The 576716-nt window shown below is 37.1% G+C and overlaps 7 protein-coding genes and 1 long non-coding RNA gene across 15 annotated transcripts; 5 read left to right on the top strand and 3 right to left on the bottom strand.

Annotated features, from left to right (window-relative positions):
• The first annotated feature begins 5607 nt into the window (after positions 1 to 5607).
• On the top strand, positions 5608 to 81181 carry LOC149771968 (uncharacterized). The gene is made up of 3 exons (XM_089948007.1): positions 5608 to 5855; positions 63513 to 63677; positions 80778 to 81181. The coding sequence occupies exons 1-3, from the start codon at positions 5747 to 5749 to the stop codon at positions 80816 to 80818; spliced, it is 315 nt and encodes a 104-aa protein (XP_089804133.1). The 5' UTR covers positions 5608 to 5746; the 3' UTR covers positions 80819 to 81181.
• Positions 81182 to 132068: 50887 nt separating this feature from the next.
• On the bottom strand, positions 132069 to 189218 carry LOC149771969 (NAD-dependent protein deacetylase sirtuin-1-like). 2 transcript variants are annotated; one of them, XM_089948010.1, is made up of 11 exons: positions 189024 to 189218; positions 174344 to 174423; positions 166532 to 166619; positions 164127 to 164368; positions 151727 to 151879; positions 146464 to 146611; positions 144616 to 144695; positions 142687 to 142873; positions 137296 to 138156; positions 135169 to 135378; positions 132069 to 132694 (listed from the first exon to the last, which is right to left on the bottom strand). In XM_089948010.1, exons 1-11 carry the CDS (start codon positions 189211 to 189213, stop codon positions 132411 to 132413), a joined length of 2523 nt encoding a protein of 840 aa, XP_089804136.1. In that variant the 5' UTR covers positions 189214 to 189218; the 3' UTR covers positions 132069 to 132410. The 2 variants fall into 2 exon arrangements, with proteins under 2 accessions (XP_089804136.1, XP_089804135.1); XM_089948009.1 differs by having other exon boundaries at positions 137284 to 138156; positions 189024 to 189217.
• Positions 189185 to 225568, top strand: LOC149771970 (dnaJ homolog subfamily C member 12-like). 2 transcript variants are annotated; one of them, XM_089948014.1, is made up of 5 exons: positions 189185 to 189298; positions 202648 to 202726; positions 208308 to 208447; positions 209325 to 209493; positions 221093 to 225568. In XM_089948014.1, exons 1-5 carry the CDS (start codon positions 189248 to 189250, stop codon positions 221176 to 221178), a joined length of 525 nt encoding a protein of 174 aa, XP_089804140.1. In that variant the 5' UTR covers positions 189185 to 189247; the 3' UTR covers positions 221179 to 225568. The 2 variants fall into 2 exon arrangements, with proteins under 2 accessions (XP_089804140.1, XP_089804139.1); XM_089948013.1 differs by lacking the exon at positions 189185 to 189298 and adding an exon at positions 189335 to 189540.
• Positions 225569 to 225704: 136 nt separating this feature from the next.
• LOC149771971 (uncharacterized) lies at positions 225705 to 290927 on the top strand. 2 transcript variants are annotated; one of them, XR_016418081.1, is made up of 5 exons: positions 225705 to 228036; positions 246021 to 246173; positions 255568 to 255683; positions 266650 to 266808; positions 290175 to 290927. It is a non-coding gene; the product is annotated as an uncharacterized LOC149771971 (long non-coding RNA). The 2 variants fall into 2 exon arrangements; XR_016418080.1 differs by lacking the exon at positions 266650 to 266808.
• LOC149771972 (pre-mRNA-splicing factor RBM22-like) lies at positions 239727 to 315922 on the bottom strand. Its single transcript, XM_089948012.1, has 9 exons — positions 315848 to 315922; positions 309903 to 309956; positions 291056 to 291218; positions 279280 to 279380; positions 268843 to 269015; positions 250162 to 250362; positions 247782 to 248035; positions 243900 to 244094; positions 239727 to 240298 (listed from the first exon to the last, which is right to left on the bottom strand). Exons 1-9 carry the CDS (start codon positions 315899 to 315901, stop codon positions 240153 to 240155), a joined length of 1341 nt encoding a protein of 446 aa, XP_089804138.1. The 5' UTR covers positions 315902 to 315922; the 3' UTR covers positions 239727 to 240152.
• A 237-nt stretch (positions 315923 to 316159) lies between these two features.
• LOC149771973 (WD repeat domain phosphoinositide-interacting protein 4-like) lies at positions 316160 to 398867 on the top strand. The gene is made up of 12 exons (XM_089948005.1): positions 316160 to 316311; positions 320096 to 320211; positions 327504 to 327578; positions 331289 to 331393; positions 338692 to 338791; positions 339933 to 340027; positions 341201 to 341274; positions 362320 to 362442; positions 378517 to 378602; positions 382694 to 382795; positions 390934 to 391052; positions 394163 to 398867. Exons 2-12 carry the CDS (start codon positions 320166 to 320168, stop codon positions 394270 to 394272), a joined length of 1035 nt encoding a protein of 344 aa, XP_089804131.1. The 5' UTR covers positions 316160 to 316311; positions 320096 to 320165; the 3' UTR covers positions 394273 to 398867.
• Positions 398868 to 406713: 7846 nt separating this feature from the next.
• Positions 406714 to 409923, bottom strand: LOC149771974 (transforming growth factor beta activator LRRC33-like). Its single transcript, XM_089948006.1, has 2 exons — positions 408086 to 409923; positions 406714 to 407454 (listed from the first exon to the last, which is right to left on the bottom strand). The coding sequence occupies exon 1, from the start codon at positions 409635 to 409637 to the stop codon at positions 408840 to 408842; it is 798 nt and encodes a 265-aa protein (XP_089804132.1). The 5' UTR covers positions 409638 to 409923; the 3' UTR covers positions 406714 to 407454; positions 408086 to 408839.
• Positions 409924 to 472224: 62301 nt separating this feature from the next.
• On the top strand, positions 472225 to 507390 carry LOC149771975 (uncharacterized). 5 transcript variants are annotated; one of them, XM_089948000.1, is made up of 7 exons: positions 472521 to 473047; positions 488836 to 488916; positions 489305 to 489400; positions 496740 to 496900; positions 498824 to 499034; positions 500504 to 500542; positions 501331 to 507390. In XM_089948000.1, exons 3-7 carry the CDS (start codon positions 489306 to 489308, stop codon positions 501485 to 501487), a joined length of 663 nt encoding a protein of 220 aa, XP_089804126.1. In that variant the 5' UTR covers positions 472521 to 473047; positions 488836 to 488916; position 489305; the 3' UTR covers positions 501488 to 507390. The 5 variants fall into 5 exon arrangements, with proteins under 5 accessions (XP_089804127.1, XP_089804124.1, XP_089804128.1 ...); XM_089948001.1 differs by lacking the exons at positions 472521 to 473047; positions 488836 to 488916 and adding an exon at positions 472225 to 472353 and having other exon boundaries at positions 501320 to 507390; XM_089947998.1 differs by lacking the exons at positions 472521 to 473047; positions 488836 to 488916 and adding an exon at positions 472225 to 472353.
• Positions 507391 to 576716: the final 69326 nt, after the last annotated feature.

A 576716-nucleotide genomic window follows, 5' to 3' on the forward strand; every position in this document is an offset into this window, starting at 1 on the left:
CGCAAAGAGTCCCACCTTATAACCACCTCCGTGTTTGATGGGCCTGAAAAGACAAAAATACATGCCCAACTGATATTTGCCCTTGGGTCAGTAATTACCCATTGGGATATACTCAAAATGCTCAAACTTTGGTTGTTGGCTCGAAATGGGGAAGCACGGGGGGGGGGGGATTACAAACAAAGTATGCGAATTTAATAACTGTCTTATAATTCGTTTAATTTGTTGCTTCTTGTCTCTTAATGTAATTATATTCAAACTACAGTATTTGTACTTGTCATATGCCCCAGAAAGTAGTCTTGACGGAAATAATGTTTTATAGGGTCAAATGTCAATGTGGTCTGCATTGATCTCTGATTTCAGGGCCAAGAGGTAGCTGCCACCTCGAATAGGCTAAAACTAATGAAAAATTGTATTGATTAACTAACAACAAAGCCAACACATAAGCAGCCAGAAATGTGTTAAAGCAACACGGATGCCCCACCACGGTACCCAAAAGCAGTAAGCCCTAACCAAACAAAACCTAACCAAGGTGTGACTGATTAACATACGGACGGGTAAGGATAACAGTGTAGACCCCAACCACGCTCACGATGGTGCATAAAAACAAGTAAGGAAAGAAAGGAAGTAAACTTAACTGCTCTAACTGACAAGGAACTGGTCATATATGACGTTCAAGACAGACTGAAATGAGCATCGTCAGATCCAGAAACGACAAGATTATATCACCTCAGTTTTGTTGTAAATGTAACAAAAAGATAGTTTCCCAGTCTTAATGCAGGTCAACAGATAGTAGTATATGTAACAACGTCACCAACTTAAAAAATAATACCGTTTCCATTAAACAAATAAACCCAAAAATAAACACGAAGCGGAATATTTTTTAAAAGGATGGTTATTTATCGGCTCTTTATTTCCGAAAATCAACCATGCGCGGTTATATTGCAGATGTATCATGTAGAATGTTCGGAAATGATGTCATACGGTATTTAAAAGTTCAGCCAGGAGAACACCAATTAATTAGCCGATAGTTTTTCTACATTAGGGAGCCTTTAGTGCTTCCGAAAGACCAGATCGATATAAGCCTTAAAAAAAATGTTGGCACGATTTACACGCTCAGTTAGGAGATCACTGATTTACTGCACGAGTGTAAAAAGTATCATTTAAAAAATCATTAAAATTCATTTTGCAAAACTAACTATAGTTTCGATTAGCGTAATAGCATTACTGACATTTATAAATACTTACATATATGCCGATTTTTTAGTGACGTGAACTTCAAGCTGGAAATCCGTAAGAAGAAGGTGGAGGATCAGGGAACGATTGGACACTAACAAGTACTATGAAGCGAGTGACTGGCAGGTATGATGTACTTATTCAGCCCGTCTCTTTTGTATAAAATTTTCCTTTATTGGCTTCATTTGGTAAAAATCGAGTGTTTGTTTCATGTCTAATGAACAATTATATATTTCAACTCTTATTTTTCTATTCCAATATTGATAGAATAAAACAGTGTCCGATTTCCCACGATTTCTTCATTTAATAAAAAGGAACAGAAAATCAATTCCCTACCTACTGCTAGTGGTCAAATTGTATTGAAGTGTTACGAAATACAAATTAGGGTAAAGTGCGTTTATATATTTTTAAAAAAATTATAATGCGGTGGGAATTTGGATTTTTAACGTAGCTTTAGCAATTTTTTAGTCATATCGCTATGTCTGTAGTGTGGCAGTTTAATGTGATGTCTAGCACTGAGGCATCATGCCGCACATGTAACGTGATGTCCCACCCAGTCACATTATCCTGACACCAGGCCGACCAGTCCTAACACTAACCTCTTAAAGCTGAGCACAAAGCGAGGCAGCTGTTAGTAACATTTTTTTAAGTCTTTGGTGTGACTCGGCCGGGGATCGAACCCACGAACTCCCGCATCCGAGGAGGACGCTCTAAGCACCACGCCATCGGGGCGGTTCCTGGAAAATGTTTGGTGACATACCTATTTAGCATTATCAAAAGTAATGATAACTTATTAAATTTAGAATTGTCTATCTACCATAACGGAAAAACATTTTTTATAACTTAAAATACTTACGTCAAGGTCCCAAAATTTCACCTGTACCTGAGAGTTAACCTGATACGGTGGAAAGGCCTGTATTGGATACGTTACTATAAAAATAAATCGTATCTAGAATTAATACCTGAAAAAGTCGACCGATTCTAGCAATTCGTTTCGGAAGAAAGACAATGTTGACTATTTTCAGAGGTTTTGTTTAGGAAGTTTTAAAATGTATGATTTTACATCGTAACAGTTTTATGAAGCAATGAATGATACCTTCGGTTACCACTCAACGGTTAAATACATCTACCGTAAAGAAATGAATGATAATTTCATTTACTGCTCAACGAATAAACACATGAACTATAGAAAAAGGAAATCACTTAATAATGTCATTGCGTGCCTTTTCTCTCGTATCTCGCATGCTCTCTCTCTCTCTCTCTCTCTCTCTCTCTCTCCATTATTAGTCACTGTTGTCATGTTGAAATATGTTGCAATATTCGTATCATGTGGGACAGGGCTAATTAAAGTTGTTATAATTTGTGCCCAATCCCATTGTATCTTATTATGACAATATATTATGACAATAAAACAATAAAATGTTTCAATTAAAGATTGTTTGATAAAATTAAAAATACTTCTTATGGTGTTGATGATCAATCAGGTGTCAGGTTCCTCAGATAATAAACACATTTCTCCCTTTCACTTTACTTTATTTTCATCCCGTAAAATTCCCGCTTCTGTATTTTGACATTTTACTGGAAACGAAAATCAAAAAGCACGTAAATGTCTGGAAATGAAAAAACTCTTTAACGCTAAGTTCATCATTTGCAGACCACGTGGCAGCATATACTACAGTAAAATAGCAACCACTGACGTACCCAGTATAGTGTGTTTGTACTAATTATATGTGTTGCCTTATTGAATGGTCTCTTATGCATTTATTTAACGTGATAGGATGATGTTGTCTTTGCTAATTAGAAACCTGCTAATATATACTGGTTTCGAGAAAAAGAATGAAATTTGTTGAAGTCCAATAAAGACGGAAGAAGTAAATAAATATATAAATTATATAAAATAAAACGTATACGCAGTTATGCAAGTGAGCAGATATATTAGAGACTCGGAAAAATATTAAACAGTTTATATTATTTTACAAATTTATTAAACTGAAACTAAAAGTCATACTGTTCGTCGTAAGTTTTGCTTGCCACAATCAACCGGAATAAGGTCGTTTAAATGAAAAACTCAAAAATATTAATAGCTTCACTGGAAAAGATAGCAAGGAAAATATCTTTACTACTTCAAAAAGAAAGGATAGGTTTAGTTCGGTGTTTTACGGCACAGCAACTCAAACATACATACATATATATATATATATATATATATATATATATATATATATATATATATATATATATATATATATATATATATATATATATATATATATATATATATATATATATAATATATAATATATATATATATATATATATATATATATATATATATATATATATATATATATATATATATATATATATATATATATATATATATATATATATATATATATATATATATATATATATATATATATATATATATGTATGTTTGTATGTTAATATGCACAATCTGCTACTATATTCGCTATATTCACCCTTAACGAACCGGGCATTGATGTATCACCTTTGCTGAAATTAATCATATAATTAATTCTCAAGAGAGATTGTTTTCTTTCAAAATCTGGAGTAGTCCATATCAATTGATGAAGCATTTAGAATGATTTTTTCCCTGGAATATAGATTATTATGTTTTCAAATGCGTCTTATGTTTAAACATAAAATAAGTAATTAAGAATGGCTTGAATATCAAAGGATGATTTTCACTTTGCTTTCATATCATCGTCATGGTTTAGTAGTGCAGGAAAAAGTAATCTTTTGTGACAGACAACAATTCTTGATTCATTCAATGCATCGACAATCACAGAATATAAAATAACATCGGTTGTACAATCTCATCAACGGAATGAATGTTAAGCTATTTGTACGCTGATGAATCAAACAAACCAAGCACTGTAAACTCCTCATGTTGTCCGCATACCACGCGGACTCTGACGAATTCGGGAATTGTGATAGTTTGTGATATCTGTCAAAATTCTAACAAAGGTATATGTTTCTAAAGTATTTGAATCAAACGCCCACATAACATAAAAAATAGTTAAATTATTAAGTACCTTAAAAAGACGTTAATTGCCATGACCATTATCTAGCCTGCAAATCCAAACGATATTCAATACACTGTCTGGCCTGCTCTACTGTTACGTTTTTTTAGTTTCTTATTCCACGTAGGCCAGTTAAAAATGTCTATACTATTTAAACAAATATTTTCAATAAACAGTAAATATAAGGAATCTTAAAAATAATAGAATCTACTTCATCATACGTTTTGTTATTTCCATTTTTTCTTTTATTCATGATGAGAATTCTTTCTCATCGAGAATATATTAGTTTAATTTATTTATTTTGAAGTTGCGGTAATATGCCGGATATACTCGCTTGTAGGTCGAGTCAAACTGCAAACATAATAGACCCTGATCTTCCGTCGCATAATGCAAGTCAGGGTGTATGCTGTTTGTTTTTGTCGTTTAGATGACTTTTGTTGGTAACTCTGTTAATCAGATATATAATTTTATTTTATCCATCTTGAAATGAATGTATCTACTGCTAATAGAAAATGTATTTTTTTGCAATCGATTTCGCAGTGTTTCTAGTAACACACACACACATACACACAAACACACACACACACACACACACACACAAGAAAACAAAATTGAATGGTACATTATGAATCGGAAAAAATATTGTACTTGGCGAAGCCAGACGATCGAAATGCGGATAAAATGGAAATTATGTTCTCCAAGTATAAAGCGACATCGAAATGAATAAAAAGCAAACAAAGGGATTTTTTTAAAAAACAATGTTTTAAATGGTCTTGTTTCAAGTTGCTAATATTTGTATAATTATCTAAATCGATGGGAGTAATTTTCATGAGTCTATATAGAGAGCTGTACCGTATATTTTTGCAAACATCTAGAAAACGTAAATATGAAGACAAGAATAGAGGATTTAAGACAGAGTTGGAAGAGGAGTTTGTTTTTGTGGGTAGCAATGGTAATATAAAATAATCTTTTTAGAACTATATTCAGTGTCATTCAGAAAATGTTTATATGACCAACACATTTTTAAAATTCTATTATTTTAGGTACGTCATAAAAGTCGCAAAACAGGATTGTGCAAACCGCGCTATAGCCACCCCTTAAATATAGCGTAACTGAACGTTCCATCCTGTTTTACAATCGGCTACCTACCGCAGAGAGTTACTGAAGCAAATCTGATACAAAATACTACACTGGATTTTGTTTTCTTTCCGGTTGAAAGTACGTGTCGATACGGTAAATTATTGTGCATGACACTGCATGATTTATGAAAATTTTCGTAAATGATTATACGTTCACGATTGATATTGGTGTGTAACGCCTTTCGTCACTGCAACGAGCTTAAATATAGCAGGCCGACTTCTCAATAACACTCACATGCTAGACACTGGAAGTGGTAACAGTCGTCCGCTTCTCTGGTCAACAAGCTTGTCTCTCTGACGCTCAGTACTTGCCAAACAATTTCGATTATGGGCAGAAGGATGAAAGAAATACTTGTTGTAACTTTCTGTCTCCTTCTTGTAGTAGTTTTGGAAACTCGTGGATTCCCGTATTCAGATTTCCAGGATGATTTATCCGGTGAGTACTATCTTTCAGTGTTGCAATATGTTTGAAAGGGCTGATTTTCTTTCGATGAGGTTTGTCGAAATTGCATATAAAGAGAGATATTTTTGTGATATTTTATTTATTTCTGAACTCTTTCACCTCTGAAATCGCATCTTTTTAGTCTTTAATTTGATTAATTTTCATTTAATTTCTATTTTGTGAAGACTTTACACCTTAATGAGGAAAAAATACGAAGAGGGTTAATTTTTAAATCTTTTCTTCAGCTTATGGTCATTTTAAGATTAAGATGCAAAATTTGTATAGCCATTAGGATACACCACCCGGGGTTTTGTAGTTGTTGCATTGTTTTGTTTTGTTTTATTTTATTTTTGTCTTTTGTAATTTATGTTTTCTTTGTGGCTGATTTTTGTTGGGGGTTGTTGGAATGAATGTGTTGTTGACTGCAGAGCAACATATGGTCATTTAGTGCCAATGCAGTTGGTAACTGATACGTTATTGTTTTGTGGGGTGGGGTAAAGCCATTATTTCAACTCACGATAGGCTATACATGGCTGCCAGTATAACTAGTGGAGGAAGAAGCAGGAAGATACTGGCAAGTTTTCTCACATTGTCCGACCCAGAAACTCGAACCCACGCGTATAGAAGTGAGATGGCAGTGATCGGAAAAGGCGAGCGCTTTAAACCACTCGGCCACCCAGGGACTCTGGAGCTGATATGAGTTGATGCGTTGGTAGAGCTCGAACCTTCAGCCTTCTGGTATGCTAACCGCTCAGCCACCGCGGCTGGAAGAGTTGCCTTCAGAATCCTCCGATAAAAGTATCGTTAATAGATTCTTTGAGTGGATGATTGGCTTATTTTATAAAATATATCTTCATATTTTCAGAAATGTTATTTGTGATGATAAATAAAAAGGGGTAATATTTTTTCTCCAAAGTTTAAATATCATCTTCAGTGATTTAGCTTTCAGCAGAGTACAGATATGAAAGTAAACAAGAGTATGAATAAAAGTCAAACCAAGAGAACTGCACACACTCGAATTAAAAATGGAATCCAGTGCAAGTTGGTAATAGGCTTTTGTCAAACGCAGGTCTTGAACTTAGTTCTAGTAAACATCTTTAAGAAACGACAAAAGTCATATAGGCCAAAACTCTACCCTCAAGCGCGGACAAATGTCAAGCACACAAGATAAATTAAAAGTACATAACACTATTTTTTTCCTTGTTTCTTTATCATTCTTTTTCTTGTTTCTTTACGAATATATGTGCAAGAACTTTGCTTGCAAATACGAGAAAAGTCAATTTATTGGCTGGCCAGACTTTGACTTTCTCTCTGTATAATAGCTTTCTAAATCTTCCTATATATAAAACTGATCATGGCATCTATTTCTTCATACACGTAAAACTTATCATGACATCAAAATGTTCCTACAAGTAAAACTGATCATGACATCTATTTCTTCCTACACGTAAACCTGATCATGACATCTATATCTCCCTACACGTAAAACTGACATGACATCTATATCTCCTTACACGCAGACTGATCATGACGTCTATTATCTTCCTACAAGTAAACCTGATCATGACATCTATATCTCCTTACACGTATAACTTGAACATGACATCTATTTCTTCCTACACGTAAAACTGATCATTACATCTATATCTCCCTACACGTAAAACTGACATGACATCTACATCCCCCTACACGTAGTACTGATCATGACATTTATTTCTTCCTACAAGTAAAACTGATCATGACATCTATATCTCCCTACACGTAAAACTGATCATTACATCTAAATGTTCCCAAACGTAAAACTGACATGACATCTATATCTCCTTACACGCAGACTGATCATGACATCTATTATCTTCCTACACGTAAAACTGATCATTGCATCTATATCTCCCTGCACGTAAAACTAATCAAGACATCTATATCTCCCTACACGTAAAACTGATCATTACATCTATATCTCCCTACACGTAAAACTGACATGACATCTACATCTCCCTACACGTAAAACTGATCATTACATCTATATCTCCTTACACGTAGAACTGATCATCACATCTATATTTCCCTACACGTAAAACTGATCATTACATCTATATCTTCCTACAAGTAGAACTGATCATTACATCTATATCTCCCTACACGTAAAACTGATCATGACATATATTTCTTCCTACAAGTAAAACTGATCATTGCATCTATATCTCCCTGCACGTAAAACTAATCATGACATCTATATCTCCCTACACGTAAAACTGATCATTACATCTAAATGTTCCTAAACGTAAAACTGACCATGACATCTAACTCATCTGGCACGTAGAACTGTTGATGATAGTTTCAACAGCTCGTTTAAAGAAAATGTTCAGTCTGAATTACTTCTTGAATCTAAGGTTTGGTAGGAAAAATATTAGGTATGAGACAAGTATAAGTTCAATTTTCATTTGTCAGTAACACTTTTCCAAAACTTAAAACCTGGGGTTATTTCCTAGAAAGATACGACAAGCTTGTTTCTCTTTTATGTTATTGGTCCTATCTTAAATATTCTAGAAGGCACATCTTAAAATTGAACTACTGAGATATTGAAATACAACCGAGCTTCAGAGTAAACATACAACAGAAGACTGGTCGATAAATCTGTATACCTGTGTTTATGTCCTTTTCAAACAACTGGTTCTGAACAAAAGCGCGCGTAAACACACACACACATAAACACACACTCGATGAGAGAATTTTCTGCCTTTTACGTCGAATGCCAAAAAAAGACATCGGCTGTAAATATTGGCCATTTTGTACTGCCTTCAAATGTGATAATATTTAGATTAATGCCACATCTGTTGACGTGTCATCACTAATAGCAACGTAATTAATAGATTCAGGCTGTTGAAACCAACTCTTTCCTATTACATGTATTTGTTTTTATAAAAATTGCAGAATTAAGGTTCCAAATTAGACGTGTGAATATTTCATTTATGGTTGAAACGTCGACGAGTGTTTTTTCAACACCTATTTTATTTAGGTTTTAATCTTCACACATTCAGCCGCCAAAAACTTACTAATTTTGAAATTATCAATACGATTACCACGGATTTGTTTTCAGAAGAGTCGACGTTATTCAACTCTCAACGGAAAGATACGAGAGTGTTCCGATTTCTCGAATAGTTTGAGGGTAGGTCCACATATACGTACTTCTGACAGTACACTAAATTTAGCATCTATAAAATAGGGAAAACGAATTTGCCAGAGTACGCAATTCAAATTTCTGAAAGTGCAAATAATGAATTACAAAATATATAAAAGTTACCAATGTTTTCGGCTCGTTTTATTACAGTTTACTTTTGCAGTCCAGGAAGTGAAAATTACCAAAGGGAGCTAGCATTTCTTTGAGTGGTATACATCTGAAGTAAGGCCAAGCTGTATACTCTATAACACAAATTATACCCATAAAATCATACACCAATAAATGGAATTAACAGTTCGTTTAACAATACCAAAGAAATACAAGATATTTTTTAAATAGCCAGAAGAAACATTGGAAATTCGTTTTTTTAAATAAAAATTAAACCATGTGCAAAGTACCAAACTATAGAGAGCCGCTTGAGACTCTTGAAACCAAATAGTGTTCATCACAAAGTTACAGAAATAACATTAACAATTCGAAAGTGGATGCATTTCATTGATAGTGGAAACACATCTTCGATTGTTAATTTCAACACATATACATTTATACGATCTATTATTTTTTGCACGTCTAGCCAAAACTTTCCAATTTGTGAAATATCACTATAAATACATTCACGACCCTTTCAGAGAGTAAAACTTAGTCTCTTATGTTCCGATTGCAGAGCATATCTGACATAAATTATGTGACGTTATGCGCTACAATATTGATAGGTTACTGCATTTGTGTGGGAAAATATGAACGAGTTTTTCGAATGGAAATACTGCACGACCTTATGAGTGCAATATATCCATCCGACAAAACGATTTAATATTTTCCCATACAAATGCAGTAACCTTTCTATTATATGCTCATGTTCGTATTCTTCCTTAATTATATTAACAAAATACACTAAAAGAAACAAAGTAACTGAATGTATGCCGTATTCCAAACTACATATACTAGCGCAGATTCATCATTACACAACAACAACATTAGTGCTGCGCACATAACTCCGCCCAGATAAATTTGAACTTAGTCGGGCGCTCGATGTAACATTCGAAAGAAAATGGCGTGTCTAGTTAAAATTGAAATTTGGAGTCATATTGTGAATGAATGCGCATTGCAACAACTTTTCTATTTGATCTGGAATGAATAGATTTTTGTATTTTTTTTCGATTCTACGAAATTTCGTGATTATGGACTGGATTTATGTGACAATTCCACATGAAATACATCGGACTGAAGAAACGAGGGAGAAGCGTTTTGACATCTGCAGATGTGTTTCTGTTTCTGTCATCGAATGTCAATTTCAATTATAAAAAAGACGCTATGGAATTTAATGCTAATTTCATTTTGAATGCAGTAAGGAGGGTGCAATTACACTTATATTCGATATTATAGTACAATTTCGAAATGTGTAATCAAGATTGAGACCTATGACATAGCTCATGTAATTCGGATTTGCAGAACTAAGAAAGTACATTTTGAGGAAATTCAGGATGTAAAACTGTAAGTATATTTTTTCCCATTCGTATTACCAGCTAAAGAAGACAGTTTAAGCCTTGTCACTTGTATATTATTTGTAAGGACCCTTTCTGGTGTCTACTGTATAGCTAGCCTAAATCCGAAACATTGTGCCAAAGCAGCTGGTATGTGGCAGTCCACGAAACATGTGCTTTACTTCATTCAGAAACAAATTTCATCAACCTAAACGTAAAGCGCCTACGACGCGAGTGTACACGATTTGTTTACAAATCAAAAGTGCTGACGTCTGCGTCCATTGTTTATTTTCAATAGAAAGTAGTTCCTTTATGCACATGAATGCAATATAAAGGTGTGCAATATCGTAAAATACTAAATGATTCTGACAATGTAAAGTTAACGGAGAAACACTGAGCATATAATAAAATAAACATATAGACACTGTGCTACGTCATTGCAATATTGCACGCGTGCTAGCCTGGTATCAGCCATGTCTGTAACTGATACGTAGGCGGTTACTTTCGCAAAAGAAAGGTTAGTGCCCAGTCCTCACGCCTGCGCATTCTAAAGAACTCTTTGTTCGATCAAATCACAAGATTTTATTTTTATTTTTCTTGTCTATAAGTGATGGGCTTCTCTAGGTTTAACAGCTCTCCGTAATAGACTGTTAAAAAAATCAATCTTCCTTGCAAAGTGAAATATAAAATTTCCTTATCTCGTTCAACCTCCTGAGTGAGGAGTTCCTTTGCGGGACAAACGAGACAGGCGAAAGTTGATTGGCACAACTCTATCAAATAAATTAAAAACATTTAATAATACAATTTTGAATTTTCATCAATAAGGTAAATAATGAAAGTACTAACTTTTGTATTTTTCATTGCCGAAACACGTAAGTAGTAACTTTTAAGCCAATCAACTTTCGCTGTTCAAATGTGTGTGCCAAAAAAGAACTCTTCGTTCAGGAGGTTGTCAATTTTGTCTTCATGGAATTACACGAGACTGGATATTTGCAAGAACATGTGTAATTCTTCTATGGAATAGGATTCCAATAATTCATTTGAGTCGATAATAACTGGAAACTTGTGAATAGTAAATGGAAAGATTTTCAGATTGATGAAGGGATATTTCGTAGATTTGCATATCTCTGTAAATACATTTAATCTGTGGATGAGCGTAACTCTGGCGGATCAGAAAATAAATCGCGCAATTCCTACATTTTGGGCCTTTAATATAGGTTGGTCCAGTGAAGAAAATTAAACTATTGTTCTATTTAATAAAAATACATCAGCAGTAAGATGATTAATAGATTATGGCTGAGTGCCTTTATGGGTGGGAGTAGTAGCCACAGATAGAGGGTAAGGTGTAGAGTGTTTTAAAGTTACTTGTTTTATCTCGTTTATAGCGTGATAGACAGGGTCTGATGTCAAAACGGGTCATAGAAGTAATCTGAGGAACTTTTGTTACTCGGTATGACATTTTATCCTTCAGGCTATTGTTTTTATCAAGATTAAGCTTGCGCCGGTCACATTTGGTTCTCTCAGATTAAACAAGGCTACGACCCATCCGTCATCTTGTGAGAAATTCATTATAAAATTATAGTCTGGTACTCTGACTTCTTCGTGTTAGCCACCACCCACCCCCAACAAAAAAAACAAACAATGACAGTCAAAGTCTTGACGGCGAACAACAATTGGACGTAGTTTAGTCCGATCATTTGTCCACGTGATGCTACAATTGGGCTGGAATGCTCTTTAATGTTCTGAAAACCAAAACAATCCGTGACACTCCTAAGGGGAAAATGTTCCATCACTGACTCTTGCTTTCAAGAGTTGAGTAAACTTAATACCTTAAGGAAGTCATTATTTGGTGCCACAAGATAGAGCATAATTTGCAGAAAATATCCACCTATGAATTACATGTCATAAGGAACAACTAATGGAAGCATCAATTTGTCCAGCGATGCGTGTCTTAACGGTGTTCCAGCTGAGAAGGTCGTTGATTTTTTTTTAAGAGTGCGTCTTATCAAAACGCTTGACTTTGTAATGTAATGATTGGTTTCCCTTTCCCTTTGCCTTTATGTTTGTTTTGCATGTCTTTTTAGGGATGCCTAACCTCACTTTGCACTATGTAGCTAGGATTGTGCTGATGTGCCATTAAGCCATATATATATATATATATATATATATATATATATATATATATATATATATATATATATATATATATATATATATATGTATGTATGTGTGTGTGTGTGTGTGTGTGTGTTTCCTTTGGTATTGTGTTGGGATACATAAGACAAAGAGAGAGCACATATAGATGCTTTAGTGACCTATGTATCATTGAGTCAGGATTCGAACAGAAACACAAATGTGTATTGCTAGTGACAGACAGTTACATTTGGGCAGACCCACTTATTGCGGAAACTCATAGCTATTTTATTAACCACAGTTGTGTGTGTATGGTAACCGCTATCCATGTAACACGTCAAAGATATTTTGTAAAGCTTCCATCAACGCGCACTTTTCCTATAGAACCATGTAATGTAATTACTCAAAAGATGCGACAGATTAATTCAATATACTTTAAACGCAAAAATAGAAAAACCTCAGTACCATATCACCGTCCTGTTAGCAGGATCGTCCGATATTATCGATTCTGCACGTCAAAACGACTCCCAGTCATTGATATGAATCGCACAGGTATAAGAGCTTCAGCACTGAATATTCCCAATCTTTAGTGTGGATAATTGATATACTCCGTCAGTCTGTCCGTTCGTCCATTAATGCATTTACTCCTAAACGTTCTAAACTTGGTGTTGATCCTGTGTGTATAGCGGAACATACACATTATGCATCCGAATCGTTCAGAAGTGTTGCTCTAAAGTTTATATTTCTGATGTGGGGTCTGAACATTTAAACTTTGATATTTTTAAATGTTAATGTCAGCTTCAATCATAATAAACTGTTCAATTAAATATCTTTGTCCAAATGAATGCTACCACCACTGTGATATATAAAATCAATGAGCTATTATTTAGAGGTGATACACCTGATATTTAAGTCTTGAAAATGTAATGCCATATGATTTTGTGACTGTTAACAAACTAGACGAAACTTAAATTTGAGTTTGCGTTTCACCCCTAGTCCCATTTTCATTGTAACAATACCTCACTTCATCAGAGAATCACAGAAACTTCTTGGAGTTAAGTTTAACTGGGTCTTTATTCTAAAGAGAGCTAATCATCCCAGAAAGCAGAGTCATTGAAAATTTTTTCCAAGTTAACGGCCTGCCCTATCCCGTAACAATATTTAAAATGTTACTCCTTATTTCTAGTTGTATCAGATTGTGCCATAATAAACGTTTTGGCTCTTATCAGTAAAATGTCTAATCAAGATGTCCAAAGCAAAAACATCATCCGTAATACTCATGCCTGCTCAAATTTTAGACTGTGATTCAATGTTTACATAAAAAATTCAACCCTGAAATTTAATTTTCATAACCAATATACTTGATGTGCTTAAAAGTATTTTACCTCTGTAGTTTTGTACCTCGCGCATATTTCGCTTTCTATATATCTGAATTATATACCGGACCATTCAGTGAGAAAAATACCCTTATACATATGTTGATCCCCTTTCCTAGAGCGTTCCGGTGCTGGCCCACAACGCCCTCCGGATGTGCGCCGACTGAGCTGATCAAGGAATAAATAGTTTTGAACAAAACTTTGTTAAAATAACTAACATAATTTATAAATGCATGATTTATAAACCCAAAACTGTATGGACTCTCCCACACATACTTTTTTATCAATATCCAATCGGGTGCTTTTGTACATTTTTATTATTAATGTCTGATCAGTCTGTATCACAGTAATGACTGATGTTATCATATTCCAAGATTTTATCTAAAGTTATACTAAAATGAGTTGTGTACTTTGAGTATTAAATATGGCTGTGCCCTTTGAGTATTAAATATGACTGTTCTTTGAGTATTAAATAGGGTTGTGTTCTTTGAGTATTAAATAGGGTTGTGTACTTGGATTATTAAATAGAATTGTGTTCTTTGAGTATTAAGTAGGGTTGCATTCTTTCAGTATCAAATATGGTTTTATTCTTTGAGTATTAAATAGGGTCGTGTTCTTTGGGTATTGAATAGGGTTGGGTTCTTTGAGTATTAAATAGGATTATGTTCTTTGCGCATTAAATTTTGTTGTATATTTTTTTTAGCATTAAATTGGGATGTGTTCTTTGAGTATTAAATAGGGATGTGTTCTTTGAGTGTTAAATAGGGCTGTATTCTCTGAGTATTAAATAGTGGTAACCTACAAAATAATATGTATACTTGGAAAGTTAACGCAGTTAAGGACCGAACTGAGAGGGATAAATACATGTCAATTAGTCTATGTTATTAAGTCTACTCTCCTGGATATAAAGGTTACGTTTGCCAAAATCACAATAAAGCGTTAACTTGGTAATTTTATTATATACATTTTCTTGGGGAAAAAAGCTAGATCGCAAGCATTCTAGACATGGTCAGAGAGAGAGAGAGAGATGAAATCTCTGAAATGTAATAGAGATTACTGTTATGTTTGGCGAGTAGTTACTTTTGAGCTCTGCTGTCGAAATATACTCTGTGAATTTGCATCTACTTTTAAAATATCTCTCAAAGACGATGACTTTTTTTCTCCAGAACTATTTGTTTTTATAAACGAGATTTTTATCTGGGGAAAGAATACGTCTCATATACGGTTGGAATATATCCTGGACTGTAGCCCATTTCAAACTCTCACTTTGAACGTCATCGTCTCTTTCTGGTGCAAGTTGAATATTGACTCTCTCAAATAACTTGGCAAACATTCAGAACACATCAGGGTTTTCAGCATTGGCAGTAATTAATTTCCTTGATTTTAGGAAGTGTTTTTGTCAAAAACATACAGCACCGAAGCCTAGTTGTAATAATGAATAGTTTATTATGCAACTCTCCTAAACATTATTGTTAATGTCTGATAGACATAATTATATGTTGATTGTAGAACCTAACAATGAAGCAATTTTAAAAAGACAAACAACAAGGCATCATGACGTGACGCAGCGATAATAATGTGACGTAGTTAATGTATCACTGTATTAGGGTTCGTCGGATACGTTCAAATGATAGATTTCTTCCCAGATGAATGTGGATACCAGTCTGGATTCGCCATAAGAAAATGATGGCAAGTAGTTCCAACCAGAAATGTTCTGAATGACTTCGCAAACTGCTTCTCAGATTATGGGATGCTCTACAGAAATTATGAACTTCTGAGATAGTGGTGGGTATAAGGTGAAGTTGTTTAGATTTGCAACATGCACAATGGAGAGAATGTTGGTATATCTCAATCTTGCAGTCGTATACTGTAGCTGAAACATCTTTGGATATTGTACTTGTGTAAACTGTACATGATCTAAGCACAAGAGTTAATTAAACTGATTGCTCCCTGTACTAAAACAATCAGCCTTAATTAGCCTAAAGTTCACTGTCTTTAGCAGTTATTAAAATAGGGATAATTCATTTTTCCAGAGTAGGCAATACCAGCTTCTGAAAGTGCAAAAAATGAATTACAAATATATTTAATGTAAAAAAATTGTTATCGGCTCTTTTTAAACAATTTATCTCTGAAGTTCAGGAAATGAAAATGTCTAAGTGAAGCTAGCAGTTTTTTGAGAGGTGCACATCTGAAGAAAGGGCAACCATCAATCATACACCAAAATAAGAGAATTAAAGGTTCTTTGAATAATACCTACAAGACATACAATGTCTTTTTTAAATAGCCAGGATAATCAGTGAGGAAACCCCGGGGCAATTCATTTTCTTTAAAATTCCAACCCTGTGCAAACTACGAAACTCGACCTTTCGCGTGGCTTTGTGGGACCACAATACGTTAAAGGTCTACACAGACGATTGTAACGCTAAAAGCGAGGCTGGCCACAAGTCTGGTGAATTCGCTGATTGGATAATATGTTAGCAAACGTTCATAATAAACCACAAAATTTCATATTTTTTATGTTTTTGGACTGATATATACATAACCAGTGGCAAAACGTCTGCTTCCACAATAAAATCTTTTCAATCTCCCGAATGAGACTCATTGAAGACATAACAAGGGCACAAAGCACCAATAGCAAATTTTAAACATGTCAACATTAATTACTCGAACAAACAGTTGTATTTTATATGGTGTAATTTTCGTCCAAAATACAGCAAAAAATATGAGTGATACCAATCCGTCACATTCAGTTATACAGACGCTTACCAGACTCTCGACCGCTTCGTTGGCCTAGTGGTTAGAACGTCCGCCTCGGATGCGGGAGGTCACGGGTTCGAACCCCGGCCGAGTCATACAATAGACTTATAAAGAATGGAACTAACAGCTGCCTCGCTTAGCACTGAGAGGTTACTATTAAGACTGGTCGGCCTGGTGTCAGGATAATGTGACTGGGTGGGATGGGATATGATGCTACATGTCTGCGGCATGATGCCCCAGTGCTAGACATCACAATAAACTGCCACACTGCAAACATCGTAGTGATATGACTGAAAAATGGTTAAAGCTACATTAAAAATCCAAATCACACACACACACACACACACCAGACTCTCGCTGAGTCGTAAGGGGAGACAAAATACGCGGGAGATGAATCTCGTATGGGGGCGCTTACCAGTTATTATGTACTTTTGAGAGTGACGTATGTAAGGTGAAGTTGTTTGCATTTGAAACATGCACAGTTGAGAGAAATATTGGCATACCTCTATGCAATTTTGATGTAATTGTATATGATCTAGGCACACAACTAACTAGATTGACTGCTTCCTTGTGCTAAAAAAATCACCCTGAATTAAACTTAAGTACACATACTTTAGCACCAGGTAAAACTGGGAAAATAAAATTAGACAATACCAGCTTCTGAATATGCAATGGATGAATTAACAAACATATAAAATATATATAAAAAATTTATCGGCTCTCTTTTCACAATTTACATCTGAAGTCCAGGAAGTGAAAATGACCAAGTGGAGCTAGCAGTTTTTTGAAAGGTGCACGTCTGGAGTAAGGCCAAGCTGTATACTCTATAATCCATATTACACCAATCAATCATGCACCAAAATAAATGGGATTAAATGTTCTTTGAACAATATCTAAGTTATAATAGGTCTTTTTAAATAGCTAGTATAACCATTGAGAAAACCAGGGGAAATTCTTTTTCTTTAAAATTCTAACCCTATGCAAAATACGAAACTGTAGAGCGCCACCTTAATACAAATAAGAACATTGATGCAATTATTTTTCTTATTTTCATATTAGTATGTATTATGTTCTGAACAAAATGGTACATTAACATTGATTTTATCCATGAAAATAAGCTAATCATGATTATTTTGCCCTTGCTTACATAATATGCCATGAGGCAGTATTGTGTGAGTAGTGACCTTAATTATGGGGGGATTAGAAGTCTTAGAATATAGGAATAAAGTCAACTTAAAGTTAAAACTGTTACATTAAGTAAAATAAATATATAGTGAAAATGTTTCTTTTCAATTATTTGCAATGAAATTAAAAAATAAATGATGACCAAGCAATTCACTTTCATCCATATTAAACAATAAGCAAATATTTTAACCTTTTACCGTTGATCTTCATGAACCGCATATGTTCCATCCCTTTCCAAACTGTAAAATAATTGGTGACGACATCTCAGGAATAATTCTGTCAAGTTTCATGTTCCTGTCTTTCAGCATAACATTGGTTGCTATGTTGACAAAATGTAAAGTGCATTTTTAAAGAAGCTCACTTTTCATCATGGTGGGTGAGCTGGGCTTGTGTGAGACTCTGACACTAATAAATATTGTTCTGTGGGGGAGAAAAGAGGAGACTTATTCAAAAGGACTGTTTTGATGTTTGTGACTTAAATTTTTCAGCCATACAATGAAAATTAAACCATACAATAATAATATCTGTGTGTTCTTTAAGGGGGCGCTCAAGAGTTATCATTTACTTTGGAGAGAGTGACGTATGTAAGGTGAAGTTGTTTGCATTTGAAACATGCACAGTTGAGAGAATATTGGCATACCTCTATGCACCTTGATGTAATGTATCTGACGTTTCTTTGCATATTTTACTTATGGAAATTCTAGGCACACAGCTGACTAAAATGACTGCTCCCTTGTGCTAAAAAAAATCACCATGAATTGGTCTAAAATACACTATCTTTAGCAGCTATTAAAACTAGGAAAATGAATTTTGCACCACTAGACAATAACAGCTTCTGAAAGTACAATGGATGAATTACCAAATATATAAAATATAAAAAAGTTATAGCCTCATTTTTAATTCTTTTTTTTTTACAATTTACCGTCCAGGAAAGTGAAAATAACCAAGTAAAGCTAGCAACTTTTTGAAAGATGCACATCTGGAGTAAGACCAAGCTGCATACTTTATAAATCATATTAAACCCATTAGTCATACACCAAGTTAAAGGAAATTAAAGGTTATTTGAACAATACTGAAGATACACAAGCTCTTTTTAAATAGCCAGTCTAACCAGTGAGGAAACCCGGGGAAATTCTTTTCTTTCAAATTATAGCACTCCTTAAGCACAAAAATGCCTGGGGGATATGGCACTATTTCCTTCCCCCAGGAACATTTAGCATCCCTCTCTTCCCACATGCCCTTTTGGGCGCACTCGAAGTAAATCCAAGTAATCAATCAATTAAAACCCTATGCAAAATACGAAACTATAGAGCGCCACCATAATGAAAGATAGCCGTTGAAAATAGCATTCAGTAACTTTTTTTAAAAAATCTTTTCATTTTTAATGTTATTTGTATAACTTTTAATTGAAAAAAAATAGTTCAATTTCAAGAGAGTCAACATTTTGCTGCGTTGCCCTTAGCCACAATACGTCATCGGAGTGTTGTCAAATCAATAAAGCTATTTTGACGTATTTAGAAACACGGGCTTGAGAGCAATTCAAACTGCCAGTATTTACAGCTGATATCTTTTTCTAGCACGCAACGGAAAAGACAGAAGACTTTCTGATTGAGCAAATTATCTCCCTTTGGCGATACATACATACATACATACATACATACATACATACATACATACATACATCATTAATGCTATCCTGATTGCTAAATGACGCTGAGCGTTCTCTCTCTCTCTCTCTTTATATATATATATATATATATATATATATATATATATATATATATATATATATATATATATATATATATATTAGAAAATTCTGAATGATTACGAGACGCGAAGCGTTAAGTCGTGATCCAGATTTTCTGATGCTGACATGAAGACGTGAGCTGGCAATCGGGATCGTATTACTATGATCGTGACATTTTTCTTATATATCAGGCAATATTAAGATCATTTAGTAAAATCACTATACTTAACTGAAAAAAACAAAAGAAATTGATTAACATTTAAACTTTTTTAATACGAGCTTCATCCTACATCATGAACCGAATTACATGTCAATCAGCTGATATGCGCATCAAAATCGCAGCTTGTGAATGAAGCGCGTGAAACAATAGTATTTTCTCTTTACTACGATTACTCCTAGTAAAACAAAATCTTAGACACGGGGGGGGGGGGGGGGCAGCAGTCCCATACACGTGATGTACGGTTATTGTGCAGTTCTCACATTTTGCACCACGGAAAATGTCAACTGCTGAATGACTCTGAGAGTTTCTCTCCAAGGTCAGGCTAAATGCTATGTTAGAGACTCCTATAGGCTTTAACGTGGAAACGACAACATGTTTTTGACAGTTATTTACTACGGGATTGGACAAATTGTTGGAACCCGATGATACGGATCTGTTATAGAGAACGCTACGTATTTCCTTTTGCATGTCAATTGAGGATATGACATAGTTTTTCACGCTTGTTCAGTTGAAATCGGGAAACATCAGTAGTTCCAGCCTCAGTTGAGGTGACGGTGATACAGGTCTGGAAATGTATTGTTTTCCGACTTTTAGGAAATGAGGTTAAACTTCAGGCTTTGTCCTGAGCAAAAACCTGAAAGGAGCATAAAACTCTTATTTATATCGAAACAACACTGCCACCACAAATTGAAATCTGCTACTTTCTTAAAGAAACCGCTGTTTTTGTTTCTAGAATATTTTGCAAGGAATTTGAAAAAGAATGAAAATATGTAAATTTTAAGCAATGCGCTAGCAGATCAAGAATTGTATAATGTTAGCTGGTTATCATTTTTTTTTGTGTGTCAAATTCAACACCATAGAGAATGGCAATATAACAGATCAAAACGAGGCTTGCCCGTATTCATGTGGTTGGTATAGGCAATGGCATTGTTTAGCAACGTTGCTGGAGAACTGTTTGACTCTTTCTCACAATCAGCACATCTTCGTCTCTTTCCTGTTAGAAGTAGAATAACTTTGACTTTCTAAATGAGATGCAGAGGTAATCGTAGTGATGCATAGAAAATTTTGCTAAGGGTTTGCAAGGGAAATATCCAGCTAGATATACAGATTCGCGCAACGAACGATAGACGCTAAGAAAAACAATCCCGGCAACAACAACATTCAACATTGTTTCATGAATCTTTAAAACACGTGCACTTTCAATTTATGATTATATTCCTTTAACTCTCGAATAAAAATAAAATAGACCAAATTAATTACATCATACAACCTCGTCATATTACTCATATTGTTATTAGTCGTCGTCGTCGTTGTAACGTAAATAAAATAATATCAAGTACTAGAAACCGTATATATATATATATATATATATATATATATATATATATATATATATATATATATATATTCCGTTACTTTTTGCGATTTTCTTGAAACCTCGGGTAAAAATAGTACTTGCGTTTTTGACAGACCGTTACTGATATCAACCTAAAGTTGCAATGGCATTTCGGGAGACCTTGAGGGCAGTTGGACATCGTCGGTTGAACGGGTGAATGGGGCATAGCACATACCTTCATAGCTTGGATTCACCGTTTCCCATACTGGTGATATATCTGTTACCATCTCAATCGAATGCAAAAATCGCAAGTAATTATTGAGCCCCTGCGTAAGAGAATCTGCTTCAATGGCATCCAAGTTCTGGACTTGAACTTTTCAAAATCGGATTAAATGTTTGCTGTATACTAAACTGAAAGAGCCCGGATGTCTTTAGGATAGAACCTCAAAGAGCTAACGTTACTTACACTTACAAGTATTCGGATCCATAGAGTGCTCGATTGGCCCAATTGGCGATTCAAAAGTAAAATTCAAGCTTTGTATCAGTCAAAGAAAATGAAGGTATTGTTTTCAGACTTAAAAGGTTTTTAATGGATAAAGTTTGCTTAACCAAGCATGAACTATAGTTAGGCTTCGTATTATAAAAACAAATCAAGTTCTTTTGAGACGGTGTAATTTATGCATTTCATTGCATCTGTCGAATTCATTTGTGTCATGAGAAACAAATTTATTTGTATAAATCAAGCAATGCATCTTGAAGTTTGGTATGTTCTACATGTTTCTTGAGTCTTATGACCTTTCCGCATTAGGCTGAAGTTTCATCTCCAATGTCTGAAAACATTCGGTAAACTCGTGATTTATGGTTTATCACGTGTTAAAATTCTCCAGTCGTTGATATCTTTAAACCTAACAGAATGTAATCTTAACAAATCTTGTGACCTAATTTTCATTGTTTTCATTTAATATTTAATTTTATATAATTTTGTTATGATACAAACTTCAGTCTTCATGTGTTGTTTACACCAGCAAACTTTCACAGGATCTGCAATACAATCTGCAATCCTCGAATGTATAAGAGAATTCAGCTAGTGATTGAGAGTATTATAAAGTAATGACAACGTTAACGAAGGCCAATGGTTCTTACATTCCTTGAATTTTTGTCCTAAGGTTATATGTTATTTCCACAGAGTCGTCAGATTCGATGGTTAAAGTCAGTCATAGTCTGTGGTGTTTTCGTTTTGGTTATTTTGGTTGGGTTTTTTAAAATTCAATTTTGATTTCTTCATCAAATAAAAAAGCTACATTGAAGATTGTCATTTTGGTTACCAATATACATTAGATAATTAAGTACAATTTGTTTTTTATGGAATGGACATTCAGAAGAAGTTCGTGTCCTTGACATTACAGGTCTCAGACTGAGATTGCTTCAATAAACTTGTCTGAGATAGACGATCCGGAAGAAACTCTGAATCAATTTCACGTATCTCCAATTTCACTTATATTCTTCTTCTTTAAACAAAACGTTGTAGTTGAAAGAATAATAATTGCCTGGTATGTCTCCTTCAAAAGAACCACAAGAAGACCAAGGACTCCAAAAACCATAAACAATCACTATTTCTTGTCTACTTAATTTGTTTCTGTATTTGGTTTTTAGAAACAATGCGACCTTAGCACTAAAATGGCATTTTATATCGAAGTAAATGTTCAAACGTCCGTTCTGCAAGAGTGATACACCAATTAACATAAACTTTACAGACCAGCGTAGTACCTTCAATTTCTGCTCTGTACCAACTTAATGGACGTCATTTGCTATGATATGGACACTTATCTGACTCACTCTGAAATCCAGAACCGTTGTCGTTTAGACTGGTTTAAACCGTATGATTTGATACAGAAAACTAGAAGTATTAGCTGTTAAAACCGGAAAGGAACTACGTGTGTATTTATGCACCCCTCTTGTGTGCTTTGACAATGTTTGTTAATAATGGTTCAAATAAAGTTATGTAGTCTGTTTCTTGTGATTTATTATTATTTGCATAACCATTTGCATAATTAATTAAGAACTGAACTTCAGAATTTACTGGATTTATCAAGCATGATGGTTGAAAATCGACTACACACTATGTATAAACGTAGCTGTTAGTACCATTTATTGCAAGTGTTTAATATGACTCGGTCGGGGATCGAACCCACGACCTCCCGCACGACCTCCCGCATCCGAGGCGGACGCTCTAGCCACTAGGCCACCGGAGCGGTCTCAGGCACTAAGGTTATAGATTTTATTTAGTAAGATCACATAGCGACACCATGTATTTTCAATCTGAATAAAATTCATATTGGAAAAAATATCGTTTCAAAACTTTTTAGCTTTTGCCAGTATTTTATTTCTTTCATTATACATGCATATTTACAGGCTTTGTCATTTTCTTTTCAAAAATGTTGTTTAGGATATTTTGCTAAGCGGTTAGATCAGACTATATGGACCCCACTCCCTGTTTTTAAGCACCAATTTCCATGTTGCATTTTAAAATTAGAGTGGACGTAAGTTACATCCATCAAGTAAATCTATAATTACAGACAATATAATTACTGACTCATAAAAGTGAAATTTCAAAAACAATTAGGTGTGCAAATACTTCCAAGATAAATCTAAATCAATCTTTATTGCAATCTCTAAGGTATGTTCTTTGAAAAACCATCAAGTAAAATCTAGTACACACACATTTGGAACTTTGATTAAAGAATTATTTTGTAGTTGTGGGCTTGCAATTATTGTATTCACATGTCTTTAAGTCATATGCAGCAATATGTATGTATGTATGTATGTATGTATGTATGTATGTATGCATGCATGTATGCACAGACGGACGGACGCATGCATGAATGTATGTATGTATGTATGTACGGACAGATAGATGGATGCATGTATGTATGTATCTGCGTGAGAGAGAGAGAGAGAGAAGAGAGAGTTTTAGATTTAAGTAGCTTTAACAATTTTAGTCATATCGCTACAATGTCTGCAGTGTGATAATATATATTGATGTCTAGCACACCCCTATTATGCCGCAGACATTTAGCATCATGTCTCAGTCATATTATCCTGACACCAGGCCGACCATTCCCATCACTAACCTCTTAATGCTTAATAGTACTATTTTTATAAGTATTAATACTATTTTCAGCCTTATACGGGTCATTATTGTCAACTAAGAATAAACCAAAACAGTTTGCAAATGCATCACGTACATGTAATTTTATCCACCAATTGGCGTATATCGGTGCAAATTAATGTTGTTCAGTGGATAATAATCGCATTACCTAAGATGTTATTAATCCAAGCGATATTGTGATCATTGCCAATTGTAACAGCGTGATCTATCTAATCTATATTGATATGTTAACAACACATAAACAAGACACGCATAATCCTGATGGAGACCTTCACTTCAATATGGTCTTTATTCGCACTAATAAGAAGCTAGTCTGGTGTCTTGTACTTTATCTTTAGAGAACGTGAGAGGACGATATTTGATAGAACAGATACGGATATTTATTGGCTGCTTTTATTATTTAAGCAAAATAGTACTTCCTTTTGGACTGTTTTTTTAGAAGTCAGGTATGGAAATTACAGTGCATAAGAACATTCATCTGACATAGTATGGACCTTTCTATTTTTGTTTCCATGGGCGCGGCCATATTCGTAGCACGTGACCGTCCACCATTAAAGTTCTGATTCACCTCTGGTTTGCCTTAGAGACGATTATTTCCTGCGTGTTGATTCTGGATACCAGCGATTATCTCAAGCAGTCATGTCAACAGGAAAGCTTATGTGCGTAGATAAGTGATGTTTTATAGAGAAACAGATAAAAGTAATTACAAATTACAAACAATTAGCATGATCAGAAAGTTAAAAAAAGATAACCACTGGGCTATGCCGATTAAGTCTTCTTCTCAGTTATTTCCATTTTAGTGGACCAGATTGAGTCCGGTCCTTAAAGTTTAGGCATGATCAATTGCTTTTAAAAACAATCGAATCACTGAAAGTTCATAAGAGCTGCTTTTGGATAAAAAATAAATAAAATGATGAAACGTTATATCTGTTAATGCGAAATACCGAATAGTTTTGACACATGCTCCAGATATTACAATCATCTGTCAGTTGTGGTCTTTCAGATAAAGTGCACATACCACCTTAAACTTGAGAATGATGCAGTTTTAGCTGACCTGACAAGAGAACACTTTAAAGTATTTTAAAATGCTCTCCTCCCCCCTCCCCCGAATTACTGCCCTACTAACATCTTGGTGGAATGAATGGGCTAGAGTAGATAGTGAATTAGATACCCGATTGTATGACTAAAGGTCAAAGGACAAAAAGTCACAGTTCTGATTTTCACAGTTATGAAACAGGTGTAGGATAGAAGTCAGAGATTAAATTGTCACAATTATTTTTAGTGGAGTTATGAAAAAGAGAAAGCCAACAAGTCACAATATGACTTATGTAATTTTTGAAGTCTTACTGCACGAATTAGGACCATGATTTATTGGTCCTATTAAATCTAGTACTCGTACAATAATACCTTTTTACCTGCTAAATTATTGTCCCAACCCACCATTTCATGCGTACAATATAATTTGATAACGAGAGACAAGATATTTGCTTCTGTCATGCATATCTTGTAACCTTGTTTACTCAGTAATTAAAGAAATAAACAATGCGCAAATTGAAAAATTCTTATCAGCATCACCCCTTCCTGTAAAACACACCTTCTCAAAGGCAAACCAAAACTATCGATTGCTAAATTATTTTCGAAACTACTGCATTGTGTAATACTTAATTATTGAACTGTTATTTCAGTGTGTAATATTTGTATCAATTAGAATATTGAGCGCGTATCAGTACGTCTGTAATTATGATCACTGAGATAAAAGTGAGTGGAAGAAAGAACGAAGCAGCTAAAAGTAAATTGTTTATAGTGCAGATGTTACATGTAGATAAATCCAGCAAACAATGTGACTAGACAATGGGAGGGGGGACTGCAAACCTCACTTGTGGAATTTTGTATTTTTAATACTTGCAGCTAAATTTAGGGATGACACGCGTGCAAGAAGTCCTAAACTGTTCTAAGATTTATCTATCATAATTTATTTCGGCCAAATAAGCCAAAACCTCGCATATCTATCTTATCGCGCGTGCAAATTTACAAGCGAACTCTGACCAAATTTACCAAGTTATCGCGTGATTTGGATTTGGATTGTTAATGTAGCTATAAACAATTTATCAGTGTGGCTGTTTATGGTGATGTCTAGCACTGGGGCATCATGCCGCAGAAATGTAGCATCATGTCCACCCAATAATGTTATCCTGACACCAGGCCGACCAGTCCTATCAATAAGCTCTTAATGTTAAGCGCCTAGCGAGGCAGCTGTTAGTACCAATTTGTATATCTTTGATATGACTCGGCCGGAATTCGACCTCCCGCATCCGAGGCCGACATTCTAACCCCTACGCCACTAGTTATCGCTAAATAGTACGTTGCTTTTGTAGGATACAGGCAACTGTTGTCCAGTCTAAGTGATCAGAGACTTTTGCATACACAGTCGTGAAATTTGATGTTTTTGTTTACACTTGAAATCACCACATGCAGGTTCATGCAGATACACTAGATCAGGGGTGTCCAAACCTTTTGCAAAGAGGGCCAGATTTGATAAAGTAAAGATGCCCTGGGGCCAATCGTTCCTTCTGATTTTTTTTTTAACCACAAAAGTTATATGCAAATATACACTGTTATAGAACAATAAATGAATTTAAAAAAAAAACAGCTATGGAGGAGCATCAGCAGGGTCCACGGAGAAGGGAGAAGATAAAAGCAACATGTCCTTTTCAAAAACTGCAAAATCATGAAAGCGTTTGTTGAATTCCACAGAAAGAGATGCGATAGCTGTTGCATAACTCTTCATTTGCACACCGATGTTGTCCTGTGGGAAACTGTCAATTACCTCTTTTAAAGCTGGGAAGTGCGCTGTGCAGGGCTCTGTTTGGGACAAGTGTCTTTGGACAAGTTGCAGCTTCGTTCCAAAGGCCTTGACGTGAGCGTAAAGCTGGCTCACCACTGCATCTCGTCCTTGAAGATTAACATTCAGCCCATTCAGATGCTTCATTATGTCAACCAAAAAAGACAAATCTGCCAGCCATACAGGATCGGACAATTCCATATGTTGCCCCTTTTCACACAAAAAATGTCTTATTATTGAGCGGAGAAGGGTTCGCATGTTAGCGGGCCATAAATAATACATTATATGACCGAAGCTGCGGGCCGTATCAAATCTTACCGCGGGCCGTGATTGGCTCGCGGGCCGGACTTTGGACACCCCTGTACTAGATGGAGGGAGTATACGTGTACTTTTCTCGTACGAATTTCCTCTGGCCCTTCCTGCCATGATTTAGATCTCAGTTTGAATTAGACTGGACTCGAGAGCTGGCTTTCTTTTAAAGAGACGATTGTTTTTAGTGTCATGAATGAGAAGATAAGTATTCTGCTGATCGACATCAGGCAGATAGGATTCGATAGAATGTTGCTTAATTTCGATTGCCTCTGTTTAATGCGACTACACTATACAGCTATCGTGAGATCTGGGCGAATTCGGTATTTAGATAGGGAATACGTTCTCACATCCAACCTCATAGAACAGGCAAAATATCTAAAACAGGGTGTAATGTGTCAGACAAAATTCTTGTTTTCATTTACATTGAGCACATAATCTTAGATACTGTTTCATGATGTGTCCGTTCACCTTCCTCACTTACATTAGCATCCATAAAAGGTAAATTACGGTTGCAATGACCAAAGTTTCTTTCTGAAGTTATGTGTTGCGCTTTTGGAGCAAATACCAGCAAAGCAAGTACGAGATAACATTAAAAATTGTGATGGTTCATTCTTAGTATGGACCTTCAAATTGGTATCAGTTAAATGCTTGATCTTTAATTTGGATTAATTTCATGAACGGGAATCACAGAAACAAATCGGCTTCGTGCAGTTTCCATTGTACCCTTTCTGCAGTACAAATATGTTACTCGTAAATCCAGGGGGCCCTGCAAAAAATGACTCAAATCGGTTTGCTAAGGCGGTTACTGTTAGTAGATGTGTTTAATAATATTTCCATAAAGACAAGCTACTTATTTTAACAAGTACTATCCAAGCAAGTGACAAGATCATTAGAACAAATTGCACGTCTTTTGACAATTCTCAGAGCTGCATGAGAAGCATTGTGGAATACATTTGCATTGCCACACTGTAAGCAGCAGCAGTTCTAATAGGTCATAGAAAACCCTAATATTCCTGCATATTTGCCCAGTTATACATTTCAAGTTATAAGTAAACAAATGATTACAAATGTTAATGTTGGATTGCATCAAGTAATACATATTCTGAAGTGAAAATATCATCAATGGCAGACTAAACGGAAATGAAATCATTACTAAGTTCCAAGATCGTCAGTGTTTAACAGCGACCATGTAAGCCTAGCATCTAACTTACAGCAGAGCACATTTTTTCATATAAAACATCGCTTAGTTAAAACCTACTTAAATCTAATAATTTCTGTCAAAACGAATCAGAGATTTAAGATTTAAATCCGTTCTCTGAGCATTTTTGTTGTTGTTGGTAGTACTAATAATATTAATGCTTCAATTATCCAGATTTCCATGAGCATGTGTTTCCTGTAGTACTGTTATTAATATTTGAATTATCCAGATGTCCATGATGATGTGTTTCATGTAGTACTAAATATTGAAGACTTGAATTATCCAGATTTTCGGTCGTGGCTATCAAATCTCAAGTGGCAAAGTATTATTTTTTTAAGCAAGCTAGTTAAGAATGGCAAAACTAAAGCTCCAAAAATCGCATTGCGTAAATAAATATCTATTGCATTACCAGCCTAATCCCACCAACCTCGACCCCATTATATGTTCCTATAATGCATTTTAAAATTCAACATGCTGCATGACAGGAAAGCAGGGCAGACAAGACGGGGGTTGGGGTTGGGTTTGCAACCGGGGATACGTAATTTTATAAAAGAAAATTTTTATTTGAACAACAACTAGGAGAGGCCCGGGTGCTTCTTATCCTAGTCCCCGTGATCGCTCTCTACGTCCTTGCAATAAAGTCGCTATATTCGAAAACGTTGAAACTTACTGTAAAATAAATGTAAAATACAATCCATAAAACTTTCATTTCTGACACAATACAAGGACAACAATGCAACTGCGCTATCACTCACCTCTCCCTCTCTCTCTCTCGCGCGCGCGCGCACCACACCCTTCAACTCTCACACAATGGCTGACGAGTATTTACTTATTGGTCTTTCTCACTGAATACAGGAAACGCTAACTATAGCAGAAGAATGGTGTACCCGACACGCAAGATATGAATAAAACAATGTTCTCGACAAGAAGCATTTTTGGAAACTAGGTTAGTTCCCTTGAATTGAAACTCTTCTGTTGTTCATTCAGTGCGCATGCACCACCCACCCACCCACCCGCTTTCTTTGACACCTCAACTTCCGGGGACTTTTGATACTCATAATCTGCCCAAACAAAAATCGTCACCAGCTGTAAAACCAGAAATACACACATTAAAACAAGCCCAACAACCTGGAATTTACTATTTTATTTCCGTATATAAGTACATTCTACGTCTCCTTTAGATGTGAATAGGTAGGTCTGGTTTTAGACTGATTTTCTTTGATATTTTTTTACGAAAGATATATTGAATATTGTAAAAACATCTTGTCCGCTGACATTTCCTTTGATATGGAAACACCTTTAAATCACTGTCGATCAGCTTGCTTTGTTGTGATAATTAGTCTTCTGGAAAAGATCAAAGCAATGCATGTGAAAAAGTTATAATATTGACAAAATCATGGATACGCGGCTCGGAAACTGGCACAGTTAGCTAAGTTGTTAAATATAATAAAAACAGAGAAAACACTACGAGTTAAATAGAATTTTGTTGGATTTTGCAGAGGTGTGCAACATTTCTCCAGTTCACTTGTCGCAAAGCAATAATCAGCTTCAAGTAGTTATTTTTTTAAACTGTTGAACTTCCGAACAGAACAGAACAAGACTTAATAAAGAAAGAAAAAACTTATTCAGGCAGTACATATAAGGCCTATGAATGACGTATACTCCAAATTGTATTATATACGAAGCCATAATTGTGTAATACAAACAGGAGGGAGAAGTGAGAAAACGCTAGGAGACAGACAATAAGGGATATAATAAATTCGCTAGATATTACATGTCAAGGAAGTGATTACAGAAAATGACCAATGATTTAAATGAAACGCTTTTCATCTATTTCACCTAATTTTAAAAGAGTTGCAAACGGTTGGAATGTGCAATCAGCTTTGGTAGCTTTCCAGTCCTCTATTCAGCTTCTAATCAGTTCATGATTTTGCTAAATAATATGTTTAATTTTTCACAAGTATTTTGTTCTTATTTTTGTTAAATGTATAAAGTTCAAAATATTTGGTCCTGTATAATAATATTTCTTAATCAAATTCAGTATATCCTCCTTGAAGAATTCCCACTCAAAGAAGTAATGGAATTAATCATTCAAAATACTATTTTAACATTTCATACATTTTTTTCTTCATAGAGAATTTCATTTCATTGACAAGTTTCAGAAGGTAAATTATTGTTGGACATCCTTAATTATAAGAAAGTTAAATGCACTTTATTCTGGAATTTAAAAAAAAAAAATTGTCCTACAATTCCATGTCGGTTTTAATATAGTTCATTATAGTACTAATTTTATCATTTCTGTTATTCAACCCTTCAATATATCATTTTACCTTGTGAAGAACTGCTTTTATATTCGTTATCAGCTTCAAAGATTCCTTTATCCATAAACGCCGTTAACATTGCATCATCCCCGGAAGTGATTGAGGAGTTTCCCTATCAAGGGAGATAATTCAGTTTCTGTAATGGCCTCTGTTGAACAGTGTACTTTAAGTTAGGTTTCACTCTACATTTACTAAGCATTTCTGCAAGAGGGAGAGGTAATCGTTCAAATTATATGCGTTTGCAACAGGCACAGTGAGGAAAACATTCGCATACCCATCTGTTACTTTCCTGCACTATGACCGAATTTCTTTATATGTGGTATAAAGGGGAACAACGCGACAGGTGTACAAAATTTCTGAGAAATGAACTTGAACTAGTAAGAAGTACACTAACTTGAGCAATTATTAAGATACACAATATTCATCTGAAGTCCAGGTAGTTGCAAATGACCAGGCGAAACTTTAAGTCGTTAAAGAGATGCACATCTGCAGTAAGGCTAAGCTCTATACACAATATCCCACAATACTCCCATAAATCATACGCCAAAAAAAAAGAAATAAAAGTTCTTTTAACAGAACCTAAAATATAACAATTCTTTTTAAATAATGAGGCTCATGCGTCAGAAAAACCAAACCCTGTGCAAGTTATAAAACTATAGAGTTGAACCTTAGGTGAAGTGGAAAACTGATTCTAATAGAAGAATAGTTTATCCGGAATGCACGATGTAGAGATGAAAATTTGCTAAATTATTTGTTTCAGCTGATATCATGTCTCATTTTCCCATTTTCTGCAAGGGTAGTCAACTGGAAATGATTATTCAACCGTATCGTGCAAAACGTCAGTGTCAAAGCAAAATATGTGATCTTAACAGAAAATAACAATAATCTTCTCCAGTTGGACATGAATCAGGAGACGTAAATTGTGTAACTCTTCTTACAAAATGTTATTTATTTATTTATTTATTTATTTATTTATTTATTTATTAGCAGTAGCAGCAGCTGAAATTAGAGGCGATTTGCCTATAAAAAGAGAGCTTTCGAACATATTTTATTTAGATTTATCCAAGGATCATAATTTCTATGGAAAAGAACTCCAGAAAGTCAAAGATGTGTAGATGCATCAGACTTGTATCGTACGTGCGAAGTTCCAAGTGACCGCTGACTAATGGCTACATGATATATTGTCCTTGGAGGGTAGTACTCAGTCATGAAATTTGAGAGGCGTGTTTTAACATGCAGAGGGATCGTGTACGTTTCCCTCTCCGTTGAGTAGTTCTTTTCTTTTCATGTATATTTAGCTCAATTTTCCTATACAATAAGCACGTGCAACCTATAGCCTGCGACCTGGTTTTATCCGCTTCTTAACATCATTGGAGGGGGTTGCACATGCGTGATATACATGGTGCCATATGTGGTCATAAAACATTGTGTAGTCATTCGCCTTTGTTACTTATGCTAGCACCCACGAAAAATAAATTGTAGTTTTAGTGACCGACTCTTCTTGCTAATCTGTTAAAGCTATGTTTTTGGACTGCACCGGCGAACATAACATTCAACAAAGATTCTTTTGGTCCATTCTCAAAACAGACCGTCATATTTGCATCAGTTATGTGTGTGAAAGATGAGACAGATCGTTACTTTAGATTGATTTCGTGTATAGGAATCACAGTATTAACTCTGATTCATTTTCACTCGCATTCCCGCTTGTTCGTTCCTAAAGTGCTAGTTATAAGAGTACCAATGTTATTCTTGTCTGTTAATATTATTGTAGTTCGTGCAAAATAGATGTAAATTCAGACATTTTAACCACTGTTTTGAGTGGCAACCAGTCATTTCGTTTTCCGTTTTGTCCTTTACAGTAGAGAGATTGTGTTGTAAAAAACCCACATCGATTTGAGTATAAAAAACCCTCAAAATCGGTTATAAAAGTATACTCAGATTTTGTAACGGGAGCGCAAATATATTTACGTTTGAAAGCATTAACTCCTGTGCCTGTTTATGTGATTAAATAATATACATTACTCGCAATCCCTTATGCTCGCTTATGTGATTAAACAAGATACATTACTTGCAATAAAATATATTACTCGCAATCCCTTATGCCCGCTTATGTGATTAAACAAGATACATTACTTGCAATCTCTAGTGCCTACTCATGTGATTAAATAAGATACATTACTTGCAATTTCTTGTGCCTGTTATTTGTGGTTGAATAGATACATTACTTGCAATCTCTTGTTTCTGCTTACGTGACTGAATCGATATATTATTTGCAATCCGTAACTGTTAATTTAAATCATGCTTATCATCATGGGATTCCAGCACAGGGGACAAGCTTGCCCCCCACCCCCCACCCCCCGCCGAATTTCACCTCTAAACATGTGATTTGGCCTACTTCCTTAAAACTTCATAGCTGACCACTACATGCTTGCCCCCCCCTCTTCGGAAAAAAAATTACGCGGGCGCCCTTGTTCGTTATATATTGAATTTAAATACGATGAACACCTGATAACGAAGAATTAATTCTCCAGCGTAAGATGGCATGTATGTTCAATAATGTATAAAAATCGGTTTGAATACTACTTCCATAGCCGGGCCCGCTCTTAAATTGTATATTTGATTAATATTTCATTGACATGTCCGAGAACTCGCCACTAAATGAAGTAAATATTTCACTAAATTATACATATATATTCGAATGCACTCTTAATTGGCTCTCGCGCTCATATAGTATATATGCGATAAGTGCATCATTCAATACCCAAGAAGTTCAATAACTTTATAGATATGACTTCTGGCGTATTAGCATACAAATTTTCTTCTCGTGTAGGTCTTCTTTTAATGCATCATAATGCACTTTGCCACCCAGATATGACACATTTTTGTCTTGAGTAATTTCTTGATATGCTCGGTGCATGGCTAAGTTTTCACCTACCGAAGGAAAAAGAATAAATGCTTTTTTCATCAATACCATTTCAATAAGATCTCGAAGTTAATCCTACACTACACGTGCTTTAAGATAGTATTCAAGGATTCAATCTGAAGAAAATGTAATCAACTGTGAAACTATTTTACCTAGCAATATTTACTTTACGCCGTATTAAATCCGGATATAATATTTACTAATTTGCCCTGATTATACACACCAGGAATAAAATATATCACTTCTGGCTTTGACCATCATTAATGAAGTCTGTGTCATAAATGTCGACATACTCAACAAACGTACTTCTAAAATTGTCCAGATTTGTTTCTTATGCAGTGAGAAAATGAATCGAAGAAAATGTTTAATCTCATTGTTATAATTGTCTGGATTTCTTTAATTATCTTGTTCAAACAAGCAACAAACAAAACTATTATACATGTGTGTGTGTGTCTCTGTGTGTGTGTGTGTGTGTGTGCTTATTTATCTTTACCAGTTCTAATGTATATTTTGCTAGATGTAACCGTTAGTAGTGAAGGGGGCGACCCTAGCGTCAATGGGAATTAGCATTACAGACCCCCCCCCCCCCCCCGGGCCACTCTAGCGTCAAGGGAAATTTAACATGGAGAAAAAGCCTGGGCCACTCTAGCGTCAAGGGAAATTGAACATGGAGAAAAACCCTGGGCCACTCTAGCGTCAAGGGAAATTGAACATGGAGAAAAAACCCTGGGCCACTCTAGCGCCAAAGGGAATTGAACATGGGGAATAGAGTTTGGGCTTGTCTAAGGACAAGGGGAATTGAACATGGGGAATAGAGTTTGGGTCTGTCTAGGGACAAGGGGAATTTAATTTTTTTTTTTTTTAAAAAAAATTTAAAAAAACGGTAGGCAATCGAAAGTCATTCTCTTTTCGAGACCTATTAGTGGGCCTGAAAAGGGCCTTTGGGTTTATGTTAATGTATCCATTAACATAAAGGGCACCGCATTGGTCTTCTTCTTGTCCTTAGGCTGCGTCTCACTGTTGGCCCGTAAATCAGCACTCTTTTGAGGCATCCTTGTCTTTCTACGTAGATCCTACGTATCCACAGACTGGTGTCTGTCCTGTGGACAACGGTCCACTTGGATCGGACATACATTAGCATGTCCGTCCTAAACATCATTGAAGACACAAGGGTGGATGATTCAACTGTGGTCCACATCTTGAGGCGACGAGAACAGGTGAATCAAAGCAGTGAATTTAGCTTATTTATAGGTAGAGGAAGGATTGAAACGGATTGAGTTCATTCACCGATCCAAACACGCGTTACAAAATTCAGTTAGCCCGCATCCAATCCGAAGAGAACAGTCTGTGACGTCACGTGGTCTATATAGATTCGCTAGCGCCTGTGTGTAGTCAATCTATGCGACAGTGATTCAACATGACGGAAACTCAGAAAACGATTCACTGGGGTGCACCAACAGTGGAGACCGCCCAAGGGAACCCGGACTTACTTTCAGAAGAGGTAAATTGGGATTTTGTGGATTTTCTTACCTCGCAAGAATTTGTTCCGGAACCTTCGTTACCTTCTTCATTACCGCAAGTGGAGAATTTTAGACAGAGACAGAAAGAAGAATTGGAGAAATTTATACAACGACAAAAGGAAGCGGAACAAGCTTTTCTCCTACAGCAACAGCAGCAAGAAGAAGAGGTAAGAAAAACAACAACAACAACAACAAGAAGTAGCAGCAAAGAAACAAGAGGGTGAAAATCAAACGGTCACAGTACTGTTGGACATTTTAGCGGAGTTAAGAAGTCTGAAACAAATGTATCAGACTTCTTTATTACGACCAAAGAGAATACGACCTTCCCGAGCTAAACACGTCAACCCTGTGACTAAGCCTACCGTACCACCCTTAGTGATTTCAACCAAATCATCATCATCAACAGTACGCAGTCCAGAAGTAGGCCTCGGCCGTGGCAAAGGCTTAAGACAGTTAAAGTTGATTGCTTGAACTCACCCCTACACCAAAAAAATCAAAGGCCCTTTACAGGGCCACCCACGTCTCTAGAAAAGAAATACAATTTCAATTGCCAATAACTCAAAAAAAAAAAAAAAAAAAAAAAAAAAAAAAAAACCATTTTACCCCTATAGTACGTGTATATGAGTGCGTGAGTGTACGTTCTTATCTTAAAATCAAAACTCAAAGACACTTACCTTATATAATTAATGTATTCTTTTATCCATAGTTACAATCTAATTCACAATTCACAACAGAGCACTTTAAAAAGTTCATAAACTTCTTCTGTCTCATTGTTTACTCTCTCTGTTTTTTAAATTTCTTCACCCTCACAGGCTTTTCCTCTTCTTCCTCCTCACTTTCTTCCCTTCTTCTTTTCTTCTCCTGTTTCTTTTTCTTTACCTGGCTGCTTTCTTCCTCTGAAGAATCCCTCTCTTCCTCTGAAGAATCCCTCTCTTCCTCTGAAGAATCCCTCTTTTCTTCTGACTCCTCTTGTTTCTTTTTTGGGCAATCTGGAGACCAACGTCCTTTTTCTTGACAATAATAACAGGTATCTTGACTTTTGTCTTTTCTAGCCCCTTTTTTTCTTTTTTGATGGTCTGGACACTCTGAAGACCAATGCCCTTTCTTCTGACAGATATAGCAAGTATCTTGACTTTTATCTCGAAAGGAAGGAGAGTAGTCCGTCGGCTGGTCTGAAGAGAATTTTCTAATGACCCCTCGCAAAGCTCTGATGAAACGTTCCATCTGAGTAGTCTCTTCCATCGTTGTGCTCGGTTTGAGAGTGAAATGAATAGTGAAAGGACAAGACACACACCCTTTTATATACGCTGGTCTGCCATGACTATAAATTAGTTTATGGTGTTTAAACTTGAGTCATTTGACGTTTTGCACTCAAGATGAAACGATCCAATTCATTTGAGAAGAAAGAAGAAGAAAGTAAGAGGCAGAAACGTGATCTATCGCCTCGTACCAGAGCTGAAGTCTTGGCACAAATTCATGCCAGTGATTTTGAAGAGGACATGAGTGAACCAGAATCCGAACCCTCTAAACAAAGTTCGCCACCCTTAGTCAACCCTGAAAAATACTATTCCATTCGAGAGACGGAAAAGCGCTCCTCTAGAAAATTTAGAACCACGGCTTACAAATACACGGTGAAGTTTAAAGATTTCAAGTCGGACGTACCGTTATAGAAAGCAGAAGGGTTCATCACCGGAGTGTGTGATTCTTTGCTCACCACACTCAAGCGACAATGTCAACCCAAAGAAGACGATCGCTTGAGACTTTCCATACAACACGACGGTTTGAAATCCCCTGTTTGGATCGAGTTTAGCACCCCTGCAGAATTGACCACTTCCAAAGTCATGGACAAAATTCAACACGTGCAACAATCTAATGACCAGTTTGACATCACCGATGGAAAAGCCACACTGGACATGACCCACGTCTCTCCTCCTCAAGGGACTGGACGCAAAAAGATGTTATTGGTGGACGAGCTTCGCAACACCAAAACAAGTCTCGTCCGAATTAACAACCCTCAAGACCAGATGTGTTTAGCCCGTGCCATCGTGGTGGGACGAACCTATGCCAACAAGAACGACACGGCAGAATGGAAAAGAGCCTGGAAAACTATTCAACAATCGGACCGAGCCAAACAACGAAACGAAGCAGAACTCCTGTTGCAACAAGCTGGCTTGTCCAAAGACACACCCTGTGGCATTCCTGAAATGCAAAAATTGCAAGATGCCCTAGCTCCACGCTACACCTTGAAAGTGCACCCTCAAGAAGTGCGTGGGCCTCTGTTGTTTCGAGGCCAAGACTTTAAGGACGGAAAATACATTCACCTTTATCATCACTATGACCATTTCGCTACCATTACCAGTATCACCGGATTTCTAAGATACAGATATTACTGTGAGAAATGTGACCATGGTTATAATAATCGAGAGCAACACAAGTATTGTGGATTGAAATACGCAGGATGTTTGGCCTCTCCACCCTGTCTGAGCGAAGGACCAGTGCCTTGTTCAACTTGTCTGCGCACGTTTGTCAGCCCTATCTGTTACCAACAACATTTGAAGACGCAAGGTTCACAGCAGAAATGCGCTTGTCAACTGCTGAGATTGTGCCCTACGTGTGGACAAGGCATACGTACCAATAATGCCAAAGCACACGTATGTTCAGGAAAGAAAAAATGTCACATTTGTCACCACATCGTGGACTTGGAACATCAATGTTACGTCCAAAAATACCAACCCCCACAAGAGAAAGAGGACGGTCACAAGAAGAAGAATAAAGGCAATTTCATCTTTTTCGATTTCGAATGCATGCAAGAGACTGGCATTCACATTCCTAATTTCAGCGTGGCTCATCGAGCGTGCGAGAAGTGTATTCAAGAACCCATCTTCAGTCATTGCCCTCACTGCAGCAAGATTCCTGGAGGGCGTGAAAAAATCTTTCGAGGACCGAACACGTTAGCCGATTTTGCCCAATGGGTCTTAGCCCCATCGACAAGACGTGGAGCCAAGAGGACATCGAACGTTACGGAGATTGTCATCGTCATGCCACGGTGATGGCTCACAATTTCTGCGGATACGATGGACAGTTTCTTTTGAGGTACTATACGGAACATGGCACCGAACGTCCTAAAGTGACTTTGAACGGAGCCAAAATCATTTTCATGCAAGTGGGACAAGTACAGTTTAAAGATTCGATGAGTTACTTGGCCATGCCTTTGAGTCGAATGCCTAAAACGTTTGGAATGACAGAAATGGCTAAAGGGTACTTTCCACACTTTTTCAATACGGAAGCCAATCAACACGCCGTTCTACCCCATTTACCTGAGGCTCACTATTACGACCTCGACAACATGCGTACCGAACAACGAGAAGCTTTCTACGCTTGGTACCAGGCTCACGCATCGGACCCTTTCGACTTTCAGGAAGAAATGCTAAAGTATTGTCGTTCCGACGTGGACATTTTACGGCGTTGCTGTGGAAAATTTCGAGAACTGTTCATGGAACACGGAGGGGTCGATCCTTTGAAAGAAGCTTGCACCATTGCCAAAGCGTGTTCCTTAGTGTACAGACAACGATTCATGCCTGAAAACACCGTGGCTGTCATCAGCCCTCAAACGACCAACTATGTCAAACGTCAATACTCGGTCAAAGCCCTACGTTGGTTACATTACTTGTGCGACAAGGAAGACAAATGGATTCAGCATGCCCGCAACGGAGGAGGCGAAAAGACCATCGGAACGTATTCGGTAGATGGCTGGAACTTAGAAAACCCCAAGATCGTGTACGAGTTTAACGGTTGCTTATTTCACGGATGTCCAGTCTGCTACCCTGATCGTAGCACTAAAAATCAGTTTTTACAACGAACCATGGAAGACTTGTACCAGGACACTTGTCAGCGACGCCTAAAGTTAGAACAGGAAGGATACCAAGTGGTGGAAATGTGGGAACACGAGTACGATCACCGTATGAAAACCGATCCCGAGTTTAAACGCCTCGTGGAAAGTTACAAGCTGATGGACCCCGAGGGATAGTTTGTACGGAGGAAGGACCAATGCCACCTGTTTGCTGTACCAAGCCGACGAAGAGAAAGGAGAAGAAATCAAATACTTTGACGTGTGTTCGCTGTATCCCTACGTGTGCAAATATTGTCGCTTTCCTGTAGGGCACCCACAATTGCTGACGAAACACATCGACCTGAAAAACATTCGACAATACGAAGGTCTAATCAAGTGTAAAGTTTTGCCGCCCACGGACTTGTACCATCCCGTGTTACCTCACCATTGCCAAGGCAAACTGATGTTTCCTTTGTGCCGTACTTGTGCCGAAACGTGCAACCAAGATCAGCCTTGCCATCACACCCAGGAAGAACGGGCCTTGACGGGGACGTGGGTCAGCGTGGAATTGTTCAAAGCTCTGGACATGGGATACCAACTGTTAGAAGTGTACGAAATTTGTCACTTTCCCAAGACACAACAATACCACAAGGGTGACCCCACGCAGAAAGGCATTTTGGCTGACTACGTGGATGCTTTTTTGAAACTGAAGCAAGAAGCCAGCGGCTATCCTTCCTGGTGTCACACTCCCGAAGACCAAATAAAATTCAAAGAGAAATACAATGAACAAGAAGGCATCACTTTAGATCACATCGAGAAAAACGAAGGCAGGCGATCGTTTGCCAAAGTGATGTTAAATTGCTTGTGGGGCAAAATGGCACAACGACCGTGTTTACCCAAGACGGAATATTTGACAGAACCTTCCCGCTATTTCCAGATGATTCACGACAAAACCAAATACATGAAACACGTGGACGTCTTTCGCGAGGATTTGATCTTGGTCAATTACGAAGAAGATCTGGACTTTGTACAAGACGACCCTTTTGGAAATGTCATCATTGCGGCTTACGTGACAGCTCATGCTCGCTTAAAATTGTACGAAGCTTTAGAACTGTTAGGGGAACGCGTCCTGTACTTTGACACGGACAGTTGCATCTACATTCATCACCCGAGTCAACAGCACCCTGACATCGAAGGAGACCGTTTAGGAGCCTGGACAGACGAGCATCCCGACGACAAGATTCTAAGTTTCGTCAGTGGCGGTCCAAAAAATTACGGCTACGAATACCGGGACAAACAAGGAGAAGTGCACACGACGTGCAAAGTGAAAGGATTAACTCTGAATTATCGTACCAGTCGAGTGGTCAACTTTGGGGTACTGAAAGAAGCCTTGCAATCGGGAGAGGATGGAAACTTTAAAGTGACCACCTATCAACCGAACAAGATTGTACGTTTACCCACTCACCACATCGTCAGTCGACCCTTGGAAAAAGTCTATCAAATCGTGTACCAGAAGCGAGTGCGACTTCTCAATCATTTCACTTTACCGTATGGACACGTCGGTATTGGTCTCTATATAAAAAGGAACTCTAGGCAAGATCGATAGTTCATTGTGACTACCAAGACCAAGCGAACAAGATGAATACTTTCAGAGAAACACAAAACAAGCTTAGAAAGGCACACTTCAAGTGTGGGACTTCTGAAGTGGAATGCGATTGTGAGCCTTGCGATGGGTACGATGCTGTACGTTGTGACCTTAGCGATGCCGTAAAGCATCATGGAAACTTTAGTGTCACTACCCGTATCATGGAAAGTGATGCTGTGCGTGTCAAACCTGAGGGATGCGAGAGCGATGCCACTCGTCCTCTTGGACATTTTACTGGGTTTCGTTTTAAAGGGGAATGTTCACCTTCACGTCTACCCCCCTACGGATGTCATCCAGCCCTGAGCAAACTCCTGTCCATGTCACCCAACCCTCATCGAAACGAACCTGTGAAAGACGAATATTCGTTTCCTGTGCGTTTGTCGGAATACTGCGACTTTGAAAATCGTCTTCAATCGTTCAAAGGAAAATGGCCTAAGTATCCGGGAGGACCGACCCCCGAAGAATTAGCCAGAGCCGGATTTTTCTACTTGGGCGAAGGAGATAAAGTCAAGTGCTTCAGTTGCGGTGTGTCACTTCATTACTGGGAACCACAAGATTCGGCCTACGTAGAACATGCTCGATGGTCACCGAATTGTCATTATTTACCCTTAGTGGGACCGAGACATTAAAGTAACTTACCATGTCGTTGACGAAGAAGAAACCAGTTTGGCTAGGAGTCAAATGTTGCACATCACCGAGACCAGTATTTAAACTTCATTTCAAAAACGATATTGAATCATTACCTAAAGAACTGCAAGAGAAGATTTACAAGGAAGTTTGGCAGGGACTTGCCAGAGTGAAATCTCAATGGGTCACTGTATAACTTTTGTGCCGTGAAATTCACAAGAGGAAAGTGAAAAAAGTCAACCAGTGTGTTAGATTTCTTTGGGTCAAGTGTGCATTCGTCCTATTGTATTACTCTAGACCGTTTACATCAAAAGAGTTCAGTGACCTTCTTGGACGTTACCCTGAATGGCAGTGGTCAGAAATTACTCACTATGTGGATTACTTTTGCTCTAGGAGAAGATTGTGAATTGTACGGACTGACCTATTCATGGATACTTTACAAGAGAACATTCGTGCTTTGCCTGTGGAGTTGAGAGAAAGGATTTACCGAGAGCTGGTCAAAATGCAAGTCAAACGTAAAGAACAATTGCATCCGTTACGTCACCAGATCTTTAACCACTGGTACCTGAATAGTATAAGAGGACTGATTCGTCAGAAATTGTTTCAGTGGTCAGACCTTGTTGAACACTTTCAGTTTGTGAATGAACTACACGTTCGTAATTTTGGTTACTTCGAGATTCACCTACTGCAACGTATTGAGGAAGACGAGTTAAAGGATTACCAACATATGTTACGTGGAATCTGCTTAGCGGAAGACGAAACATCTAGACAAACTCTGACGTTTCGGTTACAGTATGTAACATTTAAATTCCCTACTGGAGAACGAAGATGTCTAGTTAGAAATTACCTTTATTGCTTCCGAAACAAAGAGACTATAAAATCAGACTGCCATGCCACGGATTATGTCACATATCATTGAACAGATTCCGTGGAAGGAACTCAATGACCATATTCAAACCGTGGACCATTACCATCGATTATTACAAGAACTGTATCCATTCAATTTGGGTCGACAAGTGGTGTGTGTCTTAGTGACTTGTTTTCTGGGATTTCGTTTACCAGCCGATTCCTTGTGGACTCTTTACGAACAGTACTTACCACCTCAATGTCCTTAAATGGTCACGAAAGACTCCTTTTGCTCAAAGCCTTGCGTTTTCATCTGGATACTTCTCGACCTGTACGGGAAAAAAAGATTCGTCAACTTTTAGCTACCCAAGACGTGTATGACGATGTGTGTGTAGCTTGTGACTTACACCCCCATTGGACAGATGTCCGTGCCTGGAAAGAATGGGATTTTGAGGCTTGGACCCAAGAAGTGGCCCAGTATGCACGAGAGTTGTTCAAGGAAAAAAGTTACTTTTCAACCTGTGTTAGTGACGGTACCAGAAGAACCCGTCACTCAGGACAGGACTGTCGTGGACAGTCCTGAAAGACCCTTTCGGGAGGACACTTGTGTGACTTTACCCCCTATAGAACTGGTCAGAACTTTACCCAAAACATGTTGTACAGACACTTGTTTTTATTCCACGTTGATGGTTATCATGTGCCTTTTATCGTTGTACTTAAGCCTTTGGCTTTTATGTATTTTTGTCTTTCGTATCCATGTTTAAAACATTCAATAAACGTGTTCTGAAAAAAGTATATAAACTCTTGTCTTGTTTGTTTTCGTGTCACAAGTGACATTCCTGACACTATGGCTACCTCTGCTGTCTCTGCTCCCTCTTCCTCTACTGTCAAAGTCATCGACGAACACTTAGATCGTGCCAGTTGGGAGGCTTTGTATCTTCGCCATCCCTTTAACATGCTCATTGCTGGACCTAGCGGTTCAGGCAAAACCGAATTCGTCAAACGTTTGATCGAACATAAACATCATTTGATTGATCGGCCACCTCAGCGGATCGTGTGGTGTTACAAAGAGTGGCAATCGGTGTACAGCCTCTTGCGAGAAAGTCAAGGCGATTCCATCGTGTTTGTGGAAGGCATTCCTAAAGAAGACGACGGCATCGTCTCTGACTCCCGTCAAACCCATTTGGTCATTTTCGACGACATGTTAGGAGAAGACGAAGAAGAAATTAAACTGTGGTTCACGCGCCAAGGGCATCACCGTAATGCCAGTGTCGTTTACATTACCCAAAACTTGTTTCAACAAAGTAAAGCCCATCGCACAATCAGTCTCAATGCACATTACGTGGTCTTGTTTAAAAGCCCTCGAGATAAATTGCAAGTGCAAGTCTTAGCCAAACAGTTAGGAACGCCTTGGCTGACTCAGGCGTACGACGATGCCACTCAAACTCCACACGTCTTTTTACTCGTCGATTTGAAACCTACGACCCCGAGGATTTGCGATTTCGTACCCACTTGTTTCACCATTAGTGCCAAGACGGAGGGCCTGTCCTGTACACGTCTCCGTCCTAGACTTAATTTCACTCCACATAAAAAAATCTATAAAAACCTCAGACCCTTTTCGTCTGTCTCACACACATTTTGAACATGACGTCCCTTCAGTCGCATCTTCCCGTCAACTTGATTCGTGCCTTGTATGGCATCAGTCGAGAAAAAAATCCACAAATACTAGCTCGTGTCTTAGAAGCTAATCTCAAAGAAGTCTTACGATGGTTCACGGTGACGGCACGTCAATTACTCCAAGGAATCATTCAGATTCCTCATCAAACCAAACGCTTTTTTGATCGAAACAAAGTCGCTTTGACCCAACTGGCCGATCCCGCATCGACACTCAAACCGAAAAACAAATCATTTTGAAACCTGGAGGGAGCGGTACTTTAGGAGGGGTCATCATTCGCTCTCTCTTAAGATGGGATCCTAATGCCCCCAAACTTCTCCCCAAGAAAAAAGTCCAACGAAGCTCCAAGAAGAAAAAGACCAGACCCCCAAGGAGAACTTCTCCAGTGGCGGGACCCTCCTCTTATCAGACACCACCCCGGAAAAAGAAAAGAAGCCCCCAGAAAAAGAAACAGAGAAAAAGTCCCCAGAAAAAGAAAAGCCCACAGAAGAAAACTAGTCGCAAGAGAGGCACTTCTTCGGCCAGGACGCAACCTTACACTCGCAAACCACGACCTGCCACGGCGGTGACTGCGTCTCCGGCAGCCTCACGTTCATCCACTTCTCAGTTGATGACACCAAGAACTGAAGAGTACTTGGAGACGTTGATCACACCAAGAACTTCTCCGTTGATGACCCCAAAAAGAACTTCCCCAGTGGCAGGACCCTCCAATTTAGTGGCAGTGGCTGCTGCTCACAAAGTACCTTCTCCCAAAATCAAAGTTCAAGAAAGATCGGGCATGTTACAAAGTTTACTGGATTTGTCCAAGCAAGAACTGGCTCGATTTAGTCCGTTGCGTACCCCTGCACGACGTGTCATGCCTGTCCTCAAATTGATACGACATAAAGACAATCAGTGGCGACGCGTTCCAGTATAAAAAAGGCCTGTGACCAAGTCGGGGTATCAGTGTTTTGGTGCTCCTGAAGATGTCACCCTCCAGAAAACATCCCTCTTCTAAACAACCCCAAGAAAAGAAAAAAAAAAGGACTGCCTCCTCGTTTAGTCAAACATGGGGACATGTTATCTGTCCTGTCCAAGGCTTCTCCACCTCTACGAAAAAAAACTCATTCAATCGGCCTCCAAAGAGGTCATCGATACCGTGTGCGAATGCTGTTTGAACGTCTTGAAAGGCACGATCCCTTTGTCCAAACACCAGAAACAATGCTTAGGCAAACATCGTCACGGTCTTCGCCAAATGGTTCAAAAGAAAATTCCCATTCGTCAAAAGAAGAAGATGTTGGTCCAACGTGGAGGCATTTTACCCCTCTTGTTAGGCCCCATACTGAATGGAGTCTTGGGAACCATGTTGGGAGGACTGGTGGGAGCAAGATAAAAAGGCCCTCGGAAGTCCCAAGACCTCAGAATCGACCCCTGACAACCCCATGGAAGGACGAAAACTAGCTTTAGTGCCTTACAAACGATGGATGGAATACCATCGTTGGCAAGAACAACGCACCCCGCATTTACCTCCCAATCCCAATTTGAGCGAGATGTCCCAGTTACAACACGAATTGCAGTCCTTGATGGATCGCCAAGATTTGTCCGAAACAGAAAAATCGCAAAAGTACGGTCAACTCTTGCAACGGCTGCAACTCTTTCACCAGAAAGCTTTAGACGAAACAGCTCTACCCACTCTGAAAGATTTTAAGACCTTGATGAAAAGTGCAGCACCATCACCAGTACCAGTACCAGTACCAGTACCAGTGACCAAGACAGAAAAAGGAGAAGAAGAAGAAGAAGAAGGGTTTCAAACTCCACCAGAAAAAGTACGCAAGTTAACAACACCACCTACCTCCAGAATTGGATGGATTAAAAAGATGATGGCCACCCCTTCTTCATCACAAGAGAAAAAGAAAGTGAAGACAGAAGTGAAGACAGAAGTGAAACAAGAACCGATATTCCCTGCTCACACATCCTCCTCCTCCTCCTCGACACCTATTGCCGGTCGCACACGCAAAGCATTGCAATCCAAGAAAATACCCCAAGAGAAAAAGAGTAGCATCCTTCAAGAGTGGGTGTCTTATTAACACACAAACAAACAAAAAAAATGGAAAAAGTGTTAGCCAGCATTTACTACGATCCCTCCCATCCTGCAGGTTACGCAGGAGTTCAAAAATTGTATTGTGCTGCCAAAACGCGACTGAAAAGTCTCCGTTTACCTCAAGTGCAACGATGGTTACAAGAACAAGCTACCTACACTTTACACAAACCCATTCGACGCAAGTTTGCCAGAAGTCTCACCCGAGTGGAGGCATCGATCATCAATGGCAAGCCGATTTAGCCGATGTCTCTCATTTGGCCAGCTACAATCGCGGCTACAAATATTTGTTTTGTGTCATCGACGTCTTTTCCAAATTTGCCTGGGTCGTGCCCTTGACTTCCAAATCGAGCAGCGAGTTAGTGCGAGCCCTGCAACGGGTGTTGAAACAAAGCGGTCGTCACCCTCTTCGATGGCAAACGGACAAAGGCACCGAATTTCTGAACCAAGCTTTCCAAAAAGAATTAAAGAAACGTGACATTCATTCTTTTACCACCGAGAATCCCGAAACCAAAGCCAGTATCGTGGAACGTTTTCAACGCACTTTGAAAGAACGCATGTGGAAATATTTTGCGCATCATCACACTCTGAAGTACATCGACATCTTACCGCACCTTGTGCAAGCGTACAACCAATCTTACCATCGAAGCATCGGACGTGCCCCGCAAGAAGTGACTCCCGAGAACGAAGTGCTGGTGTTTGAGCGCCTGTTTGTACGTCCCCGACGAGGGCTGTCCCCAAGAAAAGTGGAGAGTTGACCGTAGGAGATTGGGTGCGCATTGGCAAAACCAAACGCACTTTCGACAAAGGTTACTTACCTAACTGGACGACCGAATTGTTTCGTGTCACTGGACGAGTGTATGGCCGTCATCCTGCCGTCTATAAATTGGAAGACATGAACGGAGAAGTGCTCAAAGGAACGTTTTATTTGCCCGAGTTACAACGTGTCACCAAAAAAGAAGACGACGTGTACGACATCGAAAGCATTCTCGAACGCAGAACCCGTAAAGTGGGCAAACGACGTGTCAAAGAAGTGAAAGTACGTTGGAAAGGATATCCACCCAGATTTGATTCTTGGATCGACGCTTCGCAAGTCATCGACTATAAAAAGAAGTGACCATCATGCCCTTTCACACAGACGCAGCTACGTCGACCACTCCTTCACCCAGTTCTTCTGTGCAAGATTTACAAAAACAACCTTTGTGGGTGTGGTGCGGAGAACGTGTGCCTAAAACGCAAATCGTCTTTTTCTGCCAAATCTTCGTGGTGTATTGTGTCATCGGGGCAGCCATCGCCAATTTGAGTTTGCAACAAGGAGACAAACAATTGTGGACCATTTTATTGAGCAATTGCATCGGTTACCTGCTTCCCAATCCCTCCCTGAAATTCTCTTCGAACGGGAACCACGGAAACCTTGTGTCCAGTGCCAGTGCCAGTCACCACTCCAACCACAACCAGAACCCCATTTTGGGCGGAGACACACCTCTGACGTCCAGTAACTCCTCGGACAGCCACAGAACTCTGGAATTATGAGTCACCAAAACCAATTTTACTTAACCTTACCCAGTGACAGTTCCATGGAGGTGTTTCCCTACAACACGTTGTGCTGTTACACGGCCAAATTACTTCAGGCCATCCCATTAGAGCACGAAGCCCATTGGGAAGTGGCTTTGGTAGAAATGATTCACCCAACACAAATCAAAAACATCAGTGAAACTCAAAACACTTTTGAAGTCGAAATTCTGGACCCAACGGTGCAGCAAACCATGACGAACACTCCTCAACATAGATCATTTCTTGCGAAGGACCCAATACCCCGCAGCAGCAGTGACACTTCTCCTCCTTTTTACATTTATCACTTTAAAATTAACTCAGGCCATTATTTTAGTGGTCAACATCTGGTGGAGGCCATCGCTGACAAATTCTATGCAGCATTTGACAAAGTTCTGACCAAACTAAGTAAACGTGTCACCATTGAGTACCACAAACTGTCTCACCGTCTACTCATCAAATTTGAAAGTGAGGAAAAAAGTATACGTATTAAATTTTGCCCAGAATTGTATGACATTTTGGGTGGAGACCTCAATATGGTCACGGATAAGCAGACCAAAAAGATAGAGAAAGCAGAGATTGACAACAACGGGCATTTTGCGAGGTATTTTCGTTTCCCGGTAGAACTGAACCAGGGACTGAATTTGATGTTTGTGTACTCCGATGTGGTGGAGTACAACGTGGTGGGACACACCTCTGTGCCGTTACTGCGTGTCATTCCTTTCAAAGTAAATTCTGCCACGGCCACTGACGAGGAAGGTGGAAACACTTACCACGTTCACCGCGAATTTGTACATCCTCATTATTTGCCCGTCAGCAAGTCGTATTTGGACACGGTCAACATTGCTATAAAAGGAGATTTGGGACAAAATATTCCATTCACCAAAGGAAAAGTCACGGTGAAACTCCATTTTCGAAAACGGTTCTCTCACTACTCGTAAGTCGTGTATCCAGTGTACCGAGGGGTTGCTCGACAGCGAGGACACGGTTTAGGAGATATGTTAAAATCGGCCTTTCGTTCGGTGGCTCCGGTGTTGAAACCGATGGTGACACGCAGATTGCACGCCTTGAAAGATGCGGCACTGACGCAAGGCAAAGAATTTCTCCAAAATGCCGTCATCGACAAACAAAACCCCAAAGAAGCCTTCATGAGGGCAGGCAAAAATGTCTTGCTACAAACGGGTAAAGACCTTTTGGGCCGACGAGACACACCTATAAATGCCCTGCACGCTACCAAGTCAAGCATTCAGCAAGGACAAGGCAGAAAGAGACGACGAAGAAAACACCCTTTCACCAGACTTCACACTTCTAAAGCGAGAAAGACAAAGAAAAGAAGAACCGTTCGAGACTTAGACGTTTTCGGTTATTGAGAAAGAGAAAAAAATGATGCACCGAGAGTCTTGCGCTTGTTCCAAGTCGGAACTGGATCTGTTTGCCATGCCCCCCACCATGATGACGATGCAAGAATCCCAGTGGGTGGAATTTCATCCCGTCTCCTCAGTGACAGCCTCAGCTCCCATCGAGTTTGAAATCAAGGGACAGCCCGAAGATTACATCGATCTGAATAGCAGTTACTTGTACTTGAAAGTCAAAGTTATCGAAGATGACAACACAAACATAGAAAGTGATGAGATAATAGCTCCCGTCAACAATTTCATGCATTCCTTGTTCAGTTGAGTGGACTTGTACTTGAATAACAAACTAGTCAGTAGCAGCATGGATACTTACCCTTATCGTGCCTACCTGGAAAATCTCTTGACGTACGGAATAGACGCCAAGAACACTCATCTCAATGCCTGTGTGGTGTGGGAAGCTGACGAAGCTGACGAGTTTGAAACATTCGAAATTATTACAACTGATAAAAATAAACCATACAATGAGGGATTTACAGAACGAAGAAAAAAAATTGCTGAAAGTCGTAGTTTAGAACTGATGGATCGTTTGCATTTGGACATGTGGTTGCAAGAAAAGTATTTGCTCAACGGGGTGGATGTCCGCCTGAGACTGAATCGTAGCAGTGCCGCTTTCCATTTGACAGGTACTGCCGCTTGAAAAACTGTCATCGAGGAAGCCAGGCTCTACGTACGAGGCGTGGAAGTGTTACCTAAAGTGGGAAACGACATCAGTCAGACGTTGAGCAGAACGACCGCCAAGTATCCCATACGACGCGTGGAAGTGAAAACGTTCACCATTCCTACTGGACAGCATTCCATGATCCAAGATCATCTGTTCCAAGGACAGCTACCCAAAAGTTTAATCGTTGGTATGGTCGAGAATGAAGCCTTCAACGGAGCTTTGGCTAAAAATCCTTTCCACTTTCGACACTTTAAGGTGAAGAAAATCGAAGTCAGTCGCGATGGCAAGACCTTGTGTACCCGACCTTTCGAACCTAACTTTGCCCAGAACAATTACTTGAGGTCGTACTTGTCCCTGTACGAAGCCACCGGTCAGTTAGGAACCAACACCAGTCACGGCATTACGTACGAGGATTATGCAGGAGGCTATGCTTTGTGGGCTTTCGATTTCACTCCAGACCAAGGCAGCGACGAGGGACATTTCCACCCTATAAAATCAGGCCAGATTCGTGTGGAACTTCAGTTTGCAGATTCACTGGACAAGACAGTGAACGTCATCCTGTATGCAGAATTCGATAATACCATAGAAATCAACAGTTTGAGAGAAGTCATTCTAGACTATTAGAAGCTATGGAAGACTGTTATCCCTCTTTACCTAGTGGAGAAACTTTGGAGATGGAATGTGAGGAGACCCTGGAAAAAGAAGAAGTTATCATGATGAAGTCAAGATGGCCAGAACAAGAAGCCCATTTAGTCTCCTGTTTTGCCAAACACTTGGTCGAAAAAATGACGGAATTGATCAAGAAAAATTGCTATGGATGTCAAAACGACCATCCCAGTCAAATTCAACACGATAAATGCCTGATGCTGAGTCAAGAAGAAAAATTGGACGAGTATCTGGACGATGCTTGGAGTCTCATCTCGGACGAAGACGTGTTGCATCAGTGGTATAAAGACTTGCGTGAACATTTTTGTCCACCATTAACCACTCAAGAGATCGATCGTATCGAAGCTCTCCTGAATCAGAGTGAGGAGACGAAGCGAAGAAACGGTTATTTGTCAGACATTTTCAAGCAAAAAGTCAGGATCGAATTGATGACTTATTATTACCTGTGAAGAAGAAAAAAACAAAACATGGATACCTGGGAACTTTATTACCTTTTGAACCACAGTTCGTATACGGCTTCTTGGAATCCTGTCGTCTGTGCTAAAGATGAACTCCCTCATCGCAAACCTCAAGACCATCTAGCTTACGTGATCAACACGGACGACAGTCATCTCCCAGGAACCCACTGGGTAGCCGTTTACTTTCCTCAAGAAGGATGTGTGGAATATTTCGATTCGTACGGATTGCCCCCTTTGGAAGACGATATCATCGACTTTATGAGAAGAAATGCTCAGACCACCCGATTCAATAATGTGAAATTACAAGGCACAGATTCCTTAGTGTGTGGACAATATTGTGTGTATTTTTTGCATCATCGCAGCCTGGGCTATTCCTTAGAACATTTAGTGACTCATTTTGATCCTGGTTCTTCTTCTAGAAACGATGTGAAAGTAGATCGATGGTTTTGTGACCATTATGCTTATCTTTTGTCTCAAGCTAGGAAACGTAGTGTCCATCAATGGCCTAATGACTTCCAACAGTGGAAATCACAATTTCATTCACAACGTTGCCAACCCTGTTTAAAGTAGAGTGTTAATTGAAAAAAATGTTTGTGATTTGAAAAAAATGTTTGATGTTATATGGTTGGATTATTGTTAAAAATGTTAGAGTTGTTTGTTAGTGTTAAGTGATTTTGAATAAAAAATGTTGTGTTTTGAAAAAAATGCCTTTGTCTTTTGTTTGGCTATAAGAATGTTGATTCATGCTCTTTAACTTCTTACTATCCCTCTCATGACACTCATTGAACGTTGCGGCTCGAAAACCGTAGAGGGATGTTTTCCTTCACGTCCGCGCTTTGACTTTAAGAACCGGGGCAGTTTCCAGTCTAACCATCCATTGTCGACTCATCCTCCTACGAAGATGTGCTCCAAACTAGCTAAGCTAAACGAAGCCTACGTGAATTTGCATAGCATCAGACACAGTCTGATACCGAAGCCAGAAGAGATAGAGAATGTGAGAATGTTAAAAGTCACTGAAGACCTGATAGAAGAGCTCTTCAGAGAAGAAGTGAACAGGGAGAAAGAAGAATGGACAGAGAAGTACAGACTTCAGAGACAGCAGCAACAGCAACAACAACAGCAGCAGCAGCAGCAGCAACCTGAACCTGAACCTGAGAGAGGTTTTGTCGATTGTCGTATCGACACCAAAGAGTTCTTCTTCTCTTTCCGAAGAAGCAGACCTATCGTCAGAAAGTCTATCCTCAGAGGACGTCGCATTCTTAGAAACTAAAAGATTGCCATAGCAAACAAAAAAAAAAAAAACAGCCCTTTTCAGGGCTACCCAATACTCTAGAAAAGAAATAACAATCGATTTGCCAATGTGTGTAGGTAGAGTAGTGTGAATATAAAAACTGACTCTTTTTCATAGTGTGAGTGTATGTGTTTGTGTATAGGATTGTGTGTTTGTAAGTGCTCACGTACGTTGGTGTGGGTAGTAGATTAAGATCATGTTTTTTTTTTTTTTGCTGTTTGAGGTGTGGGGAGAGTAGATTTGAGGATGGATTGCTTTGCGTATGTGGATAGTATATTGAAGTGATTAATGAAAATTTTTAGAATAGTAATGGGTAGTATAAAAAAGTGAGTGAGTGTTTCTTTTAGGTCCGCGCGTTGTTTGGTCATGATCTAGGTAAGATCAATTTTGTTTTAGGGGATGTTTTCCATCACGTCCGCGCTTTAAGTATAAATTGAAACTCGCTGGTCAGTCTAGCTACCCTGTTCATTCGTTGACAAGACAATGAATACCAGAATTGTGAAACTGCTAGAACTCCAGGTGCACCTGGAATATGCCAGGCGCATACTAAATGAACTGGCCGCGGAGGCCATTGTCGAAGAGGCAAGGATGAAAGAGGAGGAGGAAAGAAGAAAAAAAGAAGAGGAGGAAAAGGAGAGAGAAAATTTCAGAATCCCAGAGACAGAAAATTGGGATTCTGAAGCCACTTATCCCGCCTCTGCACTCCCAAGAAGAAAGGTAAAAGGAGACTGGGGAAGAAGATGTGTGTGCGGTGCCAGGCCTGGAAGGTGCCATCATTAGATAGGCGCATCTGGAGTTAAAAAAACAAACAGCCCTTTTCAGGGCTACCCAATACTCTAGAAAAGAAATAACAATCGATTTGCCAATGTGTGTAGGTAGAGTAGTGTGAATATAAACACTGACTCTTTTTCATAGTGTGAGTGTATGTGTTTGTGTGTTTGTGTTTGTAAGCGCTCACGTACGTTTGTGTGAATAGTAGATTATGGGTTTGTTTATTGTTTGTTAGCGTATGTGGAGAGTATAGTTAGGGTTCTGTAACCGCTCACGTACGATTGTGTGGATAGTAGATTATGGATTTCGTTTTAATGATTTGCGTGTGTAAATAGTAGATTTGGGGTTAGTTTATTGCTGGTTCACGTATGTGGATAGTAGATCATATGAAATGAGAAAAGTAGAGTATGTTTTCCTTCACGTCCGCGCCTTCTTTGGTCATGATCTAGGTAATATCAATTTTATGTCTTAGGGGGATGTTTTCCATCACGTCCGCGCTTTTACTGTAAGAACCCACAGTATTCGTCGTTTACACCATTCTACAGAGAAGATGGCTTCAAGCCACCTCGATAAAATGCAAACATTTGCAAGACGTCCTGGACAATTTGGGCATAATGGAACAAATGCTAGTGAGACTAAATGAAGATCACTATTCTTATAGCCCCCATCGAGTGAAGATGGAGATTAACAACTTAAGAAAAGTAAAGGAAATGATAAGTGCTGTGATGAAAGAAATAAAGGAGGAGAAGGAGGATGAAGAGGAAAGGATAAGAATAAGAACATGGAATGAAAAAATTGAAAAAGAAGAAGAAAATGAGAAGAGGAAGAAAGAAGAGGAGGAGAAGAAAAAAGAAGAGAAAAAAAAGGAAGAAAAGAAGAGAAAGAGTGTAGGAGAGAAAATAAGAAGTTGGTGGAGAAATAGAAAAAATTAGAAGCAGAAGAAACCCAAAGGCCCTTTTCAGGGCCACTCATAGGTCTCGAAAAGAGAATGACTTTCGATTGCCTACCCTTTTTTAAAATTTTTCTTATTTTTAAAAAAAAATCCCATGTTCAATTCCCCTTGTCCCTAGACAAGCCCAAACTCTATTCCCCATGTTCAATTCCCCTTGACGCTAGAGTGGCCCAGGGTTTTTTCTCCATGTTCAATTTCCCTTGACGCTAGAGTGGCCCAGGTTTTTTCTCCATGTTCAATTTCCCTTGACGCTAGAGTGGCCCATGGTTTTTCTCCATGTTAAATTTCCCTTGACGCTAGAGTGGCCCAGGTGGGGTCTGTAATGCTAATTCCCATTGACGCTAGGGTGGCCCCCTTCACTACTACCGTTACTGTATTTAATAGAACAGAAGTTTTGAATATTTTAATATTTCTTTGCAATTTTCCACTTTTCTGTCTTTCTCTTTGCTTTCATTTGCCATATAATTTTGTTATAACGGTAAATCGTTTACATAATGAAAGATAGTTGTTTGCATCAAGTTCTGATTCCTGTTTGTTTCTTACAAACGATTATATCAATTAATACCAAAGTAGTATTAAACAATTCATAATGTCGAGTAATAATCTGGTATTTTGAAAGCACATTAAGTCTCATCCATTCAAAGAAATAATAATAATAATGATAATAATAATAATAATAATAATAATAATAACGGGGTGGATGCATGTATAAAACGCAAGCCCAGTGTTAGAACTTATGAAAAGCACCCTAAGATACGTACATAATTATTAATATTCAAAATGCCTTAAATGAATATACGAAGTGAATGGAAATATATACGTCCATTTTTTTTTAAAATCCAATGAGCAGTTTAAAATTTATGAAAAAATTAATTCGATACATTCGCTTCGATTGTAGGCCAAGATGGGTATAGTTATGACGTAGCTAGGTTGGATCTACTCCATTTTGTGTACAATAGACTACTGACCACGTATTTGCTGTTGCAATAAACTTTATGTTGGAATTGTTGGAAGTAAAATATCATAAAATAAAGATGATGGGAAAGTAGCAAATAATGAAGAGATGATGGGAAAGTAGAAAATAATGAAGATGATCTCCCACTATTTAGATACACGTGTGTAACTTATACCAAAGCTTACTACTTTTTAATACGGCAAGATAAATTATTACAAATTCGTTACGTAAATTCTAAATTATATCCATACACTCCAAGATGTTGCTAAGACCTGTTTATATTAAATAAAATTATATAAATAAAATTATATTCAAATTAACTAATGTCTCAAAATAATTCAAGAAACTTTTAACCGACTGTCATATTCTCGTATAACCGGAACAGGCGGGTAACGTAACGGTCGTACTATTACTGTTTTCATGGGTGAAGAACATCTCTCTCTCTCTCTCTCTCTCTCTCTCTCTCTCTCTCTTACAAGATGCTAAAAAGCAGAACTTCAATAAAAACATAACTTTCTACACATTTTAATTTTAATAAAATGTATTGTAACAAACAGTTCCCTTCCATTAAATCTACAACTGGAATGGAGGTGTATACATACAACAAATGGGATGGCTGGATTGTTTGTTGACAAGTGTTATCGTCATTTTGAACCCAACTCACGAGACAGAAATGATGATGGTTCATTTTTGGAGCAAGGAATTTTGATCAACTTGAAATCAGGTTTTGTACACTCTTACTTAGCTGCTATCAGTAGAGACCGTGGACTGCAGTCACTAATTATCAATTGAGACCGTGGATTGCCGTCACTAAATATTAGTAGAGACCGTGGATTGCCTTCACTAAATATCAGTAGTGACCTTGGATTGACGTCACTAAATATCAGTAGAGACCGTGGATTGACGTCACTAAATACCAGATCCATCTCCAAGTTGTGAAGCTGTACAGAAACGGCTGTATAATAAAATGCAAATTTCAGGACAAAACACACCTGTATAATACAAACAAAGCTGCCCAGAAACAGCTATATAATAAAATGCAGATTTCAGGACAAAACACACCTGTATAATGTAACAAAGCTGTACAGAAACGGCTATATAATTAATTACAAATTCCAGAACAAGTCACACCTGTATAATACCGACAAAGCTGTACAGAAAAGGCTGTATAATAAAATGCAAATTCCAGAACAAGTCACACCTGTATAATACAAACAAAGGTGCATTGTTTTGTCATCACTATCGCCTTACAAAATGTTTTTATTTATAAAATCTGAAAAGAGCAACATCAACGTTGAAGTGAGTACGAGAATAGTTATAGTTTCTCTATATCAAAAGTTTCGGCAGAAAATGATTCATAATTTGAAGAAAAAAATCTTCGTGAGGTAGGGTATTCTTCTGGAGAAATTACATATGTATCTTGTACCTTAAGAGTTATTTTTTCAAATACGTTACAAATTATTGAACAAACAATTTACTTGTAACAGACATTGTATTGACTTCTTTTGTTGACAATGGTTTGAGTTTCATCAGAAATAATTATTCTGAGAAATAACTGGAGCATTTGTTTTGGTTCCTGTCATCAATTACAAGGTTTATGGCTTTATTTCAGATACATAATAATCTAGCTATATGTAGTTCTAGCGTTAATATGCCCACCCACAACAGTACAACACATTATATGTGGTTATTCAGGAAATAAGGGATGTAAATAGCAAATTCTTCCATTCATCTGCAATACTGGAATCAATTTTGATATTTTTTAAGTATTTTGTCATAAGATATTTCGATCATAGTATAAAGTATATTAATTAGGATTGCCGTGTGACTTGTATTTCACAATCAAGTGGTATTAGATAAGCAATTGTTTTGATGTTGTCGTGCATATTATGTGTCAATGATCAGAATTTCAGGATCATTGATAACAAAATTTTTGCGGTTTGCGTGCGTGGAGAGTCCATTTATCCATATTCTCCCTAAAATTGGTGCAATAATAATAATAATAATAATGAGGACTTTGTATAGCGCCTAATCGTTAGAAGCTCTAAGCGCTTACAACATTAGACAACACCTGTAAGATAAAAAGACATATAATAATATTATTACAAAAACAAACACCATGAAATTAGAAAAACATTAAAAAATAGAAAAACACGCTGAGAATGTTTCAGGTAGGAAACATTATTAAGTCTTTAAGTTTGTTCTTGCTTTCGAAATAAGTGAGTTTTGAGAGCACTCTTGAATGTGATCACTGTGTCTTTGTGTCTAAGTTCAGTGGGCAATTCATTCCACGCTGCTGGCCCTGGTATGCAAAAGAACGCTGTCCATATGACTTTGTTTTCATAGTGGGAACAATGAGTATACGATTGTCAGAATAGGAGCGTTAAATATCTTGCTGGTGTGTACACATGGGTGAGGTTGGATAGGTATCTTGGACTAGAGTCCGACAGTGAAACGTAGCACAGAGAACAAATTTTGTGTTTGATTCTGGATCGAATGGATAGCCAGTGTAGGGTACAGAGCAGCGGGGATGGTGTGCTCTGATCGTGGTACTCTAAGTATGATCCGAGCAGCTGTGTTTTGAACTTTTTGAAGTTTCTGAAGTAGATATTGAAATGAACCAGATAGAATTGTATTACAGTAGTCCAGTCTTGAAAGTACTAATGAACACACAAGTGTTTTAGTGGCATCAACTGAAAGATATTGGCGAAATGAGCTGATGCGTCTCAGCTCAAGATATGCAGCCTTGCATATGTTCATGACATGTTGGTGCAATGAGTACTGTCCAGAGTAACACCAAGATTTCGTACTGATTGTGTGAATTTAATGTTGGCGTTGCTGATATTTATTGTTTGAAATAAAGGATGTGAATGAGAAAGTCTTTGTGTTGTGATCAGAATGGCCTCAGTTTTATCATCGTTCATCTGCAGCTTGTTACACGTCATCCATGATTTCACATCAGAAATGCACCTCTCTACACCTTGGATGGTAGCATCAACTTCAGTTGGGTGGCTATATTTGTATATTTGGGTATCATCAGCGTACAATTCGTGAGACACTGGATGTTGATCTATGACACTTGAGAGCGACTGAGTGTATAGAATGAAGAGAACAGGTCCAAGAACAGACCCCTGTGGAACACCACAACATAGATCAATTGGGCTGGAGTGTATTCCATTTGCGAATACAATTTGTGTCCTGTTGACCAAGTAGGACTTCAACCACAGTAAGGTTGTATCATGAATGCCGAACACATGCTGGAGACGGTGAAGTAATATATCATGGTCTATTGTGTCAAATGCTGCAGACAAATCAAGGAGGGTGAGGACTGTAATTTTTCCGCTATCCAACGCAGAGAGAATGTCATTAACTACTTTTAGAAGAGTAGTTTCAGTACTGTGGCAAAGGAGATAGGCAGATTGTACATTGCTAAAAAGACTGTTTGAATTTAGATGAGATACAAGCTGGGATAGAACAACCTTTTCTAAGATTTTTTATATGAATGGGAGATTAGAAACTGGGCGGTAGTTCTTTAAATCGTTATGGTCTAGTGTTGGTTTCTTCAGCAGAGGCTTTACAATGGCAGTTTTGAAAAATGATGGGAATTCCCCGGATGAGAGAGAGGTATTAATAACATCAGTTAGTGAAGGCAATACTGGATCTAAGCGCTCAAGCAGCAGTGATGTTGGAATTGGATCAAATTCACATGACTTTGGTGCACTCTTCATCAGGATTGTACGTACGAAATCCATAGAGACAGGTTCAAATGCTGCTAATGGTTGCCGCTCAAATTCTGTATCCCAACTGTATGGTGACGACGAGTCAATTGAAATTGTGGTGTCAAGCTTATCTCTGATGGTTTGTACTTTGTCACGGAAGAAATTTGCAAACACGTCCGGAAGGTCGACTGGAGAGAAGGTAGTTGGATGTGGTGTTGATTTGTTCCTTGAAATTAGCTTGTTAGTAATCTGAAGATCTCTTTGCAGCTGGAACTTTTCATGATCTTAGTAGTGTAGTGGGCTGATTTCGCTGCATGGACTATATTTGTGACATTCTTCTTAGCGACTTCATAGATTTGCTTATGAACAGTGAGTCTGGTGGAAAGCCAGAGCTTCTCAGCTTTACGGCGGTCTCTTTTAGCAGTGCGAGGCTGGTCCCTAACACTGCTATACCATGGAGAACACTTTTGAATTGATACTCTGCACTTGGTAGCTGGGGCGTGTTTGTCAAGCAATGAACGCAGACAGTTATCGAGTTGTTCTGCAGTAAGAGGTAAGCAAGTTGTTAGGTTAGCTTGGATGTCGTGCATTAGTTTTGTTCTCTTTATCATACGGAGGTTTCTCTTAGTAGCAGATAAAGGTGGAGGGTTAGGGACTGATACGTCAAGATGGCATATAATGTAGAGGTGATCTGATGCAAGGTCATGGGATACCAGGGAGGACCATAGAATGTTATCATCAGGTCTATGAAGAATCCAGTTTAAAATGTGACCATGTTTATGGATGGGCTGGTTAACTGAATGTTTGAGGTTGAAAACATTAATGGAATCCATGAGTTTTGATGCATTTGAGTTTCCGGGACAGTCAAAGTGAAAGTTGAAACCTCCAAGAATAATCAGGTTGCCACCTATCGAATTTCCATAGTCCAGGAGATTCGGAAACTGCTCCAAAAAGAGAGAGTCAGCCAGCTTGTTTTTTCTACTAGGAGGAGGGCGGTATAGGCAGAAAAAATGGACTGACCTTTGCTCCAGTGTGAGCGTGGTTTGGACTAGTTCAAACGATGTGTGGTCGAAATTGAATGTTGTGGTGTGGTTAAGACGTTTTATCATGGAGTTCTTTTTGATGACAGCAATTCCACCTCCGCGAGAATTACGGGGGAACGACTTGATGGAGTAACCAGTGGGTGTTAGATCCGCACACTTGGGCTCATCGCCTGATGTTTTTAGCCATGTTTCTGTCAGGAAAAATATGTCAACATTTTGGTCGTTGATAAAATTAACTATTTCTGTGCACTGTTCCGGTGGTCTTACTGAGTGGGCATTGAATAATGCAATGCGCAGAGGTATTTCTTGGATATTTGACACAAAGGTTGACGAATTAATAGGGATTTGAATTAGGTTATCTAAATTAACGGTCGATTTTTTTAAAAATGGTTGTGCCGAAATAAGGGAGATAACTGGGATTCTTCTTCCTGTTCTACGCCGGCCAGCTTTGAAACAACGTTTCTTTTTTCGCTTCTGTTTACATTTAGGTAACGATGAATGTAGTCCCGGTTTGTTTAGTCTAGAGCACAATGTAGTGTGGAGAGCCAAGGAGTGATCATTTAAAGCAATTAATGAGGGTCCATCGTAGCATAAACGGGTTGACTGGCGAGTATCACGTCATGGCGGTTTGTTCAAAAACAGTGGAGCAAGACAGCTGAGAAAAAGTCTAAATGTTCTCGTTTCCAAAACAAGGAGATGAAGAAACACGTACGAATTCAACAACCAATACATAATGAACACAATAACAAAGATGGAAACAGGCAACAAGCACAAATATCATGAAAACGGCACTAAAAAACGGAACAGCTGCTTCAAGCCAGTTAAGCGATATCTGCCATCTTGTCTCCATCCAACATAAGAGGGTGTGGCTGGATGGGTTAGGACTGTTTGCATATCTTGTAAATTTGGAGTAGTTTCGAAAGCTTTTTTTTGGCAAAGCAATTTGACACTTCTGCTAAGAAATAGTTTATGAAAACAAGTTGTGAAAGCTACACGTTGAGGCTTTTGGTAACACTACAAGAAAATTTGAATCAGAATGCACCATTTACAATCCTGCGTCACAGACATATGGGTCTTTTTGGCTTTTCTGCTTAACTTTAATTTTCAGCCGATTGAAAAGTTGGTACAAGTGTTTGAAAAATCAGAGCCGTTCGGACAAGTACATCCTTTGAGATAAAAAGATGCTACACTAGTATCATTGGTGCAATACACAAATTTCATACAACTTTGTTTATAGCAAAACTAGAGACAGACACTTACATCGAATCAGATCTGACCTTCAAGAGGACGATGACGTCCGATTCTATGCAAATTGTGCTATAATAAAAAGTTTTGCAAGAAACGACGGAGTGTACAAAATGTAATAAAGTAGTAGATATTAACTTTGCTGGTTTTCGTGTCAGAGCGATTACTTTAAACACTTTCGGCCAATTTTTCAAATTGGTTGACAGAAAGACACTGCCAAACATCCAAATGTATTCCGCATACTTGTGACTTAGGATTGTAATATCGACTAAGACTTGCAGACTGATTTGAATCTTTTTATCGAAATAATCGGTTCACGACTCATAGATGCACTCATCTGAAAAATGTATTTACGGAAAAGCAAAATAAAGGAAAGGAAATCTCAATGGTTTTAGGTTGTCCATTTTTAATCACTTGTACCATCTGTTGTGCCTACCATCCACGAATGTTTAAATGAAAAATGCCGATATATGTGTGAAAAAATGTAAAAAGTCTGCTCCCAAAAGCATAAATTCTGTTTCTCATCTCGATCAATATAAATCTTTGTTCTGTCACATGAAACATTGATCAATAGGCATTGTATTATTCTAAAGTAGGGGCCCCGAGTGGCCGAGTGGTCTAAAGCGCTCTTCGTTACGGATCACTGCCATCTCACCTCTGTCTACGGCGGTTCGAGTCTAAGATTCAGCCAATGTGGGCATGTGAGAAAGCTTGCCAGTAGGTTCTCGTGGGTCGGTGGTTCTTTCCGGGGTTTTCCGGGTTCTTCCTCCACCATTAATACTGGCCGCCATGTATAGCCTATCGTGCTGAAAAATGGCGTTAAACCCCACAACAACAACAACAACAACATTCTAAAGTAAATTATATAACGCAGATAAGGAACCTTTGTGATTATTTTCGAAGGTATGGATGCTTACACCGTGACACTGTTCAGTCTGAGTATTCTTGAGATGTATTAGAGTACATATATAATAAATATACGCGGGAACAGCTGAATATGATTGGCAAGTGGTGGATTCCAAATTTTGAATATGTAAAGATCATCTGAAAGCAAGAATAATGAAGTCCTGTTTTTAAATTTTGTGGGAGACAAGAATTGGGCTCCTTATCTTGAAGATCATCAGCGCACATTATCGATCAGTACTTTAGAACGGTTAGCTGTAATTGCTATTTCACGGCACATCGGCACATTATCTGAAATTTAATGCCAGACTGGAAATCATCTATCAAAACAATTATCGCCCGATTAGGTGTAAGGTCTATTAAATGCTTTATATGAATGTGTCCCTTCGCACGAACTCAAAATTAATTTATTTATTTTTAATATGCCATTTATCATTTTATTATTTATTGTTCTTGATAAATTTGATATCATTTTATTATTTAATGTTCTTGATAAATTTGATAATATATTTGTACCCCACCATTTCTGCCACATTTTTAATGAATCAATTTAATATTGATCAAGAGCTGTGTCCTTTGATTTAAACCAGAAAAGGATCAAATGCTTTTGAAAGAGGGGAAAATAATAACAGAAGCTGGGGAAAAGTCTTTCTCCAGATGGTTTAGACACCAGAAGCCAAAATAAGTTTTTTACTTCAGGTGATGGAAAATTGGTGGTAGCGAGGAAAAGCTTTATTTAGCAACACTTCAAAAATCGTTCAGGATGAATACAATACGTGATGCAGTTCATGGGGCAATAGCTGTCAGCTCTTTTTGATATATATGTATTTGCGTTTAGAGTGGGCCGATTGATGAAACAATCTGATTAAAATCAGATCTCAACCGTTATACACGAAGATCTGACAACGACCGCTTAGGGGCCATGTTCTGGTAACCTGTGTTATTACCATAATGACTTATTTTATCAGTCAATCAGATGAAGTCTTATATCTTCTCGTTTGGAGGCTGAGCAGCGTGGACAAAGAGCGTGAATGTGTACCGTACCGAACGATATTATTTACTTTCAGATTTTTGAAAGCTGCATTTCCATTGGCTAATTCGAAGGTCACCATAACGTTACCTCTAAGCGGTCGTCGTCCGATCTTCACCTAGGACAGCGGAGATCTGATTTTAATCAGATTGATTGGTGAAAATACTTTATATTGCTTTATTTCAAGTCTTCCACAAAGTCAACAGTATCTAGGAATGTTGGAAGAGTGCGTAGTCACCAGTAGATCAGAGTAGGCTGGGAATTGTGGAAGAGTGCGTCACCAAATGCCCTAAGCATCCTAGCTGAGCGTCAAACCATTATGGAGACTGAATCTCTCAGTAGTGACCTGGAGATAATCAAATTTCTGAGAATGAGTTTAAGGTTGATATTTTTTCCCAAGCAATCGTACAATACAATTGACGAATCTGCTAATTCCATCTGTATGCCACCTGTAGGTCAATCACTGATTCTTCACAAGTCCATTTGTAGGTCTTGTTATGACATGCTAATTTGTAGAAGCTATATACTTATATAAGTTTGAGGAACAATTTAACACTTTGTCATTCAAAGTCTCTCTTATTTTTGCAGTTAACAACGATCTGACAGAACTCCCAGATAATGATTTTCGTAGGCAAATCAGAGGATGGGAACCAAAAAAACTTAGCCCTAGACGATTTTATCACGTTTACGGCAAGAGAAACGCGCTAAACAATGACATGAGTGATCTTTTGATTTCAAATTTAGATTATCCGGGTAAGTCATAAAAGCTCTAAACTTAACTTTTGACAATACCTACATGTTAAAATTGTATTAGACCCATTCATCTATCCATCCATCAGAATTCCTTCCACCAATTAACACATCGATGCATACATACATACATACATACATACATACATACATACATACATACATACATACATGTATTGTTTCTTATATTTGATTTAATTTATAATTGATTTGATTTAATTCTTTGTTTGTTAGTTTGAATTTTTTTATATTTTTTTAATTTTATTACATGCTATTGTAATGTAATTTTATTTACTGGATTTGATATTTTCCAGAAATTCAGTTCAGTTTTTCGAAAACCAAATATTAGAACTTCGTATCTAAAAGCTGACCTTGTTCCTGACCTTTTTTCATGATTGGAAGTAAAGAACTGCTCTTTTAGGTTTTTTTAATTCTTTCTTAGTGTGGGATTCATAGAGTGAAATCAACATTATACTGGGTGTACGTGACTTTAGTCATGTAAATAGATTCTACGTTGTTCTATAAACATGTAGCAATTATTTCGAAATTCTAGTTTTACCGGTAGGTTGACCCTTATCCGGGCGTCTGTTTTGCGCAGCAGCCAGATTTAATACTGATGTTTTGAGAAAATATTTGAGTTGGGCTTTTAAATACTTAGACGACGTCAAGGTGTTTTTTGTGACCAGTTTGAGTTGAAATCCTATTTTATGGAATTATTAATTCTTTTCCCTGGGAATATTTAAGTGCTCATACAGAATTCTTGGACAAAGATATTTATTGAATTTTTATTCGGAAAACTGGGATATTATATTATGTGGTTCAACAAACAACACTTCAGTACTATACTAACTACAGAATACGTTATTGCCTTTCTATGTTTGGATTTTCGTCGGGACTCGAACTCAAATTCATTAGAATGTTTTCTTACTAGGACTTCTACTTTTTAATTCTTGGATTATTTTGGATTTGATTCGTAAACCGTACGTTCTTTTTCTCATTTTACCTTGTTCTTCTAGGCCTAGGAAATAAATTATTTGTTAAATTTTACAAAGTTTGTTGTCTTGCATAACAGTCTTAATTACGTTTGAACTGACGGATTTGTTTTTTCATTAACTGGACCAAGTCTGACTAGATTCAATAAAAAATGGCCTGATCGTTAGATGTCATGCGGGTAATATAAGGCCGTTGGTGACTTTTTTCTTATATTGAAATGTGTCGGTATTACATATTTTGCTGCTTTTGTAATACTAACTGGCCTAAGCTTCTGAAACTGGAAGTGTACATAAAAAAATGTATGAGCTTCATTTAATGTTCATATTTAATCAATAGAATAGCGTTGTATTATCTATATTAATGAAAGGTTTAGAAACAACACTTTTAAACAGTTTCAGTTAAAAAATTTGAAGGTTTATTCTCCAGATAAATTGTGGCAATGAACGTCTTCTACTAAAAATATATACTAAGCTACCTTTAGTTTCGTTGTCAAATGGACTAGATATTGGATTTGTATGAACCACAATGCACCTAATTCACTCCCATCTTCCGGTATCAGAGAGCACTTAAACTGTTTTCCAAAACCGAAGAGTAGCAATCTGACGAACAGCGTGCGATGGCTGATAGACAGTTCACTTCGATAATACAGTGTGTCTATATTAATCGTGCAAAGAGATTTCGCTAATATGGACCTTAGAAAAAGGTATTCTTTTTTATTTAAAAATGGTTAGTTATTTGTTATAAGACTTTTGATTTCTGCACAAATAGATTAGTATTAATAGGTGATGCAAATAAGGAATCAAAATATAGGTATTATTCTCCTCTCAGTTTATAAAAATAAATGTGCTCTCTGATACAAAAAAGACAACAACAACAATACCTTTGAAAACAATCTACTGATTCATTCGCTTCATTTGCAATGCAGTGGGAATGTTTCAATATAAAAAAAAACTAAAAAACGATACAGAAGTTATTGACAAATACAAAATAAATTATAATGTCCGAACACGAATGTGACAGGAGCATATGGTGTTACCATTGTCCGTCTGTACGTACCTGCAAGTACATCCGGTTACGTTTTGAGTTTATTGCTTTTTCTCGAGCATTGATGCGGGGTAATCGTGTTCCCTGAGCACATTTGTTGTTGAAACATTAAACCAAAAGGAGTTTTCGTACCACTACTATTAAATTGTTAATTTTATAATTGCGATAACGTTTGTTTTTTGAGAAACCGGCAAATGTGCGTGCTTGATCAATAAAACTCAAATTCAACAGTGTACATTGGGTTCAATGAATGCTCGTAACAAATCCCGATTTAGCTCAAGAGGGTGCAGCGTGAGCTGCAAGATGCAATTAGCAAAAATACACTAAACAAATATACCGCTGGCTCTAATATTTACGGTGATTTGTCAATGTGTCAAAGATTATAGAGTTATCTCACCCTAAGAGATTAATCTATTATTTGCTATAATTTGACACACATGCTTTGAATGTTTTCAATATAACGGATCCTAATAGCTAAGAAATTTGTCATAATAAACTGCTGTCAAATTATCCCTGTTAGCAGATTACGTAAACTGCACTCATTTTTTAATTCATTTATTTTTCAATAAATAGGAAATATCTCCGGGCAGTAAGGTAGATTGTTCAGCATTGATATCGGTTTTAAATTATGATCATTCGGTGAAACAGCATCGATTTCAGGAATCATAAGAGCTGTTTGCTTAGTTTTGACAGCATGACATGTGTTTGCTTAATTTCCAGTATAAATTATTCCAGCATTTAAAAGTACGCAGGGATGTTACTGATTTCCACTCCACCCTAGGATGTTGAAAATTATATAACCCCAAAACTCTTGCATCGTTTAAAATTTCCAGATCTTTTCGGCCGTTATTTTTAAGTATTTGGATTACTTTATGAACTGATGAGTATACGATGATAATGTATTGTGTTGTTTACGTTCATTTATTAGACGGAGAAAATATATTGTTGAAGGTTGTCATTTTTCAAAAACCTGATCATGCTTCGGTGAATATTTACCGGTATCTAACATACTGTTTAAGTCTAATAGTAATGAAATCATTAATTTTAAACAAAAAAAATTGAATGTTGTTTATTATTCTTGATCAAGATGATTTTTATACTTTCACTCGACAGTTGTATGACCCAAACATCCAGCTATGAAGCTTAAAAGTATTTAGACAAGCATGAGAACTGTAAAGATATATATATGTTTTGTAGGTGGGCATTTCTCTATGTGTGCGTGTGTTTTATGCAATGAAAGTCTTGCTCTATGACACCATTTTTACTGGTAATATTTGTTCAGACCATTGCCAGTATAGTTATTATTATTATTATTATTACAAGTTTTAAAAGATGTTAAGTGATCTATCGAGAATGGATTTTCAGATGACCAATCTTTATATACTGTGGTCAGGCTTGGTCTTTTATATTTCTTTTATCTCTTAGTAAATGTATGATTTCCTTTTTACATGCAAAGGGTAATTGTACACTGAATATATTAAAATGAATTGTTTTTTTTTTTTGGTGTTTTTTTTTATACTTTAATCTAACATTTCACAATACATGTATTTAAGGAGGTGGACTACATTTTACAACATTTAAAGAGTTGGGTTATGGAGATCACTTTGGACCGACTTTTACAACACTTAAGACGTTAGGCTATGAAAAACACTTTAGGCTGACTTTAACAACACTTAAGGAATTAGGCTATGAAAACACTTTAGGCTGATGTAACGTCGCCCTCTTATAAAGAGGGGTGGTTAATTGTGTTTGGCTGCGTTATCCAGAGGATGGCCTCCCTCTATATTATAGCCCGGCGGGAGTGAAAGAAGAATGGAATTTCAACAGAGAACTGAGCGAGAATGCTAGTAAGAAATAAACAATACGAGCCCCCTTTGACAAGAAAATAACAAATTTAATCGGAACAAATTAAAACGGTAATTCAAATTCAAGTTAGATTATATAAGTAGAATTTAACAGGTGTGTCCAATTTGGATTTATTACATCATCATAACAAGAGGTGAATGAGCGCAATAGACACGTTTGATTACATCACCTTCATTCACTTTGACCGTATATCAACGTCTCCTAGTTCATCCTTCCAAACACTAGGTTCTGCCCCTTCATGGATTTTCTGGTCCTTTTTCTCAGACCTCGTCCTTCTTTCTTTCTTTCCCCGTACTCCTGTCTTCAGACTGTCTCGTCCTTCTCTCCGAAAGCTGTTCCTCGTCGATGCTTTTCTTTCAGGACTTCCGCGTCCTAGCACTAAACATGCCTTTTCTTTTACACGACGACCCACCGAGTCCTTTCTTGTTTCACGAGGAAAGCACTAATCTTTAGGCTTCCACGGAGTCGAGACAAAGTTTCCTCTTCTAGAAATTTTCCAGACTAAACAATTTCGACTAGGGTCGTCACTTTAAAGTCAGATTGCTCTAAAGTGTACGCCCTAATTTATTCTACCCAATCGTAGGCAAGAGTCCCATAAACTTTCCCAAAGAAATAATTTCTTTCATCAGATTTCGACAGCTCAGAATCTGTGTACGACAGTGCGTGACAATTTTCCCTTTGAAAATATGATAAGTGGACATAGGTTCCTACCTAGCGGTTAGGGTCGGTAGCTCAAATGTTTACTTCTAAAGACCGTTTTAAGATATCCCGGTCAATTTCACTGGGTCGGAAATATTGTTCCTTTGAAGTTTACACTGACATGGGGGGAGATGAACGACGAAAGTTCGAAGTGACCTTTCACAAAGACTTCTCTAGCTTAACTGTGATAAGACTTTAATTGCTAAATGCATTCAACTTTAAATTTTCTGTAATTCAAAATTCGACACTTCACAGCTGACCTTTACAACACTTAAGGAGTTGGGCTATGAAAAACACTTATGACTGACTTTTACAAAATTTGAGGAGTTGGGGTTTGAAAAACATTTTAGGCTGACTTTTACGAGATTTTTTGAAGGAGGTGGAATGAATTGTACAACATTTAAAGAGTTGGGCCATGGAGAACACTTTAGGCTGCCTTTTACAACATTTAAGGAGTTGTGCTATTAAAAAAACACTTTAGGCTGACTTTAACAACACTTAAGGAGTAGGGCTATGAAAAACACTTTATGCTGACCTTTATAACACTTCAGCAGTTGGGCTATGAAAAACACTTTAGGCTGACTTACAACATTTGAGGAGTTGGGCTATGAAAACACTTTAGGCTGACTTTTACAACACTTAAGAAGTTGGGCTATGAAAATCACTTTAGGCTGACCTTTACAACACTTAAGGAGTTGGGCTATGAAAAACACTTATGGCTGACTTTTACAACATTTGAGGAGTTGGGCTTTGAAAAACATTTTAGGCTGACTTTTACAAGATTGTTTAAAGGAGGTGGAATGAATTGTACAACATTTAAAGAGTTGGGCCATGGAAAACACTTTAGGCTGACTTTTACAACATTTAAGGAGTTGGGCTATGAAAAACACTTTAGGCTGATTTTTACAACACTTAAGGAGTTAGGCTATGAAAAACACTTTAGGCTGACTTTTACCACATTTAAGACTTTGGGCTATAAAAAAAAACACTTTATGCTGACTTTGACCACACTTAAGACGTTGGGCTACAAAAAAAACGTATGGCTGACTTTTACAACACTTAAGGGGTTGGGCTATCCAAAAAACTTTAGGCTGAGTTTTACAACATTTGAGGAGTTTGACTATGAAAAACATGTTAGGCTGACTTTTGCAACACTTTAGGTTGACTTTTACAACATTTAAGGAGTTGGGCTATAAAAAAACACTTTATGCTGACTTTTACTACACTTAAGACTTTGGGCTATGAAAAAAACCTATGGCTGACTTTTACAACACTTAAGGAGTTGGGCTATCCTAAACACTTTAGGCTAACTTTAACAACACTTAAGGAGTCTGACTATGAAAAACACTTTAGGCTGACCTTTACAACACTTAAGGAGTTGGGCTATGAAAAACACTTATGGCTGACCATTACAACATTTGATAATTTGGGCTTATAAAACATTTTAGGCTGACTTTTACAACATTTTTTAAGGAGGTGGACTGAATTGTACAACATTTAAAGAGTTGGGCCATGGAGAACACTTTAGGCTGAATTTTACAACACTTAAGGAGTTGGGCTATGACGAATACCTTAGACTGAGGTTTACAACATTTAAGGAGTTGGTTATGAAGAACACTTTAGGTTGACTTTTACATCATTTAATGAGTTGGGCTATGGAGAACAATTTAGGCTAAACTTTACAACATTGAAGGAGTTGGGCTATGGAGAAAACGTTAAGCTGACATTTGAAACATTTGAGGAGTTGGGCTATAAAAACACTTTAGGCTGACTTTTACAACATTTAAGGAGTTTGGCTATGGAGAACAATTTAAGCTGACTTTTACAAAAGTTAAGGAGCTGGGATATGGAAAACACTTTAGGCTGACTTTTACAACATTTAAGGAGATGGTCTATGGAGAACACTTTTAAATAATGATGTAGATGTTGGATGTTTGCATATTATTTTCGTTAAGAAAACGATAATTATCAAAAAAATTAAATAATAACAAAACGTTTAATAATTACAGTAAACTATTTCAGAAAATTCGAACCGCAGCCTATGTATTTTGTCACAATGTCGATTATGTTGCATTTCCATTACACTTTGATAGTAGCAAATTGTGTAGATAATTGGGTTCATAAGTGTGCAAATAAATAGTGCAGATATATAGGGAACAACATAAGGTTTATGTGCCGATGTTGGTCATTACACCATATGGTCATACAACTTCACATGAGCAAATCAGAAACTATACATTGTAATTCATTCTAACTGATGGTTGTATCTAGATTACAGTATTTGCAAACAACCCATTGACTTTTTGTTAGTTTCCAGAATTTAACTAAAACTTTAGTCGACACATTTCAAAGCTACTCGAAAAAACCCATATAAATGTACAGAAATACACATACACCGATAACTACACACCAATAACTTTGCAACTAATAAAAGGGTCAATTAAACATTAAGCTGAGTGTTATGGACTTGCACAATTTTAGATGAAGTCTGAAAACAAAAATATAAATTAACTTGTTTGTTCTAGTTTCAGTTGATTACATAATTTACCCATCTGTAATTTTAAAGATATAATCTATACATTCTTATCTTAGAATCAATTGCATTCTTTAGTTTTTTCCACACTCGTTTGAATATATATATATATATATATATATATATATATATATATATATATATATATATATATATATATATATATATATATATATACAAAGAATAAAAATCACATGGCAAATAACAGTCCTTTCAAGTGCACTGGATCCAGCAAGGGATCACGTTTGTCAGGGATTGATTAAGATAAATGTAATAAACTGACTACGAACAGTGCAAAACTAGTATCTAGCTAGCCTAAGCGCTTTCGACTCTTAATGAGTCTTTTTCAAAGGCAAAGGCAAAAAAGTAGATAAGACAAGCAAATAAAACAGACGAACCGTTGTCTTTGTAAAACTTTACATGACTATGACTTGTTGCGGATACTGAAAGATATTTTATATTGACCTAGAAATCGATGAGCCATAGCATCATCTGTTATTTTATGTAAATTTATGTACGCGCAAATTGTATCCGGGATATTTCATTGTTATAGCTGTAATAACACTGGTCAACAGTGAAATCATTACTGACTTGAAAAGGCCCTAATCTGTAGTATTTTGGTGTGCCGAACACGAATATAACCGTGAAAAATTTGTATTGGCTCTAGTTTTGAAGATATTCATATACCTCATTTTCTATGTTTCACTGTGTAAATTTCTCCAGTAGGACTGCAGCAACATCCGGAATAATGATGTAACATTGCATAATACCATCATGCTCACATCATCCACAGTTGATTGCATCATTTTCTGATGCAATGCAATACTAATGCCATGCGGCTGCTGAAGTAAGTTGACGTCAGCAGTGTACTATACATGTGTAGGCCTATTATACTAATGCCAGGCGGCTGCTGAAGCTGACGTAAGCAGTGTACTATATAAAGCCCAATCAGATAGGTTCAGCATTTAAAATATTTTAGACGTTGTGCGAGACAGTTCAAGCTACTGTTACATAAAACTTATTATTTTATCCATTTACGTACAATAAAGAACAGTAATGCCTCGAAAGTGTGTTAATACCGCGGGCAATTTTTGCTATATTTGTGGGGAAGTGACATTTGCCAACCAGAAGAAAAGTATCAATTCTCAAGTGAAGAAGGCATATCATCTTTACTTCGGATGCAAGGTTGGTGACCAAGACAAGCCTTGGGCTCCGCATATATGCTGTGCTACATGTACAACACAGCTTTCACAGTGGTTGAATTGCAAAAGGTCATCAATGCCGTTTGCAGTCCCAGTGGTGTGGAGAGAGCCAAGCAACCACCTAAATGACTGTTACTTCTGCTTGGTTCCTCCTCTTTCCGGCGGAATAACGAAGCGAAAGAAGTCGAGAATAGTCTACCCAAACATTCCGTCTGCATTGAGACCAGTTCCACATGGTGAGGGACTTCCTATTCCAGAACCTCCAGCAGAATATTCTCTTGATTCATCTGACGAAGACAAAGGTGAGTCGACCTGTTCTTCTCCTGGTCCATCAGCATGCAGTGATCCAGATTTTCACTGTGGTGCATCATCAACCCCACACAGAATAACACAGGAAGAACTAAATGACCTGATTCGTGATTTGGACTTATCAAAGAACAAGGCAGAATTGCTAGGATCAAGACTCCAACAATGGAATCTTCTAGAAGAAGATGTCACAATTACTGCATATCGAAAGCGCCACCAGCAATTGGAGCCTTTCTTCAGAAAGGAAAGTAATCTGATATTCTGTTCCGATATTGAGGGCCTCATGAATGCTTTAAAAATCACTCATGACCCACAAGAATGGAGACTATTTGTGGACTCTTCGAAACTGAGTCTCAAGGCTGTGCTTTTGCACAATGGAAACATTCTTCCATCTATTCCAGTAGCGTATGCTGTCCACATGAAAGAGACATACGATAACTTAAGGCAGCTACTGAATTCCATTGAGTATAACAAGTACAGCTGGCACCTCTGTGGTGATTTGAAGGTAGTTGCCCTTTTAATGGGACTGCAGCAAGGATATACAAAATACATGTGTTTCTTATGCGAGTGGGATAGCCGAGCAAGGGAAATGCACTACATGAGGAAGGAATGGACTCACAGGCAGAATGTAGCCATTGGAGAGAAGAATATCCAACACCCAGCTCTGGTTGAGGCTCAGAAAATCTTGCTACCACCCCTTCACATCAAACTAGGTTTGATGAAGAACTTCGTGAAAGCCATTGACCGGACTTTGCCAGCATTCCGATACCTGCATGAAAAATTCCCTCGACTCAGCGAAGCAAAGATTAAAGAGGGAGTTTTTGTGGGTCCTCAGATTCGAGAGCTTTTCAAAGATGACCGGTTCAACAACTTGCTGGAAGGTGACGCGAAACAAGCATGGAATGCTTTTCGCCTAGTTTCTACAAACTTCCTCGGAAATGTTAGGGCAGAAAACTATAAGGAACTAGTAGAAGACATGTTGATGAAGTATAAGAAACTTGGCTGCAATATGTCTCTAAAGATTCACTTCCTTCATTCCCATTTGGATTTCTTTCCTAGCAACTGTGGTATTGTTAGTGATGAACGTTTTCATCAAGATATCGCAACAATGGAACAAAGATACCAGGGAAAATGGTCCACTACAATGCTGGCTGACTACTGCTGGACACTCCTCAGAGATGCTCCCGAACAGCTGTACAAGAGACAGGCGAAGAAATCTAAGATGTAGTCAATGACTTGATTTTTTATAGGTAGGCTATTACAGTTGACCTTTTACTATTGGAATGCATTTCGGTATGTAAACATTAATTTCTTGCAGATTACAAAAAAACTAGAGCCAATTTTGCAATTTGACTGTCATATTCGTGTTCAGCACATAAAAATTGATAAGAATTGACTAATTTTATTTCAGTAACATGACTTTTGTAAAAATTTGTTGTCCAGTGTAATAAGTTATTGGGTGACTAATAAGCAAATTTAGAGAATTATTCAAAAGGTAATTTTATTTGTGAATGGCTGTCTTTTTTTTCTAGTCTTCATGGTTTAAACCACTTGGTTTCAATGTGCTAAGGCGGCGTATCCAGTAAGATTCCTTTTCTTTCCTGGTACTCTAACTTGATAAAAGAAGAAAAAGATGCCCTACAATCACTGAAAAGAAGAACAAACATCATAATTAAGCCTGCAGATAAGGATTCCGCTGTGGTCGTTATGAATAGGGAAGACTACATTAGTGAAGCAAATAGGCAACTAAGTGACGTTAGGTTCTACCAAAAACTAGACCATGATCCAACATTGGAATATGCAAAAACCATCACAAATATTATTGACGAGGCGTACCAAATCGGGCATATAGACCAGCAAACGAAAAACTACCTAAACCCAGAAAACCCAAGGGCATGTAGATTTTATATTCTACCTAAAATCCACATACAAGGAAACCTGGTCAGATCTATATAATCTCCGGTAGCGGGCATCCCATAGAAAGGATATCAGAATATTTGGATCATTTCATGAGACCACATGTCCACAAATTACCATCATATCTTCGGAACACAACAGATTACCTCATAAAAAGCAAAGCAAGCGAACCGTTACTGCCAGATACATTGCTTGTTTCCTTAGACGTCACATCTTTATATACTAACATACCACACAACGAAGGGATACAAGCATGTAGAGAAGCATGGGAAACAAGAACTATAGACAATCCACCCACTCACTTCCTAGTCAAACTCCTGGAGCTTGTACTAAAACTCAGTAACTTTAAATTTGATGAAGAAATCTACCTGCAAATCAATGGAACCGCAATGGATACAAAAATGACCCCTAAGTATGCATCTATTTTATGGGAAAACTGGAGGGTCAACTCTTAGCATCGGTGGAACTTGTACCATACCAGTGGGTGCGCTTCATCGATGATATAGAAGAGAAAATGGATGATTTCATATCAAAGGCAAACAACTTCCATCCTTCTATAAAAGTCACGGCAGAAGTCTCCAACTCAAACCACGTTTTCCTGGACACAACAACTAGAATGATAGAAAAGAAACTCTATATAGACATATACTCTAAACCAACTGACAAACACCAGTATCTCCTCCCAACCAGCTGCCATCCAAAACACTGCATTAGGAACATCCCATATAGCCAGACGCAGAACTTGCTCAGACGATGAAACATTCAAAAAAAGGTCTGAAAAGTTATCTAAACATTTGACTTACCGAGGCTATGACAAAGACCTGATTGTGGAGGCAACCCAAAGGGCGAAACAAACAAACCGCAATGACCTACTACAATATAGAGAGAAGGAAAAGGCTGATAGGATACCATTTATCCTGACCTACCATTCAGACAACCCCAAAGTAGGTAAAATCATCGGGAAACACTGACCCATCGTGGAATCAATCACTAACCAAGACCACACTAGTCAATCTGGCCCCTGTGGCGATAAAAGGTGCAAAACTTGCCTACATATGATAGAAACCAGGACATCTTACTGAATATATATATATATATATATATATATATATATATATATATATATATATATATATATATATATATATATATATATATATATATATTGAAGCAAGCAAAGAAAGAAATGAAGGGAAATCAGCCCTTGACTGAAAAGGCTATTTGAAGATTAGCGCAGGTATTGCAATTATGGAACTTTAAAACTTTCATTAAGTGCGAAGAAAATAACCTGCTTTAAGGTCACGTCTGCTTATGAAGCTGCATTATTCTGGTTTCTTACATCAAAATATTGTAGGAGTTGAGATTTATTTACCAGCCATAAGTTTTGTAGACAATGACTTTTAATGTTCCGATGATATCGGCTTAAGTCCAATAGACTAATGATTTCTATAGATCTTTATTCATAACGAACACACCACTATATGTCCTTCATGGCGAACGTAAGTAAATAAAGGTCTTCATTATTTAAAAAGAAGAGTTCTTATGGTGACTATAGGAAACTCGATTCTTTATTAAACTTGATAAATTTCTCTCTGTTGTTTACAAAGAAAATCCTTTAATTGGAATTGTTAAATTGGTCACTGAATGAAATTGTGGACGACTAGTAAATCTGCAAACTAGGTTACTGTTTGTAATTATCATGCACCATGCTGAACACTTATTCATCAAATATTGAATCTGAGCAAAAACAAACAATGCAGCATATCCAAATCAACAAAGTAATTAAAGAAAATGAATTACAAGGAATATAATCTTGATGTATCCCTTTTCAATTCCGAATTGTTCAATAAACTCTTGAATGTCGTGTAGAAGTTTGCAGATATACAAGACAGATTAGATGCTTGTGTATTGCCAACGAAAATGGCCTTACAGTTTTATGTGTGTGTTACTTATTTCGCTTGATAAAGGATCCGTCCCACGTGACGAAAGTATTTTCATTAAAGAAATAATGTGAAGCCTGTCAGAATAAGATGTTCAAACGTCTACACAATTGTATCTTCCTTGGACAGATGTCCTTAAAAAGAAAGTCAAATTTGTATGTCAAATTCGGAAGAAAGTGCTAATACACTGTTGTCTTTTACGAACAGGAGTCCTTTATATGACATGGAAATGTCCTCTAAAGCAGGTTTCACTGCAAATTTTAAGACAAACCTCCATGAATTACTGACAATATTTTCCAAAGCCACAAACTCGGATTACCAGTTATCGTAAGAAATCCAGAATCCGTTTTAAATGGCAGTAGGAAGGTAATATGACGGGGTTAACGCATCATCATTTTTCATAAATATGCATAACTGATATTTGCCAACTCTAATTTATTTTAAAAGAAAGAAACCAGCTATCAGCCAATGCACTATTTGATCCAGTCGCGCTAGTTTTTCATATCAAGCCGTATTAAGATCGATTGTGAAGAGAGTTGGGTATTGATACTCTGTAATGATAAATCATGAAGGGAGGTAAGCAATATTATTATATATTTCATAATGTTGTTGTTGTTGTAGGGTTTAACGCCATTTTTCAGCACACGATAGGCTATACATGGCGGCCAGTATTAACAAAAAAATTGAGTTATTGAAATATATTAGTGGGAGACAAAATATATCGTCACAATGGCGATATCACTTTTGAAACTATTTTCTTTTTTCCATTTGGAGGTACATCTGTTCTTTAGACCAGTGTTTCTATATTTAAACTGTCTTCTTTTCCTTTTCCTTTTTCTTCTTCTTTTTTTTTTCTTCTTCTTCTTCTCTCTCTCTCTCTCTCAGAGGATGAATAGGTCTTAAAATGTGTGAATACTACTGACCTCTAGTATGCATTCTTTTAATTATTGAAAAACCACCGTAAAAAATGCATAAAATGAACCCCAAACAACACCAAGCAGGCTTGAAGTATTAACGTTTTTTAATTAGTTATCCATATAAATCATGACTGAGATTACATGACCTGTTGCTAATGCTCTTCGATACTCTGTACCCATATAGCATCGTATACCTGTTACACCCAACGACAAATGGTACACGTTTTTAAGAAAGAAAAACAAACACTCTTGACTACGTACATTAATAAAACTGTTTAAGCAGCGATTTTAACTGTAATCACAACCATGATAATTCTGTAAAAGATGGAGAAATCATGCGCTAATTGGTATCGATTGCAAACTGAAATTAAATGACAGCCGAAATTACGGTGCTTCTTCCCTTACTGGCATAAACTGCAAGGCTGCCAATAGACAAAATTTCACGTCTTAGTTAAAAATAGCAGCCAAAATCTTCACAAGTTAACTCAGAATAAATAAAATATGTTGTTTAATGATGTCACGCTCTGAAGCCTGTTGCAGCGTTCTGTCATGGTCCTATGTACCCCACCCTAGCAACGTTGTTCGCAATGTTCAATGTATCAATCTGCGCAAGACACGCGTTAACGAAAATAAAAATCTCTTAATTTTCGCCTGAAAACATTCATTAATTTGACGTAATATACATTTTAAAGCATTATATATATATATATATATATATATATATATATATATATATATATATATATATATATATATATATATATATATATATATAAAATCTAAATTTGCAAAATGTCGCTTCAAAATTATTGTAAAATTTCAAACTTGTGTTATCGACGAAGTGTGTATGTGTAAGTAACTTGGATTTTTAACGTAGCTTTAGCAATTTTTCAGTCATATCGCTACGATGTCTGTAGTGTGGCAGTTGATAGTGATGTCTAGCACTGGTGCACCATGCCGCAGACATGAAGCATCATGTCCACCCAGTCAAATTGTCCTGACACCAGGTCAACTAGTCCTAACACTAACCTCTTAATGTTGAGCACTAAGCGAGGGAGCTGTTTGTACCATTTTTTATAAGTCTTTGGTATGACTTGAGCGGGGTTCGAACCCGCGACCTTCCGCATCCGAGGTATCGATGTAGTTATGCAACCTTTAATCACGTTGACACAAATTATAAATAAACTTGAAAAGTACAAACGTCTGATAAAATGTGATTACAGTTTCGCAACACGGCATAAATATCCTGATAGTTTACATAATGCACTGAGTACTTGCAGATTTCTATGAACTATAAATATAGGTCAAATTCAGGCTTGGAGATCATTCAGCTCATAAATCTGAGTTTGAGTTTAAGATTTTGCTTCGACCAATCACAAACTAAATTACTTTGACAGTTCCCTTCTCATTGATTGATAATTGAAACTCAATTTCAGACTCAAGTTCAGGATTTAATAATCTTCGGGACAGATGTTTTTCTTTTTTGTGCGTGGCTGCTTTGAAATAAAATTTACATTATTAAACATATTTCTTATACACTTAATATATTTCTGTTTGGTGTACATGGGATTTATGTACATTAGCAAGTAGCGGTTGAACCTTGGAATTTACATATTTGGAAAAATGCAATATCGTAAGAGAGAACGAAAAGCGTTTGTGGTTGAGACCACCAATGGCTCGGTAACCTAACGAAGGCGAGTTTTTTAGTCGTTTGAAGTTTTTTATTGTGTGTGTGTGTGTGTGTGTGTGTGTGTGTGTATTTGGGGTTTTATTTGTCTTCTTTACAATAAATTTAAAACTGCCGATTTAAAAATGTAGGAATCCTAAACAAGTCGAAACTGTACATATTTCTTGATATCTTTGAAAAAGATCTCAAACAACAGTAGAAATGAACATTTAAAAAAAAACTTTGCAAGCAGTAGTGTAATGAGGAAAATGAAAGTGTGGCGTTGGGTATAGAACGTTATCTATGGTGGAATACAGTTTGCTTGTTAGTTTTGTGCTTAACGGCACGTCAACACATGGAAGCTTTTATAGTGGAGTAAAGTCACTACTGCGGCCACACCGGCCTGGTTCGGACAGGATCCAAACTCGCGCCCATCTGCTTGCGAGTTCCGCACGTCAGCTTCTGTAAAATATGGACCCATCAAGGTCATTACGTCTTATTTCTCTGTGAATGCACGTTAACTCCAGTGAAATATGGACCCAGCGAGTTGTGTCACAATTCTCTGTGAATGTAACCAAAACACAATTTCGCTTCGCTAATAAGACGTATGTGATCCATTCTGAGACTTCTGGCTTCCTTTTTATACTTCAAATTTGAGACTTCAAACTTCTGACTTAGAAAAAAGGCCTACGGACACTTTAGAATTCAGATTTTAAATTTCGAACTTACTAATTCAAACTTTTGAGTTGTACGGAAGCACTGAAGGAAATCTGAAACCCCAACCTCTTCCATTGCTTCAATACATGTGTGATTTCTGAAGTCTGCAGAACATTCAGAGCTTTCTCTGAAGTCCGGATTAGAATTCCTATACTATAATTTTGTAAGTCCAAAATTAGATTTTTGCATCAAACTCTTTTGTTAGCAATCACGTGTTCACGCAAGCCTAAGTTTCCTAAAGTTACAAATATAGTTTGTGAGAATAAGGTAGTCAATCCTAAAAGTTTCATTAATTCATTAATTTATCACCTGCAGAATTGGACATAGTTTATTTCGAGAATTCAACTACATTCTTTGTCTTGGTCTTGAAAGTTTGTTGAATTCATTAATTCATTAATTTATCACCTGCAGAATTGGACATATTTTTATTTCGAGAATTCAACTACATTCTTTGTCTTGGTCTTGAAAGTTTGTTGAATTCAAGACCAAAAGTCCTAAGTATGAAACAGAAAATCAAGAGTCTATGGCTTCCGACATACGTTATTCTACAGTTAATGGACGGAATAACAATTTTTGGCTCAGTTCTATGCTACTGTTGTGGATATCAAACTAACATATAATTATATTGTTTAGCTTGGAGTCCTTTTACCTATCACTGCCATCTCACCATTGTCTGCGAGGGTTCGAGTCTTGTGCTCGGCCAATGTGGGTATGTGAGAAAGCTTTCCAGTAGCTTCCCGTGGGTCGGTGCTTCTTGCCGGGATTTTCCCCGAGTTCTTCCTCCACAACTTTTAATGGCCACCATCTATAGTTTATCGTATGATGGAAACATATCGTTAAAACCGCAACAACAACATCAGCAACCGTTTGAGACAACGATCCCTACTTTACACCATATGGGATCACATATGTAACCATTCCACCATTATGTACACAAGAATGTTTTAAAGCATTCTCTCTGAAATGAGCCCAGGATGAGAAAAAAATTCCACTGGGGAGGAAAGGAGCCCCCATCCCCCCAAAAATACATAAAAGAACCCCAAAGCAAACAAGAAAAACTGCAACAACAACAAAACAAAAGCAAAGAAAAACTAGAGAAAATAACACTGAGACCTTACTTACGGAACAGGGAGTGGATATTACTTGTAGCTTCAAGTCCAGCATGCGTTACGGCTGATTGAAATGTGATCTATTTTGCTTCCTTTTTTTTTCTTAGTCTACGTCCTCCTCATAGTTTCTTTCTTTCTCTATTTTTTAATTTTATTTATTTTTTTATTTTTTTATTTATTTATTTATTTTTCAGATCAAAGCCATCATGCAGACCAGTGGTACAACGGTCAGTAATTACCGACAGCAAGTGCAACCGTGTCCATAGACAGCTTATTACTACTAAATAAAGGAAGAGTTCCAGACATTGATTGTTAAAGATGTATTTTCATAAGATATTACAAAGAAGACCTTCGGTAACTGATGTAAAAATGGAGCTTAGAAAAGCACACTAAACGGAGAAGGAAAAGAGATACTTTAAAAGTATGTGTGTATTGAGAGAGAGAGAGAGAGACAGACAGACAGACAGACAGACAGACATACAGACTGACAGAGAAAGACAGAGAGAGAGAGAGATTTTGTTCGTTATCTCTCTTATAAAAGCAAAAATCACAGTGATATACATATTGCAAAGAAATAAAATTTGGCTTATGTACTTTACTTTGTGTCCCCAGCCCCCATGTCTTATGTATTTCCTAAAATTACAAGTCATTCCTGTTGTTTTCCATTGAAGCAATTCGTAGGTATCTGATCGCGCGCAGCGCACGTATGTATTAGTAACATCCCAAAGCCGGACTGACAGGACATAGAATACTATTAATTTTACTATATGTTCTCTACATTTGTTTCTCAATACTAACCTATCCACTGTGTGACAATCAATACAAATCATATGTTAATCTAAAATGCATTCAAAGATGACTTCACGGTGACGTTCTTGTCAAGGGTTGACCTGCATTTTTGTGAAAGGCTGGACTGTCAACAGAACACATGTAAACAGAACACATATTTCACTTCTGGATCATCACAAAGGCCTTATTACTCACTGTGCACTGTCGCCGAAATACACACGGAACACCACACCCTGAGCTCATATTCTCAAGAATAAACAATTACCTTTAAATCCCTACAAAAAATGCATAAATATAACTCTTCTATCATCACCAAAATGAGAGAGGAAAAAATGTTCTAAAAATAGACTAGAACTACAGTCGTGGGTACTGGAAGTACTAATTGTGATCTGATTCCAGAAGATAACATTCGGAAGTCTTTGCATAATCGTAATGTATTGGTCAGGAAAAGATTCATCAGAAAATCGTCATTGACATTGTATTTATTGAAGTTGCCGGAATTTTTTTTTTTTTTGGTATCTTGCTGGAACTGGTTTTTAGAAGCCTTGCTTTGATCATAACCTTTTTTTCCAAAATTGTTTTTGTCCATATTTTGTTTTTTCTTCAGTTTATTTTGTTTAAGCATTTTAAAATTAGTATGTGGCAAATTTAACTCTTCTGTGATAGGTTTGAAATTTAATAACTCCTTTCACAATATATTTTTTGCACACTGAAGAAGAACGATTAATTTATTTAGTAATGATCCTGTTGGATAAATGTAGTGGGTTATACTACTACTTTAAATCGGAACAGAGCGTAAGTCGATCAACTCGGCAGATTAATTGAAAACCTCTTACTTTTATTTTACCTGATATAATCAACTTGCTTTAGCAACGTTCGTTTCAATTATCCTAGGAACATAAATGTAAAACCGTTCAAACGTTTATAAAAGAAACAGGTAGTTTCTGTTGTGTCCATATTTAGAATATTTAACATATCCTTCTGTTTCCTAAAACACTTTGGTGGGACGGGGGATATACTCCGCCATCTTGTAAAAAGATTTCCTAATATACATATTTACGTATTTTACTCATATCCCCCCCCCTTCTCTCTCCTTTGGACGGTTTAACTAAACTTTGCCATCATTAATAGGTCCAGAAACATCGTCGTGTGACGAATTCCCCAACGCTCGTATTTTCATGAATTTTCGCCCTTATCTAGCTACGATAATCCAGAGAGAGAGAGAGAGAGAGAGAGAGAGAGAGGGAGGCGACCATTTGGACATTTTTATATTTAATAATTGATAATCGAGTTTTTGAACATTATAATATGTTTAAGAAACAACAGCAACAAAGCATTAAATACGCTACAGTATGTGTGCCTCGTAACCGACACATTTAACATATAGGCCTAGTATCGCCTGGTGATTGCAACTATGTATCGCTGATATTATGAGCACTGCAGATGGATCCCAAAGGAAAGCGTAAACATACTGTTACGACGAACCGGATTACTGTAAGTTATTTGGTACAAGTTCAATTTTCATGTTTTCGTCCAGCGGCATGTTTTTCTCTATCACTCCAGATTTTTGCTTTTTTTTTGTCCCTTACGCACGAGAGGGGAGAGGGGAATGGAAAAAAAAGAAAGGATTTTGATGAAATTGTGTACCATTTTAATTTCATTTAGAAAACAGGCACTTTTATTACTTTTTATCGGTTTTTTTTCATACGTCATTTATGATTAATGAATAAGTAGAAATTCATCATTGATCTATAGGCCTGCAGTTGAAAGAATGTTTATATATTCTTATTATTGCGCCATGGACGGATCACAATTTGATATACCGACAGTATTGCTTTCTACCAACACTTTGAATGCCATGTTATTTTTAATGTATGTATATATAAAGAGGATTTTTTATGTTAGATATATTTAAAATTTTATTATCCTTGATTTTCAGGCTGGTTTTAGTGTATAGAGCATGCGTGAAACAATGCAACTATATTAAAAAAATAACGACTAGTGATTGGAGCGGAACTAAAAAGAAACAAATAGACGACGTCAATCAAAATAATTAAAGTTAAAATAATAAAAATAATAATAATAATATAAAATTGAAACGAAAGCATGCTGTACACATAAGGAAAACATTAGATGGAGCCACCATAAAATTTATTAATTTCGTTATCTGTATTAACTTGATTGATCTTGAAATCTTAGTGTCTGTCTTCAGAAATTGTAACTATAACATTAAAGTTATTCCCGTTCACCAAATTTTCTATCGTAAAATAATTGACTTAAGTGATGAGAAGATGGGTTCAGAATATAATAATCATACTTATTTACATACTTTATACTGCAGTGTTGTTGATGCTACTTTCTTCCCTGCAATGACAAAAAGATTGATAATTAGAGAGAAATAAAAAGGAAAACAAACACAATGGCTCGCCATAGCACATTCCCACGCTTTAAACTGCATATTCTAAATCCAACACTCATTCGCCCTGCTAATGCCTTATCCTCGACATTGACACAAGGGTCAACTCTGTGTGTGTGTGTGTGTGTGTGAGTTTCGTTAGTAAATATAACAAAATATTACTATAATTGATAGTTTTGTATATTTGACTCTTGATCACAACTTAGAAACCCCAAGGGCGATACCCAGGAATGGCACTAATCTTGAAGATGGTTATCAAATGGGTAACACAGAATACAGTTTTGTGATATTCACACAACGACTTAAGAACAGATGAAATACGAACAGGCAGACAGACTGAAGGTCTATATTACAAAGTTCCCTACATTTTTTAAAAAACCGTGGGAATAAAAATAATTAAAAGAAACATGCTAAGGATGTGCCAGATGATGCTTTCGGGAAGACTGTGAAAATAATCAAGTATAACCTCATTATTTCTGTGCATGTCAACGTGCGCTGTGTGAGCAACAATATAATTTACATGTCGAAACAAAGAAATCCACTCACTTTGATGAGAAAAATGTTGTATGAATGCTAATTGACTGCTCTCGCCTCATTGACCTCTGATGATACCGTTAAAACACGTAATGTTGCAATACATTTATCCCACGACTAGATGTCACCCAGTCAATTAACTGCGGAAAGCAATCACCGAATATCACGGTCTTCAATTACAACCAAATTAACATGAATTTTCCCCGAGTAGCCATTTGCAGAAATACATTGATATGTTTTTTTCTCTTTAAGTGACCAGTACAAACATAAATTGTTTGAGGATGAAATAAGAAAGGAGATGTAACGAATGCAAATACACTCTTATACCTACATCGTATGCAGTGTGTGTGTGTGTGTGCTGTTATCCGCGTAATAGTCATTTCCTGGCTACTTATGATCAATATCAACATGTGAAATAAACGTTCGTTCTATTTTAAAGTCGTATTGAAAGAAAACGAAACAAATACGAATTACTGTGATTCTATTCACGTCAGTCACGGTGTAACTCGCCATTATCTACACCAGACGTCTAAATGACACAATATTTTGACTTGTCAATTACATAGTAGGGTAAAAGCGACAATTTCACTACACTTTCATTTTCCACTCAAATAGAAATTGCTACAAATATCAGCACTGTGTTTGAAGTAACTCCAGCTGGGGTAATTGGCGGACATCAGAATTTTTTAAAAAAAACCCACATGCATGTGATAAGAATTATTATTCAGTCATATTTACACCTCGTTCATATCATGGAAAAAAATACTAGTCTGTTATGCATCAATCAGGAACGACGTTCGTGCAAAAAGTTATAAAACATGGACTTTTTACAAGTAATTGCAAATAAACTACATACAATTTCGGGAGTAACGATGAATTTTATGAATGTCCAAAATGTGAATATACATAAAGCATACTAGGTTTAGCCTGAAATGTTTGTTATGGTGTACAATCATTTTTTAACACTGCTACAACTCGGTCATCCAAATTCAAAATTGTGACTTCCAAATATGTTTATAAGAAAAGGTCGGCTGTGTTACTGGCGAAACATAGAATCCAGACGGCATTAGGAATTAAATCACTGACTGATATGCGAACTGCTAGCAAAGTTGAAAACGAAATATACAATTTAAACCCTTTAAGAGCATATCTTTGAATAAATAAAAACATGTTTTCTTGCACCATGTCTTAAACTATAAATTTCAAGTATGTATGTATGTATGTATGTATGTATGATATATTGGATGGTTAAAAGCTTCTTGATATTAATTTCACAAAATACACGAAACAATGGAGCAGACAGACATACAAATACGCATGCAATTTCTCGTCACATTACGATCCTTGGTAAGAGTTCGAAGACCTATAGTACTGAGCTATGTCTCATAGCCAAGCAACCAGTCTAAGACTTTCCAGTCTTATAGATCATTCGATTGTAGAGTATGTTGGTTTAGATCACATCATCATACAGTTTGTGGTATTTGTGGTGTGTCGACAAGGTACAATGAATATTTTCCGCTGGATAGATTTAATTCATCACCAATGGCAACAATTTGAACACAGCGGCTTTCTCGTGAACAGAGACTATTTTTGTTGAAACAAAGTTACGAAACAAAATTTCGATATTGCTGTGTTGCGTGCTTTGATAACTCGTTTTGACACGCAAAGTAAAGTGTTTTTAAATTTCATTCTGGGCTTTGTTTTTAATTATGTATATTTATCAGGGAAAAAAGAGAGAAAAAGAAAATAAAAGATCACAATTGGTTTAGATTTTTAGAGAATGTCTCAGTATAGCGACGTGAGCAATGTTATTCAATGGCGTTACTAACACAGGTCTCGACTGATGAAACTTTTCATTTTCTGAGATACCTACGCTAAATAAAACAGATTTTTGAGCAGTCTTATCAGTAGTAAATGGAGAACAACAAAAGTTACAGAACAGAATTTTACTGAAGCACTGTCAATAACAAATGTATAAAACGGTGGCTAATGAAAATAATGACGTGTTCATTTAGATTCTCACGATAGTTTAACTAAGGTCTTTAGTGGCCAAATGGTTAGAGCGTCCGCCTCGGATGCGGGAGGTCATGTGACCGAACTTCGATAGAGTCATACTAAAGATTTTTTTTTTAATGGTACTAGCAGCTGACTTGCTAGGTGCTCAGCATTAAGAAGTTGGTGTTAGGACTAGTCAGCCTTGTTTCAGGACAATGTGACTGGTTGAGACATGATGTTGCATGTCTGCTGCATGATTCCCGAGTGCTAGACATCACAAAATGGTCACACTGCAGACATCGTAGCGATACGACTGAATTTTTTTAAAGCTATGTTAAAAATCCAACACACACACACACACACACACACACACAAAAGCACGCGCGCGCGCGTCTCGTGAAAGTCTGACTGAACGAGACTAAGCCGATATAGTCTAAGGCTATTTACTGCCAACAACCAATGCCTGATGAAACCAAAATATAGCAACAGTGGCAGGCGGCTACTAACGGTTGTTTCCCCGGTAATAAGCGATGGGATCTGTTTATTGCTGTTTCTAACTCTTGATATATAAAACACGCTTAATACTTATATTCCTGCAGATGAACGATATTGAAAAATGAAGGTGCTTAAAACCAAATCTCATCCTTCCCAGTATTATCATTCATTACTCGGTATTTTTCCAATATAAGCAATCAGTTGTCAACAAGGAATGTCTTAATGCTTTCATGGCTTGATACTTTTACTTGTTCCCAACATTTTTCCATCAGCTATTTGATAGTGACGGGTGTTCCATACTTAAAAAGAACGCGTCGTGTAGTAATGAAGGTCGTTTATTTATCAATTAATCCGAGCAGTTTCATTATGTTAAGTTTGTCTTTTCTTGCCCTTTTGGGTCCTGGTAATCGCCACAACCTCTATCCTTCATGACTTGGCAAGCAAGCTGTATACTATGTGCAATCCGTGGATAATTAGCATTAATAATCTCCGAAAGTGAAAAAAATGGCACACACATTCTTGAGAATGGGTACGGTATGAGTATACGTCGGTGGCAGGCGGTTGCTAATCAGCAAGTGCTGTGTCGACCGATAGCCAAGCTATACGTAGTACACTGCGTAATATATGCGTAGTACAGTGCGTACTATATGAGCAAGTTACAACCAGTACAGCTATAATCAAGATATGCTAATTTAGCATGCCAGATAAATTCAGAGATTATACGCCATTTTTATTTCAGTTAGCAATATATATTTTTCGGCGTGCTTACAAGTCAAAGCGAAATTATTATAAGCTTCAATTTGCACCGAGTTAAAACAAAATCTGTTTTGCTAATATAAAATAGGACCCGAATATATAGTCTTCACGCTGGAAATATCTGGTTGACCTAAACTTAATACTTCATGGTTATGTGTGCTTACCATTATATTGGACCATGTGGGGATTTGCATAATAATGCTGTGAACTAGTAACTTAAAATGGCGTATTTTCGGATATTAGATGAATATGGGGAAAGGTCACTCGCGTAATTTGTAAAATAAATCTTAACTTGAACTACGTCGTGTTTCGTTTAGTATCTTAACAAAGAAAATGACCTTGAAAGCTAAAGCGTCGTGCTATCAAACATAACATTGCTGGTTCGAGTACAAGTTTGAGAGAAACCGTTTCTTTAATAAGTAGAAGACTACCCAGTCTGAACTGGTAAAATGTGAAAAATGAAAATCAGTTTGACGATATAAAGTCGGAGTCAACGATGGAAACGTGGCAAGCATAATCTTTGAACTGTATCTAAAACCGATTTGGACTGCACACATTATAAATCTCACATCGACCATCTTATAATTAATGCTAATAATTTCAAGGACCTAATTAAAACTTACAGAAATCTCTTTTCATATTAAAAAATTACTGTGGTATATAAAATCAAAAAGTCAGATTGACTCTACAAATACTTTGAAAGAGTTTATAGAGATCTTTGAAACGGCATTATTCTATCAAATGACTGAGATATAAAGCATGTGGCAGACAAACTTCAATTGTTGTATCGCTTGTATGCTAATACAGAGTTATCAAGAAAGCTCTAAACATGTTACATGCTTTGGAAGAGACATAATCAGAAAACCCTGATAGGTTGATTAACTTAAGAATGACCTTAGAATAAACTAGTCCAGGCTTATGAGCAGAACAAGATATAAAAAGAGTTGTATAATAATGTGCAAGAAAAAATGAAGTCTCTAAAGTTGACTAAATCACATGCCATGTCTGAAGCTTCAGACGATTTTAGCGAATGCTTTTGCTGTAATGATGAATATATCCATGAGAACATCAATTAAACAAATGCTTTGGGGGTATTAATATATGAATGGAATTTACACTTACTAATCAACAGTGTTTTACAAAATAATACCCCACGATACAGAAGCGAAGCAGCTCAAGTATAACATAAAATTAGTAATGGCTATCACAGAACTTCAGCAACCCAAACATACTGAGGAAATTTGCCAGATGTTTGACATTATCGGTTCGGAAGTCAATCTGACAAAGTTCATGTTTACATTGTACTCACTGATGGGTCATTTGAGGTTATTAACGCGGACTTCTTTCTGAAAGATATTTTATCAATAGCCATAAAGGAATTTCGATATGATGACCCTGAAACAGGCTTAATTAGTTATTTGATAAAGGCTGATTTACAACTTAATGTTACTGTTGTCTGACTCCACAGGTTTTTGTACAAAATACCACTGAAGGCTTATAACAAGATAAAACAGGAAAAACAATGGAAACACCCAACTAGATACGCCTTATATATATATATATATATATATATATATATATATATATATATATATATATATATATATATATATATATATATATATATATATAAAGCTCAATGGCATTTGCACGTAGCAAATGCAAACGTGTTTGCCTTGGAGAATATAAACTCTGTGGCAAAACATGTCACTGTATAATGTAAAACACATCATCTAGTGTTACGTACTGGTCCAGGAGCTCGACTGATTTTCAAGTCCAGAAGAATCAAACGTTCTGAATGAATTTCACATCCTCTAATTCACTGGTCTTCAAACATCCCTGATGTAAGAAAATGGCATTGTCCAGAACTCCTTTGAATAATTCACAATAATCCCAGAATATATTTTAGTCCAATGAGCACTTTATAGTTTCAATAAATGACCTAAACAAATATTTCCTCCCAAATAATATCTAAAAACAACATAAAATAAGTATGCAAACTTGACATTACTACAAGAACACAGATTAAACATTTCCAGCTCCCCGATGATCTTAACACCTACGCGTTTGGTCATCATGCGATTGTGAATCAACTTCCGGCTGACTCAGGTTACCGTGATTTATGTCAAAGGACATTTACTAACGCATCAAAAGAGATTTGGTGACAGTTCCGTATTTGCTGGAGCAACATGTAATTCCGCTCGCACAAATGTTCTTCTTTGTGGCTTTGTTGCTCTTTTATTATAGACATTTTGACGGACCATATTGGGTCAGTAGCAGTACTCTAGGTGCATACAGATGCCGAACAAACACGTTTTCGAGTCACTGCAGTGATGCTGGCAGTGAAATCATTTTCTAAGTAAATGTAACAGTTTTTAATCGAATCGCATTAGCTAGTTTTAATCCAATTGTGAGTTTGACGTTATTATTTATGCTGTTTACACAAATGCTCAGCTGGGAGGCTTTGGTCCAGCCGGTGATGGTCCCAAAAGGTAACGGGTTGGTTGTCTTGGAGTATCGATCCGTTTCGAGATAGTAAACATATCGACGAATCATAATGGGTCCGTTGCACGATGTTTTCCGCATTCTAAACTCTCCAGGTGCATACAGATACCGAACAAACTTGTCTCCGAGTGGTTCTAATGGTGCAGGCTGTGCAATAATTTTCTGGGTAAAAGTGACAGTATTCTGTCGAATGGCATTAACTGGTTTTAATCCAATCGTATGTTTGCCTTCATTATTCAATACTGCTATGACTAATGGAAGTCATGCTACCCATTCGTGAGACCGCTCTGCACTTTACGGGTTAGTTCCCTGCATCCGAAACCTCATTAACAAACAATTTCTGCAAGTAAGCGATTAAATCGCTCCACAATAGCTTGGTCACGATGTATATTACGTATATTAACATGTCCAATACGAATTTGAATACGCTTTTTGGACAACAGATCCAAGAAATTCTTTTCCAGGGTCATCTGTTAATAACATTGGCCATGTTAGTAGTGAACGTTTATAAATGTCTTCGATTGTATCTGTGACACTTGTAGAATCGTTTGAAATCAACGGTTTCAGCTTCTTTATATTTGCTGGCACATCGACAATGGTTAACACGTACTGGTTTGCATATTATCTAACTTATCAACCACGTACACGATCATGTCGACAAAATAAAAGATCAGCCTGATGACCCAAATTAGGTGTTTTTGAAGTCACGAATGAGATCAACTTCAGCTCGTTATCGTGCACGGATATCACTGATGCCATAAAACAAGATCCTGTCAGTAACATTCAGCATCAACACCATTTACTGGTGCTTCACCAGACTTTGGATGGTTGTTAGAATTGAGTCAAAGAAACGTATACGGTTGATATTGTAAGATCGTCATTAAGAATATCTTTAGGCTGACCTGACAAACATTCCAAAAATGACTTTTACGTATGAGATATCATAATTGCACCTGACATTGTGAGGATAACCTCAACGACGCAGATAAATTTAGCATGTGACGCTGTCAGTGGTATGTATGAAAGCAGGTCTGAAACGACAAGGGTGGTAGTTCAGATTTATATAATGTTCGGGTTTTCATCAACTTTATAACCAGGTGATTTTATATTGATTCCGCCTGTGGTAACTGTCATAATAATCAGCTGAAATATATTTGTGAAATATATTTGTTTTACCCTTGTGGATCAAAACGGGCACATTATTGATCTGCGAAGTGAAATTATAACGATACTATCGTATATTAGAGATCGAGCTGACATTTAAATATAATAACGACAGTCGTACATGAACGTGTGAAATCCGTGCGAGTTGTTAACGCGAGACAAGTCATTTACGCGATATATTAAGAAATTTGGCCTCAGTGACCTTGTTCGTGGATCATTCACAGGTATAGCAAAGGTGCTCGCTGATCTGATCTCGCGCGCTACACCAATCGCTAAACAAGTTGCAATGCCAGTCGTTGATAGCATCAAAAGTGCTGCTGTGGATAGGTTAAAAAATCTGGGATGGCAGGCGGCTCAATCAATTTGATATCGATTACGGCTATTAGTAACTCGAGCACTACCAAGACCGATTAACTACCATCGACAGAAACTGTGTAGCCTGCGGTTGTTAAAGAAACAGCTCAACAAAGATTGTCAGATTCAGTGATTGTAAATCACCTAAGGCAATGGATTACAATTGAATCGAAAAATACGAAACTAATAATGTATAGTTTTACCATGGTTTAGTTCGAAGATGCATCTGATCCTGCATTTGACAAGGGAGCATCTGCGTTAGTCGATCAAAGCAAACGAGTTTTTCAGTATTATTCATTCCCGGCCAGAGACCCCAATCAATTAAAATTATAATTACAAGTGTAGGACCCGTCTAGGTTCTTCCTTCCATGTAAGGGTTCTTGGAAGTTGAGGGAAAACTAACACGTGCCTTCAATGGTAACAATTACAATGTCAATGCTTCAGCTGTATTTGTCAGCAATGAAGTCATGGCGTTATTCAACAGTGCACATTATGCATGATGATGTTTTTGTCAAAGATACAACTGATCATGCAGATAATAGACCGTATAAGTTTTATCAATTTGTACGGGATTCCTTTGTGGACCCACAACCTACTGGTATGGATGCCAGACCATGCTGCAGCCGCCCCGTTTATGTCTTGTTTCAACCAGAATTTCAGTATTGGGTTTGCACAGTTATAATCACAGCTCATTGGTGGTTTATTAAAGTTTATTTGTGCAATTCCTTTTAGTCACATATTTGGGTTTTCTAGAGATGTTTGCAAGGTTATTTGTGGGCTAACATAGTCACATAATTCCATAAGAACAACGCCAACAATATAATTTAGCGCACAGGACGTGTTGATGGCAAAGTTAAGTTGCTAACGCTGACTTTGTGTTTTCCTGTGCTATCGGTTCACTGACTATATAATCACTTTGTTGACATTTATGCATTCGGGAACTACATCAACACTGTCGTTTCTCGCACATACCACAGATGGGCACCCACCAAGTGATACATGGCAAATAAGTACCCAACATAATCTCACCGCAACCAAACCAATATTTGTGGCGTTTCAACTTACAGAGCGAGATAATGATCAAGAGCATAACGATATGGTATTTGAAGTTATTAACCTTATTCAAGTCAGAGGTGACAACAATACAAACGACACTTTGAATAATTTCATTTCTTGCAAAGATCCCAGCATTGTTAGCAACAACGGGTCTAGCGGTTAAAAAATCAACGGCGTAGGGGCTGATGACAATGCATCCGGGATGGCGCTGAAAAAGCCGGTTTGTGGTCGCATAGTGCATTGTGCACTTGGTAGGTGTGTAGAAAAAAGCAAAGGTCTTCGATTACCAGGAACTGTCGGCTAAAGGTTTTTGATTACCTCATACAACACGCAAATGGTCACGTATCCATTGACTCATTCTCGATTTACTCGCGATGGTAAAATCAGTCCAGAATTTTCGTGGTGTTTTTATGCAAAATGAACCGATATTGTCAACCTGCATTTGAAAACAGGACCTGGTACTCATCGGGTGACACCTCAACATCGTTTGTATTTTCACATGTATGGACTTGCGCCACCCGCTTAAGTTTTTAATTATTTAAGGAAAGGGCACTAGGGTCCATGGTGGACCTGGACGAAAACAGCTGTTTCATTCAAATATCACAGTACAAAGTACAAACTTGGTTGCATGGACCCAAGTGTGGTCATCTTATTTTTTAAGCCTTGCGTTCACCAACACCGCAGACACTTATTGATATCACACTGAAGCATGTTTAATATTATATCGTACGTCTATAACATTTACGCACGTTAATCATCTCGACGACTCGTATCTGATGCGGATCTGAGCAGATTTAACACTAAAACTGATTTGACTCAGTCACTAATTGTGTTTTGATAGCGTGGTCAGCTTGTTCATTTTCAAAATCAACTAGTAAACTCCGAACGTTTAATGTTGACATTCAAAATATTATTGTCAAGTTAAAGGCGCTGTCGCAAAGAACCATCTGCAGTCACTGCAAACGGTGGAATCAGAGACGCTGGTGTGACGATTATTTAAATCAAAGAGTATGTTGATGTTACTAATCCTGCAACACATATCACTCAAATAGTGATAACAATGAATGAAAAAAGAGGAACAAAAGTTGTAGCGTCCAGTTTGTAACATAACTGAAACCGAGTGGGCATTGGATTAAATGAATAACGCAGACACAATGTGTGTGAATGACGAGACTTATGTATTGTATGAAAAGATGATGGCATAAAATAAAAAATGACACAATCTATGCAATATCCTACTCTCGCACACACACTCTACACACACATTCACAAAAAAATATATCTGTATACACGTATATAATGATAATGACGAGGATTGAGATGAAGACACAATGCTGAAATTCCAATGATAATGATATTATATATGAATATGACAAAACAAAATGTCAGTTCCGACCCACGCCGGGTGCACTCTGGTTCAACTTCCCAACACAAAATATCACAGTTCGACTTTCCACCCTCCACCAGTTTCGTCTGGCTCAACTACTATCCCTTCAGTCTCAGTTTGGCGCAACAAGACCTCCCACCTATTTCCGTCTGGCGCAACAACGCTTTCCACGGTTTCAGTCTGGCGCAACAACACCTCCCCCCAATTTCCTCTGGCGCAACAACGCCTTCCACCAGTTTCAGTCTGGCTCAAGCTACACCTCCCCCTCCACCAGTTTTAGTTACAAATAGATGAAACTGGTAGCGTATAATGCGAAATACGCCATCACACAAAATACTCAAAATACTCAAATACATGTATATGAAATGTATGCATATCCACTCTACAAATGCCTATAGTGCATTACATTACATCAATGTCCCTAATGGTTTGTACAAACAAACAAAAAAAAAATAATACATTAAACCCGCACTCTACGTGTGACTTTCTACCCAAGAGTCCTACACGTGAAAAGGAATAAATTATAACAGTGAATTGTCTGTTAAACGTGGTTATATTATCTATCGAAGCTTTATCAAATTTACGATAATAGTAAAATAAGTATGTCACGAACACACTGAAACGCATAACTATACAAGGGAATCAAAATTATTTAACAGTTGTCACTTACCCCTATGCTGTAATTTTACGGTTCCAAACCGTTATTGGTGCGGTCCCTCTCAGAATCATCACAGAGAGGACCCCCTATTGCCGAAAGCATTTAAAAAAGTTTTTATGTCTGTATGTTGGACCATTTACTATGTTTGTGCATGTGTAAAAATTAGAATTTTGATAAAATTTTATGAAATTTTGTTCAGGGTTTATGCACCACCATATACTAGTGTTCCACTTGACTTAATTTAGTTTAACCCAGGCTGGTTTATTAAGTCTTCTTTAATTAGTGATCTTTGCCAGAGATCGGTAGTGTAGCGTCCAGTGTTTGTTATATGCATATTGCTATGTTGTTTTGTATGCTATTTTGTGTTTGTGTTTGGACGGCGTTGGAAGATCAAATCTTTTTCGAGTTGTGTTATTTTAGCAGGGCTATCTAATGAGAAAAAAATAATTTAGTAATCTGGTAGGACTTGGACTTCTCACAATGGGAGTTTTAGCTTTCTACCAGATTCCTATCTATTTATTCTTTTGTAGACATAAAGGAAGAAAAAAAAACTAGAAAAAAACTAACAAAGTTTAAAAAAAAATTGTATGCGTGCGTGTTCTGTATATTGTTTACTATCTCGTAGCTGTTAGTAATGTTCCTATTTCACAGTGTTTTTGTGTTTGTAATGTTCTTGTTTATTGACCGTCCCTTTGGGGAGATGAGGTGTGACCCTTACTACCGCACGTTAGCCACGTATCATCGGTATCACACCACCATGTGCTCCTTACTCGGTTTGGTCAATACCCTGTCCCTTCTTATTGCGTTGGTATGTTGTTATGCTTGTTTGAAAATCTACGAGAAGGTAATGTTATTAGTTTAACCATTTTAACTAGGCTAATATGGTCTGCTTTTCCATTATGAAAGTAATGGAAAGTTGAATTTAACTTTAGAATTAAATATTGACGTTTATTTATCCAAAAGTAAGGACATTGGATTTTACACAACGATACCAATGTTACGAGAAGTTGGTTTTATTTGGATTTTATATATTCAAATTATTATAACTTAAACACAATAATGAGGTGAGTGACGTCAGGAGGGCGTGAGAGAATAGAGCAGGCCCTTTTAAGGTATCAGTCCCTAATGGACTGATTTACCCGACCATCTGCCACCCGTCCCCAATCATCCACCTCATGCTGTGTTTAGATAAAGTAGCAGCCATTTTTTTTAACTATGTGCCTTCAGTGGTTATTGGGTTAAAACGTTATCTCTTTTCTTAGATTTTAAAATAGTTATAATGAACTCTTTTAATTCATCATGTCTTCCTCACAGATTTCGTTTGTATAGAGGATGTTGCTATCTTGTACTCCTCCCTTTATATGAGTTATTTTTCTTTTTATATTGTCTCTAGCTAATGCTGTTTTAGTACAGTGCAAGATTATATGTTTTTTTGAGTCAACACTTTTTCCAAACATATGACACGGAAGGATAAGATGAATAATATGTTCATTAAAAGCTTCCTCTCCGGTCATCGAAACATCATATAAGTATAAAAACATCATTGATTGTTGGGAATGTGATCTGAATTTTTCCCATTTCCTCCAGATCTGTTTCCAATTCAGTGAATTTTTTTTCTACAGGCATTTTGACATTTTTCAACAGTTGTTCATTAAGTTTATAGAAGACTTTGTAATCTTGGTCTATTTCCCATATTTCTTTACAATCCCTATATTTGTACAAGACATTACTCACATGTTTACATCTCCGTGGAGTTTCGAGGCATTTGATTAATTTGTTATTTTTGTAAATCAAGTCATAGTGTTCACATAAATATCCAAAGTCGCATATATATACATATATATATAAATAAATAAATAATATATATATATATATATATATATATATATATATATATATATATATATATATATATATATATATATATATATACACACGCATACGCATAAGCACATACACATATAATATATATATATATGTGTGTGTGTGTGTGTGTGTAAAGCTTCCCAAAGATATTGTTCTTTTTAAGCTTCTTAGTATATTAATTATGTATGAAGTTTGCTCGTTTCCTAAGTGAGGTAGTCCAAATCCGCCTTCGCTTTTGGTTTTGTTTAATAATGTTTTGGGAAGGTAATGTATTTTTTGCTTCCATATAAAATGGATAATTCGGTCTTCTATACTTTTTAGCATATTTTCAGTCAAATCAACAGTTTTGGTTATATAGTTTATCTGACTTTGCTACATGTACACGTTCCATTATGTTTAATGGAACATCCGTCCATGTTTATATATGTTCATCTACTTTATCTAAGATGCATCTGAAATTGTTGTTCAATGAGTCCTTACCAAAACCGATTCTATGTGCCTTTACTTTTTCCTTGATAAGGTTGGGGTAATCCGGGATGGTTACCCCTCCAGTTCCCTATAAGGAGCATTTCAGTTTTACTATGATTTAATGCAGAGCCTGAGGCTCTACCAAAGATATCATATTCCTTTTGCAAGTGATATAATGAGTATTCATCACGTATAAAATTAGTACAATCATCCGCATGGAGAAGGGTTTTTAATTCCTTCTCCTTGTAAGGAATTGTTATACCTACAATCTTTTCATTTGAAGAAATGTTTTTGTTCAGCGCTTCAATCGCTAATACATATAGGATATGATCTTCCTACAGGGATGTCTCCCGTCCTTGCCCCATTAACTACTACTTTTGACGAGATGTCAGTATACATGGCTCGGATCCAATTTACATAATTTTCAGAGAAACCACATTTTTTCAAGATTTTCACAATAAAGGCATGCTCTATCCGATCAAAAGCTTTCTCTTGATCAAATAGCAACATGGTCCCTTTCTCTCCCCTGTGTCCCATTAGGTCAATGATATTACCTATGGAGAGAGTGTTATTTATAATATTTCGACCTTGACCCCCACAACTTTGGCTTGGGTCTAGCAGCAGAAGGGGCGAACAGACCAAGTTTTTAGATCAAAATAAGGCTTCTACGGAGGTAAAAAAAATACAAGTGTCAATACAGGAGCGCGAACAGACCGAAATAAGCCTTGCAGAGGGGGCGAACTTACCTTTTACTGAAACGTCATTTGCTTAAAATAAAAGCTTCCTCCGAAATAAAAAAATAAGGTCACTGACGCTAAACCAAAGCGTCTAACTTGACCGAGAGTTTCTCTAATTGGATTACTTTATTTTTGTCGATTTGTATGTGTTTTTTTTACCCACCGGACGTCTCATTCAGGTCGCCTCCCCTCTGCTGCTATTAATTAAAAATTATCATATCAATAATGCCACCAGCTAAGGAATCTCACACAGCTAGATTAGCTCGAGAAAGACTAGAAGCAATATAAATTTATTCCTGTTCGTGATTCTGTTAGACAAAGGTTGCAAAAACGTCAAGAAGCACGGGTTGAGTTTGCAGAAGGAGCAGAACAGTTATTTAAACCGGTTACAAAAATTACTGAAAGAGTTGCAGAGGCTACCGAAGGTCCACTTCCATCAGTAAAACAAACCGCTGAGCAAACTGAAAAATAGCAGCGAGAACTAAGAAAACAAAAAAGATTTTACGAGATCTTCCAACTGAAATAGCTGCAGCTCAACCTCCACCCGCCGATGAAGAAATACTTGAAGGTATTGGTAAAGTTCGTACTGAAATCGCGGACGTGAAAAAGAACTTGCTTCTCAACCCAAACCAATAAAAGAAAACATTGAATTGATTAAAAAATTTAGGGAAGGTCTTGTCCAAGATATTAAAATTACAAAAAGTGAAAAATTACCTGAAAAAATATTAATTAGTATTTTTAATAAACCTAGTATTTTAGAACCGGGTTATGAAGGCATAAGTGATGTTAATCTTATTAAATGGATATATCGCATATATAAAAACAAAAAACAAGTCAGAAATTATGATTTGGAATACATAGGTATTTTTGAAGAAGTACAAAGACTTTATAGAGAGGTACTGAAACAAGTAAAACAGCAACAATCTTCTCCATCGCAATCGCCACAGCAAGAGCCTTCCTATCAGCTTCCTCCACCTCGAGAACAAATAGAACAAAAACAATCTTCTTCATCGAAGCGGGAGTTAATTGAAGAGTTTAAAAACGAAAAGAAACGGGTACTGGCAGAAAAGGAACAAGAAAAAGAAAGAGCGAGACAAAAAAAGAAGAATTGAGTGAGAGAAACTGAGCAGAAAAAGAAATTGTCTCTTTTATCAAGTAAAAAAGATTCTAAACAAGAATTTCACGATGATGCTCCCGGCGCCATAGGAAGTGGTTTATCAGGAAGTGGTTGTATTACTTGTCCTAACAATGTTCTTTTTGACGTAGAACGACTAGAAATACTGATTGGCGGAAAACGTGCAGGAAATAATTCTCCAGAAATTGTTAATGAAATATCTGATATTTGTCGAAGATTATTTCAGGGCGGTATTATGGATCGCAGCATTTATCGTTCCCTTATTGATGAAATTGCTGATGATTATCACAGCGACTAAACAATTAATTAATCAGTATATAAAAATGATTATACACACTGCTCAACGTGGACCGATCATGGTCAGGGTAGTAAATTCACGACTGCCAAATTACAAAACAATTTACGGAGATGGACTTAGTGATGTTGTTCAAGGTCTATTTAGAAGGATGGCTCCAAAAGCAATACCGATTGCAAAACAATTAGGAATGAAGTCTATTGAGGCTGTTCGTGATAAAATTCCTGGCGCTATTGGTAATCTTGCCAGTAAAGCGTTCTCGACAGTCAAGGACAGACTATCTCGATTAGTACGAAGAAAACCTCAGCAACCAGTGAAACAGGCCAGCACTGAAGTTATGTCCGCAAATGTCAGTAAAATAATAAATCAAGCGGCAAATCAAAAACTAGCGGAATTATCTGAAGAAGCAGAAAAAAATATAGCTGCAAGTTTAATAGCAGGAAGCGGCCTTCGTGTCCTTGGCAAGTCAAGGCAACAATGATTTAGATCATGGCAATTATAATAAATGTTCAAACGTGTATCCCATCCGGCGTTTGATATAGACGCGCCAGTTCTCAAAGATGAATCGATACGTGATTATCAATTTTATTCTTATGACGCACGACAACCAAATCAACGTGGTCAGGATACAAGTAGATATTTCTTACCCGCCGAAGCGTTTATTGAAGTAGAAGGTGAAATTATAAAAGCAGATGATACTGAGTACGGAGGTGATGTTAGAATCGGTTTTGTCAACAATGGTATAATGGCGTTGTTTGACAGTGCCACATACATGACTGATGGAAGAAATATTGAATCGATTAAAAAGACGTTGATGTTGCCACAGCGATAATAAGTCTAGCAAGATATTCAGATGATTATGCAAGATCAGCCGGTCCGACAATGATGTTCGCCAAAGACACATCTGATCACCCAGATCACAGACATTATAGTATAAGACGACCAAGAAATTTTGCCAATAACGCTGATGCTGATGTGTTGCCAGTTGTTCATGATGCTAATTCAGAGTTCAACTTAGGAATTTCATCATGACGATCGATGTTAAGAGGTAATCGTAGAAATTTCTCATGCGCGATTCCATTATCCCATATCTTTGGATTTTGCAGAAATGTTAGAAATGTTATCTTCGGGGCTAGACATGCAATTGCACTGGTAAGAAAAGCTACCGACGATGATGCACTCTGGAGACCTGCTGGTGATGCTGGTAAAGTAATACTGACAAAAATTTTATTGTGGATGCCAGTAATGACTCCATCAATTGCTGAGGAACAAAAATTACTCTCTTTTATGGATTCAGGCGGTAAATCATTGTTATCATGGCTGACAATGACCACAGACAGTATCCAAAGTTCTGTTAATGGTTTATTTACATGGCATATAGCTTCACAGCAGGGTGTTTCCGCATCACGAAATATATTTGTTGCTTTTCAGGATTTTACGCGAATGAATTTACAAACAAACAGTCACATGATATTTGACAAACTTGGAGTTAATGAAGTTTCTTTGCGGATAAATGGACATCAAGAACCAGTTGAAGATATATTGTTATATTTTGATCAAAATCACGTAGCGCTTGCATATCATCGTTTGATGTCATTTATGGGACGTGATCAAAATATAGATACTGGTCTACAAATATCACAAATAGATTTTACAACATTATATCCGATTTATTACTTTTCGTTGGAACATCTTAATTTATCTAGACAATCTGTCGTTGATATTCACGTTCGAGCTCAGGTAACACAACCTCCTGTTGCCGTAGTTGGCCCACCAGTTGTTTATGTTGCTTACAGAGCAGTTGCTGTTATATTTAGCGACAAATCAATGTTGCTTGAGGGTGTTGGTGAACGAATGAGAGGTATTGGTGCACCAGTGGAAAATCTTTAATCATGTTATTTAAAAACACGACTATTATCATAAAATGTCATATCATCACGTTAGTGTCAGTCTGATTCCTGGTCAGATTAAAAACCTTCAATCAAATTCAGCAAAAATGTGCGGAATGAAAATATCACTAAATCGAGATCAGATCACGGGTGGTCAAAATAAATTATCATTATCAGAACGTCAACTTAAACATTTCAACGGCGCTAAACAATCAAAAACAGGCGTCAAACTTAATCTCTTTGCGGGTGCGATTAAAGACTCAATTAAAACAGGTGGTATTTTTCCACTTCTCGCGGATATTTCAGCATTAATTGCCGCAGCCGCACCTGCCGTAGCAAAAGCAGCCACATTAGGTGCTGTTGGAATCATTACTGGAATGGCATTAAAGAAAGCAACAGGAAAAGGATTTTGAAAAAAAGAGGACTGGGTCTGATATTACCAGGATTTCATCGAGGAAGAGGTCTGAGGCTTCCAGGAACACTTCGTTAATTATTCCAGCATCAAATTTTGATTTACTTGATGCTGCTAAACAACTAAAAATAAACAACCTCAGAGGTGTTTTTATGCGAGATCAATTGCTGGACCGACCAAACAATATTGAAACGGGTATTATTAATCTTGATGATAATTCAGGACCCGGTACTCATTGGGTATCATACGCAATTGATCCACTTGGGATCGTTTATTTCGATTCGTACGGGTTAGTTCCACAGCGTGAGTTTATCAAGTATGTCGCGCCACTTCACGGAGCGGTTTGGTATTCAACGCTACCAACACAAACAATGACAGATTCGCCAATATGCGGCAGTAAAGTAATTAATGTACTTAACGCTATATCAAAGTCTTCCAATGTACCTCATAAAGTCGTGCATGATTATACAAGTAACCGCTTCGTTTTGAACGGATCTTAAATTATAATGGTTGATATTTACAGAAGATCTTCTTCTATCAAGGACAAGAAAGAAAAGATGATATTGATTTGTCGAAGTACGCGACTAAAGATGAACTCGCTGATATTATAAATCTTGCTGGAGTTGACCGAGATGAAGTTATTGTTTTTCAGGATCGAAGGATCAGCATGCTAAAAACGAGCAATATCAAATGGAATGATATAGTTCGACGAGTACTCGGTGCTTCACGGATAACATTCCAGTATTTACTGACGGCGGTAGAATCAGAGACTCAAGTATATCGTTTGCAACCATCAGAGATGAAATTGCAAATAGTGTTGCTAATCGCTTAAAAAATACTGGTGACATAACGACAGGTGAACTCAGCATAAACGGAAACAAGATGGTGTTAAGAGATCCAACATCCGACGAAGATGCCGCAACGAAAAAATATGTAGACGTTAACTACAGCACCGTTGACGGTAAATTATCCACGTTGCGGGCCGAGTATGACGTCGGCTACACCACCGTAGATGGTAAATTATCCACGCTGCGGGCCGAGTATGATGTGCACGTAAGAGCTTTTGCAAGATTTCGCAGAAATTTTCAAAAAACCGATGAAGCCATAGATAAATTCTTCGGCACTCCGCTCACCGTTGACATAAAACTTTCCGAAATCAAAACTAACCTAGACACAACTAAAAAAAACACTCGAAAGGTGTCGTAAGTGGAATTCCTGATATCGTTAACTAAATTAGTCTGATTAAAATTCCACTCGGAGTAACTCCCGGGCATATTACCAACATAGTATACACGGTGTCATCTGGATTCGCAACATGGTCATAGCAAAATAAATCTCTCAAGCATACCGCAACAGTCACTGGTGTATTCAGGCTGTCTGTGTTCAGTGCTGCAAAATTCGAGATATTTACAACGTATCCATGGCGACATTCAACCGATAAGTTTTCTGGAGTTGTGTCTATCATATTAAATAAAGGAAACGAAGAAATATTCATTCTGGAAGCAGCTGATAAGAAATTAACCGCAACATCTTACTGGTGGTGTCTAGAATTTGTAGCTGAAACACCTCAGTTGGTTACTGTATAAAATGTAATGAGTACCTCAATCGACTTTCAAAAGTTCAGGTACAATCAAGCACGTGAATGGCAAACAAACTTAAAAGATCGAGTCGAACAATGCACAATAAAAGTAAAGAAATATCGTAGACGATTAGTTATGGTCGACGTAATCGTTTATTCAGCATCCGATGTTGTTGCGTCCACCGGCGTATTATTATCAACGATAACAATGATGGCGCTAGTAGCCGTAACAATCTGTATTTCAGTTACAACAACAATTGCAGGTGTGTTCAATATCATTGTAAAAAAATATGCACCTGCATGAATGAAAAATTGCATGATTATATAATAAAGTTGCACACGGCGACGGTAGCATACTCAAAGGTTATCTTCGTTGTTATCATTAAGTCTTAATGACGGAATCATCTGTGATTTGAAGTTTTCAGAAATGATTAAAATATATCACGATGGTGCTGGTATTAAAGGTACAAATATATTAAATAACGGCATCACTGACAACGTCAGGAGAGCTTCTTCAACAAATTGTAACGAACACAACTCCGTTGAAAACCACGATGATCTCAGTAAGTTCGACTAATCCTGAATTTAACGTCAGTTTTCCAACTGCGATTCCAGTAAAAGAAATCGCACTAGCACAATTACGAGTATATTACAGTTGGCCAAACATCAGATCGAAATAATTTAATAGATTGAGAGCAAATAATTCGCTTGTATTAATAAGAACAAACCGGATGGAACATCTGACTGTCAAGTTGTTGGGATACCCACTGGCAGTTATGAGATTGAACAAATCAACGATGAATTTCAGCGCAGAATAAAATCAATAACCGGAAAAGAAGCATAAATATCAATTAACGTTCATAAGCCGACTTTATCTTCTACGGTTGAGATACATTCTCCTGATTATGCCGTTGATATTTATCAATCATCGATAAGATCCGTACTAGGTTGGCCTGATATTGCGCCAGAATAGCATGGACCACCAGAACCACGTCGGGATGATTTTATTACAGATGAAAAGAACTTTATAACAATTCCAAAATATAGAGATAAATTTCCATGGAATGGAGCCGGTGTGTATAAGCTTTATGATTTTAGTGGTGAAATAAGATATTTGGAAGTTTATGAAATGTATTCCGGCCCTATTAATTCTGAAGTCAAACAATCAATCGACAATATACAAAATTTGTTTTTGTCGTTATCGCAACATTATAACGATGATATAAAACAACAAATCATTGAGTTAATAAAACATCTAAATCAGTTGGAATCAGATCATAATTATGTCAATGAAACTTTCATTAAGGAAGTATCTATCCATGCTCTTTCTTTTCCCCGCCCTAGAAAACCATTTATCAATTATTATAGAATAACAGAAAAGGAATATGATGGGGAAGGCGATTTTAAATTTTCAGTACCAAATTTTAATAAAGATGAACTAAAAAAATTATTGATACAAATTTTCCTAAAATCATCGAATCATGGAAAACAATAGCTCCACCTCCGGTTATTCTCAAACATGACAATGATCCATACAGAGGCGGCAGATATATTTCACCAGGAATCCTCAATATAACATCAACGATCGCGGTTAATCTTATGTGTGATGTGATTGATGGCAGATATCAAATAGATCTTGGAAAGTCAAATCAGGCTCAGCAGGGATATATCTTATAAGCATTCTCTCCGCAAGTACCTCATGGATATTTGATCGTGCAAGAACCAATCAATCCTGTTTATCTACGGTGTCATAATAGTGTATTATCACGAATAAATTTCAAATTCACCGATCACCTGGGACGCTTAATTGACCTGCGTAGGGAAGAATTAATTGTGAATCTGTATGTGAAATCCTAGGGATTTTTGTCATAGACTTTTATCATAATGATCTTTGATCATAAATATTTTATTTATTTAGAAATAATTTATTCAGAAATTGATGGGGTGGTTGGTACTCAAAATCATGTAAATCGATCAATTTGTTAATTCTGATGGGTAGTTAGGTAGTCACAATCATATAAATCGATCAGTTTTGCAAAAGAAGTACCTTATTATTCTGAAATAATTTTTTATATTCTGAAATATCTTATTATTATTCTGATTTTTTTTATATATTCTGAAATTGATTGGTAGTTAGGTGCTCAAAATTATACAAATCGATCAGATTGTTAATTCTGATGGGTATTTAGGTACTCAAAATTATACAAATCCATCAGAATAAAAAATATTTCAGAATAAATAAAATATTTCAGAATAATAATAAAATATTACACGTGCTCGGTCGTTTGACGATCTAAAATAATTTTTTAAAATTGTCTTACACGAGCTTTAATAGTTTTCTTTGCGTCGTATTCACGAGATAACTCTAATCTAATTTTTTCTACTGCGGCGAATTCCTTGACCTGATCATCTTCTACATCGCCGCCTGAATTCGTTTTATAAACTTGTATTCAGACGACAGTGTGTATCCATTATCATTTTTACGTTCTTCTAAAATTTCAAAATCAGAAATAATTTTTTCAGGATTCAGTTCATCAGATATATTAATACCGTCTTTTCTAACTTTTTAATAGCAGAAATAACATCATTGATATTTTCATGGTTCATTATATATATATATATATATATATATATATATATATATATATATATATATATATATATATATATATATATATATATATATATATAACAAAAACAAATAATTCACATATAAACTCCTAGACTGCCACCGCATTCTAGTACGTTTAGAGGATACACATAAGGACAATACAACCCTCATATAAACTCCTAGCCTGCCATCGCATTCTAGCAAGTTTAGAAGATACACGAAACACAACCCCCATGAGAGCCCCTAACCCGTCAAACAACGGTCTAGCAGGCTCAAGAGGGCGTGTTTAGTGAATGACGACACAGACAGCACAACCCTCATATAAACTCCTAGCCTGCCACCGCATTCTAGCAAGTGTAGAGGATAACACAACATACAAATCTTAATTAATGTATAACTTATTTCTAAGGACAGTACAAACATATAAATCTTAATTAACGTATAACTTATTTCTAAGGACAGTACAAACATATAAATCTTAATTAAGGACAGCGCGACATTAAGGACAGTACAAACATATACGGTGCCATTCTGTACACTCAACATATTTTTTCACACACCCCTTGTAATCAGCCCGTGGGTAATGTAAAAACATACATTTACCACGTGGTAGTGTGGGAGGGGTGTTTTTTCTGTTGAGTACTGGGGGCTTTGGCGGAGCCCCCAATTAATTATAAAAATCGCAAATAAGCGTAACCACCGATAGTTGTCAGTCATGGGACTCGATCGCCAGACCTCGAGTTTCATAGTTCAACGCGTTCGCAATGAGCTACTGAAGCATCTGACAGATATACGTTTCAGAAATTATTATGTAGTTGCCTATAGTTACGGCTTCTGAATTGATTGTAAACTATATATCTTTCTGCATTAAAACAGCGGTTTCTGAATAGATTGTAAAATATTTCTGCATTAAACAGCTTGTTCTGCCTTGATCTCGTAACATATCTAAAAATAACTTGCTATATTGTACAATGTAACCACATTTATTTTTCTATTTTGTAAATTAGATCATAAATATCCTTCTACTAGTACAATTATGTTACATTATTGATAGTAATTACGACGTAGATGGTTAATTAACTAATTTCGACCACAAAATCACAATCTACGGAGAAATATATGTTTACAGAATTATCTCCCTTCGCTCAAGTCAAAAAAAAAAGTAGTATGCGAGTAGAGAATACTGACCCCCCAAAAAATAAAAAAAAATAAATAAATAGTTAATAAATATTATTCGAGGTAATTACTTGCTAAAGATGATAGTTATCTCCATCATTGATATTGGAAGATGATTCTTTGTTTATATTTTTTTGAAAGAGTGGACTTGGTTATATTTTCTGCGACGTATTTTACCACACGCCGATTAACTATCAAAATATTCCGCAGCAGCATTCATTGATTGAAACATTTTTTTCTTTTCGCCGGTCATCACGTTTATAGACACAACTGCTCTGGCGCTCTTATCATTATAGCCAGTGTTTCCAAATCTACAATTCTGGCTTTGATGTCCTTCTGAAACGTAAAATTTATCAATTCTACTGCCCTTAGTTTTAGTATACATGTATGTATATTCTATTTGGTCCTTATTTAAGAGTCTGTATATATCTATTGAATTATTTGTACTTATAAAAGTTTTGACATGTGGATTAGCAGCAGAATCTGTATACGACATGCCTCCATACCTGTCCAAATCTGAATCTACCCAGTTAAAATCTCCTATCAGGCATTTCTCTAATACAATTTTTTTGTAGATATGTTGTTAAAAATGATATGAAGTTTGTTTTCTTGGTATTCATGCTTGTTGGCACATATTGATTATGTTCCAGTTATTTATTTTTATATGTATGTAACGTCCTTTTAGTTCTAGGGGCGTAGGCTCTACTTCAAGGTTCAATCCTTTTGCGTTACGTCTAATAATTGAAGTTACCCCAGATTTGATCTCCGAGTTATGTTCATCTACAAACACTAAAGCGTTTAGCTTTTCTTCTAGCTTTTGTATTGTTGCTTTAGTCGTATTATAGGTTTATGTACAAGTATGATATAATTTTGAGATAAACAAATCAATTTGTCTGTTTTTTCATTTATACCATTAATATTAATGGTAAGAATTTTGATGTTCAATCCCTCCATTTTTAATTATTTGAGATGTTTTTGTTCTTTATGTTATAGTATTGTTATTTGTTTTAATACTATTATATGTATACTTATTAATTTGCCTTCTTGGGCCTGTATTCTTCTAGATTTAGTTATTTTCCTCTGATCTCCTTGTAAGGATGACAGCCCTTTCTTCCGTCTATTTTTCCTTGATCCCCCTCCGGGGAGAGCTTCTGTATATTCTCGTGCAATACGCTCGTCTGGTTCGTTAAGGGATTGGATAAAATCATTGATTTCTAATTCAGTGGGCATTTTAGGTATGGACCGTGTCCTTTTCCTTTTTAGGTATTTTTTTGGAGGGGTCGAAGTCTGGGGCTCACCCAATTCTTCATCCCCTTTATTGGTTTCTTTCTTCTCATGAACCGTGCCTGGAGTTGTGGGTTCTATTAAGATAGGACTCGCGTTTCCTATTTCCTATGAGTTATTATTTTACTTTCATTTATGGTTTTCTGTGAGGCAAATCTGGGCTCAATGAGTTCAAAAAAGGGAGCCACAGTTTTCTACAATTGTCTCCTTTTTCTTTTCTCTAAGTTTTTCTTCTCTTAATTCTTTGCCTTTCTTTTTTCTTTCTATTTTTCTTTTCCATCGAGCTTGTTTGGTCATAGCTCTGCCATGCATTGGAATTGGAGTCTATGCTGGAGTTTCCCCCCACAATTACCTCCAGTTGTTAATTTGGGCTGCATATGTTGGTTTAGAGATGGGATTAGGGCATTCCCTTGGCAGGTGCCCTGTTTTCCCACACCTATTACAAGCGTACTGACATCCCCTAAACCATGTTTTAACAATAAATCCCATTAAATATGTAAATAGGGGTAACTTTCTGGCGTCCTCCTCACTCATGTACAATATGCATACTCCTGTGAGGAATGTTGGGTTATCTCCAAAAGATCGCCATCTTTTCTTTTTTGCACTTTGATTCCATGCTTGTTCTCTAGCTTGGTCCTTATTTCTAAAGTTGGAATTTCTCGAGGTAATCCTGAACAATGTACCTATGTAAATTTGTCACCCATCATTCTTGTGATGGGGGGGGGGGGGGGGGCTCCCGATTTTAATTTGATGTCCCTTGATTTCCATAATGGTATCTTTAGGGAACAAAAATGTGTTTCCTTTGGTGAAGTATTTTCCTCGTCCTCCATTCTGCAAACCCATTATGTATTCTATTTTAGTTCCTCTGGCAACTAAGTGCTAGAGGAGCTCAGAGGGCCTTGGTCGATCTTTTTCGGGAATCCCCGAAAGATAAAAAAAAACTGGCATCCATCTTCTCTGTATGCTCTCGGGGTTCTCCCTTCTTGAGTTGTTTCTAATTCAGTTGGGAAGTAAGATCCCTACTTTCTCCCTTTTTCATTTGTTGCCTGCATTATGGCAACACTTTCACATAATTTTTGATTTTCACAATATAAACAATAGCTAAATAATAAAGATAAAATAATACCTGGAACAGAGTTCCAATAAATAAATCCAAAATCAGGTAAAAAGTATGAATAAAGTGTAGATGTGAAAGTACAGGCTGGCTATCACGAGTGCTTCTGGACTTTGCTCACGGTTCCAAACCGACACTGCGTGACAAGATCCAAGCGATAATTTACCGCTTGCAATAAAACCTTACTATTTATACACAGAAAAAAAAACAATGCGTTCAAGACCCAGGGGTGAACTACCCGTGCATGTCGAGAAACATGGGCATCACGCTACGAGCGCCTTGCAGCGAGATGTACTCATTTACTAACTATATGTCAAGGTAATAAAACAAGCTACTCTAGTTAACAAAAATCGCGTCGACAAAAATCAAATATACATTGTCATCGTTTAATGCAAAACAAAATTATTTTCTTGCCTTATTCCGTGACACCGTTGAAGACATCAAAGTATCATCAGTCTCACCGCTCCATTGGATGATCAATGAGCAACCACAAATGGTCCGCCTTTGCTAGTCTGCCGAACGATCTTAAGAACCCCATTGTTCCCTGCAGACCCGTTGGTCCTGAAGCTGTTGTCTCTCAATACGAGATAATCATCTTAGTGCCGACGTAATCACTGACAGCAATACATCGGATATACACCAACCCACCGAGTACCAAGACTCTGAACCCCAGCCATTAGCTCCACGGCTAAAACACACCAGGTCCCAGACACATTCAGACGGCCAAACAGCAATACAGCTGCCAAAGTGCCAAACAGACCGAATTGATCCACATATCCTCTCCAAGCACAGCCAAACAGCTTTACAATTGCCACACAGCTTCCCCAACAGCTGAATATATATATATATATATATATATATATATATATATATATATATATATATATATATATATATATATATATATATATATAAACCCGTGTAGAATATCTATAAAATCCAAGACGTACTTTACGAATGCGCGTACGTGAAGTTGATGATTTCATAGAAAAGCTTTTGACCAGGGTTATTGTACAAGATTATCATAACAGGTTCTTATGTGAATCTGCATCCGACAAATAGAATATTACATAACTTTAAGAACTAATATGTTATCATCCTTTAATGCTTGCAATATTTAAGTGAATACGATTCATCTGTTCAGTCATAAACTGGCGATCTTGAAAAAGACTATAATAAATCAAATATCATGGCATTGTAAGATATAGTTCAGTAATATTTAGAATAATTATTAGAACATCAAATATATCCAACATTTTTATTTTTAAAGGATAGCGAAAAGCATACAATTTTATAATTCACGTACCTCTATATTTGAAGAATTTGCTCCGTAAAGTGGACAGCTTTCTGACAAGACCTGTCTACCTAGAGTCTCTGAGTAACTATGGTGCAATCCATGCCAGTGAGCTGAAAGTGTATCGACTTTCTCATTTCAAGCATTGTGCAGCATAGAGTGAACCAAACTCAGAATTTTGAAATAATGTAGGACGTTTAAAAAAGAACAGCCTCGGGTAACGATGTACGCGCTAACGAAACCCGAGCACATATTAGATATAACACCATAAACATTAAAAATACACAGATTCGTTACATGTGTCACCTACGTATATTCCATATCTAACAAAAATTACAAACCTTTATAACTTCGACAATTTTCGTCACATTGTAATGAAATGTTCACCACAAACTTTTAAATCTCACGAAGATCATGAAAAACACAGAGCAGTGCATCGCAAAGGACCATTCTTGTTAAGGTGCGTTCGGCATGGTTTGGTGTTTTGTGTGGTGCTTTGAGGCGACACAAGTATGTTATTTATTACCAATGCAATTCCCCAAGAACACATCCCGATTATAGGATTTGAACCCGAGTCGGTCACGCTAACCACTGAACCACTGCGGTTCTTAATTCAGCAGGGTCTTCAACTGAGAAACACTGTGGAAACAAAAGTGGTGAATCTAACAATATTGTGTCAAAACTCTTATACACGATGACTTAAAATGTATGGAATCAAATTCACGCAAGAATTTGAAAGTTCAATAAGTTTAAAAATACTTGTAATCATGGATGATCCTGTGCTACCGCCCCCATATAAACAAGCCAAAATTGGAAATAATGGGTACATAACAGCTATAAGCGATATTATGGAATACTGTAAATCTTCATCCGTTGTGGCCTCATCAAGATAATGTTACAAAAGAAACTTAATTTAAATGCAGCTGTCCTTATTAAAGTTATGCTGCGGAAGTTAAGAGCATGGTATATCAGGGGTCATAACTCCTGAAAATCATGTAATGGAATGTTTAAAATCAAACGAAGTTTATCTTACAGAAACCGCTGTTATGAAGCGCAACACTGAGGAGCAATAACTCCTTTAAATGATGACTAAGATTGTTCCAAATCGAACATTTTTAAGGTGTCATCTGTTATGTATATTTGATTTAATTTATATTTGATTTAATTTAATTTTTTGTTTGTAAGTTTTACATTTTTTTTTATTCCATTACTTGCTATTGTAATGTAACTTTATTTACTGGAATAAAGTTCAGTTCTGACTGTTTTTAAAAAAATATTTTTGACGTAAACAACTTTATAGAAATCCGGGCATCTGTTTTGCGTCATAGCTAGATTTATTATTGATGTTTTGAGAAAGAATATTCATTAGTGCCTTAACACTTGAGACGTTAAAGTGTTTTATGTTGTGACCTTGTTGACGTACACATTATGGTCAACAAGTATTGGTTACCTGACTAGGTCTTAGGTAAGGGACCAACACAATCTACCATTATTCGACTAAAATGTTCGTCAAATGCAGCAATAGATAGCAGACCAGACGAGCCTTATGTATCTTCTGATTTGGTTTTCCTACCATTTGACAAGTATGACAAGATATGCATTATTTACCAACATAACTTTTGATTTTTGGCCAGTAGAAGTGAGTCAAGATCTTTTGATAAGTCTTATTAATCCCTGAATGACCAGCCAAAGAAGTTCATGGGCCAGACTAAGTATTTCCTGTCTGTACGAGTTTGGAACTAAATTTGATAGTTCACTGGCCACTCGTCACTAGCAGGTACCTCGGGAGGTCTCCATTTTATAAGAATTCCATTTTTAATGAAATAGCAGACAGGTACTTCAGTGGCTTCAGTTTCACTAATGGTCATTTGAAACAAACAGATCTCAGGATCTTAGTCCTGTTCGACGACAAGCGATTGTCGTTTGTCACCATGATTAGAATAAAGAGAATGAGTAGTTAAAAAAGGATCACTGTGATCAATACATTTTGATTGATCCAAACAAGGAGTGAAAGTGACCTCATCAAAAGTCTGACCAGTATATGTCAGCTAAAAGAATACTTTCCTGATCAACATCATTCTCAAGAGTTGTCTTGGCCATGGCTCATGTAATTGCACAAGCTGGGTATAAATCAGGGAATTCTTTTTCACTATGATCGAATTTCTGATCCAATCAAGGCTTGTCTGTTTTAAGTGGATTAACCACAACCTTATCTCCAGCTAAGTCGTTGTCTAGTAATAAATGAATGCCCTCAACTGGTAAAGATGACACTGTTCCGACTGTCCCGGGTCATGAGACTAAGTCTGATGACAAATTTACACAATGGAGAGGACCATTAATAAAGCCAAACTCTACTCCCTGAATAAGAACAATCTCATTAGAAGAAGGCTTCTCAGAAAAGGCAAAGTACCTGATAATAAAAGACTGAAAAGCCCTTATGTCCCTTAAAATATTAATAGGGATGGGATTGGCCAAATCACCCAAGAGTGATATAGAACCCTTCGACATTAAAGGTTCATAATTCTCCATAATAAAAATCAGACTGGGGTTTATTAGACCCAACAAATGTATTGCTTTCAATAAATGACCGTGACCTTGACCTGTTAGAAATAAGTGAATTTGAATAAATCTGTCTTGAATCTGATTCTTTTTTTCAATTTGTAGTAATCAGAAATAACGTGCCCTTTATTCTTGCAATAGGTACACATAGGAAGAGACAATGATTTTTGATCAAAATTATCAGAAGCTTGATTTCTAAAAGCTTTGCCAGGCTAAAATTTATACAGGCTTGTACTGGGCTGAAATACATTTCTACCAGAAGACTGCTGATTGAAAGTCCTATTTACGAAAGAAACTTTATGAGCTAAGAAATACTGGTCAGCAGTACGAGCAGCATTTTCAAAAGATTCGACAAGAAAAGTCTGAATGTCACTATTGACACAGTTCTTAAAATATTGAAGTAATACAAATTGTCTGAGATTTTCGTAATCTTGATCAACTTTCCTGGCTAAGTACCATCGGTTAAATAACTGCACATTTTCTCTTGCAAATTCGACACGAGATTGTCCAGCTTCCTATTCATAGTTCCTGAATTTGTGCCGATAAGCTTCAGGGGCTAACTCATAACCCTTTAAGATGCATTCCTAAACCAGATCTTAATTCACACTTTGATGTCGTGACATTGAATTGTACATATCGCTAACTTTACCAGTAAATACACATTGTAATAATAGAGTCCAATGCTCCCTTGGCCATTTCAAATTTTCAGGAATTTGTTCAAAGTGAGGAAAATATTTTGCTACTTCGTTTTCTCTAAAAGGGGGCACTAACCTAATATTCTTAGTGACTTCAAAACTTGAATGTGTGTAAAGTGGGAACATGCATTTCACTTGCCAGTTCTATTTCTTTTATTCTAAGTTTATATTCCCTCTCTTCCTTCTCTCTTTGCATTTGCATCTCTCTCTCTCTCTCTCTCTCTCTCTCTCTCTCTCTCTCTGTTTCTCTATATGTCTCTCTCTCTCTCTCTGGACCATCGTAGCAATATACTGACCACAACAACAACAAAAACGTGAAAAAAGGAGCGTAACACTGTTTTGTCTGTTTCATCCGTATAGGTCCGTATGTTTTTCGAATTTTGTTACCACTTTTAGTTTAGGCCAAAATGTTGACATTGTTTCCGCATTATTTTTAAATCTATACTAAAACCGAGACAACTGGGAAGCTTAGTACTACTTTTAGTCTCAGTCATTATGATTTATGCTCCGGAATTTTTCTATTCTTCTCTAAAGTTTGTGTTTGTTTCGGAAATAAGTACTACTTTAGTTACGTCCATTTTATGTTATAATGAGTTAACTCCCTTGATTAAAACTCTTTGTAACATCGGTACAATATATGCGTATTTATTGACACCCTCAACATGATCTAAGGTATCGAATATATATATATATATACACACACAGGTCGATACATGGGCGTCTTAGATGGTTTAGTATGGGATTTCGGATTGTAGATGACGGGGTCACTATATTCAGCGTGTTGATGGTAGAGTGTGGAGTGGTTGATAGGTTGGATAGTAAATTACGGAGTATTGTTACTACACAAGGTGTGTTGGATGGTATAGTGTGGGGTGTTGGACAATAAATGACGGGGTATTGGTCGGTACACGCGGCGTGTTAGATAGTATATGACTGTGGTGAATTGGATTGTATCTAATAAAACATTTAATATTTCCATTCCCGTTTGTCCCCATCAACTTTCTATCATTTTTCCATTAACCATTTTAATATTACCGTTCCCATTTGTCCCCATAAAGTTTTGACCTTTAGTTACTGTAAACATTTGTAGCCATAATACCATTCCCATGTTAAACCTATGGCCAGTTATAACAATGGATTATCCGTTTGTTCCATTTCGATGTAAACGTACAATGTAATGTTAACTACAGTCTCCTTAACTTGAGTTCAACCACTTCTAACAATGTTACCATTTACCCCCTCCCCACCCACAAATCTTCTTTAAAAGTACTTATGAACAATTTTATCTCACGATTTCCCCTTGTCCCCCAAGTGATATCCAGGCAAAAGTTCATCGTAATGTTAATCCTCGTACCTTCCCCAAGTTGCACCTGGAAAAAGTGAAATACAACAAATATCTAAGATCAGTTCTATGTGTTTTCAACACATGGCTTGCTATATAACCACAGCGGAGGGAGTTCTACAAAATAAAAATTATAATTAAACATATCCTTAGACAAATTTTCTGTTACGTGCTTAGGCGCTTACGAAACGTAACAGTAAAACGTGAAGACAACAAGCTTTGTAAAATTTAATCCAAGAACTAAAAAATACAAGTCCTATTATCAAAAAGTCCTAAATGAATCTGAGTTCGAGTCCCAATGTAATCCAAATTAGAAGGCGATGACGTCTGTTGCAATCTTCAAAGTGCTGTTGTGTCAACAGTTCCTTATTGAATCACATAAAAATTAATCCAGTTGTGAATAACGAATAAATTTCAATGAATGTCTTTGTCCAAGAATTTTGTATGTGCATTTTTATATTTCCAGGGAAAAGAATTACTTGTATTTCATAAAACAAAATTTCATCTCATACTGGTCACAACAAAACACCTTTAAGTGTCAATGGCTTAAAGCCCCACCGACTAAATTCTCTATAGAAAAGAGTTATACACTAATTTAAGACGCAAAACAGATTCCCGTATGAGAGTCACATGGTCACCCTTCCAGAACAAAATAGAAGCTTTTTACATGCCTAACATCGCGTACTCCCAGTATGGTCTTAACTGAAGGAAACAAAACCGGTTCTTACTCTGTGAAAGAATAATTTAAAAAACTTAAAAATGTTGTTTACCAGAACCCTTACTGGTTCTGAATCAAGGTCAGGAACTAGGTTAGCATTAGTTTCATGTCAAATAGAACTGAACTGAATTTCTGAACAAATGTCAAATCCAGTGGACAAAATTACCTTATAATAGCATGTAATGAAATTTGTTTAAAAACTAGCAAACAAAAAATGCAATTACATACACATAACAGTACAAAGGAAACGTAGGAAAGGGTAATTATTTATATCCCATGTACTGTATATATTTGATATGTATCCTGACTGTTTACTAATGATTTTTTTTAATCTGAAAACAAGAGGCCTATATGGGCAAGAGCAAGTATAATTTTTTTCTAATAGACAAATGCAAGAGCAGTTAGCTTAGTACTCTGGGTTACTTAGATGCTTTCTGTTGTAATTTCTTTCAACGCTATTGATCGCATATGTCTTAAAACAATTGTTTCGTTTCCCTAGTTCGTCTGTCTTCATCTATATTTCATGGCAAATCATCATAATTTGTAAAGTCTTGAAACGCCCAGAAAGCTTTGTAACAAAGTTGACCAAAGTCTGTTCAGCAGTTTTAGCTCACGTGCCTGTAAGACAAATGAGCTTGCTGTGTCTCGTGCATGGTGCGTCTTCAGTCTTGTTAACACTCAAGGGTCCATATTTCTGGTGAGATTTTAATAAAAGTTGGAAGATAGGGTTAGATTATCAAAATCTCGAACGAGTTATATAATGAGCAAGATCCATGCATATTAACGAGATGATGTTGCTCCTGATTGATTAACCCTGTTAACTTGAAATTTAAGCAACAACAAGGTGTACTGAGTCTAGTATACGTGGTGTTTGCATTTTGAGGTGTAGAATCTGATTAGGATGAACGTCACCAGCTATTATGAGTAAGTTCAGTAACCAGGTGGTCGAAACTAGGTAAATATAACACAAACACGAAAATAAGAATTCTTTGCCAGAGCACGTCTAGAGTTATCGATCAATTAAATTCTATGTGAAACAAGTGAGGACTTGCACACTTGAAACAAATGCAGTACGACCATCGCATATTTGGATCATGAACATAATCAAAACATGAATCAGTAGTGTTATGACGATATAACCTCATGGTGGCAACAGGGACGATTCTACGAGAATATACGTAATTGTCACAGGTCGAGGAAGAAACAAGAGTTACAACCTTGAAAAGCGTCCAGCCATCAACACTATACATGTATAATGTGTTGAGTTCTGCCTGTATCGTCACGAATCCGTGTGATTTTGCTATATAAGGATGAAAAACACAGTAAGGAATAAAAGTAAACAGAAGTGGAAAACAACAGATGCAAAACAAAAACAAAACAATGAAAGAGAAAGCATGTCTAGAGAAAGGTATTTGGTCCGTAAATCGTGATGGATGTGTGAGGATTTTAAATGTATACATCAATGTGCATGATAGCGTTTTAGTATAAACTACTTACCATAGTATACACTACCTGCCTTGATGATTGCAGTTTTGAGTTTCACAAGGATCTTGTAACAAAGTAATGGAAAGATGCATATTAAGCTTTTTGCATGAAATGTAATAACATCAGCTAGGAACAAGGTAGTGGTCGTAATCAGAGATGGAGTGTACAATTTAGTTATCACGAGTTTTCGCAGATACTTCAAGCGAATATCTACTGTTTAATACCTGTTTAATCTGAAACGAAGTGTTATATGGATTAGTACAATGAAAGACTAAAATTAAATATAGGTATCATTTATGAGCCACGTCATTCTATTGTTATGACTCTATGCTAAGTAACAGAAAAGTGTAAAGACCAACAAGTGTTTTAAAATTGAAAATATAATTTATTTCCCTATAATAGAAAGTGAAACATTACAATTAACTTTGAGTTTCGTGAATAAAATCCTAAATATTCCTCATAACTCCATCACAACTCCAAAAATATCAAGTATTAAAACTGAGTTCCAGTGGTAATCCAAATGAAGTTCAATCGAGTGTGCTGAAGTGCCAATAGACTGATGTACATCAATGATATAATTAAAAAATGTCTTTAAATGAATCTACAGTTAGTCCAAAACAGCTACAAAATCCTATGGTCTGGGCACTTTGTAACTTCAGTGAATAATGGAAATATAAAAGATCAAGACAACTATTTCACTCCACAAAGGCCGACGGTTATGGTACAAATAACTATTTTTTGGTACATCATCCTTACATAAAAATTAAGACGTAATACAGAAAGCAGAAAGAGGCTCGAATACTCATTTTGAAATCACTGTTAACAATGTCAAGTTTAGTAGCTAGCCCATCAGAAATTAGGTCAGCCTAGTTTTTCCATAAACCCATGACCTGTACTCTCATCAACATATTCACTACTATCCAGAAACTATGTAATGATCTCATCTTAAAGTACAAACTCACAACTATAAAGAAAATTAGTATTTACTAAATGACCTTAAAATCTATAATCATGAATAAAAAGTGAAATTTTGTAGACATTCTTCTGTAGCAGCGTACAAATGTCATACTGAAAAATTAGGAATCGGCAATTAATGTGCAGTAAGAAGCTAAACGTGTACAGTAATACAAACCATAAATTCTCTAAGTATTTCCATTGCCAAAAATAAATGTCAGCCTGATGTAAGAGCAAGAGAACGTTGTAATATCACAAAATCAGCAAACTGGTGTAAAGAAAGGTTTAATTAAACACGTAAAAGGACAATTATTAATGGGTTAACAAGGCCAAACAATGACTTCATGTGTGAAGATCAAATTCAGAGATTATAGGACAAGTATAAATATAATTGAGAAATCATGTCCAGTAAAAAGATCTTTGGTGCTTATGTTGTGATAAAAACCTGAACATCTTAAATGTTTACAGAAATTTGCTAGACAGCATTGTAATACAAAATTTTTATCATTGTATTATATTGTGAATTTCAAAAGGGTTCTGTAAAAATAATTTAATAAACTGTCTTCTCTAGTAGTGTGCAAATCGAAAATTAGAAAAAAGTATGCAAGCTTAATAATTAAAGTATTTAGGCACTTTTAAAAATATATACTGTAATACAATTCTTATTAAATATTGCAAATAAAATGTCAATTGGGTGCAAGGATAAAAGGGAACATGTTGAAGTTACGGAATGCAAAATTCAACAAACGTAGCAGACTAAGTCGGCAAAAATAGTAAAATTAACAAAGGAGTTTTGTACTGAACCTTTAAAAGGGCCAGTACAAATAGAACAACAATGAAAATAGGTTAATACGAACTAGTTTTCTTGAGTCATGAACTAGAGTGTTGTATCTCCATCGGAGGAGGACGGGCAAGGTTCTGAAGGCTAACTGAAATCTACACCAGCTAGAAGTTCCATAGAGTATAGAGTGGTACTTTAACCAAGATTGTTCCATCATATGTTCGGGCACCACCTAGGCATTTGGTTTTCACTAGCTTCTGGGCTTTGAAAAGATAGATTCTCATTTACAAATATTTCACCGTAACATTGTCCTTCAGATGTGCTTGGTCTGTACAGTTTCTGACGAGAATGATAAATGGAAAATTTTATAATTATATCCCTTGGTTTGTGTGACTGACCCTTATATTTGACTCAGTGTGATCGGTCAATGTCTTTTGAGTCAATGCATAAGCAGAGCGACTTAGACATTTTTACAATGTATTTGTCAGTGTCCTCATCATGGCTTCCTGTGACACCTGTGGTCCAGGGACACTTTCGGCAGCTATACTGTTCTGCGTTGTCAGCACTTTGATGAAGTTTCGAAATGCTATCTCTGAGTTTAACATTCTCGGATTCCATTCTGGTGCTCAGGGCAAATATAATACCCTCTTCTATAGAGTCAACCATAAAACTGGGTACTGAATGTCCTAGTGTTATATAATAATAAAAAAACACTCTTCATGATGCTGATCACATCATTCGTGAACCAAAGTTTTCTAAGATTCCTGGGAATTCCGACATTTTCACTTGTTCAGATTTACTATTCGTTCTTTTACGTGTGAGCCTTCATTCAGGAGCTGTAAGTTCTCTTTTTCTTTTTAGCAGGCTGCCCTGGGGTAGATGAGATTTCACTCATAATAAGAGACCTAACTTTCCCTGAAAGCAATGTACTACTTTATACGTAACATTCACTATACTATGAAGGTCTCGTGTGTCTTGTGCTTGACTATATACTGAATTTAGGACATGTACATGCCATAAATCTTATAATTAGGACAGCAAGATTGAATGATTTGTACATGCTGATGGCCGATAAATGATGTGTTGCTAGGAGTGTGAGTGTTTGGGTCTGTGTGAGTGTGTGTGTGATTTGGATTTTTAACGTAACTGGAAAAATGTTGTATTCATATCTCTACGATGTGACAGTTATAGTGATGTCTAGCACTGGGGAATCATGCTGCAAACATTTGGTATCATGTTCCACCCAGTCACATTATCACACCAGGTCGATTAGTCCTAGCACTAACATCTTAATGCTGAGCGCCAAGCGAGGAAATTGCTAGTACCATTTTTATAAATCTTTGGTATGATTAGGCCGGGGTTCAAACCCGCGACCTCCCGCATCCGAGGCGGACACTCTAACCACTTAGCCACCGGAACGGTGGTGTATAGCTAGGAATTAACATCTTCGATATCACAAATTATAAATAATACATAAACAATACTGATTCTCACACAAGTGTCATTTACTAGACCTCATAATTACCCCCGTCTCAATATATCCTCTACATTCCGTCTAGCTCATGGAGTCAACATCCAGCCATCCGCCATTTTCCATTTAAATATAACGTATCAGCATCATCTGTAAAAACATGAAAGTGCCATAATGCTCTGCATCAAATTATGTCAAAACTGGTATAGTGTTTTTGAGACGAAATTTAAAGCAGCAATCGTTGGCCGACGTTATGGCAGACACAGTTCCATACCAAAAGATAACATGACCTTATGGTGATGTGAGCTAAAACATGGGACAGATATCCTTTACCAGCATGCAACTGGTTACTGTCTACATTGATGATATATGCATATAGCTAGAAAAATGCAACAGTATCTTGGAAATTAAGCTCTGCATAAAGGTTACTACAGGTCAATGTGCTGGCAGGTATAGGTCATTGTGACCCAGTTTTTACTGGAGGTTGCAGAACTTCTCATTAATCATCCCAAGCTATAAGAATCAAGCAACTGTATCAGAGACACGGGGGGGGGGGGGGGGAGACACAAACCCTAGCCAGCAGAACTGCACTTAATGTAAAGATAAGCACAAATCTCTGAACCATGAAATTTAGGCCCCAATGAAATAGCTTTCATTAATGGTTGTAGTACTCTTCATGTAACTGTTACATACCAAGTCATGTAAATCAACAAAAAATAGTGTCTGCAAAATTACCTAACCTGTGCTGATGGCTGATAATAAAATTGTGTACTCAGATAAAATTCATGCATCCCTTCTAGAAAGGATATTTTGCTGGATATTTTGGTTTACAGAACAGGTTTTGCCCAGTAACTTGGACTTTTCTTTAAATAAAGGTTTCAACATCAACAAAATAAACCCAAAACAACAAAGCTAATAGTGAAAATATAATTGGACGCATATTTAAACCAAGTATTTATTTCTCAAATTATTTCATTCTGAAATGCTGGTATAAAGTCTTTACTACAGTGAGAGAACATTCACAATTTCTGCACAAATAGCACCTGAGCAAATATAAAATGAACATTAGAGCATAATTGTTACAGAAATGATATATACATGTGATTCTTAAGATGACAAAAACTTAAACTGAAACATATACTATACAAACTTGTTATCAAGATGGGTTAAGTCAATTAGTAGCTTACACAATGATATGTTGTAATTAACCACATTCATAATTTCTACCCACTCCCACCCCTTTAAAGTGATATTAATACAGTGTAACAACTGCTCTGGACCCAACATGTATAACAATTAACAATAATAAATATATTGGATCTTGCAGCAAGTGGGTAATAAGGAAGAAGGCTTGTACTGTTATTCACAAAAGTACTAGTCATCTCTTATTAGAATGTCATTATGGAAGCCATGAAAGTGTGCTGCTTTATAAGTCACTCACTTCTGATTATGAGGTATTCACACACAAGTTATTATTATAATGGGATTCCACATGCATGGTATTGTCATAATGGGATATCACATGTATGGAATTGTCATAATGGGATAACAAATGCATGGTATTGTCATAATGGGATTCCACATGCATGGCATTGTCATAATGGGATTCCACATGTATGGTATTGTCATAGTGGGATATCACATGCATGATATTGTCATAATGGGATATCACATGCATGGTATTGTCATAATGGGATATCACATGTATGGAATTGTCATAATGGGATAACAAATGCATGGTATTGTCATAATGGGATTCCACATGCATGTTATTGTCATAATGGGATTCCACATGTATGGTATTGTCATAATGGGATATCACATGCATGGTATTGTCATAATGGGATATCACATATGCATGTTACTGTCATAATGGAATATCACATGCATGATAGAGTCATAATGGGATATCCTGTGCAGGAAACACAAAGTTAGTCTATTTAATGTCAAAAACCATATGCCGGGTTCAGATTAACCAAGAATTAAAATCAACAAAAGTAACTGACAATTAAAGACCTATATGGAATGAATTTAAAGTACTTTATCTGATGGGCCATGCTATAATGAAGAAATTTAGAACCAGGCTGCTTGGTTGGTTTTTTGGTTGCTTGCACTTTAAACACATTATTGGCTAAAACATGTTGAGGAAATGGGAGTTAGGTATCTTTCTCAATGACACATAAGAAGGCAGCCATCATTGGGTGATATGGGTGGGTATCAAACTCAGAACCCTTGGATTAGAAGCCAAATACTCTAGCAAAATGAGCTACCATAGTTCCCCTTCATAGTTAGGAACCACTTTATACAGAATTGGATATGTTGCCTGATATGTAATCACGATGGATACATAAACATCTGGCTTATTAAACAATGTACATGAACTTCACTTCTTATTATCTAAAATGTCTGCATGCATCCAAGATATCCATCCAGTTTTGGATTAGGTATACCAAGATATCCATTCAGTTTTGGAATAATATATACCAAGATATCCATTCAGTTTTGGATCAGATCTATATTGCACCTATTGGTTTGGTAAGGTTTGTAGCTCAAATTGAAAATCATATATATATATATATATATATATATATATATATATATATATATATATATATATATATATATATATATATATATATAAAATGATTGTGAGAATGACTACATCAGAAACAGGCAGAGTGTTAGGAAAAAGGATCAAGTAGCACATCAGCAACGAGTCATTGATCATACCTAAACACTGTAGCAATATGAGACATTTTTCCAACATTCCTAATCAGACAGAAGTCATCACATCAAGGACAATATATGGAAAAGGAAGGTGTAGGGGGCGACTGAAATATGATAGCAGAGACCAACACTAAACTGGGATGAGGCTCGAATTACCACCCAATCTACACCAGTCTCCTTGTATCACATAACCATTAGAAGCCACATGATCAACATGAGTTTCTGATGAAGGCAGTGTAATATTGCCAAAAATTTCAAACTCCTAAGATGTTCATGCTCTGAGTATGGGAAATTACTAACAATCAGCATCTATGTTGTCTCTAGTTGAACTCGACTTAAAGCATGTATATATGGTAATAGCTATGATGAGTAAGATACAAAGATATTATCAACCAAAATGATTTGTCAGACTTCCCTATTTCAAAGACACACACACACACACTCAACAACACACACACATATATATATATATATATATATATATATATATATATATATATATATATATATATATACACACACACACACACAATTTTTGAAACATTCTGATAAAGGTAATAAATATGAAAAAAATATTACAAAATGAGATTATTTAAACACATATATAAATGATAAATATCACAAAGTAACATGCATTTATAAGCAAGAATATGCTGCAAATATGCTCCTACATAATTTTTAAATGCTGCTTATCATGGAATGAGAACCTCTTTAGACCTATGAAATTTCCATTTTTCTTTCCTCCAAGCAATTTATTTTCAAACAAACAAAAACTATAACTATATCCAGTTCTAGATCATCTAGCTGGAAATATATTATACTTTAGGTACCATATACACTGACTTACAAGTACAGTCCAGCTGCAAATAACAAAGACCATGATCTACCATCACACAATGCACCAGTATATCCGAATCTATATTGTTTGTTCAACTGATTTTTCCTGACAAACTGTACAGACCCAGATCTGTTGAAACATTAAGCAATGGCAGCTCTGGGTCTGTGCAATTAGCAGTTGGTCTTTAGTTATAACCTAACACATATGATAACTTTCAACCACTGGCATAGTACAGAAATAATTTGTATGAATCATACAAAGATTCTGTGATAAATTTTAACAGAGATAAAATAGATATTGACAGCACCTGTATTTTATTATTTACCTACTCTGCTAAGGTAGAAAAGTAAAAATTTAAAAGTTGGTTAGAAAAGATTCACACTTAGGTAGAAAAGTTAAAGTTTATCACTTGGGTAGAAAAATGAAAGTTTATCAAGCGAGGAAACAACCAGACAAGTAAACTGTCGACAAAATCAAACAACCAACTCAGATATGCTGTAATTATATATAAAATTCGGTCCCAGCGGTGTTCTTTAAATAAAATGTAATGAATATAAACCACCCTTTGCTCTGAAAAACTAAAAAATTCAAATCCAATGTTTTCACATATCTCAAGACATGACTGCACCTGCTGCATATATTTATACTCTCTTAGCATATATTTAATTAATCTGGATCTAAAATTTTAAATACTCATAAAATTCAACTTTTTGTCAAGATGTGTTCGAAACATTTATAAAAAAAACTGAATGTCTAATTTCTTGCTTCACAATATATTATAACCCAGTACATAATGTTGGATTATCAAACCCATAAACTAATGAAACATTGCAAATAAATCAATGAACCTCTGGAGATAAATGGATAAAAGATACAATAAATCCACAAACATCACATGAAAATTGCTGCCTCTCAACTGTTAAATAATTACATGTCAACAAAAAGAACAGATTGAGTTTTGCCTGCCATGGGAACCATAAAGTGTTCAATCCTAAAAGGCAGGACATATTATAATGACACATGTTGCAAGCATAATGAGGTTATGTTAAAAATGAAACCACAAAATACTGCTTATTAAATAATGTGAAACCATTTTTTAATTGATTCTCATCAACCAAGAACATAAAACAAGTGAATAAATTAATTAGCAATGATGGAAGAAGCCAATGGGGTTCTGACTCTTGTCAGAGACAGCTAATTTAATAAGGTTCAAAATCGACACCTGTCTTAGTTAATTTAATGATGTTCAAACTCCATACCTGTCTGAGACAGCAAGTGTATCACCCCATTAATAAATATGGTACTGCTAATATAGAACGTAAAATGTGCCAACATTATTCAAGGCTGGAAAAAATTTCTAAAAATCTGCTAATTTCCTGAAATGGAGTTTTTCATAAAATTGCCCCCAAATTAAATTTTGTTTTCATATTTTATCTATAAAGGACTATATTAAATAATGGCTGTTTTCAACCCCTCCACTCACTCCAAACTTTCATAAATTTCAAGACTGTATGAATGTGATATTTAATATTTTACAGCAATTTTGTACATATATGTCTACTGATTTTTTTTAATGACTGTTGAACATGGTCTGGTATACTGGAAATTGCAGAATATGTGCTCAGTTCAGCTACATCAAACTCCAAATGAGATGGGAAGACAGACTTGCTCGAACACTGTGGATCTATTATAGACAAACATTGTATAGTAAGGCTGTCTAAACACTAAAAATTTACAAATTTCACTAAATAACCTGTTGCTGTTATTTTGTATCATGCTCCGCATCAGAGAACTACTAAGTGTACAGAAAGTTAATTACTGCTGCCTGCTGTATCTTTATTTTTTATTGCAAGCAGTATACTACTTTAAAACTAGACTGTCTGAAACAATATTCTTTCCCTTGTTTTTTGTTTTTGTTGGATTATTTTTTTAGGTGCCAGATGGGTACTAAATAGGACAAAAAGACTTTCTTAAAATTGTATTATATTGTTCAACAAACTCGAATATTGCTATCTTATAACAGAAATGAGGCCACATGTATATAAAAATTTATAAGAAGTATATAATAAAAGATTGCAACTTCTACTTATGTTCCAATTTTGTATCGTTTTGGTTAATATTCATGGGGTATACCCAGGAAATACAACCAGAACATATAAAAAAAAATAAGGAAAAGAACAAAGTATATTTAACATAATTTAATTGAGTTTATCTTTCTTAACATTGCTACAACAACAAAATACAGTACAGTGGAGTATTTGCATCAACCTTCATTGTCAATACACTATATGTAGTTATCAATGAATTGTGAGGGGAAATAAGAAACCAGCTCTGTTGGTAAGCAAACTTACTCCTACAGAGGAGATTATAGTTTGATTCCCAGAAAGGGACAAGTTTTAAAATTACCTTGAAATTTTTCATCTGATATTTGCTGCATCACTTTTATGTTTGTTTACAATTTCAATATCATCTTACCAAAATAATACTATCAATTGAAAAAAAACTTTCAAAGCATTGCCAAGTGTGTACTTCTTGCTGAAAGCTAGAAATTCAATGATTTACAAGTTGGTGTAATCTAAGTGACATATATTAGCATTCTTTGAGTGTGGAATAAAAGGCCTGCATAGGGGAACAATTCCAAGAAGAAAACACCACTGGGGGTATGGACAACTGAAAACCATGAATACTGTGTGTGTGTGTGTGTGATTTGAATTTTTAATGTAGCTTTAACAATTTTTCAGTCATATCGATATGATGTCAGCAGTGTGGCAGTTTATATTGATGTCTAGCACTGAGGCATCATGCCGCAGGCATGTAGCATGATGTCCCACCTAGTCACATTATCCTGACACCAGGCTGACCACCAGTCCTAACACTAACCTCTTAATGCTGAGTGCCAAGTGAGGCAGCTGTTACTACAGTCGAACCCACTTATCTCGACCTCGGTTAACTTGCCAACCCTATTAAGTCGACGTTTTTGAAGTGGAACCGCCAAATTCTCTCTTTGTCTTAGCATTTTCTCATCGGTTATGTCGATTCTTTTATGTCGCCGAACCCTAATATCTCGAGCACAAAAGAGGGTCAAATTTTGCCACTTAACGTCGGTTATCTCGATTTTTTAATTTACCTCTTGCGATTGGTTACGTTTATGCTAGCTTTGGACTAACCAATAAAATGATCGTACTTGGTTCACTGCGCATGTGCTGATGTGACGTAGCACGTGATCACGGTCCGTATGACGATGAGTTTCAGGCACAGTGCCGTGCAGCCGCAGAAGAACTCACGGAAGTGGCGGAAAAATCAAGCCTTACAGATGCTATCTTGGAAGAGGAGGCACAGGAGTTAGCCATCACTGTCTAGGAATTCCGAGATTACATAGAAATCGACAAAGACGTCGTTACTGATGGCGTGATCACCGATGAAGACATTGTATCAAGTGTGCAGTCAGCACAGGCAAGCACATCTGCATGCGGCAATGACAAAGAAGATGAAGAAGATGCGGACGAAGATTTGGAACCAATTCCCTCAGCTGGTGAGGTGGTAGAAATGCTACAGAAAATTCGACGGTATGGTTCTTTTGTAGGAGATGAAACTGTTTTAGACAGCATAAATAATATTGAAGCATTTGTTTTCAAGCAGACTGTTAAAGGCAAAAAGCAACAAAGCATTTTAGACTTTGTAATGAAACCATAGTAACCGCATGTACGATACTTTTCAGAGCCGTGTCAGAGTGAAATGACTCGCGAATTTAATTTTGACACTGGTTAGCTTTTTGTAAAAACGAACTACACCCCGCACGTTTTTTGTGATTTTGTGAGCGATCTTTGTGTTTGCAGTGTTGGAGAATATAATAAAGGTTTGTATCGAGAATCGACGGTGTTTTGTATTGTATACTGGTAAATCTCTGCTGTTAGTTGGTGCACATATGCCTTTTGTTGTTAGCAAACATGTATGTACATTTTTATAGCATGCCGATCGCTTCATCAAACAAATCGCGGCAACGCTGTTGTGTAAAAAAACCTCCAAAAACACATGCATCTACATTCTCATTTATTAACGCACATCATGTACATAAAGAAATTTCAAGCACATGTTAATATATTGCCGCCATATTGGTTTTCGTTTATCTTGATCATCAGTTATCTTGACGCTTTTTGGCAAACCCCTAGGCCGGTGACATAACCGGGTTCAACTGTAACATGTATGACTCGGCAAGGGATCGAACCCACGATCTCCCGCATCCGAGGCGGATGCTCTAACCACTAGGCCACCGGAGCGGTTACCATGAATACTATGAATTCATTTTTATTAATGGGATACCAATATTTGCTTTATTTTTTTAAAATCTTTTGAATCAGTCTTTTTATTCCTTTGAACCATGGAGTAACACATTAAAATGTCAACTTCTAAAACTATGCAAGGAACAGAGTCTGAGAAAATGACCTAAATGCAAATCCTAAATTTTGATAAACTCTGCCCAATGCAAAGAAAAGCACAAAACATAGAATCATGAAACAAGTAATCCCAAACATAAAGTCACCATGAACTACATAATACTGTAAATCATTATACCATGATTTTAATTCAAATTAAAACTTGTTGTGAAATGAAAAAACAATGAAAACAATAAATAAATAAGAAAATAGCTTCAAAATCCTAAACTGAGTATATACTTTGTAACATATATTATAATAGTAAAAGAAATCTTTTCACATTAACTAAATAAACACCTTTATGCTTGGGATACTCAAATATTTATCACTATAACTTACTTTTAACTGATGGCCATTGCGCTCACCATAACAGAATTTCATACAAAGTTACATGACCCCATAAGCAACAGTACCTGAGAAAATTGAGCTAAATGAAAAGGCTAACCAGATTTACTTGACCATGAGATATAAGGCACAACAATGTAACAGGTGTAATACTCTATATAACACATTTAAATACTAAATAATGTAACTACAAGGAAAATTGTCTGAAAAACAACAAAATGACATAAATGCGAACTCAGAGAAACTAAGCTCAACCCAAAGCCTGGCTTGAATCATTAAATCATGAAATACGGGTCACAGTGACCTAGTTTTCACTGATGGCTGTAGTACACCTCATAATGAAATTACATGCCAAAGTTGTTACACTACTGGCTTAAGTGCCTGAGAATATAAGCTACAAGTTAACCAAACTTAATTTTCACTTTTTAAAGGTGTTGTATTCCACATAATACATCTACTTACCAACTATTATAGCAAAGAGCAATAGTATCTGAGAAGAGAACCAAAAAGCAAATCCCATGTCCAGTATAGACAGTGATGGATATCATCAATCCATAAGCCATCTTGTTTTGCAATCTGACAAAAAGTGCCAATAAGTTGTTTTAACAATGACTTATGAATTTAATTTACTGTTAAATTGTTAGCATGATCTTCTAGACTTTAAAGATGGGTGATACAGAAAACTTTGTCAAAAAAATTAATGTGAGTAAAAATTTGTTATTGCTAATTAAAGTGTAAAAAAAACTGAATCTCCACTAAAATCATAGCAATTTTAATGCTGCTGATGCTATCACTCAAACAATAGCAATTTTAATGCTGCTGATGCTGTCACTCAAACAGTAACAATTTTAATTCTGCTGATGCTATAATTCAAACAATAGCAATTTTAATGTTGCTGATGCTATCACTCAAACAATAGCAATTTTAATGCTGCTGATGCTATCACTCAAACAATAGCAATTTTAATGCTGCTGATGCTGTCACTCAAACAATAGCAATTTTAATGTTGCTGATGCTATCACTCAAACAATAGCAATTTTAATGCTGCTGATGCTATCATTCAAACAATAGTAATTTTAATGCTGCTGATGCTATCACTCAAACAATAATAACTTAATGCTGCTGAAGCTATCACTCAAACAATAGTAACTTAATGCTGCTGATGTCATTATATTAGTAAGCAATGTCCTGACAATAGAAATAGGATTTCTTTACAAAACTGTTTAATTCTCTTTTCCTGTTATGGAAAGAAACTTTGAAAATTAAATTCCTTCCAAACAGACCATGCACACATTGTCACATACAGCAGAATATTGAAAACCTAAAGTGCTGTATCCACACATTTTTTATCCAAGTTTGTTTAGCTCATTTTTTTATGTGAGAAAAGCATGCTATGCACCAGAACTGACAATATGGTGTGAAAGGCATGCTATACACCCAGACAGACAGTGTGGTGTGAAAGGCATGCTATACAACCGGATACACAGTGTGGTGTGAAAGGCATGCTATACACCCAGATACACAGTGTGGTGTTAAAAGTTATGCTATACACCAGGACAGTCTCCAGTGTATATGAATGATTTGAAGCCAGAAAATACAAAGGGGTCAGATGAAAGTGTATTTTTGTTTTTACATGTGTGCTGCAATGACGAAAACTACTGATCTGTCCATATACTTGTTTTAGTGGGTATGTAGGACAGATGATTGAGAAGGCATAGATAATGTTATTTTCCATTAAAATGGTAGGTAAATTGTTTATAAATTTGGTAAGACATTTTTTCAGACTACCACACTGTTTGCTTGACTTGTGAATCTTGACTCTTGAAGCTAATTGCATTTGTTTAACTCCAGACTTAATTCTGCCCGGGGCTTGAAGCTTCTCTTGGACAGTAAAAATTTAACATTTCTTTATCCAGTTATTCATTGTAAATACTCACTAACACTTGGACCCATACTTGTATGGACAACTACAGCAAGAATAGTTGTTAAGGAACAGGGTAATTTTTATATGATTTTTATAGGAAATGCAGAATAGTATTTGCTAGTCAACTGACTGCCTAGTGATTGAGAACATCATCAGCCATGTTGGCAGCCTTCTCTTTTTTTAATATAAAAAATAAATCACTGCCCTATAATTTGAACCACCTTTAGTAGTGAGATTAACACTGATAATTAGCAATTACTGAAATTAATTGATTATAAATTTGGATGAGAATCTTTTCCTTCCTTTGTGCAAAATTTTTACACAGAACAGACTGAAGAAAAATGGAAAAGACTTATTGGCTTTTATTTAGTTCAGTAATAATTAAGAACACAGCTAATAAGTGTCTACTGAGCTGAATTTTTTGTAAAAACTAAGCTGAGTGATCAACTACTGTCGCATTTGAAATGAATATTCACAAATATAAACTTATCATATCAAGTGCAATCTTAAGACAAATTTTTCTTCAAAAATATGTCATCTCTTGCCAAATAATTAAATCAAACTCTTGTTTATTCTGGCACAAAACTTTACACTTATTTGAGAAATTGGTGAATTTTTTGTAAATTTTTGTAAGCCTCACTATGATCATGTTATAACCAACTTCATGCACAATCTCTTCTCTGCAATAATAATGTTTACACATTAGTTTCAATGCTTTGAGTTTTTTTTATATTACAAATGAACAAATATACAAATTTTTGGGAGTCAATTGTTATATCTGAATTCATGCTATAAAGTGAGGTTACAGTGCCTCTCTCTCTCCCCTCTGTGTGTGTGTCTCTCTCTCTATATATATATATATATTATATATATATATATATATATATATATATATATATATATATATATATATATATGAACCCTGATATTTCCTCGACTACATTCAAATTTTCCCATACCACGTTTCATGTCTAAATGAGGGAATTATTCATATTTCTGTAATGACTAGTCCATGCTTCATGACAAGACCACTTTAACAAACTGTAGCACACTATGAAGTGGGGAAAGAAATGTATTATGATGAGCTCAGTCCCAATATTTAAAGTAATTTATGTGGCTGGACTCCTGGGCTTATAATGAAAGAATTACTGTCAAAAAAGTTTGCCCCAAATGACAAATGAAACCATGTCAATGTCATTGATAATATTTCATTATCAAAGTATGAAACATGAAAAATACAGCAATTTTTTTAAAAATTTTATTTAACTTATATTTAATACTATTGAAATATTAACATGAAAGTGGTTTGTTAGATACCTTATTTAAGTCTGCAATTTAGACAAAATAAATAAAACATAATCTTGAGTTAAATGAAGCAACAGACAGTACACCTTGAGGTAAAGAGAATATTCAACTAATCAAATTCAATTTCAGTGCAAGGATTCTTCAAGTTTAACCTGTAAATTTAGGAACTAATAATCCATAATGATGCGTCAAAAGAGTGAGAGAGTGAGTGATTAATGAAAATGTTACATAAAAAAGTAAGATAACTGATGGTAACTACTGGTGGAAAGTTTTGTTATTTATCAAAATGAGTCTTCCTGACTGTCAAAAATTGAACGAATCCCGTTATGTTTTTTCTCGGAATGCATGTCTTGGAAGGTTTGTATAAGATCTTCAGAACTGAAATCGGACAGAAAGGTTTTGTCAGTCTTGTTCTCCAGTATGTCCAGATAATCTCCTGTGCCATTTTGATTGAAATCATGAGAATACTGTTGATGGTCTTCCTCCCACTTGTGTAAGTTATCCCCCTTTGAAACTTCAAGTTCTGGGAAACGGGACGTGCTGGATATGGCATTTTCTCTGCTGTCTGAAGAATGAACAGAAATACAAATTTTGAACAGAAAAGGTTCTGTTGCCAACACATAATATACTAAACTAACATGCAATTTTCAAACTTTAAAATGTACATGGTATTCACAGAATGATGCTTTGTACAGCAACAATGCACACTTTCTCAATGAGTTACTCATTCCAAAAATCTGATATTTATTTTAGAAATGTATATTAAACATGCATCTTCCTATATTCTTTGGTCAATGTTTGTTATATGATAACACTATCAGTCTAAACAGAACAAAAAGCAAGTGTGTAAGACACAAAAATGCATAAAAAATGTTAACCCAAACTCAAGAAACTGTTGATGACAATGCTGCCAGATGTAACCACTAGTGCTGCAGTACATATTAATCAGCTTACCCAAGGGCACGTTTATTGGAAAATTCTAATTGCTTTTGGGAGATCTGAGCTTGCACCAAAATATGCCAACATAATACGAAAAGAGAAGGTGAAAAAATTGGGGATTTTTCTGGAAATTATTACATTTACTTTACAAATAAAAAATTTTTATTTTCTTTTTATCTTCATTTGTACCTAAAAATCATGATGATAATTAAAACTGTAAAAAAACAAACATAAGGCAAACAGTACATGTGTTGATATGTGGATGAGAAAAAATAGGGTTAGAATGCACATATAGTTAAATATGCAAGGACAGACATATATGGTACAGAATTCAACCATAAAATAAAATGTTACATCTCAGAGAAGGTATTCAAAATTTTTTATACATATTTTAAGCTACTGATGTTAACCCTTTACCTCATAGAGTGTATGGCTTTATAACCCTCCGATACACATGTAGCTAAGTCACCCAGTGCAGTGCGCTATAAATAAAACACCTGTTACCTATTCGACTCCAAACACATAGACCTGCCTGTTAACTATTAAGCAGTGTAGTGTATGTTACGTTTAACAGCAATTTTAACCATTTTACATTTTTGGTACACATCTATTAAGTATGGAAAAATTTAAGAGTAAAGTCCGATCGTTATAGCTGTGTAATTACTTTTCACGGAAGAATTTTGTATGTGCTTTAAAATCTTGAGAGAACTTGTTTACCATCAAGTCAGTGAAGCCGCGTGACCAACCGTAACTGCCATTTATCATACTTGAAATTTACAAGTTCTTTGTCTGTGTCTACATCACTAAGTCATCTGAATTTGATAATTTATAAAAACTAATTGCTACCTACATCATTATCAGAGCCTTTACCTAAGTTATTGAAGCTTTCATAGTTGTGATTATAATCATGAAAAGTACTGAACGAAATCTGCGACCTCCATTTTGGAGAGTGGAGAATATGACCCAGTTATTTTAAATAGCAGGTTTCTACCAGAGCATAAACAGGGACCACGTGATCTGATGTAATGGTCATTCACAGCAATGAATGATGTATCTAATAGGGGGTTTTCCCCGAAGGTGGCACTATGAAAACCCATAGAAAATGGCCGATGTTTACAGCAGACGTCAAAAGGCGCTTCCATGCAAATGGAGCAGAGGCGTCCAAAGGCGCTTGCATGAGGTAAAGGATTAACTATTTTGAAACACCAGATGGGGTCAATTTATTTACAGTTGAAAGGAGAGAGTTCCTACTAGGTACTGTGTGAAAAGGAACAATGGGATCTTTTGTCATATAAGATCCTCAACATCAACAAAAATATCTAATTGATGTTGTGATTATGTGATAATGGAGACACCAAAGAACCAATCTTACTTAATATAATGAACATCAAGATCAATATGTGAAACAAACATGATATCCTGACATGAAAATAAACATGACATCCTGATATGATTAAAAGATGGAAATGACAGACTCTGTACTGTGTGAAATAAAGAACTGACAGATGAAAGAAACTGTTGGCATTGAAATAATGAAAGAATACACTACATATAAATGCAAATAGCGGTCCTGATAAATGAGACCGCTGAGCATGATGCTTGGAGAATGTAAGACAAAACAAACTCAGCATGACCCTTCTCCCAATTTTTGGGACTTACCTATGGTAATGGCAAACTTGAGCCTGCCTGATCTGAATTGGCTATTATCCTGGGTGTTGGGTACATAGATTTGTAATGCCATAGACCACTGAGTATTTTGACTGATGTGCAATAGATAATAAATGCAACATAACTGTATTCCATTTTAAATTAGAATTAACAGTATAGATGCATAATATCCATGCTTGCATCAGTTCCCTTTTCTCACCTTCTCCATGATGGTGTGAATTTCTAAGACAATTGTAAATAACTAAAGACCATCATAACTTATGCCTCACAGTCTAAAGTCACTATCCAGTGAGGTATTGAAATTGGGAACCATTACACATGCACTCATACAGACACAACAAGAATGGACAATCTCCCATAATTTTCATATTTTCTTTAATAGTATGGGAGCAATCCAACCATTATTTTTATGGCAAATAATATTCAACTTACTGTTTACATGCTGGACATCACCACTGACAAATGATGATGCTTTTGGCTCTGCAGCTTCATTTCCCTCCTGGTGAGGACAAGGTGAGAAGGAGGAGTTTGATGAGGACTGGTCATTATCATCATCGTCATCATCACCATCCTCTGAGTCGGAGTAAACCTCAGCTCCATGAAAAACATACCGATTTGGTGGCAGGAAAAGGTACTGGTCAGCTGTGGTAGAAACAGTAAAAGGTTATTTGTCACGACTATGAGAAACTATAGCTAACCAAAACTGAGAAGAGGAACAATTTTAGACGCACATGGCGAATGGCTGCATAAGGAAGATAAAATGAGGACAAGTATGGGAAAGATATAGAGAATGTCCTATAGGGGTAGTAATTTAAAAAATTTCTTTCTATTTTGGAAATCTTTCCTACTGACACTTTATTGTCCATGTGGTTAAGGAAATACTGACATTTAAATCTGACGATCTTGCATGTCATACCTGTAGAATTTGGTTAACAGATTAAATAGCAACCTGACTAGAAGTGATGTAGATTGACCAACTCCTCATTGTAGTCTCATAACCAAAGTGGGTTCTAGATGATAAAAGAAATGATACATGGCCCCAGACCCCCTTCAACTTTTAAAAAAGAAAATAACTTAAATCTCTCATTTTTAGTGTGTTGATATTGGTACATAGTGTTTGAGGAAAAAGCATATTGATCCTGGTACACAGTGTCTGAGGTAAAAGTGTGTTGTTACTGGTACCAAGTGTCTGAGAAAAAAGCGTGTTGATAGTGGTACATAAAGTCTGAGGAAAAAGTTTGTTGATACTGGTACCAAGTGTCTGAGGAAAAAAGTGTGTTGATACTGTACCAAGTGTCTGAGGAAAAAGTGTGTTGACAGTGGTACATAGTGTCTGAGGAAAATGTGTGTTAATACTGGTATATAGTGTCTAAGGAAAAAGTGTGTTGATACTGGTACATAGTGTCTGAGGAAAAAGTGTTGATACTGGTACATAGTGTCTGAGGAAAAAGTGTGTTGATACAGGTACACACTGTCTGAGGAAAATGTGTGTTGATTTGGGTACCAAGTGTCTGAGGAAAGTGTGCTGAAACTGGTACATAGTGTCTGAGGAAAAGGTGTGCTGATACTGGTACACAGTGTCTGAGGAAAAAGTGTGTTGATACTGGTACACAGTGTCTGAGGAAAATGTGTGTTGATACTGGTATATAGTGTCTGAGGAAAAGGAGTGTTGACACTGGTACACAGTATCTGAGGAAAAAGTGTTGATACTGGTACATAGTGTCTGAGGAAAAAGTGTGCTGATACTGGTACACAGTGTCTGAGGAAAAAGTGTCTTGATACTGGTAGACAGTGTCTGAGGAAAGTGTGTTGAAACTGGGTGTGTGTGTGTGTGATTTGGATTTTTAATGTGGCTTCAACCATTTTTCAGTCATATCGCTATGATGTCTGTAGTGTGGCAGTTTATAGTGATGTCCATCATGCCACAGACATGTAGCATAATGCCCCACCCAGACACATTATCCTGACACCAGGCCAACCAGTCCTAACACTAACCTCTTAATGTTGAGCACCTAGCGACACAGCTGTTAGTACCATTTTTATAAGTCTTTGGTATGACTCAGTCAGGGATCGAAACCCAAGACCTCCCGCATCCATATTGATACTGGTACATAGTGTCTGAGGAAAAAGTGTTGATACTGGTAAATAGTGTCTGAGGAAAAAGTGTGGATACTGGTACACAGTGTCTGAGGAAAAAGTGTTGATACTGGTACACAGTGTATGAGGAAAAAGTGTGTTGATACTGGTACATAGTGTCTGAGGAAAAAGTGTGTTGACACTGGTACCAAGTGTCTGGGGAAAAAGGAAAAGACTACTTAAAAAGGCTTTTAAGTAACCTGAAATCTCTGGGTACATGTATAAGAAACTGTGTCAGAATCAACATATATTTTTTATGGGGTTATAATTTGACAAACGACTGGTGTATTTGAATTAATACAAGGATATTATTTTAATTCCAAAAGGGAAGGCTTAATTTAAATCCCAAACCCCTTATGATCACCAATTATAAGAGAGACAGAGAGGGGGGGAGAGAGAAGAAGATACAACCTTGTAGCCTACTAGCAATGCTTTTTCTACGCTGGCTAAGCCACATTTCCTTCGTTAACTCCAGGCCATCTTGATCTTTCTGGTTTGATTGGTTATCATCCCTTTCATCTGGAATCTCTAAATCACAATGACATCTTTCCCTACCTACATATTTTAAATTTAGTTCACTATTTTCCAAATGCTTGTCATCATTTGCATCAAGTTCATGTTTTTCACCATAATTTTCATCTTTGGATTCTGGTAGATTATTTTCACCATGACTGATATCTGAACTTGATTTGTGGGCAACATCCAATACTAGTTTATCTCGATTAGCTTGTGATGACGATACTGAAGCTAGATGAATACATTTGACTGTGTTTTGTGAATCTGATGCAGTTATCTCCCAAGTCGTATCTGTGGTATCATGAGTTACAGAGCACCTACATGATGCTATATGGGACAATTCATTGTTGTGTGATACTTTATAGGTACCATATATATGCTCCTTGTTATCACAACATGTCTGACATGAGGTCTGTATGTTGTATTCCATTTCCATGGAAACATGCAAATTAGTACTCTCAATGTTTTTGCCTCCCTCATTTAATGAACTATTTTGTTCAGAAAGAGACAAATGGTTTTCTGCCCTCTTAGTGGCAGTTTCAGAGCCCCGTTGGATATTCTGTGGACAAGGTGGTGTAGTCATGCCAGCCCTTGTAATTTCATGCTGGCAGCATGATCGGTCCACTAAAGATTCCCACTCAGGACCCATCTGTTTGCACAGTTCAGAAACAATTTCATCACAGTCGCCTAGAAGCTCTACATCAAAGTTCAGGTGTCTCAAAGGCTCTTTGTTGATAAGAATCTGTGGAATATTAGCTGGGAGGGAGTCTGAAAAATATGATCAAAATATGTTCAATAAAGATGGTAAAGTTCACAAATTCATTTAAGAGAATATGTACAGCAAAGACTATAATGAGCTCAGACATTGCAGATATTTAAGTATTGGTTGTTGGTTGGTTGTATTTGAGCGGCACTTTCAATGCATTATCGGCTATATCATGCTGAGGAAATCGGAGCTCAGTGCCTTTCCCAAGGATACAATAAGGTAGTCGACCCAGCATGGTCTGGACAGTTATCAATTGTTCTAGATAGGAATTATTTTATGCAGATTATGTTTCTCCAAGAATACTTATTCAGTCACACTAACATTTGGAAAATAACCTCTGCTACCTCATAATCAAGCTCTCCCTTAAAGATTAAAAAACATTACATCTCCTTCTCTCTCCCTCTCACATATGCAGATAAAGGAAAGTAACTCTTACCAATTACCTCCCCATGTCCCAGTTAGGAAATAAATGAGAATCCAATGCCTACCTACATCACTTTGCAAAGTATGATAACTCAAAAGATTGTTTGAAGGCCAGGGTAATGGAAATTACTTCACACACCTTTATGTGTCATGCCTGATCCTGTGACTGTGCTGACTAAATAACCCACTTCAGTTAAGGACAACACTTGTAAGGTTATTTCTTGCTTTTCTCTTAATCAGAAGGAAGAGCCTCTAATGGGCACTGCATATGCTCTGTGTGCCTCAGGTAGCATCTGAGAGCAAACTGGGTCCTGCAGCTTCGCAATTTTCATTGAGAAGAGTAGGCAAATAGTTACTTTTTTATTTAGATGGTAATCTGTTCTTAGAGATAAAATCAGGTTGAGTCATTAGTACAACTGGGCCATTGTAATGAAACTGCATCTAGTTTGAATCCATGGACAAAACAGGTGGCTCACTCACCTTGCATGCCAAAACTTGAGCTCTCAGGAGGCAAGTTTTGTATGACAGCATCCTCAAGCAAGGTAAACGATGGGCTCAAACTAGATGAATTGAGCAACATCAAAACCTGGGAGAGGTTCCATTTGGGGAAGGTGTGTGAGTAGGGCCCAGATAGATTGAAATCGGAAAACAAGTAGAAAAAGACCTTGTTTCATTTCTTACATGATGTACATGTTTAATATCATTGAACGTATCCCTTGATAGAAGTAAACTTTTGTCCTCAAACAGGAAGAAAAAAAAAAGAAGCAGGGGGATGGAGGCAAGGAGTAATATGATGTCATTAACCTGACAACAGTTCATGAAAACATGCCACTTCACCTCAAAGGCCTTCAAAGTGGTGAGCCTACCAGCTGTATAAATCCTTTCCATGGTTAAGTCCAAAACAACTTTTTTTATACAAGGTATCCAGGAAAAGATCAAGGTATGAAGGAGTTTCTCCAGAAACAGATGGAATGCTGACAACCTCAGCTGCTCGAACAGCATAGGGTTTATACATTTTTCTGCGTATGTCTGTCATGACATCAATTAGACTGTTGATCCAGGATCTGTCCCATCAGAACTATTTTGCAAGCCTTGTCCTTTGTCTTCAAGATAAGCTTTGGTATTACAATTGAAGGAGATGTGGGACGAATGCATAGGGCCACATTCAATCCAAGCTGGAAAATGAACCAGGTTGAGATGGGTAGAAACTCAATACCTAGAATAATGCTGAAAAGGTACATGTCCCTACTTCTCACCGACTATCCACCCAAAACTAAAAAGGAGGGAGAGAAGGTTGTTTATATCCTGAACTAGGGCTGATCAAAACCCATAGCCCATCAACCCAGGCTATTCATTTCTTTAGTTGGGCAAGCAAACTTTTCCAAGTTGCTAGTCTGGGACATGTGATTTTTTTCCAAATGTAAAAGGCCAGGCAAGTCTGTATAGTTGTGCTTTAATCACTTTATCTACCTTATCTGGACATTACTGTCCTCAGAGTGTACTGAATGCTTGATTCTATCCCTTTCCATGTATACATTTACATCCTGTATTACACCTACCTGTGGTCACTCATAACTGATCCATGGCAAACATTATATGACTGCCTGACTGCATTTTTTACTTAACCACAAATTATCGACAAATCAAGATATGCCAATCAAACCATAGCCCATATGATTAATTCCCAGTGTTTTAAATGGCTTTGCTGTACATTGTTTACTCAAACCAGATCCTCACAAATAGAGACTGATTTAAATCCAGAAAGTTGGTGTAATTAAAGAAAGGAACTGACATTAAATGACATTAACAATTCTGTCATTTTTTATTGACTATACAGAGGATTAACTTCCACATGATACTGTCTGAAGCAAAACAATTATGCTAATTAATGAGCTATCTCTGTATTTAAATGGCAAAATGTATGTCATGATCACTTTAGAAGTAGTTGTCAATCAACCCGATATTAACTCTGGATAAAATGAGGTTTGCTAAATTATTTTCGCAAGGATAATAATAAGAAAGATTCAGAGAAGAAAATTCATGTGAAAGTGGAGGGAGAAAGCATAAGACTGCAACTGAGTATGAGATAAATATTTTTCCCAAGAGACATGAGCCAGAATCTGTGGCAGCAAAATATGTCAAATATAACATGACTAAAAGACAAAAAAATTCAGTGCATTGGGTTGATTGTTATTCCTGGCTTGAATTTTTTGTAAACAATATTCCTAACTGACACATGTTGGAAATTCAACCAGTGTATTTTGGACAAGTGAAAAGTAAGGTGCGACAAGTGAATTTTGAGAAACCAACTGTCGTGGACACCTGGACAAGTAGGTAAGACATTTTTTTGCAGCCTGTCAAATCTGGTACACAGCCTTATCATAGCTGAAGCAAAGCAACTTGTGAGATACCATGTGAATAGGAGTATGGAAGCATTCACTGACAGAGTGAGACTGATCACGTATACATCATGCTATCCCATTTTAAACTAACCAAGCCAGTTTATCACTAGTATCAATTTTTCCACTGACTTTCATGATCAGATCAAGTTTGAAGTAAAAACCAGATGAGTCCATTTTCAGATTAACTCCACTGCCTATTCTCAAGCAAATGCTCTGTTTCCTTCCATAACATGTCTACCTTCGTGAGATCATTTGGGATCTCCATCATGGAGGGATAATGAAAGGAAACTGGATGAGTAAGACTCTGAGCCCATCTGAAACAACTTGAATCACCTATCACTTTGAAAAAAAAAAAAGGTTGAGCCAAGACTGAAACAAGAGTCTGGCACTCAGAGAAGGTTTGCCAGGAGGCAGGACTGGGGTGGGTGGGGACAAGTAACCTGATGTTCGTTTACCCCTCCTGGCCTGCACAAGAATGCTTGGGGCAGATGGCAGCCTATAATTCGCTTGGCCATAAACAGGTTGTTGTGGATTAGAGATCTTATGATCTTCTTATGAGATCAAGTTTGCTGGAAACAGTATGGGCATATGCCATCATGAGGCAAGACTTCTTTATGACCACACTGTCAACACAACACTCTGATTGTGGCAAAATTCAGAAAGACTGATGTTCATCCTCATCATCAAAGACTACAGAAGATTCAACTTTGTAAGTGGTAGTAACTGCCTGAGGAATTAGGCATTCAGAGACAGGCAAAATTTTATATATTTCTTCAACTGCCATCTTAAAGTTGAATTCAGTATGTTCCATAGTCAGATAAGAATATCCAGGGAAGTCCATTTCATCTAACTTATCGAGAGGGAATTTGTCCTTCTCATGCATGCCATCCTCCCAAGGATGTAACATGCTGCATAACAATGATGATGGATGTTGTATCATCATTATGTTCCAACTGGAGGATAATGGTCCAGGATGGTCAGGCAGGGTTGAATGTCTAGATGGGTGGCATGAATTGTGAGGCCGATTCATCAAACTGTGTTGGTGTATTGTATCTGGTCAGTCTGGCCAGTTGGCTGGTCTGCAATAGTGATCAGCTCGATAAAGCCCATTATCACCATTGAATGTGTTAACTGATGAGAGGAGTCATACCCTCCAAACCTATACAATGACTGGACGGACAGCTGGACTGGTTGGTCAGCAGCTATGATGGCAAAAAGCATATGGTATATGGCTTGAAGGCCTAGCTGGCCAGCGAAGTCAGATTGTACTTCATTACACCAGATATCAATGTCATTAAAGCCATGCACAGGCTGAGGTGGAGACTTTATGCCCAGTGGGATGCCAAAATTGGGTAAAAATCAGCCTCCCATTTCCTCCAGTTCACTTGTTGACAACCTTCATGACAGAGCTTCTTGTATTAGACATATGCAATTCCAAAAGAGCATTTATTGAACTGCGTGCCATGGTTCCAAGAGCTCAAATGGGAGGTAATTCAACTGAGATAATTCCCTTTGTCTATTCAACATATAGACCTCAAGACATTTATTTGTCTTTTAAGAAGGATCAGATTTAGAAGTAGATGTTACTTCCTTAATGTTAATATTATCAGGTAATGCATTTGATGGATAAATGTTTGCTTTTAGAGGACCAGATATCCTTTTCAGTTCTAAGTAAAAATGATAAAATTATGAGTAAAGTATACTTACTTGGAATGAGTGCAACAGGCCTGACTTTAAGAGATGACCCAATGACAATCAGTAGATCACACACATTTTTATCCTGTGCCATTTGACGATGAAATTGTTCTGGAAGACTCTCACCAAAGAAAACTATGTCTGGTTTGATGACTGGCATCTGGGAATCTGGTGGACACTTTGGACATTTTGGGATAACCTGAAAGATAAATTCTTGTGGTCATTTTGTGAGTGCTTGAAGTGACCTTATGTAAATACCATGACGGTTTTAATATACACAAATGCAGTATTATGACTACAACTCTCTTTCTGATCAAAACATACATTTACTGCTAGCTTTGAACATCATCACATTCCTGGAACATATCACTCTTCATATTTTGTAAATATCATTTTTCTGCACACAGCACAAATGAACAAGCAAGCAAACAGTGTGGGCATAATGTTGAATACAGAACTTAACATTGAATTCAAGAAAGCTTTCTTAAGTTTGCTTTATTATGATCATTATCACTGATTGCTGGATCTGGGTCATGACTTACTTTAAGACTTCAGCATTTCATAACTTATGCATGTATAGGGCCTAATGACATGTCAGTGCAATCTTGATTTAATAGTGCCAACGAATAGGGCCTAATGACATGTCTTGATTTAAGAGTGCCAATGTATAGGGCCTATTGACATCAGTACAATCTTCATTTAATAGTGCCAATGTATAGGGCCTAATGACATGGCAGTGCAATCTTCATTTAATAATGCCAATGTATAGGGCCTAATGACATCAGTGCAATCTTCATTTAATAGTGCCAATGTATTGGACCTAATGACATGTCAGTGCAATCTTGATTTAACAGTGACAATGCATAGGGCCTAAGGACAAGTGCAATCTTGATTTAATAGTGTCAATGTATAGTGCCTAATGACATGTCAGTGGTGCAATCTCGATTTAACTGCCAATGTATAGGGCCTAATGAAATGTCAGTGGTGCAATCTCGATTTAACTGCCAATGTATAGAGCCTAATGACAAGTGCAATCTTCATTTAATAGTGGCAATGTATAGGACCTATTGACATGTCAGTGCAATCTTCATTTAACAGTGCCAATTTATAGGACCTAATGACAAGTCAGTGCAATCTTGATTTAATAGTGCCAATGTATAGGGCCTAATGACATGTCAGTGCAATCTTGATTTAACAGTGCCAATGTATAGGGTCTAGCGACATGTCAGTGCAATCTTGATTTAAAAGTGCCAATGCATAGGGCCTAACGACATATCAGTGCACTCTTGATTTAACAGTGCCAATATATAGGGCCTAATGGCATGTCAGCGCAATCTTCATTTAATAGTACCAATTTCAAATTCAAAAAATGTTTTAAAGATAAAAAGAATAACTGCAGACATGTAGTCCTACAAGATAAAAGTTAAAGAGGTGAAAGTTCTTTAACGGGAATGCAGAATAAAAGATAAAAGTAAAAAATATAAAACTGCTAACATATAGGGTCAATATTTGTTATATAAACCAAATATTTCTAGCAGGTCAAGACATGCATCTGGTGGCATATCATCAAAAAGAATCTTGACTGAATTCTGATTAAAAAAAAACTTTTGCCTTAATACAGGTCAGACAATTTCTGCTACATGTCAACCAAACAGTTACATCCTCCTGCATGTACTGAAACTTTACCTTGTAAACCAGTAGTACCATGTGCATATGTTACTATAATATATGGTCAAGCTATGGTTCATAATACTTTATTTTTATCTCTTTGCTTTTTAAACAAAGATGGCCTGGACTTGCGTGTTGAACGTAAAAACTTCAAATGAAACCTTAACAAACCTAGTGATGATTGTAATGTAGAAAGAAATGGCTAATGTCGTACCGATTCTATAATTCTTCTGTTTAAACAATTTGTTATACTTAAGATTCGTGAATACATACCTGATTGACAATGTCTTCTCTAATTGCCTCTGCATCTACTTTATAGCCACAAGTCATGCACACTGCTGTAGCAAATGAACCTGAAAACATTCAATAGAAGCATTTCAGTATAGTGACGGCAAATCCAACTTACAAAGTTCAATGAGAAAGGTAAGACTATTTTGATTAATTGTTCATTGATTAAATGGCCAAACCTGCATATAATTAGCACAGTTAATTAAAAAAAGATTAACAAAATTATCCTTCTGATATTGTTTTCCAAAATGTCCTCGCCGACCTTGTAGGACAATAATGGAATTGTCATTCTAGTAAATATCATCAAATTCTTTTTTCTTATCAGAAACTCTCATTATTTTTGTGTGAAATGACTAAAGGTGTTTACTGATACCAGGTACTTGCCCATTCATAATTATTTGGGTAATACAATTATTTATATGGTACCCATTTAGTCCATATAAATTTTTTTCTTCTTCCAAATTCAGATTAAAGATTATATGTGGCAACATCTGGAGCGAGTGAGACACATAATAATGAGGACAGTTCAAGGCTCATGTCATGTGACATGGATTCATCATAGACCTCTGTCCACTGATCTTACTGAGTATGTGCCTTGCCTCTGCAGTGATTGATAAATCTGCTTTTAAAAAAGCACTGATATATGCCATGGGCGATATATCCACTTGCCTGTTATGAGCTTTAGACCTCAGTGATGGATAAATCTGCTCTGTATAATCATGTCACAAATGATCTAATTTGTCAACAATCGGGATTCAATGAATCAAAACTGAGTTTATAAATGATGGTTTTTGCTGTGAAAGACATCATATACTAAAAATGGCTAGTAAATATGGGATTTTCTGGAATTTTGTAACACGTGATAGTTAATACATGATTATGTCAACAGTGGTAACAATGACTTTCTTAACAACTTGGAATCATAATTTTAAGGTTTTTCAAAGGACAAGAGTGATATTATTGATATAAGAAATGTTAGCAGTGACATCAAAATATCATCTTTGTCCAGTCTGTCAGAAATCAAGACAGAATTGGATGATGAAGACAGTGCTGTGTGGACAAGAGAGCCATGTGAGACAGTGCTGTGTGGACAAGAGAGCCATGTGCTCTGCAGGTCATCAAGTTCATTGAAAGCAATGGTCCTACTTTTGTTTTGGATGAGAGGAAAAGTTTGATAGATTTCTTATTTAAATATTTTCCAATGGTATTAAATGAAAGACTTGTGGCTAAAACTAACAGCTATGGAGCAAAATGGACAAAAGCGAAATCATTAACTAAGTGTAAACCCCATGCTGATATGGCCATTAATTCAGGAGTACGGAAAATAAGATTTTCAAGATGGCCACTCTGGTAGCCATATAGGATATCTCAACAGAACCATTTGGAGTTAGGACCAACCAGTTATCATAATAAGTTGTTTAGTAAAATCCAAAAGTTAATATGACCATCCATTCGGAAAGAGCAGCATCAAGATCTACAAGAAGGCCCTTGTGGCAACAACACTGGGAGTCAAAGCGGCAACATTTTCATGGAGGACCAAATAGACAATGGGATGAATGTACAGGTAAAGTTTCATGGCAATCCTCCACATAGATGAAGAGAAGCAATAACAAACTTGTGCTAACTGATGGATGGATGATGAACACTGGAAAACTGACCGTCCTCTATGCTCTTCTGGTCTATGACCAGAATAGCTATAAAAAAACTGTCTCAAGTGATCTTGTTTTGAGAAAACTGTAGAATTAAATGAAGAACAGTATTGTTTCAATCTATGGGGATGTCTTCCTTTAATCAACAATGTATCAACATTCAACCCCATGCATGACAGTTTACCATGGCACTGGATGATATTCCTAATTCCTGCCACTTGTTCCAGGGTGTCTATGTTCTGTGTGTAGTTCCTCAGCAACTTGTTGTGGCTCTCTAACAGCTTGATAAACTTGTGGCACTTTGAGGGTTCAAACTGACCTGGGTATATCTCCTGTAAGATCAAAAAAAATCTTTAGTCAAAAATGTGTAACATAAATTCAATTAATAATTTTACTCCATATGAAATTGTACTGCAAACTGAATTACTTAAAAATACTGGGAGGGGTGTGTGTGTGCTTTTAACAAAGATGATCAAAAACACTCATTTTACACAGGTTATTGTTACTTGTGGTAGCTTAGTGGTCAAGACATTGGGTTCATGGTCATAAGAATGTGAGGTTTATGCCAATCATGGATCAGTCAAAATCAGCAAATGAAGGTGCCTTTTGGCAAGGCACAATTCAACCTTCAAAGTCTTTCTGTCAAGTAAAATGGTAAAAAACATCAAACAAGGCTTTATTATCATTATTGCAGCATCAATGTATTGCCGATCAATATACATCAAATAAGAGACCGCCCTGGTGGCTGAGTGGTTAGAACATCTGTCTCGGATGCGGAAGGTCATGGGTTCAAACCCCAGCTGAGTCATACTAATGACTTATAAAAAAAATGGTACTAGCAGCTGCCTTGCTTGGCACTCAGCAGAGCTCAGCCTGGTGTCAGAATAATGCGACTAGGTCGGGACATAATGCTACATGTCTATGGCATGATGCCCCAGTGCTAGACATCAATATAAACTGCCACACTGCAGAGGTCGTAGCAATACAACTGAAAAATTGTTCAAGCTATGTTACAAATCAAAATCACACACACACATCAAACAAGACTAATTTTCTTATTGCAGTATCAATATATATTTATTATTGTTATTAAAGTGTCAATGTATTTCCCATATATATTTATTATTGTTATTACAGTGTCGATGTGTTGCCCACATACATTTTCTTCGATATATATGATAAATATACATACAATGCACCAGTTCTTACCTGTCAAACAAGTTTAACTTCAATTGGCAAAATAGAAACATGTTCTTGGAAAAAACATAGCCCACCAAAGAACCTGACAAACTGACCTAAATGTAAAACTTAATGAAATGTTGGGATAGATAACGGTAACATGTTTTATTCCCATTTATAAAAAATTCTCAATTTTATTGGCAAATCCTAATCATCCAGGAAGATCATTCAATAAACACTGTTGTAGAACACCATGATGGAATCAGACAGATACTAAGGTGTGTGGGTGGGTGATTTGGCTTTTTAACATGGCTTTAACAATTCTGCTGTCAAATCGTTATGATGCCTGCAGTGTGACAGTTTATAGTGATGTCTAGCACTGAGGCATCATGCTGCAGACATCTAGCATGATGTCCTACCCAGTCACATTGTCCTGACACCAGGTTGATCAGTCCTAACACTAACTTCTTAATGCTGAGTGCCTTGCAAGGCAGCTGCTAGTACAATTTTGATAAATCTTTGGTATGACTTGACTGGGGCTCGAACCCATGACTTTCTGCATCAGAGGCAGAAACAGGTAATATGGAAAATAAAATCACAACCACATTTTGACAAGTCATGATTGGATTTTGGTGGGTTTCAAGCTAATTCATCAATCATAATCACATTGGCAACATTTATTTCTGACATACCAGGTCATAGAGGAAAATAACTGCATGGTTAAAGCCTGACTAGAGTTAACCATGTTTAACTTTCACTGACTCATAGTTGGTCAATTTTGAGAAGGACTGTTATTTAACTGGGAGTGTTTTAAAAGATCTGTGGCTATAGATTGATGGAAGAGGTATAAGATGTTTGGTCTAAACACAAATACCAGCTCACAGGTTTGAGGTCAGCGCTCACAAGCATCCAAAAATCTGAACTGTCTCAGATAATCCAACCACTACCTGCAGCTAAATACTAAAATTTCTCTTGGCAGTGTCCATCACAATCAGAAACAAGTGGTGGGGAACTTGTTTTTGGATCACACTCATTACTTCATGTATGCACATTCAATAATATTCCAACCCTAAATTATATCTGAAAAGAAACTACTTGAAAATGTGTCTCATTAGCGATATTGGGCTCTTGTAAAAAATTTAAAACTGAAATCCTGAACCTGGCAGTGCTGATGCAAAAATGATGTTAAATACCGATACTATTTGTACTTTATGTCATGAATATTCTAAAAAGTGAGAATAAGACCATTATGTGGTGTTTAGTAGAATGTACAGAATATTCCAGTTATGTTTGATTCTATCTCACCCTTCATCTCAAGATGAAATGGACTCCAACAGGTTGGATATCCCCATCCACACTGCTATAAACACCATATAACTAATAACACCACAGCCACATTTATGATGAGGCATTAAAATAAAGTATCATTCAGTAAACAAAAAATATATATAAAAATTAGTCAAACATGCATATAACAAACACTTGGGGTTTCATTAGTGGTCTTTGTGTCCAGATGGTCTTTATATACAGGTGGGAGTCATACAGGTAGACTTAATGAATCACGGGATAGGGACATGGTAAAAGTTTCATTTAATATCTGCCAAGATTAAAGATGACAGCCTAAATATGGAAACAGGACATGAACATTATCCCTTGTCGTAACCTTGCCCTGCGGCTAGAAGGTATGACCAAATACACGAGATGTTCTCAAGATATATAAAAGGCTAAAATTTCAATGAAACATCTTCATTTGGTTCAAAAGTTATATAAATACTTAGATATAGGTTACCAATTTATATTTGCCCTTTATATGACCTTGATTTTAAGACAGAGGTCAAGTTATGTTCTTGACAAATGTACAAGTAAGTTACATTTTCCATTGATAAGACCTTTGCATTTGGGTTGAGTGCATATATATATTATCTGATACACTGTCAATACATATAATCAGTTCAAGTTTCATTAAAATATACCTCAGATATTCTATGACTGTGAATATCTGAAACACTCTCAAGTCAAGATATATCAAAGGTTAACATTTCATTTAAATATCTTCATTGGTTTAAAGTTTATACCCAAATACATAGAGGTTGTAGAGTTTTATTTTAAATGGTCATGACCTTGAGAAATGTGCATGGGTGGTTGATATTTGTATGCAAATCATTGCCTATTCATAATATAGACCAATTTGCTAAAGTTTCATTAAAATATCTTTAGTACTTCAAAAGTTACAATCATGTCAAATGTACCAGTTGCAGAATTATATATTCCATTGCTTTGACTGGAGGCAGGAGGCATGGTTACAGCATGCCAAACACTGTCAATCATGATATATATTAGGAAAAGTTTTAATTGTCTTATTGCTTCAAAAATTATGTTCTGGACATGGATTCAACTTTTAAACATACAGTTGTGATATATGCTTGACTGAAATCACATCAGAATGTCTCCTGGTTCAAAAGTTATACTCAGGACAAAGATGCAATTCACAATTATATTTTCACTTCCTATAGCCCTGACACTGAAGCGAAGCGGGGTGTGTGGCTATGGTTGTTGTTGTTGTTGTTGTTGTTGTGGGGTTTAACATCATTTTTCAGCACAAGATAGGCTATACACGGCAGCCAGTATTAATGGTGGAGGAAGAACCCCTGAAAAACCTGGAAAGAAAGACCCACCCATGAGAAGCTAATGGCATGCTTTCTCACATATCCACATTGGCCGAATCCAAGACTCGAACCCATGCAGACAGAGGTGAGATGGCATTGATCAGTAATGGTGAGCATTTTAGACCACTTGGCCACTAAGGGCCCCTTGTGGCTTTTGAACATGACATTCTATTTTGTCATCGACCGCTCTGGTGGCCTAGTGGTTAGAGCATCTGCCTCGGATGTGAGAGGTTGTGGGTTTGAACCTCTGGCCGAGTCATACCAAAGACTTTAAAAAATTGTACTAACAGCTGCCTTGCTTAGCGCTCAGCATTAAGAGGTTAGTGTTAGGACTGGTCGGCCTGGTGTCAGGATAATATGACTGGGTGGGACATCACGCTACATGTCTGCAGCATGATGCCCCAGTGCTAGACATCACTATAAACTGCTATACTGCAGACATCGTAGCGATATGACTGATTTTTTTTTTAAAGCTATGTTGAAAATCAAAATCACACACTATTTTGTCATCATATATTTTTGGTCAAAAATTCATCAAAATGTCTTCAGTGGTTCAAAGTTATACCTAGAAAAAAATCTACAAGTCATATTTTTTATTTTTTTCTCTTGTTGTGACCTTTATTTCGTGGCATATATATATATATATATATATATATATATATATATATATATATATATATATATATAAAATTTTATATGAAAGAAAAAAACTGCATCTGATTAAAAAATAAAGGTGGCAGGGGTATAGGGAACAAAAACAATGACAACATCATATTAATAACAGCATTTATGTATCAAAAATATCTCTGTCATCTCACTGTAATGTTTAACTCAAACTTTTCATATAATAACATTATAAAAATAACAATAAACTTCTGAAACTTTGTGTTGTTTTTCATGAATCCGTACCCAACATGCATTTGTCAGGTCAACATCTTAATAAAATTAATCAAAACTGGGGCTCCTTGCTTTCTTGAATATCTCAGTCAATGTTCACTAGAGATTTAGTTCAGACTTACATCAGTGAAAACCCTTTGTCACTGACATAAACTCTGGAAATGCCACTTTGTGCATTAGTTTCTTTTTGCTTTCAAAAAATGGTGCTTAATCAATGGAGAACACATATCAGAATCACCTTTACAACACCTTAAGTAACTGGCATCACTGATCCTCAGTAATTTTCCATTGAGTCAAATGGAAAATTACTTTCATGTAGGTTAACCTTCGTTATCACAGTACAGGTAGTTGTGCTAATTAAGAATAAAATATTCAACCCAGTAAGTGCCAAGAAGCTGAGAAAAATAATTTTTTCATGTAAATATTCAAGGCAAATTGTGAAAATATTGCCAGATATTTTCTTTGGCTGGCCTACCACTACTACCTCCTGAGGTAGAAGAATCTTGGGTAACAGAGGAAGTACACAGAGGAAACTTTTTCACAACAACAGTGATGTTCTGCATCACCACTTTTGGTACTTTTATTAGTTGATGTCATTCTCTTTTCATGTGTCATCCTCAGCAGATGATTTTTCTGCATTGCCCACTTCCATTAAGTAATCACTTATCTAACATTTTGACATTAAGGTCTGATAAGTGACTGTACCTTGGCAAACTTAAAGAAGGGTCTTGGATCTTTTCTAAAATAGCTGATATCAAACATTGCCTGTGGGTCAGGCAAGTCAGGAAAGTCCACTGCTAGACGAGCATAAATTCCATTCCTGGACCGGAAATCTGGGATTCCACAGGAGACTGAGACCTAAAATGGATTAAGAATGTCAAATACAATGGAAACACAGAGAAATGATTTTGTTCCAATCATTTTAGCTTATTATGATGCATCAACTTTGGATCTAATGATAATCTGATGCACCTTGATACAAAAGTATTATATAAATTTTTTCAATATTTTTTTAATAAATGAATTAGTTAAAATAATTTATAAGGATTAAACCAATAAAAGTTTTAAGGTCTTATATCTAAGTGGAAGCTAAAATATTAACTAGTTAACGTAAGCATTTTTTGAAAAATAAACATCCAAATTAAAACCTAAAGTTGTAAACATAAATAGTAAAAAATATACCGTATTTTCCGGCCTATAAGTCGATGCGGAGTATAAGTCGAATTTACCAATTTTGTAAATTTTCCATCATTCGTCCATATATAAGTCGATTCGGAGTATAAGATGAGGCCAGGTCAATAACTTGGCTTTATATTTTATACTAGTAACTTCCGGTTGCATGAATATTGATGGTATCATTGTATGATATTCCATATTACCGGCAATCGTGAAATTGCATTACCAATGCTAACATGCTTGTGATTTTACTTCTGAACTGCTATATTGTGTTATCAATTGACACAGCTGAATAAACAGTCCATGCTTGTTTTATTATAATTGAAAGCACATCCATGTTGTAGTTCATTTTATTACCTGTAGTTATGAACGTAACTTATACAAACTTGTCATTTTCTATCGTAAGTTTGAAAGTCATGGACTCCGTTAAATTGACTCGTATATACATATATATATATATATATATATATATATATATATATATATATATATATACATATACTATTTTTTAAGTGTTTGTTCTGTTTGGACTTGGATATAATTAACATTTTATTACTAATCTATTCAATGATATACCCCACTATTATCTTTATCGGCGAGTTCGAATACAAAGTAATGGGTATGATCTCTTGTCCTTATAACAAATAATGTATGGACAATGACTTCAATAAAATGTTGACAGATTTTCAATTCCCTAAAACAAGCCTCATTTCCCTACTGGCAGCCTCGCTGATTTGACCTATTCTGTCGATTCTTGCCCTCAATCTGGTTTCAATTATAGCCAAAGCGCTAAGCATGTTTAATTACCGTGTAAATAACACTGCATAGCCATGTGGTTGTTGTGACAATGTACATCGTAATTAAAACAAGAATGAATTGTTGATTTAGAGGTGTTTATTGATAATGGAATACAGTAGGCTCGTAATACATGAGGATTATCATAATCGTCAGGTAACTCAAAATACCATCTTTTTTCTCTTTGCAAAAGCTACAAATAAAAACCGCCCTGAATAAAAGAACGATCTTGTACACGGACAATTTTTTTCATCTCTCACTCTCTCTCTCTCTCTCTCGTGTCTGTGTTGATTCTGTAAGAAAGAAGAGACTGCAACTTTTGATATTGGGACTCCTATTTTTACCATAACCTTTACCCAGGGATCGTCCTGGTCTTCGCCAATGTCGCAAATTGCGATTTTTTTTCCTTATTGGCGATAAAAATATCCCATCTGGCAATTTTTTTGCCGAAAGACTTTCTGGTTATTTAATTTGTACATATAATCATGGATTTGGACTGGATAAATTACAAGGGAGAACGAAAGGAAGCCACAAACTTGACTAAGCAATGCATTGGAATCAATCTGTTACACAAACAATCCTTAGTTCATATTGACAACCCCATCTTTACAGTGCATTGTTACATCATAATCTGCTTATGCTGACATCTGGGCTGAGTACTGTATGCTGTGATACAGTCAATCATGCTACCGAACTATACCTACAACTGACCGACTTCTGAAGACGCGAATAGAACAGATACAATTAATTGAATGGCTAATCCTTCTGTTGTTTTTTTTTTTTTTACATAAACCAATACAAAAGTTTTGCTGAACCTTCATAGAAAACTGATAACCACTGAAGTACCGACTACTGCGTATAAATACAAAGCAAATGGAAAAAAATCTCAATCACAATTATATGTCGCCAGTGCAGCATTTTACTCATTGATCTTTTCCTTTTGCCATCAATCTGTGTTACGGCTGCCGAGATTTAAACTCCGCAACAAGAAATAGCAACAAAAAAAAAACAGTTTTGCATAATTAATAATATTTATTTATTTCTCAAAATACAGGAGTGAAAGAATCCCTAAACTGGGTGTGAATTTATGCTTATATATACGGTCCAATATTGCCAGGTGTTGACTCATATAAGTTTCATTCGTGGGAATGGAGATCATATTTTGCTTGTTGAGAAAATTTATACAGCATTCAATGATCATTCTTGGGATTTAGGAAGCAATTCACTACATTTTTTCCGGTGAAGTTTTTACCGGTACGGTAAATTGTTTTCTTTTATTTTATGTTTAAGAAATAAGAAAAAACACGCAGAATGCAAAATAAATAATGACAAAACTTACAAATATAAACGCAGTCATATTAGTTTATGACAATTTATTGACATAGTAATTTAACATGAATTTGTACATCTATGTGACCTGTTTTCGATTATGCCAATTATAGAGCAATGTCAATAGCATACCGGACACTGTAATCCATATATAAGTCGATGCAATTTCAATGACACAATCCATATATAAGTCAATTCGGAGTATAAGACGAAGACCGATCTTTCAAGTAAAAAAGTATCGACTTATACGCCGGAAAATACGGTATTCAATTTCTTTTACCAAGGAACAATTTAAAAGCTAGTTCCACAGAAAGCAAATTTTTAGTAAATTGTGTTTCTCCAAGAATACTTACCCGATCACATTAACGTTAGGGATATAAGCCTGCTACCTCTCGAATCCAGCCCTACTAAAAGACGAAAATTCGTCTTTACGGTCTATCCCATATAGACCAAAGGGCAATAACTCTTGTCCCTTACCTCCCCTTGCCACCGCCAGGTGTCACTAGTTTTTTTAAGCTGAGCGATATATATTATACGAGGATGCTCGCATAGCGGGGTGGTTGGGAGGGTTTTTAAATAATGTGATCGGGTAAGTATTCTCGGAGAAACACAATTTACTAAAAATTTGCTTTCTCCTTCAAATACGTTCCCCAACCACGTTAACGTTAGGAGAATAAGTAATAGGAGGAGGGAATGCTGAGCATCCTACCTCCACTCCGGGTACCTTCTAGGGAATGATGGCTGGATTCCCCATTTGAACGATAACCTGTTCTCCTAATTTCATTAGCAACACAGCCTAGGGTCCCGTTATATGTGACCCCTATATACGGTTAAGAAAATAGTTATTGAAATCTTCTTACCTACGAAATTTCACTGGCGAATCCAGCGAAGCTGATAGGCTGTGCTGATTGTTTTAAATGGGTCTGGTGGTCATCTGGGCTGCCGACACCGGACCTACCAGATTCAAGGTTTGCCTCTGCGAAGCCAAATCTCTGAGATAAAAACTGGAGAAGGTTGACTCTGCATGCCAGCCAACAGCTTCTATTATATCTAGGATCGAAACATTGCGTTCGAATGCCAGGCTCGCCGAGATTGCTCTAATCTCATGAGCCGTAACCTTCATGAGGCGACTCTGATCTTGTGAGACCTCAGAGTATGCTGAGCATATAACCCACTTCAGCCATGAAGCAAGGGCTTGAGGGGTGACATCCCGTTTACCAGCTTTGACCGGAAGAAAGAGGCGCTTACGTGTGTCCCGACACGCCTCTGTGCGTTTTGAATAGTGCTTGAGTGCACGAACAGGATCTTGCATGGCTGCTGCTCTTGACTCATCTATGGAAGAGAGTGAGCGAATGATGATTCTTTGATTGCCAATGGATGGTAACCTATTTTTGGCTACAAAGCCTGGTTGCGTCAGGAGGATCACCGAACCATCTGATCTGAACTGAAGAAAGTTCGGGTCACTGGAAAGGGAATGTAACTCGCTCACCCTGCATGCTGAAGCTAAGGCTATCAAGAAACATGTTTTGTATGATAGTAGCTTTAACGAAGTGTGGGTTAAAGGTTCAAATTTGTCTGAATTGAGCCATGTTAAAACCCAGGACAGATTCCATTTTGGAAACAGGGTGAGGGATTTTGGTCGATTGAAATCAAAATTGGCTAAAAGATCTAACAGAACTTTGTTATGCCCAATATCACATCTACCATGATGGCAGAATGTGTCTGATATCATGAAGCGGCAGCCTTTGATAGTAATTGGGGCCAACTGTTTCTCCTCGAAAAGCTAGAGAAAAAAGTCAGCCAGTTGAGGGATTGAGACACTCAAAGGGACGATGTTATTGATATGGCACCAGTCCCTGAAAACACGCCACTTTCCCTCGTAAGCCTTCAGAGTGGAGGGCCTTCTTGCTCTTGAGATTCTCTCCACAATCGAAGGTTTAAATTGTTTGTCTCGCAAGGCTGCCCGGACAAGAGCCTTAAGCGTGAAGAAGAAGACGGTCCGGGCAGGGGTGGAACACCTGTGACCGCGGTTGTTTGAGAAGATTTGGGCTGGTTGGAATCTTCCTGGGTAGATCTATCGCTAGATCAAGTAGATCGGTGACCCAGGACTTGTTCCATCTGAGAGGGGCAATCAGAATCATCCGACAGTTCTGACCCCTTAACCTCTGGATTATTTTCGGTACCAAAACCATGGGAGGGTAGGCAAATGCCCACAACCCCTCCCAGCTGATTGACAGAGCGTCCACGGCCTAAGCCTCTGGGTCTGGAACCAGAGAGATGAAGGTGGGCAGCTTGCGATTCCACCTTGTTGCAGAAAGATCGATCATCGGACGCCCCCAAAGTGTGCAAATCCGAAGAAAGACTGATTGATGGAGTGACCATTCCGTGTGAATGACTTGACCTTTCCTTGATAGAGTGTTGGCCAAGACATTGAGTCTGCCGGGAATGTGTCTGATTTGTACGTTGATGTGGAGGTTGTCGCACCAACGTAGAAACTGCCAGATCAGAATGCACAGGTCTGGTGATTTGGTGCCCCCTTGTTTGAGGAGGTAAGTCACCACCACAGAGTTGTCTGACATAATGAGGACAGTTTTTCCTGAGAGTTGATCCTTCCAGAAATGAAAGGCATTGATGACAGCCCTCATTTCTAAAAGGTTGATGTGGAGAGGCCTCTCCCCTGGCTCCCACATGCCGCTGACTGTAGCGAAGTCAGGCAACAGCTGGGCACCCCAACCGTAGGTACTGGCGTCGGTACATACCGTTATCTCCGCTTGGGGCATCTCCAGAGGAATCCCCATGGACAGCCAACCGGGGTTGTGCCACTGATGCAGGAATGATCGTATCTCGGGCGTAATCATTATTGTTTGATTGAGGAGACTTGAAAAGGGGCGCCATTGTGCCAGTAACGTCATTTGTAAGGGACGCATAAAAAGACAGCCAAGCGGGATCAAGTCTGCCAACGCATTGAATAATCCGAGGAGTTGCAAGAATTCTCTCGCTGAAATCTATGTCCTGTTGGAAACGGACTCGACGAGTTCGACGATCCGGATTACGCGAGCGCGAGGAAGCCATACCAGATTCAGATCGGTGAGAAGCTCCATACCCAGATGGACAAAACGCTGGGATGGACGGAGATCGGACTTTTCCCAGTTCACGAGAAAGCCTAGATGATCTAAAAGTGCTAAAAGATCGTTTCTGCCTTTGAGCAGAATAGAACTTACCATGTTTCTGGAGGATGTCGTCCAAGTACACTGCCATCCCTGTAGATGAAGTCGAGCGGAACAGGGTGATGACGCAATCCATAACCTTGGTAAAAGCCCAAGGGCGGATGTTGAGGCCAAAGGGTAGGACCTGGAACTGATAAACCGCGTTGCGGTAAACAAATCGGAGAAATTTTCGTGACGCGGGGTGGATATGGACGTGAAAATATGCGTCGGTCATATCTAGAATGATGGCATACTCGTCCCGCTGGATGGAAAGACGGATTGATCTCGCCGTTTCCATCTTGAATTTCGGTGGTAAAATGTATTGGTTGAAGCGACTCAGGTCGATGATCGGCCTTAACTTGCCTTTTGTCTTCTGGATAAGAAACAGCCTGGAATAAAACCCCGGCGATTGCGGTTTTTTCACAATCTCCACCGCCTGTTTTTCTATGAGCGACCGTATCTCCTGTTGTAGAAAGGTATCCTTCTCCCAATCGGACGGTACGTCCGTGAAGAGGGGAGAGGAGGACAGGGGAAGCAGTTGGATAAATGAAATCCGAAGTCCCTCCGAAATGACCTGGATCACCCAATTCTGAGGAAAAAAAGGTGGTCCAGTGGTCCTGAAATTGCAGGAGGCGGCTGCCCACAGGTAGGCTGTCCGCGGGTGGTGGAGAGGGTATGTTAATTTTTTAGAGTTAGGAGGCTTGAAGATGGAGAAACTTTGTTTCTTACCACCTCTGTATGGTTGCCTCCTAGCTTGATTAGACTGTTGTCTCCTGGCATTGGGTTGGGACCTATACTGCACATTTGATTGTAAGGATCCCTTGTCCCTGGTCCGCCAATCATCCCCCCGCTGTGGCAGGGGCCGATTTTTTCTAAACACCTGCGAGGGTTGGGCGGCGAGTTGGAGGGGCAGTTTCTGAGCTGCCTGCTTCCAAACTTCTTCAATTTTTCCTCCAAAGAGTAAAGGCGACCCAAACGGAGTCATCCGTAAAGCCAGAGTATGATGGGACTTGAGCGACGTGGACCGCAGACATGCATCACGTCGTATCAGGTCTAAGTTGGCAGAAGCAGTCAACGCATTAGCCATGGAATGGTGAGCTGTCCTGTTAATAACTCTAGCAATCCGGGCCATCGCTTCCCAAGCGTGGTCATTGTCGGATTTTTCTGCGAGTCGGAAAAATGGCTAACGAAGCCAAGTCTAACATTGAAGAAGAAGCGACTACGTTCCGGACTAGCTTTGACGTGGCATGGAACACATTTTTTTCCACTTTGTAAAACAGTGGAGCAGACATGTGAACTGCTGCCATATTTTTGTCCAGGGCCGGAAGATCCGTACTGAAGGCGTCTGAATGAGTTTTGTACAAGCGACACGAGAACGTCGCTGGTACTTGGCTTTCTGAAAAGAACGCCTTAGCATTCCCCAGATCACCTATTCGTCCTGATAGACGATCACTGATCTCCTTAATTTTTGCCGACTGGGAAAGGAGCCGGAAGGACGGCGTCTCTTCCTCCCCGTCAAGATCTACAGACGTCTTAACTTTGTAGTCTTAGTGGCGGTAGGAGGTGGAGAGCATTCTGAAGTTGCCAACACCCTATGAATTTCTTCCACTGCCGCCTTGAAGCCAAACTCAGTCCGTTCCATGGTTGGATCTGTGTACGGCTGATTTGCAGGAGTTTCGTCACCCTCACTGTGTGCCGAGTCGTGTTCTGTAATAGCTTGCATTTCTGGATAGAGCATACCAGGTGGCATAGATGACGCGATTCCGTCATCCTTAACACTGTCACTAACTCTCCCTTGTGAATAAGCCGTGAACATATGGACGGCCGGCCCTGCCAGCTGGTTTGTCCGACTTGTGGTCGGTCTGAATGTTGGTGACAGTCCTGCTATCACCGGTACAGGCTGCTCCAATGGCCTGGCTGGATGGACAGATTTCTCACTAAAATCTCCGCCATAGTATTGGTATGTTGCCGGCGGTACAGCTTGACGGACGGATTTATCACTAAAATCCTCTTAAGTCATGTTTGGTCGGACCATTTTAGCAATAGGGTCCCCATGCTGGGACAGCCGGCCGGCCGGTGACGTAGAGGTTGTATAAAGAAATGGATCCAATGGATCCGGTAAAAACCCATGCGTCCTGACTTACAGGCCTGAAGGTCATGCTTGGACATGCGGGGGGACTTACGCCCACTGGGCAGCCTAAAATTGGGGGAACATTCCCCCAAAGAGTCAGAAAAAGCTGTGGAAGCGAGCGAGGGAAATAAGGGTAACATCTGGCCTGATGTCAATAGCTGTGTCGTCATTTCCTGGACCAAACGACGCATCTGTTCAAAGTTGGACTGTCAACATTATTTTCCTCCATTGCTGCTGATGTTACTGTGGCTGACGGTTGCAAACGACGAACTTTAGGTGGAGGGGGGTAACCTCAACGTCCCCCACAAGGCTCGCAATGGAGGCTGTCTTCGGATGTATACCGAGGACATCAATGCTATCTTTCTTCGACTTATTCCGTCTATCCCTCCCTTTTGCTGCCTTCTGGACTACATCAGCCCACGTTTGCTCTGTCCAAGTATTACACACGCTGCATGGTATAGATGATGTACACTTGGTACATACAATACAAGAGTCATGGTTGTCTTCTTTTGCTTTGAACTTTTTGCATTTCATGCATTTGGTTGACATTTCTACTGAAATGACACAAGAAAAGAAAACAAAGCACAAATTATCAATTCAGCATGTTATTAATTCGCTAATACCACAACCGTTACTAACGGAGTAAGCGAAATTAGTCAGTGTCGCGTTAACTCTTAACTGACAACACGAGTTCCGCGATAGCGTGTGTAACATGGTCTTCAGTAAACGAAATCCGTAAGGGTGAAAAAGTCACTCAATTTGAAAAAAAATTGTTAAAATAATGCATACAACCTGTAGAAGAATGATTGTCCAACACAATAAATCCAAATTTAACTTCGGATGGTCCAATTTAACACTAAGATGGCTTGGATTGTTTGGAAGTATAATGTACGTGTTATCAGTACAAGCGAAGCTTAAAAACTAGTGACACCTGGCGGTGGCAAGGGGAGGTAAGGGCAAGAGTTATTGCCCTTTGGTCTATATGTGATAGACCGAAAAGTCGAATTTTCTTCTTTTAGTAGGGCTGGATTCAAGAGGTAGCAGGCTTATATCCCTAACGTCAATGTGATCGGGGAACATATTTGAACGAGAAATGTTTAATTATTAATAAACAGTTCTGAAATGATGTCTCTTCCTTATCCTTCTGAAATATCGCGTAAGCAGAAGACTTTGACCTTGCTGTACTCAAGAAGAGTGAAACCACTATTTGGGAACATTTTAGATTGAAATAGATTTGAAAGCTGGTTAATTAGATAATTCAGTAGATGTTTCCACTCTATGTTCTATCAAAATACATCAATGAACTAAATTTACAACACAAATGTGTCTGTCATCATACAGGAAGGATGTGTAATGTGAGCTTTATGCTTAATGCAGAGTGGGAGGATGTTTAAAAAAAAAAAAAAGGGAAAATATGTGATTTCTCTAATATTCTCCACTAGCCATTGCAAAGATTTAGTATCATGCTGAAAAAATGGTCAGACTAAAGTGATTATGAAAATGAAATATCTGCCTCGTCTCTAATTAAAGCTATTTTTGGCTGCAATATTTTCCCTGAATATTTTGCCTTTAATTACTTTTAAAATTCAAAATGTTAACTTTTAATTCACACTTTAAAGCCAGGATTGTGTTGACATACCATTAAACCACCTAAGCATCAACCTACTCACCCATCTTTCTACCTACTGTGACAGAAAATAAAAGACATAATACAATTTCTTTACCATGACATCAAAGTGGAGGTACTATAACGAGTTCATAACATTCAGAAATGAATGCTGTTTAGTACATTTTTTAAAAATTCTTAATTCATAACATCTGCTTAAGAAGCTTCTACCAGGTGAAGGTCACAGGCCCGAGTAACCCTAGCGTGACAGCCTAGAAACACAGCTGTGCACCATTACTTCGATTACCTATTACAGAATCAGTCTCACATGAAAAGTATACAGTATGCAGTACACTCCTCTGACATTCATTTACATGTACATATGCAATATACAGTTAAGCTGTACAGGGTAACCTATCACAATATACAATGTATAAAATCATTAATATGGACTGTTTACCACTGTCCTGGTCAGAAAGGGCTAGCTAAGTAGGATAGGATACAGTTGTAGTTGTAGTTGTTGTAAGGTTTAATGCCATTTTTCAGCACAAGATAGGCTATACATGGTGGCCAGTATAGCTGGTTGAGGAAGAACCCTGAAAACCCTGAGAAGAACCACCATCACACAAGCTACTGGCAAGCTTTCTCACAGGATAGGATGCATACAACACTTAGAATCTAAGTGGTCATAACAAAAATACTTCCCACGTTAATAAAGCACAGTTCACAGTAATCTTTTTTGCTGGGTGTGGTACTGGGAGATATGTATACAATCACCTAGTTTAATAAATCAAGCATGAACAGTTAAAAAGCTAAATGTAACCAAAGTCATTAAACTAGTATCATTTAGGACCAACCAGACATCATAAGAAGTCTTACTGTGATAACCATATGTAACAGACTTTCTGTTCAGGAGGAGAAATGATAAGAATTTGAAGATGGCTGCTATGGTGGCCATATTGTAGGCTAATGTCGTATGCTGCAATGAGCTACAAGAACAAAAAGGGGACTTCTTGTATTAACAAGAGTGTGTCAAACAATGCATTAAGTTACACACCAAAAAAGTCAATAACTCTAATAAAAATTGCAGGGGAAAAGTGATTTTCCTATATGTGCATCTCCTGGTGATGACCATGACACTTACAAAGTTTCATTACCATCCACCAAAAAAAATTTGGGACTAGATGGATGAATGAGATTATGTAAAACGATGCATTGAGCTGTAAGACATACTGGTTTTAATGCAATGATCATAATATTTACAAATTTTCACAAAAATCCATTTAGAACTGGAAGATTAGTTGCATTAATGCCACTGCCAAACACTGAATTAAGCTACAAGACAAAGTGGTTAATATTTCTAACAAAATATTGCAAGAGAAAACAGCTCTGTCAATATGCAGAACTCCTGTAATGACCATGATATTTCCCAACTTTCATGGAAATCCATCATGAAATGCAAGAAGAACTGCATTAAGCTCCCCCTAGCCTTGAATTTTACACTACATTAAGCTTCCTTCTACAACTCTGATATTTTGCACTTTCTGCAACAACTTATTTCTTGACTGGCAACTCCAGAAAATGCTCTGTGTTTACAGAATAAGTGCCATATGACCAACTTGGTTTAGTCTGGGACCTTTTAGTCCGCAATTTATAATCCAGTGTCTAACTTAATATCTGAAAGCTTTATGGCAACCAGATGTCATGCTCCAGCTGTAAAATCTGGCTTCTCAGCAGTTAGCTTTTGTCATCTTGATGATTATCAGCAGTAATAATGGACGGCATTTATCAAGTGACAAACCCTAACACAGAAGAGACACACACCATAGAGATAATCAAATTGCTTATATTTTTGTTTGAAATTAAAGCTGGGTCGCTGAATATAGAAATCAATGAATATTCATTAGATCTCCATCTGTAAACCCCATTATGTTCCTGCTTATGTCGGATGAATTTGGGATTTGTGTGTGTGTGTGTGTGTGTATATATATATATATATACACACACATATACATATACATATATATATATATGCTGATTATATTATAGGGGTGGTGATCCTAGAGCCATACTTTTCAACATAAAACTCATCGGTGCCAAATTATTCTAGCCAAAAAAAGCAAGTGTCCCCTGGTCAGTGGGACGATTCAACAAGGGATCCATTGAGACATGGTTTTTGTCAAACAAAGTCAAAAAGGTATAAAAATCTGTATAGAATTAAATAAGTGCTGTAATAGAATAACGATCTAATCAGGTTATCTTCTCATGACTATGATAGAGTGTGTAAAACTTCATAGCTCTAAGCCAAATAATTTTGCACTATCATGGTAAAACACTCTGATTAAAATCAGTTCTTTACAATTATAAGATCTGATGGACACCAATAAAAGGTCATGTTCTGTTGACCTTGTACTTCTCTGATCAAATCACAACTTTCAAAGTTTTGAATGTGACATGCATCAGTCAGAACTAATTGGTACTAACGATAACTATCCTAAACATGAATTTATCATGCTTTATCTGATAGGCCGCTAAAAAAAAGTGGACTGGAAATTCTGAAGGTCATCAAAACAAACTTTTATTGTTATCTGCTAGATTCTCATGTGAAACTGTGAAAATCTGATCGGATTGCATGCAAAAATGGATTTAAGGCAAAATTATGAAGATATGGTCAGTAACAAAGCATAATAAAGTCAAACATGTGGAGATGCTGGAGGTTTTGCTTTTGTGCTAATTTGACACCAGTTCTCAGCTAGGGTCTGAAAATTTTGCATACATAAGATGAATTCAGAGATCACTTTAAAAGGAGAAACAAGAAACATGCAGAACAAAGGGGTCTGAAAAATTTCACTGCAATCTTACCCCTGCTCCAGTCAGAACCATTATATTCGTGCAAGTCTTGAGTAGGTTAACTACGTCTGCCATTGTGTTAATATGTGAAAGTTTTTTCCGTGTTGGTGGTTCAGATACTATGTTGAGGATTATTTTCCACAACATGAAGTTTTCAATATCATCTGGAACTGCAGCATCGGGGACAAGATGGCTCAAAATATCACGTGGATTCCGACCTGAAACCATCTGCTTGTGAACCCATGACATTGGGCCTGGAATGAAAAGATAATCATTATTTCACTTGAAGCATCTTGTATGCAAAGAAAGATAAGCCACATGTCTTGCAAGGATTAAGGACTATATAACTGCATAATAATTAAAGATATACCATATGTCTATAAGGATTAGGTGACTATATGAATGCATAACAATAAAAGATATGCCACATGTTTACAAGGACTAAGGGACTATATAACTACATAATAATAAAAGTCATCAAGAAATGACATATCCCATTAGTCTCTAACCTATGCAATGACTCCTAATGAGAACATTTACTGGTCAGTGCTCTTAATTTTTGTACTATTTATGTAAGTACACTACTTAGGGCTGTTCCATTAAAACATACATGGGGCTCAGGGAGGGCACTTTTAAAGTGGGATACTCATCCACAGATGCAATTTAGAATTTTCTTAGCATTTTAATATGAATTCTGTGAAATCAAAGTACTCTGGCATATATTTTATTTAAACTGCCTTCCATGGGACCATGTTCGTTTAAATGGAATAACCCTTATGCAACACCTTGTTTCCATGGTAATAAAATAGACTGAATAAGAAACTTCTAAGTAGCACAATATACCTTTACTCAACCTACTTGACATGTGTATCAAGTCTGGATGAAACATCTTGAATGTTTTGAGGTATTTTGTGAATGAAAATGTTAAAAGGCAGAGTTTGATACAGGGTTATTATTATTATTATTACCAGTACATGCTAGGGGACCCGAGTGGCCAAATGGTCTAAAACACTCACCATTATGGATCACTGCCAACTCACCTCTGTCTGCACAGGTTCAAGTCTTGGATTCTGCCAATGTGGGTATGTCAGAAAGCTTTCCAGTAGCTTCTTGTGGGTCGATGGTTCTTTCCGGGGTTTTCCCGGCTCTTCCTCTTCCACTTATATTGGCTGCCATGTATAGCCTATCTTGTGCTGAAAAATGGCATTAAACCCTACTACTACTACTACTACTACAACAACAACCAGTACATGTGTACACCAACAATGTCAGACATAGTTCAGTGACAAGACAATTTGCACTTTTATGCTTTTTTTTCTTCATTTCTCTACAAAATAAAAGTATTTTCTCTATTTCTGGCCCTTATCACTTAATCTGATTACTACATATGCTTGACAAAAGTTGCCAGCTTTTCTTTTTGTTATTTAGAACATGTTGCATTTTTAACATTTTGACAGAAAATGTGATGTCTTGATGAAAACAGCAAGTCTGTGGGAGAAGCTCTAATTAACTTCAGCTTGTAGTGTTGTCATTAGCATTACTGTAGCAGAAGCTGTAATTATCATCATCTTGCAGTATTGTCACTAGCATATCTGTACGAGAAGCTGTAATTAACATCAGCTGGCAGTATCGTCATTAGCATTACTGTAGGAGAAGCTGTAATTATCATCATCTTGCAGTATTGTCACTAGCATATCTGTATGAGAAGCTGTAATTAACATCAGCTGGCAGTATCGTCATTAGCATTACTGTAGGAGAAGCTGTAATTATCATCATCTTGTAGTATTGTCATTAGCATAACTGTGGGAGAAGCTGTAATTATCATCACCTTAAAGTACTGTAATCAGCAGTCAGCTAAAAACTCTTCAAACTTTAACAAATTGTAAAACGCACTATTTAATATTACACTGTTGCCTCGGTCCGGACTAGCGCCCTTTAATATTGGATTGCCATTTCAAAAGGTAATAAGAAGGCCCAGCTTAATCTGAAACAATCAAAATACAGCTCTTCCCTTTCTGAAAGCCCAAAATGACTTGAATAGCGCTCAGCACTGTGATTTACATATGTGTAAACTGCTTGCTTAAATTAAAAAGGTGCCTTCCACCAAGGAGTTTTATCCGAGCAGTATGCAAGAATGTTATTATTTGGGGGGCCCAGGAAAGAGTTTTGAATACAGCAGACATTCACTGCCAGACTGCACTGCCTTATGTTCAGCTGCAACAGAATTGGCAGTGGTAACTATTCCAACTGGCATCTGACCTATCTACCCATACAGAAATATAGAGATAACTCTTTCCAGAAAATACTTGTATTGCTGCTTACTTTGCTCTTGACATTTTTCAACACACATTCACACCTCAGCATTTACAAAAGACAGGGAGACAAACACATGTACCACATTATACTCTTTAGCTTACCTGCCATTGGCTTCCATGCCTCCTCACTGTAGCCTGACACATCACTGACATCGCTCATATCCGAAGACGAGAATGGTGACCCTGGTTCCTGCAAATGGAACATCAATATGATGCAATGGAACACAAAAATGGACTAAATTAACTTTGGACAAAAAAGGGACCCAAAACTAGAGATGTGCAGATATGACATTGATGCTTCCACAAATAAGATGCAGTTTGGCACACAGAGCACTGGGTTGCTGGTTTTCTCAAGTTTTTTTATCTTATGTCCCCAACACCTTGGCAAAAGGGAATAAATTTCAGCAAATACACATTTGTCATTTAATGACTTTTTTTTTTGTTTGGAAAGAAAAGTTATTCAGAAAACATAAGCATTTATTATAAACAATACCCATACATGAGTGTAAACTAACATTAAATAACTGAGCAAGGTCCAGATTGGGAAATTCCAAAAGGCAGCTAATTTCAGGTTAATCAGATCAAGTTACTAAATTGCATGTTAAAACTTTTATTGCAATAATTTAAGTGTTCAAGAAAAATATGTTACTAAGGTACAGAGCACCAAGTTAATTAAGTTTGCAAAACTATTGAAGCAGCCAAGATTATCTAAATTTTATAACATTACTAGCGCCTTATATACTATTATTTTCATCTGACCCTCTTAAATTGCACATGTCCATCAAATTTGGAGGGATGTGGGGGCACAGTGTCCCCTGCCCTTGGGATCCCATGTGCAACACTGAAGATGCAATTGAATATCAATGTTCTAAGTCAATATCGAAGTTCTACATTAAAAAGGGGCCACAATACGATAAACACCTTCAGAAAATAGTAAAAATGAATCTGAACAAAGCTTTCCAAATGTGAAGCTTCATATCAAAGTAGAAAGTATTTCAAAAGTTAATGAGGAGAAACAAAGTTTTTTTTAAAAAAACAGACGTAACATGCTGTGGTATTACGGATGGACAAATCATATTATATGCCTCCTCCATAAAGATGAGCTTGAAAAATATAATGGGAACTGTGAATATCACATTACATGCTTGCCCCATGTTTAAAAGTCCATGTTGGCACTAGTAGAGGTATGCAGGATTGAAACAATACACCTGTGTCACATACTGATTAAGTATCACAAAATACAACCAATGCAACATATCCATAAAGGATACTGAAGCAAGTGACTAATAATTATTCACGGTCACTGAAGAAACTTTAATATGTTTAATTTATAGATTGGGACATGATAAAATAAAGGCTCTTGATCCGTCTCATAACTTATGGTTACACTTTTTTAACCTCTGATGAAAATTAGCCGGCCTTCTGTAGTGGGAAGAAGGTGAAGAGAATGACCATAATAAATGATTTTGGCACACACATTAGAGTAAGTACTTTGATTTTTTTTGTCATGTTTAATTGTTACTGTATTGTTCAAGATGCTTTAAGAGGAATACTTAAGCACAGCCCTAATATATCTTTTTTTATTTATGGCAAAATGAAGAAACATGCTTTCTCCCAATGCAAAGAAACCACTGGCTAAGAAATATAACAAGTTTAAAAATGCATGAATATCTGAGTTTAAGCATGTGCAGGTGAGAAGAAAAGGTCCTGAGTTTGTACTGTGTGTTGCAATGGTATGCACTTTTTGCATTTCATTAACTATTTTACATGGCCATAAATTATAGTCAGATAAAATATATCTGTGAACAATATATTAAAAGATAATTAATTTTAAAGTTGGGATAAATTATTCATAAAAGCATAAATACACCAATTATTTTTTTCATTGGTTATTTCAATTTTAAATCAATCTTTACCTTTTTTAAAATTTACGGTTCTGAAGTCTGCCAACAAATTTTCAGGATCTGAGCCACATTGAGAAAGAAGCGAGAATTCTGCAAGAATTATCTCTAGAAAATGTGAACCTGAACTGCTTTGTTGTAAGTTCAGACATGCCAACCCCAAAGAGAGGTACAAGCGTAATTTATTTCTAATATAAGTAGCAAAAAGCATAATCTGACCGTAAAAAGAGCAATCTATATATTATATGCCATAATTATCGAAAACTGTATGAAAAATGTACATATTTATTTTATTTAATGTACATCTATTTTTGCTACTAACCTGGATCTGTAGTTAAATTTTTTGTCACAAATCGGCTAAATCCACATGGATTAGCTACTACAACAGAATAGATGTAAAAGAAATGGATAAATTATTTAGGCATAACACTCACTTTAACTAGTTTACATGTTAACTGTCATAAATAGTCGCAAAGTCCACAAATGATGACTGTTGTAGTATCCTCAACCTGCCATGGTTCGTCCCTTAACGACGGTCTATTGCAACATGTTTTGAAGTTTAACAAAATCCCTCTCCTCTGACATTTTTCAGTCGTATAAAATGCAACTGTCACATCGATAGTCCATTTTTTTTTTATACCTGTCGATATTTATTTTCAATTTAGGCTGGTCTGCTATGTATGTAGTATCAAAATCTATGACCAGCGGTTTCACATTCAAGAATCCCATCTGTTTTTGTTGAATATTTTTTTGATCAGTACTTACTGTCGCTGTCAATGAAAGGTACCAACCTAGTTAGTCAAATTACCAATGTTATTTTATCAAACAATATATTTTTATACATGCAGAGATAGATTAATTTTACAACAAAGAATTATTAATCTCAAGCCCTGGTAAATAGTACAATCATCACTTATTTTTTCTCTTCGTGGTGTTTCTTTCTACATGTTGGCTATTTGGTCATCTGAAAAGAACACGGATGCACTAAAGTGCATGGGCTGATGACATAAATCAGACTGGGTCCATGGTTAGTAGCACATTTCTGTAAAAAAAATTCCAGGTTTTTTCAAGGTTCAAAATCATGTTTTTCAAGGTGCATTATTACATTAATTTTAAAGGATTCATAAATGAAACTGTTAGGTAAACACAAGTTACTACTTACTATTATTTTATATGAGAAACATACCTTGCAATTTTTTTTATTAAAAAAAAGATAAAGTCAAGATTATTATCACTGATGTCATTCCCATTACAGTAATACTAAACATCCTACATCTGGGCATTAGAATACTATACATTCACTGGACAATGTTCATTTGACTCTAATAACACTACACTATTTACAAAGTCCAAAATATTTTAAAGTGAATTTTTCAGTTCTTGTAGTTTGTCCAAGTTCAATGATTTTATCGTTAACACTTTTCCTCTATTTGATGTCATGATAATTTAAATTTTCCTAGGAATCTCTGCTTTCAATGCATATTTATCAACAGCAGCTGCCATTGTCTCAATGTCTTTATCAATGCCTGCCTGCCTTCTCTAACTCTGCTATTTCCTCATCCAGTGCTTTCTTTTTTGTCTTCTTCTCTCTTGCTCAAGGTTTTTCCACTGTTCATCCAAGTACATGCTGTACCTACTGTAAGCACTGCCTGCATTTATAAGCATTTTTGGTGTTATATCAATTTGGCAAATTCCACCAGCATTTCTTACACTGTCAATACTCACTCTTCTTGCAACCAGTCCTTTCCTTCATATTTACATCTTCAGACTCTTTATTGACAGAAAAAAAACTTTCAATGGTAGTCCATCATTGGAAGACTTTACAGGAACCCCATTCAGTAATTCCTACTATGAAAATGAGATCTGAATAACAATATACTTTTTCAAGTGAAACCCTGCTGTAAACCCACCTATGAATATTAGATTCATGGGAGAAAAAAATCTAAATTAATGTGGGTTCCTGTGCTGAGGCCTTGTTATTTATACCCCACCCCACCCCCATAAAACAAAAAAGGTAACAAAAATATTTGTTTCTTGTATTATCACTTATTTAAAAACAGCATATCATTATTTTAAGCTGCATTCTATATTTTTAGATTTATCTTGCTCACTGCAATTATTGTCTGTCCTATTTCCACACACACACCATCCAAAATATCCTGATCAAACAAATTTCATAATTAAGACTATATACAGTTTCTATTTTAAAACTTGAAGCTCCGTGTTCGCAGACAAACCTCTTTCGTCAAACACAATTTCATGCTTAAGACTTCTTCTTGTTTTACTATATTAGCCACAATTATGTAATTTACGAGAGCTAGTTTATTTTTCTCCAGCTGCATGTGACCATACAGCACTCTTCCACTGTATGCAAATCAATAGCCATCTGACATAATTTGCATTTTGCAAAGCTGTCTGTGAAAGATCTCATAATTCAAACTTTATATTTTTCCTTGTCTAGCCACTGAAGTTGGAATTGACAGCAAGCCATTTCTAAGCTTACAAACGATTCAATTTTAAACCGCGGCTTCATTTGGAAGTTCAAAACATACAACTGCGTAGTGGCCAGTTGTGGAAATTTCCATTCTGGGACAAACTTTGTGAGCGATCATTTTTTCTCTCTCTTTTTTTAAATATTTAAATCTGTCAAATGAAAGTATTTATTAATTCCTTTAGGTTTCAATAAAATCAAGACTTTTCAAGGTACCCAGACAAAAGTTATGTCAATGTGTTTTCAAGGCCTTAAAGGACAAATTCATTTTTCAAGGCTTTTCCAGGTTCCCTACAGACCTTGTGGGTCAATGCACATTCTAAGAAATCTACAGGACAGGGAGTTGGTAGTCTAACATCGAGGAGCCATTTCCATTGTGGAATGGAAAAGCTTAATAATTGTAAGATTTAAGTGACCACAGTAGTCCCCCTCTTGAACAGCCCCCCTGACAAGTGGCCACCCACTTCTTACAGCCAGAATCCCTTGGCACCAATGAGTTTGTCTTCAAAGTACCCCTCAAGAATGGCCACCCCTCTAATGTGACCAGCAGCCAGCATATTAGTACAAAAATGTTAAATGTTCCCTACACGAGCGGCTACTTTTTCCCCAAAATTATCCAGAACGAATAATTCATATCATGATGTAAGGTAAGTAATCAGATTATCTCAATCATCGATACATGTCTCCCAATGTCAAGTTTCCGTTACTAAAAGAAGTGTTGACTAAAGTACAGTGGAACCCCACTATAACGCGATAATTAGGGTCCAAACAATTGGATCGTGTTAATATTGGAGTCGCATTAATGCAAGGTTTTACAGTATTTTACTTTTTTCTGAGAACAACTAATTGGCTCATATACATGTATTCATGTCTAATGTATATGATGAATAGGGTATCAAAACCGTTTACTATCGTGCCGTCGTGGCATGCAGTTCATTTATAATGCATGTAATTCAATTGAAAAATTGCACAAAGATTTACAATATTCAATAATTTTTTACCCAGATCATTGTGTCTGAATTCAACGTCTCATATACAGCATGAACAGAGTATCAACATTGTTTACTTGCCGTCTGATATAATATATGTAATTCCGTTGCAAAAATTGCATACATATTTAAACTATTCAATAATTTTGTCACAGATCATTATGTGTCTGAATTCAATGGGAAAAATTAACAGCAAAATTAGGTTAAGAAAGATGAAGCACGTGTACGGTTCATTATGTTCCAGGGTCTATGAACAGTGTCTGTACAAATTTCATACTGCTAAAATTTTCTCATATGTGTTTCTGTGTACATTTATCCACATGCTTTCAACGTGTATATAACTTTTACTTCAGAGTTTGTGAATATCGAAAGAAATGTGTGAAAACTACTATACTAATCATTGTGCAAAGTGCAGAGAACAACTTGTGTTTGTGAACTTGCTTTTCCATAACAGTAAAATATATATATATAAAAAAAGGAAATTAATAACGAGTTCATAAACAAACACAATACCCATGTAAAACCAGAGAACTAAGTGCAGTAGGCCTGCAATGGTCACAAGTCACTTTTATAAAAATGTTTAAGCTGAACCCATGTACAATTTCATATCCTTTCAATTTCCAGCTAATAAAATGGACATTATTTACTGGTCAACTGTTGTTGTTGTAGGGTTTAACATCATTTTTCAGCACACGATAGGCTATACACAAGGGCCAGTATTAATGGAGAAGAACCTGGGAAAACCCTGGAAAGAACCACCAACCCACGAGAAGCTACCGGCAAGCTTTCTCACATAAACACATTAGCCGAATTCGAAGCTCAAACCCATGCAGACAGAGGTGAGATGGCAGTGATCCATAACGGAAAGCGCTTTAGACCACTCGGCCACTTGGGGCCCCCTGGTCAACTGACTGCGTCTAATAATACCGCCAAGCCCAGGAAACATCTTCGCTGTTTTCATTTTTTTGGTGTTTATTAAATTGTGAGAATCTTTTATAAACCACCACATTGTCTGCTGCTTGGTTGTGTATGCAGTTGAAGAAGAAACACATGTTGGCCATTGTTTGAGCAACGACTGTATACAGAATTAATTGAAGACAATCACAAAGACCACTTACTGGCTTTACTCATGAACCAGTAATAAGTAACATTTCCGATGTTTATTTTGGCATAACACTTCAAGAGCCTGGTGATATTGTTAAATTTCAGAAGCTACGCCACAACTGTATTATATTAAAATTCATATGCGAACTCTTCCCCAAAATGATAATAAACGTTTTACACACTATTTCTCGTACTTAAAAAAACATTCTTTCCCGGTACGAGAAAATTACACATTCATGTATTTAAAATTTCAGGAACCACGCCATGATCATATTAAATTCGATTTCATATGCGATCTCTTCCTCATAACTATACTACATTTTTTATACACTATTTTATGTACTTTGAAAAAAATTGTTTTTTCATTCACGATACAAAATTTCGGGAGCCACGCCACGACCATGTTATATTCGTATTCGCGTTATAGTTGGGTGCGTTACAGCAGGGTTGCACTGTACATGTAACAGCAAGATTAATATTATATCACTGTCTATAAAAGCCGATGTTTACAGGAAAAGGGCTCAACAATGTTACGATAGAGTTTTGGGCTTCATATATCCATCGAGTTCATCTCTTTGTTGATTACAACTAGACATAATTGTCAAGATCATAACAGGGTCAGCATAGGCTAAAAATAGATTTTGTTCATTAACACACACACACCCAGAAATTAAACTTGAACAAAACAGTATACCAGAATAAGACTGAAAAATCACGTGACAACACATTTATCACTTCCTTTACGAAGAAGGCATTTCATCCACTGGACAAGTTTTGTCTGCATATTATTAAACTGCATACAGTTAGCAACATCTGAATAAATCATTAACAAACATTAACATGTCATCACATAAATGGTGACATATTAGTTTAGAAGAAAGTCAGTTATTCTACTCAAGGACATCAGATGAGGTGGGGAGAGGGACATGCCAAACAATTTTATGTAGAAAAGACTCAAATAAAACAATTTTATGTTGAAAAGACTCAAATAAATGTTGTAACTGATAAGAAGGTTATTCAGTAGCAGTAGGAAAATGGAGCAAATGGAAAGGGAATCATGTATGTACCAAGATTTAAAAGACATTCTTGAATGGTTTTGCAATGTCCATGACAACAATCCCCGCTCGCATATCACGCTGCCAAGAATAAGAACTATTAATGTATATTCAGTTGAAATAAGTCTTATTATAACAAAAAGAACCTTTTAATAATTAATGTTACTTTTAAACAAAGATATTAAATGCTCTGAAGTATGTAGCTTGCTTATTACATACATTACATATACTTCTCACAAACAATTTAGTCCCCCTCTGGAAAGGCAACCTGTCTTATAAGGCCACTTTCATGATGCAGAAGGGGTGGCCATATAAGATAGGGACCACTGTACTTATATTAAATTCATGCATTATCAGGTTTATATTTTTCTTACTTCTGAAGAAAAATCTTGAAAATCATCATCTGTCTGCCTTCCGTCCTCTACCTTTTCTTCATCAGTATGGCCACCTTCACCTGTTGGAGTAGGAAAAAATAAATGTCAAGATTTAAATACCTAATTTTTTGGAGTCATAAAATTTATGGTTTTCAAAATTTGTGATACAATAAATGCAAAGGGTCAAACATGTGTCTCAATCACAACAGTGTAACTCAGCTATAAACAATGCTTAATCACTCATCCTTGCTGATTTCCCTTTATTCAGAAATATAAACAACATGGTGGAATAATTTTGTTGTGATTCTTGTCTTCCTTCTCTTATGACATGCTGCCATCATCAGCGTGTGTAAGCTAGGTACAGATGCCAATAAAAACACCTACTGCTGCACACAAAAAAAACCCATTTTACAATAAAAACATCACTAAATATAAAACTTCAAAACTTTATAAATTGAAAAACTGACTGCATCTATAATTTGGGTTATTGATGAAGTCTACTGTTTAGACTTTCATGTTCAACAAAACAGTCACAATTTAATTTTGACATTAGTATTAACTTTTCTCTTCTTTAAGACGAGTGGAAATCCAGAAACTAATATTAAACAATTTGATGTCAACTGGCAAATGTAAAAATATCTTTACAGGAAAAAAGTAAAAAGAATAAAAACACAAATTCAAATATCAATTGATGTCTGGAACATGATCTCACCTTCCTATTCAGTGATGCTGAAACTGCACTTTATTACAATTTTGCAAATGTTCACTTTATATTTATTAATAATTGTGGGTAGTCAGAAACCATTTTTGTATGAGCAGTATTTAACTAGGTTATTGTGAGTCCGAGCAATGACAGTAAGTACATCATTCTAGTTATTTAATTACTGTACTTTCTTAATCACTACACTGCACATTTTCCTTACGTCATCTAGGTCAATCCAAACCCCAATTGGTTTTTCATTTATTTAACATATTTGTCGTTTTTGCCTGAAATTCAAGTAGTAAACAAATTTTGAAAAAAAATAATAAATAAATAAAAAATAAAAAAAATCCTACTTTTACCCTTCTGCTCATGCGCAAGTCAAATAGCCAATGAAAAACAATGTTTCTAACACAACTAGGCAGTATGTTATTGAAAGATCACTGGGGATTTGGTGTTTTCAGATCTATTAAGAAATAGCTTTCAAAAATGTCAAAATCTCCAGGGGTTAATGTGTTGACCCTTTACCTCATGCAAGCGTCTTTGGACGCCTCTATACCATTCGCATGGAAGCGCCTTTTGATGCCTTTACTCAAGTCGCATGGAATCGCCTTTTGACGTCGGCTGTAAACATCAGCCATTTTAAGCTGGTTTTCGTAGCGCCACCTTCGGGGAAAACCCCTATTAGATACCACATTCATTTCTGTGAATGACAATTACGTCAGATCACGTGGTCACTGTTTATGCACTGGTCGATATCTGCTATTTAAAGTAACTGGGTCATATTCTCCACTCTCCAAAATGGCGGTCGCGGATTTCATTCAGTACTCACAAAGTTTTCACAATTAGAATCACAACTATGAAAGATTCAATAACCTAGGTAAAGACTGATATTGATATAGGCAGCAATTAGTTTTTATAAATTATCAAATTCAGATGCCTTAGTGATGTAGACGCAGATGAAAAACTTTTAAATTTTGAGTATGAGAAATGGCAGCTACGGTTGGTCACGCGGCCTCACTGACATGATGGTGAACGAGTTTTCTCAAGATTTTAAAGCACATAAAAAATTCTTCCGTGATAAATAATTACACAGCTTGAACAATCAGACTTTACTCTTAAATTTTCCATATATAATAGATGTGTACCAAAAATGTAAAATGGTTCAAATTGCTGTTAAACGTAACATACACTACATTGCTTAACAATTCACAGGCAACCGTATGCGTATGGAGTTGACTAGGTAACAGGTGTTCTATTTATAGCACGCTGCACTTTGTAACTATGCTCTATGAGGTAAAGGGTTAACAAAGATTTTTGAATTTTTTTACAAACTGTCAAGGAATGGCTAAATTTGTAATTGACATGCACTGTCGATGCACAAGTGATTAAATATGCAAGGAATATTAAAATTTGGTGACGTCATCAAAATGCACCCATTAACACCTGGAGGTTTTTGTCGTTTTCACCGAAATTCGAGTAGGAGACACATTTTGAAAGCTATTTCTGAATGTATCCGAAAACAACAAGTCCCAGGTGATCTTTCAATAACATACTGCCTAGTTGTGTTAGAAACATCATTTTTCACTGGCTATTTGGCTTGCACATGAGCAGAAGGGTAAAAGTTGGAATTCTTTTTTTTTTGTGCGAAACGGAGCCATTATTTTTGTATTGAAACCACTCTTTATTCCAAATGCCCATCTTATCCTATTTTTTTGCAAAGGTTCTTCTGTTTGCAGTTCATACCGGTTTTCCTTAGATCTGAGACCAAAAAGTCTAAAATCCGGACACAAAATCAGATTCCAACCATGGGTACAAATTTTGGATAGAAAAAAACTAATTAAAAAAATTGAGGTTTTTCCCTCTGTATTTTGTAGTGCAACTCGAAATTCCAGATTATTTGGTATCATTGTAGAGCTACATCTGTCTACCTTTCTATAATACCACCCACTTTAGTGTATCATGCATGACTATGATGCTACAGAGCTCGGCAGTAGGCTACTACCTCCATCCACGTTGACTCGACTCTAGGGGTTAATTGGTTAATGAGCCCAGTGAGCCATAGAACACACTATGACACATGGTCAGGTGACTTACCTGAATTCGAAACTAGGTGGCAAGATTAGACAACTGATGTGGACATGAGATATTTTGCTTAAATGTGTCAAAACCAGTTATATTTTCTTATTCTCTGATGGATCAAAATAATGTTAGTCTTTTTAACTGAGAGTATAAAAAAGATACATGAAAACTTGCAGAGTACTGCCCTTCACAGTTTTCCATATTTTTGTCTATCCAATGTGGTAGTGCTGTGACATCATTTAATGTGCATATCTGTGTGATCATATATGTGCCTTTATTGATTTCAATTGCTGGTCTAAAAATTATTATCATTAAATTTTTCAAAGTCTGTCAATGCCCGAATGTTGACTGATATGTCATCACAAACTTCAGACAAAATTTATCAACTGCTACTGACTCTGGGTACTCAACTGGGTCAACGAAGAGGATGTCACATCTAATCATTACTGGTGTTGGGTAATTCCATTTTTTTCCCCAATACATGTATGTGGCAATTTGCATAGACATCGTAATGCATGACATTCAATCAAGTATATAATGGATCACACCACTTGGATGGCCTGGTTTAAAAAATATACACATACATTAACACTGATTTTGTCTATGTACTTCCTTTGGCAGTTATATAATGACTGTGCAAGGATGATTGATAGAAAAGCAGCAATATGTATTGAATAACAAACTTTTCGAGGTAAGTGTAACCAATACCTAAAAAATTACAATTATAGCTGAAATAGTCTCTACATTACGCCAACTTTATAGATACCAACCCCAGAGTACAAAAATACTGACTGCTTATGACAAAAAATACAGATTTTCCGGAACAAAAAACTGAATTTTAAAATTTTAATGCATATGTAACTATTCACAACCTAAACAATGATCAGTAAAGTAGGACAATAACTTAATTATTTAATGTCAATGATGTATGTGTTGCACTCATGCACTTTGTGAAGTGGCATCCTGCTGCATTTGGGTGCCCATTCAAAAAGGGCAAGAGTGCAGCAGACTCACACACAGGCTGTTTATAGGAACCTTTTCCACACCTTATTTTTTTAAATCATTATCGATTCCAATGTACCATCTTTCACTGATGATCTCAATTCTGTGCAGTTTTTTTAGTAAACTTTTTTTTGCTTTAACACAGGAAACTACTTTGTGACTTTACTGTTTGTAAAAAGTGTGTGAAACAAGTTGCCAGCAACAGTAGCAACTGAAAGTGGAAGGTTCATTTCTAAATGAAATCTAGTAAAACGAACTTTCAATCAAATTACATCAAGGTTCTCTCTAGTATTTATAAACTTAAGTTCAGGCTGTACTGTTGATGATGAAGCAGCAAGCTGATGATTTATTAGCTTTTATCATGCTGTTTTATGTGAAGGGGCTACTCCATGCCAAACAGCAAACTCACAATTACAGAATTTTGCAAAAAAGGCAAAGAAATCCAAACATGATGGCATAATTGTCCTTCCACTTCTGTTTTCTTTTCTTTGCTGGAGAAAATTATGAATCTTCTTTTCGACATGACTAGAAGCTGAATATTACAAATATGATACAGTGATAGCAGCAACTATTTAGTGCAATCCAATACGGTGCTTAAAGACTGGAATGATAGCCTCAATTTCAAATGAACCAATCATATTTTAGAACTCTATATCCCTATATACATGCCATAAATTAACCCTCACAATGGAATTGGGTTCCCATTCTAATTTTGTATTTAAATTTTTTAAACTAAAAAAAATGGATTTTTAACATGAAAAAAGTTCACCCATATTCAGGCCTTGTACTTGAAGTCATCCTGAAGTTCTACAATGTAAGAAACTGATCCTGATCAGATACATTTGTTTTATTAACTCCTTAACCCCTGCCGCCACTATTACTTGTTGTACTTTACCGCCCTCATCTCCAGAGTACTTGTATCCCAGTGCCAAGTCTGAGTGGTAGTATTAGTCTAGGCCTGTATCCTGTACGACGAGTTAAATCAGAGCAAACTATTGGTTCATTTCAAGCCATTTCCTATTTATGCAGGCAGTTTAACCAATAAAATTTTAGCTTACAGAGAGAGAGAGAGAGAGAGAGAGAGAGAGAGAGAGAGTGAGTGAACATTGCTGAACAAAGGGGAAAAAAATTGACTTCAGTAGAGGCAGAAATAGTACAAATATTTTAGATCTGAAAATGATGAGAATTTCAAGAATCAGCTACTGGGAGTAGAGTTTTACTTGACAGACTCTGACGGAGTATTCACACAAGGTTAAGTTTGCAAGAGAGATGACAAGTGGAATTTCTGTATATATAAAACAGAACTAATTTCACGTGTTGATAGTGTTAGTTATTCAAAGTGAATTCATGACAGCTTTTATGGATTATTCCATGGCAAGAGAAACAAATTGGTAAGTAAATCATTTACTTTTAACTATATGCATGAGTTTTATTTCTGCATGTAGCCGGAAATTTATACCATTATGTGTGTAAGTTTAATGCAAGTAGACCACTTTGTAAAAATCTGCAAGCCAAGTGCTGTCTGCAAGTCTCAGGGAGTCAGGCACTGGAAAGGCAAACACTGCTCTAGGTGATCTCTCTGCAAGTATGCTGTAGGGGAATGCCTAACTGTTTGGCTTAGGGCTTAATGAGTTGAGAAATTAAACATTACTTCAACAGACTTCTGTATTCCTCTACTACCATCACATCTCAGCAACTGAAAAATGTCAACGGGTCTTGAAAATACATCCAAGTGAATGTGCCAGGATTTGATTCCAACAGGAAAAAGACCTTACAGCAAGCGTAGTCCTAATAAAATGTCAGTATGGACTGCAAAGTAGGTGAAATATTCTTGGAAAAAAAGACCTGTAGTTGTTAAGCTGTCTGGCCTTGAAACATGCTATACATCAACATTTCTTTTGGCAATAAAACATGTCCTTCCCAATCATAAAGAGGATCTCAAATGGGTAACAATTTAATATTGAATTTATGAAACAAGTTCAATAATATCCAGCTTTTGCTCTTCAAGGCTTGCAAAAGCTGGACATTATTTAATGAGTTTCATAAATTTAATATTAAATCATTACCCATTTGAGATTCTTTTTATCACATAGTTTTATTTCAGTACAAATTATTTAGATAGAAGAATGAATAATTTCATTCATTCTGACAGATGCTGTATATTTCATTTGTTGTGCATAAAAAATAGTCCCAAACAAAGTTGAAATAGTAAAAGTATATCATACATGTTTGCTAACTATAAATCAGAGAATAAGCGGCCATCTAAATAAACAGAACATTTTACAAAAGCCAAATATTTGTCAACACAAACTGTCCAATGCGCGTGATGTCACATTGTTTGATACGATGCACCAGTTTGAGTTGGCCTATATACACAACAGTGCCAGCATTTACATTGAAATTTCACATCACAACTAAACATTACATTGTTGGGATATTTTTGTGAAAAGATGATGACTGGATGCAGAAATACACAGGGGTCATGCTACCAGGTGAAGTGGGCGGCTCAGTCGCCTAAAACATGTAAACTTCACCTTCTACTGTTAGGAAAGTGAAAATGACTTTGCCCTGTGATTTTTTTAAAGAGGTACATTGACTGACAAAACTTTTTGAGATGCCCTCTCACCTTAGCCAGGCTAGTTCTACTGTTGTGTTGTAGCAAAATGTATTCATCAAGCCATCAGTACCTAGGCCTAGTTTTGATATAAATTATGTCGATAAACTTGCACATTCACAGGCATGTGTTCTGATAGCTGACTGACCATTAAACCTTCCCCCAAGTAAGTTAGCAGCTATCAGGTAGTATCAGTGCCAGATTTCTGCATGTTATCCCTCAATGACAAAACATACAAACTAATGTTTCAAAGTTTTAACAACAGTATGTAAATAACAGTTTGTTTTTAAGATCAGAATTGGTGATCTGGATATTTTAACTGCCACTTGTACATTAGTTTGTAAATAAAATTAGTTTGAAACTAAGTGAACCAGTAACAGGAAAATAATGGCGGACATCACTATGTCTGGGAAGTACCAGTTTATTAGGTTGTCTGTTTTCGTAAATCATCAGGCAAATATATTCAGAAAAATATACAATTCATAGAAAGCAAAGTCTAGGTATTATGTTATTTAAGGTTTAACTTTAAAATGCAATTATGTAGGTCAGAAACATATGGGTCAATGCTATGTTGTGGAATTCATGAGAACGGAGAAGCGTTTTATGGTTAAAGTTGTTTTCTGACTTCACTGGTGTTTGCGAAAATGTGGAAAAAAGCAACAAAACAGATACTATTTAACCAATGCCTAAAATTATTACAAGGACTTAGACAAATAAATAAATCATAAATTTGCAATCATATCAATGGACTGTTGTAATGAAGTGACCCCAGTCAAAATTACAAAGTTTTCATATTTGCATTTTAATGATTGATTCTTATAGAGCTAATTCAGATCTTTTCTGGACAGTTTTAGTTTCTGAAATATTTTGATTAGTTCAGAAGTTATGACTATTTGAATGTTGGCAAAAATTGCCTTTTCAGTGAATTTTTGCCTTCTTTAAATGCATGTTTCATTCATTTAAGTCACGGACCCAACACGTTTAATAAGATAAGTATTTACATCATAACTTTTGATCTGAAAGAGATTTCTCCATGAAACTTGTCAGACTTATTGCATTTTTCTTGTAGAATTCAAATATATACAGTAAATTAAACTATGTCTACTAGATTTCAATGCAGGGAAGAAAATAAGGGGTTAAAATATTTATTTTTCTTGTACCAGACAATTCAGATACTGTACAACATATTTCTTAACAAGTCATTTAATTCAGAAGAAAACATTGGCATACATTGTAAACAGTTCATCAAATTTTCTATGATCTGAGAATGCCCACTGACGTCCAGAATTGAGACATTCTGGAATCAGTCCAGTCGCTATGACAAATTCAGGCTTAACTTCCTGAACATCGTCTCTGCTGGGCCATTTAAAAACTCCCGCTTTCCTACATGGTGCCATGAATTTAACTATTAAATTATTATTGTTGTTTTTAATTTCATGAACACATCCAGGGTACCAAGCATCCTGGTATGCAACGATAACATAATCATTTTCCTCAAGCTGGTCTAGAACAGGCAACCGCTGACATACTGTATTGAGTTCATCTATTTCACTTTCATAAAGTTCATCATTGTCATTCGGATTTTGTTTTCCCTTCTTTGGTGGCGGTTCATTCATTTGGTCCAATATTTCACTGTACACACATTTCTGGTGTTCTTTATGTTTAAGACGCAAGTCTTTTCCACCATGGCGTGCACTCTTCCACAATGACTCTTTTTCTGTGGGAGTCATACTCTCATACCACTCTTTCATTCTGATACGGTTTCTCTTGAGTAGTTGAATGGAGGAGTGGTGGTGCAAGGAGGCATTTGGTCTATGCTTCTGACTGCTATCAAGGTCTCCAAAGTGGTGTTCACAGCCAAGATTGGTCACTTGGGCGAACTGTGTCCTCATCATTGTCTTTGGATCAGCTGCTTCACTGTACTGCCCACCAGGTAAGAAATCAGAGAGTTGTTTTTCAATAGTTACTACCATTGACTTACATATAGAAGTAATAACTTGATTCAGTAATTTTCTGTCAATCTTTATAGATTTTATCACTTCAGAGAAGCGTTGCTCAATTGCAATGTCATAAACCTCTCCCAACCAATGTTCATCACTTTCAATCAGTTTGGGTTTCTCCACACAATCTTTTAAATACTTCTGTAAGTTTTGAATGTATACATACAATTCTAAAAATGGCACTTTCCCCGATGTAATGAGTTCCCAGTTTGGGCCAGTCACTTTAACATACACAAACCCTAGGGCTAGCAACATAGTCACAATATGATCAGAGTTTAAATCTGCATCAACAGATAGAATTTTTTTGTTTGGTACATGTACAGTTTTGATGACTGACTGGAAATCCAAGCGATGTACTAGAATCTCTGAGTGATTACACATTAAGAAAACTCCTCATTCTAAAACTAGATGCACTCACGTCTGTGTTGATTTGGTTGGAAAGTAGGGATTAGTTCATATACCGAGTATAAAGGAGAAATATCTGTAATTTCATGCATTTTAGTGTGCTATGTATGAATAGTTATGGTAATGTTTTATCCACAACAAAGAAATGAGGAACAGTATGATCTGAAGACATGCATGCATTTGCCCTCATGTACATAGTACAGGGATTGTTTCAAACGCAGTTAGAAATTTTTGAAAGTGCCATTTATTTTTTAGAAAATACATTTTATTTTAAAAAAAAAAGAAAATTCAAAGAAAATTGATTAAACATAGTCGGTTAAGCATTTTTATGATCTTGCAATTATAATAATGTAATGTGGTTACTCAGTTAAAATTTGTTACAATGTAGTTTCTATTATTCTCCTGTAGAGTCATATGACCAAAATAACTCAAGATAATTTTCGACTTGAAAATAAAGTATTGCTTAAATCCAATGTTAAATGCAAACATGCATACTGTGAAATAACAGGCATAATACAAATAAGAGAACACACATCATGTGTGTGTGTGTGTATATATATATATATATATATATATATATATATATATATATATATATATATATATATAAGGTCTTGCTAGGATTTTACAACTAGGAGTCCAGGACTCCTATTTTGGTAAAAAAATAGGTGTCCCACCAGCAAAAGTTGCAGTCCTCTTCCGTAAGCATATTGGACATGCCTGAAGTGGTTAAATGTCCAGATGAGAAGAACCAATAGTTGTCACTGAGTTTAAGTTTCCCAACTATTTACACCAACAATATATAGCTCTTGTTTGTCCATTATAGTCAGGCTGAATTTTGTCAATTCAAGGAAAGTCCTTATTCAAAACACTTAGCCAGGCATCACACACTTTCTTACACTTGGCTAATGTTCCATCTAAACCGTTAGTTCTAGCAACTTTAGCACTCATCTGAATCTCATTATAATCTTCATCAATTTGCCCTTTTTACCCCAAATTTGTAAATGGCATTTTGTTTAAGTCTTGACATGTCTTGATTTCGAGGTCATATGCACTACTTATTTGACTACACAAGGAAATTAAAAAGAAAATGAAAGCTAAAGTTGTTCACTTGATCTACTCTTATAAAGACCACATGTACATCTCTGGGTCTTCCTGCCTCAGAATTCAGTCACTGTAAATATCAGCACATTTTCCTACCACTCAGCAGCTAGTCTGTCAATAAACTTACTGCCCAGCTATTGGGTCATGTTCTTTTGATGTACTCTTATAATGATGTCTACATCCAGGTGACTTGCAGCCACTGAATTCTGTCATTGTAAATATCAGCATAGCTAAAATCACAATGGTCAACTGATCAACACATTTCTCCACTCAGCAGGTGGTTGAAGCTCGACAGGCAAGCCATTTGAATTTGCCGCCTAGCTATTGCCCAAGTTTGGAGGACTCCTGCCTAAGTGATTTTCTGCGTTCCAGATATAAAAATTGTGCCCAAATATATGTGATTAAGCGTTTTCGAGAACTATATATATATATACACACAGCCTTTCTTGCTTCATGTCTACTTCTCCCTGTTGAGCTCTCACTTTTGCCTGTTCTGTCCTAAAGGAGAAGTCACTTCTCCCAAAAATTCAAGTCTAGCTTGACCCCTGATACACATATTTATTGTAACGTATTTGTGACCGGATATTTGCAGTATTTGATTTGGAACATTAGATTGTACAGAAGACATAAACAAATCTCTTTCTGAGTTGGACATGTATCACATATTTACTGTGTAAGGTTCAGTCAGCTAGGGAGACCGGTTTATGTCTACATTCTTCTGTGAATAAAGATGAGTTTATTTACTTCAGTAAGTTCACATTTAAACCAAACTTGTATATAGGGTGGATTCCATGCTATAGATATACCTCAGACCTGCCAACCCTGACGAGTCTGTCTCAGCAAGGCACTTGATTTTTTTCCATAAGACTGACCAGTTTTCAGTCAAGTGTAACAAAATATCAATAACTGCTATTGTAAAGCTGGAAAACATAATCAAAAGTTTGATGAAGCAATTATAAACATTATGTTAAATTGAAAAGTTTGTAGAGTACGCATAGACTTTATTTACCACAAGTACAGATGTACAAACTTTAGTTCCGAACCCTATGCAACTCAATGGCTTGTTGCTATCTCTCAACTTGATGTAATTCTTGGAAATTCTTTTTTCATTTCACATGACGGCAATCATATCTCTTGCCACGAGCCATACTCAAACTGGCACATGATGTCCAAAAAATGTAATTGTGTCCTTTCCAGCTTTTATTCGCAAGAATATGAATACTCCTTTTTATTCTTCTGTTATTTTTTAACACTTTTTTTAGAAGCTTATTTCCCTTTCGTTTTAAACATGCATAGCCTTCTGGACGCCATTTAAACACTTTTTTATATTAAACAGTTTGATTATGCAGATGCTTTTCATGAACAAATAGGTGCAGTTTAAAGCATCTGGGGTGATGCTGTAAAGTAAGTCTGGTTCCCTGACTTATTTCACTAATCCTAATATAAAGAGAATAATGCATGACAATTTCAAGGGCTTATTTGGACCAATCAGAATCACATAAAGTGATATATTCACATGTTATAATATCAAAAATATGAAACTGCACACACTAGGCAAAGTGTACCAACTATGTGATAAATATAAAATCAATGTCTTACACTACATAACTAGTCATTATATAAACCCAGGGATCGTCCTGGGCTTCGCCAATGTCGCAAATTGCGATTTTTTTGCCTTATTGGCGACGAAAATATCCCATCTGGCGATTTTTTTGGTGACAGACTTTTTGGTTATTTAATTTGTACATACAATCATGGATCTGGACTGGATACATTAAAAGGGAGAACGAAAGGAAGCCACAAACTTGACTAAGGAATGCATTGAAATCAATCTGTTACACAAACGATCCTTTGTTCGTATTGACAACCCCATCTTTACAGTGTATTGTTACATCATAATCTGCTATGCTGACATCTGGGCTGAGTACTGTATGCTGTGATACTGTCAGCCATGCTACCGAACTATACCTACAACTGACCGACTTCTGAAGACGCGAATAGAACAGATACAATTAATTGAATGGCTAATCCTTCTGTTGTTTTTGTTTTTTTTACATATACCAATATAATAGTTTTGTTGAACCTTCATAGAAAACTGATAACCTTTGAAGTACCGACTACTGCGTATAAATACAAAGCAAATGGAAAAAAATCTCAGTCACAATTATATCTGTCGCCAGTGCAGCATTTTACTCATTGATCTTTTCCTTTTGCCATCAATCCATGTTATGGCTGCAGAGACTTAAACTCCGCAACAAGAAATAGCACAAAAAAAACAGTTTTGCATGATTAATAACAATTATTTATTTCTCAAAATACAGGAGTGAAAGAATCCCTAAACTGGGTGTGAATTTATGCTTATATATACTGTCTAATATTGCCAGGTGTTGACTCGTGTAAGTTTCATTCGTGGGAATGGAGATCATATTTTGCTTGTCGAGAAAAATTTATACAGCATTCAGTGATCATTCTTGGGAATTAGGAAGCAATTCACTACAAGCTTTGTGAAGCTAGCCATAAGGGGAGGGGGGCTGCTGAGAGACTACTGGTGTCACCTGTCAGCACTGTAGACTGTGAACGTGGATTCAGTAAGATGAACCTCATAAAAACTGACATTAGAAATAAACTCTGCATCTCATCTCTCGAGAATTTAATGAGAATCAGCATGTACAGGTGTGAAAAATTAGACTTTGAAACTGCATTCAACAAGTGGGCAGTCCTAAAATCGCAACAGATCTTTATGTAACACTGTGTAACATTTTGTTAATGCTTGTTGTAATTAGAGTATTAACTACCCATCTTTAGTAATTTTCATTGCCTGTTACATTAATAGACTAAATTAACACTTGAAAAAATGTACACTACTTGATCTGGCGACACTTTTTGAAAATTGGCGACCAAATATTGAGGTTGGCGATTTTTTTGGCGACAGCTTTTTAAAAGCCAGGACCATCCCTGTAAACCCCTAAATTGGTTCTGACATGTTTTGTTTGTGTATGTGACCTGTATCAACAAAAGGGTCTAACAACACCTGCTTAAATTCAATTAGGTCTCAATTATAGTATTAGCACATCCTCCCATTTGTTTGTACCCTCACCCATACTGATTTTCAAAGCTAAAAACATGAAAGATATTAAAAATTGCATAATACTAAGTAATTTCAATCAAAGAAATATTTCTAACCTGTCACCATGGGGTTAAAAACATTGTCAACTTATTGGTGTTTCAAAGCAAGCAGATGATTCCAATGTAAATAAGCTGATAGCCCACTTAATGTCCTTTTCTGGTTTCAAAATTAATCCATGTCAGTAAAAACTGTCATCTGCATCCAATATTTGCAATGTCTAGTTTTATTATTTCTAAAACAAACTGAAGAAATAGAAAGGAAGATCTGTTCTATACATGTGTTCAAACATATGTAACTTCCAAATTAACAAAATTATTGAGACTATCAAATACAGAGAACTACATCACATGTTTCTTGAAAACACAGACTCACCCATGCAAATATGGAGATCATGCTTACTAAAGAAACTCCCAGCTGATTCGTAACTCTAACAAGATGACATAGTTGGGACTCCCTACCATCATTTGGGTAAGAAATTATAAATCAAGAAATTAAATGATCAAGTTTTGTACATTTGTATATCCTTGAAGTCTTTGGATTTTACAATTTGTTTACGGGGTATGAACGGACGGTGTGTGAATACTATACTGGTTGGAGACCAATTCTCGCCACTTTTTCCTATTTTTTTTTAAAATCATCCACTACCGACATGAACACTTGCTCCTTGGCAGTAGAGTACATAAAAGCAGGGCCTTTAACAATTTTTTTCATCGTGTTAAATGTGAAATCAGCAACATTAACGGTTACGTGGGGACCATTAATTAAAACAGTGTTGGTGTTGAACTTTACAGGAGAGACAGTACTAATTGTCGCCACATGTTGAAAATTAATGATCTGCTCACACATGGTTATTGGATTATATTTTTTCTTTCATTAAAAGAAAATTTTGTTATTTCTGATTAATTAATTTTTAATTTGTGTTGCTTTGTAATTCAAATTAATATTCTTTACCAGTTATGATTTATGATAGGAATGCATGAAATTTTACTTAATCACCGGTTGAACAAACTGGGATTTTTTAACACATTATGTAACATGTAAAGGTTACATTAATGTCTACTTCTTAAATGAGGATGCTTTATTTTGGAAATGTTGTGATTCTCCTTCACAGCGTCTGCTATAAAAGCGGAAGCCTACATTAAGGTATTGTTTTATGACATAGTTATTGTTGACCTATGTATGCTAATTGTACCATGTGACTCCCCACGTCAGTAAATGGATTTACCGAATCCTTATTTTTTCTCGGACTTGTCGGCTTAAATCAATCTTCTTATTTTCTAAACAGGAACGAAAACTTCGCGTGCGGTTACGAGTTATTATTACTAAGGCGACAATTGGTATGCGGCGAGAATTGGTCTCTAACCAGTATTATTACAAATCTAAAGTTATTGGCATGCATATAAAAAAATACAAAAAATTTGCAACCAGTTTTGTCGCCTTTCTTTATGTCTCTCTCTCTCTCTCTGTCTCTCCCTCTCTGTATATATTCGCGGATTTTCAGGCAAACCTTGCCATTGGAATTACTGTAAATATTCCCACATGTACTAGTATTTTGACAGTCGCTGAGGCAAGGTAGGCAACTCTAACAAACTTAGTCGGTAGCCATTTTGCAAAAAAAGTCTAAATAAAAGAATGATAAAATATACCGTTGCGTCTCTCGCTTGCTTCCTCTTCGCTGAGTTGTAGGGTAGAGTAGGATTTCGCATTTCCTTCAGCTGAGTGATGGCTCATTAAATCGCTTTCTCCTGTATCTAATTTTAACTTTTTGCTTGGATAGACTATATCTCGCTCATCAGCCATTTTCAGTATGATGGATGCGCAACAATTTTCGCGCATACTGACATGACGGGATAATTTCTCTGCGTGATTTATGTATTTTTTTGTTGTTTATGTGGATAATTCAAATATTTTCAGTAATATGGTATATAAAGATTACTTTTTTAATTATTACTTGATAGCACTCCTTTTTGTTGACGAATGTTTCATATACGAAGAATAAATAACTAATATTTTAGTATAATGGATGATCCCAATGTAAATATCTTCTACTGGCAGACTTAACATAAATAGCCACCTGGTGTCGGAATGGAGGACATATTTAACTTTGAGAGAAGTAAAGATGAAGAATTTTACAACATTCTAGGTTGTGACGAATTGTCATCGGTAATGTTATTTGATATGAGTAAAAGTGAAGTGTTTAAAGTAGAAACTGCACATGTTCCAGCAAAGTACATCTCCGCTTCCCTTCCCCCTCCCGACATTACTGGTACCAGCGTGTGAGAAACGAAACTCAAAAGCAGAGAGCTTCTTGTTGGTCTTGAACAAACAGTAGACTTCCGATCTTTTAATCGAGGTGGGGTGGGAGGGTGGGATTTAAAAATAAAATCGGCTTTCAAATAGCTTTAAAAAATATTTTTGATCTGATTCATGGCAAAGAAAACTCCCAGAACGTGTTATGTGCATTATTTGGAGGAAAATATATACATGGAGGTGCATGCAAAATAGTCCAGTTCGGAACACACACCCCCCTTTACCCCTTAACAAAATCGATGGTTAGCCTGTACGGTAAACGACCAGAAAGCCACATGTCAAAAGTCACAAATAAACATAGGACGAAAGTATCAATTATAATAGTAATGTGGTGGTTAAGTGGTCACACTTTAATTACTACCATTAATGATTACAATAAAATAATGGTTTCACAGTCAGTATATGTAGATTTCAGTCAGTACCTGCATATTTTTGTGTACAGTATCAAGGCCTTTTAATAAGCATGCAAACTTGTTCTGGCACTGCAGGTTTCATTTTGAGGGTTTGGTGATTTTCCAGTGATTGATTGCTGTGAATTCGTTTGGATTTTGCATTATTAATGTTGTAAACATTGAAAATTTCACAGGCTTTAGTTATTAGAGTATCGTCCTCCATCAGAACACTTTCTCAGTATAAACTGCCAAATGTCTTCAGATTTTGGACAGCTACTATAAGTTTCAATGGAACAAAGTCTCTAGGATTGTCTCTTGAGCTTGGTGAGAAAGTTTTTATGGTTTATTTTGGTAAGTTTTACTGCGTGGATGAGTTTTAATATTTGAAAAATTTGTTATGAGCCAAACAGTTTTTTTTATGGCCTTTTTAAGTTCAGTGTTCATGGAGAAAAGTGGGTCTTTTGGGGATGGTTTTTGGCTATTTCGTCGCATGAATATCAGTGACATCCAATACTGTAGTAGCTTTCCATACATCCAGTGTTTGTTTTTAATATCCTCAAATGTGTCTGTGATGTGAAAAGAAATTTTATAAATATCATCAAGGTTGGGTTTTTTCACCACAATTTTATGTACTGTAGTTACTGAAAGTGATTTTCTCAGATCATCATGTGATGCCAGTAACACCACATTTTAAATATATGCAATGGCAAAAGATATGTGGATTGTTTTTTGGTGATAATATCTGTGAGGGAGAGGTGATAGCAGTCTTTAACATAGCAAGCAGGGTTTGTTCAATTAAAATTGACCTTAGGGTTTGACTCTTCTCAGTATTTAAAGATAATAGTTGAGACCACTGATTAAACATACATTTTCATTGTTGGTAAAGTTAGTATTTCATTTGGTATTTATATCAGCTTTTAAGACAGAATTTGTCTAGATGGTCTGTTGGGACATAGAAAACCATATGCATGCTTACTGAGGTGAAATTCCATGAATATTGATTAAGCTTGGTTGCATTATAAACTTTGATTTGGTCAGAAATGTTGGTCAGACCTGTAGTAAATGTGTAGACTGCCAGCATTAGAAGTTCTGTCATTCCTTTCAAGACTGTAACCCATAGATGAATCTGAGCTAAAAGTTGTCCTAGCTTTAGTCTCTAATATCAGCCAGATACTATGGATTGCAAGGCTTGATATTAAAAAAATGTTCTCACTAACCCAGTGCACTTTCATATTTCTCTGAATACTTCATACATGCCTGTTAGTATTACAGACTTTACCTCCTGCATGCACACTAACTGAGCATAGCCTGATGGTTCTAAGCCTGTATAAAGGAGGATAGTTTGGCTATAGGCTAGTGCCATAAAAGAGTCAAAAAAAGCTCTAGCTTTGGAAATGGAAAATGAGAAAACACTGCAATGGGAGGAAGAGGTAAAACAGACCAGGAAACTGGTAATGTAATAGATGGAGATGAAACCTGCAAGGAAGCCTCTGCCCTGATAGCAGATCTCTTTACACCCCAAACTACCATCCACACTGGGTGCTGGAATGTGAGGACATTGTATCTAGCAAAGGTCCTCCATGTAATGTAGCAGTACAAGTTGAGTCTACTTGTTTTTAGGTTCTCCATGAAATATAGCAGTACAAGTTGAGTCTACTTGTATCTAGCAAAGATTATCCATGAAATGTAGCAGTACAAGTTGGGTCTAATTGTATCTAGCAAGGTTCTCCATGAAATGTACCAGTACAAGTTAAGTCTAATATTGTATCTAGCAAGGTTCTCCATGAAATATACCAGTACAAGCTGAGTCTACTATTGTATCTAGCTAAGGTTCTCCATGAAATGTACCAGTACAGGTTGAGTCTACTGTTGCGTCTAGCTAAGGTTCTCCATGAAATGGGTTGAGTCTACTATGCATCACAGTAGCCTGATAAAGAACACTGGCTACAGGAAACACCATTCTATGGTCAGGAAGGCAAGATTTCCAGTGTTGTGGGGGCTTAGCCCTGGTCATCAAGAAACAACTGAAAAACATACATATAGAATGGAAACCCATCATACATAAAGAACTGAAACCCATCAATGAATGAATGATATATGCCAGATGTAACTTTAAATTCACCAAATATCAGTCATCACCTGCTTTGCCCCCACAGAAGATGCTGATGATGAGGGGAAAGACCTTTTCTACGAAATCTTGCACTCAGCTGTTGAAGCAACACAAAGGCATGACTTGCGACACATTGTTGGTGATTTATTTCACAAACAGGCTTAGACAACAGAGTGAGCTGTTCATGGGTAGACATGGAATAGGACAATTAAATGACAATGGTAAATGACTATGACCTTTGCAAAGACAGTGACCTTGTTATATTGGTACTCTTTTTCCAGCATAAACAGATCCACAAGATGACAAAGATGGCAAGGCAGAAAGCCAGGTAGACTATGTGCTGATCAATGGCAAGTTGAGACTTCTTGCAAGATGTACAAGTCAAGAGACATGTGATCATTTTGTTGGTAGCCAAGCTTGCTCTCAAACAAAGAAAGACCATATTTGAGGAAAAGAAGAACCACAACATTTCAACATTTTCAAATTAGAAGATCTCAAGGTTTGGCAAGATGTCAACCTTACCCTCAAAAGCAAGTTCAGTATAATTCATGATATGATGGAAATGGCTATCTGTTTTTACAACACAATCATGAAAGAAACTGGGGAAGTTCTCAGCTGCAGGAAAGCTTGTAAAGAAGAAAGGATTTCTCATCCATCTGGAATTCTATTGCAGAAAGAAAATATATTGGAAAATGCCTACTGGAGGCGAAGTCACCCAGATCGAAAGACAGGATATCCAAAGGGTACTCTGGCAAGGACAAAGAAGTGAAAAACAGCAAGAACTGGTAAGCAACATTCACTGAATAGCTCATTGCAGAAGCAAAGAAAGCAGCAGAGGGGATGTGAAAACTATGTACGAGATCACAGTGAAACTGAAAAGAGACTGTGGGAAAGGTCAAAACTTACCTCAGAAGAGTGCAGCTGGGGATATAGTCTCTGATGATATGGAGAAAGGTTCTAAACAAACCAGACCTACCTGTAACAGCGCTGATACCAGAAGCTGAAGAGAACCTTGACATAAGTCTGGAGGACATCAATGAGACCAAAGTCATCCAAGCTCTCAAAAGTGAGAAATCTCCTGCTGAAACAGCTGCCCAGAAATGCTGAAGTCATATGATACTAGAACACCAGAGATCTTCAGAGAATATTCCAAAAGATATGCAAGATCAAACAGCCCTAATGAAGAGGAAAACTAAAATCATTGTCAAATTACCAAATAATGGTGACCTTGGAGACTTTAACAACTTGAGAGGCATCATTCTGCTATCTCTCACCACTAGATCTTAAGCAGAATCATACTCAAGAGAATCACCATTGCAGCTGATGACCTCATCAGAAAGGAACAAGCTGATTTCAGGAAAGAAAAGTCCTGCATTGAACAGATTTTGCATTCAGGTAATAGAATGGACAGCTGCATGGAACAGTACCATCTACATCAACTTCATAGACTTTGAAATGGCTTTTGACAGCCTTCACCATGACTCCTTGTGGAATACTCAGGTTTTATGGTATCCGACTAAACATTTTAAACATCATCAAATTTCTATAACAAGGCTTCTGGTTTTTTAAGTCATCTGCAATAACCATTTCACAGACTGCTTCATTATCAGCACGGGCATCCTTGTACCTTTCATTTTCATCCATGCCATCAACTGGCTGATGAAAGAGATTGTTGTTGTTAAGGGTTTAATGCCATTTTTCAGCACACAATAGGCTGTACATGGCGGTCAGTATTAATGGTGGAGGAAGAACCCGGGAAATCCCCGGAAAGAACCAACAACCCACGAGAAGCTACTGGCATGCTTTCTCACATACCCACATTGGCCAAATCTGAGACTCGATTGAATCCATGCAGACAGAGGTGAGATGGCAGTGATCCATAATGGAGAGCGCTTTGGACCTCTCGGCTACTCAGGGCCCCCGATGAAAGTGAAAGAAAAATGTGGACAGCAAATTAGGAATTAGGTGGACCCACACTTCTTCCCTGGCAGACCTATACTATGTCAGTGTCATTTATCCATTTTCAAGTTGACATACAGATGTGCAAATAAAGACAGATACACTCAGTGAGACAGTCAAAGAGAGATGACTGAAAGCGAACAAAAAGAAAACCAAAATTAATGAGGAAAGAAATATCATAAACTCATTGAGGTAGAGGAATTCACATACTTTAGAAGTGAAGTGCTCATAGATGTAGGCTAGGAGTGAGAAGCAACAATGAGAATTAGCAAAGCAAATCAAACCTTTGGGCTCAATTCCAAGCAGAGGATTTACCAAAGCTGTGTCATTGTACAGCTCTCAGTGTTAAAGCTAACATCCATATAACCCACAAAAGCTTATCTTCCAAAACAAAAGTATCTGAGGAAGATATTTTGCATTTTCTGGCAAAACAGGATCAATCATGAAGATTTTCACCAACAGACAGAATCAGCATCTCTTGTCAAGACTGCAGAGAAGAGAAGATGGCAATTGCTGTAGCATGTTAGGCTGAATGTCACTGGATGCACCACCCAGGACAGCCTTCCACTGGACCCTCAATGAGAGACAAAAAGAGGTTGGCTCAAAAAGACATAGAGGAGGACTGTTGAGAAAGAGGTGAAGGAATGTGGTCAAACATGGAACATCATCACACATGAGGCTGCAGACTGTCTGCAAAGGAACTTTCTTATGGAAGTCATATGTGCCACCTTAGGCACAACAAGAGATGAATGAATAATTCTTGGGTCATATGAAAGCCATTCATTTGCATTTTCCAGCATTTCTTGTACTTCCTAACTCTCATCTTTTGATCATATTTATGAAATGTGCTCTCTCGTCATCATCTAATTTCTGATGTTGATTTGGTGCTGGTGGCACTGCTCATTGCGTAAACTGATACACTGTTACAATACAGTGCCTTAAATGTTTATCAACAATGATATAGCAAAACAATTTATTTTGGTATAATTCTTGAATATTCATTGAGAGTCAGCTAATATGAACTTTTCTGATTATCCAATGCTAGCTTCATGCCCCAAATCTTTTGTTATCATCCGTATTGAAATTATTGTTGGTGGAAGTATAGCAGGCTAGTTCCATTTGTGCAAGGACTTTTTTGACAATAATCAACTGAATTTATTTAATGTATAGAGTAACACCTGTCAATTTTTGCCACAAACATTTATTGTACCTCATCAAGTCCAGGATGCTGGTAGGTATTCGATTAACACAATAAACAGATCAATTAACTATAAAAGGGAATGACATCTCATGTTTTATTTGATACGTTAGATATAAGACCACTTGTTAACTGTTATGATAGCAAGCAGCAGAAATTGTTCACCGTTCCAATGGATTAGTGATGGCTGGGGTTTTAGTGATCCATTAACAAACTCACTGACTTTGGGTTAGCAGATTAGTGTTAATTTCGAGCCCATGATTGTTCTGTAAGATTTTCATTAAATTTATGTCTAATACATGTTATGTTAAGACAACATATGATCGGTTGTCTTGGATTTCCCAAGATTTCTGAGCTCCAACAATGGTTATTGGTTTTCACTAGTGTTTAAATTATTACTTCTATCCTTCTCCGTGACAGAAAAAACTGCAAGGAGGAGTAACTGTCAGTATCATTACTGACATATTGCAGAATGCAGCATCAAGTTCACGAGTCACTGTGGTAAACTCAGCAGTGAGTTCTCTATTGATGTATTGTTGTGGTCAATATAAAGCATATACTGATCTCCAGAAATGTGTATTGTCATATATATAGTGGGAGTAGGTTGTAGAAAAGAATCTTTATGACAAATAAATTTAGACTCAAAACAGTTAATTGTACAAAACTTCTTTTACTTGACAGTGTAACAAGAAAGAATAAATAGAGAAAGATTACCTGTATATGTTACAGAATTACAGTTTAAAGTCCAGAAATCTTCTGGCATTAGAAAACAGAGATATTTTCACTCGATGTCTCTTAGTAATATTACTATATTTACTGATAATTGTGCGAGATACATCCTGATGGTGTGTGTGAGTTGGATTTTTAACATAGCTTTAAGAATTTTCAGTCATACCGCTATGATGTCTGCAGTGTGGCAGTTTATAGTGATGTCTAGCACTGGGGCATCATGCTGCAGACATGTAGCATGATGTCCCACCCAGACATTATCCTGACACCAGGCTGACCAGTCCTAACACTAACCTCTTAATGCTGAGCACCAAGCAAGGCAGCTGTTAGTACCATTTTTATAAGTCTTTGTTATGACTTGGCTGGGGATCAAACCCACGACCTCCTGCATCCAAGGCAGACACTCTAACCACTAAGCCACTGGACTGGTCCTGAGGGAAATAGAACATGTTGGACTTTATAAGCTCAATGAGTTAGGCTATAAAACTGCAGCAATCAGTCATTGCAGAGGGAACAGTCATTCTTTTTAGTAGTTAAGAGAAACTGGCAAAGGTAAGGATGATGTGTGGGAAATTCTTTCTGTGATGAATGCCACACTTGCATTAGCATATGTTTTGTGGGCTTCCTTCTCAAACTGGTTGGAGTGAAAAGGACAGGTTCTTTCTTCAATGCTTAGGTTTCTGTACATGCTAGATTTTATTCAACGAGAAAATTTCAACTTTGGAAATGGCAGTAGAACCCATTTATGTTTTACATTTTATTATACACATAAAAATTTTTGGTAAATGTTGCAGCCTTACTTTCCCAATATTGTTGTTGCTGCTGTTGTTTTCAACAAACCAAGACTTCATGTAGATACATTTCAAGTGCACAATGAATACCATCCACACATGAAGTGAGAAAATCTAAATTAAAATATGTATGAATTCAAAATGAACTTGAATACATAGTTACTTTTTCAGAACTTTGAAAGTAAGAAACATGTCTTTGCTCTTTAAGTATCAGATTCAGTACTTACTAAACAAAAACTCTGTTATCAAAGAAAATGACAAATTAAATCAGCCTCTATAGCTTGTAATGTCAAATTCATCTTTGCTGATTTGAAATAATATCAGTTTAGATCTCCTGTGTTGCAGAAAATATACTTCCACTGCCCCATCCTCCCTCCATGACCTCCTTTGCCTCTCCAGAAGGTGCCCAGGTGATCCTGATCTGAATCACATCTTCATGAATGACATTTTGTGAGAAACATTAAATTAAAATGTCATTGAAATCATTACAGTTGTACTACTACAATAAAACTTGTGATGCCCTTATAGGATATGGATTCCAAGGGGAGTGAACTCCAAATAATACTCTTCCTGTACATGATTAATGCATGGATAAATAGGTATTCAAATGCAAAATGCATTGATTAAGATGTGCCCTTGCATACCATGCCAGCAGATCAGGATCAATGGGTTTGTTAGATATTTTATTTGACTTGGACTTTGATCTGCAGGTGCAATATAGAATGGCATATTAGACTGTGTTGTCTGCAGTAGAACCCGGCTTGTATTCAAGTATGTTTATGAAACTATCTGTTTAGTATTTTATAAGCAGAAATAATGACAGATGGATCAATGGAGGGTAATACGGTGTCACTGATGCTTCTTAAAAATGCAGGGTGATAATTATGGATAGATGGGGAGTTAAATTTTACTGAGTACCCAGCCAGGTCAGATTTAACCTGGTTGGGTTTATTCACTCACATTTTGCCTAGTTTCCCCACCCCTTTCTCGTCAATCACAAAACTTAAAAAAAAAAAATTATTTTTACAAATGTTATTACTGCCACCAGAAAGAAGTGGGGGCGACATGGCAAAATCAAAGTTTTATCTTAAAACCAAACTGGGCTAGAGATGTCTTGAATGTGCAAAACCCAGCCAAGTCCAGTGGCTGTGCTGGGTACCTGTTGTTCCCTAGTGATAATGATATGTTTTCAAGCAGCAAGATTATGTTGGGGTTTTTTGGTTGGGGGGGCACCAAACAGATGCCCCCCCCCACTTGTCCCAAAAAAAAGGAAAGTGTTTATATGTATATGTTTCCCTCCAGGTGTGTTGTATTTTTTTTTTAAGAAAAGAATTCTGATCAAAAATTTATTTTAAGATAATTTTTGACGGGGTATTTGTTGGATTTCCTAGTGTTTTCTACAGGGTGGTTCTTCTGAGTTGGTTTCTATCACCTTACTCGAAGTCCCATTCCTGATTTTCTAGTTGACTTTGGCTAGGGGTCACCTGTATCCCGTGTTTGCTATGTGTATATTGCTATATGTATGTGTGCTATATATAGTTTTCTTTGTAGGGATAGCCAGTTATTTCAAATTTTAACCCAGTTGTCTTACAATCTTATATTTTATTAATGGTTATATTTATTTCAAATTTGGAATTTGGTGAAGAAACGGTGGACTATTGGTTTTGAAAGAAAAAAAGAAGCTATTGTTTTATGTTTGTGTTGGTCTGTGTCGTTCTTCGCTTAAATTAATATGATTAGGTCGGTTGGGCTTGAGCAGGGGTCCACACTTTCTTTATTTACTGTATTTCTCCGAGCTTGAGTTAGTCTGCCTTTATTTATTTAAGATTATGTTCCAAAAAAAAACCGAAAGGTAATTTTTATATTTATTTCCCGCTAAATGGGGATAGATACACAGTACAGGAGCTGTGTAACAGACAGAGTGAATTAGGTTGAGAGTATATACGAGTAGTTATTTCTTTGTGTTGTATGCCTGAGTTTCCCACCTGGGGATATTTCCAAAACTCTTTCACAGGCCTGTTCACTTCGTGTAACGCCATGTGACTTAGCCTTGTGATTTCATTATCTCGTACTTCCTCCATTAGGGATCCCTGTCCCTCCCTGTTTTTCTCATTTGCTATACCCATAAAGAATGAGAGAATGATGGAAAAAAATAAAAAAACAAAAACAAACAATTTTTTAGGTTCAGGAAGTTATATGACTGGAAGATTTGAGAGTCATAATAACAATTTATGTGTGGGATATTTCATCAAATATTTAGTTTTAGGAAGTTATATGACTGCGAGATTTTTATATTTACTTGTTAAATGTTTGAAATTTAAATTGCGATTGAAATTAAAAAATTGAATTTTTTTTTAATATATATATATTTTTTTATTTCCCTATCACTATGATCTGGCCACAGGCTTTCATTGTGTCTACAATATTGTCAGTTATTTTATATAGTGTTTCTTTGTCAAATCTCCCATCTAAGTATAGTAAGTTTTCTTTTCTATATCTGTCGTTCTTACTAATTTTCTCTATAACTCTTAGTCTTTCTACTTTTCTTTTCTCGCACTGAGTGATAACATGATGTTTGCTAAAAATAGTTTTTTACACAGTGGACAATTAGGCGGTACTCGGACCATATGCCGTTGCACTGCAACCTCTCCCGTCAATCATGCATGTATTTGAAGAAGAGGCTTTGTATTTTAAGGGAGCCTAGTTTAACCCAGTGCACCCATGCTCTTTCCCAATTAATATATAGCTTATCTTCTTCTTTATACTTTTATGTAGTTACTTCCCTTATCCATTTGTATGTAAGTTTATCATCTAGTTCCCATAGCTCTTTATTATCTCTATACATCTGTAGCAGTTCTTTAATATATCTAAATCTTCTAGGTATTTCTAGTTTTTTTACAAGATTATTATTTTGATACTTGTCTCTTCTGTTTCTCATAAAATACCCAAACCAATATACATATATCCCTTCCCACAGGTATTCTGGCTCTGTTTATATGTTTTTTAAATCTATTTAGAATATTAGCATGCTTAATTAACATTGGATTCAGTATTGTTAGTCCTTCTTTTTCCCTTGCTTTATATAAAGTTTCTTTTCTTACATAATGTGTTTTAAAATCCCAGATGTAGTTAATGATGGGTTTATCAATTTTTTGCAGTACTGTATTATTAATGTCGTTTGACTTTAGTATATAACTAATATTTGTATGAGGCAGAGTGGCGTAAGTGCCCAGATGTTCACATATTTGTCTCTTTTTCTCTTATTTCCTTACAGTTTGCTTGCTCTTCTCCTTTCCAAAATATATACCTAGTGCTTTGATTTTCTCCTTGATCTGATGGGGGGGGGGGGGTGATCCAGAGTGATTTCCCCTCCAGTTTCTATTTTTAGTATTTCTGTTTCTTTCATGGTTGATTTTTGACCCCAAGGCTTTTCCAAATTTTTCAAATTCCTGTATCAAGTATTTATAAGAATTAGGGTCTTTTATGAAGTTTGTACAATCATCGGCATGTTGTAACATCTTTATTTCCTCTTTTATGTTTGGAACTTTTATGCCTTCAATCCTTGTATTTAGTCTTATTTTTATACTTAGTATTTCTGTTGCTATTACATATAATAACATAGATAGTGGGAATCCTTGCCACACTGATCTTTGGATTTCAAATTGCTCATTACTAGCTCCGTTGACCTGCACTTTTGAAGTTATTTTGTTGTACAGGATTTTGGTCCATTTTTGGAAATTGTTTCCAAAACCAAATTTTTCAAGTGCTTTTTGTATGTAGTTATGCTCTAATCTGTCGTAAGCTTTCTCCTGGTCAAAAAGTACCATGGCACCTTTTTGACCACATTCATTTAAATAATCTATAGTTGTTCTTATACTTAAGATATTGTTTTGAATATCTCTACCTTTCGGTCCACAAGGCTGATTTTTATTAATTATTTTGTTCATCCCCTTTTTAAGTCTTTCTGCTAGTAGTTTACTTAGTATTTTATAGTCAGTGTTTAGGAGAGAGATGGGTCTCCAAATTTTTATGTCTTTTCTTCTCTATCTCCCTTCCCTTTATATATTAATTTGATTATTCCTTCCCTCATACTTTTTGTCATGGTTTCATTTTTTAGTAAAATGTTGTTGAACAACCATTCAAGAATGAGTGACAACTCACTGCTGAATTTTTTATAGAATTCTGCGGTGAGTCCATCTCCACCTGGGGATTTTCTTTTGGTTAGCGTCTTGATTGTATTTAAAATTTCTTCCATCGAGGTGAGTTCGTCACACAAGTCTTTGTGTTCTGACAATATCACCTTGCATTCAATTTCTTGCAAATAGTCATCAATTGATTTATCTTCTATTTCTTCTGTTTTGTATAAGCTAGTGTAGTAGTTTTTAATGTGGTTCAAGATTTTACCTTTGCCTGTACAAAGTAAAAATGTGAGTTAAAAAATGTTTTACATTCCATCATTAATTAAATTTAAACCAGATGGAAAATAAGTCTTTATAGGATTAACTGATATATTGGTAATAATAATTTCAGCTGTCCACCTATTTTTGTTTACCCCACAACACAACACCCTATTGCTTGTTAGTAATTAGTACCATTGTTAGTGCAAGCCAATTGCAGAAATCTACTGTGCTCTTTGTAGTGGATTTTTTTGGCCATGGGGTGTGATAATACATTGTTTGGGCTAACCATTAAAGTCAGTGTCATGGTAACGTTGCCTTGAGGGCTACCATATGGTGTAGGTGCTCACTATTGTAACTTTGCTTACCTGCATGGCTCAACTAATTAGGATCCAGTTGATATGTAAAAATGATACTAAGATGAAGTTGTATTACTTTAGGGGGAAAAATGAGGAACCAAAAATATCATGTAATTAGTCATATTGTTTTTATTAATTGATTGATACTGCCAGATGGGGAAGCAAGACATGTTCCTCTTCAGTCTACAAATTTATGTGATTTTGTATAATGCAGGTTATAAATAAATGCCCAAGTGAAGGTTAACAATTTATCTAAAGAGGGCCATGACTCATTTTTTAAAAATATGTTGGGGGGACCAATGAAACCCAGAAAATATACAGCTTGTGATCTCTAAATAGTTTAGACACCAGTTGGCCAGAAAATCTACATCTTGTGATAATCAAATAGTTTAGATACCAGTTGGCTAGAAAATGTTACCAATCACATACAAATATCCCTGAATCTAAAATGGAGGCTTTTATACTACAATAATGTTTAGACATGTTTTGTTTTTTATATATATTTTTTCATTTTTCATTAGATGATTATTAATGCATTTGTTAAGTAAATTCAAGATCCACATTGCTGGATTTTAATCAAATCTTTTGTTAAAGAACTCCCTTGTTGTAAATGTTGTCATGACATGAAATGACCCTTGCCTAATTCTTGAGCGCAAACTCTAAATTATCTGATTATTGCAGTAAACAACAAGAAAACTGATTTACCCTATCTTCACTTACATTTGTATGCACAAACCAATATTTCACACATTTTACACCTTAATCATTTCCTTAAAAAATGCAGGATTAGTGAAAGATCAATAAAATGTCAAAATACACCCCCCAAAAAAATAAAGCTGTCATTTTTATTGTTTAATTCAAAGGCTTGGATAGAAAACTTACAATTTAATTTAGTTTATTTTCAATTGAATTTCTTCCCATCTTTTTCAAATAGATTTTTATTTAAAAAAATGCATTTGTTTCTGAAATTTTAAGATATATTTAAAGTATTATTTGTGTTTTTTCTTTTTCTTTTTGACATTCAGACAGAACAGATAATTGCAGAATACAAGGCACAAGTTTTAAACTGTCATCCGGATAAGCATCCAAATGACCCAGATGCTGGTGAGTGTTTACACACATACAGACACTACATACCATGTAAAAACTATATACGTATACTCAGTTAGTAATCATGTACACATTTTGTTGTTTTTCTTCCCAGGATTTTGTTTCTGGGTCTATAAATAAACTTCTCCTTCCTTCACTGCCTCACCAAATAACTCGGTCATTTAGTTGTTTTGGTTTTCTTTTGGATCTTGTGACTGGGATTAGAATTAGATAGGGATATATCTCTCCTTCACTGCCTCACCAAATAAGTCAGTCATTTAGCTATTTTTTTTGTTCTCCCTCAGTTTTGTGTCTGGCAATAGAATTACACTGAAATAAACCTCTCCACTGCTGCACAAAATATCTTTATTATTCAGTTGTTTGTTGTTTTTTCCCCTGGATTTTGTGTCAGGGAAAAGAATTACACAGGAATATAGTCCTTTCCTTCACTCCCTCATTAAATGGGGTAAAGACAAATTCCTCCTTGCAACCCCCCCCCCACCCCAGCAAAATAAAAGATAGAATATATTTCCCACCCCCAGTCCAAGTTTATCCCTTTTTAAACTTTTTTAAACCATCAAAAATATGCTTTGTGTGTCTGCTTGGGCTGTTTGAAGTTTTGTGTTGGCTTCCCTGGAGTAGATAAAATATATACCTATATAATGTGCAGGTTAGATGTTGGATCGTAACAGACAAGGAGATTAAGATGACTAACGATGACACATGTGCTTTGTCACCTTGTTTTCATAAGCATCACTCTGAACACTTAATCCATCACATTAAATCCTTCTGGGTGTATTTAAAACTAAAGTTTTATTGTATATTGTATTTAGAAAAATAGCACAGAGATTTTGAAACTAATTTTATTTGATGGAGGAATACAGACTCACGTGTTTATTGTGATAAATCATCATATATTAACGTAAATATGATATGTTACATTTCTTTCTTTTTTTCCTGCATCCCATTTCAAAATAGGCCACTATATTTGTGCTGGTTTAAAATGGTTAAAAACTTAGACCGAGGGAGGGGATTATGTCCTGTCTTTCATTTTGATTGGGCTATTCTATCCAAGGAATATTTTTTTTCCTACACCCACACCAAATATCTCTGTCACATTATTTATTTGCAAAGATGTATAAATAGTACATTTGTAAAAGATATGAACATTTTATTGGCTTTTATTGATTTTGAGTTTGTATAATAGTTGTAATGATAAATTGTGATGACAGTGATATCTTTGAGTTGCTGGAAGATTGAGATTTTGGTTCTCTATCAGTGGTGTGTGTGTGTATATATATATATATATATGACTTTTGTAAACCACATTGCTCCTTTTGTATCTGTAATAGTTGATTGAAACTTAAACTTATGTATACTGCTGGCATTAAATGTAATTGTGTTACATTTATGTGAATTCAGTTGTTTTCACTATGATTTCCCCAATTTGAGAATTATAATTTGGAAATAATTTTGATACCATTTTATATTATACATAGATTTATTTTCAAACTCCAAAGCTTCAAACAGAATCTAGATGTATAGAATGATTGGATTTTTTAATGATGCAATTTAAAATGAAGTTTGAAATTTTATTTTGGTATAGGAGTGAGAGACAAAAAATAACCCCACTATCAGAACACTATCAAGACAGGAGGAAGGTGCTCTCAAGTGTTCTGACAAAATGTGCTGTAATTTGTGATAAGAGCAATTTGCAAGCATCGAAGTCTGTAAAGCAAAAAACAGACTAGCAGAAGAATTTAAATTGTTAAAAATTTGATTTTGTGGAGTTTTAGACATACAGCTATTATTTTGGATTCATATAGTTACATGTATTTGCAACAGAACAGAAAAGATGAATTTTAAAACAAATCTGCAGTACCATGGGATTGGTTTGATTCATTTTGGTGTTTGATGGCAAAGCATTTCATTTAGGTTACTTTAATGGAGAATTTCTATGCAACTCTTCCAGTGAGAGTAGTTTTCATGATTTGTTGAGGCAGATATACTAGGTAAAATCAAATCATAGGATGACTGCCAATGAAAAACTGGAGATTCCATTCTTGCTAATCACTGTATTCATCTCACAAACAATGAAGTCACTGGAACTTACAAAGTTAAATTTAACAATGGAGGCAGTTTGACATTAAAACTCAAGAACTATGAGGTGTTTGGACACTGGCTCAAAAGCCCTACAATTACGTATGGAGATGGCAAAGAAAACTATGACAAATTGGGGTATTTTATCTATATTTAGTTTGTCTTTTTCATGTCACTCTAGATTTGCTCCCACTTGTCCCTACAATTCAAGTCTAGCTTGACTCCTGAATGCATTGGTAATTAACTGGGTTGGCCTTAAAATGGCATATTATACTCCTTAGTGGGACTTTAATTCATTTTGTGTTCAAATGGATGTTTTTGTTATTGGTGCATTGTAGAAGGTATGCAGAAATTTGTGATTGGTGAGAATATCCATTAGATCACTGTTTTACTTTATAAGATTCACAACTAATCATATTGAAGAATGGGAACCAGTCTAGAAATGGGTGAACATAAAATGGAGTATATGTGGGTTTGGCTGACCAGGATTATTTGATAATGAAAATAATAGTTTTAGTACAGAGACTTTTCTGAGAGTTTGTTCTAGTTGTAAATGAAAAGAAAGAGACAATATTTTATTAATGGAATTTTAGTCAGTTTACAGACTAGAGTTTGAAAAACACATTACTGAAATTAGCACCAGACTCTTTGATGCATAATTGAACACAGGTTTCAGAGACATGTTTCATCCAAAAATGCTCTGGTTCATATGACTTTCTCTGCTCAGAAACTTGCATCAAAGATATGCCAGTACTGATAAATGTAGGTTTGATCATGAGCTATCAGAAATTTAAAGTTAGTGAAGTTTTAGTATTATGATTTTTCCATAGGCTTACTATGGGAGCTGAACTAGTATAGTGAATACTTCATTATGGTGTCATATTTAGTCCTTTATCTGTTGCTGCAGCATTAATAATTATTCAGTTACAGTCAGCACTAACTTATAAGCCAGGTCCAACTGCAAACAGCACAGACCCAAATCTGCCATCACATAATGCACTGACAGTCCAGGTATATGTTACTGAAAAGGTTGCATCCATGCTCTGGATAATGCATGATATTATAGATCATGTGATTAACATTAGTTACTGATGAAGGCAATATGATATTGCTGAAAATTCCAAACTCTTAAGATATTTATGCTCAGAGTATCAGAAATTACTAATGATTAGGGTCTGTATTGTTTGTTCTACTTAATTTGTCCTAACTTCAGTCTATCATTAAGCAACAACAGATCTGGAGCTGTGCAGTTTGCAGTTGGACCTGACTTATAAGCAAATAAATATGGTAATTATTCATTTATGCTGCTGTAACATGGTGGTGGAGGGTCCCTAAATGGTGAAGCTATCTCAGGTGTAACTGAGCTTCTACTACTGATGGATTCCCTTTGTGTTGATTTAGAGGAGGGACATCTGAAATATGATGTGTAGAGTCATGGCTTTCAGGCATCATAATGGAAGCATAAAGGTATGCTCAAGATTATCCATTAGTGAAGTCATCTTGCCTAACATTAAAAAAAAAAAATCTTCTTGCCCAGTCTATGGCACCTTTACCATGCAGTAGTAGATGTCATTTACCCACAAGGCATTGTGCCATCAGCCATATTATTTTTGGACAAGATACAGTGTTCAGTAAACCTTATTGCTGGTTTCTTCTTTACCAAAGTGATAGCTATTGTGTGTTGTCCAAGAGGGACTTTTAAATAATTGTTATGAAATGTTATTATGGAAATTGGAATGACTGTTTCTGCCTTTATGCATTGTTTAACTCTGCAAAGATATATGAGTTATAATAATAATAATAATAATAATATTTAATATTATTTAATATTATTATTATTATTATATTATTAATTTGATCATTGTATGACTCACTTGTACATCTTTAGAAGTGAATTACGAGAATAAAATACATTTTAATAATAAAAATGATTTAACTGTGCCCATTTTGAATTGAGTAAAAGAAAGTAATCCATTCAAATTTGATCTTAAAAACCCTCACCCAGAAAAAATGCTGTGATTTTAACTGAAAGTAAAAATGTTTTCTTAGTGTTAGAGCACAGTCTATTTTATCATTTAATTTCCATTATACTACAGAAATGATACAATGACTCAAGGGCCTGGATTGATAAAAGGAGTGAAATCCATGAAAAATGGTACCTCATGAAAAATAGTATATATATATATATATATATATATATATATATATATATATATATATATATATAAACCAAAACAAGCTGACTTTGAGCAGTGCAAAGCTAGATTTCAACTAAGACTGGTGACTTTCCACTGAATCTTTGTCAGAGACAGTTATAAGAGTCAAACAAGGCAAATAAGAAACACAAAGAAAATGTTTAACTTTTCAGAACTTTACATGGTTATGAATCTAATAATGTGCTTGTAGATCAGGGTCTATGTTGTGTTTTACTGTTTAATCCTAACAGACTGCATGGGTCCAGATCTACTTGCACAATATGTGATGGGAGATCTGTGTCTGTGCAAGTTGCATTGGGACTCACTGCATTTCAGTTCAATATGTCATATAAATATTTTGTCATTTTTGGTGCATTCCAGTTCAGTATGACAGGTAAATCTGTTGTAATTTTTGGTGCATTCCAGTTCAGTATGACATGTAAATCTGTTGCACTTTTTGGTGCATTCCACTTCAGTATGACAGGTAAATCTATTGCACTTTTTGTTTTCATCCACTTCACTATGACAGGTAAATCTATTGCACTTTTTGTTTTCTTCCAGTTCAGTATGACAGGTAAATCTGTTGTCATTTTTGGTGCATTCCAGTTCAGTTTGACATGTAAATCTGTTGCACTTTTTGTTTTCTTCCACTTCAGTATGGCAGGTAAATCTATTGCACTTTTTGTTTTCTTGACCAGTTCAGTATGACATGTAAGTCTGTTGTCATTTTTGGTGCATTCTAGTTCAGTATGACAGCTAAATCTATTGCACTTTTTGTTTTTTTCCACTTCAGTATGGCAGGTAAATCTATTGCAGTTTTTGTTTTCTTCCAGTTCTGTATGACAGGTAAATCAGTTGTCATTTTTGGTGCATTCCAGTTCAGTATGACATGTATATCTGTTGCACTTTTTGGTGCATTCCACTTCAGTATGACAGCTAAATCTATTGCAGATTTTGGGGATTTTATTCACAACACTGTAAGTTCCATTTACATTTTTACTTTGTACATTTATTCTTGGGAAATAAATTATTTGTTGAATTTTACTAAACTTCTTGGTTCTGCTTTACTATTACTTACTTTAAGACTATAGAGTCATATGTAAGATTTAGGGATCATGCCTGACCCTTGGATGACAGATATTGTATGTGCAAAGTGGATTTGCTATCAGCTGTCTAGATTCAGGATCTTTTCCTCTCATTTGGAGCACATGGGATCAGCAGAAAAAATAAGCTACATGTACTTGCTAATAGAAGTTCACTGTCATTCAGATTCATCTGAAGTGTTTAGTTTCAATTTACAGCAAAGAGGTTTGGCATGCTACAGAGAGCCAAGGAGGTACTATCTGACCCTGAATTGAGAAAGAAGTATGATCAGTGGCGTGGGTCTGGGATTGCTATGTCCTTTCAGAAATGGCTGGGTCTAAGAGATTCAGTACATCAGGTATGTGGTCATATTGTTGGTAAGTTTAATACCACCAGATGTTTTGTATACCATCAGAAAGGCTGGAAAACATTCATACATTCATAACACTTACATTGTAGACATTAACTGAAACAATGTCATTTGATGAAAAAAAAGTTAGAAACTCAACCTTTTCCACAACTGCTAATTATACTGAGAGCTGACAGATATTTATATCAATATATGTATACCACTGACAGTGTGTAAATCTTACCTATTGCAATTGTTACTATATATATATATATATATATATATATATATATATATATATATATATATATATAGACACACACACACACACACAAATGATGAAAATAATTGATAATGCAACCAGATATACTGCCACCTGGCCATGTGTACTGACTAACACTAGGTAATAAACTAAAGCTGTTTACATGTGTATACATTTATATTCAGTAAAGTAAAGTAAGCATTTACAAATGTATATGTTGCATGCAGTAAACTAAGTAAGCCATTTACATGTGTAAGCATTACCGGCCTTAACTATAAATACTTGAAATCAAGATTAATTTTGTCCTTAATTTGTCGTGAAGAGAATTTCTGTGTTCTTATTAAGAGTTGTCAACTCTTTGTACGTAAAGATTAACAGATAATTATCATATATACATGTATCATTTACCTACAGTTATTTGTACACCTCTAAACAATAATGAATATGAAGTGTAGAAAGAATTACAAACAGGATACAACATTTAGTTTGTACATGAGCAGATTGATGTGCCATTTCATCAAAGCATGTTCATCAACTAGAGTGTCATATGCCTTGTCTGATAATAAATGGTATTTTATTGAATTTCATAAGCACAATCTTTTTAAATACATTGTTTCCCTACAGTCCATGCACTGGACATATCCTAAGAAGGAATGTATGATTGAGCAGGGAGATTCAGCAGTTGACAATCCTCCTCCAAGTACTGAATGGCAGTCTACTTTGCATAGTTCACAAGACTGGAGTAGCCTTCAGGAGGATATGTCCAGCAAGAATCGACAATACTTCAACATTGGCAAGTTAATAATAATAACAACAATAATAATAATAATAATAATAATACCAAAAACACTACTAATAAATGAGAACACTTTTAGAATAATTCCAAGAAGATTTTCAGTACAAAACAGTGGAGGGGTGGGGGTTTCAAATTGAAACCATTTATAAAATTCTAAGTTTTAGACTGAATCCATGTGTCAATTTGATAAAACATCTCAACCATAACTAAATACTAAGTTCAAATTTTGAAGGCTGATTACTTGTAAACTTCAGTTTGGTAATTGCATTAAATCAGCCTAATTTCAACTACATGTACAGTGTGACCCTGCTATAGCGCGCTCCGTTATAATGCAGATTCTTAAAATGTACGAAAAAACATAAAATGTTGCTTATTTTGGGGAAGAGATCGCGTATGAATAATACAAGACAATCATGGCTTGGCTCCTGAAATTTTATATGCATTATATACACGAAAAAGTATTTTTTTCTTCTTAAAAGTAAAAAGAAGAAAAAAATGCATAAAAAGTTTATTCTGGGATCACGTAGGTCTTCGCCAATGTTGCAAACTTGGATTGTTTTTCCTGTGGCTTTTCTTCATGTGGCTTTTTTATTTATTGTCGACATTGTTGGCTGTTTATACTTTTATATACAGCCATTGGTTTGGAGTGCAGAAATTCAGAGGCCCCATGAAAGGAAGCCGCAAACAGGATATAAAATGCGCTGAAATTTATCTATTGTTACATAAACAAATTCTTTGTCCATACTGACAAACCATCTCATAATCCGCTTATCTTGCCATCTAGCATGAGTTCTGTATGTTGTGAAATATCTGCTTTTTTGTTGTTGACATTTCTGGTAATGGAGATCAACCGGACGAGGCATTGTCTTGTAATCTATCTTTCATCGGTTTTTCGGCCGCTCGCTAGTAATTAATATATTTACAAAGACTGACATTTGTATGTGGATAGTAAGTAAAATTCCTCATCTTTTCACTCAGAATTATATCCTTCAGAACACTCACATTTTCTGTAATAATCCCTGTCATCAGAACACCTGCATCTCTATCGTCCGTTGACCCTTTGTTAATTTTCAGACGCATGCGTGGAAGGCAGCATCACACTGCTACCACAAATGTATAAAAAAAAAATATAAAAAATACATCTTACTTATTGGTTTATTCAGTAGGCATGGAGGGACAATAACTAGAATAGTCAAAACGACAGCCAATTCCTTTTTAAAAATGTACCCAGATAAAGTAGTTTGCTGAAATTTCAAAGGAAACATATTACCTTTGAAGCACCAACTGTTATGAAAACGTACTCAGCAAATGGAAAAACTACTCATCTCAGTCATGTAATACAATTATTTGATGTTGCCGCCACAACAAGAAATGGGCATTTGTTTGGTTCTCCAAAGATGTCCTTTAGTGGTGACTTCGATAGCACATACACCCTTCATCAAAGAAAGCTCACTACAATCTTTCAACAACAGCAAAGAACTTTTCTTCAAAGGAAGTGAGTACCAAACTTAAATAAAAGTGATGGAATCTGATGGATTTTTGCATTTTCCAACGTGACTGGAACACGTTAACTGTGCTGTGAAAGTTTCCTTTTTGTAGGGAAAAAGTTTATGCTTACGAACGCTACCAGCGGCGGCTTAAAACGCAAACTAAGTTTGCCGACTTGGAACGTACTTTAAAGTAAATGTATTTCGTCATTCGTTATGTGATTGTGTTATGTTTTTCCACTGAATTCAGACCATTATGACCTGTTACAAAATTAATGAATATTTTAAAGCTGTGTGTGTGCATATTTTCAATGGAATCACTTGTTTTGTGGATTCAGTGTATATGATGAGGTTCGCAGGTGAGTACACGGTGTTGATACTCTAGTCATGCTATACATTAGACATTTATATATAAACAGGATTCACATATATGTACCAATTCATGGTTCTCTAAATAAAGTAAACTATTATGTCTTCTCTGTTTTCACTACAGGTGTATTTCTCATTTAATATGCATCAATTTAAGATGGTAACTGTGCTGACGAAGCATGTATTTTAACGTCCGCATTTATTACCCTCACCCACCCCACAAGATGATTTTTTTTGTGGGGGTTACATTTTCTTCAGCTAACTGACTTGGTTGCATATAACACGGTTCGGTATATAATGCGGTTGGGTTTTATGGCTCCCAACTACCATGTTATAGCAGGGTCACACTGTACCTAGTTATTGCGTGGGGGGGGGGGAGAGGAGGGTAACATTGAGATTCTGACCTTAAATATGACTTCATAATTTTTTTTTACAGAAGGATACAATTTCAAGTTGACTTTGCACTCAGGTTGAAAATTTTTATCAAAATCAAAATTTGGCAAACATGTATCAGGTTTGGAAACATAATTTAAGGATTTTAATATTTGGTACCTTTATCTGTTATTTTTTATACATTTTATTGAATTTTAGCATCTGTATTTACAGTTATTAGGAGGCTTTATCTTTCCAGATGTTTGTGCAATTCATTTTTTTAAAACTTAACCTTCTGTTGGCACTATAGAGTCACAATTGTGCTATGGTGCTTTAAAATACAAACATACAGACAGACAGACATACAGTCTAGCACATAGGTGGGCAAACTTTCCAGTGCAAGTGCCGCATACACAAATTTACACATTGTTGCGGGCCGCATAGTTCATTAAGTAAAATAATATTTGAAATAGCAAAAACAGAAGGTTTTTCTAACTAACATCATAATTAATTTTCAGTTGTTAATATGTTGTTAATATTTGAAAACTTAAACTTCAAAAGAAGCACATTTATTTGATAAACAGAGTAACATAAACAGAGTCAGTGTGAATGATGACTTGTTCCTAGGCCGCATGAAAACCCTTGGCAGGCCGCATGAAAGCCCTTGGTGGGCCGTAGTTTGCCCACCCCTGGTCTAGCAAGTATTTCATTGAAAATCAGGATTCCAAACCTGAATGTGAAATGTGATGAAGAGAAACCACATTCCTTACCTTGGAGACTTCTTTTCTCATGCCTACAGTGAGGTTTGCTAAGGCAGTTACTTTAATTTAATTGGGAGTTATGGTAGCTAATTTGTTGTTAGACTCATAATCCATGGGTTGCTAATTCAGTACCTGCTTCAGCCATCAACGGTCAACTACCTCAGTGTGTCCATGGCAATGGCCCATGTCTCCCATTTCCTTGGTATGACATATTCAGTAAAGTGTTAAATGGGCTGTTAAAGCCAACAAACAAAGAACAAAGTTTTCTAAGGAAACAGCTAACATAGCCTCATTAAAAAAATTTCTTTATATTTGGAGCATATTGTATAATATGTATTTTTTATGTGCTGCTGATGTTTACATTTTTATCATGTCATTATCCTGTCTCACTTGTTATACACTACTCCCTGAGTGATCATATTGCTGTCAGTGGGAGCCATAGAGTTTACTGCATTATTGTGAGACCACCTTATAATGCATTACATGATTCCCTCATCATAAAGCTCCCTTATGATGAAGTATACAACACATATAATTCTACTGCTGAATAATGAAATGGGATCCATGATCATCTTATGACTGGAAGTGTGTTATAATGAAATGGGATTCATGACCATACCCACACTTTATCAGTGTTATATTGAAACTGGATCCATGACCATCCCCACCTTATGATTGTAACAGTGTTATAATGAAATGGGATTCATGACCATACCCACACTTTAACAGTGTGATAATGAAATGGGATCCATGACCATACCCACCATATGTCTGGAACAGTGTTATAAAAAAATGGGATATATGTTCATACCCAACTTATGACTGGAACAGTCTTATAATGAAATGGGATCTATGACTACCCACCTTTTGTCTGTAACAGTGGTATAATGAAATGGGATTCATGACTATACCCACCTTATAACTGGAACAGTGTTATATTGAAATGCGATCCATGACCATGCCCACCTTATGATGGGAACAATGTTATAAGGAAATGGGATCCATAACCATACCCACCTTATGATGGGAACAGTGTTATAATAAAATGGGATCCATGACCATCTTATGACTGGAACAGTGTTATAATGAATACGATCCATGACCATACCCACCTTATGACTGGAACAGTGTTATAATGAATACGATCCATGACCATACCCACCTTATGACTGGAACAGTGTTATAATGAAATGGGTTCCATGACTATCTTATGACTGGAACAGTGCTATAATGAAATGGGTTCCATGACCATACCCACCTTATGATGGGAACAGTGTTATAATAAAATGGGATCCATGACCACCTTATGACTGGAACAGTGTTATAATGAAATAGGATCCATGATCATACCCACCTTATGACTGGAACAGTGCTATAATGAAATCGGTTCCATGACCATCTTATGACTAGAACAGTGTTATAATGGAATAGGATCCAAAACCATGCCAACCTTATGTCTAGAACAGAGCCATAACGAAATGGTATCCATGACCATACCCACCTTATGACTGGAAGTGTTATCATGAAGAGCATTATAGTGATGTAGTGCAGTGATAAATGACCATACCCACCTTAAGTCTGGAAAAGTGTTACGACGAAATGGGGTATATCACCATACCCACCTTATGACTGGAACAGTGTTATAATGAAATGGGATCCATGACCATTCCAATCCCATCTTATGACTGGAAGTGTGTTATAATGAAATGGGATTCATGACCATACCCACACTTTAACAGTATTATATTGAAACTGGATCCATGACCATCCCCGCCTTATGACTGTAACAGTGTTATAATGAAATGGGATCCATGACCATACCCAGCTTATAACTGGAACAGTGTTATAATGAAATGGGATCCGTGACCATACCCACCTTATGATGGGAACAGTGTTATAATAAAATGGGATCCATGACCATCTTATGACTGGAACAGTGTTATAATGAAATAGGATCCATGACCATACCCACATTATGACTGGAACAGTGCTATAATGAAATGGGTTCCATGACCATCTTATGACTGGAACAGTGTTATAATGAAATGGGATCCATGACCATACCCATCCCATCTTATGACTGGAAGTGTGTTATAATGAAATGGGATTCATGACCATACCCACACTTTAACAGTGTTATATTGAAACTGGATCCATGACCATCCCCACCTTATGACTGTAACAGAGATATAATGAAATGGGATCCATGACCATCCCCACCTTATGACTGTAACAGTGTTATAATGAAATGAGATTCATGACCATACCCAACTTATAACTGGAACAGTGTTATAATGAAATGGGATTCATGACCATACCCACACTTTAACAGTGTTTTATTGAAACTGGATCCATGACCATCCCCACCTTATGACTGTAACAGAGATATAATGAAATGGGATCCATGACCATCCCCACCTTATGACTGTAACAGTGTTATAATGAAATGAGATTCATGACCATACCCAACTTATAACTGGAACAGTGTTATAATGAAATGGGATCCATGACCATACCCACCTTATGACCAGAACAGTGTTATAATGAAATGGGATACATGACCATCTTATGGCTGGAACAGTGTTATAATAGGATCCATGACCATATCCACCTTATGACTGGAACAGTGTTATAATGAAATGGGATCCATGACCATCTTATGACTAGAACAGTGTTATAATGAAATAGGATCCATGACCATACCCACCTTATGACTGGAACAGTGTTACAATAAAATGGGATCCATGGCCATCTTATGACTAGAACAGTGCTATAATGAAATAGGATCCATGACCATCTTATGACTGGAACAGTGTTATAATGAAATGGGATCCATGACCATCTTATGACTAGAACAGTATTATAATGAAATAGGATCCATGACCATACCCACCTTATGACTGGAACCCTGTTATAATAAAATGGGATCCATGGCCATCTTACGACTAGAACAGTGCTATAATGAAATGGTATCCATGACCATCTTATGACTGGAACAGTGTTATAATGAAATGGGATCCATGACCATACCCACCTTATGACTGGAACAGTGTTGTAATAAAATGGGATCCATGTCCATCTTATGACTAGAACAGTGCTATAATGAAATAGGATCCATGACCATACCCACCTTATGACTGGAACAGTGTTATAATGAAATGGGATTGATGACCATCTTATGACTAGAACAGTGTTATAATGAAATAGGATCCATGACCATACCCGCCGTATGTCTGTAACAGTGTTATAATAAAATGGGATCCATGGCCATCTTATGACTGGAACAGTGCTATAATGAAATGGGATCCATGACCATACCCACCTTATGACGGGAACAGTGTTATAATGAAATGGGATCCATGATCATACCCACCTTATGACGGGAACAGTGTTATAATGAAATGGGATCCATTACCATCTTATGACTGGAACAGTGTTATAATGACCATACCCACCTTATGTCTGTAACAGTGTTATAATGAAATGGGATTCATGACCATACCCACCTTATAACTGGAACAGTGTTATCACAAAATGGGATATATGACCAAACCCACCTTATGACCAGAACAGTGTTATAATGAAATAGGATCCATGACCATACCCACCTTATGACTGGAACAGAGTTATAATGAAATGGGATCGATGACCATCTTATGACTAGAACAGTGTTATAATGAAATAGGATCCATGACCATACCCACCTTATGACTGGAACAGTTATAATGAAATGGGTTCCATGACCATACCCACCTTATGACTGGAACAGAGTTATAATGAAATGGGAACGATGACCATCTTATGACTAGAACAGTGTTATAAGGAAATAGGATCCATGACCATACCCATATAATGAAATGGTTCCATGACCATCTTATGACTGGAACAGTGCTATAATGAAATGGGTTCCATGACCATCTTGTGACTGGAACAGTGTTATAATGAAATGGGATCCATGACCATACCCATCCCATCTTATGACTGGAAGTGTGTTATAATGAAATGGGATTCATGACCATACCCACACTTTAACAGTGTTTTATTGAAACTGGATCCATGACCATCCCCACCTTATGACTGTAACAGAGATATAATGAAATGGGATCCATGACCATCCCCACCTTATGACTGTAACAGTGTTATAATGAAATGAGATTCATGACCATACCCAACTTATAACTGGAACAGTGTTATAATGAAATGGGATCCATGACCATACCCACCTTATGACCAGAACAGTGTTATAATGAAATGGGATCCATGACCATCTTATGGCTGGAACAGTGTTATAATAGGATCCATGACCATATCCACCTTATGACTGGAACAGTGTTATAATGAAATGGGATCCATGACCATCTTATGACTAGAACAGTGTTATAATGAAATAGGATCCATGACCATACCCACCTTATGACTGGAACAGTGTTACAATAAAATGGGATCCATGGCCATCTTATGACTAGAACAGTGCTATAATGAAATAGGATCCATGACCATCTTATGACTGGAACAGTGTTATAATGAAATGGGATCCATGACCATCTTATGACTGGAACAGTGTTATAATGAAATAGTATCCACAACAATGCCAACCTTATGTCTAGAACAGCGCCATAACGAAATGGTATTCATGACCATACCCACCTTATGACTGGAAGTGTTATCATGAAGAGCATTATAGTGATGTAGTGCAGTGATAAATGACCATACCCACCTTAAGTCTGGAAAAGTGTTATGATGAAATGGGGTATATCACCATACCCACCTTATGACTGGAACAGTGTTATAATGAAATGGGATCCATGACCATTCCCATCCCATCTTATGACTGGAAGTGTGTTATAATGAAATGGGATTCATGACCATACCCACACTTTAACAGTGTTATATTGAAACTGGATCCATGACCATCCCCGCCTTATGACTGTAACAGTGTTATAATGAAATGGGATTCATGACCATACCCAGCGTGTAACTGGAGCAGTGTTATAATGAAATGGGATCCATGACCATACCCACCTTATGATGGGAACAGTGTTATAATAAAATGGGATCCCTGACCATCTTATGACTGGAACAGTGTTATAATGAAATAGGATCCATGACCATACCCACATTATGACTGGAACAGTGCTATAATGAAATGGGTTCCATGACCATCTTATGACTGGAACAGTGTTATAATGAAATGGGATCCATGACCATACCCATCCCATCTGATGACTGGAAGTGTGTTATAATGAAATGGGATTCATGACCATACCCACACTTTAACAGTGTTACATTGAAACTGGATCCATGACCATCCCCACCTTATGACTGTAACAGAGATATAATGAAATGGGATCCATGACCATACCCACCTTATGACTGTAACAGTGTTATAATGAAATGGGATTCATGACCATACCCAACTTATAACTGGAACAGTGTTATAATGAAATCGGATTCATGACCATACCCACCTTATGACCAGAACAGTGTTATAATGTAACGGGATCCATGACCATCTTATGGCTGGAACAGTGTTATAATGAAATAGGATCCATGACCATATCCACCTTATGACTGGAACAGTGTTATAATGAAATGGGATCCATGACCACCTTATGACTAGAACAGTGTTATAATGAAATAGGATCCATGACCATACCCACCTTATGACTGGAACAGTGTTACAATAAAATGGGATCCATGGCCATCTTATGACTAGAACAGTGCTATAATGAAATAGGATCCATGACCATCTTATGACTGGAACAGTGTTATAATGAAATGGGATCCATGACCATCTTATGACTAGAACAGTGTTATAATGAAATAGGATCCATGACCATACCCACCTTATGACTGGAACCCTGTTATAATAAAATGGGATCCATGGCCATCTTACGACTAGAACAGTGCTATAATGAAATGGTATCCATGACCATCTTATGACTGGAACAGTGTTATAATGAAATAGGATCCATGACCATACCCACCTTATGACTGGAACAGTGTTATAATGAAATGGGATCCATGACCATCTTATGTATAGAACTGTGTTATAATGAAATAGGATCCATGACCATACCCACCTTATGACTGGAACAGTGTTATAATAAAATGGGATCCATGTCCATCTTATGACTAGAACAGTGCTATAATGAAATAGGATCCATGACCATACTCACCTTATGACTGGAACAGTGTTATATTGAAATGGGATTGATGACCATCTTATGACTAGAACAGTGTTCTAATGAAATAGGATCCATGACCATACCCGCCTTATGTCTGTAACAGTGTTATAATAAAATGGGATCCATGGCCATCTTATGACTGGAACAGTGCTATAACGAAATGGGATAAATGACCATACCCACCTTATGACTGGAACAGTGTTATAATGAAATGGGATCTATGACTACCCACCTTATGACTGGAACAGTGCTATAATGAAATGGGATTCATGACCATACCCACCTTATAACTGGAACAGTGTCATAATGAAATGGGTTCCATGACCATACCCACCTTATGATGGGAACACTGTTATAATGAAATGGGATCCATGACCATCTTATGACTGGAACAGTGTTATAATGAAATGGGATCAATGACCATACCCACCTTATAATTGGAACAGTGTTATAATGAAATGCGATCTATAACCATGCCACCTTATGACTTGAACAGTGTTATAATGAAATGGGATCCATGACCATCTTATGACTGGAACAGTGTTATAATGAAATAGGATCCATGACCATACCCACATTATGACTGGAACAGTGCTATAATGAAATGGGTTCCATGACCATCTTATGACTGGAACAGTGTTATAGTGAAATAGGATCCACAACGATGCCATCCTTATGTCTAGAACAGTGCCATAATGAAATGGTATTCATGACCATACCCACCATATGACTGGAAGTGTTATCATGAAGAGCATTATAGTGATGTAGTGCAGTGATAAATGACCATAGCCACCTTATGTCTGGAAAAGTGTTATGATGAAATGGGATACATGACCATACCCACCTTGTGACTGGAACAGTGTTATAATGAAATGGGATCCATGAGCATTCCCATCCCATCTTATGACTCTAAGTGTGTTATAATGAAATGGGATTCATGACCATACCCACACTTTATCAGTGTTATATTGAAACTGGATCCATGACCATCCCCACCTTATGATTGTAACAGTGTTATAATGAAATGGGATCCATGACCATACCCACCTTATGTCTGTAACAGTGTTATAATGAAATGGGATTCATGACCATACCCACCTTATAACTGGAACAGTGTTATCACAAAATGGGATATATGACCAAACCCACCTTATGACCAGAACAGTGTTATAATGAAATGGGGTCCATGACCATCTTATGACTGGAACAGTGCTATAATGAAATAGGATCCATGACCATACCCACCTTATGACTGGAACAGTGTTATAATGAAATGGGACGATGAGCATCTTATGACTAGAACAGTGTTATAATGAAATAGGATCCATGACCATACCCACCTTATGACTGGAACAGTGTTATAATAAATTGGCATGGCCATCTGATGACTAGAACAGTGCTATAATGAAATGGGTTCCATGACCACCTTATGTCTGTAACAGTGTTATAATAAAATGAGATCCATGGCCATCTTATGACTGGAACAGTGTTATAATGAAATAGGATCCATGACCTTATGACTGGAACAGTGTTATAATGAAATGGGATACATGACCATCTTATGACTGGAACAGTGTTATAATGAAATGGGATCCACAACCATGCCCACCTTATGTCTGTAACAGTGCTATAATGAAATGGTATCCATGACCATACCCACCTTATGACTGGCAGAGTTATCATGAAGAGCATTATAGTGATGTAGTGCAGTAATATGTTAAAATTAAATAAACTTTTATTACTGCTCCATAAATATAATGCGAATTAAAATGATCTCTGACACTGTGAACTTTGCCAGGATACACAAAGTAATTCATTAGCTGATGCATGCAGTGCAGTGCTAAAGTTGGAGACCTTGAATTCACTAATTATGACTTATAATTTTCCGTAAATGTGAAGTGTAATACCATAAAAGAGTGAGCTAATTATATTACCCAGTGTTACATCAATACAGTGTCTTCGGTATCTCTGAGAGATGAAACAACAGACTGGGACGACCACTATGATGGCTTATGTGGTTCGAATGTCCACCTTGAATGAGGGAGGTCATGGGTTCAAACCCCATATGAGTCATACCAAAGACTTATAAAAATAGTACTAACAGCTGCCTTGCTAGGTGCTCAGCATTAAGAGGTTATTGTTAGGACTGGTTGGCCTGGTGTCATGATAATGTGACTGGGTGGGACACTGCTATATGTCTGCAGCATGATGCCCCAGTGCTAGACATCACTATAAACTGTCACACTGCAGACATCATAGTGATATGATTGAAAAATTGTTAAAGTTACATTAAAAATCCAAATCACACACACACAGTTGATTGGGATTATTTACATGTTTGACAGTCATGTATTAGACATGAAAGTTACAACCTTATCAATTTATATTCATGTGACAAACATCTAATTCTATTTTACAGATACTCAGCCAAGGCAAGCACCTTCTCTATGGAAGAGAGACCCACCTTCAGACATGCTGAAGAAATTTAGAAACTATGAAATATAAGTCCCTCCATCATTTTACTCATGATTTTGTTCTGTTTTTCTTTCATTTTTTATCTTTGAATCTCATTGTTGATTTTTGATATGATAGTTTGTACATGCTGCTGCTTTTTGCATACTTTTATGTGTAATGTCCATTGATAGAGACAGTTACTTAAAGTTTACATTTGATGAAGGTGTGATCTATTTGAGAAGTTGGTGATAGTGGTTTGGACCAAAATTGTACATTGGTACATGCAGCAAATTACAGATAAAAACATTGTGGAAAATCATGTGCAAAAATGTGTTGCAACAAAGTTTAGGAGAGCATGTTGATTGGGAAAGTGGTATCATCTCAAGAGTATATATAATATCAGCAGATCTAAAAAATCATGTAGAATCAAGTGAGATCCACTCTTTACATACCTACAAGAGATGTTATAGCTTTCCTGATCAGTGTATCATGTGGATCATTCATTTCATTTTAACATACCTTGAAAACAAACATTTAACTAAATTACTAGATTTTTTAAAAAAAGTTTACACATACCTGCCATATTCCCACACACTGTTGGGTTGTTTTGAGAATAAAAAAAGTGTGCTTGTAGTCCCGGGAGGGGGGGGGGCTGTATATAGGTAATATTCAGGGATTGGCAATAAAGTCTACTCACTGTACCTAGTTGATAGCTGCTAATGACATGTCAAAATACACAATATGTGGATATATGGTGATAATTTCAAGCAAATATGCTTGTTCTAGGCCTTTGAATTACATACATGGCACGTAACTGTTTCTGGCCAAGTTATGAACATGTCGACAATGCACTTTCTCGCTAGCATGGTCCACCATTATCATGCATTCTTCAGCTGGGGATGCTTACATTATAAATTCCAATGACCATACCCATCAGGAACCCATCTTGCCATATCTTTACTACTGGAAACTTTATGCCTACCTAGTGTGCTCTCTGAATTGCCCTAATACAAAAAAATCACTGATATTTTAATACAAAAAAATCACTGATATTTTTATGAGACAAAATATAGTTATTTGTAAGATGTCTCAGCATGAATTTTGGAAGAAACATTTTGTTGTATGTCACCCCCTTCAATCTTTCTGCATGCCTGTCTGTCCTTAAATGGTAAGTTTTGCAAGTAAATCAGGTTGTTTTCATTTGCTTGTAGAATCTGGTAAAACCATACACCTTTATGTATGCATGCATCTCAGTGAGAATTGCCACTGTGACTCTTTTCATAATGCATGGCTGCCAGCAAATACAAAGCAAAATAGGATGCTCATATTTTGAAAGTGGATGGATGGGTGGGCATGTGTGTTCAATAGATAGGATCATTTATTTGTTCTTTTTTTTTCTTCTAAAAGTGCCTAGTTTATAGCTTTAAGTAATGCTTTCCTGTAATGGCACATTTTGGCATTGATAAGTATTTTCCGTTGTAACATAATAATAGAATATGAAGATTTTACATGTATATGAAGCAAACCTAAAACATCAAACCAAATGGGTATAAAAACTAAAATATTTTGCTCTTTGTTTTTGGAGATTAAAAGTTGTGACCAGCTGAACTTTTAAGCAATTTGTTAGTTAAAGAAGCATCTGATTCTTTATGTTTGTTGTGTTTTGTAAAGCTAATTATAAAGTTATACTAACGTAGATGTTGAAGATTTCAAAACTACAATAATTGTTATCTACATTCAGCTTGTGTATTAACTAGTATTTATATGTATTTAGCACATTGATGAGTGTATCAGTGATGAATTTAACATTTTATGTAATATGCTGTTTTTTCTGGGTTTTTTTTTGTTGTTTCAAATTAACTTGTTTGAGCTCTAAAAGGAAGAAAACTTGCGTTTTAGTTCATTTGGTCCTTTGTCATTAATTTTGTCACACAGATGTTTGTACAAAAGGTGTATGGACAAACTTGCACAAACTTTAAAAAGCTCCTTTATGGAGTGCATCTTTTTGTATATTTTCGTCAGTAACAGAATTTTGAAATGAAAAAGATAACAGTTGATATATTTAGGAAACTGTGATGCAGGACTATTAAATCTGCAAGATAGATGCATAACAGTTTCATACATTTAAAAAAAATGTAAAGGTCATCAGTTTTAATTGAAGTGTCAGTGTGTTTATTGTGTTAGGTTTTATCATAAAACCTGAAAAGTAATTTGTTTTTCCTGTTTCTTAAAAAAGAATATATATTGAAATAGTTTCCCCTTATAGTTCACATTTAAAAACCTGTATGGTATTATCGATGAAATGTTATTAAAATGCTCTTTAATGAATTTTTTTGAAGGGTAGTATAATTGACATTTATCACCTCATTATCATAAGCCATAAGTAATAGGCAAAAAGCTTGTCCCAAACATCATTGGCCAAATGTAACAGAAAAAAGTGTGCCCCAATCATCATAGGCCATATGTAATCGAAAAGCCTGTCCCAATCATCATAAGTCATACATAATAGACAAAAGCCCTGTCCAAATCATCATAAGCTATATGTAATAGAAAAAGTCTGTCCAAATCAACATAAACCATATGCAATAGAAAAAAGCTTGTCCCAATCATCATAAGCCATATGTAATGGAAACATTTCTGTCCCATGCTAGAAAAAAGGCACTTGGAATGGGGAAAAGTAAAAGTTGTCCTCTCTACATTTTTTATAAATGTACCCAAGTAAAGCATCAAATGCATCATGAAAAAGTAATTGTACCAAAATCCATTAATGGATAACATGCACAAAAAAATAGAGTGTGACTGGAGATTTATTATTGTAATTAGATGCTTTAGATTTATAGGTCCATTAATGGATGACAGCTACAAAGAAGAGAGTGGGATAGGCATTTCTGTTTGCATTATCCAGGTGTTCCTATATACCACCATGTTGGGTAACTCTGCACATTTGGTAATTCTGCACAATGATACGTCAGTTCTGTAAACATTGGATCATGTGTTGTTTTTGGTCGAAAATCCAATTTGTATCAAGAAAGAATTATTGTCTTTTAATTAAGGAAAGTGATAGTCATAAAGTGTACAGAAATATCCCACATTTCTACTCTTAAATGCATATGAAAATGTGATTTTTAAATGTCAACATGAATACCTACACCATGACCTTCTTGAACTTGTAACCCAGAAAAACCTTTTTAATATTTATCTTTTAGAATCATCCAGATAAATACATTATTTAAAAGATGGAAATGTTTACCTTAAAATAATACTGCGTCTTAATTCAAATTTCTGTTTTCGCAAGAAGTTGTCCCACGCGTATTTTATCATCTGCCATATGTCAGCTTGCTGCTAGAATGTGATTCTTAAGAAATTCCCAGGCATGTAGTGGCTGTTTCTAAATTCTTGAGTAATTTTTTGTTTCCTCATTAATGAGATGTTGTAAACACATCCATTGTTGGTTCTCATCAACATAATAGTTTTTATAAAATGTTGAACTTTTACTCATTTATTTTACAAGATCGGTTTAGTTTGCTTAATATCTCTTGCCATTTAGTGGCATTGTTACATTAAATTTTACAAAAGCAACTAAAAACCTGACCTAATTATTTGATTGAAATGATGACAGAAACATTCCAAAGTATGTATTTCATTGCCATGGCCCAATGTATTAAAATCACATCTTTTCAAAGCTATGTGCAGAATAGGCCAACATATCATGAAAACACAGGGGTGGAATCCTATGTGTCCAATATTAATATTATTTTGAGCAGAATATTTTGATGACAATTGCCTCTTTTTAAATGGTAAGCATTGCAGTATTTTATTTTCATCAATTGGTCAAAATCAGTATGCATTTTGTGCTAGTATTTGTGACGGAAACCTTAGATGTGCAGAAATGCCTGATAGCAGTATACTTCACATGTCATTCTTTTAGATTCAGACAGTGAACACATTCGAGTTTATTTATATGTGAAGCTCATTGATCTATATTGCTTAAAGTGAAAACAGTACACTGTTTATGAGCAAGAGTTACAAAGTCTAGACACAAAACTCTTTTAGTTAATTAAATCATGCTTTATTTTTTGGATGTGTGTTAAAACTAATTTATATTATGTAATATTTATTTGCTATTATTGCATTACATTGCCTTATCTTTTCCTTAAACAAGCCCTCATTTCATCGAGGACCAACTGGACCAATGGATGAGTGTGTGTTTAAAGTTTCAAGGCAATCCTCCAAGTAGTTTAGGCGGAATAGTGATAACAAACTTGTGCTAACGGACATATTGGATGACAGAAGGATTAAAAAAGTTCTTTACAATAGGCAATGATAAGACATGATTATAAATATTTAACTTTTTGTTTTAGTATTGATCAATTGTATAGTTTTATTTTATGAAATATTGTTTTGTCATATTAATAATTTATAAATAAAAATGTGAACTTTTGACGGTATTCATTATCAGGACCCATTTTTAACTTGAATAGCAACACAAATAAAGCCAGGTAAATATTTTACCTTTCATGAGCTTTAAAGTCTGTCAATTAACAGAAATTTCAGCAGAACTGTATCTCTCACATCTGTGAAATTTATCCAGCTCCATTTATGGTGAGATTTACATCACATGTGCATTGCAAAGAGCCAGCCCTGCTGACTCCATTTTGCTGAGCAAGGCATTAAACTGATGAATTTGTGTTGGCAAACCAAAGTTTGATGAATGGGCTTTCAGAAATCTTGAATCCTTTAAGGTATCAGTAACAGATTCAAAATAAATTGAATTGGAACCCAAAAAGGTTAATAAAGTTTTGCTACTGAAATCAAAGTTAGCAGGGCATGCAGTCATGGCTTCCTAAATGACATTGTGGAACATTGAAAATCTAACTCATTCATGGCATCATCACAAAGATGCATGCCAGATTTGCTTGTAAATCCAGCAATCGTACAGTAATGCTTGAGAAACCAAAGGCAAGATTTGCTTGTAAATCAGCAATCCTTGCTACAGTAATGCTACAGGAACCAAAGTCCAGATTTGCTTGTAAATCCAGCAATCATTGCTACAGTAGTGCTACAGAAACCAAAGTCAGAAAAATTGGAAATAGACATCATAACCCCTGTAAATCATGTCATGGCACACTGGAAATTAAATCCATTTATTTATGTGAAGTCCAACAATCTTTGGAGAAGTAATGCTACTGAAACCAAAGTCAAGAGGATAAATGATCAAGGGCATTACTCCTAACAATAATGTATGGAATAATAAAAATCAAGGTACCATTAAACAGTTTTTGGCTATTGTTTATTTTACCTTTGAAGTCATCTGCCATCAGAATGTAACTACATAACCTTTAACATGTGTACATTTTTAAAATCAAAGAATAAAGAAACCAAATTCATTAACTAAAGGAATGGTGAGCAGTTTTAATCAAGTAAACACATCTCAGACTCTCATGCATCTCACTCCATGATGAAGAGGAGTCTGTAGTAAAAGCAGAGGGCCAAAGGGACAGTGTTTTACTGACCAACATGAAATTCCAGGAATTCAAGATAACACTGGGGTTTTTTTAACTGTTGAGTATTAAAACCATCTTTGATATTTTTAGCAAAAAAAACAATTTCAAGTAAGTTTCCAAGGAAGTGATATTGGGTGTAAGATCAGCACCATTTTCATTTAGGACTAACTAGAGATCAATACAAGTCATTTGGTGAAAACCCATGTGAATATTCTGGAGGTGTAGCAATAAGACTTTCAAAATGACCGCCATGTTACTGGGTGTCATTTAAGATCATTTTCATTTAGGTCCAACAAGATAATAATTCTGGTAAAAAAATACCATGTCAGTAAGACTTTTCAATTGCTGCAAGTAGCAAAAACAAGATTCTCAAGATGGAGGCCTTAGTGATCATACTGGATGCCAGACTGGCACCATTTTCACTTACAACCAAGTAGACATTGTAAACTATTTTCTTGTGAAAAGCCCCATATTAATATGACTTTCCATTTTGGATGAGTAATGATAAAGATTTTCAGCCATGGTGGTCATATTTGATGTCAGATTGATACCAACTAAATATAAGATTTTCAAAATGGCTACTGTGGTGGCTATTGTGGATGTCTCAGCAGCACCATTTTGATTTATGATCAACAAAACATCATAAGAAGTTTTCTTTGAAAACCATATGTCAATATGACCGTCCTTTCAGGAGGGTAGTAATAAGATTTTCAAAAAAGTCATTGTGACAGCAATATATGATGCCCAGTCAGCACCATTTTCACTTAGGAACAGCTAGACATCATCAGAAGTCTTCTGGTCAAAAACCTGAGTAGATATGACTTTCAATTCAGGAGAAGTAGCAACATAAAAGTTTTCAATATGGCTGCCACAGTGGCCTTACTGGATGTCAGATTGAAACAATTTTCATTTAAGATCATTAGACATCATAGGAAGTCTTTTAGTGAAAATCCCAAGTTTTACATCCAAGTTCAGTGATCCAGAAAAAAAGTGCCAGATAAATTACTTCCACAAGACTGTCATACACTGATCAGCTTCAAGCCAAAAAGGGCAATAACTCTAAAAAAACTTAAAAGCACAGTGATGTGTCAATATGCACATCTTCAAAATGATGTCTATAACATGTAAAGCAGTGACTAAAAACGCATACCACGAAGAGCACATTATATGCCCACCATGTTTAATAACCCTCTAAGCAGATAGCCGATTCTTTTGTGCAGAAAACACTTTTCTTCTTTCAGCTGCAGTGACCCTGACCTTTGATAGTGTTCTTCCTTACCCAAAGAGTCATCCACAGAGTTTGGTAGCTGTAGATGTCAGAGAACTTGCTATTTTGCAGAAACCAAATTGGCAACAGATAGACCGACAGACGTCACAACATAATCTGCCTAAATTGTATAGAATGGTTATCTACAGTTTGTATTTTGCATGGGTTATATTTTTCAATGAAAAGAATTCCCAGGATTTTCTCACTCATTATCCTGGCTATTTATGAAGACCTTTTATATTTTAGGTATTGTTAAAAGAACATTTAATTCCCTTTAATTTGATGCATAACTGATGGCAGTATTTAGGTTATATACACCTTGGCAGTACTTAAGATGTGCACCAGTAAAACTTTTTTTTTAGCTATGCTTGATCATTTTCACTTTTGACCTTCAATGGTAATTTGTACAAAAATTTAGTCAGTATCTACCTTTTTACTTTTATAAAATTTCTATTTCATTCATTGGACTTTCAGAAGCTTGTATTGCCAAGCATGGTAAATTTTCCCCATTTTAATAATTGCTAAAGACAGTGTACTTTAGACTAATTCAGGCAGATTTTTCAAGCACATGGGAGTAAACATTTGATTAGCTGTTTGCTTAGAGCCTGTACATTTTCTGAAAGTATAGTTTGTAAAGAAATTCCAGGCAAAGTAACAGGTATATAATATCTGTACAGTGCCCACAAAAAAGCTTCAGGAGCTCTGTGATTTATTGATATGCTTATCTTCAGATGCTGGTCATAACTTCCAAGTTGCATGAAAATCCACTGAAATCAGTGGGACTAGATACATTAGTGAGCTCTGTACACTGTATTCAGCCACAGGACGTTTAAGGGCAATAACTAACAAAAATAATGGGAGGACAGTAATTTGTCAGTATGCTCATCTTTAAATGATGTCCATAGCATGTAAAATGACTAATGGAAAGCCACTGAAAACTGAGACTATTTGCATTCCTAAGGATGTCATACACTTCTTCATGCTCCCAGTAAAATAAAGGCAATAACTCTAACAAAACTTGCTGGATCAATGAGATTTCTTGTTATTTGAATCTTCATATCATGATCATAACACTTTGCATATTTCATGACAATCCATTGAAATCTTTGAGACTATAGTATTTTTCTTAACCTCCTGTCTCATCAAGGATATAAAAAGTGCACAAAACTTCAATTCATCATCAATTTATAATTTCTAACTGGCTATCTGTGGATCCCTGATATTGTCATCTTGTTTGGGTTTCAAACCAAATGGAAGCTGCTGATGTAAACAACCAGACAGATTGTGTCGCTGTCCTTTATTGATTTCTTGAACATTTTCAGTAAAACTCTGTCATCTGCATCCATAATTTGCATATTTTTTTATATTTCTAATTAAAAAGAATTGAACAGATGAAAAGGAACAACACATGTATACACATTAAATGGGATGTTAATCCTAAAGTAAAGGAAATTCAGGGGATTATTCAGAGCATATCGAAGATGGCAAACTATACATCTGTTGTGTGAAACAAGGTAGACTGGCCCAATAAAATATGGCAGCAATGTTACTAAAGAACCTTCTGTTTGGTTTTTAAATGCCAACAAGCTGACAGTATTAGTGACCACTTGGCAATAATCAGGTAAGGGCTGTTCCAGTAAAACATATACCCCCCAGGGGGAAGGCACTTTCAAATTCAACCAACCGACAACAGAAGCAATTTTAAAAAAATATGATCCACCGTAAGATGTGTTTTAATCGAAGAACGCTGTCCCCTACAGAAGCATATTTTTTTAACATAATTTCTGGCTATGGGTTAGTGGATGGTAGAAGCAATTTTAATATTGGGTTGGGGACAGAAGCGATTTAAATGACAGCTGGCTGGAGGTAATCTACTGAATTCTTATAGATCATCTAATCTACTCCATATTTTTATTTGTATTCATTCATTATAATCAATCTTTTGTCCTTTTGTTTGTTTGTCTGTCAGCCAAGTATGTCTCTGATACTGTGAAATCACAAATTTTCATGGTGGCTTTTTATTTGTAGATGTCATTGATCAGTCCCTTAATACCAACTAATTTAACATCCATAAATACAGATTTTATAATAGATATTTCTATTCTAATACATAAATCATGAATTTGTATCCTTACTAAACTGTATGTTTACTAAAGTGATCACTGTGTCTTGCTATTTTTCTTTGCTCTCAGGCATGCTGCTTTTGATTAGAATAATAGTTAAATCTTGTATTGCTTTAAATGTATGGTCAGATTCTATGATTCCTTGTTTGTTTTTTTCAATAAATGTTTTGGTAAACTTATATGATTTTTCAGAAGAAAAAACATTGATGCCTGTGGAAGTGATGTTGCATTATTTCTGTCTACTTTTATGCTATATCATTTCTTGTAAGAACACCTTTTTCAGTTACCAATGTCTTATTTTTATGCCTTGTTGCAAGACTAATATAAAGTTATAAAAAAAATATAGCAAGTCAAACATTTTTATATCATAAGTTAGATTTTAAAAAAATGGATGAAAGTCCAGGAATCAGTTTTCCCAGAGTACTCATAAAATCAGTGTCATTGCAGTTAACAGTATTGTCAACAGCAGCATCATCATCACTGATGACCTAGCAGTCACATTCTGCACTTTCAATCCAGTTGTCACAGGTTCTATCTCCCACTTCTAGTCTTTCATATGAGACTTATACCTATGATTTGAGGGACTTTCATGGCAGAGTGGTACAAGATGCTTGTCTCGTGATAAAGATCTGAGGGGCTTCCATGGCAGTGGTACAAAATGCTTGTCATGTGATTACTTGCCTCCAGTGTGTGAATGAGAATGTTGCCAGTTACTTGTGGAAGGTCAGTGGTTCTACATAAGTGGTGTTTGGTGTCTCAAAAGGACTTGGATTTTCTTCAGCAGTAAAACTGGCTGCCGTATATAGATTCTCTTCATCTGAAAATGGTGTAAAGACCATAATGATCTACCAAAACCCGAGATCTCATGTCTAAATGACTTCGGCTGTTGGAGATAAACGTCAAATTAACAGAGGCTCCATGTGCCCAAGTGTACTTAGGTGCTTGCTTTTACATCACTTGCACATCTCACAGAGTGAGTTTGCATCACAGATCAACCAATTTAAGTTGGTGGTCTTTCAGAGTTCTTCCTCCACCTAATATATTGTTAAAAAACAAAATAAAAAAACCAGATCAAACTAAATCAACCAACTAATCAACTGTGGCAACAGCAGCAAAGGTACTAGTCAATCATTTTTGCCACAGCTGTACGAGTTCATAACTTTTGACTCGAGTAATTTTTGTAGACCTTTGAATATCGTCAATTATGCCTTTCTGACAGTTACCTAAAAGTCATCATCAGTTGGTACAAATGGATTTTTCATGGTGAGCATATGAGATGGAAAAGTCGAGCAATCCTGCATCACACACTACTGAAAAGTTAAAATTTCAGCTCACTTTAATTTTTTCTATCAATGTTCATTGTTCCAACTAGAACTGTTATAACTTACTCAAGCTATATTCACCAATATCTGGAGATATGCATCTGTAATAAATATTTGTAACAAAGTATGAGAATGCATCAATGTTTTTCAATGATGCATTTGAATTGAGCAACAACCACAGTCAACAAACCAAGAAATAAAATTATTCACATCTATCAGGCAGAAGTAGTGTATAATCATGATCTGTCAAAAGATTTTTCAACTTTTAAATTTACCAAATATTTTTCCAACCATACTGATTCAGTGGACATATCACCAGAATGGGTAGAAACAGACCAGAAGGTTAAAATCGATTTGATACATCTTTTATGCAGCTAAATTCATATTGGTTTAGTTAACTGTACACCCTTTATTGTCTTTCTTTTGATGAAATTTCTTACTTAAGCTGAGAAAATAATGTTGCACACATAAAAAAAGAGGCACACTTCTACTCATTATTGTTTTTATTATACTTCTCCATTCCAGCCTGTTTTTATGATCTTGTCCCCCACATACTGTTCGTCTTGTTTATGATATGTATCCAAATTTCTCACTTTTCCTACTACTATACATATGTTCTGTGAATATGCATATCAGTGTGAAACGCAACGGGGAGACTAAATACAAGATTTAAAACCTCTACATTTCTGGATGTATTCTGCTTGGATTCCATATTTCTGCACAAAACTCATGAGTTCAGGACTCTCTGTACTAATTCAGTTTCCACTGTAAACCTGTGCAAACACCATGATATTAAAATTTAATGTCTTAAAATTTAGAGTGCTCATGATCAAATTTGTATCAGTATAGACACATCTATGACGACTGCTTTTGTGAGAAAAAAAACATAACAGCCGCTCCATTTTCTGGATCTTTACAAATTTGAAATGTGTGCTTTCAATACTGCACCAAAGATTCAGCTGCTGATTTCAGTAACGAGTCATCCAAACTCGGGTTTGTAAAGGGACGGAAATTATGTTAATAAAACAATGTCCCTCACTTTTTTCAGTTACAGATAGGACAAGCTCTCAAAAAAATTTTTTGGACTAAAATCTTACTTTCATCATCAACCAATCAGGGACAGTCAGACCCATATATACTCTATTTTATCTTCACTGATTTATAGTATGGTTCTCGTTCTTTCACATCTGTAGTAATGTGAGTCCTTTAACAACTCTCAATGGTTGTAAGCCTTTTTCGACCATGCTGACTGAACACACTGTAAGATAATGTTCAAGTAACAGAAATACCATGGGATAACCAGAGACCAATAAAATCGAATAGTCAAGTTATCCTTGTCAGGGATGCTGCCAGGATTTCAGGATTTACTCTGAGTTTTGTGTGTGTGTGATCTCCAATGAGGAAATGGAGGCAGGATGAATAGCCCTTGTTAAATATCTCCCTAACACTTAAATATCTTTCTTACTGTTCCACTCTGTTAAGGCTCTACTGAAATCAAAATTATCGAAGAGATGTCATCTCTAGTTGTATAGTGATTATTACTGTGATGTCATTGGGCATGGTCACGTGGTTGTGATGGGGTCTTGGCTGGGATGGCAGAAAGACCATAGGCTTACTCCATATTTGACAGCTAATTACGATGTTGTCAAAAGAATTAAAAATTTTCAAACAATTCAGTTGGACTCTGATACTTGATTCATAGTCAATGAACAGGTTATAAAATTGATGTGTTTATTTTGGAGTTATGTTCCTCCGTCACATTCAAGATCTGGATATACCAAAGGTGAAATTAGTACAGTAGTATCCTTAACTACTATCGTGGCTACTTCAAATGTTATTTAATATGAGACTTTAATGCAAGAACTAGTAGCTTCAGTGATTTTTGGGTTTAAAAAATTAATTTCTTCTCAAACAACTCAATTTGGTGCAGATTACATTGTTTTTTTTAATGATACTGTGAGAATTCTTGATGTGTAAAAATTGCACAAGAAATGAACAACATCAGATCAGAAAATTACTACCACTGGGAAAATATTGATAGGAATATACAAAAATAATGATATTATTATTTAAGTAGAATATGTGGTGACAATACAAGCACTAATTCTACAACTTTGCAAAATACATCTTGTACAACTATTCTGTTGTTTCTAACAACACTGTAATATGGCAATAATTTCTGCCCACTTTTTACTTTAGTCCCTTGCTAATAGTTTTAGATTTTACAACACTAAGCACATTTTACCTTTTGACAATAACACATCACTACAAATATTTAGATTCCAAGAAAATAAAGGTTACAATTTTATTAAAAGCACTGGTACCAGTACGACTAAAAGAGATGGTAAGAAAAAAGAATCAGGATGAACAGATTAGAAGTGTAGTAAAGGATCCATATATCAGAATGACATCAAGTATTTATTTCATCAATTTCATCATTAGTTAATGACACTGCTTAAAAATGTAGTGTACTAGATAATAGACTTTTTTAGTTATCCAATTTGTAATACAAATACCAAATGATGGCTTGGAACCAAGTGCCAAAAGGTCTGCAGAAAATACCACCATGATCAAAATATACATAGGAAGAACCAAACACAAACAGGACAAATTTTATCCATCTTGCTTTGAGTTTACACAGACTAGTCAGTCTCTTATGTTTAATGTCATTTAATTTTTGCACGTAGAGAGCATGTACTTCATTTGGCAATACATCTGTATGATATAAAAGTTTGTTCTTATTCTTTGTTGCCATAGTGGTTCTGCCAACTAGAGATCTACACACACTTAATTATGTTGTATGGGGTTTCTCTGATGTTCCCTATGAGCATTGATATGTTGTTTCTGAATTTAATATGATTCTCCTCCTCTGTGTATGAATATTATTCTGTGCTGTGAACTCCTTTCATTGCCTGCTGTCTGAAACGCATATGCTTAACTAGCTTGAACAAGTTACTGTTCTTTATGGTTGTGCAGTTTTCAACATCTCCCAGCTATGGCCCCATGGGTATTCTCTCTTGGATATCTCTGTTCCAAAAAGAAAAGTTTTGAACCAGAGGTCACGTTAGGATTTTAAAACTAAGAGTCCATGGCTCCCATTTTGGTAAAAATATGAGTCCTACCAGCAAAAGTTGCAATCCCCTCCAGAAAACTATGCAAATTATAAGAACTATTGGTTGCCATAGTTTAATTTCTACGTTCCTTATGACACTGACATAGCTGTTGTTTGTCCATCAGAGTGAGTCTGAATTTTTTCGATCGAAGGAAGGTCTTATTCAATGCACTAAGATAGGCATCACACACTTTCTTACACTTCGCTACTGTCCCTTCCAAACTATCAGTTCTAGCAACTTTAGCACTCTCCTGAATCTCATTATAATCTTCGTCAGTTTGCCGTTGAACCCCAAAATACTCGTTCAAGTCTAAGTTTCAACATGTCATGATTCCGAGGTCACGTACACTGCTTATTCTGTTACACTTGGAAATGAACACAATAATGAAAGCCAAGGTTGTTTATTTCATGTACTGTTATAAATGACTGCATGTACATCTCTGGGTCTTTTTGCCTCTGAATTCAAGCACTGTAAATATCAGTAGATTTTCCCACCCAGCTGCTAGTCAAAGCCTTTGATCTGGCTGCTCAGCTATTGCAGCATGTTCTTTTAATGTACTCTTATAATGGTGACGACTTGGGGGGGGGCTTTCAGCCACTAAATTCAGTAATTGTAAATACATGTACCAGCACAGCTAACTGATTAACACATTTTCCCACTATGCAGGTGACTGAAGCAGGACTGGCAAGTCTTTGAATTTTACTGCCCACCTAAATAAAAAAAATTGGCGTCCAAATACACGTGATTATAAGTGTTTCTGAGACCTCTGTCAGTTTTCACTAACACGAACTCTGCCAAAGAAACACTTCCTTGAATAAGTGCTTTGCTGCCTCTTATGCCAGATTTTTCTCTTCCATAATTCTGTATGAGGGTTTTAAATCCAACATAACCCTTAGTCTGCTTGTTCAGACATGGGTATCTTGAATAAATATAACCGGCATATTGTCCATTAAGCACGTACATCGGATTCGCAATCAGTATCAATTTTGGGCTCAAAATCACACACTGGTATTTCCAGTGACATTTTCCAGTGACACTTTCCCAATGTCCAACAGACCAATATACATGAAATTCATTGTCATCATAGCTATCACCAGCCAGTATTTGCCGACTGAAAACGTCATCTGAAGAAAAATCGTGTTGTGATTCAGCCATTTTGGTTTCCTGTGTGGCCCTTATTTGAAACACACATTTGTAAAACTTCCATGATGAAAGTAAGGCTAAAACGACCATAAAATGCTTTTTCCAGGGCCAAATAAACCAATCAAATTTAGTTTAACAGCCATTCATGTCGAACCGAAGTATCCAGATATCTGGATGTCGCATCAATCGCTGTGAGGCAGCAGGACAGAGAACACAATTAATTTTACTATACGTTCTCTACATTTGTTTCTCAGTACTGACCTTTCCACTGTGTGACAATCAATGCAAATCATGTTAATCTAAAATACCTTCAAAGATGACTTCACAGTGAAGTTCTTGTCAAATGTTGACCTGCTCTTTTTTGAGATGCTGGACTGTCAACATAGCAGCATGTAAACAGAACACAGATTTCACTTCCGGATCATCACCAAGGCCTTATTACTCACTGTGCACTGTTGCCGAAATACACACAGACAACAACACCCTGAGCTCATATTATCAAGAATAAACAGTTACCTTTAAATCCCTACCAAAAATGCCTAAATAAAACTCTTCTATCACCACCAAAATGAGAGAGGAAAAAATGTTCTAAAAATAGACTAGAACTACATTCATGGGTACTGAACTGGAAGTATTAATTGTGACCTAATTCCAGAAGCGGCAGCGCGAATTATGTCGTGAAATGCACTTTTAAAGTTAAAAGTTTAATAAAAAATTGCATACTGCGCAAAGCACATTTTTTTTATAACCGCGACGGTGACGTAATTTGCTGAATGCATATCACTGCTTTAAAAGTACGTGAATTCATACAAATTACGTGCACTCGCGTGTACTGGCATAATTTTCTGACCCAATGTTTTATTCACGTTAGACCGCTAGGAAGGGGTTAGATGCGATTTTAAATATGTATTCGTTTTTTTTTCTGACAACCCCACCAGCGATTTCTCATTTTGTTAACACAACCCACAACAGAAGTGATTTTCCTAACCAACCTTACACTGTCAGAATCAAAATAGTTTGAAACACAACCTCCTACAGAAGTTTTTTTGAAGTGCCGTCCCTGGGGGTATATATATTTTACTGGAACAGCCCTAAGACATTATAAATTGGTGAGTGAAATGACCAAGTTTTGTGCATTTTTTATATGCATGATACTTTTTATTTTTTAAATCAGCAGGGAGGTACAAACAAATGGAAGGTTATATGAACAAGATTCTGTTTTTTCTTTATTCAGCATGTTAAAAAGGGTGATAAATCTTATGACAGTTGTGGGTAAAGTGACTTTTTGTATTCTCATCTTCAGGTGATAATAATGTTGACAAAGTTTCTTGTTAACCCATCAACGAAAATCCATCAATCAACTTGATATCTGCCTAACAGCCAAATGGCCCTCTGCACCACTGCTGCTAAGTAAATGCCTCTGCTATTGACTAATTTATTACACAACTTTTTATATTATCCCACTGCCAACCAATTTGGATGCAAATGTTTGTAATTAAGAGTCCCAGACCTCTTAAATTTGCTTGTTGTGATGACTTGCCAAGGTCATTCTAACATGTCTTGACTGCAATTTAAACTAGGTTGTTTCTTGATAAAAATATGTCATGATATGCTTACTGTCAAGCTTTAAAATTTCTGAGGTAATTGTATCTTACACGTAGTCTACAATCCCATAATGTTTATTCTACTAATTACTCCTAACAACATATCCACATCTAACAGATCTGGGTGTGTGTGCAGTCTGCAATTGGACTCAACTTATAACAGAGTATGCAGTACTTCCTATCTCATTCTGAGCCACCAGTAACCTACTCTAGTGTAGGTCTGATAAAGTACTAGGCAAATAACACCCTGGCAATGTTGAGATACTCCATGTGTGACAAATGTTCAATCAAACTGAGTAACTTGGCTGTGCCCTCATTTTTACCTAATCCAAGATAACCATGCCTGCCCAGAGTTGTGGCTTGTTCTGTTCAGCTGCAAGAGACAGACACTAATTTCTAATCATGTTCACCCTTTCTAGATTAATTGCTGATATACTAAATCAGTGAGTAGCTATTTAAGAATATAAATAAACAAGACTGACACAAAATATTAAGTGCCCAGTTTTAAGTTTTCTGAAATATAGCTTTTGATGCAACAATATGCCTCATTATATTTAACCTTTTTTTACATCATACAACAGGAAATACAAGATGACTCAGCAACACTTATAAACTAAAACATGAACAGATGCTTTTAGTGATTTTGCTGAATAATCTAACACAGTTCTGTCCAACCTTTTTGACACCATGGCCCACTGAAAAATGTTTTTCTTGAAGCCGAGGGCTGCAGCAGAAAACTAAAAAGCAACGACTATTTAGCTGCTTGAGCTCTGGCGGGCCATTTAAAATCAAATGTAAAATGTTCCTATTATAGTAATATTGTTTTTCTTCCTTTTGTTTCTTACATGGTAAAGAGTTGCCCTAACATAATAACAAAAAATAGATATGCTTTCAGAAGATGCCAAGAACATTATTATATTTTTAATAATTTTTGAATAAAAAAATTAAATTACTTTTTGTACACATCACTTTCTGTTAGTCTGATGTGATTATCTGACCAATATTTCCTCAATTATCTTAAGTTTTCTTTATTTTCTTAAAATTTTGTAATGCAAATGTTGGTTTCATAATACACGTCCATGTGCCAGTTGACAGGACTTTGGAACAGAATCATTTAAAATGAAGCAGCCGCAAATTTGCTGTAACCATAAAGCTTGCTACTGTAGGTTTTTCCTAAGTATTAGTACAAAGCTATAGTTATTATCATTTATTTTAATTTGTGCTGGGATAATTTCAATTTTAGTTTCTGATGCCAATCTTGACAATGACTCCACTGTTTGTTGGGAATCACTCTTTACTAATGAAATCAAATGGTCTACTCTCAAATTTGGTCAAGGCATTAACTAGTTCCCAGTAAATAGTAAATTAGTAACCTGGCCCTGGTATTATACTGTATATCGAAGCCACAGGGTTTGCAATGCACATCTCACATACAAGATGATGCAACAGTCGTATTTGGGCTTTTTAGATGGCCCTCAAGTTTTATATTTTTCATATGGTTAGATTTATAAAGAAAAAGACTTTCTCCCATTTTCTTACTGGTTATACTGGCTTTTTAAAAAAAGACCTTATATATCTTCAATACAGTTCAAAGAATTTTGAATTCCCTTTATTTTGGTGTGTGATTGATGGATGTAATATGGGTTTTAGAGCATACAGCTTGGCCTTACTTCAGATGTGCATCTATCAAAAAACTGTTAGCACCACTTGGTCATTTTTACTTCCTGTACTTCAGAGGTAAATTGTAAAAAAAGAGCCAATGACGTTTTTTTAAAATACTTTTTAATACGTTTGGTAATTCAATCATTACATTTTCAGAAGTGCATATTATCTAGTGTGGGAAAATTTGCTTTCCCTATTTTAATAACTGCTGTAGATAGGGTACTTTAAACTAATTCAAGCTGATTTTCTGAGCACATGGGAGCAGTCATTTTGGTTAGCTGTGTGCTTAGATTATGTATAATTTCCACAAGTACAATATCCAAAGCAATTTCAGCCATTATAGTACATGAAAGTAACATAAACGTATGCCAACATTTTCTCAATTGTGCATGCTGCAAACATAAATAACTTCATCTTACACCTGTCACTCTCTCAGACGTTCATACTATTGTAAAGTGATCCCTTAGAACAATTATATTTGATATTATATCTGGATATTAGTTTCTTATTGCTTAGCAGATAATCCGAATGTATGATTTGGGCATTTTATAGTAGGTCAAAATGTCAGTTTTGTCGGACATATCAGGCATATATTGGAATCACATATTCTGAAGAACTGCAATCAAAGTATCCAAATTTAATAAAAATAATATTATCTGTGTTATTTTGATTGTGAGCAAAGTGCTTCCAAGTGCAATGTTTGAGTCTGTTCCAGTATTTAAACTATGTTTGAGACTGTTCCAGTATTTAAACTGGTAATCCTTTGCTGCCTCTTCTCAGCACTTATGTTTGTGCCAAGTTTGAAGATAAACAGGGAAAATAACATGCAATAAAATATCAGGGCAAAAAAAGAAAAGAGGATCATCCTGAAACCTTTATTAATATCAATGAATATTCAAATCCTATTGGAATACATTGATTGAATAACTGAATGAAAAATTTGGTATCATTTCAGCTCTATGGTAACTGAATTCCATAATTTATGCATAATAGTTTCTAAATGATTTTCTGTTATCAGCATTTCCCTTGACAATCTTAACAGATGGTGTTTACACATCAAAATGATAAACTAGAGATTTAATAATGTACAGAAATCATCATGTACACAGAATACTGATTTCCTCACATACACTGATCCATATATTTGCGCATTATGGTTTAAAAACCGCTTCTCTACATATTAAATGCAAAAATCAGTGGATTGTTGATCTCTTATCCTTGTAAATGACATTGTCAAGGTAGACAACTATAATCAATCTCTTTTCATCACTAGATTCTATGATTGAATTAGGTCCCTGTTGTAATAGCTCCCATTCTGGCTGGGTCTTGTGAAGGATAGTGTACCACAGGGACAGGGGCTGATCCTCTGGGTGGAACACCAGGAGGCGGTCTCAAGGGAACCATGCCAGGGGGAGGGGGTGGCATTCTCATTCCTGTGAAGAAAGAAAATACATATAAGATCTGGATGAGAAGGGAAATAACTTGTATATAAACTGTTTACAATAGATGTGTGCAACTCCAGCTTAAAAACTGTTCTGCATCTATGTGATGAATAAAGAAACATGCTATTTCCCATTCCCAATATCAAAGTGTGGAATTATTTGGATGCTTCAAAGTTTGATAGGTTTAATCCTGTTTCTACCTGACTAGTGCAATGTGTGGGAGAGGTTCATCTCCTATGAAGCAAATGAAGGCAGTATACAGAAATAGGATGCAAACAGAAACCAAGATAATGTTAACTGTTCAGCTGCATTTTGATGATGTTGATGCATTTGATCAGGTTCTAGCAACTCACTATTGGAACTCATTTATCCACAGACCAACTTTTATGGGTGGCTTTAATTTGGATACCATAGCATTAACTTTGGAGGGCAAGGTCTTGTTTTGATGCTGTCAATGATGACAAGTCAAGGGACAAGGATCATTGTTCCCATTCTGACTAGAATTCAAACTGGTCATCAAATTCTTATGTCAAGCTTCTATATATTGATATGGATCAGCTGGATAGTCACTGTCTTGGTTAATAAATAGTTGCCAAGTCATACTCTTTTTAATAAAATTTAATAAATTTATAAAAACATCATATTTTTTACTTTCTCTTTATTGTTATTTTCACGTCTACCTGAGTTCGAATTCATTTTGACTTTGGCTATGGACAGAACCAGTAGCATGCTAAGGTTACTGGTCCTGTGGGCTTGCTGGCGATTTTTTGGCAAGTTTCACATATTGTATGTGTGTGTATGCATATATATAAAGTTTATAAACTGTTAATACTTATATTTCAACATAGTGAATTTTAGCCATTTTTCCTGACATTTTAAGACAATCTTTTATAGTAAAAATTAGACTGATAATTTTAAAAACCTTTCCTTTTTTATTACTTCAGTGGCATCTGTCATTCATTGAGCACATTTTTTTACATATATCTCAATTGTATGAGCAACCATTAAGACATTTTAACTTTTGGAGTGTACTTTCTGGCAAAAGACTTCGTGTTACAGTTTTTAATAGCATATAAAATACTGGCTAGACAAAACTTTCCACATATCTCAAATTTGTTAAGTGGCATAACGACTCTTTTGCTTGTTCACTGATGGAAATATCTGAAAAGTAATATCTGTACAGAGAGGAGATATACTAGAAGAGGAATATTTGTCAAGAATGATGTTCACAGACAGATGTACCCATCTTCGCTAGCACAAGGTTCCAATATAATTCTATCTACACCTTGGTGTTATGAGTCTATTCTCTTAAAATAAGTAACAGAAAAGAGTGAAAGACAACAAGCTTTGTAAAATTTAACAAATAAATTATTTCCCTAGAATACAAAGTGAAAATGAGAAATAAGAACTTAAGGTATTGCGAATTATATCCAAGAGTTAGATCAGATACAAGTCCTTGTAATTTAAAGTCCTGAATAAAATTCAGTAAAAGTGCTGAAGAAAAACAAAAGTGAAGGTTATAATTTATGGAATGCTGATGTGTCAACAGTCCTTTGTTGACTCACAATAATATAATTCCAGGTTAGAATTCAGTATAAATTCAAGTAAATGTCTTTATCCAAGAATTTTATCAGAGCACTTTTGGATTTCCTGAGAAAATAATAACTTGAATTCAATAATTTGAAGAAAATAAAATTTAGCCCAAACTGGTCACAACATAATACAACTTGAAGGTGCTAGATCACAATTACAAGATTATATAGTTTTCAACTTGACCTCAGGTCACAATTAGCATTTTCTAAAAAAACAAAACATTACCTAATGGAAAATAACCTTCTAGAATGATCTAATGAGCCATGTTTACTTACAACTGTTACGTGTTTAGGCTCGAATAAACAGTAACACAGAAAGAGTGAAAACAACAAGCTTTTTAAAATTTAACAAATAATTTATTTCCCTGGAAAAATTCTGTAAAAATGAAAAAAGGAGAAGAACATACGGTTTCAAGAAATCAAATCTAAAAATAATCTAAGAATAATCCATGAATTAAATTGCAAAAGTCCTAGTAATAAATGTTCTAATAATTTCAGGTTTGAATCCTGATGGAAAATCCAAGATGGATGACGATGACGTATGCTGTAGTCAGGACTGCGCTTATCTCCAGTTCCTTGTAGAAATAAAATAATGGCACTCCGGTGTTGGGAATCCAAAATATTTCCAGAGAAAAAAAGAATTAATCCTTCTGAAATCAAACTGATCTGAAGTAAATTAGAACTAAATCTGGCTACAACAAAATAACTTGACATCAGTGTAAAAACCCCAAAACTGAGAAATCTCTCTCAAAGCATCTCTATTACAACTAACAAATGCGCGTAATGAAAAAACTGGAATTGCAAAATCGAAAGGGGGTCACGTGATTATGTTTATGTCACGTACACCAAAAATGACCCTGATGACAACCAATCATTCTACTCCAAGAAATAAAAAAATAAAAAAATTGTTTACCATGTAGTCCCATCATGACCATGGAAACAACCAATCATTTTAAAATAAAATAGAACTTGTTTACGAAGGTAGCTACACGTTCTGAAACAAGGTCAGAATTTAGATCAAGACCTGGTGTTTATAAACTAACAGTCAAGGTCAAACAATTTTCTGAAAAAGTATTATCTCTAGTGAATAAATTTACATTATAATAGCATATAATAGAATAAAAAATTTAAAACTGACAAACAATTAAATTAAAATAAATATGAATTAAATCAGATATATGTAACACAACACAGTAACCTGCAAAACTCACTGAAGAAATTTAGAAAACCCGACCCAAATAAACATTTACTCCTTCTTGTTTACCTGACTAATAATGCTGAAATTAAGCTCATACACACAGAGAATAATTGAGCTATGTATTAGTTGTTGACATAAATGAAATAAAATTTTTTTGTTAAAAAGTCAATCAGGTCAAGCAGAAATTAACTAAATTTTTGACAAGTTCAAGTCCAGCATACAATGTTACAATGTTTCATAGCATGTAATGAAATAAAAAAAATAATTTAAAACTAACAAGCAAACATTTAAATTAAATATACATAACATTGGTATATCAAGCAGATATTTATGTGCTTTGGGTCTGTGAATTTCTTTAGATGTGGTGGCACCACATCCAATCAAAATTAAGTTATTCAAATTTGAACACTGTTCTTACATGACTGAGACAAGGAGAGCACACAACTTGAATTGACTGATAAATAAGCAATTTTCCGCTGCCAATCCGTGTTTGTACAAATAGCTTTCACTCAAATACACCTGTAATGGGTTATATCTTGTAGATAGTCATACTTTCGATGTTAAGTCAATTGCCTCTACCTTTTTTGGCAGACAAATGTAATAATTGCATATACAGAAGAAGTTAACAGACAGACATACCAGAAAAGTAGTTTCTTTATAGAAGGAAGTTCAAAAAGATAAACCAGAAAATAAATATTTGTACAGATAGGAGTTCACTGACAAATATACCCCAAAAGACATAGCGTTTTATAATCCACTAAAAGTATAAAAAAATGAGTAAGTGACCGTTATATTTACAAACCTGGTGGTGGTGGACCTCGAAGGAAACCAATCGGCATCATGGGAGGTGGTCCACGGAAAGGCCCTGGAGGTCCTCTAGGCAGCAAACCTCTGGGTGGCATTCCACTTGGGGGAATAGGGGGCATGGGCACTTGGGGTCCAGCATTACCCAAATTGAAGAAATTGTTGGCTAATTCTTTGGGTGGCTCTGGTAGAGCTGCAAGCAGAGAAATGTCTTCAAGCTAATCCTTTATGTCAGAAATTTAAAGAGTATTTTCTTTGCTGAGAGTAAGGAAGATCAACATGAAAATTATAGTGACCTTGCTTTGACATCATGGTTCAGGTCCATAAAACATGACTGTGTTATGTACTGAACCATGCTATAACCAACCAAGTTAGTTAGCTTAAGAAAGTGATGCATGCACCAAAGAAAATGGTGGGGTAATAATATCAGGTGCAAAAATATATGTGCTTCATTGGACTGTTACTGTCTTAAATCTATGCATATTAAAAATCAACTTGTTCCATATTAAACAAGTATTCAAAACAGTTGTTACTTGTTTAATATATATAAAAAATATTTGCTAGGTCTATTCAAATCCATTTAATTTCTTGTTAATACATTCACACATCAAATGTATTAAACTGAGTTAATTTTTTTCTGCAACATTAATACTTGCTGGACAAATTCAATGGGTCTGATCTGTTACCAGCAATAAAATCCAAAATTCAGACACTCAGAGTTTCTAAAAAGAAACCTGTATTTAGACTTGAATAGTACATGTACTTCAGCTGAAAAAGGTCAAAGGTATTGAGCTAGTAATGCTCTTGAGACAAGAAATTGACTGGTGTGTATACATGTAATCTGCCTGAACCCAGTTTGGGAGTAAACATTCAACTGTGTGTGTTCAGAGCATGTTCGTTAAAAAAATGTTGAGTCATTCTCTATAGGACAGGACAATAATAAAGAACCTGATCCTCATTTAAACATATGTTTTATAACTATGACTTTGCTTCATTGCAGAGAAGTAGGGAGTAGAATGTTTGATTATATTAGTCAAGCTCTCCACCCCTATAATGTAAATGGTTTTGTTCCAACCAGTGTTGACACTGGAATGACAGTTTGCTATGTAAATGTGAATGATTTAAGCCAGAAAATAACAATAACAATTTGGTCCATAAACTTGTTTCAGTGGCTATTTATGATATGACTGAGCAGGCATCAATAATCTAATGTTTCCCATGAAATGGTAGGTAAATAAATTAATTTATACATTCAGTTAAGAATCTTTTTTAGACCAGCACATTGTTTCCTTGACTTGTGAACACTAAATCTCAATGCTAATTACATTTGTTTAACTATGGACTTAAACTTGCCCAGGACATTAAGCTTCTCACATTTTTGTACTGTTGTCTGTTGCAAATACTTATTAACACTTTGACTCCTATTTGTTTGAATGACTAGTGCAAGAATAATTGCTGATGAACATCGGGTTAATTTTTACAGGAAATTCAGAATAGAATTCAATGGTCAACTGACTGTATGACGATTGTCAACACCACAAAGCCACATGCAGTTTCTCGTTTTTTTCTGCGGGGGTTATAGTGTTTTTTAAATATATAATTGCCCCATAATCATAACAACCTTCAGTAGCAAGATTAACAATGATGATCTGCAATTACTAAAATTAATTGATTATAAGTTCAGATGAGAATATTTTCCTTCCTTTGAGCAAAAATTGTACACAATGTATTTACACACAAAAAAACTTACTGGCTTTTATTGTTCACAGTTCAATATTTGTAAGATCAACACTAATCAGCTTTTTAATGAGCTGACATCTTTCAAACCTAAAGTAAGATGAAAGGGTACAGATCAACTACTGAAATGAATATTAAAAAATTATAGAAACTTTGAACATTTTTTCATACTAAGAGCGATTTAATCATAAGGCGATTCTTTTCTTTAAGAATGTGTCTCATCTTGCCAAATGATAGCAACCGCTTTTATATACATACAGAAAAACATCAACAATTTAATAAAGAGGTGAATGCTTTACTGATTTTACAGTCCAAGTATGACAGCCACTGTTCTAAGAGTTTGGGACTTATAAGCATATAAAAACTTATTTTCAAATTACAGTGTACCTTGCCCTTGCCAAAAGGATAAAGGAAAAGTGGAGTTGCAGAGAGTTGGAAGGACAATATTTACCGATTCTAATGTCCAAGCCTGACAACAATCCTTTGCAAGTTTGGGACTTTTGGCCATATAAAAAAAAATTTAAACCAACAAGAGGTATATACTGGCCAAAAAACACTCACATGGAAGACATTTTTCAAACTGTATCTCAGCCATATTTTTAATAATTACACAGTTCTACACAGTATTTCTTCTAGAATATAAATAGTGTTTTATAGGGAAAAAAGTCAGAGACGGTGATGATCCAATATCATCAACTTAATAACATTTTTAAGTACCTCAATATGCAATCAGCAAATATTTCTAATATTGGAATATACTTTTCTCCGAAAAATATAGTCATATTATAGGGATCTGATAAGATTTACCAAGGAAAAAATAAGGAAAAAATATAACACTTTAAACAGATTTATATAAAATACAAGAATGGCTGGAAAGTATGCTATTAGTAAAAAACCAATGCTGATATGACCATCTACTCACAAGTAGTGATAACAAAATTTTCAAGATAGCCACTGTGGCAGCTTTGTTGGAGGTCCAACAGGCACTATTGTGACTTAAGACTAACTAGATCTCATAAGAAGTCTTTGAACAAAAAAGACATATTAATTCAACTATCCATTTCACAGCAGTGATAATAAGAGTTTCAAGAGGTTGGAAATTGGACTGACACTATTTTCATTCAAGACCAATAAATATCATGAGAAAGTTTTCAGTGAAAGCCCTTTGTTGATACAACCATCCTAGATATTCAAGCTGGTCAACATTTTGGCCATGTTGGAGATCAGATCAGCACCCTATTTATTTAGGACCATTACATATTGTAAAAAGTCCTTTATAAGCAGAAATCCAATTCTGATAAGACCGCCCATTCAGAAGGAGTAGCTATAACAAGATTTTTAAGACAATTGGCATGACAGTCTTGGAGGTGGTCTCAGCACTATTTTGATTTAGAACTATCAATATTTCATATGAAATCTTTATGTTAAAACCCCATGTTGATAGGATCATCTATTCAAGAGAAGCAGCGATAAGATTTTAAAAATGGGCAATGTAGCAGCCATACTGGGGTGTCTGAGGGACACCACTTTCATTTTAGGACAAACTAGACTTCAGGATGAAACTGTGTCAAGTTTGATAATTTTCTTCAGAAAAATTTAAGCAATAAAAGAAAACTGTCATCTGACAACTGATGCAGGACCATCACATAAGTTCATCTGTACAACAACAAATATACTTTATATACCAGGCTGGCCCCCTGGTCTTATCATCACAGGTATACATTATTTTTTACAAGGATTCATTGCATATGGTCATCTATACTGCTAGCTCTAAGAAAGCTGCCAATCAACATGTGCTGCTTGGATTAAGACCTGTTTAATAATACCTCAGAAATTCTCAGTCATTCATGCTTAAAGTAAATGGTAGAAATTCTCAGTCATTCACGCTTGAAGTCAATGGTAGAAATTCTCAGTCATTCACGCTTTAAGTAAATGGTAGAAATTCTCAGTCATTCACGCTTGAAGTAAATGGTAGAAATTAAAGCTACAATACTTAATCTTTAGAAAAATTACAGGAGTTTTTCACAAAAGATAACAATAAGTTATGAGCTGTCTTGCAAATATCTTAAAGTTAAGAAATTTAAAACCAAAATTATTTAAATGTGCTGAAAAGAATTGTAAATAGCCATAATGCCCAAACTACCTCCTGGGAGACCTGGAACAGGTTCTAGTTGAGGTTCCTTTTCATCTCCCTCAGCTTTGTGTGCTGGGGTCTGTTGCTGAGCTTGAGGGCGACCCCACTTGATGTTCAGCCGACGTCCAGCAATGATCAATTTATTAAAAGATTTTTCTGCTGCTAGCTCAGCTGTTTGTCTTGTAGTGAACTGAATGAAGGCACACTGCTGTTTACTGACCACATTTACAGATCGTATCTCACCAAACTGATAGAAATGATCTCTGAAATGTATGATATTTAAAAATACAATATAAATTTGATTAGAGATTGTATCTCACCAAACTGGTGGAAATGATCTCTGAAATGTAAATTTAAAAATACAATATAAATTTGGTTACAGATCATATCTCACCAAATGGGTAGAAATGATCTCTGAAATGTATAAAATTTAAAAATACAATACAAATCAGACTACAGAGTGTATCTCACCAAACTGGCAGAAATGATCTCTGAAATGACTAATATTTCAGTACAGCAGAAATGATCTCTGAAATGAATAATATTTCAATACAATAAAAATTTGATAATGGCATGAACATAGATCAATCAAATTAAGTGCTTGTTACAGAAAATATTTTGTCCCAATTCTCCAGCAAAGCACCAAATGAATGATCTTATAATAATTCACTTTTTATATATTCAATGTTATTCTATATCCAGATCACATGGTGAAGGCTACAGTTATGATGAAAATCTTGATTTCTGTGGAATTTTATTTGAGAAGCAATGATAATTACTAACTTGCACAACTATATATCTACCAGCGCATGTACAGGTCTCTCCTAATTCTATATAAATGTTCTTGAGAAGCCCAAGGCCATTCTTCTATTCTAGTTGTTGTTGTTCTAGGGTTTAACGCCATTTTTCAGCACAAGATAGGCTATACGTGGTGGCCAGTATAACTGGTGGAGGAAGAACCCTGGCAAATCCAGGGAAGAACCACCGACCCACGAGAAGCGTCTGGAAGGCTTTCCCACGTCCCCACGTTAGCCGAGTCTTGGACTCGAACCCACGCAGCCAGAGGTGAGATGGCAGTGATCCGGAACAGTGAGCGCTTTAGACCACTCAGCCACTCGGGGCCCCCCATTCTTCTATACATATTAACATATGAGCAAAGTACCTAAGACATCTGACATCTGTGTGTGCATGTGTGTGTGTGTTAAAGATTGACAAAAAACAATGATATACTTTTGTATGGGATAGAAAATTCCCCATTAAAGAAGCATTGTTCATCAGCAGGAACCAGACCTCAATTTGTATTTTGCCTATACATGGGACACGTTTGTTCTTATGTCTGTAATTCTGCACCAAACTCTTTTGATTTTTCTGTCCACATTTCTGGCCATACATGAAACTTGCTTGTCTCATGGTCAGTGATACAAATGTGCAACAGGATTTTTCTGACTAGTTCTCAATAGCTAAATCTTAAAAAGGGAGTGAACAATCAACACTTGGCCCAGTTATAATACTGTAATTCAGCCAGGAAATTCACACTCATTCACCAGGTGTTTAGATGGTATAGTTCAAATACTGGCCTAGCAATGTCTATATGCCATGGCAGCAACTGCATTAGGCATTGTTGGTTCACAGTGAATCACCACTGGCTTTATTTTAAAGAAAGCTTGGTTCATCTGTAACAGCAAACCATAAGACTCCTAGTAAATCTGCATCATCTACAAGATTAAATATGGGTTAGAACAATTTGTATCAGAAGATGGGAATTTTTGATCCTAAATTTACACTTGAGATTGGGTAACTATTTATATTTTGTTCTAAATAAAACAATGGTTGAAAAGAAGTTAAGGCAGTATGTAGCATTACGAATACAAAATAATGTTAAACTTTCCTTTGTCAATAGGAAGAGTATATCAACAAAGCAGCTACTTTAAAGATGAATTTGCCTTTTTAAATTTGAACATCACTAAGAATGTTAGACAGCAATTAAATTATACAAATGAAGTATCAATATGTAGTGTAAACACTTTGCTACAGGTGTATCCCACATGCCTTTAACATACTGGTAAAGTAATTTCACACCTGAATATGAATAAAAGAAAGCAGATCACAACAGAGATCGATGTAACCAACATGGCTTTAATACAATGGCAAATTGAATCACATATGAACAGCAATAAAAGAAGCAGATCACATGGTGTGAATAAAATAATTCTGATAATTTAAAAGTGCATACAAGTCATGATTCTGTTTTAAATTTGTAGGCAGGAAAAAGAATTAACTCCTCTTCCTAAATTTCAATGATGTCAATTATGTGTTATATTGTACTTTCCTTTATAATGTGCAGTGTATGATAAATTTCTAACTCACTAAACAAAAACACTGAACTTACCTCAATTCCTTTTCACCTATTTTGTCTCCCAAATTGCCAACATAGAGTGTGGAAATTGTTTTATCTTCTGGTGCCTCTAGTTTTGGCATAGTGGAGTAGCGGCTCAACAATTTATCAGCCACAGGGTCTTCAGTTCCGTAATATCGATCCTTGATGTTTTGGTCCGCTAATGGGTCATCTGGATCAGTAGGCTTTTCATGCCTGCCATAAGTAAAATAAAAAATATATCATACAGTAAAACTTAAATAACATACAGTGTTTTATTTGATAATACTTACTTAGGAATGCTACTACTGTCTTGCAAATCCAGCCCAAGCAGCAGGGAGGGCGAATCCGACAACTTTTAGAAGGTTCCAAATGCCAAAATAAACCCTTTAAAAAACCGCGATGACACTTTGTTGTAAACACAATTGTTGCCGTCGTTGCTGTGTTTTGTTGTCATTGCCCTCTCTGCTGCTTTCTGCGTCCCTTTTCGAAAACCAATTTATTCAAAAATCGTATCTAACCCGACTCGATACTGTGTTCGCAGGTCGTGTAAATTTACTGTCACAAACCCGTGGGGGGTTGTCTGAGCACGACCGAAGAAATGTTTAAACTGATTATGATCCATATCACCACTGCACCAAGTCTGATGAATATTTCGTAATGTGTATCAACTCCGTTAAACACTGCAAGAATATTACAGTTATCCCTGATCACTTTCGGTATTTGTGTGTATCACTGAGTTACATAAATTATATATGTTTTTGTGTCTGCTGCATGAAAATATCCTGGCGGGATTTGATTGTTTATCCAACATCACATCATTGTAAACAACTAAATTATTAATAAATCCATCAATATCTTCTACAGATGGTGCTACATTAATATCGGTGATAAATTCAACAACATCATCCCCGTTCTCATTTAATGATTTTGCATCGTAACATCGCTGATCATCAACTGAAGGTGCTACCAAATACAACTTGTCCCACTTCATTATTAAATTAAGTAACAACTGCGTCTTACCACTCCCAGATGGCCCAATTATATTCATACGAACAGAATTTGGTAGCACTGCATGATGCTTAACTGGTTCTCGTTTCCTTGTTGCAGAAAAGTCAGTGATTTCCATTAGAATAATATAAAATAAATATGGATTTATATTGTGTGAAATGCAGGGCGCGCACGCCAACAAGTGATCTAACCACCATTACAACAAAAAATAATAGAGCCACGGTTTCGGGCAAGTGTGAGCGATGTGGTACAAAAAATTTTAAATTTATTCCCGGTGACAAGTCAGCGTCAAAACCAAAGTCGGCGCCAAAACCAAAGTCAAAACCAGCGCCAAGTAAAACAAGTAAAAACAAAAAGGAGGTGATATTGCCTCCAAGTTAGGAAAATTACCAGGGGCTCCGTGGGCTAAATACCCAGGAGAAAAACATCTCCCAGGATATAATTACTGTGGTTCTGGAACCCGACTTGATATTAGACTTGATGACCAAGATCGACCAAAACCCGGAGAAGAACCAATAAATGCTATCGATAAAGCGTGTCATGTGCATGATGTGGCTTATAAAAGTAAAAATCTACAAGATAGGCATCTCGCGGATGTGAAATTAATTCACGTGCTAAATTCTATTACTGATAAATCTCTCAAAGAAAGGTTAGCCAGTTGGTTAATAAAGTCTGCGATGAAAGGTAAATTAGCGCTAGGCGCTGGTAATTAATTATAATGGAGTCAATTTATTATTCCCCAAGAGGATACTGGCGGGGTAGCGCAGCAATTAGTAAACTTGCCAGTGCAGCAAAAGTCACACATGATACTGCAGCAGATTGGTTATCCAAACAGGCAATATGGCAAATTTATCTACCGCGTCCTAGAAAAATTAATTTTGCACATTTTAATGTTAGTGTTCCTAATGAAGTTCATCAGGCTGATATATTATTTCTACCACATGATACCATTCGTCGTCGAACATATAAATACGTGCTAACTGTAGTTGATGTTGCAAGTAAATACAAAGATGCAGAACCGTTAACAACTAAAACAGCATCTGAGGTTGCTTCTGCGTTTGAACAAATTTATCAATGAGGACCTCTGCGATGGCCAAATCTATTACAAGTTGATCCTGGCAGAGAATTTCAGGGTGCAGTATCATCGCTGATGAAGCAACATAATGTCACCATTTGACAAGGGCATACTGAGATTCACCGTGATCAGGCAATTGTTGAGTGATTTAATCGAACACTTGCTGAGTGGTTATTTGGATATCAATACGCGTAGTTCATTCAGGACAAGAGATCACGTGAATGGGTTGCAAGATTACCAAGCATGATAACTGCACTAAATAATGAAATAACTCAAACAACCAACATGAAACCTATTAACGCAATTACCAAAAAAAATATACCACAGCGACGTGATTTTTCAGTGCAACCAATACTGGGCAATGTCACTGTGAGATATTTATATGAACCAGGTGAACTCGAAGGTGGTAAAAAAAGAGCGACTGATCCTATCTGGAGCATCACCACACACAAGATATCTAACATAACTAGATCTACTGGTAGGCCAGCAATCTACAGGCTGGATTAAACTGCCCCTCAACGTGGATTCACATGTGAACAATTGCAAGTAATTCCCAAGGACACACAATTACTGCCCAGATGACTTAACTAGCTAGCACCCCTATGTCGATTACACTCAAGACAGGTCAGCATCACATTTTGTCGTGTATGACCGCGACTATTATCTTTTCTGTCTACGGTAAATTGTCTTGGACTCGAATACTGCCACAACATTATACAATTACAGCTCGCACAGTGATTATTCTGCTATTGTTTCAGTGTCATGATAAATTCAACATCGAGGTCGAAATCGTGATTATTTTTTTTGTCACTTTGTTTGTAACCAGCTAATTTTTTTCTTATTATATCACTGTTGTTTTCATTATTATCAGCCATTGACTCTTCCAAGACAATTCTTTGCAATTGAGATATTCTTCTGACTTGAGACACCAACAAGTAAACTAAGTCTGACCACTCGATTCGATCATCAACAATCCAAACAACTGTATCAGAAATAGTTAGTCCTTGAGATGAATGTATCGTCATTGCGTATCCTAGCGTCCACGGGGATTTGTTCATTTTTTGTGCATCTTCAACAACATTGACATCAACTGTGACAATATCATTTAATACTAAATTCTGTTTCTTTGTTTTCCCAGGAATATCAAAATCTATATTCTGTAGTCATGTATCAGCTGGTCTATAACACAATGGCACTGGCAACATTGGAAACTTTTCTCGCTGTAATTGAAATAACTGCTGTTGAAGTGTGTCTCTGACTATCTTTCTACTTGCCACTATCAAATCGTTTGGTTTCCACTTTTTCCAAAAGTCGCTCATTGAAATCTCTGAAATTATTTTGCGCATAATTTCACATTGAATTTTATTCGGTTGTAGTCTGATTAATGTTTTAAATTCCTTCAACATTGCATTAAGAGATCTATAATCATCAGACACTTCTTCATAATAATCTACAAAATCTTTTAACCACAAATGTGGAGATGGACCAACAAAAGGTGGTGGCTGACTGTGATCGCCGCACATAACGACTGCAGTATTTTTTGTTAGCAGCCAATCGAGAAATGTTTTTAATATATCTAACAAAACTGTCCATACACCACCGCTGTATCTGAAAAAGATGTGATAAGTACAAGAATTGACTCCTCGTTGTTTCATCTCCCTGGCGAGTCTGTGTGTTGGTGTTAGCACAATCGTATCTGAATTTCGAAATAATTCAATCGCTCGAGTTGTCTTACCAGAACCTCCAGGTCCGTTCAAATAAACGGTTTTGTGTCTAGTGATTGGATCATTCACAGACGGTGCAGAAGACATTTCCGATAATTCTGATTTACAATAATTATCTTTGATAGCAACATCAGCGGATTCACAATAACAATGTAGCATTTCCTTTTTTATTCTCCACGAACTCCATGATTCATCGTTGCTTACAGCCAGTGATTCTGAATATCTTTTATTCAAGTAAAATGAATCCGTTGCAACTCTAACTGCAGTGTCGGGGAATCTATTTACTTGCAATAGCAAGTTTATAGAAACATAAGCCAGCATCGAAGATCTTAAATGTGTGTATTGAGGTGATTCTCCATTAATATAACTTACAACTGTGCCCAACCGTGTTCCGTCGGACAAGAAAGCGTCCTCCCAATTACAAAATATATTTCTCACAGCAGCATCAGCAATTATAAAACTTAATTCAGCATCATCCATAATCAATCGTGAGTGATGTCGTTTATCATCATATGCACCACCTGAGTAAATTTACCGATTATTTTTCTACCGAGATCCTTTGCTGTTTTTTCACTATTGCTGAGTTTAATTTTAAGAATATTAGGAGCGTTATTGTTAATGACATCCATGGTCTGATGGGGACACTCTCGTGCATATTCTTCAATGACTTCATTGAGACTGATAAGCTCCGGTGTTGGTAACCAAACTGAAGTCTGCGGTCGATATGATATAATTGCTTCACTGACCGTCAACGATACCAGTATTCGGCTGTCAAGCATATATCGCAATAACACTATTGGTGCCCAGCGTTTCTCTGAGAAATGTCTGCCAAACCAAACATAACAAATCGGATGAAGTTTTTCAGCTGGTACAAACGATGTTACACGAGCAAATCCTGTCAGGGAAAAATCGGGTAATGGACCATTTATAGCAACTCGCGTCATCGAGTTCGTGGGATGTCCAAATCTTCTAAAATATCCACTACACTCGCCCATCCCAAGAAAGCTTCCCAGATAGCTTGCAACCATGTCCACGGAAATGATATCCTTGTGGTCATACTTGGTATTCCACAAACCGCCGTGTCCATACTCGACACAACTCAATTGTATATCCTCGAGAAACTCACTTCGGGTTGGTTTCCATGAATTTCTTTCTCTGGCAGCGTGAGCGGCAACACTTCGAACTGTAAAACAATTAGTTAATAACTGCTCAGTGTTTTCTGAATATCTCTCTGTGAGTTTTTTCATTGTTGCTGCAGAAATTCCGTCCGGTATAATTCACCGTTAGATCTTACAAATTGATCATACTCGCCATCTTCGGAACTTTTAAACAACCACATTGACACAGGGTAGCCTTTGCTTATCTGTTTAATAAAATCAAATATATTTCCCGAATAATATTTCACAACACGATCCCGCAGAAATATCGTAACTTCGTTAGTCCAAGCGTGAGCGTTATGATCAATGATATTTATTGGAGCTCCGTTCCGACTATATTTCGATTTGTGTAATACTTCTTCTATTATCGTTGTTATGGTTATGGGGAATCTAAGTGCTTTTTCTAGCTCAGCAACATCATTTATTGACGCTCCTGTATCCTTGACTTTTTCAGCCCACGCTGCTATCTTGGAACATCTTAGATCAGTTAGACCGTTTCCACGCATCGCATTTTTGAAATGTTCCATTACTCGCTCGGCTACACAATTCAGCCTTGAGAATCTCATTGGGGTGAGTTTATTGAGTTTTGTTTTTTTATCGGATAGATTCCATAAATGACCGCGGTCACAGGATATGCTCGAGTGTAATATGGTTTATCAATCCCAGTCAACATTCCTGGTTTGGAATCTTTACTTAACAGAACGGTTTTTTCATTAGCAAGGACAGGGTCAATTTTATCACGGATAATCCACGTATCGGAATCATCTTGCACAATAAACTTTATTCCGAAAAAATATTTCTGATTAAGGTAATCGATAATTGTTTTCGCTCTTGCATCATTCATTGTAGCATCAATGACAGAGTCAACATTAACTTCGTCAATGACACCTTCGGTGTTGTGTATAATTTTAAATGTGGACCATACGTGAGATGCTCCATCATTACAAAATTCTTTTTTGGCATTCCTGATAATATCAAACAGATCAGTCAGGGCTTGTCTCCGCGAGTGAGGGGTTAATCTGTCAAGATCGAATCTAGAAGCTTTCCAGGGCTTGATTGCAGATAATCTTTTAAGCTCCTCCATATTATATTTAAGACAAACATTTAAATAAGAAATATTATATATAATGAATCAGTGCAAGTGGCTTAAAGTTGGATCTGTAACTCCTTGTAATAAATCCTGCAAAAAAGAATTTTGCGGGGAACATTCCCAAAGCGTCCGAAGGGGGAGTTTAGGACCAATACCCTGCCTGCGATGTGGTGTTGGGGTCAGGGGTAAAACACAGTTATGTGCAAGTTGCAGGCAAAAGAGATACCGTGAACTTAAAAGATATTATAACAAAAAAAATAAAATAATGTTGCGTTAAAATGTGAGCGCGATTATTTAACTAAGTTTTCAGACAAATTATAAATTAGACAAATACATTATTATATAAATGAGCCAAGAATTTGTCCCACATCCTATCATTAAGAATTACGAAGCGAATCTTGAGGGAATAGTCAGACACTGCAAGTTGAAAACACCAGTTGGTTTTGTTAATAATACTGGTTATTTAATGTTTACTGTTGGAAAGAAACATTATCTCTGTCATCACTTCGTGTTCGAGCTATTTAACGAAGTGATCCAAGACAGTCTTGTGATCGATCACATCAATGGTGTGAAATCCGATAATTCTTTATCCAATCTGAGAATTGTGACACAAAGCCAAAATTGTAAATTTGGTAATATTGGCCGTAGTGATAAAAGCGCCAAGGGGGTTGTATCCATAAACTTAGAGACAAATGAAAAAATAATATTTCAACTCAGCTGGCAAATATTTTGATATTTGTGTAGCCTCAGTACAAAGAGTCGCAGAAAAGATATACACATCTGCCCTCTCAAAAAAATATAGTCAAAAAATTGTTTTTCATTATTGTTAGGAATCCTGAAGTTTTTTAATGTAAATGGGAGATAACTCCGTTAAGCATATCTCATGCAATTAGTTCCTTCCCCTTGACTTCGTCAAGGTGACTTCGTCAAGGTGATTGTGCAACACCTTCCGTGGGTAATATATTATCCTGAAAAGTAGGACTAAATTCGCAACAACTTAAGTCAAATTGTACGTTATACAGTTAACTGTAATGATATACACTAAAACGGGTAAACAATTTTCCGTGTACAGGTAACATGGAAGTAAAACATCTCCAATTACTTCCCGTTGATTTTATCAAGGATTTTATCAAAGTCTATCACATGGGCGGGTGTACAATAAATAATTTTTTTTTTCACAGATAAGATCCTTGTTTTATTAAATTCGTTTGGTTTTCTGGTTCATCTGTATTTTTTTGTGATTATATTTAAGAAAACAAGTTCGAAAACCCGAGTGAGCTACTTTTGAACTTCCATGTATCAGTCAGTTTATATACTATAGTGTCCGAATTATGTATGGGGTTTCGAAACCCAACAAAGTTGCACAACTTTCCGCATTATCACCCTGACGGGGTGACATTTTACACCTCGCGGGATTGATTTTGGGGGAGGGTGTGCAACTTTGTTGAGCATAGAATATTAAAAAATACATGTTGTACTGTCCTTAGTTAAAAAATACATGTTGTGCTGTCCCTGTAAACGTGCTAAGATGCGATGGCACCTTAGAAGCTTACAGATGTAAATACTATATGTTGTGCTGTCCCTGTAAACTTGCTAAGATGTGGTGGCACCTTAGAAGCTTACAAATGTAAATACTATATGTATATATCTGTCCTTATATGAACCTGCTAGCATATCATTTGGGTAAGCTAGGAGTTCAACATGGGGAATGTTTCGTCTTTTGCAAACACGCCCTCTGGGCCTTCTAGACTGTTATTTGACAGGTTAGGGGCTCACATGGGGGTTGTGTTTCCGCTCCTGAGTTTGGTAGGATGTCATAAGACAACTTAGAGACTCAAGGAGATGTGGTGTGCATTTTTTTTTCTTTTCAATATATAATATTTATATATATATGAATTATGAAAATATCAGTGATGTGATTGTTGCTATGAAAAAATTAGAAGAGCGCGGATTTATATCCGATAAACTAAATCCTGAAACAATCATGTCTGATTTTGAATCACTACATGAAGCTAAATGCACAGGGCGTTATATTCTGCCTGCTCAGTACCGATTTATAAAGAGGATCCAGATGAATTTATATAAATCGCTGGCTACAGTAGAAGAAGCACAAATAAATGAATTTGTTTCGTTGTCTTGTGCAATTGAAAAAATTAGGTTGGAATTAGCTCAAAAATAAGAAACAAGGAAGGTGAAAAATACTCGTGTAAGAAAGCTAAAAAATTGTATGTCCGTTGATGAGGAAGTAAATACCTAGAAATGAAGTCAAGTACTTGGAAATTGAAAGTAAAAAAAAAATATCATTTTTTTTTTACTTCCTCATCAAGGAGACTTGTATAAGTCCGATAATATTTTCCTTAGTTGACTGGATTTAATGCAAGAGTGAGCATAATTTTGATCTCGGTCACATACAATGCTCGCATCTGAGACTATCTAACTGTTGCTGTGTTAGTAAGAAATCTTCGTCTCCGTATTCGTCAATAATAAATTTAACGTTAATTTCTTCTTAGGCAAATGCGTCTTTAACTGCTTGCTCGAGCGCTTGTTTGTCATACACAAAAACATTTATATGGTGGTACATATTCATAAATCTAAGATCTAAATACGCGTATATACTCTAAAATTTGAGGTATACTGCAATGCACGATCACAATATGATCTTTTTTTAGTCTTTGTAGTTGCGTATCAGTCAGTATAAAATCGTCAGTGCTGTATTCGTCAACAATTATTTTTTCTGGGGTAACTTTTCCGGTACTGACAGCTTCATCAAGAAGTTCTTTATTATGTATGAAACATTTTACGTGGTGGTACATTATATAATACTCGATTGATTAATTGTGAAATCGTAAATGATTTTTCAGTAAAAAATATATTTTTTTTTACTTTACTAAATTCGCAAGTAAACACCCTATCAAAATTGAGAAATTGGTCGATGTGCATAAATAAAATATTTTTACTGAGCTACAATTGAAAATTGTTTCACGATTGAAAGTCTTTAAGACTTTTACAAGTAAATTAATATGTAGTGTTTCACCTCGAAAATCAAGAAGGTGACCGCTCTGGTCTGTTAGTTTAAAATTTGTTCTGGTCAGCCACGGATTGTGACATCGCAGATAGACTGGATTGATCGGCTCTTGCACAATCAGAAATCCAGGTGGTACATCTTTCGGGGTGAATGAATAAAGAACAAATCCTTGTTGGGCTTGATTTGATACTGTTGTGTCCGTGCTGTAACTGCCATCAATGACATCACACACAAGATTGACCGCGACCACTTCAGTTATATTTACGATGCCCGGAGATACATGTCAGCCTTCTCTGGTTGGGCTATTGTTGTGTCTGAGGATAGTTGGCTCTGGTAGTGTTTTTCTGTACTGTGCAAGTATGTCATCAAAGAACTCATTGATTAGATCGTTGACAGATTTTCTTAACTCGGTTGCATTATACCCGGGAAATTTAAAATTTGGCAGAGTGGCTTCTGTTAGTGAGTATGCAGTTAGAAATTTTTGTTTATAGGGATTTGTTATGTCATCAGTGTAATCAATTATTACCTGAATTAATTGCTGGTTAACATATTCCATGTCGGATACAAGTTGATTTAATATTTCTACGTGTTTGATGATTTCGCTGCGTGAACTTGTTATATCAAAAAGATGTTCTTGGAAGCACTACCGTAGTTGCTCTAGTTGTGTTTTATGTTCTTGATTAATGATTTTAAAATATTCAATAATTTGAAATAGGTCAAAAGTAATAGATTCAGTAGGAGTTCGTTCATAAATAAAAAACCACCGAATATAGTCCTTATTGTAGAAGCTAAACTCACTACCCAACGTTGCATTTTTTATATCGTGTAGATGCTGTTTATATGACGGGTCAATTTTGTGGCATGACTTATTGTCAGTGACATAGTTAGACTTTTTAGGTTCTGGTGGTATTGGTGGCATTGGTGGCGGAGTTTGAGGCCATCCTAACACTGTTCTGATCGAACTATTATATATATCCATGGCATAGTCTGGGGTGCTTATTTCGATGGCAGAAGACAGTGTTGGCTCATGAACAGTTATTGTTATCTTAGATTCCTTTGTTGTGATATTTTTTATTCAACGTTGTAATTTCTCATTGATTTCTTCGATTTGTTAAGACCCAGTTGGTATCCCAATGACGTTCCAGTCTGGTGTGCCATCAGGTTTATTTTTATATGCAAACACAAACGAATTATTTGCTGGTAATCCACCAAACGATTTTGATCTGATATTGGGCCAACTGTGATATACTCGTAATTGTGCTAACGCGATCTTGTTTACTAGAATCGCAGTTGGAAAATTAACACTAAATTCTGGTTTAGTCGAGATTACTGTTATTGAAGAAGTTCGTTTTGGGCTTGTATTTGTGGCTATCTGTTGAAGTAATTCCGACATTATTTATCTTTCGTTGCTTCAAATGACCGGTGTAGTCTTCGTACATCTTTGCCATTTGCGCGAATTCGGAATCTGATATTGTTGTATCGTTGAGACTTGATGATATCAACGATGACAATTTCGAGTAGGCACTCGTGGCCGCATTGTTCAACTTTTCATACTTGTGCAATTTTGTTAGCGCGCAAGAAGATATTTTTTTCGCGATAATATTAGCAACACCTGCAATTGTCATTGATGTTGAAACTGTAATTGTGACCGTGATTGCAGTTGTCACTGGTGTTAGCGCTGATAATAATACTCCCGTAGATGCAACTATCGCGGATACCAAATACACTATTTATCTAGGATAATTACACATCGCTTGTATTTTTTGACTTTTATTGTGCATTCGTTAATGGTATTTTTTCACTCTGATTGCCATTCGCGTACTTGATCATATCTATATTGCTGATCATCCAGTGTTGTCGTTGATGCCGCCATTGTTGACTTCATTAATGCCATTTTATTATTTTACGCAGTAACCAATTGAGGCGTTTCAGCTACAAATTCCAAACACCACCAGTAAGATGTCGCGGTTAATTTCTTGTCGGCAGATTCCAGTATAAATGTTTCTTCAGTTCCCTTGTTTAATATGATAGTCACAACCCCCGAAAACTTGTCAGTGGAATGTCTCCAGGGATACATTGTGAAAATTTCAAATTTAGCGGCACTGAACACAGACAGCCTATACACTCCAGTAACTGTTGCTGTATATTTGATAGTATTATTTTGTTTAGACCATGTTGCAAATCCAGATGATACTGTGCATACTATGTTGGTAATATGCCCGGCAGTTACTCCAGATGGGATTTTAATCAAACTGGTTTCGTTAACGATCTCAGGAATCCCACTTACGATATCTTGCTGTGTTTGTTTGATCGTGTCAATGTTAGTTTTGATATCAGAAAGCTTCATATCGATGACGGGAGGAGTTCCAAAGAATTTATCCGTGGTCTCATCAGTTTTTCTAAAGTTTCTACGGAGATTTGTAAATGTTTTTACATGAACATCATACTCGGCTCGCAACGTGGATAATTTACCGTCAACGGTGTCAACATAATTTTTCGTCGCGGCATCTTCCGGGGATTTGGATCTCTTAAAACCAATATTTTATTACCATTCATGCTGAGTTCATCTGTCATTGTGTCGCCAGTCTTTTTTACACGTTCCCCTGCAGCTTTCTGCATATCATCTCGCAGCGCCGCGATTGATATCAGCGAATCTCTGATTTTTCCTCTATCAGTGAACACAGGGATGTTACCCGGAGTAGATCCAATAACCCTACGAATTATTTCATGCCATTTGATATCGCTGGTTTTTAGTTTTCCGTGTCAGTCCTGAAAAATAACAACCTCATCTGGGTCTATCCCGGTCAGACTTAAAAGATTATCGATTTCATCTTTGGTCGCATATTTTAATAAATCTATGTCGGTGTGCTTCACTTTTCTGTTGAGAAGAGATCTTCTGTAAATATCAACCATTATTTGATAGGAAACTGTTTAAATCGACCCGTGGTATACTCATGCACGACTTTGTGAGGTGGTTTGGTTGACGCTGATATCGCATCGAGAACATTTAATACTTCACGACCACATATCGGAGGATCAGTTAGTGTTTGTGTTGGTAGCGTTGAGTACCAAACTTTTGTCTTTGACGCGGGTACGTCTTTTGTATATTTGACGAATTCAACTGGTGGTGCTAACCCATACGAATCGAAATAGATAATTCCGTGTGAATCGATCGTGTAAGCAACCCAATGAGTTCCTGGACCGTTACTGTTATCAAGATTAATAATTCCGGTTTCTGGATTATTCGGTTGTGCTGGTAGCTGATCTCGCATAAAGACGCCTCTGAAATTTGTTATATTTAATTGTTTAACAGCATTGAGCAAATCAAAATTTGACATTGAGGTAAAACTGTTGGTTTTCAAAACACCTTGTGTGATGTCTAGAACCGTTTTTGGTACCATGAGGGCGGAGTTCCTGGAAGTCTTAACCCACGTCCTTTTTTTTTGTATCCTTTTCCAGTCACCTTTTTTAATGCCATTCCAGCAGCTGTTCCAACAGCTCCTAACACAGCGGCCTTAGCGACTGCGGGAGCAGCAGCAGCTATTAGTGCCGGTATCGCAGCGAGAAAAGGAAATATACCACCGGTTTTAACCATATCTTTGATGGCTTTTGGAGCGAAATCAAGCTGAGTTCCAGTTTTTGCTTGCTTCGCTTTATTGAAATGTTTTAGTTGGGTTTTAGTCAGCGATAACTTGTTTGGACCACCATTAGCGATTTGATCATTTTTTAGTGTTACCGTTGCCCCACATGCGCTCGCGTTTTTCGATTGTAATTTTTTCGCCTGACCAGGAGTCAGAGTGACATTAACGTGACTGTTATGACATTTTATTTAATACAAGATTTATCTAATTGTCTACATGTTTTCCACTGGTGCATCAATGACTTTCATTCGCCCACCAACACCTTCAAGTAACATTGCTTTGTCACTGAGGATGACCGCGATTGCTCTAGCACCTCCAGGAATTTCCGGTGGACCAATTACTCTTGCTGGTACTCGAGCCAGGTGAGCCTGAATAACTATATCAACGACAGATTTTCTGAATAAATCTAAATGTTCCAACGAAAAGTAACAGATCGGATACAACATTGTAAAATTACGCTGGGATATCTGCAACCCAGTGTCAACGTTTTGATCATGCCCATCATAAGATTTCAGTCGATAATATGCCCGTACAACATCATTTTGTTCAAAATTTAGATTAATGTCCTCAGCAGGTTCTTGATGTCCGTTTATTCTTAATGAAACTTCAGAAACCCCAAATGTGTCAAATACCATTGGATTTGCTTCTTGTCTATTTATTCTGGAATCTGCCTGAAACGCGATAAATATATGTCGTGGCTCTGACACCCCCTGTTGTGATCCTAATTGCCACGTGAACAATCCAGCAGCGTTAATAGAAGTGCTATCTGTTGTCATTGATAACCATGATAGCAATGATTTTCCACCCTGAATCATAAAAGAAAGTAACCGTTGTTCTTCAGTGACTGATGGAGTCATTGTTGGCATAGTTTTGTTAACACTACTTTACCAGGATCAACTCCATCAGCTCGCCATATTGCATCAGCATCATTTTCTAACGAGTACTACTGTATGTTTAGCACCAAATATAACCTTTCGGACACTTCTACAAAATCCCAAAAAATGAGATAGTGGAATAGCACAGGAAAACTCTTCGTTGCCGTTTCGCATTGCTCGACACGCGGCAAAACGCAAGTTGAAATTTTCGTTCATGGATACAACTGCATCCCCAGCCGCGTTCATCGTTAATTTCTGTTTTCCAGATGATCAGATGTGTCCTTTACAAACATCATTGTTGGACCAGCTGATCTTGTGTAATCATCAGAATATCTTGCAAGACCAAGTATCGTCGTGGCAACATCGACATTGTCCAAACACGACTCAATATCTTTTCCATCAATCAAATATGTGGCTTTGTTAAATAATGCCATCACACCATTATTAACAAAACCAACATGATCGCCTATCCCATATCCAGTATCATCCACTTTTACGATTCTACCTACAATTTCAATATAAGCTTCATAAGGTAGAAAATATCTACTCGTATCATGAATTTGAAATTCAATTCTCCCCTGCGCGTTAGGTACTTTTGCGTCATAGGAATAATATTGATAATCGTGCAAGGATTCATCTTTTCTAACTGGTTTATCCATATCAAATGCTACATTAGATATGCGTTGAAACATCTTATTGTAATGTATTATTGTCTAAAACGAAGACCACTTCCCACTATTAAACTTGAAGCTATATTTTTTTCTATTTCTTTGGAAGGTACATTAATCAGCGAAGCTAGTTTTTGATTTGCAGTTTCATTTATTATTTTGCTAACATCTGCAGGCATGTCTGCGGTGCTTGGTAATTTTACCGTCTGAGGTTTTCTACGTATTAATCATGCTAGCCTATCTTTGATTGTCAAGAACACTTTGCCGGCAGCATCACTGATTACACCAGGAGCTTTATCTTTAATAATATCAATAGCTTTCGACGATAATTGTTTTGCAATTGGCCCCGCCTTTGGAGCTATTCTTGTAAACAATCCCTGAATAATATTTCCAAGTCCATCTCCATAATATGCACTGTAAACAGGATATCGCGAATTTACTACTCTGACTCGGTGAGACATATGATGAGAATCATGTATGATCATCTTATTTAATTGCGTATTTTTCAAATGGTTAATCTAATCGCTGTCAACAAGTTCATCAATAAGTTCTCGATAAATGTGAGCATCCATGATACCACCTTGAAATAATCGCTGACAGATATCAGCCACTTCATTAATTATTTCTGGCAAGTTATTTCCAACCCGCGCTCCTCCTAAGAGAACTTCTAACCGTGATACATCATTGATGACATTGTTAGGACAAGGGATAAAATCACTTCCCAAACCTGTACCAAATGTTTTTTTTGTGCTAGTCGGTTGTGTTGTTATCTGGGGTGTTTTTAATGGCGTTGACAAATCTGCAGTTACAACAGGGTTTGCAACTCTTCTTGCGTTAACATCTTTCTTAAATTGTTCAAATTCAGCTTTGTATTTTTCCGTGACCCGACTAATATCTTTGTGTGTAGTAAACACCAACCGTTCCCATTGGTCATACCTTAACGATGGTGAACCTGTCTCCAAGTAGTTTTCATGATCATTATATTCACCTACAAGATTAACCGCGTTCTCGTAATTTTTCATCTTAATATTGTTTGCCACACTCTTTGATTTCTGCTTTACTAGGTTTGTATTTTGGCGGAGCTTCGGCTTCTGGTGCCATTTCTGATGCATCTGCAAAAACTTCTTCTTCGGGCGGTATTGCCACAGCTATATCAATTGGAAGATCTCGTAAAATCTTTTTTATTTGTTTGGTTCTCCTCGCAATTTTTTTAGCCTGCGCAGCGGTTTGTTTTAGCACTGGAAGAATACTTTTCTTTGTTCTGTCCTTAGGATCTCCCAATAAAGCTCTTTAGTTACCGCCGCAGCCTGTTCAGTAGCTGCAGTGATGGGTCTAAATAATTGTTCTGCACTTGTCGCCAATTCAACTTGTTCCTGTTGACGTTCTTGTAATTTTTGTTTAACAGAATCTCTCACGGGGAGAAATTTTTTTATTGCTTCTAGTCACTCTCGATTTAATCTAGCAGAATGTGCTTCTCCAATGTTGGCCATTATTGTTAACTTAAATTTTTAATTTATGACAACAGATGCGCAAATATTTTTTTCGTACATCGGTTTTCGAAAAGGGATGCAGGAAGCAGCAAGGAGGGCAATGACAACAAAACGCAGCAACGACGGCGACAATTGTGTTTACAACAAAGCGTCATCGTGGTTTTTTAAAGCGTTTATTTCAGCACTTGGAACCTTCTAAAAGTTGTAGGATTCGCCCTCCCTGCTGCTGCCCTTCCAGGTTAAAACTTTCAGCTATGAAAGTTGTTGATCAATAAGTGGCTGTCAGACAGATTGATCTCTGTCTGGTACAGAGATTGGTGCAAAGTCCCATGAATACTTCACCTAATATTGTTGTGGAAAGCAAGCTTTCTTCATAGTATGTTAACTAAGAAGCTGCCAAATGAACCAGGAAGGTAACCTGTTGCACTGAAGCAATAGGTCCCATCATGTTCAATTAAGAATTCTAGAATGAATGGTCTCTGAGGTAGAATCAAGAAAAAGATTACTCTGACCCTCATCCCACTGCTTGCATAATGTCATCCAGGGAACACTTTCAATGAAATGCAATAGTTGTTGCAACTGCTAAAATGCATAACCAGTTCATCTGTTCTGAGGTTAATTCTCCATATGCAGAATGGATAACCCATGTTATCCAGAAAGACAGAGTGGCTCTAAGATCATTCCTTGCCTCTATCAGAGGTAAGAATAAATGAATCTCCCTCTTTATACTCGCTTGGTTCTTTTCAGGTATTACATCAAACCTCTCAATGGGCTCCATTGGCAACCCTGTCTCGAAGGGTCCAGGCCAGGGAATGGTTTCACCATAAAAGATGTACTGCCCATTGAGTGGGAGCCTAATCTTGGCAATTAAAGCAGCCGCTTTCATGAGTGACCTTGACCCATCCTGTAAGTAGTTCAGATCAACCATCAAAGAATATATTTCACTGATTCTGCCTAATGTAGTCAATATAAAGAAAAAGTAAGTCTTATTAAATAGTGCCTTTTTTCAGCCAGGTTAGAACCCTTGATAGATTCTACTTTGGGAATCCTTGGGCTTTTTAAATCAAAATTTGAGGGAAGATTGGTGAGATCTTTCTTTTGTGATGATGCAGCATGTCAAAGATTGTGGGCCCGTAGACTTACTGTGATTAGAATTGTTTCTCTTTGATGAGCCAAAGGTAGGAAGTTAGCTACTGATGTCTATAGCAGAAAACAATGTTCAGACTAACAACACTGTTAGAAAATTCTCCACACCCCCTCATATATGTTCAAAGTGAAGGCCTTCTCTCTCAAGCAATTCTTTTGATCATCCGTTGTGAGAACTGCTTGTTCTCGAGGGCATGTTTAATGTGCTCGAGACATGCAGGTTTAACAATTCTTGATGTGGATGAAACACCTGCCATCATGGTTGCTTGAGGTAATATCTCTATTTTTCTTGGGATGTCTGCTGCCATACTTGGTAAGTTGTTTATACACAAGTTTTCTCATTTGAGGTGAACAATCGAGATGAGGCAACACTACAGTTCTTTTGCTTTTTGTTGCCCCTTTAGGATCAGAAGTAGCTGGAGTGTAATATTATGTGTTCCAGCCATTCCAATCATTGGAAAGAATGTTGACTGCCCAGGCCTTCAGATCCACGACTGGCAACCATTCTGTTTGTATTAGTTGATTATCTTGTGACAGGGAGTCTGCTAATATATTTAGTCTGCCAGGAATATGATGAGTTTGTATGTGGAACTGTCACTGATGACACCACCTTAGAAAATGCCAACAAGAATGCAGAGGTCAGTGATCTGGTTCCCCCTTGCCTCATTATATAAATCACCAAAGTGGAGTTATCAGACAGAATGAGAATGCCCTTTCCATGAAATGCTTCCAGTATGACTTTCATCTATTGGATACTGATATGTAATAGATGAACAAGAGCTGGACACATGAGCAGGAATCATGTGCACCCATGTTTGCTATGCTTGCATCCATACATACCATCAACCTAGGAAGTTGTACCTGCAAATGAAGTGTCCACCATGTTTAAATTTTTGTTATACTAAAACTTCAATCATTTTAAATTTTGCATTTAAATGAATGATTTGCATTAAAAACATTCATGTTTTCACAACAACAATAAACTTCAAAACCACATTCATTCCCACAAATTAAACTCCATGCAAAGTTAATTTCTCAAAGTAATTATTCAGTTCATTCTAAATGAACTGAATAACAATAACCAGGGATGATATTGGAGAAACAATATGTTCTAATGTTAAAATGTGTACCAAATAGCCAATCTTAAATTATTATCTAAATACACATGACTCAGTTCATAAAGTGATTTAAAATTACAATCAATTGTGTTTTCCTTAACAGGTGGCAGGTGGCAAAATTAACCCTTTATTTGCTTGTCATTTGACAGTTACTCTGCAAGTTTAACAGGACAAAACCTTGATAAAAATTTACCTAGTCAGCTCACCATTCAAACTCTTTCATGCTGCTTTATTTATTATGGCAATTCTAAATCACCCATGTAACTATGCATTATGTACATTTTTCCACTGAGGAATACCATCCACACTTGTTTATAAGTCAATTCCAATTGCAAACTGCACAGACCTAGGTCCACCAGCAGATCTAGATCTAAGCAGTTAGGAGGAATCAGTAGAACAAACAATACATACCCTGATCTGCAAGTGCATTATGTGATGGCAGCTCAGGGTCTACATTGTTTACAGTTGGACTTGACTTGTAAGTATATAAAGAATCTAATTAATAATTGACTGTCTAGCAATGTATGATATCCAGGTGTTATAAGGTCCATGCTACAGTTTTTTTTTAGGTTATTAGGCTCTAATTGAGTCAGGTAAGATCAACATAATCTTGTGCATGTAAAAAAAAATTATACTTCTTCTTCCAAGCCTTAACAGAAATAAAACAATAACATACCTGTAAGGACATTCCTCACCCCTTTTGCACTCCCCTTTGACCCAAAATGAGCAGATATGTGGTCGGTTTCTTTTGTAATAAGGGGTAGTCCTGGCTAATTTGAGTAGCATATCACTAGGAGCTGCAGATTTACCAAGAGCCCCCACAGGATTGGAGCCATCACTGTTTGCAATCTGAAGACAGACCAAAATAATACTGATTTACACTTCTGAAGGATTCATGCATATACTAGTCATGCAAATATTATGTGTGTGTGGGTACTGTGGGTCTTCTTGTTCCCTCTGTTAAAATGTTGCTCATGAGCCCATAATACATCCATGCCATAAATCAAACCCACAGTACACTCATGTCATAAAGCAACCCAAAGGGGGCACTCTACAGATATTATGAACTTCTGAGAGAGTTGCGGGTATAAGGTGAAGTTGTTTATATTTGCAAAATGCACAATGGAATGTTGGCATAGCTCTATGTTACTTTGACATACTTTGGATACTGTACTTGTGGAAACTGTACATGATCTAAGCACACAGCTAACTAAAATGACGGGGGCCCCGAGTGGCCGAGTGGTCTAAAGCGCTCTCCGTTACAGATCACTGCCATCTCACCTCTGTCTGCGCTGGTTCGAGTCTCGGATTCAGCCAATGTGGGTATGTGAGAAAGCTTGCCAGTAGCTTCTCGAGGGTCGGTGGTTCTTTCCGGGGTTTTCCCGGGTTCTTCCTCCACCATTACACTGGACAACAAATTTTTACAAAAGTCATGTTACTGAAATAAAATTAGTCAATTCTTATCAATTTTTATGTGCTGAACACAAATATGACAGTCAAATTGCAAAATTGGCTCTAGTTTTTTTGTAATCTGCAAGAAATTAATGTTTACATAACGAAATGCATTCCAATAGTAAAAGGTCAACTGTAATAGCCTACCTATAAAAAATCAAGTCATTGACTACATCTTAGATTTCTTCGCCTGTCTCTTGTACAGCTGTTCGGGAGCATCTCTGAGGAGTGTCCAGCAGTAGTCAGCCAGCATTGTAGTGGACCATTTTCCCTGGTATCTTTGTTCCATTGTTGCGATATCTTGATGAAAACGTTCGCCGTGTTCATCACTAACAATACCACAGTTGCTAGGAAAGAAATCCAAATGGGAATGAAGGAAGTGAATCTTTAGAGACATATTGCAGCCAAGTTTCTTATACTTCATCAACATGTCTTCTACTAGTTCCTTATAGTTTTCTGCCCTAACATTTCCGAGGAAGTTTGTAGAAACTAGGCGAAAAGCATTCCATGCTTGTTTCGCGTCACCTTCCAGCAAGTTGTTGAACCGGTCATCTTTGAAAAGCTCTCGAATCTGAGGACCCACAAAAACTCCCTCTTTAATCTTTGCTTCGCTGAGTCGAGGGAATTTTTCATGCAGGTATCAGAATGCTGGCAAAGTCCGGTCAATGGCTTTCACGAAGTTCTTCATCAAACCTAGTTTGATGTGAAGGGGTGGTAGCAAGATTTTCTGAGCCTCAACCAGAGCTGGGTGTTGGATATTCTTCTCTCCAATGGCTACATTCTGCCTGTGAGTCCATTCCTTCCTCATGTAGTGCATTTCCCTTGCTCGGCTATCCCACTCGCATAAGAAACACATGTATTTTGTATATCCTTGCTGCAGTCCCATTAAAAGGGCAACTACCTTCAAATCACCACAGAGGTGCCAGCTGTACTTGTTATACTCAATGGAATTCAGTAGCTGCCTTAAGTTATCGTATGTCTCTTTCATGTGGACAGCATACGCTACTGGAATAGATGGAAGAATGTTTCCATTGTGCAAAAGCACAGCCTTGAGACTCAGTTTCGAAGAGTCCACAAATAGTCTCCATTCTTGTGGGTCATGAGTGATTTTTAAAGCATTCATGAGGCCCTCAATATCGGAACAGAATATCAGATTACTTTCCTTTCTGAAGAAAGGCTCCAATTGCTGGTGGCGCTTTCGATATGCAGTAATTGTGACATCTTCTTCTAGAAGATTCCATTGTTGGAGTCTTGATCCTAGCAATTCTGCCTTGTTCTTTGATAAGTCCAAATCACGAATCAGGTCATTTAGTTCTTCCTGTGTTATTCTGTGTGGGGTTGATGATGCACCACAGCGAAAATCTGGATCACTGCATGCTGATGGACCAGGAGAAGAACAGGTCGACTCACCTTTGTCTTCGTCAGATGAATCAAGAGAATATTCTGCTGGAGGTTCTGGAATAGGAAGTCCCTCACCATGTGGAACTGGTCTCAATGCAGACGGAATGTTTGGGTAGACTATTCTCGACTTCTTTCGCTTCGTTATTCCGCCGGAAAGAGGAGGAACCAAGCAGAAGTAACAGTCATTTAGGTGGTTGCTTGGCTCTCTCCACACCATTCGGACTGCAAACGGCATTGATGACCTTTTGCAATTCAACCACTGTGAAAGCTGTGTTGTACATGTAGCACAGCATATATGCGGAGCCCAAGGCTTGTCTTGGTCACCAACCTTGCATCCGAAGTAAAGATGATATGCCTTCTTCACTTGAGAATTGATACTTTTCTTCTGGTTGGCAAATGTCACTTCCCCACAAATATAGCAAAAATTGTCCGCGGTATTAACACACTTTCGAGGCATTACTGTTCTTTATTGTACGTAAATGGATAAAATAATAAGTTTTATGTAACAGTAGCTTGAACTGTCTCGCACAACGTCTAAAATATTTTAAATGCTGAACCTATCTGATTGGGCTTTATATAGTACACTGCTTACGTCAGCTTCAGCAGCCGCCTGGCATTAGTATAATAGGCCTACACATGTATAGTACACTGCTGACATCAACTTACTTCAGCAGCCGCATGGCATTAGTATTGCATTGCATCAGAAAATGATGCAATCAACTGTGGATGATGTGAGCATGATGGTATTATGCAATGTTACATCATTATTCCGGATGTTGCTGCAGTCCTACTGGAGAAATTTACACAGTGAAACATAGAAAATGAGGTATATGAATATCTTCAAAACGAGAGCCAATACAAATTTTTCACGGTTATATTCGTGTTCGGCACACCAAAATACTACAGATTAGGGCCTTTTCAAGTCAGTAATGATTTCACTGTTGACCAGTGTTATTACTGGCCGCCATGTATAGCCTATCGTGTGCTGAAAAACGGCGTTAAACCCCACAACAACAACAACTAAAATGACTGCTCCCTTGTGCTCAAAATATTAGTCTGAATTAGTGTGAAGTACACTATCTTTAGCAATTATTAAAATAGGGAAAAATAATTTTGCCAGAATAGTCAATACCAGCTTCTGAAAGTGCAATGAATGAACCAATATATATATAAAATGTATAAAAAAAGCAAATGACACATTTTATTTACAATTTGCATCTAAAGTCCCGGAAGTGAAAATGACAAAGTGGAGCTAGCAGCTTTGTGAAGGTGCACATCTGAAGTAGGGTCAAGCTGTATACTCTATAACCCATATTACACACATCAATTATGCAACAAAATAAAGAGGATTAAAAGTTCTTTGAACAATACCGAAAATATACAAGGTCTTTTTAAATAGCCAGTGTAACCACTGATGAAAAAAGGGGGAAATTATTTTTCTTTAAAAATCTACCCTACGCAAAATATGAAACTGTAGAGCACCACCTAAGAACACTCATGCCATCTAGCAGCAAAAACTACACTTTGCCATTTAGTATCCCATAGTACACTCATGCCATAAAGCAACCCATAGTACACTCATGCCATCTAGCAGCCCACAGTACACACATGCCATCTAGCAACCCACAGTAAACTCATGCTATATAGCAACCCTAAGTACACTCATGCCATATAGCAACCCAAAGTACACTCATGCCATTTAGCAACCCAAAGTACACTCATGCCATATAGCAACCCAAAGTATACTCATTCCAACCCAGAGCACTCATGCCATTGTGCAGCCAAGAGTACACCCATTCCATCTAGTAGCACAGAGTACACTCGTGCCACCTAGTAACCCATAGTGCATTCATGCCATCTAGTAAACCATAATAAATTTATGCCATCTAACTGTCCATAGTACACACATGCCATTGAGTAACCCATAGTACTTATGCTATATAGCAACCCAATGTGCACTCATGCCATTTAGCAGTACAGTGTACACTTGTGCCACCTAGTAAACTACAGCATACTCATGCCATCTAGTAACAGACAGTACACTCATGCCATCTAGTAACCCACAGTACACTCATGCCACTGAGTAACCCACTGTACACTCATGCCATTTAGTAACCAATAGTACTCTTGCCATCTAGTAACCCAATGTACACTAATGCCATATAGTAACCCAGAATACACTCATGCCATCCACAATACACTAATGCCATCTAGTAACCCATAGTACACTCATACCATCTAGTAACCCATAGTACACTCATGCCATCTGGTAACCCATAGTACATTCATGCCATCAAGTAAACCATAATACATTTATGCCATCTAATTGTTCATATTACACACATGCCATTGAGTAACCCATAGTAAATTCATGCCATCTAGCAACCCATAGTAAATTCATGCCATACAGCAACCCAAAGTACACTCATGCCATATAGCAACCCAATGTGCACTCATGCCATCGTGCAGTCAAAGAGTACACTCATTCCATTTAGTAGTACACAGTACACTTGTGCACCTGTAAACTACAGTATACTCATGCCATCTAGTAACCTACAGTACACTCATGCCATCTAGTAACCCATAGTACACTCACACCATCGACTAACCCACTGTGCACTAATTCCATATGGTAACCCAATGTACACTCATGCCATCTAGTAACCCATAATACATTCATGCCATTTAGTAATCCACAATACACTCATGCCATCTAGTAACCCACAGTACACTCATACCATCTAGTAACCCATAGTACATTCATGCCATCTGGTAAATCATAGTACACACGTGCCATTGAGTAACCCATTGTACACTCATGCCATCTAGTAACCAACAGTACACTCATGCCATCACGTGACCCACAGTACACTCATGCCATCTAGTAACCCATAGTACACTCATGCCATCTTACAACAAAACAGTAATAAACTGACTCTTCTAAAAAAAGGAAATAACCATGCCACCATCAGTTCATGTCCCTTTTTCTCAGCAGCCAGCACCATTCCTGGGTATCCACTCATAACTGATTCAGAAAAAGTATAACTTTTCACAAAACTTTAGTATTATCTGTACTTTAGCAACCAATGCAAAGCACATCTTTGCACCAATACTTTCATCTTCAGCTTGGGAAAGGTGTTTGTTTTTAGTAACAAATACACTATTCAACAAACATTCCCACACAGAATCCACTCTATGATATGATAAATGGTTACTATAAGACAGATAGACTGTGCATGCTTCATGTGGGTTGTTTGGAAACTTACTGAGTCATCTAAAAGCTGAACTAAACAAAATAATTAAAATTTTTAAGCATAATTATTCAACAATTTGAAAGAAAAAGTGTTTCAGCTGGTCTTTTAGTTAGTTCATATTAAGAGAAATTTTAGTGGTTAAAAAGGGGCAGAGCAAGTTACAGCATGAAAGCCCCTTCTTTGCCACTAAAGTTTCTCTTAATATCAACTAAATGACTCAGAACATAACCTAACCTTTCACTGGCAGTTTATATTTATTTGATAAAGATTATCATACTTTTTGACAACCCGAAGAACTGTACATGCTGGTTCAAGATGCAAAAGCCAGATTAATTTAACTTGTGTGTGTGTGTGAAGAGTCCTTTCTGAGAGGATGCCTCTGCCAGTTCTGAAACAACTGTCTGCCAAAATGTTCTTATTGCATGGACCTCTGAGTATTATGTTCTCCAAGGTCGCCTAGCACAGGAGGTTCCAGACTTCTACACAAAGATAAGGGCCATGTGTACCTCTTTGATGTCGGAGATAGGCTAAGATGGATGTGTTGTTGGAGGAGACCATAGCACATCAACACCCTTACAATGCTAGATAAACAGCCTCCATTTCTATGTTGTGAACATGGAGGGATAATTCTTATGTGGTCCAAAGTCAATGTAGAATTATGCCCAACCAGAATCTGATGCATTGGCTAACAGATAGGAGTGAGGTTTGGTTGCATGCATGGGGACTCCATGAATTTGTCCCAATTCATCCATCATTGCAAATGGTGATGAAATGCTGGTCTTCGAAAGATTAGTGTTGAAAAAGAATCTTTGTGAGGTTTCCACCCTGTGAGAAGGAGGAACTACAGAAGTCACATACGAAGACATCCTAATAGAACCAAGCTGGAAGTGGCATTCAAGGTTCCCATAAGGGACAGGTATAGATGAACAGACAAAACAAAGTTTTGCTCATAGCGTCTCTAACACAGCCAGGATTTGATCTATCCAATCTAGTGGAACTCTAAATTCTGGTTTGTGAGAAAATTCATCCCCACATGGATCAAGTCATGCAATGGAGTTCCAATTTTTCAGGGTTGGACAATAGGCCCAACTGACTTACCACGGACCAACAGCAGTACAGATCCTGATCAAGGGACTGGATCTGAACAATGTGATCAGCCAGTCATCAAAATACTGGAAGTATCCCACCACTATTCCAGTAGCTCGGGTAAAAACTCTGGGTGTGTAAGAAATTCCAAACAGTAGTACCTGGGATTGAAAATATGGGGATGTGTAGATAGGTATCCTGATGGTAAACGGAGGCTGTCCAATTAAAAGCTCAAAGTACATTCCTGATTGTGGAGGTGGCCTCCATCTTGAAAGGTTCATCCCAAAGAAACTGGTTTAAAGGGGAGAGGTCGATAATAATACAAAACTTTCCACTTTTCTTGGTGACCAGGAAGATATGGGAATAGAAGGCAGGTGATTAATTGTTCTGGACCCTCTCGACTGCCCCTTTCTGTAAATGGATGAGAAATTCCTTAATCAGTTTCACAAGATTGGATTGGTGAAGAAAGATGGGGGTCCTAGATAGAGGAGGTAGTTCCTGAATCTGGAGTCAGTACCCCTGTCCACTATTAAAAGGACCTAACCATCATTCGTAAAGCTATACCAGGCCTCAGAAAAGAGGCCTACGTGAGCTCCGGTGGGTTGAGGGATGTGTGGCAGGAGAGGGTTCAAGTTCTTAAGGCTGTCCCCCACCCCTTCCTTTGGGAAAAGAAGGGAGCTGTGAAAACTGACTCCTTCCTTTCCATGTTGTGTTTTTTTGGTTTCTGAGAGCCAGACGGACAAGAAGGATGATGTCCATTCTGAGGTTTCATATTGGACTGGGGCTGTGTCTACTTGACTCACCTGGCAGAAAGCCACTGAAGGTGATTCACAGTGACATGCTTCCTGGCTGTGCAATGGGCCAGGAGTGGATGTGAAGGATTCATGTTGGTGATCCAATAAGTCTTAAGATAACACGGTAGGACTGAGGCCTCCAAAGAGACTCTTAGCTTCAAGCAGAGCAACCCTAAGGATGTTGTTGTTGTTGTGGGGTTTAACGCCATTTTTCAGCACACGATAGGCTATACATGGTGGCCAGTATTAATGGTGGAGGAAGAACCAGGGAAAACCCTGGAAAGAACCACCGACCCTCGAGAAGCTACTGGCAAGCTTTCTCACATACCCACATTGGCTGAATCTTAGACTCGAACCACCACAGAGAGGTGAGATGGCAGTGATCCGTAACGAAGAGCGCTTTAGACCACTCGGCCACTCGGGGCACCCCCTAAGGATGTCTTTACTATGATAAAGTAGTCCAAAGCAACGTCATTGCAGATTTGAAAAAGTTCTGCTGACAAAGCCATAGAAACATAAAGTACATACCAATATGTCTTGGCTTCAGCTCCTGGCATGCACTGAAGGTACAGCTCTCAGCATACTAAAAGACGTGGCTGAGAAGAGGTCGGCATGTGAAACTATTGTGACAAGCAGTCAGACTGTCTGTTCCATAACTTCAATGTCTTTTATGGAAAGGTGTGCCCAGGCTCCACTTGAAATACCCATGTGCCCCCATCAAGATAGGGAAGTTTCGTTGGCCACTTTGGGGAATGTACCCAAAAGCTGTCAGAAGAGACCAAGGGTCACCACGATGAGGAGGGAATGGCCCACCCTTGACGTTGATTAATATTTTGGCCTGTCATCAATTTCCATGCTGGAAGGATCTATTTTTGGACTGTGTGGCAGGTTTTAGGACAAGTCAGGGGGTAAGGTGACAGGCTTCACTTATTGCCTTGTCAAAAGACCATACCTCCTCTATATCTCACAGAGATGAAGGAATGGGCGTAAGAGCAGGTGTCACTTGTGTTTAATCCATGTTGAACTCATTAGAGTCTACCAGAATGGACGTAGCATCATCTAGGACATGATGAGTTGGGGAGTGCATAGGTATCACTAAGTCTCTAGCAGGTAAAGAGGGTTATAGGAACACTCTGCGCCAAGTCCCATACCGCAACACAGTGATTAGGGGCTGGAGTGGCATGAGCTGGAGAGAGATGAGAACATGTCAGTCCTGGAAAAGTTACACCTCTAGCCTTCTGAAAGGTTTCCACTCGGTGATCAGGTGATCTGCTGTATTGCCTGTTATGAGGGCAAGATCCCCTAGCCTAGTCTGAGCTCACTGGTGAGACTCCTAATGTTCATAATGGGGGGGGGGGGACAACTCAGTCCATACCTTATCCACACGCCATGAGGCCGTAGTGTAATGATCAGAGGATACAGGATCATCAACTGATGCATCACTAAGGAAGGTGTGGTGCTGATTCATCCTAGCGACAAGCTATAAGAAGAGCAGTGCATCTCCTCCTCCAAGGGAGACAGCGACGGGCTATGGTATAGGCGGTACATCTCCTCCTCAATGGGAGGCAGTGGTACACCCTGAGATGAGTGGTGCATATTCTTCACAATGGGAGGCAGTGACACACTAAGAGGCAAATGGTGCATCTCTCCACAACAGGAGGCAGCAATATGCTATGGGATGAGCAGTGAATCTCCTATTCCATTGGAGGCAGTGACATGCTGTTACATGGTCACTGTTATCTCTGTAACAATGAGAGGTAGCAACATGCTGGGAGGGGTATTCTGGTTAGAAGACACCTTATTTTCAGTGACGGAGAACCTGGAAATTCCAATGAAGAAGGAGAATGAAGTTTCTTCTTTTTCTGATAAGTGCGACTGGAATCTGCAAGATTCCAGCTTTCTACAGACATAGATTTACAAAATGTACAATGATTGTTTCTTGTACATTTGGAATATTTAATACAATCTGGATGAGTGTCCAAAGAAGAATTCTTTTGGCCACACTTTCCCACAGGCTCTGCTGACATTATTCTTTAATATAGTAAATAAATTATAATATTCATAACGTCACGTGTGTGTGTGATTTAGATTTTTAACATAGCTTTAACAATTTTTCTTTCTCAGTCATATCGCTATGATGTTGGCAGTGTGACAGTTTATAGTGATGTCTAGCATTGGGGCATCATGCCACAGACATGTAGCATCATGTTCCATCCAGTCCCATTATCCTGACACCTGGCCGACCAGCCCTAACACTAACATATTAATGATGAGCGCCAAGCGAGGCAGCTTAAGTACCATTTTTATAAGTCCTTGGTATGACCTGGCCAGGGGCTCAAACTTGTGACCTCCCATATCTGACGCAGACCCTCTAACCACTAGTCCATTGTACCAATCTTTAATGTCAATATAACTCACCTTTCTTGTATGTACTGCATACAGAGTGCACCCCTGTGATCTCTATAGACGTAGTAAACAGTAGCATAAATTTGCCAGTCATTTTTTCCATGTAAGAAAGAGAGTTCTCAGTGTTTTATACAACTTTTATTAACAAGTACATATAATGGCATGGGAAGCCAGCATAGGTAAAGCTACAACTAATGATTATTTTTTTCATTTAAAAGTTTTCATGTCAAATGCAGTCATCTGGTACAGACAGGAAAAAAAAACTCATCCAGACACTTTCTTCGCACACCTTTGTGTTTCATCTGAATGAGCCAGGGATTCAGATTAACAAAATCAATTTAAATGAACACAGTGGAACTGTTTCTAACTGTTACACAGATTCTAGATAAAAACTGAGCCTACATTAAAAAGACTTTATTGTAAAAAAAATATAATATCACCAAACAAATTATGTTTGCTAATTAGTTAAAATATACTTACCAATTTTCCTTCTAAACAAAATAAACAGTTCTGAAGCCAGAAGGCCAAACATGTTCACTTGTTTAAACAACTGTTCCTTGCATACAATTTAACATAAACATTTATGTAAATACAAATAAACCGGAGTCACTGGAAAACACATCTAAATAATTCTCATAGGGACTGTAAAATAATTAAAGTATTACAGTGATTTTTACAATTGTTGCTTAATTGTGAAAATTTGTGACTTTTTGGGGTTACCTCTCTCTCCATATTTTGTGTGTAGTATTCCTTGTTCACATCTGACTTTGGCATGTTCTCATGAATTTTCAGGGCTTCATCTCGCACTTGGACAGGGAGTCCTTTTAAAAATAAAAAAAAAACTCTCAGACTTGTAAATTACTGTACAAATTATTGTTAAGAATAATACAATTTAATGGCTTGTACGTGTGACCTTACAAACTTTGCTAACTTTTAAATCATAAAACTGCAACAACTTAATAAATAGCAACAAATTTCTAAAACACAGCTGATGGCTACTGCCTTGTCTGAGTTTGATCCATAGGACTAAATATTGGCAGAGGTTTTTGTGACTGCTCTTAATATTAATAAAACTAATATTGAATCAAGCATTTCTTGCAGAATTTTCAAAATATGAACATAATCCACTGAGCCAAACTGCTAGGTAGTTCCCTTTAGCATGAAGGTAGAGGGATCACCGAGGATCTATATCCCTTAGACTCAATGACATTATCTTACTGATATTTTGAAGGGGCTATGTGAAAGAATTTGATTATTGTTTGCTTTGTATTCTTTCCACTAAGTTCAAAATTGGCATAAATGTTCTCGAAAAAAATGATCTACACAATGGTATATGTTTCATTCAACATGCAGAAATAAAACGCTCATACTGAGTGGCAAAAATGTGATTGGTCCTCATCATCAATATTTCATTCATCCACACATAATTCCATGAAATTCAAAGTCAATTCCCACAAAATTCAACACTGAATAAAAATGCTGAAAATATCAAACTCATTTTGATTCAGGTCTAAATTCATTGTCGGTGCTGTGCTTGATGGTCATGTAAATGGCCTTTTGTAAATCTGAGTTCTGTCAATAAAGATCTATCCAGCCTATTGTACTCTTTTCTCTCTATTCATCATCAATTTCACTCTCACCTGTCGGCTTTCTTTTTTAATGGTAGCTTTAGGTCATTGTCAATTTCAGCTAATTAAAATTCATAAAATCCTCCCACAGAGTAAGCCTAGTAATTCCTCCTTCAGCCCAAACTTCTTGCAGTTGGTTATCTCCATTTGGAAGAATAATACCACTGCCACAATCATGTAAGTTTGGTGTTACAATGTCACCTGAAGAAAACCATGTTTTGATAACTGCATCAAACTTAATTCATATTTCATTTTCTGCTATTTTTTCTCTACAGTGGCAAAGAATGTGAAGATCTTATCTAATACACATGAGGAAAATGTCAGGAGCACAAGGGCAGATGATGTTACAATGTAGCATGAAACAGACATCACAATAAACCAGTAATGCCACAATTAAGTATATCTGAACAACCTTACATAGTTTGGTAGTTTTGTTTCTGGTTGGATTTCAATCTACAATAACAGATAAAACGCAGCACCCAGTCAACATGCTCATGCCTTAATGTGCAAAGAAAATGTACTAAAGTTCAGATGACCCTGTGGTCACAACAACCTTTGGCATGCAATATATTATGAGCTATGAGGAGAGGGCCTTCCTGTGCTGATTCTCCATGTTTTCCATTGTTGTTACAGTGGAACCCCGCTATAACGCGCCCCGCCATAACGCGAATTCGGATATAACGCGGTCGTAGCATGGCTCCCGAAATTTCGTATATTCATTCACACATGAAAAAAAAAAATTTGGAGAAAAGTAAAAAAAACAAAACAAGAAATTAACTTCATCTGGGGCATGAGATTAGTTGTGACTTTTAAAATAATATGATCGTGGCATGGTTCCTGAAATTTAAATTCATTTACGAGTATTTTTATCGGACTGTGAAAATATTTGTTTAACGTACGAGAAATAGTGTGTAAAACGTTTATTATAATTTGGTGGAAGAATTCGCGTATGACTTTTAATAATAAACGATCGGAACTTAACAATTTATCCAGGTTCTTTAAGTGATTTTGGAGAAGTGATCGTGTATGAATTCTAAAATAATACGATATATATAACGTACGAGAAATAGTGTGTACAACGCTTGGCTTCTGAAATTTATCAATTTGAACAGGTTGTGGTGAAGCTCCATATTCTACTCTAGAAGAGAAAACTGGTTTCATTAGGTTTTTGAATTGTTAAGCCGAAGTAAACATTATCGGAAGTGTTACTTATTACGGATCCATGAGTAAAGCCAGTAAATCGTCTTTGTGATTGTCTTCCATGAAATCTGTATACAGTCGTTGCTCAAACAATAGCCGACATGGGCTTCTTATTTAACTGCAATCACAGCCAAGCAGCAGACAAAGCTGTGGTTGATACAAGAGTCGCACAATTTAATAAACATCAAAGGACGAAAGCCGCCAACATGTGTGCTGTGCTTGGCGGTGTGATCAAACAACAAACAGTTGAAAGTAAATAATATCCAATACAGACACCGTATGTAGACCCGGGAATAGCTGCATGCAATGACCGTACGATATCAGACGGCAAGTAAATGGTTTCAATATTTTGTTCATCCTATATTTTACACGACGAATTCAGACTATTACAAAATTATTGAATATTTTAAATCTGTACGATTTTCAATGAAATTACATCCATTATGGATGAACTGCATGCCACGACGGCACGGTAGCATACGGTGTTGATACACTTTTCATGATATAGCGATAGTCTGGTATTATCGGTCAATCTGTATTATCGTTCAAACAAATAAAAATTAGTAAATGTTTTTAATGCACAGTAATAACCTATAAATATATTAGCCATCGATTATTTTGAATATATCTTAATTAATGCATTCCAGTTAATATTCATCTGATGATAAGCCGACTTTTGATCATTGCACATGTATACACGTATATGTTCTCGGAAAAAAAGTTAAATATTGTAAAACCCCGCATTAACGCGACCCCGCTTTTAACGCGATCCGATTTTATGGACCCCGATCATCGCGTTGTAGCGGGGTTCCACTGTATTTTCAAATAACTCTATTTTTCGTACTACTGAACTCAAATATTGTTTTCTTTGCTGTTCAATGTAAGGCAAAATGTCATAGGTGGAATTGCATGTTTAATTAGCATATGTAAACTCATGCGAGATCAAGGTCTACACCAAGACCAATCAAAGGAACATACAATGTTAAATGCACCATGATATTAAAATCCATAAACATTCCATTATTTGTTACAAATGAGTTTATTCAGAAGCGAACCAACAAAGTATAACACTTGTATTAAAGGCTATAATATTAACAACTAAATCTGCAGAACATCTAACCAAGTTTCAAATGCCATTATGCACAAAATGCACAAAAGGCTCTCGAAACATTGCCTTCTGATATTGCTGGCCATCTTTAAGCAACTTTCTCGGCAACCTCCTCAACCACAACACGAAGTTCAATCACAACCTGAACCGCCAAAAGCTAGAACCAAGATAATAGATAAATTTACGCCTGAAGGTATTTCTATTATCAAAGATCCAAATCAAATAACATTGCTGCGTATGGATATCATAAAAGAGAAAAGTATGTAAAACCCGAATTTGTTGATAATCTGAAATATGGTGATTGGGTTAGGGATGTATATAATATTGCTTATGATATTCAGCAGATCAGATCTGAGGATGATGTTAATCAGTTTAACTTCTTTAAACATACAGTACACGAGTATCAGGAACAAGTAAAACAAGTAAGAAAACAAAGAGAAGAAGAGATGAAGCAGAAACTTGAAAAAGCAAGAAAAGAAAAGGAATTAAAAGCAGAGAAAAAAACACAAATAAAACAACAGCTGATGAAGAAGAATGGCAAGATACAAGTTCTGATCTCTGCGCCACTGGAAGTGGTATTGTCACTTTTGGTACAGGTACCAGGGGAAGTGGTCTTATTACTCCATGCCCCAGCAATGCCCTTGCTGATGTTGAACGACTAGAAATTTTGATTGGCGGAAAACAAGCCAGTAATAATTCCCCAGAAATCATTAATGAAGCAGCTGCTATTTGCCAGAGACAGTAATAATTCCCCAGAAATCATTAATGAAGCAGCTGCTATTTGCCAGAGATTAATTACAGGAGGTATCATGGATATTAATGTTTATCTGTCCCTTACTGATGAAATCACCAATGATTACCATGAAGATGAAATCATTGATAACTGAGGGTATACAATTAGATCAGTGAAAAAAAATAAGATGATCATATATAATGCTCAATATGGACTGATCATGGTCAGGGTGATAAATTTGTGAATACCAACCTATAAAGTTACCTACAGAGATGTTATTCAGGGTTTATTCAGAAGGATAGCCTCAAAAGCAATACCGACTCCAAAACAACTGGGAATGAAAGCTACTGATGTTTGTGATAAAGGTACTGGTGCTGTTGGTGATGTTGCTGGTAAAGCATTCTCAACACTCAAGGACAGACTATCACAATTAATACACAGATTGCAAGCGGTCCGACCTCAGCCAAAAACTACCCAGCACTAAAGTTTTGCCTGCAAATGTTAGTAAAATAATCAATGAAGCTGTGGAAAAAAAATTAACAGAGTAGGCTGGTGATACTACTATCAACCCTGACAACAGACAGTATGATATAAGATAACCAAGAAACAATGCCGGCGCTGCTGATGCTGATGTGGAAAACATGATTATTAGCGTTTATCCAGAATTCAACTTATGATTCTCAGCACGTTGATCAATGCTGAAAGATGGACACAGAAGATTTTCATGTGCAATTCCACTGTCACATATCTTTGGGTTTTGCAAAAATGTCAGAAAGGTCATTTTCGGAGCCAAACATACAGCTGTACTCGTATGAAAGGCTACTGACGATGATGCAATCTGGCGCCCTGTTGGTGATGCTGGTAAAGTAATAATGACAAAATTTTCATTATGGATGCCAGTAATAACTCCATCACTCAATGAGGAACAACGGTTGATTTCTTTCATGGATCAAAGTGGTAAATCAGCATTATCATAGTTGATGATGACCACAGATAATATTCATAGTAGCACTAATGGTTTATTCACATGGCAGATAGCATCACAGTAAGGTGTCTCTGCACTGCAACATATATTTGTTGCTTTCTAAGATGCTGCACAAGTAAATTCACAAACACACAGTATAAAGATATTTGACAAACTTGGTATTACTGAAGTTTCACTGAGGATAAATGGACATCAAGAACCATCTGAAGATATACTATTGAATTTTGAAAATAATCATGCAGCACGTGCATATCATCGTTTGACAGCATTCATGGGATGTGATCAAAATATTGATTCTGGTCTACAAATATTGCAACTAGATTTTATAACACTGTATCAGATTTATTATTTCTCACTGGAACACTTGGATTTATTCAGACAATCTGTCGTTGATATACACTTTCGAGCTCATGTGACAATAGGAGCTATTGCTAATTATAGAGCAATTGCTGTTATACTCTCAGATAATACAATGTTACTTGAAGGTGTTGGTGGACAAATGAGAGCCATTATGCCCCAGTCAAAAACATGTAATTAAATCGCTCATGATATTATAATGTCATATCATCCTGTTATTGTTACTCTGACTCCTGGTCAGATTTAAAAGCTACAATCAGTATCAAAAACGAATTGTAGAATAAAAATATTGCTGAAATCAGAACAAATTGCAGGTGGATCAAAAACCAGCATATGACTTAATCTCTCTGTGGATGCCATTAAAGACATAATCAAGATGGGTGGTATATTTCCACTTCTTGCAGCTATACCAGACTTGATAGCCACTGCAGACCCAGCTGTTTCAAAAGCAACTGCACTTGGTTCTGTTGGAACCGCTGCTGAGGTGGCATTAAAGAAAGCAACAGGTCATGAACTAAACATTCCCAAAAAGAAGGGGAAAGGTCTAAGACTGCCATGAACCAATCCATGGGGAAAGGTCTAAGACTACCCGGGACACTTCATTGATAATTCCCATCTCCAATTTTTCTTTACTTTATGCTGCTTAGCGATTAAAAATAAAAAACTTCAGAGGTGTTTTATGCGTAAGCAATTACCAAAACAACCAGACAGTGTTGAAACCAGTATCATCAATCTTCATGGAAGCTCTGGTATAGGTACTCACTGGGTTGCATACGCGATTGATCCACGTGGAACTGTTTATTTTTATTCCTATGGGTTGGCACCGCCAAAGGAATTTTTAAAATATGTTGACAGACTTCAAAGTATTCCGCCAATCTGGCATTCAACATTACCAACACAATAACTGATCCGCAAATATGTGGCCACGAAGTACTCACTGAATTCAATGCTGTGTCATCATCAATGACACAGCCTCATAAAGTCGTGCACGAGTATACCACCAAACAGCTTAGCCATCCATCATCGTTTTAAACTGACATTAGTGAATATACAATGGTAGATAATTTTGGAAGATCTTCTCTGAGTCTCAAACATCAAGGTGAATTATCCAAGTATGCAACCCTTGACCAGGTCAAAGATGTGCTTGGTAATCTTTTGTGCCTTGCAGACGTGGACCAAAATGAAGTTATTGTTTTTTCAGGATCGACAAGGATGATTAAAGACGAGCAATATCCAATTGCAGGGCTCGAATTTAACACAAATTTCTTTTAGCCAGAAGGACTACAGGGCTCGAAATTAGCGGTAGTCCACTAGCCCAAGGCTAGTAGATTTCCTGTCGGAAATGTGAATTGACTAATTGATGATTTGAAGTAGGATTTATACTTCTGTACCTCTGCATTTCATATGATAATGCTATTTATGAAATAAAATTGTTGTTAATCTCAATACAAGTGTGTGACATTGTTTTGTGGACAGGACTAGTAAATGTTTGGCAGGACTAGTAAATTTCTCAGTACACTAGTCCTTCTGGCTACAAAGAAATTTGTGTTAAATTCAAGCCCTGCACTAGTATATTGAGAAATTTACTAGTCCCGCCAAATCTTTACAAGTCATGTTCACAAAACAATGTCACACAGCTTTCATGTATGTTTACCAATTCAGTTTTAAAGTTCGAACAACCCGCAACAAAACTGGATGTTTTCTGTATGTTTGTTTTTGCGAATCGCGTACACCAGTTACACCACATAACGTTACTTTCCTCATCATAATTCAGCCATTCCCTGTCTTTTGTCCATTTCTTCTGAAATTTTCCATTACGCTTTTCCCTATCATAAGAATTATTCCTCATCATTCTCATTCAACTTTTGCTTTTTTCCAGTGGCTTAACACCTTATATCAAATGCCACATTTTGTCTGTCTTATAAGGAGAGAATTGTGCCTTGTTTTGAAATACGAGATGTTATAATATAGCTGACGCGAATTATTTAAAGCAAGAAAAGGAATGGCACAGTGTCCTTTATATAAGAAAGTTAGAGCAAGAAACACGTTTCAAAACATGTGTCTTTGCCCCCTCCCACAATTAAATGGCCTCTCCCTAACAAAGACTTAACTTCAGCGGATGTTCTGCATGATCAAAGCAGTGGCTATTGTAAACACTTTTATAAAATATTAGCATCAGAAGATAGTGTTAGTTTCAGCTTGGAAAATGTGTGTTCCCATCAAACGAAGCCATCTGACACTCAGCGCGTTGTATTTAACAGCTCCAATTATGGTATCATAAGTCGTAAGTTTGGTAATTGTTCCTAATTAATTGAACCTCAATGTATTGTTGAAATTAAAAATAAGGCAGAAAATTTTCAAGTCTTTGATGCCCATGCTCAGAGATTTAATTCCCAATAAATGTACGGCATTTTGCTTGGATATCTCCACGTGTATTCAATTATTTGTTCACACTTGTAAGGGATAAATACAAAAACTATTTTTATCATCATAGAAAAAGTAGTTGTATGGAAAGGATGTGTCAATAACGTAATCATAATAAACTGATCTAATTCTTATAATTATTTCGATGGAAATGTAAAATATGTAGTTTCCTGTTTGTGACTGTTAGAGCGTTTGGGTAGCGAGCAACAAAAAAAAAGAACCTTAAACAAAAAAAACGTGCAAACTAATTTCTTTGAATAGTTTTTGTCGTGTTCTTTTGTGTGGTATACCGCTTTGTTACTGTGGTCGAGTCAATAAAGTGTGATACCACGTCATTTTCTCATTTAATTCGTTATCAGATTAATTAGGATCAATTACCAAACTTCCGTTGTTAATGATGGGACCATAATTTGCGCTGCTAAGTGAAATGCACACAATTGGATGGATTCTTGTTATAGAAATGCACCTTTCCGAGGCAGAAATTGACTTCATCTTCTCATGCTAATATTTTATGACTGTGTTTACAATGGCCACTGCTTTGATTCTACAGAACATCTGCTAAGTCAAGTTTTCATTAGGGAATGGCGTAAACAAACGCTGACTATTGATAACCGAGACTTACTACCCCATCAGACTATTAACATTATGAAAATTACTAGTCTGATGGGAAATCTGCTAACCTCAGGCTAGTGGACTACCGCTAATTTTGAGTCCTGCATTGACAGATATTATTCTGCAAGTTCCATATGTGACCGAAGATAATTTAGTGGTGTTTGCTGAAGAGGGTATAATTAAAAATTCAGAGGAATCAATCTTAACTCTCATGGGAGAGATTGTTGGATGCATCAGTAACAGCAGTGATACAATGACTGGCAATGTCAACATCAGCAGAAATGCAATTATCAATGTGAAAAAACCAAAATCAGATGATGACCTGGCAACAAAAAATATGTTGACAACAACAATGCCATGATCAAAACTGAGATCAGTAAATATGTTGCTAAGGCTGGTGATATAATAACTGGCAATCTCAACATGGGTAATATTACCATTGCTTATTTAAGAAAACCAGCAACAGATGATGAAGCTGCAATGAAAAAATATATGGACAACAACTCCACGATGATAACCTTGTTAAAAACAATTAATAATGGATTGACCATGTTTAGATCTCAATATCATGTAAACGCATTTTAAAATTTTCATAGAAATATAAATAGAAATATTAATGAATCTTTGGAAGTCCACCAGTCGTTGATATTAAACTATCTGACATCAAAAAGATTACAGATGGTATAGTTCATCATACAACCCCAATCAATGCTGTATATACAGTAGGGTCTGGATCAGCATTATGGTCTCCCAATAAATCCATCAAACATACCGCTGAGGTTACTGGTATATATGGGTTCTCAGTACTCGGTGTTACATTTACAGTATCTACCACATTTTCACTGCATCATTATCCAGTTAATGGATCTTCTGGATCTGTGTTAGTGGTATTGGTACAATGTTTTTATCAGCATAAACACATGCACATGCTAAATTATCATCCCTGATATCATCAGGACTCAATGATGGAATATTATCAGATCAAGAATTCGCAGAAATGATTAAGGTCTACCATCAATCAACTGGAAACCAAACCCCATTGACAGAGTCAAAGAAAGCAAGAGCCAATCAAGCATCATTCAGCACTACCAAATTCTATCAGAGCAATTATCATAGCTCCATCTGGGTCTGGTAAGATGCAATTATTGCTTAATCTGATAATGAGATGTCTCTAGTGAGATAAGTTGTATTTAGTGGCAGCATCCATTGATGATCAGCGATGCTACAATGTGCTTAAAAGATTTTAATGAAGAAGTGAAGTCACCGGATGAAGATGGTAATGTTATTGTTGACTTTATAACTGATATTGATAGGGTTCTTCCTCCACCAGTTATACTGGCCGCCATGTATAGCCTATCTTGTGCTGAAAAATGGCGTTAAACCCTAGAACAACAACAACAACAACTGATATCGATGAAGCTCCATCTGTAGATGACCTTGATGGATGTATTAATAATCTCGTAGTATACAATGATGTGATACTTGACAAATAATCAAACCCAGCTCTGATATATTCCTGAGGCAGACACAAAAACACTGAAACACAAATACTTAAAATGATCCGAGATAACAGCAATATTTTAGTTTGTGTTTAATGGAGTCAGTAACATACTCTGTGAAACATTCATGAGACTTGATGTTCTGGGGACATGGATCAGACATGATTTTGGTCTTCCATAAAAAAAGCAGAATTTTTTTAAAGGGGTTTTGGAGGTCCTCCCCCAATGAGGTCTCGAGGGGCAACACATTTTACACTCATAAAAAACTGCTCCTGCTGCAACTTATAATCATAAAATAAACCAAAATAATCAGTTGATAAACTAATAAACTTACAAAAAATGTTCAACTTGTTTTCAGTAATTTCACAATATTTATTGTCACATGAATTTGTTCTCCAGTACTATTGATGCTGAAGTTATTTCATGTGCATGTTAGTGTTCACTTTGTAATTAAGTCACAATAATTTCTCAGTTTTTGCAGCAAATATATTTTACTTATCTCTTTTCATAACAAATCAGTAAAATAAACACCCAAGTACATCAACTATATACAAATAATCCCATACATTCACTTGTCTTTTTCTCCAATGTACAAAGCCTGTTGATATGCCAGTCAAGCTCTTTTTGCGGCTTTAACAAAGATTTCTTTAGCCTTCCTTTATGTCAACACTGACATTTTTGGCTCAATGTGCAATCAATTCTTTTCCCTCTCAATGACAGCTTTCTTCCTTTCAAGCTGGTGCTTGTATTGATGACATGCAGTGTGCATATTCTGACAGCGGACTACATCTGTTCCCTCATGCAAGAAATCTTTCTTCTTATAGTAATTACCGGGTAAATGCACTTTTTCCAGATGCCTTCTGAGCTTCAATTTTTCCATATGCAGCTTCTTTTGTAGGTGCTGTTCCAAACTCTTCCAACTGCAATTACCGTAGAGCACAGATCACAAAAAAGCCAGTCCTCTAGCATTCAGTTTTCTTATAAACTGACCAACTAAATTTCCATCAACTTTTCGCTCCAGCCATTCCCATTTCCATATGTTTTTTAAACTTTCATCTAAATTTTTCAGGTCATGGACTCTCTCAACAATTCGGGATGCCATGTTTTGCAAGCACGCTTCTTCTTTCCAATGCCATCAATTTCCATTACACGAAGATTCACTGGATTAATTTAAACCTTTCACCAATCAGAATACTCTTTACAAGAGTCATGTGCTAACTAATATATGGAACAAATATTTTACAAGAATCATTGTGGAATGGGAGCGGACAGACCGTTTTTGTTTAAAAACGGATCGGAGACAATATAAGAAAACGGACTATATCAAGAAAAATCTGATTTAAGTCAGAAGAAAAGTGGAATTCCACTTTGAAACAGAAAAAAAACATATCTGATGGATATGATTAAGCTTAAAAACTTCTTTTAAAAAGCACAAGCTACTCTACATGGATTTATCACGATAAATTTACATGATCCACAGTCATGATATTTGATAAGTCTCAATACAATTTTTGGCTGAAAGACAGCAGCAGGGAGGGCAACAACAAACATTGAGTTCTAGGTGGGTAAATGAAAAGGAATACAATAAAATAACCCAATTAGAAAAGTCTTGGTCAGTTTGGCGTTATTAACCTTGTATTTTCATTTTTGTAGAAAACTTTATTTTCACGAAAAAACACTCCTAAAAAGGTTATAGGATTCGCCCTCCCTGCTGCTAAATGTGTGAAATACTGATACAATTTAACTTGTAGTTAATATTTTGTTAGGCAAGTAAAATGATATGTACTTTCTCAGATTCATGTAATAAAAACTTTAAATATTTTGAGTTCTGTTCTGTCTGGAAACCCTAATTCCATTAAAGAAAAACAAATTTCTGGATTTTTCAATGGCTTGTTAAGTACACCATGTTTCAATGCATCCTAACTGTGGCCACCAATTTTTGCTACATACCATATTCTAGATCTAGCAGACATGTTTGACAAACATTCTTCAGTTTTGAACACGTCTGGCAGACTTCTGTTTTCTTGAACCTCATTCGAGCCCCAGGGCACCATCTGAACACTGTGAAGGGTCTAGCACAGATTTTACATTCCTTGCCATACTTCTCTTTCATCTGAAAAAGCAAATATTTAAGTAAATTATGTGTCTCTGAGAATACTTACCGAATCACATTATGTTAAGAACATTTGCCTGCTGCCTCGTGAATCCAGCCCGACTAAAAGATGAAAATCACCTTTTCCTATTTCCAACAGACAGGGCAATAACTCTTTCCCATTATCTCCCTTTGGCACAGCAGTTGTCACTAGTTTTCAGCTGAGTGAGACACTAACAAGGATGCTCACATGGCAGGGTTGTTGGGAGGGTTTTTAAGTAGTGTGACTGGGTAAGTATTCTCAGAGAAACATATTTTACTTTTGTTTTTAATTTCTCCTTCGAATACATTCCCCAATCACATTACATTAGGAGAATAAGCAATTGGCTGAGGGGATACTGAGCATCCAACCTCTACCTCTGGTATCCTTCAAAGGAAGAATAGCTGGATTCCCTGTATGAACTATAACCCCCTTCTCCTAATTACTTATGGAACACAGCCTGGGGTCACTTGATCTTTGACCCTTATTACCAGATTTGATGAAGAAATCTTACCTACAAAATTTCACTGGCGAATCCAGCAAAACTAACAGGATATGTTAACTGATTTAGATGGCTCTGGTGGCCATCTGTGCTGCTGCCACATGACCTACCAGAATCGAAGTTTGCCTCTGTGATGCTAAATTATTGAGATGAAGGCTTGAAAAGGTTGACTCTGCATGCCAGCCAACATCTTCAGTTTATTATATCTTGGATTGAAATGTTGTGTTCAAGGGGTTGAATGGTGATATCCTGTGTTCTGGCTCACACCAAAAGGGCAAGACATTTGCGAGTGTGTCAAGGTATATTCATAAAGGGCATGCAGCTCACTTACCCTGTATGTGGAAGCTAAAGCTAAAGCTATCACAAAAAATGACAAGCACGATAGTGACTTAACCAAAGTGTGGGATAGAGGTTCAAATGAATTTAAACAGAGCCATGTTACAGAGTGAGGGATTTTGGTCAATTAGGACCAAAAAGGTCTAAAAGATCAGATAGGTGCATATCATGCCCAAAATCATAACTGCATAGATGCTGGAATGTGTCCAATATCATGGGGTGGTAGCCTTTGATAGAAATTGGGGCCAACTGTTTCTCCTCAATGAGCCAGAGAAAATAAGTTGGCAGTTGAGGGATTGAGGCATACAGAGGGATGCTATTGTTGGTATGGCAACAGTCCCTGAAAACATATCACTTTCCTGGCCTTTTTGCTCGAGATTCTCTCCACAATCAAAGGTTTGAACTGTTTGTCTTGCAAAGCTGTCTTGATAAGAGCAGGGGAAGTTGCAGAGGACAGTCTGGGCAGGGCAGGACCACCCATGACCGTGGCTGCTGAAAAAGATTCGGGTAGGCTGGAATATTCCTGGGCATATCTATCGCTAGAATGAATAAATCAGTGACTCAGGACTTGTGTGAGAGGGGCTATCAGAATCATCTTGCCACTGTGACTCGGGTAGGCTGGAATATTCTGGGCATATCTATCGCTAGAATGAATAAATCAGTGAGAGGGGCTATCAGAATCATCTTGCCATTCTGACCTGTAACTTCTGGACTATTTTTGGTATCAGGACCAAGGGAGGGGAGGCAAATGCCCACAAACCCTCCCAAAGGATTGACTGCATGCACGACCCAAGCTTTTGGGTGAAAGGCGTTGATGACAGCCTTCATTTCTAGGAAGCTGATGTGTAGAGGCTGCTCCCTTGGCTCTCACATGTCATTGACATTAGTGAAGGTTGGCAACAGGTGGCATCCCAAATTTGTGTACTGGCATTGTTACCTACTATTATTTCCACTTGGTGATTTTCCAGCTGGATTCCCATGGTTAGTCAACCTGTGTTGCACCACTGATGGGGATTTGAAGAGGGGCACAACTGTGCTTGAAATGTCTGCATAAAAGTATTAAATTCATACAAATTCTTCTATTCAGATTGGAGGGTTTGGTGGTTCTGGGATGGAAAGAGGTCTGACTTTTCCCAGTTCACTAGAAATGGATTGATCAGAAAGATAGCGGAGATTGTTCCTGCCTTGGGGTAGAATAGAACTTACAATATCATTCTGGAGGATGTTATCCAGGTACCCTGCCATCACTGCAGATGCTGTCAATCAGAACAGGTTGACAACATAATCCATAATCTCAGTAAAAGACCAAGGGTTGATGTTGATGCCAAAGGGAGAAATTTGAACTGGTAAACTGTATTGCAGAAAACAAAGCAGAGAATATGTTCATGACATGGGGTGGATAGGGATGTCAAAATGTGTCAGTCAGATCGGGACTGGTGGCACACTCATCCCATCAAACTGAGAAGCAGCTTAAGTTTACTGTCAATGATGGGTCTCAACTTCTTGTTTGCTTTCTGAAAAATAAACAGCCTTGAGTAAAATACTGCGGATTGTGGTCTTTGCACAAGCACCATTGCCTCTTTTTTTTTGATGAGCAACCATATTTCCTGTTGTAGCAAGGCATCTAATGGGGCAGAGAAGAGTGGAGTGGAGGAGAGGGGAGAGAACTGTTGATGAACGAAAATCGAAGCCACTCCAAATGACCTGGACACCCCCACTCTGTGCTGAAGGAGTAGGGAGGTTAAGTGGGCTCAAAATTAGGTTTCGTACCGCCTTTGTACAATTGCTTCCTAGGGATAGATATTGGTGAACATGTGACTGAGCTGCCTGCACATGAACTTTGTCTATTCTTTCTCCAAAGCAACAGTGACCTGAAAAGGATCATCTGTAAAAGGTAGAGTATGATAAGGTTTGAGATATATGGATTACAGACATATGACACATTGTATTAGGAGTAAGTTGGCAGAATCTGTCAAAGTATTGGTCATAGCATGGTGAGCAGCCCTGGTCATCACTGTTTAAGCATGGCTATTGCCAGGTGTCTCTGTTGAGTCTGAAAGGTGCCAACAATCCCAAATTCATCAATGAAGGAGGTGCAATGACATCCAAAACCATCTCTGACAGCCATGAACCACATATGTCTGCCTTAAGTTATAAAACAGACAAGCAGACATATGCACATCTGCTATATTCTTGTGAAGTGCCCGAAGAGCAGTACTGAAGGCATCTGTTGCCTTAAGTCTATCCAACTGGGGAAGGAACTTAATGATGTGTCTCTTCCTCCTCGTTGAGATCTACCAATTTCTTTAGAGTAGCAATGGAGGATGGAGGGCATTCTGAAATAGCCAACACCCAATAAATATCCTTGATGGCACCACAAAAGCCTAACTTCAGTCCATTCCATGGTCGGATCATGTGAAGAATGACTGATCTGAATGAGTTCCGTCGCACTCACTCTGCATCAAGGCCCAATCTGGGTCTACTTGCAGCTCTAGAGGAGATATACCAGGTGATATGAAGACTCAATTCGCCTATGAAAATATCACTAACTCTCCCTTGTGGACAAGCAGTCAACATCAGGCAGTTTGGCACTGCCAGGAATGCAGGCTGGTTTAGCTGGTGAATAGTTTGCTTGGAAGCTGGTGGTATAAAAATGGCCTGGCTATCACTGGTACTGGCCATTCCAAAGACCTGGCTGGACAGATTTCTCACTGAAATCTCCATCTTAGAAAGGCCAGGGCGTGTTGCCAATGGTACGGTTAGATGGGCGGATGGGTCATGAAGATCCCCATGAAATAATGAAAAGGTCCCCATGATGGAAGAGCCAAATGGCCAGTGATGGCCAGCAAAGGTGTGTTTTGTTTATACACTGGATTCAATGGATCCAGTATAAAGCTCATGCATCCTGACTTATAGGCCCAGAAACCATACTCAGATATATGGGGGGACTTACGCCCACTGAGCTGCCTAAAACTAGGAAACAACTACCCCCACCCACCCCAATCAGCTGGAAATACAAGCAATGAACTAATTGGCCAAGCCATCTTCTCAAATGGTCTCCAATGCTGGAAGGCCGGTAACTGTGCAGTGGTATAAGGAAGTGGATCCAAATGATCTGGTACGAACCACATGTGCCCTGACTTACAGGCCCTAAAGCATGCTCGTACATGTGGAGGACTTATGACCACTGGGCTGCCTAAAATTGGGGAATACTCCCAATGAGTTGGTATCACCAACAATGAACTGTAGGTTGTCTTCCTTAACTTATTCTGTCTTTCCTTCCATTCAGTGCCTAATGGACTGTTTCTCTGAACGTGCATTTCATGCCTTTAGTAAACATTTCTCCTGAAACGACATGAGAAAACAAAGCATAGATTAGCAAATCAGTATGTAACTAACTAGCTAAAACTCTAGCCCAGACTTCCTCTGACCATGTACATACACTGCATATCATAGATAGTGTATACTTAGTATAAACAAAACAAGAGTCATGGTAGACTTACATGCTCTGAAGTTGAACATACATGTATAGCATTTAAATGCAGAAATGCTCCTAGGATTTTATCATAAGGAGGGATTTCTCCCATTGTCACAAAAATAAGGTGGAGTAGAACAAAAATGAGAAAGGAGGAGTCTTTTCTGACTATATTATACAAACAATGGGTAATAACTACTGTGCATTATCTCCCCCTGCCATTGCCAGTTGGCACTACCTTTAAGCTAAGCAATATGTCATGAAGAAAACGTTCACAGTGTGGAGAGAATGGGAGAAGCTTCAGCGAGGTCCTGGCTAAGGGTTTAAATTTGTGTGAGTGATTTAGGTTAGGCCTATGTAGATCAAGGTTGGCTGACAAATCTGAGATACACTTTGTACAGATGAGATACAAGTCATGAGAGTACTGGTTTGGTCTTAAAGTTCTTGCATTTAATGTATCAAAAACCACCATTACACAAGGGGTGAAAAATAAACAGGTAGTGTGCATGAAACACAAACTACAATACATCTGTTACAATGTTGCTGTAAGGTACTACAGTTAAAAATTGCTGAAAATAAGTCTGCATAAGTGAGAAAATTCAAATAAATAGGTCAAAAAAAGAAAATTATTTATACAACTTGCAGAATAATCCTCAATGTATGGGCTGAAATGTTTTTTTACAAATATCCAATGGCTTTTGGGAGGCAATGTGAATGATGTATTGTCAGCTCAGAGCCATAGCTTAAAATGTGCACCCCTTGGCAATGGCAAGGGGAGACAGTGGGCAAGAGTTATTGCCCTATGTCAATGCAATATCGACAGGATAGATGAATTTTCATCTTTTGGGAGGTAGTATTGCTTATATTCCTGACATTAATATGTTCCGAAACATATTCAAAGGAGAAACACCCCATTTTAGGCTCATCTGCAATGGGTTTCTTAGAGCCATGTGTGACTACAGTCACTTCATAGGGACAGAACATCACAAGACAATGACTTCCAGTCAAAGCAGTACAGTCTAATATGTGGATTATTCATGCATATATGTATGAGAAATTCCCAGACCAAGTGATTTTGAATTCATTTATTGTGTAGGAGCCTAATTCTTTTCCTGCAAATGTTAGTGACATGTCACAACTTGTTAATGCAAACACTGATCAGTAATTACAATCAACCAAGAGAGAACATTAAGTCAGTCATCAGTTCTAATGAAGTGGGTGATTCTCCAGCACATTATAGAGACTGTCAGCAGCTGAATTAACTCCGCCATGGCCGATCCCAAGCCTGGGTGTAAAAGGAGAAGGGTTGGGCGTGGGGCTAGCAACCCGACCCTGTAAAACCCCAACTTGATACAAAAACGCCAACAGAAGAAAAACCAGAAACTGAAAGCCTGAGGGAGGAAGGGTCATCTTCTGGAAGATTTATGATGCTATGTGGTAAAAGCCGCGAGCCCACCGAAGCCATAAAGCAGACCACCCTTCTATCAAACAGGAGAATTAACATCGCAATATGGAATGTGAGGACAATGTATGAGGCTGGAAAAACAGCACAGGTAGCAGCAGAGATGTGGAACTACAACCTATCCCTACTGGGCATTAGTGAGACAAGATGGACTCAATCCGGACAAAGAAGACTGATGACAGAAGAGATGCTACTGTATTCAGGACATGAGGAAAATAATGCACCTCATACACAGGGGGTGGGGCTCTTGCTGTCAAAGCAAGCATATAATGCACTGATAGGATGGGAACCACATGGGCCCAGAATCCTCATGGCAACGTTTAGGACCAAGAAGGAGAAAATAAAGATGAACATCACACAGTGCTACGCCCCAACAAATGACAGTGAAGAAAAAGATAAGGACCAGTTTTACCACAGACTACAGAATATAGTAGAGAGCTTCCCAGACAAAGACATCAACATTTTCATGGGTGACTTCAATGCCAAAGTTGGGTCAGACAACACAGGGTATGAACAAACCATGGGGATCCACGGCCTAGGCAAGATGAACGAAAATGGAGAGAGATTTGCAGACCTTTGTGCACTGAACAACCTGGTCATTGAGGGTACCATCTTTCCCCACAAGAGAATCCACAAGAACACATGGACATCACCAGACCATGTGACAGAAAATCAGATTGACCACATCTGCATAGCCAAGAAGTTCAGAAGATCCCTGCAAGATGTTAGGGTGAAGAGGGGAGCAGATGTGGCATCTGACCACCACTTAGTTGTCGCAAAGCTGAAACTTAAGCCGATGAAGAACTGGATAGGCACCAAAGAGAAGAAAACAAAGTATAACATCAGCCCGTTGAATGATGCAAAAACTAAAGAAGAATACAGACTGACACTTAACAACAAGTACCAAGTGCTACAAGAGCTTCTTGAAGATGAGGAAGACAATGCAAGCAACAGATGGCAGAAAGTTAAAGAGGCAATAAAATCAACATGCCAAGAAGTACTAGGCCCCAGGAAGCACCAACAGAAAGAATGGATTTTAGCTGAAACATTGCGCAAAATCCAGAAGCGTATACAGAACAAAACAGCAGTAAATAGCAGTAGGACAAGAACTACAAAAGTAAAGATACAAAAAGATTACACTGATGCCCACAGAGAAGTGAAAAGAAGCATCAAGATAGACAAGAGAAACTATGTTGAAGGAATGGCAGCAGAGGCAGAAGAAGCGACAAGAAGTGGAAACATGAAGCTGTACGACATCACCAAAAAGCTGTCTGGCAAGTACAGCAAAACAGAGAGACCCATAAAGGACAAGCAGGGAAAGACCATAGCAAGTACAGAACACCAAATTAAGAGATGGGCAGAACATTTTGAAGAACTGTTGAACAGGCCAGCCCCACTAAATCCTCCAGAAATCCACCCAGCCAATGCAGATCTCCCCATAAGCTGTGACAATCCCACCAGAGACGAGATCAGGAAAGCCATCACCCAGCTGAAGAACGGCAAGGCAGCTGGACCTGATGGCATCCCAGCAGAAGCCCTCAGAGCAGACTTAGATGCTTCAGTGGAAATGCTATACCACCTCTTTGAGAGGATCTGGCAGGAAGAAGAAATACCAACTGACTGGAAGGGGGGACACCTCATCAAGATCCCAAAGAAAGGCGACCTCAGCAGTTGCTCCAACTACAGAGGAATCACACTCTTATCAGTACCAGGGAAAGTCTTCAACTGGGTCTTCTTGGAGAGGATGAAGAAGGCCATTGACCCACAGTTGCGAGATGAGCAAGCGGGCTTCCGGAAGAAAAGATTGTGTACAGACCAAATAGCTACTCTTCGCATCATAGTCGAGCAGTCGTTGGAGTGGAATTCTTCACTCTACATCAACTTTGTCGATTATGAGAAGGCATTTGACAGTGTGGACTGAGAGACACTCTGGAAACTTCTTCGCCACTATGGCATCCCAACCAAGCTGGTGAACATGATCAAGAACACTTACAACGGAATGTCCTGCAGAATCATTCATGCTGGACAGCACACAGACAGCTTCCTAGTGCAGACTGGCATGAGGCAAGGCTGCTTGCTGTCGCCGTTTCTCTTCCTTCTCGCCATCGACTGGATTATGAAGACATCCACCAATGGGTGGAGAAATGGGATCCAGTGGACATTGTGGAGTCAACTTGAGGACCTGGATTTTGCCGATGATCTAGCACTCTTGTCCCATAGTCAGCAGCAAATGCAGGACAAGACCGACATACTGGCAGCCACATCAGCACAGATTGGCCTCAACATCCACAAAGACAAGACCAAGATCCTCAAGATCAATTAAGCCAGTAACAACCCAATCACACTGCAGGGAAGTCCCCTGGAAGAGGTGGAGTCCTTCACGTACCTGGGCAGCATTATCAACCAGCAGGGTGGCACAGATGCAGATGTCAAGGCAAGGATCGGAAAGGCGAGAGCAGTTTTCATACAGCTCAAGAACATCTGGAGCTCCAATGAAATTTCCTTAACTACCAAGATCAGACTGTTCAACTCCAATGTGAAGTCAGTCCTACTGTATGGAGCAGAGACCTGGAGAACCACCAAGTCGACCGAAAAGAGAGTTCAGACCTTCATCAACAGCTGCCTAAGAAGAATTCTTCAGATCTGCTGGCCAGACACCATCAGGAACACCAACCTGTGGCAGAGAACCTCCCAGCTTCCAGTAGAGGACGAGATCAAGAAGAGAAGGTGGGGTTGGATAGGACACACCCTATACAACATTACACGACAGGCATTGAAATGGAACCCTCAAGGCAAGCGTAGAAGGGGACGACCAAGAAACACCTGGCGACGTGACCTTGAGGCGGACATCACTAAGCTGGGTCACACCTGGTGTCAGCATGGCACAGGACAGAAGCCTCTGGTGATCTTTTGTGGGCGGCCTATACCCCGGCAAGGGTGACGGGCAAAACTAACTAACTAACCAGCAGCTGAATTAATGATAAAACTAGTCTGAATGCAAGAACACTGTCTGAATGTGATTTGTTTGATAGAAATTTCACAGGTACTTCCAGTGTCAATAATGAAATTTGTGAACAGATTTTGTACACCCTCCTTTAATAAAACAAGGTGGCAGTTCAGTCTGATGGTTGACACTCATGACACAAAACATGTTGCTGGTGTGGAAAGTCAGAAGAGACATCAATATGAACAAAATAAAGAGAAATTGTTTGCCACACTGTGAGTGGATTTATCTTAGTACAAATGTTGTAACATTATGATCAATGACAGGATAATTGTGTATATAAAAAAAATTCTGAAAAGAAAAAACTCCATAGCAAATCAATGGGATAAACATACGGTTTGCTACTACCACCTGATAAACAGCTGAAACATTTATATATATATATATCATAAACAGCAGATTCATGGCATTTATAAGTCCATCAAAATGTCCAGTTAAAGTTACATAGCTGGTAAAGTTCCATAGCTCCAGCAGTTCAAAGGTATACACTGGATAAGCATACAAGTAAGAGTTGTATTTTCAATTGCTGTGATCTTCACCTTGAAGTTGCAGGGATCGTGCTGGGCTATGCCAATGTTGCAAACAGCGATGTTTTTTCCTTACTGGCAACAAAATATACCATCTGGTGATTTCTTTGCCGACAACATTTTTGGCTGTTGAAACTTGTATTTGGGTCTTGGGTTTGGAGTGGAGAAATTCAAAGGCCATGAAAGCAAACTGCAAACTTGGATATAAAATGTACTGGAATCTATTGTTACAAAAACAAATCCTTTGTTCGTACTGACAAACCATCCTGACAGTACATTGTTATATCATAATCCACTGGCCTGAGTACAGTATGCTGTAATATAACCCAAATATTCAAGTTACCTGACTAGCTACAATCGACTACCTCTGAAGGTGGGAATGGGAATGAATACAACTGAACAAATGACGGCAATTTTCTTTTTGAAAAATGCACCAGAAAAAATAGTTTTGCTGAATCTTCAAAGAAAACTGATTACTGTACCTTTGAAGCACCGATCATTCTGTATACAAATTCTGCCTCAATGTTTTACAAGTATTTGATGTTGCTACAGCAATAATAAACAGGCATTTGTTTGGTCCTTCAAAGAGGTCCTTTAGCTGTGCCTTCAATAACATGTTCACCTTCTTCAAAACAAGCCGACTACAATCTTCAATAAATACCAAGTTTGATCAAAGGAAGTCTGCACCCAACTTATATGAAAGCACTGCAAACTGATCCATTGTTTCATTTTCCATAGTGATTGGAACATATTTATTATGCTGTGAAAGTTTCCTGCTTGCAAGAAAAAAGTTCATTCTTACGTTTTTTACCAATGGCAGTGTAAAACCCAAATTAAATATCCAATATAGATATCTGGCCATCAAGTTAACTGAAGGTGGGACATCTCACAAGACTGTTTCCTAAACTTTTTAATTTGTTTACATTTTCATTTCCCTATGAATAGCCTCATCCGCTTGGTAGCCTCAACAAGATGGTAATTGTCTCTGGCTGATCAAAATCTAGGCCAATTTAAGTACATGTACAAGTAGCGGTGCTAACAGGAGATCTCGGCACGTAACGGAGTCAGTCCATAATGGAGTTGACCCAGAACAAAGTCGGTCCATTATGGATTCAGCCCATACAAATTTAATTAAAAAATTTCCTCAGAACATACTTGGCCCATTAAAGAGTCAGCCCACAACAAAGTCGGCCTTATCCCAAACTGATTAAAATCTGATTTCCACTCTCATATGTGATAAAAGCAGAGATCTGATTTAAATCAGATTGGCCTTATGGCCTTACCCTTGATCTTGTAAGGCTTCACAAAGCAATATCAGTTTCAGACCCAGTTATGTATTGTTTGTAATTTTGTATGGTTGATCTTATATGGCGTTGTAACACTTGTTGCTACTGAACAATAAATAGCCAATAGTGTCCATTTCAACAAAAGTTTGTATTTTTGGTGATCTTGTGCAGTTTTGTCAGACATGTTATTAAACAAGAAATATTTAATCCAAATATGTTATTTACTAACTAATTAGTTAATCAGTATTGAGTATGCAAACTTTGCCATTCTGCTTAGTCATGAGGAGAGCAGTCGTTGTTGTTGTTGTAGGGTTTAATGCCATTTTTCAGCACACAATAGGCTATACATGGCGGCCAGTATTAATGGTGGAGGAAGAACCCAGTAAAACCCTGGAATGAATCATGGACCCACTAGAAGCATCTGGGAAGCTTTATCACATACCCACATTAGCTGAATTCGAGACTCGAACCCATGCAGACAGAGGTGAGATGGCAGTGATCCATAACGGAGAGCGCTTTAGACCACTTGGCCACTCAGGGCCCCGAGGAGAGCAGTCACACTCTTTTTCAAATGGTCAACCGATATATATATCTATATATATCTATATATATATATATATATATATATATATATATATATATATATATATATATCCCCAAAATTTTATGATCATATCAATGCATCAATGAGTACGGACCATTGTGTAGAGTGTTCAAGAGTAGTAACTGCAAAGCAGCATGCACTTGCTTGTGATTCCTGCAACTCATGATGACAAAGAGTTTGTAATACATGTATGTTACAATAATTATCTCATACCCATGTTTCTTTCACAATGACAGTTACAATATCTTTTGCTCAATGATTTTTTTTTCATAACTGAAAATGTTGAGAAAACTATTTCTAAGCTTACTTGAAATTCAAAATGAACTGAAATATTTTGTCTTTATTTTATCAGTTGAATGATAACTAGTGTCAATTGGAAATATGTACATCTAAACATCAGCATAATTTATATAATCCATTCATTGAAAGGTTTTGTTGATTATATTTAATATTTTTTAAAAATCATAACTTTTTATTGGTTCTGATAGGATTATCACCTGGTTAAAGATTAATAAAGTGGAACAAATCAATACAGTAATAAATACAACCCTCCTTGTTACAAATCAATACAGTAATAAATTCCACATTTCGTTCTTAATGTTAGAAATATAACCCCTTTGCTCAAATTTCTCCTGGTTACTCAGTAAAATATATCATGTTAAAAGGAATTTAACTAATGCCTTCTCATTATTTCATCATAATGATGTGTCCTTTAGCATTTGTTCTTTCTCAATGCGCTAAGGAATCCTAGGTTTATAAAATTCATTTTTATTATAATTTAAGGATTTCTCAAACCAAGTACCATCATTTGATGAAACAAAAGACTGCTATCTCTTTTGTCTGCAACAAAAAACTGATTTAATTGTCAATAAGGATATTTCCTTCATCGAAATGATAGAGATTATACTTGAAATTAAGTGCCCCTATAGCATGAAAATAAAAATAAAACTGGAAGTTCCCTGGCTTATATTAAAAGATGGAACAGTGAAGTTTAACCAGAATCATGCATATTGCTATCAAATAGAAATGCAGTCATTTTTAACAAACAGACTATGCAATTTAAAAGGAAAATTTTATGATGTCCCCAAGATAGTTATATTGAATGAGTATTTCTGGACAATGATCTTTGGGATACAGTATCGGTTAGAGAATTAAAATTTCATAGCATGTATATTATGCTAGAACTTCTATATGCAAATACCTTTCGAGAAAGCAAGTACTTTTACCAAAAACAGCTGGCAAAACAATTTTAATTAGAATGGTCAAATATTGTATTTGTGGTGGAAATAAGGAGGACAATACTGAATGAAAGTGAGAACTCTTCAAAGATGTTTCATCTTCAGTGTATGAAAATGAAACATGCACCTAACAGAACATGACTGTCAAACTGAGTATTCATGAAATGCTTTTAGAAATATGAAATGACTTATTAGCGATTGACTTTTTAACTTGAACGATAACCAAGTGATTAATTTCAGCACACTGAAAATCATTGTTTCTACTTGTTTGTGTATCCATTTGTTTATGTCTGTTTATTGATGGATATATTTATTTCTGAAAGAATAACAAAGATGATTGAAATTTCAATGGTTTATTTGAAAAAAATAAAGAGTAAATAAAAGTCACGCATTTTGTCTTGTGCAGTTGATATGTGCAAAAGAATGTGATGTATTAGGATATCTGTATGCACAAAATGAGACATGCCTTAATAATTATTTGGGAAGAACAATGCTGTTAGGTGTCAGTATTCATAGATAAGGAATCAAACTGGCAGATTTAGAAGTGAACATGTTTTGTGACATCAGATGAAAACAATGGATTGAGAGAAGGAATAAGACAGGACAAAGACACAAAATTTTATACTAGAAAAATACATACATAAGATTGTGAAATGTTTGCTTTGTGTGCTTATCTTTTTATTTGAATAAAAAACATCCATTTAAGTCAATTAACCGTTTAACGTAATGGTCTTACAAGGACAAAGACATTTTAAACAAAGAATAATGGAAAATATTTATTGCTGATACAAAATTTTCAGTATATGGATGGGAAGTGCAACTGTAATCAGACTCACACATCTCAACACATGACAATTACAAATAGTAGAGCAGACACATGCTATGGCAAAACCCAATTAACAATTAACAGTGGTAGGGCAAGGGCAGTTTCAAAATGTTAATTATGCAATATATAATAATTACTCTGGGATTATGATTTCTTCCCCACTATATTTCTATTACAGAATAAATGGTTGCTGAAAGAAACGTACAAAGAATATAAAAATGAAATGGCCTTTGAAACAAAAAACATTACATCCACATTACTATTATGTAAATCATGGACCGAAAGGCTGACCAAACTCAGAGAGATCTGAGTAAATAATGGGCTGAGTTCGTTATGTGGACCAAGTACATTATGAGCCTATAGCATATAAACAACTATACAACCATGTGTTACTATGATAATGAATATCAGAGTGAATTGTTTAGTTAAACGTGATTGTTGACAACGGGATATAAATCAAGTAAGGACTACCATATATATTTACTTTTTTCAGAGAACAACTCATTGGCACATCTACTTATTTTCATGTCTAATGTATATGAATGAATAGGGTATCAACAACGTTTACTACTGTGCCGTCATGGCATGCAGTTCATCTATAATGCATGTAATTCCATTGAAAAATTGCACAAAGATTTACAATATTCAATAAATTTTTCCCCCAGATCATTGTGTCTGAATTCAATGTCTAATATACAGCATGAACAAAGTATCAACACCATTTACTTGCCGTCTGATATTATACTGTCGGGGCTTGCAATGAATCCATAATATATGTAATTCCATTGCAAAAATTGCATACATATTTAAACTATTCAATAATTTGTCACACATCATTATATGTCTGAATTCAATGGGAAAAATTAACAGCAAAATTAGGTTAAGAAAGATGAAGCATGTGCATGGTTCATTACGTTCCAGGGTCTATGAACGGTGTCTGTAAAAATGTCATACTGCTAAAATTTTCTCATATGCGTTTCCGTGTACATTTATCCATTGCAAATTTCCAATAATTAATGCTTGTATGCCTATTCGTTTGAATGACTACTGCAACAATCATTAACAATCAACACATGCTTTCAGCGTGCATATAACTTTTACTTCAGATTTTGTGAATATCGAAAGAAACGTGAAAACTACTATACTAATCATTGCGCAAAGTGTAGAGAACGACTCGCATTTGTGAACTTGCTTTTCCATAACGGTAAAATATTTTTATAAAAATATAGGAAATTAATAACTAGTTCATAAACAAACACAATACCCATGTAAAACAAGAGAACTAAGTGCAGTAGGCCTGCAATGGTCACAAGTCACTTTTGTAAAAAAAATTCAGCTATTTCATACCTTTTCAATTTCCAGCTAATAAAGCGGACATTATTTAGTGATCAACTGACTGTGTCTAATAACAACGCAAAGCCCAGCAAACATGTTGGCCGCTTTTATTTTTTATGTTTATTAAACTGTGATAATCTTTTATCAACCACCTCATTGTCTGCTGCTTGGTTGTGTATGCAGTTAAAGAAGAAACACATGTTGGCTATTGTTTGAGCAACGATTGTATACAGAATTAATTGAAGACAATCACAAAGACGACTTACTGGCTTTACTCATGGACCAGTATTAAGTAACATTTCTGACAATGTTTATTTTGGCATAACACTTCAAGAACCTGGTGATACTGTTAAACTTCAGAAGCTATGTCATGATCGTATTACAGTTGTATATTAAAAATACATATGCAAACTCTTCCTTAAAATGATAATAAATGTTTAACACACAATTTCTCATACTTAAAAAAATATTCTTTCCCGGTACGTGAAAAGTACACATGTATTTAAAATTTAAGGAACCATGCCACGATCATATTAAGTTCAAATTCATATGTGATCTCTTGCCCAGAATGATAATACATTTTTTTTATACTCCATTTCATGTACTTTGAACAAAAAATATTTTTTCATTTGCAAATGAATATACAAAATTTCGGGAGCCATGCCGCAACCGCATTATATCCGAATTCGCGTTATAGCGGGGTTGCAGTGTGTGTGTGTATATATATATATATATATATATATATATATATATATATATATATATATACTCACTGAAAAATGAATTTTCTACCATATGATTCATGGATTTTTGATACACATGTACATTATTTTACACATTGTGAAGTGTACTAGAAAACAGTAAGTTGTCAATATACATGTGTATTTAAGACTAGTTGTCTTCATTTAATCAAAATTTCCATTGTTTTTGTGTGCAAATCCAAATCACTGACGACAGGTCACCTCTTAAAAATTTCACTTGCATGCAAAATTTCAACTTATTTTCAGCCACTCACCCCTCCCATCACTTATCTAAACATCTGTTTATGTGGACAGTATTACCTTGGTCCTGAAGCTGTCAAGATAAACAGGTAGTACTCTATTATGAAAATGGAGTCATTTTTAAAAATTGGCAACAAAATATTGGGGTAGGCGATTTTATTTGCGACAACTTTTTTTAGAGCCAGCACCAACCCTGAGCTGGGGACACATATTCTAGTCATAGTATGTAATTTGCTAAGTCTCATCAAAATATTTTCTCTGGTTCAAAAGTTACACTCCTGACAAGTTAGAAAATACATAATCCCTTTTTGTATTATTCAGTTAATACAATACTGATGTCATGATTTCATTGGAAGTACATGTAATAGTGAAACTTCTTATCATCCTTGAGGATATCTGTAAGTGCCAGTTCAGGAAAACTGAACTCGCTTGCCCACAATGGTCTGTATTTGTGAAACCAAGATATTTTTTTATGAAGTATTCATTTCGCTTGGTTGCCTTGCTATCTTTGATCAGAGTTAATAATGAGTTGGTTAATTTAAGGTAGTTTATTATGTTACATACATAATAACCATATATAAGAGAGTTCAATTGATTAACTTAAGTGAGTTCACCCGACATATGACTGAGGCCACTAGATTTAGATTTGCATGCTTTTTAACTTTACTTTTATTCCACCTGCTTTATTTGATTCAAAAGACATAATTAATGTGATATTACACAAGAGGCCAGTGTTATGAAATGCCCGATATGGCTCATTTAGTCCTCCATACTTTTCATTTAAATCAGGTTGTCTTGTTTCATGCGCTGTAATATTTCTGTAAATGTAATTTTTCGTCGTATCGCAAGACGCTTTTATTGCTCGCGCGGCATGTGCGAAATAATGTATTATTGCGCACTACTATATATATCGGGTAGAAATATTGAAGGGCACAGCCAATATAGAGGGAAGCTCTTAAACATATTCAGCTGTCGGGCAGGTGCCATTGTAATTTTGTTAAAGCCAAACAGTTGGGTGAGTCAGATGTTTTTTTAGTCAACTCTTTTTATTATTTACAATAATTATTCAGTTTCGTAAAAGCACGTTCATTGTTGTATTATGTGGTCACATCGTTTATCATATTTGCAATTCAGTTTATTAAGATATAACCTAGGCAATGTAGTTGCGAGTTAATTTCATCTAGTCGCTATCACGACTAATTTCAAAACATATTATGTATGTATTAATGTCATAGCATTACGTATATTTGTTTTTATTGCATAGCATTCCTATGTCATACTTCGTACCTATCGTATATTCTTAAAGAAGTTGCAACAAAACCCATTCCAATTAAATTAGACTATTGGAAAGGTGTGTTTATTTTCCATATTCAGCTCGCCGGTTATGAGCAGCCGGATGGGCTTGTGAATACCATGACGTCTGGTGTACCATTACTAGTATAACCCACCAATTCAGTGCCAGCGTATGGGTACAAGTGCGGAGGGGAAAGTGACCGTGCCAGAGAGAAGGCCGTGTCAACGTGTATTTTCCAATCAAGTAGTGTTTTGATTACAAGTAAAGGACAATAACAAGTAGTGTATTGACTACAAGTAAAGTACAATAACAAGTAGTGTATTGACTACAAGTAAAAGAACAATAACAAGTAGTGGTTTGACTACATGTGAATTATGACAGTAGTGTCTGACTACATAAATGTTTGCAACCAGTAGTTGATTATATGGGTTTGCAACAAGCATTTGTTTATATGAAAGTTTGCTAGAGATATTTGTGTACATGAAGTTTACATGGAGTTTCTAGAACTTTTTGACTACTTGAATGTGACATAGTAGTCAAAGTATATTTCATATCTGTTTTATATTCATTTTATGTGTTTCTGTGTTATTTTCAGATCATTAGTACCAGTGTTTAATATATTGTCATTTGTCATCCACGAACGTGTTTATTGTTTCTTTAAAACCCTGCCCGGTCTCAAAGGGTCAGCTTGATTACGTTACAGCCAGCTTTTAATTTAGTGCAACAATACAACAAATACTTCCGCAAGTCAGTTATCAAAACAGGGTCAGCACTTAATTAGGTTGTGAGAGAAAGGCTTGTGGACATAGCTGTTATGGTAGATTGATATATTTTACATTTAAATATACATTGTATTCATGATCACACTTAAGAGGAACAAAAAGAAAGAATTAAAACACAAATTTCACTTAATAAAACTTATCTGCCATATAAATATTAATATACTGACCACACTAGGCATAGGTGACATTTTCATTGATCAAAATTTCCTTGAATATCGGTAATTATGGTGTAATAAAAATGTCGTTTGGAAAGAAACTGGGAAGAAACTGCATTCAAGTATATGACTTGTTATTAAAAGATGATAATTTCAAAATGTTAATTAAAATTTCCAGGTCCTATCTGCTGTTTTCGACCATGAAATGAGCAATATATCTGCATTTCAGTTACCAATTTGTATCGTGATTTTCTCCAAGTTTAAAAATAGGAATCAATTTTTGGGGTATTTGTTGGTTTAAAAAAATGGGATCCACACCTGACTCCATGTTATAAGCGGGATTGCAAGTTATCAGGACGTGAGTTCTCGAAGGAGTGATGTATTCATCAAAGGTTTACTAAAATATCGTCACTGGTTAAAGAGTTACTCAGGACAAGGATACAAGTCATTGAATTGCATTCTCCCTTCCTATGACCTTGACCTTAAGGTTGGAGGCATGGCTATGATATGTGATACATGGTGTTGTGATGACATATCCTTTGGCAAAGTTTCATGAAAATCTCTCTAACTGTTACAAAGTTATGGCCAGATAAGAGAATGTTAATGGATGGAACAAGAGACAACATCAAACAGACTGGAATATGAAGTGGACTTTTCCATTAAGGATTTGAATTAAAAGAATTCCAACCTTAAAAATAATCTCAGGATAATTTTTGTTATCTAGAATGCAAAAAAACTTTGTTTCATGAAGTTACTCATCTTATAGTAGGTACATATTGAGCACAGCATAAACTGATGGACAAATCACCTTTTAAAATTAAAAACTCCCAATACTTACCATTCTTATATATGGATTGTCTCCAAGACATGTTTGACACAGAATTGGAAATTCCTGAAAAATGAAGCAAAAGAAATGAAGTGATTGCCAGAAAAAGAATTGTATATTCTGAAATAGTGGATGCAGTGTGAGTGGTAATTGCTACCACTATTAAAGCAAACACTTATGGTGGGGCATAGTCACACAAAAAAACAGGGGTGAAATGACTAATCATCTGGGAGCCACATTAGCTCAGTTGGTAGATGGTGTATTGTTTATAGTTTATTTCATACACTGTTAGAGACCAATTTTACATGAAAATTTTACAACTTAGACACATTATAATTCTCTTACAACTCAAATAGTTTTTTCCCCACAAACAACAAAAAACATTTCCATTCAGAAGTTACTGTTTCTTTTCAAACACTGGTGCTAAAATATAACACTGAAGCTCAACACCATCCAAACTGGCCATTGTTAACAAGCATGTCAGCTGACTTGAAAATAAAAATTCACTCCTTGGCTGATGGTTGAAGCTCAACACCATCCCAACTGGCTATTGTTAACAAGAGTATCGGCTGACTTCAGTGTAAAAATATCACTCCTTTTCTGGTGGCTAAAGATAGATTCATCAAAAAAGTGACAAAGAATGTAACGTTTTTCATACAAGTCACTTGGTTTGTGGCATGAACAGCCACTAAGCATGTATTCTTTAACGCCATGTAGATGAATTTGGCAAATGTAAAAATTATCATTAATATCTTCTTTATTTTGAAGCGTTTGATTTTGTGATAAGAAATATTTTCATTTTGAAACATCAAAGCATGACATTGGCTTCTAGCCATCATTCAGGTCATTTAGGATTCTAATCTATTTGTTTATTATGCCAAGGAGTAGGGGGTGTAGGGTGGGAGACAAACGGAGACTGAGGAGATAGGATTTGTGCTTGAAACAAATATACTTGTTCCAAATTTTAGAAATGAAAAAGTGAAAACTAGACATGCATCAAGGCTATTACACTTGTTTTCTAACTATAAGTTAAACAAACAATAAAGACTAGTTAAGTTAAAAATGACTGAACTCCATTTAGACCAAGATGCTAATCTCTACCAGCTGCAGAGTATGTAACTGTATATGCAGTCAAGTTTTCTATCTAAAAATAGTGCTATTAGAGAGCTCTGGATCAAATTTAATAATTTCTATTATCTAATATTTAACATAATCTATGTTGTGGTCAGATAAATTAAAATGCTTAGACATGAGGGAATCTATTTGATTATGGATGTCCCTCAAGTGCTTTTTTATTCTCACTTGGAATTCACTTTTTAGTCTCACATATATTTCATGCAATGCAAATGAATAAATGATAACGAAACCGGTCAGGGACATGAGGTGACTATGACACCCCGGCAGATGGGAGGGTTTGCCTCCACATCCAAACAGTCATTATCTTCCCTAAACACAAAAGACCAGTCTTACATGTAAAAGGTTACTATGAGATCATAAGTAATGTTTGGGTCCAAAGTAGGCTTTCAGGTCAAAATTAGTCTTTCACAAGGTAACCATTTAGTTCGTATGTATGTGGTGTTGTCATATTTTTATTCAACAGTTAATGACTAAAAATGATTTCTACAAACACACTTGATTAACTATTTTCATTTTATTTTTATTGGTCTTGTTTAATTGCTATTGTGTTGTTCAAGATGTTTCAAATAAAAGTTTAATGAATAATAATTCTGTTGCTTGCTCATGCTTACATTAGTGTAATGAAACACTGGTTAAACATTAAGTGGTACTTTTAAAGAACATCAAAAACGTAAAAAGATCCTGTATAAACCAAGACATGCTACAGATGAGCACTAATGATCTGCTGACATTGTTAGAACAATTAGACAATGGCTGACCTCAGGAACTGGAGGAAAACATCACTTTATGTGAAATATTTTGAGATCCGAATAAATACACCAGCCAATTTAATATGACTTTGTTTTTATCTTTTCATATATGAAGTGGTGCAATTGCAACAGTATGTGACAAATAATATTACAAATGGGACAATTTTGAGCATATGGAAATTGGACTCCAGGCTTGTGGAATTTCAGTCAGAGCTTGTGATTCTTTTCAGTCACCAGCCCTGAGCCTGTCAGCATTGTCAAATCAACACTAAAAAAATTAAGCATACACCCCTCTGAAATCCAGACAGATTGTGTTAACACTGCTGGTCCATCTGTAAAGCTGTACCAGTGTCACTTTTTGCCAATTATGCCAATACCACATAAAGCAGATTATTAAAATTGCCGATACCGATTATGAGACCAATTATTTCAAGAAACTGCCTGTTCTACAGCTAGTGAAAGCACTAGCATTGGATTGACAAGTAAACCATGCCCTATTTTTGTTATAACTAACAATGCCTAAAATGGGTGCAGATTTATGTTAACAGTTCAAATGTGGTCTCAAGCTAGCATACATGTGATAACTATTTCCCACATTTTATATCCCACTTTATTTCTTATTGTTAACTCATATATGCAAATAAAACTCTTTTCTAAATAACATATTTATTCCAAATTAGTGTTTGGGGGGCACATATGCTCTGTGATATGTTTCTTCATTCCTTCTTTTAATTTAATGATGGTAATCAATGCTTATATACACGGTACAGTAATGCCAGGTCAAGTTGACCCGTGTAAGTTTCATTGGTGGGAATGGAGATCATAATTTGCTTGTCGAGAAAAAAACTACAGCATTCAGCGATCATTCATGGGATTTAGGAAGCAATTCACTAACAAGCAAAGCATGTAAAGAGCAGCAAAAATAAATTTCTGAACTCCTGGTTGACAGAGATGTACTTTGTGAAGCTAGCCATAAAAAAAAAAGGGGGGGGGGGGCATTTCATTCCTGAATGCGTGAAATCAACGGTCACATTATGTGCGTCACTTATCTTACATTGCAAAGTACGATAATAGGGTTTTAGTATTAAAACATCATTATCTAAATAAAGTTTCTTACAAAACTATCATTTGGAAAATAATATACATAATACTGATTTGCTTAACCCTTAACCTCATAGAGCATAGTGACAAAGTGCAGCGCGCTATAAATAGAACACCTGTTACCTAGCCGACCGCATATGCATAGGCCTGCCTGCGAACTGTTAAGCAATGTAGTGTATGTTACGTTTAACAGCAATTTGATCCATTTTACATTTTTGGTACACATCTATTATGTGTGGAAAAATTGAAGAGTAAAGTCCGATTGTTACAGCTGTGTAATTATTTATCACAGAAGAATTTTTTATGTGCTTTAAAATCTTGAGAGAACTCATTCACCGTCATGTCAGTGAGGCCGAGTGACCAACTGTAGCTGCTATTTCCCATACTCGAAATTTACATGTTTTTCGACGGCGTCTACATCACTAAGTCATCTGAATTTGATAATTTATAAAAACTAATTGCTGCCTACATCAATATCAGAGCCTTTACCTAAGTTACTGAATCTTTCATAGTTGTGATTTTAATCGTGAAAACTTCGTAAATACTTAATGAAATCCACGACTGCCATTTTGGAGAGTGGAGATTATGACCCAGTTACTTTAATAGCTGATATTGACCAGTGCATAAACAGCGACCACGTGATCTGACGTAATTGTCATTCGCAGAAATGAATGTAGTACCTAATAGGGTTTTTTTCCTGAAAGGTGGCACACCGAAAACCAGCTCAAAATGGCTGATGTTTACAGCAGGCATCAAAAGGCACTTCCATGTGAATGGAGTAGAGGCATCAAAAGGCACTTCCATGCGAAAGGAGTAGAGGCGTCAAAAGATGCTTGCATGAGGTAAAGGGTTAATACCTGATGTTTCTATTAAAAAAAGAGAGACTGCATTGCTTGTTGTTAATAAAGTAATAACTATTCCATCTTTTTCAATTTTCATTGCCTATTACATTAATAGTCTTGGAAAAATATGCACTACTTATCCTGGTGACATTTTTTGAAAACTGGCAACAAAATATTGAGACTGGTGATTTTTTTGATGATTTTTTTGGGCAACAACTTTTTAAAAGCCAGGACCATCCCTGTAATGTGTATGCTGGATGTTCAACAGCCATATGAGGCCTCATTGGCTGGTTGGCTGCTGTGATTAGGATGAGTGCATGCATGGTATTAATAATTTGTTGTGAGCAGACAATCAGTGGTAGTTTACAGCAAGCGTGTTAAAAAGTATTTACTTTTAAGAATATAATGTCTTTCAAATAACCCCCAAATAAAATGTTTATTCCTTAATTTGCACTATTTAATTCTGATTTAAAATTCAAGTCATGTCAAGATGAATGTTATGATTAAATTTATATTTTGGAAATTTGTTTACATCGGCACCGATTATTTCTGCCAATACCAATTATACCGATTGTTCCAATAATCGGCCCAATTATGAGTATGACCTATTAATCGGTACAGCTTTATCCATCTGTCATGTCATATCAGTAGGCAACTCAGAAGAAAATGAAGAATGAGTCTGTAGAGAACATTAAACTCTGCTGTTGGTGCAAACAAGAAAAGTCTTAAGAAAAGCAATGACAAAACTGAGTTCATCAGTTGGATACAATGCTGTGTTCAATGTAGCAATCACTGGGTTTACTTGAAGCATTGCCTTAATGTAAGAGATTTTTTTTATAGGTAGAACATTATCTTCAATTGCCCCTATCATCTGGAACTGCCAGATAAAACCTTTGCAGAATGTAAAGATATTTCAAGAAACTATCAAGAATTTATTCACCTAAATATACACAATTTCTATCTGAACAATTTTTGTTTAAATGAACAAGTTCCTAACTTTATTTCTATTAAAAAAAGCTTCAACACAAGACATAGGAATTAAAGAATATCAGTTCTCATTAAGATAAATATAGTCCGACTATACCTCCCCATTTGTTTATACCCCCCTGCCAATTTCAATAACTAAAAATATAAATTAGATCAGAAAGCACAGAATTTACTCAGTTCATTCATTGATTTATAATTCAGTGCATCCCCTATGGGTGGAAGATTGAGAGTAAAAAGAACACCTTAGTGTCAAAAATGGGGGTCAGACTGTAAAAAAAATATTCAGTATCAAAACTGGGGGTCATATTAAAAATTTGGGGGTCCCTGAAGTGCAAATGAGGGGAAATGGAAACATTGATAATTTCTAACCTGTGACCAGTATTGCCCTAACACCATCATCATCTGCGTATTTCATGCTTAATGGAAGTTTTAAATATAAATGATGGCCATGCCCTGGATCCATTTCCAGTTCCTGGACTAAGACAGAGCACAAAAGAAATGGACCTGTTTTCAAGTTTCGTTGCCCTACATTTCAGTTGGCTGGAAAGCGATGAAAGCTGATAGTGCCAAAATTGGGTTAAGCTGAAATGTTATTCTTTAAAACAAACAAATAAAAATATAGTATGCCTATTGGAACTGTAAGCAACGTTTCATTTCGTTCAAGAGACATATCCACCACATGAACCTACTTAAACATACTTCGGCATCCCTCGATTGAAACAAATTCAAATGTATGTCAACGGAACATGAAAATGCGTCCATTTGCTAGTGTCATATTTTCATTCCGCCAGGATAAAGACAGCACAGTAAGTATATTAATTACACATAAATTAGTGGATGCGTGTCGATATAGGCGGCCAAGTGTGAGATATTCCTGAAACTTTTACTCATTCCGATGTCAACCAACATCGGAACAGGCTATACAAGGCCGTTATTTGGATAGTAAGACATAGCACTAAAACAAAAACGTGCTATGTCTTACTTTGTAGGACTACACCGACTTCCAGTTCCATTGTTGATCAGCGAGTTCGATTTGCTCGCCCAATTCGATATGTTCATTAACTTTGATCCATTTATATTGAAATTAAAAAAGTTGTTGCATGCATGCGAACATTTAGGGATATATATGGATATAACATACAGATTCTTCCCAATTTTGTCGATTATACGTATTTGCTCCCTTGGAGGTCGCCATTTTCAGCGAGATATCAACTTTATAAACTTTTACTTAACGAAAAGAATATGGAGACAACAACTGAATAAAAGTTTATTTATTGGTTCTTTTGAGAATCACTATGATGAAATTACTATTTTATTATTATTATTATTATTATTATTATTATTATTATTATTATTATTATTATTATTATTAACACGAAATATAATTTTGAAAGAACCAATATCAATCTATTATTTACAGATCAGAATTATTTTGTCTTTTGTATTCACCGTACGTTTCATCAAACAAAGAAATGAAAACAAACAAGTAGTCATCATATACTAGGCCAGTTTATCAACGGCAGAAGAAAGTGCATTGTGGAAATTATTCCATATCATTTTGAAACAAATGTTGTATCTGTGGGAAGAATTTTTTTTATATCCTAGGTAAAATATACTTTGGTACCATGTACTACTTTACAACGAAGCATAGTGACTGTACGGGTAAGAAAGAATCCGTATGCATGCACTGAACTCAGTATAACACAGTCCTACGTGGGAACAATGTGATAATATGCGACATATTTTATGTAAGGGTATTTTGAGGTGATTTCTCTTTTGGCTGAAGTGAAATTTCGGTCTTTATTCTTCCCAAAACAGTCAAGTTTAGGACTTAAAAAAAATTGTTCAAACAGCTTGATGTGCTTAAAGTAATGTTCACAAAATTTGGAAGAAATGTTTTTCTTTAAATAAGTCAACATGCTTATTTAGACTGTTAACTTTAGTGAGTTGAATTTTATTTGAAAATTGTGATGTATCTTGCACAGCATAGCACCTTGAGTCAACCGGGGAACATTCTCCCACCCAAGACTGCCAGTGTCCCTTTAAATTTAACCAGTCCCCATATCTTGATCATCACTGGGTCGTGCAGAAGTACAGAAAATATGTCTGACAGTTCAACCAAGGTATAATACTGCTAGCAAAAAAGACCGTCATTCAGTACATCAACTGAGGTAGTTATTGTAGAGTTACAACAATCAGTGTTTATGTCACATCAGGCTATACATGTATGTCAAATGGTGGAGTGGTCATCAAAGGTCATCACTTGGCTGTTTCAGTATAGTTTTCTTAAGATGGGCTCATTATTACTCCTCAGTTTTTCAGTCAAAGGCTTTTCACAATGTAACAAACCATTATTTGCAATCTCCAATGTAAGGACTGCATCATTTTGCATGGTCATTACCACTGGGCATGAAAATGTTGAAGAAAAAAAATTAATGTCATGTAATTTGTAATGATTAATTGAAAGAGAAGAGAGAAAAATAGGATAATATGAAATCAAAACTAAAAAATAAAGTCCATACCTATAAACTCTCATGCAGGGAGAAAGAAAAAAAGTTTTGGGGTTGTTCCATGCCTACCTCTTGATCTGATAATATCTCACAATTTTTTGCATTGATTGTTACATTATGTATGTCAGTTTTCATTGCTCAGAAAAATCCTATATAAATAGATATATCATATGCAATCCATGGAAGCCATGTTCTATTTTATCACCAGTGAATATTGTTGTGATAAAGTAATAAATATCACACTACAAATTTTTCTTTTTCTTCATTAAATATAATGTTTAGTTTAAATATTCATGTAAATTTCAGATTTTTTTTTACTCCTTCAACATAAAACTAAAGTGAAAAAAGAAACCACAACAATAACATTGTTGGGGGCTCCGAGTGGCCGAGTGGTCTAAAGCGCTCTCCGCTACGGATCACTGCCATCTCATTTCTGTCTGTGTAGGTTCTAGTCTCGGATTCAGCCAATGTGGGTATGTGAGAAAGCTTGCCAGTAGCTTCTCGTGGGTCGGTGGTTCTTTCCGGGGTCTTCCTGGGTTCTTCCTCCACCATTAATACTGGCCGCCATGTATAGCCTATCGTGTGCTGAAAAATGGCATTAAACCCTACAACAACAACAATAACATTGTCACCAATTAGTTTCAGTCTGATGAATGATCACTGTGAATGCTGTGTATTTTCTCTACAAACTAGCATATTCATTCCCAAGAAAGAAACTTACACCAGTGAATACCTGGCATTTCTGTACCATATAAACTTTAATTACCATATTAAATTGAAAGGAATGAAAAAATAGACCACAAAGAATATTTGCCCCCATATAACTAATTCAAACTAAATACTTTATTTAGTAAATAGTGTTACATGCCTTATGAGTTAACCCTAAGGAATCAAGGTGGGATATAAAACATGGAAAAAGTAGTTGCCACGTGTAAAAGAACTTGTGACTGCAGATTTGAACTGTTAAAATGAAGTCATAGGCATCCTGAGTTACAACAAAATAGGGAACTGTCTATTTGCCAATCAGTTAATTGCTGGTGCTTGCATACATACATACACACTGTAGAACATAGCTTCTTTGAAATATGTCAGAGGGGCAGTCCTTTTCATAAGATAAATGCAATGACAAGGATTAACTGTTAATTAGTCACACTGGCTTTATTTTTGTGTACTTAAGTCTAACCTTTATTTATAGTGCTATTTGCCACAGCTGACCTGAATATGCAAAGGTGGCATGTCCTGGGGGAAAATAAGGTATGTCACAGGGAGAAACAGTGCATCCCATGGGTGTTCACACATAGGGGCAAGTGGGGGGCACTAGCACAACACTCCCTGATTTTACCTTTAAACATGTTTAGGCCTACATCTCTAAAATTTTAATGGCAGGTGCCCCTGGCATGTCCTTGGAGAATTTCAGATATATTGGACCTGGAAGATCAAGCCAATATTTATTTTAAACCTGCGCTTAAAAATGCAGCGTATAAACCTCTTGATTTTAGGTCCCAATCTCCTTATTTTCTTTTTATAATCTCCCTACTTGGCTTTTGAAAAGTTGGCAGGTATGCTTTAATGGATTGTTTGTAAAAATCATTTAGAGTGTGACCATCTTCCTTAGATTCTCCAATACACAACTGTTTTACTCCAAATAAAGAAAAGCTGATAAGTAACAGTGTTACACTTGTCTGTATGCCCATCCTCAAATCTATTGTTTGTCTATACAGTACATACATCCAGTATGCCTAATTTTTTAATTTAGGTCAATGTTTTGAGTTTTTATTTTCTTTGGTCTATTTTTTCAATATTTTATGAAAGCCTAGATAGAGGAAATAAGAACAAACTGAAAATGACACATAATATGGTCAGTTTTCTAAATAGCAGTTTAAGCTTGCATTTGAACATTGTTTCTGAATACTTTTACAAAACTTACATTTTTATCGCGATATTGCATTGACATAACCATGTTCTTATAAATTGGAGCTGGCAACCTCATAAGTAATCATGGTGAAGGGGTGCTTTTTTTTCTTTTTTTTAAATTGGAAATATTTTTTTTCTCTTTACGTTATATTTATAGGTTACTGCATTTGTATGGGAAAATATGAACAAGGTTTTTTGGATGGAATACTGCACGACCTTGGAATGTTATTTGTAGGTACCAAGCAATTTTATTAAATCTGGCATCTATCGCCAAAATCCAAAACATTGTATCAAAAAAGTTAATGCGGAATGTAGCAAAACAGCTGGTATGTGGCAGTCCACGAAACATCTGCTTTAGTTATTCAGAAACAAATTTAATTAACCAAAGCGTAAAGCATCTGCTACACGAGAGTACATGATTTGTCTACAAAGTAGTTCCTAATACACTATTGAGCACATGTGTCCTGCATGTGTGTGCAATATGAAGGTGTGCGATATTGTAAAAATTGAATGATTCTGATAACGTAAAGTTAACGGAGAATAATAATTGTATTTTTCAGCTGACAATATTCTACAAATCAGCAAGATCATATTTGTCAAGGTTTTTGGGAGCCAAAATTTTTAAGCTAAATCCCTATCCTTCTGCACCAACTAAAAATTTAAATTTTTATGATCAATCCCTAAGATGGATGTAGGATCCTGGCCTACATAACTATGGTCTATTCTCAAACTGAAAAGTTGGAGGGGGGATTACTCCATTCATTTGAAATGAAGGAGGAGTTTTTTGAATATAGTTGGGGATTTCATAGAGAAATAAAGGTAGGTATTGAAAATTTTAACTTTTTTAGTCAATTTTACACCGCAGTATTTTATAAATTAGCCAGAATCCCCGCAATCACACATCCTAGAATAGACCCTGATGAGTAAGGGGCAACATTTTAATGAGCTTTTGTATTTCATTGCAGTGTGAGACATCACAAGAACAGTCTTTTGTTCCCAGAATATCAGCTTTGCAAGACATATATATAATATTTCATGGCTATACGAAGAGTAAATAGTCTGCATTTTAACCAGGACCAAGGTTAGTTCATGTAAAAATTATCAACAAATACTGTGTGGCCCTGCTATAGCATGCTCTGTTATAACATGAATTTGGATTAACACAATCATGGCATTGCTTCCGAAATTTCATATGCATTATTCATCTCATACATGGAGAAAACATTTTTTCTTTCATAAAAGTATGAAAAGTATGAAAAATGAAGTGTAAAAAGTTGATTATCATTTTTGGCAGGAAAAAGCATATGAATTCTAATATAAGACAATCGTCGCATGGCTCCTGAAATTTCATACACATGTATATTTCTCATACACAAAAAAATAGTCAACCAAAATAATATAAAAGAAAAAATAAAGTGGAGATCTACTTGTTGGTCTGTCCAATAGTCATGCTACTGGAACTAGCTAGTCAACTAACCATTGAAGACAGGAACAGTAACTGCTACAATGGACCAAATGATGATCAATTTCTTGTTTTTAAAAATGTACCAAGAAAAAAAGTTTTGCAGAAATTGCAAAGAAAACTGATTACCTTTGAAGCATCGATTGTTCTGTATAAATACTAAGCAAAAGAAAAAGAAACTCTCAGTGCTCTACAATTATTTGATTTTGCTGCCACAATAAGAAACCGGCGTTTGTTTCATCCTCCAAAGCTGTCCTGTAGCAGTGACATCAATAACACATGCACCCTTCAAAAAAGAAAACTAACTACAATCTTCAGTAAAAACAAAGAAAATTTCATCAAAGGAAGTCAGCACCTAACTTTAAAAAAAGTAATGGAATCAGATTGATTTTTGCATTTTCCAGAGTGACTGGAAAATGTTTATTGTGCTGTGAAAGTGTCATGTCTGCAGAAAAAAAATTTATGCTTATGATCACAACCAATGACAACATATAAAACAAATTAAATTTTCAGTTTTTTGAAACCATAGATATCTGTCTATCAGGTTAATTGAAGACTGGGTAACTTGCAAAAATGTTAGTTAAACTTTTTAATTTGTATGCATGTTTTCATTTCTCTATGAATAGCCTCATCCCCTGGGTTGTCTCTGCAAAAGGATAGCTGTCTCCGGCTACCATGGCCAGTTTAAGGACATGTACATGTAGCATGTGAACAACTCAAGCTACGTGCTACTGGCAACAGTATTGTAGTGAAATGATTAGTGATCATCGGATATAGATCAGATGAGGACTACCATTTTTTATATATATGTGTTACTTGTGTTTTCTAACAGGATGTGACTGAAAAATGAATTTTATAACCTGTGATCTATACTCACATTTATGGATTTTTCATATACAGTACTTAATTGATTATGGATTGTACTACACAAATGTAAGTTGTCAATATATAAGCTTATTTCAGAGTAGTTTGTCTTCATTTAATTTAAAGAATGTATTTTTGCACCTACTTCTATTATCCCCCCCCCACCTCCAGGCCGTTTTTGGTACTTGCATCATTTTTTTCAGCAAACTGACTTGGTTAGTTATAACACAGCTCAGTCTATAACATGGTGAGGTTCTATGGACCCCAACCACTGTGTTATATTGGGGTCATATTGTACAATTAATACATGTATTTCATTCATAGCTCAAGATAAGCAGTATATTTTTATGTAAAATGCAGTCAAATTGAATATAAACAGAGAAAGACATTTTTAAATCAGTACAGTAAAACCTGTCTTGAGAGACCTCTGCTATGAGAGACCAAGATCTCCATGCGCAGATTTATTGATTATATAGCGTTATTACCTGTTATGAGAGACCACCTGTCTTGAGAGACCAATATTTTTTGGGCTGAAGAGGTGGTCTTTCAAGACAGGTTCTACTGTACGGATTACACAAGACAATTTAAGTTCAAGTATTACTCCAGAGTTAAGAGCATTTTTGCTTTTTCCATCAGCAAAGTCCCATATGTATGATGAGCAATATAAAAAAAATTATCAGGTCAAGTTTTAGATGTTCCTGCACATTTTGAAATGATAGTTCTGGATAGCCATATAATCAAATGCACCTTGAACTAGTCCTGATCACTAAGATGTTTGATGTCTTCAGAGAGGCATGATTAACAGCTGCATGACTCATTCCTATAGCATAAGTTTTGTGTTTTGTGGTGGTCACACAATAACACATCTGATTTGAAGAAAAACACAGGAAGTAAAATACCCAGTTTTTTAAATTCCTATCTAGAGCTGTCATTGCATAATTAGATACATGTAAGTAATAATTATAATAACTACATGTAGATACATTTTACATTCATGTTATATGCTATGCCTGATGATTAAAGCAAACTGCCTTGCTTTATACTGCAAATTCCTTATTGCAGTAAGATTTGGTAAACACAAAATGGCTACTCGTAAGACAAAAGTTGGTGGCAACGTTGCAACTCAAGCATTGTAATGAGGAAGAACAGTAGCATTATCACCATGTTAAATTTGGTTTCAATTCATAGATTTCTGTCACTGTTTGAAGTATGAGAATGCATTCAGATTTTAAATTGACACTTATTAAGTTTTTTCAACTAAGGCCTTTCCCAGGATTACCTGTTGAGAAAAATACATTGGGGTCTATAACAATGGTAAATTTGAAAATGTTAGGCTAGATTTACTTTTTAGGATCAAGGATGCTCAGAAAGTGGTTGGTAAGTGCCAGAGAGTGGTTGGTAAGTGCCAGAAATATTTGCATTCATGGATTCATCATTAAATGACAGTACCACTGATCTATAATAATTACTTATCATTCCTAGTACTTAAGTGAAAAATCTTGATATTGTTATTACCTTTGTGGATAAATATGTCTGTCTGCCCATGACATTTATTTATATTCTTGGCCTAAGCTCCTTGAAGGATTTTATGGGAACTTTATTAGCCACTGTATATAATAACTTACTTGTAAGTCGGTTCCAAACGTAAAACAACACAGACCCAGATTTGCCATCACATAATGTCCCTGCAGATCTGTGTCTTTATGTTAGGAATAATCAGTAGAAGAAACAGTATAGACCATGATCTGCCAACACATGTTACAGCAGGTCAGGGTCCATGTTATTTGCAGTTGGACCAGTCTTATAAGCAAGTATAAATGGTAAATAAATTCTAGGTATGGATATAATAATAATAATAATAATAATGAAGACTTTGTTTTGCGTCTAATCTTTAGAAGCTCTAAGTGCTTTACAACATTATACAATACCTATAAGATAAAAAACATATGATGATATGATTACAAAAACAAACACCATGAAATTAGAAGACATTAAAAAACATGCTGAGAATATTTAAGGTAGGAAACATTATTAGGTCTTTAAGTTTGTTCTTGCAGTCAAAATAAGTGAGTTTTGAGAGCACTCTTGAATGGGATCACTGTGTCTTTGTGTCTAAGTTCAGTGGGCAATTCATTCCATGTTGCTGGGCCATGGAATGCAAAAGAACATTGTCCATATGACTTTGTTTTCATACTTGGAATAATGAGTATATGATTGTCAGAAGAGGAGCCTAAGTATCTTGCTGGTGTGTACACATGGGTGAGGTTGGATAGGTATATTGGACTAGAGTCCGACAGTGAAACATAGCACAGAGAACAAATTTTGTGTTTGATTCTGGATTGAATGGATAGCCAGTATAGGGTACAGAGCAGCGGGGAGGTGTGCTGTGATCATGGTACTCTAAGTATGATCCGAGCAGCTGTGTTTTGAACTTTTTGAAGTTTCTGGAGCAGATATTGAGATGAACCAGACAGAACTAAGTTAAAATAGTCCAGTCTTGAAAGTACTAATGAACACACAAGTGTTTTAGTGGCATCAACTGAAAGATATTTGCAAATGGAGCTGATGCATCTCAGCTCAAGATATGCAGCCTCGCATATGTTCATGACATGTTGGTGCACTGTGAGAGTACTGTCCAGAGTAACACCTAGGTTTCGTACTGATTGTGTGAATTTAATGTTGGCGTTGCTGATATTTATTGTTTGAGGTAAAGGATGTGAATGAGAAAGTCTTTTTGTTGTGATCAGAATGGCCTCAGTTTTATCATCATTCATCTGCAGCTTGTTACAGGTCATCCATGATTTCACATCAGAAATCCACCTCTACACCTTGGATGGTAGCATCAATTTCAGTTGGGTGGCTAGATTTGTATATTTGGGTGTCATCAGCGTACAATTGGTGAGACACTGGATGATGATCTATGACACTTGAGAGCGACTGAGTGTACAGAATGAAGAGAACAGGTCCAAGAACAGACCCCTGTGGAACACCACAACATAGATCAACTGGGCTGGAGTGTATTTCATTTGCAGATACAATTTGTGTCCTGTTGACCAAGTAGGACTTGAACCACAGTAAGGCTGTATCATGAATGCCAAATACATGTTGGAGACGGTGAAGTAATATATCATGGTCTATTGTGTCAAATGCTGCAGACAAATCAAGGAGGGTGAGGACTGTAATCTTTCCGCTATCCAACGCAGAGAGAATGTCATTAACTACTTTTAGAAGAGTAGTTTCAGTACTGTGGCAAGGGCAATATGCAGATTGTATATTGCTAAAAAGACTGTTTGAAGTTAGATGAGATACAAGCTGGGATAGAACAACCTTTTCTAAGATTTTTGATATGAATGGGAGATTAGAAACTGGGTGGTAGTTCTTTAAATCGTTATGGTCTAGTGTTGGTTTCTTCAGCAAAGGCTGTACAATGGCAGTTTTGAAAAATGATAGGAATTCCCCGGATGAAAGAGAGGTATTAATAACATCAGTTAGTGAAGGCAATACTGGATCTAAGCACTCAAGCAGCAGTGATGTTGGAATTGGATCAAGTTCACATGACTTTGATGCACTCTTCATCAGGATTGTACATATGAAATCCATAGAGACAGGTTCAAATGCTGCTAATGGTTGCCGCTCAAATTCTGTATCCCAACTGTATGGTGACGATGAGTCAATTGAAATTGTGGTGTCAAGCTTATCTGTAATGGTTTGTACATCGTCACAGAAGAAATTTGCAAACATGTCTGGAAGGTCGACTGGAGAGAAGGTAGTTGGAAGTGGTGTAGATTTGTTCCTTGACATTAGCTTGTTAGTAATCTCGAAGAGCTGTTTGCAGCTGGAGCTTTCCATGATCTTAGTAGCATAGTGGGCTGATTTCACTGCATGGACTATATTTGTGACATTCTTCTTAGCAGTTTCATAGATTTTCTTATGAAGAGTGAGTCTGGTGGAAAGCCAAAGCCTCTCAGCTTTACGGCGGTCTCTTTTAGCAGTGCGAAGCTGGACCCTAACACTGCTATACCATGGAGAACACTTTTGAATTGTTACTCTGAGCTTGGTAGCTGGGGCATGTTTGTCAAGCAATGAACGCAGGCAGTTATCAAGTTGTTCTGCGGTAGGAGGTAAGCAAGTTGTTAGGTTAGCTTTGCAGTCATGCATTGGTTTGGTTCTATTTATCATACGGAGGTTTCTTTTAGTAGCAGATAAAGGTGGAGGGTTAGGGTCTGATACGTCAAGATGGCATATAATGCAGAGGTGATCTGATGCAAGGTCATGGAATACCAAGGAGGACCGTATAATGTTATCATCAGGTCTATGAAGAATCCAGTCTAAAATATGACCATGTTTATGGGTGGGTTGGTTAACTGATTGTTTGAGGTTGAAAACATTAATGGAGTCTATGAGTTTTGATGTATTTGGGTTTCTGGGACAGTCAAAGTGAAAGTTGAAATCTCCAAGAATAATCAGGTCACCACCTATCGAATTTCCATAGTCCAGGAGATTTGGAAACTGCACCAAAAAGAGAGAGTCAGCCAGCTTGTTTTTTTTTCTACTAGGAGGAGGGCGGTATAGGCAGAAATGCACTTAAGTTTCACCTATTTAGGCTGTCACTTGAAATTATTAAATAGTTACCATGTTTTAACCCCCAAAATACTGAAATGTTTGGTTACTTAGTTTACTAGAAAAGGGCTGCACTAAGTCTGTGTGCTTTTCCTTTCCCAGATCCAGCTCCTATACAGCTTTAGTAGTTATCCATTATGTGGTAATTTTCTTTATGATATAAGGGTATTGAGAGAATTGACTAATTCATGTAACAACTTATTTCCTAAATGACTTGAAAATCTCTGATGTTTTACTGTTTTGAAATTTCACAAATATTTCTCAAAGATGAAGCATTTTAAAGAGAAAAAGAATTTTAGATGGAAGAATGTCATTGCTAGACTCTGATGTTGTAACGTCATTAAACCTTTAAAAAAACTTTGATGTTAGCATATGCATTTTCCTGATATATAATTTTAGTGAATTTCTCATGGGTAAAAGTCTAAATTTGTGTGGTAGTTGCACTATAATGAAAACTGATATCTGTTTATATGCTACACTTTGGAAACACAGGCAATTATGAAGTGCAGTTGTTCTATCCCAAGATGAGATAACCCACACATAACATGAATTGCTGACAACAATTTTGATATTAAAACAAAATCACAGACAAAACATCAAAATATTCTTTAAAGTAACACCCATAAGTCTATGTTCTTTATTGTTGATTGCATACTTAGTATAGCATAGCACTTCATTTTATTGTTGATTACATACTTAGTGTAGCATAGTACTTCATTTTATTGTTGATGACATACTTAGTATAGCATAGTACTTCATTTTATTGTTGATTACATACTTAGTATAGCATAGTACTTCATTTTATTGTTGATTACATACTTAGTATAGCTTAGTACTTCATTTTATTGTTGATTACATACTTAGTATAGCATAGTACTTCATTTTATTGTTGATTACATACTTAGTATAGCATAGTACTTCATTTTATTGTTGATTACATTCTTAATATAGCATAGCACTTCCATTTTAGTGTTGATTGCATCCTTAATATACCATGGCACTTCTGTTTTATTGTTGATTACATCATTAGTGTAGCATGTCACTTCTGAAACCTTGGCTAGCAATCCACAGTTATAAACTGTCAGAACTGTCCGTCTGGGTAGATGTCATTGTCATTCATATAATTGATTTAAGTGAACATAAAATTTGACTGAAAATTAGTTTCCATGCTAAATGTTCCAAAAAGTTTGTTTGCTAACATTGTATGCTTCACAATACATGAAGAGTTTACTGACATTTCCAGTTACTGTACATTGTTGCTTATACATTGGGTCAAACTGCATGGACCTAACTTATAAGCATTATATATGGTAAATAATTGGTTGATGTAGATTCTGATAATTAACATGCAGGAAGTATATGAATGTGCCTCTACATCTGGTTTTGCTTTGCTTCTTACACGCTGATTTAATTTTGAATATTTTCAGGTTGTTTCACATGTGCTTCCGATTTAGGGCTGAGAATCTACAATGTAGAACCACTCACACAGAAATTATTCCTTGGTGAGTTGTCATTTATCATTTAAGATACCAAAATCTGGTAATTATGCATAAAAATTACAAATATCTTGGTTTTTCAAACAATCATTTTCAACTTCAAATAGGTTACTCATTTATATGATATGTTGATTGTACATCCACTACCTCACAAATCCAGCCCTCCTAAAGCTAAGAAAGAAGATCACCACATGATGTAGCTTGTTTTTGCAACAAAAGAGTTCAAAGATCATCTGCTTGCTGAGACAGGAGTCAGATGAATGTGGTATCCCCATGGATAAAGGGATTGTCACCAACTTATGTTATTAGCCAATTACTACTTTCACTTGTACCAGGTTAGCATGCTTTAACTCATTCGGCCCCGATCCCGCCTGAATGCTGATGTATTACGATGTATTAATGTATTTAGAAATAGCCTCCAAAATGTCTTTCCTACTCGCATTTCAGGTGAAAATGACAAAAACCTCTGGGGCCGAATGAGTTAATGGGAGAATTTTGGTGACATCACCAAATCTGAATATTACTTATTTATTTCATCATTTATGCATCAGTATTGCACATAAATTACAAAAATAGCCATTCTTTGACAATTTCTAAGAAATTTCCATAAACTTGATTAACTCATTCGATTCCGCCTGTAGGCGTGATGAGGTTGTACCCTACTTCTGAGCTCTGCAGCATCAAGGTCATTTAAGATACACCAACATGGGTGGTATTACAAAAAAGCAGACAGATATAGCTCTACAATGGTACCAAATAATCTGGAAGTTCTAGTTGCACTACAAAATACAGAGGGTAAAACCTAAGTTTTTGGACCTGCTTTTTTTCACCCAAAATTCGCTCGTGGTCAGAATGCGATTTTGTGTTTGGTTTTTAGACCTTTTGGCCTCGTATCTAAGGCAGACCAGTCTGAAGTACACACAAACAATTGAACCTTTGCAAAAACTAGGATAAGGTGGGCATTTGGAATAAAGAGCGGTCTCCATACAAAAATGATGGGTCCTTTAACCCCAAATTTTTTAAAGAATCCAACTTTTACCCTTCTGCTCATGCGCAAGCAAACTAACCAATGGAAAACAATGTTTGTAATACAACTAGGCATTATTCTCATGGAAAATCTGTTGAACGCCGATGTATTACGATGTATTTGGAAATAGCCCCCAAAACGTCTTTCCTACTCGCATTTCAGGCGAAAACGAAAAAAACCTCTGGGGCCAAATGAGTTAATAAGGAGCATCACAAAAAATACACACCACTTTCACAAGTTGGGGCTATTCTTCAGAGTTTTCTCACTTTAGGGAGATATACTACATCTGTTTCAGGTTTGGAAGAATTTCAACCATTGTGTCTATTATTTTTTAAATGAAATACAATTTAAATGACTAATAGTAAAACATTTTTATGCTAAAATTAGTAAAAGTATAGATCCACTGGCCTTTGAGGTAAAAGCATTAATAACTATGTATTATTCTCCTCTTCCTTGACTTATTTGGGGACCTGATCAAAAATATTTTACCATGCAACTTTACAGGAATGTTCATCAGTTAGGTGTCACAAATTCGTAAGGTACTAAGTCAGCATGTTGTCAATTAGAAATTTAGAAATTCTATGCTGTTGTATTCTAGAAGAAAAAAAACGATTTTTTTCACCATACATATATACATATATATATATATATATATATATATATATATATATATATATATATATATATATATATATATATACACACACACGCATAAAGAGAGAGATAAATATATATATCACATCGTAGAACTAGTTTTCCTATAGTATGTGCAGTTTAATATTTTTTTATATTACCACATGTTCAAATATCACTTTATGTGATTCTCATTGGTCCAGATAAGCCCATGAAATTATTGTGCAGTATTCTTTTTATTGATTTGCTGTGATTGTGTCTTTTTATTGATTTGCTGTGACTGTGGGAACACTTTTTTAAACCCTTCTTATGGAAATTTTTGTTTTCAATGAACATTTTTGGCCATCTTTTTTTAAACAACTCGCAAAATGAAATTGGGGGAAAATGGTCTTGTCTGCTTCAGTATTGCTAATTTCTCCCCACAGGGGTTTGTTTTGTCATGTATTACATATCATAACCATGAAAAATGGCTAAAACCACAAGACAAAAACAATAACAACAACAAGTAAAACTATGGGTATTGCTTGTGTGGTGTTGGGGTTGAGGGAGGCGGAATATCTGTAGCATGGAATCCACACTATATACAAGCTTGGTTTAAATATTAATTTACAGAAATAAATAAACTCATGTCTGTTCACAGAAGAATGTGGCCATAAACTGGTCTCCAAACTGACAGAAGTTTGTCCAACCACTGCAGATTTACATGGTAAATATGTGATGCAGTTTAAAAACGAAATTTATTTGCATATTCTTTTGTCTACTCTCCCAAATCAATCACTGCAAATATCCGGCCACAAATACATTACAGTAAATATGGGAATTTCTGCATCCAGTAATGTTTAGTTGTGAAAGTGATACTTTGAATACAGGTAGTGCATCAAACAATGCAGCATCAGACACATATTACATTCTGTGTTGAAAAAATGATTTTGTCTGTGTAGAATGTTCTATTTATTTGGAAGGACTCTTGTTCTTTGATTTATAGTTTGTAAGAAAAGTATAATCTACTTTTAAATGTTGATCTAGTTCAGCTTTGATTGGGATTTTTTTTTATACACACAACAAATGCGTCTGTCAGAACGAACAAAATTATTAATTCTTCTTTCCATCTAAATAATTTCCACTGAAATAAACACTCTGGGTAAAAAAGAATCTCAAATGGGTAATGATTTAATATTAAATTTATGAAATTCATTGAAAAGCGAGCCAAGGCTTGCAAAAGCTGGACATTATTAAAATCATTTTATAAATTCAATATTAAATGATTACCCATTTGAGATCTGTATATATATAGTATAATTAAACTGGTTAGAAAATTATAAGTTGTTCCAAGCAGTTAAATTTATATGGAATGGTCTCTGTCCCAAGCAGGAATAGGACCTGTGCTGCAAGTAACAGCACATGTCACCTGGCTTGTATGCACCAGCTCCCAAACCCTCTTGACCATGCACATATCCCTATACATTTTTTAAATTAGATGTGTACATGTGTTGACTGTGCAAGGGTTATCCCCAAGGAAAGCTTCAACAAGGTGGAAGGAAAGGTCTCAAAGCAGGCTGAATTTACCACTCACCTATGCGCACAAACCTACTTAATTTTTATTTAGAAATGCAAGGCATATACTATTACCAACAAATTGACACCAGTATAATAAATGAAATGAAAGCACTTGTTCCAAGATTCCACATTCTATGTGTTTAGCCAAAATCAGTGGTAGATATAGATTTCAGTATACAGTGTACACCCATTATAACTTACATGTTACCTTGCACCTTCAGAAATTTCTATAAAGTCATGAAATTACCATTTGGTATATCATTTCTTCAAATCATGCTAAAATTAACTCAGTAAAAGAATAATATTTTTAAAAAAGATTATGGTTTAAGATTAATGTTCCAACTTTGAAAAAGTCTTAAGAGACTTTCCTGTACATTATGGTCATGAGTAGCAATAATATTTAAAAAATATTTACAACTTCCTTTTCAATTAAATAATTTGAAGCTGGTACACCATATGTGATATACTATATTTAGTTGCATGGTTGTCTATGATGCAGGTGTGGATATGGTGGGCAGTATTGCCAGTGCAGAGATGCTCTTCAGAACCAACCTGATTGCCCTGGTGGGTGGTGGAAGTGTTCCAAGGTTTGATGAAAATGCTGGTATGTATTGCAAGTCACTGTTTTTTGTTGACATCATGTTTAATGAAATTTGTTTATAAAGAACAAAATAGTGTGGAGCCATGTGTGGCCGTGTGTTATAAGGCACTCTCCTTTACAGATCACTGGCATCTCATCTCAGTCCATAACTCATTAGCCTCTGGCACCTCGTTTATGCGTCAGGAGGTAGTAGCCTACTTAGCTACGATGTCGTAGCCTCAACTTGATTTGTTGTGGTTGAGGCTACGAACTGATCCCATATCATGTAATGGAGCAAAAAAAATCATCAATAAAGTCAGAAAAACAAACAGTGTCGAAATCTACTGCATAAATATAATCACATTGTGAAAGAAGTTTGGCTTGTTTTGAATTTATTAAGCCCTTACACGATAAAATAAATTGGCATGGTTACACTAACCTCATCCTGTCTGCCATGACAGATAACGCGAGACTCTCGCCGTTACCCCTTTTCTACATAAGGCTTGTGAGACCATATTTGGATATTCTATGCTATGTTATTATCAATCAATTGGCAAATAATCGCTTCTTGGTGGAATTTTAAAGTTGTCGATAAACCGTATTTACTTTTAATGCGCGGAATTTCTGACCCAAACGGCGCCAAATTCTTACTACAATTTGTTTACGTTTCCAAATAAGGCATCAATGTCCTTATATGGCACACAAACAAACGAGGCTGAGAATGGAAGTAATCATTATTTGAACTAATATGGCAGACGATCTAAACGAAAATATCAGCTTAAAAAGGTAAACAAGATTTTACAACTATTTCTCAATAATTTTCGATACTTCCGGTATCAAATAAGAGGACTACTCAATTTATTGGATTATATGCAAGGAATATGTTTAAAGTGTTATTATTAGGCTAAAAGAGCGCCAGGTGTGAATCACACCCGGCTTGCTCCATTAACATGTATACGCTCATGTTAGTACCCTGTCCACGAGGTATGAGTAAGGGTACTAATATTAGTACTACCTACTTCTGAGCTCTGTAGTGTCAAAAGCATTTAAGATACACTAAAGTGGGTGGTTTTTTAGAAAGGTAGACAGATGTAGCTCTACAATGGTACCAACTAATCTGGACTTTCTAGTTTCACTACAAAATACATAGGGTAAAACATAACTGCTTGGACGCAATATTTTTTCCACTCAAAATTTGCCTTTGGTTGGAATCAGATTTTGTGTCAAGATTTTATACTTTTTGGCCTCAGATCTAAAGTGGACCAGTCTGAACTGAACACAGACAGGTGAACTTTTGCAAAATGTAGGATAAGATGGGTGTTTGGAATAAAGAGTGGTCTGGATATAAAAATGATGAGTCCGTTAAGCAAAAAAAAAAACTCCAACTTTTACCCTTCTGCTCATGCGCATGTGGAATAGCCAATTAAAAATGTTTCTAACACAACTAGGCATTAGGTTAACCAGAAATCTCTTGGAAGTTGATGTTTTAGGATGTATTCAAAATTAGCCCCCAAAATGTGTTTCCTACTCGCATTTCAACCGAAAATGACACAACCTCCAGGGGTTAAAGGGCTTAAGTCTTGGGCTTGGCCAGTATGGGTATGTGAGAAATCTTGCCAGTAGCTTCCAGTGGGTCAGTGGTTCTTTCCTGGGTTTTTCTGAGTTCTTCCTCCACAAAATATACTGGCTGCCACAGATAGCCTATCATGTACTGAAAAATGTCATTAAACCCATAACAACCAACAAAGTAAATGGGATAGATTTACATGTAAAGTCTAGTCCTGTAAATCCAGCCTATATAACCTATCAAAACTTCTTCAGAATTCAAAATTATGTTTTCAGAATGTGCAAATATACTTCACTGAAACATTTGTTTATATAGTGAACAATTTAAAGAAAAAGTGATGTTATAATGATTTCATATTTTACATTTTGCATTGCAAAATCTTCAAGATGTACGAGTTCTTTCAATTTGGCAGCTTTTATGTTTAGAGAGTTAAGATATAAATAGTGATAATGCAAGGTCACTTGGATGGCTGGCAATCTGATTGGTTGCCAGTCCACTGATAAGTCACACTAGATTGACAGTTGTCGGTAGGTACAATTAAAAATGTTGGATAACTTGATAAGTATTTGAAATAGAATTGTTACCAATTGAATTTTGGGGCCCCGAGTGGTCTAAAGCGCTCTCCGTTACGGATCACTGCCATCTCACCTCTATCTGCGTAAGTTTGAGTCTTGGATTCGGCCAATGTTGGTATGTGAGAAAGCTTGCCAGTAGCTTCTCGTGGGTTGGTGGTTCTTTCCGGGGTTTTCCCGGGTTCTTCCTCCACCATTAATACTGGCCGCCCTGTGTAGCCTATCGTGTGCTGAAAAATGGCGTTAAACCCCACAACAACAACAACAACAATTGAATTTCACTTAATTATTCCCAGTCATCTCATGGTATTCGAGATGGATTGGTTGAATCTGACGATGTTTTGGTGTTGGATTATTTTATCCCACATCATTTGCATGAAACATAAATACACATTTTCAGTCTCACATCAATACACATTTTCAATTCCACATTAATACACTTTTTCAATCCAACATCAATACATTTTTTATATCCTACATCAATAAACATGGCTATTCCCATACATCAATGAACATTTTATATCCCACTCCAATATGCATGACTATATCCCACATCAATACACATGGCTATTTCTTCTTCAGACACATTACAAAACTATATTACCTTAGGAATACTACTTATGAACAAAAAGTTGTCAGCCCACTTGGTGGCTATCAGCTTGCAAACCAACTTAGGAATTTTTGGAAGAGATATTAACCATTGGAGCAGGCTAGAGGAGTTTCTGTCCTCAGGGAAGTATACTTCTGCTATTTTTCAAACTTTTTCTTGAACAGAAATGAAACAATATTCATGCTAGTAAATACCCATGGTAAACAACATTGATAGACACTTCGTTTTATGGCATATAGTATTTAATTTACCCATAATATTTAAAAATCAAAATAACTGTTGATACAGGTAATGTGTAATGAATACCATCATGAAATGGATAAACAAAGCACATACATTTGATGCATTTCTGAATGGGAATAGTGGAAATTGACAGTATTTCTGTGTACTGCAAATGTCTCGAGTACCCACAGGGATCAATCACTGTTTGATCTATTTGCAACAAAGTGGAATGCAAAACTCCTAACCTTAATCTCAGCAGTCCCAGATCTAAAGGCCTGATCAGTGGACATTCATAGATATAAATTGCATGAATGCATACCATACCACCCCCAACACTTCCAGTTCCAAAGGTGTTACAAAAAGCAAGAGAACTGGAGTTGCCTCATCCAGATTTCTCTATTCAACAGGGAAACTAATGGATAAACAACTTAAATCTGGAAGTTGAAACCCAAAGGAAAATAGAGACTTGTCCTTATCTGCTCCAGAAACTGTGATGGCAGGGGTTTCATTCAACTCCAGAGCTGTTGAACCAGCATGTCTGGATCAGAAACAGTTCTCACAACAAGTGGTGGAGAGAATCACTAGAGCAAGGAGACCCTCCACTTGGAAAGCTTACAAGGGGAAGTGGAGATTTTCTCACAATAGTGTGAGCATAAACACATTTCTTTACTCATATTGCTTACTTTGTACTTTGGCTCTTTGAAGAGAAAGTTAGCTCCAGTCACAATAAAAGGCTACCATTCCATGAACACTGACATGCGCATTATCACAGAAGAGAAAACATGGGACAAAATAAAGACCTCTCCAATCTTCTGTTGAATTTTGATTTTACAAAGGCATTAGCTCTGTGCCCAAGTAGAGTCTGTCATGAATTGTTACATGGCTCAGAAAGGCACTGTTTTATCTGCTCTTGAGAGCTTCTTCTATTCATCTCTAATATAAGTCTTGTTTATACAACAGGCAGAATCAGCAAAATACATGTTTTATTGCTTGACACAAGTCTGATAGGATGTGTCAGTGTCACTGATGCTGCTGCTGCTTTCACTACCAAGAACAGGTTCCCTCTCATGGGAAATCAGTCTTTTACAGTGAAACATCTTTTAGCCTGGATCCTTCAACTCAAAGTCATCTACAGTCCTGGTGAGGGCTTTGAAGTGATACCTGAAAAGATCCAGGCAGGTGCAAAGAGGGATATCCAGTCTATTATTACCTCTGAATGAGGAAAAGGATGATATCTAAGTGCAGAATCTATCACCCAGGATAAGATGGGTTGACAGTTCTGTATATGAAGAATTAACCCAAAATCAAATGAACTTGTTACACATCTTGGCTCATGAAATTAGGGTAATTGCAGCAAGCATTGCATTTGAATGAAACTGTTCCCTAGCTGACATTATATGAGCCATGGGATGGAGGTTGTCTTCTACTTTCTCTAGCTTCTACCTCATCTAAGAAGACTCATTTAGACTAAGTGGTACCTGCCACTGCAGCACAACAGGCTATCTTCCCAGGTTGTCTGGCAGCATCTTTGGGACATGGTATGGCAGTTTTGCTTTATTTGCAGGAGGGAAATAATCTTTTCCTAAAGCCACATGATAGCTTTGAGAGTCAATACTCCAGTCATGTTCTCAGTCCAGAAGCTGCTTCACATACCATTGGGGACCAGAGATGGTCTCTTCTGAGTAAGGATATGTAACTCCCTCCACCTGTTACCTGTTTTCCTAAGATATAATGATAATGTAACATATATGAAGAAGTAATTGGTCTTTGGAGTAAAATGTTTCCTTAATAATACATACTTGATCATAATATGGATAAACTCTCCCAGCAGTTACATCCTACTAAGAGAGTGGTGTTTCTGTTCCAGTAGTAACTGAAGTATTCATGGACTGGGCACAAATCACTGTATCAAGGGGGAGATCACTCAATCTAATGGCCATCTTTGTGGGCAGACAACTTTTAGCTTTTATTGCTAAATATTATACCCTTGGTGAGGTAGTGGTAGTACTCCTAATGTATTATGATTGAGTAAGTATTATCAAAGAAATTTGTTTACTCCAAAATGTGGGTTTTAACCAATGTGGTGCCGTTCTTGTGTCAAAAGATTGTGACCTTTTATTAAAGAGGGAAACATGATCTAATTTTGTTCTTTCATTTGTCCTTTCATTTGTTTGCCTTGATAGTACAGATTCAATGCAATAACCTTTATATCCTTGCAATCCCAGTTTGAATCAACGGTATTAGACATATGCTGATAAACAGATCATATGGTGGTTGTTGAGTATTTCTGAGAAAATCATACATTACCAGTAAAATATTACAAATGTAGGGTTTTACTAACATTTTTCAATTTATTGTTCAGTCATATTGCTATGATGTCTGCAGTGTGGCAGTATTTAGTGATGTCTAGCACTGGGGCATCGTGCCGCAGACATGTAGCATGATGTCCCACCCAGTCACATTATCCTGACACTAGGCCGACCAGTCCTTACAATAACCTCTTATTGCTGAGCACCATGCAAGGCAGCTGTTAGTACCATTTTGTTATGTATATCTAATTTACATCGTTTATTAGTTAGTTGTTTTTTTTATTTCATTACATGCTATTGTAATCTAACATTGTATGTTTGACTTGACCTTGTCCAAAATTGAGCTCATTTTTGCTTGACACAAATTGACTGTTTTATTTTATTCTGTGTAAACAACTATTACATTGCTAAATTATTCTCTATGCATATGGGTTAAAATCAGAATTATTATCAATAGAAGTAAATTTGTTTTTTTTACATAATCCAGGTTATTGTTTTTATTTTGTAAATATCAGGATTATTCTAGAAGGTTATTTTCCATTTGGTGATGTTTTTTTTTAATAGAAAATGCTAATTATGACCTGAGGTCAAGTAGAGAACTATATATACTTGTAACTGAGAGGATTTTTTCAGTTGTGCTTTAAGATATTGCACTTTGAACTTGTATTGAGACATTCACTGGAATTTATAGTGAATTCAAACCTGGAATTATATTACTGTGATTCAACAAAAGACTATTGACATATCAACACTCTATAAGCTACAACAGATACATTATCACCTTCAGTTTTTGGATTTTATCTGGACTTGTATTGAATTTTATTTGGGACTTTGAATTATTATGACTTGTGTCTGTAAATCTTGGGTTATTTCTTTTTTCTCATTTTCACTTTGTATTTTAGGGAAATAAATTATTTGTTGAATTTTACAAAGCCTGTTGCCTTTCACTCTTTTCTGGTACTTATTTTAAGAGTATAGACTCATAATACATTTTTATAAGTCTTTGATATGACTTGGCTGGGGATTGAACTGGTGATCACCCACATCAGAGGCAGATGCTATAACCACTTAGGCCACTGGAGCTGTCAGTCATTATCAAGAAAAACAATGCTAATAATATTTGAACCAGTCCTTTTGCCTTTTTGTTCATCTGTTAAAGTGATGTGATGTATGTTGTTAGTGTATGCTTATGATGTAAACACTAAGTAGTGCAGTAGTCCCACTCTCATTTTCTAGTGTGCCATTGCCAGTGACTGGCTGCTTTGTTGGTACTGATGTAATTGTTTTGTTTATGTTGTATGTGTTATTCATATTCATAAGACTAAGATAATTCTAGTGTGTTATATTATTTGTATTTTGATATGTAATGTGGTTTATCAATAAAGGTAAAACAATGCTGACTATAACTCATTGACAAGTATTTTAGGGTTAGTGCATGTTAACAGGCATGTTTTTCTAAATCACCAGGGTTATGAACTTGTCATATGACTGACTAAATCATCACGGGTATGAGCTTGTCATTTATTTGTCTGAACTAATGGTTCATCATAGGTATGAACTTGTCATACAAGTGACTGAACAGTCACAAGTATGAACTTATCATACAAATCATTGAACCATCAGGATGATGCAATTTTCATACAGTTGACAACCATCAAGAGCATGAATTTGTACAGTTGACAGTCATTAATGGTATGTATATGTACAACTGACTGAACCATCAAGAGTATGAACTTGTCATACAGGTGACTGAAACATCAGGGTATGAACTTGTCATACAGTAGACTGAACAGTCAAGATTATGACTGAATCATCACGAGTATGAAATTTTCATACATTTGACTGAACCATTAAGGGTATAAGCTTATGCAAATGACAACCATCAAGAGCATGAACTTTTACAGTTGACAGTCATTAATGGTATCTACATGTACAACTGACTCAAGAGTATGAACTTGTCATATACTGATGACTGAACCATCAAGAGTATGATGTCTTACAAACTAAAGTGATTACATAAAGAATAATGTTTGAAATTTCAGTGGTGATTTGGGATGATGCCCAAACCGAGGTGGACAAGAAGGTTGTGATGGACATAACCTTTGCTCAGCCAGTGGTCAGTGTCAGGATCAAAAGAGACAGGTAGGAAAGGACAATCACAAAGCTTAGTGATCATTTAGTATCAAGAAAGCAAGTTATTTGTAGAGAAGTTAGATCAAAAGTTGACAAGTGTTTTCTCTCATTTTATGCCCACTGAAATGGGATTTTTTTATATAAAATATGAAGTGGGGTTCAAATTAACCTACAGGCCTTTGACACCTAAGTATTTAAATGTTGGGGGTGTTGTTACTGATTGGAGTAATGGAGAATCATGTGAGAAAAGAGTGAGTTGTAGAGTGGCTGTAAAGTCATTTCATTCAAGGCACAGTAAATCTTATAAACTGTAATTATTACTGTTGTTCGGTTTAATTTAAACTTTATATTCTTTTTTATGAAAATTCTTTATTTCTATTCAAGAATTTACGGTCTTGCCTTATAGTACTTTTTGTTGGTTATAACCTGTTGTGGACACAGGGTACAGGATTTATAATATACACAGTAAGGTCATTCTTGACAATATTTTCTGGTTTTAAACATTACAAGTGCATTATTTATGGCCATGCAGTACACACAGTTCAATTTTTACATTTTATTCTTGCATTATCTTTGGCTATGCAACAATTTAGACTTCCATATCTGGTGCATTATCTTTGATAGAAAATGCTGTAGATTTAGATTTTGTATACTTCATAGCCAACAGACAACGCACCAGTATCATTTGGGGAGGAGAAAATGCAGCCTTAGATAAATCTTGACAATATTTTCTACTCCTAGATTATGTTGGTGTGTTATCAGTGGCCATGCAGCATACACAGTTAGATAAATCTTGACAACATTTTCTAAGTTTTGTGCATTTTGTATATTGTTGATGCTTTTGTTTTTAAAACTGGTAGATGGATACAAACAGATGGGAGGGTCTGAGAATACTATAGCTGAAACACTGTTTGGACATGTGCAATCATGAGTAACACGGAGGTGATTTTCATACTTTTGGCAGAACTTGTAATTCATTTGCCTAAGTTTAGCTTTGTTGAGAGTCTTGTTGGGGGAGAATGAAAAAATGTAATTATGTTGTAAGCTGATGTTAATAAGTAATTGCATACATTCATTATTTTCAGTTTGAATATTAATTTATGTTATACTATGAGACCATCTTACAGAATCATCAACTGATTTCTTTTAGATTGATTGTTGTATTAAGGAATGAGGTTCATGTATTCTCCTTTCCCAACAACCCCAAGAAATTGTACACCTTTGGAACAAGAGACAATCCAAGAGGTATGTATCTCTTACAGACATGTATATGCATGCATTGGACCCCTTCTTGAGAGGTTCCATTATAATATTTCAAATACAATAATGTCATATGAGGATCTGTTGTAACTCATTTGGCAGTACATTGAATTCATAATCCAAGGAACACAGGTTCAGTATTTGCCCAGGTCAGCCTGAGCCAGCCATCTTGGTGTATCCTTGCGGAAAGAACTATGCTAGCATTTCCTCAGCATTATATAGCCAATATTGTGTTAAAATTGACACTAAAAGCAATAAAAACCAAAACAGTAATGTCCTGTCATGAATACTTACATCTGGATTTTTCAACATTGTTTAGAAAGATGAATGAAATAAGAGTTGAAATACAGGATGCACCAACAATTTTGACAATATCAACAGTCCATTTAGATCAGAAATTTATGACAGGTTCATGAATCTGATTGGCTTTAATTTAAAAATGAAAGTAACACAAAGTTGTAGAATATTAGCAAATTATTTTCTTTTTTATAAAAATGCTAAGTATGCAAACGTTGTCTCTCATATGTATGAATTTACATCCTGAGTCAGTGATAAGAAACTATAATTTTTTTCATGCCCCACCCCCAGTTTTCTGAAAGGGGGGCATATTGATTCCCAAAACTAGTCAGCATGTCCATATGTCTGTGTCTGCCCCAAATCAACATTAGTGCAATAGTATGAAAAAAACTTGGATCCATGAAATTTTACACTTTATCATTGTCCTGAGTTATATGACCTAATTAGATTCTCAGTCCATTACAAACAATTTTCCAGTTTTTGGCACAGGTTTTTGGGGCATAGACTTTTTTCACTAAAACATTTTTAACAACTAAACAACAGCTTCTAGACAAATGAAATTCAGTAGGCATATATGTAGATGACCTGAATAGATTTTCAACCATTGCAGCAATATTTAAATTATTTTTTACTCCTTTCGAACATTTTTACTTTTATGTTTTGGTTGCAATGGAGGTATACATGTTTTAGAAACACAAAGTTAGTTCCTGATTTAAAGGAAATGGTGTTTTAAGAAATGCTTCATTCTAATGGCTGGCACTCAGCCTTACAATCCCTTGTCCAAGGCATAAGTTTCTTTTGGTCATCGCAGTGATTTTACATATTATCCACTGAATAATGAATGTCTATATTTCCTCACAGGTCTATGTGAAGTCAGTCCAGCAGGGCCATTAGTTGTGTTCCCAAGTCACAAGAAAGGCAGTGTTCAGATTGTGGTAATTTTTATTTCACCATTTTTAGCATAGGTGGATGTAGATATCACTCATTTTAGCAGCTATGGCAGCATCAACCTTTTCTGTTAAGGTTTCAGTAACAGTTTCTCTGTATGGTCATTAGTCCCATCCTTCAGAGAGATAGATGGCGTACATAGAATATTGAAATAGGAAGCTCTCTTCTTTCAAATCCATGCACCCCTGTCCAGTATTCAGGCAAGGTCATGGTCATTTGAAAATCTTAGTTAATATTTTTTTGTTTAAAATTCTTATGTGTAGACATAATTCCCAAACTCTGGAAGGGATGTCAATAGCTATCAGGCTATGCCCATTGATACTGATGATGCACACCTACCCTCACTTAGACCCTCAAATAAGGTTAAGTCTTCTTAAAACTTGCTGAAGTTTTGGTTAAAGTATGGTTGCAGCTTGCAAATCCTCTGACAGCTAGGTGTCACACTTGAACAGTAGAAATGTTTAGCTTTTCCAGTTCATATTCTTGTACCCTTTTACTCTGACACCCATGCAAGGTCATTGTCATTTTAAATTCTTGGTTAAGTTTTTGGTAAAAGTTTTTCCGTGGTCATAAATTACAAACCCTGGAATGGATAACTATCATAATTGAATTGTAGAATCAGTAGGCACTATCCTTTCATATTCATGTACTCTCACCAATTGTCTGACCCTCAGGAAAGGTCAAGGTCAAAGTCAGTGGGTATCTTTATCCAGCAGGGGAGCTAGAAAGACCCTTAATGCCTTGAAATTTCTAGTTAGAAATACTTCATTGTTATCATGCATATCTAAGAATGTTTAAAGACTCTCTGATCCTCCATTTATTTGTGTATGCATGGATGTTTGGTGGGTTCCATTATTTTACATACAGCAGATCCATGTATGTGAGCAGCAGGGAGGGCAAACCATACAAACTTTTAGAGGGCCTTCAATCGTAAACTGAGGCCTCCATCGAATTGAGAAAAAAAAGTCAGCGATAATTAATCGGGGAAGGTCCCGCTGCTTTCTAAACGATTTCTTTTTCGTCTTGATGAAAGCCTTAGTTTACGCGACGACCTTGACTTGTTGTTGTCGCCCTCCCTGCTGCTATCAATAAAAAATTGCTATAACAAATAATGGCAAACCTCGGAGAAGCATATTCCACCAGATTAGCTCAAGAGCAAGAAGAGGCACTTAAAAAATATATACCGCTGAGAGATGCTGTCAAAGAAAAACTTCGAGTACGACAAGAAGCGCAAGTTGAATTTGCAAAAGGTGCAGAACAGTTATTTAAACCCATTACAAAAGATACCAGTAAAATTGTGACGGGTATCGTAGGGGATATCGAAGCTGGCAAAGAGGGTATTCTTCAATTATCAAAAAAGACCGCGGAGGCTACAGTGGCATCGCGAAATGTTATCGAAACCCTGCCAACCCAAATTGCCGAAGCTGTAGACGCTGCCAATAAAACATGCGCCAAAATCGATGATGTTAAAAATATTGTCAACGATCTATCTAAACCAAAGTTAAAAACTAGCTATTTTACTCAGGAAGGTTACATGGACATGATGAAGGATCCTGTTGGGGTTGCGGCGGTGGGATATCAACTAAAAAGTCAGTTACTGAAACCACAATTTCATAACACTCCAGAACACGAGTGGAACGCAAAAGTATTTCGTGAGTATAAAGATATTTCACAAATCAGTAAAAAAAATATAAGCGCGAATATGATGATTTTGTTTGTCAAGTTAATAAAATAAAGGGGGTTGAAACACTGCCAGCATGGCGACCTCGGTCACGGAGACAAGCATCGCCCAACTCAGGTGAAAAATCCGGTGATGGGTTTTCCACAGGAAGTGGTTTAGTTACCTGTCCCAACAGTGTTCTTTCTGATGTAGAACGACTGGAAATTCTCATAGGAGGTAAACGAGCAGGAAATAATTCTCCGGAAATAGTTAATGAAGCGGCTGGTATTTGTCAACGATCATTTCAAGGCGGTATCATGGAGGCTGATATTTACTGAGAATTTATTGATGAGCTCGTTGACGATTACAGCGATTAGATAAATAATAATTAGATAAGATGATCATTCATGACTCTCATCACATGCCCCGACGAGTTAGAGTAGTAAATTCGCGATATCCTGTCTACAGTGCGTATTACGGAGATGGACTCAGAAATGTTATTCAGGGATTGTTTACAAGAATAGCTCCAAAAGCGGGGCCAATTGCGAAACAATTATCGGCAAAAGCTATTGATATTATTCATAAAAAAGCTCCTGGTGCAATCAGTGATGTTGCTGGTAAGCTGTTTTCGTCAATCAAAGACAGAATAATGCAATTATTACGACGGCGAAGGATGGTTGAGCAGCAGCCAGTAAAATTACAAAGCACGGAGGCTATACCTGCGGATGTGAGTAAAGTAATAAATCAGGCTGCAAATCAAAACTAGCAGTGTTGATAAATCAACAGTTTGGTGTGCCTTCCTCCAAAGAAACAGAAAAAAATATAACTTCGAGTTTAATAGCAGGAAATGGTCTTCAAGTTAGACGATGATTTAGATCAACACAATTACAATAAGATGTTTCAGCGTGTGTCCAATGTAGCATTTGATATGGATAAGCCAGTCAGAAAAGATGAATCCTTGCATGATTATCAACATTATTCCTATGATGCAAAAACACCTAACACGCAGGGGAGAATTGAATTACAAGTTCATGATACGAGTAGACTTTTTCTACCCTGTGAAGCGTATATTGAAATCATAGGTAGAATCGTAAAAGCGGATGATACTGGATATGGAATAGGTGATCATATTTTTTTTGTTAATAACGGTGTGATGGCTTTATTTAGCAGAGCCACATACTCGATTGATGGAAAAGATATTGAATCGTGTTTGGAAAACGTCGACGTTGCCACGACGATACTTGGTCTTCCAAGATATTCCAGTGACTACACAAGATCGGCTGGTCAAACAATGATGTTTGTAAAGGACACAACTGATCATCCAGAAAACAGAAATGTAACGATGAATATGGCTGGGGATGCAGTTGCATCAATGAACGAGAATTTCAACTTGGGTTTTGCTGTACGTCGAACAATGCTAAACGGCTGTGAAGAGTTTTCATGCGCGATTCCACTATCTCCTATTTTTGGATTTTGTAGAGATGTTCGAAAGGTTATATTTGGTGCTAAGCACACAGTAGTACTCGTCAGAAAAAACTCTGACAACGATGCGATATGGCGAGCTGATGGAGTTGATCCTGGCAAGGTAGTGTTATCAAAACTATCTCTGTGGATGTCAACAATGGCTCCATCGGTCACTGAAGAACAACGGTTACTTTCTTTTATGAATCAAGGTGGGAAATTGATGTTATCATGGCATACAATGACAACAGATAGCACTTCTGTTAACGCTTCTGGGCTGTTTACGTGGCAAATAGGATCACAACAGGGGGTGTCAGCGCCACGACATATATTTATCACGTTTCAGGCAAATTCTAGAATAAGTAACCAAGAAGCAAGTCCAATGATATTTGACACATTTGGAGTTTCTGAAGTTTCGCTAAGAATAAACGGACATCAAGAGCCCACTGAAGATATAAATCTGGATTTTGAACATAATGATGTTGTGCGTGCATATTATCGATTGACATCTTATGATGGGTGTGATCAAAATGTTGACACTGGGTTGCAAATATCTCAGCATGATTTTACAACGTTGTATCCGATCTATTACTTTTCGTTGGAACATTTGGATTTATTCAGAAAATCTGTCATTGATATAACTGTTCGGGCTCGCTTAGCTCGAGTACCAGCAAGAGTAGTTGGTCCACCTGAAATTCCTGGCAGTGCTAGAGCAATTGCGGTCATACTAAGTGATAAAGTGATGTTACTTGAAGGTGTTGGTGGATGAATGAGAGTTATTGACGCTCCCTTGGAAACCATGCAGACAATTAGATCAATCGCATTATTATAAAAATGTCATACAGTCACGTTAATGTCACTCTACCTCCTGGTAAGGCGAAAAAATTACAATCAAAAAACGCGAGCGCATGTGGGGCAACGATAACACTAAAACAAGATCAAATTGCTAATTGTGGCCCAAACAAGTTATCGCTAACTGAAACCCAACTAAAACATTTCAATAAAGTGAAGCAAGCAAAAACCAACTTGATTTCGCTCCAAAAGCCATCAGCAACATGACTAAAACCAGTGGTATATTTCCACTCCTCGCAGCAATACCAGCGTTAATAGCTGCTGCTGCCCCAGCTGTCGCAAAAGCAGCCACATTAAGTGCTGTTGGAACAGCTGCTGGAATGGCATTAAAGAAAGCAACTGGGAAGGGATATAAAAAATACGGGAGCGGGTTTAAGACTTACAGGAACTCCGCCCTCATGGTACCCCAAATGCCGTTGACGCTGATGTCAAATTTTGATTTGCTCGATGCTGCTAAAGAACTTAAAATAAAAAATTTCAGAGGTGTTTTTATGCAAGATCAATTACCACAACAACCAAATAATCCAGAAACTGGAATTATTAATCTTGATAACAGCGATGGTCCAGGAACTCATTGGGTTGCTTACGCGATACATCCACGTGGAATTGTTTATTTCAATTCGTATGGGTTAGCACCACCAGTTGAATTTCAAAAATACGTGCAAAGCACTCCCATTTCAGTCTGATACTCAACACTACCAACACAAACATTAACCGATCTGCCAATATGTGGCCGTGAAGTAATTAATGTACTTGACGCGTTATCAGAATCAACCAAACCACCCACAAAGTCGTGCATGAGTATACCGCAGACCGATTTAACATTTTAAACAATCCCTAAAGAAAGATGGTTGATATTTACGGAAGATCTCTCAGCGAGGTAAAGAGTAAAAAAACACGATGATATAGATTTATCAAAATATGCGACCAAAGATGAAATCGACAATCTTTTAACATTATCCGGGATAGACCCAGATGAGGTTGTTATTTTTCAGGACCGACATGGCAAGCTAAAAACCAGCAATATCAAATGGAATGACATAGTTCGCAGGGTTCTTGGAGCTACCCCCGGATAACATCCCCGTGTTTACTGACAGCGGAAAAATCAGAGACTCAAGTATATCATTTACAACCATCAGAGATGAAATTGCAAAAAGTGTGACTAATCACTAAAAAAGTACCAGTGACACAATGACAGGTGAACTCATTGAACGGAAACAAAATAGTGGTTTTAAGAGATCCAACATCCGACGAAGATGCTGCAGCGATAAAATATGTTGATGTTAACTACGGCGTCGTTGAGTATAAAATATCCATGTTGCGGAACAAGTATGACGTTCATGTAAATGCGTTTGCAAATCTCCGTAGAAACTTTAGAAAAATTAATGAAACAGCAGAAGAATTCTTTGGTACTCTGCTCACCATTGACGCAAAACTTTCTGATATCAAAACCAATATTGACACAATGAAACAAACACAGCAAGATATTGTAAGTGGGATTCCTGAGATCGTTAATAAAACCAGTTTGATTAAAATCCCACCGGAGTTACTCCTGGGCACATTACCAATATCGTATACATGGTGACATCTGGATTTGCGGCATGGTCAAAACAAAATAATACTATCAAATATACTGCAACAGTCACTGGAGTGTACAGGCTGTCTGTGTTCAGTGCTGCAAAATTTGAGATTTTCACAACATATCCCTGGCGACATTCCACCGACAAGTTTTATGGGGTTGTGACTATCATATTAAATAGCGGAACCGAAGAAACATTTATACTGGAAGCAGCCGATAAGAAATTAACGACAACATCTTACTGGTGATGTTTGGAATTTGTAGCTGAAACATCTCAATTGGTTACTGCATAAAATAATAAATGACCCCCTTAACAGAGTTAAGGACGACAGCATTAAATGTCAGCAATATAGATATGATCAAGTACGTGAATGGCAATAAGAGTTAAAAACCCTCATCGACAAATACACAACAAAAGTAGAGAAATATAAGCGATGAGCAGTCATTGTAGATGTTGCAGTATACTCGGTATCCGCATTAGTTGCATCCACCGGAGTAGTATTATCAGTACTAACGCCAGTAACAACTGCAATCACAGTAACAATATGCATTTCATCATCAGCGGCAATCACAGGTGTTTTTAATATAATCGCGAAAAAAATATCAACGTGCACGAGCACAAAATTGCACGATTATGTCACGCGGCTAAAGACAGCAACAGCAGCATATTCAAAATTATCGTCGCTGATATCATCAAGCCTCAATGACTAAACAATATAAGATCCCGAATTCGCGTCAATGGTTAAGACATACAATGAAGTTCACCATTTGAAAACAACGAAAATGAATAATGACAGAATTATTTCAGCAGATAGCCGCAAATACAACTCCGGTAAAAACCTCAATGATAAAAGTAAGCTCGACCAAACCTGAATTCAGTATTAATTTTCCAACTGCGATTCCGGTAAGTGAAATCACACTAATACAATTACGAGTATATTACAGCTGGCCCAATATCAGATCAAAATCATTTGGTGGATTACCAGCGAATAATTCATTTGTGTTTGCAAATAAAAATAAACAAGATGGTACACCCGACTGGAACGTCATTGGGATACCAGCCGGGTCTTATCAAATCGAAGAAATCAATGAGGAATTACAACGTCGAATAAAAAATATCACCGGGAAGGAATCCAAAATAGCAATAACCCTCATGAACCAACGCTGTCTTCTGCAATTGAGACAAACTCTTCCGACTACGCCGAGGATATATATCAGAGTTTGATCAGAACAGTGTTAGGATGGCCTGAAATTCCACCACTGACACCACCGATACCATCTGAACCCAAAAAGTCTGATTATGTCACTGACGCGCAGTTATACCACGATGTTGAACCGTCATACAAACAACGTCTCCTTGATACAAAAGAGGCAACTTTGGGTAGTGAGTTTATTTTTACTGATGAGGGCCATATGTTTTGGACTTTTGACTCTAAACTAATTCTCCGAAGAAGAACAAAATATGCACTTATTGAACTAAATGAAATGATTGAACTACATACAAGATAACAGAAGTGGATCTGCCAAATTTTTAATTTCCCAGGTATAATGCAGATGAACTAAAAAAATCCACCATCAAAATCATTGATGAGTTCTTCGATAATATACTCGCACAGTACAAAAAACACTGCCACCACAACAACTATTCTCCGGCACAACAATGGCCCAGAAGGGCAAGGATGACATGTGTCCCCGGAAATCGTAAATATAACCCCTGCGGTCGCGGTCAGTCTTGTGTGTGATGTAATCGATGGCAGCTACAGCACAGACATGACAGTATCAAATCAAGCCCAGCAAGGATTTGTTCTTTATTCATTCACCCTGAAAGATATACCACCTGGATATATGACTGTGCAAGAGCCGATCAATCTAGTCTATCTACGATGTCATAATCCGCTGTTATCAAGAATAAATTTCAAACTAACTGACCAGTCCGGCCACCTTCTGGATTTGAGGAATGAAACGTTAAATATTAATTTACTTGTGAAATCCTAAGGATTTTGTCTTAAGACTTTTATCCTAAAAGTCTATGATTTTCAAGGATCTCAACCTAAAAATCTATGATTAGAATTTCTCAGGCGGATGTTACATTTTGCACGATTTGGAAGTTAATTACTAGTCAAAATCATGTACAAACGAAAATAAAAAAAGAATTCTGCAAGTGCACAAAAATATTTATTTTTTACTGACAGACCCTGATTTCTAATTAATCAAGCGAGTATTATATAATGTACCAACACATGAAGGTATTCGTACACGACAAGCAAGTACTTGAAAACTACATCAAAAAAATATTTACACAGTTTCTAGTCGGCCCAGTTGATTTGGTTCTTGATGTATATGGTAACGAGGATTTTTTATTGACACAATCGCAGCTGGATAAACTACAGTGAGAACGTATTTCTGTGATCACGTGTGATAAAGATCAGATTCTAAATTATGCGCACTCTTGCATTAAATTTGATCAACTTAAGGAAATATTATCTAACTCATCAGATTGATACAAATCAGATTGATATAAGTAAAAATTTTTTTTATCTAACTCATCAGATTGATGCAGGTAAAAAATATTTTTTTTTTACTTTCGATTTCATTTCCACGTATTTGACTTCATTTTCAAGTATTCTTGATGAAATCAAGGGGTCTAACTTTCGATCGTTTCACAATCTGACGTAAAAATTTTTAGTTGCCTTACACGTGTATTATTTTTTTTATTCGTATTCTTGAGATAATTGTGAAATAATTTTTTTAATTGCATGAGACAATGACACAAATTCATTTATTTGTGCTCCTTCTACCGTAGCTAGCGATTGATATATAGCCGTCTGAATCTCTTTTATAAATCTGTACTGAGCTGGCAAAATATACCGCCCTTCACATTTAGCCTCTTGCAGTGTTTCAAAATCAGAAATGATTTTTTCAGGATTTAATTCATCAGATAATTTTATACCGTCATGTTCTAATTTTTTAATAGCAACAATCACATCATTGATATTTTCGTAATTCATATTATTATATATACTGATATTATATATTTAAAAGAAAATATTTTAGACCAAAAATAAACAGTAGCTATGATGAGCGGTTATCATTTCATGGGCCCTGCACTGGCCTGTGTGTCTCCACGAGGATCCTTTGAGACTTTTGTCTTAATGAGACCTTTATTTAGGTCTTCTCGGCATCCCCATGATCGTTTCTTTTTAGCCGCATTCTTTCTGAATGTTTTGTTTTGTGGCGTACCCATGTGACTTAGAGCTTATGCATCCATGCTACTGTTTATTTTGGGGGCGCGTCACAAACATACCTCCAGCGAATTTTCTAAGTGAAAGCGAAACGAAATGTTAAAATATTCAGAAGGCTGTCTGTTTATTGCATTCATATACATCACGCCCCCCAGATCAAATCCCAGGGGTGAAAAACACACACCCACGATTTGACGTTGGAGAGAGATGTACATGAACGGCTTCGGCTGCCGTCCCCAATTATAAAACCCTATTAATCGGTACCGTTGACAATATGCCCATTACGAGACTCGAACCGCTGCCTGTTGACTCTACCGGAATGAGAATCAACCCTGCTACTGCTTGCGCCATGGTCCTAATCTAATGATATACGTTTTAGAAATTATTATATAGCTAACTGTTTACAGACAGTTAACAATTTGCAGCTGAATTTAAGTTCTGAACTGGATTTTAATTCTAAACATTACCCGTGAAAAAATAACACCTACCTGTACTGACAATTTTTTATTTTATCAACGCGGAACTGTTAACACATTGTAATAGACTGTGGTGCAGTGGGTATACAATAAGACGGTTACACCACGAAACTGTATGGCTGTAAAAAAAATAACTATACAGTTCTGCCGTGCTGGATAATATATTACCTGTAAAATAAGTAATGACATGTGTTGCACAATCTCCTTGATGAAATCAAGGGGGAGTGTTGTGCAATCTCCTTGATGAAGTCAAGGGGGAGGGAAGTGCATCATTGACTTTTACACAGTTGCTGCAGAATTATCTCCCGTTATCTGCATCTACATAACGAAATAAAATCCAGCTACCAAACTTGTATGCAAACGATGATTTGATTATATTTTCTGCAATACGTTTGACTGACATCGAGTGAATATCGAAATACTTGCCAGCCACGGCCATTGACTGAAATATTTTCTCTTCACCGCTGCTTATGTTGAGAGATCTGACAGCTCTCCTTGTAACGGTCTTAAATTTACTGGTACCTCCTCGTGCAGAATTCTTGCCCGGCGTGACAGCTTGTAGGTTAGATAATTTATTATTAAGTTTGTCGTTGTTGATCTGATCGATCACAAGACCGTCTTTGATCTTTCCAAAGAAACATTCAAATACAAACCTGTGATTATAATAGGTTTTTTTCCCAGCAGTAAATCTAGGATAACCAGCATTATCAACAACACCAACTGGTTTTTTCAACCTGCAATGTCTAACTTCACCATTACGAGACGCTTCATAATTCTTGATGATAGGATGTGGGACAAATTCTTGATTCATTTATACAATATTAATGTCATTTGTCTAATTTATAATTTGTCTGAAAAGTTCGTTATATAATCACGCTCACATTTCAGCACATCATTGTTAATTTTTTTATCATAATATTGCTTAAGTTCACGATATCTTTTTCTGCTGCAACTCGCGCACAACTGTGTTTTACCCCTGACTCCAACGCCACATCGCAGGCATGGTATTGGTCCTAAACTCCCCCTTTCAAACACTTTGTGAATGTTACCCGCAGAATTCTTTTCTGCAGAATTTGTTACAAGGAGTTACAGATGCCACTTGCACTGATTTCTTTTTTGAGACATTATATAATATTTTTTATTTAAATGTTTGTCTTAAATATAATATGGAGGAAGTTGAGAGATTATCTGCAATCAAGCCCTGGAAAGCTTCTAGATTCGATCTTGACAGACTAACCCCCGACTCGCGAAGGCAAGCTCTGACTGATCTGATTGATATTATCAGGGATGCCAAATAAGAATTTCGTGATGATGGGGCATCTCATGTGTGGTCTACATTCAAAATTATGTGACACTGACGAAGTCAGCGTTGACTCTGTCAAGAACGCTACGATGAGCGATACACGAGCGAAAACGATCATCGATTACCTCTCCCTTGATGAATATCAAGGTGATCAAAAATATTTTTTCAGAGTAAAATTTATCGTGCTAGCAGAAACAGGTAATTGGATTATCTGTGACAAACGTGACCCTGTCCTTGCTAATGGAAAAACTGTCATACTGAGTAAAAATTCCAAACCAGGAGCGCTGGCTGGGATTGATAAACCATATTATGAGCGAGCATATTCTGTAACAGCAGTCATTTATGGAATTTATCCGATTAAAAAACCCAACATTAATGATCTTGCCCCAATGAGATTATCAAAAATAAATTGTGTAGCTGAGCGAGTAACAGAACATTTTACAACTGCGATGCGCGGAAACGGTCTAACGGCGTTACGACGTTAAAAAATAAACAAATGGGCTGAATGGGTCAAGGATACCGGAGCTACAACAAACGATGTTGCCAAGTTAGAAAAAACACTAAGATTCCCAATAACTTTAGCAACGATAACGGGAAGTATTATACGAATCGAAATATAAATTGCAAGGAGCTCCAATAAATATCATTGATCATAACGCTCACGCGTGGACCAGTGCAGTCACAATATTTCCATGAGTTTTCCAGGGAGAACTCTGGGAGAAACATGTTCAGTGCTATTAATGAGATAGGTAAAAACGATCCTGTGTCAGTGTGGTTGTTTAAAAGTTTCAAAAATGGCAAATATGATCAATTTGTAAGACCTAACGGTGATTTGTACCGTCAAGAATCTCTTCATGAAACAATGAGAAAACTTGCGCAGAGATACTCAAAAGATACTGACTGATTACTAGCTAATTGTTTCACTGTTCCATAAGTTGCGGCCCACGCTGCCAGAGAAAAAAATTCCTGGAAGCCAACCCGAAGTGAGTTTCTCAAAGATTTACAATTAAGTTTGTTGTGAATACGGACACGGCAGATTGTGGAATACCAAGTGTAATTACAAGAAAATGATATCAGTTGATATGGTTGCGTGTTATCCAGGAAGTTTTCTCGGGATGGGAGAATGCTTTGGATACTTTAAAAGATTTGGACACCCCACGAACTCAATGACGCAAGTGGCCATTAATGGGCCATTACCCGATTTTGACCTGACAGGATTCGCTCGAGTAGTGTCATTCAAAATGGCTAAGGGTCTTCATGTTATTTGTTATGTTTGGTTTGATCGGCATTTTAGTAAAAAGCGCTGGGCACCAATAGTGTTGTTATGATATATGCTTGATTGTAAAATACTGATATCGCTGACGGTCAGTGAGGCAATTATATCATATTGGGCACAGACTGAAGTTTGGTTACCAACACCTGAACTGGTTGATTGCGAAAGTGATGATTACATTACATTAATCGCCAACCTTGAAGAGAAAAGAACCGCAAAGGATCTCGGTAGAAGAATAATTAGCAAGTTTACTCAAGGCGGTGCATATGATCATAAACGACATTATGCATGACTAATTATGGATGATGCTGAATACGATTTTATAATCGCTGATGCAACTGCGAGAGATATATTTGTAAGTCGAGAAAATGCTCACTTATCTAACGGAACTTGGCTGGGTACAATTGTAAGTTATACTGATGGCGAGTCACCTCAGTATACTCATTTAAGATCTTCGATGCTAGCTTATGTTTCCATCAATTTGCTATCGATGATAAATAGATTCCTTGACACAGCAGTTAGAGTTGCAACGGATTCGTTTTACATCAAGAAATACCTGAATTCAGTTAACTCGCTTTACAACTGATGATGCATCATGGGGTTCGTGGAGAATAAAAGAAGAAATGGTATATGATTATTCCGAATTCGCAGATGTTGAGATCAGAGACAGTTATTATAAATCAGAATTATCAGAAATGTCGAGTGCACCATCTGTGTACGATCCAGTATCCAGACACAAGACTGTTTATCTGAATGGGCTGGGAGGGTCTGGTAAGACTACTCGAGCGATTGAATTATTTCGGAATTCATATATGATCGTGTTAACACCTACACACAGACTTGTGCGAGAGATGAAACAACGAGGGGTTAACTCATGCACTTATCACAGCTTTTTCAGATACAAGGGCGATGCATGGACTCCTGATCAAATGGGAGAGAAATATATTCCAAGGTACCGTTAGAAACATTAAAAATATTTTTTGATTGGTTATTAACAAAAAATACAGCTGTGATATTGTGTGGCGATCATGGTCAACCACCGCCCTTTGTTGGACCATCTCCACATTTGTGGTTAAAAGATTTTGTTGATTATTATGAAGAAATAAATGATGATTATCGAGTGCTTGATGCAGAATTAAACGAGTTCAAGAAATTATCAGACTACAACCGAATAAAATTCAGTGCGAAATAATGCGTAAAATAATTTCAGAGACTTCAATGAGCGACTTTCTGCAAGCATGGAGACCAAACGACTTGATAGTGGCAAGTAGAAAGATAGAGACACACTTCAACATCGGTTGTTTCAGTTACAACGGGAGAAGTTTCCAATGTTGCCAGTGCCGTTGTGTTATAGACCAGCTGATACACAACTACAAAATATTGACGTTGATATACCAGGACAGACCAGAAAACAAAATCTTGTATTAAATGATATTGTCGCAGTTGATGTCATTGTTGCTGAAGATGCACTGCGTGCTAATAAATCCCCGTGGATGCTAGGATACGCAATGACAATCCACTCATCTCAAGGATTAACTATCTCAGATACATTTGTTTCGATCGTTGATGATCGAATCGAGTGGTCAAACTTAGTTTACTTAGCAGTGTCCAAAGTCAGAAGAATATCTCAACTGCGGAGAACTGTCTTGGATGAGTCAATGATCAATGACAATGATAAATGTCAAGTCGATATAATAAAAAAATTAGCCAGTTATAAACAAAGTGACAGAAAAAATAATCGCAATTTTGATCTTGACACTGACTTCATCAGCGCGCTGAAACAACAGCAGAATAATCACTGTGCAAGCTGTAATTGTGTAATGTTGTGGCAGTATTCGAGTAATGATCCAAGACAATTTACCATAGACAGAAAAGATAATAGTCGCGGTCATACATGACAAAATGTGATGCTGACCTGTCTTGAATGTAATCGAAGTCGTGGTGCTGGCTAGTCAAGTGATCTGGGCGGTAATTGTGTGTCTTCGGGAATTACTTGTAATTGCTCACGTGTAAATCCATGTTGAGGAGCAGTTGAATCCAGTCTGTAGATTGCTGGTCTACCCGAGGATATGGTTACTAGATATCTTGTGTGTGGTAATACTCCAAATAGGATCAGTAGCTCTTTTTTTTACCACCTTCGAGTTCACCTGGTTCATATAAATATCTCACAGTGACATTGCCTAGTATTGGTTGTGCTGAAAAATCATGTCGTTGTACGGGTATATCTTTTTTGGTAATTGCATTAATAGGTTTCATGTTGGTTGTTCAAGTTATTTCATTATTTAATGCAGCTATCACACCTGGTAATCTTGCAACCCATTCGCGTGATCTCTTGTCCTGAATGAATTCCTTAGCGTATTGATATCCAAATAACCACTCAGCAAGTGTTCGATTAAATCGCTCAACAATTGCCTGATCACGATGAATTGCAGTATGTCCTCGTCTGATGGTGACATTATGTTGCTTCATCAACGATGATACTGGACTCTGAAATTCCTTGCCAGGATCAACTTGTAGCAGCTGTGGCCATCGTAGACCACCTCGTTGATAAATTCGTTTAAACGCAGAAGCTACTTCAGATGCTGTTTTAGTTGTTAATGGTTCTGCATCTTTGTATCTACTTGCAACATCAACTACAGTTAGTGCATACTTGTATGTAATTTGACGTCTTTGGATTTTAATGGTATCATGAGGTAAAAATAAAATATCAGCCTGGTGAACTTCGTTACGAACACTAACATCAAAATGTGCAAAGTGAATTTGTTTAGGTGGTGGTTGGTAAATTTGCCGTATTGCTTGTTTGGATAACCAATTTTTAGCAGTAACACGTGTAACTTTTGCTGCTTCAGCGAGTTTACTAATTGCTGCACTACCCCTCCAGTATCCTCTTGGGGAATAATAAATCGATTCCATTTATAATTAATTACCAGCACCTAGCACTAATTTACCTTTCATTGCAGATCTAACCAACCAATTAGCTAATGATTCTTTGAAAGATTTATTTGTAATAGAATTTAGCACGTGAATTAATTTCACATCTGCGATATGCCTGTCTTGTAGATTTTTACTTTTATAAGCTACATCATGAGCATGACACACTTTATCAATAGCGTTTATCGGATATTTGCTTGGTTTTGGTTGATCTTGGTTGTCAAGTCTGATATCAAGTTGGGTTCTGGGTCCACAGTAATTATATCCTGGAAGATGTTTTTCTCCTGGGTATTTAGCCCACGGAGTTCCAGGTAATTTTGTTAATTGTGCTGCAATATCACCTTCTGGTTTTTTTTTTTTACTTGACTTGTCGCCAGGAATAAATTAAAAATTTTTTATACCGCATTGTTCACACTTGCCTGTGAGTGCTTGTCATATGTTTTTTGTTGTGGTAGTTGTTAAGTCAACTGTTGGGGTATGTGTCCTGCATTTCACACAATATAAATCCATATTTATTTTATATTATTCTAATGGAAATCACTGACTTTTCTGCTACAAAATGACGAGAACCAATTAAGCATCACGCAGCGCTACCAAATTCTGTTCGTATGATTATAATTGGTCCATCGGGGTCGGGTAAAATGCAGTTGTTGCTTAACTTAATAATGAAGTGGTTAAAATGGGATAAGTTGTATTTGGTAGCACCATCAGTTGATGATCAGCGGTGCTATGATATAATAAAGGATTTTAATGAAAGTGCAAAATAGTAAAATAAGCGCGAGGACGATGGTGCTGAATTTATCACTGACATTAATGAAGCACCAAGTATTGATGATATTGATGCGAGTATTAACAATTTAGTTGTGTACGATGATGTGATGTTGGATAAGCAAACAAATCCCGCTAGAATATTTTCACGCAGAAGGCATAAAAACACTGATATAATTTATGTCACTCAAAGATATGTACAGATTCCAAAAGTGATCAGGGATAACTGTAATCTTCTGGCAGTGTTTAACGGAGTTGATACTCACACGTTACGAAATATTCATCAGACCTGGTGTAGCGGTGATATGGATATAAATAAGTTTAGAAATTAATTTAGTCAGGCTCAATTAACTCCACACGGATTTATCACGATAAATTTACATGATCCTCGAACACGATATCGAATTGGTCTTGATAAAAAATTTTAATTCATAGCAGCAGGGAGGGCGACGACAATGAATTGGTTCATTTTTTGTAATCGAAGCGCCATTAATGGGTTTTCAACCAGAAACCACATTTGGACTAACTGAGGAGGACCTCCCAAAGCATCTTATCTCTCCGAGAGTTCCTCTTGAAACGTAGTTGACGTTATTTCTGGTTGAAACCCCACCTTGTGGAGATCTTATTTCGGCATTTGGAACCTTCTAAAGTTTGTATGGTTCGCCCTCCCTGCTGCTATGTGTCTATGTTTGTTTTGTTTTTTTAAAATAACTTCTATGTAACTTTCATTTAAATATCTAAATGTTTTCATGGTTTTAGAATAATCATGGTGAAATTTATGTCATCCAGATATTGAACAGACAGCCAGTACTCTGTGTGTTATTCATTGTGCAAATGTGCCTTAAAATCTCCATCATTCAGTATACACATTAACTCTATCCCTAAAAACTGATTATGTTACTTATTTTGGGGTTTTGTGTAAGATATTTGTCATGGTAATTTACAACTATTAAGGCGGTATTGAACAGGTTTGTGTTAATGTTGGTGACTGGAATGCACCGTGTACCATTTGAAACTTCACACACAGACAACACAATAGCCACTGGTGGCTAGAATGCACTGTGTCACATTTTAAACTAACCATTATCACAGTTATTAACCTTTGATGTGACTTGACATATTCAAACAGTACATGAAAGAGATTTATTACCATTGATGCTCACTTATAGCTTGAGTCCAACTACAAACATAAATCTTGATCTGCCATTGCATAAGGTTCAGGGTCTGTATTGTTTGGACTTGACTTAAAATCAAATATAAATGGTTAATGAACCAGTAAAAGGACTGGCACAGCAAAACTGATCCAAGTGAGATCTGCCCATTTATTGTCACACTATGTAAGATCCTCCCCATTCTAGCCACATCATCTACCTCCCCATATTGTATGATAACTCCCTAACCTCAGCACTTTCCACCCACAAATAACCTGTACTAAAAAAGAGCAGGAGACTGTGCAAAACAGTGAGAAATATATCCCATATATTACATCAGTGAAGTGAAAAATGGATCACAATGGTCATTTTCCATGAAATGTCTCTCACTTAAAACATCATGAAATGAGCAAACACAGAGCTCAGAATAAATGGATAGTCATTAATGCATATTGTAAGCCAGTCTGGCACATACATTGCTCCCTTGTGTTAGCATGCATGGAAAACTAGCTAACCCACTTATAATACAGAGACAGGTGTGGATCTCTAATTTTCTCTTATAAAATACCCCCCAAAAAAGGCCCCATTTGCTGAATGTGAATAAAATTGTGAAACAAAATGGTCAATGGAACCTTAATAAATTGCTCATTTTATTTGCAAAAATGGTATTTAATGCATGGAATTTTGAATCAGCATCATGAAATTTACAACTTTTAATACAATGTCATAGATTTATTTTATTAAAGTTTCTTTGAAAAGAAAACAATATCCATTTTAGTGTAGTCACCATAAGTGTGATATGCTGCTTGTTTTCAGACATGAAAAATGTCAGTCATCAGTCAGAGTGATATCCACAATAACTTTGCTGAGATCCTTAATAAGTGCCAACTTTGATATTGGACTTACTACATTGTTACAGTTGATTAAAAGTAAACTTACTTTGTATTATGATGCTAATTATTTTATTTGTATCAAATAAAATAAACTGGAATTCAAACTGGCAGTCATTTAATGTTTCAGAGATTCATTATCTTAACAATTAAAATTTATACAGAGAACCAAAGCAAATTTAATAGGAAAAGTTATTTTTTACAGTTATTCCCAACGTGATTATAAATCATGTTGATCAGGTGTTTACTAGTAAGTATATGATTATAAAATGAGCCCAAGTGTGTGGATCTAACACCCACTGGTTACTCCATCAAGTCGTTCCCTCGTAACTCTCGAGGAGGTGGAATTGCTGTCATCACAAAGTACTCAATGATCAAACGTCTTAACCATAGCACAACATTCAGTTTCGACCACACATCGTTTGAACTAGTCCAAACCACACTCACACGGGAGCAAAGGTCAGTTTATTTTTTCTGCCCATACCGCCCTCCTCCTAGTAGAAAAATCAAGCTGACTGAATCTTTCTGGAGCAGTTTCTGAATCTCCTGGAGTATGGAAATTCGATAGGTGGATTGTTCTTGGAGATTTCATCTTTCACTTTAACTGTCCCGGAAACTCAGACACATCAAAACTCCTAGATTCCATCAATGTTTTCAACTTCAAACAGTCAGTTAAACAACCCACCCATAAACATGGTCACATTTTAGACTGGATTCTTCATAGACCTGATGATAACATTCTACGGTCCTCCCTGGTATCCCATGACCTTGCATCAGATCACCTCTGCATTATATGCCATCTTGACGTATCAGTCCCAAACCCTCCACCTTTATCTGCTACTAAGAGAAACCTCCGTATGATAAATAGAACCAAACCAACGCATGACATCCAAGCAAACCTAACAACTTGCTTACCTCCTACAGCAGAACAACTCAATAACTGCCTGCATTCATTGCTCAACAAACATGCCCCAGCTACCAAATGCAGAGTATCAATTCAAAAGTGTTCTCCATGGTATAGCAGTGTTAGGGTCCAGCTTCGCACTGCTAAAAGAGACCGCCGTAAAGCTGAGAGGCTTTGGCTTTCCACCAGACTCACTCTTCATAAGAAAATCTATGAAGCTGCTAAGAAGAATGTCACAAATATAGTCCATGCAGCAAAATCAGCTCACTACACTACTAAGATCATGGAAAGTTCCAGCTGCAAAGAGCTCTTCGAGATTACTAACAAGCTAATGTCAAGGAACAAATCTACACCACTTCCAACTACCTTCTCTCCAGTTGACCTTCCGGGCATGTTTGCAAATTTTTTCCATGACTTTACAAACCATTAGAGATAAGCTTGACACCACAATTTCAGTTGACTCATCATCACCATACAGCTGGGATACAGAATTTGAGCGGCAACCATTAGCAGCATTTGAACCTGTCTCTATGGATTTCGTACGTACAATCCTGATGAAGAGTGCACCAAAGTCATGTGAACTTGATCCAATTCCAACATCACTGCTGCTTGAGCGCTTAGATCCAGTATTGCCTTCACTAACTGATGTTATTAATACCTCTCTCTCATCAGGGGAATTCCCATCATTTTTCAAAACTGCCATTGTAAATCCTCTGCTGAAGAAACCAACACTAGACCAAAACAGTTTAAAGAACTACCACCCAGTTTCTAATCTCCCATTCATATCAAAAATCTTAGGAAAGGTTGTTCTATTCCAGCTTGTATCTCATCTAAATTCAAACAGTCTTTTCAGCAATGTACAGTCTGCATATCACCCTTGCCACAGTACTGAAACTACTCTTCTGAAAGTAGTTAATGACATTCTCTCTGCTTTGGATAGCAGAAAGATTACAGTCCTCACCCTCCTTGATTTGTCTGCAGCATTTGACACAATAGACCATGATATATTACTTCACCGTCTCCAGCATGTATTTGGCATTCATGATACAGCCTTACTGTGGTTCAAGTCCTACTTGCTCAACAGGACACAAATTGTGTCTACAAATGAAATACACTCCAGTCCAGTTGATCTACATTGTGGTGTTCCACAGGGGTCTGTTCTTGTACCTGTTGTCTTCATTCTATACACTCAGCCTCTCTCAAGTGTCATAGATCATCATCCAGTGTCTCACCAATTGTACGCTGATGACACCCAAATATACAAATCTAGCCACCCAGCTGAATTTGATGCTACCATCCAAGGTGTAGAGAGGTGCATTTCTGATGTGAAATCATGGATGACATGTAACAAGCTGCAAACGAATGATGATAAAACTGAGGCCATTCTGATCACAACACAAAGACTTTCTCATTCACATCCTTTACCTCAAACAATAAATATCAGTAACACCAACATTAAATTCACACAATCAGTACGAAACCTAGGTGTTACTCTCGACAGTACTCTCACATTGCACCAACATGTCTTGAACATATGCAAGGCTGCATATCTTGAGCTGAGACGCATCAGCTCCATTCGCAAATATCTTTCAGTTGATGCCACTAAAACACTTATGTGTTCATTAGTACTTTCAAGACTAGACTCAATTCAGTCTGGTTCAACTCAATATCTACTCCAGAAACTTCAAAAAGTTCAAAACACAGCTGCTCAGATCATAGGGTACCATGGTCAGAGCACATCTCCCGCTGCTCTGTACCCTACACTGGCTATCCATTCGATCCAGAATCAAACACAAAATTTGTTCTCTGTGCTATGTTTCACAGATGGACTCTAGTCTAACATACCTATCCGACCTCACCCATGTGTACACACCAGCAAGATACTTACGCTCCTCTTCTGACAATCATATACTCATTATTCCCACTATGAAAACAAAGTCATATGGACAGCGTTCTTTTGCATACCAGGGCCCAGCAACGTGGAATGAATTGCCCACTGAACTTAAACACAAAGACACAGTGATCCCATTCAAGAATGCTCTCAAAACTCACTTATTTTGACTGCAAGAACAAACTTAAAGACCTAATAATGTTCCTACCTTAAATATTCTCAGCATTGTTTTTTTATGTTTTCTAATTTCAAAGTGTTTGTTTTTGTAATCATATCATTACATGTTTTTTATCTTATAGGTGTTGTCTAATGTTGTAAAGTGCTTAGAGCTTCTAAAGATTAGGCGCTATACAAAGTCTTCATTATTATTATTATTATTATTATTATTCAACCACTTACCTACCCCACCCCTTATAATTATTGATGTCCATCCCTTTCTTAATTTTTTCAGAAGTCTGTCAGTAACTTGTGGCTCTGTAAATGATGCAGTCTGTTTTTTGGGGATACTGTTGTGGCAAGTTATTGAGGGAGTGATGTATATGTTTCTACACTAGATTTGTCCTTTCGTGCAAACAGCATTTGTAACATCTGGGTAAATAATGGAAGAATCACATTGAAACCATTAAGTACTATCTAAAACATGTTTTTCAGAATTTAGAGGACACTAAGCCTGATCAGACTGTGTCCCCTGTTACAATCAATGCACATAATGGGGAGCTGGCATGTTTGGCCATCAACCAGTCTGGATCCATGCTAGCCACTGCATCTACCAAAGTAAGTCATTAATTAGACTGAAGTTTAATTCGGGAATATTAATCCTGTATGTGATGACTTCAGGCAGTTTGTGCTGGTTTTACTGTTACAAATTAAGTTTTTATTGTATTACATTGTATTACTTACCCACCTCCACCCCTTATTATTATTGATGTCCATCCCTTTCTCAATTTTTTCAGAAGTCTGTTAGTAACTTGTGGCTTTGCAAATGATGCAGTCTGTTTTTTTGGGACACTGTTGTGTGCAAGTTATTAATGAATAACCAATGAATTTGATATTTGCAACAGTAAAACAATCAGGGTCCCTCGTCACTTATAAATTGAGTTCATATGCAAGCTGCACAGACCCACATCTGCTGTTGCATAATGTTCCAGCAGATCTGGGTCTGTGCATTTGTTAAGAGTAAGAAGTAGAATAAACAGCATTGATCTGATCCACCAGTGTATTGTGCAATGGCAGATCTGGGTCAGTGTTGTCTGCAGTTGGAATTGACTTATAAGCAAGAATATATGGTATTAACATAAGTACAATACTTGTATTTCCATTCTAACACATTCTGCAGTAGGTCTAATATTTGTTACACATACACATATGATGGACATCTGCATCTAAAGGTATTGCTATTTTGAAATCTCCTGTATTTGTGAATATGGGGCATGCCCCTAAAATAGCAGTCGACAGGATAGCAACTTGTTTTGAAATCTCCTGTATTTCAGTTAGTTTATTTATTAGTAGCTATCAAATTTTGAGTTTGAGTGTGTACTCAGTTTGAAGAGTTTTGTGAATATGGGGCATGGTCCCTAAATGACCTTTCAGCAAAACAGCAGTTGACAGGATAGTGGACCAGTTAAATGGAGTACACTTCAGCCACATGGAGTGTATAGCATTACTTAATACCTGGCAACTTTGACATTTTTTGACTGGAAGTTTACCAGTTTAATCTTTTTTTGGTATGTTCCACATCCTACTATAAGACTTTCCATAATTCGGTTTTATCATTGTGATTTTTAACTATCCATAGACAAAGTTATCATAGTACAGTTAAACCTGTTATGAGAGATTGCCCCATCTGCCAACAGTAAAATGGTCTCTCAAGACAGGTAGTCTCTCAAAACAGGATTTTACTAAAAGAATAGTTTTCAAGGTCCAGTATCATAACTAAATAAATGAAAATAACCACAATCACTGTACATATATTCTATTCTTTATTAATAGTTCTTGCTAAAATAATCTATGCATTCATCTGAAAACAAATTATATAGCAATAAGCATATACTTCTATCATGAAAGATGAATCTCATTTACATTTGAAGATCAAATGTAGATGGATTAGCATATGAAATCGTTTTTCTTTATAACGCCCTAAATTTGTTTTACCAATGTTTAAACTGCTTTCTTGCAAGTGGTCTGCTCTTTTTCACTTCTTACAATAATTATTTTCTCCAGCGTTAAAATTTGTCTCTTTTTGGTCTGAGATTCTTCCATTGTTATTAAGCTACTTTGTGGTAACATCATTAGTGCTCAGATGAAATATCGACTGTAAAGATGGTTTTGACTAGACTTGGGAAAATATGAAAAATCTATACATAAATGTACAATGTATATGAAATAAAAAGAAACAATTTTTTCATCCAGAAACAGAATAATTTATTGAGAGACAGAAGTCAGCGGCTTGATTCATGGAAGACATAAAAGGATTAACTTTATACACAAAGTGTGTAACCCAGTCCCACCAACTTTAACAGACAACAACTTGAAAAAATAGCAACAAACATCACAAGCCTTTAACACTATCAATTGAATCCCAAAAACGATTCTCATTAGCTGGTTTAATAGACAAAGACTTTATTCACCCCAGTCAATACAAATTAACTCTAAAGACAAACATAATGCACGACCATTACCTCAACTTCGGCACTACAATAGCAATTTGCAACATGTAGATTAGCCTGGTTTATGGTCTGTAATATGTTGATATATTTTTGACTTGCTAAATTTACAAATCGGTAGCCTGACTCCTTTTTTTTTATAGTTTTGTTCATTTTATGTTTGCTTTTGATCAGAACAATCTTTACTAGTCAAAAATGATTACATAAAGGTATGTGGTGTCTGTCTCTGTTCTCATGATACAGTCATTCATAGGGCTGGAAGACTGGTCCCCTGCATTACTTTTACATATGGGCAGTATCTTCATAAGGCAGGGAACCAAGCTAAGTGCTGGAACAATCTACTTTTACTTCAGTCTGGTTTACAATAAAAAATATTAAACATTCAAGGCATACCTAAAAAATTCAGATCAGCCAGCCTGTTTTTTATTATTTTTTTAATTTTTTTTGTTTGTTTGTTTTAGAACGGTATGAGGTGTCATTGCTACAAGGAATAAATAAAAAGTTGGTGGAATTTATCCATGTTTTTGCAATTTGGTTTTTCAGAGCAGTGTCAAAATGCATACTTTGCCCAGACATCATGGTTGCTGGTTGCGTTCAGCAGGTATTTGCTCACAGAAGAGCATTTATATAAAAAAAATAATTGATCCATGCATTCCGATTGTGGTCATAAAAACAGGTGGTTGCCCATAGCAGAGGTTGCTCATATTAGGTTTTGCTGTATTGTGTAAAAGGCATTTGCTACATGTTGCAATCATTATTTTGTGACTTTGGACAATAACTTTGTGAATTTTTTTGTGGTTGTAGAGTTGAGCATTCTGACCTTGTGTTCCAGCATGGTATTGTGTGTTGTTATTGATGCATACTATTTGCATGTTTGCTTTTGTAAGCAACAAATGTTGATTATAGTGTTCTCATCCAATTCTAACAATGTTGGTATCCCTAATGTCCCAAGTATGCAGTGATAAAGTGTCTAAAGCTAATATTTATTTGCAAAGGAAGAAGGTATACCATATTTACTGTACATATTGGGAGACCAGAAATTAATTTTTAAAGTAATTTTTTGTGCACTGTATGTTCTGGGACAGATATTTCTTTTTGAGTGGTAAGTTTTGGGCACCTTTTCAATCATAATATGAATGCTTAGCTAGTAAAATGATTAATAAAGGTATCAGTTGTAGGATTTAAAAATGAAATAATTCAAAACTTGTATGTCCCAAACTGCAGCCAAACTTCAATTTTATTGAAACTGATAAAATAAAAAAATGGTTAGTGTTTTTCACACCTTTCTTCCTAACGAAATTTTTAAAATCTGGATGCAGTAGTACAATATTAGAACCTCAAAAAGTTTTGCAGTATTTACAAAATACTTTAACCTCAAATATTGTTTTATGTTTTCATGCCACTATTCCCATCAAGAAATGCACATAGACTGCGGTACGCACTGCATTTATATGTTTCATTATGGTATTAAATTCACAATTAGATTATCTACTTTTATTTGGATCTTAATAATTTAAAATACTAAATTAAATATTACTTGCCACAGAGTGAAGTGTCTATCAATATTGTTTACCCTCTGGTGTTTACTTGTAAGTATATTGCTTCTATTTTTGTTCAAGTCCAGACAACTTGTATTTCTATTATATTTTATGTTTTGCTGTTCACTGTGTTGGATGCAGTACAAATTCTGATTTGATTTATACTTGCCTTCTTTGTCTAATTCCCATGTAATATTTCCTTAATTATTTGCCCTTAGTTTGTAGTGCCAACACTTGGTTTGTTTTCCCAACTCGTGTGAATCTGATACTAGCTCAATGCCAAGTAGTTCTATATTCAGTTAACAGTTTATTTAAACTTTCTGTGATCATGCCAAACAATTGAAAGTTATTCAGTTCTGGCATATGCTTTAAATTAATAGATTTCACAGGATTTATGCCCAAAGTGTAACGTACAGAGCCCCACCTGATCCATTGTTTCAGTCTGATGAAAAAAGAAACCAAGGCCAGCTTCCATAGGGTCAGCTTACTTTGTACATATAAAAAAAAATCAGCATACTAAAAATAATCCAAAGTCAGCTTCCAGAGTTGGCTTGCTGTAAATAAAATAACCTTTGTACTGAAAGCCTCTAAGTTGAAACAACAGGTTTATTTCTGTCTACCAGGTGTGTTTATTCACCGCTCAAGCTTTTGCTGTTTGCCACAAATCATCATAATTGTTACAAACTGGAATTGATGTCTGCCGGGTACAATAGCATACACAGGATTGTTTTTAAGAATGCTTTTGTAACCTGTTCTAGCAAAATTAGTCATTGGCACTCACTGTGAATATATTTAATAATAATTTTTTTTGTGAAATGTTGTTATATTTTTAACCTGGATTATTTTGCACCATACACCATGCCATGTATGAAATGCTGGTACCCTGAAGCAATCTTTATTTCTCTCTCTCTCTTTTGTTTGCGATTTTGTTGAGTCCAGTTTTTACTTTGGTAACATGTTGAAACCCTTGAGGAGAACCAAGCACAATTCATTATACATCTTCCATCAATAAACAAAGTGTCAATTCTTTTACTCAGCGTAAGCAGTACACACCATGGATGTGTATGCTACATGACAGGACTATTGCTGATAGTAGATATGTTTCGTTTTTTTTGCAAATTAATTGCTTATGAAGAACAAAAACTAAAAATAAATAACTACAGTACAAGGTTTTTTTCTTTCAGTGTGTTATCAAAAAAGCATTCTATTTAACTACTTTACTGTAACATGTGGAGGTGGGGAATGGCAAATTCAGCACAGTTTAGTTCATGTCCTTAAGTTTTGGGATATAGGATTTAGGTAACAAAAATTTTACCATATGTTATGGGACAGGAAAAAATCATTTATTTTTTCTTGTCTCAAGATGTGTTGTAAATAATGGTAAGTACTAATTCAACTAGATGAAGACATTATTTAGTACAAAAGATGGACCCATGTTTAAGAGAGACAAAACAAACTACTGTCACAGTCTGAGACTTCTCGAGGATTGGTGGTTCTTTCTGGGCATTTCCCGGGGTTCTTCCTCCACCATTAATACTGGCCACCATGTATAGCCTATCGTGTGCTGAAAATATGGCGTTAAACCCTACAACAACAGTCTGAGAGGCCCTTAGACCCACATCATCATCTTTGAAGTATGTTTCATTTATTATTATTATTTTTATTCTACAGTATTGTTTTGTTTTAATATTATTCATCATGGTAGGTTGAAATTATCTGAACTGTGATTATTTTTGTCACAGCTTTATTAAAATACAGTACTTAATATTGATTATCTGTAAATCTATAAGGTTGCAAAACTTTCGTTTGCCTGCCTCCTCACTGCTTTGGCAATCAGCAGGCAAAATCAGGGAATACATTTCCTATTAGTGGACCAATCTACATGTAGTTGTGACAAGATGAATCAATATCACTCATGAAGCCCCCTGCTTTCGTCTCCAAGAACAGGCTACCATTCATGGGTAATCAGACACATGTATTGGTAATAATTCCTGTCTACTGTGGACATTTCATATCAAGGTCACTGACAGTTGGTATTTCAGGAAGACCAAGCTGTTGCATCCAGGGTGATCATGCCTCATAATGCCATCAAAAGAGGGGAAGGATGATATATCAACACAGACACTTTCATCCTGAATAAAGTGGGCTATCTGTTCTGCATAATGGACTAATCCCACACCAGTGAATTTGCCTTACATATCAGCTTACAAAGTTTGGACATTTACCACAAACATTGCATATGAGTGAAACTGTTCTCTAACTGTAATTATCCATGCCATGGGATGGAGATCCGAATACACTTCTCAAGTTTTTATCAGAGATCTTACATCCTAAAAGGCTCAATTCAGTCTGGAGGAATCTTTACCTGTGGTGCAAAAGGTAACCTTTTCAGGTTGTCTGACAGCTTGATAAAGATGCAGCTTCATGATTCTGTTACATTTACAGAAGGGAAAGTTGTTCCCTTCAGAAGCCACTCCCAGATATATGGTGTCTATTTTCTAGTCAGGTTATCTAGCTGTCTCATGGTCTCTCCAGGCTAATGGGATGTATCTCCCTCCACTCTTACATCTTTTTCTAAGGAGGTATTATGATTGGGTTATGTATTTTAGGAAGAACTGTGTTTGAAGAAGAAACCAATTTTTTCTGTTAAATATGTTTCTTAGATAATATTTACCCAGTCATAATATGATTACACCCTCCCAGCCTCCTCACAGTTACATCCATAGAGCATGCCTTGTGCTCCAGTAGTAACTGACAAATTCATGTAATTTGGCACCAATCCTGGCATCAAGGAGAGATCACTCAGTCTAACTGCCACTTAGGCAGGCAGGTAACTAATAGCTTTAAGCTAAAAAGCTGTAACCTAGAAGGGCTGGATTTTTCAAGGTAGTATTAGTTCTCCTAAGGGAATATAATTATGTAAATATTATTATAGAAAGATATTTTACTTGAAAAAAATTGGTTTGCACACAATACATTCCTGCATTGTGGGCAGGTATTCAGCTGCTCTCTTTTTTAGCATGGTTACTTTGGCACTAGATTGATAATTTGTATTTTGTTGTGTGTCTTCCAGTTTCCCCTGTTGACAAGCAAACAAACTTTTAAAATCAAACTCATGCAAGCCTGTGCCATTTTATATTCATATATGTTGCTATTTTAGTTTGATCCCAGGTGAAGTGCAATTGATTGAGACTGGTAAATTACAATAATGCATCATGGGAATGCCCAACAGTGTACTGTAGCCATAAACTCACAAAATTAGGGATTAAATTCCAGTGTGAAGTACACAGTTTGTGTGCCTGCAGTTTAATGGGTTCTGTGGATGCTGTTATTTATATGTGGTTCACATACCAATATACATAATGGAAACACTGAAGTCAATAATTTTGGGTTCTTATATTCTGACTTTTTTTGTCTTTCTTGTTGTTCAGAGTTGAACAATGGTAACAAAGTGCAAGAGGTCTAAGACTAGTGAAGACATGTCTGGCATGCACTAAATGCACATCAGTTTCATCATGCAGTGTTGTGCCTCATGGGGTTCATGGTGCTGGGAAAAAGTCTAAAGAGCTAAGACGGCTGTGGTAAATGCTCAACAGAGTGTGATGCACTAAGCCTGCATCCCAAGATGTCATCACTTGTAAAAGTAATGGGGGACACCATGATTGCCCCCTCTCATCCCCAATCTAAAATGATGCAGGCAATATCAACAAAAGCTGTAACATTTGGGCAGCTAGAAACATGATCAAGAGATGGAGAGTTGAGAAATCAGCCCCACTTGTATCCCAGTAGTTGCATGAATCACAGATGTATTGAATGGTTCAGAAAGCTACAACACAGTTGCTGACCTAAGGTGATTTTATTTTGTCCCTCCATCCATTGCACAGTTCTAATGATGGCTTAGAGATAATGGGAGGGTGTCCTCCCTTTCTTTGGCGGATCAGTGGGTGTAAGTATCCCCACATGTCTGAGCTTGTCCTTAGGACCTATTGGTTATTTGTTGGATTATATACACAAAACAGACCTGTGCTCTTGCTGGTGACCATCCCATCCAGTAAGGGGTTGTCCATAAAGGACGTCCGCAAAGATGGGGGGAGGGGGGGTGTTCTGATGCAGACAAGGTTGGGATCGGTTGTAGAGGACCTTGCAGACATCCGCAAACTAGTATTTTTTGTTATGATATTCTGTGTTGAACAGCTGCTTTAGGCCTACTGTGTGTATTCCAGTATGTTTTGCGGACATCCTTAATGCAAAATGCATACCAAATTTGACCGATTGATGAAAATAAAATATTGCAATGCTTACCATTTGAAAAGAGGCAATTGTCACCAGACTATTCTGTTCATACTAATATTAATTTTGGACACACCAGATACCACCCACATGTTTTCATAACTCCCAAAGGTTGGCCTGTTCTGCACACAGCTTTGAAAAGATGTAATGTTTATCTATCCGGCTATAGAAACAAAACTTTTGACTGTTTCTTTCAGCACTTCAGTCGAGTAATTAGGTCAGGTTTAGAGCTAGTTTTACAAAATTCAACGTAACAATGCCAATAAATGGCAAGACCTATTTAGCAAACTAAACCGATCCTGTAAAAAAATTAGTAAAGTTCAACATTTTAAAAAAAAAAAGCTAATATGTGGAAGAGAAACAACAATGAATAGGATGTAATGTGTTTACAATGTCTTGTTTATGGGGAAAAATGACTAAAGAATTTAGAAACAAACTATATGCCCTGGAATTTCGTACATGATTTTGTACGTGTGGGACAACTTCTTGCAAAATGGGAAACTTTGATTAAGATGCAGAATTTGTTAAGGTTTACATTTCCATCTGTTAAATAATGAATTTATTTGTATGATTCTAAAAGATGCATAGTAAATCAGATTTTCTGGGTTACAGGTTCAAGAAGGTCATAAAGTGGGTCTACATGTTGACATTTAGAAATCACATTTTCATGTACATTTCGAGTCTATATGTGGGATATTTTTGTACACTTTATGAATATCACTGTCCTTATTAAAGTACGATCGTTCTTTCTTGATACAAAATGGATTTTTGAACCAAAATAACACGTGATCCAATGTTTACAGCAATGATGTATCATTATGCAGAATTACCCGACACGCAGAAATGACTGACATGATGGGTATATATGAATGGGTTGGCCTTGAAGCAGGCGGCAGGCTGCAGTAGCCATCACTACACTGCTGCTATGCACAGTACATCTGAAAGCATCAACTCCAGCTGCCTTCCACACACGTGGGTTAATCAGTGACATAGGCAAACATACTGTTTAATAGAGTTTTTAATATCTATATTTTTCCAGTTAATACTACATATTATTTATGAATTTTGTTATGTATATCTGATTTAATTCATACTTATTTTAATTTAATTGTTTGTCAGTTTTAAATTTTTTATTCTATTATATGCTATTATAATGTAAATTTATTCACTGGAGATGATATTTTTTCCAGAAAATTGGTTGACCTTAATCATTCTTTCATAAACACCAGGTGTTGACCTGGATCCTGACCTTGGTTCAAGATTAGTAGCAGCCACGTGAATAAGTTCTGTTTTTATTTTAAAATGATTGGTTGTTGTCAAGGTCATGATGGGACTACATGGTTTAAGAAGTAAACAATTTTTAAAAATTTTATTCTCAGAGTAAAATCATTGGTCTGATCAAGGCCATATTCTGTGTACATGATTTTTGTTATATGTAAACACGATCACGTGCCCCCCTAGGCAACAAAAAGGTGCAGCTGGAGAAAAAGTTAAAATGTCTGGCAGCTGAATGAGCATGCAAACAGAACTCCAGGCTTGACTTTAAGAGAAAGCTGACTAAAGTTATGGAAGAACATCCAGTCATTGGTCAGCGACTCAAAAAAGTTCTGTCTGCAGAAAGTAGGAAGGTCCCTCTTAGAAGATGACCAACCACAGTTGCTAAAGAGAGTTGTGGACATTGTATCATGTGGAGCAGCTGCTGATCAGCGGCGATGATCTGAGAAGCTTAGTAGCTGCAAAACGTTGGATGATTTGCATGAAGCCCTAGTCCAATATGGTTTCATCATCAGTCAAGCAGGAACATATCTACGTCTACTTCCACGTAATTTGGTGATGACTGAAGGTAAGCATCACATGACCACAGTGCCTGTCAAGCTGCTTAAGGCAGCAAACAGTGAAAGGCACAATCACGTGGATGATCATTTTGCAGCAGCTACAATCTGCTACTTGAAAGATCTGGCTGTCGCTATGGGAGAACAGTGTTTTTTTCTTGAGCCAAGACGACAAGGCATGTGTCCCACTAGGATTACCAGCAGCAAATAAGCAGGCACCCATTCTGATGCACATGGAGTATCATGTGCAGCTGCCAGATCACGACTGGGTTATTGCTGAACACCACAAACTGATCCCATCAGTCTATGCTGCATATGTTATAAAACCAGGGGCTGTATCATATTCAGGGCCAACTGCTATCTTCATTCGCAATGGGAAGCATGACACTGGCACAGCAATGACACACGCTGCTGATTTTGAAGAACTCAAACAACTTCCTGCTTTTCAGCCTGTTATGTGTATTAATAGATCAGTGAAGCCGATTGTGGTCATAACAGCAGATGGCGGTCCGGATGGTGGCCTAGTGGTTAGAGCATCCGCCTCAGATGCAGAAGGTCGTTGGTTTGATCCCCGGTCGAGTCATACCAAAGACTTAAAAAATGGTACTAACAGCTGCCTCGCTTGGCGCTCAGCATTAAGAGGTTAGTGTTAGGACTGGTTGTCCTGGTGTCAGGATAATGTGACTGGGTGGGACATCATGCTACATGTCTGTGGCATGATGCCCCAGTGCTAGACATCACTATAAACTGTCACACTGCAGACATTGTAGTGATATGACTGAAAAATTGTTAAAGCTACGTTATAAACAAAAAATCCACACTACAGCACAGATAAAGGGATAACCTATGCACCAGTTGGCAGCAACAGTGGAACGTTTGGATCGCTTTAGCAACGACTGGCTCTTTTACATCTGCAGCCTTCACATGACTTCCTGAGGATGCCATTTGATTTCTACTGTCCGTGGGTGACTGCTGATCCTGAGAAGCGTGTTTGTAATCAGTGTGACCTGTACTTTCCATCTCGGGGCCCCAAGTGGCCAAATGGTCTAAAGCGCTTTCTGTTACGGATCACTGCCATCTCACCTCTGTCTGCAAAGGTTCGAGTCTTGGATTTGGCCAGTGTGGGTATGTAAGAAAGCTTGCCAGTAGCTTCTCGAGGGTTGGTGGTTCTTTACGGGTTTTTCCCAGGTTCTTCCTCCACCATTAATACTGGCCGCCATGTATAGCCTATCATTTGCTGAAAAATGGCATTAAACCCTACAACAACGACAACTTTCCATCTCAGGCTGCAAAGCACAATCATGCCTGTATTCACAGGCATGCAGCAGTAAGCACACAAGCTGAAGTGGCAGATTTAGGCACTGTGGAGCCTGAATCTGTTAGCGCTATTCTGTCAACTGCATCATCAACTTCTGCAACTGAAAGTAGTGATGATGGTCTGCCAGTTGTTCGCAACTTATTTGACTGGTTACAGTCTGCGTTTGTTGAAGTGGAGTAAGACATTGACAGTCTACTGAATTTAGGTTTCTGTGAGATGAGAACTTTAGTTGTATGTTCTAAATAGTGACTTTTTAAAGAAAGAACTTTCTGTTTAATTTTTTCTTTGTTTTGAGCTACATGTTGTGATGAGATCAGTGAGCATTGTATTTTGAGAGCACCAGCTATTACACTGCCAGACCATAGAGCAGTGTATAATGCTAGATGTGGATGTTCGCAGCCGGGGGGGGGGTAAGCCACATGTGGACAAAAGCGGACAGGGGGAGTGGGGGTAGGAAAACAGGTATTATCTGCAGATGTCCTTTATGGACAACCCCTAATACAGCTGGCTATACTAGGTATTCAGAGTTATACAGGGATGTAGTCAGCCAATCCATTTGTTTTGCTGTACCATTCAGGTTTATTACAAAGCCAGCTGTCCATCAACACACTTTCTGGCCATCCAGGCTGTCAAGGCAAGCCATGATACTTGCACAGAAGCCAAACATGTGGATCAATTTTTAATGGTGCATCCATTGGGGAGATGCATTGCCAATCAAAGACAGTGGCAATACCACATTAATACTTAGGGTATGGTTTATGGAGACATTGATCTATTACCAGAAGAGGACAACACCTACAGTTAGTTCATGGATAAACTTGTTGACTTTTCAGATCTTGGAAAATGAAGATGATCTCACCTCCTTCTGTCTGCTGCCACAGTCATCAAAGATAAAGATTAAATAATGCCTGTCAGAAAAGATTTGGGACCCAGTCATCTTCAAGGTTTTCTTCTCTGAAAGCCAGCTACCAGCATCTTTCTCATCATATTGGTATTAGATGCAATTATCATTTTCAATGAGCTTTGTACCTTAGCATGATGACCATTCTGTTTTATAAGGTTGATAGGAATGTATTCCAGGCTAGTTATAAACTGGGGGAATTAGGGCCATAATTCATCCATGCTAGAGTTGGCATCCCTAGCAATTTTTTGACTTTCAAAAAAATATGTCAGTGACCATGATCCAGTTTGCCATGGTTATTAACAGGATTTCACACCACAGCCAATTTAGCCCTAGTGCAATGAGACACTTGTTTCTGTATCATTTGCACTGAAGCCTTTTTACTCCTTGGCTCTCTTCTGTATACCTTTCAGTACACTATTATTGTTCTGTGGTAGATTAGAGGAGGTGTGGAAGCAGGCAGCACAAGAACTGCCTATCCTATATGCCTTGCTGCCGACACCCACTTTTAGGCTGGACCAGTTCCAACCACAACAATGATGGAATGATTGGGAGCAAAAAGATCATAGGCTGAACAAGATCACTTTGACCTCAGTTGAATTTCAGGCAGCAACAGGACCCTCAGTTAAGGATGCAATTTAATGGATAGGAAGCAAGGTTTCTCATTGCCCAACCCTTCCAACAATTGCTGATGACTTCTCACCCATCTCGCCTGACTGCCATCTGAGTTCATGCTGAGGGACATTAAACACCTTTCTTTCCAGCAGTCTTGGATCAACCTATTTTTGAAAAAAGAAATGGCCAAGGCTTGGGGTTTCAGATTTCATTTATTCAACCCCCTCCTCTTATGATGGACACACTGACTGAACTGGAAAGGCAGAAATCAGGTCATTATTCAATAAGTGGGTGGTGGAGAGAGTACGCAGACCAAGCTCTCCAGGGTTTTTCACTAGGCTGTTTCTAGTGCCCAATGCCAGTGGGAAGCACAAGCCAGTTATAAAACTCATTCAGCTCAAAAGTACATGGTCAAGCCAAAGTTCAAAATGGAGACGGCACATCAGTCAGGCTTTCCATCAAAAGGGACAAATTTGTTGTTTGTTTAGATCTAACCTTTCTACATTTTCATGTCCCCGTACACCCAGGTAATGCAAGTTCCAATTCCAAGGAAAGATATACCACTTTTGTGCACTCCAAACTTCAGAACTTAGGTGTTCACAAATATCATCAACTATGTTGATTTGATTTCCAACGGGGAGTGGATTGCAGCACAAGATTTTCAACAACATCTCAGTCTGCTCGATTTGGAAGCAGATTTGATCCATCCTGGCCATTTTTTGATGCACTCATTGCAGATGATCCTGCTATCTCAGGTTCACCCTTTTCTAGTCTTCTTGATCAGCAACTTATGATCTTGGCCAAAGTGGTATTATTCCTGCATTATAATGGAACCAAGCAGTGACTCACAGCAGGAAATCCTCTGGAAAATTCCCAACTAGAAGTTACACTCTGCACAGATGCCACCAGTTTGCACATTAGGGGATCACACTTCATACCTATCTTCACCATGGTCGGTGGCAAGTATGAATCAGAGGAATTATCTCTTCACATAAACCTTCTAGAAATGAAAGCCATATTAGCCACATTTCATTTCAGCAAGGGTCAGCTTAAGGAGACAGCATGGTGGTGGTGGTCTACTTCCTCAAATGAAGGGACCAAAACTAACCAACCTATGTATTCAGGTGTGTGACTTTCTGCATTAGTGCTCCCAGCTACAGATAACGGTACAGATCAGACATATCAGCAGGAGGCCAAATGTCCTAGCTGACCTGTGGTCAAGAAGGGGCCACACCCTTCACACTGAGTGGTCCATCCATCTGTCAGTCTTTCATCTGATTTGTTTACTTTGGGGGCATCTGATGGTAGACCTTTTTTTTGACAAGGTTGAACCACAAACTGCCCACCTTTGTCTCTCCAGTCCAAGACCAAAAAGCCTGGGAAATGGATTCAGTTCCAGTTAGCTGGGAGGGATTTTGGGCCTATGCCTACCTTCCCCAATTGGTTCTAGTACTAAAGATAATACAGAAAATAAGTAGTGGAAAGTGATTCTAATAGACCCTCTTAAGTGGGACAAGTTGTAGGGTTTAATGCCATTTTCCAGCACAAGATAGGCTATACATGGCAGCCAGTATAAATGGTGGAGGAAGAACCTGGGAAAACCCTGGAAAGAACCACCGACCCACAAGAAGCTACTGGCAGGCTTTCTTACATACCCACATTGGCCAAACCCGAGACTAGAACCCACGCAGACAGAGGTGAGATGGCAATGATCCATAATGGTGAGTGCTTTAGACCACTTGGCCACTCAGGGCCCCCGGGACAAGTTGACTCTTATGAGAAGAACCTTGTATCAAATGGAATTTCAACCTTCTGTCATAGAGAGAATTTCAGTTGAATGAGAAGACCCTCCACTTTGATGGCTTTTGAGAGAAAGTGATGGATTTTCAGAGACTGGTACATTCTTGTGTCAAAAGGAATTTCAACCTTCTGTCTTACAGAGAATCTGTTGAATGAGAATTCCCTCCACTTTGAAGGCTCTTGAGGGAAAGTGGTGGGTTTTCAGGGGCTGGTACAACATTAACAACATCACACTGTTGAGTGCCTCAATACTACCACAGGCAAAACTTTTTTTCTCTTGCTTTTAGAGGAGACAATGTTAGCCCCTCATACAATCAAGGCTACTGCTTCATGATCTGCATCACATTCAGGATTTATGGTAGAGGTGTTTTGGGGCAAAAAGAAGGATCAGTCAGATGATTATGACCTGAAGAGGCCAAAGTCTTTTGCCCTGTTTCCTAAATGGAATAGGTCCTGTACCTAGGACCTTGCTGAAGCTGGGTTTTTTTAAATACAAAATGTGTTTTATGATAGCCCTGGTTTTGGCATGCAGGGTATGGGAGTTGCAGGCCCTATTGTATTTAATGAAGAAAGTAAATTTTGTAGTCAGTTATGTTTCTTTGAGAATACTGGATCACGTTACTATTAAACCTTCCACCAATACCCACAAAATACAAGCATCCTTGTTGACATTTCTCAAACTTAAACTGGTACACGAAGGAAGATAATTAGTAAGGTTTTTTTTCCTTTATCTGTGTTATAATAAAAAATTTCTTTCATAATTACTATTTACAGCAATCTGATTTGCCAGGCCCATTTGAATTTTTTTGTTCATACCTATATGAACTCAATTTTTTTCTAAGCCACACCCACCTGCACTACTTTTCTGTACATATATTCAATGAATGAGGACTAAATTTAGAATATAGGATCACTCAAACTCAGACTTCATACACAAGATTTTAATTATGAACCAAATACTGGACCATTTTTCAAATAAATGAGATACCTTTGATAATGCTGCAAGTAAAATACACTTTAAATGAATAAATAAACATCTTCTGCTTACATATCTGGATGTGAAGACATGATAATACCATGCAAAATTCATCTGTGTGTATGTATAAACGTATGATATGAAATCTTTATATAGGGTTTGACACTAACACATGTCCGCTGGCCCTTGGCCACCTGAATTTCAGAAGGACCACCACTTTCCTAAAGCTGGTTGGCCCATCGGGCTTGCTATTTTAAATTTTGGATATTAAAAATAGATCTATCCCATGTTAATGGATTGTATACATCTTTCTTTTAATTATACACTTGTCAACATGACAAAAACGAAATCGACATGAAGTTAAAACTAAACTAACAAATTAAGAGTCAGTCTTTAAATATTCATAGGAAAGATGGAATTTTAGTCTCTCTGGAATTGCTATATTTGGGAGGTAGTAAAGTTTATTTCCTAACATTAATATGATAAGCTTACAGAAAAATAATTTACTTAAAAATTTACTTTTTGTACATCTAAGTTTAGCATGTTTAGTGCCTGCATGAGAACAATTAAAGATGGGGAGGACTTATATAATGTGACTTTCATAGTACCTTTGTTTACATTATGATGATTTCTAAAAAGCTGTTCCAAATTGCCCATCAGTCATACACTGGTTTAGATCTGCAGTTAGGTCTTTATAATGTCCATTGTTGGCTGCAAGTCAAGCAACTTGAGTGAATGCATCTTGGTGGGTACAACACCTTTTGTTTTTATAAAGAATGTGGAAGGGCATTCTAGTTCTTTGAACCCATTTCTGGTTCAAAGAAAACAATTTTTGTTTTAAAAGAAAGATTTATTAAGATAAATATACTAATAAATATTTTATATTTGTGTTGATATTGTATGTATTGTTTACAGGGCACTTTAATTCGAGTATTTGATGTGAACACTAAGAAATTGATTGTAGAACTGAGGCGTGGAGCAGACCCAGCAACTTTGTACTGGTAATTAGCTTCCTCTTTGTAACCAGCAAACAATGTTTTCACTGGTATACAAAATTCTGCCTTCTTTTTGTAGAGTCAAAAATAAGCAGATTTGTCACATGATGAGTTTATGTATGGCTTCTTAAAAAGGCCCTATACATCCAGAGAGTTTCTGAGACACAAGCAATCTTACCCTTTTAATCTGTGATGCAGTCCCCCTGATAGCCATGCAGGGGATACCTCTGTTTTACTGACTCAGGCAGTCACTCATTTAGGCCATAATCTTATTTTGATCCCCAAGTAAAATTATTGACCAAAAATAATGCTTGTTGTCATCTATATACTTAGCTCAGCTCGGCTGTTATTATTGCACTGTGTATGTATGTCTGTCTGTATGCATGCATGCATGTATGTATGTTGTGGGGTGGATGTTTAGTTCCATGATGAAATACTCGCTCTTGTTGTGGATGCTGGTGAGTCATCTACAGATCATAGACCAGAGGATCTTTTGTGATGACCTTTCAGCTGTTTATGACCTTTCACCTGTTGTCCAACTGGCATCTGTTAGCATAATTTGCTATCACTACTTCTAAACTACTGGAAGGATTGCTTTGAAATGTTACAAACATATCCACCCAAAGTTTAAGTGTCCTGAATGAAAATACCAGTAGTGACCATTGGATATCCAGTGTGGTTACCATGGTGGCCATCTTGAAAAATCATTTGATATGAAATTTCCACTAAAAGACTTATCATGATATCTAGTTGGTAAGTATTGCTGCCAGTCAGGCCTCTGGAAAATCTTGTTATCACTACTCCTTCTGCATGACTGGTCATATCAACATGAGGTTTTCACTGAAAGACAGGTTATAATGTCTAGATTATTGTAAGTGATAAAGGTACGTGGGTCGGTGGTTCTTTCCGGGGTTTTCCGGGTTCTTCCTCCACCATTAATACTGGCCGCCATGTATAGCCTATCGTGCTGAAAAATGGCGTTAAACCCCACAATAACAATAACAATAACGATAAAGGTACTGATCAGACTTCCAAAATGAATATGATCACCATGGTGGCCATCTTGAAAACCTTGTTATTACTACTCATCCTTAATGGTTAAGTCATGAAAAGAGTTCATATGATGTCTTGTTGGGCCTAAATGAAAATGGTGCCAATCTGACCTCCAGTGTGGCCACCATGAAAACTTTGTATTGCTACATCTTCTGAACTGATTTGTCTTTCCAGCATAATATTTATTAGGATGCTGGTATGTCTTAAATGAAATGATGCTGCTTTACATTCAACTTGGTTGCTATGATGAGGATCTTGAAAATCTTGTCATCACTTCTCATGAATGGATGGTTGTATCTCCACTGAATTTTCACTGCTTGAATTAAATGAAAATGGTGTTAATCTAACCTCCAACTTGGCCACCAAATCAGTTTATTGATACCGCTTCTTAATATATGGCCAATGCTACATGGGGTTTTCACTGAAAGATTTCTTATTGCCATGTCTGGTTGGCCTAAGTGAAAATAATGCTGATCTGAAATTGTGTTTTTATCCAAAAGTCTGTAAGTACTTTGTAATTCCAATGAATAATTTAAACAAATAAATTCTCTCAAATTATAGCTGCATTCAGCTAAAGAATGATTTCACTAAACAGATGTTAAAAATAGGAATCAGGTATTTTGATATAAACAATCTTATGTACATCCCCACTTGACCAATGTCAAAAAAAAAACTTTTCTCAACAAGAACTCTATCATCTTAATTGAAAATTACCCCATACTGTAAAAAGGTCAGGCCTGTTAACATAAATTTTAGCAATTCAACCTGACCAACATCAGGAAAAAACAGTGTCCTGAACTCAAGTCCAAGTAAACATGTTGCTTACAAATGACCATTGTCTTATAATAGAATCTTCAATCATGGACAAAAGTTTGCTATGTATTGTTTACAATGACCCTTACAATCTACAATAATGAATAAAAGTTAAACACAGAATATAAATATACTTAACACCATTATCGAGCTGGTGTATGTGAAGGCAGGAGCAAATTGCTCACCATTCCTCAAGTTTAATGGTATTTTTATTTTGCTTAAAGGTCAGAGAATTTTATTGTTCTTCTTTGGCCATTAGAATGTGAAATTAGAATATGAAATACTTTAATTCAGTGAGCTGCAAGGTGCATGTATACTGAAACCCCTAGTGTCTGTATATGTTACTTAAATATTACTGGTACTTGTGACAATTACTGGCTTTTGTCATGCTGAAAGGAGTGTTGCCAGTTAAAGGAATAAAGAAATACATTTACTATTGATACTGCAGCTTTAATTGTGATAATTATTGATAAGCAATTACAGTGAGTGATAACAGTCATACTGTTTCAGATAAAAATGTTATATATATATATATATATATATATATATATATATATATATATATATATATATATATATATATATATATATGTATATATATATATATATATATATATATATATATATATATATATATATATATATATATATATATATATAGTGATAAAAACTTATTAGTATTTCTCTATTTCATAAGTAAAATACAAGAATAAAATAGAGACAAACAGTCATACATATAATTATATTGCTATAAAGGATATACAATATATCAATTAAAAAAAAATTTATACAATTTTATGTAGTGCTTTGGCATTAAGGCCATTAGGATACAAAGTATCTAACTTATGAATCCAATCACTCTCTACTCAATTTTTCTTTCATGCCAATAGATATTGTGCATGGTGACATGAATAGACTCATCTGTTTGTCTCTATTTTATTCTATTATTTTACTGATTCAGGTTTCATTAGAGACTCGTGTATCTTTTAGATCCTGTCATTCATATATAATTGTTATGACGATGCATATCATTTATGATGTTACATAATGACATAATTATTATTTTAAAATAAAAGACATCATCCATTTTCTTTAATTGCACAGAATTTTTGGTATTTGTGTTTTTTTTATATCCCAATTCTATTTCATAAATGAGATAATAAAATATTTATTTTGTTTCCAAGCTGAGTGAATGAATAGTTACTTAGTGCAATTGTAAATTGTAAATACCATATATATGTTAAACTGCAACACGATTATTTATTGCCATCTTTGCAACTACTGTATATACTTGCTTATAAGTCAAGTCCAAATGCAAACAATATAGACCCTTAATCTGACCTCACATAATGCACTGGCAGATGAGAGTCTGTGTTGTTTGTTCTACTGGTTACTTCTAATAAACTGCATAAACCCAGATCTGTTGATACCTTATAGGATGGCATATCTAGGTCTGTGCAGTTTTCATTTGGACTTGATTTATAAGCAAGTATAGGTGGTATGCGATAGAATTTAAAATGTGCCAATTAGATATGACAGTTATGAAACACATGGAGTGATGAAATGTACTATTGTTCGTTCCACATACCATCATGAAATATGTGTCTGTAGCTCTGTGAATTTTCATATCATTGTCTTTAAATGCATGTAAAATTACTTAATTTGTTTCGTATTCAAATTATTTCAACACCATTTGTATCAACAAATAGCATAACAATTGCCACCCATTGCATGCTGAAACAATGTGGTCTGTTTACGTCAAATTCTTCAGTGCTGCTATATCCTGTGGAAGAGTAGATTTGTTTATTAAAGAGTGATCAGCTTTGCTATTCTCCTTTGTTTTGCCATAATGTAGTTGTCTCCTTTTGATTTCTTTTGCAGTCTCAAAAACGACTCTTCCATAACTTGGGACAAACATGGCAGTTTACATTTACACAGTCAAGTCTTATTCAGTGTATATCAAATGAATAGTGTTTTACTGAATGTCAGTAAGAATTTTGTTTAAATCATTCACCCATGAAACAAATTCAGTAGCTTAAGCTACATTTTGAGACACTGACATGAAAATTCAATGAGAAACAGATGCCAATATCATTCTCGATGCTCTGTGGAATGAATTATATATATCCAGTGCAAAACACTTGTGTGAGATTCCTCTGATATGCAACCATGTTTTTGGAAGAATTCAGATTTATGTCAGAAATATAATTAAACATAAATTGTAATTTCAGTATAAACTTCAGTTTGGACTCGGCTTTTCTATGTGTGTCCAGTGACAAGGGGACTGTACATATATTTGCTGTCAAGGATACAGAATTAAATAGAAGATCTACGTAAGATAATTGTTTATTGCTTACAGTTGTGACTGTGTGTATGTATGTATATATGTATGTATGTATGTATATATGTATGTATGTATGTATGTATGTATGTGTGTGTGTGTCTGTGTGTGTGTATGTATGTATGTATGTCTCCTAAATGTATAGAATCATACTATATTATTGCCCCCCCCTCCCATCATTTGGTGAAATGTATCAGACAAGTATTCCTATGTCTATCCATCCATCTGTCACACTTTCATTTCAGCTTTATAACTTTCAAGCCATATGAGGGATAAAACTTGGTCTACTTATATATTATCAGTAGAAGCTGTGATATCACACTCCCCCTTCCACTACAAAACTTTCAAACCATTTAAGATTAAGGAATGAAACTTGGTACTTACTTATCATTAGTAGAAGCTGTGATATCACACTTCCCCTTCCACTATAAAACTTTAAAACCATTTAAGATTAAGTAATGAAACTTGGTACTTATATATCATTAGTAGAAGCTGTGATATCACACTCCCCCTTCCACTATAAAACATCAAAACCATTTAAGATTAAGGATTGAAACTTGATATATTATACAGCCTCATTAGAAGGTGCATATTTTACCACATTGGGGATCCTGTCTTTCAGGTCATGACTCAGTATTTTAAGTTTTCTAGTATACTTGCCCTTTCACTCAGTAACTCTGAGATCAAGGGATGCAGCTTGTTATACTTACATGTCATCACTAACAAAGCATTGCATACTACACTGAGGATCCTGTTAGTGTCATGATTTGGTATTTTCAGTTTTCAGTAACACTTGCCTTTCCCAACTTTCACTTTGAACCATTTGAGATTCAGTAAGAGTTATGCATACTTAATTTGTATTATGTGTTGGGTTCTATTCGTGATTATATGTTATTTATATTTAATTTGTATTGTGTGACTTTCCTTCATCAATAATTGAGGGTAGGAGGTGGGCCTGCATGTCTAATGTCATGTAGATAAACATGTTTACTAAGTTAGAGATCTGTATACATCTTGATTCTGACCTGATAATGCACTGGCAGATCAGGGTCTATGTTGTTTATTCTACTGATTACTCCTAACAAACTGTACAGACCCAGATCTGCCTGCACAGCTTTCATTGTGACATCACATTGTGTGACATTCAATCCAGTTTGAACTGGATCACACCTTTTTATTGAATCCAGTCAAAAATTGAAACATAGTTAAATATTGAGTTTGCTGTATGTGTTTCTTGGGGCATGTAGATAATGACTTTCACAGGAATATGAATGTAGGATGATCCAAGTGAAATGAATAATCACTTTTTAAAGGTATGTGTAATCAAATTTTCAAAACCAACACCTGTTACTGAAATAGTCGTTACTGAACCGTATGATTTATACCATAGCTGACAAAATAAAGTTGTGGTAGAGCATCCGCTTCGGATGCAAGAGGTCACGGGTTCGAATACCGGCTGAGTCATACCAAAGACTTTTAAAAATGGTATTTACAGCTGCCTCGCTTGGCGCTCAGCATTAAGAGGTTAGTGTTAGGACTGGTCGGCCTGGTGTCAGGATAATGTGACTGGGTGGGACATCATGCTACATGTCTGCGGCATGATACCCCAGTGCTAGACATCACTATAAACTGTCACACTGCAGACATCATAGTGATATGACTGAAAAATTGTTAAAAGCTATGTTTAAAATCTAAATCACACACACACACAAAATAAAGTTGTTAACAGCATGTGCAATATTGAAGAAATGCTATTTTTAGTAACCAGACACCCTAAACTATATTGTAAGGTACATGGTTGTTGCGCAGATGGTCATGCAAGTAAACATAAGTCAGTACATTTATACTACATACGACATGGAAGATACCAACTGTTATAATGGTAAAATTAAAATAAAGATCATTAAACTACAGTGACGAAATTCTCTGAATCATAAAAGTGCAATATAGACTTTATGAATTTTTTTTTACATGCCACACATTCCAAAATAATGATTTCTGAATAAAATATGGTTTTATAAAAATTTTTAAAAATTCACAATTACTAGTAGCAGTATAATTACAGAAGACAAAAAGAACAATATACCTATGCATGCAGAATAAGTAATAGTTAATTAAATTCAGATGGCAATATATTTTTACCAGATCAATGATGAATACAAATTAAAATAGAAATAATATTGTAAAATAATGGCTGATATATTTTATCATAATTTTAAAATCAAAAAAATTGAATCAGGTTTTGAAACAAATCTTAATAATACTAGTGATTTAAATGTTTATCAGACATTTACACTTACATATAGGAATTACTTGTGTTTGTAACAAATTCAATAACAACAATAATGATAATAATGTCAACATTGCAGATTCTTTTAAATGTTAATCAAATGACCAGCATGCTGAATGTAATTTAAATATGAATTAAACATATTTCTATTGTGAAGACACTTATGCTGTTCATGCTGCATTATTGTGGAATATTTAGCATTCAGTATAAAATGACATAAATCTGTATTATACAGTGTGACCCAGCTATAGCGCGCTCTGTTATAATGCGAATTCGGGTATAACTCGATCGTGGCGTGGCTCCTGAAATTTCATATACATGTATTTTTCTTGTGCATAAAAAAAAAATCTTAAAAGTACGATAAAACGTAAAAAGTTGCTTATCATTTTGGGGAAGAGATCACATATGAATAATACAAGACGATCGTGGGTTGGCTCCTGAAGAAGAAGAAGAAAAAACGCATAAAGTTTATTCTGGGATCACGTAGGTCTTCACCAATATCACAAACTTGGATTGTTTTTCCTTATTGGCTGCAAAACGTACCATGTGGCTTTTTTTATTTGTTGGCGACATTGTTGGCTGTTTAAACTTTTATATACAACCATTGGTTTGGAGTGCAGAAATTCAGAGGCCCCATGAAAGAAAGCTGCAAACTGGATATAAATGCACTGAAATTTATCTATTGTTACATAAACAAATTCTTTGTCCATATTGACAAACCATCTAAACATTGCATTGTTATATCATAACCTGCTTATCCTGACATCTAGCATGAATTCTGTATGTTGTGAAATAACCGCTTTTTTGTTGTTGACATTTCTGGTAACGGAAATCAACCGGACGAGGCATTGTCTCGTAATCTATCTTTCATTGGATTTTCAGTCCCTCGCTAGTAATTAATATATTTACATAGACTGACATTTGTACGTGGATGGTAAGTAAAATTCCTCTTCTTTTCACTCAGAATTAAATCCTTCAGAAGACTCACGTTTTCTGTAATAATCCCAGTCATCAGAACACCTGCATCTCTATTGTCCGTTGACCCTTTGTTAATTTTCAGATGCATGCGTGGAAGGCAGCAGCATGCTGCTACCACAAATGTAAAAAAAAATAAAGAAACAAAAACAAACAAAAAATCTTACTTATTGGTTTATTCAGTAGGCATGGAGGGACAGTAACTAGAATAGTCTAAACATTGACCAATTCCTTTTTAAAAATGTACTGAGATAAAATAGTTTGCTGAAATTTCAAAGGAAACAGATTACCTTTGAAGCACCGACTGTTATGAAAATGTACTCAGCAAATGGAAAAATACCCGTCTCAATCATGCAATACAATTATTTGATGTTGCCGCCACAATAAGAAATGGGCATTCGTTTGGTTCTCCAAAGCTGTCCTTTAGCAGTGACTTCAATAGCGCATGCACCCTTCATCAAAGAAAGCTGGCTATTATCTTTCAATAACAGCAAAGAACTTTTCTTCAAAGGAAGTGAGTACGAAACTTAAATAAAAGTGATGGAATCTGATGGATTTTTGCATTTTCCAATGTGACTGGAACACGTTAACTGTGCTGTGAAAGTTTCCTTTTTGTAGAGAAAAAGTTTATGCTTACGAACACTACCAACGGCAGTTTAAAACGCAAACTAACTTTTACCGACTTGGAACGTACTTTAAAGTAAATGTGCTTCGTCATTTGTTACGTGATTGTGCTATGTTTTTCCACTGAATTCAGACCAGTATGACCTGTTACAAAATTAATGAATATTTTAAAGCTGTGTGTGCATATTTTCGATGGAATCACTTGTATTGTAGATTCAATGTATATGATGAGGTTCGCAGGTGAGTACATGGTGTTAATGCTCAAATTAGACATTTATATATAAACAGGATTCATGTATATGTACCAGTTCATGGTTCTCTAAATAAAGTAAACTATTATATTATGTCTTCTCTGTTTTCACTACAGGTGTATTTCTCATTTAATATGCATCAGTTTAAGATGGTAACTGTGCCGACGAAGCACGTATTTTACCGCCCGCATTTATTACCCACACACACACCCCCACACAATTTTTTTTGGGGTACATTTTCTTCAGCTAACTGACTTGGTTGAATATAACATGGTTCGATATATAACGCGGTCTGGTTTTATGGCTCCCAACTACTGTGTTATAGCTGGGTCACACTGTATTAATTGATTTCTGATTTAGAGACTAACATATTTGTGATTTAGAGAATTTTTTTACTGTTATTTTGAATTCCTTTATTATAGTCATAGTCATTAAAACAGGCATCTTGCATAGTGTATATAGTTGTGGTCATTAAAGCAGTAGGCATCTTGCAGAGTGTATATAGTCATAGTCATTAAAGCATTTAGCATTAGACATCTTGCATAGTGTATATAGTCAAAGTGATTAAAGAAGTAGGCATCTTGCATTGTGTATATAGTCGTAGTCATTAAAGAAGTAGGCATCTTGTTTAGTGTATATAGTCATAGTCATTAAAGAAATAGGCATCTTGCATTGTGTATATGGTCATAGTCATTAAAGCAGTAGGCATCTTGCATAGTGTATATAGTCAAAGTGATTAAAGAAGTAGGCATCTTGCATAGTGTATATAGTCAGTCATGCAAGCACTATGCATCTTGCATAGTGTAGTCATAGTCATTCAAGCAGTAGGCATCTTGCATAGTGCATATAGTCATAGTCATTTAAACAGTAGGTATGTTACATTGTGTTTACAGTATCAGTCCACGTCATATCATTTCACCTTACAATAAAACTATCAATCATTATTTGGCAGTATTATTTCTGTTTTTATTTGTATTCATCATTGATTTGGCTAAAAAAAGTTTTTAAAATGTTGTCATCTGAATATTTTAATTATTAATTTAAATGTAGTCAAAGTACTAATATTTTAAATGCTACTAAATTATGAAAATAGGAATTTTACAAAAAATATAATAAATCCATTTTTTATTCAGATGGCATTATTTTGGAATGTGTGGCATACAATTTTTAAAAGTCCATATTCTACTTACATTACATTTTTTGACTGATAGAATTAAGTAGAACAGAATTTGTAAAAATTATTTTAATTTAACTGGTTACAGCGGTTGGTATTTTGCATTTTGTACACAGTATAAATGTACTAACTTTTATTTTTACATGCATGAGCATCCACATCAACTGATGATGTGTATTAGCCTGTCTGTGTACTAAAAATAGAAATTCTTTAACATCCTATCTATCTATAAATATGTTGCAGTCACACTTGATTATTAAGCAATGGGTGGTGCATGGTCAATATAGGAAAGACAGAAGTGATAGGACAGTCAGAAGAGTAATGATAGGAAAGGCAGAAATAAGTAAAAGAGTGTCCGTATACGTTTTCATCCCTTCATACTCAGACCAATCCAGCTACCGTAGCAGTGATGAGATAAGGAACCTCAACCAGCATAGCCCTGAGAAACACTAGGTCTTACTTGTAGCTGACTAGTTCATTTCAAAGTGATCTTGGAAAGCTCCTGCTAGTGAGATACCAAGTCAGGAGCTTATGCAATTATTGATGGTAATTTGTTCCAAGTCCCTATTGTACATGGGAAGAATCTGAACTTGAGACAATTTGTCAATGCTGACATTTTAATTGGAACATTTTCCTATGGTTTGCCCTAGTTTGGCTATATGCCAGGGTCAGGTATTTGTCCACTGGTATGTCCACCAGGTTGTTCGTAATCTTGTACAACATGGTCAGCTGGGCCTTGGTTCGCCTGGATTCGAGTGATTCCCACTGGAGATGGTTCATCATTGCACTGACACTGCTAGTGTTACGATATTTATTTGTGGTGAATCTAGCAGCTTTCCTCTGAACCATCTCTATCTTGTTTATTCGATCTTTATAATGTGGGTTCCACACAATCGAGCAGTACTCAAGACCTGGTCAAACCAGAGTGAAATACCCTGCACTTCTTACTTCTTCATTGTTAATTTGGAGGATGCGGCGCAGGAAACCAAGGTTACTGTTCCATTTTTTCACTATCTTGTCTATGTGCCTTTTCCAAGAGAGGTCTCTGGACAATTCAACCTCGAAATATTTTGTTGCCTGCTCATTTGCTAACTTGTGCCCCTTAAGAGTATATTTGTACAAGATTGGTGATTTCTTCCTGTAAACTCTTAGGATGCTGCATTTTTCTGGGTGGAATGACATACCCCAAATTCTTTCCCAGAGGGCCAGTTGGTTCAGCTCTTCTTGAAGGATCTCAGTCCTTGGAGGCATTTTTTTTCCTGGGTAGACTATACAGCCATCTGCAAAAAGTCTTGTGTTGGATTTGACACTTGCAGATAGATCACTGATGAACACCAGGAAGAGGATGGGACCCAAAACACTACCTTGAGGTACCCCACTTACAACTGGTGCTGTGTCTGATGTTGCTCCATCTACTATAACTCTTTGCGATCTGTCTGTCAGGAAATCTCTGATCCATTTCTGGGTATTACCCCTGATGCCATAGTGGTCCAACTTACAGAGTAGTCTTTCATGAGGGACATGATCGAAAGCCTTACTGAAATCAAGGCTAGCAAGTTCATGCTATTTCCCTCTGTCTAGGGATTTGGCAGGCTCATCTACTAGGGTTATTTGCTGTGCTTCACAGCTTCATCTGGCATGGAAACCATGCCGGCAGTCTGTTTGAAGTGATCTAGATTTTGCATCATGTTGCTGACTATAATGTGTTCAAACATTTTGCAGCAGAGACATGTTAGGGAGACAGGTATATAATTGCTGGCCTTGAATCTTTCTCCATTTTTGAAGATAGCTGTAATGTTTGCTGTTTTCCAAACATCAGGGACATAACCTTCGAGAGGCACTTCTGGTAAATATAACTCAAGTATGGTGAACACTTTTCTGCTAGATCTTTCAGGATCCTTGCTGGAATCATGTCTATTCCTGTGGCCTTCTGTGGGTTAATTTTCCGCAACAAGCTATATATACATTCTTCAGTAACCTGGATGTTAGGCATTGGTGGGTAATGATCTCCATGTAGGCTTGGTAGATCATTCTTATCCTCTTGCACACATCTTAATGTTTTTATTTTCCCAAATTAAAAAAGTTTACTCAGATGGAACAAGGTTTGGTTTGTAATTTGCAAGGTTTAAAGGGATTAAATAATCCTCAACTAGCTAACTGTGCCAGGTAAATACTTTAAAAGACCTGAGGTAGGGAACAATTCATAATGGACTGGAGCGAATTTTAGAATTCATTTTTTTTTCTATGAAGACAGGAAATGACTATTCTTTTGAAGCCATTTGGTGGCCTGATTAGGATAAAGTATAAATAAATTCAGTCTCCAGCCCCCATTCAAATGATATGTCCCTTATAATCCCAGATTATATGCCCAGTATTTTAGAGGTTGCTTTATACTGAGGGACATTCATAGTATGAAATCAATCTAATTTATTTAGTGCACAAATCTTGGATAATAATTTGGGTTTCTAAGTTGAGAATAGACTTAAGCCACGGTCAATGATATTTTACTTTTACTTGACTACCTTTTATTGAAGTATAGTATTTATACTGAAGGATCATGGCAACTATTTCCCATAGGTTTCAAAGAATCTAATTGTCTTTTTAAGGAGTGGTGGGGTTAAATCTGACATTTCTTATAGAAAGGTAGGAACATGTTGTTGAGACAAGGATATTTCTTGTCAGTTAGCTGTCTTTTACTGTTACTGTGTAAAGCATTTAAATGTAAAATTAAATTTCAGGTTTAACAAGATGGTATTGTCATGTCAATTGGCTCTCTCTGACTATGTAAAGTAAATTGATCTAATGTTAAATTTTAGGTTCAATAAGATGGGATTTCTTGGTCAGTATGTGGAGTCCCAGTGGGGTTTGGCCAGTTTCACCATGCCTGCTGAGTGTGCCTGTGTATGTGCTTTTGGACCAAACCAGTCTGTGATAGGTATGTACAGAGTAATTGTTAAAACTGAGTCACATAGTGTAGGAGACAGAAGGACTCTCTATTATTATTCTTTCACAATGTTTTCTATAAAAACAACTGAAGGAACACATCTAAAAAACAAATTAGGTTGTTGCCAATTTCTTACAATCATGTCTTATATGGCAGCCTTGCTAGTTACAAGCATGCCTTAACTTCTTACAACCATGTCTTACATGGCAGCCTTGCTTGTTACAAACATGCCTTAATTTCCTACAACCATGTCTTACACAGCAGCCTTGCTAGTTACAAACATGCCTTAATTTCTTACAACCATGTCTTACACAGCAGCCTTGCTAGTTACAAACATGCCTTAATTTCTTACAACCATGTCTTACATGACAGCCTTGCTTGTTACAAACATGCCTTAACTTTGTACAACTATGTCTTACATGGCAGCCTTGCTAGTTAGGAACATGCCTTAACTTTTTACAACCCAGCCATGTCTTGCATGGCAGCCTTGCTAGTTACAAATGTGCCTAAACTTCTTACAGCCATGTCATGCATGGCAGCCTTGCTAGTTTACGAACATGCCTTAATTTCTTACAACCTTGTCTTACATGGCAGCCGTTGCTTGTATGAACATGCCTTAACATCTTACAACCATGTCTTGCAGTGCAGCCTTTCTAGTTACAAACATGCCTTAATTTCTTACAACAATTTCGTACATGGCAGCCATGCTTGTATGAACATGCCTTAATGTCTTATAACCATGTCTTGCACAGCAGCCTTGCTAGTTACAAATATGCCTTAATTTCTTACAACAATTTCTTACATGGCAGCCTTGCTAGTTACGAACATGCCTTAATTTCTTACAACAATTTCTTACATGGCAGCCATGTCTTACACTTATCAATTAAATGTGATCACTGCAGCAAGTTAATATGAAGACTGCAGCAATTTCACTGAGCTGGAGCATTTTATTTTTAGTTATACAGGCAACTTCTTGATTTCCTTTGCTGTTAGAATGGAGAGGAAAATTTATCACCAAAACTATTTAAGATTGGAAAAATTCTTTGCAAAAAATCTGCTTTCAGTTGAAATGGGTTCCTCTTTACACAATGCCTTGATTAATCTGAAAAGGTAAAGAATATTACTATGATCAAGATAGAATTTACGTCAGTAAAATTTATAATGTATTCAGCTCTTTCTTGCTAAGTAGATAAATAAATAATTAGGTTTGTAGGTACCATATATACTCATTTGTAAGTCAGATCCAACTGGATGGCATAGACCAAGATCTGCCATCACATATTGTGCAGGCAGGTCTGGTTCTGTGAAGTCTATTTGGACCAATCAGTTTTACAAACAAACATGTACCTGACATGCTTTTTATGTTGAATTGAATACATTCTAGTTTTTATTGTATATTGAAAATCAAACAAGATTGTTTTTTCTTTGAAAAGGTAGACATTAATTTAGAGAAACAGCAACAATGAAACATGTTGGTTTTTATTTTTTATCACTAGATTGATTGATTGATTGATTGATTGGCTTAGATGGAATGTTAAAAAAAATCAAATTTAAACCGTCATGAAACATGTAAAAAAAAAATCAAATAAAGGGAGGTAGAAAATAAAAATATTTACAGTTTTTGGAGACACTTATGGCATCATCTGATGACAGACCAGTCTCATTACAATTGTTAACTTGTTCTTCTGTATATCCCTCTTGGCTGAGTATTTCTCAGAGCTGGTAGGGATTATTGCATGCTTCCTCCTGATTCACCAAACATGTATCCCAAAAATGAAGTCTCTTTTATCCCATGTCAGCCACTGTCAGTATATTTTGCCATTTTCTTTACCTGGGTCTTGAAAATTGGTCAAGAGATCGGAACATATTGTTCACATTTCTGTTTGATCCAGGTGTATACAGTACCATCTGATTCCATATCATTTGCAGTCTGTGCCCATTTCCATTTTCAACCTATCATGGAAGTCATGCAGGTAACCCCAAATTTTCTACTTGAGCTGATCTCTGAAGGTCAACTCTGCAAGTTTAATTTCACGACAGACTTTAATCTCGCCTGTCCATTTTGAATCCTATCTACGATATGAAGCTTTTCATTCACAGACTTCTCCAGTGTCCTAGTGGTTAGAGTATCTGCCTTGGATGCAGGAGGTCATGTGTTTGAACCCTGGCCGAGTCATACAAAAGACTTATACAAATCATTCACAGAGTACATCTCGCCTATGATAACATTACTCTCAATAATTGCATTTGCAAATGATTAGGATACATTACCGAATAATGTTTATGCTTTAATGCTGTTAATTACATAATACTTGAAACATTGTTCAGTTGGTTAAGTCAAATGAATTGATTTTGACACTCGATAGAGACCACAAATGCTTATGCAGGTAGGATTTGACTTTGAACTTTTGTTTTTATGTTACCTCCCTAACTTGAATTTATGTAGACTCTCCCAAGTTGTAGATCAAGACACCCAGCACCAAATTAGGTTCTCACAGAAATGCTTACCGCTATCAATATGATAGTTGATTGACTCATTTCATGTTTATACAGAAAAGAACATGCCATGATTATACTGATTACATTGAACATTGAAGACTAAACACTGATTTGACCAAACAAGATGTATTTAATTCTTTTTGTCTATTTCTTACAGTGTTACCACCAGTTATCATTTACCAACATTTTCATTGATCACTATTTTGCCATTATTTTTTTACAGAGTATTGAGAAAATATTTTTTTCAAAGAAAATCTAACATAATATGTAATTTCTTGTTAAAACTTGATTTATTAAATGTTTGGGTACTGATCATCATTTTTAGTGATGAAACAGTATATCAAGGATTCATTTGCCAATTTTGGTCACGATTTTCTTTATGTTCAACAAATATGGGCCAATTTTATTGGTATTTTCTAGAAAAAGAATGGGATCCACACCAAACTACATGTTATAAGTGGGGTCACAAGTTCTCTGGGAAGAAGTTGAGTACTTTGATAGGGTCACGTTGAATTTATGCTTTAGTGAATGCCAGAGTTCATAATGAAAAACTATTTACTTTTGTAAAAATATGCCTAATAATATATTTTGTTCCATTTCAGCTATTTGTGTGGATGGCACTTTTCACAAGTACGTGTTCACTAGGGATGGGAACTGTAATAGGGAAGCTTATGATGTGTTCCTTGAAATCGGTGATGATGAAATGGACTGATCCTACATTTTAGTCTGCCGTGGAAAATTTATGATCTGGTCCTTAGACTTGTCAGTGATAGGAAACTATCACTAATATATTTGCAGGAAAATGCACTATTCCATTTGAAAAGACAGTAGCTGTTGTAGATATATTATTCCTGTTTTAAAAAACATATGCATGTCTTATATATCACAGAGTTTGCAGAACAAAAAGTTTATGGATCATCTGTTGTAGTAATGTATGCACTGGTCTTCAAAGGAAGATATTACATCATTTTATAACATGAATAGAATGTAATAAGAGTAGATAAGACATTCTTTTAATGCAAATTGATTATTTCTTTTATAATTTTGTTAGTGTGTTTTGTTTCATTAAATATTGGATGTAGTTAATTGAAACACGTGTACGGGTTCATTGTACCCGTACTTAAGATATGTCTCAATGTATCACTATTGTATACATGTAAATACTGATGATATAAATTGATACAATGATTAACAATTGTATCGTATTATAAGTCATGTATTTTTATTGAATTATTGATTCACCTGAGAAGTTCAAAGGAAAGCTACAATGTGAAGAACAGATTCAGAAAATCTTCAGTGAGAATTGAAATGGATTGCATGATGTACTATTCGAAAAGCTGCATTTAGTGAAATAGTCTGTCATTTGACACCTTTCATTAATGATACATCTGCATTTTTTTTTTTTCAAACTCTACCTAGACTTTGCATCATTCATTGATAGTGTACATAATATTTAGGTGATATGAGTATTATATACAGCATTTTTATGATATTTCAGTATGGTATTAATGAATGGAAATTACATTTGATAAAGGAATAAATAACTGATGTTATTAAAAAGTCTTTTTTAATGAAAGGAATGATAATTTTCCAGATACATCCTTAATTGTGGAAACAGGTTTTGGTTCCTGTATTTAAGTAACCAGAGGAACTACTGTAAGAGTTATTTCCCTTTCCACTCACATTGCACCAATGCAAATGAAAATTATGGTCCAAACCAAGGTTCATTACACATAAAATGAAAATCAGAGGTGATACAGACCGTGTAAATTTTTCAAAAAAATGGTTCTGGATTTACAGTCAAATTCCTGACAAGGAGATGAATGTTACCTGACATAATTCATTATGAGACTGACTCAAACCCAGCAAAATATCTTTGTTTTAGAAGTGTCTGCTTAAGAGAGGATTTTTGAGCTACAGAATGTTTGTGTGCCCAACCACAACAATGTTAGGGGCATATTGTGTTGTGCTTGTTCATCTGTCTGTATGTCCAGTTGACAGGTTGTCACCATGGTTAAGGTTTTGTGGAGATCATTTCAGGCACTGTGGTAAGCATCTGTGTTCCATGAACACATTTCTAGTTTTTCTTATATCATATAGAACTGAAAATTCATTAGGTCTGATTGATTTTGTATCAAACGAATGCATTTGATAACTTTATAATGCATCACTGTTATCAATACCCTTTGTTCCATCTGGGGGGATTTTCAGATGGACATGGAAGTTGTTCCCTTTCAAAGATTAAGATAAAAAAATGCCTACAGTGCAAATAAAAACAAAATTATCCAATAGATTTAAACTGTTCAATTTACTCATCACAATTGCATGTGCAAGTTAGCTCCACCCATATGGTATGTGAACATTTTCATTTCAGCAAGGGTGAAGCAGTAATGATAAATTCAGCTTCAATAATCATGGGTGAAATGAGTAGCCTTCACATAGCTTAATTTGGTTAATTTAACTATGCAAACTATTTTCTTATTTAACATAAACCTTTTTCCCATTTATTCTTTATATGTTTTATCTGTTCAGATTTTATCGACATCATACAGAGACAGTTGCTTCCACACACATACATATGCATACAGACACACAGAATTGTTCAACTATCAGACTATATTAAATTATAAATGTTATTAGTAATGTGGATAATCTTGGAATATTAAGATAATTGATTTGGGTTAAATATTAAGTTTCTCCTTTGATTATGTTCCCCAATCACATAACATTAGGAATATTAGCCAGCTACCTCACAAATCCAGCCCTACTAAAAGACAAAATTCATCTTTCTCTATCTACATCAATAGACAAAGGACAATAACTCTTGCTCATGACCTCCCCTAGATATAGGTTAAATACTTTTTTATGTAACCTGTGTCCTTGGTGAAAGCAATCAGTTATTTTGAGGCAACATTTACAAGAGAAGGAGAGATCTGTAGCTTGCACAGTTACAAATATGTCAAGAGTCTTCTTGTAGAAAAGTCACCTTTTGCTAAACCCAATTTTTGTTCACAATCCACATGCAAAATGAGACATTTACTTCCAAAATGACATAAAAGGAGCTCTTGCACATAGAACTCCATGTTATATTGTTATGTCAGAGGAATTTATGTAGCTGAAGAAGGCAGGGAAAAGAAACACAAGTATAGCTTGTCACTAAAATGTGTAGAGATCTCCATGTCACATACTGAAGACTGCATGTGTAACAGAAAAGCAACAGACATGTACTTGCATACTAGTGCAAATTCCATTGTAATAACAGAGAAAACAAGGCAAGATCTGGCTAGTCCTAAATGAAAACCATGCTGATCTGAGGTCTGATATGACTGCCACAGTGGCCAGCATGAAAATCTTGTTATCACCATTTCTCCTGAATGAATGGTCCTATCAGCATGGGTTTTTCACTAAAAGATTTATTATAATATTTTGTTGATATTAAAAAATGGTGCTGATCTGACATCCAACATGTAGCCAACATGGAAAATCTTATTTTTACCACCTTTCTTAATTGCAAAGTCATTTTGACATGGGGTTTTCTTCAGAAGAATTCTTGCTGTATCTAGTTGGCCATAAATGAAAATGACTAACTCTCAATATGACAGCCATTGTGGATATCTTAAACAAATTGTTATCTCTATGCCTCCCAAACAGGCAGATGTATTAACATAGGGTTTCAACAAAAAACTTCTTATGATACTTACTCAGCCCTAAATGAAAATGGTGCCAGTCATATATCCAAATGGCTGCCACAATGACTTATGAAAATTTTGTTGATACTACTTCCCCCCTGAATGAATGATCATGACATGGGGATGATGTCATAATGATTATCTCATGGCATATATTTTCATGAATGTAAACACTAGGGATGAAACGATACACCCCTGCCACTTATTGATATGATTCAAGATGCACAGCTTGTGATACAATACATTATCAATACACATATTAAATTTCATGATTTATTCATCTACAGAAGGTCTGTCAGTAGTGGCGTGGTGCCATTTTTATGTCTTGACATATTGGTTGTATTTCCAGCAGATTAGAGACAGACACAGATTTATCATATGTTCATAGGCCATTCTCTTCCTTGACAAGATATAAAAGTACTTCCAAACAGACTACCTACAGATGACAGCAATTTGTATTAATCATTTTAGGCCATTTCAGGCTCCTCTATTTGATCAGGGCTTAACTTGGACACTATGCCCTTTGTTTTGCACATCTTATTACCTGTGTCATGTCTTTACTTATATTTGGAAGTTAGTACAGTGCTATTTTCAAAACAAAAAGTATCACAATTCCTCGTTCAAAGAAAATGTTATCTAGAACAAGTCCAAGTGTAGGAGCAGAGAAGACTAACAATCAAAATTCTTCAAAATATACTCTGTGCAGATGCAAACAACTGTTGTAACTACAGAAACTTGTTTCTGCCCGTGAAAAAGGAAAATTTTGACAACACTCACTCTCCTTCTACAAATTAACAAGGTGACTATAGCTTGTGCATTTTGAAATCTGACCCCATCTGATTGTGCCCCGTTTTTTTAATTTCCTCAGCAAGTTTAGTTGCAGATTACATATATCAGTGTAAAAGAAGACATTAGGGTCAATATGAGAAAATTTGGACTTTCAGGTGAATTCGACAAATTCTGTTAAAGATGAATGCTTTATATCTTGTTTATCTTTCTTGCTCATATGCTGTTACCCATATCATGAATAAACCTTTCCTATTATTAAAAGATTTTCATCCAATGAGCATTTACTTTCAAAAAGTACTTATGTACGCATGCTTTGAATACACCTTACCAATCAACTTCCTGAATCCAGTGACCAAAAACATTTGACCCTGTACCAGAGCAGATACTAAATCCATGTTAGGTCGTACAATCTCATTACCACTTATTTGCAACTATTACTGACATGTTAAGGGAGTGTAATAGATATGTTTTCACAAGTTATTTAAGAAAATTTTGATGTATATGAAGACAAAAAGTAATATTTTGCTTCACCAATTTTACCCAACCTGCATTTATTTGAAGGAGGGTATAATCAGACAGTCATGGAAGGATAATATGCAAGTGGAATATCAAAGGAAAAGAGAAACTCTATGCAGATAAAATAGATAACATAATAGAACACATATATTTAGGTAAAGAGAAAAAGAGCAAATATTGATTTTCCTTTTGGAAATAATATATAAAAATGGGATTGAAGAGTTTCTTTAGAAAATCCTTGACTTTGTTGCTCAAAACATATAAATAGAAATGAACAGTGTACTATTGATTTCCAATAAATATGAAAACTGAATTTTATAATTATTTCTTTTTTCTTTATCTATACTTTTGAATATCATCACATAAAATTATAAATTATTAAAAAAGAACAATTTTTTTCAGTTATGTCTGGAAAACACAACAATGATATCAGAGGAAAATATCTTGAAGATGAAAAGGAAAAAATGGCTGACAGTGTAGAAGCTGTAGCATCTGGTGTAATGGCCATAAGACGGGCTGCATCACATTTCAGCATCCCCAGATCCACATAAAGTGATTAATGGAAGAACACTTAGATGCTTCCCATGGAAGGAAACCTCTCCTGCCAGTAGACATAGAACAAAATATAAATACAGATTTGTTAGCTGTTATGAAAACAGCTTCTTTTAAAGACTGGTGACTGTGTCAAAGGATGAAAATTAATAGCCCTTTCAAAGATGGGATTCCTGGAAAGGACTGGTTCGGTGGCCTCAAACATGGTCATCCAGAGCTTTCAATTAAGAAAACCTGAGAAATTAGGTTCTGCAAGAGCTAGAATGATGGATACTAGAGTTGTATCCAAGAAGTTCAATGAGCTCACAGAAATCATCAACACCTTGAATGTTCACAACACATCAGAGTCAATTTGGAAATTGTACTGAAACCAGGAAGCAATTTAGTCATAATCCTGTAAATGTTGTTTCCCTAAAAGGGGACAAAAATATTGTTGGGAAAACAAGCAATATCCAATGTGCAACATCACAACTATGGCATGTGTTGATGCTGATGGTGGAAAACTGCCCTGTATGCTCACTGTTAAGGGGAAGTCTAAGAAAACCACTCAAGGTTTTAATGTTACCGAAGCCCCTGCCAGTGCTTGTTGTGCTTTTCAAGGAAATGGATGGATGATGAGTTAGGCATGCACTGGTTTCAGAACATCTGCCTCAAAGACTGTGGTCCTCAGAGACACCACTTGCTTCAACTGGATGGGTACAGCTCCCATGAAACTCTTGGCTTGTTAGAGTGTACCCAACAAGAAAATATCCACATTTTAAGCTTCCTCTCTCACTGTACCCATTACCTGCAACCTTTAGACAGGTCTGTATTTGGACCATTCAATAAAGCTTACAACAATGTGTGCTCTGAATTTGTCTGCACATCCTATTATCATTATAAATAAACAGATCTTTCCCAAACACTTTGCAAAAGCCTTGGAATCTAACTCCACTTCTCAAAATATCTGCTGGTTTCTCAACATGTGGAGTCTGTCCATTAAATGCAAGTGCTAATCCAGTGACTGCATTCTTGCTGTCAGAGTCGAATGACATCCCACTTTTAGAAGACAAAAATACCCCTGTTCAGATGTAAAGTTAATCATAAGGATCATGAACTGCAATTGATAAATATAAACAGAAATATACATCTAGGACAATTAACACTGGCTACATTTACATATCATTCAGAATTAATACAACTCGAGGGTGAATCAGCAGCTCCTGATCAAATGCAAGCAGCATTCAATAAATTGGCCACTGCAGTTCAGGATTTATTACAGCCACCAGTAAGAGCCATACAATTTGATGGAAATGGACAAGATGCGAAGCAACAGTGAAACTGCAAATACTAAATGATCTGTAAAATACTTAAATCATACACGAGTAATAAATCTAGAATGTGTTCTTTATTTTGATATATGTTATCAGTGGCTGAACATGCTGAAGGGATAAAATAATCAGCATGGAATTGGAAGGATTGGGACATGGGGGCATATTTCAATCCTTAAGGGTTAATCACCTTGTTAATTTTATAGAAGACAGGAGGGGTAGGTGTTGTGAATAGTTTCTCTTTGTGACTGACAGAAACAAGTGCCTGTTTCCTGCTTCAACTGTCTCAAAAGAATTCTCAATTTAAAGAATAAAAAGGCAAACAATAATTATTCACAACTGCTGAAGATGAAAGTAACTTGCATAGATTAAATATCATTCTGTATCCAGGAGGTCCCATTTGGCCGAGTGGTCTAAAGCGCTGTCCGTTACGAATCACTACCATCTCACCTCTGTCTATGTGGGTTCGAGTCTAGGATTCGGCCAATGTGGGTATGTGAGAAAGCTTGCCATTAGCTTCTCATGGGTCATTGGTTCTTCCTGGGGTTTTCCCTGAGTTCTTCCTCCACCATTAATACTGGCCATCATGCATAGCTTATCGTGTGCTGAAAAATGGCGTTAAACCCCAAAACAACAACTACATTCTGTATCCATTCTTCACCTCTTGTATTTATATGGGTATTGACATAGAAAAAGTATTAATGCAATAATGCATCAATATATCGATTAATCATTTCAGCCCTAGTAAACACATGTATGACTAAGATCAATTGTGCCAAAAATGTTATGAATTAATGCAAGTTGACTGATGTTAGTGTTGGTTGGGCTAACTCGAGTGCCACCAGTTATTGATTCATTTTGATGGGGTTTCCATACCAAGTGTTAAAAATATCTCAGGGAAGAAGAACTTCCATAGCCAGTTGAAAAACACAGTAATATCATGCATAAGAGTTGTGTAACATTTTCCAAAAATTTACCTTTGCTACCTATCTGAAACAATTTTTAATAATATGAGCTATGATCATATTTTATTATTACATCGGGGTTTGACACAATGCCAAAATCTTTGTAAAAATAAGCATACTTTTTTATCTTGGAGAAATGAACAATCCATTTCAATGAAATTCATTTGGAACCTTCTAAAGATTCTGAAGCAGACCATATATCATGTATATTATACCATATACATATATATATATATATATATATGAAATTCGAAGTGGCCAAGAGAGCATTGGACTCTATTGTTACAGAGTGCACTTTTTGGCAAAGCCAGAGACATCTATGCTTCCCTGTTGGTACAGCAAAGTGCTGACTATGATCTGCTAAGGAATGTATCTTAAAAAGCTATGAGTTAGTCCCTGAGGCATATCTGCAGAAATTGAGGAACTATAAAAAAGAAGCTAGACAAACTCACGATGAATTTGCAAGAGAAAAAGACCAATTATTTGATAGGTGGTGCTTAGCCAAGAAAGTTGATCAAGATTACAAAAATCTCAGACAACTTGTATTACTTGAAGAGTTCAAGAATTGCGTCCATAGTGATGTTAAGACTTATCTTGATGAGCATAAGGTCGAAACCAATAGAAAATGCTGCTCATACTACTGACAAGTATTCCTTAGCTCATAAAGTTTCTTTAGTTTGTAAATCTTCCACTCAGCAGTTGTCTGGTAAAAAAAATTACTTCAAATATGAGCCCTTCCAGATTTCAATCTGGCACAACTTTTAGTAATCAAGTTTTTGATAAGATTAATCAGAAGTCCTTATCTCTTTCTACATGTACCTATTGCAAGAAGAAAGGCCGCATTATTTCTGATTGCTACAAATTGAAACATAACCTTCAGAGTCAATACAGACCTATTCCAGATGTTCATATTTCTAAGAGGTGAAGGTCACGGTCATGTATTGAAAGCAGTACATTTGTTGGGTCAAATAAACTCCAGTCTGATTTTATTATGGAGAATTATGAACCATTCATATTGAAGGGTTCTGTATTGCTCATGGACGATTTGGCCAGTCCTATCCCTATTACAATTTTAAGGGACACAAGCTCAGAGTCTTTAATTATCAGGTAATTTGCCTTTTTCTGATGTCTTCTAATGAGAGTGTTCTTATTCAGGGAGTAGAGTGGGGCTTTTCTAATGTTTCTCTCCATTGTGTAAATTTCTTGCCAGACTTAGTCTCAGGACCTGTGACAGTTGGAACAGCGTCATCTTTACCCATTGAGGGCATTCATTTATTACTAGGCAATGACCTAGCTGGAGATAAGGTTGTGGTTACTCCACTTGTAACTGACAAGCCTTGTTTGGATCAGAAAGTTGATCCTATTGAAAAAGAATTCCCTGATATATACCCAGCTTGTGCAGTTACTAGGCTATGGCAAAGAAAGCTCTTGAGAATGATGTTGATAAGGGAAGTATTCCTGTAGCTGAAACATGTATTGGTCAGGCTTTTGATGAGGTCACTAATCAGGGTGACAAACGACAATCACTTGTCATCAAACAGGAAAAAGATCCTGAGATCTCCTGTTTGTTTCAAAGGGCCATTAGTGAAACTGAAGCCACAGAAGTACCTGTTTGTTACTTATTAAAAATTGGATTCTTATGAGAAAATGGAGACCACCTGAGGTACCTGCTGGTGACGAGAGGTCAGTAAACTATCAAATTGTAGTTCCAAAATCAATCAGACAGGAAATTCTTAGTCTGGCCCCATGAAACTCGGTTATCTGGTCATTTAGGGTTAATGAGACTCATCACAAGATCTTGAATCACTTCTATTGTCCAAAAATTCAAAGTGATGTTTGTAAATACTGCAGATCCTGTCACACTTGTCAAATGGTAGGAAAACCCAATCAGAAGATACCTAAGGCTCATCTGCAATCTATTCCTGCATTTGATGAACCATTTAGCAGAATAATGGTAGACTGCGTTGGTCCCACAGCTAACACCAAGTCAGGTAACCAATACTTGTTGACCATAATGTGTGTCAACAAGATTCCCAGAGGCAATTCCTTGCACGAAAATTAAAACTAAAACAATAGTAAAATCTTTGATGAAATTTTTTATTCAATTTGGCCTTTCCGAATCTGTCCAAGCCGATCAAGGGTCAAATTTTATATCTGGAATTTTCCAGCTAGTTATGCTTGAATTTGGCATCCAGCAATTCAAGTCAAAAGTGAAATTATGGTTCAACAGAACTACAATAGAGAGGGTTTTTAAGTCTGGTGATAGAGTTCTGTCTCTCTTGTTCATTCTTCAAATTTTCTTCACATTAGGTATTAGGGCCCTTACAAAGTTAAAAAGAAAATGAATGAGATAAATTACATAATAGTACTCCTGGGTTGTAAAGATAATAAAGGAGGTCCAGTATGTCGAGCGATATTGCCAGGTTAATCATGCGGTCAATTTAAATGTACATGTCCCATATACTGAGGATTTAAGCAAAGGAATGCAATCGGACTTTACTCATTTTTGAGTAACAAATATTCGGAATTCAGAAATTATGAATAATCTGGACCAGAAACTTTCACATTTGCAATAACAAGAAAAGAATGAACTATAACAGTTATTACTTGAATATGAGCACTTATTTCCAGATGTTCCTACAAGAACAAATAAAATCTACCGTAATGCTGAAAATGTAAATTCCACACCTGTGAAACAACACATGTACAGGATGAACCCTCTTAAACAGGAATGCTTGGAAATAGAAATTCAATATTTGCTGGAGAACGATTTCATTGAACCAAGTAAACGTTACTGGAGTTCATCATGTATACTTGTTCTGAAACCAGATAATACATTCCGCATGTGATTTGATTATAGAAAGGTGAACAGTGTGAATAAAACAGATTAATTTCCATTACCAAGAATCGATGACTGCATTGATAAAATTGGAAATGCAAAGCATGTCATCAATTTGACCTTTTGAAAGGATTTTGGCAAATTCCACTGATGGAAAGGACAAAGGAAATGTCAGCATTCATGACTCCAGATGTACTGTATCAATATAAAGTGATGCCATTTGGGATGAAAGGTTCGCCTAGTACTTTTCAGCGTTTAATGAACATGATTACATCTGGTCTAGATAATTGTGATGCTTACTTCGATGATGTTATCATCTACAACTACACCTGGAAAGATCATTTAGCAAAAATTCAGAAATTTGTTGACAGACTCACTGATGCAATTTTGACAATTACTTTATCCAAAAGCGAATTTTGCCATGCTTGTGTAACATTTCTAAGACATATTGTGGAACATGTACAAGTTAAACCTATAGATGCTAAGGTCAAGGCTGTCTCTGAATTCCCTGTGCCTATCAGTAAAAGGCAACTGATGTGATTTTTAGGTATAGCTGGATAGTTTCGGAAATTTTGTTCCAATTTTTCCATAACTGCTGAACCCCTGACAAATTTATTGAGCAAGAAAACCAAGTTTAATTGGTCTGAAAAATGTCAGGAGACTTTTGATATGTTAAAAGCCATACTTAAGAGTGCACCAGTTCTTACAGCTCCAAATTTCAGTCAATCTGTTTTGTTGTTGCAAGTGATGTCAGGGTTGGAGCAGTATTCATTCAAGAAGATGAAAATGGTGTAGATCATCCAGTGTGCTATTTTTCTAGAAATTAAATAAGCACCAGAGAAATTATTCCACAATCGAGAAGGAATGTTTGGCTTTAATATTGGCATTACAATACTTTGAAGTTTACATCAGTTCAGCTCCTTCTCCAATTATTGTGTTTAGTGATCACAACCCCCTTACTTCCATCGGCAAGATGAAAAGCAAAAATCAGAGATTACTAAGGTCGAGTTTGTTATTGCACGAATATTATATTGACATCAGGCACACCAAGGGAAAAGACAATTTAATCTGAGATGTACTTTCATGTGTATAGAAACATATTGTTTCATGTATACTTTGTGTCATTCATAAGATCTTAGCTTTTTTTTAACACATGTATATTTGATTTTTGTAAAAAGAAAGCTTTATTCTATAAATCTTTCTTTTTCTTTATTAGGAGAAGTGTTATGTATATTTAGTTGAAATGTTTACTTGTTAGTTTTAAAAAGAATTTTTTATTTCATTACATGCTATTGTAAGATTGTATGCTGGACTTGACCTTGTCCAAAAATTGTGTTTATTTCTGCTTGACCTGTGACTTTATTTCATTTATGCCAACAACTAATACATAGCTAAATTATTCTCTATGTGTATGAGCTTAATATCAGGATTATTATTCAGGTAAACAAGAAGTGGTAAATATGCTGATCTGGGTGAGGGTTTTGGAGATTCCTAATTGAATTTTACCAGTTATTGTGTTTTAAGTAAACAAGGCTCATTAGAACATTCTAGAAGGTTATTTTCCATTAGGTAATGTTTTCTTTAGAAAATGCTAATTGTGACATGAGGTCAAGTAGAGAACTATTTAATCTTATGATTGTGAGGATTTGGTCAATCATGCTTTAACATCTAGCACCTTCAAGTTATATTATGTTGTGACCAGTTTGGGCTGAATTTTATTTTCTTCAAATTATTGAATTCAAGTATTTATTTTCTCTGGAAATACAAAAGTGCTCTGATAAAATCTTGGATAAAAACATTCACTGGAATCTGTGATATATTAAAACCTGGAATTGTATTATTGTGATTCAACAAAGGACTGTTGACACATCAACACTTCACTATCACAGACTCGTCATCAACTTCAATTTGGGATATTTTCTGGACTTTTACTGATTTTTATTCAGGACTTTAAATTCTAGATCTTGTGTTTGTAATTCTTGGATTATTTGGGGATTTAATTCGAAATACTGTAAGTTCTTTTTTCTCATTTTCACTGTGTATTCTAGGGAAATAAATTATTTGTTAAATTTTACAAAGCTTGTTGTCTTTCACTCTTTGCTGTTACTTATTTTAAGAGCCTAGACTCATAACAAAATCCAAATGAGAAATACATAAACAATTTGGGTGACTTGGGCAGATTCACATGCTTTCACTGGTCAGAGCACAGATGACATGATCAGCTTGCCAATGGACCTAAAACTGACAAAACAAACATACTAAATCAGACTGAATACCAGTCTGTCAATGATACATTCTGAACTCACCCAGGCTGAAAAGCTAAAATAACACAACATACCAAAATTTTGCTGTAATGACCTGAACATATATATATATATATATATATATATATATATATATATATATATATATATATATATATATATATATGTATGTGTATGTGTGTGTGCGTGTGTGTTAATAAGTATACCATATATATAAAGCCAAAAGCAATGACAGTTATGATTTTATTTTCTTATGATGTGAGGACGGACTTAATAATGCAGCTGTGCTAAGTCTGTTAGTTCACTTTGTAATAATCTGTTCAAAGAATGAAAATAAAAGCTGTGAACAACTTCAGATTTTGAAGAAAATTATAAGAATGAAATGTTACTATCTTATGGCAACTATTCTATACATCAGTAGCACACATTTTTCAAGACCATAATGTATAGTTTTAAGGAAATCATACGTTTTTATAACCGTCTGTTTTGAAAGAGTAATGATAACAATATTACCTAGATCAGCACCATCGAGACCGAACTATACATTATAACAAGCCTGTTTAGTGAACACTCCTTGTTAATATGGCCATTCAGGAGTAGAAGTGACAACAAGGTTTTCAAGATGGCTTCAATGGTAGAAATATTGAATGTCAAATCGGTACCATTTTAATTCAAGACCAATTAGATATGATAAGAAGTATCTCAGTGTAAATTCCATGTTAATACAACCATCGTTTCAGGAAGAATACCGATAATATGATCTTAAGATGGCTATCGTGGTGACCATGTAGGAAGTCCAGGGATCACTATTTTCATTTAGGACCAACTAGACATTGGGTAGACGTGTTTGTAACGTTTCACAGCAACCCTTCCAGTAGTTTAGGAGTAGGGATACCAAACATGTGCTGACAGATTCCGGTTGGACAATACTTGAAAAGCCATCACATACGCTCTCCTTATCTAATACGATCTGTAGAGATAAATAAAACAAAACAAGTCACGATTATATAGTATACCGCGTTACAGCAAGACAAAAGGGCAATAACTCTAACAAAACAATAAGAGCACAGTGATTTGTTGATATCTAAATCTTCAGATGGTGTCCGTATGATGTACATGGTTTCTTGTAGTCCTACATGTAAGACATAGCACATTTTGATTTTGTTTCAGCGTCAGGTCTTACAGGTAGGACTAGGTTTCTTGTCAAACCACTGAAAACTATTAGACTAGTTGCATTTACAATATTCTCTTTGTATTGTATTACTGTTATGGTACTAATATTATTAACTGGTATTAATACTTTAGTAACAAAGATAATACAATTAAGCTTTACGGCCCTTGCAAACATTGAGAATTTCCGTGGGTACAGTTAATTTGACCCTTTTAATTAGTATATGACTAACACGACCATGCAGCCAGAGTAACCCCTATTTAAACGCGCCGGGCAATTAACGTGTAGAATATAGGTTGTCCATAATCTTAATCTGAACTATTAACAAGAATGTATATGCATACAATACAGTTTGTCATAACGACATAAATCTCAACCCATTACCGACTGTTTAAAAAAAAAAATTTTTTTTAACGACAAGCAGACTTACTACATCGAAAATAAGTAATGTTTAATTGCTGGAACTTTCCGGTCAAGTTTTCTTTGCTCCGTTCGTCAAGCACGTGCTGGAGGATGATAAAGCTTAGTTGTTGTTACTTCTTAAGTTTAATTAGGGTCTTGAACACACATATTTTGTTCTACAAGTCTCAGTGGTGCAGCTACACGACCACATTCTTAAAAAGCACACACCGTAAGGGTGATTATTGTAATGTGGTTGTATAGACCCTGTGGCAACCATTCAATTACAGGATTTTCCATTATTTCCTTTTGCAGGACTGTTGGTGAGTAAAAAAACAAAAAACAAAAACCAATTATCTTTCCTGAAAAGGCAATCTTTTAAACTGAATGCACTGATGTTCAGGAAAGAGTCAACGTTCCCCTACCTACCCACCTCATCTCCCCCCCCACCTCCATTTAACCAGCTAATCACAGCCGTCAATCAACTGGGCTGAAGCAAGTGGAGTCGACGACTCCTGTATTAAAAGTCCGACAAATAAACAACGAACAAACCTTAGCACATCTGAATCTTACTTCATTAAGGTGTATTTGACACTTTAATGGATAAAGAAATCAACGGTCATTTGATACAGTGTCATTTGTGATATCACATAATGGATGTCGATTTGCTTACAGTCTGTGATGGTGAAAACCCTTGATCTTAAGTATGTGTCCAAGAAATACATTGAGTGGGTATCATAACAAACATGTGCTAATAGACGGACGCAAGTCGAAAAAAAAATACGCTACAAACAAGAGAATTCAAGAGCACTAAGTCCCCCAAAACTCACTGCTAGAACGAGAAATAAATTGACACTATCGCAGACAAATTCAGTATCCAAAGCATCAATTATTCGTTTGCCATTTGGCTTTCCTGCTTCGCAAAAGACTTGGTCCAGATCCGGAATTTTATCTTTGTTCTTCTGAAGCCATGATTTCATCCATTTGGTATGACAGTCACACTGAAATGGGTTGCCATGTAGATATAAAGTAGTAAGGTTTTCTAAATTCATATCCTGAATTCCCTCTGGAAGTGTCCCAAGAGAATCGTCATGTATATTAATGCTATTCATGCTTTGGAAGTTATGAAGAAAGTCTTCATTTATCATTAAGACAGAAGAGGAAGAAAGGTCTAGATTTGTGACGTTTGTAAAATACATTATGTCTGAGAGTTCCTGAACATTTGTTCTATGTACGGACACATAGATCGTCTTGCCCTCTGGAATGACATACGAAAGAGATTCCAGCAAGTCATTGTCACAGACAACTGTTATCTGATCCAAAGCAACTGTCTTTGTGCAGAGACATTGAGGTGGGCAATTCTCTTGAACCGAACAATTAAAGTCCTGAATCGGAACAGCATAAACATATCGACCTCTTAATGCGGGTGGATTGTAACATATCATGGTGAAGTATGGATTAGAGTCATCCATAAATCTAAAGATACTGATGTAAAAGGAAAAAGGAAATAATAGACAATCACACACTAAAGGGTTTTGTACTATACTGAATCCACCACTTCCCAGATTATACAGCTCCTGCATGTACTCTAATTTAACTAAACGAAGAAGATAGTTTATGCCTATTGTTGTAAGCTTATTTCTTGTTAAATCAACATGGAACGAATTGTTTAAGCTGAAGTCTGATATCCTAATTCCTTTGTGGTTTGTAAAATTCGATATAGCATTGCCTGAAAGGTTCAATACAACTTCAATTCCTCTGAATAACTTCGGCACCCATTTGAGAACTTAAATCCGCGATCTCCATTGCATACTATACAACGATTCTAAATGTGAGCTTATTGCATTTGTTTCTATCTCTTGAAGAGTATTTTTTTGTTAGTGGATTTCTTGGAAATTCGTCAGATTATCAAGAGAACCATTGCGTAACACTGATACATAGTTGTAGTTCATCACAAATATTTGAAGCGTGCCTCCCAGAGAGTTCAATGTACAGCTGTCTATTTCTTTTATATAATTGTATGACAAATCCAAATGCTGGACTTTGGTTAAGACTGAAATACACGACGGGATTCTCGTAAGGCCGCTGTGAGTGACGGATACAACGATGGCATCTTAATTGAGTCGCAAATAACGGCAAATCTCGTCCTCGTTTGGTTGATTACAGTGCAGGTACAGAGAATCCTTTAACCTGGTATAATTGCAGTTGTTGCAAAAGTTGACAGCTAAAGTGAATGCATACAAAATTATGTAGCGAACAAAAGTAACAAGACACATATTTGCAGAAAGTGTTTGGACTCAAGACTACTTGCAATTATCTTTCCTGCTGTAAGACTTTAGAGTAAACGAAGCCTAGAATTATCCAAATATCACTCTGTTGTTGCATGCCAGCAAACACGTGTCTTTTGATGCTATCAAAAAGAAAAAAAAATGTAAAATTGTGAAACATGTAGCAATGTCTATGTATTGGAGAGCCTAATTTTCACTTTTAAAATAAATTATTGACAAAATAATGGTTTACAGCGTCAGTCTTTGAAGGCAAATATCATTTCAATAGAAACGTGAACATGTCAAAGTGCTGGTAGCCATGTTTAAAATCCTTGAAAAGAGTCATTCATGTCATACTTCATGCATAAAACGTTTCCTTTCATGCACACATTTTCATCTTAATCTTCATGCAGGGTTAATAGGGCTCAACTCATTCTCACGAGGAATTTTTCCATATGAAGCAAAACGTAGCCAACAACAATTCCGGAGACAAAAATCTGAAAAAGTGGAAAATCGCTTGTCTTACTTAAAAAGCCTGATCACCATATTTTAGTGTAAGATTTGACTTAATAAGGTCTTACAATATATACAAGAAGAGGTCACTAGAAAGCAAAGACAAAAGGTATTTTCATTTAAAAAACGATAAATCTTAATGAAAGACAATATCAAGTGCATCTAAAATATGGTACAAGTTCAGCGTTTTTTGTGCCTTGATCGCAAAGGTAGAAATGGACACTTTGATAATCTCTTTTCTGTTCGTTCAGACCAATGTTGGTCCTTCCGTAAATCCATTTTGTCAGTCTTAAAATCGTATCGGTGCTATTACATACAACGGATGGACAAGCAAATAAATTATTGCAAACTTTTCTACATATTTATAAGAAAATTACATTTTAGACAGTTTAAGTCGATAAAGTTCTCAATGTCGCATATAGTAGCAACTTTCAATCGCCAACAGCAACGGCGACGTCAACAATGTGAAAGTTTTGCGTTCAAGATTTTGAAAATCGTATATGTTCTACATCAGTTTCTGCACTAAAATAAAACCTGTGGATAATATCACTACAAGTGCAAAGTCTATGCCGTGATATGCATATAGTCCATGTTTTAACTATCTCGCTTAAGCAGAAAGGTTGTTTCATCACGGTGAACAATATTAACGTTTTGCATTAAAGTGTTAGAAAGTCACATATTTTTAAAGTCAGTGGTTGCATTGAACTAAAATATTATTGCTACGGGTCTAAAGTTGATACGCCTGTATGCTTGGGGCTGCTGTATTGTATGTAACAGAAAGCTTGGCTCATCACTGTGGACAAGGTTGAAGTTCGTAGAGCAGCAGGGAGGGCGAACAGACCAAGTTTTTTTCTCCGAATAAAGGCTCCTACGAGTGAATCTTTCCTAGAAGCCTCCATTTATCAAATAAAAGGCTTCCACGGAGCGTTATTTTTGCTCCAGCCATCATTGAGACGCCCACTAGGTATTGGCCCTCCCTGCTGCTGTACATGATCAGAAACGCTAAAATATTTTGTCAAGACCGATCCGATATCGTGTTCGTGGGTCATGCAAATTTATCGTTATGAATCCATGTGGAGTTAACTGAGCACGACTAAATAAATTTTTAAACTTTACAATATCGATGTCACCGTTGCACCAAGTTTGATGAATATTCCTTAGCGTGTGTGTGTCAACGCCGTTAAATACAGCCAGAATATTACAATTATCTCTAATTACTTTTGGAAGCTGCGTGTATCTCTGAGTTACATAAATAACGTCATTATTTTTATGTCGGCCATGTGAAAATATCCTTGCAGGATTCGATTGTTTGTCTAACATTACGTCGTCATACACAACTAAATTATTAATACCCCCGTCAAGATCATCAACTGATGGTGCGTCAATAATATCAGTGATAAATTCAATAATATCGTCATTATTTTCATTCAATAATCGCGCATTCTCGTTAAAATCTTTTAGTACCTCGTAGCATCGTTGATCATCAACTGATGGTGCAACTAAATATAATTTATCCCGTTTCAGCCACCGCATTATCAAATTCAGCAACAACTGTGTTTTACCTGACCCAGATGGACCTATTATTATCATTCTGATGGAATTTGGTAACGCTGCATGATGTTTAACAGGTTCCTGTTTTTTTGTAGCGGAAAGATCAATTACATTCATGATATATTTATACCCATGGATCTATATTGTGTAAAATGTCGCTCGCGTACTCCAACAACAGGCCTAACTAGCGACGTTACGCGCAATAACAGATCGGCCGCGACAGGTACATGTGCGAAATGTGGCACAAAAATAATTAGATTTATTCCATTTGGTAAACAAGTAAAGCCGGCCAAAATAAAATCTATTTAAAAAAAGGAGAAAAAGGGCGGTGATATTGCAGCGCAGTTAGCCAAGTTACCTGGAATATCCTGGGCGAAGTATCCAGGAGAAAAACACCTTCCCGGATATAATTATTGTGGCCCTGGCACTCGACTTGATATTAGACTTGACAACAATGATAGACCAAAATTGAATGAGGATCCCGTAAATGCTATTGATAAAGCATGCTACGTTCATGATATTGCTTATCGAAGCAATGATCTACAACAAAGACACCTCGCGGATGTAAAATTAATTCACACATTAAATTCTATCCCTAAAAAATCTATCAGAGAAAAATTAGCTAGTTGGATAATTAATACTGCGATGAAAGGTAAATTAGCTCTAGGTGCTGGCTAATTAATAATATGGAATCGATTTATTATTCTTCGGCTGGATTTTGGAAAGGTAAAGCAGCAATTAGTAAACTTGCCAAAGCTGCTCGAGTAAAGATTCCAGTTCCAGCATTATGATTATCTAAGCAGGCCGTGTGGCAGATTTATCTTCCGCCGCCTAAACGAATCGAACACGCACATTTTGACGTTAGTGTACCTAATGAAGTTCATCAGGCCGATATTATGTTTACCGTAGTTGATATCGCAAGTAGATATAAAGAAGCAGAGCCGCTAATAACTAAAACCGCCACTGAGGTTGCAGATGCATTTAGTAAAATTTATCAACCAGGTGGTCTACGGTGACCAAATTTACTTCAAGTTGATCCTGACAGAGAATTTTTAGGTGCGGTATCATTTTTAATGAAACAAAATAACGTCAGGATATGGCGCGGACATCCTGGAATTCATCGAGATCAAGCAATTGTCGAAAGATTTAATAAAACACTAGCTGAACGAGTATTTGGATATCAATATGCGAGAGAATTTATCGAAGATAAAAGATCTCACGAATGGGTCGAGAGATTACCGGATGTAATATTAGCGATAAATAACGAACCAACACGAACAATAAATATGAGACCTGCCATCGCGATCACAATAACAATTATACCAATAAAAAGACGTGATTTTTCAACCAGGCCGGTACTAAGTAGTATCATCGTGAGATATTTATATAAGCCAGGCGAGGCTGAGGGTGGCAGGAAAAGAGCGACGGATCCCGTCTGGAGCGTTACATCACACAAAATATCCACCGTGACAAGGTCATCAGGAAGACCAGCAATTTACATTCTTGATTCACTTGCTCCTCGATGTGGATTTACTCGTGAAGAGCTACAAATAATTCCCGTGGACACTCAGTTGCCTCCTAAATCACTTAAGTAACGCGTCTGTTACATTCCAAGCATGCCAACGTGACATTTTCTCGTGTGTGACCATGACGGTTATCTTTTCTGTCTACGGTAAATTGTCTCGAATCATTTTTCTGATATTTCCATAACATTATACAATTACAAATCGCGCAGTGATTATTCTGCTGTTGTTTCAGCGACATTATAAAATCAATATCTAGGTCAAATTCGTGATTTTTTTGTTGTTGTCATTTTGCTTATAGCTAGATAATTTTTTCCCAATGACATCTTCGCAGGTTTCGTCGTTGATTATCAGCGAAACTAAAATAATTCGTCTTAATTGAGATATTTTTCTTACCCTAGATACGGCTAAATAAACCAAATTTGACCATTCTATGCGATCATCAACAATCCAAACAACTATATCAGAAATAGTTAACCCCTATGATGAGTGAATTGTCATTGCATATCCAAGCGTCCACGGAGATTTTTCTGTATTTAGTGCTTCTTCCACGAGATCAATATCAACGGCGACAATATCATTTAACACTAAATTCTTTTTTCCTTGTCCCGGTACATCAACGTCGATATTTTGTTGTCTCGTTGTAGTTGAAATAATTCCCGTTGTAACGCATCACGTACTGTTTTTCTACTAGCAACTATCAAATCATTTGGTCTCCATAGATTTAAGAAATTCTTCATTGATGTTTCGTTGATTACTTCTCTCATTATGCTACACTGAATTTTATTCGGCTGTAATCGAATTAATTTTTTAAATTCACTTAATTTTACATCAAGAGATCCATAATCGGTATCAACTTCTTCGTAATAATCAACAAAATTCTTCAGCCAATCATGAGGAGATTCTCCATCAATTGGACTTGGTTGACCATGATCGCCGCACATTATCATGGCAGTATTTTTCGTTGATAACCAATCGAGAAACGCTTTTAACACCTCCAACGAAACAGTACATATCGCGTCAAAAATAATGACTTTAATTACGTATTTATCGCCCATCCTTGAAGAGGTTCATACGCTGCCGCTGTATTTGAAAAAACTATGATAAGTACACGAATTAACTCCTCTCTGCTTCATTTCTTTCGCTAGCCTGTGTGTCGGCGTTAACACAATCAAGTCAGAATTTTTAAATAATTCGATTACTCGCGTCGTTTTACCTGAACTACCTGACCCGTTCACGTAGACGGTTTTATGTCGCGATATCGGATCCTACACGGACGGTGATGAAGAAATTTCTGATATTTCACCACGATAATATTCTTTTTTAACTTCAACGTCAGCTGATTCATAATAATCAAGAATATTTTCGTTTTTTATTCTCCATGTGCCCCATGAACCGTCTCTGGATAAATTTTCTAGCATCGATAAGTATTTATTATCAATATAAAACGAATCAGTAGCTACTCTAACTGCGTCATTGGGAAATTTATTTATCATCGAAAGTAAATTTATACTTACGTATGCGACCATCGATAATCTTAGATGAGTATACTGCGGAGATTCTCCGTCAACGTAACTGACAACGGTACCTAATTTTGTTCCGTCATTAAGGTAAATATTTTCTCGATTACAAAATACGTTTTTCTCGGTGGTATCAGCGATTATAAAATCTAATTCAACATCATCCATGATTAATCGAGAATGATGTCGTTGATGATCATATGACCCACCTTGGGTAAATTTACCGATTATTTTTCTACCTAGATCTTTTGCTGTTTTCTCGTCATGATCCATTGGCAACCAAACTGATGTTTGTTTTTTATACGATATAATTGCTTCACTGATTATCAACGACGTTAACATCGCTGAATCTAGCACATATCGCAACAGCGCCGTGTGAACCCAACGTCGTTCTGAAAAGTGTCTGCCAAACCAAACATAACAGATTTTATGGAGATTTTCAACAAATTCAAATGATACTACACGACCGAATCCTCTCCTGGGGAAATCTGGCAACGGACCATTAATTGATACTCGTGTCATTTCGCTGCCAGGATGTCCAAATTGAGCAAAATATTTGGCACAATCGCCGTATCCTAGAAAACTTCCAGGATAACACGCAACCATGTCAAATGATACCATGTCAGTATAATTATATTTAGTGTTCCATAATCCGCCGTGTGCGTATTCGACACAACTCATCTGTACATCTTTGAGAAATTCACCTCGCGTTGGTTTCCAAAGATTTTTTTCCCTAGCAGCGTGAGCAGCAACTGATGGAACAGTAAAACAATTAATCAATAACTGTTCAGAATTTATTGAATATTTTTCTGCTAGTTCCTTCATTTCCTTATGTGGTGATTCATTCCTGTATAATTCACCGCTAGGCCTTACAAATTGATCGTATTTATCATCGCTGAGAAACAACCATACTGACACTGGATCAGATTTACTTATTTTGTAAATAAAATCAAACATTTCTGCCTCAGTATTTTCTGAGGAATAAAATTTAACAACACGATCTCGTGGAAAGATCGTCACCGCGGACGTCCACGCGTGAGAATTATGATCAGTTATAATAATTGGTGCTCCCCGAGATTTATAGGCTGATTCATATAAAATTTCTCCCGATAACGATTTTACTGTTATCGGAAATTTTAATTTACCCGACAACGCAGCAACATCACTTATTGATGCACCCGCAGTGACTAATTTCGCCCACGTAGTTATTTTCGCTAGCCTTAAATCGGTTAAACCAGATCCACGTTTTGTATTTTTCAGATGCTCTATTACTCGTTCAGCTACACAATTTATTCCCGAAGATAATTTCATCAGAGCGAGATTTTTAACATCAGGTTTATTATTTAGCCGATAAATTCCATAAACAACCGCAGTGACAGGATAAGATCGAGCATAATACGGTTTATCTATGCCTGTCAGCAACCCTGGCCTTGAATTGGCAGATAAAATAACATTTTTTTCCCCCACCGATTATAGGATCACGTTTATCACGAATAATCCAGACTACGTTGTCGGTCATTTGTGCGATAAATTTTATTCCAAAAATAAATTTCTCGTCGCGGTGATTAACGTTAATATAATCGATTATTTTTTTCGCTCCATCATCGGTCATAGTATTATCAATTTCGTTGGTTTTCCACGTTGACCACGTATGAATTGCTCCGTCGTCGTAAAATTCCTTCTTGGCCTTATCAGCGTCAGCTGTATTGTGTTCAACCTCATCGAGGTCAAATAAATTCATGTTATATTTTAGACAAATATCTAAATAAATAACGAATCAATGCAAGTGGCTGATGGTTGGTTCGTTGACTTGTTGCAATAAATTATGTATAAATGAATTTTGTGGAAAACATTCACAATGTATTTATCGAGGTTGCCCTGGACCAACTAGATGTATAAAATGTAACGTTGGAACACGAGAAAAAACTCGAATATGCGCAAATTGTGGTGGAAAACGCTACCGAGAATTTAAAAGACACTATGACAAAAAAAAAATAACGACGATGACAAAATCATCAAGTGTGAAGAAGATTATCTAGATAAGTTTTCAAGCAAATCTGATTTAGACAAATAATAATTACTATATGAATCCAGTATTCATGAAGCATCCAACTATCGATAACTACGAAGCATCCTGCGACGGTGTTGTCAGACACTGCAGATTAAGAAAACCACTTGGTAATGTTAACAATACTGGCTATCTGATGTTTAAAGCTGGAGAAAAGATGTATCTATGTCATCGTTTTGTTTTCGAATGTTTTCATTGGCCAATCAAAGATGGTCTTGTAATTGACCACGTTGACGGAGATAAATTAAATAATAAATTATCTAATCTAAGGGTAGTTATTCAGAGTGAAAATTGTAAATCAGGTAATACCGGTGGACGTAGAGAATGTAAGGCTGTCAAATCAATAAACGTGGAAACCAGCGAGGAGATGATATTTCAATCAATGAACGTTGCCGGTAAATATTTTGGTATTAATTCAGCTTCAGTGAGAAAGGCTGCAGAAAAAGTATATAAATCAGCGTTTTCTTATCGTTTTGGAGACTGGATCAAATTTTCCTATATTCTGTGATTTTAGATAACTAAAATCATTTTAAAACATTAAAATTATATGTTAGAAATATAATATTCAGTATAATGAATGAAGAAAATATCAATAATGTAATTTATACCATCGAAGAATTAAAAAATAAAAAAATAAAATTATCAGACGATCTAGATATTGAAAAGATTATCGCTGACTTTGAAACATTAGCAAAAAACAAACACGACGGTAGATACGTTCTACCAGCTGAGTATAACTATACAAAGAAAATTCAGTCAGCGGTGTATCAGTCGTTGGCATGCGTCGATGAAGCACAAATAAAAGATTTTGCTGCGTTATCAAGGGCGGTCGAGAAAATCAGATCGGAATTGTCTGACGAATATGAAGCAAAAAAATAATTAATACTCGCGTGAGACAACTAAGAAAAATAGTAAATGATGAAAAGCAAATTATTTGTTATTTACTGAAATTATTTTTTTTACTGAATTTATTTGCTTTTTACTGAATTTATTTTTTTTACTGTTTTTTTTTCCTGAAATTTCATGTAAATATCCCATCAAAAATTAAAAATCGAACAATCTGCACGATTTTGAGTACCAAATACCCTATCAGAAATTAAAAATCATGCAAATTACTTAATTTTGAGTACCAAATACCCCATCAAAATTAAAAATCGAACAGTTTGCGTGATTTTGACTACCAAATACCCTATCAAAAATTGTGAGAATTGAAAAAAAAGATATTTTTGTTAATTTTTATCGATTATTATCTATTTTTTTGTTGTTGTTGTTGTTGTTTTAGGCGGAGAGTATTCAAGATTTTACTAGTAAATTAATACTTAACGTCTCATTCCTTAAATCAAATAAATTTCCAGACTGATCTGTTAATCTAAAATTTATTCTCGATAATAAACTATTATGACATCTCAGATAAATCGGATTGATTGGTTCTTGTATGATTTAAAAGCCAGGTGGTTCTTTTGGTGAAAATGAATGAATCCCTGTTGAACTTGATTTGATATTGTTGCGTCGGCGCTGTAGCTGTTTTCGACCACGTCACAATTAAGATTAACCGCGAAGACGTTTGTTATATTAACTATTTCCGGTGAAATATGTCTACCGAGTCCAGATTGATCATTATTATGTCTAAGCATAGCTGGTGGCGGTAATGTTTTTCTCCACGCGGCTAACATCTCAGAAAACAACTCATCAATGGTGTCGCTGACATATTTTCTTAATTCGTCCACGTTATATCCGGGAAATTTATAATTTGGCAACGTCGCTTCGGTTAGCGAATATGCGATTAAAAATTTTAGTTTATCGTCTGATTTTTCATCTATTATTGCCTGAACTAATTGATAGTTAGTACGGTCCATATCGTACGCAAACTGATCTAGTTTTTTTACGCGCTCGATAATCTCGCTACATGAACTTGATATATTAAAAATACACTCCTGAAAATACTGCCGTAGTTGCTGGAGCTGTTTTTTTATGATCTTTATTAATTTCTTCGAATAATTCAGTAATTCGCGTAAAAATTAAACTCCCCCCCCCCTCCTCGGGAGTACCAACAGTGAATAACCACGATAAATTATTCTCATTGAAGTAAAATCTTCTTCTTAACCCTCCTTTTCTCTTTTTCATTTCCTATAAATATGTCATATGATCTGGCAGAATACCACCATAATATCTACCAGAATAATCATATGGGTATGCTGGTGTATCATCATATTGATCAGGAAAAAATGGTTTTCCGCCTGTGGTATAATCGGATTTTTAGGTTCTGGTGGCGCTGGTGGTGCTGGTGGTTGAATCTCAGGCCATCCTAGGACGGTTCTTATTGAACTCGCATAAATATCTACGGAATAAGGTGAAGTTACCTCAATGACCGAAGTTAACGTTGGTTCGTGCGCGGATATTTTTATTCCCGGCTCTTCTCCGGTTATATTTTTTATTTTATACATTAATTCATTATTGATTTCTTCGACCTGATAGCTACCTGTTGACAATCCAACAACGGTCCAATCTGGAGTACCGTCTGGTTTATTTGTATTAGAGAAAACAAACGAATTATTTGATAATGAGCCACCAAATGATTTTGATCTAATATTGGGCCAGCTGTGATAAACTCGCAATTGTGATAACGCGATCTCGTCGACGGAAATTGCGATCGGGAAATTAATACTAAATTCTGGATTAGTTGAACTTGCCGAGATCATCGTGGTTCTGCGCGGGACTGTGTTTGTCACGATTTGCTGAAGTAATTCCGACATTATTATTATTTGTAGTTTTAATATCGGCTTGATTATAAATTTTTATCATCAGCGAGTACTCGAAATCAGATATATTTCCGTCATTGAGACTCTCTGATAGCAGCGAATATAATTTTGAGTATGCGACCGTTGCCGCGTATAATTTAACCACGTACGCGGATAATTTCTCATTTGTGCACGAACATATTTTTTTTGTAATAATATTAAGGACATCTGCGACCGTTGTTGCCGCGGAGATACAAATTGTGACAGCTATCGGTGCCATCATTGTTACCGCGGACAATATTATTCCAGTCCCAGCAATTGCCGCTGATACCGAATAAACGATCACGTCAACGATAACTAGTCGTTCTTGATATTTTTTTATCTTTGCCGTGTACGTGTCAATGATGCTTTTCAGCGACGTTTGCCACTCACGTGCTTGATTGTACCTGTACTCGGACGCGTCATTCATATTTTATTTTACTAAGTAAATAATTGAGGTGACTCAGATATAAATTCCATGCACCACCAAAATGATGTTGGCGTTGTTGTTTTTTGGATTCTAACGTAAAAGTTTCTTCGACGTTTTTATTCAATAAAATAGTTACAAATCCGAGAAATCTATCACTGGGATGTCTCCAGTTATATTTTTTTAGCAATTATTCTGAATCTCACCGATGAAAAAACATACAACCTGTATACGCCAGTAACTGATGCGGTATATTTGAAGGTGTTATTTTCTGGAGTCCACGTTGATGATCCCGTCGACGTTGTGAATATAATATTATTGACCTGTGATGAGGTTATTTCTGCTGAAATCTTAATAAAGCTAGTTTTTCCAATAATTCCAGGAATTAATACTTCGGTTCCCTTAAATGTGTTAACGCTGACTTCGATGTCGGCGATTTTTCTGTTAATCTCATCTATTTTTCTGGTGGTTCAGCGGCGGTTTCATCGGATTTTCTGATAGTTTGATCGGTTCTTACAGTAGTTTCCGTGGCAGCCTCGTTGATTTTTTTAATAGCCTCGTTGATTTTTTTGATAGCTTCAGCGGCAGTTTCATTAACTTTTCTAGTATTTTCATTAGTCTGTCTAATAGCTTATTGTAGACTCGTGAAATCATTTACGTGGGCGCTATACTCGGTTCGTCGAATTATATCGACTAATTTGATATTGCTCGTTTTTAATTTTCCATGTTGATCCTGAAAAATAACAACCTCGTCAGGATCTATTCCTGATATTGCTAAGAGATTATTAACGTCGTCCTTTGTTGCATACTTCGATAAATCAACATCGATGGGTCTTTTTTTTAACGTTCGCGATAGCAGAGTTCTTCCGTAGATGTCAACCATTATAATAGTGATTGATTTAATTTATCAGACGTGTACTCGTGGACAACTTTATGATATGGTTTAGATGATTTTGATAATTTATCAAGGACATTAATTGCTTCACGGCCACATATTGGCGGATCAGTTAGTGTCTGCGTCGGTAACGTCGAATACCAAATTGGAACATTTGATTGTCTCGCATAATTTAAAAATTCTCGTGGTGGCGCTAACCCGTACGAGTCAAAGTAAATAATTTCAAGTGGATTTATCGCGTAGGAAACACAGTGTGTGCCAATGCCAACACTGTCGTCGAGATTTATAATTCCGGTCTCGTTAGGGTTTGGTTGAGCTGGTAATTGATCTCGCATAAATACACAACTAAAGAACTTTATTTTTAGTTTTTTAGCGGCGGCAGATAAATCAAAATTCGACATCGGCGTTATTGTGGGAAATTTTTTGGATACCATGACGGCGGGGTTCCTGGTAGTCGAAGGCCTTTTCCGTACCAATATGGTGGTATTCCTGGCAATCTTAGGCCGCGTCCTTTTTTTTACCGTATTTTCCTCCTGATATTTTTTCTGCTATTTTACTACCGGCGTATCCAGCAGCACCTAACGCGGCCGCCTTCCCTATTAATGGGGCAGCTGCGGTTACTTTTGCGATTAATGCTGGTAATAAACCAAGAAGAGGGAAGAAACCACTTATTTTAATCATATCCTTGATTGAGCTCGGAGAAAGATCAATTTGAATTCCAGTATTCGCTGATTTAGCTTTAATGAAATTTGTATGTTGAGTTTTAGTTAACGCGACAGTTTATTTGGACCACCGCTGGCAATTTGATTGTGTTTTAAGGTTATTTTTGCCCCGCACATTTTTGTTGTGTTTGATTGGAGTTTTTTCACCTGACCAGGAGTCAGAGTCACACTAGCATGATCGTATGGCATTATAATTATATGATTGATTTAAATCAATCTCACATTTTTTCCACTGGAGCATCGATGACTCTCATTCGGCCGTTAATACCTTCGAGGATCATAGTTCGATCACTAAGTATGACTGCAACTGCCTTAAAACTAATAGCACCTGGATTAGCTACTCTGGCTTTGAAATGTATGTCAACGACAGATTGTCTTAATAAATCGAGATGTTCCAGTGAAAAATAATAAATCGGATACAAATTTGTAAAATCTAATTTTGATATTTGTAAACTAGTGTCAACATTTTGATCTCGCCCCATAAAACTTAACAACCGATGATATCCACGAGCCACCGAATTACCATCAAAATCTGGCGATATCTCCTCGGATGGTTCCTGTTGTCCATTTATCCTTAATGATATTTCGCTAGCATTAAAACTATCAAATATCATATGACTACGTTGTTGATGATATCTATTAGCCGCCTGAAAAGCAAAAAAGATATGTCTAGGTGCAGAAACACCTTGTTGTGATGCCATGTGCCAAGTAAAATTACCATTAATGGTACTAGTGGAACTATCAGTGGTTGTTGTTAGCCATGACATTACTGACTTACCGCCTTGATTCATGAATGAAAGTAATTTACTTTCTTCAGATAATGATGGAGTCATTGCTGGCATCCACAGGGTAAGTTTAGATAATTTTACTTTACCATTATTAGCAGCATCAGCATCACCAACAACACCCTCTCGCCAGATATTATCGTTGCTATTACCTTTTCGATAAAAAACAATTGTATGTTTGGCTCCAAAAATTACCTTCTTAAAATTTCTGCAAAATCCAAATATATGAGATAATGGAATTGCACATGAAAATCTTCTACGAGTACCTGATAACTTACTTTTACGTGTAGCAAATCCTAGATTAAAATTAGGATTGACATTTATAACTACTGGTTCTACAGCAGCGTCGGCGGCATTAGGAGCAACAGATATTTTTGGTTGTCTCCAATTATATTGTGTATTTTCAGCGTGATTAGTATTATCCTTGATAAACATCATACTTGGACCAGTTGATCTAGCAAAATCGTCTGAATATCTTGCTAGACCTATAATTGTCGTAGCAATATCAATATCATCGTTAATTGATTCAATTTCTTTTCCTTCTATCATGTATGTGGCGCTCTTAAATAACGCCATAATGCCATTGTTGACAAATCCAATCTTATAACCTGCTCCATATTCTTCATCGTTATTTTTTATAACTTCACCTACAACCTCGATAAACGCCTCACATGGCAGAAAATATCTGCTTGTATCATGAACCTGAACCTCAATTCGATTATCACTAATTGGTGTTACTGCGTCGTATGAGTAATACTGATAATCACGCACCGACTCATCTTTGTTTATTTGTTCGTCCATGTTAAAAGCATCATTGGATGTTCGTGCAAACATTTTATTATAAAGATTCTCTTCTAAAACGAAGACCACTTCCCGATATCATACTTGTATTTATTATTTGATCGGTTCCTTGATTTATCAACGCCAATTTTTGATTTGCTGCATCATTTATTACCTTACTAACATCGTTGGGCATCACAGAGGTGCTTGGCAATTTGATCGCAGCGACGGGTTGTTTTTTTCTGCGTATCAAATTTAGTATTCTGTCCTTGACGGGGCTAAAAGCTTTGCTAGCACTATCACCAGCAGCAGCGATAGCTTTATCGCGAACAAAGTTCATGGCTTTCATTGACATTTGTTTTGCAATATGTCCGGCTTTAGGAGCTATTCTAGTAATGAATCCTTTAACAACATCACCAAGTCCGTCTCCGTAGCTGACCGTGTACATGGGTAACCGCGCGTTTACTACTCGAACAGGCACAGGTTTACGATGATGTTTGTGAACGATCATTTTATTTAATTAATTAATTATTCAACAACTAGTCGCTGTAGTCGTCGATAATTTGATCGATGAGATTCCTGTAAATATTAACATCCATGATGCCGCCGTGAAATAATCTTCGACAGATATCAGTTGCTTCATTAATTATTTCTGACGAATTATTTCCAGCTCGTTTTCCTCCAATAAGAACCTCTAATCGTGATACATCATTAACGACGCTATCGGGACAAATAGAATTATAACCACTAATGGTAATACCAAGATTTTTTAGTAAATTCTTGAGATTCTTCTTCTATGGGTGATTGTCGAGGTAGTGGTCGCTGAAATTTTTTTCCCATTTTTGAGTATACATCACTAATACATTTTTTATGCTCCGGATCATTTTGATCAAATTTTCTTTTCGTAGAAGCAAGATACAATGAAGAAATCCATGTATTTTTGTCAATTTTTTTATTAGCATAATCTGGTTTTAAATATTTATCTTTTTGATCATAATCAAATGCAGCAATACGAATTAATTTTTCCCTATCCTTAAAGGTATCAAGAGCATCATCGGTAAACATCTTATCAGCTGTTGCAGGTTCAGGTGGAGGTTGTTGTTGCAAGGGTGGAGATTGTTGTTGCAAGGGTGGAGATTGTTGTTGCAAGGGTGGAGGAAGCTGATATAAGGGTTCTTCTTCCTCTTCTTGTGAAACTTTTTTATGTTTCTCTTTCATTCTTTGTTTTCTTTGTTCCACTCTTTCTTTTGATATTCTTTCCGCTAATTGTTGACCATATTCTTTCGCTAATTTCATTCCTCTATTAAATTCTTTGTAAATAGGATCACCAGGAATTAATCTGGGTATATTTCGTCTTAATTTATACAACCAATCACCCCAGGTTTTACGATTATTGACACTTTTTAAATACTCTGGTTTTAAAAAATTACCTCTCTCTGCGAAAGTTGTATGTGCAAATATAATAAAATCACGTAAGTCATCACCACCATATCCAACTGGAGTTTTCTGTATTATTTGTATACTATCCTCATTAAATTTTTCTTCCAGAGGAATATCTTCAAGTTCAGGTTGATCTTGATCTTGATCTTGATCTTGAGTTTGAACTTGAGGTTTAAATTTAGGTTGAGGTCTAGCTCGAGGTCGGCCTCGAGGTCGACGTGGAGGTAAAATTTGAGGCTGAGGTACAGGTTGAGGTCGAGTTTGTTCTTCAATTTATTTAACACTGGAAGGATACCTTTTTTTTCTCACATCGGGTCTTCAATATCTCCTAATAGAACTCGTTCAGTGGTTTTAGTTATTGGTTTAAATAATAACTCAGTTGACTCAGCAAATCCTTGTTTCACGTCTTCTACTGCTCGTAATTTTTTGTTTGACAGATTCTCTCACGCGAATATATTTCTTTATTGCTTCTAGTCGCTCTCGTGCTAATCTAGTAGTATATGATTTTCCGACGTCCATGATTATTAATATATCAATAATTTTAATTTATCATCATAAAATATTTACAGATCGGTCTTGACAAAATATTTTAGCGTTTTGTTTTATGTACAGCAGTAGGGAGGGCCAGTACCTAGTGGGTGTCTCAATGATGGCCGGAGCAAAAATAACGCTCCGTGGAAGCCTTTTATTTGATAAACGGAGGCTTCTAGGAAAGATTCTCTCGTAGGAGCCTTTATTCGGAGAAAAAAATCTTGGTCTGTTCGCCCTCCCTGCTGCTTTCGTAGTTAAAGATAATGTTAATGCTGTTAGTTTTTGTCTTCTTTGTCTCGATGGCTTATGAAAATAGCACGTTTCATAGTTGTAAACAACGTTAAAGTTCTGTCTTAACAATTTTAAAGTCATCATTTGATGCATTCAAGTGAAGGCTGGAATAATATTCATATGGATCTAAATTATAAACGTCGATAGGCGAGGAGTTTCTGCTTTGATTTCTAGCCTACTGAAGGCAAAAAGGTGAATGATGTTACACTTTTGTGTGAAAGTTTATGAAAGTCAGATACTTGGGTTCCCAGGAATTCTTGTCTTTACTAAGTTATACATTTTGTTTTCCAGAAGTTGCGATTGTCACGTGTGAAACTGGCACCAACACGATTATTTTCACCGAGTAACATAGACTACGTTTTATACTAGAAACCCATGAATGTGTTGCAGGATCTAAATTTCGTGGAGTTATTTCTGTAAAATCTCAGTTTCCATGGTGATGGAAGAAAGCGACTGTACCGTCATTTCAGCGATACATGTATAGGATTTGTAACTTTGCGATTCACGCGATATCAGCCACAGCAATAAGATAACTTTTCTTAAGAAATCATAATTCCTGGGTAAGAAAATGAAAAACTTCAATAGCATTGCTACACTTAAAATTAGATCAGCAAGTTGTTCCCAGCCACTTGTTTTTTCTCCTTATATAACTAGTGGGCAGTCCTGTCAGAAAATAAAAGAATGTGACCGATAATAGCTTTTATCTTCAACGCTTTAAATATACTATTTCATCCAAAGTAAATTCGGTGAGGCATATCTGGATTCAGAATAGTATTGATAATGTTTAAATCATATTCATCGGCAGCATACTTATGAAAGCATCAATAGTGGCAACTCACAATGATTCAGTGCACTTGTAGTCCTGCAATATATTTCAAGATTCTATTTTTATCCACAGAAGAAACACGTGAACAACTGAGCACAGCTAACATTGGACCAAATCACATGTCTATGTTCAAAAGATGAACAACAACACTCGTTGTGTGACGAGTACTACACGATTTCTCGCGGGATTTTAACTTTACTACTGTACCATGCATAATTAACACTCACACACAGTATTGTATTTTACCCCCATTGCTAACACCATGGCGGACGACGTATGCATCAGTAAATTTGATAAACTCTCCTGGATGAATGCAACATTACAAGGCAGGATAAAATGATACCGTCCATATAAGATATAGAAAAATGTCATCAACTGTTTATATGGGGGGATGAGGTTGAGTGTAGACTCCCGTGGTTTTCTTTTTACGTCAGTAGTGAAGACTAGTTTTTTAAAATACAATTTCAAGTTCGAAAATCTTATAGCAAAATTCGACCGGTTTGTCATTTTTCTTTTGCTGTTTAAACCAAATTGGATAAAAACGAAGGTTTGCTGCTGATATTTCCCGTGAAATGAAACGAGAGCTGATACAATATGTGTCAGTGTTGAGTTATTATATATACATGTCTGTTACCTTAAATATAGTCAAGATATCACAACCGAAAAACAACAAAAGAGTGGGGTCTGGGAATCAACACGATATTTATGTATACACATGTTATATTAATATATCATGTATATTCTAATTTGCACTGTTTGTTTGTGTTATGACTCAAATTTGCAGTAAATGTTGCAGCCGAATGTTACGATACTTTTTTGCTACAAAAATATATTACAGTGATATATTCTCTAGTTTATGTTGGTCGCGGGTTCGAACTCCGACAGAGTCATACCAGAGACTTATAAATATGGTACTAGAGCTGTCTCGCTAATCCCTGAGCATTAAGATGTTATTGTTAGGACTGGTCGGCCTGGTGTCAGGATAATATGACTGGATGGGACATGAGGCTACATGTCTACTTGATGATACCCCAGTGTTAGACATCTCTGTAAACTGCCACACTGCAGATATCGTAGCGATATGACTGAAAAGTGTTAAAACTACGTTAAAAATCCAAATCACACAGACACACACACTGTTAGTAATTTAAGTAACACTATAAAGTAAGATGCTACGTACAGGAAGACATAAACGCAGAGTTCTTTTAGCTTATGTGAGCAAATTCTTCCACGCTTTACGTCAGTAAGTTTAAAACATGTATTAGTGATGGGAAGGTCATTAATACTGAATTCAGGTAACGTGAGATGGCCGTTTCAGCTGTATATTTTTGGGCAAGGAATGCATTATACAACTATCTTGTGGTACCACAGCGTAAGTTGCGTCCATTTGATATAATCTATATCCTTTTATGGAGCAAGGGTGAACGGATTCCAAAGCTCAATCAATATATCTGTGTCCGCCCAAAGATGGTCTTACAGAGGCTCTTTTTAGTTTGCTGTGTGTGGAAATTCGCTTCGCTTACGCAAACATTCAATATAAATGTTGTTTCCGAGATCTTTTGCAACAAGAACGCTAGGAACTCCTTTCGCCTTTCTGGTGTTCTTGCTGGATCCACCGATGTAACTAAAAGTTCCTACCATGATACAGTATATTTTATGACCCAGTCTCGCGTATTCTTCAATTGCCTTGAAAGCACATTCGTCTTGAACTTGCCAATAACCTTTTAATGAAACTTGGTTCAGTCATGTTCACATTCACGCGCACGTGATCGGTTGTGATGTGTATTAAAAGCGACAAAGTAAAATTCAAAATGTTTGTACCATAATCTGGCATTAAAATCCGTTGTAGTTTCTCACTGATTCCGTGAAAATGCAAGGTTGTCAAGCAAATGTAGTGTGCTCAATACATGTATGCAACGTCTACATGGAAAATGTCTTCCATGGTGCTTATTGTGTAGGTCAATGATTCGTGGAAAATCCTATATCCACACATAATGATACCGCGCCTCTGAAGTATTCATTTCGCTTAATAATACCAAATCAATATTGTTCCGTTCGATCTCCAATGTGGATGGTCGAATTGGTTGCAGACCTTTATACCAAACAAACACATTGACGGTGATGTCAAACTTACTAATGCAGCAGACATTTAGTGTCAACAAAATTTTATTCATTTAGTTATTGTGTTGCATTCTCGAGGCTGAACTATATTGCAGCTTGCAGGCTGTCTCGCACACGTGATCACCCACCTGAAACATTAATGGTCAACATTTTTGCATTTACCAATGACCGCGGTGGCATGCACACTGGCGTTTTCATATAACTCGATCCGCGAAAAGGTTAGAATGGGGCATAATGAAGCTGAACTTACAAACACCTGGAAAGCATCCATCCTGAACCTCAACTGGAGTATTTTTCAAACTTCTCCAAAATCTTTTTGCCCGTCTTTTATCAAGTTCATCGTCAGTGTCTTTATGGTTCAAGATTACACAGACACCACTATAAAATCGTGGTTGAGATGTTAAAGAAGGCGTAAAGCCATCTTTTGTTACATGACCAGAGATGGTAAAATCGACGTCGAGAACATCGTCAACCTTGAATCCAGACGAGAGCACCCTCATGCACATGCTGTAAAGTTGATACAATTCCTGGACGCATATTTGATAAACTTTTTACAGCGTCTCCGTTTGGCTTAAATGTGCATACACGCTTGGGATAATTTCCCAATAATCTTGAAGATCACGAGCGCTCTTATACAACTTAAATTCTGGAACTTTTTGTTGACGAACATACTTACCTGTCTCAGAGGTTATAGTGGTTGCGATATGTCGGCTGTTTTGTTCATTTTCAATTAAACGTGCAATTTCTGCTCGTTTTGCCCGTGTGGGATTATTTGTCTCAGTCAGACGCGGTGCATCTTGCAAATATGTCAGATTTTCCTGCTTCTCTTGATCTTTATATATTATGACGCACGGATTATTTACGTTGTTGTACTGTTAACGTTGTCCTGACAATCTTCTCTGGTTCATCTGGGGGCAGTAGCTGCGATTCATTTACAGGTCCTAATAATTCAATTACTTATAGGTTACTGCATTTGTATGGGAAAATATGAACGAGTTTTTTTTTCTTCTTCTGAGTAATACTCCAAGACCTTGGGAATACAGCATTCGTCCGAAAAAAACGAGTTCATATTTTCCCATACAAATGCAGACACGTTTTATTATTCACCCGTTTTGTTTTTCTACATAAGGCTTAATAATAAAGATAATAAACCAAAACGAAACAAGCGTCTGAATTTTGCTTTATTTCAAAATAAATCCACAGCCATTGATTCATCAATACACTGTAACAGTATTAATGCACGCATAGCAACGACCAGCGACCTTTAAACTTCATCGCGAACTCGACATCAGTTTGAAAAATCTTGTTTTGGTCTAAATAAAATCGAAATCTAGAGTCATATTGTGAATGGTACGGAGAATGTGATTTCAGTTGGAAATGTCGAAATTACAGTACAATTTCGCGGTGCATATCAATTTTTGGAACGAAGGACTTGGGTCAAGTCATTCAGATTTGATGAACTAAGAAAGAACATTTGGAGGAAATTCAAGACGCATAAATGTAAGTATATTTATTGACATTCTTATAACCAGCTAAAGAAGACATATTCTCATGACATGAGCTTGCAGTTGGAGGGACTCTAGCTATGACCTGTATGGCTTCTATCACTAATCTAACATTGTATCAGAATAGTTAAACGAGGAAAAATGCAAAGCAGCTGCAGTGTAACAGTTCATTTAGCCAGCGGAAATAATACTTGTTTGTCGTCTTGGCTTATTGGCTCTGGGGCTCTTAGTTTCCTATCAAAACCTTCAGTTGCAATATCCCCGAATTTAGTGTTTGTATTGACTTGTAAAAGATAGGGGAGACAGGGGCTAGTTGATACCAATTTCACTTATATAAAAAATAATGTGAAACAAAGAATATTACAAGTTAAATTGACAACTGCATTTTTCAGTCTTATATGGGCATTATAATCTATAATAATATTTTCTCCAGTAAACAAATAAAGAAGAAATCTGGTGAAAAGTAACCCCCTCCGGTTCGTATCAACATGCCCCATGCTGGGGTAAGTTGATACAGTACATGGGGCAAGTTGAGACATCATTAGTCGCATTAACTACTGCAATTGAGCACCCTGTTACATAACTGAGATAGCTGAAAATCAAACCCATTCATGATTGATAGTCACCATGCCTTACAAGAAATGTTCAGCACTGGGCCTTACCAGTGCAAGAAACTGAAAAGTTATGAAAATCAGAAAAACGTGAATGAAATTTAAAAAAACATGTTTGTCACTGTCAGATCAGTTAGGTCTGCACTGTCACATGTCATCACTAGAGTCACAGTTCTGGCAGACAAAGCTCAAACTTCCATCAGTGCATGTTTCATTTGCCCACATCTCACAAACAATGCACTGAACCCAACGCTCTCGTGACTTGCTGTTGCTATATGGCTCAGTACAAATGAGGCAGAAATTTTCTGATTCAGAATCAGAACTAGCACTCTCACTCTGAAACAAAGGTCTACGACATCTCTTGCGAGACTGCTGTTTCATAACAGTCTGAGTTTTTTCTGTTTCTACTGCTGCTTTTTTACGCCTGTTTGCTGTCTTTTTGTCCTGGTTGTTATCTCGCTTCTGTTTGCCACCATCTTTCTTTGCTTGACTGTCGTTATTTCTCAGACATGTGCTTTGCTTGGACTTTTTAGTAAAACTTCTCGCTGCAGTGTCCTGCTCGATCAGTTGTTTTTCTGGAGTGTCAGTAAAAATTCGTGTTCTACCTCTTTTCTTAATTGTCCGTTTCTCACTCCGTGGCCCGGCTTTAGGCAGTGGACGAATCATATGCAAAGAACCTGGACTCGTAGACGCTGATGGTTCTGGATCATTAAGCCTACTAGTAGTCGCAGTAGGGATTACTGCAGCTGGTTCAGCAAATGATTCCATGTGGTCATTTGATACATGCAGCGTTGATGGTATTGATGTTCCCTCAACCGAACAGACCATTTCTGACGTTGACGAATGTGGTTCTTCTTCAGATTGTGCAGGTTGACCTAGGCCTACCACTTCTTGGCCTTCATCGGTGGAAGATTCAGCAGCTGACCGTCGAGCGGTAGAAATTGGTACCGACGCAGGTGATGATGATTCTTCAATCGGCAACATCAATCCTTCTGATACTTTGCTAGGATCTGGTCTATCCGTAACTGACGATGGCAAAAAAGCGTCGTCTGAAATTCTGTTTCGATTAAAGGGATAAATTCCTGTAACTTCAAATCCTGCCTGAATATGTGTTGGTGTCATGGCTGACTTGAATGCAGGAGCACATACAGCTGGAATGTCCAGTGCTTGCATGGGCCGTCCTGGATGGGCATTGCACCAGGTGTCACACTGTGCATTATAATAGCGTTTCAGTGGAAAATGAACCGTGCAGTCAAGAGGCTGAAGCCGGTGAGAACAATGAGGTGGGAAAGATAATAAGTGCACTCCATTGTCCTTTGCAAACTGGATGTTCTCAACGGAGATGTGAGATTCATGATTGTCTAATAATAGAAGAACTGGCTGGGTAACGGATGGTTTGGTATGTCTAACGAAATGCTGAAGAAAGAGAAGAAAGTTTTCTTTTGTCATCCAGCCAGATTTGTGACAGCTTCCAATGCACCCTGGTGGACCGCCATCAACAAGTCTCTCTTGGTACCTCACCCTTGGGAATATGAACATCGGAGGAATGGCATGGCCCAATGCATTTATTGTACAACACAGAGTTACAAGAGTCCCCCTTTCAGCACTTGTTACAGCTCCCACCTGTTTAACACCTTTTGGTGCTAAAATTTTGCCAGGATTTTGTGCTGTTGTGAGGCCTGTCTCATCAGCATTCCATATGGCCTGTGGATGAAAATGGAAACGCCTGTATAAGTTCTCCAGATTGTCATAAAACAAATTTACATTGTACGGTTAAAACTGGTGATACGACCGATGGAGGTGGCTTCCGGTTTACGCACTGACAGAACACTGCTGTGGCGGTTCATAAACCCTGAAAACCAATGATCACCTGCTGACACATTAGCTTTCCATTTGTTTGGAATCTCTTTGCTGAGGTGTACTGCTAATTCATAAGCCAGTTTTTCTGTTTCTTTTGGTGACAAGCCAGAAAACATCTTAGATGCATCAAGCAGATATGTTATAAACTCTTTTTCCTCAGCGTCGGAAAACAGTTGTCTTGGCCGAGCATAGCTGCACTTTATTTCACCCTCTCCAGAAGCTGCCAGTTCTTTTTTCTTCTAACACAAATAAATGGATATGAATATGAATGATTATGAATACGAATATGAACACGGTGGATTTCGAGTATGAATCTGAATCTGAATATGAAAATTAAATCACATCAAATTCATCAAACACGTTGAAGCACATTAAACATAGGCCTATTTCTATAAATTAATAAAATGCTTTAATGTACACATGTAGGCCCTGCAATAATGTACACATTTAAGCCTATGGGGCTAGTTGATACAGTATCAACTAGCCCCGGCACATGTGTATCAATTAGCCCCGATAGGTAGGCCATGCTAAATTTCTTTGTTACTTTACATGGAAGAGCAGGAACTGAACGACACTTTTCTGTTTCGCAAAATGCTAGCACGAAATCTTCAAAAAGTTTTCAACGCAACTCGCAAATTAAAACCATCCGATAACTCGAAGACCGACGAGGTTTACGGCTTGCCGGAAATGCAGCGTAGATATCTCGCGTGCATCTAAAAACAGATACAAGATAGAGCTTTCCTGAAAATAACTAAGTAAGTAATACCGCTTGTATCAACTTGCCCTAGTATCAACTAGCCCCGGCTTCCCCTACGTCTCTGATAGATATGCAATAGCCCATGGCCTCAATATGCTTTTCTATGCTATATTTATAGACCCCAGTGAGCACCAGTCATAGTCTAAAGTCTGAACCATTCCATTTGCGAAGTTACGAATATTTCTCCTAAATAACTGTTTAAATGATCAGAATGGTACTTTCAATTACTGCGTCTCTCACAATTGCTGTTGACATTAAGAATATTACGTTCATTATTTTGCTTGTTTCAAAGTTTCGATTGTGACTCAGTGGACTCGTCCACAGCGTTTACTTTATGATCTCTACTTTCAAATGGACGAAACAGTTTGTTTAGTTCATTCACAAACAAATCTAATCAACCAAAAGCAAAAGCGTCTAATAAAAATACTTGAGTGTACATGGTGTGTTTACAAAGTAGTTCCTAATACACGCTACGAATATTTGACGATGTGCACGATGTTACTCAGGAATAGATCCTCATGGTCGACAAAGCTGATTACGAGACTTTACTTACATGCCACATTTAAAGGTGTGGTCGGACGCCAGTACCAACATGCATTTACAAGTAAATGTTAATTACAGTATTCGTAAGGAAAACTTCTGTTGCATAGTTCACGTTATACAAGGCATACGCTTTTGCGTATTTTTATTTCCTGCTTTATATTCTGTGGTATGAACTGTACAATACTTTTCTCACCATACAAAAATGACTTTTAATCTAACACCAGGCTTTGCTACATAAACGGGATCATCTTCCCCATCATGACTAAACAGGTATGGCCCCAACTCAAATAAAAGTTTCCTTCAAACGTAAATCAGGTTGAGGTACCTCTAATCCGTTGGTGAGTTTGTATGCCATTGTTATATTATAATGCTAAAGGATTCTCTTTAGTTAATTTAACCTTGATGATCTTCATTGCTACTACATGTACTATATTCGCTAATTACATTATCATTAGAGTATTCACTACCCGCTAGTAGTGAAGGGGGTGGGGGGGGGGGGCTATATAGCGACAATGGGAAAATACATTACAGATCCCCCTTGGGCCTGTATAGCGACAAGATTTATAGCGACAATGGGAAAATACATTACAGACCCCCTTGGGCCTGTATAGCGACAAGATGTATTTGCGACAATGGGAAAATACATTACAGGTAAGTAGATGTCACATTACTGAAGATTGGTAGCAATGTAACAAAAGGGCTGACCTCAATCGGGACCAAAGAGCGGGAAAAAACCCTAGAACGTTTTGGCGGGACATAGACATAGATAACACATACAACAGACAACATCAAAACACAAACAACTCTACAACCGAAGAAAAAAAATTGGCAAAAAATCAAATCTTTTCGAGGCATATGAATGGCCCAGAAATGGGCCTTTGGGTTATTCTTCTATTTTCGCCAGTTCTTCCACCATTTCCTCACTTTCTCAATCATTCCTTTCTTCTTCTTTTCCTTCTCTGGCATCCAGTCAGGATGTCCCATAGATCTAAATTTCTTATGTAGCTTCATCCAGTTTTGATTTAGTCTGTCAGAGTCCTCTTTTTTCTTTCTGTTGTCTTTGTCTGTTCTTTCTTTAGCCCAGTTATCTTTAATCTTTTTCACCTCTTTTTCCAGCACCTTTCTCATCATTTCTTCTCCTTTCTTTAGCTGGTCCAGAACCCACTTCACAAATGACCACTCGGTCCAATGCAATGTATCTTCTAGAAAGCACCTAACTTTGATGACACCATCAAGTGCCTCCTTCAAGGTTTCCACTCTCACAAATGGAGGTTGAATGAAACCTCTTAACTTTTCTAATTCCTCATCTATCATACCTTGTACCAGATCCCTGGCTACTTTCAGGCTAGTCACAAAGTCTAGACTACCTGGATACTTCCATTCCTTCTCAAGCCTTTCCACCACATCCATGATCCAGTACCAACAGTCTTTCAATTTGTTGAACAACTCTATCTTCGTTTATCCAATGTTGGATGGCGCGAACGACGAACGCTTTGACTTTATATCTGTCAAGCACGGACGTGAAGGAAAACATCCCTTACACTCACTTCACATATCATCTACTATCCATACCCAAGAAGGAAAAAACTAAAACCCCAAATATACTGTCAAAAGCCCCAATATCTACTATCCACACAGGGGAAGGAGAAAAAAAAAAGAACGAAATATGCTATCCACACAGAGGGAAGAGGAGAAAAACAGAAACCACAAATATACTATCCACACAGGGAAGGAGAAAAAAACAAACCCAAAAATACTATCCACACATGAGAAGAAGAAAAAAACCCAAAATATACTATCCACACACGAGGAGAAAAAACAAACCCAAACCATACTGTCAAAAACCACAATATATACTATCCACACAAACGTGCGCGAACGCTTATAAACCCAAAAAAATCTACTATCCACACAAACGTATGTGCACTTATGCAAACACACACTCTACTATCCACACAAACGTACGCGAGCTCACACACACACACACACACACACACACACACACACACACGCACGCACAATAATATCAGTAAAGGAGTCAGTGCTTATAATCACATTATTCCAGACTCATACCAATTGGCAACTTGAATAGTCTCTTTTCTAGTTTTCTAGAGATTTGGGTAGCCCTCAGAAGGGCTGGTTTTTTTTTTTTGGTTTCTTTTTTGTTGAACTCCAAATACACCTTTCTTAATGCTGACACCTCCCAGGCCTGGTACCACAAACACAACGCCGACTCCAGTCGTTGTCCCAATCCACAGCTATGGTTAGGAGCGCAGACAGGGCTTGAGTGGCTTCACTATCCTCCTCCTCTGTTTGAGGGATAGTGAAGACTTGTTCCCTTCTCCTATGCCACACTCATGGATGCTGTGGCCTTCTTATTTCATTTTCCCAGTTTTCCGTCTGGGGGATAACGGCTCTCGGTATTGGTGGTAGTGGCTGTTGTAGCTGTGGCCGTGGCTGTAGCTGACGTGGTAGTGCTGATATTGCCTGTGGAGGTGTACTGTCCGTTGGCTTCATCTCACACACAGGTCTCAGCATCAGGTGAGGCAGGATTCTTCTCTTCCTTTCCTCTTCTTTTTTCTTTTTCTCCTCTTCCTCCTTCTCTATTCTTTCACTTTCTTCTCTGACCTTCATGGCTAGCTCGTCCAGGATGCGTCTAGCATATTCCAGATGCATCTGGAGTTCCAGAAGCTTGGTTAGTCTGCTGCTCATTCTTCACATTTGATGAATCAATAATGGGTAGCCAGACTGACGAGCGCTCCCTTTATATGAGTCAAGCACGAACGTGAAAGAAAAAACCACCGACATCAAAACGTACAAGGTCCATATCATTACCATAAAAACATGAAATGCGCGGACCTGGGAGAAACACTTTTTTTACTTACAATCACTAACTACAAACACAACCACATACAGATTAATATTTGACAAGCTACGGAAACGAAGTGCTTATAGACACACGTCTAACAAAGTCAAACGAAGTTCTTATAGACACACTTCTATTTTTTAACTTACTAACATACCATTGGCAATTGAATTAGTATCTCTTTTCTAGAGTATTGGGTAGCCCTGAAAAGGGCTGTTATTTTTTGGACAGGGAGTTATATTGTCAAAGATTGCGAAACTGTCTGGGAGCAGACTTTCCCAAAGGATAGGGTCTGCTTCTTCGGAAAGAGAAGAAGAACTCTATTGTGTCTACACGACAGTCAAGAAAACTTCTGTCTGGTTCCTGCTGTTGCTGCTGCTGCTCTCTCTGTTTCTGAAGTCTATACTTCTCCGTCCATTCTTTATTTTCTTTCATGACTTCCTCTCTGAAGAGCTCTTCTATCATGTCTTCAGTCACTTTCAACATTCTGACATGCTCTGTCTCTTTGCCTGACACGATCTAAATTCGCGTAATCTTCGTTCAGCTTGGCTAGTCTTGAGTACATCTTCAGAGGAGGATGAGTCAACAATGTATGGTTAGACTGGAGACTGCCCCGCTTTATATGGTTCAAGCGCAGACGCGATAGAAAACATCCCTACAACGTTTGGAGTCGGAACGCTAGGATAGTTTGATTTGAGGGAGAGGGATAGAGAGAAGTCAAAGAGCATGGTTCATCATAAAAATGGAAAACAAACGACAGACGCCTTTTTTCAAAACACAACATTTTTAATCAAATAATTAACATCGAACAATTAAAAATTAAATTATTTTCAAACAAATAAGCAAGTATTTTTCAAATAACAAACTATTTTTGACAAGGTTGACAACGTTGTGAGTCAAGCTAGACTTCCACTGATGGAAGTCATTGAGCCATTGATGTACACTACGTTTCCTAGATAAAGACAAAAGATATCCATAATGGTCACAAAACCATCGACATACTTTGTCATCATTTCTAGAAGAGTGACGATCAAAATAAGTCACTAAATGTTCTAAAGACTATCCAAGACTGCGTTGATGAAAAAAATAGCAATATTGTCCTCACACCATGGAATATGTGCCTTGTAATTTCACATTATTGAATCGTGTTGTCAGGGCATTTCTTCTCATGAAATCGATGATGTCGTCTTCCAAAGGTGGTAATCCATACGAATCAAAATACTCCACACAACCTTCTTTAGTAAAGTAGACGGCTACCCAGTGTGTTCCTGGGAGATGACTGTCGTCCGTGTTGATGACATAAGCTTGATGGTCTTGAGGTTTGCAATGAGGCAGTTCATCTTTAGCACACATGACAGGATTCCAAAAAGCAGTGTACGAACTGTGGTTTAAAATGTAAGAAAGTTCCCAGGTATCCATTTTTTGTGGGTTTTTGTTTTTCTTTCCCATAGGTAATGACAAGTTTTCAATTCAATCCTGACGTTTTGTTTGAAAACGTCTGACAAGTAACCGTTTCTTCGTTTCGTCTCCGCACTCTGAGCCTAGAGAGGTTCGATGTGATGGTCCTCCAGAATCATCAATGGAGGAGAGGAATGTTCATGCAAGTCTTTATACCACTGATGCAACACGGCTTCTTCGGAGATGAGACTCCAAGCTTTGTCCAGATGCTCGTCCATTTTTTCTTCTTGACTCAGCATCAGGCAATTATCGTGTTGAATTTGACTGGGATGATCGTTTTGACATCCATAGCAATTTTTCATGATCAATTCCGTAATTTATTCTGTCAGGTGTTTGGCAAAACAGGGGACTAAATGTTGTTCTTGTTCTGGCCATCTGGACTTCATCACTATGTACTTTTCGTCTTTGTCTTGGGGTTCTGCTTCCACGCTATCCTCCCATACAATTTCCATAGATTCTCCACTATTCAAAGAAGGATTACAGACTTCCATAGTTTCTAATAGTCTAGAATGACTTCTCTCAAACTGTTGATTTCTATGGTATTATCAAATTCGGCATACAGGATGACGTTCATTGTTTCGTCTCGGATTTTAGTTTGATTAAACTTAAGTTTCACTCGAATCTCGCCGGATTTTATACGATGGAAATGTCCCTCGCCGCTGCCATGGTCTGGAGTGAAATAAAAAAAAACACAAAGCATAGCATCCTGCATAATTGTCGTACGTAATACCGTGACTGGTGTTAGTCCCTAACTGTCCGATAGCTTCGTACAGGGACAAGGACGATCTCAAGTTAGGTTCGAAAGGTCTGGTACACAGGGTTTTGCCATCGCGACTGACTTCGATCTTGGTCACGTAGTAATGCTGAAAAGTTGAAACGATTTACACTGAAGACTCCGTTGAAGGCTGAATTGCTCACCATACCAACGATTAAAGGTTTGGGTAACTGTCCTTGGAACTGATGATCTTCGACCATGGAATGCTGATTCCGGGGAATGGTGAAAGTTTTCACTTCCACGCGGCGTATCCGATACTTGGCGGTCGTTCTGCTCAAAGTGTGGCTGATGTCGTTTCCCGCTTTAGGTAACACTTCCACGCGTCGTACGTAGAGTAGGGCTTCTTGGATGATGGTTTTGTAATCGGCAACATTAGCTATCAAATGTAAAGCGGTACTGCTTCGATTCAATCTCAGGCGGACAGGACCCCGTTCAGCAAATACTTCTCTTGCAACCACATGTCCAAATGCAAGCGACCCATCAGTTCTAAATTTTTGTTGGGTCCTTTGATTTTGTTTTGTCATTCTATAAATCCCATATTTTTGGGATATTTGCTGGTTGGATCCATTTCGGTTTCGTCAAAACTGTATGCCGTGTCAGGTTTCCATACCATGCACGCATCCAGATGGGTGTTCTTGGCTTCTTTTCCGTACGTCAAGAGATTTTCCAGGTACGCTTGGTAAGGGTAAGTGTCCATGCTGCTACTGACCAGTTTTTTTATTCAAGTATAAATCCACTCCACTGAACAAGGAATGCATGAAATTGTTGACGGGGGCTACTTTAAATTCGTCCATCGATGTGTCGATCACTTTCACTTTCAAGTACAAGTAACTGCTATTCAGATCAATGTAATCTTCGGGCTGTCCTTTGATTTCAAACTCGTTGGGAGCTGAATCCGTCAAAGAGGAGATGGGATGAAATTCTACCCATTTGGACTCTTGCATCATCATCACAGTGGGTGGCATAGCAAATAGATATAGATCCGACTTGGAACAGGCACAACACTCGGTGCATCATTTTTTGTCTCTATGATTTAATAATCAAAAACGTCTAAGTCTAGAACGATTGTTATTTTCTTAGTCTTTCTAGCTTTATGAGTATGAAGGGTTCTGAAGGGGTGTTTCCTTCGTCGTTTCTTTCTGCCTTGTCCTTGCTGTGGTGTCAGTGAAGCAGGAATGCCTGACCCGGCAGCGTCCAGGGCATTTATAGGTGTTTCTCGTCGGTCCAAAATGTTTTTGCCCGTTTGTAGCAAGACATTTTTCCCTGCTCTCAATAAAGCTTCTTACCGGTTTTGTTTGTCGATGATGACATTTTGGAGAAATTCTTTGCCTTGCGTCAAAGCGGCATCTTTCAAAAGCGTGCAGTCTCCGTACCACCATCGGTTTCAAAACAGGAGCTAACTACGGAAAGGCCGGATTTCAGCATATCTCATAAACCATGTCCTCGCTGTCGAGCGACGCCTCGGTACACTGAATACATGACTTACGAGTCTTTAGAAAATCGTTTTCGAAAATGGAGTTTCACCGTGACTTTCCCTTTGGTGAATAGAATATCTAATCCCAAAGCTCCTTTTATAGCAATGTTGACAGTGTCGAAATACAACTTACTGACGGGCAAATAGTGAGGATGTACAAATTCACGGTGAACGTGATAGGAGTCTCCACCTTCCTCGTCAGCATTTGTGGCAGAATTCACTTTGAAAGGAATGACACGTAGTAACGGCACGGAGGTGTGTCTCACCCCGTTGTACTCAACTCCTTTGGAGTATACAAACATCAAATTGAGTCCTTGGTTCAGTTCTACCGGGGAATGAAAATATTTTGCAAAATCCAGGTTGCCGGTAATGGTTGGTATGGGTTTACCCATCAGTATGTTCATGTATCCACCCAAAATGTCATACAACTCACGACAAAATCTAATACATGTCACATTGTCATCCGGAAATTTCTTCAGTAGGCGACGAGCCACTTTATGGTCCTAAGTGGTGACACTTATTTGGTTTTTGTCCAAAACAATTTACCAAGCAGTGCATTGAATCTGTTAGCAATTGCGTTCACCAAAATTTGACCGCTAAAATAATTGCCTGCAGGAATATGCAACCCATAGGCGTACCATTTAATTAGTACATTCGGTGGTATTGGCTTAACGTCAGCTACAGTTACAAAAGGTTTGTGAGTGTTCAAGTATTCTAGCACTTGGTCGTCATAAACTTCGACCGGAAAACTGTTTTGATTTTCAGTGATGTTTTGATTGTGTAGGGTAAATGATTTCCACTACATCCCCTTCTCAATGGGCTTCGTGATCTAATTGGATGGCCTGATGTAATTTGGCCGTGTAAAAGTATTGTGGGGAAACACCTCCATGGAACTGTCACTGGGTTGCGTCAAGTAAAATTGATTGTTGTTTTTCATAATTCCAGAGTTCTGCTGCCTGAGGGGTCACTGGAAGTCAGAAGAGTGTCTTAAAGAGGATTATATTGGTGGTTGTTGTTGTTGGGACGGTGACTGACGTTGGGCACAAGGCTCCCGTTGTTCCCGTTCGAGAAGTATTTCAGAGAAGGTTTGGGAAAAAGGTAACCGATGCAACTGCTCAGTAAAATGGTCCACAACTGTTTGTCTCCTTGTTGCAAACTCAGATTGGCAATGGCAGCACCGATGACAGAATACACCACAAAGATTTGGCAGAAAAAGACGATTTGCGTTTTAGGTACTCGTTCTCCACACAACACCCACAATGGATGCTTTTGTAGATCTTGCAGAGAAGAACTGGGTGAAGGAGTGGTCGCAGTAGCTGAGTGTGTGTGAAAGGGCATGATGGTCACTTCTTTTTATAGTCGATGACTTGCGAAGCGTCGATCCAAGAATCAAAACTGGGAGGATATGCTTTCCAACGCACTTTGAGTTCTTTGACACGTCATTTTCCCACTTTACGGGTTCTTCGTTCGAGAATGCTTTCCATGTCGTACACTTCGTCTTCTTTTTTGGTTACCCGTTGTAACTCGGGAAAGTAAAACGTTTCTTTTAACATTTCCATGTTCATGTCTTCCAATTTATAGACGGCAGAATGACGTCCATGCACTCGTCCAGTGACACGAAACAATTCAGTGGTCCAGTTGGGAAAGTAACTTTTGTCGAAAGTGCGTTTGGTTTTGCCAATGCGCACCCAATCTCCTGCTGACAACACTCCACTTTTCTTGGAGACAGCCACCGTCGGTGACGTACCAAACAGACGCATGAAAACGGTCACTTCGTTGTCGGGAGTCATTTCTTGGGGTGGGGGGCAAGACCGATGCTTCGATGATAAGATTGGTTGTACGCTTGGACCAAGTGCGGTAAGACGCCGATGTACTTGAGAGTGCGGAGATGCGTAAAATATTTGCACATGCGTTCTTTCAAGGTGCGTTGAAAACGTTCCACGATGCTGGCCTTGGTTTCGGGATTCTCGGTGGTGAAAAAATGAATGCCACGTTTCTTTAATTCTTTTCGGAAAGCTTGGTTTAGAAATTCGGTGCCTTTGTTGGTTTGCCATCGAAGAGGGTGCGACCACTTTGTTTCAACACCAGTTGGAGGTCTCGCACTAATTCACTGCTCGATTTGTAAGCGAATGACACGACCCAGGGAAATTTGTAAAAGACGTCGATCACACAAAACAAATATTTGCAGCCACCTTTGTAGGTGGCCAAATGAGAGACATCGACTAAATCGGCTTGCCATTGATGTCGATGCCCTCCAATCGGGTGCGACTTCTGGAAAATTTTCGTCGAATGGGTTTGTGTAAAGTGTACATAGCTTGTTCTTGTAACCATCGTTGCACTTGAGGTAAACGGAGACCTTTCAGTCGAGTTTTGGCAGCACGACACAATTTCTGAACTCCTCCGTAACCTGCAGGATGGGATGGGTCGTAGCAAAAGCCAGTTTTCGTCCTTTCATTCGATTTCACTGAACACGTCTGAGATCTTTGGACTCTGGAGGTCCCTTTTATCTTCTTGGTCCCTTTTTATCTTCCTGCCATGAGTCCTCTCAGCATTGTTCCCAACACTCCTTTCAGCAAGGGTCCTAACAACAGGGGCAAAATTCCTCCGCGTTGTACCAACATCTTCTTCTTTTGACGAATCTTTATTTTCTTTTGAACCATTTGGCGAAGAACGTGACGATGCCTGTCTATGCATTTTTCTGGTGTTTAGACAAAGGTATCGTGCCTTTCCAGACGTTCAAGCAACATTCGCACACGGTATCGATGACCTCTTTGGAAGCTGTTTGAATGAGTTTTTTTCGCATGGGTGGAGAAGCTTTGGACAGAACGGACAACATGTCCCCATGTTTGACTAAACGAGGAGGCAAGTCCTTTCCTTTTCTTTCCTTTTTGACTTTTTTGGGAGTGGCTTTTTTCTTGTGAAGAACTTTGGGGGCATTAGTATCCCATTTTATGAGGGAGCGAATAATGACACCTCCATGAGAACCGCTACATCCAGGTGTCAAAATGATTTGATTTTGTGTCTGAATGTCGATGCGGAGATCGGCCAGTTGTGTCAAGGCTACTTTGTTTCTCTCAAAAAAGCGTTTGGTTTGATGAGAAATGTAAATGATACCTTGCGGTAATTGATGTGCTGTCACTGTAAACCATCGTAAGACTTCTCTGAGACTGGCTTATAAGACACAAGCACGTGTTTGTGGATTTTTTTCGCGACTGATGCCGGACAAGGCACGAATCAATTTGACGGGAAGATGAGACTGCAGGGTCATCATACTGACGCTGTGTGAGACAGATCCAAAGTGTCCGAGGTTTTTGTAGATTGTTTTTGTTAAGTCGACGACGAGGACGTGTGCAAGACAGGTCCTCCGTCTTGGCACCACTGGTGAAACAGATGGGTACGAAATCGCAAATAATCAGGGGTGGCGGGTTTTAAATCCACGAATAAACAGGCGTGTGGGGTTTGAGTGGCATCGTCGTAAGCATGAGTCATCCAAGCCGTTCCTAACTGTTTGGCTAAGACTTGCACTTGCGATCTATCTCTTGGGCTTTTAAAGAAGACCACGGAATGAGCATTGAGACTGATGGTGCGATGGGCTTTACTTTGTTGAAACAAATTTTGAGTAATGTAAATGACACTGGCATTACGATGATGTCCTTTGCGCGTAAACCACATTTTAATATCTTCTTCGTTTTCACCTAACATGTCGTTGAAAATGACCAAATGGGTTTGACTGGGATCAGACACGATTCCGTCGTCTTCGCTAGGAATGCCTTCCACAAACGCGATGGAATCACCTTGACTTTCTCGCAAGAGGCTGTACGCCGATTGCGTTTCTTTGTAACACCGCAAGATCCGTTGAGGTGGACGATCCATCAAATGATGTTTATGTTCGATCAAACGTTTGACAAATTCGGTTTTGCCTGAACCACTACGACCAGCAGTTAGCACGTTAAAGGGATGGTGAAGAAACAAGGCCTCCCAACTGGCACGATCTAAGTGTTCGTCGATGACTTTGAAAGTGGAGGAAGAGGGAGCAGAGATGGTAGAGGCAGTCATAGTGCAAGGAATGTCACTTTTGACACGAAAACAGAGTTTTTTTCAGGACAGGTTTATTTTTTTAAATGCAACAACACGAAAGACAAAAAAATATAAAAGCCAAGTGGTTAAGTACAGGAACAAAAACACATCAAAACGATCAAAGTGGAATATAAACAAGTCACTGTAGAACACCTTTTTGGTAACCAAGGTGTCCTAGGGACAGTGTGTAATGTTCTTAGAGTCTCTATATCGGGTACAGTGACACAGATGTCCTCCCGGAATGATCTTTTCGGAATGTCCATGACAGTCCTGTCCTGAAGGGAGTGGTTGTCCTTGGCGACGTCACTAACACGGGTTTAAAAGTTACTTTTTTCACTGGACGTTTGAAGTGAGGATCATATCTCTTGGGCATACTTGGCCATTTCTTTGGTCCAAACCTCGAAATCCCAATTTTTCAGTCACGTACATCTGTCCAGTGAAGGTGTAGGTCACAAGTAACACACACATTGTCATACACATCTTCAGTACCTAAAAGTTGACGAATCTTTTTTCCCGCAGAGTCCGAAAAGTATCCAGATGAAAACGCAATGCTTTGAGCAAACTGAGTTCTCGTGCTCATTAAAAGGGAGCAATTTCAATGTTTTACTTGGTGGTAAGTACTGTTCGTAAAGAGTCCAAAATAAATCGGCTGGTAAACGAAATCCCAGAAAGGAAGTCACACACACACACACACACACACACACACACGTCAACCCCAATTCAATGGACACAGTTCTTGTAATAAGTGTTGGTAATCCTCCACTGTCTTAATAGTGTCATTGATTTCCTTCCATGGAATTTGTTGTATCACGAGTGATAAAGGTTGTGACATGGTAGCCCGTTTTTATACCCTCTTTTCGGAGGTAATACGTGTACTTTTTGCACAAAACTGATCGTACTCCAGTAGCGAAACCAAATTGTTTAGTCACTAGTTCACACACCAACATTGCACAGAATTTTCCTCTAAAGACAAAATTTGATAACGTAAAATATTTTTGTAATCCACTAACTCTTCCTCTTGTACTCGTTGTAGTATGGCCAACATGTAACAAGTAGGATGAGTAGACACCAAAATCTTCTGGTCCTCGTCCAATTGAACAATATCTGACCATTGGAACGTTTTCAAATGAATCAGTCTTCTTACAGCATTCAGGTACCAGTGGTTTAAACATCGGTGACGTAACGGATGTAATTGTTCTTTGCGTTTCACTTGTATTTTGACCAGCTCTCGGTAAATGCGTTCTGTCAACTCCACAGGCAAACCACGAATGTTCTCTTCTAAAGTATCCATGATCATGTCAGTCAGTATTATTTAATTTAGAATCTTCTCCTTGAGCGAAGTAATGAACATAGTGAGTAATTTCGGACCACTGCTATTCAGGGTAACGGTCAAGAATGTCAATACAATTTTCTGATGTAAACAGTCTAAAGCGGAATAATCGGAAGAAAGCAGACTTGATCCAGATAAATCTGATGCGTTTGTTGACTTGTTTCACTGTCCTCTTGTGAATTCCTCGACACAGAAGTTCTACAATCATCAATTGAGAGTTTGCTCTGGCAAGTCCCTGCCAAACTTCCTTGTAGATCTTCTCTTGCAATTCGTCTGGTAATCCTTGAATATTATTTTTAATCGGGTTTAAATACTTGTCTAGGTGTTGTCCAACGTTTTACTCCTAGCCAATCTGGTTTCTTAAACGACATGGCATGCCACTTCAATGACTAGGTCCCACTAAAGGTAGGTAGTGACAATCCGGAGACCATCGAGCATGTTCCAGGTAAGCTGAATCCTTCTGCTCCAACTTGTGAAGCACTTGACTTTATTCCCTGTGCCCAAGCAGATAAATCCGGCTCTGGCTAATTCTTCGGGGGTAGGTCCTCCCAGATAGTTAGGCCATTTTCCATGGAATGTTTGGAATCGACTTTCAAAGTCACAGTATTCAGGCAAACGCACAGGGAACGAATATTCGTCTCTCACAGGTTCATTTCGATGAGGGAAAGGTGAGATACGCAGGAGTTTACCCAGTTTTGGATGACATCCTTAGGGTGGTAGCTGCATGGTGTCACGTGGAGAATGGCATGCGCCATGAAAACCAGTAAAGAGTTTACGATAACGAGTGGTATCGCTTTCGCATCCGTCAGGTTTGACACGTACAGCATCCCTTTCCATGGTAGGTATTGTAGTAGTAGTCATAGCAAAGTTCCCACGATGTGGTACTGCATAACTGAGGTCACAACGTACAGCATCGCTCTCATCGCAAGGCACAGCATCGCACTCCCCTTGAGAATCCCCAAACTTGAATGATGTCTGTTTAAAAGGATTCATCTTTCTCGCTTGGTCTTGGTAGTGACAATGATCTATCGGTAATCGACGTTGTCCCTTTTTAAATGCTGGCCAATATCGACATGTCCGTACGGCAAAGTGAAGTGGTTGGGAAGCCGAACTCTCTTCGGGTACACGATCTGATAGACTTTTTCCAAAGGCCAACTGACAATTTGGTGTGTGGGTGGACTTACAATCTTGTGCGGTTCGTAGGTGGTCACTTTAAAGTTTCCATGCTGTCCAGACTGCAAAGCTTCTTTCTGCGCACCAAAGTTCACCGCTCGACTGGTGCAATGATTGAGAGTCCATCATTTCACTTTACACTCCGTGTGCACTTCTCCTTGTGGGTCTCGGTATTCGTAGCCGTAATTTTTATGACCGCCACTAGCAAAACTTAGAATCTTGTCGTCGGTGTGTTAGTCGGTCCAGGCTCCTAAACGGTCTCCTTCGATGTCAGGGTGACGTTGACCCAGGCGATCGATGTAGATGCAACTGTCCTTGTCAAAGTACAGGACGCGATCACCTTACAGTTCTAAAGCTTCGTACAATTCAAGCGAGCTTGGGCTGTCACGTATGCTGCAATGAAGACATTTCCAAATTCGTCGGCTTCTACAAAGTCCAATTCTTCATCGTAATTGACTAAGACCAAATCATCACGAACGACGTCCACGTATTTCATGTATTTGGTTTTGTCGTGAATCATCTGGAAGTAGCGGGAAGGTTCTATCAAATACTCTGTTCCGTATAGCATCTCAAAAGAAATTGCCTATCGTATCCCGAGAAATTGTGAGTCATTACCGTGGCATGGCGATGACAATCTCCGTAACGTTCCGTGTCCTCTTGGCTCCACGTCTCGTCGATTGGGGTCTAAGATCCAATGGGTGAAATCGGCTAGCGCTTTCACTCCCCGAAAGATTTTTTTCACGTCCTCCAGAAATCTTGCTGCAGTGAGGGCAATGACTAAATATAGGCTCTTGGGTGCACTTCTCGCACGCTCGATGAGCCACGCAGAAATTAGGAATGTGAATGCCGGTCTCTTGCATGCATTCGAAATCGAAAAAGATGAAATTGCCTTTCTTCTGGTCAAATTCCTCCTCTTGTTTGGAATGGTATTTTTGAATGTAGCATTTGTGTTCCAAGTCCACCATTTGGTGACAAACGTGACATAGTTTCTTTCCTGAACATACGTGTGCCTTGGCATTGTTGGTACGTATGACTTGTCCACAAGTAGGGCACACTCTCAGGAGTTGACAAGCACTTTTCTGCTGTGAACCTTGCGTCTTTAGATGTTGGCAATAGGCAGGGCTAACAAAAGTGCGCTGACAAGCAGGGCAATGCACTCGTTCTTGTCCTTCGTCCAGACAGGGTTGAGAGGCCAAATATCCTGAGCATTTCGATCCACAATGCTTGTGTTGCTCTCGATTGTTATAGCCATAGTCACATTTCTCACAGTAATAAATGTATCCCACGAATGCGGTGATACTGGTGATGACATCGAAATGTTCATCGTGATGATAGACGTGAGTGTATTTTCCGCCTTTGAAATCTTTGCCTCGAAATAACAGAGGTCCGCGCACTTCTTGATGGTGTACTTTCAATGTGTAGCGTGGAGACAGGACGTCTTGCAATTTTTGTATTTCAGGAATGCCACAAGGTGTGTCTTTGGACAGGCCAGCTTGCTGTAACAGGAGTTCTGCTTCTCTTCGTTGTTTGGCTCGGTTCTATTTTTGAATTGTTTTCCAGGCTCTTTTCCATTCTAACGTGTCGTTCTTGTCGGCATACGTTCGTCCAACCATGATGGCACGGCCTAAATACATCTGGTCTTGAGGATTATTAATTTGAACAAAGCTACACTTGATGCTAAGAAGGTTGTCCACCAGGAACACCTTTCTGCGTTGTCCGGTCCCGGGGGGAAGAGAAACGTGGGTCATGAACAGTGTGGCTTTTCCATCGGTGATGTGAAACTTGTAGTTGGATTGTTGCACGTGTTGAATCTTGTCGATTACTTTGGAAGGTGACAGTTCTGGCGGATTGCTAAACTCAATCCAAACGGGGGACTTCAAAATGTCGTGATGAATGGAAAGTCTCAAGCGATCGTCATTTTTGGCTTGATATTGCCGTTTCAGTGTGGTTAGCAAAGAATTCCACACCTTGATGATGAACCCTTCTGCTTTCTCCAGCGGTACGTGGGTCTTGAAATCATTAAACTTTACTGTGTACGTGTAATCCGTGGTTCTAAATTTTCTAGTGGAGCGCTTTTCCGTTTCTCGAATGTGGTAGTACTTTTCAGGGTTTACTAATGGTGGTGAACTTTGGTTGGGTGTAGAATCTTTGGGTCTGGATTCTGGCTCACTCATGTCATCTTCAAAATCACTGGTTTGAATTTGTGCCAAAACTTCAGCTACTGTACGAGGCGACAAATCACGTTTCTGCCTCTTACTTTCTTCTCCTTTCTCGCCGACATGATGTGATCGTTTCATCTTGACTGAAAAAGTCAAATGACTACATTTTAAACGCCATGGGTCCCTTTATATCATGTCAGACCAGTGTATATATAAAGTGTTAGTGTCTTTCCTTCCAGTATTCATTTCACTCTCAAACCGACCAGAACGATGGAAGAGCCCACACAGATCGAACTTCTGATCAGAGTTTTGCGAGGTGTCATACGAAAGTTTTTTTTCAGACAAGCCGACGGACCACTCCCCCTCACTTCGAGATAAAAGTCAAGATACTTTCTATATATGTGAAAAGAAAGGACATTGGTCTTCAGAGTGTCCAGACGTTCAAAAAGGCAAAACAGGTGTCAGAAGAGACGAAAGTCAAAGATACCTGTTATCATTGTCAAGAAAAAGACATTGGTCTTCAGACTGCCCTAAGAAACAACAGGAGCAAGAGGAATAGAGAGGTTATAAACAGGAAGAAGTGGTACCCTCCGCAAAGGATGAACCCTGACACGTTCAGAAAGATAAAATAGAGAAGAAAAGAAGAAGAGGAGAAAGTGAGGAAGAAGAGGACAAAGCTGTGAAAGTGAAGAAATTGAAAAAGCAGAGACAGTGAACAAAAGACACAGAAGAAGTCTATGACCTTTTTAAAGTGTTGTGTTGTGATATTGAATTGTAAAATTTGTACCAGAATAGACCAGACAGAAAACGTAAGTGTCTCTTGGTTTTGATGTTTTAGAATAATAACCTGCACTCACGCACTCACACACACACACACACACACACACACACACACACACACACACACACACACACACACACACACACACACACACACACACACACACGTACATCATGGGAATAAAAGGGATTTTGAGTTTTAATTGATTTTGGCAATTGAAATAATATCTCTTTTCGAGAGAAGTGGGTAACCCTGAAAAGGACCGTTGGGTATTTGTTTAAAAAAACAACTCAGGAACGTGACGTAATCAGTTTTATCTGCCTTAAGCCTTTTCCACGGCCAAGGCCTACTTCTTTAGTGGCTCCTGTCGATGATGATTTGGTAGAAATCACTAGGGGTGGTATCGCAGGCGTAGTAACAGGGTTGGGTTGTTTGGCTCGGGAAGGTCTTTTTCTCTTGGGTCGCATTAAAGAAGTCTGATACATTTGTTTCAGACTCCTTAACTCTGCCAAAATGTCTAAGAGTACCGTCACCGTTTGACTTTCACTGTCCTCCTTCTCTCCTAGACCTTGTTTCTTCTCTGCTTCTTCTTCTTCGTGTCGTTTCCTTCTTCTTGCCTCTTCTTCTTGTTGTTGCTGTTGAAGGAGAAAAGCTTGTTCTGCTTCTTTCTGCTGTAGTACAAATTTCTCCAATTATTCTTTCTGTCTCTGTTTAAAATCCTCGACGTGTGGTAAAGAAGGAGAAGGAGAAGGTGGCGAAGGTATTGGTACCGGAACAAATGTTTGCGAAGAAGAAAGAAAATCGACTAAATCCCAATTAAAATCGACCTCTTCTGGAAGTAGGCCTGTGTTGACTTTGGTAGCCGCTACTATGACATCGCTTCTCGTCTCCACGACTGGTGCACCCCAATTCATCGTCTTCTTAGTTTCCGTCATGTTTGATAACCCTGTTGAATGGATTGACTGCGCACAGACGCTAGCGCATCTATATAGGGAATGTGAAGTCACAGTCAGCTCTCTTCGGATTGGAAGACAGACTCCCCACTGTGACTGAATTTTGTAACACGTGTTAGGATTGGTGAATAAACTCAATCCGTTTCGATCCGCTCTTCCGCTATAAATAACCCCGTTCAGTTCATTCCCTTCACCTGTTCTCGTCACAAGATGTGGACAAACGTAGAATCATCTACTCTCGTATCGTCAATGCTGTTCCGCATGGACTTACCCATGTATGTCAGATCATCATGGAGAATTATCCGGATCACCGATACCAGCGTTTGGAATAGAAGAATTTATGTGGAGAGACAAGGCTGTTTGAAGAGAGTTCTCATCTACGGACCAGAAGTCAGAAGAAGTTTGAGGAAGAGAAGAAGACCTATGCGATGCCCTTTATATTAACGGAATGATGTTAACATAAACCCAAAGGCCCTTTTCAGGGCCACTCATATGCCTCGAAAAGATTTGCTTTTTAGCCTAAATTTTTTTTTAGTCGGTTGTATAGTTGTTTGTGTTTGTACGTTGTCTGTTGTATTGTTATCTATGTCTCTGTCCCGCCAAAACGTTCTAGGGTTATTTCCCGCTTTCTGGTCCCGATTGAGGTCGGCCCCTTGCTACATTGTTACCAATCTTCAGTACTGTGACGTCACCTTACCTGTAATGTATTTTCCCATTATCGCTATATATCTTGTCGCTATATAGGGGCAAGGGGGGTCTGTAATGTATTTTCCCATTGTCGCTATAAATCTTGTCGCTATACAAGCCCAAGGGGGGTCTGTAATGTAATTTTCCATTGTTGCTATATCGTCCCCCTTCACTACTCCCGCTTCATTATCTCACTAGATGGCCTAGTCAACGTCAACGACTTTATTTTTTTTTCAGCAGAAGAGTATATGATGACTTTTCACGTGTCATCCTCATAACATTGGCAAAGTCTAAGTCATTGTGCTTCTAAGTCGATTAATTTATCAAGAGCTCTGAATATTAGGTAGCAGTAGATAGTTTTGTTAATTGGTCTCTGTCAATTTTTTTTTAACTTAAGGCTATGGTGTTACTTTTGCAGATACTGTTGTTTAGTAATTAAAGATATAGATATATTTGTGATTTAGGTGTTTTGTGCTTGTGTTATTCTTGAAAACAAGTCGAGGCATGTACACCTCCTATAGTTATTTTTCATAATGTAGACAATGAAATACCCATAGCCGGCTAGAATGAAGGGCTAGCCACCCATAGCAGCAAATATGTGGGTTCAAGACAAGTAGAATATCTCAAAAACAGCTAGGATGGCAACTATTTACAACTACATCAAGGTGTTTAGTACACAATGTTATTCAGAATTATCACTTAGGAAATGGGTTTATGTTTGCACTGTGGGCATCACTTGGTGTCAAAAATAACCTGATACGAAAGATGCTGGTAGAAAATTTGGGGTTTGAATGTATAAACTTCTTTTGCTATGAACTGTTATAGACTTCTCTGGTTAAGTGAATAATATTCTAATGTTTTGTTTTAATATAGCTATTCTAAAATATGGAACTTTTTTTAACCTCACTTGTGTATTTTATTTTTGTTGATTTTTTTTACCTTAGCCACGTGGATGCGGCATTAAATTTTGTGTATAAAAACTGCCCCTTGCACCATTCATGACATTCTTCCATATGAAACTGTGACCAATGTGATCAAGCAGCAGAGGAGGGGAGCAGACCACTTAAGGGAAGGGTCACCCTTGTTACACAAAAAAAATAGTGACCCTTCATAGAGGTCAAATACCATGTCTACGATTATTGTTTGTCCCCAAAATAATTGTAGACGAGCCTCCTCTGCTGCTATGTTATTCTGAATAATCTTGGGAATCTTCATCTGAATCCTGGGATTTTGTTTTATGTTTCAAGTAATATTCAAGTTCTGATGGTGGTTTTTCTATTTTTGGATTTATGTTTTTTCTTTTTCTGTAATATATCATCAAACTTCTGTATCGATGTCCACCGCAATTTTTGCAAATCTGATATAATCCTCTAACGCCGTTGTTACATCCAACACATCTACGTGGACCAGCATGAGGGTTTTTCTTTACAAGATAATTATGTTTTTTGCAATATTCTCCACGACATTTTTTATCACATTTGTTAGTGGTTCCTTGACGCAGCCACGCACAATTGTTCATTATATTAATGGTATCAGTTTAATTTTATCATCACCCCCGTTATCCAAATATTTTATCAAGTCCAATACGATATCTTGTTCTAGGATCGTGCAAATTTATTGTTATAAACCCGTGCGGAGTAGTTTGCGCTCGTGAAAAGAAGTTTCTGAATTTGATTATATCCATGTCACCGCTGCACCAGGTTTGATGAATATTTCGCAACGTGTGTGTGTCTACGCCATTAAACACAACTAAAATGTTACAGTTATCTCTGATCACTTTTGGTATTTGTGTGTATCGTTGAGTAACATAAATAACATCGGTATTTTTATGTCTACCACGGGAAAAAATCCTAGCTGGATTTGACTGTTTATCTAGCATCACATCATCATACACAACTAAATTATTAATAAATCCGTTTAAAACATCAACGGACGGTGCTTCATCAATATCTGTTATAAACTCTATAACATCATTATTTTCGTCCAGTAATCGCGCGTTTTCGTTAAAATCTTTAAGTACTTCATAACATCGTTGATCATCAGCGGATGGTGCTACCAAATACAACTTATCCCATTTCAACCATCTCATTATCAGATTAAGTAATAATTGCGTCTTACCTGATCCAGATGGTCCCATGATAATCATTATGATGGAATTCGGTAGTGCAGGATGGTGTTTAACTGGCTCTCGCTGCCGAGTTGCTGAGAAATCAATTATATCCATATATATCATAACATGAATTTATATTGTTTACGCTGTAAAGTTAAAACTCCAACCACTGATTTAGCTACGGTTATAACAAAAAATAAAAAATAGCGTATGGTGGAAAATGTTCTGTATGCGGTAGAAAGAAATTTTCGTTTTTACCTAATAGGCGCGGTGGTGATATTGCTAATTTGATGTCAAAGTTTCCAGGTTCTCCATGGGCTAAATACAGCGGAGAAAAACATCTACCAGGATATAATTATTGCGGTCCTGGTACTCGACTCGATATCAGGCTTGATAATCAGGATCAACCAAAACCAGGCGAGGAACCAATAAACGCCATTGATCGAGCTTGTCATGTTCATGATGTAGCTTATAAGAGTAAAAATCTACAAGATAGGCATATTGCAGATGTGAAATTAGTTCATTCATTAAATTCCATAAAAAATAAAAATATCAGAGAATCATTAGCTAATTGGTTAGTAAGATCCGCGATGAAAAGTAAATTAGCGCTAGGGGCTGGTAATATATAATGGAATCGATTTATTATTCACCAATTGGATACTGGAAGGGTAGATCAGCAATTAGTAAACTCGCTGATGCAGCAGCGGTTAAACATTCTGCCGCTAGCGCGTGGTTGTCCAGGCAGGCAATATGGCAAATTTATCTACCACGTCCTAAACAAATTCAGTACGCGTATTTTAGTGTCAGTGTTCCTAATGAAGTTCATCAAGCTGATATTTTATTTTTACCATATGATACTGTACGTGGAAAAACGTACAAATACGCGCTAACTGTCATTGACGTTGCAAGTAGATATAAAGAAGCAGAACCGTTAACGACTAAAACAGCCGCTGAAGTAGCCGACGCATTTAAACGAATTTATCAACGAGGACCCGGACCACAAGGTGGTCTGCGATGGCCACAGCTGCTACAGGTTGATCCTGGCAAGGAATTTCTTGGTCCAGTATCATCGTTGATGAAACAACATAATACCAAAATACGACGAGGGCATACTGCAATTCATCGTGATCAGGCAATTGTTGAGCGATTTAATCGAACACTCGCTGAGCGGTTATTTGGATATCAATACGCGAAGGAATTGATTCAGGATAAAAGATCTCGTGAATGGGTGGCAAGATTACCAAGCGTGATAGCTGCATTAAATAATGAGATTACACGAACAACCAACATGAAACCCATTAATGCAATTACAAAAAAAAATATACCAACACAACGAAAAGATATTGAAAAACAAAAAATATTGGGTGATGTTACAGTTAAATATTTATATGAGCCCGGCGAACTTGAAGGCGGTAAAAAAAGAGCGACCGATCCTATTTGGAGTGTTACCACGCATAAAATATCCACCGTGACAAGATCGCCAGGTAGACCCGCAGTCTACAGACTAGATTCGGCTGCTCCTCAACGCGGATTTGTGCGTGAACAATTACAAGTGATCCCTACGGATACACAATTACCACCAAAATCACTTAACTAGCACCCAAGGCGCTGGCGCCTCTACGTCGATTACATTCAAGACAGGTCAACATGATATTTTCTCGTGTATGACCAAGATTGTTATTTTTTCTATCTACGGTAAATTGTCTTGGATCATTTTTCAGATACCGCCATAACATTATACAATTACAACTTGCACAATGATTATTCTGTTGTTGTTTAAGCGCATTAATAAAATCAACATCAAGATCAAAATTGCGTTTATTTTTTTTATCACACTGTTTATAACCGGATAATTTTTTTCTTATTATATCACCGTCAACATCATCATTGATCACTGACGAGTCCATGACGATTCGTCTCAATTGAGATATTTTTCTAACTCGAGACACTGCGAGATAAACCAAGTTCGACCATTCGATGTGATCATCAACGATCCAAACAACTGTATCAGTAATAGTTAATCCCTGAGATGAATGAATCGTCATCGCGTATCCGAGCGTCCACGGGGATTTATCAGCACGTAGAGCATCTTCAACAACATCAACGTCGACGGCAACAATATCATTCAATACAAGATTCTGTTTCCTCTTTGACTCTCCTGGTATATCAACGTCGATATTTTGCCGTCGCGTATCTGCTGGTCGATAACATAGTGGAAATGACAATGTTGGAAACTTTTCTCGTTGTAACTGAAACAACTCCCGCTGAAGTGTATCACGAACTATCTTTCTACTTGCAACTATCAAATCGTTTGGTCGCCACGTTTGCATAAAGTCTTTCATGGGTGTTTCTGAAATTATCTCGCGCATTATTTCACACTGTATTTTATTCGGTTGTAGTCTGATTAATTTTTTAAATTCCTTTAATGCTGCATCAAGTGCTCTATGATCATCAGTTATTTCTTCGTAATAATCGACAAAGTTCTTTAGCCAATCATGTGGAGATGGTCCAGCTACAGGTGGTGGTTGACCGTGATCGCCGCACATCATCACAGCAGTATTTCTTGTTAATAACCAATCAAGAAATGTTTTTAATGTTTCTTGCGGTACAGTGCATATTTCATCCCATATTATAATCCTTGGAATGTATTTCTCTCCCATCATTGAAGATGTCCATGTATCACCCTTCCATCGAAAAAAGCTGTGATAAGTACAAGAATTAACACCGCGTTGTTTCATCTCTCGCGCGAGTCTATGTGTGGGTGTTAGCACGATCATATCCGAGTTCTGAAATAGTTCGATAGCTCGAGTGGTTTTACCACTGCCGCCAGGTCCATTTAGATAAACCGTTTTGTGTCTAGTTATTGGATCGTATACCGATGGTAACAACGAAGTTGTCAACGTTTGATATTTCTTACAGTAAATATCTTTAACCGCAACATCAGCGGATTCGGAATAATCGAGCATATATTCATTTTTTATTCTCCACGAACCCCACGATGCATAAGTGCCTATGTTTAATTTTTCTAACAGCATTGAATGTTTTTTGCTTATATAAAACGAATCGGTAGCAACTCTGACGGCGTGCGTAGAAACCTTATTTATCATCGATAATAGATTTATTGAAACATACGCGAGCATCGATGATCTTAAATGAGTATACTGAGGTGACTCACCGTCCATGTAGTTCACAATGGTACCTAGTTTATTTCCATTTGACAAGAAAGCTGTTTCTCGACTTACAAACGTGTTCTTGTTCGTTGTATCAGCGATTATAAAATCTAACTCAGTGTCGTCCATGATCAATCTTGTACAATGTTGTCTGTGATCATATGCTGCTCCCTGGGTAAATTTGCCAATTATTTTTCTACCAAGATCCTTCGAATCGGTTTCATCCGAATGTGGTAACCAAACTTCGGTTTGTTTTCGATATGATATAATTGCTTCGCTGATCGTCAGCGATATTAACATCGTGCAATCAAGCATATACCGTAATAGTACTATTGGTGTCCACATTTTTTCTGAAAAATGTTTTCCAAACCAAACATGACAAATTGCATGGAGTCCTTTAGACATTTCGAATGACTCGATACGAGCAAATCCAGTCAGATCAAAATCCGGTAATGGTCCATTTATCGATACTCGCGTCATTTCGTGCGTGGGATGACCGAATCGCTCAAAATACACAGAACAATCTCCGTATCCAAGAAAACTTCCCGGATAACACGCAACCATATCAACTGAAATAACATCTCTATGATCGTATTTAGTATTCCATAGTCCGCCGTGTCCATATTCGACACAACTGGATACTATGTCATTGAGAAAATCAAACCGAGTTGGTTTCCACGAATTTTTCTTTCTAGCAAAATGAGCCGCAACGGACGGAACAGTAAAGCAGTTGGTCAATAATTCGTCAGTGTCATCAGTGTATTGCAGTGCAAGATTTTTCATTTTCTCGTGAAGATGATTTGTTCGATAAATAACACCATTTGGCCTCACAAACTGATCAAATTGATTATTTTCTTCCACGCAAGAATGAAATAACCATACTGACACAGGATCGTTTTTACTTATTTCGTTAATAAAATCAAACATGTCTCCGGGATAACATTTAACAGTTCGATCTCGTGGAAATATTGTTACTGCGTTAGTCCACGCGTGTGAGTTATGATCAATAATTTCGATCGAAGCTCCTTTTGATCTATATTTTGATTCATACAAAATTTCTCCAGTTATCGTCGCTACGGTTATTGGAAATTTTAATCTTTTTCCTAACTCAGCGACATCTTTCATAGACGCACCAGTATCTTTAACCATTTCTCCCCATGTGTTTATTATTTTACATCTCTTATCCGTTAGACCGTTTCCACGAGTCAAAACGGTAAAATGTTCTGTTACTCGTTCAGCTACACAATTTATTTTTGAAAATTTCATCGGCGCTAGTTTATCAACGCTAGGTTTTTCATTTATCACATAGATTCCATAAATAACCGCGGTCACAGGATATGCTCGTTCATAATACGGTTTGTCAATACCTGTCAATAGACCTGGTTTGGAATCTTTACTTAGTACGATAGTTTTTTTATTGCCATGGACAGGATCATATTTGTCACGGATAATCCAATCATTTGTTTCTGTCAACACGACGAATTTTATTTTGAAAAGATACTTGCGATTACCTTGATGAATATCAAAGAGGTAGTTAATGATAATTGCTGCTCGTTTGTCGTTCATCATAGCGTTAATGGCGCCGTTGCGTATAATCTTGAACGTTGACCAGACATGAGATGCACCATCTGTGTGAAATTCTTTCTTGGCGTCGTGAATTTTATTAATCAAACTTTTATTTTTCGGATCAACCAGATCTCGTACTGGTAAGTCAGAAGATATTCTGTCGAGGTTAAATTTATCCACGCTCCAGGGCTTTATTCGGGATAATCTATCGAATTCGTTCATACTATATTTCAGACAAGTATTTAAATTAAAATATTATGTATACAATGTCTCAATGCAGTTGGCTCATGGTGGGTTCATTGACTCGTTGTAATAAATCCTGTAAAAGGGAGTTCTGCGGACAACACATGCAGTGCGTTAACCGTGGAAGCTTAGGACCAATACCATGTCTGCGATGTGGTACTGGAGTGCGAGGAAAAACAAAATTATGTGGAAAGTGCGGGGGGAAACGGTTCAGAGAACTTAAAAGATATTATGACAAAAAAAATAATAATAGTGAAAATGCTATAAAATCCGTGGAGGATTATCTAACAAAGTTTTCAGACAAACAATAATTTAAACAAATAATATTATCATATATGGAGCAAAATATATTTATCCCACATCCTGTCGTGACAAACTACGAATCAAATATTAATGGTATCAGCAGACACTGCAGGTTAAAAAAACCAGTTGGTCATGTCATTAATTCTGGTTATCTAGCGTTCACATACGAGGGAGGAAAGAAACATTATCTGTGTCATAGATTTACCTATGAGTGTCATAACGGATTGATCAATGACGGTCTTGTTATTGATCATCTTGACGGGGATCCTCAGAACAACTCCTTATCCAACCTTTGTGTTGTCACGCAAAGCGTGAACTCTGCGCGTGGTAATACTGGAAGATGTAAGACAGTTTCTAGAAGGGTGATCAAGGCTACAAACACAGAAACTGGCGAAGAAATTATATTTCGTTCGATGCATTCAGCTGCGAAATATTTTGATATTACCCCGCATTCAGTACAAAAAGTAGCAGAAAATATATATAAAACCGCTTTCTCGAAAAAATATAAGCAAAAAATTATCTTCCGATATCAATAATTATCATTACCACCTCGAATTAATTTTTTTAATTTATGTCACAGATTTCCCCCATACACTACTTATTTTTGACTCATGAAAGGGAGGTAATTTTATGGTCATAATTATTTCGGTTTCTAACTTACAAAAATATGCAGTTCGTGTATTTTTCTGTTCTATTCGTGAAACATTTAGAACAACACAGCATATACATTACATCCAAACTACAGAAAACCGACATTTATATGCCAGCTTACTGAATGTAGAATCCAGCGTCTAGTATGTATCGATCGTGGCGGGTTAACAGTACAGGGATCCTGCATGTATTTACTCAATTACAGAAATACATGTATATAGTGTTTGGAATTAAAAATCAATTGCATTTTCCTTGTTCAGAGCAAAATATATTTGTATACGTATGTGTGTGCGTATGTGTGATTATGTATTTGTGTGCGTATGTGTGGTTACCTTTTTTTATCGAGTAATATTAACAACTAAATACTCCCTTGACCACGATACAGATTTACGAGTGGGAAATCTCGTAATATATATTTCTCCATAGAACAGACATAGAGAGGATTGAAAATCTCGTATAGTCATAGGAAGAATGAAAACATCTAACAGTTATATTATAGGAAGAATGAAAACATCTAACAGTTATATTATAGGAAGAATGAAAACATCTAACAGTTAGATGGCGTAGTATAGTAAATAATCCAGCTTTTATAAATCTAACTTGTTTGGTGAAAACGTATTTCTTGAATTCAGAATTGCTGTAGCTATATATTAACTTCCGAAACATATGTTTGTAATAAGATTTGATAGCTCAATCCGTGTCGAATTGGACTGTGACGCTCGCGGTCCAGGATCGAATCCCATGACTGACAATTGGTCGGTGGTTACGCATATTAGCGATTTTTATAATTAATTGGGGCACCGCCAGCCTCTCTCCGCTCTCAAAACCATCCAAACCACGTATCACCGGTGGTTGATACATGTTTTGTACCACCCACGGGTTGATTATTGGGGTAGGTGGTTCTGTTGAGCGGAGAAAATGGCCTCGTTCATTTCATTCATTTCATTTTATATATTTCATTCATTCATTACATTATATATATTTCATTCATTCATTACATCTCATTACATATTTACTGAACCTGCTAAAAGACTCGAATAGAGGTTCATTCATAATATATGTTTGTGCCGTCCCCCTTCTTGGGCCTCTAGACCGTTGTTTGACGGGTTAGAAGCTCTCGTAGAAGGAATATTTCATGTGCCTGGTGAACTTGATAGAATGCGATGGCAATCTATGAGTTCTTGGCTGTACTGTCTTTCATTATATGTTTGTACTGTCCTTGAAACATCCCGACGAACTCGCTAAAGACTCGATAGGGGTTCTAGGGATATTTTTTTTTATTTTAAAGATTTATATATTATATAATGAACCATGAAAATATCGAAGACATTATTTCTGCCATCAAAAAACTAGAGGAAAACAGAATTAATATATCTGATGAACTAAATCCTGAAAAAATAATATCTGATTTTGAAACGTTAGAAGAGCTTAAGAATGAAAATAAGTACGTTCTATCATCTCAATATAAGTTCATAAAGCGGATTCAGGCAGCTATGTTTCAGTCGCTAGCTACCGTAGAAGATAATCAGGTGAAGGAGTTCGTTCCTCTCTCTGCCGCAGTGGAAAAAATTAGATCGCTGTTATCCCACGAGTACGAGGAAAAGAAAACAATTAGTACTCGCATAAGACTATTAAGAAAAATTATGTTAGCGAATAACCCCGTCCAAAGTAGTAATTTTGAAGATGACTGAGATCTTTAATGGGTTAGTTGGTACTTAGATTTATTATTTTATTTCTGAATTATTATTTTATTTATTCTGAATTATTATTTCATTTATTCTGAATTATTATTTTATTTATTCTGAATTATTATTTATTTCTGAAATTGATGGGTTGGTTGGTACTCTGAATCATGCAAACCAATCAATTTTGTAATTTTGATGGGTTAGTTGGCAGTCAGATTTATTATTTATTTTTTTTTCTGAATTATTTTATTTTTTCTGAATTATTTTATTTTTTCTGAATTATTTTATTTATTTATTCTGAATTATTTTATTTATTTATTCTGAATTATTTTATTTATTCTGAATTATTATTTATTTCTGAAATTGATGGGTTAGTCGGTACTCAGATTTATGTAAAATGATCAAATTTTCAGAAAAAAAATAAAATATTTCAACATTTGTCAGTGAAAATTGATGAATTTTCCATTATCATTCGGGTCAAACCTCAAGCGGTTCTCTAATTGATTTATCGATAAATCGTCAAAAATCAGTAAAATTAGCTCAAAAAATGAGATTTTTCAAGCGATTTTTGTTAATTTTTCTGGTAGTTTTCGAAAAAAATGAGGGTTTTTGACGATTTATCGATAAATCAATTAGAGAACCGCTTGAGGTTTGACCTGACGAAAAACTGTAATTTGACAAATTTTTCCTGACAAATCGACTAAAACAACGAAATTTGTTGACTTTTCACTGAAATTCAGAAAATAAAATATTTCTGATGAAATAAAATAAAATATTTCTGATGAAATAAAATAAAATATTTCTTAATCCACTCCTTATTTTATTCATTCTGGAATAGTTGATCGACTTTAATGCAGGAATGTGCCTGATCTATCTCTCTCGACGGAGTTCATTGTGTTAATAAGAAATCCTCGTTTCCGTGGCTAAATTGTTCTATGTTTTGTGAAAACGCGCGTTTTCAAGTGTATAAAAACCCTCACGTGCTGGATCTTTCTACGACTTTACATACAGATTTATTACAAGCTCTTCTCCACGTAGGTCAATTAAGCGATTAAGGTGGTCCGTGAGTTTGAAATTTATTCGTGACAAATACTGATTATGTGTGCGTAGATAGACAGGATTGGTTGGTACTTGCACGATCAAATCGCCAGGGGGAACTTGTGGTGTGAACGTGTATAGGATGTATCCTTGTTGAGCCTGATTTGATTTTCCAAGATCTATTTGATAACTGCCTTCGATTACGTCACAAACTAGATTAACCGCGATCGTCGATGTTATATTAACGATTCCCGGAGATATGTGCCTACCGCCGCCGAGTGGATCATTATCATATCTAAGAACAGTTGCTGGTGGTGTTATTTTTGTCCACACAGCTAGTATTTCAGAAAAGTTTTTCGCGACAAGATCATTGAGTGATCTTATCAATTCGCCAGTTTCAAATCCTGGTAGTATAAAATTTAATAAATCTGCTTCAGTTATTTTATAATGATCAATGTATGCTTGTTTGATACTTTTTCTTCCTGAATCTATATAATTATTAGCATTTATTACCTCAATAATGGTCTGATTAAAATATTTAAGATCTAATACAATTTGATTTAAATGTTGCATCGTTGCAATGATCTGATGTCTTAGATGGTCATTAGGATATTCCAGGATATAGTTTTTAAACAACTGTGCTAGTGTCGTTAATGTAGTTGTGTATTCAGTTCTAATTTCGCTAGCCCTTGATCTGAAATTTCTTTCATAAACAATATTAGTTGATGTTTTTGCATCAAAATCAATGATAGAAAACGGTGTCATAGGATAATATTTTCCATCATTAATAATACGAAAATCCCTACCAGTCCATGGATACAAATTTCGGTATTCTGGAGTTGTTATAAACCCGGCACTGCCAGCGATAAAATCAATTAATTTTGGTTCTGGTGGTCCTTCATGCACTGGCACAATATCAGGCCATCCTAGCACGGATCTTATCGTGGACTGATAAATATCAACGGCATAATCAGGCGAGTTTATTTCAATCGTCGAGGACAGCGTCGGCTCATGAACATTAATTGATATTTTTGCTTCTTTTCCTGTTATTGATTTTATTCTACGAGCAAATTCATCATTGATTTGCTCGACCTCATAACTACCAGTTGGTATTCCAACAACAACCCAGTCAGGTGTTCCATCGGGTTTGTTTTTATCAGCAAATACAAGCGAATTATTTGCTGGTGTACCATTAAATGATCTCGATCTGATGTTTGGCCAGCTGTAATATACTCGTAATTGTGCTAGTGCAATTTCATTCGCGCGAATTGCTGTTGGAAAATTGATGTTAAATTCAGGATTAATCGAACTTAGCGAGAACATCGTGGTCTTGTGCGGGGTTGTGTTCGTCACGATCTGCTGCAGTAATTCCGTCATTATTGATACTCGTACCTTTAATACCAGCGCAATTGTATACGCTGATCATCATTGAAAACTCAAAATCGGATATAATTCCATCATTGAGACTCGCTGATAACAACGAGGATAACCTCGTGTATGCGACAGTTGCTATGTGTAATTTTATCTTGTAATCGGATAATTTTTCGTTCGTGCAAGTACATATTTTTTTTGCAACGATATTAAGCACACCTGCAATTGTCGTAGTTGCACAAACACAAATAGTCACAGCTACTGGTGCCATCATTGTTACCGCGGATAATATTATTCCGCTTCCGGCAACAACAGCGGATACCGAATAAACAACAACGTCGATGATAACTAATCGTCGTTGATACTTTTTTATTTTTACTGTATATTGTTCGACTCGATCTTTCAACGCTGCCTGCCATTCACGCGCTTGATTGTACCTAAATCCTTGAACGTTGATAGCACTCATTATATTTTATGCCGTAACCAATTGAGGTGTTCCAGCTACAAATTCCAAACACCACCAGAAGGATGTTGCGGTTAATTTCTTATCAGCTGCTTCCAGAATAAATATTTCTTCGGTTCCGCTATTTAATATAACAGATACAACCCCGGAAAACCTGTCGGTGGAATGACGCCATGGAAACGTTGTAAATATTTCAAATTTTGCAGCACTAAACACAGACAGCCTGTACACGCCAGTGACTGTTGCAGTATATTTGATAGCATTATTTTGCTGCGACCATGTTGCAAATCCCGATGATACCGTGCATACGATGTTGGTAATATGCCCGGAAGTTATTCCGGCTGGGATTTTAATCAGACTGGTTTTATTAATGATTTCAGGAATTTCCGCTACGATGTCTTGCTGTGTTCGTTTGATCGTGTCTAGGTTAGTTTTGATATCAACGAGATTTATGTCAACGGCGCGCGGAGTACCGAAGAATTTATCTATGGATTCGTCGGTTTTTTGAAAATTTCTTCGAAATCTTCCAAAAGCGCCTACGTGAACATCATACTCGGCTCTCAGCGTGGATAATTTACCATCTACGGTGTCAACATAATTTTTCGTTGCAGCATCTTCACCGGATGTTGGATCTCCTAAAACTACTATTTTATTTCCGTTCATGCTAAGTTCACCTGTCATTGTGTCACCGGTATTTTTTACGCGATTAGCAGCAGCTGCCGTAATTTGATTTCTGATGGTTGTAAACGATATACTTGAATCCCTGATTCTGCCGCTGTCAGTAAACACGGGTATATTATCCGTAACTGTACCAAGTACTCGTCGAATTATATCATTCCATTTGATATTGCTGCTTTTTAGTTTACCATGTCGATCCTGAAAAATAACAACCTCATCTGGGTCAACTCCAGCCAGGTTCATAATATCAGCGAGGTCATCCTTAGTCGCGTACTTCGATAGATCAACGTCGCCGGGCTTTTTCTTAACGCGTGAGGAAGATCTTCCGTAAATATCAACCATTATAATAAGACCTGTTGTTTAAAACGAATCGGTTGCTTGTATAATCATGCACGACTTTATGTGGCGGCCTGGATGATTTTGATATAGCGTCGAGTACATTAATTACTTCACGGCCGCATATTGGCGGATCTGTCATTGTTTGTGTGGGTAGCGTTGAATACCAAACTTTGGTTGTTGCGTGAAGTGGTGCAACATACTTGATAAATTCAACAGGCGGAGCTAACCCGTATGAATCAAAATAAACGATTCCACGTGGATCAACCGCGTATGATACCCAATGAGTACCAGGTCCGGAACGTTCGTCGAGATTAATAATACCTGTTTCGAGTTTGTTTGGTTGTTTTGGTAATTGATCTCGCATGAAAACACCTCTAAAGGCAGATATTTTTAATCGTTTAGCGGCATCAAGTAAATCAAAATTTGATGCTGGAACGTCTAACGTGGAAGCCTTAGACCTCTTCCCCAACGAGATCCTGGCAATCTTAAGCCGCGTCCCTTTTTTTTGTATCCTTGCCCTGTTGCTTTCTTTAGAGCCATTCCAGCAGCTGTTCCAACAGCACCTAACGCGGCTGCCTTTGCTACGGCTGGCGCGGCAGCAGCTATTAACGCTGGAATAGCCCCGAGAAGTGGAAATATACCACCGGTTTTAATTGAGTCTTTAACCGCACCCGCAGAGAGATTGAGTTTGACGCCTGTTTTTGATTGTTTAGCGTCGTTGAAATGTTTAAGCTGGCGTTCCGATAATGATAGTTTATTTTGACCACCCGTGATCTGATCTCGCTTTAGTGATATTTTCATTCCGCAGTTTTTTGCTGAATTTGATTGAAGGTTTTTAATCTGACCGTGAGTCAGACTGACACTAACGTGTTGATATGGCATTTTATGATAATACTCGTGTTTTTAAATAACACGATTAAAGATTTTCCACTGGTGCATCAACGACTCTCATTCGACCACTACCACCTTCAAGTAACATGGCTTTATCGCTAAGTATAACCGCGATTGCTCTATAATTAACATTACCTGTATCTAATGTTGCTTTAAGATGTATATCAACGACAGATTGTTTTGATAGATCAAGATGCTCCAGTGAGAAATAATAAATGGGATACAAGGTTCTGAAATCATATTGTGATATTTGCAACCCAGTATCTACATTTTGATCATGTCCCATAAATGACATCAAACGATGATATGCACGTCCTACATGATTTTGTGCATAATTTAGTTGTATATTTTCTGTTGGTTCTTGTTGTCCGTTTATCCGTAAGGAAATATTTGTGAGACCTAGTTGGTTAAATATCATATGAGAGTGAGTTTGTGAGTTTAAACGATTAGTTTCCTGAAACGCAATAAAAATATGCCGTGGTGCAGAAACACCTTGTTGTGATGCTATATGCCATGTAAACTGACCGTTAACGTTAGTTTGCATACTATCTGTGCTTGTTATCAACCATGACAACAAGGATTTACCACCTGTGTCCATGAAAGAAATCAATTTTTGTTCTTCTGCGATCATTGGAGTCATTACCGGCATCCACAGTGAAAGTTTCGATAATATTACTTTACCGGCGTCACCAACAGGTCTCCACAGAGCGTCGTCATCATTAATTTTTCTTACAAGAGCAACCGTGTGTCTAGCTCCAAAAATAACCCTTTTAACATTCCTACAAAATCCAAAAATGTGCGATAGTGGAATTGTACATGAAAAACTTCTGTTGTCTCCTGACAACATATTTTTACGCGTTGCAAATCCCAAGTTGAAATTTGGGTTAGCACCATGAACCACTGGTGCCACATCAGCATCACCGGTACCGGCGAAGTTTCTTGGTCGTCTTATATTATACGGATCGCTTTCAGGGTCATTGGAGTTATCTTTCACAAACATCATTGTGGGACCTGCTGATCTTGTATAATCATCAGAATATCTTGCTAGACCAATTATTGTTGTAGCAACGTCTACATCTTTCTCAATCGATTCAATATTTTTTTCATCAATCATATACGTGGCACTATCAAATAATGCCATGATCCCGTTGTTGACAAAACCAACTTTTACTGTACCTGCGTAATTAGTATCATCCGTTTTTATAATTGTACCTTCTACCTCAATGAAGGCCTCAGCGGGTAAAAAGTATCTACTTGTGTCATGAACTTGTAGTTCAATTCTTCCACGTTGATCTGGTACTCGTGCTTCATAAGAATAAAACTGATAATCACGTACCGATTCATCCTTAAGGACAGGTGCTTCCATGTCAAATGCTGTGTCGGATACGCGCTTGAACATTTTATTATAATTATTTCGTCTAACACGTTGATTACCGCGTTCGGAAAATTCCACTTCGGGAAGTTCCACTTCCGGATATCAAACTTGAGACATTATTTCCCGATTCACCGAGTCCCTGATCTGCTAACGCTGCTAGTTTTTGATTTGCAGCTTGATTTATTATTTTACTTACGTCTGCGGGCATAATATCAGTACTTGCCAGTTTCACTGGTGGTTGTCGTTTTCGTCGCAATAATCGTGCTAGTCTGTCTTTGATCGCCGAGAATACCTTACCAGCAACATTGACAATTACTCCAGGAGCTTTTTCACGAACAATATCGATAGCTTTCATCGATAATTGTTTTGCAATAGGTGCTGCTTTTGGAGCTATCCTTGTGAATAATCCCCGAATGACATCACCAAGTCCATCTCCGTAAATAACCCTATAGACTGGTAATCGTGAGTTTACCGCTCTGACCGATACGGGTTTACGATGATTATTGTGTACGATCATCTTATTTTATTTACCATTTATCTAATCGCGGTGACTAATCATCAACGAGCTCATCAATAAGTTCTCGGTAAACGCCGATATCCATGATACCACCTTGAAATAGTCGCCGGCAAATATCAGCTGCTTCATTGGTTATTTCTGTTGAGTTATTTCCTGCACGTTTTCCCCCTATGAGAACTTCTAACCGTGAGACGTCATTGATGATATTATCAGGACAAACAAAATTATTTCCCAGACCGCTCCCCGTTGCTCCTTCTTCTGTTGTTTTCTTAAATAGTCTTAAGGGTGATCCTTCTTCTTCTGTTTTTTTAGGTAGCTTAGCGCTTTTTTTAAGTTTCAACCTAAACCTTTCCCCCGGTGAAGAAGATTGTTGTTGTTCTATTTCTTGCAGAGGTGGAGGAAGTTGATATGAAGGTTCCTGCTGGGAGGGTTGTTCTTGTTTTAGTTGTTTCATTCTCTCTTTATAAAGTCTTTTTACTTCTTCATGAAGACTTTCGTATTCTGGGCCTCTAGCTTGTTTTTTGTTGTAATATACGCGATATATCCATCTAATAAAATTATCATCATTTACTTTTTCATGACTGGTTTTTAAAATACCAGATTTATTAAATATACCAAATAATATCATTTCAGGTAATTTTTCTCTTTCAATATTTCTAATATCTTCAACAACCCCTTCGTTAAATCTTGCAATCAATTCTAAGTTTTCTCCTACTGGTTTGGATTCAGATGCATGTTTTTTTCTCACGTCGGCGACTTCAGTACGAAGTTTTCCAATACCTTCAAGTATTTCTTCACCGACAGGTGGAGGTTGAGCTGCAGCTATATCAGTTGGAAGATCTCGTAAAATCTTTTTTGTCTGTTTAGTTCTTCTTGCTATTTTTTTCAGTCTGCGCCGCAGTTTGTTTTGATACCGGAAGAAGATCTTCTTTGATGACTGTTGCAACTTGTTCAGTAGCTGCAGTGACGGGCTTAAACAGTTTTTTAGTATCCTCTTCGTACTCAACTTGTGCTTCTTGCTGCGCTTGTAGATTTTTTCTAAATGAATCTCTAACAGGAAGAAATTTTTTAATTGCTTCTAATCGTTCTCGAGCTATCCTTGCAGTATGAGATTCCGGATGTACCATTTTATTATAACATAATGATTTAATTATTATAACAGCAGAAGGGGTGATGATAAAATTAAACTGATATCATTAATATAATGAATAATTGTGCGTGGCTGCGTCAAGGAACCACTAACAAATGTGATAAAAAATGTCGTGGAGAATATTGCAAAAAACATAATTATCTTGTAAAGAAAAACCCTCATGCTGGTCCACGAAGATGTGTTGGATGTAACAACGGCGTTAGAGGATTATATCAGATTTGCAAAAATTGCGGTGGAGATCGATACAGAAGTTTGATGATATATTACAGAAAAAGAAAAAACATAAATCCAAAAATAGAAAAACCACCATCAGAACTTGAATATTACTTGAAACATAAAACAAAATCCCAGGATTCAGATGAAGATTCCCAAGATTATTCAGAATAACATAGCAGCAGAGGAGGCTCGTCTACAATTATTTTGGGGACAAACAATAATCGTAGACATGGTATTTGACCTCTATGAAGGGTCACTATTTTTTTTGTGTAACAAGGGTGACCCTTCCCTTAAGTGGTCTGCTCCCCTCCTCTGCTGCTGATCAATTGATATTTAGATAACTTTACCCCACCCACAGCCCTAAAAGCAGGGGCGTATTAACCATTAAGCAGACTAAGCACGTGCTTAGGGCACCAGGGCCAAAAGGGGCACCACAAAGTTGAGAAAAGGGTGAAAAGAAAAAAAAAAAAAAAAGAATGAAGATTTGTAAAAAAAAAAATTGATAAAACTAGTGCAAATTGATCATAATGTTCTGTTTCTTGATCATGGTGCACCCTAGGGTTATCTTCCCAGGTGTACGTGGAAAGGAGGGGGGCACCAAGATTTGTCAGTGCTTAGGGTACCAGTGAACCTTAATCCGCCCCTGCCTAAAAGCAAAACCAAACAATAACAAACGGTTATTATGACAACGTTACCATACGATGCGTACAGAGTACAGCAAGGTTTTGCACAGCACACTAACATACTTCCCAATTTACTTTTGCAACCACTAACCAGAGAGAGAGAGAGAGAGAGAGAGAGAGAATTATTACAACTCACACATGTTCTCTTCTTCGCATGAAAATAAAACATCAAATAACGGCTACGGCAACTTGCATAGTTGTCCACCTTTTCACAAGAAAAAGGAAGTTTAAATAGCTATTTTTAACTATTCACAACCCCTCCAAAGGACACACGGTACTAATTATACGGAAGAACTGTGAACCAGTCTAGAAACAACTAATAGAGTATTTACGGGTTTGGTGGTCCATAATTGGTTAATAATGAAAATTAATATTTTAGTAAAACCCATGTAATTTAAAAATAATATAGACAAAATTCTATTGATGTAATTTTAGTATTTTTACAGGCTTGACTTAGGAGTACTCAATAATGAAAGTAGCACCTGCTTCCTTTGGTGCAGAATCAATAACATGTGTTTCATGCACATGTAGATAAACAAAATGCCGCGGCTCATATGGTGTTCTCCACACATAAGCTTGCACCAAGGTTAGTTGTGCATGGAGTATTATAGGTCTCATCATCAGCACCCAGAAATTTTAAGTTATTGAATTTTGAATATGATAGTGTTTCCATATGTTTACTATTGGAGTTGAATTACTACCGTGAGTCCCAAAAGGCCCCAGATTAAATTTCAACTACATAACCCTAGTCTGCTTCCCTGCTTAGTATGCTCCCTGCTTTGCACTCCACTGCACTAAGGTCTCACTGGATAGTTTCGTATTTTGACACCCCACACCCCACAATTTTTAAGGTAGAAAGAATGAACCTAATTATCACAAGCCTAGCATTTATAAATTCACATATAAGCTAAATCTGTAATTTGGTTTAGATTTACTTTGAGCTGGGCTTGGAAATGGGTTGGCTTGTTGGTGACTGCCTCTCACAGTTAGACGAGCATTGGAGATCAAATGCGTAACTTGGGCTGCAAACGACTTGGCTTGCGTATTTATCTAAAAATGTAGATGGTTGAGGGGTGATGAAAAGTATGCTAATTTGTTATAGTACTAGTGAACTTTATTCATGCACAAGGCACATACTGATTCTTTTATCTGCCTTGTCACAGGAAAATATTCAAAATAGATATTTCCTGTCAAAAATGAATGTAAAATTTAGGGGCTGGTGGCAGTGTTGGTTCAGTATAAAAACCACCAGTTGCATCAGGAATTAACCTGATTGCTGCAGTCAAAATCTCACATGTATGCTTTCTACAAAAATCATTAGTTTCTTTTTATTTGTATCTTCGGTGTAGAAGCATTCTCATTTTTCTGCAATAGGTCATTGCTGAATGAAAATTCACCAGATAATCTGTCCAGTGAGACCTAAGGTGGCAGGGTCCAGTTTCGTATATTGGCCCCTGGCAAATTTCTTAACTTAAGGCTATGGTGTGACTTTTTCAGCTATTATTGTTTACTATTTATAGATATGGATATATTTGTGAACTAGGTGTTTTGGGCTTGTGTTGTTCTTGAAATTGATGTCAGGCGTGTACACCTTCCATAGTTGCTCTGCAGTATGTTGATAGTGAAATACAAATACTTGGCTAGGAAGAAGAGCTAGCCTCCCATAGCAGTAGACACGTGGGTTCAAGGCAAGCAGAGTATCTCAAAAACGGCTTGGATGACAACTATTCTGAATAGCATCAAACTATTTAGTAGACAATGTTTTTCAAAATTTTCATCCAGGGAAAGGGCTTGCGTTTGCACTGTGAGTACCACATGCTGTCAAAAATGGCATTTGGATGTGAAAAATGCATGTATAAAATAAGGGTTGGGGTGCATAAACCTCTTCTGCTATGAACTGCCATTGACTTCTCTGGTCAAGTGAATACTTTTCTTATGCTTTGTTTTAATATAGGTATCTAAAAATATGGACCTTTTTGACCTCACTTGTGTATTTGATTTTTTATGATTTTTCATACTAGGTCGCTGATTGCGGCATTAAATTTGTACATAAAAACTGGACCCTGCCCCCTAAATCAGGCGAACGCAGACACCATATTGTCACGTGATCAAAACAAATAGCCTCGTATGGAGATCTTGTTAATCTAACCGTGGCACATTTATTGCTTTAATATTCTGTTTGTTAGTGACACAATTTGAACTTTACTAATATATTCGTTTTCAACTATAGCAGTCGTTATCTTTTGTTCAAGATTAACCGGCAAATCGGCGACGTGCTTATTTTTACCAATATTTCTACAAGTAGGCGAAGACGAAGTATAGGGATACACACAACAATATTTTGTTAATATTGCACGTTTCCCACTACGTCATCTCAATAATTCCTTTTCCAATCGATTCTTTGATAAATTTTACGTCGAAATTGATATGAAGTTACGTACGGCAGGTTTAATTTTGCCAAAGATTAAGACGAAAATATCTTCCCCATTTTACCAGGGGTGAGGGTAACGGTTGTTTTGCAAATATTGCACATTTCACAGTGCGTCATCTAAAATATTCTTGTTGCAATAAATTTCTTGATCAAATTTACATAAATAATTATATATCGTTTTCCATGACAGCCAAAATTTTGTCAAATATTAGGATTGATATAACAACCCTCTTGTACGGAGGGGCGAAAGTAACGATATTTTGTCAAATATTGTACATTTCGTCTGCATCATGTACCAACAATCCATTTGCTATCGATTACTTGATAATTGATATGTCGGAATTGATATAAGGTGATAGGTGACAGCCTTAGTTGGCCAAAGATCAATACCAAAATACCAAATTCCGTCTCTGAAGGGGCTGGGTAGCAGCAGGGGGGGCGAATCGGACATTTTGTCCAATCGTTATTTGGCTTAATTAATACTTTCTGCACTCAATGATCTAGTGTCGTCAGCGCCTGGTAAAAAAAAAACGACGTCGTCGTTGGGGGATCGTCCAAACGTCATTTGGTTTAATTAACACCTTCTGCGCGCCGATCCCCAGCGTCGTCAGCGTCCGGTAAGCACATCGACGACCGCGTCGATGTCATCGCCCCCTCTGCTGCTAAGTAGTTATTTACAATGAAAATTATTTACAACTAACCGAATATTTGGTCAAGTCCGATACGATATCGTGTCCGAGGATCATGTAAATTTATCGTTATGAATCCATGTGGGGTCGACTGAGCATGACTAAAAAAGTTTCGAAAAACATTAAAGTCCATGTCACCGCCGCACCATGTCTGCCAAATATTTCGTAGCGTGTGTGTATCAACGCCGTTGAATACAGCAAGAATATTGCAGTTATCTCTGATTACTTTTGGAATCTGAGTGTATCGTTGAGTGACATATATCACGTCAGTGTTTTTATGCCTGCCTCTGGAAAATATCCTAGCTGGGTTCTTTTGATTGTCTAACATAACATCATCGTACACGACTAGATTGTTAACGTCGCCATCAATATCATCAATACCCGGTGCATCATTGATATCCGTAATAAACTCAATAACATTCTTTTTAGCGATCGCTGATGCATTCTCGTTGAAATCTTTCAACACCTCGTAGCATCGTTGATCATCTACGCTAGGAGCAACCAAATACAACTTATCCCACTTCATCCATCTCATTATTAAATTGAGTAACAATTGCGTCTTGCCGGATCCAGATGGTCCGATGATAATCATCCGGATCGAGTTTGGTAACGCTGCAACATGCTTAACTGGTTCTCTTGTTTTAGTCGCCGAAAAATCAATTATATTCATATCTCTATACATAAATTATGGATCTATATTGTGTGAAGTGTAGAGTGCGTACTGGCACAAATGATATGACAACCGTTACGACAAGAAATAACAGATCGGCGCTTACTGGTAAGTGTGTACAATGCGGTACAAAGAAATTTAGATTTATTTCTATTAGACCCGGAGATGTTTTAAAAAAAAGCGAGGAGGTGACATCGCAGCCAAATTGGCAAAACTCCCCGGAACACCGTGGGCAAAGTATCCAGGAGAAAAACACCTCCCAGGATATAACTACTGTGGCCCCGGAACACGATTAGATATTAGACTCGATGATCAAAATCAGCCCAAACCCGGTGAGTATCCAATAAACGCTATCGATAAGGCGTGTCATGCTCATGATGTTGCTTACAAAAGTAGCGATCTGCAACAGCGTCATATCGCGGATGTAAAATTAATTCACGCGCTAAATGCTATTCCTGATAAATCCGTCAAAGAAAAATTGGCCTCATGGTTGGTAAAATCGGCTATGAAAGGTAAATTAATGATTGGCGCTGGTAATTAATAACAATCATCCAAGAAAAACGATGGATTCCATCTATTATTCTCCGAGAGGATACTGGAAGGGGAAGGCCGCAATTGGTAAGCTTGCAAGCGCTGCAAAGGTAACAAAGACCACTGCGGCTAATTGGTTATCCAAACAGGCTATATGGCAAATCTATCTACCACCGCCTAAACAAATCAACTTCTCGCGCTTTGATGTCAGCGTACCTAATGAAGTTCATCAGGCTGATATACTATTTCTGCCGCATGACAACGGTTACAAATACGCGCTAACCGTAGTTGATGTTGCGAGTCGATACAAACAAGCGGAACCGTTGAAAACAAAGTCAGCAACTGAAGTAGCCGATGCGTTTGAGCGGATTTATCGAAGAGGTCCTCTGCGCTGGCCAAATCTATTACAAGTTGATCCTGGTAGTGAATTTCGCGGCGCTGTTTTATCAACGCTGAAACATCATAGCGTCGCGATACGACGAGGTCATACTGCGCTACATCGTGATCAGGCAATTGTTGAACGATTCAATCGGACTCTCGCTGAACGGTTATTTGGATATCAATACGCGAAGGAATTCATCCAAGAAAAACGATCTCGTGAATGGGTTAAAAGGTTGCCAGGTGTAATTGCAGCGTTAAATAACGAGATTACCCGAGCAATCAACATGGAGCCCAGCGACGCGATTAAAAAAAAGTATATACCCGGAAGATCAAAATTAAATAGCGTTTCTAAGCCGATTCTTGGCGATGTCACTGTTAGATATCTATATGAACCAGGAGAGCTTGAAGGCGGTAAAAAAAGGGCTACCGATCCTATTTGGAGTGTTACCACACATAACATATCAACGATAACACGATCAACTGGTAGACCACCGATCTATAGACTGGATTCAACTGCTCCTCAGCGCGGATTTACACGCGAGCAACTACAAGTGATACCTAACGATACTCAATTACCCCCGCGTGGTCTTAACTAGCGCCGTTGCGTCTATTGCACTCAAGACAGGTCAACCTCACATTGTTTTTGACATGACCGAGACTGTTATCGATCCTATCCACGGTAAATTGGCGAGTGTCTTTATCCGAATAACGCCAACTCATTATACAATTGCAACTCGCGCAGTGATTATTCTGTTGTTGTCGTAGCGAGATTATTAATTCGGCATCAATATCAAAACGCCGCTGTTTTTTTTTATCCTGTTGGCGGTAACCCGAGAGTTTTCTATCAATGACGCTTGCATCGATGGTGACTTTGTCGCCGGCTTCGTCAGTGACTCCGTCACCGGCTCCGTCAATAACAATTCTTCGAAGCTGATTTATCCTTCGTACTCTGGACACTGCAAGATAGACTAGATTCGACCATTCGATGCGATTATCAACTATCCAAACAATTGTGTCCGTGATGGTTAGTCCCTGCGAGGAATGTATTGTTGTTGCGTATCCTAGCGTCCACGGGGATTTATCAGCACGTAGCGCGTCCTCGACGACGCTGATATCAACGAGCACAATATCATTCAGCACGAGAATTTGTTTTTTTGTTCCCGACGCTGTCGGGGCTGGAATTTCAACTTCAATGTTCTGCCGCCGTGTGTCCGCGGGTCTATAACATAATGGCACTGGACGCGTTGGAAACTTTTCCTTATGCAACGTAAACAACTTCCGCTGAAGTGTGTCTCTGACTATCTTTCTACTCGCTACAATCAAATCGTTTGGTCTCCATGTTTCCCAGAATTCATTCAACGGCGTTTCCGGAATTACCTCGCGGATTATTTCACATTGAATTCTATCCGGCTGTAATCTGATTAATTTCTTAACCTCGCGCAGTTGTTCATCAAGTGCTCGGTAATCAGTATCGGTTTCTTCATAATAGTCCACAAAACCCCTTAACCAATCATGTGGACCCTCGCCGACAAATGGTGGTGGTTGGCCATGGTCCCCACACATGATTACCGCTGTATTCGCGCGCAGCAACCACTCAAGAAACATTTGTAAAGTATCTAACGAAACAGTACATATCTCATCCCAGATGATAATGTCGGGAATAAATTTTTCACCCATTCGATCAGGAGTCCACTCACCGCCGCTGTATCGAAAGAAGCTGTGATAAGTAACGGCGTCAACATTTCGTTGTTTTATCTCTCGCGCTAGTCTATGAGTCGGTGTAAGCACGATTATACTTGCCCGCGTTCGAAATAATTCAATTGCCCGAGTCGTCTTTCCTGACCCGCCACAGCCGCTTAAATAAACCGTCTTGTGTCTACAAATTGGATCAGAACACGATGGTGCATTAGACCATTCTGACAATTTATCACCGCGTAAGTAGTTGTTCTCAACGGTGACATCTGCTGACGGGGAATAATCGCGTCGTATTTCATTTTTAATTCTCCATGTACCCCAACTCTCGTCCGGACTAGTAAACTCGGCTACGTTTTCCTTGTACGCTACGTCTATATAAAATGAATCAACGGCTACTCTAACCGCGATATCGGGGAATCTATTTATCATCGAGAATAAATTGATAGCGGCATAACCCAGCATAGACGCCCTCAAATGCGGGTATGCCGGACTGTCTCCGTCGCTGTAGGTAACAACTGTACCTAACCTTGTTCCATTGGACAAGAAAGCTGTTTCGCAGTTCACGTATCTATTTTTCGCCACTGCGTCCTTGATTACGAAATCATATTCTGCATCATCTATAATCAGCCGTGAGCAATATCGTTTGTAGTCGCAGTTTTTTCCACCTTGTGTGAACTTACCAATTATTCTTCTACCGAGATCTTTTGCCTCGTGGTTTCGTTGGTTAAATATCCTCCTGGACCATTCGATGATATATTCCTCGTCGGCATCAATGTTTTTTCTGGACTCGTCAATTATACTATCTAGACGCTCCGGTTCTGGTAACCAGACTTCAGTCTGCGCCCGATATGATATAATTGCGTCACTGACAATCAACGAAACTAGCATTTTACAATCAATCATATACCGTAGCAGCGCTATTGGCAGCCACTTCTTTTCAGTCATGTGTCTACCGATCCAAATATAACAACAGCGATGAAGTCCTGCTGCGAATTCAAATGATACTATGCGAGCGAATCCGGTTAAATCAAAATCAGGCAGTGGTCCATTAATAGCAACACGAGTCATTTCATGTCTGGGGTGTCCAAATCGTTTGAAATACTCAGCGGCGGATCCATACCCGAGAAAACTCGCTGGATAACAGGCAACCATATCAACCGAGATCATAGCGTCGCGGTTGTATTCAGTGTTCCATAGTCCACCGTGATAGTATTCCAAACAACTGGATTGTACATCCGGTAGAAATTCCTTGCGCGTTGGGCTCCACGCATTTTTCCTCGCTGCAACATGAGCTGCAACCGATGGAATCGTGAAACAATTTGTTAGCAGTTGTTCATCATGCTCTTCAAATTCCATGGCGGTTTTTCTCATCTTGTTGTGAAATGCTTCAGTGCGATATAATTCACCGTTTGGTCTTACAAACTGATCAAAGGTATCAGCGCTGCGAAGTAACCACACTGATACAGGGTCGTTTTTACACAAACAAGCAATAGCATCAAATAGTTTCCTCTCCGCGAGAAACCCGTTCTCTTCCAGGAATTCTTCGGGTATATACTTTACTGTTCTATCCCGTGGAAACACTGTAATCGCGGGCGTCCATGCGTGTTCGTTATGATCAATAATTTTGATTGGGGCTCCCTTCGATTTGTACTTTGATTCGTGTAATACTTCACCGGTTATCGTTGTAACGGTTATTGGAAATCTCAGTGATGTTTCTAATCTCGCTATGTCGCTGATGGTTGCTCCTCGCTCGCGCACTGTCTCCTCCCACTGGTTGATTTTGCTACGTCGTAAATCAGTCAATTTGTTTCCTCGACATGCATTTGTAAAATGCTCTATTATTCGTTCTGCTACACAATTTATCCCCGTTGACTGTTTCATCGGCGCTAGTTTTCCGATATCAGGTTTCTTATTTAACGGGTATATTCCATAAACAACTGCTGTTTCAGGATACGCTCGTTCATAGTATGGTCTGTCAATTCCGGTTAACAACCCCGGCTTGGAGTCGCGGCTAACAATGACTGTTTTCTTGTCGCTGAGAACTGGTTCAAATTTATCACGTATGATCCAATCGCCTGATTCCACCCGGACAATGAATTTTACTCTGAAGAAATACCTTTTACTGTCAAGTTGTGATATTATCATTGCTGCGCGGTTGTCGTTCATGGTAGCATCAACAATGCCATCAATTCGAAATGTTGACCAACTATGAGATGCACCATCACGTTTGAATTCATTGATACAATCGCGTATTTTATTCAACAGGGTTTTATCGTTTATTAACGCTTTTGGTGTGTCCTTGAGGACTCTATCGAGATTGAACTTAATATTTTTCCGGGGTTTAATTGCTGCTAATCTCTCAAACTCATCCATATAATTAAAACAAGTATTTAAATGAAAGAATATAGTATAATGAATCACTGCAAATGGTTGATGATTGGGTCGACAACCCCGTGCAATAAATCATGTAGAGGTGAATTCTGCGGGTATCATTTACAAAGCGTTCGTAATGGTTCTCTTGGTCCCCTCCCGTGCTTGGTTTGCCACGTCGGTGTAAGAGGAAAATCGCAGTTGTGTATTAATTGTGGCGGAAAGCGATACAGGGAACTAAAACGCTATTATGACAAGCGAATTAAAAACGCCGTCATTGACCCCACCGCAGACTTCGTCATCAAAACCCCCCAAGACTATGTTGAAAGGTTTATAATTAAACCAAATAATAAATTAGACAAATAGTATTATTATACAAATGGACCAAGAATTTCAGCCGCATCCTGTGCTCGTCAGTTACGAGGCATCTCGCGACGGCGTTGTTAGAAACCGCAAACTGAAGAAGCCGGTTGGTACCGTAAATAATCAGGGGTATTTGCAATTTGGTGCCGGAAAGAAGAAATATCTCTGTCACAGAATTATCTATGAATGCTTCCACGGATTGATCAAGGATGGTCTCGTTATTGATCACATTAATTCTAATTATCGAGATAACAGACTATGTAATCTGCAAGCTATCTCTCAGAGCGAAAATACCAAAAAAGGCCAAACCGGTAAATACCCAAAGAAAGCAAAAACCGTAAAGTCATTTGATACAACAACTCACGAGGAAAAAATATTTCAGTCGATGAATGAAGCCAGTAGATATTTTGACATTTGTATCGCCTCGATACGATTTGTTGCAGAACGAGTATATCAAACAGCGATCTCAAAAAAGACCGGGCATAGAATTCGATTTTCATATATAACAGAAATTAGCGAGTGACGAAGTCACCGTGACAAGGCCACCATGACAGTGTGAAACGTTATTGTCTGTTCCGGAAGAAAACAAAGTATGAACACCTCGGAATTGATACACGGGGTTTTCATTTTTTTTTATTTAAAAACAAGATGTTTTATAAGAATAATGAATATCGAAGACATCAATAATATATTAACTGAGATTTCAAAATTAAAAAATCAAGGAATTGAATTATCTGATGGTCTCGACAGTGAAAAAATATTATCCGATTATGAGATTATTAACGAACAGTCGAAACGGGGGCGTTTTACCCTGGCCCGCGAGTACTTTTTTATAAAACGATTACAACATACGATTAATGAGAACCTGTACCACAATGACGCAAATGCATTCATTGGACTATTTACTGCCGTTGAAATAATACGAAAAAAACTCGGACGTGTTTATGAACGACGCCGGGAGATTTCTAGTAAGATCAAAAACATTAGAAGGATTATAGACGAAAACTCCGTGGAGCCCCCGATGGTACACTCGGCGGAAAATTAGAAAATTGCGGATCAATTTACAATAATGGTAGGTGAATCACTTACTACTCGGTTAGCCAGAGAGCGGCTAGCAGCGCTTAAAAAGTTCATACCGTTACGAGACAGAGTGAGAGAGAAACTTCAAACGCGACAACAAATGCAAACCGATTTTACTGTTGGAAGCGAACAGTTATTTGCCCCGGTAACTAAAGCGACTAAGGATGTTACAGCTGCAACAGAACGAGCAATATACGGGGATATTCCTAAGGAGGGCGAACGGAAAGAGGCGCCTCTTCTTCCTGTACTTGAAAAGATAGCAGCAGAGACAGAACAAACACAGCAACGGATAAAACAACTTTCCAGTGATATAAAAACCCAACGAGAGTATGAACGATTAGCTGATATTGATGATTCTGAACAGGGTGATGTTGGTGAACTTCAAAAAATTTCCACTCAAAAAGGAGTCCCCTTTATAGATAAACTCACTGAAGGGGCTATAGCACAAATAAAACGACCTCAATTACTGAAATCCGACGAGTATAGGGTTTTTGGTAATTTTGCCGCTCAAAGCTATCATTCAAGAAAAAACTTTTTAAAAGACGAGTATAAAAACAGTAATATAAAACGAGATGACTGGGTTAATTGGTTGTATAAAACGAATAAAGAGATTGATCGCTTGGATACAAAAGAATTGGGATATAAAGAATTTAAAAAAGGAATTGATGATTATGATATACGACAACAACAAGAAATACTACAACAGCAAAAAGAAGAAGTCCGAGAAAAACGTCAAAAAAAAGCTGGTTCTAAAAAAACAAGCGGAGAGGGGTATCCAAGTGGTTGTGGTCTAGTTGAAAACGCTAGTGTTACCTGCCCTAATAGTGTTCTCAGTGATATATCACGGCTAGAGGTATTAATTGGAGGAAAACGAGCCGGAAATAACTCTACGGAAATAATCAATGAGGCTGCTGATATTTGCAAGCGGTTATTTGCAGGCGGTATCATAGACATTAATACATATCGAACGCTCATAGACGAACTCGTGGATGATTAATTGGAAAACTGGTGTTTTTAATAAGGATGATCATACACTACAATCACGATAAACCAGTACTCGTCTACGTGGTAAACTCGCGATTGCCTGTTTACCGTGCGTACTATGGAGATGGTCTCGGTAGCACCATTGCGGGGTTATTTACAAGAATGGCTCCAAAAGTAGCGCCGTTAGCCAAACAATTAGGAATGAAGGCCATTGATGTTATTCGTGATAAGGGTATTAGTGCCATTGGAGATGTTGCCGGAAAGGCGCTTTCAGCCGCGCGGGACAAACTAATGTCGTTGGTGAGGAGAAAAAAACAGAAACCACCGGTGATGCCATCAACGACAGTGATGCCTGCAAATATCAGTAAAGTAATAAATAACGCCGTGGAAGAAAAACTAGAGTCGTTGGCGGCTCAGTCATCCACCAACGCGCCCATGAACGCAATAGCGGGAGAGTGGTCTTAAACAGAATTCAAAGAATTTACGACGAAAAAATCGCAATTGAAAACATCAACATGATAAATAATAGAAATGTTTGCGCGAACCGCTGATCCCGCGTTTGATATGGACGCCCCAGTGCGCAGGGATGATTCTGTCCGTGATTATCAATATTATTCTTATTATGCAGCGCAACCCGACCTACGATCGCGAATTGAACTTCAGGTCCAAGATACCAGTAAATACTTTCTGCCGTGTGAAGCGTTTATCGAAATCGAGGGAGAACTCGTGACAAATGCCGCCGATAATGCACCGTACGCAGATGACGATCATGTTCGAGTTGGTTTCGTCAACAACGGTATCATGGCGTTATTTGAGAGCGCCAGATATCTTATTGACGGGCGAGAAATTGAATCAATAGAACGCGAGGTTGATGTTGCAACGACGATAATTGGGTTAGCGAGATATTCGGATGATTACACAAGATCGGCGGGTCCATCTATGATGTTTGCGAAGGACTCCGCCGATAACGCTGATCATTTTCAGTACATCAACGTGCTAATAAAAGAAAATACCACAATTGACCAGGATGAAGCAACCAATCCAGATCGCAGAGCAAAACCAGGCGCTAATTTCACTGTTATAAAAAGTCTTAACGATAATTACAATATGGGATTCGCAGCACGAATGTTGATGCTAAAAAGACCACGCCGACAGTTTTCATGCGCGATTCCACTCCATCACATATTTGGATTCTGCAGAAATGTTAGAAAAGTTATCTATGGGGCCAAGCATACAATCGCGCTGACGCGAAGGGGCGATGATAACAATGCAATATGGCGTGCTGCTGGCGTCGCTGCCGGTAAGGTTGTTTTAACTAAAATGGCATTGTGGATGCCGGTGCTGACTCCATCAGTTACCACGGAGGCACGATTGTTAGCATTTATGGAACAGGGAGGGAAATCGTTGTTGAGTTGGCTAGCGGTAACAACTGATGCTAAAGAAGATAACGTCGCCGATACGTTTACATGGCACCTGGCATCAAAACAGGGTGTTTCGGCCCCACGTCATATATTCATAGCGCTGCAGAATAGGAATCGATTGGGTAATCAAGAACACAGCCATATGATATTTGATCAATTAGGAGTCAGGGATGTTTCGCTGAGAATAAACGGACAACAGGAACCATCCGAGGATATACAGCTTAATTACGGTGACAACCATATCGCACGTGTGTATCATCGATTGCTGTCGTATATGGGTCGTGATCAAAACGTCGACACTGGTTTGCAAATATCACAACTTGATTTTAAAAACCGGTATCCGATTTATTATTTTTCGTTGGAGCATCTCGATTTAACGAGACAATCCGTCGTTGATATACACTTCCGAGCTCGTATAGCCCCCCCGGGTGGTGTTAATTATAGAGCGGTTGCTGTCATTCTCAGCGATAAATCAATGCTGCTAGAAGGTGTTGGTGGACGAATGAGAATCGTTGATGCGCCAGTGGAAAACATGTAATTGAAAGCACAAAACGCGTTTACAATAAAATGTCGTATAGTGTCGTCAGTGTAGAGTTGACTGATGGTCAAGTCAAGAAATTACGATCAAAGTCGGCTAAACAATGCGGAACCACAATAACGCTGAAGCCGTCGCAGATGGCGGGTGGTAATCATAAGATATCGTTGACGGCGCGTCAAATAAAACATTTCAATGATGCGATGAAGAATAAAAAGGGTGTTCAAATAGATTTTTCAGCCGCAGCAATTAAAAACATGGAAAAGACCGGTGGAATATTTCCGCTGTTAGCTGCGATTCCGGCATTGATTGCCGCGGCCGCACCAGCAGTGGCTAAGGCGGCTGCGTTGGGGGCCGTTGGTACCGCGGCGGGGATGGCATTGAAGAAGGCAACCGGGAAAGGCTACAAAAAAAAACGACCCGTAGCCGGAAAGGGTCTAAGACTACCGGGAACCCCGTATTCATGGTACTCGGGAAAGGGTCTAAGACTACCGGGAACCGTTTATTAACGCAGGAGTCAATGACTCCTGAGTCAATGACTCCAATGTCTAATTTTGATTTAATAGACGCCGCAAACGCGCTAGCGATAAAAAACTTCAGAGGTGTTTTTATGAGGGATCAATTACCGGCGGCACCAAGGAATATTGAAACCGGTATAATTAACCTCGATGGGTCCTCCGGAGCGGGAACTCATTGGGTTGCATACGCGATTGATCCGCGTGCGATCGTCTATTTTGATTCATACGGGTTAGCCCCGCCGAAAGAGTTCATGCGGTATATCCGGGCGTGTTCAGCCCGGGTTTTTTATTCCACGCTGCCAACACAGCAATTGAGTGACCCGCCGATATGTGGCCGCGAGGTATTGAACGTACTCGCGGATATTTCATCATCGCGGAAACCACCTCATGTGGTTGTAAACGAATACACTAGTGGGGTCGTAGAAGCTCAACGGATTTTAGAGAATAACATTTACAATAATAATGATTGATATCTGGGGGCGACCGGTTTCGGCGCTGAAAGAATCCACGGAAACGACCGCCGCCGACATAAAAAAACTAATTGAGGATGAAATCGCTGATACGTTGAATCTAACAAGTGTTGACCCGGGCGAAATAGTTGTATTTCAAGACCGCCAGGGTAAATTGAAATCCGGTAATGTGTCACTGAATGACGTTTTAATACGACAGCGTGATGCCGCCGAGGACACTATCGCGCTGTATACCAGCGACGGACGACTCAAACCGGGTGAAAATATATTGGATGTGATGGATAGGGTAATATTAGCCCAGAACGGTTTTATAAGGTTGAATGAATTGGTGATCAAACTCGACACGCAGGTGAAAAAATCTGTCACCGATATACAACTCACTACTGCTAGTTTTTTTGGGACCCCGACGGTAACCGAACCAAATCTTGCAACAATAAAAAATACTATTTCGGAGTTTACAACGCTGTCGGGCCAATTTTACACGTTACGAAAAAATGTTAACAGGATCGATGACAACTTTGATAAATTCCTTGGCAAAAAAAATACCAAACCGGATGAGATTACAATAACTATAAATGATATCACTGCGTATGGACAGAGAATAGAAACAATCAAAACTGATGTTGCAACGAACAAAAGGAGTGTAGACGTGCATGAACGGGAAATAGGAATAATCGGCGCTAATGTTGCAACGATCATAAATAATGTAGACTCGCATGGACGGAAAATAGAAACAATCAAAACTGATGTTACAACGATCATAAATAATATGAGCGCGCATACACAGGAAATAGGAACAATCAAAACTGATATTGAAGCGAACAAAAAGGGTGTGGACGCGCATACACAGGAAATAGGAATAATCAAAACTGATATTGAAGCGAACAAAAAAAATGTAGACGCGTATTGGCGGGGAATAGGATTAATCAAAACTGATGTTGCAGCGAACAAAAAAGGTATAGACGTGCATACATATGAAATAGAAACAATCAAACTTGATGTTGCAGCGAACAAAAAAAGTATGACCGAGAATACACGGGAAATAGAAATAATCAAAACTAATGTTGCAGCGAACAAGAATAATATAGACGCGAGTTGGCGGGGAGTAGGAATAGTTATAACTGATGTTGAAGCGATTAAAGACAGACTACCGAGAATGGCAGAGCAACTCGAAAAAATAAAAACCCCTCATGAGAACATCATTAACACAGTATACACAATTCGGCATGGATCATTCGATTGGACTCCTACACAGAATACAGTAAATATCACCTCAACTGTTAAGGGCATTTATCGACTGACACTGGTTTCAATGATGCAGTTTAATATATTATCGTCGAGTTCATCCGGGTTTAACAATACAATATCAACAATTATAGACAAGGACGCAACTGAACCGTTTACAATTTATGCCGTTGATGGAAATTTAGCCCGGGCAAACATTACATGGTATGTGGAATTTGTAGCGAATCTAAGTAATTAAAAACACTAGTTCTTTTAAAATAAAAATGACCACCAAGGAAATTGAATCAGAGGTATCACCGACGTCACATCAATATCGATTCGATACCGCAAAAGAATTTTCCGCGAACTTGAAAACGCTTTCCGAACAATACCGTGCAAAAATAAAAAAATACCGCCGAAAAATAACCGCCATCGACGCGATCGTGTACTCGGTATCGGGTATAGTAGCTGGCGCCGGTGTTATTTTATCCACGGTGACCACGATAGCCCCGATCGCTGTTCCAATCGCCGTCTCCGCGATGACAACAATTGCTGGAGTCGCCAACGCAATCACTAGGAAGATATCATCGTGTTTTCAGAAAAAACTCAACGAGTATACAGTAAAACATCAAATAGTATCCGACGCGTACTCGAAATTATCCGGGTTGATCTCGTTGTCAATTGATAATTTGTTCGTATCCGATGTTGAATTCTCCACGATGGTCCAGTTGTATAGCTCCGCGATGTCAAAAATCGAGGATTTTCAACTGGAAGCCGGAACCACCTGGTTGTTGAAATTAGACACTAAAGACAACGAATAATAATAATGTCGCTGAACCCCGAAGGGTTTCAATTACTTCAGCGGATCGCGGAGAACACCACTCCGGTACAAACAAATATGATATCAATAACGTCAACGAAACCCGAATTCAGTGTGAACTTCCCGTCGCCGGTTCCAGTGAAGGAAATAGCGCTGGCAAAATTGCGAATATATCACAGTTGGCCTAATATCCGAGCGGATGCATTTAACGGACAACAACCTAATAACTCGCTGGTTTTTGCACGGACAAATAAACCCGATGGGACCCCAGACTGGGAGGAGGTTACAATACCAACTGGGTCATACCAAATAGAACAAATCAATAAAGAATTTCAACGCAGGATAAAATCAATCACAGGAAAAGAATCAAAAATCGCTATTACGGTTCATGAACCGACGTTATCGTCGACGATTGAAATAAGCACACCGGGGTATATGGTTGATATTTATAACAGTTCAATAAGAACCATACTAGGATGGCCTAAGAATCCACCTCATGAAAGTCCGCCGGAATCTTACACGAATGCGCGATCGTATCATGAGATTAATCCCAGTTATCGAGATAATTTGTCTATTATGAAAAACACGTTATTACTCAGTCGGTTTGCATTTCAAAACAGGAATACCATGCAATGGTATTTTTTGTATGAGGACACCCCTGAATCACACGTCCAGCTCGCAGTTAGTTTAGATGATATCATTAATACGTTTGCTGAGATTAATCGTATTTGCCAATCACAACTAGAACAACTACGGAAAACAAAAGCACAAAAACACATCGAGGTGTTAAATCAACTTATATCAGACATGGAATATATTAATAAACGAATCGTCGGGATAATATCTGCTAACAGCGATGATAATAAGCAAAAATTCCTAACCGAGTATAATATCACAGAAGCCGATTTACCCGATTTTAGGTTTCCAGAATACAACGCGCCAGAACTAAGAAAGTCTCTTAATGATTTTTTCGCCCCATCAACTATCCTCAGACACGATAACGAAGATGGTGGTAGGCATATTGCTCCATACAACGTAAATATCGCATCGGTGATAGCGATCAATCTAGTGTGTGATGTTATCGAAGGGAGTTATCAGGTGGATACCAAGCAATCAAATCAAGCTCAACAGGGGTATATCCTTTATTCGTTTTCACCAACAGCCCCTCCGGGATTTTTAATCGTTGAGAGTCCGATTAATCCGGTCTATATGCGATGCCATGATCGGTTTTTAACGAGAATTAATTTCAGACTTACCGATCAGTCAAATAACCTAATTGATCTGCAAGAGGAGGAGTTAGTGATCACTCTGTTTGTAAGATCATAAAGACCCTCATTGTAAATAACTACTTAGCAGCAGAGGGGGCGATGACATCGACGCGGTCGTCGATGTGCTTACCGGACGCTGACGACGCTGGGGATCGGCGCGCAGAAGGTGTTAATTAAACCAAATGACGTTTGGACGATCCCCCAACGACGACGTCGTTTTTTTTTTACCAGGCGCTGACGACACTAGATCATTGAGTGCAGAAAGTATTAATTAAGCCAAATAACGATTGGACAAAATGTCCGATTCGCCCCCCCTGCTGCTTGGGTGGTGGTGCAAATGTTGCAAAAAAGAAAATGAACAATTTAGACAGCATTATCTCAATGTTCAATTTGCAATAAATTCTTTGACCAATTTTACATTGATATTAACATATTGTTCTATGTAACAGCACAGGTTTTGCCAAAGATTAATCATGATTTAGCTAGGAGTTCCTCAAAGAAAGTCGTAATTTGGTCTAATGATTCAGGGGCACTTTGTAAATAAAAAGGTACATGTTATTGCAATAAAAGGACTTGATGCATCTTATTTAGTTCTGGATATCACCTTTTTAGGAAATAGAGATAAAACGACATTCAAGATTTTATGTTAGATTATATAAACATTAAAAATAAGAGGAGTCAATATAAAACAAAACAGTTTAAAGGAATTGTTTAAGAATTGTGTTGAGAGTCAGAGGGGGAAATTTAGAAGGGTATGGGGGTGGGGGTAAAGGATTCCTCTGTTCGTGTGTAGATAGCACTTATTAAAACCAAAACACTAGTCTTTATTTATAAAGGTTTGCTGGAGGCTTGGATTGAGGTCGTGTATGGAATGAAAAATCTCATTTTGACAGATTCGTCCAAAATGTACAACATTGGTAAAATCTTATTTACTCTGGTATTCTGTGTTTACATGGGCATATTTTTTTTAATAAATCAAGCATTAAATTAAACTATACATACATGCCAAAGTTTATGATGAAATCTTCATGGTATAAAGTTAAATAAATATCTTTTTCTTAAGGGAACTTAAATTTAATATTGTATGTTTAATGACTGACCATAAAACAAGATATGTGAAGCATTTATCATAAAAAAGATGCTTTCAATAATATCCTTATTATATCTATATTTCTTTCACAATAGAAAATGGTTACAAAATTAATAATTGTGTCATTTGAAAATACACTGAATTGATTCTTTGATACCTAGTGAGAATAAAAAATAAAAACATCTTTCTTGAAATGTTCTAATATGATTTTATAGAATGGAGCATCATCCTAGTTTCCACACCTGTTGTAAAAGACAGCGGTCATCACCAACAAGAAAGACTCCAGTGCAGATAGAGAAGCGCAGACAGATGTATGTGTGAAGTATCAAATTTTGAATTACAGAAAATTTTAAAGTTGAATGTTTTGAGAAATTAAAGTCTTATCGCATTTAAGCCATAAAGTCTTTGTGAAGGGTCATTTCAACCTTTCTTCGTTCATCTCCCCCATGTCAGTGTAAACTTCAAAGGGACAGCATTCTGACCCAGTGAAATTGACTGGGGTATCTTAACACGGTCCTTAGAAAGTAAACATTTGAGCTACCAGCCCTAACCGCTTGGTAGGAACCTATGTCCACTTATCATATTTTCAAAGGGAAAATTGTCACGCACTGTCATACACAGTTTCTGAGCTGTCTGAACCTGATGAAAGGAATTATTTCTTTGGGAAAGATTATGGACCCTTGCCTACGATTGGGTAGAATAAATTAGGGCGTACACTTTATAGCAATCTGACTTTAAAGTGACGACCCTAGTCGAAATTCTTTAGTCTGGAAATTTCCTAGAAGAGGAAACTTAGTTTTGACTCCGGTGAAAGCATAAAAGTGGTTAGTGCTTTCCTCGTGAAACAAGAAAGGGACCAGGTGGTCGTCGTGTAAAAAGAAAGGCATGTTTAGAGCTAGGATGCACAAGTCCTGAAAGAAAGAGCGACAAGGTACGCAATTTTAGTTTCAAGTAATATTCTATTATTTGATTGTTTGTTTTATGCAAATGTACTTGCTCTGTCTAGGTTTCCATATTATGTCTCGTTTATTCGATTCATGGAAATGTGTTGATGCTAGAGCTGTTATGCAATTTATCTATTCAGTTTCATGGAAAGTGTTGATGCTAGAGTTATTATGCAATTTATTTTATTCACTTTCATGGAATTGTTATGCAATTTACCTTTTTAATTATACAGTTATTAGTTCAGTGCAGGGCTGAGCAAAATTTTTTTTAACCACTAGTCCAGGACAAGTGGTTTCAGAAAATTCACTAGTCCCACCTTTCTCTTCACTAGTCCCACCTTACTCTTCACTAGTCCCACCTTACTTTTCACTGGTCCAAAAATGGTAATCACTTACCGAGATTTGATGAGACGTATGTACTTAATCCATAGAAGGAAAAAAACAAACGAAATAATATACAACATAATTATTTCTGAAAAGAATTTAATTTTTCAAAAACATTGGTTGTTATACATTTGGCTTCTTCAGGTTCATGTATATATGTTTTACTGATGGATTTGAAAATATTTCCATGTATATGTCTGCCACCTGCACCAGCACTAAGCCAGCAGTTGATAGCTGTGTCTGGGTTAAAGTCCTCAAGCTCTGGTCCATTTGCAGAAATGTTCATTAGCATTTGTAAACTCTTTTGGTTTAAGGAATTACTTAAAGAAGTCTTGATTAAGTTCATTGAACTAAATCCTCATTCACACTCAGCAGTGGATGGGCTTATTACAAACATGATTTTTAATAGTTTGCATAAATGACTCAGGCTAGTGGAGTATTTGCTAAGAGTGTTCCAAGAATTTCAACAGGTGGGTCCGGTGACTGCTTGTATGTGCTCATCTTTGCTTTGAACTCCAGATACTGCCCATGAATGGCATGATGGTCTTCCTGTTTGAAAATCACTTCAAGATGATTAAGAAGAACCTGTAAGTCTTCCCTCCCATATTTCATCAGAGCTGCCCTCTCATGAGGAAAGTGCTTGTAGTCGAATACTCTAAAGCATCTCAAAGGTTCTTCATTGAAGTTTCCAAAAACTGAAGGAAAAAAAACATGAAATAAAAGAAAATTCCATTAAAGCAGTAACTCGTGTTTACTTACTAGGAATAAAGTTCAGGAATGATCAATATATTTGCCTTTTTTAAAGAAAGTTTTGAATCTTTTCTTATACTCACCGCTTGTCAGTGTAGCTTATCATGTCATCAATGATGTCAGTCACACATGCTGGATTGGGCATTTCCCCTTTCAAATCCATGCTCTTGTATGTCTTACTGGTGGATTCAAAACTTGAGATGAATGTCATATAATAACACAAATTAATCCATAATTTTCAAACAGAATGTAAAATTTAATTGTATATTCAATATTATCATAAAGGTACAAACCTGCTTTATACCACTCAAGTGAGCCAAGGGTATGTCAAGTATATCTGAAAGTGCCTTCACTTCTTGTTGTCTCTTGAGGCTGTAGTGATAAAACAGGAAAATCCCCTTTACAGTCTCCTCAAACTTTTTCAGATATGAACTAGCTTTGACGGCATCCAGAGCTGCAAGTTTGAACTTGTGAGCAACACAGTGTATAGGAAATATCCATGGAGCACAGTGTAATAAATATTTCATAGTTCCATTTTTTAATCCCTGCATCACATTGGCACCATCAAAATTGGCACATACAATGGTTGGTTTCCTGCTAGTAACATCACTTAGATCGGCCAGAGTAAGACCCACTTTCTCCAAGCCCATTTCAATGCCTTCCTTTACTCCCAAGGCATCAGCTGATTTCAACTCCTCAGTTCTGACAAATGAGGTTTTCAGTTTTCCATTGTCCAGGTATCTTACATGCACTTGCTCTGATATGGTAGCATCAGTACTTCCATCAGCAAGAATGGAAAGGAATTTACTGGAATTCAGTCTTTCCCTAACTTCTTCTCTCAAGACTTGACTGATTGATAGAACAAAGTCTCTTGCCCTGAATCTGTTCTTTTAATTCACGCCAAGTTCAACACCGTTCTTCTCCTGGAGTGCACACATCATTTCCATATCAGAAAATGGTTTTCCATTAACGGGCTAGGGTGTAGGCTGAGTTAAAGAGAGCTCTCGTTTTTTTTTTCATTTCAGTCTCATTTAGTTTTGAAAGGGCCTTTCCTAGTGGAGTGTCGGCAACTCTGACTTCACTGATTTTCTGCACATGTTGGCTAGTGTCATGCATATATTGTGCTACACAGGCTTTGTGGGGTCCAGACATGTCATGAGACTTGATTGGTTCAATCCTGAAATTGTCACTTCCACTGACAAATACACTGGGTGAATTTCCTACTTGTGCCAGTTTTGGATATTGTTTGCAGCAACTGCAAAACATCTTTCCTTCCGAGCCAATATATTCAAGCCACGGATAACAATCAACTCAATGCGGCTGAAAATTTCTCTGTCTCTTAGTAGTGTCATATTTGACATTTTTTGCCATCACAGATTGTTGCTTATGTCTCTTTGGAGAAATAGCTACCACACACTCGGTATCTGTCTTACGTTTTATCCCTCCATTTTCAAACAAATTTACTTTCTCCGAATTGCTGTTATTACCTTCCTTGCGAAAATAATTTAGCAAACTCATTTTATCCACAGAGTAACTATCAGCTTGCTTGACAACTACTTCTGATGTCATCATAACATCAATTTTCACTTTTAAATACGAACTGAAACAGCTCATTAATTAGAGTAATTGTTTCACTTCAAACACAATATCGCACATGGAAGTTAATCATCTGTATAATCAATTATAAATTAAAGAATCATTACTGTCATTTAATCAGTTCATAAAGGAAACCAACACTGTTGTCAGTAAAGTACGTTTCATTAATTTAATTACACTGACTCGCTGATTAAAATCATTGTGAGCCACTCGTTATGGTCCAGAGTGAGTAAACTCATTGCAACAAAACCGCTTACAACACTGCTAATTGATCATAATGGTTTTCTTTTGTTTGACGTGTTTTGATTTGCCGATAATTTGGTCGCTTAGCCTAATATGCAGTCAAGCGGTAACAGGATGTAAATGTATACACGAAGAGGGGTAGAATCAAGTATTCAGTACACCCAGAGGGCACACAGGGGCTCGTTACAAAGAAAATCAAGGGATGGGGGGTTCTAACCTGTAATAATTATTACAGGTTAGAACCCCCATCCCTTGATTTTCTTTGTAATGAGCCCCTGTGGAGGGCATGATTGGCCAAATAAAGGTAGATATAGTGATTAAAGCACGAAAATAAGGACTTGCCCAACTTTTTTAAAAAAAACACTTGTCCCAGACTAGCAACTTGGAAAATTTTACTTGCCAGACTTCAAAAATTACTAGTCCGGAACATCGGGCTATGGGATTTGCTCAGCCTTGCAGTGGTAGAATTGATTGCATGTGATCCAAATGTTCATATGTGTAGGATTTCATATGGTTATATGAAATAACTTCCTGTGTTGTTAGGACGATACAGATCATCTTGAGTTAACGATAATTACCTAATTATATCTGATTTTGTAATGCTTGGATAATCTTGTAGTTAAGGAATGCCGTGAGTTATATTTCTTTTGAATTTCATGCAATAGTAATCAAACATGTAGTAACATATGTAAAATTATACAGTAATATTTGGTAAACATTCACGTGGTAATTTAGGACTTGCCATTGAAGGCAAGTTCAATGTCCTACCTTACTAAGTCAGAATTTACCATTATGAGGTGTGTTGATAGCAACATGCTCTGAATAACTTTAAGTGAATTGTATGTACCTCGAAATAATGGGTATACAGTATTATGGGGTAAATTTGTCCTTTAAGGAACAGCTTTCTGAGAGAAAGATGAGACAGTCCGAAGACAGGAGTATGGGGAAAAGAAAGAAAGAAAGAAGGACAAGGTCAGAATAAAGGGACCAGCAAGTCCATGAAGGGGCAGAACATAAAGTTTAGGAAGGATGAACTAGGAGACATTGATATATGGTCAGACAGGAAGGTGATGCAGTGAATCGTGGACATTGCGCTCTTTCACCTCTTGTTATGTTGATGTAATAAATCCAAATTGGACACACCATTTAAATTCTACTTAGATAATCTAACTTGAATTGGATTTATTGTTATTAATTTGTCCTTATTAAATTTGTTATTTTCTTGTAAAAAGGGGGCTCGTTATGTTTTATTTCTTCCCAGTATTCTTGCTCAGTCCTCTTTTGAAATTCCATTCTTCTTTCACTCCCCCCAGTCTATAATATCGAGGGAGGTCATCCTCTGGATAATGCCAGCCAAACCCAATTAACCACCTCTCTTACTAAGAGGGGGACGTTACATTATGTTATACTATGTATTTACAGTTATAGTTGGCAACATTATGTACTGATTCACTTTGCACAAAGTTTGAATGTCTATCCTCAAGGTTTGCATTCAAGACCTTAAGGTGTTTAATGAGATGCTTATTGTGGGGTTTGGTAGGGTTGGGGAGGGGTGCTTCCAACATATTATTAAATTACCAGAAAAGTCCCACCCCAGGCTTGATTTTGTAGGGAGTGAAATTAGTGATAGAGAGAGTTAAGGCTCCGAGCCCCCAGTCAGCAATGCCGACAGTTAAATTATTGAGAACACAAAAGGTGAAATTTAAAAGAATAACAATTTAATACATTTCAATATTCAAATGATAATAATTTCCCAATCACTCTTCTTCCTCATGACCAAATGATAGCTTATTGCATCCTTTGATTTATAGTGTGAGATCGCTTTTCCACCTGTCCTTGTTTTCTACTCATCTTTATCTCTTCTATCACGCCAATTTCTTCTCTCCTTCCGACTTCCCTCCTAACTCCTTCTCCTTGACTGCTCCTTCTCCAATTCCTCCTCCTCGACTCCTTTTCCTCCTCCTCCTTGCCTCTGCTCTTCAACTAGCCTTTGATTCACAATTGACTTCTCCACTAGTCTCTCTTCCGTCTCTCTCCTAGAGACTCGCTACTAAACCACACCGGAATTCTGTCTCCTGAAAGCTTCCTGTTGAAACACAAGGACGTTAGTCTACTTCCTTAGCCATCTCGTCTCACACTAAACCATTAATCAATCATCAGATAAAGACTATTACATTTTTTGGTCACGCATTCGTGCACATTGAAATACTCATACGCTCTTGTATGGTAAGCATCATAATAAAATCACATTATCAACTACTTATCATACAGACATCAATAATTGCGTCACATCAGTGTATATATTCTTAATCTCATTATACTGAACAATAGCACGGCAATCAGACGCATTTCTGTACATTACACTCTCAAAAGTGTACACAAATATGCAGATATCCATATTAACCAATTTTACACATTGCAACCATTTTCCAAAGTTACAGTTCAATTCAACAGTTGCAAAATCTAGAATATCACATGAATAAATCCACTAGTTTACTACAAAGTAACCAAATAGCAAATTACAATATTAATTCTAACCACGAGCTAGCAATCTACAGAATTCTTTACATAACCATGGCTCATTTCTCAAATACGCATGTAAATTAAACACTACAAAGGTAATTCTACGTACTAACGATTCTAGTAATGAAGTATACATACTGCACATAATTACAATTACAATGCCATAATATTCTGCAAGAATCGAACAAATAACTCACTGACCTTTATGAAGCTTTGTCTTTCCTTAGAATTTCCTAAGTTTTCCCACCAATTTATGAGTGGCTTTCCTGGAGTTATTGCTTTAACTTTCCAGCACGATGCTTTGCAATTACTGAAGTTTCTAGTCTAAATTACTCAGTTGAATTCAGATTGAAATGGTGACCACACCCTCTCTCAATTCCGATTGGATATCGATTCTACCCTGTTCTATTCAACTTAGCAGAAAATGCTCCAGCCGTCTGTCAACGTGGTGAGAATTAGGATTTTATTCCCCCAAAATTGCTTCAAATGCAAATGCGCGTTACTACACGTAATAAAAGAACAAAATCATAGCGACATTGCTTCTAACCAGTTCCTTTTTTCTTGACTTGTGTAATCGCGGGCAGGCAACGTGACACTCATTTTATGTTGATACTCACTTTGCCTCAGATCTGTTACAAAAGTGAAATTCTCTTTAAACTATTTTTTGCATTTGTAAGGTACACATGGGAATATAAAAAGTATTTATTATTATAATGAGGTACTGTAATGAAATATTGTAGAATCACTCTATATATCTGAATGTTTACCATGTCATTACTATATGCATACATTAAACACAGTGTGACACTTACATTTACTGTATTGCAAGACCACTGTATTTTATTTTATGACATCATGTGTGTTTTTACATTGAGATATAAATGACATATAAGCCCACATTTCATTGGCTTACAGTTTGTAATCCAGTATTTTCATTATATACTTTGTGTATTATGTTGGTTGTTATAATAGTTGTTAGCAGGTAATTTTCTTACATTATTATGCAGTTAGCAACCTTGTAACATCAAGGGTTGAAAATGTGGTCTTTATTTCCAGAAGACAATAGCAATAGCTATTTAACTAACAGTTATTTGTCTTCCCAAATTCTTGACAAAAGTATTTGTTACTGAATCTGAGATTTATACAAGTACCAACTCGTACTTACAGTTAATTTCAAACATTATAGCTCATAACTGTTTATTGATTGCAGTTCCCAGACCAAAAATAGATCATACAAGAAATGGAGCAAAGAAGAGAAGTTAGCAATGATGGAGTTTATGGAGGAGCATGGGATACCATCAGCAAATGTTAACAAATTCTGGGATGAGTGTGCACACTATATTTTCCAAACTACTGGCCTTGTGAAATCAGGTTACATTTAGCAAAATATAAACAGAATATGAATCTCTTTAGATCTTAACACTACCTACCTTTTAACTGTACCGTCACCCACTCTAGACCAATATACTTAAATTGAATACGTTTCATTAACTAGCTCATTGAACAACCTTCATAGAATTATTTTGTCTGAAATTTGTGCCCTCATCATTGCATTGTACTGATTAATTTTACAATGTTACAATTGCCCGGAGTCATTTGCTTTGAGAGCAATGGAGATGTTGGTCAGGTTATTAGTCTGTCCAGATTTTGGAATGTAGGTGTAGAAAAACACTTTGATAAAACAATTTATGTACAGCATGTCAGATAATTATGATACATGTTGTGATCTGAAAATATTTTATTAATGGTCTATGATTAGGAAATATTAGTTTTTATTGTCAGCTTGGTTTGGTTGTAAACTTCACACTTATTCCAGGTCTTTTCTTTTTAAAGGCCCATGAATTTCTACATGCTAGAACTGGTGAATAGTCTTAGTTTAGTGCATCATAATGGGTGAGGCTTCATTTTCTTGAGTTTTTGTGGCAAAAAGTCTATGATTTATTGCTAGATCGTCAAGAAACCAAAGGTTGATAGTTCAAAGAAATTGTTTGCGGCAATACCCCATTTAATGTATTTCCTTATCTTTGAATCATGTCAGGCATTATTGGCCACTTATCACAGGTCAGGCATTATTAGCCACTTGCCATAATTCAGGCATTATTAGCCACATGCCATAGGTCAGGCATTATTAGCCAGTTGCTGTTGGTAGGCATTATTAGCCACTTGTCATAGATCAGGCATTATTATCCACATGTCATAGGTAGGCATTATTAGCCATATGTCATAGGTCAGGCATTATGAGCCACTTGCCATGGGTCAGGCATTATTAGCCACTTGCCATAGGTCTGGCATTAATAGCCACTTGTCATAGGTCAGGCATTATTAGCCACATGTCATAGGTCAGGCATTATTAGCCACTTGCCATAGGTAGGCATTATTAGCCACATGTCATAGGTCAGGCATTATGAGCCACTTGCCATGGGTCAGGCATTAATAGCCACTTGCCATAGGTCAGGCATTATTAGCCACATGTCATAGGTCAGACATTATTAGCCACTTGCCATAGGTAGGCATTATTAGCCACTTGCCATGGGTCAGGCATTATGAGCCACTTGCCATAGGTCAGGCATTATTAGCCACTTGTCATGGGTCAGGCATTATGAGCCACTTGCCATAGGTCAGGCATTATTAGCCACTTGTCATGGGTCAGGCATTATGAGCCACTTGCCATAGGTCAGGCATTATTAGCCACTTGCCATTGGTCAGGCATTATTAGCCTTTTTCAGTTCTTGTCACTGATGTTGAAACATATGTGCCATAATAAGGATTGACATTTAAAGCTAATTAATTTTGTTGAGTAATTAAACTTTATTAGTGCATGCGAAATCATTAAAGCCAAGGCCACACTATAAAAAAATAATGGAATGCGGTCTTGGGTTTAAGTCTCACTTGGCCATTGTGGGTGAGGAAGCTTGCCAGTAGCTTCCCATGGGTCGGTGGTTCTTCCCAGGGTTTTCCTGGGTTCTTCCTCCACCAGTTAAACTGAGAAATGGAAATAAGTTCACAGCAACAACAATAAATCAATCATACCTAAGCAAACAATATGGCCACCTGGAAGTGTTTGTCTACTATTTTCATGCAAATATTGGCTCTGAAACTAGATTAATGTGCTTATTTTGAGCGAAAACATTTTAAAGAATGTACACTGACCTACTTAGCCTAATATGTTTGATTATTTGGTTGTAGCATGTACAGTCATATAGCTTGTGGCTGTGTAATCCTTTTATGTTTTTATCTTGATTAGGTATGGTGTGTGTTTTAAAAATCTTTATATGAATTGTTCTATATGTTCAGGAGCTTCATGCAGATCACAGCATGCTAGGGTGAAATGCTTGTTCCCTTCTGCATGTTTGGCCACTGATGAAAGCACCACCATTAGTGACGTGTCCAACAGTTCAACAAAAAATGAAGCATCGACTCAGTATGATCACATTTATACTTGTACAGTATCTACACAAACAGACCCAGTCTTACCAGTCTTGGGTATAAGGGATAAAAACCGAAGGTATAAATTTGCTTAAAAAGCATCACACCGTAATACAAATTTTAGAGGTAGAGATAGTGCAGAAGGTAGGTTTTTGAGCAGGCATTTTAAGTTGAAATTAAATATAGATAAATTTCATTAAATTGTGATATAATTCAAAATCTTTTACACCTAATGGCAGTCTTTGGATATAAACAATTGACAGGTACTGTAGTCCAAAAATCAGAAAAGACTGTGTAACTATAATCTTATTTTGTTTCAGCAGATATTATCTTACATGCATTGCTGCAGCCAATCAAAGTGATATGTGATAAATTGCCAACATAAAAAAATGAAGTGGAAACATTAGCTATCAAATTATCAGATACAAGATTATCATCATTTGATGATGTAACTCTCTCTGATAGAGCAAAATCGCTGCATGCTGCTCTATATACTTCCACTGAAACAATTGAAGAGATTGTGTTAAATAGCAATTCACTCAGAAAAGCTGTAAAGATGTTATTCATTTGGGAAGTTGAACAAAAGGCATCTTCAAAACGTATAAGGGATTAAAGCAGCATCTTATATCCTAATAGTGACTGAACAGCCTTTTCATGGAATGATATATGCACAGAACTTTTTCTGAGTACCCCGATATTGGCTGAAGTATTACTAGCAGTAGCATTGCCAACAGGCAAACTTGACATGACTCAGCCCATTAAGTCACTTCTGCCCAAGTTAGGACTTGTATACTCAATACTTATGAGCAATAGGTTTGTGGAATTATCACTTGTACAGAAGATATTGGCTATTACTATGAAAAATGAACAGACTCATGGAAAGGTCTAAGTTATTTTCATTTGTTATGTATTGTTATAATTGCAATATTCCAACAGTTTAACTTGTTGACAATGCATGGCATACTTTCTGAATTTTCATGGTTTTAAACATTTTATCCCCAAATTTTTTCAGTGCTTGAACACATTAATAGGAAGCTAGCACTCAGTATATTATGTAGTCAGATGGTGCATCTCAGAATTATTATTTTTATTTTCAGAAGACATTATTGTTACTTGCATGTTTTAATCAGCTTTGGTTCGTCTTTCCTTAAAGTCACAGGATACTCTTTTAGACCACCTAAAAACAGACATTGAATTCTCATCATTTTGAAATAATCATAATCTAGAAGTCAGTAGTTGTGACCAGTATTGCCAGCTAGTAGGGAAAGTTATTTCCTATTGATACATTTGATTTTTTTCATACATGATAAAATTTGGGTGACACAATGATTGAGTTGGACACTTTTATTCACCTTTACTTATTTGTTACAAGATTGCTGCCCTCTCACCCAAATGTTTCTAACTGCATCTTGATATTTTGCATGTATATTTTCAAAATCTTGCATGTGAATTTGTTATATAGTTCAGAATGATTTTATTTTGTTTCTCAGAATTGTTTTCATGTTTTATATGTTCATTATTTCTGGCCCTTTTCTTACCCTTTTTCAGATTTCTGAAGGAAAACACACCTAATGGAGGTCTTACAAGGTGACAAGAACAGCTTTAAGAAACTTTTATTCTACCATGTAATTAAGTTTCTGAGGAATATACGAGTCATTTCCAGTTCTATTTACATGTTCTTTAGATTAAATAACAAGTAATAACTTGAAATTTTATATGGATAAAGGGTGAGTAAAATTTCAAACCCTTTTTAGCTGAATAGTAAGTGCATAACCTTACTGCTTAGAAATGTAACCAGCATAATCAAGTAACAGTAATTATCATTTAAACTTTAATGGATCAAACATGAACCAAACAATTTCATAAAGAAACTTCAGTTTCAATAAAATGTTACACAGTTAATAATATTATATTTAAAAATACTAGTATACGTTGTAAATGGCTGACAGGATATGATCAAACTACATTGTCAAATGCACATTGTGAATCAATGCCATGATATAACACTCATTTTCTATTAATGTTTATTTATAAGGTTTATTTTGGATGCATGGCTTGGCATTATAAGCTACTGTAAGTGGCCGAGCATCTGTAGACACAGATTCAGGTTCAAATCATGTCTGGCAGATCACTCACATGCTGCTAGTTTATTATACATTTGTCAATTTTATAAGCAGTCAGCTATCACAGATGACAATATTTTATGTTCAGTGGTCAAGTTCAATATCTTATCTTTTATTGTAGATACATGTACATGTACATTTGAAGCATATGAGACCTTTTCTCAAGTATAAAAAATAGGAGACATCAGTATGATAATATGATACAAGAAGGTTTCATTGATTTCTTTCTTGTTCCCAACAGGTTTTTGATAGATTGCAGATTCTGGGTGTGTCCAGTAGCTATGAAGCTACCATTAAAGAAGTTGAAAAATTAGACAATTCGTGTTTTAAGGAGCTGCAGTTAGCAGGCAGGGAAGGAAGAGTTTTCAGAATTGTTGGTGACAATGTAAATTTTACAACTGGGGTGTGACATTAAAGGGAAAATAATCATGGAGGGACATGACCTTTGCCAATCTACCAGACCAGCCACAGGGTTCGGTTCAAGACCTAGCCTTGGATCAGCTATCTCCATCAGAGAGAGATGAGAGGAGGTTAAAATCCATCTATACAACCCTGATTTTAAATGCAGCAGTGTATTATCTCCCCTTTCTGAAAAAGTTTAAAGATTTTAATTGTAGTGAAATTGAAGGTGAATTTTCTGAGGAGCTTGCAAATAAATCAGTCATAATTCCACTTCAAGTTCTTTTCAATGAACAACAGTATAGTGATGTCTTTAAGATGATACAGTCATACACTGAAATGATAGATGAAATCTGTTGATGCACAGATCATCCTCCATTGCATATAGGTGGTGATCAATTGACCAGGGAGAGATTTAGTGGTGCAAAAGGATTACATCAAGGTGTTTTTGATGCCAGAGAGAGACTGAGGGATCTGTATCCAATTACTTTTTAACTCTGGCATACAGCTATGTATTTCTTGAAAATGGCTTATCAGAAGCTCTTTAGTTTGGGTAGTTTTGAAACTGGCTCTGTGAATGGAGAGAGAATTCATATAAAGCGGCATGATGTGAATGCTGACGTGAAGAATCATTATGATGTAGAGAAAGATTTCTTTTTGTCATTGTTAAATCATACATTGTTGAGGCACTGTGTGATTTCTTTGGACTTTGTGATCTAAACAGTATTCCAACCAAGAACATACCTCCAGACCCTATAACACATATGTGGCTCCAGCATACTATGGATCATTTTATTGAAATGTATGTCTTCTCAGGGCACAAGATTCACATGATTGTTGAAGGAACTGTCAAGGATTCACTGATCCCCATTCAAGTTAAAGTTAGCGATGAGGAAGTTAAAACTATATATGTTTTGAAGCGAGGAAAAAAGACAGTTTTAAAGCCAATGGACACTGATCATGTGCAACAGTATGGCCATGCTGTGTTACAGGTTGGTTTACTATACATGGAGTTTTTGGTTGTGATACACAGACCTGACAGGGACAGGTTACTTGGTTGCCTTAAATACATGATTTTGATGTTCAAGAGTCATAACAGCAGAAGTAAATATGCTTTTAAAATCTTGCACCTATTATGCCATCAGCAAGCATCATATAGTTTGCGCACTGCATATCAATGTATCTATGGCCTTTCTGTCAACATCAGGGGGAAGAAAGATAATCTTTGTAAAAAGGACAAAAAAATGCTTAAAGGACTGGGCCCAATGAACAAAAGCAAAAACCTGCTGGCCAGATCTAAAGCAGTAGCTGTCATGGATGACATTGCTGATAATTTTGACAGTGTATCTGATGTAAAAATGAGGGCAGGCTATCACAAACCGAGAAACTCTCATACTGATGAGTTGAAAATGATAACATGATCTGCGAGAAGTGAAACCATTTGTACCACATTCAGGCAGGACTTTCAGTGCTCACAAAATTATACAGGCACCAGCAGATTCAGTAAACGGACTTGAGTTTGAGTCCTGGATTGATTATCACAAAGTTAGAGCGGCTTTTGAATGTGGAAAGTAACATTAAAATTCTAAAAACAATCAGTAAACCTCCATCATGGAATTTTCCAGAATCATCATCTGCCACAATACATACGAATAGCAGCCCATTTTAAATTAAACCTCAGTAGAATAAATTACAGAGTTGTCTGCCTTTATTCTCAGTTAATGACAGAAATATGTGATAAATTGTACATATTACATGCATAGTCATCTTACGTTGATGAAACATGGATTAATCAGTGTTGTTTTAAATTTTGCAATAGTTATTGCCAACTGCTCTGATGGCCTAAGTGGTTAGAGCATCCACCTCAGATGCAGGTCACAGGTTCAAAACCCAGAAAAGTCATATGAAGACTTATAAAAATGGTTCTGGCAGCTGCCTCGATTGGTGCTCAGCATTAAGAAGTTAGTGTTAGGACTGGTGGGCTTGGTGTCAGTATAACGTGACTGGGTGGGACACAATAAATGTCTGTGGCATTATGCCCCAGTGCTAGACATCACTATAAACTGCCACACTGCAGACATCATAGCGATATGACTGAAATTGTTATAGCTATGTTAAAAATCTAATCACACACACACAAAGTTATTGTCCCTTTTTTGTAATTACACCTGCAGGCATGCACTTGTACCACACTTGCTAATCAATGATAATCAATCAATAACATCAGAATAATTCCCCCCCCCATGCACTTGTGAGATGATGGGGAATTGGTGGTTTGTTTAAGTAAGCAATTTGAACAACATTTTTCAAGTTGTATTTCCAACTTTGGCAGAGGCAAGACATAGGCATTGCTCATTTGTTCTATAGTGATAGTGTCTTCAGTAGGTAAGTTTAGGGCTTATCTTTTTTCTCCTGTGATACATTTCCCACATTCTAAAGCTATTAATGTCATATATTTCCCTTTTTTGTCACAACACAACCATAGTCTCCTTCTGCTCCTGATACAAGTTTATGGTAATTTGAGAATGATGAATAATTTGTCATTAAAGTCAAATCCCAAATTCGAGGTGATGGGATGGGAGGCAGTGGTCTTATTTTTATATTATACTATCAACTACACACATGTCCACCTTTATTCTGTCCTGTTGGTAAGGTTATAGTCAATAGAAAATTAAAATGGATTTGAATCAAAAAGGGTGACAGGACATACATTTACTTGTGTGTGTGTGTGTGTGATTTGCATTTTTAACTTAGCTTTAAAAAATTTCAATCATATCGCTACGATGTCTGTAGTACGACATTTTATAGTAATGTCTAGCACAGGGACACCATGCCGCAGACATGTAGCATCATGTCCCACCCAGTAGCATTATCCTGATACCAGGCCACCAGTACTAACACTTATTAATGCTGAGCGCCTAGTGAGGCAGTTGTTAGTACCATGTTTATATGTCTTTGGTATGACTCGGCTGGGGTTTGAACCCTCGAACTACCACATACAAGGTAGATGCTCTAACTACTAGGCCACCAGAGCGGTCGACATTTACTTGCTTGGTCTGAATAACCTTTTATTTCCTAAAGATAACAAGTATTGCATTCAGTGAATCAGCAATGTACCTAGGAATGTTGTAATACTGAACAATTCCATATTTGTCGATAGGTATAATATGGAATGTTTCAGTTATGCATTTCAGTAACTCATCATTCAGGTGAAATGCAATTTCACCAGAAATATCAGCTCTCACATATTCCTTTAAAGCCATATGCACAAGATATCCATCTATTTGATTTTGTCCTGCAATCTGTTTCATACCAAATGCACTTCCAAGTACATCATTTTGACAAAGATCACAGCATATAAATTCAGCTGCCTCATATGGACAAGCAAAATAATTATTCGAAAATTGGCGTCTGCAGCCAGTTTCAATTGTTAAATATCCTTTCATATCCTTCTCAAGAAGTTTTGAAGAGAAGTCATTGTTGTTGTAAAAAGATTATGGCTTCAGCTTTAAGGCCATCCCTTCCTGCTCGACCAACCTCTTGAACATACTCCGAAGTGAAATGAAAATACGTATTTCTTTATTCTACATGGCTCTACCCTAGAATACAAGTTCTAAAGAATGTATGGCTTTACATGTGATGTACCATGCATTATAAGCAGACTTGATGAGCATATATATATATATATATATATATATATATATATATATATATATATATATATATATAACAGAGATCTCGGAAACGCATAATTACACGTATTTGGACGCCAATTTTTGATCTGGGACGCAGAAAATTACTGAGGCGGGAGTCCTCCGTACGCATGTACTAGGTGTGCGGCAAAATTCAAAGACTTGCCAGTACTGCTTCAGCCGCCTGCTTTGTGGGAAAATGTGATGATCAATTGGCTGTGCTGATATTTACAATGACAGAATTCAGTGACGGAAAGACCCCTTGATACATACATGTTGCCATTTTATATGAGTACGTATAAAAAGAACGTGATGCAATAGCTTGGCGGCGAGTTCAAAGGCTTTGACTGGCGGACGCGTGGGTAAATGTAGATATTTACAGTGACTGAATTCAGATGAAGAAAGACCCAGAGTTGTACATGTGGTCATTTATAAAAGTACGTCAAATAAACAACTTTAGCTTTTGTTATTGTGTTCATTTCCGAATGTAGCGGAATAAGCAGTGCACGTGACCTCAGAATCAAGACATGTTGAGACTTATACAAAATGCCATTCATACGTGGGTGACAAGTCGCCTAAAAATGTAAACTTCGCCTTCTTCTGTTAGGAAAGCGAAAACGATTACGCCTTGTGATTATTTAAGAGGTACATTGACTGACCAAACCATTTTTTTTAAAATGCCCCTCGCCTTAGCCCGGTTAGTTCTATTGTTGTAGCGAAATGTATTCATCAAGGCATCAGTAGCTAGGCCTAGTTTTTATATCAATTACGTTGACAAACAAACTCTTGCCCATTCACAAGCATATGTTTTGATAGCTGATTGACCATTAACACTTTTCCGAGTAAGGTAGCAACTATCAATTTCCTGCATGCTTTCCGTTGATGATAAAACATACAGACTTGTGTTTTAAGATCAGAATCGGTGATCTGGATATATGTTAACTGCCTCTTATACACTATTTCGTCATAAAATTAGTTTGAAACTGTAAGTGAACCAGTAGGCCTAACGGTAAATAATGGCGGACTTCGCTAAGTCTGGGATGTACCAGTTTATTAGATTGTTAGTTTTCTTAAATCATCGGGCAGATATGTTCAGAAAGAATATACAAATCGTTGAAAGCAAAGCCAAGGTATTATTTTATTAAAGATTTAACTTTAAAATGCAAATTATTTAGGTCAGAAACGTATGGGACAAAATGCTATGTTGTGGAATTCGCGAGATACGCTTTAAGGTCTCAGCTGTTTTCTGACTTAACATTTTTTTGCGAAGATACGGGAAACACAGCAAATCAGATACTATTTATTTGTCTAAAATCATCCAATTTAGTTGAAATCTGTTGATGTTGGAATAAAATCCTTTGAAAATGTTCATTCTTACTACATAACCCCCTTTTTAGTGTTTCTTTCTATAGCACATCTTCAGTAGAAACCCTCTAGGCTTCAAAAGGACTGCACGTGTATCTCATACATATACTTTACGAATACTTCACTGATGAACACTTATCCAAGTTTGAGTCACATTCTCTTGATGCATATTAAATAATTATCATGAAAACTACATGCATCCTGAGACTATGGCTGGCATGTGTTTCAGTACTAATACTGTACAAAGTGTATGTAGAATGTGTGTTTAAGCTGATGTCCATCGTAACACAAGTATAATTGATACTACTTTTTGAACGCTTTTGAGTCAGTTGATATGAATGTTACATAACTTATTTCTTATTAATGAACTCGTATGAGATTATATATACCCACACAAAACAATTGTAAGACATGCTGCCACGTTCAGTTTTTTTTTTCCTTTCCTTTCATATGTGTACACAAGGGCGTAAATTGAAATATGTATCGCATTTGCATATAACTAGATGTATTCAGTTATCAGAACATGACAATGACAGATGACAAAGAGAAACTAGGAAAGTCACATGCAGGTGTTATATTTGATACATTTCCATTTAAATCAAAGTAACTCAGGGTTACTGCTGTCCATATTTAATCATACAAGGCTCAATGATTTCTTTAATGTACATGTCAGTATGTTTTATTTGTTTTTATTTTTAAATCTAACAACACATTTGGTTAAATTGAGAAATCACTGTTAGAACATATATTTGGATGAATGATTGTGACAGTATAATAAATGAAAATACTGTACAATTTCATGTCATACTTCAGTAATGATGAAAAGTACAAAATAAATATGAAATATTTGTCTCAACTTGTCTACGATGTTAGCCTTAATAATGCATATCTCAACATTACATTGATACTGAAAAATTAAGTTTATACTAAGTTTTGGAATTTTATTAACTGAATATTGAAAACACCATTCATGATGGAAGCAAATCAAATTAGTGATGAGAATATTATAACTTCTGTACAGTGCTTAACATTAAATGTACTAATATTGTCTTTCAGTTATGATGATATAGTGAGTGAATTTTGAAGAATCTTACCAATATAAGCATGTGAATGAAACCTGAATGCAGTTCATGGTTTGTTTTGGAAATCTTTCAACACAGCAGCACATTAAATTTTTATCATGTGGAGATAATTAATGTGCCTTGCCTAATGAATAGAATATATTTACAGCAATATATCATTGTCAATATCAATGTAAGTGGAAGAAGCAAGAAATTTGGCTCCTACTCTCCCAAAGACTTATTGATAGGGCCCACTCCCAATAAAGTTTGATGGTATTTTAAGGTCCTTCCCCCCACATTAGGTTGTAGGGGATGCTATGCCACATTCAAGAAATAAATTTTAAATGGAACTGACAGTAAGAAATGTCCAATTTTAGCCAAATTGTAAGCCTAATAAAAAATGGTTGGTATTTTGGTCTTAATCTTTCGTAAAATGTGGGTTGTCATGTTGAAAGATACATCAATATCAATGTAAAATTGATCAAACAATTGATTTAAAATGGATCATTGAGATGATGCTGTCTAAAATATTCAGTTTTTGGCAACATTTGCGCCCCCCCCCTTCATTGAAGGTATTTGATATTAACCTTTGGCCAATTAAGGATGCCATCTATCACCTTATACCAATTCCGACGTAATAATTATCAAGTAATCAATAGCAAATGGAATGTCGTACATGATACAGTTGAAATGTGCAATATTTGCCAAAATATCGTTATTTTGCACCTCCATAGAAGAGGGTTGTTATATCGATCCTAATATTTGACAAAATTTTGGCTGTCATGGAAAACAATATATACGTATTTATGTAAATTTGATCAAGAAATTCATTGCAACTATAATATTTTAGTGTGAAATGTGCAGTATTTGCAAATCAATCGTTACTCTCACCCCTGGTACAATGGGTAAGATATTTTCGTCTTAATCTTTGGCAAAATTAAAGCTGCCGTACATAACCTCATATCAGTTTCGACGTAAAATTTATCAAGGAAACGATTGGAAAAGAAATTTTTGAGATGATTTTGTGGGAAACGTGCAATATTAACAAATTATTATATGCTCATCCCCCCCCCCCGTTAACTTCACGTTGTCAGAATCGTGCAATATTACCCGATACTGAACTCGCGTGCAAATATACATATTGCGCTCACGTACATAAAGGAACTAATTTTTTTATTGTAAACAAACAATGGACACAAACGCCAGCACTTTTGATTTGTAAACAAACTCGCGTAGTAGGCGCTTTGCGCTGTGGTTGTTTAAATTTGTTTCTGAATGAAGTAAAGCAGATATTTCGTGGACTGCCACATACCAGCTGCTTTGGCACATTCCGCGTTAACTTTTTTGATACAATGCTACCTATACTCGATTTGAAAAGGTCGAGCAACGTATCAAATTGCCTGGTTGAATGTTGGGTTCTCATTTTGGCTAGAGAACCAATTTGATAATATCTATTTCATAACTAACCTAATTTGGCCTGTTTTCGTACCGCCGTCTAAACTTTTATACTCAAATTTTAACCATGCATGACTCAAACTGATATAAATCGTTTTTAGTAACATGAGTTGTGTGGTACTACCATTCAGTTAGATTGTTAGGGACTCAATAGTTCACAATCTAAGGCTAAATTAATAAGTACTCTGTGAGTACATAAAAGCCTGGGGGATGAGGATTAAGTGTGTTGAGGCAATTTGGATAGTAATTCTTTTCCAATTTTAGCTTTGTACGATATTATGTTTTTCTTCTTCTTTTTTCTAGCTGGTCAAATTGAGAGTGTAAGGTAAATTTTGATAGTAGTTCCCTTCCAAGTCATAGCTAGGTGGTTTTTGATGGCTGTTGGATTGCTGTTAATTACTTTTTTTTGGGGGGGGGGGGGGCACCAGACTACAAATGTATTAATAACATAATCTATGTTCCTTATTAAATAGACTGTGATCTAATACAGTTCTATGTTTAAAATAATAAATGAATAACTTGGCAAGACTTCGTCAACTGAAATCTGAGTATCAAATCTACTCCTAATAGGTATGTCCGACTATACTAAAATCTAATTAATAGTATTGATAGTTTTTTTTATTATAAAAAATCCAATAAGCAGTAATAGAACATGCTTTTGATTGAATTCAACTGAAATCTCCGCAGAGTACGCATTTTACCTGTATGATAATATTATTTATTCGTATTTATACAAAGTCTGTCAGTATTATCAAGCATTCTTCTGTGTAATTCAAGGATAGCACTTTCCGTTCTGTTTGGTGTATATTTGTAATCCTCCATGATTGATTATATGTACCCTGATTTTTGTCTAAGTTAATTTCAATCAATGAAAATGTCACTTACACCGAGTGGAGGCAGTACTTTAATAAATAAATACAAATTAAATAATTTATTTATCAACTGAAATTTGTGTTCTAGTTCTATCTTTTAGTTTTTTTTTAAAGTGTAATCATCATAAATGCAATGTGTCCTCTTGTAATTAAACGTAAAATGCGTCAGTCTTTCTTAACAGCTATGTCCGCGCACGTTTCTCCGAGAACCTAATTAAGTGCCGACCGTGTTTTGATAACTGACTTGTGGAAGTATTTGTTGTATTGTTGCATTGAACGAAAAGCTGGCCTCCTTTGTATTATCACGTTAATTATGTCGTTTGAATCAAATAAAGAAGGTGGAATCAGGGCCGGCGCCAGACTATCTGGCGCCCTAGGCAAGGTTAGATTCTGCCCCCCCCCCCGGAAAATATCAATTTCAAAATTTATAAACAATAAATTTAAAACAATTTTTTTTTCAACATTTGAAAGTTTCGTATAGGCGCGATTTTCATTCACTCATTTTGCTTGTTCCGGTCAGCCTGGTGTTTCGGTCAGACTGAATCTACCAGATTATTTGTCCCTGTATGAAATAAACCAGGATAAAAAAACGACCCTCAGTAAAACAAATTTAATTATTTATTTTTCAAAACTGTTGTTAATTTGGAGAAATGCGCCCCCTGAAATCAGCGCCCTAGGCGGCTGCCTAGTTTGCCAATATGGTAGCACCGGCCCTGGGTGGAATAAAAGAAAAGTTAAAAGGCACAAAAATCTTATAAACTTAAAATCTAGTGACCCCGGTCGTATATCGTGTGAACTCGCTTCATTTGATCAATCGAACACTGTTATAAATGTTATTGTGTATATAACATAAACTATCTTAAATTAACAGACTCTTTCATAACTGTTATCAAAGATAGCAATGCAGCCATCGAAATAAATACTTCGTAAAATAAAGAGCTTGTTTTCACAGATACGGACCATTGTGGGCAAGCGAGTTTCAGAGAATTCTTGAACTGGCACTTAGAGATATCCTCAAGGATGATAAGAAGTTTCATTAATACTTCCAATGAAATTACGTCATCAATATTGTACTAACTGAACAATACAAAAATTGGGTTTCGACATAGAAAATCGTTTCACGAGATAAATGTCGCGGTTTTTTTTTTTGTTGTTTTTTTTTGTTTGGTGGTGTATCAACATTTAGTATAGTTCCCTGAACTGTGGACTCCCGATTTGGCAGGATACTATTAAACACCACTATGGGAATTAGACTCATCAAGAAAAAAAAAGCATTGACGTGTTACACAGATTTTTTGCGTACATGTGATGGTTGTTGAAACCAGTTGGAACGATCTTTTACAAGTTGGACATTTTGAAAATAAATGTTATGTATACAAAATTACGAACAACTTCATTAGAAAAAGCGCGTTATTAAAAATTATTATTGACGTGATTGTAAAATGAGGATTCAGTCAGTAAACAGCCCATTTCCCTAACGCACCCCCCCCCCCCGGTTTTCTCGATGTCAAAGCGAATTGTTTTCAATTTTTGGAAGTACCTCGGTAACTCGCGCCCTCGCTTATAATGCGGTCTATGCTTGTGGATCCTATTGTGCGCGAGTTATCGAGGTATATATATATATATATATATATATATATATATATATATATATATATATATATATATATATATATATATATATTGCTATGCCCGTCTCACATTAAATTATACCTATATTGTTACGTATATATTGTTCTTTCCTTTTTGGTACATTACTTAAGATTGCAGTGAAGGTACATTAATATGTGTTGACTCGTTTCAAAATCAATCTTAATAATGAACATGTTTACAAGTTTGGGGTAATTTCGCATTTGATGATTAAGCCTGATGAGTTCTGTCGCAGTGAGAGGTATTGTGAAACATGTGAAATGGGAGGTGTTGATAGATAGATCTATATCGAGTAGGAAATTAATGCAACGTAGAGCCTTAAAGTGTATACAAGGTATAGGAGTTGAACAATGAATTCATTCCGATTGTTCTATGTTCTTATTTAATGTTATTCTGCAGATATATTTAATGTTGTGTTTAGATATAATTTGAGAGCTGGATTACTCATCAAAATTACAAAGAGCTCATTGACTTTTCCCCAAAAATATTATTCTGTGATTATTGTTATTATTGTGAATTCATTGAAAAGAGTTCTAGACAATGCCATTGTTATACATTAATAATGTTAGTACATCAGCACATTCAGGATATGGAATTCATTTGGAACACCCTATTTTTTGGACTTGGAGTAGAACGTTTAGTATTTGTAACGTTTCCCTCTTAGTAAGAGGGGTGGTTAATTGGATTTGGCTGGAGTTATCTAGAGGATAACCTCCCTCGATATTATAGCCCGGCGGGAGTGAAAGAAGAATGTAATTTAAACAGAGAACTGATCGAGAATACCGGGAAGAAATAAAGCAATACGAGCCCCATTTGACAAGAACAAATTTAATTAGAACAAATTAATAACGGCAATTCCAATTCAAGTCAGATTATATCAATAGAATTTAACAGGTGCGTCCAATTTGGATTTATTTCATCATCATAACGAAAGGTGAAACGAGCGCAATGTCCACGACTGATTTGCATCACCTTCCTATCTTGACTGTATATCCACGTCTCCTAGTTCATCCTCGCTAAGCTGTGTGCTTTGGTCATTCATGGACTTACTGGTCCTTTTATTATGACTTCGTCATTCTTTTCCTCAGACTTCTGTCTTCAGACTGTCCCGTCTCTATCCCATAAAGATGTTCCTTAAAGGACAAAATTACCCCTAAATTTTTGTATACCCCACTCTCTACTATCGAATATTGCCGTATTCTTTTACATATGCTACTACATGTTCGATTGCTATTGCATGAAATTCACAAATTGTAACTCGCAGCAATCCTTAACCTACAAGATTATTCAAACATTACAAAATCAGATATAATTAGGTAAGTATCTTCCTAACAAATAAAGGAAGTTATTGCAAATAATCCTATGAAATCCCACATATATGAACATTTGGATCGCATGCAATCAATTCTACCAATGAACTAATAACTGTAAAATTAAAATGAATAAAAATTAAATCGCATAACATCTCCAGCATCAACACTTTCCATGAAATTTAATAAAATAAATTGCACAACAATTCTAGCATCAACACATTTCCATTAAATTGAATAAACGATACATATATGGAAACCTAATCATAGAAAACACATGTGCATAAAACAATCAAATAATAGAATATTACGTGAAACTAAAATTGCGTACCTTGTTGCTGTTCAGCAGCAGGGAGGGCGAATCCTACAACTTTTAGAAGGTTCCAAATGCCGAAATAAGACCTTTATGGAGGGCGAATCCTAAAGGTTCCAAATACCGATATGACGCTTTATGTAAACACAATTGTCGCCGTCGTTGCTGCCCTTTGTTGTCGTTGCCCTCCCTGCTGCTTTCTGCGTCCCTTTTTCGAAAACCGAGGTACGAAAAATTATCCAAAAATCGTATCTAACCCGACCGACGAAATAAATTAAAAATTGCTATACCAAATAATGGTACACTCAGAATCTCACACAGCTAGACTAGCTAGAGAGCGAGAAGAAGCACTTAAGAAATATATCCCTATAAAGGAGAAGTTTAAAAAAGATGTGCAATCACAACAGGAAGCACAAGTTGAGTACGCAGCTGAAGCGGAACAATTATTTAGACCGGTCACTACGGTTACTGGAAAAGTCTTAACTGCTATTGAGGGACCTGAAAAAGAGCCAGGGGAAAAGAAAGAAAGTCTTATTCAAGTATTAAAACAAACCGCTGAAAAATAGCTGCCGCACAACCCGACGGGGCTTTTGGTAAAAAATCTTTTACAAAAAAAATAAAACTCAGAGAAAGATTTACTGAAGATGGTATAAGAGAAATTGAAGAATATAACACGGAATCTGCCCCGGATGCAATTGCCTTTGGTACATTTGCTGCCGATAGTTATCGTCGTCGCAAAGATCAATTTTTAAAACCCGGATATTCTAAAAAAAAAAAAAAATAGGAGTACTTGGAGCGATTGGTTGTATAAAATAAATAAAAATGTTGATTCTATAGACAAAAAAAGTTTTGATTATCCAATATATTTGCGGGCGGTAAAACAATATAATGATAATATACAAACACAACGACAACAGCAACTGGAGGAAAAACAGGAACAGCAAAAAATAATACGAGAATAAAAACAAAAAGAGAGGGATGAAAAAAAAACAACAACAAAAAACATCAGGAAGAACCCTCCCTTTTACTTCCTCCGCCTCTGCAACAAGAAGAAAAAAAACGACGAGGAAAACCCCAAAAGAGACCAGAAACAATAACAGTACCACACGCGGACGTAGATGATCCACCTCCGTCGCCACCCACGCCTTTAACTCCGGCTCAGGCTTTACCTTCAACTCCGCTTCAGAAGCCAATAGGTTTGTCGTTTTCATTCAAAATGTCAGCTCTTAATACTTTTAAAAACAATGATGAATTAGTCAAGATAGTTGCACATGGTTACAACGAGAGAGAAAAATATCAAAGGCCTGATAAGGTTGATAGCATATCTCCTAATAATTGGGTTCCAGTATTATATATTGTTCCGAAAAATTTATCGCCATCACAATTTAATAAAAATGATCCCGAGTATCTAAAATTTAAAAATGATGTGGAAGCCCTTAGACAAGGACAAACTGGCAGTGGTCTAGGTAGTTTTACTTGCCCTGATAATATTTTCAATGACGTTTCGCGGTTTGAAGTTCTCATCGGAGGAAAACGCGCTGGAAACAACTCACCAGAAATAATTAATGAAGTCGCTGATATTTGTCGGCGATTATTTCAAGGTGGCGTTATGGACGCTAACATATATCAAGAACTCGTCGATAAACTCGTTGACGATTATAGTGACTAAAGTCACAGCGATTAGATACATAACAACAAATAACATAATATGGTTATGTACAACAGACACTATACACCTGTGCAGGTCAGAGCAGTAAACTCACGATTACCAGTTTATAGAGCAACTTACGGAGACGGACTTGGCGATGTGGTTCAGGGTTTATTTGCGGGATTAGCGCCAAAAGTGGGTCCTCTTGCAAAACAGTTATCAATGAAAGCCATTAATGTTGTTGGTGAAAAAGGTCTTGGTGCAATTGTTGGTGCTGCTGGTAAGGCACTCTCGGCAATTAAAGAAAGACTAGCGCGACTAATGCGCAAACCTCAAAGAGGTTCACCGGTGAAATTGCCAAGTACCGAAATTATGCCCACGGATGTTAGTAAGGTGATAAATCAGGCTGCAAATCAGAAACTAGCAGCATTGATAGATCAGGAATCTGACGCAAAAAGAAATATCACAGCAAATTTGATAGAAGGAAGTGGACTTCGTGTGCGACGAAGATAATCACCATTTGGAAAATTACGCAATAGTATAAAATGTTCAAACGCATATCTGACTCAGCATTTGACATAGATGCGCCGGTCCTTAAAGATAAATCAGTGCGTGATTATCAATTTTATTCATATGATGCAGTTAAACCGGAACAACGAGGGCGTATCGAACTTCAAGTTCATGATACAAGTAGATATTTTCTGCCTTGTGAGGGGTTTATTGAAGTAGAAGGTGAACTTGTAAACGCGGATAATACTACATACGATTCCAATATACGAGTTGGTTTTGTCAATAACGGAATTATGGCCTTGTTTAGTAGCGCCACATACATGATTGATGGAAAAAATATCGAATCGATTCAAAATGATGTCGATGTTGCCACAACAATAATTGGTCTAGCAAGATATTCTGACGATTACATAAGATCAGCTGGGCCATCAATGATGTTTGCCAAAGATATTACCGACAACTCTGATCATATTCAGTATATCAAGTTACTCACGCCAGCAGCTACTGAAAATGTTGATCAGGTAGAAGCTAACAACCCCGACCGCGAAGCTAAACCAACTAATCCTTTTGAAATTATAAAAAGTGTTAGCCCCAAATACAATTTAGGATTTGCAACACGCCAAACAATGTTGTCAGGGACACGAAAAATGTTTTCGTGCGCGATTCCACTCTCTCACATCTTCGGATTTTGCAGAGATGTTAGAAAGGTTATCTTTGGAGCTAAAAACACAGTTGTGCTTCGTAGAAAAAATGATGAAATGATGCGATCTGACGAGGAGCTGGTGTCGATGCTGGTATGGTAAGAATAACGAAACTTTCACTGTGGATGCCGGTATTAACTCCATCGGTCACAGAAGAACCGCAATTACTCTCTTTTATGAATCGAGGCGGTAAATCATTGTTATCGTGGTTTACAATAACCACAGACGCCATTCAAAGTTCCGTCAGAGATGTGTTTACTTGGCATATAGCATCACAACAAGGGGTTTCTGCACCACGACATATTTTTATTGCGCTGCAGGATTATCGTCGTGTGGGTAAACAGGAATGGTCTCATATGCTATTTGACAAACTTGACGTTACTGAGGTTTCGTTGAGAATAAACGGACAACAAGAACCATCCGAAGATATATCATTAAGTTTTGCAAATAATCATGTAGCGCGTGCATATCATCGCTGGCTGACGTTCTTGTCGCGTAACATAAATATAGATACTGGAACGCAAATATCACAGTTTGATTTTACAAATTTGTACCCGATTTATTACTTTTCGCTGGAGCATCTTGATTTATCCAAACAGTCTGTTGTTGATATCCACTTCCGAGTTCGTGTCGGCACCCTACCTAAAATTGCAGATGGTCCTCCAATTGTTTATGGCCCCTATAGAGCAGTCGCGGTCATCCTCAGTGACAAAGCGATGTTACTTGAAGGGATTAGTGGCCGAATGAGAATCGTTGATGCACCAGTGGAAAACACGTAACATTGTTAAAACAATGTGTAGACAATTAGACCAATCTCGTACTAAATAAAATGTCATACAGTCACGTTAATGTCACTTTGACTCCTGGTCAGATGAAAAAATTACAATCGAAAAACGCGAGCGCATGTGGGGCAACAATAACACTAAAAAACGATCAAATCGCTAATGGTGGTCCAAACAAGTTATCGCTGACTAAAACCCAACTAAAACATTTCAATAAGGCGAAGCAAGCGAAAACTGGAACTCAACTTGATTTCGCTCCAAAAGCCGTCAAGGACATGATTAAAATCGGTGGTATATTTCCTCTTCTTGCCGCAATACCAGCACTGATAGCTGCTACTGCCCCAGCTGTCGCTAAGGCGGCCGCGTTAGTAGCTGTTGGAACCGCTGCTGGAATGGCACTGAAGAAAGCAACTGGAAAAGGATACAAAAAAATGACGCGGGTTAAGACTTCCAGGAACTCCGCAATCATGGTACCCAAAACGGTTTTAGACATCACACAAGGTGTTTTGAAAACCAACGGTTTCACTCCAATGTCAAATTTTGATTTAATCGATGCTGTTAAACAATTAAATATAAAAAATTTCAGAGGCGTCTTTATGAGAGATCAGTTACCACAACAACAGAATAATCCAGAAACTGGAATTATTAATCTTGATAACAGTAACGGTCCAGGAACTCACTGGGTTGCTTACGCGATCGATCCACGTGGAATTATCTATTTCGATTCGTATGGGTTAGCACCGCCAGTTGAATTTCTAAAATATACAAAAGACATCCCCCTGTCAAAGACAGGGACAAACGTTTGGTACTCAACGCTACCAACACAAACACTGACCGATCCTCCGATATGTGGTTATGAAGTATTAAATGTCCTCGATGCGATATCAGCGTCAACCAAACCACCTCACAAAGTCGTGCATGAGTATACCGCGGGTCAATTTAAACAGTTTCCTATCAAATAATGGTTGATATTTACGGAAGATCTATTCTCAACAGAAAAGTGAAGCGCACGATATAGACTTGTCAAAATACGCAACCAAGGATGATGTCAGCAATCTTTTATCGTTGGCTGGAGTAGGCCCAAACGAAGTTGTTATTTTTCAGGACGTTCACGGTAAACTAAAAACCAGCGATATCAAATGGCATGAAATAATTCGCAGGGTTATTGGAGCTACTCCGGGTAACATCCCTGTGTTCACTGACAGCGGAAAAATCAAAGATTCGCTGATATCAATTGCGGCGTTAAGAGATGATACGCAAAAAGCTGCAGGGGAACGCGTAAAAAAGACCGGCAACACAATGACAGGTGAACTCAGCATGAACGGTAACAAAATAGTGGTTTTAAGAGATCCAACATCCCCGGAAGATGCCGCGACAAAAAATTATGTTGACGCCGTTGACGGTAAATTATCCACGTTGCGGGCCGAGTATGATGTTTATGTAAACGCGTTTACAAATCTCCGTAGAAACTTTAGAAAAACCGATGAGACCACAGATAAGTTCTTTGGAACTCCTCCCATCATCGATATGAAACTTTCTGATATCAAGACCAACATTGACACGATCAAACAAACACAACAAGATATCGTAAGTGGGATTCCTGAGATCGTTAACAAAACCGGTTTGATTAAAATCCCATCTGGAGTAACTGCCGGGCATATTACCAACATAGTATACACAGTATCATCTGGATTTGCAACATGGTCTAAACAAAATAATACTATCAAATATACAGCAACAATCACTGGAGTGTATAGACTGTCTGTGTTCAGTGCCGCTAAATTTGAAATTTTCACAACGTATCCCTGGAGACATTCCACTGACAAGTTTTCCGGGGTTGTAACTATCACATTAAACAAGGGGACCGAAGAAACATTTATACTGGAATCCGCCGACAAGAAATTAACCGCAACATCTTACTGGTGGTGTTTGGAATTTGTAGCTGAAACGCCTCAATTGGTTACTGCGTAAAATAATAAAATGGCGTCAGCATCAACGACATAGTCATTAAATGCTCAGCAATATAGGTACGATCAAGTACGCGAATGGCAATCAGAGTTAAAAAATACCATTAACGAATGCACAATAAAAGTAAAAAAATACAAGCGGCGTGTAATCATCCTAGACACAATAGTGTATTCAGTATCCGCGATAGTTGCATCTACTGGAGTATTATTATCAGCGCTATCACCAGTGACAACTGCAATCGCGGTCACAATTACAGTTTCAACATCAACAACAATTGCAGGCGTTCCTAATATTATCGCGAAAAAAATATCCTCATGCGCGCTAAGAAAATTGCAGGAATATGAAAAGTTAAACAATGCGGCCACGAGCGCCTACTCGAAATTATCGTAGCTGATATCATCAAGTCTCGACGATACAACAATATCAGATTCCGATTTCGCGCAAATGGCAAAGATGTATGAAGTGTACACTGGTCATTTGAAGCGACAAAAGATAAATAACAATGTCGGAATTACTTCATCGAGCTCTGCTCGATATAGTCGAAAATACAAGCCCAAAACGAACTTCAATGATAACAATAATTTCGACTGAACCAGAATTCAGTATTAATTTTCCAACTGCGATTCCAGTAAACGAGATCGCGTTTGCACAATTACGAGTATATCACAGTTGGCCCAATATCAGATCAAAATCGTTTGGTGGATTGCCAGCGAATAATTCGTTTGTGTTTGCACATAAAAATAAACCCGGTGCCGATGGCACTAATGGTACACCAGACTGGAATGTCATTGGGTTACCAACCGGGTCTTATCAAATCGAAGAAATCAATGAAGAATTACAACGTCGAATAAAAAATATCACAGGAAAAGAATCTAAGATAACAATAACTGTTCACGAGCCAAGGCTGTCTTCTGCAATCGAAATAAGCACCCCAGACTACGCCATGGATATATATAATAGTTCGATCAGAACAGTGTTAGGATGGCCTGAAACCGTTCCGCCGGCTCGACCAATGCCACCAGCGCCAAAAAGGTCTGATTACATCACTGACAAACAATCATATCACGAAATTAGACCATCGTATAAACAACGTCTGGATAATATAAAAGGATCAAAGTTGGGTAGTGATTTTGGCTTCTACAGTAAGGACCATATTCGGTGGTTTTTTATTCATGAACGACTTCCGGGAGGAGGAACTAGTGTTTTTGTTCTTGACCTAAGAGATATTATTGAATATTTTAAAATCATTAATCAAGAACATAAAACACAACTAGAGCAACTACGGCAGCGCTTCCAAGAACATCTTTTTGATATAACAAGTTCACGCAGCGAAATTATCACGCGGATTGAAATATTAAATCAGCTTGTATCCGACATGGAATATATTAACCAGCGTGTAATTCAGGCAACAAATGATTATACTGACGGCTTAAATCGCTTTAAACAACAATTTTTAACTACATATTCGCTAACAGAAGCCACTCTGCCGAATTTTAAATTTCCCGGGTATAATGCAACCGAGCTAAAGAAATCAGTCAACGATCTAATCAATGAATTCTTTGATGACATAATCGCACAGCACAGAAAAACACTACCGGAGTAAACTATCCTCAGACATAACAATAGTCCTACCGGAGAAGGCCGACATGTATCTCCGGGCATCGTAAACATAACTGAAGTGGTCGCGGTCAATCTTGTGTGTGATGTAATCGACGGTAGTTACGGCACTGACACGACAAAATCAAATCAAGTCCAGCAAGGATTTATTCTTTATTCATTCACCCCGAAAGAACCACCTGGATTTCTAATCGTGCAAGAGCCGATCAATCCAGTCTATCTACGATGTCATAATCCGTGGCTGACCAGAATAAATTTCAAACTAACAGACCAGTCTGGCCGCCTTGTTGATTTGCGAAATGAAAAACTACATATTAACTTACTTGTGAAATCGTAAAACGATTTTCAAAGACTTTCAGCTCAGTAAAAATATTTTATTTATACACATCGACCAATTTCTCAATTTTGATAGGGTGTTTACTAGTAAAAATCATAGAAATCGTCCGATTTGCTAATTTTGATAGCGTGTTTACTAGTAAAAATCATGCGAATTTAGTAAAAAGCAAAAAAATATATATATTTATTTGAATCTGCAGAAAAATTGACTGACAATTAATCAAGCGAGTATCATATAATGTACCACCGCGTAAAATGTTTCATACATAACAAAGAACTTCTTGATGAAGCTGTCAAAGCAGGAAAAGTTACCCCGAAAAAAATAATTGTTGACGAATACGGCACTGACGATTTTATATTGACTGATACACAACCGCAAGTATTTTAAAAAATCATATTGTGATCGCGCATTGCAGTATACCTTAAATTTTAGAGTATATACGTGTATTTAGATCTTAGATTTATAAATCTATATGTACCACCATATAAATGTTTTCATGTTTGACAAACAAGCGCTCGAGCAAACAGTTAAGGCTGCATTTGCCCAAGAAGAAATTAACGTTAAATTCATTATTGACGAATACGGAAACGAAGATTTCTTACTAACGCAGCAACAGTTAGATAGTCTCAGACGCGAGCATATTATTTCAATTGTATGTGACCGAGATCAAATTCTCAATTATGCGCACTCTTGCATTAAATCCGATCGACTAAGGGAAATATTATCTAACTCGGACTGATGCAAGTCGCCTTGACTTTGTCACCTTGATAAAATCAAGGAAGTAAAACAAAATATCACTTTTTTTTACTTTCAATTTCATTTCCAAGTACTTGATTTCATTCTAGGTATTTACTTCCTCGTCAAGGGACATACAATTTTTTAGCTTTCTTACCCGAGTATTTATCATCTTCCTTGTTTTATATTCTTGGGCTAATACCAACCTAATTTTTTCAATTGCACGAGACAACGAAACAAATTCATTTATTTGTGCTTCTTCTACTGTAGCCAGCGATTTATATAAATTCGTCTGGATCCTCTTTATAAATCGGTACTGCGCAGGCAAAATATAACGCCCTGCGCATTCATCCTCATGTAGTGTTTCAAAATCAGACATTGTTTCAGTCGGATATATTAAATCCGCGCTCTTCTAATTTTTTAATAGCAACAATCACATCATTGATATTTTCGTAATTCATATATATATTTAAAAGAAAAAAATAAACAGCAACCATGATGAGCGGTTATCAATCATGGTTCTTGCACTGGCTTATGGGTCTCCACGAGGTCCTTTCAGACTTTTGTCCCATGATGAAATCTTGGAGATTTTTTTATCTCATTCTTACAGAGCCTTTCTGATGGCTTCTCGGCAATCCTCGTGATCGGTTCTTTTGGCCAAATGTTTTGTTTTTGTGAGACCCATGTGACGTAGAGCTTTCTGCATCCAAGGCTACTGTTTATTTTTGGGGCTCCAAAGCGTTCTGTGTACATACCCCCCCCCCAGATCAAATTCCCAGGGGTGAAAAACACACCACCACGATTCGACGTGGAGGAGATATGTACACAAGGCCCCTGCTGGGACCCCCATTTTGTTATAAAATCCCAAATGGGCACCGTCGACAATATGTCCGTAACGAGATTCGAACCGCTGACATTTGATAAAGTCGGGACGAGAGACAAACGCTTTACCACTGTACCACGGTCTCATCTGATAATACAGGGTTTAAAAATTATCATATAGGTAACTATTGACAGACCGTTAACAAGTTCTGAACTGGATTTTAAACACTAAATTTAAGTTGGATCTAAATTTTAACACAGAATGCTTATGAAAAATAACACTTACCTGTACTGACAAACGCGGAAGTGTTATAGACTGTGACGCATTGTGTACACAGTTGGCTGTAAAAAAAAAAAACTGTATTCCGCTCTGCCACGCTGGATAAATTTACCTGTAATGACAATCTCAAGGAGTGTTGCGCAATCTCCCTGATGAAATCACCTTGAAGTCAAGGGGGAGATAATTGTATCATTGACTTCTACACAGTCGCTGTAGAGTTTTCTCCGTTATCTGCATCTACATAAGAAAATATCATCCAGGTATTAAACTTGTATGAAAACGATGATTTGATTATATTTCCTGCAACACGTTGGACCGAACGCGGGTGAATACCAAAATTCCTGCCAGCTGCGTTTATTGACTGAAATATTTTCTCTTCACGGGTACTTATATTGAAAGATCTGACAGCTTTCCTTGTAACGCTCTTAAATTTACCGGTACTACCTCGTGCAGAATTCTCACTCTGCGTGATAGATTGTAGGTTAGATAATTTATTGTTAAGTTTTTGTCCATCAATGTGATCGATCACAAGACCGTCTTTGATCTTTTCAAAGAAACACTCGAACACGAACCTGTGATTATAATAACCTTTCCCTCCAGCAGTAAATCCAAGATAACCAGCATTATCAACAACACCAAGTGGTTTTTTTCAGCCTACAATTTCTGACTATTTCCTCACGATTCGCTTCGTAATTCTTAATGATAGGATGTGGGACAAATTCTTGGCTCATTTATATAATAATATATTTGTCTAATTTATAATTTGTCTGAAAACTTAGTTATATAATCGCGCTCACATTTTAGCGCAACATCGTTATTGTTTTTGTTATAATATCTTTTAAGTTCACGGTATCTTTTTCCCCCGAAACTTGCACATAACTGTGTTTTATCCCTGACCCCAACACCACATCGCAGACACGGTATTGTTCCTAAACTCCCCCTTCGGATGCTTTGGGAATGTTCCCCGCAGAATTCTTTTCTGCAGGATTTGTTACAAACAGTTACAGATCCAACTTTAAACCACTTGCACTTATTCATTCTATATATAATATTTCTTATTTAAATGTTTGTCTTAAATATAATATGGAGGAGCTTGAAAGATTATCTGCAATCAAGCCCTGGAAAGCTTCTAGATTCGATCTTGACAGACTAAACCCTGACTCGCGGAGACGAGCCCTAACTGATCTGTTTGATATTATCAGGAATGCCAAAAAAGAATTTCGTAATGATGGAGCAGTTCACGTATGGTCTACATTTAAAATTATACGCGACACCGAAGGTGTCGTTGACGAAGTCGATGTCGTTGACTCTGTCAAGGACGCTACAATGAATGATACACGAGCGAAAACAATTATAGATTACCTTAATCAGAAATATTGTTTTAGAATAAAATTTATTGTGCAAGATGATTCCGATACATGGATTATCCGTGACAAACGTGACCCTGTCCTTGCTAATGGAAAAACCGTTCTGTTAAGTAAAGATTCCAAACCAGGGATGTTGACTGGGATTGATAAACCATATTACGCTCGAGCGTATCCTGTGACCGCGGTCATTTATGGAATCTATCCGATAAAAACACCAAAAATCAACAAACTTGCCCCAGTTGCCAAAGTCAAGGCTGAATTGTGTAGCCGAGCGAGTAATGGAACATTTAAAAAATGGGATGCGCGAAACGGTCTAACTAATCTAAGACGTTCCAAGATAGCAGCGTGGGCTGAAAAAGTCAAGGATACAGGAGCATCAATAAACGATGTTGCCGAGCTAGAAAAAAAAAAACACTAAGATTTCCCATAACCGTAACAACGATAACAGAGAAAGTATTATACAAATCGAAATATAATCGGAACGGAGCTCCAATAAATATCATTGATCATAACGCTCACGCTTGGACTAACGCAGTCACGATATTTCCGCGGGAACTCTGGTAAAAATATGTTTGATTTTATTAAACAGATAAGCAAAAACGACCCTGTGTTGGTGTGGTTGTTTAAAAGTTCCGAAGATGGTGAGTATGATCAATTTGTAAGATCTAACGGTGAATTATACCGGACGGAATCTCTGCAACAGGACATGAAATAACTCGCAGAGAGATATTCAGAAAACACTGAGCAGTTATTAACTAATTGTTTTACAGTTCCGAGTGTTGCCGCTCACGCCGACAAAGAAAGAAATTCATGGAAGCCAACCCGAGGTGAGTTTCTCGAGGATATACAATTGAGTTGTGTCGAGTATGGACATGGCGGTTTGTGGAATACCAAGTATGACCACAAGGATATCATTTCCGTAGACATGGTTGCATGTTATCCGGGAAGTTTTCTTGGGATGGGCGAGTGTAGTGGATATTTTAAAAGATTTGGACATCCCACGAACTCGATGACGCGAATTGCTATAAATGGTCCTTTAAACGATTTTGACTTGACAGGATTTGTTCGTGTAACGTCGTTTGAATTCGCTGAAGAGCTTCATCAATTTGTCATGTTTGGTTTGGCAGAGATTTCTCAGAGAAACGTTGGGCACCAATAGTGTTGTTGCGATATATGCTTGACAGCCGAATACTGGTATCGTTGACGGTCAGTGAAGCAATCATATCGTACCGAAAACAGACTTCGGTTTGGTTACCAACACCGGAGCGTATCAGTCTCGATGAAGTCATTGAGGAATATGCACGAGAGTGTCCAAATACTCCTGTTGGTGTCATTAACAATAACGCTCCTAATATTCTTAAGATTAAACTCAGCAATAGTGAAAAAACAGCAAAAGATCTCGATAGAAGAATAATCGGTAAATTTACTCAAGGTGGTGCATACGATCATACACGACATCACTCACGATTGATTATGGATGATGCTGAATTAAATTTTATAATTGCTGATGCCGCTGCGAGAAATATATTTTGTAATCGGGAGGACGCTTTTTTGTCCGACGGAACACGGTTGGGCACAATTGTTAGTTACATTAATGGAGAATCACCTCACTACACACATTTAAGATCTTCGATGCTGGCTTATGTTTCTATAAATTTGCTATCGTAAGTGAATAGATTTCCCGACACTGCAGTTAGAGTTGCCACGGATTCATTTTATATCGATAAAAGATATTCAGAATCACTGGCTCGTTTTACAAGCAACGATGAATCATGGAGTTCGTGGAGAATAAGAAAGGAAATGCTACATTGTTATTGTGAATCAGCTGATGTTGAAATTAAGGATAATTATTGCATATCAGAATTATCAGAAATGTCGTCGGCGCCGTCTGTGAACGATGCAATCACCAGACACAAAACCGTTCATTTGAACGGACCGGGAAGTTCTGGTGAGACAACTCGAGCGATTGAATTATTTCGAAATTCAGATATGATTGTGCTAACACCTACACACAGACTCGCCAGGGAGACGAAACAACGAGGAGTCAATTCTTGTACATATCACAGCTTTTTCAAATACAGCGGTAGTGCGTGGACTCCAGATCGAATGGGAACAAAATATATTCCAAAAGTTATAATTTGGGATGAAATATGTACGGTACCGTTAGATATATTAAAAATATTTCTTGATTGGCTATTAAAAAAAAATACTGCAGTGATAATGTGTGGTGATCACGGTCAGCCACCACCTTTTGTTGGTCCATCTCCGCATTTGTGGTTAAAAGATTTTGTAGATTATTATGAAGAAGTGTCTGATGATTATAGATCTCTTGATGCAACGTTGAAGGAATTTAAAACATTAATTATATTACAACCGAATAAAATTCAATGTGAAATTATGCGTAAAATAATTTCAGAGACTTCAATGAGCGACTTTTGGAAAACGTGGAAACCAAACGATTTGATAGTGGCAAGTAGAAAGATAGTCAGAGACACACTTCAACAGCAGTTATTTCAATTACAACGGGAGAAATTTCCAATGTTGCCAGTGCCATTGTGTTATAGACCAGCTGATACACGACTACAAAATATTGATGTTGATATTCCTGGACAGTCAGAGAAACAGAATTTAGTATTAAATGATGTTGTTGCAGTTGATATCAATGTTGTTGAAGATGCACTAAAAATGAACAAATCCCTGTGGACGCTAGGATACGCAATGACAATTCATTCGTCTCAAGGACTGACTATTTCTGATACAGTTGCTTGGATTATTGATGATCGTATCGAGTAGCCAAACTTAGTTTACTTGGCTGTGTCCAGAGTCAGAAGAATATCTCAACTGCGGAGAATTGTCTTGGAAGAGTCAATGGCCGATGAAATTAATAATGAAAACGACAGTGATATAATAAGAAAAATACTCGCCGGTTACAGAGTGACAAAAAAATAATCGCGATTTTGACCTAGATGTTGAATTTATCATGACACTGAAACAACAACAGAATAATCACTGTGCGAGCTGTAATTGTATAATGTTGTGGTGTTACACTAATAAAAATCCAAAACAATTTACCGTAGACAGAAAAGATAATAGTCGCGCTCATACACGACAAAATGTGATGCTGACCTGTCTTGAATGTAATCGAAGTCGTGGTGCTGGCTAGTCAAGTGATCTGGGCGGTAATTGTGTGTCTTCGGGAATTACTTGTAATTGTTCACGTGTGAATCCACGTTGAGGAGCAGTCGAACCCAGCCTGTAGATTGCTGGTCTACCAGTAGATCTAGTTGAGTTAGATATCTTGTGTGGTGATGCTCCAGATAGGATCAGTCGCTCTTTTTTTACCACCTTCAAGTTCACCTGGTTCATATAAATATCTCACAGTGACATTGCCCAGTATTGGTTGTGCTGAAAAATCACGTCGTTGTGGTATATGTTTTTTGGTAATTGCGTTAATAGGTTTCATGTTGGTTGTTCGAGTAATTTCATTATTTAATGCAGCTATCACGCTTGGTAATCTTGCAACCCATTTGCGCTATCTCTTGTCCTGAATGAATTCCTTCTCGTACTGATATCCAAATAACCGCTCAGCAAGTGTTCGATTAAATCGTTCAACAATTGCCTGATCACGGTGAATTGCAGTATGCCCTCGTCTGATGTTGACATTATGTTGCTTCATTAGCGATGATAATGCGCCCTGAAATTCTTTGCCAGGATCAACTTGTAATAGATTTGACCATCGCAGACCATCTCGTTGATAAATTCGTTCAAAAGCAGAAGCAACCTCAGATGCTGTTTCAGTCGTTAACGGTTCTGCATCTTTGTATTTATTTGCAACATCAACTACAGTTAGCGCGTATTTATATGTTCGACGACGAACGGTATCATGTGGTAGAAATAATATATCAGCCTGATGAACTTCATTAGGAACACTAACATTAAAATGTGCAAAATTAATTTTTCTAGGACGCGGTAGATAAATTTGCCATATTGCCTGTTTGGATAACCAATCTGCTGCAGTATCACGTGTGACTTTTGCTGCACTGGCAAGTTTACTAATTGCTGCGCTACCCCGCCAGTATCCTCTTGGGGAATAATAAATCGACTCCATTATAATTAATTACCAGCGCCTAATACAAGCTTAGATTTCATCGCGGATTTTATTAACCAACTGGCTAACCGCTCCTTGAGAGATTTATCAGTGATGGAATTTAGCGCGTGAATTAATTTCACATCCGCGAGATGCCTATCTTGTAGATTTTTACTTTTATAAGCTACATCATGGACATTGCATGCTTTATCAATAGCATTTATTGGTTCTTCTCCCGGTTTTGGTTGATCTTGGTCATCAAGTCTGATATCAAGTCTGGTTCCAGGACCACAATAATTATATCCTGGTAGATGTTTGTCTCCTGGGTATTTAGCCCACGGAGCTCCTGGAAATTTTCCTAATTTGGCGGCAATATCACCTCCTTTTTTTTTTTTTACTTGACTTTGGTTTTGGCATTGGTTTTGACTTTGGTTTTGGCGCTGACTTTGGTTTTGGCGCTGACTTACCACCTGACGGAGTCAGGGAGATAAATTTGAACTTTTTTATACCGCATCGCTCACACTTGCCCGAAACCGCAGATCTGTTATTTTTTTTTTGTTGTAATGGTTGTTAGATCACTTGTTGGGGTACGTGCTCTACATTTCACACAATATAAATCCATATTTATATTATATTATTCTAATGGAGATCACTGACTTTTCTGCTACAAGGAAACGAGAACCAGTTAAGCATCACGCAGCGCTACAAAATTATGTTCGTATGATTATAATTGGCCCATCTGGGAGTGGTAAGACACAGTTGTTACTTAATTTAATAATGAAGTGGATGAAGTGGGACAAGTTGTATTTGGTAGCACCAAGTGTAGACGATCAACGATGCTACGAAGTGTTAAAAGATTTTAATGAAAGTGCAAAATCATTAAATGAAAACGGTGATGATGTTGAATTTATAACTGACATTAATGAAGCACCAAGTATTAATGATATTGATGGATTTATTAATAATTTAGTTGTTTACGATGATGTCATGTTGGATAAATAATCAAATCCTGCCAAGATATTTTCCAGAGGCAGACACAAAAACACCGATGTGATTTATGTAACCCATCGATATACACAAATTCCTAAAGTGATCAGAGATAACTGTAATATTCTTGCTGTGTTTAACGGAGTTGATACACACACGTTACGAAATATACATCAGACTTGGTGCAGTGGTGATATGGATATAAATAAGTTTAGAAATTTATTTAGTCAGGCTCAGTCAACCCCGCACGGATTTATAAGAATAAATCTACATGATCCTCGAACACGGTATCGAGTCGGGTTAGATACGATTTTGGATAATTTTTCGTACCTCGGTTTTCGAAAAAGGGACGCAGAAAGCAGCAGGGATGGCAACGACAACAAAGGGCAGCAAATACGGCGACAATTGTGTTTACATAAAGCGTCATTTCAGCATTTGGAACCTTTAGGATTCGCCCTCCATAAAGGTCTTATTTCGGCATTTGGAACCTTCTAAAAGTTGTAGGATTCGCCCTCCCTGCTGTTTGTTCTCTTTCAGAACATACGCTTCCGAGCATTAAAACGTGTCTTTCTTTTACAAGACGGTCATCTGGTCCTTTTTTTGTTTAACAAGGAAAGCAATATTCTTTTTAGGCCTCCCCCAAAGTCTAGACTCCTCTTTCAGGAAATTTCAGATCAAGGAATTTTGACTAAGGTCTGATTGCTTCTAAAGTGTACGCCTTAATTTATTCTGCCCAATCGTAGGCAGCGGTCCTTAATTTTTCCCAAAGAAATAATTCCTTTCATCAGGTTTAGACAGGTCGGAATCTGTGCGTAACAATTTCCCTTTGAAAAATGATAAGTGGACATAGGTTCCTACCAAGCGGTTAGGGTTGGTAGCTCAAATGTTTACTTTCTAAGGCCCGTGTTAAGATAGCCTGGTCAATTTCACTTAGTTGGAATGCTGCCCCTTTGAAGTTTACACTGACATGGGCGGAGATGAACGAAGAAAGGACAAAGTGATCCCTCACAAACACTTTTCTGGCTTAAACGCGATAAAATGTTAATGCCCAATGCATTCAACTTTAAAGTTCACTGCAATTCAAACTTCGACACTTCACAGTGTTATTTTGGATTTAATTCATAATACTATAAATTCCTCTTAAAGTTTCATTTCATAACTTATAGAACTAAATTATTTGTAAATTGTACAAAACTTGGCGGTTTTGCTACATTCGGCTCATTACTTTCTGACCACAGAATCGTAACAATGTTTCATTTTGAAATTTTACAATAGTCTTACATGTACCTCATTTCCGCTGCTTACACTTTCTTGAGACGGTACCTCATCGAAACCTGCTTTGGACGGCATTCAGTATATATGTTGTGCTGGATGTTTAACTCTCCATTATCGACTGCATTATTATTAACTGTTATGCAGTGATTTCTTACAGAAAAAAAAAACGATATTTATGGTACTTTGTTTACTATGTATCTTCGTGTATTGCTAGCTCTCGAAACATGCTACTCTACGTTTGTAATAATGGCATTGTTCCCAGCATTCTTTGTTACTGAGCGCGAGGTCGTTACTTTTCTAAGCACCAGAATCAGAGAACATTGGTTGTCTCCATAGAGTATAATTATGTAAACATTGGTCAAAACAAAATTCTACGAAATACTATTGATAATTATATGTGAGTAACGAAATATCTGTTATATTTCTTTAATAACATTAAAAAATTTGATTTGACAGGATGTTGTTATTTCTTAGTAAGCCAAATTTTAGATTTTCATATTTTCATTTGGCCGGATTTCATATAAGTAGGCAATACATAGTATTAGATTGTACCATGATAATCAGTGGCGTAACTACCTTAGTAGCAGGTACAGCCGTGCTTCGGCGCCCGGAAGTGTTTTGACTACGGCCCAACCAGGAAAAAATCATTTAAAGTGACAGTAAGGGGGGTGGGGGTGGCGGTGCAAAAAGTTGTATGTGTGGTCCGTGGTGAGAGAGCTACGCCAGTGATGATAATGTAACACTATTATTCATTTACCAAGTAATATTGATAAGAAAATCTTATTTCTAGGTGTGCATGAAATTGTGATGCTTTGTGAAAGTCTTATTTTATGAAGTTTGTGCTATCGTAATGAATTAAAATCATTATCGCTTTATATAGATGACATTGATAATATGCAAATAATAGAACCCCCCATACATACACACCACAAATATATATATATATATATATATATATATATGTGTGTGTGTGTGTGTGTGTGTGTGTGTGATTTTTGGCTAAAGCCCAGTGATATATTATCAAGTCATAGTCATCATCTCTGTGAAGTTAATGATAAAACAACATGGCCAAATATTCAATGCTAGTAAAATCAGACAAATAAATTGCTTTTCTTTTCATTCTCTATCTCCAAGCAGATTTTGACTGAAGTGAAAAATGTCAGATTACATTTTTCGGAAGTATTCGTTCAGAAATGCATAGTCAAAAAAAGGAAAATAATGCGGCATCATCTGGTAAATATCCCAAAGGTAAATAAAGGACATTTATGCAAGTAGAACGTCTAGGAAGCATACTTCCATCATCAAAAAATTCAATCTTGGGTGGCATGTAGTATCCTAAAACTGGTATCTCTGCAGATGCCGTCACAAACTGTAATATTGTCTCCAATGTAAGTTTGGCTTTCTCCGTTCCTCTTTTACCACCTATAAAAAGCAATACAATTATATATATATATAAACCAAGCGACAGAACAACGCGAAAACCAGCAAGTTTTGTAAAATTTAACAACTAATTTATTTCCCTAGAATACGAAATGAAAATTTAAAAAAGAAAACTTGCAGTATAGTGAAATGGATACCAAATAGTCATAAATGTTTTATCACAAGGCCAAAGATATAGACTAATCAGAGTGAATTCCAGTGTAATTCCAGTTTTAAATGTGCTGATGTACCAATAGCCGCTCGCTGATACTGAATGACGTCCACAGTGCGGTGAATACAAAAATAGGGGATGGTGGTTGCGTGCTGAAGAGTGATTCTTCTAGCATTCTGTTCAGGAGTAGGTTTCATACAATAAACATAACAGCAAGTTTGTTATTTAATAAAATTAAAATGTTGTTTTCATGTGTTAATACCGAATATATTTCATGTGAAACAAAAAGCAAAATATTTTATATTTGAACATGTGACTTCAAGTTCGCTGAAATGGAAATGTCACGTAATGAGATATAACCGGTATTAACAAATTATATATATATATATATATATATATATATATATATATATATATATATATATATATATATATATATATATATATATATATATTTGTGTGTGTGTTTATCGTTTATGCAAACCTTATAATTCATGATCTTCTTTGATATAACAACTTTATGTGGCCATTCCGCTAGCTGCCACAAAGAAGGACTGAACATATTGTTTTACAATACGTCGTAGAAATGTGAATGTAAAAGAAGAAAAAGTCCACCTCTCTTTAGAGGCTATATAAACCTTTCGCATCCGACGTCTCTCAAAATGTGTATATATTGGAGTCCTAGTAAGCATGCTAATCTAACACAACATAGGTACAACGGACTGAACACAGATACAATTTAGATAGTATGGAGTAATTCAGGAGTAAACATGTAATATCATTATATTAATAACAATCTTTAAGAAACTAGTTCAGTTATAACCATGGCGCAAACGAAAAACATTTGCCCCCTATTTCATTTTGATAAATGTATATCTATAATCTATGAAATCAGAACTACCTCTTTCTTGTTATCTTTACAGATGTTATATATTTACCTGAAACTTCTATTAGGTATGCTATGAATTTTTTATAATTATCATCCTCCTTTAATCTTCTGTTAGATCCGATATCTGAGAATAATGTGTCAGAGCTGACCTTGCAGAAGTCCTGAAGACATATTTAATACACGGCTTTCGGCGCATTAACTGAAAAGTAACATTTCAATACATAAAAAGTTGTAATTGACCCAAACTGTTTCATTGGCAAGGTTGCAATAACAAAAGGGACTTTGTACCATAACTTCTATTTGCACATAAGACTTTATTATCAGTTTGATTCTTATCCAGTTATGAGCATCTTCAGTTTACCTCTCAAGAATTGGAAAATATGAGGGGTACAAGATTTATAAAGCTTGATGAGATTAGCTGATATTCACATAATCTAATACATGCTAAGCTTATGCTTTTAAAATAACCTTAACAATGTTTACAATCATTATTTAATAAACAAGCTATATTGTATAGTGTGGTCCCAAAATCACTGCCAAGATTTTTAGTGTATAATGATAACAGGTTACAAGAGTTTTATAGGTCCGGGTTACAGCTGCAGGTTTAGGAAAGTTTAGATACTCATTTGTGCTTACATCAACAAAACCAAGCCGATTTAAGCCATCTCTAAATTGTGCCTGGACTGGTGTTAAGTTTTGGGACAGGAGCGTTTCCAATTCTTCTTCTGTTAGGAAACATGGTAGAAGCCCGTTCTGCATCAATAACAAACCTAAAAATATTGTTAACAAGAATAGAATGGTACTTTAGAAAAGTACCAAAGATGACGCGCGTGTGATATTAAATGAAAGATATATTTAAACCAAATGAATCATTTTTCTGTTTCACGCTTATTAACTCCAAAAAACGAGGCAAAGCCTGTTAAGCAAGAAATGTGGGTCATCACAATCACATCTTACTAGTGTTGAAATACGCGTGAAACATGAATGCTCGCCAAAAATAGCAATGTATTGACCATGCATGCAACAATGTCGTGTAAACTGAAACTGATGTATAGGAGTTAAAGAATGTCAAAAATATTTTTGCTAAAACAGGATCGCTTTATATGTCAAGAGAGAGAGAGAGAGAGGGTATACTTTCGTTCAATAACAGAATGACAGACCTATACCATTCATTTACACGACAAACGATTTGCTTTATCGATTGCTTACCAAATTGCAGACCAAAGCTATTTACCACAAAAATTAACATGAAAGCATACTGTGCTCTGCCTAATATTCACATCGCAAATATGTTGTCCATTGATAGCCGAATTATGACCAGCATAGTAAAAATTAAATCTACAGCAAGTAACGAAAATATAACACTTACCACAAACTAGTCCTTCACCAAAATAGTATTTCCTTTCAAGTCCACCGGAGTCATCTTTCAGTGTGTATGCACCCTCCTCAGTCATTTCAAAACGTTTCCATTCTTCTTTTCTTATCTCTTGCATCATATGAGTGAGGAACTCTTTCCTTGGTCCCCCTAGGTCGGAAGCCTCTTCTCCATAAAATGTCACCTCAGAGGGGTACCAGAAGGTTTGGCGCTTCCAAGATCTCCTCCATTCCTGTTGCAAACATATTCATCCGCGACACGTATATGGGTTGGGCTTCACCCTCCAGCGGTTCTGTTAATGATGTTTGGTCTAACTGTCTTCCAGTCATTACAGATTTTTGAAAATAGCGCAAGACAGCTACTGGGTCATTAATATCCTTGCTGTGGCAACAAAAAAGAGCAAGTCAACGTACTTAAATTACTGAATTAAGGTGGAATTTTGTAAACTTTGAAGGCATCAATATATACTGAAACTAGAGAAAAGAAAAGCAACGGAGTCTAACAATCTTAAAATTTGTCAGTTGTATCTAACTTTCCTAATTCAAAGGGCAAACACTCATTCAGATGCATGTGGCAGTGAGAAATAAAGATATGCACTGAAAACATGTAATTGAAGTCAAGCTATATACATGAATTAATATATTTTACTTGGATAACAAAGCAGAAGATATCCAAGAAGATTAACTAGTTGATAGACATATTAGCAATCGGTGCTTATTGGTGTGCGTGTGTTTGTGTTAAACCAGTCTTTAATATTAAGAAAATAATTACCTTTTTGCAGATGGAAACATAAACATGTCACTTGGCACAAAAATACATAGTCCAGCATGTAAAATGAACTAATTAGAGTTACTGCATCTTATTATGCGTTATTATGATCCATCTAGACAAAAGAATTTCCACTATCTCATATAAAGTAGTGTATCGCTGGAAAGGCATAGATTGGCCTCAAGAAGGAAATTTTGTTTTTCATATACTTTGAACAAAGACTATTGATCGATTTTTTTCTAAGCATGAATGTATACAGCAACCATACAACATGGCATCTCATAATTGGATCTTTCCAAAAATTTTTTTTTAAAACATCTTACACTCCTTCCAAAATCACAGCCAAGTTGTCAACTAAACAATAAGACCTGTAATTTGTCATTACAGTATGATGCTGATCACCAATGTTGGGATGTCCGGTTACGTCATTATGATGTTCAGTGTTTCTTGATCCAGCACCATGCTCTTCACTGGTACGGTCTACTGTTGCTACTATACCAGCATGCTTGCTAGTCCCAGAGCTGGGAACGTGGCCACGACAGTATCATGTTGTCTGATATCTGGAATTGTGGGTACATTACTGTACATTTCACCAGTGTTGAGTAGTGGGTCTACAGTACTGCTGTTGTGTGTTGTTACAACACTAGGCTGCTCACTAACGTTAGCTGAATCATCGCTGAAATAGATTTACAAAATTTGACAAATCAGATGATTATAGATCGATTCAGATTTATGTCGTCTTGTAAGTTTCATAAAAAGCATATGCATTCTACAAGAAATATATTTTAGATAAGAACTGTACTGTAATAGTTGAAATCTATGTAGGAGACAACTGGAATGACTATGAAGTGGCATATTTATTAATCAAGGATGATTAAATTCCATCATCAGACTCTAACATGCAAGAGGATTGACAATGAAGCAAAACACCGCGTAAAAATCCACCAACAGGACATTTATTTAGTTTACATGGGTAGTGACCAGTGGACTGAGTAAAGTGGACAATGTATAATGCATGATCAATCTGCACTGGAGCCTCACTTTCTTTTTCACTAAAGTGATGCTCTATTGTGATGTTTAGTGGATTCCATACATTTATATGCAGTCTACTTCCAGTAAATCACATATCAAGTTTGCAGGAACGGTACGAATGTAAATCATGTATCAGTTGTACATGCAACTATACTATACTCTACACAAATGTGAATCATTTTTCAAATGTACAGGGAGTTAGTTACAAATTCTACACAAATATGAATCATGTAAGGCAAATAATCAAGTACTGAAAGATGGACAGAAGACCGTCACACAAATTGTCTAGTCCCGAGTCAAGTAGATCTAAAACCTAGGTTCAAAGACATAAAACTTACTAGAAAATTTCAATGAAATCTGCATCTTCTCCTGATTTCTGAAAATCATAAAAAATATGTGGGTACATTTTTAGCAATAACACTCTCAATCCCCAACATTACGTAAATACTCTGCACACATGATACCATCGTATAAATTGAGTGATCTAAACAACAGGCACTTTCTAACCAAACGAAATGCATAGCCTTTGATTCTGTCTAGGTATCAGTAAAGCTTATAAAAAATACTCTCAACAGAAAAGCAAAGCAAAACTTCATTTACACAGCACTTCATCTTCGCTAGCCAAGCTTCCGATATGATAATCCTATCTACACCTTGGCGGATCGAACACATATACTGGTGCTTTGTCCTAGCGACATCTATTGGATTTCCTGAACTGCCTCCCTTCGTACATAATGCCAAGTAACCAATAGCGTGGTACATTCTACATTGGCCGAAAATAATGGAGGCAATTGACCTAAAAGGATACTTTGGATGTTTAACCTCGAAAGTATGACTATGTACCAGAGTGAAGCCATTACAGGTGTATTTGAGAGAAAGGAAATTGTGCAAACACGGACTGGGACTAGAAAATTGCTTACTTATCAGTCCATTCTAGCTGTGTTCTCCCCTTGTCCCGATCATGTAGGAACAGTGTTCACATTTGAACAACTTAATTTTGATTGGATGCGGTGGCTTGCTGTTGCATCCAGTGAAATTCATAGACATGAAACACAGAAATATCTGCCCGATACGCCGAGGCGGTGATAGGTTACCATATCGGAACCTTGCCTTGCGAAGATGACAGCCCTTAGAAATTGCACCTTTGTCTAATATACATGAATTGTATATAAACGGATGTAACATACAGTTGGATTAATGTTAAAGCTTTAACATGAGCAAAATACCTGATACAATTAATTGATAATCAGACTACCTTACCTGACAAGTTTGCATGTGTAGTCTCAGATCCTTTATAGGTACCATGCTTGAACAAGACAAACACTTTTCTTGCTCTTCAAAGGAGTCTTCTATGTCAATTATAGCGATACTCTTCTGAATCGGCCTGATGTATATGCGACCTGTACCGAACTCCCTAATGTCTTCTGCACTTCATCTTTCGTGACTTACTGTGGTTAAAACTTTTTTGGAGTTGCATTTTAGCGTTAACAGCTCAAAACCACCACACTGATCTAAAGCCGGAAAAGAGTTGGACAACAGATAATGAATATTACATTTTTTATTTTCGAGTACGGATAACAGTTTTATATCAATGTTCACTTTTAAACTCAATTTTAAACCAATTATGTAATGTGTTTGTTTGGCGTTAGAATTTCAGGAATAAAGATATGGTTAAATTTATTTAGAAGGTTGGTTCAAGCTGAAAATATTGAATGGATGATGTTGAGTACTGAGAGAAATCGTCATCGAGTCTTATATTTCAGTAATTTCTTGAATATCATTCAATTATTTTTACTCAGATAATATTGTTTTGTGAACGTATCTAAAATTTGGTTTATACTTTTACTTGATTTTGACAAGAAAACCATAGGACATAGCTTGTTCAACCAAATCTTACTTGTCCGCATAAACGTTAAGAAAAACACCTGGTCTTACAAGTACAGTATTAAAACTAATCGCAAAAAGGGTTACAGTTAAGTCTATAAATAAAATAGACGATATCTACTGAATCTGTACATTTCAAATTTTACATAGTGTTTCTGAACTTTTATTTTGTGGAATATTCTATTTAAAAATGCAATAGGAGCTTAACGCATAATTTATGGTCCAACAAATATTAGCTTCCACCACTCCCACTTACACATAAGCTTGATGGTTTAGCAATAAGTACTTAATTGTTTGATTTGCCAAGAAACAATATTCTAAGTAAACATTAGAGAAAAACATTTCCAGCTGGAATATTCTTTTCATGTTGAGGCTTGGAACAACTTGAAGATGGGAATTTGTACATGTTCACATTGTTGAGAGGAAGTTAATTTCTATGACTCAACAAATCTATATATTGTGAAAAAGAAGTGCACATAGAGATACAATTTGAAAGAGACATCTGCATCAAGAAAAAAAGTAGATATACTCACATCAACAAGCGATGGTGTATCTTCTCTATTATGACTTAAACTGTAACTAGATGAGCAACCTAGAGGCGGAAACCGAGTTGCATAGTGCCTACCTGCTGTTGCTTTTTTTTTTTTACAGTTCATTCTCTTCAGATTTAGAACGTAACATACAAGCATTTATTCGCATGCACTTCAATCGTTTCCTTCATTTCAAAAATTTGCCGATCACCTTTCATTACTTTTTGGAAAACATAATTACCTTAGTATGGCCTGTCTCACTTGGTCATGCAAAGCATCAGCAGGAATAATAACTTTCTTTTTCCCAAGGCCATTTTTACGTAGGATTCTCCTTTCTTCCAGAGATGGAATAGTAGTAGAAGTATTGGAACTCAGACAAACAAAAGATCGAGTCATAGTGCGACCTAAAATAGAAATATGTATCACGGCAGTTTACTTGTTTTGGTGACTAGAATCAGGACATAAAAATGAGCAATATTTCCTAAAACTTTATATAAATTTATGTTGCAAGAGTGAAGCAGCTAGGTATGTGTTTGTGAGACATGGATGCCCACACGTTCCTGTTGGACAAAAATTCAAGCAAGAAATAAATATGCATGTATTTATAAATCATACTTAGGTTTCATATTCTCTATTGTAATTGTGTGTGAAAAAATGTGATAAATTCCATTTTGTAAATTCTAAATGTAGGCATTTCATCAAAATCGAACAATGTAAATTTGTGAATCGTCAAACACACTAACGAAAAGACATAGCAGAACAAAAACAACAATAACATAAGAGGGGAGAAACAAACACATAGTAACATTTGTGCATCGTAAGACAGACACACATCGCGCAGACAGTCAATACAATAGTTGGGGTACTTATTTTATATTCAAAATAATACTAGTACAGAATATTTGAAAAGAAACAAACATTGTGCCTTGTTCTAGTGGTTAACTTGAATGTTGAAGTGATGTGGTGCTGGTGTCACATCAAGACAATAAAGGCTATATATATATATATATATATATATATATATATATATATATATATATATATATATATATATATATATATGGGATAACCTATTTGTGTGAGAGTATTTGTGTGTTTGTGTGTACACGTTCTATTAGATGCATTGTATGAAACGTATTTTTCCATTCATAAGTGTTGCCTTGGATGCTTAATATGGCAAAAAATACCCCAAAAAACAGAAATAAAGCAACTATATAAAATAGTGATATATAGTGATAATGAAGGGTACATTTTCTTCTCCCATCAATCCTGACCAAATTGTTATCAGTCCTACCAGTTCTTGACCTATATGGATTTAATCTCTGTGCAAAACAAAAAGAACATGTGACAAGTCTAAATGTACAGAAAAAAGATTATGTGGGTTTTTCTCATATAACAAAAGATGATGCCTAGGTCATTATATTTTGGGGGAAATCAATAACATTTCATGGTGATATTCGTTTACTCTTCTATTGAAAGAAGACCTATTTGATACACTAGGCTTCTATGAATGTTATAGGGCTTATGTGTGCGGAAACACACTTTATGAATCATAACGTTTAATTAAAGTTTAGCGGATATTATATTTTTACACATTAGCAATAGGACATTAGCAAGTTACGGAAAGGCAAAACTATAAATTAGTCGGTGTTAATAGTTTCATTGTTTTTCGCATAGCATTTAAATCAGTTTAGTGGCTGTTGAATCCACTAAACTTAATTAAATTGATTAAATGGGACAGTTGCATAAAATTAAGTTAAAATTCAATTTTAAAATCTTCGTAGCATCAACAACTCAGGATGACAGACAGAATGACGAAACACCGTGATGACAATGATGTAGCTCATGGAATTAAACAGTGCAAAAAGGAGAAGTTTGTTGAAATTATATACCATTGTTCTACTAAACAAGCGCCTGTGTTCCTCCGATACCGATGAAGATGATGTCTGACTCGCAGATGAACTAGATGCAGAGGATGTAAGTGATGATTAGGTGGAGGAAATCTGGTCTGCGACCCTCCTCAAGATAGATATGGCATCATCAAGGTTTGTACTCATGTCTAATTAAGAACAAAATTGGTAATAGTTATGGAACGCCATAAACAGTACTTGCGTGCAAGCTGTTTGTATGAATCGTTTTCTGTTCTGTAAAATCAATGAATTGGTTGTCACAATGAGGAATACGTGTGTGTGTGTGTGTGTGTGTGTGTGTGTATGAATGTATGGATGTTTAAATTTGCATTGTTTGCTTGTTAGTTTTGTTTTAAAAAATTTATTTCACCTTATACTATTGTAATGTAATATTGTATGTTGGACCTAACCCTGTAAAAATTTAAGTTCATTTTATATTCGACTTTAATTACTGATTTTTTTAAAGACTGTGAACAAGTAATATATAGCTAAACTATTCTCTTTGTGTATGGGGTTGATATTAAAATCACTATCAATAGAAGTAGACATGTTTATTTGGGTCTGGGTCTAGGTTATTGGAAATTCCCCATAAATTGCCATGTTTTTCCTGTTTTTTACTACATTTTGTATTATAATGTTAGAAATAGTTATATATATATATTTATAAATAATTACAACTAAGATTTTATTTTGTAAACATTAGGAGCCTTCTGTAAGGGTTTGTATGACAAAATGCTAATTGTGACCGGAGGTCAAGTAGTGGACTATATAATATTGTCACTGGAAAAATTATCCATTTGTGATTTAAAATCATAGTAGAATTAGTCTGAATTATTGTTGTGACCAGTAGTTCATATGGGCTAGAAATTTAGTTATTTCAATTATTTCTTCTCTGGAAATAAAAACGTGCTCTGATAATATTCTTGGAAATAGAGTCTTGGATTTATAGTGAAATACAAAAAAGGATATTATCTTCAAGGGATCTTATCAACAAAAGACTGTTGACAAAACAACACTTTACGAGCCATCGCAGGCACATCAACCCTTTCAGCGTTGGATTTAATTTGGATTTCCACTAAAGTTTATTCATACCTCTTATCATCGGAACTTTGTCTGTAATTATATGATTATTTTGCGATTTAATTAGCAATACCATAATTTCTTTCTCTTTATTTTCACTTTGTAATCTAGGGAAAATAAAATCTTTGTTGAATTTTTCAGTCTGTTACTTCTCACACTTTTCTATTACATATTTAAAACGACGGAGTCGTAATAATGTGTGTGTGTGTGTGTGTGTGTGTGTGTGTGTGTGTGTATAGCGTCATGTCTATCAAATTGGATAGTAAATACGTAGAATAGTGTAGACAAAGTGTCAAAAACGGAGTGCTCATGGCTAGAAACGTGAGGTCTTGGAAGTGGGGAATCTGTAGGTAACTCTGAGTTACTGTAGTGAACAAAATGGCATCGAGTTTCGACGATTGAGGAGACCAGTATATAAATGCTTTACATAATGAATAAAGCTCCTGAAGACAGTTACACAAAGGTACATATGAGCTATCTTGTGTAAATACTGTCTAACCCTAAGGCATAATGTAATGATGCGGACAAGTTCTAGCGTTGTCTGATACAATGCACAGAGTAAAGGTCTCGGCGACTTTTGATTTGTTTTACTAAGATTCTTCCTATAAAACATGTTGGTCGGGTCTTGATGCTGAAATTATGCATAATTAGACATGGACACGAAGGATTTAAACTGTATAAGAAAGACTGTTGGTCAACTGCATACAGTAAATCGCATACATAAGAAATTAATGAATATTATCCTTCACTTAGTAATGAAAGGTTAATTCCTCGCCCTGTTAATTATATTTTTTTTATTTATTAAATTATGGCAAATTGTTCCTTGTAAACAAGTTGGTATTGAAAGAAATCAACACACTCTACATGTATGTATGTATGTATGTATGTATGTATGTATGTACAACACATATACAAATAATGACAAGAATGCTTAAAAAAACCAGACGATCCTTACAAAACTATTTTGACATTATCGTGCAACATCATTACTGAATGGATACTGCCTTGCTGAATTACTGATCGGAATAAGATTACTAGCTACTTTGCCACCGGCACCAGAAAACTTGTAGCAGAAAATGGCAAGATTTAAAGAAACTGAAGAAATCGGAAAATTATAGACATTTAATGCTCATGCTTACCACAGTATCAGAGCTTGTCTGAGTGATTTTTTAAAAACCCTGATACTTGACTCTTGATGAAAGCAAATCAGCATCTATCAAGCAAACTTGATATTTCACACGTTTGGGAAGACTGTGAAACCCACATGAGAGACAGAACCAGGTCACGTTTCATTTTAAATGTTAACGTACGCAGGATTTGAGATGTAGCGTTAGCCTAATTCTAATTAGCTTTAAATATCACTCAGCTATTCATGACAAAGAAATTAATCAGACATTCTACACTGGACTAGAACTGATTTACATCAACAGCTGGTTGATGTTATGCCCTCACAGGGTTTAAGATCAATGAGAAAAATAGTTTTGAGGGCAACCATGTCTCCGCAGCTTTACTGGTGTCTTGTAATTAATAAATAATTAGTATGCGTTTAATACAAATACGCCATATATATTAAACGTATTAGTTCATATTATCAAAAGAAGCAGATATCCAGTAAGGCACTGTTATCCTTTTTACCATCCAGGTTAGTATGCAGAATAAAAGCCGTCTTTTACCGACTGATAAATGGTGCTCACCTGGAATATTCTGTTTCATATATAACTTCGAACTAGTAATTGATAGCAGCCTATAACAAATCATAATTCCCCACCACATACTTTACCTCTTTCACACTGTACCTTACCTTCCCAGTTAATAATCGCCCTCATATTCTATATCCCATCGTTCATTCAATGATTCTACATTGCATTTATCTGGTAAATATCTAGACTTCATTAAAAATAAACTTCAAATCGACCTCAACAATATATCAGTTTGGTGTCATCAAAACAAAATACATATTAACATCTCTGAAACGAAATGTATGACAATTGGAAAAAGGCAGCGTCTATCTACTAACATGGATTTACTTCTAACTCAAAATGGCTTAGACGTATCTATTGTCAAAAATCAGAAACTTCTTGGTATCTACATTGATCAACACCTCATCTGGAATGCGCATATCGATAACCTATGTGCAATGGTAGTCAAAAAAATAACTGTTAAAACTGCTTTCGAAATTTCTACCTCCACAATCACTTGAAATTTATTTTTCGAATTATATACTACCACTGATAGATTACGGCCGTACCATATGGGGAAACACATCAAATTATAATCTGTCCAGAATTGATAGACTCAAGAAAAGGGCAGCCCAAATAATACTGAAACTTTCTGTTATGACTCCCTCAAATGTTTTGTTTTCACGTATAAAATGGCTACCTATACAAAAACGTATTCTTTATTTTAAAGGAATCATGACATACAAGACTTTCAACAGTCTTTCTCCAGATTATATCTCTAACATAATTGAACTAAGATCATCGAATACTGAGCGTAATCTCCGATCGACGACTAACAACGATCTCCAGATTCCTCGGTCGAAAACCAATCATTACAAAAGCTCATTTTTTGTATCAGCACCTACTGTATGGAATTCCTTATCAATGAGGATACATAATTCAACTTCCCTTGCTTTTTTAAAATATCATTAAAGAAATTCTTTCTAGACCAACTGGAATGACATACTAAAAGCTCTGAATAGAAAACTTTATAATCATATCCATGATTGATATATCCAGATCTTATTCGAGATATATATATATATATATATATATATATATATATATATATATATATATATATATATATATATATATATATATATAAAGTAAGACTTATGCTGAAATGTATATACCTGTGTTTTGAATATTGTTCATAGTTGCATGTTTCCCAGTATAGTCACACATAGTCACGACAATACCTGGTTATGTGCATGATCTTATATTTTTATTTTGTGTATTTTTTTTTCTTCTTATTTTGTTTTAAATATTTAAAAAAAATTGTAACATAGCCGATTACAAAAACTGAGGACCACACGGCAGATGGGTCAGCCATGACCAAATGTGTTATCCTCGTTAAAGATAGTTTATTATTATCATTATTATTATTATTATTATTATTATTATTATTGTTAATGCATACTTCACTGATCGCGTAACTCATATCCACGCCTGAGTTTTACATATTAATTTCACGCGTTTCTTTTTGTTTTCCACCTTTGGTTCAATGTTAATTTCTCTTTGCATTTTGTAATAATAATAATAATAATAATAAATGTCTTATGTGATGATGGTAACACAATTAGTACCGAAACTAACCTCACTTGTGGCACTTTATTATCTACATATGTAGAGGCAAATATATAAAATACATTTGAGAAACAAACATCATACAGAAAAGGTTTAATGATTGATATACACAGGAACAATTCAGTATTGATATAGCACAGAAAGCATTGTGTCAAACACACACACACACACACACAGGGGAAAGCTGACCATAACCGGTTATATACATTATTTAGATTGTATCCATTTCAAACGCCTGTGACGAAAGGTATGCTCTGATGGTTCTTCATTAACATCTATAGCTAGACAGTTCCAAATGATTGGACCCAAACTATTTTTATACAATTCCATTTCGGGCTTAGAAAGAAGAAAGTTATAATTTGCATACAGTAAATCGCATACATAAGAAATTAATGAATATTATCCTTCACTTAGTAATGAAAGGTTAATTCCTAGCCCTGTTAATTATATTTTTTTTATTTATTAAATTATGGCAAATTGTTCCTTGTAAACAAGTTGGTATTGAAAGAAATCAACACACTCTACATAGAGCGTAGTATCGATAGACCAGAAACTGTATTGACATTATTTGTCCTTTTACTGAACATATTGTTTATATAGTTTGGCGTCGAATCATTAGAAACTAAGTCTTTAAACTGTGAACAAATTTCTTTTAGAAAAATTACCACGTATGATGTTGTCACTCATATTTATACGTAATATTAATTTCATGTCACACGCAATCATTATTCTCATCTCGTTCTAAGTCATACTTGCTGTACATACATATTGATTGGAATGCATCTATCGCTCTCCTTTTCATAATATATTTTCTCAGTGCGCGCCTGCGCATGTGATACTGCTGACATATATACATATTTTATTGAATAAAATCTATGAGAAAAGTTATAGATCGCTACTGGAGTTATTCTTCAATAACAAAACATTACAATCACCATCACTATTTAGCACCACTTAGACCAATAACTGGTGGCGCCTCCAATCATGTCAGAAAAATGCGGACAAGTGCTTGTAGGTGTGTACAGCACCACAATAAAACAATATCAAGAGAATAAATTAAAGACACCAGCAGCACAAATATCATGTTCAACAACAACAACAACAACAACAACAATAATAATAATAATAATAATAATAATAATAAAAAGAAGAAGAAGAAGAAGAAGAAGAAGAATTTACTTGACATAATAAATCTGTTGATGGTGCACAAAGTTAGATTTTCTTAAACTTTACGGTTTCGCTTGTTTCTGTTACTTAGTTTAACACCATAAAGTTGTAACACTTCATATAGACCCAGACTTAAAGTATCAAGAGATGCTAATTGTTGATACACGTTCCATGTTGATTTGTTTGATCTATTTGGAGATGTGGACCGTTTGTCTTTCTAAGGGCTCATCACATACCACTTTACAAATATGGAAGTCCTTGTAGTGTTGAAACATATATCGAAAGAAAGACAGCAATGGAATCAATTTCTTTTCTTCTTTCTGAATTATCCCAGGATCATGTCTCTATGATTCTTGTAAAATATTTTACGTTTTCACAATTTTTCAAGGAACTTTACAAAACCATATATTACCATGAAGGTTCCATCTTCGTTTTTATTAAAAATGTAGACGCACCAGAAATAATGTGCAGATGGAAACTGGAATGGAATTATGAAACTACCTGACATTAATAATTCATTCACACTAGATATTCTTATAAAATACAAAGTTATTATTTTGGTACTAGGTTTTATATATTTTGGAAGATAAAAGACTAAAAGTGTGGCTTATGAAAAAAGATGAAATGTGGACAGAAATAGAAACTACAAAAGAATAACTATTTAATTATTATGCAAATTGATAAAACTTGTTGCACGAATGTTGCATGCACAAGGTTCGTGTAAATTTTAATCATAAACTTTTATAAATTTCCATGTTAATATCATTTCAAAAACTTTATTTTAATTTATTTTTTATTTTAATTTTAAATTATTTATTTTAATTTAATATTTTAATATTTTAATAGCCATAGTTTCTTAAGTGTTACTTCTAATATATATATATATATATATATATATATATATATATATATATATATATATATATATATATATATATATATATATATATATATATATATATATATATATATATATATAGCCATATATTATTACCGTTTACTGGTAATGCATTTAAATATAACCAAAAAACAACGTCATGCCCAAAGTACATCCTCCTTTATAGTGACCAATATATAAGAAATAAAGCAACATATACACCGAGTTTCTTGATATGTGGAAGCCTGTAAAACTGACAGGATTATACAATTTTGGAGACAAAGCTGTTATTGGTTGATCTTAAAATTAGTCCGTACTGAAAAGTTATAAGCTACCATGACAATAAATAAATAAATAAATAAATAAATAAATAAATCTATTTATTCTTCTTCCTATTATTATTATAAGAAGAAGATGAAGAAGAAAAGCAAGAACAAGAAGAAAATGAATTATCTAAACTGATATAATGGTATAGTTATGACAACAATGATGATAATGGTAGTGATGATAAGCTGGAGGTTGCCTTTATTTCGCTTAAACATTATTTTTAACCTGTTTGTATATATTTGTGATCATCTAAAAAAAACTCTTCTGCTAAAACACTTTTGGGAACCGATGAAAATTGGACTTAAATATTTGATGAAGAGGTATAGTGCTTTTGTGGAATTGGTTTTTATATTTGTGTGTCAGTAGTGAATGGGGATACCCTAGGGACAATGGGACTTACCATTAAAAACATGAGAGTTGTACCCTGGGGACTATGGAAAATTTAACATTAGAGAACAAAGTTTGTGCCCTAGGGACAATGGGAATTTAACATGGGGAATAGTTCGTGGGACTGTCTAGGGACAAGGGGAATTTACCATGGGGGAATAGATCGTGGGACTGTCTAGGGACAAGGGGAAATTTAACATGGTGAATAAATTGTGGGACTGTCTAGGGACAAGAGGAATTTAACATGGGATTTTTTTTTAAAAATAAAAAAAAAAATGGGGTAGGCAATGAAAGTTAAGGTCTTTTCGAGAGACTGGAGTGGCCCTGAAAAGGGCCTTTGGGTTTATGTTAATATGCCCTTAACATAAAGGGCATCTGCGACATCTTCTTCTTCTTAAACTTCGTCTAACTGTAGGTCCATAGACTAAAACTCTTTTGAGGCATCCTTGCCTCTCCACGTAAATCCTACGTATCCATAGGCTCGTGTCGGTCCTATGGACAACTGTCCACTCGGATCGGACATACATCAGTATGTCCGTCCTGAATATCATCGCTGACACAAGCGTAGAAGATTGAACGTCGGTCCACATGTTGAGGCGCCGAGAACAAGTGAAGGAATGCAGTGAACTGCACTTATTTATAGGGAGAGGAAAGATTGAAACGGATTGAGTTCGTTGACCAATCCAAACACGCGTTACATAATTCAGTCAGCCCGCATCCAATCCGAAGAGAGCAGTCTGTGACGTCACGTGGTCTATATAGATTCGCTAGCGCCTGTGCGCAGTCAATTCATGCGACAGTTTTTCAACATGACGGAAACTCAGAAAACGATAAATTGGGGTGCACCAGCAGTGGAGACCGCCCAAGGGAACCCGGACTTACTTTCAGAAGAGGTGAATTGGGATTTTGTGGATTCTCTTACCTCGCAAGAATTTGTTCCGGTACCTTCGCCACCTTCTCCTTCATTACCACACGTGGAGAATTTTAGACAGAGACAGAAAGAAGAATTGGAGAAAATTATATAACAGCAAAAGGAAGCGGAACAAGCTTTTCTCCTACAGCAACAGCAGCAAGAAGAAGAGGTAAGAAAAAAACAGCAACAAGAAGAAGCAGCAGCAAAGAAACAAGGGTGTGAAAATCAAACGGTCACGGTACTGTTAGACATTGTAGCGGAGTTAAGAAGTCTGAAACAAGTCTGAAACAAATGTATCAGACTTCTTTATTACGACCGAAGAAAATACGACCTTCCCGAGCTAAACACTCCAACTCTGTGACTAAGCCTACCGTACCACCCTTAGTGATTTCAACCAAATCATCATCATCATCAACAGTACGCAGTCCAGAAGTAGGCCTTAGCCGTGGCAAAGGCTTAAGACAGGTAAAGTTGATTGCTTAAACTCACCCCTGCACCAAAAAAGGCCCTTGTCAGGGCCACCCACGTCTATCGAAAAGAGACAGACTTTCAATTGCCAACATCCATTCAAACTCAAAAGAAAATAACCATTTTACCCCTATAGTACGTGTGTATGAGTGTGTGAGTGTACGTTCTTATTTTAAAATCAAAACCCAAAAGACACTTACCTTTTTATACCTAATTTATTCTCTTATAAATATTAACAATCCAATTCACAATTCACAACAGAGCACTTTAAAAAGTTCATAAACTTCTTCTGTCTCATTTTTTTCACTCTCTCTGTTTTTTTCAGTTTCTTCACCGTTACAGTCTTTTCCTCCTCTTCCTCCTCACTTTCTTCCCTTCTTCTTTTCTTCTCCTGTTTCTTTTTCTTCACCTCTCTGTTTTCTTCCTCTTCTTCATCTTCTTCCTCTGAAGAATCCCTCTCTTCTTCTGACTCCTCTTGTTTCCTTTTTGGGCAATCTGGAGACCAATGTCCTTTTTCTTGACAATAATAACAGGTATCTTGACTTTTGTCTTTTCTACCCCTTTTTTTCTTTATTGACGGTCTGGACACTCTGAAGACCAATGCCCTTTCTTCTGACAGATATAGCAAGTATCTTAACTTTTATCTCGCAAGGAAGGAGAGTAGTCCGACGACTGGTCTGAAGAGAATTTTCGGATGACCCCTCGCAAAGCTCTGATGAAACGTTCCATCTGAGTAGTCTCTTTCATCGTTGTGCTCGGTTTGAGAGTGAAATGAATAGTGAAAGGACAAGACACATACCTTTTATATACGCTGGTCTGCTATGACTATAAATTAGTCCATGGTGTTTAAACTTTAGTCATTTGACTTTTTGCTATCAAGATGAAACGATCCAATTCATTTGAGAAGAAAGAAGAAGAAAGTAAGAGGCAGAAATATGATCTATCGCCTTGTACCAGGGCTGAAGTCTTGGCACAAATTCATGCCAGTGATTTTGAAGAGGACATGAGTGAACCAGAATCCGAACCCTCTAAACAAAGTTCACCACCCTTAGTCAACCCTGAAAAGTACTATTCCGTTCAAGAGACCGAAAAGCGTCCCTCTAGAAAATTTAGAACCACGGCTTACAAATACACGGTGAAGTTTAAAGATTTCAAGTCCGAAGTACCGTTAGAGAAAGCAGAAGGGTTCATCACCGAGATGTGGGATTCTTTGCTCACCACACTCAAACGACAATGTCAACCCAAAGAAGACGATCTCTTGAGACTTTCCATACAACACGACGGTTTGAAATCCCCTGTTTGGATCGAGTTTAGCAGCCCTGCAGAATTGACCGTTTCCAAAGTCATGGACAAAATTCAACACGTACAACAATCTAATGACCAGTTTGACATCACCGATGGAAAAGCCACACTGGACATGACCCACGTCTCTCCTCCTCAAGGGACTGGACGCAAAAAGATCTTATTGGTGGACGAGCTTCGCAGCACCAAAACAAGTCTCGTCCGAATTCACAACCCTCAAGACCAGATGTGTTTAGCCAGGGCTATCGTGGTGGGACGAATCTATGCCAACAAAAACGACACGGTAGAATGGAAAAGAGCCTGGGAGAACATTCGAAATTCGGACCGAGCCAAACAACGAAACGAAGCAGAACTCCTGTTGCAACAAGCTGACTTGCCCAAAGACACCCCCTGTGTCATTCCTGAGATGCAAAAATTGCAAGATGCCCTAGCTCCATGCTACACCTTGAAAGTGTACCCTCAAGAAGTGCGCGGGCCTCTGTTGTTTCGAGGCCAAGACTTTAAAGATGGAAAATACATTCACCTCTATCATCACGATGACCATTTCGATACCATTACCAGTATCACCTCATTCCTGGGATACGGTTATTACTGTGAGAAATGTGACTATGGTTATAATCATTGAGAACAACACAAACATTGCGGATCGAAATGTTTAGGATGTTTGCCCTCTCCACCCTGTCTGAGCGATGGGCAAGAACCAGTGCATTGTCCAGCTTGTCTGCGCACGTTTGTCAGCCCTGCATGTTACCAACAACATCTGAAGACGCAAGGTTCACAGAAGAAATGTGCTTGTCAACTGCTGAGATTGTGCCCTACGTGTGGACAAGGCATACGTACCAATAGTACCAAGGCACACGTATGTTCAGGAAAGAAAAAATGTCACATTTGTCACCACATCGTGAACTTGGAACATCAATGATACGTGCAAAAATACCAATCCCAACCAAAGAAAGAAGACGGTCACAAGAAGAAAGGCAATTTCATCTTGTTCGATTTCGAATGCATGCAAGAGACCGGCATTCACATTCCTAATTTCTGCGTGGCTCATCCAGCGTGCGAGAAGTGCATTCAAGAACCTATCTTCAGTCATTGCCCTCACTGCAGCAAGATTCCTGGAGGACGTGAAAAAATCTTTCGGGGACCGAACACGCTAGCTGATTTCGCACAGTGGGTCTTAGACGCCATCGACGAGACGTGGAGCCAAGACGCCATCCAACGTTACGGCGATTGTCATCGTCATGTCACGGTGAGGGCTCACAATTTCTCCGGATACGATGGACAGTTTCTTTTGAGATACTATACGGAACATGGCACCGAGCGTCCTGAAGTCACTTTGAACGGAGCCAAAATTATTTTCATGCAAGTGGGACAAGTGCAGTTTAAAGATTCGATGAGTTACTTGGCCATGTGTTTGAGTCGAATGCCTAAAACGTTTGGAATGACTGAAATGGCTAAAGGGTACTTTCCACACTTTTTCAATACGGAAGCCAATCAACACGCCGTTCTACCCCATTTGCCTGAGGCTCACTATTACGACCCTGACAACATGAGTACCGAACAACGAGAAGCTTTCTACGCTTGGTACCAGGCTCACGCCTCGGACCCTTTCGACTTTCAGGAAGAAATGCTAAAGTATTGTAGTTCCGACGTGGACATTTTACGGCGTTGCTGTGGAAAATTTTGAGAACTGTTCATGGAACACGGAGGGGTCGATCCTTTGAAAGAAGCTTGCACCATTGCCAAAGCGTGTTCCTTAGTGTACCGGCAACGATTCATGCCTGAAAACACCGTGGCTGTCATCAGTCCTCAAACGACCAACTATGTCAAACGTCAATACTCGGTAAAAGCCCTACGCTGGTTACATTACTTGTGTGACAAGGAAGACAAATGGATTCAGCATGCCCACAACGGAGGAGGCGAAAAGACAATCGGAACGCATTCGGTCGATGGCTGAGACTTAGAAAACCCCAAGATCGTGTACGAGTTTAACGGTTGCTTATTTCACGGATGTCCCGTCTGTTACCCTGACCGTGGCACTAAAAATCAGGTTTTACAACGAACCATGGAAGACTTGTACCAGGACACTTGTCAGCGACGCCGAAAGTTAGAACAGCAAGGATACCAAGTGGTGGAAATGTGGGAACACGAATATGATCACCGTTTGAAAACCGATCCCGAGTTTAAACGCCTCGTGGAAAGTTACCAGTTCATGGACCCCCTCAACCCGAGGGATAGTTTGTACGGAGGAAGGACTAATGCCACTTGCTTGCTGTACCAAGCTGACGAAGAGAAAAGAGAAGAAATCAAATACTTGGACATGTGTTAGCTGTATCCCTACTTGTGCAAGTATTGTCGCTTTCCTGCAGCGAACCCACAATTGTTCACCGAACACATCGACCTGAAAAACATTCGACAACACGAAGGCTTGATCAAGTGCAAAGTTTTGCCTCCCACGAACCTATACCATCCCGTCTTACCTCACCATTGCCAAGGCAAACTGATGTTTCCTTTGTGCCGTACTTGTGCCGAAACGTGCAACCAAGATCAACCTTGTCAGCACACCCAGGAAGAACGGGCCTTGACGGGGACATGGGTCAGCGTAGAATTGTTCAAAGTATGGACATGGGATACCAACTGTTAGAAGTGTACGAAATTTGCCACTTTCCCAAGACTCAAGAATACCACAAGGGTGACCCCACGCAGAAAGGCATTTTCGCAGACTACGTGGATGCCTTTTTGAAACTGAAGCAAGAAGCCAGTGGCTATCCGTCCTGGTGTCACACTCCCGAAGACCAAAAGACGTTCAAAGAGAAATACTGGGCACAAGAAGGCATTACTTTAGATCACATCGAGAAAAACGAAGGCAGGCGATCGTTTGCCAAAGTGATGTTAAATTGCTTGTGGGGCAAAATGGCACAACGACCGTGTTTAACCAAGACGGAATATTTGACCGAACCTTCCAGCTATTTCCAGATGATTCACGACAAAACCAAATTCATGAAACATATGGACGTCGTTCGCGAGAATTTGATCTTGGTCAATTACGAAGAAGATCTGGACTTTGTACAAAACGACCCCTTTGTAAATGTCATCATTGCGGCTTACGTGACAGCTCATGCTCGCTTAAAATTGTACGAAGCTTTAGAACTGTTAGGGGAACGTGTCCTGTACTTTGACACGGACAGTTGCATTTACATCCATCACCCGAGTCAACATCACCCTGACATCGAAGGAGACCGTTTAGGAGCCTGGACAGACGAGCACCCCGACGACAAGATTTTAAGTTTCGTCAGTGGTGGTACTAAAAATAACGGCTACGAATACCGGGACAAACAAGGACAAGTGCACACGAAGTGTAAAGTGAAAGGACTGACTCTGAATTATCGTACCAGTCGAGTGGTGAACTTTGGCGTATTGAAAGAAGCCTTGCAGTCTAGAGAAGATGAACACTTTAAAGTGACCACCTATCAACATAACAAGATTGTACGTTTACCCACTCACCACATCGTCAGTCTACCCTTGGAAAAAGGCTATCAAATTGTGTACCAGAAGCGAGTGCGACTTCCCAATCATTTCACCTTACCGTATGGACACGTCGGTATTGGTCTGTATATAAAAGGGAACACTAGGCAAGATCGATAGTTCATTGTGACTACCAAGACCAAGCGAACAAGATGAATACTTTCAGAGAAACACAAAACAAGTTTAGAAAGGCACAATTCAAGTGTGGGGCTTCTTAAGTGGAATGCAAAGTTTTGCCTCCCACGAACCTATACCATCCCGTCTTACCTCACCATTGCCAAGGCAAACTGATGTTTCCTTTGTGCCGTACTTGTGTCGAAACGTGCAACCAAGATCAACCTTGTCAGCACACCCAGGAAGAACGGGCCTTGACGGGGACATGGGTCAGCGTAGAATTGTTCAAAGTATGGACATGGGATACCAACTGTTAGAAATGTACGAAATTTGCCACTTTCCCAAGACTCAAGAATACCACAAGGGTGACCCCACGCAGAAAGGCATTTTCGCAGACTACGTGGATGCCTTTTTGAAACTGAAGCAAGAAGCCAGTGGCTATCCGTCCTGGTGTCACACTCCCGAAGACCAAAAGACGTTCAAAGAGAAATACAGGGCACAAGAAGGCATTACTTTAGATCACATCGAGAAAAACGAAGGCAGGCGATCGTTTGCCAAAGTGATGTTAAATTGCTTGTGGGGCAAAATGGCACAACGACCGTGTTTACCCAAGACGGAATATTTGACCGAACCTTCCCGCTATTTCCAGATGATTCACGACAAAACCAAATTCAAGAAACACATGGACGTCGTTCGCGAGAATTTGATTTTGGTCAATTATGAAGAAGATCTGGACTTTGTACAAAACGACCCCTTTGTAAATGTCATCATTGCGGCTTACGTGACAGCTCATGCTCGCTTAAAATTGTACGAAGCTTTAGAACTGTTAGGGGAACGTGTCCTGTACTTTGACACGGACAGTTGCATTTACATCCATCACCCGAGTCAACATCACCCTGACATCGAAGGAGACCGTTTAGGAGCCTGGACAGACGAGCACCCCGACGACAAGATTTTAAGTTTCGTCAGTGGTGGTCCTAAAAATAACGGCTACGAATACCGGGACAAACAAGGACAAGTGCACACGAAGTGTACAGTGAAAGGACTGACTCTGAATTATCGTACCAGTCGAGTGGTGAACTTTGGCGTATTGAAAGAAGCCTTGCAGTCTAGAGAAGATGAACACTTTAAAGTGACCACCTATCAACATAACAAGATTGTACGTTTACCCACTCACCACATCGTCAGTCTACCCTTGGAAAAAGGCTATCAAATTGTGTACCAGAAGCGAGTGCGACTTCCCAATCATTTCACCTTACCGTATGGACACGTCGGTATTGGTCTGTATATAAAAGGGAACCCTAGGCAAGATCGATAGTTCATTGTGACTACCAAGACCAAGCGAACAAGATGAATACTTTCAGAGAAACACAAAACAAGTTTAGAAAGGCACAATTCAAGTGTGGGGCTTCTGAAGTGGAATGCAAAGTTTTGCCTCCCACGATCCTATACCATCCCGTCTTACCTCACCATTGCCAAGGCAAACTGATGTTTCCTTTGTGCCGTACTTGTGCCGAAACGTGCAACCAAGATCAACCTTGTCAGCACACCCAGGAAGAACGGGCCTTGACGGGGACATGGGTCAGCGTAGAATTGTTCAAAGTATGGACATGGGATACCAACTGTTAGAAGTGTACGAAATTTGCCACTTTCCCAAGACTCAACAATACCACAAGGGTGACCCCACGCAGAAAGGCATTTTCGCAGACTACGTGGATGCCTTTTTGAAACTGAAGCAAGAAGCCAGTGGCTATCCGTCCTGGTGTCACACTCCCGAAGACCAAAAGACGTTCAAAGAGAAATACTGGGCACAAGAAGGCATTACTTTAGATCACATCGAGAAAAACGAAGGCAGGCGATCGTTTGCCAAAGTGATGTTAAATTGCTTGTGGGGCAAAATGGCACAACGACCGTGTTTAACCAAGACGGAATATTTGACCGAACCTTCCCGCTATTTCCAGATGATTCACGACAAAACCAAATTCATGAAACACATGGACGTCGTTCGCGAGAATTTGATCTTGGTCAATTACGAAGAAGATCTGGACTTTGTACAAAACGACCCCTTTGGAAATGTCATCATTGCGGTTTACGTGACAGCTCATGCTCGCTTAAAATTGTACGAAGCTTTAGAACTGTTAGGGGAACGTGTCCTGTACTTTGACACGGCAGTTGCATTTACATCCATCACCCGAGTCAACATCACCCTGACATCGAAGGAGACCGTTTAGGAGCCTGGACAGACGAGCACCCCGACGACAAGATTTTAAGTTTCGTCAGTGGTGGTCCTAAAAATAACGCCTACGAATACCGGGACAAACAAGGAGAAGTGCACACGAAGTGTAAAGGGAAAGGACTGACTCTGAATTATCGTACCAGTCGAGTGGTGAACTTTGGCGTATTGAAAGAAGCCTTGCAGTCTAGAGAAGATGAACACTTTAAAGTGACCACCTATCAACATAACAAGATTGTACGTTTACCCACTCACCACATCGTCAGTCTACCCTTGGAAAAAGGCTATCAAATTGTGTACCAGAAGCGAGTGCGACTTCAAAATCATTTCACCTTACCGTATGGACACGTCGGTATTGGTCTGTATATAAAAGGGAACCCTAGGCAAGATCGATAGTTCATTGTGACTACCAAGACCAAGCGAACAAGATGAATACTTTCAGAGAAACACAAAACAAGTTTAGAAAGGCACAATTCAAGTGTGGGGCTTCTTAAGTGGAATGCAAAGTTTTGCCTCCCACGAACCTATACCATCCCGTCTTACCTCACCATTGCCAAGGCAAACTGATGTTTCCTTTGTGCCGTACTTGTGTCGAAACGTGCAACCAAGATCAGCCTTGTCAGCACACCCAGGAAGAACGGGCCTTGACTGGGACATGGGTCAGCGTAGAATTGTTCAAAGTATGGACATGGGATACCAACTGTTAGAAATGTACGAAATTTGCCACTTTCCCAAGACTCAAGAATACCACAAGGGTGACCCCACGCAGAAAGGCATTTTCGCAGACTACGTGGATGCCTTTTTGAAACTGAAGCAAGAAGCCAGTGGCTATCCGTCCTGGTGTCACACTCCCGAAGACCAAAAGACGTTCAAAGAGAAATACTGGGCACAAGAAGGCATTACTTTAGATCACATCGAGAAAAACGAAGGCAGGCGATCGTTTGCCAAAGTGATGTTAAATTGCTTGTGGGGCAAAATGGCACAACGACCGTGTTTACCCAAGACGGAATATTTGACCGAACCTTCCCGCTATTTCCAGATGATTCACGACAAAACCAAATTCATGAAACACATGGACGTCGTTCGCGAGAATTTGATTTTGGTCAATTATGAAGAAGATCTGGACTTTGTACAAAACGACCCCTTTGTAAATGTCATCATTGCGGCTTACGTGACAGCTCATGCTCGCTTAAAATTGTACGAAGCTTTAGAACTGTTAGGGGAACGTGTCCTGTACTTTGACACGGACAGTTGCATTTACATCCATCACCCGAGTCAACATCACCCTGACATCGAAGGAGACCGTTTAGGAGCCTGGACAGACGAGCACCCCGACGACAAGATTTTAAGTTTCGTCAGTGGTGGTCCTAAAAATAACGCCTACGAATACCGGGACAAACAAGGACAAGTGCACACGAAGTGTAAAGTGAAAGGACTGACTCTGAATTATCGTACCAGTCGAGTGGTGAACTTTGGCGTATTGAAAGAAGCCTTGCAGTCTTGAGAAGATGAACACTTTAAAGTGACCACCTATCAACATAACAAGATTGTACGTTTACCCACTCACCACATCGTCAGTCTACCCTTGGAAAAAGGCTATCAAATTGTGTACCAGAAGCGAGTGCGACTTCCCAATCATTTCACCTTACCGTATGGACACGTCGGTATTGGTCTGTATATAAAAGGGAACCCTAGGCAAGATCGATAGTTCATTGTGACTACCAAGACCAAGCGAACAAGATGAATACTTTCAGAGAAACACAAAACAAGTTTAGAAAGGCACAATTCAAGTGTGGGGCTTCTGAAGTGGAATGCAAAGTTTTGCCTCCCACGATCCTATACCATCCCGTCTTACCTCACCATTGCCAAGGCAAACTGATGTTTCCTTTGTGCCGTACTTGTGCCGAAACGTGCAACCAAGATCAACCTTGTCAGCACACCCAGGAAGAACGGGCCTTGACGGGGACATGGGTCAGCGTAGAATTGTTCAAAGTATGGACATGGGATACCAACTGTTAGAAGTGTACGAAATTTGCCACTTTCCCAAGACTCAAGAATACCACAAGGGTGACCCCACGCAGAAAGGCATTTTCGCAGACTTCGTGGATGCCTTTTTGAAACTGAAGCAAGAAGCCAGTGGCTATCCGTCCTGGTGTCACACTCCCGAAGACCAAAAGACGTTCAAAGAGAAATACTGGGCACAAGAAGGCATTACTTTAGATCACATCGAGAAAAACGAAGGCAGGCGATCGTTTGCCAAAGTGATGTTAAATTGCTTGTGGGGCAAAATGGCACAACGACCGTGTTTAACCAAGACGGAATATTTGACCGAACCTTCCCGCTATTTCCAGATGATTCACGACAAAACCAAATTCATGAAACACATGGACGTCGTTCGCGAGAATTTGATCTTGGTCAATTACGAAGAAGATCTGGACTTTGTACAAAACGACCCCTTTGGAAATGTCATCATTGCGGTTTACGTGACAGCTCATGCTCGCTTAAAATTGTACGAAGCTTTAGAACTGTTAGGGGAACGTGTCCTGTACTTTGACACGGCAGTTGCATTTACATCCATCACCCGAGTCAACATCACCCTGACATCGAAGGAGACCGTTTAGGAGCCTGGACAGACGAGCACCCCGACGACAAGATTTTAAGTTTCGTCAGTGGTGGTCCTAAAAGTAACGCCTACGAATACCGGGACAAACAAGGAGAAGTGCACACGAAGTGTAAAGGGAAAGGACTGACTCTGAATTATCGTACCAGTCGAGTGGTGAACTTTGGCGTATTGAAAGAAGCCTTGCAGTCTAGAGAAGATGAACACTTTAAAGTGACCACCTATCAACATAACAAGATTGTACGTTTACCCACTCACCACATCGTCAGTCTACCCTTGGAAAAAGGCTATCAAATTGTGTACCAGAAGCTAGTGCGACTTCCCAATCATTTCACCATACCGTATGGACACGTCGGTATTGGTCTGTATATAAAAGGGAACCCTAGGCAAGATCGATAGTTCATTGTGACTACCAAGACCAAGCGAACAAGATGAATACTTTCAGAGAAACACAAAACAAGTTTAGAAAGGCACAATTCAAGTGTGGGGCTTCTGAAGTGGAATGCAAAGTTTTGCCTCCCACGAACCTATACCATCCCGTCTTACCTCACCATTGCCAAGGCAAACTGATGTTTCCTTTGTGCCGTACTTGTGCCGAAACGTGCAACCAAGATCAACCTTGTCAGCACACCCAGGAAGAACGGGCCTTGACGGGGACATGGGTCAGCGTAGAATTGTTCAAAGTATGGACATGGGATACCAACTGTTAGAAGTGTACGAAATTTGCCACTTTCCCAAGACTCAACAATACCACAAGGGTGACCCCACGCAGAAAGGCAATTTCGCAGACTACGTGGATGCCTTTTTGAAACTGAAGCAAGAAGCCAGTGGCTATCCGTCCTGGTGTCACACTCCCGAAGACCAAAAGACGTTCAAAGAGAAATACTGGGCACAAGAAGGCATTACTTTAGATCACATCGAGAAAAACGAAGGCAGGCGATCGTTTGCCAAAGTGATGTTAAATTGCTTGTGGGGCAAAATGGCACAACGACCGTGTTTACCCAGGACGGAATATCTGACCGAACCTTCCCGCTATTTCCAGATGATTCACGACAAAACCAAATTCGTGAAACAGATGGACGTCGTTCGCGAGAATTTGATCTTGGTCAATTACGAAGAAGATCTGGACTTTGTACAAAACGACCCCTTTGTAAATGTCATCATTGCGGCTTACGTGACAGCTCATGCTCGCTTACAATTGTACGAAGCTTTAGAACTGTTAGGGGAACGTGTCCTGTACTTTGACACGGACAGTTGCATTTACATCCATCACCCGAGTCAACATCACCCTGACATCGAAGGAGACCGTTTAGGAGCCTGGACAGACGAGCACCCCGACGACAAGATTTTAAGTTTCGTCAGTGGTGGTCCTAAACATTACGGCTACGAATACCGGGACAAACAAGGACAAGTGCACACGAAGTGTAAAGTGAAAGGACTGACTTTGAATTATCGTACCAGTCGAGTGGTGAACTTTGGCGTATTGAAAGAAGCCTTGCAGTCTAGAGAAGATGAACACTTTAAAGTGACCACCTATCAACATAACAAGATTGTACGTTTACCCACTCACCACATCATCAGTATACCCTTGGAAAAAGGTTATCAAATTGTGTACCAGAAGCGAGTGCGACTTCCCAATCATTTCACCTTACCGTATGGACACGTCGGTATTGGTATGTATATAAAAGGGATCCCTAGGCAAGATCGATAGTTCATTGTGAATACCAAGACCAAGCGAACAAGATGAATACTTTCAGAGAAACACAAAACAAGTGTAGGGCTTCTGAAGTGGAATGCAAAGTTTTGCCTCCCACGAACCTATACCATCCCGTCTTACCTCACCATTGCCAAGGCAAACTGATGTTTCCTTTGTGCCGTACTTGTGCCGAAACGTGCAACCAAGATCAACCTTGTCAGCACACCCAGGAAGAACGGGCCTTGACGGGGACATGGGTCAGCGTAGAATTGTTCAAAGTATGGACATGGGATACCAACTGTTAGAAGTGAACGAAATTTGCCACTTTCCCAAGACTCAACAATACCACAAGGGTGACCCCACGCAGAAAGGCATTTTCGCAAACTACGTGGATGCCTTTTTGAAACTGAAGCAAGAAGCCAGTGGCTATCCGTCCTGGTGTCACACTCCCGAAGACCAAAAGACGTTCAAAGAGAAATACTGGGCACAAGAAGGCATTACTTTAGATCACATCGAGAAAAACGAAGGCAGGCGATCGTTTGCCAAAGTGATGTTAAATTGCTTGTGGGGCAAAATGGCACAACGACCGTGTTTACCCAAGACGGAATATTTGACGGAACTTTCCAGCTATTTCCAGATGATTCACGACAAAACCAAATTCATGAAACACATGGACGTCGTTCGCGAGAATTTGATCTTGGTCAATTACGAAGAAGATCTGGACTTTGTACAAAACGACCCCTTTGTAAATGTCATCATTGCGGATTACGTGACAGCTCATGCTCGCTTAAAATTGTACGAAGCTTTAGAACTGTTAGGGGAACGTGTCCTGTACTTTGACACGGACAGTTGCATTTACATCCATCACCCGAGTCAACATCACCCTGACATCGAAGGAGACCGTTTAGGAGCCTGGACAGACGAGCACCCCGACGACAAGATTTTAAGTTTCGTCAGTGGTGGTCCTAAACATTACGGCTACGAATACCGGGACAAACAAGGAGAAGTGCACACGAAGTGTAAAGTGAAAGGACTGACTCTGAATTATCGTACCAGTCGAGTGGTGAACTTTGGCGTATTGAAAGAAGCCTTGCAGTCTAGAGAAGATGAACACTTTAAAGTGACCACCTATCAACATAACAAGATTGTACGTTTACCCACTCACCACATCGTCAGTCTACCCTTGGAAAAAGGTTATCAAATTGTGTACCAGAAGCGAGTGCGACTTCCTAATCATTTCATCTTACCGTATGGACACGTCGGTATTGGTCTGTATATAAAAGGGAACCCTAGGCAAGATCGATAGTTCATTGTGACTACCAAGACCAAGCGAACAAGATGAATACTTTCAGAGAAACACAAAACAAGTTTAGAAAGGCACAATTCAAGTGTGGGGCTTCTGAAGTGGAATGCAAAGTTTTGCCTCCCACGAACCTATACCATCCCGTCTTACCTCACCATTGCCAAGGCAAACTGATGTTTCCTTTGTGCCGTACTTGTGCCGAAACGTGCAACCAAGATCAACCTTGTCAGCACACCCAGGAAGAACGGGCCTTGACGGGGACATGGGTCAGCGTAGAATTGTTCAAAGTATGGACATGGGATACCAACTGTTAGAAGTGTACGAAATTTGCCTCTTTCCCAAGACTCAACAATACTACAAGGGTGACCCCACGCAGAAAGGCATTTTCGCAGACTACGTGGATGCCTTTTTGAAACTGAAGCAAGAAGCCAGTGGCTATCCGTCCTGGTGTCACACTCCCGAAGACCAAAAGACGTTCAAAGAGAAATACTGGGCACAAGAAGGCATTACTTTAGATCACATCGAGAAAAACGAAGGCAGGCGATCGTTTGCCAAAGTGATGTTAAATTGCTTGTGGGGCAAAATGGCACAACGACCGTGTTTACCCAAGACGGAATATTTGACCGAACCTTCCCGCTATTTCCAGATGATTCACGACAAAACCAAATTCATGAAACACATGGACGTCGTTCGCGAGAATTTGATCTTGGTCAATTACGAAGAAGATCTGGACTTTGTACAAAACGACCCCTTTGGAAATATCATCATTGCTGTTTACGTGACAGCTCATGCTCGCTTACAATTGTACGAAGCTTTAGAACTGTTAGGGGAACGTGTCCTGTACTTTGACACGGCAGTTGCATTTACATCCATCACCCGAGTCAACATCACCCTGACATCGAAGGAGACCGTTTAGGAGCCTGGACAGACGAGCACCCCGACGACAAGATTTTAAGTTTCGTCAGTGGTGGTCCTAAAAATAACGGCTACGAATACCGGGATAAACAAGGAGAAGTGCACACGAAGTGTAAAGGGAAAGGACTGACTCTGAATTATCGTACCAGTCGAGTGGTGAACTTTAGCGTATTGAAAGAAGCCTTGCAGTCTAGAGAAGATGAACACTTTAAAGTGACCACCTATCAACATAACAAGATTGTACGTTTACCCACTCACCACATCGTCAGTCTACCCTTGGAAAAAGGCTATCAAATTGTGTACCAGAAGCGAGTGCGACTTCCTAATCATTTCATCTTACCGTATGGACACGTCGGTATTGGTCTGTATATAAAAGGGAACCCTAGGCAAGATCGATAGTTCATTGTGACTACCAAGACCAAGCGAACAAGATGAATACTTTCAGAGAAACACAAAACAAGTTTAGAAAGGCACAATTCAAGTGTGGGGCTTCTGAAGTGGAATGCAAAGTTTTGCCTCCCACGAACCTATACCATCCCGTCTTACCTCACCATTGCCAAGGCAAACTGATGTTTCCTTTGTGCCGTACTTGTGCCGAAACGTGCAACCAAGATCAACCTTGTCAGCACACCCAGGAAGAACGGGCCTTGACGGGGACATGGGTCAGCGTAGAATTGTTCAAAGTATGGACATGGGATACCAACTGTTAGAAGTGTACGAAATTTGCCTCTTTCCCAAGACTCAACAATACTACAAGGGTGACCCCACGCAGAAAGGCATTTTCGCAGACTACGTGGATGCCTTTTTGAAACTGAAGCAAGAAGCCAGTGGCTATCCGTCCTGGTGTCACACTCCCGAAGACCAAAAGACGTTCAAAGAGAAATACTGGGCACAAGAAGGCATTACTTTAGATCACATCGAGAAAAACGAAGGCAGGCGATCGTTTGCCAAAGTGATGTTAAATTGCTTGTGGGGCAAAATGGCACAACGACCGTGTTTACCCAGGACGGAATATCTGCCCGAACCTTCCCGCTATTTCCAGATGATTCACGACAAAACGAAATTCGTGAAACAGATGGACGTCGTTCGCGAGTATTTGATCTTGGTCAATTACGAAGAAGATCTGGACTTTGTACAAAACGACCCCTTTGTAAATGTCATCATTGCGGCTTACGTGACAGCTCATGCTCGCTTACAATTGTACGAAGCTTTAGAACTGTTAGGGGAACGTGTCCTGTACTTTGACACGGACAGTTGCATTTACATCCATCACCCGAGTCAACATCACCCTGACATCGAAGGAGACCGTTTAGGAGCCTGGACAGACGAGCACCCCGGCGACAAGATTTTAAGTTTCGTCAGTGGTGGTCCTAAAAATAACGGCTACGAATACCGGGACAAACAAGGACAAGTGCACACGAAGTGTAAAGTGAATTATCGTACCAGTCGAGTGGTGAACTTTGGCGTATTGAAAGAAGCCTTGCAGTCTAGAGAAGATGAACACTTTAAAGTGACCACCTATCAACATAACAAGATTGTACGTTTACCCACTCACCACATCGTCAGTATACCCTTGGAAAAAGGTTATCAAATTGTGTACCAGAAGCGAGTGCGACTTCCCAATCATTTCACCTTACCGTATGGACACGTCGGTATTGGTATGTATATAAAAGGGATCCCTAGGCAAGATCGATAGTTCATTGTGAATACCAAGACCAAGCGAACAAGATGAATACTTTCAGAGAAACACAAAACAAGTGTAGGGCTTCTGAAGTGGAATGCAAAGTTTTGACTCCCACGAACCTATACCATCCCGTCTTACCTCACCATTGCCAAGGCAAACTGATGTTTCCTTTGTGCCGTACTTGTGCCGAAACGTGCAACGAAGATCAACCTTGTCAGCACACCCAGGAAGAACGGGCCTTGACGGGGACATGGGTCAGCGTAGAATTGTTCAAAGTATGGACATGGGATACCAACTGTTAGAAGTGTACGAAATTTGCCACTTTCCCAAGACTCAACAATACCACAAGGGTGACCCCACGCAGAAAGGCATTTTCGCAGACTACGTGGATGCCTTTTTGAAACTGAAGCAAGAAGCCAGCGGCTATCCGTCCTGGTGTCACACTCCCGAAGACCAAAAGACGTTCAAAGAGAAATACTGGGCACAAGAAGGCATTACTTTAGATCACATCGAGAAAAACGAAGGCAGGCGATCGTTTGCCAAAGTGATGTTAAATTGCTTGTGGGGCAAAATGGCACAACGACCGTGTTTACCCAAGACGGAATATTTGACCGAACCTTCCCGCTATTTCCAGATGATTCACGACAAAACCAAATTCATGAAACACATGGACGTCGTTCGCGAGAATTTGATCTTGGTCAATTACGAAGAAGATCTGGACTTTGTACAAAACGACCCCTTTGGAAATGTCATCATTGCGGCTTACGTGACAGCTCATGCTCGCTTAAAATTGTACGAAGCTTTAGAACTGTTAGGGGAACGTGTCCTGTACTTTGACACGGACAGTTGCATTTACATCCATCACCCGAGTCAACATCACCCTGACATCGAAGGAGACCGTTTAGGAGCCTGGACAGACGAGCACCCCGACGACAAGATTTTAAGTTTCGTCAGTGGTGGTCCTAAAAATAACGGCTACGAATACTGGGACAAACAAGGAGAAGCGCACATGAAGTGTAAAGTGAAAGGACTGACTCTGAATTATCGTACCAGTCGAGTGGTGAACTTTGGCGTATTGAAAGAAGCCTTGCAGTCTAGAGAAGATGAACACTTTAAAGTGACCACCTATCAACATAACAAGATTGTACGTTTACCCACTCACCACATCGTCAGTCTACCCTTGGAAAAAGGCTATCAAATTGTGTACCAGAAGCGAGTGCGACTTCAAAATCATTTCACCTTACCGTATGGACACGTCGGTATTGGTCTGTATATAAAAGGGAACCCTAGGCAAGGTCGATAGTTCATTGTGACTACCAAGACCAAGCGAGCAAGATGAATACTTTCAGAGAAACACAAAACAAGTTTAGAAAGGCACAATTCAAGTGTGGGGCTTCTGAAGTGGAATGCAAAGTTTTGCCTCCCACGAACCTATACCATCCCGTCTTACCTCACCATTGCCAAGGCAAACTGATGTTTCCTTTGTGCCGTACTTGTGCCGAAACGTGCAACCAAGATCAACCTTGTCAGCACACCCAGGAAGAACGGGCCTTGACGGGGACATGGGTCAGCGTAGAATTGTTCAAAGTATGGACATGGGATACCAACTGTTAGAAGTGAACGAAATTTGCCACTTTCCCAACACTCAAGATTACCACAAGGGTGACCCCACGCAGAAAGGTATTTTCGCAAACTACGTGGATGCCTTTTTGAAACTGAAGCAAGAAGCCAGTGGCTATCCGTCCTGGTGTCACACTCCCGAAGACCAAAAGACGTTCAAAGAGAAATACTGGGCACAAGAAGGCATTACTTTAGATCACATCGAGGAAAACGAAGGCAGGCGATCGTTTGCCAAAGTGATGTTAAATTGCTTGTGGGGCAAAATGGCACAACGACCGTGTTTACTAAAAACGGAATATTTGACGGAACGTTCCAGCTATTTCCAGATGATTCACGACAAAACCAAATTCATGAAACACATGGACGTCGTTCGCGAGAATTTGATCTTGGTCAATTACGAAGAAGATCTGGACTTTGTACAAAACGACCCCTTTGGAATTGTCATCATTGCGGCTTACGTGACAGCTCATGCTCGCTTAAAATTGTACGAAGCTTTAGAACTGTTAGGGGAACGTGTCCTGTACTTTGACACGGACAGTTGCATTTACATCCATCACCCGAGTCAACATCACCCTGACATCGAAGGAGACCGTTTAGGAGCCTGGACAGACGAGCACCCCGACGACAAGATTTTAAGTTTCGTCAGTGGTGGTCCTAAACATTACGGCTACGAATACCGGGACAAACAAGGAGAAGTGCACACGAAGTGTAAAGTGAAAGGACTGACTCTGAATTATCGTACCAGTCGAGTGGTGAACTTTGGCGTATTGAAAGAAGCCTTGCAGTCTAGAGAAGATGAACACTTTAAAGTGACCACCTATCAACATAACAAGATTGTACGTTTACCCACTCACCACATCGTCAGTCTACCCTTGGAAAAAGGCTATCAAATTGTGTACCAGAGGCGAGTGCGACTTCCCAATCATTTCATCTTACCGTATGGACACGTCGGTATTGGTCTGTATATAAAAGGGAACCCTAGGCAAGATCGATAGTTCATTGTGACTACCAAGACCAAGCGAACAAGATGAATACTTTCAGAGAAACACAAAACAAGTTTAGAAAGGCACAATTCAAGTGTGGGGCTTCTGAAGTGGAATGCAAAGTTTTGCCTCCCACGAACCTATACCATCCCGTCTTACCTCACCATTGCCAAGGCAAACTGATGTTTCCTTTGTGCCGTACTTGTGCCGAAACGTGCAACCAAGATCAACCTTGTCAGCACACCCAGGAAGAACGGGCCTTGACGGGGACATGGGTCAGCGTAGAATTGTTCAAAGTATGGACATGGGATACCAACTGTTAGAAGTGTACGAAATTTGCCACTTTCCCAAGACTCAACAATACCACAAGGGTGACCCCACGCAGAAAGGCATTTTCGCAGACTACGTGGATGCCTTTTTGAAACTGAAGCAAGAAGCCAGTGGCTATCCGTCCTGGTGTCACACTCCCGAAGACCAAAAGACGTTCAAAGAGAAATACTGGGCACAAGAAGGCATTACTTTAGATCACATCGAGAAAAACGAAGGCAGGCGATCGTTTGCCAAAGTGATGTTAAATTGCTTGTGGGGCAAAATGGCACAACGACCGTGTTTACCCAGGACGGAATACCTGCCCGAACCTTCCCGCTATTTCCAGATGATTCACGACAAAACGAAATTCGTGAAACAGATGGACGTCGTTCGCGAGTATTTGATCTTGGTCAATTACGAAGAAGATCTGGACTTTGTACAAAACGACCCCTTTGTAAATGTCATCATTGCGGCTTACGTGACAGCTCATGCTCGCTTACAATTGTACGAAGCTTTAGAACTGTTAGGGGAACGTGTCCTGTACTTTGACACGGACAGTTGCATTTACATCCATCACCCGAGTCAACATCACCCTGACATCGAAGGAGACCGTTTAGGAGCCTGGACAGACGAGCACCCCGACGACAAGATTTTAAGTTTCGTCAGTGGTGGTCCTAAACATTACGGCTACGAATACCGGGACAAACAAGGACAAGTGCACACGAAGTGTAAAGTGAAAGGACTGACTCTGAATTATCGTACCAGTCGAGTGGTGAACTTTGGCGTATTGAAAGAAGCCTTGCAGTCTAGAGAAGATGAACACTTTAAAGTGACCACCTCTCAACATAACAAGATTGTACGTTTACCCACTCACCACATCGTCAGTATACCCTTGGAAAAAGGTTATCAAATTGTGTACCAGAAGAGAGTGCGACTTCCCAATCATTTCACCTTACCGTATGGACACGTCGGTATTGGTATGTATATAAAAGGGATCCCTAGGCAAGATCGATAGTTCATTGTGAATACCAAGACCAAGCGAACAAGATGAATACTTTCAGAGAAACACAAAACAAGTGTAGGGCTTCTGAAGTGGAATGCAAAGTTTTGCCTCCCACGAACCTATACCATCCCGTCTTACCTCACCATTGCCAAGGCAAACTGATGTTTCCTTTGTGCCGTACTTGTGCCGAAACGTGCAACCAAGATCAACCTTGTCAGCACACCCAGGAAGAACGGGCCTTGACGGGGACATGGGTCAGCGTAGAATTGTTCAAAGTATGGACATGGGATACCAACTGTTAGAAGTGTACGAAATTTGCCACTTTCCCAAGACTCAACAATACCACAAGGGTGACCCCACGCAGAAAGGCATTTTCGCAGACTACGTGGATGCCTTTTTGAAACTGAAGCAAGAAGCCAGTGGCTATCCGTCCTGGTGTCACACTCCCGAAGACCAAAAGACGTTCAAAGAGAAATACTGGGCACAAGAAGGCATTACTTTAGATCACATCGAGAAAAACGAAGGCAGGCGATCGTTTGCCAAAGTGATGTTAAATTGCTTGTGGGGCAAAATGGCACAACGACCGTGTTTACCCAAGACGGAATATTTGACCGAACCTTCCCGCTATTTCCAGATGATTCACGACAAAACCAAATTCATGAAACACATGGACGTCGTTCGCGAGAATTTGATCTTGGTCAATTACGAAGAAGATCTGGACTTTGTACAAAACGACCCCTTTGGAAATGTCATCATTGCGGCTTACGTGACAGCTCATGCTCGCTTAAAATTGTACGAAGCTTTAGAACTGTTAGGGGAACGTGTCCTGTACTTTGACACGGACAGTTGCATTTACATCCATCACCCGAGTCAACATCACCCTGACATCGAAGGAGACCGTTTAGGAGCCTGGACAGACGAGCACCCCGACGACAAGATTTTAAGTTTCGTCAGTGGTGGTCCTAAAAATAACGGCTACGAATACCGGGAGAAACAAGGAGAAGCGCACACGAAGTGTAAAGTGAAAGGACTGACTCTGAATTATCGTACCAGTCGAGTGGTGAACTTTGGCGTATTGAAAGAAGCCTTGCAGTCTAGAGAAGATGAACACTTTAAAGTGACCACCTATCAACATAACAAGATTGTACGTTTACCCACTCACCACATCGTCAGTCTACCCTTGGAAAAAGGCTATCAAATTGTGTACCAGAAGCGAGTGCGACTTCAAAATCATTTCACCTTACCGTATGGACACGTCGGTATTGGTCTGTATATAAAAGGGAACCCTAGGCAAGGTCGATAGTTCATTGTGACTACCAAGACCAAGCGAACAAGATGAATACTTTCAGAGAAACACAAAACAAGTTTAGAAAGGCACAATTCAAGTGTGGGGCTTCTGAAGTGGAATGCAAAGTTTTGCCTCCCACGAACCTATACCATCCCGTCTTACCTCACCATTGCCAAGGCAAACTGATGTTTCCTTTGTGCCGTACTTGTGCCGAAACGTGCAACCAAGATCAACCTTGTCAGCACACCCAGGAAGAACGGGCCTTGACGGGGACATGGGTCAGCGTAGAATTGTTCAAAGTATGGACATGGGATACCAACTGTTAGAAGTGAACGAAATTTGCCACTTTCCCAAGACTCAACAATACCACAAGGGTGACCCCACGCAGAAAGGCATTTTCGCAGACTACGTGGATGCCTTTTTGAAACTGAAGCAAGAAGCCAGTGGCTATCCGTCCTGGTGTCACACTCCCGAAGACCAAAAGACGTTCAAAGAGAAATACTGGGCACAAGAAGGCATTACTTTAGATCACATCGAGAAAAACGAAGGCAGGCGATCGTTTGCCAAAGTGATGTTAAATTGCTTGTGGGGCAAAATGGCACAACGACCGTGTTTACCCAAGACGGAATATCTGATAGAACCTTCCCGCTATTTCCAGATGATTCACGACAAAACGAAATTCGTAAAACACATGCACGTCGTTCGCGAGAATTTGATCTTGGTCAATTACGAAGAAGATCTGGACTTTGTACAAAACGACCCCTTTGTAAATGTCATCATTGCGGCTTACGTGAGAGCTCATGCTCGCTTACAATTGTACGATGCTTTAGAACTGTTAGGGGAACGTGTCCTGTACTTTGACACGGACAGATGCATTTACATCCATCACCCGAGTCAACATCACCCTGACATCGAAGGAGACCGTTTAGGAGCCTGGACAGACGAGCACCCCGACGACAAGATTTTAAGTTTCGTCAGTGGTGGTCCTAAACATTACGGCTACGAATACCGGGACAAACAAGGAGAAGTGCACACGAAGTGTAAAGTGAAAGGACTGACTCTGAATTATCGTACCAGTCGAGTGGTGAACTTTGGCGTATTGAAAGAAGCCTTGCAGTCTAGAGAAGATGAACACTTTAAAGTGACCACCTATCAACATAACAAGATTGTACGTTTACCCACTCACCACATCGTCAGTCTACCCTTGGAAAAAGGTTATCAAACTGTGTACCAGAAGCGAGTGCGACTTCCCAATCATTTCACCTTACCGTATGGACACGTCGGTATTGGTATGTATATAAAAGGGATCCCTAGGCAAGATCGATAGTTCATTGTGAATACCAAGACCAAGGGAACAAGATGAATACTTTCAGAGAAACACAAAACAAGTTTAGAAAGGCACAATTCAAGTGTGGGGCTTATGATGTGGAATGCAAAGTTTTGCTTCCCACGAACCTATACCATCCCGTCTTACCTCACCATTGCCAAGGCAAACTGATGTTTCCTTTGTGCCGTACTTGTGCCGAAACATGCAACCAAGATCAACCTTGTCAGCACACCCAGGAAGAACGGGCCTTGACGGGGACATGGGTCAGCGTAGAATTGTTCAAAGTATGGACATGGGATACCAACTGTTAGAAGTGTACGAAATTTGCCACTTTCCCAAGACACAACAATACCACAAGGTTGACCCCACGCAGAAAGGCATTTTTGCAGACTACGTGGATGCCTTTTTGAAACTGAAGCAAGAAGCCAGTGGCTATCCGTCCTGGTGTCACACTCCCGAAGACCAAAAGACGTTCAAAAAGAAATACTGGGCACAAGAAGGCATTACTTTAGATCACATCGAGAAAAACGAAGGCAGGCGATCGTTTGCCAAAGTGATGTTAAATTGCTTGTGGGGCAAAATGGCACAACGACCGTGTTTAACCAAGACGGAATATTTGACCGAACCTTCCCGCTATTTCCAGATGATTCACGACAAAACCAAATTCATGAAACACATGGACGTCGTTCGCGAGAATTTGATCTTGGTCAATTACGAAGAAGATCTGGACTTTGTACAAAACGACCCCTTTGGAAATATCATCATTGCGGTTTACGTGACAGCTCATGCTCGCTTAAAATTGTACGAAGCTTTAGAACTGTTAGGGGAACGTGTCCTGTACTTTGACACGGCAGTTGCATTTACATCCATCACCCGAGTCAACATCACCCTGACATCGAAGGAGACCGTTTAGGAGCCTGGACAGACGAGCACCCCGACGACAAGATTTTAAGTTTCGTCAGTGGTGGTCCTAAACATTACGGCTACGAATACCGGGACAAACAAGGACAAGTGCACACGAAGTGTAAAGTGAAAGGACTGACTCTGAATTATCGTACCAGTCGAGTGGTGAACTTTGGCGTATTGAAAGAAGCCTTGCAGTCTAGAGAAGATGAACACTTTAAAGTGACCACCTATCAACATAACAAGATTGTACGTTTACCCACTCACCACATCGTCAGTATACCCTTGGAAAAAGGTTATCAAATTGTGTACCAGAAGCGAGTGCGACTTCCCAATCATTTCACCTTACCGTATGGACACGTCGGTATTGGTATGTATATAAAAGGGATCCCTAGGCAAGATCGATAGTTCATTGTGAATACCAAGACCAAGCGAACAAGATGAATACTTTCAGAGAAACACAAAACAAGTGTAGGGCTTCTGAAGTGGAATGCAAAGTTTTACCTCCCACGAACCTATACCATCCCGTCTTACCTCACCATTGCCAAGGCAAACTGATGTTTCCTTTGTGCCGTACTTGTGCCGAAACGTGCAACGAAGATCAACCTTGTCAGCACACCCAGGAAGAACGGGCCTTGACGGGGACATGGGTCAGCGTAGAATTGTTCAAAGTATGGACATGGGATACCAACTGTTAGAAGTGTACGAAATTTGCCACTTTCCCAAGACTCAACAATACCACAAGGGTGACCCCACGCAGAAAGGCATTTTCGCAGACTACGTGGATGCCTTTTTGAAACTGAAGCAAGAAGCCAGTGGCTATCCGTCCTGGTGTCACACTCCCGAAGACCAAAAGACGTTCAAAGAGAAATACTGGGCACAAGAAGGCATTACTTTAGATCACATCGAGAAAAACGAAGGCAGGCGATCGTTTGCCAAAGTGATGTTAAATTGCTTGTGGGGCAAAATGGCACAACGACCGTGTTTAACCAAGACGGAATATTTGACCGAACCTTCCCGCTATTTCCAGATGATTCACGACAAAACCAAATTCATGAAACACATGGACGTCGTTCGCGAGAATTTGATCTTGGTCAATTACGAAGAAGATCTGGACTTTGTACAAAACGACCCCTTTGGAAATGTCATCATTGCGGCTTACGTGACAGCTCATGCTCGCTTAAAATTGTACGAAGCTTTAGAACTGTTAGGGGAACGTGTCCTGTACTTTGACACGGACAGTTGCATTTACATCCATCACCCGAGTCAACATCACCCTGACATCGAAGGAGACCGTTTAGGAGCCTGGACAGACGAGCACCCCGACGACAAGATTTTAAGTTTCGTCAGTGGTGGTCCTAAAAATAACGGCTACGAATACCGGGAGAAACAAGGAGAAGCGCACACGAAGTGTAAAGTGAAAGGACTGACTCTGAATTATCGTACCAGTCGAGTGGTGAACTTTGGCGTATTGAAAGAAGCCTTGCAGTCTAGAGAAGATGAACACTTTAAAGTGACCACCTATCAACATAACAAGATTGTACGTTTACCCACTCACCACATCGTCAGTCTACCCTTGGAAAAAGGCTATCAAATTGTGTACCAGAAGCGAGTGCGACTTCAAAATCATTTCACCTTACCGTATGGACACGTCGGTATTGGTCTGTATATAAAAGGGAACCCTAGGCAAGGTCGATAGTTCATTGTGACTACCAAGACCAAGCGAACAAGATGAATACTTTCAGAGAAACACAAAACAAGTTTAGAAAGGCACAATTCAAGTGTGGGGCTTCTGAAGTGGAATGCAAAGTTTTGCCTCCCACGATCCTATACCATCCCGTCTTACCTCACCATTGCCAAGGCAAACTGATGTTTCCTTTGTGCCGTACTTGTGCCGAAACGTGCAACCAAGATCAACCTTGTCAGCACACCCAGGAAGAACGGGCCTTGACGGGGACATGGGTCAGCGTAGAATTGTTCAAAGTATGGACATGGGATACCAACTGTTAGAAGTGAACGAAATTTGCCACTTTCCCAAGACTCAACAATACCACAAGGGTGACCCCACGCAGAAAGGCATTTTCGCAAACTACGTGGATGCCTTTTTGAAACTGAAGCAAGAAGCCAGTGGCTATCCGTCCTGGTGTCACACTCCCGAAGACCAAAAGACGTTCAAAGAGAAATACTGGGCACAAGAAGGCATTACTTTAGATCACATCGAGAAAAACGAAGGCAGGCGATCGTTTGCCAAAGTGATGTTAAATTGCTTGTGGGGCAAAATGGCACAACGACCGTGTTTACCCAAGACGGAATATTTGACGGAACCTTCCAGCTATTTCCAGATGATTCACGACAAAACCAAATTCATGAAACACATGGACGTCGTTCGCGAGAATTTGATCTTGGTCAATTACGAAGAAGATCTGGACTTTGTACAAAACGACCCCTTTGTAAATGTCATCATTGCGGCTTACGTGACAGCTCATGCTCGCTTAAAATTGTACGAAGCTTTAGAACTGTTAGGGGAACGTGTCCTGTACTTTGACACGGACAGTTGCATTTACATCCATCACCCGAGTCAACATCACCCTGACATCGAAGGAGACCGTTTAGGAGCCTGGACAGACGAGCACCCCGACGACAAGATTTTAAGTTTCGTCAGTGGTGGTCCTAAACATTACGGCTACGAATACCGGGACAAACAAGGAGAAGTGCACACGAAGTGTAAAGTGAAAGGACTGACTCTGAATTATCGTACCAGTCGAGTGGTGAACTTTGGCGTATTGAAAGAAGCCTTGCAGTCTAGAGAAGATGAACACCTTAAAGTGACCACCTATCAACATAACAAGATTGTACGTTTACCCACTCACCACATCGTCAGTCTACCCTTGGAAAAAGGTTATCAAACTGTGTACCAGAAGCGACTGCGACTTCCCAATCATTTCACCTTACCGTATGGACACGTCGGTATTGGTATGTATATAAAAGGGATCCCTAGGCAAGATCGATAGTTCATTGTGAATACCAAGACCAAGGGAACAAGATGAATACTTTCAGAGAAACACAAAACAAGTTTAGAAAGGCACAATTCAAGTGTGGGGCTTATGATGTGGAATGCAAAGTTTTGCTTCCCACGAACCTATACCATCCCGTCTTACCTCACCATTGCCAAGGCAAACTGATGTTTCCTTTGTGCCGTACTTGTGCCGAAACATGCAACCAAGATCAACCTTGTCAGCACACCCAGGAAGAACGGGCCTTGACGGGGACATGGGTCAGCGTAGAATTGTTCAAAGTATGGACATGGGATACCAACTGTTAGAAGTGTACGAAATTTGCCACTTTCCCAAGACACAACAATACCACAAGGTTGACCCCACGCAGAAAGGCATTTTTGCAGACTACGTGGATGCCTTTTTGAAACTGAAGCAAGAAGCCAGTGGCTATCCGTCCTGGTGTCACACTCCCGAAGACCAAAAGACGTTCAAAGAGAAATACTGGGCACAAGAAGGCATTACTTTAGATCACATCGAGAAAAACGAAGGCAGGCGATCGTTTGCCAAAGTGATGTTAAATTGCTTGTGGGGCAAAATGGCACAACGACCGTGTTTAACCAAGACGGAATATTTGACCGAACCTTCCCGCTATTTCCAGATGATTCACGACAAAACCAAATTCATGAAACACATGGACGTCGTTCGCGAGAATTTGATCTTGGTCAATTACGAAGAAGATCTGGACTTTGTACAAAACGACCCCTTTGGAAATATCATCATTGCGGTTTACGTGACAGCTCATGCTCGCTTAAAATTGTACGAAGCTTTAGAACTGTTAGGGGAACGTGTCCTGTACTTTGACACGGCAGTTGCATTTACATCCATCACCCGAGTCAACATCACCCTGACATCGAAGGAGACCGTTTAGGAGCCTGGACAGACGAGCACCCCGACGACAAGATTTTAAGTTTCGTCAGTGGTGGTCCTAAACATTACGGCTACGAATACCGGGACAAACAAGGAGAAGTGCACACGAAGTGTAAAGTGAAAGGACTGACTCTGAATTATCGTACCAGTCGAGTGGTGAACTTTGGCGTATTGAAAGAAGCCTTGCAGTCTAGAGAAGATGAACACTTTAAAGTGACCACCTATCAACATAACAAGATTGTACGTTTACCCACTCACCACATCGTCAGTATACCCTTGGAAAAAGGTTATCAAATTGTGTACCAGAAGCGAGTGCGACTTCCCAATCATTTCACCTTACCGTATGGACACGTCGGTATTGGTATGTATATAAAAGGGATCCCTAGGCAAGATCGATAGTTCATTGTGAATACCAAGACCAAGCGAACAAGATGAATACTTTCAGAGAAACACAAAACAAGTGTAGGGCTTCTGAAGTGGAATGCAAAGTTTTGACTCCCACGAACCTATACCATCCCGTCTTACCTCACCATTGCCAAGGCAAACTGATGTTTCCTTTGTGCCGTACTTGTGCCGAAACGTGCAACCAAGATCAACCTTGTCAGCACACCCAGGAAGAACGGGCCTTGACGGGGACATGGGTCAGCGTAGAATTGTTCAAAGTATGGACATGGGATACCAACTGTTAGAAGTGTACGAAATTTGCCACTTTCCCAAGACTCAACAATACCACAAGGGTGACCCCACGCAGAAAGGCATTTTCGCAGACTACGTGGATGCCTTTTTGAAACTGAAGCAAGAAGCCAGTGGCTATCCGTCCTGGTGTCACACTCCCGAAGACCAAAAGACGTTCAAAGAGAAATACTGGGCACAAGAAGGCATTACTTTAGATCACATCGAGAAAAACGAAGGCAGGCGATCGTTTGCCAAAGTGATGTTAAATTGCTTGTGGGGCAAAATGGCAGAACGACCGTGTTTACCCAAGACGGAATATTTGACCGAACCTTCCCGCTATTTCCAGATGATTCACGACAAAACCAAATTCATGAAACACATGGACGTCGTTCGCGAGAATTTGATCTTGGTCAATTACGAAGAAGATCTGGACTTTGTACAAAACGACCCCTTTGGAAATGTCATCATTGCGGCTT

This window comes from Sinohyriopsis cumingii, unplaced genomic scaffold, assembly GCF_028554795.1.
Source record: "Sinohyriopsis cumingii isolate HCF-2022 unplaced genomic scaffold, ASM2855479v2 utg001542l, whole genome shotgun sequence".
NCBI lineage: Eukaryota > Metazoa > Mollusca > Bivalvia > Unionida > Unionidae > Sinohyriopsis > Sinohyriopsis cumingii.

Bases quoted from the DNA above. Each gene is read 5' to 3' on its own strand.
- LOC149771968 (XM_089948007.1), top strand. From the start codon at position 5,747: ATGGGCAGAAGGATGAAAGAAATACTTGTTGTAACTTTCTGTCTCCTT. The intron at 5,856-63,512 runs GTGAGTACTATC...TTATTTTTGCAG, and splicing joins TTTCCAGGATGATTTATCCG to TTAACAACGATCTGACAGAA. The intron at 63,678-80,777 runs GTAAGTCATAAA...TTTATTTTTCAG, and splicing joins TTCAAATTTAGATTATCCGG to ATCAAAGCCATCATGCAGAC.
- LOC149771969 (XM_089948009.1), bottom strand. From the start codon at position 189,213: ATGCGCGAAAATTGTTGCGCATCCATCATACTGAAAATGGCTGATGAG. The intron at 174,424-189,023 runs GTATATTTTATC...CTACTCCAACAG, and splicing joins AGCAAGCGAGAGACGCAACG to GTGAAGGTGGCCATACTGAT. The intron at 135,379-137,283 runs GTTGTATCTTCT...TTTCTACCACAG, and splicing joins CATTGCTAGTAGGCTACAAG to CTGACCAGTACCTTTTCCTG.
- LOC149771970 (XM_089948013.1), top strand. From the start codon at position 189,463: ATGGAGGACATATTTAACTTTGAGAGAAGTAAAGATGAAGAATTTTAC. The intron at 189,541-202,647 runs GTAATGTTATTT...TTTGACATTCAG, and splicing joins GTTGTGACGAATTGTCATCG to ACAGAACAGATAATTGCAGA. The intron at 202,727-208,307 runs GTGAGTGTTTAC...TTCAATTTACAG, and splicing joins TCCAAATGACCCAGATGCTG to CAAAGAGGTTTGGCATGCTA.
- LOC149771972 (XM_089948012.1), bottom strand. From the start codon at position 315,901: ATGGCGACCTCCAAGGGAGCAAATACGTATAATCGACAAAATTGGGAA. The intron at 309,957-315,847 runs GTATGTTATATC...TTCATTTTTCAG, and splicing joins GACAAAATTGGGAAGAATCT to GAATTTCCAATTCTGTGTCA. The intron at 291,219-309,902 runs GTAAGTATTGGG...TTGCTTTTTCAG, and splicing joins ACAATCCATATATAAGAATG to ATGAAAGAGAAGTATGGCAA.
- LOC149771973 (XM_089948005.1), top strand. From the start codon at position 320,166: ATGGCTATACGAAGAGTAAATAGTCTGCATTTTAACCAGGACCAAG. The intron at 320,212-327,503 runs GTTAGTTCATGT...GAATATTTTCAG, and splicing joins GCATTTTAACCAGGACCAAG to GTTGTTTCACATGTGCTTCC. The intron at 391,053-394,162 runs GTATGTACAGAG...GTTCCATTTCAG, and splicing joins ACCAAACCAGTCTGTGATAG to CTATTTGTGTGGATGGCACT.
- LOC149771974 (XM_089948006.1), bottom strand. From the start codon at position 409,637: ATGCAGGAGCTGTATAATCTGGGAAGTGGTGGATTCAGTATAGTACAA.
- LOC149771975 (XM_089947998.1), top strand. From the start codon at position 489,306: ATGGAGCATCATCCTAGTTTCCACACCTGTTGTAAAAGACAGCGGTCA. The intron at 489,401-496,739 runs GTATGTGTGAAG...TATTGATTGCAG, and splicing joins ATAGAGAAGCGCAGACAGAT to TTCCCAGACCAAAAATAGAT. The intron at 499,035-500,503 runs GTATAAATTTGC...ACCCTTTTTCAG, and splicing joins ATAAGGGATAAAAACCGAAG to ATTTCTGAAGGAAAACACAC.